This window comes from Cyprinus carpio, chromosome A2, assembly GCF_018340385.1.
Source record: "Cyprinus carpio isolate SPL01 chromosome A2, ASM1834038v1, whole genome shotgun sequence".
Taxonomy (NCBI): domain Eukaryota; kingdom Metazoa; phylum Chordata; class Actinopteri; order Cypriniformes; family Cyprinidae; genus Cyprinus; species Cyprinus carpio.
This window is the reverse complement of record NC_056573.1, coordinates 11361217-11915247: the sequence shown is the minus strand read 5'-3', so window position 1 is coordinate 11915247 and position 554031 is coordinate 11361217. Positions and strand designations below refer to the sequence as shown.

The 554031-nt window shown below is 36.9% G+C and overlaps 29 protein-coding genes, 3 long non-coding RNA genes and 2 pseudogenes across 59 annotated transcripts; 19 read left to right on the top strand and 15 right to left on the bottom strand.

Annotated features, from left to right (window-relative positions):
- Nucleotides 1-3609: 3609 nt before the first annotated feature.
- On the top strand, nucleotides 3610-14381 carry myh7l (myosin heavy chain 7-like). Its single transcript, XM_042773132.1, has 39 exons — nucleotides 3610-3711; nucleotides 3832-3888; nucleotides 3977-4184; nucleotides 4456-4599; nucleotides 4685-4841; nucleotides 4941-4968; nucleotides 5381-5486; nucleotides 5593-5685; nucleotides 5776-5839; nucleotides 5957-6055; nucleotides 6155-6258; nucleotides 6354-6492; nucleotides 6586-6704; nucleotides 6787-6936; nucleotides 7041-7211; nucleotides 7319-7628; nucleotides 7817-7896; nucleotides 7974-8179; nucleotides 8283-8406; nucleotides 8493-8629; nucleotides 8747-9002; nucleotides 9095-9337; nucleotides 9422-9598; nucleotides 9686-9831; nucleotides 9918-10008; nucleotides 10100-10489; nucleotides 10641-10767; nucleotides 10844-10962; nucleotides 11061-11257; nucleotides 11442-11625; nucleotides 11966-12131; nucleotides 12219-12343; nucleotides 12420-12728; nucleotides 12917-13120; nucleotides 13210-13506; nucleotides 13602-13706; nucleotides 13792-13887; nucleotides 13981-14115; nucleotides 14259-14381. The coding sequence occupies exons 3-39, from the start codon at nucleotides 3984-3986 to the stop codon at nucleotides 14277-14279; spliced, it is 5820 nt and encodes a 1939-aa protein (XP_042629066.1). The 5' UTR covers nucleotides 3610-3711; nucleotides 3832-3888; nucleotides 3977-3983; the 3' UTR covers nucleotides 14280-14381.
- Nucleotides 14382-17899: 3518 nt separating this feature from the next.
- LOC109064994 (myosin-7) lies at nucleotides 17900-28748 on the top strand. Its single transcript, XM_042773125.1, has 39 exons — nucleotides 17900-18140; nucleotides 18346-18380; nucleotides 18513-18724; nucleotides 19022-19165; nucleotides 19246-19402; nucleotides 19558-19585; nucleotides 19693-19798; nucleotides 19883-19975; nucleotides 20206-20269; nucleotides 20366-20464; nucleotides 20551-20654; nucleotides 20735-20873; nucleotides 20947-21065; nucleotides 21146-21295; nucleotides 21400-21570; nucleotides 21677-21986; nucleotides 22097-22179; nucleotides 22355-22560; nucleotides 22646-22769; nucleotides 22892-23028; nucleotides 23123-23378; nucleotides 23472-23714; nucleotides 23794-23970; nucleotides 24093-24238; nucleotides 24317-24407; nucleotides 24516-24905; nucleotides 24999-25125; nucleotides 25197-25315; nucleotides 25411-25607; nucleotides 25859-26042; nucleotides 26139-26304; nucleotides 26486-26610; nucleotides 26791-27099; nucleotides 27214-27417; nucleotides 27502-27798; nucleotides 27883-27987; nucleotides 28112-28207; nucleotides 28298-28432; nucleotides 28629-28748. The coding sequence occupies exons 3-39, from the start codon at nucleotides 18524-18526 to the stop codon at nucleotides 28647-28649; spliced, it is 5823 nt and encodes a 1940-aa protein (XP_042629059.1). The 5' UTR covers nucleotides 17900-18140; nucleotides 18346-18380; nucleotides 18513-18523; the 3' UTR covers nucleotides 28650-28748.
- A 3953-nt stretch (nucleotides 28749-32701) lies between these two features.
- LOC109047589 (microtubule-associated protein 4-like) lies at nucleotides 32702-73369 on the bottom strand. Of its 7 annotated transcripts, XM_042773144.1 has the most exons (17): nucleotides 73229-73369; nucleotides 67495-67679; nucleotides 62847-62957; nucleotides 62545-62634; nucleotides 62236-62430; nucleotides 57274-58368; nucleotides 48008-48441; nucleotides 47587-47784; nucleotides 46653-46770; nucleotides 46184-46243; nucleotides 44878-45119; nucleotides 43619-43672; nucleotides 40786-40878; nucleotides 40508-40589; nucleotides 40296-40402; nucleotides 36655-36835; nucleotides 32702-35707 (listed from the first exon to the last, which is right to left on the bottom strand). In XM_042773144.1, the coding sequence occupies exons 2-17, from the start codon at nucleotides 67673-67675 to the stop codon at nucleotides 35703-35705; spliced, it is 3246 nt and encodes a 1081-aa protein (XP_042629078.1). In that variant the 5' UTR covers nucleotides 67676-67679; nucleotides 73229-73369; the 3' UTR covers nucleotides 32702-35702. The 7 variants fall into 7 exon arrangements, with proteins under 7 accessions (XP_042629078.1, XP_042629083.1, XP_042629092.1 ...); XM_042773149.1 differs by lacking the exon at nucleotides 43619-43672; XM_042773158.1 differs by lacking the exon at nucleotides 47587-47784.
- Nucleotides 73370-74543: 1174 nt separating this feature from the next.
- LOC109100906 (potassium voltage-gated channel subfamily H member 6-like) lies at nucleotides 74544-126187 on the bottom strand. Its single transcript, XM_042773117.1, has 15 exons — nucleotides 125536-126187; nucleotides 124652-124882; nucleotides 114755-114922; nucleotides 113710-114144; nucleotides 113246-113457; nucleotides 83523-83945; nucleotides 82312-82708; nucleotides 79868-80069; nucleotides 79493-79746; nucleotides 78512-78705; nucleotides 78305-78425; nucleotides 78004-78231; nucleotides 76283-76478; nucleotides 75998-76190; nucleotides 74544-75911 (listed from the first exon to the last, which is right to left on the bottom strand). Exons 1-15 carry the CDS (start codon nucleotides 125609-125611, stop codon nucleotides 75528-75530), a joined length of 3714 nt encoding a protein of 1237 aa, XP_042629051.1. The 5' UTR covers nucleotides 125612-126187; the 3' UTR covers nucleotides 74544-75527.
- A 15604-nt stretch (nucleotides 126188-141791) lies between these two features.
- On the top strand, nucleotides 141792-162123 carry LOC109053127 (solute carrier family 12 member 7-like). Of its 5 annotated transcripts, none has more exons than XM_019070539.2 (26): nucleotides 141792-142223; nucleotides 146726-146811; nucleotides 146974-147105; nucleotides 147271-147417; nucleotides 148244-148298; nucleotides 148402-148532; nucleotides 148751-148986; nucleotides 149785-149996; nucleotides 150181-150342; nucleotides 151009-151107; nucleotides 151242-151299; nucleotides 151438-151612; nucleotides 151782-151900; nucleotides 152828-152926; nucleotides 153624-153743; nucleotides 153830-153934; nucleotides 154037-154205; nucleotides 155036-155231; nucleotides 155529-155698; nucleotides 155813-155944; nucleotides 156207-156314; nucleotides 156547-156657; nucleotides 158240-158409; nucleotides 158535-158549; nucleotides 161171-161304; nucleotides 161502-162123. In XM_019070539.2, exons 1-26 carry the CDS (start codon nucleotides 142100-142102, stop codon nucleotides 161591-161593), a joined length of 3357 nt encoding a protein of 1118 aa, XP_018926084.1. In that variant the 5' UTR covers nucleotides 141792-142099; the 3' UTR covers nucleotides 161594-162123. The 5 variants fall into 5 exon arrangements, with proteins under 5 accessions (XP_018926084.1, XP_042629008.1, XP_042629028.1 ...); XM_042773074.1 differs by having other exon boundaries at nucleotides 147268-147417; XM_042773094.1 differs by lacking the exon at nucleotides 156547-156657 and having other exon boundaries at nucleotides 141793-142223; nucleotides 146974-147104; nucleotides 147267-147417.
- Nucleotides 162124-168994: 6871 nt separating this feature from the next.
- On the top strand, nucleotides 168995-204957 carry LOC109100544 (collagen alpha-1(XVIII) chain-like). Of its 4 annotated transcripts, XM_042773064.1 has the most exons (43): nucleotides 168995-169153; nucleotides 169252-169322; nucleotides 182165-182712; nucleotides 184683-184757; nucleotides 184956-185066; nucleotides 187256-187364; nucleotides 187516-187556; nucleotides 187741-187923; nucleotides 188115-188137; nucleotides 188753-188819; nucleotides 188948-189025; nucleotides 189468-189530; nucleotides 189642-189773; nucleotides 191996-192049; nucleotides 192164-192199; nucleotides 192454-192573; nucleotides 193173-193235; nucleotides 193425-193460; nucleotides 193682-193723; nucleotides 194529-194591; nucleotides 194805-194840; nucleotides 194989-195072; nucleotides 195155-195220; nucleotides 195523-195558; nucleotides 196515-196577; nucleotides 197058-197147; nucleotides 197228-197263; nucleotides 197358-197411; nucleotides 197504-197560; nucleotides 197655-197714; nucleotides 197838-197879; nucleotides 198468-198492; nucleotides 198608-198682; nucleotides 199133-199158; nucleotides 199744-199842; nucleotides 199954-200098; nucleotides 200287-200351; nucleotides 200454-200582; nucleotides 200747-200848; nucleotides 201636-201698; nucleotides 201789-201986; nucleotides 202110-202225; nucleotides 203849-204957. In XM_042773064.1, the coding sequence occupies exons 1-43, from the start codon at nucleotides 169122-169124 to the stop codon at nucleotides 204063-204065; spliced, it is 3831 nt and encodes a 1276-aa protein (XP_042628998.1). In that variant the 5' UTR covers nucleotides 168995-169121; the 3' UTR covers nucleotides 204066-204957. The 4 variants fall into 4 exon arrangements, 3 of the variants coding, with proteins under 3 accessions (XP_042628998.1, XP_042628994.1, XP_042628985.1); XR_006162022.1 differs by lacking the exons at nucleotides 168995-169153; nucleotides 169252-169322 and adding an exon at nucleotides 178886-179639 and having other exon boundaries at nucleotides 202089-202225; nucleotides 203849-203864; XM_042773051.1 differs by lacking the exons at nucleotides 168995-169153; nucleotides 169252-169322 and adding an exon at nucleotides 178905-179639.
- A 1239-nt stretch (nucleotides 204958-206196) lies between these two features.
- LOC109098212 (TGF-beta receptor type-1-like) lies at nucleotides 206197-262621 on the top strand. 2 transcript variants are annotated; one of them, XR_006162020.1, is made up of 10 exons: nucleotides 206197-206660; nucleotides 237133-237366; nucleotides 238867-239106; nucleotides 239803-240033; nucleotides 241579-241746; nucleotides 242141-242297; nucleotides 244576-244700; nucleotides 246360-246490; nucleotides 259906-260231; nucleotides 260423-262621. XR_006162020.1 is itself a non-coding variant. In XM_042773037.1 (9 exons), exons 1-9 carry the CDS (start codon nucleotides 206570-206572, stop codon nucleotides 260029-260031), a joined length of 1503 nt encoding a protein of 500 aa, XP_042628971.1. In that variant the 5' UTR covers nucleotides 206197-206569; the 3' UTR covers nucleotides 260032-262621. The 2 variants fall into 2 exon arrangements, 1 of the variants encoding a protein (XP_042628971.1); XM_042773037.1 differs by having other exon boundaries at nucleotides 259906-262621.
- Nucleotides 262622-267756: 5135 nt separating this feature from the next.
- LOC109107203 (vesicular, overexpressed in cancer, prosurvival protein 1-like) lies at nucleotides 267757-270962 on the bottom strand. Its single transcript, XM_019120483.2, has 5 exons — nucleotides 270525-270962; nucleotides 269842-269900; nucleotides 268911-268988; nucleotides 268547-268680; nucleotides 267757-268461 (listed from the first exon to the last, which is right to left on the bottom strand). Exons 1-5 carry the CDS (start codon nucleotides 270567-270569, stop codon nucleotides 268283-268285), a joined length of 495 nt encoding a protein of 164 aa, XP_018976028.1. The 5' UTR covers nucleotides 270570-270962; the 3' UTR covers nucleotides 267757-268282.
- Nucleotides 270963-271334: 372 nt separating this feature from the next.
- On the bottom strand, nucleotides 271335-277796 carry LOC109105566 (Golgi reassembly-stacking protein 1-like). Its single transcript, XM_019118848.2, has 9 exons — nucleotides 277594-277796; nucleotides 276755-276835; nucleotides 275832-276035; nucleotides 275652-275738; nucleotides 275408-275538; nucleotides 275135-275276; nucleotides 273404-273491; nucleotides 273181-273321; nucleotides 271335-273096 (listed from the first exon to the last, which is right to left on the bottom strand). The coding sequence occupies exons 1-9, from the start codon at nucleotides 277654-277656 to the stop codon at nucleotides 272609-272611; spliced, it is 1425 nt and encodes a 474-aa protein (XP_018974393.1). The 5' UTR covers nucleotides 277657-277796; the 3' UTR covers nucleotides 271335-272608.
- Nucleotides 277797-278396: 600 nt separating this feature from the next.
- Nucleotides 278397-286549, bottom strand: LOC109105577 (cysteine/serine-rich nuclear protein 1-like). Of its 2 annotated transcripts, XM_042773001.1 has the most exons (6): nucleotides 285999-286549; nucleotides 284327-285022; nucleotides 282847-283033; nucleotides 281167-281429; nucleotides 280791-281087; nucleotides 278397-280018 (listed from the first exon to the last, which is right to left on the bottom strand). In XM_042773001.1, exons 2-6 carry the CDS (start codon nucleotides 284417-284419, stop codon nucleotides 279200-279202), a joined length of 1659 nt encoding a protein of 552 aa, XP_042628935.1. In that variant the 5' UTR covers nucleotides 284420-285022; nucleotides 285999-286549; the 3' UTR covers nucleotides 278397-279199. The 2 variants fall into 2 exon arrangements, with proteins under 2 accessions (XP_042628935.1, XP_018974401.1); XM_019118856.2 differs by lacking the exon at nucleotides 284327-285022 and having other exon boundaries at nucleotides 285999-286538.
- Nucleotides 286550-292270: 5721 nt separating this feature from the next.
- On the top strand, nucleotides 292271-292673 carry LOC122148028. Its single transcript, XR_006162015.1, has 3 exons — nucleotides 292271-292341; nucleotides 292446-292500; nucleotides 292587-292673. It is a non-coding gene; the product is annotated as an uncharacterized LOC122148028 (long non-coding RNA).
- A 1078-nt stretch (nucleotides 292674-293751) lies between these two features.
- Nucleotides 293752-307172, top strand: LOC109105589 (xin actin-binding repeat-containing protein 1-like). The gene is made up of 5 exons (XM_042772977.1): nucleotides 293752-293835; nucleotides 298874-299028; nucleotides 299285-299341; nucleotides 300169-304617; nucleotides 305048-307172. Exons 1-5 carry the CDS (start codon nucleotides 293772-293774, stop codon nucleotides 305048-305050), a joined length of 4728 nt encoding a protein of 1575 aa, XP_042628911.1. The 5' UTR covers nucleotides 293752-293771; the 3' UTR covers nucleotides 305051-307172.
- LOC122148027 (xin actin-binding repeat-containing protein 1-like) lies at nucleotides 305941-307579 on the top strand. Its single transcript, XM_042772985.1, has one exon. It carries the CDS (start codon nucleotides 305941-305943, stop codon nucleotides 306982-306984), a length of 1044 nt encoding a protein of 347 aa, XP_042628919.1. The 3' UTR covers nucleotides 306985-307579.
- Nucleotides 307580-316180: 8601 nt separating this feature from the next.
- Nucleotides 316181-326500, bottom strand: LOC109100947 (serine/threonine-protein kinase OSR1-like). Its single transcript, XM_042772966.1, has 18 exons — nucleotides 326230-326500; nucleotides 324333-324445; nucleotides 322950-323058; nucleotides 322695-322836; nucleotides 322536-322591; nucleotides 322006-322115; nucleotides 321795-321896; nucleotides 320811-320944; nucleotides 320664-320712; nucleotides 320064-320129; nucleotides 319855-319977; nucleotides 319713-319751; nucleotides 319486-319629; nucleotides 319343-319410; nucleotides 318554-318606; nucleotides 318397-318465; nucleotides 318240-318304; nucleotides 316181-318148 (listed from the first exon to the last, which is right to left on the bottom strand). Exons 1-18 carry the CDS (start codon nucleotides 326297-326299, stop codon nucleotides 318074-318076), a joined length of 1587 nt encoding a protein of 528 aa, XP_042628900.1. The 5' UTR covers nucleotides 326300-326500; the 3' UTR covers nucleotides 316181-318073.
- Nucleotides 326501-340096: 13596 nt separating this feature from the next.
- On the top strand, nucleotides 340097-355113 carry LOC109077981 (chromodomain Y-like protein). The gene is made up of 7 exons (XM_042772956.1): nucleotides 340097-340473; nucleotides 347133-347916; nucleotides 349150-349412; nucleotides 350721-350893; nucleotides 351007-351216; nucleotides 353141-353285; nucleotides 353700-355113. The coding sequence occupies exons 1-7, from the start codon at nucleotides 340447-340449 to the stop codon at nucleotides 353856-353858; spliced, it is 1761 nt and encodes a 586-aa protein (XP_042628890.1). The 5' UTR covers nucleotides 340097-340446; the 3' UTR covers nucleotides 353859-355113.
- Nucleotides 355114-356246: 1133 nt separating this feature from the next.
- Nucleotides 356247-360509, bottom strand: LOC109078015 (ribonuclease P protein subunit p40-like). Its single transcript, XM_019093331.2, has 8 exons — nucleotides 360277-360509; nucleotides 360031-360175; nucleotides 359856-359924; nucleotides 359226-359321; nucleotides 358996-359121; nucleotides 358710-358908; nucleotides 358451-358585; nucleotides 356247-356510 (listed from the first exon to the last, which is right to left on the bottom strand). Exons 1-8 carry the CDS (start codon nucleotides 360391-360393, stop codon nucleotides 356312-356314), a joined length of 1086 nt encoding a protein of 361 aa, XP_018948876.1. The 5' UTR covers nucleotides 360394-360509; the 3' UTR covers nucleotides 356247-356311.
- A 2372-nt stretch (nucleotides 360510-362881) lies between these two features.
- Nucleotides 362882-363783, bottom strand: LOC109078014 (LYR motif-containing protein 4-like). The gene is made up of 3 exons (XM_019093330.2): nucleotides 363623-363783; nucleotides 363244-363364; nucleotides 362882-363090 (listed from the first exon to the last, which is right to left on the bottom strand). Exons 1-3 carry the CDS (start codon nucleotides 363751-363753, stop codon nucleotides 363028-363030), a joined length of 315 nt encoding a protein of 104 aa, XP_018948875.1. The 5' UTR covers nucleotides 363754-363783; the 3' UTR covers nucleotides 362882-363027.
- Nucleotides 363784-367034: 3251 nt separating this feature from the next.
- LOC109107148 (ras-responsive element-binding protein 1-like) lies at nucleotides 367035-397898 on the top strand. Of its 2 annotated transcripts, none has more exons than XM_042772922.1 (13): nucleotides 367035-367424; nucleotides 379857-379945; nucleotides 384239-384370; nucleotides 384458-384663; nucleotides 386025-386114; nucleotides 386292-386455; nucleotides 389999-390140; nucleotides 390235-390377; nucleotides 390455-390644; nucleotides 390734-393323; nucleotides 394105-394275; nucleotides 394722-395471; nucleotides 395543-397898. In XM_042772922.1, exons 2-13 carry the CDS (start codon nucleotides 379942-379944, stop codon nucleotides 395929-395931), a joined length of 4971 nt encoding a protein of 1656 aa, XP_042628856.1. In that variant the 5' UTR covers nucleotides 367035-367424; nucleotides 379857-379941; the 3' UTR covers nucleotides 395932-397898. The 2 variants fall into 2 exon arrangements, with proteins under 2 accessions (XP_042628856.1, XP_042628859.1); XM_042772925.1 differs by lacking the exon at nucleotides 367035-367424 and adding an exon at nucleotides 374883-375370.
- Nucleotides 397899-398172: 274 nt separating this feature from the next.
- LOC109107150 (serine/threonine-protein kinase RIO1-like) lies at nucleotides 398173-403645 on the top strand. Of its 2 annotated transcripts, XM_042772870.1 has the most exons (18): nucleotides 398173-398264; nucleotides 398364-398428; nucleotides 398737-398950; nucleotides 399274-399361; nucleotides 399475-399544; nucleotides 399979-400021; nucleotides 400122-400214; nucleotides 400622-400734; nucleotides 400829-400909; nucleotides 401000-401086; nucleotides 401235-401372; nucleotides 401493-401596; nucleotides 401673-401779; nucleotides 401920-401985; nucleotides 402594-402710; nucleotides 402793-402846; nucleotides 403108-403245; nucleotides 403330-403645. In XM_042772870.1, the coding sequence occupies exons 2-18, from the start codon at nucleotides 398379-398381 to the stop codon at nucleotides 403438-403440; spliced, it is 1674 nt and encodes a 557-aa protein (XP_042628804.1). In that variant the 5' UTR covers nucleotides 398173-398264; nucleotides 398364-398378; the 3' UTR covers nucleotides 403441-403645. The 2 variants fall into 2 exon arrangements, with proteins under 2 accessions (XP_042628804.1, XP_042628796.1); XM_042772862.1 differs by lacking the exon at nucleotides 398173-398264 and having other exon boundaries at nucleotides 398271-398428.
- A 512-nt stretch (nucleotides 403646-404157) lies between these two features.
- Nucleotides 404158-409334, bottom strand: LOC109107155 (LIM zinc-binding domain-containing Nebulette-like). Of its 3 annotated transcripts, XM_019120421.2 has the most exons (7): nucleotides 407917-408956; nucleotides 407699-407793; nucleotides 407413-407497; nucleotides 405889-405996; nucleotides 405057-405234; nucleotides 404794-404897; nucleotides 404158-404673 (listed from the first exon to the last, which is right to left on the bottom strand). In XM_019120421.2, exons 1-7 carry the CDS (start codon nucleotides 407983-407985, stop codon nucleotides 404497-404499), a joined length of 816 nt encoding a protein of 271 aa, XP_018975966.1. In that variant the 5' UTR covers nucleotides 407986-408956; the 3' UTR covers nucleotides 404158-404496. The 3 variants fall into 3 exon arrangements, with proteins under 3 accessions (XP_018975966.1, XP_042628839.1, XP_042628833.1); XM_042772905.1 differs by lacking the exon at nucleotides 407917-408956 and adding an exon at nucleotides 409166-409334 and having other exon boundaries at nucleotides 404794-405234; XM_042772899.1 differs by having other exon boundaries at nucleotides 404794-405234; nucleotides 407917-408990.
- Nucleotides 409335-409879: 545 nt separating this feature from the next.
- Nucleotides 409880-426424, top strand: LOC109107151 (phosphatidylinositol 5-phosphate 4-kinase type-2 alpha-like). 2 transcript variants are annotated; one of them, XM_042772881.1, is made up of 11 exons: nucleotides 409880-410750; nucleotides 415540-415637; nucleotides 415750-415846; nucleotides 417905-418057; nucleotides 418154-418300; nucleotides 418689-418727; nucleotides 420433-420528; nucleotides 421955-422068; nucleotides 422258-422510; nucleotides 423647-423750; nucleotides 423844-426424. In XM_042772881.1, the coding sequence occupies exons 1-11, from the start codon at nucleotides 410607-410609 to the stop codon at nucleotides 423922-423924; spliced, it is 1326 nt and encodes a 441-aa protein (XP_042628815.1). In that variant the 5' UTR covers nucleotides 409880-410606; the 3' UTR covers nucleotides 423925-426424. The 2 variants fall into 2 exon arrangements, with proteins under 2 accessions (XP_042628815.1, XP_042628818.1); XM_042772884.1 differs by lacking the exon at nucleotides 420433-420528.
- Nucleotides 426425-428857: 2433 nt separating this feature from the next.
- On the bottom strand, nucleotides 428858-434789 carry LOC109103056 (polycomb complex protein BMI-1-B). 4 transcript variants are annotated; one of them, XM_042772830.1, is made up of 10 exons: nucleotides 434390-434789; nucleotides 431543-431674; nucleotides 431298-431394; nucleotides 431031-431086; nucleotides 430846-430893; nucleotides 430644-430752; nucleotides 430411-430453; nucleotides 430204-430302; nucleotides 429973-430053; nucleotides 428858-429878 (listed from the first exon to the last, which is right to left on the bottom strand). In XM_042772830.1, the coding sequence occupies exons 2-10, from the start codon at nucleotides 431658-431660 to the stop codon at nucleotides 429549-429551; spliced, it is 981 nt and encodes a 326-aa protein (XP_042628764.1). In that variant the 5' UTR covers nucleotides 431661-431674; nucleotides 434390-434789; the 3' UTR covers nucleotides 428858-429548. The 4 variants fall into 4 exon arrangements, with proteins under 4 accessions (XP_042628764.1, XP_042628773.1, XP_042628781.1 ...); XM_042772839.1 differs by lacking the exon at nucleotides 434390-434789 and adding an exon at nucleotides 432299-432578; XM_042772847.1 differs by lacking the exon at nucleotides 434390-434789 and adding an exon at nucleotides 432061-432258.
- Nucleotides 434790-439301: 4512 nt separating this feature from the next.
- On the top strand, nucleotides 439302-445395 carry LOC109103478 (dnaJ homolog subfamily C member 1-like). The gene is made up of 12 exons (XM_042772794.1): nucleotides 439302-439648; nucleotides 440576-440677; nucleotides 440813-440859; nucleotides 441070-441235; nucleotides 441713-441810; nucleotides 442542-442632; nucleotides 442713-442803; nucleotides 442945-443108; nucleotides 443188-443307; nucleotides 444388-444436; nucleotides 444570-445015; nucleotides 445133-445395. Exons 1-12 carry the CDS (start codon nucleotides 439496-439498, stop codon nucleotides 445199-445201), a joined length of 1596 nt encoding a protein of 531 aa, XP_042628728.1. The 5' UTR covers nucleotides 439302-439495; the 3' UTR covers nucleotides 445202-445395.
- A 2712-nt stretch (nucleotides 445396-448107) lies between these two features.
- Nucleotides 448108-450957, top strand: LOC109103479. Its single transcript, XM_042772802.1, has 7 exons — nucleotides 448108-448519; nucleotides 448594-448738; nucleotides 448848-448946; nucleotides 449050-449194; nucleotides 449412-449557; nucleotides 450158-450297; nucleotides 450451-450957. The coding sequence occupies exons 1-7, from the start codon at nucleotides 448411-448413 to the stop codon at nucleotides 450585-450587; spliced, it is 921 nt and encodes a 306-aa protein (XP_042628736.1). The 5' UTR covers nucleotides 448108-448410; the 3' UTR covers nucleotides 450588-450957.
- A 2150-nt stretch (nucleotides 450958-453107) lies between these two features.
- Nucleotides 453108-454694, bottom strand: LOC122148016. The gene is made up of 3 exons (XR_006162005.1): nucleotides 454112-454694; nucleotides 453990-454028; nucleotides 453108-453852 (listed from the first exon to the last, which is right to left on the bottom strand). It is a non-coding gene; the product is annotated as an uncharacterized LOC122148016 (long non-coding RNA).
- A 748-nt stretch (nucleotides 454695-455442) lies between these two features.
- Nucleotides 455443-458198, top strand: LOC109103475 (dnaJ homolog subfamily C member 1-like). Its single transcript, XM_042772810.1, has 5 exons — nucleotides 455443-455484; nucleotides 455564-455683; nucleotides 456878-456926; nucleotides 457060-457505; nucleotides 457624-458198. The coding sequence occupies exons 1-5, from the start codon at nucleotides 455443-455445 to the stop codon at nucleotides 457690-457692; spliced, it is 726 nt and encodes a 241-aa protein (XP_042628744.1). The 3' UTR covers nucleotides 457693-458198.
- A 2042-nt stretch (nucleotides 458199-460240) lies between these two features.
- LOC122148013 lies at nucleotides 460241-463014 on the top strand (annotated as a pseudogene).
- A 1462-nt stretch (nucleotides 463015-464476) lies between these two features.
- On the bottom strand, nucleotides 464477-466624 carry LOC109103680. Its single transcript, XR_002020059.2, has 3 exons — nucleotides 465959-466624; nucleotides 465834-465871; nucleotides 464477-465696 (listed from the first exon to the last, which is right to left on the bottom strand). It is a non-coding gene; the product is annotated as an uncharacterized LOC109103680 (long non-coding RNA).
- Nucleotides 466625-472007: 5383 nt separating this feature from the next.
- On the top strand, nucleotides 472008-498980 carry LOC109103057 (annotated as a pseudogene).
- Nucleotides 498981-500577: 1597 nt separating this feature from the next.
- LOC109103480 (zinc finger and BTB domain-containing protein 47-like) lies at nucleotides 500578-508968 on the top strand. Its single transcript, XM_042772733.1, has 6 exons — nucleotides 500578-501208; nucleotides 503384-504628; nucleotides 505580-505727; nucleotides 505835-505950; nucleotides 507526-507670; nucleotides 507754-508968. Exons 1-6 carry the CDS (start codon nucleotides 501206-501208, stop codon nucleotides 508158-508160), a joined length of 2064 nt encoding a protein of 687 aa, XP_042628667.1. The 5' UTR covers nucleotides 500578-501205; the 3' UTR covers nucleotides 508161-508968.
- Nucleotides 508969-509307: 339 nt separating this feature from the next.
- Nucleotides 509308-517300, bottom strand: LOC109103069 (kelch-like protein 40a). Its single transcript, XM_019116387.2, has 6 exons — nucleotides 515045-517300; nucleotides 514533-514693; nucleotides 512166-512273; nucleotides 511883-512068; nucleotides 511654-511803; nucleotides 509308-509973 (listed from the first exon to the last, which is right to left on the bottom strand). The coding sequence occupies exons 1-6, from the start codon at nucleotides 516152-516154 to the stop codon at nucleotides 509862-509864; spliced, it is 1827 nt and encodes a 608-aa protein (XP_018971932.2). The 5' UTR covers nucleotides 516155-517300; the 3' UTR covers nucleotides 509308-509861.
- An 810-nt stretch (nucleotides 517301-518110) lies between these two features.
- On the bottom strand, nucleotides 518111-525707 carry LOC109103068 (protein-cysteine N-palmitoyltransferase HHAT-like protein). 4 transcript variants are annotated; one of them, XM_042772755.1, is made up of 13 exons: nucleotides 525502-525707; nucleotides 523709-523821; nucleotides 522400-522467; nucleotides 521924-522037; nucleotides 521651-521671; nucleotides 521263-521457; nucleotides 520597-520806; nucleotides 520005-520176; nucleotides 519736-519880; nucleotides 519580-519615; nucleotides 519251-519452; nucleotides 518925-519069; nucleotides 518111-518592 (listed from the first exon to the last, which is right to left on the bottom strand). In XM_042772755.1, the coding sequence occupies exons 2-13, from the start codon at nucleotides 523812-523814 to the stop codon at nucleotides 518450-518452; spliced, it is 1557 nt and encodes a 518-aa protein (XP_042628689.1). In that variant the 5' UTR covers nucleotides 523815-523821; nucleotides 525502-525707; the 3' UTR covers nucleotides 518111-518449. The 4 variants fall into 4 exon arrangements, with proteins under 4 accessions (XP_042628689.1, XP_042628696.1, XP_042628704.1 ...); XM_042772762.1 differs by lacking the exon at nucleotides 525502-525707 and adding an exon at nucleotides 524058-524300; XM_042772770.1 differs by lacking the exon at nucleotides 525502-525707 and adding an exon at nucleotides 524089-524300.
- Nucleotides 525708-528811: 3104 nt separating this feature from the next.
- On the top strand, nucleotides 528812-544572 carry LOC109103067 (CTD small phosphatase-like protein). 2 transcript variants are annotated; one of them, XM_042772713.1, is made up of 8 exons: nucleotides 528812-529445; nucleotides 533814-533974; nucleotides 534238-534270; nucleotides 536406-536507; nucleotides 538731-538787; nucleotides 539712-539804; nucleotides 540615-540800; nucleotides 542283-544572. In XM_042772713.1, the coding sequence occupies exons 1-8, from the start codon at nucleotides 529370-529372 to the stop codon at nucleotides 542406-542408; spliced, it is 834 nt and encodes a 277-aa protein (XP_042628647.1). In that variant the 5' UTR covers nucleotides 528812-529369; the 3' UTR covers nucleotides 542409-544572. The 2 variants fall into 2 exon arrangements, with proteins under 2 accessions (XP_042628647.1, XP_042628657.1); XM_042772723.1 differs by lacking the exon at nucleotides 534238-534270 and having other exon boundaries at nucleotides 528814-529445.
- On the bottom strand, nucleotides 542954-553508 carry LOC109103066 (1-phosphatidylinositol 4,5-bisphosphate phosphodiesterase delta-1-like; the record flags this gene model as incomplete). Its single annotated transcript, XM_042714387.1, has 13 exons — nucleotides 542954-545948; nucleotides 546137-546288; nucleotides 546370-546500; nucleotides 546606-546784; nucleotides 546949-547065; nucleotides 548019-548178; nucleotides 548307-548456; nucleotides 550483-550635; nucleotides 550771-550915; nucleotides 551086-551287; nucleotides 551692-551920; nucleotides 552941-553070; nucleotides 553162-553508. Coding segments are annotated over 13 exons (2187 nt in total), but the record flags the coding sequence as incomplete, so codon positions are not given.
- Between the last annotated feature and the right edge of the window lie 523 nt (nucleotides 553509-554031).

Sequence of the window (554031 nt, the reverse complement as noted above, 5' to 3'; positions counted from 1 at the left end):
TTTTTTTAAATAGGATAATTTATCAAATTAATTTACTTTCAGCATTTAACTGCATGCCTTATTTCTTTTGGGTTACACCAATATATATAAGCCAAAAGATAATAGTGAGCTAGAACAATAACTTCTAAACATAATCATTATTTCATTGTGTAAACTGATTTATTATTTTTTTTCAGACTGTTTAAAGGCTATAAATGCTATGTACAGATAATAATTCCTAAGGAATACACACCAGGTGTGCACTGACTCTTAAAATGGGCTCTTGGGAATGACTGGAGTCACAGTGTCATTCTCATAGAATGCACAACATGTCTGCGGTTTATCAGCTGTCTTTATGTTTTTAAATAGCCACACAATAGTAGCCTACCTTTAAAAAGATCCTGTAGCTCTATAGCATGAAACAACTAATCAAACATTCTAATGCTCATAAATTACCAATTATAGACACATTAAAAATTATTTTGACCTTCATTGCCTTTGTAGAATATTCTTAGCCTGTGAACTTTTTATAATCAATACACAGCCAACATTTGCATCATTACAATAATAGTTCTAATTGGCCTGTTTTCATAGTAAATGCTTCACAGTTGATCACTATTTATGTTGCAAATCTCCCGGCTTATATCATTATGACTGGAGGCCATTTTGCTTCATAACTGCATCTAACCTTTTAATAGTTGCTTAAGATATCCAGATAAAATGTGCTGTCTGTTCTCTTGACTGAAGAGCACAGTCACCTCTGGCACTTATCATTAATCCTCTGCTAAAGCTTTGATTGACATCCAGGGCAGCTGCATGACTGGGTGTGCTTCGTCCTGCCGCTGGGCTGAATTAACTGCTAAATCCATCCAGTACAGAGATGATACAGACGCAATGACATGCATCATGCCCAGCATCATACAATCAGTCACGAGGCACTTAAAGGCATTGTCTCAAATACTAAACTTTCGAGATGAAAGGGTCCAATTAAAGAGATGTTTTAATTTGGTTCATTAAAAATAGCATTGACAATCCTGAATCAAAGCTAAATAATTCTGGGTTGCACTAAGGTTACTTCTATTATATTAGTATCTAACTATATGTAATGTATATTAGTAGCTTATATTTTTAAAATAGTAACAAATTGAGTTTATATTTGGTGTGCCTACCTCACTGCTAAAAGTTCTTGACCTCAGACGCCACTTTTCATTACTTGATGTAGATCTTTTTTAAGAGTTTAGACAGTGTGCTAATAAGAGACATTCACACTATTCGAGCTCTGCTCTTTGTGCTCTCGTACATCCTGTTTATTAAGTGGGGGTGGAGGTGGGGTCGACATTGTTATGACAACCTGTTATCCTGTTACTTTTTGTTTGGAAATAAATATTAGGACTGTTTGACAGCCATATATTAGTAGTCTATTGTGTCTGTGTGCTGTTCAAGGTATGGTGTGACTGTGAGACCTCTCAGGAATGAAGAATGCAGAATACTGCTATGGCTAATAGCCACCAAATGTATGTTACATCTAGCACCTAGTTATCCCCTGCTTAATGCTGTCAGAAACCTTTCATTAACTACTTTTATCACAGCTGTCTCTTGTTGAAGCCAGAATGATGGATGTGCTTACATGTTATGACTCCTTTTAAGAAAACATAGGTAGGCCTCTTTTTTTCTCATAACGTCTTTAAAATTTAAGGTTGAATAGATAACATCAGTTAATAAAATAGTTAATATTTACTAATTGATTATAACTAATAATGAACAATAATTTTACAGCATTTGTAACTTTTATAATTATTTATTAGTTACTATATTTCATCAATGAACTGATTTTTTTCTATTGTTCTCTTTCATTATCTACAAACTATTTTGCTGTTTAACACCGTAAAGCTGCTTTGACACAATCAGTATTGTATAAACTGCTATACAAATAAAGTTGATGACTTGACTATGGTGATGTATTATATTATATAATTTCTACATATACTAATACATTTATAACATTTAAACTAACAAGTATATTCATAAATTATATAAAAACATAAAAAAGGTTTTTAAATGCTTTTATCTTATTGTAAAAGGTTATTTAGTTTTTAAATGTTTAAAGATTAATTTTAAAATATTACCTGCTTAAGAGTCAGTTCAGAGGGATGTCCAGTATTGGTTAAATATCTGTATATAAAATATAATCACAGTTGACAGATCCAACCCACAGTTTGCTGAGTTTAGCCATAATAGACGTCATCTGCTCTGCAGTGACAGGAACATGACAAGGTGTTGAAAGGTGTCTCTGGTGAACATACCAAGTTGGCTTGGAATCTGCTGCAATACTGACGTCTCCTTGATAATCTCTGCTAACAAGAATCATCAGCACCCCTGCCTGTCACTATGTCCCTGGATACTATACCACAGCCTCTGATGAAGCTTTTCTATTTCAAAATTCATATATTTTCCAATATCGGTACAAAACAATGCAAAGGCAATGATATTGCTATAGGATGCTGAATTTTGTCAACTGGGTGATTGCTTTATCATTCAAAAAAGTTTGGAGTAAGATTTTTTGTTGTTTTAAAGTCTCTTATGCTCACCAGGGCATTTATCATATTTGACTAGAAGTACAAAAATAAAACCAGAAGTAAAAAAAAAAAAAAAACCTTTGATAACATATCCTAACATTAACAATCCACAAATCCAGTTTTCAGTCTCACATGATCCTTTAGAAATCATTTATTTTGCAGATTTCATATTGTTATTAATATTGAAAACAGTTGCGCTGCTTGATTTCTTTTTCAGGATTCTTTGATTAATAGAAAGTTTAAAAAAACACTTATTTGAAATAGATATCTTTTGTAACATTATAAATGTCTTGAGAAGGATTATGACTATGCATAGTGATATCAACATTCTGTTATCATTTACTCACCCTCTTTTCATTCAAAATCTGCATGACTGACTATTTCTGCAGAACACAGAAAAAAGATATTAGATGTAATTCTACTTGAACTTCCCTTGTGGCCAATTCACTTTATATTTCATCTCATATACTGAAAATAATTTAGTTCTTAGATTCTGAATTTTGCACAGTCCTGATGTGTAGTACCATAAAATGTTAAGTAATTTGGCATATTATGGCTTTTGCTCCATTGCACTGCAAATTTGACCTTGGATAGTTTGCTGTGCACTTGGATGTGTCCACGTGAGCTTGAGTTCTCTGGAGTACAGCAGTCTAATGCTGATGCTGGGCTGTTCAGCTGACAGGGTGGGGCACAAGAGGGAAGGGATGGAAACTAAAGGACTAAAGCACTTGGCTTGATTTAACCGCAGTATCAGCATAGTGGATGCTGTCCTGAGGAAAGGCCAGACCCCCACACCTTTGAAACACAGTGTTCTGGTCTGGACCACTGAAAACTACAGATAAGCGAGGGGCCTAGATAAATAAATGAGTGAGTGATAGGTGAAGGGCCAAAGAATCAGGGATGGAGAATATGTATTCCTGTGACTCACATGAAAGATATTCAGCATTCCTGGCCATCAGCCCGAACTCTCACAATGGTGCTCCTGTAAGTGCCAGGGCACCAAAAGATTGGCTTGTTTTAGTGTGTTTGATGTGCTTATGCCAAGAGGGGGGCTCACAGGTCACCTGTCCTTGGCCTTATAGGGTTAGGGCAATCGAGGTTATAAATCCCATCTCTGCTATTGTTCTGAATCTCGCCATACTGTCCATCGGTCCTAGTGAGTTTTCGTAGGAACGTTCTTTCCTAGAACTATGTGTATTGTGCTATTGCTTTAATGTTTTCATGTTATATTTATCATTGCATATAGTTTCTTGGTATATTTTACTCTGTATTTTAGGTGGAATCACAAACGCCTGGAGCCTCCGTTGGCATCTGCTGTCTGTCAATAACCTTGGTAATTTATGTTGGTGATGCAAGCATCTGTTAAGATTGAAAATGATGTAAACTGCATTCTAACAAGTTCTTGTTTTTTACAATTGAAGGTTAACCATGGGTGATGCTGAAATGGCAGTTTTCGGGCCCGCAGCCCCTTACCTGCGGAAGTCTGATAAGGAGCGTCTAGAGGCACAAACAAAAATCTTCGACTTGAAGAAGGAATGCTTTGTAATAGATCCAGTGGAGGAGTTTGTTAAAGCCACCATCATAAGTCGAGAGGGTGACAAAGTCACCGTGGAGACACAGGGAGGGAAGGTCAGTGGAAAAAGAACACAATTTTCCATCTGTTATAAACTAAACGCCGAAGCTTCTGTGAATGTTTGATCAGCCACTACATAATTTAGATATTGTAATATGATCTGAGATCATTGCTGATGTGAACTCCTTTTACATAGATATGTAAAACATATAATATATGGTTGCATTTTTAAGGAGTCTTCAATTCTCAAATTCTCAAATACTCAAATAGAGAATCTCTTGGGGTTTTCAGTTTGAAAAACCTGCTTTATACTTTTTCCTTGTACAGACTGTCACTGTCAAAGATAGTGAAATTCTGCAACAGAATCCTCCCAAATTTGATAAAATTGAAGACATGGCAATGCTGACTTTTCTCCATGAACCAGCTGTGCTGTATAACCTCAAAGAACGCTATGCAGCATGGATGATCTATGTGAGTATACAGGAGTCTCAGCTGCTTCTTTGAAACCAAACCTTTACTTTTATTTGAAAATTCTACTAACTTTCCTGTTATACAGACCTACTCCGGGCTGTTCTGTGTCACTGTCAACCCTTACAAGTGGCTGCCGGTGTACAATCAGGAGGTGGTTATAGCCTACAGAGGGAAGAAGAGGGGTGAAGCTCCTCCGCATATCTATTCCATCTCTGATAACGCCTACCAGTACATGTTGGCAGGTGATACTCACAGAAATAACCAAATACACAAATCTTGAATTAAGCACCAATAAAACCAAAACCAAAAATCTATATTTCTGTTATTCTGTCCTTGTACAGACAGAGAAAACCAGTCTATTCTTATCACGTAAGTGACAAAACACATAACATACAAAAACACTATATTACTACATTGAGTACAAAGAAGTCTTCTGTACTTCTGTTTATATGAGTAACGTTGCATAGATACAGTAATCTTTTGGCAATGTATTAAAGCGATAGTTTACCCAAAAATAAAAATTGTGTAATTCACTCATCCACTGAAACCCATATGGCTACTATTTCTACAAAGACATCTTATAGAATGTCTAGACTTCTCTTGTCCATATGAAAGTGGACTCTAAAACTGTTATATTACTATATCACAAAGGATTTGTGAAAAATAAAATTGACCTCTACACCATGCAAATTCAGAACACGCAATCATTCAAGACGCCAAGATATGGACATTGTGGTCATGTCATCCATTTCTCATGATAATACTGTTTTTATGACTTTAGTGGAGAGTCTGGAGCTGGGAAGACTGTGAACACTAAAAGAGTCATTCAGTACTTTGCCAGCATTGCAGCAAGTGGGGGGAAGAAGGACCCATCTGCTCAGAACAAGGTTCCACTTTATTGAAGGGACAAATATAGAACTGTTGACAACACTTTAAATGCAAACTGTTTTAAATATGGTTCACCTTCTTTTGTGATTTGATCTTCTCATCTAGGGAACCCTGGAGGATCAAATCATCCAGGCTAACCCTGCCTTGGAGGCTTTTGGTAATGCTAAGACCATCAGAAATGACAACTCCTCAAGATTTGTAAGTGAATGTGTACTAAATCAAAAATTGCAGAGCATCGTCAATTTTATGCAACATGGTGCAAGATGGCTCTTCTACATATTTTTATAGGGAAAATTTATTCGAATTCACTTTGATACAAGGGGGAAACTGGCATCTGCTGACATTGAAACATGTATGTCTTTGCTCTCTTTTCACCAACAATCTTATGATTTAATAAGTGAAAATGTAAATTATAGATTAATATGCATTACTTGGACATTATAAAACTACGTTCTTTCTATTTGTATAGATCTTCTGGAGAAGTCCCGTGTGACCTTTCAGTTAAAGGCTGAGAGAGACTATCACATCTTCTATCAAATCTTATCCAACAAAAAACCTGAGATCCTTGGTGAGCAAATTATGCAACCTCAGATACTCAATAAATTCAAAACATAGATAAGACTTGTAATCTTTTACTCTCTCACTTCTACTAAAACTGTATAAACAGAGATGTTACTAGTGACAGCAAACCCCTATGACTACGCATTCATCTCTCAGGGAGAGACCACAGTTCCTTCCATTGATGATACTGAGGAGTTATTGGCAACCGATGTGAGTATCTTGTTATTAAATTTGGTTAAAAACCGTGATGTTCTTTGGCCCCATAATAGTAAGCAGTCAAATACCCAAGTTTTCTACTTTCACAGAATGCCTTTGATGTATTGGGCTTCACACAAGATGAAAAGAACTCTGTGTACAAGTTGACTGGAGCCATTATGCACTACGGCAACATGAAGTTCAAGCAGAAGCAGCGAGAGGAACAAGCAGAAGCTGATGGAACTGAAGGTAAGGAATGAAAATGCAGTCAATTCAAATGTCATCACCTTTGTGAATAGCTGTATTTCAGTCATGCTTTATGTAAGGAATCTTGATTTACAGATGCTGACAAATCAGCATATCTAATGGGTCTGAATTCTGCTGACCTCATCAAGGGTCTATGTCATCCAAGGGTCAAAGTTGGAAATGAGTGGGTCACCAAGGGACAAAATGTCCAGCAGGTAAGTAGGTATAATTCAAGCAGACAACAATGAGAGAATGAAAAAGCAATCAAACAAAACTTTCATGCGTTGATTATTTCAGGTAAACTATGCTGTTGGTGCCTTATCAAAAGCAGTGTATGAGAGAATGTTCCTCTGGATGGTGGTGAGAATCAATCAGTCTCTAGAGACAAAGCAGCCTCGACAATACTTTATTGGAGTGCTGGACATTGCAGGCTTTGAGATATTTGAAGTGAGAACTGAATGCTCAGCTTAACACAATAAATTACATCTCAGCATTTCAAGTATCTGTATTTTTCATACATAAAACTGATGCTTTTACAAATTCATTTACAGTACAATACCTTTGAACAACTCTGCATCAACTTTACCAATGAAAAACTGCAACAGTTTTTCAACCACCACATGTTTGTGCTGGAACAAGAAGAGTACAAGAAAGAAGGGATTGAATGGACGTTCATTGACTTTGGTATGGATTTGCAGGCCTGCATTGATCTCATTGAGAAAGTGAGTAAGCAAAAATTACTACAAGAAATTTTACAACAAGCATTAAAATGAAACTATATATGTGTTTCTTTGACTTCACCATTCCTCCATATTCCTGGTTCCTTCAGCCAATGGGCATCATGTCCATCCTTGAAGAGGAGTGCATGTTTCCCAAAGCCAGTGATGCAACATTTAAAGCAAAGCTTTATGATAATCACCTTGGGAAATCAAGCAACTTCCAGAAACCCAGGCTTGTGAAGGGCAAGCCAGAGGCTCACTTTGCACTGGTTCACTACGCTGGTATAGTGGACTACAACATCAACAACTGGCTAGTGAAGAATAAGGACCCACTCAATGAAACTGTGGTTGGATTGTACCAGAAATCCTCACTGAAGTTGTTGTCTCTTCTATTTGCCAACTATGCAAGTGCAGATGCAGGTCTGCTTGTAATGTCTTTTCAAAAAATTACACTATCAATTTGAAGTACCATCTAATTTAAAGTAATGTGAAGTCATGTGATATGTCAAAATCAAGCTATAAACCAAAAGTGTCCATACTGTGTCAAAGAACTCTTGTGGCATTTTAGCTCAGTCATTAAACCTTTATGAATAACTCCTTTTGTCCAGTCATGGCTGATGGTACCAGTGGGAAAAAAGAAAAGAAGAAGAAAGGGTCATCATTCCAGACAGTGTCTGCACTTCACAGGGTATATCAAAGGCAGCCGATACCTAAAAGCAATTTGTTCTTTCCTTGTCAAATGTGCTAACAAGTGTTTGCTTACAGGAGAATCTCAACAAGCTAATGACAAACCTGAGATCAACTCATCCTCACTTTGTACGGTGCATCATCCCCAACGAGACAAAGACTCCTGGTGCAATGGAGAACCCTTTGGTTATGCATCAACTGCGCTGTAACGGTGTACTGGAGGGCATCAGAATTTGCAGAAAAGGCTTTCCCAATAGAATCCTGTATGGAGATTTCAAACAGAGGTACCAAAAAAATAAAAATAAAAAAGAAAGAAAGAAAGAAAAAGACCAGAAGTTACTGCAAAACTTGTTTAATTTTTAAATACTTAATTCTGTGATTATGCAGATATCGGATCTTAAACCCTGCAGCTATCCCTGAGGGACAGTTCATAGACAGCAAAAAAGGAGCAGAGAAACTGCTGAGTTCTCTTGAGATAGACCACCAGCAGTACAGGTTTGGACACACTAAGGTAAGTCTTGTAAGGCCACCTTCTGGGAGTATGCGAAATTCTGCAAAATAAAAAGGCTGTGAACATAATGTCTGGTATTATTTTAGGTATTTTTTAAGGCTGGTCTTCTTGGCCAGTTGGAGGAGATGAGAGATGAACGTCTATCAAAAATAATCACTGGAATTCAAGCTAGGTCTCGAGGTCTTCTTTCAAGGGCTGAATACCAAAAGATGGTAGAACGCAGGTAAACAATTATCCCATACATTACTTTGCTTAAACTAGCAATGCGTGTTTCTATGTGCTGTTGAATTTTAAACAGTGTTTGATTGTATTTTTTATGCATTCTCTGCAAATAAAAAAGGGATGCCTTGCTCGTGATTCAGTGGAATGTACGTGCATTTATGAGTGTCAAGAATTGGCCCTGGATGAAACTCTTCTTTAAAATTAAACCATTACTGAGATCTGCTGAAGCAGAAAAGGAAATGGCCAATATGAAAGAGGAGTTCTTGAAGCTCAAGGAAGCTTATGCAAAGTCTGAGGCTCGCAGAAAAGAACTTGAGGAAAAAATGGTTACTCTTCTTCAAGAAAAGAATGACCTCCAGCTGCAAGTGCAGGCGGTATGGTCATAAAACTTCATAAATAAAGGATTGGAATAAACAGTAATATGTATAGTTTGCATGAATATTTTGAATCTTTTCAATGCAAACAGGAACAAGATAATCTCTGTGATGCTGAAGAGAGGTGTGAAGGTCTGATCAAAAATAAGATTCAGATGGAGGCTAAAAACAAAGAGCTCACAGAGCGACTTGAGGATGAGGAGGAGATGAATGCAGAGCTAACAGCTAAGAAGAGGAAGCTGGAGGATGAGTGCTCTGAGCTGAAGAAGGATATTGATGATCTGGAGCTGACTCTGGCTAAAGTGGAGAAAGAGAAGCATGCTACTGAGAACAAGGTTTAATACAAACAGTAATTAACTGTGAAAATGAATGTCCATCTCTTATAAAACTTTTAACCAATGTTAGCTTCATATACACAGGTGAAGAACCTGACAGAGGAAATGGCAGCTTTAGATGATATCATTGCCAAACTAACAAAAGAGAAAAAGGCCTTGCAGGAAGCTCACCAGCAGACACTGGATGACCTGCAAAGTGAGGAGGACAAAGTCAACACCCTCACCAAGGCAAAAGCAAAGCTAGAGCAGCAAGTGGATGATGTGAGTAATTATTATTATTAAGTATTATTTTGTATATATGTTTCAGCAGATTAAGATTTTTTTGTTGTTGTTGTTAAATCCGTCTAGCTTGAGGGATCTCTAGAGCAAGAAAAGAAAATCCGAATGGATCTAGAAAGAGCCAAGAGAAAACTTGAAGGAGATCTGAAGTTAGCCCAGGAGAGCATAATGGACCTAGAGAATGACAAACAGCAACTGGAAGAACGACTGAAGAAGTAAGACCAACTACTTTATTATTATATTATTGTTGTTTTAAATGTTTTAATATCCTAATGATTTAAAGGCCATAATTTCATTTCAGAAAAGACTTTGAAATAAGTCAGCTCAACAGTAAAATTGATGATGACCAAAACATAATTATCCAGCTACAAAAGAAACTCAAGGAGCTGCAGGTACTTTATATAACCATATAATGATCTGTTCTGTTGATCAATGCACTGTGCATTTTGGAGAAAAAAAAACTCAACTTCTATTTTGTGCTAGGCTCGAGTTGAGGAGCTGGAGGAAGAGCTTGAGGCAGAAAGAGCTGCCAGAGCCAAGGTGGAGAAACAGAGAGCAGATTTAGCCAGAGAGCTGGAGGAGATCAGTGAGAGACTGGAGGAGGCTGGAGGAGCTACAGCTGCTCAGATTGAGATGAATAAGAAACGAGAGGCAGAGTTTCAGAAACTTCGCAGAGACCTTGAAGAGGCCACTCTGCAGCACGAGGCCACTGCTGCCACACTGAGGAAGAAACAAGCCGACAGTGTGGCGGATTTGGGAGAGCAAATAGACAATCTGCAGAGAGTCAAACAAAAACTGGAAAAAGAAAAAAGTGAACTCAGACTCGAGCTGGATGATGTGGTCTCCAGCATGGAGCAGATTGTCAAGTCCAAGGTGAAAAAACAAGGTTTCTCTTCCTTTTTTGGGGGGAAAGATGGCAAGATTCCATTCAGCCTTTAAACATGTCATTAGCATAAGAGTCTTTAATTATGTTTTTCTTTTAAACCTCTGTATATGTCTATACTAATACAATTTATCTAAATAGACCAACATGGAAAAAGTTAACAGAACTCTGGAAGACCAACTCAATGAATTCCGAAACAAGTGTGAGGAAAATCAAAGGTCCCTCAATGACTTTACAACCCATAAGGCAAAGCTCCAGGCAGAAAATGGTAAGTGAAGAATTTTGTTGTAGCTATAAAAGGGCGACAATTGTATGATAACAACTGTTTTCTTTCAATACATTAGATGAATATGCAAGACAGTTAGAAGAAAAAGAATCATTAATCTCTCAGCTGACAAGGGGTAAGAACTCCTTTAGTCAACAACTGGAAGACCTGAAAAGGCAGTTAGATGAGGAAATGAAGGTAACATATACTTGTCCACATCTCCTATGTTTCTACTACTGCTTGTACTTGTACTTTATAATCTTATTTAACAAAGTAATCAAACAAATCTTTTCCAGGCGAAGAATGCTCTCGCCCATGCACTGCAGTCATCTCGGCATGACACAGATCTGCTCAGAGAGCAGTATGAGGAGGAGCAGGAGGCCAAAGCAGAGCTACAGAGAAGCATGTCTAAAGCTAATACTGAGGTGGCTCAGTGGAGAACAAAGTATGAAACTGATGCCATCCAGAGGACTGAGGAGCTGGAGGAAGCCAAGTAAGATATGAAACCATTGTATCTTTGTGGACATGAGTGTACTGAATATTGGGACCCACTCAAAAAGACCCAGCACTGACTGCCCCATCCTACTTATGTCAATCTATACAAAGAGGTGAAGGCTCAGCTTATTTTATCTGCTAATTTTCAATAGTCAGTTTTTTTTTTAATTACTTCCATGCAGGAAGAAACTGGCTCAGCGTTTGCAGGAGGCTGAGGAGGCTGTGGAGGCAGTAAATGCTAAATGCTCTTCCCTTGAAAAGACTAAACACAGACTTCAGAATGAAATTGAAGATTTGATGGTGGATGTGGAGAGAGCCAACACTGCTGCTGCATCTTTAGACAAGAAACAAAGAAACTTTGACAAGGTAGTATTTAAACAAGAGACTAAGACAACATTTAGACAAGACTGAATTCTTTTGAATTCATGAGAATTCAATTACGAATGAATTATTCCTTGTAGAGTGAGAAAGATACTTCAGAAACATATATATTATGCCAGTCAAACGTTTGCACATACTTGCATATTATTTATTATTAACCTTTTTCACTTTTTAGATGAAATAAAACAAATGGATGTATGGGACCTCTGAATGTCACCCTCACCTTTCCATTTCATTTATTTAAAAGAAAACACACACACACACACACACACACAAAAAAAAACATTCATTATAAAAATGTAATTTAACAAAATTTTCTTTTCAGGTCTTATCTGAGTGGAAGCAGAAGTATGAGGAGTCTCAGTGTGAATTGGAGAGCTCTCAGAAGGAAGCCAGATCTTTAAGCACAGAACTGTTCAAGCTGAAGAACTCCTATGAGGAATCTCTGGATCACCTGGAGACCGTAAAGAGAGAGAACAAGATTCTGCAAGGTTTCTTCATTGCTATTTTGTACATACTTGCACAAAATTACAATTATGTATGGTAATGTCCAAATGCTAATGTTATTTTTCTTATAGAGGAGATCTCTGACTTGACTGAACAGCTTGGAGAGAGTGGGAAGACAATCCATGAGTTGGAGAAGGTTCGTAAGCAACTGGAACACGAAAAGGCAGAGATACAAGCTGCTCTGGAAGAGGCTGAGGTAGGAGGGTAGCCACAAAAATGATATGAAATGAAGTGCAATGATGACATGAGTAAGCTTATTTTGTTTATTACAGGGCTCTCTGGAGCATGAGGAGGGTAAAATCCTGAGGGCCCAGCTAGAATTTAACCAAATAAAGGCTGACATTGAGCGCAAGCTGACTGAGAAAGATGAGGAAATGGAGCAATCAAAGAGAAACCTACAGAGGACCATAGACACCTTGCAAAGTGCTTTAGAGTCTGAAACTCGTAGCAGGAATGAAGCTCTCAGGATAAAGAAGAAGATGGAAGGAGATCTAAATGAAATGGAGATCCAGCTGAGTCAGGCTAACAGACAGGCAGCCGAGGCTCAAAAACAACTCAAGTCTATTCAGGCCCATCTAAAGGTAAAACAAATGTGTTACTATTTCAGAATTCACGTTGTGTGTCTATATATATATATATATATATATATATATATATATATATATATATATATATATATATATATATATATAGATATATATATATATATATATATATATATATATATATATATATAAACCTGACTTCATTTCTATGGAAATTTTTGTAGGACTCCCAGCTTCAGCTGGATGACTCTCTTCGAGCCAATGATGATCTCAAGGAGAACACTGCCATTGTGGAGAGACGTAATACCTTGCTTCAGGCTGAACTGGAGGAGCTTAGGGCAGTTCTGGAACAAACAGAGCGTGGACGCAAACTTTCTGAGCAAGAGCTGCTGGATGTCACTGAGAGAGTACAGCTTCTGCATTCTCAGGTAAATCATTAAGAGTCTTTATGGATATTTGTTGTAAGGTTATAGGTTAAACGGTCAATGTAACACGATTTACAAAATTTCATATATAGAACACCAGTCTCATAAACCAGAAGAAGAAGCTGGAGACTGACATATCTCAGCTTCAGAGTGAGGTGGAAGAGGCAGTGCAAGAATGCAGGAATGCAGAGGAAAAGGCTAAGAAGGCCATCACTGATGCTGCCATGATGGCTGAGGAGTTGAAGAAGGAGCAGGACACAAGTGCTCACTTGGAGCGTATGAAGAAGAACATGGAGCAGACCATTAAGGACCTGCAGCACCGCCTGGATGAAGCAGAACAAATTGCTATGAAGGGAGGCAAGAAACAAGTCCAGAAACTGGAGGCTAGGGTGAGTTCACAGATACTTATAGAGTCCACTTCTTGCTCATTTAAGACAACATAAATAAAACAATGACTAATGCACTTCTACTGTATCACTCCTAGGTAAGAGAGCTGGAATGTGAAGTGGAAGCTGAACAGAAGAAAAGCAGTGAATCTATTAAAGGAATCCGTAAATATGAACGCCGCATCAAGGAACTTACATATCAGGTGGGATTAGATGATTTAGACTACACGAGCAAGTGTATATGTCTAATAATGTACACCAAATTAATCTTTAGTTGTATGAACCTAGACTGAAGAGGACCGCAAAAACATAGCCCGTCTTCAGGATTTGGTCGACAAGCTGCAACTAAAAGTCAAAGCTTACAAAAGAGCTGCAGAGGAAGCTGTAAGTGCTCTTGAAATTCAGAGGTAGTTGCTGTGGATGGTGTTGTTCAAAGTATATGGATGTCTTATGTGTCATGGTTTCCTCCTGTAATAGGAAGAACAGGCAAACATTCACCTTGGCAAATTTCGTAAGCTGCAGCATGAACTAGATGAAGTAGAGGAAAGAGCTGATATTGCTGAATCTCAAGTGAACAAACTACGTGCCAAGAGTCGTGATGTGGGGCCAAAGGTACTTTGGACACAATTAATTAATAATTAATTAAATTATTAAAAAGCTCATAAAGTTGCTTGATTTAAGTTTGCATGGGACATATCCCACTCTTTTAATAGCCAATATTTATGACATTCCATTGTTTACATTTTCTCTCACAGAAAGGGTTCGATGAAGAATGAAGTCTCCTGGAAATCTTCTGAAATCACCTTTCCTTGCTTGCCTTTCTCTCTGTACACTATTGTTTTCCCTCACTTTCATGAAATAAAGTCACTCTGCATCTAGTCTGTTGTCTTGTGTGTATATGGAGATTATTGTGCTGCTTTAAGTTACCACATCATGTTGTTATAATAAAAACCAAGCACTCTTCTAAGAATTTAATTTCATGTTTTACATATCTACATATATTTACTGTTTTATTAATTTGATCGCACATTATACATAATAATAATAATAAATAAATAAATAAACATTTGTATCTCCTTGTATTTGTATATTCTATTTATCAAATGGGACACAGTGTCCATCAGTGAATATAAGAGTTTCTCAGGCTCTTTTATAGCTGTGCCTCAGACATATAGGACTTTGGGCTCTAATAATGAAACATCCCCTATGGAAAGTGAAAATAATAAATCACAACCCCTGGTTTTCAATGTGTTTTTTAAACTACATCAATGAGAGATACGAGTGTATGGAATTCTAAATCAAGAAGCAGTGTAACTTCAATGTAACAATGTAACTTTTTTCATATGTTGTCATTTTCATATGTTGTATATCACTGCACATGCTACATTACAGCAGGGATTGGGGGGTTTTAAGTATCGCAGAGAGCAGTGCTATATGTATAAAATGGAAAGAGATATAACAAAGCCTTTGGTTCTCAAAATAGGTTGGACAGGAATGGGAAAGCAAATACAACTCTGAAGCACTTATGCATACAACCACAGACAGCTGCACTGATACTTCAATGTGCCAGACCATTTTTATACTTAGATGCATTTCATGTACAGATATTACAAAAATGTGCACAGACAAATCCTGTAGAAACTACCAAGCGCTATTCTGCTACAAAACAGAAACACAAAAGCTAAGTTATTTTTTCCAGTTATTTTTAAAACAATCTTTTATTTTGCTGTCTAAATGTAACTTACCTCAGGCCAGATCTCTCAAAGGCCTCAGTTTCGTCCTCTGCCTCGCTGAATAGGTAGGTGAGACATGCATCACCAAGAAGGGTGAAAGAGTAATAAACTAATAAGGAATATGTCTAGACTCTAGTCTATTTCATTAGCTTTTGCTTTGGACATATTAAATACACAAGTCGCATATGTATTTGTGTATTGTAAGTATTTTCTTTTAAAAAATGATTTGTTTTACCCTGTTTATTTATGATTCAAGGAATATGTTGTTTAATGATATAATGATAGGTAGTATACTAATGTGAGAGTTGAGCCAATAAAATATTTTTTTGCATCAAAATTACAATCTGTTACGTCTTTAGCAAGCATTTAGCTAAACTTAACCAGCCACCATTTACACAAACCTTGTTACATTAGCTAGAAGTCCAATGCCCGTAAAGATAATAAATGATTAGTAATCACCTATAAACATTTACAAATGATGAATAATTTCTACTTTAGATGGGCTACTGCAAAAACATGAACAAATGATTAATAAACGATTAGTAAAGATGTGTGAATATGGTAAGTTCAGGTCTTTTGGGACACATTTCGCCATCGAGATGACTGCTCATAAAGGTAATAATGATTACTAAACATTTATAAACATTTGCAAATGATGAATAGTTTCCTCTTTAGATTGGGTACTGCAAAAACATGAACAAATAATTAATAGATTATTTGTTAAGATGTGTAAATAAAAGGTCTACACAACAAACAAAGACCAACAAATGAAGATAATATGAAATGAAAGTTTACTGATATTTGTAAGCATTTAAATTTACATTAAATAATCATATGTTAATCATTAGGCAATGTTTAATAAGTTCATTAGTAAACATTAACAAGAACATTACCTCATATTTCTAGCTATGGGAATATATATTAACTAATGATCCCTTAAGCATTCTATAATGTCTGTTAATAATTTACAAATGAAAGTGTTACCAGTTCTGGCAACAGTACAGTTTGGGGATATGTGTGTAATCCTATGACAAGTATAATTAAGCAGCCAGCTGTGATAGTTACACATTCATGGGAACAGTGATTTTGTTTTATGACCAGTGAGAACAAAATGAATTTTAAAGCACATACCCGTGTCACAATAGTGTTCCTAGTGTAAAATGCTGCTCTGACTTTGGAAAACTAGAGGTCATCGTTATCTTTATGAGTCTTCAGCAATGGCTTGGCATTTCTCACTTCCTTTTGCACTTTGATGCCAGTCATCATTTAAAAGATGGCTGGGTGTCAGAATAGAACAGTCTTATCACTTGTCATAGGCACTTAACTCCTTGTTTATCTGTTAACCCTTACTGCATGGTAATTGTCAAGGGTCCTCACCTTCAGTTATGTCAGCCAGTTGCATGTATCAAATCCTGTTCAGTCTTAATCAAATACTCTATAAATGGACTAACAGTTATAGGAAAAATAAACTATATTCATGATGACAATAACTTTACAATATTATTATTATAATTATGTACTTTTGTATTTACCTTTAAATGCCATTTCAGTGTTTCTGTCTGCATTTATTTGAATGAAAGAATGTCCACCTATGAGGCCTATGGATTACTGCCCCTTTCATCACTCACAGTTGCAACAAATACCAAGGACATTGCAATGGAAATACCAACATGTGTACCCTCAAAAAAGGAAGCGATATGAGTACAGGACTATATACCATTACAAGAATTTTAGCATACCATAAAATATTGATGTGTATACCTGTCACTTGGTTTTATTTAAGAGGAAAGACACCTATAATGGCCAGGTGACGAGCTATAGTTGATCCCAGGCAGAGACATAAAATAAGGTCCAGAGGCTCACAGTATGATGTGGTTTCACGCCTCAATCAGTGAGATCCACTCTATAGGAATTTCACAGGGTTATCTTTGTCCTCAAAGAAACAATGGGTTGTCAACAACATGGGTTGTGGGGGGAGACACTTGCTGGCTGGTGGATGATAGTGAAGTATGGCACAGCCATGGCCACAGTCTACACTGTTCCCTACCCAGGGGACTCCAGTTTTCTCTTTACTTTTTTATTGTACTACCATTATCTTTTTTTTACTGAATCTGAAGTATGACACCTGTGACAGACCAATCTGTGTGCTGTTTGACACTTGTCGCCTGGATAATCTTGCAGAAAAATACTCAAAATATATACACACACACAGAGCACATCATATATTTTTTTTCACATCTCCAAAAACACACAAAAAAAAAACAAACAATCACACATAAAAACCCACTAAATAACCCCTCTGTATAATTGAGAGCCCACATGGCATGCAGTTCAAACATATCACTTTACGGAAATCTGATACCTTCTCCTGAGTATTCTAAACAATGTTGGAGGACAAATATAGAATTCCATCTAAAGTTTGTTAAGACATCCAGCATTTGAATCCCTTTGTTGCCTGTTAAACCCTCATGTGGCAGTAAAGTAATGCAGTGGTGGCTTACCACAAGAACATACAAATGGAATTTTCTATAAATATCTTGCTCCTTTGTCCCAAGTTTTAGAGTAATATTCGCCTCAGATGCCTATTCTCCAATAGACAACTTCGTCTGGCTTTAATCATTCACATTTCATTTAAGTGCAAACCACTTAACTTTTTTAGCTGACCTAAATTAGTGCTCTGCTATCAGCCAGAACCTAATATGGAGCACTAACAAAGACTTAACTCACCTAGCAGGTTCTTGTTCCTCCCTAATACCCCTAACTACCCTCATTGCACCCTAACAGTGCTCAGACGCAATAGCATTCCTGCTTTGTGGGATGCCTTCTCCAAATTTGGGAAGGTGACTTCCTTTATAAAGAGATTTCATGGTTGGTCTCCAGACAAGTCAGAAGTTTTATCTGAGGGTAAGATCTGAACCAAAACTGCATGCTGATGTTACATTTAATAGAAAATTATGCAAATTCCTTCTAAAATTTCATTCATGATAAATCTGTATTATTTCTTATTGTGTTTCTTTCTTCTGATTTACATCTTTTAAGTATTGGGTTGTTTATTGATGTAACAAAGATTAAATTTACCAATCCACATAACTGAACCTTAAATTAACAGGTTCTTCTTCAGCTGCCACACCTGGTGCACATCAGGTAAGAGTCATGCTTATTTAACCTTCTCTTTATTTATGTTTCAAAACAGTTTTTTATATGATCATATACTAGAAAGCTGTTGATATTGCAAAATTGTACAAACATGGACTTAACGTACCTTATCACCTCCAGACAAGGCAATCATGGGGGATGCTCAGATGGCAGAGTTTGGAGCAGCGGCTCCTTACCTGCGGAAGTCGGAACGAGAACGTTTGGAAGCACAAACTCGTCCATTTGATATGAAAAAGGAGTGTTTTGTGCCTGATCCAGATGAAGAGTATGTGAAAGCTTCAGTCATCAGTCATGAAGGTGACAAAGTCACTGTACTGACTGAGAAAAGAAAGGTAGGTTCAACTAATTGAATAAGCATTACTTCTGAAGGAGCATTTGGAGAAAAAGCTTTTTTAAAGGGCAGACACTTTCAGTGATAGAGATAATTCAATGGTACATTTCCAGTGGTACAAGTGGTCACTGAAACATTTTGAGCAACAATTATTAATAACTTAGCAATAGTTAAGTCTAAATTAAAACAATACAAGCAATACAATACAATCTGCACACAATAGCAAATCTGATGCCACTTTACATGATAGTATAATTCTAATGGTATTATTCTAATAATTTTTTTCTGCTTCTAACAGACTGTCACTGTAAAGGAAGCTGACATTCATCCCCAAAACCCACCAAAGTTTGATAAAATTGAAGACATGGCCATGTTCACCTTCCTTCATGAGCCAGCTGTGCTGTTCAACCTCAAAGAGCGCTATGCAGCATGGATGATCTATGTAAGAGCAGATCAGTTCAGTCACTTGAGAATACATCCTAATTAGCTTCAATTACTGAACTTTATTTCCCTTTCCCACAGACCTACTCAGGGCTGTTCTGTGTCACTGTCAACCCTTACAAGTGGCTGCCGGTGTACAATCAGGAGGTGGTTGTAGCCTATAGAGGAAAAAAGAGGAGTGAAGCTCCTCCCCACATCTTTTCCATCTCTGATAATGCCTACCAGTACATGCTAACAGGTATGGACAAAGCCAAGGGAGGCAAGGGAAGTGTAGACATTTGTGAAGGACAGCTTCAAATCTCAAATCTCTGGATGAGCATTATAATCTTAAAGATCAATAATATATAGGTCATAACTCAAGAATTAGTAACATTACAGTCTTCTCCATTTCAGACAGGGAAAACCAGTCAATTCTGATCACGTAAGTAAAATTACTTATCTTTTAATGTAATTCCTTAGTTAATTAAATACATCTTGTCATTTTAAAGATTTAAACCATTTCTTTTTTGATGTTCTATGTTACTGTAGTGGAGAATCTGGTGCAGGAAAGACTGTAAACACGAAGAGAGTCATTCAATATTTTGCAAGTATTGCAGCTGGAGGCTCAGCAAAGAAAGATGGGTCAGAAAAAAAGGTAAGTGTCATTTTCATGTGTCATCTGTTACTATATTAGCTAGAACTGATTGAAAAGATACCGAAACAGAGTGTTTCATTACAGGGAACCCTGGAGGATCAAATCATCCAGGCTAATCCTGCTCTGGAAGCTTTTGGTAACGCAAAGACCATCAGAAATGACAACTCCTCAAGATTTGTAAGCTTCAGCATTAAACACTAATGTGAAATTTAGTGAACAAGTAAACTGTTATCCAAATTACGTTTAATGTATAATGTATAGCATGCATGTGTAGCATGCATTGCACTCAGTGTTTCTGAGGCATTAGGTATTTATAAGCCATACTGATTAATTTTCAGTAGCTTACACAATAATTAATGCATTCATTTTGTTTAATTTCATAATATTATAATTTTTCAATTCTTCAGGGAAAATTTATCCGAATTCATTTTGCTGCCAGTGGCAAGCTGGCCTCTGCTGACATTGAGACATGTAAGAATTCATTCAATTTTTTTATATGTGGAGACTGGTGTTACAAAAACATTGAAGGTCAAAGACTAACATTTAATTCTTTAATATAAATATCAGATCTTCTGGAGAAGTCAAGGGTGACGTTTCAGCTTAAAGCTGAAAGGGACTATCACATTTTCTACCAAATCCTCTCTCAGCGGAAACCTGAGCTGCTGGGTGAGACACAGTAGATATCCCATAATCAAAGGCCTTTTACAGTTTTAGCACTACAAACTAACGGTTCTTTCTCTCTCTTGAAATAGAGATGCTGCTCATCACCAATAATCCCTATGATTACGCTTTCATCTCTCAAGGAGAAACCACCGTAGCCTCAATTAACGATGGTGAAGAACTACTTGCGACTGATGTAAGAGTAAATCGATTTACATCCTTTTTTTCTGTCATTGTAAAGCTCTCATATCACACCTTTAATTCTGTAAATTTTAGGAAGCGTTTGATGTACTAGGCTTTACTCAGGAGGAGAAAAATGGCATCTATAAACTGACTGGAGCCATAATGCACTATGGCAATATGAAGTTCAAACAAAAGCAGAGGGAGGAGCAAGCAGAAGCTGATGGGACTGAAGGTATGTAGAGTATAATTAGAAAGTGGCAAACTAAATGCAAACTTATCTTATTAATACTGCATTAATTTTACAGATGCAGACAAAGTTGCGTATCTGATGGGCCTCAACTCTGCTGACCTTATCAAAGGTTTATGCCATCCAAGAGTGAAAGTAGGAAATGAGTGGGTCACCAAAGGGCAAAATGTCCAGCAGGTGAGTTGGAGTGTCAGCAAAGAAATTATGCCTATTTATCCATGTAATGTCAAACCATACACATGCTTCTCTGTGCTCAGGTGTACTACGCTGTTGGTGCACTGTCCAAGGCAGTGTATGAAAAAATGTTCCTTTGGATGGTTGTAAGAATCAATCAGTCTCTGGACACCAAACAACCTCGCCAATACTTCATTGGAGTACTGGACATTGCTGGTTTTGAGATCTTTGATGTAAGTCTTTGTGGATAAATCCTCATGTTGTCAAGTTTAAAATGCATATTATTGTCCAACTTACATATACTTTCAATTCCTTTCAATGAATTTAAAAACTACAGTTCAACACCTTTGAGCAACTCTGCATTAACTTTACAAATGAGAAACTGCAACAGTTTTTCAACCACCACATGTTTGTGCTGGAACAAGAGGAGTACAAGAAAGAAGGGATTGAATGGGAGTTCATTGACTTTGGCATGGACTTACAGGCCTGCATCGATCTCATTGAGAAAGTAAGTAGTGCAAATGATAATGCTGCCATACATGAATGGTGCTTTAACTGTTTAACAAGGCTATTTGCTACGTCAGTAACTCAATCCTATGAACTTCTTTATTCAGCCTATGGGCATCATGTCCATCCTTGAAGAGGAGTGCATGTTTCCCAAAGCCAGTGATGCAACTTTTAAAGCAAAGCTTTATGACAACCACCTTGGGAAATCAAACAACTTTCAGAAACCAAGAGCAATCAAAGGGAAGCCAGAGTCTCATTTTTCTCTGATTCACTATGCTGGTACAGTTGACTATAATATCAACAACTGGCTGGTGAAGAACAAAGACCCACTGAATGAGACTGTTGTTGGACTCTTTCAAAAGTCAACACTCAAGCTCCTGTCAATGCTCTTTGCTAATTATGCTGGGACAGAGTCTGGTATGTATCTATGTATGAATCATGTGTGCACAATAAAATCTCATACACACTTATGAGCGTTTTAAGCAGTACTGCATTCAAAAATAATTACTGTACCTTGTTTTGACCAGCTCAAGAGAATAGTAAGGGAGGCAAAGGAGGTGGAAGTAAGAAGAAGGGCTCCTCCTTCCAAACTGTTTCTGCGCTTCACAGGGTAATTCAATTACAGACTCAAATTATCATACACAATGAAAAAAAAAAATTAGATAATGTATACTAATGTTATGAAGCTTGTTTCCAGTGGATCTATGTTAGTATTTTTTAGGTAACTGAAAATATTCCTTAACATAAATGAATAGCTTAAATTCTGTGTACATTTTTCCCTACAGGAAAACCTGAATAAGTTAATGACAAACCTAAGATCAACTCACCCTCATTTTGTGCGCTGCATCATACCTAATGAGACAAAGACTCCTGGTGCAATGGAGAACCCTTTGGTCATGCACCAGCTTCGATGTAATGGTGTACTAGAGGGCATCAGGATTTGCAGGAAGGGCTTCCCCAATAGAATTCTCTATGGAGATTTCAAACAGAGGTTATTGTTATTATTCTGTGACATTTAAACTCTAAATTTATAGCAACTCTTTCCATTATTAGAAATGTTCTATACTTATCTACAGGTACCGAATCCTAAATCCTGCAGCCATACCTGAAGGTCAATTCATAGATAGCAGGAAAGGAGCAGAGAAACTCTTGAGTTCACTGGATATTGATCACAATCAATATAAATTTGGACACACAAAGGTGAAAATTTACATTAATCTGAAGAGTGATTTTATATCTATTATTTAATATGAGAGCAACGATGACAGTGGTCATGTAGTACTGTGAGTAAAATGCATGTTTCTATAATGAATTCTGCTTAGGTGTTCTTCAAGGCTGGTTTACTGGGTCAGTTGGAAGAAATGAGAGATGACAGACTATCTCTAATTATTAGTGGTATTCAAGCTAGATCCAGAGGACTTCTTGCAAGGGTTGAGTTCCAGAAGATAGTTGAAAGAAGGCAAGAATTCCACATATTACACACACCTTAACAATTTGCTCACTGTATTAAACTCTGTAATATTTTCTGACATAAAAATGGTATGTCCTCACAGGGATGCCCTACTGGTTATCCAGTGGAATGTCCGTGCCTTCATGGGGGTGAAGAATTGGCCCTGGATGAAGCTATTCTTCAAGATCAAACCTCTACTAAAGTCAGCAGAAGCAGAAAAAGAGATGGCAAATATGAAAGATGAATTTGCCAAGCTCAAAGAGGCTTATGCTAAATCTGAAGCACGAAGGAAAGAACTAGAAGAAAAAATGGTATCTCTTCTCCAAGAGAAGAATGACCTACAACTTCAAGTCCAAGCGGTCAGTTAATATTTTGTGCCTTTAAAACATTGAAGTAAATGTGTTTTTGCAGTATAGAAATTACTGAATAGTTTTAACATCATTTAAAAACAGGAGCAAGATAATCTCTGTGACGCAGAAGAGCGATGCGACCAGCTCATCAAAAACAAAATCCAGCTTGAGGCAAAAGCCAAAGAGCTCACAGAGCGACTTGAGGATGAGGAGGAGATGAATGCAGAGCTAACAGCTAAGAAGAGGAAGCTGGAGGATGAGTGCTCTGAGCTGAAGAAAGATATTGATGATCTGGAGCTGACTCTGGCTAAAGTGGAGAAAGAGAAGCATGCTACTGAGAACAAGGTCTGGGATGTCTTTCTACACAACACACACATGCACTGTAATATTGTACAAACATTCAGAACTTTATGTTCTTATGCAGGTGAAGAACCTGACAGAGGAAATGGCAGCTTTGGACGATATCATCGCAAAGCTAACCAAAGAGAAGAAGGCCTTGCAGGAAGCTCACCAGCAGACACTGGATGACCTGCAAAGTGAGGAGGACAAAGTCAACACCCTCACCAAGGCAAAAGCAAAGCTAGAGCAGCAAGTGGATGATGTGAGTTTTACAATTTACATATACATTTAATATTCTTGTAATAATGAATTATACAAGCAAGTTTTCTTAGTAATGTTATGAGCAAATGGGCATGCAACCAACTGTTGAATTATTTAAACCAGTTGGAAGGATCTCTTGAGCAAGAAAAAAAGATCCGTATGGATCTGGAAAGAGTCAAGAGGAAACTAGAAGGAGACTTGAAGTTAACCCAGGAAAGCTTAATGGACCTAGAGAATGACAAACAGCAGTTAGATGAGCGACTTAAAAAGTAAGTCAAATTCTTCCATTCTTTCACAGTCCAATCTACAGGTATATGTTACTGTAAGCGTCTCTTTTTCAATCATAGGAAAGACTTTGAGATCAGTCAGCTCAATGGGAAAATTGAGGATGAACAAATTATTTGTATTCAGCTACAGAAAAAACTGAAGGAACTTCAGGTAACGTGCGCGCACACACACACACACACGCACTCACAAAGAGCATATTGAGATGGGAAAAAATTAAATGAGACATGAGAGATAACCCTGGCTTATTTATGATAACAGGCACGTATTGAGGAGCTGGAGGAAGAGCTCGAGGCAGAAAGAGCTGCCAGAGCCAAGGTGGAGAAACAGAGAGCAGATTTAGCCAGAGAGCTGGAGGAGATCAGTGAGAGACTGGAGGAGGCTGGAGGAGCTACAGCTGCTCAGATTGAGATGAATAAGAAACGAGAGGCAGAATTTCAGAAACTTCGCAGAGACCTTGAAGAGGCCACTCTGCAGCACGAGGCCACTGCTGCCACACTGAGGAAGAAACAAGCCGACAGTGTGGCAGATTTGGGAGAGCAAATAGACAATCTGCAGAGAGTCAAACAAAAACTGGAAAAAGAAAAAAGTGAACTCAGACTCGAGCTGGATGATGTAGTCTCAAACATGGAACATGTTGTTAAGACGAAGGTATTGTTAGTACAAGTATTCATAAATAAGAATTTATATTTGTTTCTAGCTGGGAAGTATTTGAATTCTTCCTAAATTATATACTTTGTTCAGGCAAATCTTGAGAAGACCTGCAGATCTTTGGAAGATCAAATGAATGAATACAGAACAAAATATGAGGAGGGCCAGCGTTGTATCAATGACTTCACAATGCAAAAATCTAAACTACAATCTGAAAATGGTAAGGCTGTCAAATAAGTTTTTTGAGCGACAGAACTCCAATAATAATAAAATGCATGATGACATACCCAGGTGAACTTGCAAGACAGCTGGAGGAGAAGGAATCTCTCGTCTCCCAGCTAACTAGAAGCAAGATGTCTTATACTCAGCAAACTGAAGATCTTAAAAGGCAACTGGAGGAAGAAACTAAGGTGTGAACTGAGTATGAACATTGTCTGATTAACATATAAAAAATTAATTGCATTAATTTTGTTGATCTGCTAAATAACAATGTGTCCTCCTTCAGGCGAAGAATGCCCTAGCTCATGCTGTACAGTCAGCTCGTCACGACACAGATCTGCTCAGAGAGCAGTATGAGGAGGAGCAGGAGGCCAAAGCAGAGCTACAGCGAGGCATGTCCAAAGCTAATTCTGAGGTGGCTCAGTGGAGAACAAAGTATGAAACTGATGCCATCCAGAGGACTGAGGAGCTGGAGGAAGCCAAGTAAGATATGTTTCTATTTAGAATTACATATATATTTGAACTTTTCTTTAAGGTTTAACTTTTCTACTGACAGATAAGCTTTTTGTTTGTGTTATGTTTCTTTTAAAATGTAAGACGAACAAAAAGTTTTTCTGTTAGTTGGCCAAGCCTCCTTAAACATAAGGTAAAAATATCATAAAATGTCTATCGATTTCTTTTAGGGTGTGCAAACAAAATGATCTGCCTTAATAATGTTCTGTTTTTTAAAACAGGAAGAAACTGGCTCAACGTTTGCAGGAGGCCGAAGAAGCTGTTGAAGCAGTAAATGCGAAATGTTCATCTCTTGAAAAGACCAAACACAGACTCCAAAATGAGATTGAAGATCTTATGGCGGACCTGGAGAGATCTAATGCAGCTGCAGCAGCCTTGGACAAGAAGCAAAGAAACTTTGATAAGGTAACCAAACATGGCCCTTGATTTGGGATTATTCTCAAAAATTATTTCTGATTACTTGTGATCCTAAAATATACTTGCATGAAAAAATGCTTTTAGGTCCTGGCTGAGTGGAAGCAGAAGTATGAAGAGTCACAGGCTGAGCTAGAGAGCTCTCAGAAGGAAGCCAGATGTCTGAGTACAGAACTTTTCAAGCTGAAGAATTCCTATGAAGAATCTTTGGATCACCTGGAGACCATGAAGAGAGAAAATAAAAATCTCCAAGGTAAATTTGCAAAGAATCTTAAAATAAATGATTATAAATAAATGTAAATACTGAAAAGACGTCATGGTTTGTTTGGAGCGTGGCAGTGGAAGATGTATAATTTATATCACTGTACAGACGTTATCACTAAGGCAGGAGAAAATATGGCAATATGTTGAAATGCAATATTCTTTTCCTCTAGAGGAGATTTCTGATCTCACTGAGCAACTTGGTGAGGGAGGAAAGAGCATTCATGAACTGGAGAAAATGAGAAAACAACTGGAGCAAGAAAAAAATGAGATTCAGAGTGCTCTGGAAGAGGCAGAAGTAAGTGTTCAGATGCAGCTTTATTCCTTGACTTTTGAGAAAAACACAAAAACAATATAAAAGCGATATAGATTTTAGAATTTCAAGCAATTGTGTAAAATAAATTTTCAAGATGATTATATTAAAGTAATGTTTTTAATTAACTTGCAAACCAAGTAACAGATCACAATCTTCTTTAAGGCCTCATTGGAGCATGAGGAGGGTAAGATTCTGCGAGCTCAGCTAGAATTCAACCAAACAAAGGCTGATATTGAGCGCAAACTAGCTGAGAAGGACGAAGAGATGGAGCAGAGCAAACGCAATTTGCAGAGAACCATCGATACTCTGCAAAGTTCTTTGGAGTCAGAAACACGAAGCAGGAATGAGGCCCTCAGAATAAAAAAGAAGATGGAAGGGGATCTAAACGAGATGGAGATCCAGCTTAGTCAGGCAAATAGACAAGCAGCAGAGGCTCAAAAACAACTCAAGAGTGTCCAAGCACATCTGAAAGTAAGACGCACTCTGAAGAAATACTTTAAATCAATGAAGCAAAGAATGAGAGCTATTGGAGAGTTAGAGAGTTGTTGAAATGTTTGTTTTAATTAGTTTGCACTCATATTCTAGGATGCTCAGCTACAGCTTGATGACTCTCTGAGAACAAATGAAGATCTCAAGGAGAACACTGCGATTGTAGAGAGACGCAACAACCTTCTGCAGGCTGAACTAGAGGAGCTGAGAGCAGCTCTTGAGCAAACTGAGAGAGGCCGCAAGCTTGCAGAGCAAGAGCTGCTGGACACCAGTGAAAGAGTGCAGCTACTGCACTCCCAGGTATGCGATTGATTGGTTAGTCTTCATTCTGAACAGATCCATTTATTCAGTTTCTAATTTAATGCAAACATCTCCTTTGTCCAGAATACAAGCCTCTTGAATCAGAAGAAGAAGCTGGAGACTGACATATCTCAGCTTCAGAGTGAGGTGGAAGAGGCAGTGCAAGAATGCAGGAATGCTGAAGAAAAAGCCAAGAAGGCCATCACTGATGCTGCCATGATGGCTGAGGAGTTGAAGAAAGAGCAGGACACAAGTGCTCACTTGGAGCGTATGAAGAAGAACATGGAGCAGACCATTAAGGACCTGCAGCACCGCCTGGATGAAGCAGAACAAATTGCTATGAAGGGAGGCAAGAAACAAGTCCAGAAACTGGAAGCTCGGGTGAGTGACCTACCATAAATCCGAACAATGTTTTCCGACTATTGCAAGTGGTACTCTGTAAACACGTTTATACTGTGCCAACAGGTGAGGGAGCTGGAGAATGAAGTAGAATCAGAGCAGAAAAAGAGCAGTGAGGCAGTGAAAGGAATTCGCAAATACGAGAGACGTATTAAAGAATTGACCTACCAGGTAAAAAACAAAACAAAACAAAACAACTTATTTCACTACTGAATACATCTATACAAAATGTGATGAAAAAAACATTCTCATACAACAAGTTCTCAAGTCTCTTTGCTATCATTTGTCTTAAAAGACTGACGAGGATCGCAAGAATCTGGCTCGTCTGCAAGATCTAGTTGATAAGCTTCAGCTAAAGGTCAAGGCTTACAAGAGGGCTGCAGAGGAAGCTGTAAGTATCAGCCTTAATATCACACTTTTTTGATAAATCATACTATTCAGTTCAGGCTGTAATCTCAGAGCTGCTAATCCTGCTTCATAGGAGGAACAAGCCAACACACATATTAGCAAATTACGGAAAATCCAGCATGAACTCGATGAAGCAGAAGAAAGGGCTGACATTGCAGAGTCACAAGTCAACAAACTGCGTGCCAAAAGTCGTGATGTCGGTTCTAAGGCCAGTGATTAAGCAGACTGATTTTATTATTTTTTTTTGCTTCTATGATTCAAACCAATCACATGAAGCTTTAATTTCCCCAGTTTTAAAGTATATTTTTGCCACATTTATATACAATTGATTTTTATTGAGAACATATGTAATTAAAATATTTTACCACAACTCATAATCTCTTCCTCTCCTCTTTTTCATACAGAAGGGACATGATGAAGAGTAAAGCTCAAATGGACCTTCTGCGTGACTCCTATTTGTTGTATTAGCTATCCACCTAGCTCTTTTTCAGTTACACAGTAGAATAAAGTTTAATTGCATTCAATCTGTTTTGTGATTGAGTTTTTTTTTTATTTATTCTTTATTTTTCCAGGAAGGTCCCACTGAGATAAAATAAATCTCTTCTTCCAGGGAGTCTTGGCTAAGATGACCGTACAAACCTACCTCACAAGACAAAATTATTTAGAACCAAAGCAAAAACAATAATCATAAATCAGTAAATTGTTAAAACAACAACATGGTTCATTTGCTAAACACTGCACTATATATTTTTTTAAATATTCAAAGAAGCAATTGTTTCTAATAAAGTTACAGTTTGAAATTCATTCCACAACCACGGAGCACAGTAAGAGAAAGCTGATTTTTCCATGCTCTGAATGTGCCTTGGGTATTTCTAATTGAATCCCATTTGATGATCTGGTGATATAATTCTTTCTACGTAGGCAAAAAAGACTAGAGATGTAATTTGGAAGCATGCCCAACAATGCCTTTACAGTATACACTAACATATGTGATTTCCTTCTTTGATATAAAGAGGACCAACCTACTTTATTATACAGCAAACTGATGAGTATGTGATCAAGCATTTGTTATAAATTGCAATGCAGCATAATGAATACTATCCAGCCTTTTCAATACGTAGAAGCATGCATGTAAATAACATCTCCATAATCTAGAATGGGTAAAAATGTACTCTGTATTATTTGCTTTCTAGCTCCAAAGGAAAAACATTTTTTGCCGAAATAGAAAACCTAATCTTGGTTTAAGTCTTTTCACCAAGTAATCAATATGTACATCAAAAGCTAACTTCTCATCAAGCCATACTCCTAAATACTTACAAGCTGTTACTCTTTCTATGTGCAGGCCATCAATAGTAAGAATGGACAGAGCAGAGGACAAAGATCAGCTACGAGTAAAAATAATAAATTTTGTTTTATTTACATTTAGAACTAATTTCAGTTGTAGTAAGGTATGCTGAAAAGTATAAAAAGAGTCCTGAAGAATTTCAGTGGCTTGCGACAAAGAGGATGTAGCTGAATAAATAACTGTATCATCAGCATAAAAATTTAACTTTCCAAAGTTTATTCCCTGACCTAAATCGTTAATAAAAATAGGAAAAAGAAGTGGTGCCAATAAATAACCTTGTGGGACACCCTTCTTAACATATTTGAAGTATAATTATCTACAGAAACACACTGAGTTCTGTCCGATAAATAATTTTTAAACCAACTCAATGCCAAATTACCAAGGCCTATACCTTTAAGCCTCTGTAGCAGTACAGCATGATCCACTAAGTCAAAGGCTTTTGTCAAGTCAACAAATAAGGCGGCACAATGCTGCCTTTTATCAAGAGCAGTGATCAAATCATTTGCAACTAATGTAGTAGCTGTTGTCGTACTATGGCCTGCTCTGAATCCTGACTGAAATGCATTTAAAATATTGTCTAAGTGTTCTTTCAGTTGGTCATTTACCAGAGACTCAAACACTTTTTCTAAAACTGGTAGTCTAGAAATAGGACAATAGTTATTCAAATCAGAGGGATCTCCACTCTTTTGTAATGGCATAACCATAGAAGATTTCCAAGTCGGTGGAATAACATTGGTGCATGGACTCAAATTAAAAATCGATGCAGTAGGCTCAGCAATGATATCTGCAGAAACTTTATAAAAAACTGGATCAGTTTTGTCAGACCCAACTGATTTTTAACAATCTATATTTAAGAGTAATTTATGAACTTTGGGCGGAGATATAGGGTTAAAAGAAAATAACTCTGAGTTACTTAATTTAACTGACACAGCAATTCCCTGTTCATCAGTGTTCAACAAATTATTATCTGTTATCGAACTATTTGAAATAAAATGTCTATTAAACGAATTAACAATATTAACCTTGTCTATAATAAATTTTTGGTTCACTTTTAAAACTTTTGTAAAACAAATAAAAATAATCTATACTATAATTCAGTGGTTTTCAAACCGGTCCTGCAAGCACCCCCAGCACTGCACATTTTCTGTGTCTCCCTTATCTATCACACCTGATTCAGCTCATCAGCTCATTAGTAGAGACTGCAAGACCTGAAATGGGTGTATCAGATAAATGTAAACATACAAAATTTCATGCACTACCGGTTCTAAAACCACCGGTTTTTAAACCACTCCTGTAAGGGATTTCGTTATTTTCCAAAATTTAGAAGGATCATTCATATTATTGTTAATCAGATTAAGATAATACTGACTTTGTTTTATGTGTTAAATGATATATTAATAATACTTTGTAGGGAAAATACCAACTGATCGTTCATTATATTAAGACAGTGGTTCCCAGTCCTCCTTATGGTGGGCGGCCCATTCATGAGTTCATTCTTGCCTGTTTCTTGGGGAAATCTTATTGAAGCCTGAAGGTTCAGAAGATATTTAGTCAATATCCAACAGGTTTTTAATAAATTAGCCTCCCATTAATTGGTAACTAAACATTCGCTGCGCTATTTAGATGTTCAGCTTGCTGACGATTCCTAAATTTCAGTCAAATAAATGCTATTTTTGCTATGTTCAATACATACAATATGTAAATATATACATGACTGTAATGGCAGGATAAAGCAATATATATATGTTGTGGGGGAAAACAAATAAAACTTTACAGTTTTCTGAGAGCTACAACTTGTACCACCTCAGATTTATCAGGCGCTATGTTTAGACATATGGTGTATTCCAAATGGGATATATATCCCACAGAAGAGCACTTTCTTCTTTCAGACGAATCCAGTCAGAGTTATTTTTAAAAATTGTCTTTTATCTTTCAAGTTGTAATGGCACTTAGCAGGTTATGCATTAAAAAGTGCCCATCCATAAAAAAAAAAGTATCTCACACGGCTCCGGGGGGTGAACAAAGGCCTTCTGTAGCGAATTAATGCATTTTTGTAAGAAAAATATCTATATTCAAAATGTAATAAGCACTTTAATCTAGCTTGCGGCAACAGTTGTACACGGCGGATGACGTATGAGGTCAGCGTTGTGCATACGCTGGTGAGTCTCGTGAAAAGCAGCGTTTGTTAACAGGAGCAAAGGAAGCAAAGTCTCCTTACTTTAGCAAAGGAAAACCAGTCTCCTCTTGGCTTATATCGAAATCCTCCGGCATTTTTCTTTACAAATCCTCATTTTGTACTTTTAATTAGTGACTGTTGTTTTGTTTTGATCTCTGTCCTGCGCTTCAGCGTTTGCCACTTCTGAGTGGCACATGCACAAAGCCGACCTCATACGTCATCTGCCCGGAGCTGCTTCTGTGTACAACTGTAAGCGAAAGCTAGATTAAATTGATTATTACGTTTTAAATATGGTTATTTTTCTTACAAAAATGTATCGATTCGCTACAGGAGGACTTTGTTCACCCCCCGGAGCCGTGTGAGACACTTTATTTTTATGGATGGGCGCATTTTATTTAACTTTTTTTGGACTGATGCACTGCAACACCTGCTGAGTGCCATTAAACAGCTTGAAAGATCAAAGACAATTTTTAATATAACTCCGACTGTGGTGTATAGAAAGTCATATACACCTAGGATGACTTGAACGTGAGTAATTTATGGGCTAATTTTCATTTTTGGGTGAACTAACCCTTTAACTACTGCATAGAGTAAAACAATTTATTTCTAAAACGCTCCTATTCAACAACACAATAAATACTGAATGCCTCATTGCAGATGACATGCAATGCTGTAAAAAAATGCACATTTGTTTTGCTTGTTTCTTTTTTATTTATTCATGATTAAATATCCACATCACTAGTTAACAATTAATCACAATGACCTCTTTCATACAAAAAAAAAAACAAAAAAAAAAAAAAAAAAAACCCCTTAAATCGGGGGAGAGATTAAATCCAATTTAGGTTTATGTCTGTAGTCCATTGTTGTCAGCATGCTCTTTCGGTGTGCTCTATGGAGAGTACACCCATTGAGTCCTAACAGACACAATGGGGGGCTATTTTGCTGCCTAATTCGAGTGCTCTTTTTGCTTTTAGACATGCTGATGAGTCTACCAGTTACAGTTAGTCTCATACAGATGTGTTGCATGGACATCCAAAGAACATTCAAGGTCTTTGTGTCAGGTGCAGTTTGTAGGCAGAATCATTGTTCCTGTGGTTACTGATTACCTCTAAACTTTCGACCCACTTTCTGCATCCTGACTGAGGCTACTCAAGTCATTACCAGAATGCTGCACTTTTTTTTATACAGAAGGACATCCTCAGAGTCCTTCGAGTTTTTCCATCCAAAATTAATCACACTCCTCCTCCTATTGATTACATTGTATTTAGTATGTGACCTGTGATGACAATGAGAAAAAGTTTCATTATATATATTCCTTGCTTCTTGAATACAATACATTTTAAAAACATTCTTGTTTGCCAGCCCTTTTTTTTCTTAAAAAAAAGGCAGACTCACTTAAAGAATAAAATACTGTCTGGAGAAATATTGCAAAATCTTCACTTTGCTTCTCTATACAACCCAATCAAGAAGTGCTTTTCCCCCTGTGGGGTATAAAGTGTGAAACGTGTATTTACAAAACTGCATTGAGTGGACTGGTGCGGGAGACATGAGAAGTGTACTAACTGTGAGAGTGTTCATTCATTATGGAAATGACAAATAGAGCTGTCTGAAGGCATGAAAGGTTATGATCACTGTATCAAGAGTACAACACTGAAGTTTACTGGCATAGCCCCTGAACAGTACACAATAATCACAAAAGGAACTACAGACAGGACAGCTTGGCCAAGCGCAACTGCTCTACACTAAGCACACTTGCTCACATTCGTAAAAACTGTATTTATAGACTGCTCTGTTAGACATAGGTACATGTTTTGCATTTGTGAGTAACTGGGACTCTTCTTGAGGGGTTTAAAATTTAGGAAAATCTGCTCAATCAATCTTACCGTTCTCTTTGTAGTATAAAACATCCATCATAAAGTGCATTTCAAATGCTAATCAGTTAATTATTTCATAGGATATTTGCATAATTTATTACTTCCTGGTCTCTGTTGTTCAGTTTTATGTGGGATTTTCTTTGATGTTACAACATTACCACCATCAAGGATCTACCATGACGTCACAGTAAAATACCAGGAAAAGTTTTTTAATATTTCACAACATGTAGTGAAACAAACCCTGTATACAAACATAACATTTGAACTAACAACAGCAAATTATTTTTTTTCTGCAGGCATTGTGCAGCTAAATATATCTAGAGTAATATCACTACCAATAAAGTGCCCACAAATTCACTGTTAAACAGTGTCACTAGTCAAGAGTTTCGAATAAGCAGCCCAGGTTTGGAGAGTTTAAATCTATGATATTCAACTACTTGTAATAATACATCACTTGGTAAGAAAACCAAATAGCATTTACTACTGTGTTTGATTAAATAGTAATTTCTAGACAACAATTTGTCAATTGCCACTGAATAAATAATAGGGATATATTACTGTTATATTTACTGTTAATGTAATGGGCCCTCGCACATGACGGTTCATATGTTTAGTTGTTTACTTTTTGGATTTGGAGGTACAATATTTAATTCAAAGTGGGGATGACTTGGACCATTGAGCAAATAATCATGACCTGTATGCGGAGTGTAAACGCATTTCCATTTTAACATTCTGACATCTTTCTTTATCCATCTATATTCCTTCCCATCCTGTCTGTTTAGTTTGTGTACCACTTTCTTTTTCTCTTCCTGTATCATGCTGTAGTTTATGTGTGTCGTGTTTTTGTGCCTTATTAGTTCACAAGATGCTTTGAGAGAAATGGGAAGTGGATTATGTAATCAGATGGTTAGACATCATAATGATACAGCTCATTGTTACAGGAATTTACGCAAACACGATACAGCAAACTCACGGAAGATGTAAATATGTTATTGTTTGAACAACATATAAGTTTCAAATGATTAAGTGCTCATTTAAATACTGATGGAGACCAGGGGAAATAATTCATGTGAGGTGGACAGGGTCTATGGAGTAAAGGAAGAAGATGGATGGATGGATGGTGGCTGATTTGTCCCTTTTGTCTGGGATTTAAGACAGCCCCAAATACTAACAATACAGGGAGCTTAACTGCCATAATGTAATAAGCTACATCTCAAGTGAATTCTGAGGTTCCCATTGGAAAACATCTACTGCCAAATAGATACAGACAGAAAAGAGGGTGTTGCCCTAAATTTAGGTCTGTCTAAGGGATAGCACAGGCTTATAGGAAGTCTAGAAGGAAACTCTGGTGTTGATGGGTAAAATGCTGTGGTTTTAACAAAGATGACTATAAGAGCTACGTGGCTGGAGCTTCTATTACTCCATCTCCAACCATTTGGGGCCAGTTGCATAAACTAAACAAGCCTCTATGTTAAGACTGTGTCTTAAGTGCGAGTTCGACCAACTAGCAGTTAGCAACATGGTAATCAGTCTTATTTATATGATTCATTGTAACTTTAAAAAAATAATAATAAAATAAAAAGAATAAAAATAAAAAAAAAAGAAAAAAAAAAAAGATGAATAACTTGTAAGACTAGTCTAAACCTTTTATGCAACCAGCCCCTGGAGAATTCATCTCAAACCTAGCCTCAAACCAAACCCTGCATTCGAAAAGAAGTGCTGTAAATTAAGCTAGAGCCCGGGTCGTTCCCAAAACATGATGTCATGGGTGCTCTCCCAGCAAGGAAAAAACTATGAAAACTGTAAACGAGAAAAGAAGCTATGGAGAAGGCTTTAAAGGGACAGGCTGTGTTAAAAATCAGAGCCCTTCTCCTGCTAGTGTACTGGTTTGCATCCATCTCATAGCTGAGTGAATGGGACAAGCTGGGTTGAGTGTGAGGACTTGGCGAACCCCAGAGAAACACTGAGAGAGGTGCTGCAATGTGGGTGGGGGTGGCTGCCACTCAGGGGGGACCAGGAGATGATTTTAGCGCCGTGGTCCATGCGAGCTCGTGCGTTCTTGCAGAAGTTCAGCTTGTAGGACTCAATCTAGTGGCAAAGAAATGGAATAGCTGGGTAAACAGCTGGGTACAACTTTGTACACTGCATTTGAACTGGATTAGCAAACAGGATGTAGAATTTAAAGAATCTTTTTTAATTTATAGCCATGATAGTCAGAGAGAATGACAGAATAGTAAATATATATATTTGAAATCTGAATTTAGTTTATTTAGTTATTTTATCCTATTTAATAAATGAACTTTTGTGCACCAGGGCTTAAGAAATATTCATTTCATTTGCATTAACCAGTAAAATTCTTTGAATTGTAATTCTTTAATTTTAATTCTAATTCTTCTTCAAGTCAAATTACAGTTCAGCTTCCTGTGGTTCCTTTCGAATTCTGACTCAAGTTTTTGAATGCTGATTTACACAATATAATATATAATGTGCAGTCAAAAATAAACAAAGAAAAAACAAGTACACAAATCCTCTTTTGTCAGGATTTAGTAAAGACGTGCAGTGAAAAATAAACGATGAAAAAGCATGGACACAGTCATTTTTGAGGCTGACCTTACTGCATATGGATTTGTAGGAGTTTCCCTTTCAGACACAAAATTTATGAGTAAAGTATTTAAATGAATCACGCAACATGATTTGTTAAGGTTTGCGTCATCAATTTACTGGTATTTGTGCCATTATTTAACACCCAAAAAAGCATGTCTTAACCCATTTTCTGCCTGTGTTGTTAGTAGATTACATGCACCTTATAATCTGCATGTTTATGCTGCTCTTGGTGAATTGCGATGGTCTTTCTGGAAATGCGCTGGCTTCGTTTGTGTTCTTTATTTTGCGCATTGTCTGTAAATCACCTGCAGAAATTTCCACCCCCCATCAGCTGCTTTATGGGATTGTACTCTCACGCTAATTTGCTCTGCTTAGTAAATCTGGCCCAAGCTGTCATAAATAATGGTTGAATTCGCTTAGTTTGCACTTACTTGTCCCAGTGATGCGCTTGTCCAAGCCCTGGGAGTTCCGGGGTCCCTCTCCCAAAGAAGATATGGGAGCAGGAGAGTTCTCTTTCAGCCCATTCTCTTTTGCCCCATTACCTGCCTGCATGGGTGGAGAGACAGCAGTGGGAGATGGGCTTCCCTCAGATTTCTGCTGAACCCCCTCAGCCTGGAAACACATAGCAAAGCAATGAGTCAAAGAATATGGTTGCCGGAGACAGATGCATTTATGTGTGTGTGTTTGTGTGAGTGAGTGAGGGAAGTATATGAAACCATTGTTCTCATCATAAAAAATGTATTTTGTTAAGAGTTAACTAAATTGACATGAATACTTTCCATACTTTATTTACACGAGTACACGTTTAAATTTTTCTACCATAAGCTATCTCCAAAGGCGTTTCAGAGAATTTGGCAGTACATCCAACCGGCCTCACAACCGCAGGCCACGTGTAACCACACCAGCCTAGGACCTACAGATCCAGCATCTTCACCTCCAAGATCATCTGAGAACAGCCACCCGGACAGCTGCTGCAACAATCGGTTTGCATAACCAAAGAATTTCTGCATAAACTGTCAGAACCCATCTCAGGGAAGCTCATCTGCATGTTCGTCGTCCTCATCGGGGACTCGACCTGACTGCAGTTCGTCGTCATAATCAACTTGAGCAAATGCTCACATTTGATGGCGTCTAGCACTTTGGAGAGGTGTTCTCTTCACGGATGAATCCTGATTTTAACTGTACAGGGCAGATGGGCAGACAGCATGTATGGCGTCGTGTGGGTGAGCGGTTTTATGATGTCAACGTTGTGGATCGAGTGGCCCATGGTGGCGGTGGGGTTATGGTATCGGCAGGCATATGTTATGGACAACAAACACAGGTGCATTTTATTGATGCCATTTTGAATGCACAGAGATACCGTGACGAGATCCTGAGGCCCATTGTTGTGCCATTCATCCACGACCATCACCTCATGTTGCAGCATATTAATGCACAGCCACATGTTGCAAGGATCTGTACACAATTCCAAGCTGAAAACATCCCAGTTCTTGCATGGCCAGCATACTCACCGGAAATGTCACCCATTGAGCATGTTTGGGATGTTCTGGATCGGCGTATATGACAGCATGTTCCAGTTCCTGCCAATATCCAGCAACTTTGCACAGCCATTGAAGAGGAGTGGACCAACATTCCACAGGCCACAATCAACAACCTGATCAACTCTGTGTGAAGGAGATGTGTTGCATTGCGTGAAGCAAATGGTGGTCACACAAGATACTGACTGGTTTTCAGACCCTTCCGGACCCCCAAATACAGTAAAACTGCACATTTTAGAGTGGCCTTTTATTGTGGTCAGCCTAAGGCACACCTGTGCAATAATCATGCTGTCTAATCAGCATCTTGATATGCCACACCTGTGAGGTGGATGGATTATCTCGGCGAAGGACCAGTGCTCACTAACACAGATTTAGACAGATTTGTGAAAAATATTTGAGAGAAATGGGCCTTTTGTGTACATAGAAAAAGTCTTAGATTTTTGAGTTCAGCTCATGAAAAATGGGGGCAAAAACAAAAGTGTTGTGTTTATAATTTTGTTCAGTGTATATATATTAATATATTGTGATTGCAGATCTGGATTTTCAGTAGTCATTACTCCAGTCTTCAGTGTCACATGACAGTTCAGATATTATTCTAATATGCTGGTTTGGTGTTCAAGAAACACTTCAATGTTAAAACCAGCTTACACATAATATTTTTGTGGAAACCATGATACGTTTTTCAGAATTCAACATTCTTTTTTGATTAGAAAGTTAAAAAGGACATGATTTATTTGAAACAGAAATCTTTTGTGACATTATAAATGTCTTTACTGTCTTTCTGATCAATTTAATGAATCCTTAAAGGGTTAGTTCACCCAAAAATGAAAATTAGCACATAAATTACTCACCCTCAAGTCATCCTAGGTGTATATGACTTTCTTCTTTCAGAATAAAACAGTCGATTTATACATAAAACTGAAACAAATAAAAAAAACTGTTTCATGGCACTCAACAGGTGTTTTATGCATCAGTCTGAAAGAAGTTAAATAAAAAGCACCTATCCATGAAAAAAAAAAGTGTCTCACACGGCTCCGGGGGGTGAACAAAGTCCTCCTGTATCGAATCGATGCATTTTTGTAAGAAAAATATCCATTATGAGGTCAGCATTGCGCATGCGCTGGTGAGTCTCGTGAAAACTAACGTTTGTTAACATTATAAAAAAATGATGATGTATGAGGTCAGCATTGCGCATGCGTTGGTGAGTCTCGTGAAAACCAACGTTTGTTAACAGGAGTAAAGGAAGCAAAGTTTTCTTACCTTAGCAAAGGAAAATCAGTCTCCTCTTGGCTTATATTGAAATCCTCCGACATTCTTCTTTACAAATCTTTACGTTTTGTACTTCTAATTAGTGACTGTTGTTTTGATCTCTCCCCTGCGCTCCTGTGTTCATCACTTCTGAGTGGCACATGCGCAAAGCCGATCTCTTACGTCATCCACCCGGAAATGCTTCAGTGTACAACGGTGAGCGCACTTTTTTTTAATGGATGGGTGATTTTGTAACTTCTTTTGGACTGATGCATGCAACACCCGCTGAGTGCCATGAAATAGCTTGAAAGATCAAAGACAATTTTAAATATAACTCCGACTGGATTTGTCTGAAAGATGTACACCTAGGATGACTTGATGGTGAGTAATTCATGGGCTAATTTTAATTTGCAAAAAACTAACCCAAATAAAAATATAAAAGAATCAATATATTTTAGAACTACAAAATCTCTATTAAAACTAATAAAACTAAAATATATATTATTAAACTAAATGAAAAAATATGTATCCTATTAAACTGAATCAAAAGTTTCTTCTTAAAAAAATACTACAGGAACTATTGCATTTTAAAGTTTCTAGCATATTTGCATGCATCTGTGCATTTGTCTCAGCTGTTCAGTTTGAGGTAGTGTTCTCACAAAACATTCCACATATACATATATAAATAAATAAACATACACATATAAATAAATAAATAAACACATACACATATACATATACATATATATATATATATAAACATTTACACAGCAACAAACACACAGATTCAAACAAACTGGTGCTCAGCACTGTGAGATGCCATAAACCTAAACATACTTTCACACGCTGAGGCTGAGGGAGTTGAATCTTACAAATTTTCCTGCAAATATATTCTCTTTTCCATGTGGGTAAATACACTGATTGTTACGCCTCACTATTAAAAGTAAACACATTTAATATGGTCTGTACGGTATTATATAACCCTGCTATTGTTAAAATTTTCACTGCAAAACTTACCATGCAGAAATGCATGACACCTTTTAAAATAAAAATTCTGTAAATGTGTTTGGGGAGCATACGGAACCATATCATGAATATATGGCATTATTTAATTATTTAATTAAATATTTAAAATAAATTCTCTGGTATTACTAATTATTAAATGAAGGTTGGTGTTGTAAAATGTGCTTGCTTCTGAAAGAGCTTCAGGAAAATGTAACATGAATAATGAAAGAGTGACTGGGGCACATTCCTAATATGCAATATCCTCTTAAGCTTTTTACTACCTTGACATCGCCACCACCTGGTTCATGGCCTACATTGTCCATGGATCCCACTTTGGACTTGGCCTTGGCATTAACCATATTGGATTCAATCTTCACATCACTACCACCTGAGAGAGATCAATCATGATTCACTTGGATATTTATTGCATTCACTCACAATGAGACGGCATTTACAGTAACAGGCAACATTAAAAAATTGATCCATCCCCTACCTTGCTTGTGCTTTATGTTGTCCTTGGATCCACATTTAGAGGTAACTTTTCTCAAGTCAACCTTTTTATTTAAAATCTGAACCTGGAGACCAAGTGTAAAGACTCTTGTTAGACTAAAGTGTCTTTTGTTTCTGATAATAGATGTCTAAAGAGAAAAGAACATTTGAGTCACATAATGTATATGTGGCTCACTGCTGCTATAAGCGTCATATAATGAAATGAGTTAGCACATTTTTATATAAGAGAGTTGTTAAGCCAATATGAAACTGTACACTTACATTTCCTCCACCAGGAACATGCTTGATATTGTCCTTAGAGCCACATCGGGAGGTGACATGGCTGAAGTCCAGCTTTTTGTGGACTATCTGAACCTAAACACAGCACAACAGCACAGAGGACACATGATCATAGGTTATTCTACAGTTACATGTGCAAAACAGACTGACACAAAAGCTGTGGAGGCTATGAGTGTGTTAAACAATGTTGTACTGTTGTAAATGAAAATTAAAGAGTAGCACGATGCCAGAAGATACAAAATCATCATGTTCATGTCAAGCAGTGTTGAATGATCACCCTATTCATTTATTTGCAGGAAACAATTATTTTCCTACTCCTGCATTTGAAGTAGTAAGTTAATTCCTGAACATTTTTTGTGGCAGCCATATTAGATTCAAATGTTCATCGCCTGTTGTGCAGTTTGGTTGCAGGATTTGTTTGTGTGATCATATATTTTTTTGGACAGAGTAACTACAGGCCAGGAACACTCTGTCTGACTCAAGGGTGTGTTTTTCACAGCCTAAAGCTTGCTTTATTGCATTAATCTCAGGTAATGCCTAAACACTCGAGGGCGCTACAGTCTAACTCTGTTTTATTTGACCTGCAGTGACAGACCACTCCAGGAAAAGCAAATGTAATTTGGAGTTAACTGCAATACTGCATAGCTCAAAGGCTGTGCCGAAAACTGATGAATTTCCTGAAAACAACAACATGACCATGATGATTCTTTGAGCAGCAAAGAAACACCAGTAGCACTAAAGTCTACTTAGTTATTAACATGCAAAGTGCGGTTAAACAATATCCATGGAACTGCATACATAACAGAGTAGCAGATAAACAGAGGCACAATTTCTCAAAACACACATCTGACATTGTGAAACAACAAGAGGCTGTGGGTGATCTTGGGGTTGAAAACACAGTAATTTTAAATGCAATGAAAACAGTTTTTAAACATCTGCCTATAATCTAGATGTTGAGCAAGACAATAATATAATATGATATAATATATTAGAATATATTATAATATCTATAATTATAGTTAATAAGAGACATTTTTTGTCTTTATTAAGTGCAAGAATATTTTGAAAAGAAATGTACTCGGTTTTTAATTTCATGCTATATTAAGCTCTCCAAGAATAGCCACAGTCTCCTGTGTGGAAAGCTGCAAGAAAGGTGATATATATAGCACATATTACACACGTAGTGGAAAAGCATTTTTTCCTTAAAAGCAAAAGCAAGAGTGCAAATATTACAATCCATTGTAAGGTAAGAAATTAATTGCACTACAGTGTTGATATTACTGCTGAGTCTGTACAACATGCAGTTATGCTATTTTTGGATGAACGTGGTTAGTGAAGAGCTTAAAGGGATACTCCACCCAAAATGAAAATTTTGTCATTAATCACTTACCCCCATGTCATTCCAAACCCGTAAAAGCTTTGTTCGTCATCGGAACACAATTTAAGATATTTTGGATGAAAACCGGGAGGCCTGTGACTGTCCCATAGACTGCCAAATAAATAACAGTATCAAGGTCCATAAAAGGTATGAAAGTCATCATCAAAATACTCAATCTGCCATCAGACGTGCAATCTGGGTTATATGAAGCGACGGAAACACTTTTTGTAAGCGAAGAATACAAAAATAACGACTTTATTCAACATTTCCTTTGTCAACAGTCTCCTCTGTGTCTCTCCATATCAGCGCTGTTTTCTTTCAAATCTAAGCTAAATACATGTAGAAACAGTGCATCCTTGTGGTGAGATGATACAGGAGAGCATACACAGCATACAGAGATATGGAGAGAAATATAAATATCTTAAATTGTGTTCCGAAGATGAATGAAGCTTTTATGGGTTTGGAATGACATTGGGGTAAGTGATTAATGACAAAATTTCATCATTTTGACAGTCCTTGACAGTCTTTTGACAGTTCCTTTGTCAACAGTCTCCTCTGTGTCTCTCCATATCACCGTATGCTGTGTATGCTCTTCTGTATCATCCGCGCCGCAAGGATGCACTGTTTCTACATGTATTTAGCTTTGATTTGAAAGAAAACAGCACATCCTTGTGGCGGGATGATACAAAAGAGCATACACAGCATACGGTGATATGGAGAGACACAGAGGAGACCGTTGACAAAGGAATTGTTGAATAAAGTCATTATTTTTGTTTTCTTCGCTTACAAAAAGTATTCTCGACGCTTCATATAACCCAGATTGCACGTCTGATGGCAGATGGACTATTCTGACGATGACTTTCATACCTTTTATGGACCTTGACACTTTTATTTACTTGGCAGTCTATGGGACAGTCACAGGGCTCCCGGTCTTCATCCAAAATATCTTAAATTGTGTTCCGAAGACGAACGAAGCTTTTATGGGTTTGGAAGGACATGGGGGTAAGTGATTAATGACAAAATTTTCATTTTGGGGTGGAGTATCCCTTTAAGAACAAAAACACAATGAAAATGATCTGATAACAATGGTAAACCAGATTCTACGAATATTCCTCAAAGTGTGGAACAGTGTTCATGGGTGAACTACTGAGAGACAGAATTGTGTGGTGTTAAATCCACAGAAAACATTCAAAGACCAGGCTGCATTGCTCCAACAACATTCTCTAACAAATGTGGACATATTTATATACAACAACAACAACCGTGCCATGTTACTTTATCATTCAGAAACCCATTTTAACCAAATTTATGTACACAAATTCTCTGTCTTTAAGTGTTTGGTGATTCTGTGTAAAGTAAAGAACAGTGAAAGTAAGAGCAGGAGACAGAGTGATACTGAGGCAGTGAGTCAGGGAGATGTCATTGGGAGGGACTCACTTTGCCCTGGCTGGTCTTTGGCAGAGCATCAGTCTTGCCCTGGGCTGCAGAGACCTGAGGAGACAAGCACCCCTTTAGTCAGTGCAGTGCAGGGAGAAGGTACAGAAAGCCCAGGGTCGAAGGTCTCAGAGAGGGAAGTATAGGATGTACCACAATAAGTATGCTAATGTTACTTTCAAATTTGAAAGAATCACCTGACAGTTTGTGTGTCATCAGTTGCACAGGGGAAAATAGAGTATTTAACTGTGTGTCTGTTATATCAACTACAAAGCCAATTGAAACTTAAGGGATAGCTCACTCAACAATGAAATTTCTGGCATAATTTACTCACTCTGTCATTCCAAACCTGTGTGACTTTCTCTGTTTACTATAGAACAAAAAATTATATTTATATATTATATCTTTTTTTTATTTTTATTTTATCCATACAATAAAAGTTGATGTTGTTTTGGAGCTTCATAATACTGGCAAAAACAGTCATCAAAATATTTTTGTGTTGCACAGAAGACAGCAAGTCAAACAGGTTTAGAGCAAAAATCGAGTGAGTAAATGATGGCAAAAATGTTAGTTTTGGGTGAAAGAGAAAACCCAGTAAGCAAACATCATTCATGGAGGGTTTTGTAAAAAGACATTTTAATTTAAATGATGCATTGTGGCCTTTAGTTGACAGTCACCGTCTGAATTACAGATGGTGTAAATATGGAAACAGCCAGTCCTAATGCACTGTGTTCTCTAGATGTTCCCTGAAAAGTGAAAACCCTTCCGGGTCTCCTGTTACACAAGGTCTTTTTTATTTATACGGGATGGGGAAGGATAGGTGGCAGGGAGATGGCTATGGAAGACAGACAAATAAATTCTACAGATTCAGCAATAAGCTTTGTTTTCCATTGGCTGGTGGATGTCAATCACAGCACATTGTTGAAAGCTGTGCATCCATGAGCTCATTCAAAACTGACAGCATCTTAAACTTCAGGATCAATCAAATGAATAATGGCATTTACACTGACCAGCAGCCACATGAGATGTACGTAGGAGAAGCAACTATAACAGAATTAGAGATTTCATAATGTGTTTAATAGCAGCAATAATGCAGAACATGAGCTTATGATCATGTGTTGCCAGATAAAGCATCAAATTGAATCTAAGCCTGTAAAGAAATAAGGTTGAGTACATTATCTGTGTGTGTCTGTAAGCCCAAATTATTTCATTCCTTGCACACATGCAAATTCCCCTGGTTCTCTCTTGACCAGTCAACTCACCTTGCCTCCTCCAGGCTGGTACTTCATGTTATCGGTGGAACCGATCTTGGAGCGCACATTTTTTAGATCCGGCAGTGGTGCGTTCAAGGGCCGGATGTTTCGGGGGGCTCGCGGTACAGGAGGCTTCCTCTCTAGGGGAGTCTGCTTGGGTACAGGGGGTTTGGTGATGCGGGAGGTACGAGAGGTCGGGGTTCCATTGGTTGCTGCTGTACTAGTGGCAGAGGGTGGTGTGCGAGTTGTCCCTGGAGTTGTTTTAACAGCAAAACAAAATGCATGTTACTTTACCAGCAAACAGCAGAATATAGGAGGTTAATTACAGTATGCATGAGAGATCACAGACAGATAAATCTTGTTGTCATTGACCCCATGAATGTTTCTTCTTCCTAAGTTACCAGAAAAGTGCCAAAACCTCATCTGAGTGACAAGGTTTTCAGCTCTTATGTACACAGAGATGTAGAGAGGAGTTGAAGGCTCTATCATTGCGATGTTTTGAGACAGGCATCTGTGTGTAAGTCTATCCCTGACTATGTCAGCAGCTTCAGATTTGATGACTAACAAATGCACTAGTCAGTGTGCATTAGCTCAGAACTGCTGTGTTTTCAGGAAAGAGTAGAGGTAAACTTCTCACCCTGCTCTTTAAGCCTCCATTAGATTAGCATTCAGTAACAGCTACAGACAAGTAAGCACCTTGCTCTGCTGACCACTGTAAAGAGGATCTCTCCACTCTTGAATCTGTTGGTTATTTATCCAGAATTGGTTTAATTTCATTTAATGGTTGTTATTCAAGTCTCTGCTATTTGAAATGTTTGTCTTTCTTAATATTTTGATGGTTTGTTTGTAGTATACTGGGAAAAAAGATATTTGAATGCAAAGTTAAACATCCAGTCACATAGCCTTAAATTGTATAATGATTCATATATTTCACATAAAATGGTGAGAGCTTTTGAAAATCACAAGTTCCAATTTTATGGTCTGTCCTAAAGCAACTTCTGGAAATTAAAATGCATAGGAATTTATTACTCTACTGGGAAATAAAGTTTTGTTTACAATGTACAACACGGCTATAATACGCTGTCAAGCAGTCACTGAATTGTCCAGGGCAAGTGCAATTAAAGCCAAACAAGAATCCTAACTCATATTTTGATAGCAATTAATCCAAAGCAATCTGACCATTTTTATACTGTATGTTAATATCACTCCCAGGATGTAGTAGCAAATTTAATATACTATGTGTAATTTATAACAATGTCTATTTCTAACAGTGTGTAAAATATTTCTCTGGATAAGAAAACTGCTTAATTCTTACCTGGTGTTGTCTTTGCACTTGTCTTTTTCACCTCTCCTGCTTGACTTTCAGTCTTTGTAGCTGTGAAAAGACATAGTCAAATTTAATAAATGTACATTTAAATGTCATAACATCATTATCCTGATTTTAAATCAGTGAATGCTTAACCTGAGCTCTTACAGAAATGGGAGTGCCATGACAGGAATCAAAATGTAGCTGTGAGGGACAGAAGTGCAATGCACTGTTGGATTGTACCATTGTTTAGCAACTTGCCAGTTGTTTCACTTAAGAAACACCTTTACAAAATCTTTCAGTAGACAAAAACTCAAAAAAAAAAAAAAAAAAAAAATTTTTAAAAATGAATTATGGTCTAGGACCTTTATACTATGCATGCAATTATAAAGACTGTAAGTTTATGCCTCATATTCATCATCGTAAAATTTAATGTCCCCTCTATCCTGACTGAGTTTTATATGACGGAACAACTCACCAGAGGTGCGTAGGGCAGAGGTGGTAGCTGTGGTGTTAGTGCCGTTTTTAGAGTTTGTAGCAGATGCAGCTTTAGCCTTTGGCACTGGAGGGCGATGCTGGGTCGCTGTTTCAGAAGACTGAAGAAAACAAAAAGTCATCAGCCGGCTGAATGACCAGGGGAAATCAGGTGAAGTCAAGAAATTGATTAGATGAGTTGCATACATAAGGTGGCTTTATGCTTCAGGGTGATTGATCAATTAAGGCAGAGTTTGACTACTTGAAATCTTGAAAAATGCAATGTTCCATCACACAATCCAGATGAAAGTTCTGATCATGACCTTGATCACCAAGTAGATTTTATTTTTTTGGATATTGGTGTGGACATTTGATAATGAATTTGATGACTTTTTTCAGTTTGTTTGTTTTTTTGTTTTTGTTTTTTGGGAGCAAACTTAAAATAAATTATAAAATTAAAATAAATTCATTGTTTCTGAGTTCCCTTACCCAAAGGACGAAAAATTCCCCTAAATGAAAAATCACCCATATAGAAAATGAGCAGAGAAGAGATGACACTAAATAAAAAGGTGAGTGATCTGAATTATAGATTCATAACCCACAAGCTCCATGCATGAAAGTTGGAGGAAAAGTCATATAGAACCTGATCACAACAGAGAGGCATTTAATTAGTCCTGTCAAATTAATTGATTTCTGTCCTAGCGAAAAATTCAGAACAAAACTGTACCATATTTTTTTTATCCAAAGCCTAAAAACACGCCTGTCTTTTGGGATTTTGCTAGTGATAGAACATTTTGAGTTGACAGTGACACAGAGGGTAAGCCATGGGCTGATTTTAAGGGAAGAGAGATGGGCTACAGAGAAAGTCACAAATGGTCTCCCCTGTGGATTGTAGGCCGGGTGCCAAACCACAGATGAGGGAAATGGCATTAACTCACCTTGGCCTTAGTCTCAAGAGTAGTTGTGGTGGTGGGGTTTTTCTTGGTACCAGCAGTGGGGGTTGTTGCCTTGGGCACAGGGCTTTTTTTATTGGCAGAGTTGGTGGTGGGAGAGGTGCGTTTGGTGGCACCTGCACTGTCTCCAGTGGACAGCGAGTTTGGTCTTGCTGAGCTTTGTTTGGCTGGCCCAACTGAAGGCTATATGCATGTATTTGCAAAAAGCACAAAAGAAAAACTAGATGCAAACATGGAAGCATGATAAAAACAAATTGTTCATAAATCATAAGTTGTAAGTTTGGGTAACTGGTCTTTATTCTTAATAATGATGGCAAAATGAGAGCAAACACCTCTTCTTCTCAAATGTGGCAGTTTAAATAAAAGCACATTAAATTAATGAAGTGCCCTTGTTTTTCAGACTTACCTTGGCCTTACTATCTGGACTGGTCACCTCCTTGCTCCCATTAGCTGTTGGAGACTTCACAGGTCTTTTAGCAGCCGTCGCATTCTTCTCAGCTTTGGCTGTCTTGTCCACTTTTTCTCCCTTGTCTTTCTTCTCCTCTTTCTCCTTGTTTGTCTTCTCAGGTTTGTCTACTTTCTCAACCTTCTCATTTTTCTCAGCTTTATTGTCCTGTTTCTCCTCTTTCTCGACTTTCTTCTCATCTTTGATGATCTTCTCACTCTTCTGAGTCTTATCTACACTGTCTGTTTTCTTTGTGATCTCATCTTTCTTGCCCAGATGATCAATCTTCTCCATCTTCTCAGGCTTGTCCTGCTTCTCAATTATGTTGATGTTTTCCATCTTCACAGCAGTTTCAACCTTCTCCATTTTCTCTTTAGCTGTCTTATCTTCTTTCACTTTAAAAAGACAAATTTGAAATTCCCATATTTTAATCAAGCAAATGTGTATTTACAATGATTTTCTTTATCATTGTCATTATGATCATTACAATGTATGTTTGTTCACACAAGGCTTTTGGTTGTAGCTTGTATTAATATCCAAGATGTTTTGGGGACACACATTAACAGTAAGCTACAATTTATGTCTCAGTCTCAGTACATTCTGATAATAAGAACGAGAGTAGAAGAGCATGAGCGGTCATGGAAAAGGGCACAGAAAGTGACAGTGCCTTGAGCGGACAAACAGAAAAGCACATTGTCAGCCTGGATGCCTTATGTAACTTGGCACCATTCTTCCCACAAAGTGAAAAATCAATGGCCAACTGAAGACCAAAACACCAAAAACCATGTGAGTGAGAGAGAGAGAGAGTGAGAAAGAGAGAGAGAGACAGAAAAAAAAACAACAAAGAAAGAATGGACAGAAAGAAAGAGTACACTGTTCCTGAGACAGGGTGAAAAATACTCATTGAAAGATGTGACAGGCCAACATAATGGCTAAAACATCCATTTAATTGTTGTTACTATTTTTTTTTTTGGCAAGATTTATTTTTTTTATTTTTTTTTTTTACACTGTGACCCTCTTATTTTTTTATATTGATTTAAAGAAAAAATATTTTTAAAATATTATTTATTATAAAATATTATTTTTTATATTGATATATAGAAGAAATAAGTCTTTTTGAATTAAATGAAATAGATTTTTTTACAGACTTTTACAACCTAAAATCAGATAGTTTCTATTACACTTTTTATTAACATTCAAAAAGAATATAAGGCTTATAATGCTTGAGAGATCATTAGTTAGTAAGTTAGAAATTTGTTAATAGTTAGACATGTCATGAACATTTAGTATGTTTTCAGTAGGATGCCGTCAGAGACCCTTTATGAAAACCATAACCCTAAATCTTCCTCTGAAGCTCTTCGCACAGTTACAGATGGATAAATGGATGGTAATATGCCAAAGTGCATACGTGTGAAACGTGGGCTTATCTCGGCACAGCAAAAGCTAATTATGACAAAAGGACATCCAAAAGGTTACTCTCTTGATATTTTTGTGTATCCCTGCAGGCAGCAGGTGACACACACAGCAAATCTTATCCATCTTTCTGTCTATCTCATACTCATATCTATAACCTCTGCATCTGGCAATCTGTCTTCATCAGGTGTGTTAATACACACAGATATGCACACACACAATACCATCTGGAGGAGCATTTGAGGAAACAAAACCAAAATACACTACCATTCAAATGTTTAAGGTCAATAAGATAAAAAAAAACAAAAAAAAAAAAAAAAAAACACCTTAACAATACTTTTATTCAGCAAGGACACGTTAAATTGATACAAAAGACAGTGAAAAAATGTTCTTTTGAACTGTATATTTTCAAAGAATCCTGAAAAAAGTACTATTTTCACAAAACTATTAGGCTGTTTTCTACATTGATAATAAAAAAAATGTTTCTTGAGCACCAATTCAGCATATTAGAATAATTTTTGAAGAATCATGTGATACTGAAGACTAGAGTAATGGCTTTGCCATAACAGGAATATATTACATTTTAAAATATATTAAAATAGAACAATGATATCTCAAATTGTATTAATACTTCACAATATTACTGTTCCTACTGTATTACTTTGATCAAGTAAAAACAGTATTGTTGAGCATAAGATGCATATTTCAAAAATATAAGAAAAATCTTAGGACCCCAATCTTTTGAATGGTTGTGTACGTTCAGCTCTGTCACACTATATAGTATAGTATATACAGATAAACTGTATTACATCAGTTGATGCAAGGACACAAGTACACAAAATGCTATGCAAGAACCAGAAATCTAGAGATCCACCATACTTTAAACAGATCCCAATCCTACATCACACCACAGAGATCACACTCAGCTGATCTCACCTACCATTACAGACACCAGACTGAATGTCAGGGGATGAAACCGCATTTCCATTTCCCGATGGCTGTGGCGGTAACTGTATCCTTTGAGAACTCTGTGGCACACCAGTAGGCTGTTCTTTCTTTGTCATAAAGGCTGATGAGATACTCATGGATGGCAGAACACTCTGTTTGTCCTCTACAGTGAAGTATTTGATAGCGGTCTGGGGTGGCGGGACATCCTTGCCTGGATATTTATCAGGCAGCTGAAGGCTAGCAGGCACTGTCAGGTGGGTACTGTCTGACATTGTGCGCTGGACCACTCGGTTCTGTTGCATGGGGGGTGACATGGGTGGGCTTGTTTCCGGTTTGCCCTCAACTTCGCCCTTCACATAACTGTCATTCACCACGCCGATCACACAATAATTTGGAGCGAGGACTGTTTTTGAGATGCTGGGGGGTGGATCCCAATCTCTGTCTGAAGATGTCAAGATGCCACTCCTTGGTGAAGGTCCTGATGTCACCCCATTGGTGGAAAGGTCTTTCCCTGAAGACACGGGTGATGGAGAGGACGAGACACTTGTGGGACTTTCTGCTGCACTGCCCAAATTCTTCCCACCCCTGCTGCTCTGGTGACTGGTTACCTGTTGGTCGGCCTCCTGGTTGAGTGCCATCGACTTGGTGGAAAGGTCCTGCTTGTCGTCCTCTAACAGTCTGGAGGATTGCAGATCACCTGGCTGCCCCTGCTGCCAGTTCCAGCTCTGGGCAGCTGTTGACGATGCCAAGCCTGGCATGGAGGGTGGCACTGAGCACAGATCTCTGCACTCTGAGCGCTGGGATGACATCCTTACAGTCCTTGTCTCTCTAGATATATTTGTTCTGTATCAAGGTGTCTATCCGTCAGTAAACCGCATTGATTTAGATGAGTAAATCTATAGAGCTGGTCTCTAGACCTCCCTCAATGCCGAGGCTGAGATGACTCTGCGTCTCTCTCCCAATTCCCCCTCCTCTCTCTTGTTCTCTCTCTCACCCTAATTCTGTCCGCACATTCCTTCCAAGTCTTCCATCACGTGATCACGCGAACCGCGTCCTTATTGGATGCTCCGTACTGAAAACCCTTGCTTTTAGCATCCAGCGTGTTTATAAATACCCCTTTCTCTCTCTCACTCACACATTGTCTTGTTTGGTGCTCAGAATGCTCTAGCAGACGCAAGCGTGCATCTTTACCCTTAGCGGTGGTGATGGAGGATGTCATCATCGCCTGGTCCTCAGGTGCCATGTCCCTCGCTCAACACAATAACATCAGTATCAATCACATTTGGAGCAATCAGCTGAACCATTATGTTCATCCGTCTCTCACAATATGAGGTTGATGGAAGTGTGACCTCTGTTGTTTACTGTGCCTTTCTTTCTCTAGAGAGTTCTTATGAGATTGTGTTAAAGGTATAGTTCACCCAAAAATGAGAAGTCTATCATGATTTACTCACCCTTGCATTTTACTAAACCTGTTGGACTTTCTTTCTCCTGTGGAAAACAAAAGAAGATATTCTGAAGAATGCTCCAACGGTCCGATTTAATGGGAGTCTTTGGAGTTCAAAACCACTTTGGATGCCATTAACTTTCTTTGTAAGGACAAAAAAAACAATAACAGCATATTCTTCAGAATATCAGATTTTATGTTCCACATCAGAAAGAAGTCATTTTTGGAATATCAGGATTTGTTCAAGAGTTGAAGCATGTCACCACAGTGAGGACCGTAAATGCATGCACAAACCAGAGATAGCAATCATATTTCCAGCCCAAATGTGACTGTGCCAATGCCTTAGTTGATGTTTTTATGCAGTGGTCTTTAAATGGTGGTTGGCGAACCACAATTGGTCTGTTCTGATAGGATTGTGGTCGGCAGAGGAAAACAATGCACATAATATAATGGAACTACATCCAAAAAAAAAAAGAGAAAACACTCTTGTATTTTTTGTTCATTATTTCAAAATGTGTGTATCCAGTCAAATTTCAAACTAGACCAATGCCAACATAGACAGGTAGCAGACACGTCCTCATCCTTAAACACCAAGAACAACACAAGGTAAAATTAAATGCGACCCAAAATAGCCATCTATTTGCTTGCAATGGATAAACATGTTTTGTGCAGATCACAATGTGTTTGAGGCTCTTGAGTGCAAAAAAACATCAAAAACAACCTTTCTTAGACTCAAACAGATAAATCAGATGTCAGACACTAGCCCTTCAAAAAATAAATAAATAAAATAAACCTCTCCCTCCAGCCATTAGACACATCGGATTTTGGACATAAGTCCCATTCCAGTTAAGTCATGTCCTCTCACTGTCTTCAGTTTTTGAGAAATTAAGGTTTTTATGGTGACACACATCTGATGACCACATCAAGGAAGACAATTATTCATAAAAAAAGAAATAATTAAACATAAATAAGCTGAGCTACATAAATCACTTCCACAATCTGTCACAACAGCAGTGTTCTGCATTATTCAGCACTTTACAGTATGTATCTGCACAGAAATAGCACATACATTTAAACCTCTATATTAGGTAACCTACAAACCAGTAGGCATCCTAACATGAAAAATGTGAGCAGTAAAAAAATAGTTTTAAAATTATATCAGGGACACCGCAAAACCTGTATTACATTTTACTTTTCTGGCTCCCATTGCATACGCCATTCCAGACTTGAGCAGAGGCATGTGATGTCATAATTCATGTGTAGTCTGATTGGCTCAGGCACCTTAATTAGAGTGAGCTTCACACACACACAAAGTACAATGCATCAGCTGCAGTGGCCCTTCCAGGCCAGTGACAGATATAAAAGAAGTCTTTTCTCTCTGACCGTCTCATTGCTATAATGAGACAGATTCTTGTGAATGGATTTTGTTGCATAAGGACATGTCAGATGTATTTTACTGTTTACATTCCTCTAAGAACACAATTCACCACATCATATGGCTCAATATACAGAGGATATCGAAACTTCCTGTCACTTCATTCCATTTTCTAGTGTGTTTTTTTATCTTGGTTTCAATTGCACAAATTATTATTATTTTTTCTATATTGTCTCTGGATTTTTGTCATTAATCTGTAAAATAAAGAATGTTTGTTGATATAATATATTTTGTTGTGATTATGTGACATTTAGACAATTAATGAATGCATCTGACATGGGCATATATAGTATTGCCATTTTTGTATTCAAAAAGTTATTGGTTATAATTAAACGATATTATATTATTAATCATATTAAAATGCATCTACATTACAATCAGTTTCATTTTAGGAGTTTCATGATGACCATAAATAGAGCATTCGGACAAATGAAGCAATTTTATGCCAGTGCATAAATATTAAAATATCAAAATATACACCTCTATATTTTCAAACCTGTACACCATCATTAAACTATCACAATGTTCTTTTCAGTTATAAAAGCACAGCATAAGAAATCCATTTTAACACATTTATCGTGGGGTAGAAGATGAATGCTCATTGAGTAATCGGGTCACAGATGTCACAGAGTTTCTATTTCTGGAACATATCCTACAGTTACACCCTAGCTTGTTCTTTGGCAGGTCCTATTCGCTGCATCACCAAGGAAACCGCCTCCCATATCCATGGCAACAGTCTCCCCGTCAATGCAGCTGCTGATATTAGGGTCCTGTGTGGTCGGAACCACCCGAGGGGAGGGAGAGGAAGTGAATGAGCAAGGGCAAGAAAGGACGAAAAGGCTGACGCAAGTAAAAGAAGGGGAAAATGGGCCAAGAAGGGCATCTCCTATTTCTGCATTTAAAAGACCGAAATCCGAGAAGACCAAGTGTTGTGACAAAAACTAGAAGAATAGCTAGATGAATAAACCTGATCAGCTGAAACAAAGTGAAAATCCAGACTCCTTACATCATTCAATATGTGATCTGTGTTAGCTTTTGATCCAAAGCCACCACCCAGTACTCAATATCCCTCAAAATTCCCTTCCAGAGTGCAGCACCTCTCAAATGCCTCTGAACACACCCTAATCACTTGCTATAAAAAGAACAACTCTATGAGTCTTATATAATGGCCATCAATTTTACATAAGCTGCTGCAAGAGGATGGGAGAGATAGGAGGAGATGTGTGTGTTTCTGTGTGTGTGTGTGTGTGTATCTGTGTGTGTATCTGTGTGTGTGAGACAGATAGAGAGAGAGAGAGAGATGAAAGCCACAAAAATACTATAGGGATTTTGAATCCAACCTATAAATATCACCAACTAAAAATAACAAATCCTAAATATTCTGTTCTTGACTCAATTGTTTGTTTGATTAGATAAACAACAACTGTAAGCTTTTTCACCCAAGCCAAACTAAACTAAATTCAGTATCAGAGATTAGTTAGAATGCTTGGCAACACCCATATCCACCTTATTCTTCAATGCGGAAGTAAGCCTATGGGTGAGACTTCCGGTTCATTAGCCGCTATAGGGGAATAATGAGAAGAATAACAACGTGCAGAAAACGTTAAAACTATTTGCTCTACAAACCAGTGTGTTCTTAAGATAATATATTAAAGGTGCCATAGAATGCATTGATACAATATTTTTAATTGCTCTCTGATATCTACATAGAAGGTATGTGGCTTAGGTAAGGGCAAAAAATCTCCAGAAAGGGTTTTACATGTCCATTTACAACCCTAGGATTTGTCCCTAGAATGAAATGGTCTGTTATTATCTTATTTGGAAGGGTCATGAATAATAATGTTGAGCTCTGCTCTGATTGGCTGTTTCACAGCACGGCTCATTTCAGTAGCTCACACAGCAAACAGATCTCTACTGTCCGGCATGAACAATGGAGAGATTAGGCATCCAACCTTATATGTTTGAGCCTGTATCAGATAAAGATACAGATTTTGAGAGATTTTGCAAGAATGTTTAGTGTCCGTGGTATGAGCATGATCGCTGCATGATGCTGGTAGAGTGAACGAGGCTGGAGAGAGAGTTGTGAGTGAGGGTGGCGCAGATGCAACATATGTGTTGCTAGATCCATCTGTTATAAGCATATTTGGACTTGTCTTTACCACTTTTTTTGACACTTTAGAAAGTTAATAAAGAAAGATGTTGCAGTTAAGGGTCAACAATATCTTTATCTTATCTTAATTGCAAAAGATTTGAAATAATTTTGGTTTATTTGAATTTATTTATCATTTTTGTTTGTTTTAATAGCAATATCTGGCAACACTGCATCAATGATTTGTCTGTGCAGGTCCAGCTGGCCTAGAACATATGCAAATGTTGGGGGTGTAAACATTAATGATCCCGACTGTAACGTCACAGTCAGTGTAATGTTGGGATTCTCCTCTTTTTCAGTGGTCTTTTGCATCCACGAGATTTACATAAGAAGGAGGAAACAATGGTGTTTGAGGCTCACGGTATGTCATTTCCATGTACAGAACTCTTATTATTCAGCTTTGCCAAGGTAAATACAGTTTTCCATTCTATGACACCTTTAATATAATATGGTAAGACACACCAATCTGCAATATCAAGCAGCAAAACGTGCTGTTTTATACAGCTAAAAATAGCTGGACGCGTATGAGACCGGAAGCCAGACACAGAAAATGTACAAACTGCCGAGTCTGCTCTAACAGGAAAAATAAGGTGGATAAAGGCTTTGAAAAGAAAACATTATACACTGTAGCCATGCTGACAACATTAAATTCAGATGATTAAGGGATTGAACTATGCTTAGAAAAAATTATGTTCTCAATTATCTGTTTTAAGATTTCCAATAGGGATGGATGTTATGGTTAACAGATAAATCGCTGAGACTGAAATGGTATAGTATATGGTTTAAATAAATGAAAAATAAAACACTAAAATCTAAAATCAATCTTTTTAAATACTACAAGTGAATTTAGGCTTTTCAACATAATGTAAAATGGATATTCATTTTGAGATTTGATAAATACTACATTTAACAGTTATTTTGTGTGTTTTTAAAAGAAGTGTAAGTGAGCATTAGATAACAGCAAAGATAATCTAAACATATTAACACCACAAAAATAGCAAAACAGCTGATTTAAATAATTAAATAACTGAAGCACTGATATATTGTGCATCCCTGCTCTCCATATATATCAAAAATGCTTCAACTCATAAAGTCCATAATGTATGGACATACAATACTACACAAATAGGGGCTGACCCACAATTCACAGATAATGAGGTATTTTCTTACCTGGTTGATGTCCAGTGTTGTTCAAACAGTGATTAACATGAAAAGAAGAAGACAAGAGCATCATTAACAGATACTGCTAAAATTAAGAGGTTAAATAAATCTAAATATAACAATTTTAAAATCTATGTGTAGCTGGTGAATTGGCAGACAGACCTCTAAATCTCATTAATATTGGATTGACAGTTTTGAACAAGACCAAAGCAGAATAAAGAGTCATATAGCATAAGATGGCAAGGAGTGACATACAGAAAATGTACAATACGACATAGACAGTTGACTAGTTGACACACATCTACAAGTCATGTGCATTTTGAGGGATGCTGTGAACAAGAGAAATCGTACTGAAATCCAGGGGATGGTAGACTAAAGAATAACAGTTAGTCGGCTGCCAGTCGTGATGCATAGCGATCAGTGTGTTATGACTTCATTGAAATGATAAACATCTTTATTATAAGAACGGGTTACATGCAGCAAAGGTCCAAGCTATAGAGGACTGACACAAAGAAAGAAAGAAAGAAAGAAAGAAAGAAAGAAAGAAAGAAAAAAATATGGAGTACTTAGTGTCTTGCAGTATTTTCTGCTACAGAGATAGCTAAGCAGAGGAGGGCCCATTTCACTGAGCCATGCATTATGTAAATCATCTCCATACAGTCTTCATTATCACCAACCTTCCAGTAGGGGAGGCTGTGCCAGTGAGGTCTCCTGCTGCTCTGTTTGTGAAGGGATGAAAGGTGTAGCCTCGGGCTTTAATCTCTTTTCAATGCTGGGGGGAATTGTTGGGGAAGAGTGACTAACAGCTGGTGCACTCTGACAGGCAGGGATGTCTGTGCCGATGGACAGTGGGCCAGTGGTCAGATCAGGAGCGGACTCCAGGGCAGTGGTGTGAGGGATGGGAGTATTCACGGGGGTGCTGTGGGATGGGGGGCTTGCATCTGGGGTCTGTGCCTGCAGCACAGAGTCAAGGAACATAAAAGTCTGAGTTGGACTAAGGGCAAAGGTTGACTTCTGGTCGGAATCATTTGGGTCAGTCTTTGAGTCCATGAGTAACAGATCTGAAGGGTGAACACCAGGCAACTCGAGGTTAGACTTATTGATATCGTCTTTAGTTGATTTATCCTTATTTAACATATCCCTGTCAATCTCGTGAGTTGAGTCATCTATGGGATTCACAGTGGAGTCTGGGTTATTTGAGAATAAGGAAGTGTTTGCTTGCCCTGTCGGTTGGGGTCTGCATGCTTGGGTGCCCGTGAGGTGCAGAGGTTCAGGTGTGAGTGAGGGTGGTGCACTTCCTTGATCCATGCTAGCACTGGATGGGGGTTTTGAATCACGCAAATTAGGGCTGCTAAAGTCCATGTTCATTATGGTTGGAGGAGCACTCCAATCCTCCGGTAGCTTCATCCTGCTTTTACCCTTCTTGGCCTTGATACGTCCTCCCCCTCTTTCTTGGATCTCGCTTTCCCAAATGTCTTCATCCCTACTAGGAGGTGAGGGGCAGCCGTGGTTGGAGCTTTCAGAAGGAGTCTCTTCTGAATCAGGGGAACCAAGACTGTCAAGAAGGTCATACATTTCTTCCCTGTTTTTGCGTTTCTTCTTTTTTCGCTTCTGCTGCTTTCCGGTTCCTTCCTCGATGGACTTTTCCTCACCAGATGCTGCATCTTGACTCTGGAATCCCAAGGTGTCAGTGTGACTCTGTTCTGCCTTGATGGAAGCTCGGGACTGCTCCGTAGAGAGCATTTCCTCACCTGTCCAAGGGCTTCCCAAAACCTTTGTGTACAGAGAGGAAGAGGAAGTGTCACTGACTGCCATACAAATCATCGGACAACAAAATTTGTTCATCTCCAACTCATAACAGCTATTAAGAGTCCAAAGAGATAATAGATCAGCTACCTATGAACCACTGATCACTTGCATCATATGGTGCGTTACACCAGAAGATGATATGAAGACATACAAAATCAACTAATTCACAAATTCACAATGAACAAGCATCAGTGTGTAGTTCTAAAGAATTAGTATAAGCCATGGGTTCCCTTGGAAAATTTCCACTGGGTTTTGGAGTTCTTTTTTAATGATTAAAAGATCTCAGAGTTGTGTTACTTGAGGAGACTTTCACAGCAAGCTAAATATGTATGTTCCCCAGTGTGTGGAAATTGCTGATGGTCCAGCTTGCATTGTATGAAATATTACGAGCAGAGACTAACACCTTATGAACTTCCGATCTAGAAATTCAGCATAAGAAGTAACTTTGTGTTTTCAAATGCTAAAAATGGCAAAATAATTTATCAGATTTCCTTCTAAACTTGCCGGGTATTACAGACATGTCATGAATCGTGGCTTCTGTAAAATTATCAGGTAAACTGTAAGATGTGCAAGAGCTGCCAGAACTTGCATTGTGTACACTTGTCCTAAGTTGGCAGCAAGTTACTGACAGTGACTACAACAAGCATTTGACAAATTGGGTGTTGTATTTCCTGTTTAAAAAAATATTGTCAACTTAAAGGGTTATTCCACCTCAAAATGAAAATTTTGTCATTAATCACTTACCCCCATGTCGTTCCAAACCCGTAAAAGCTTTGTTCGTCTTTGGAAAACAATTTAAGATATTTTGGATGAAAACCGTGAGGCTTGTGACTGTCCCATAGACCAGTGGTTCCCAAACCTGTCCTGGAGGCCCCCCTGCCCAGCACATTTTGAATGTCTCCCTAATCAGACACACCCAATTTAGTTATTGCAGTCTCTACTAATAAGCTGATGAGTGGAATCAGGTGTGTTAGATAAGGGAGAAATACAAAAAGTGCAGGACAGGTTTGGGAAGCACTGCCATAGACTGCCAAGTAGAATACACTGTCAAGGTCCAGAAAGGTATGAAAGACATCGTCAGAATAGCCCATCTGTCATCAGTGGTTCAACCGTAACATTATGAAGTGACGAAAATACTTTTTGTATGCAGAGAAAACAAAAATAACAACTTTATTCAACAACTGGTCTCCTCTGTGTCTCTCCACATCACCGTAGCACCATTACGGAGAATATCGGCTGAACGCAAACTGTGTACGCTATTCAGTGTCAGCTGGGACACAAGGATACATTTTCTACGTGCATTTACACTTTGATTTGAATGAAAACAACGCATCCATGCAGCGTTACTGACACAGAAGAGCGTACGCAGTTTGCATTCAGTGGATTCAATCCGAACTTGACAGTGTAAGTTACTTAGAAACAAATAGGAGACACAGAGGAGACAAATTGTTAAATTAAAGTCATTATTTTTGTTTTCTTGGCATACAAAAAGTATTTTCATCGCTTCATAATGTTACGGTTGAACCACTGATGGCAGATGGACTATTCTGACGATGCTTTTCATACTTTCCTGGACCTTGACACTGTTATTTATTTGGCAGTCTATGGGACAGTCTCAAGCCTCCCTGTTTTCATCCAAAATATCTTAAATTGTGTTCCAAAAACGTACAAAGCTTTTATGGGTTTGGAACAACATGGGGGTAAGTGATTAATGAAAAAAAAAATCATTTTGGGGTGGAGTATCCCTTTAAAGGGGGAGAGGGGGGTCTAATGCTATTTCATGCATTCTGAGTTATTCATACAGTTAAAGAGTTGAATTATCATGCTAAACATGACCAAAAAAAAAAAAAAAGGATGATTTAGCAAACAGAGCGAGCGCAAGAGCAGCACATCAGCACACTTCATTCACATTAAGGAAGTCGTCGGCAGTGCAGGACTTGCTTGAGAAGAATGTCTCCAAAGAAGTGTGTTTTTGCTTGTTAGGGAAAGATAACCTTGTTCAGATTTCCAAAGAACACGGCTTTACATGTACAGTAAATGCAAGTGTGTTTTTTGTTCCCATCATTTCAGTGACAAATGTTTTGTAAATAAGGCCCAGTTCGATGCTGGATTTGCATATTGTTTGATTCTAAAAGGTGGAGTGGTCCCAGCGATAAAAGATCACGAGTTGGAACCACAGGCGGTAAGTAAAACTGCATCAAATTCCTGTGTTTTGTTGGCAATCGGCATGCAAGTGCTTGTGAATCTTTAGAAACTAAAAAATCACCCCACAAAGAGAGTAACCGTTTTTGGAGAGAATTGTAAAGCTGTATCTTTAAATCTGATAAAACTAAAGACTCTTCGGAGATATGAAGGATGCAATACTACTATAAAGGTACTCAAGATTAACATAACATTGGTCGAAACTGTGTGTGTTATGTCCCGTTTTAAGTATTTAACTTATGCTTCAAAATTCAAGTTTGAGGTATGATTGTTTGTCATTTAGTTTGCAGAACAAAAGAAAACCCAGTGGAAATTTTCCAGTGGCAAATTAGCCTTCAAAGTTAGCCATATAAACTGAACGTTTTAATTCTTTGGATATATGTACAGTATGTTATATCCTGATGAAGGCCTATCACTGCTGTTCACCAAATAGGTACTTAATGTAAGATAACAGATCTAAGGGTATCATGCTCATACTTGCTGCAGAGAGCAGTTGAATAGGTGTAATAGTTTCAGCAGAGGCTGAGAGATGATGTGCTGAGACTATGATGTGTTCACTTGAGAGCACATCAAGTGAAAGTGCAAATGGGCAAATTAACTCATGGAGAAATAACAGACAGGGATAACAACAGAGGCAAGTCACAGAGTCACATGACATGGAATACCCAGTATAAATCTCAGCACTGAGGACAAATAAAGGTCACTGAAATGAACCAAAATCAACGACCAGACAAACACTGAACACACAATGGTTGACAACAACAAAACACATTACATTTAAAGGGAAACAAAACCTACTGCTAACTGAATTTGGATGATGTTTACTAGTGCTATAGTCCAGCCATCAAAGCATAATAAGATGAAAACTAAATTAATTTCTAGACCCAACCAAACTTTTTTTCTGTTTTACATCATATGATTTTCTATTTTAAATGCCTGTCCTCATTCACTAGTGATCAAAGGGTTATAAACAGTCACCTGGAGGTAATGCCAGTGGCAGTAACATCTATATTTCATATATGAGGTCTAAAACATGAAATGGCATTCAAAACTGGCTCTGGTCCAGAAGACACATTTCTCTTCTCAGTTTCACAGCCATCACACTCAAAAAGTAATACTACAGTGTGGCCAAAGAAAATTCTTTAAAATGCCTTCCACCATAATGCACACTTGAAGACATAGTGCACACTGGCTAGTCTGAATCAAAGGACAAACTGTAAATGATGAACATTGACTACTATGATCCATCATGTAAAATGTTTTGAAATGGATATTTCAGTATGCTTAGTCAAGTCACTAATTAACCTATTTTTCAGGGTACAGGTATATATACTCATGGCATTCAATACTAGAGTTAACAACTATTGCTTATTGCTTATCACATCAGTAAAATCATACTCATAATAAGCCATAACTGAAAGACCATGAAAAGTATGAAGCATTTATCTTATGACAAGATTTTAATGAGGCATCCATGCCTTGACCAGACAGAGTGGAATGATATGAGAGCTGTGATCACAGGACATTCTGTGACTTAACAATCAATCAGTATCTTAATATCTGTGTTTGAAGTCTGTCTTACCTGTTCTAGACTGCAGTGAGGTGCCTTAAGTGGCGATAGACTTTACCTGCAGAACTTTCCTGGCTGTTACGAGGGCTTGTTTCACTCGAATTAGCAGTTATCTGAGATGGTTGGGTTGGTTCATTGGCAAACAAGGGTAAGGTCCTCTGAGGTTCACCCATGCTGGGGGGTTTGGAGCTCTGGAAAGGGGCCATGCCAACATTCATATTCATACCAATATTCATTCCAGGCTGAGAGAACCCTAAAGCATAGAGCAGCAGAGCAATACTGCATTAAAACTTAACAGAGCCTGAGGAAATGAACTGAATCGAACCCACAACCTTAAGTCAGCAAGATCAAACATTGCCATGGTTACCCAGAAAAGAGTCCATGCTGTTGTCCTTCACCGCAGATCCCATCTGCTGGTTTCCTAATTGGACAGGCTTTTCAATCATTGATACTAGGCCTGGAATTAGAAAGACTTGGACTAACGTCTAGTACATAATTAATATATATATATATATATATATACATATATATATATATATATATATATATATATATATATATATATATATATATATATATATATATATTTTTTTTTTTTTTTTTTTTTTTTTTTGGTGAACTATTTCATTCAATTAGCTTAAGCAAGCATGATGTACGCAATGATCCCACCTGATTGAAAGTCATTCTTATAGACATATTGGCCAGACGGGCTGGGATGGATGTCTCCCTGAGGGTCCTGACGTTGCCCTCCAGTCTGGCCTGCAGACATGAACCCAGACCCTAAAAAAGAGAGAAAACATACAAACTGACTTTGTGTAAGTGCATCGACACTTGTTAGTTTTTAACTAAGGTATATATTTTATTTTTGAATTTTGAAGGACACAAAAACACACCCACGGTTTAAACAGTTCAATAATAATTCAGTATATTCATTTTATGTATGAAATGCTGAATTACTTAGACACAATTCACAACCCCCTCCTGAGAATGACCCATCTGTGAAAAAGAGGAGTGTAATGTGTGATGAACACATCCTCTTCATGGGTAAGCATTTATTAAGACCTGTAAATGTTACTTTCATGAAATCTGATTGACTGTCTGTCTAGTTTAATGTGTCCCCTGTCAAAGGCAGTGGGGAGGGGCATCCCTGAAAATAGGCCTGCTCCCATCCATTCCAATATTTCACCGTTATGAGAAGGGCAACTGGAAACGAGTGATGCTGAGACAATGGGACAGGCTGGGACCACAGGCCTGTTACCATAGTTATACAACCAGCTGAGGCTGCTCTACGTTCCCTAGGCAAAGCACTCTGTCAGCATCAAAACTGACTGACAAGAGGAGCCAGCACTGAACCAACATTAGCCCAGCCCTGGATTAATGATCACACTCCCACAGGACTGGGCTGTTCCAGCTCCATGCAATTATCCTCTTTGTGGAACAGATTCGGTGTACATGTCACTGTGAGTCATGCTGTGTCTGCTATATTAGTAAGGATGCAATGGGAATCTGTTAGCCAGGCCTTTCTGTTAAATGTTGATAAGGTACAGAGGGGTCAACCCTAATGGGTCTTCTAGGTGCTCTGGGTGTGTTACTGTGGCTCAGTGGTAGAGCATTGCAAAAGGTTGTGGGTTCGATTCCCAGGGAACACATGTTAGGTAAAAAAACGTTATACTGAATGCACTGTAAGTCACTTTGGATAAAAGTGTCTGCTAAAAATGCATAAATGAAATTCTAGGTGATTTGTGTGTTTATGCCACAAGTAGCATGTTTTCAATCTTCTTTATGCATCGGGATGCTGATGTTGTACTAAAATAAACCCAAGCAGAGCAATGGCCTCACAAAGAGAAGCATATGAACCTTAAAAAACAAGCTACAGTTAAAAGCCAAAAAATGGATGAGGAACTAAAAATAGTAATTTTTGTCCCAGACATGAGGCACTTGAAGTGCAGACTGCCAAGTCATGCTGTGGTAGAGAGCCTCCTTTTGCAGTTAAAGGGGGAAGCAGCAGACATCCTATTCAGCACAGAATCAGTTGCATAACGTCATAAACCAATGCTGTACTGTGAGTACCAACTGCACAGACAAAGAACCAGAGTGTCTCTAACATGCAATATGGTTACAAAAGCGCACAAACGTGATAGATATACTACACAATTTTTACAGAAGTATTAAGTTAATCAACTAATTAATAAAGTAGAAGATATTTTGAAGAATGTTGGGAACCAAACATCTTTGGACCCCATTGACTTCCACTGTATGGACAAAAAAAAAAGGAGACATTTCTCAAAATATCCTCTTTTGTGTTACGGAGAAAAAAAGAAAGAAAAAAAAGGCATACAGGTTAGAATTCACATCAGGGCGAGTCAATGATGACCAATTTTCAACCATTTTTGGGTGGTGTATCTTTTAAAGCACACTGAAATGATACACAAAATAACTCTACTTGAATCTACTAAATGCAATTGTAATTATTTCACTTAATTTACTAATTAATTCATGTTTATATACCAACTATTAAGTTGACACAAGCTCTTTTTAAGTATTTTAATAACTAGACATCAATAATAACCAGAGGGTGATATTTGTCTATATTCAAAGACTACAGATTTAATATTTCCTATTAAAAATAAATCCTATTTAATCTAACCATAATTGATTGCTTATATGGTTTTTGGACTTTGTGACAAATTTTTCTACATCACCCTTTCCACAGATCTCAAAACTAAAATTGACATTATTTAGCATATATTTTTCAATAAAACTTAGTGCAGTATATTAAAATAAATAAACTGGCAATGTATTTTATTGCATGTTATACTGCACAATGAAAATAATGTTTTCTAACCCATTTGGAAACCCTTGATGTCTGCAACATTTGATTGTCATATGAGAGCAGAGTAGGAACAGAGCCTTTGCAAATAATATGTAATTTGCCAAAATTCAATTATTTCTTCAGTTTATTAGATGTAAGATGATATTAAAATGTTATGATATTAAAAAATTCCTTAATGAAAATATATACGATAATGGACTTCAACTGTCATTTTATCCTCTTTCCAAGTAGCTGCACAGCCTGTAATAGCCAGCATATTTATTGATTAATCATCTTTACTTGTACTTTGTTCTTTAGAAATGAGCCTCCAAGCGCTTGTCAACAGACAACTTACAATTTCCATAAATCTTTATTACATTGTCAATAAACAAGCTTTATCTCACACAACCTTTTCAGTGGAAAAAGTGTGGCAGGCTGCTAGCTGGCTGTAATGTTTTATCAATACTGTCAACTTACTGTACACTTAGTAATAATTTCTCACTGAAATTTCAGTTCCAGTAATGATCTGATGAGAAGCTACTACAGAAAGACAGCTTTTGCTATATGCTAACTGTCATATGCTACAGCCTTAATCATACTGAGTGTGCAAGTCTTTACAGTAACATCAAATAAATGGCCATTTCTATCTCTTAATGGAGGCAGAAATTTAATCTCATATGGATCTTTGACTGAAGCTATTAAAGGTATCCGTCACATCTGCTGTGGACAGTTTTGTTGAAGTCAGCATCCACATACATGCTCACTTCTGCACACATATACACATACCTTGCTGTTTTTGAGAGTGCATCCTGACGTACTGATGTCTAAGCATTCTGTCAAACACTAGCCCAATGTCATACTGTAAAGGTCAACATTTCTGCATATTCTCTTACATGTACAAAACAAAAACACTTTCATATGATTAATATAGGATAAAGAGAAATAGAAAAAGATATAATCCCAGAAATTAATGCCCAAAAGCTTTAAAAGTTAATTTAACTACTGCAATTTCATAGCCTCTATGTGACTTTTACTAAAATAGGTTGTTTCTAGATGTTTTACCAATGACTAACTTCACAAAAAGCAGTTCCTTGTAACCCAGGAGGAAGGATGATGTTCGCTTAACAGAATCTAGAGATCACTCGGATGGGTTCTTGGCAGAAGACATCAAAGTTTGAGGCGGCTGGCTAGGCAAAAAAAAAAAAATCTTAGGGGAAATTCTTAGATCTGAGATGTTGCCAACCATGATCAGGCGTATGTCTTAGACAAACAAGCATAAAAGCAACCCAAAATACCTTGGAATATCAATGAGTTTTTCTCATAAAACCAACTTGAACAGGATGTGAAACTAGAGGACAGGAATAAAATGTGCTTCTGCCACTTGCCAAGAGAGAAACACATGTAAAAAAAATAAAACACAAAAAGCATCTACTTCAGATTAGATACATCAGGGGTCAGTTGCATAAACTTAGCCTCTATGTTAAGACAGTGTCTTAAGAACTAGTCTGACCAACTAGCAGTTAGCCAAGGGGTAATCAGACTTTTTTTTTTGGATTCAAGTTTTTATGTAAGCAAATGTTTTTGACCAGTCTTAACGAAAAAAAAAAAATTAGATGACTAACTTTTAATACTAGTCTACACCTTTTTATGCAACCGGCCCCAGATTACCGTCCAATGCTAAAGGAAGACAGTAAATTACAATAGTGAAAGAGAACAGGATGTTCCTGATGTTGCATTGTACTACACAATATAACCAACATATCTGCATAAATGAATAGATAAATAAGCACCAAATAAATACACTAATATTCAAAGTTTAAGGTCATTTTTTGTAGGTTTTTGAAAAAACTAAACAAAACAAAAACACCAAGCCTACATTTATTTGCATAATTAATTAACTAATTATGCAATTTATAAATTTTTTTATTTCTTTATTATTCAATTCAATTCAATTCAAGTTTATTTGTGTAGCGCTTTTTACGATACAAATCATTGCAAAGCAACTTTACAGAAAATTAAGTTTCTACAATATTTAGTAGTAGCTTATCAATTTAGTAGTAGCTTATCATATTATCCCTGTAAATTTTCAGCATCATTACTCCAGTCTTCAGTGTCATATGATCCTCCAGAAATCATTCTAATATGCTGATTTGGTGTTCAGGAAAAAAAAAAAAACTTATCAATGTTACAAACAGTTGTGCGGCTCAATATTTTTGTGGAAAGCATGATACATTTTGTTTCTTTGATGAATAAACAGTTCAAAAGAACAGCGCGAATTTGAAATTTCTGTAACATTCTAAATGTACAAATGTCACAAATAATACACTTTTTTGGTGTTTCTTTATCCATTTGGAAGCTTGTTGCATTAAAATAAGCTGCTTGGACATTATATATAATTGAACAATAAATATCCTTTTGTGTTTGATTAAAACATTTTGTTACTGAATAACATTAAGAAGAGTAAATTTTCAGTTACGGGAAAACTTCTTATTCAGAAACACATACTTTCCCTTTTGCCATCCAGCCCATCCAGAAGGGGGCGGTAGTCTGTCTTCCCAACAGTCTCGCCCACTTTATCGTCATAGGTCTGTGCCTGCAACTCAGCCACAAAATCCCTCTTCAGCAGGCTGTCCTGGGTCGCCTTAGGTGCCCCATCTGTGAAGGCATCACGTAAACTGAAGTCCATCCTCCTATAGAAAAAAAAGTGAGGTCCATCAGTGAAAACAAAGCAGGTCAGAACCCAATTAAAATGTAATTCAGCTGAAAGGGCATGTACATACTCTCTATACATCTTGCCCTAGATAATCCTGCAATAAAAATTGAACGACCTATTTTTAATCCCTACATCTACCATTGTAACAAGGTTAATAGATAACAATTCATATCTTCAAATCAATGAGCAATTTAGGGTACACTCATAGGGCACATACACTCAAAGACTTCTCGTATGAAGGCTTACAACTCATAAATATGGCCAGATGTTCAGACCTAGACAAATCTGATCATGTGCATGTGCACCACATATTAAGATCAGCAGCTATTCTGAAGGATGTGGCTGAATGCCAAATGTACAGCTGTCATAAGTTACTCTTTAAAAGGTTAAATTGATGATTTCCATTTAACGGCAGAACATGAGAGAAAATGCTTCTATAAAACATATGTGACACAATTGTATACTATGAGCACAGAAATAACTATCATGCCTACAAACAGTGTCATCGAGGGAAAATAAAGAAGGAAAACTCAGAAAAGGATAGTAAAAGAAAGAAAGGGACAGTGAGAGTGAGCTTGTCACTATCCAAGGCACGTGTTTGTTTGCCACTGCATGGGTTTAACTGTCTCATTGTTTCTCTAGCTGTCACACTATCCACATTCAGAGAACCCAGATTAACACAATTACACACTGTCTTGTTCAACAAAGGTCCAAAAAGCAGCAACACTCTTGCGTGACGAATATACAAACCATCAAGAACCAAATCAAGCCTTCGTGCATTTTGACAGCAGGGGGCAAATGAATTAAGAGCCAAACAAATCTCCACAACAGTTTTGATCTATCCAGTAAAGACATTAATATGATTATGCAAGTCTGTTCAAAGCTTGGGATTAAAATGCTGCTGCCCCAGAACCTACCCAGAATCTCCTCCCCCTGAATCTTCCTCACACTCACACTCTCTATTTCAGCGGGTTGTCTTTCCTATTCACTTTTATCACTTATCCATAGCTTCATATTTGCATTTTCTATTTCTTCTCCTTGTCTTTCCCATCCCCCTGTATGTACTGTACATGGGTGTAAAGTGTAATTCTGTTGATATCCTGATGGATGGTAAGAGGCCCAACTGGTCCAAAAAAATGAAGGGATTAGACGTAGTGTGATTCCCCCTCGTATTTGTCAGCTGGACTGAATCTCCTGTAGACGTCACAAAAACAGCCCAAAACTCTTACAATACTGTATTATTAAAGCCGAACTCTAGTTTTTTCAGAGAGAAAAACAACGTCATATGGCAGGTCATATGGTGTGTGGTATCCTAAGGCTAACTCATCAGACCGTGGCAAATGAGACACAGGTACATCCCTGCACTTTTACTGCTCTGACTCTGATACGGCCCCGTGTCTTGCTGTGATTCAGCAGTTTTTCTCTGTGCCTTGTGTGATGTCACCTGCCCTGGCACGAAGTGGCATCTCACAGAGTGCCATCACTCTCTGTTTTGGAGGGACACTCTTGTTCACTTAAATCATCCGTTTGATTCAAGAGTCCTGAACACTGTGGGTGGGTGTATGCGTGTATGTAAGTACAGTGTCTTCCAAAAGCCTCAGACTATATTGAACACATGAAGCTATATTAAAGAACCTTCTTGTCTTAATTCTTGACTATTAGAAAAAAGTTCTATTTCTAAAGTGAAATTACGATGGTTACTAATAAATTTAATACATTTAAATTAAGACTATTTTAGGTCACTAAATGTGTGACACTGATCATTTGACTCTTTGTACAGACAGCCAGATGATCTTCTTTGTCAGGTTTGACACACTTGTGGAATACTCCACCCAAAAATTACCCTTATGTAATTTAACATGTATGACTTTGTTTCTCCTGTGGAACATGAAGAGAAATACTTATATTTTTGTCTATAAAATGACAGTCAGTGAGCTTCTATGCTGGGTTCACACTGTTCCTCAAAATGTATTCTTTAAGGAATGCATACAGGTTTGGAACAACATGAGGGTGAGTAAATATAATGCTTATTTTGGGTGGACTATCACTATAAAGTAAAAAAAAAGAGAGAGAGAATACTAAGACGTTCTTAAATTGATGTGAATTTTTACATTTAAATTGTTTGAGCGATAGCATAAATTTGTGTAAACGTAGAGATTCAACAATGGACCAGTTGTGTCTCTTTAAATGTTGCTCAAGCCAAAAGGTCCAAAATCTAAACAGACTCTGACAGAAGCGCACGCTCTGTCCTCGTGCGGTTTAAAAGAGAATGGCAAGCTCACAAGTTTTTGAGCACTGGCATTTGGCAACCATTTGTGAAGCTGTGTAAACGCTGTATTCCAACCATTCCTGTGTGAATGCACACAGAACGTGGGATGGGGGTCTGGCTCAATGTGTTCCATTGTGTGCCAAAGCCACTGAGCATGAGGTTACTGGCTGCCACTCATTGTGGCAGGATTTATGTATCTGTGCCACTACCATTCTCTGTCTCTCTCTTAGTTATTCTGAGAAAAAATTAGGCATCCAAAAATAAGGCACCTTCAAATGTCAAACTGCTGTCCGTTAGATTGTTTGTGTGTTTCATTATTATCAGCGAACTTGATATTTTTGTAACAAAATATGATCTTGTAAATTTCTCACCCTCAGCTTACATTATTGTCCTAAAATGGGAAGAGTGCAATTGCTCCCCCTTATAAAGACCCTGCCCATGGTCACAGCACAACAGCAAAGTGTGTGTGTGTGTGTGTTGTTCCTGTGAGGATTAGAGTCATCAGTGAAGGGAATGAAGATTATGTGACACGCCAACAAGCCCTTAAAAAAAGGCCGACAGGCCCTAACCCAAAACACCCCAGAATCACAGCAGTCCAGAAAACAGCATGCCATCTTACAGAGCTTCCCTTTCTCAGCAGCATATGATGGCACTTCTGGTTCACCCTATATTAACATAAAACTTATTATAAAGCAGTACTTATTTTGAAAAAAAAAGAAGATTTGTAGGAATATTTTTAATTATGGGACATTTTCATGTTCATAATAGTCTCAGCCTTAGACGTCACGTCCACAGACCAACACAAAAACACATAGACAGTAAAAGAAATGGACACAGCGACCCCATTGGAACTCAATTGAGACAAGTGAAGCCCGTTTTTAGCGATTTTTTTAGAACTTCCGTTTCTGACGCGCAGACTCAAACTAAGCTTGATGACGTCAGCAACCTGTCTGACAGATGTAAACCTTCTAGTAGCTGTGCGTGCAAACTGCCATCGTTAATCTTGCAGAGACGGAGAGATTGAGCGGGGAGTTCTTTGGCGTGAGTGAGCAGGAGTAAGTATTCTGATTAATTATTTTGTATAGTAATTTAAAATGTAACGCCAGTACGCCATATCTCTTGACGTCTCCCCGATTGCCTGCGAGCTTCTCCTCCTGTCTGTACGGTAATTTCTCTACTGTGCGACAGAGAGTCGAGTGGTTATGACGCAATCGTTAGCCTATTTTTACAAAAACTGTTTCTACGGGGCCATAATGTAACATAGAAGGTAATGGAGCCCTTTATACATTGTCGTGTATCTTTAGAAATAAATAATGGACAAATGGAGTCTTTAAACGCCTCAGATGTAAAGTTATTCGCTGTCAAAGTGACGCAAAAATGAATGGGAGTCAATGGGATGCTAACGCAAGTGAAGTTCTGCTACAAGATGGCGGCACGCGGCCGACTTCAACTTCCGGTCGACTTCCTTGCCCCCTGGCTAAACATCTGATGCATATGGGACACAAAAGTGGAAACACTTCAGGAGTGTTGAAGTCATCATTGGATTGGTTGAATTCTACAGGATTTCCGGGAGACATGTGTGTTGCGTTCTGTCTGGAAACAAAGATGCCGCGGCGCCAAACCCCCTCACGAAAGAAGAACGCCGTAGAGTTTACATCTGTAACGACGAGCACTTGTCAGGATCAACTAAACGCTGGAGTTTCAAAAGTATGTTAAATATTTAAAGTTCCGGCATAGAATCTTTCAAATACGTCCAAGAGTTTTACACACCAGTCTGTTATTGTGGCGACATTTCCATGCCCCGAAATGTGACGCTGAACGAAACGAACTGTGATTGGTTGTTTGACAAGTCGTTCGAATGGCCTCATGGCCGGGCCTTGCCCAATGAAAGCTGATGATTAAAGATCATAATCCATCAGAACGGGTTTAAAGATTACCAAGAAAATATAGATTGTTTTGCAAGTTTTGCACTTTAGATTGATTTTATATTATTTATATAGGCTTTTGTTAGAGAGGAACATTCTCATTTACCAGTGGATTTTTTATGTGCTTCCTGAGATCATTTACATGTTAAAGCATGTGAAAACATTTGCAGAATGACAACAACTGTGGTAATAATCACTGCTATATATAATTGTCTCCTGATATTTAAAAGCATATCGATATTTGAACATATTACTCACAGTTTACCCGATATCCCACATTTACTGACCTCACCCTACATGCAAAAATAATAAAATACAGACAAGAATACAGACTCAAAAGGGGGCACCTCCTTGTCCTTCACGCCAGCTTTAACTTAATAAACACCACTGACATTTGTTCATGACCTGTATGCAAAGCAAACAAAGCCAGTCACTGTGTAAAGAAGGGGAATAATTCAATTGCAATGAATCTTAATGACTTAAGGGGGGTGTGGTCAGAGTGTTGTTGCCACTCTATAGTGCAACAATTTAGAATATCAAAACGATAAAAAGAGGCCACGAGGGAATAGTAATGTTTCATAACACATAGGCACCTCTCCCACAGTCCCAGACATCCATGCATGACCCACAATTCGTCGGTTTCTGATCGTTTGTTCCATTTCGATTGCATTTTACAGTATGACGCATGTCCATGAGGCATGTTGAAGAGGTGCACTGCAGAGAACCGAGCACGCGACGCACAGAGACGTTGAACGCGCTACGTGCCAGTATGAATGAAAACAATGTGATGCGACAAACTACAACGCGCTTATTACAATTAAACCATTTTATTAACAGACGCGTTCTGGGTTGTTGCGTCGCTCGCTTGCAATTTGCATGGGGTGTAAAGCTTAAAACGTCCTTTATAAGGAACCTCGCACGATTTCATCATCCCACAATGGTAAAGCAATATGTGGCGCTACTGAAGTTATGTAACTACAGTATAGAGTTTCAATAGAGTTTTGCTGCGGAGGACACCTGTCCTGAGCATCCAAACTGCGGCAGTGCCAAAACAAAGAAATATTGGCAGATCGACATGTTTGGAAACGTTTGGAAACAAAAGAGCGTTGAGTCGTGGACACCCTTTATTTACATCGCATAATTATCTCGCGTGCATATAACAATAACTAACGCCTGTCAAACAGAGACTGCGACTGCATCACAATCTCCGCGGGGCCGATTCGTTAACAATTTTGGTCTTCGTTACATGTAGGCTTTTTTTAATGCACGCGCCTTGATGGTATTTCCTATTGTATAATGTGAACGCTAATCAAAATGTCAAAGTGCACTTACCCGTTGTTGTTGTTGTTTTTAAAATTCAGTAGGCTACGCTGTAGTGTTGGCCGATGTGCACAGTCAGATCCGCCCTCTCGTACAGTGCGCCTCTGTGATCGCAGGGTGACGCCCCGCCCCTTATCCCCCTCGACCAATCACAATTCAGAATAATCGTACTCGTTCCCTTTTCGAGCCGCTATTCACTATGCTGCTCTTGGACTTGAGCATCTTCTCGGTTGTTACATGAGTACCACACCAGTATTGACGGACAGCTAATGGACACAATGGGCATGTTGATGACAGATGAGAGGCAGGGAGATTCGCCAATCAATACATCAGCAAAGGCGCGCTGAATTGGCACTGAATAGATCTGTTTGGGCATCTCACTAGATGACATTGTATCGAGGAACATCAGACTGTCCGATGTGAGACGTGATACCCTTGTAGTTTCCAGTTCTTCATGCGAAAATGCATTTGAAAATCCCCTGAATGTAACCTTATACATTTATGACACCCTTATAAAAATAGGCTGCGAGTGTAAAAGAGCATCAAGTGTTGTGGAAGGACGGAATTCCTCTATTGTGTTGTTTATCCGGTTCTGGAACACGATGAAGTAGCGTTAATATAAAAAATATAACTATAATAGGCTTAGTGCAGGACTCCCTTTATTTTTGTAAGTGGGTGTGTCTCTTTCTGCTTGTTTCCTATTACACTTAACCTGTGTTTCCTTTTAGGAGCTATGCTTGCATGAACAGTTCAATGGATTTTCCTTCTTTTTATATATGCTATAGTGGTCTTAAATACATATTGACAGGTTGAAGTGTTTATTGTATGGTTACAGTTTCTATATTAAGAGTTTAGATGGGCCTTTTTTCTGTCTGTCAAAGATGGAAGGGTTTGTCTACATTTTGGTTTAAGTATGTCCAATTATAATTTACTTATAAAGCAATTTCTCATATTCATAGTTATTTGATGCTGAAAAGACATTTCAAAGGACAGTTATAGTTGGGAGCAAAACAAGAGGTAGCAATGAGCAGAAGGATACATATCACTTTTAAACACACACCAACTTCCTGTTTTAATTTTGCAGTCCTGTGGAAATTGGGCAGAGCCTGAGCATAGATGCAGACTTTCAGTACCCCCTCTAGCTCCATAGATTGAATCCACTGACATAAAAAAATGAATTTCATTTATCTGCAGCATTGGTGGTGACATTTAGAAAAAGAAAAAACATTATTTTTGACACCAGAGAAACACAAGGAAAGGATGATGGTTCTCATTCAGTCAGGCAAGACGTTTCATAAACTTCAAGAGACTGATGAATTATGTGAATTCATTTATTCAGTGTGAATGTGATTATCAGTTAATAAGAGATAAAATATGCACAATAATCAATTTATAGTAAGCTAACAATAAATATTCCTATTTAGGATAACAATAAATTGCATGTTATAATACATATGCACATTCCAAGCTATACCCTTTCTATATACCAGACGCCCTATAAATATCTTTCTAGCACATTTATAGTATGGCTTATTACTGGTTTGGCATGAACCAGTGCCAACTGATCATATATGTTTTATATATGTATATTTCAACACTAATTGTACTAGTGATATGGATTATGATCAAAATGGATTTTTAGTCATAATCTGTCTAAATCACATTTAACACATTTTGACCCTTTGGCCAAACTGATGATTATATATTTAGAGTGATAACTTATTCTCAAAGGAAAATCTGTACAGTGGATGGCCTGAAAGATATAAACAATGCTTTCAGTCATGCAAACTACTGGATGTTATTCAACAGGATTAAGCATTATTCCCTGGAATCACTCACTCTGAGGTATTTTAGCTACTAGAGATGTGCTTGGGGTTCGTCCACCTGAGATAAAGTTTCCAGATGTCCATTTAAACACTGATAAATCATACTCTGAAGACTTTACAGTGTATTGCTACAATATGTCCAAGACTTCCAAACAAACAATCATCAATTCAACACAAAACCACATCTTTAAAAAACTGATATGCTAATACAAATCATTACATTTACACTCAAAATAACAAGTGAACACTTTCGTAAAATTAAACATCTTCAGTGATAGGCAGGTAAAAACAACAAACATCGTTAGACCAGCTAACACAAATCTACCAAACTACAGGGACATTAATGATGCCTCTACGTTAGACTTTATGAGGTAATTAATATGAACCTGAAGTAGAAGGTCTTCAAAACATCCTGCCATCATTATTGCGGTCCGTCAGCATGTATGCATTGTTTTCAACTGACATGCTGAACAAAAGTTTCAATCTTAACACTCAGGATTAGAGCCATGTCGTTTTTGGATTGAGGAATCATCCTCTACATGATGTTGCACTGGCAATGATAGGCGTCTTAAAAACTCCAAATCTAACTTCAGTCCAGCTTGTGGATGGCGAACAGTTCCAATAGGCTCTGCATCCAAAAAATTATAACTACCTTGATCAGCTATGACTATTTGTTGGTGGTCAATGTGTGCTTTAAGACAATCAGGGTCATTGTGGCCCATGCTACATGGCGATCTTTCTGTATAAGACCCAGAAGGAGTCTCAGAGGAGGACTGTAAGGAAGAGTCCAGGAGCTGGAGCTCTATTGCCCCTGACAGACTTTCACTGGACTTTATGGGACTGTCAGCAAATTCGTGGGGATCAAGTATCTGGGAAAAATCCAAGAGAATGAATTAAAGACTCATATGAGATTCAATAAAGATTAATGACTGTAATTTGAAAGTTTGTGAAATACCTCAGAGAGAATGGCTGGCGTTTCTGTCTCCAAAGGGTCGACAGAATGGACCAGTATCTGGCCTGGTTTGGGTGGATTTGAAGATGCTTCTATAGGGGACGTCACAGAGCTGTAGGCCGGTGGAACCAGCACCATCTGCCTCTGAAGCAACTGCATTATAGCCCCCATTTCTGTTGACATGCGCTTCTCCAATCTTTGAAAGAAACAAGACAACAAAAACAGCTCAAAGTATAGAACAAGAGTAAAGAATGCCAAGATAACAACAATACTCTAGTGGGATCTCACCTGTGGAGCTGTCTCTGCATCATTTCCAGTCTATTCTCTACCTCAGTGCAATGACGATGGGTAACACTGTGAAGGACAGTATTGGAGGGCACTGAAGATGAGGGTAAAGACATACTGTGGCTGGGTACTTCCTGGTACTGATGGCCGCGACTGTCCCCCCAAAAGCTAAAGATGTTAGAAACCCCCGAAAGAGCTCCTAATTTAAGAGAAGGGTCATAATGTCAAATTGATGCATTCACTGCAATGAAAGAGTTCACCCAAAAGTGAAAATCTTGTCATTATATTTATGCACAACCATGTAATTCCAAAACTGTATACATTTTTAAATTATATCCTGATGACTTTTTTTACTCTAGCATCAAGCACAATGAGTCAATATAATAGCTTTGTGTGAAAAACAGATTTAAATTTAATTTGTTATACAATGAAAATCATGACATCCACTTGGGAGTTCAGGAGAGAAGTAGCGATGTCTGTCTGAATGAATGAATCTGTTTGTTCAGTTCATATAACCAGCCTGAATGATTCATTTTGTGAATCATATCCGGTTCTTGAATTCTCACTGACTCAATGATCTGGCAGTAATGGTTAACAGCTCACTAGTTTGGAAGATTATCAGTGAATAATGATTTGTAAGGGCTACATTTGCAATGTTTTTACAATATTTCTGTGGTGCTTCTGCATCCTTTTGGAAGCTTGAAACCTTCAAAACCTTTTGACTAAGAATGACCAATACCTTTATTAATTAGTTTTTCACAAAAGAGACAGGCCTAAACAGTTTTGGAACAACATATGGGTGAGTAAATTTTCTTTTTTTTTTTCTGAATGTATCTTTTAAAATCTTAGCTCAGCCAAAAGTCATAATTTCCTCACTCTCATGTTGTTCCAAATCTGTTAGATTTTCATTCATCTTCGAAACACAAAAAGATGTTTTAATGAACCTTGAACGATTTATGTTCCTCCGCTGAAAGTTCATTTACCCATAACTTTGATTCTTCAAAAATCCAAAAGAAAATCCACATGAATCAAGTGGTTTAATCCAAGTCTCCCGAAGATATGAGCATTTTATAAACAGATTTAATTATTATTATTTATTCACATAAAAATATTGATCATCCCATACATACAGCACATAAAATGTGGCAAAACGGAAGCTCAAACATGCTTGCTAACCAATGATGTTTATTCTTGTGTCACGCAAGGATATTTGAGCTTCTTGTTTGCCATATTTGATGATGTGTGTTATGTGAATAAAAGTTTTTAATTCTATTCATCATTACAATGATTGTGACTCTTCAGAAAACTTGGACCGCACAATTCATATGGATTTCTTTTATGATTTCTTAATGATTTTTTGAAGCATCAAAATTTTGAGTTTCAATGGAGGGACAAAAATCTCCCAGGGTTCATCAAAAAAACATCTTCATTTATGTTTCAAGGATGAAGGAAATTCTTATGAGTTTGGAACGACATGAGGGCGAGTAAATGATGACAACTGAAGTGTTTGGCTGAACTTACTCCTTAACTGAAAAAGAATCCAATTATGTCATTCAAATGAACAATCGTTAGGATCTTTGGATTTTTTTTCTTCTATTTCTTCCTAGTCCACTTCTTTCAGGTAGGTGAGCTAATACTTATATAATACACCTACTGTAAATTAAACAGTAAGCCAGTTTTAACAGGAAAGATAGTCACAAAAGTTCACATTTTCAGAATCCTACCTGACAGTGCATTGAAAGAGTTGCTGCTGTTGTGCGTCTTGTCTCTATTATCATTGCTGATACTTGTGATATGGCTCTGAGAGCAGTCTACAATTGCAGTGGACTGCCGGGTCTCTTCCTCTTCATCACTGCTTGACTGGGAGGCAAAAATGTCCCGTTGAGCAGCTAGTCTGTCCTTGTGCTGCTTGCTTAAATTCTGTGTTCTGAAAGTCGTCGTCTCTGTATCTGCTACTAAGAGGAATTGCAGTAGAAATAAGATTCAAGAACCTGAAAGAAGCTGTCACACAGTGTTTACTCTTACCTTGTGGGATAGAGTTTCTTTTGGACTTGAAGAAAAGCTTTGCTCTTCGTGTGTGATCGTCAAGACAGCCACGGTCAGAATCGTCAGGGTCACTGCTCATTGACCCTGCTTTGGTGTTAGTCTGTTGAGAAGATAACCAAATGAGTGGGTTTTTGAACCTTTGTCTTCATGTACTTATTAAAGTTACACAGACATGTGTGAGCTTACATCTCTCAAGTTAAAGGTGATCTCCAGGTTGCTCCAGAAGTAGTCTGAGAACTCTGGATACATGTTCAAGACCTCCACTATATCATCTCTGTGGATTTTATGCAGGTCACAGTACGTCAATGCTCTCACATCAGACCTTGACTTCCCAGGACGTGCATATAAATTAACAGGCTCTCCAAAGATATCGTTCTTGCCTGCAGGATAAGCCGAAGGAAGAGATATTGACTGTAAGCTTTAAAACAAAAAGAATGCTCAAAATGTGTCCCATAATGCATCTTTCCTCAGTTAACAGACATGCAACACTTTGAATTATTACTTCCACACAATTCTTATTATTATTTTTGCAATAGAAATATACGGCAGAAATAGTAAGAATATTATGCAGTATTCTAGTATGTAGTATTCTATTCCAAATTCATCTTTTGCATTAACAACAGATGGCGCAGTGTGTCATTAACAGAAATGTAGCATGAAAAATAACAAAATGTCCACAAGACGGAGCCACACAACAACAGCTTTCTCATTGAAGACTCAAAAGTACCAGTAGTTCTTGTACTTTGAGCGAATAAAATAAAATAAAATAAAAAAGGCAGAACATTATTGACATGTTTGCGGTTTTATTCTGCATTCACAAGATTAGTCATAATCCAAAAATAAATAAATAAAATAAAAAACTCACATTTAAATTAAATTAAAATTTGTTTAATGAGGCCTATGTTCTCCTCAGGTTTATATATCTAAAAATACTCTAATGGTGAGTAGAAAAAAAGATGACAGTAACAGAATGTATATATATATATATATATATATATATATATATATATATATATATATATATATATATATATATATATATATATATATATATAATATTTTAATTTTATAGATATTTAAAGATTTTAGGAATGTTTTTTGGAGAGGGGGCTCCATGGAAATCCCCTGACATGTGCAAATGATCACAATGAGATGCTCTTCCATTACCTAAAATGGCCACTACCACATCTCCCTTTAAGATCTCAATGGAGCCACGAGAAATGAAGTATAGCGCCGAAATCACATCTCCAGCGTGGACCAAGGTGTCTCCTGGTGGAGCATGTGTAGTCTTGAACTTCATAGCCAAAGCACGTAAGCAACCTTTACTGGAGCCCTTGAAAGCTTTACAGTTCTGTAGCAATGTACGATTCAGATGCAAACAAACATATGCCTGCAAGCAATCACTCAACCAACCCATCAACCACAATCAAATAAAAAAAACACAGGTTAATGTGATAAATGGTACAACATTATGTGCTCTGTCATGTGTGCATGCAAAAATAAACAGTATGCCCAGGTGTTCTGTTTGTGGCTCTGTGACTCACAGCATTCATGTCAATGCCGTTAGTGTAGGACCAAGCATGCTGAAAATACTCCTCCAGTTTTTGCCTCAGTGGGTTGGGGATCTGGTGGAAACGGATGAACTCCCGAACCCGTAGCATCTGAGTGTGGTAACGCGCGGTGCCAGAGTACAGCCTCTGGATGATGGCTGACACATTTCCAAATATGCTAGCATACATCAGCGCTGTGAAGAAAACAACAACAAAAAAACATTTTCTTTCAGAGCAGTGTGTTAATCCACACGATTTACCCACTTTAGTCCTCAAAATGCCCCCAAAAGGCATGTCTATGAATCATGTTTAGTGGGGAAGTTTACTATTATTGGCTCTTTATCAGCAGGGCCTTTAAAAGACCATAGAATTTTTATTGAAAATTTAGATCAAGGGTTTTTAAACCAAAGACCCCCAAATATGATCATCTCCTTGTGAGGGACCCCTTCCTAAAATATAAAGGCAGCTATTTATTTTCATGTATAAAGACTTATTTATACTGTGTATGAAAATATTAATAATAAATGATAAATAAATAAAGAAATTACATTGAATAATTGAAAAATTATATTATGTGTGATATTATACATTACTATTCAAAAGTGTGAGGTCAGTAGTATCATGTCATTTAGTACTTATCAGAACTGTTTTAGCCATAAAGTCCATTCAGCATGCTTCTGTTTTTCAAATAAAACCAAAGAATCAACACATAAAATGAAGTCAACAGACAGACACATATAGTGGTTGATGCTCATGTGCATTAAATATAAAGATGTTTGCGCTAACGGTAGATAGAGATATACTGTATGAAGGACATTTTTTCCCTTATTTTTTAAAGACTTTGAAGCATACTGCCATATAAAACTCACACCAAAATATCGACTACTGATAACAAAAACAAAGTTTTATCTGTACAGCATTTTTATTTAATTTTGAAAATATCACCTACTGTAATCACATAAGTATGAAGTTAATTAATATTAATATAAATATCATAATAGCATAAATAACAAGTCACTTGCATTTTTTTCAAGATTACTGGCTGATTTTTGCAACTTGAACAAAACTCCATTAACAACTAGCCACTCTAAAGAGGCATTTGAGAGTATTACGACCAGCAGGGACCCAATCCACCAATCAGAGAGGTCCCTGAATCTCAACCGATTTTTTGATTAATGTAGCATATCTCGTGTGAATATTTTGCCCCTGGGATCGGCGCCTATGGACCGGAGTAATGGCTGCTGAAATTTTAGCTTTACCATCCCAGGAATAAATTAAATTTTAAAGAGCGGGTCATATGAGTTTTTGAAAAATATTTTGCAGTTCATAACGTAGTTATCCTTAAATGAAAACAATCTGCAAAGTTGTTAATCAAAAAAGTGCATGATAAATAAAGATATTGTCTCTCAAAAGAGAGAGTCGCTACTGAATCGTTCTTAACAAGTCGTAGTTTTTTTAAATCTTTTGCCTGTTACCGGTATACGTCACTAAGTAACAAATTTGCATAATCCACGCCTGCCCGTGAAATACGAACAGAGTCTGATCTGCCCACAAACACTTCTGCTATTAGTGTGTTTACATAATGTTGAGAAGACACTGTGTTCAAGGATACCACAGAAATACAATTCTAACCTTTTGTTGTGTGCATGTCATTTCAGTTGGGGGTTTGATGCCTTGCTCAAGGGTACCTCAGTCGTGGTATTGCCGGCCCCGAGACTCAAACCCACAACCTTAGGGTTAGGAGTCAAACTCTCTAACCACTAGGCCACGACTTCCCCATTAATATGGAAGAGACAAGTGAGTTAGTTAGGCTGGTACGCCTGTGATACTGTTCTGCGTTCTGATTAAAAGTTAAGACAGAATGTCTTTTGTCTGTCATTCTTCAAACATTACAGTAGACATATTTCGGTTTACAAACTGTATTGTTTCATCAGTTAGTCACGTTAGCACTCAGCTAGGGTATCCACCATTATTGTTTTAAGTGTTCACAGTTCAGCAGCTAAACTTTAGCAGTGGGCATGATTTGCTTGCATAAATGTTTTTGTATTATGTCATTATTATAGGAACGGATTGGGGCTCTATATTATTGTTTTATGTAAAGGTGCTTTGTCAACTGGCTCATGAACTCCTCTCTGTGTTAATCAGAGCAGAGTAGGCTTATGGAGGGGAGGCATTTGCTCTGAACTTGCTTGGAACGAATCATTTTGGAATCACTGGCAAATGACTCTAAAATTAAATGTATATTCTAAGAAAATTACAATATTTTCTGACCTTAGATGCATTTAAATCTGTTGTAGGGCACTCCAACACAATATTAGGACACTTTAAAATACCATATGACCTGCTCTTTAAAATGTAATTTTCAATGGACCTTATACAGTAGCACCCAACTGCAGTTCCCAATTTGGAAAAAAAAACATAACAATAAACACTAACCTCCAATGAGCATGACACAGATGGAAAAGATCTTCTCAGAGTTGGTGTTTGGGGAGACATTTCCAAAGCCCACACTGGTGAGGCTGCTGAAGGTGAAGTACAGGGCAGTGACATATTTATCTTTAATAGAGGGTCCTGATGAAGGATTTGTGATATTATACGGCTTCCCCAGCTGTTCACCCAAAGAATTAAGCCAACCGATTCGAGACGGGCCGCTCCTTTCCACATTCCCAATAGCATACCAGATGCAGGCCAGCCAGTGGGCAATTAGTGCAAAGGTGCACATGAGGAGAAAGAGCACCGCGGCTCCATACTCGGAGTAGCGATCAAGTTTGCGAGCCACACGCACTAAACGCAACAGCCGAGCAGTCTTCAGTAGGCCAATCAGAGTCGTTGTCTGTCAATACATGAAAACAAGGAGAACTGAAAAGTTAAGAGATGGTTAGCAAAAGCTATAAAATTTTTATTTACTCACCCTCAGGACATCCTAGACGTAGATGAGTTTATTTCTTCATCGGAACATATTTGAAGATATTTAGCATACATCACTTGCTCACCAATGAAGCACCAACGAATGAATGGGTGCTGTCAGATTGAGAGTCCAAACAGCTTATTAAAAACAACACAATAATCCACACGACTCCAGTCCATCAGCTGATGTCTTGTGAAAAGAAAGCTGTGTTTGTAAGAAACAATTCCATAATCAAGGCATTTTACATTTTAACCGCTGCTTCTGACCAAAATACCAGTCCATAATCCATAATATCGCTTCCAGTGAAAAAAAAAAACCATCCACTGCTGTCATCTCACATCAAAATCCACTGATGTTTTTTAAAACTGTTTTTGCTTGTATACTGTGCTTGATCTGTGCATATTTCTCTCTTGATTCAGGCGATACAACTTTTTTAATAAAGAAAGCAATATTATGGATAGAGGACAGGATTTTAGCCAGAAGCAACAGCTTGAAGGTAAAAATGCTTTGATAGATTTTTTAACAAAGACTCTCTTGGACTTCCATTATTGTGTTGTTTGCTGTTTGTGATGTTCTCATTCTGATGGCACCCATTCACTGCAGAGGATCCAATCAAGAGAAATTAATCAAAATTTTTCCAAATCTGTTTTGATGTAGAAACAAACTTCACCTTAGATGACTTGAGGGTGAGTAAATTTCTATTCCTTTAAAATTCAAAATTACCCATAATTTCACTCACATCTTCTACAGAGCGATAAATAAGCAAGTCGAAAGGAATGGCAGCCACCATGTCAATGAGGAACCAGCCTTTAAAATAGTGGATGGCTATTCGGCTGGGCTGGCTGACCACTTCATCGTTGCTGTTCACGTAGGTTGTACGAAAGTTAATCACAATGTCCACTACGAACATGATATCCACAATGAGGTCCACCACGTTGAGTGGACTGCAAGAGTAGCCACAGCGCTGCATGGCAGCCTCTTCCTCGTCGCTGAGCAGGAACGCAGCTGAATAAGGTGTGAAGATTGCCGTGTAGATGACCAGCAGCAAGATGACCCAGTCCCAGACTGCCTTGAAGGGGCTGTAGTGTAAAATGGTCCATTTGTGGATTCGGGGAGCCTGGAGCTTATACTCAGGAAGGACATCTGCACCTAGAGACAACACCTGAGGAGAAATACATTTCACAATGAGAGGTCTTTTCAGATTATGAGATGAATTATGCAACTGCTGCTGAAAATCTGCATTTTGACAATTAAAATGACATTATATATGATTATTTTTTTGAAAACAAGCTTTAAACCATCAATGAAGATGTCCTGGTCTTGAAAATGAAAAATGAAAAAAGAAAATTAGTTACATTAAAGCTTTCCATGAAAACATTAAGCAGTTGTTTTGTTTTGCATGTTGTTGTTTTTTTATTTTATAAGAATTTTATAATAATAATAAGAATAATAATAAAACTTTTCTTAAGCACCAAATCAGCATATTAGAATGATTTCTGAAGGATCATGTGACACTGAAGACTGGAGTAATGGCTGCTGAAAATTCAGCTTTGCGTCACAGGAATAAATAACATTTTAAAAATATATTCAAACAGTTATTTTAAGCTGTAATAATATTTCCCAATATTACTGTTTTACTGTATTTTATTTGTGTTAAAGACATTATGATCAGTGTCCAAAACTTGGAGGGGATGACTTTCTCATTAAATCTACGGATGGACAAATATTTGCAATACTGGAATAAATGGACTGTTTACAACTTCATGACGTTTATTGAACACTGTATGATCCGACATAGGTGACCAAGTGATTTTACTAGTTCACGAGTTCTGCATGATTTCTCAAAAAAAAAAAAAAGTTTTAAAAATTGCCCATTTCATAGTCTAGCTGATTAAACCCAAAACTGTTCAGTCCATTTTCCATGTTTTTCCAAAGTTTGCTGTAGGACAGAAATATTATCATGTTTCTGACAGGAACTGAGTGGGTCGTAACTCAGTGTGGGTGAAGTAATGAAGCCATGTTTAGTCTCTGAGATATCCACTGAGTACACATTACTGCAGGGAGAACATTAATGCTTTACATTGTAAACACCCTCTTAGGCAGCAAATTTCATCTCATTATTTTCTCCAGGCCCCTGAAGAGGTGAGCAAAGCTTAGTCATTTGCTCAAAGCTCCAGTGAGAGAGTTTTGATTACTCTTACTTGTAATCTGCTGCCTTGATTATACTAATAAAGACACCAACACACAAATAATATTCACATAAGTATTTAAAGTATTCTTCATAGCTCATACTGTAGGTACAAATATACATGTTTAAGTACCTTAAGATTTATTAAATGATGATTGATGATGATTTCCTGTTTTAAGACAGCCCTGAACTTTGTCTACCAAAACCAGTGAGGCAGAATCATTATTCATTTATGGTTATCTAATATTTCTCTTGCTCATTTTGTACCATTAAGATGAAGAAATACATCTGCAGCAAGTGGGAGAAAAAAATGATTTTCTAGATTTAATTTGTTTATGGAAATCAAAGTTAGGCTATTTTTATAATCCAAAGATCCCACTGATGCTTGTACTCACAAAGAACGCCTGCACTAAACAGCTCATAAAATCTAAATCTTAGTTAGCTTCCAGATTAATTATGTTTAATCTATTTTTGTAACTAGGTTAAAAATCTATGAAAAGGCTGGTGTACTTTCCATCCATGACTTGCCTCAGCACTCATTAACTTGTGGAACAGCAAAAAATGGTCAACTGGTAACAACTGACCCTCTAAACTAATAATCTGCATAAGTAAATAAATATTTCAACCTCAGAGTATCTGGCCACTCTTACCTCTCTGCTCTCCTGGCCAAGAATGGGACTTGTCTTGTCCCAAAAGCGGAGACTCTTAGAGCCTTGTTTGCAATGCATGTGTGTCAGAACAAAAGGAGCACAGGACTGGAAGAGCTTGTTCAATGGCTTCAGCACCAAGGTCAGAATTATGATCCACAAATAATATTCTGACCGCAACTGCTCAAGGCTCACGTGGCAGAATCCCTGACTCCTTTAGCATTCCTGGATCTCCTTTTGGATCCAGGACCCTATCACCACCTGATAGCTATAGCTATAGCTCATTCTTGCTGACTTCTGCTCTCTCCATTTAGTGAAGTGAAGTGAAGTGAAGTGAAGTGAAGTGAAGTGACGTGACGTGACATGCAGCCAAGTATGGTGACCATACTCAGAATTCGTGCTCTGCATTTAACCCACACACACTGTGAACACACACCCTGAGCAATGTGCAGCCATTTTATGCTGCGGAGCCCAGACTTTTTGGCATGCCACAGGTGTCATTGGTATAAAAATTATAGCTTGCAGCAATTTTTTCATGTAACAGAGGCAAAAATAAAATCCACTTGTGTTTACATACAGTATAATCAAATATTATATTTCATATCATTTTCAATTACCTACGTCTCCCAAAATTGGAGATAAATATATTTGGCTCCCGTGGCATGACTACACTGTCCTTGCGAATTAGCTGTGTGTGAGTTTGCCAGGGTGAAGGGGTGGGTAGGGGTGGACATGTCAGTCCAAGGCCAATATGAAAAAAAAACAAAGCATAGAAAGAAAAGAGAGAGGACTTGAGGGTGAAAGAACTGGCCTTGGGACTCAAAATAGCCTTCTGGGACGGAACTGCAATGAAGCTCCAACAAACCATAAAAAACTGTTATCCTCACTGGCTCCTTGTTCACTGACTCACCAGACAATTTACAGCTTTGATCTACAGCCAAGACATCTATTTCCTTACAGAGCTCTATGCAGCCATATTTTGGCAAGGAAATCAATGTTTTGACTTTTTGACTATTTCAGAATTCCAGTAGTTTTGATTGCTGAATGTTTTTCAGGCATCCCACTCTATTTAATCAATGAATTTACAAGATGCTTCAAGACATTCATGATTTATTGGAAAAGGATTGGATTGAGAATTACATATTCTCAATCACAATAAAATATTTTTAGAGCCATTTTACGATTTTATTAATATTTGTAACTTTTCCAGCCAGGTCTAGAAATACACCTCACTTGTCCAGTTTATTCAAGACAGTGGGAACTTCTTCAATTTCTTTAAAGAAAAACTGAAAATAGTTGTTGAGAGGGTGAATTAAAAAACAAACAAACAAATATACACAGATTTTTTGCTTTTTTTGCTTATTTAAAAGCTTGTTTGTTTTCCTATTTTAAATCATTTATTTAGTAAGTTTGTAGGGTAAGTCTGATTTGACTTCCCCTATTTAATATATTATTAATTTCTTCCATATTTGATTATATATGGTTAAAAAATAATTAAATTAAATGTGAATTTAGGACTGGAGGGACCAAATGGGTATCACTCTGAGTAATTATAAGGAACAAATCATTTGCAAACTATTAGTTTAAAGTTAATTAATAGTTTATAAACTTTAGTTAATACATTAATAGACTATATACAAATAGTGAGTTCTTCATTCATTATCACTGTAATTAACACAATTATTATTGTTTAATTAGCTCATATGCAGAGCTGGGGTGCGTTTCCCAAATGCATCGTTAGCCAACTATGGTCGCAAGTTTCGTCGTTACCAACGTACTTCAAAAATTCGGTGTTTCCCGAAACCTTAGTTCAAACGAACATTCACAAACTGCGTCGCAAACTTGTGTCGTTGGAACGACAGCTCTTCAGCTGTGGTTAGAGGTATAGTTCGTTGTTAGTTTGCTGTGTCGACGTCGTTGATTGCGCCGCACCTGGGGTGTGTTCTATTCAGAGTTATCGACCCTATGCCCTATTCCTTTCGAAGATTTTACCATCCACTTTGAGTGATTGGGAAGAAAGTTGTGGTGCGTAGATCTTACCTAATTCACCTTTAAACATATATATATATATATATATATATATCACAATATATCACAAATTCAGTTTGAAACTATATAGCAGCATGGTCCTCGCAATTATTCTCCCTTCTAAGTGCCCTCTGAAAGGATTAATCATGCCGATTGGAATGCAGCCTTCATTTCGTTTGTGCAAAGAAAAGGTGAGTTTGTCAAGTGAGCATTTTAAAACATACATAAACGCACATTTCTCAAATAACCATATTGGTAAAACAGTATGTTAGAGGTTTTCACTTATATTAAATGTTAACACTCAAATCACAGTATTTTAAATGAATGTACCCAAATAAAGTAACAAAATGTACCTATAAATAAGTGAGTGATTTTGTTGTTTTTACAGAATTAGAATAAATATTCTCTACAAATGAGTGTGTGTGTGTATATATATATATATATATATATATATATATATATATATATATATATATATATATATATATATATATATATATATATATATAAATATATAAATGCACACACACATACACAGTATATACACTGTTTGCAAAAGTATATTTTATTTTTTTAAGTGTTCATTTAAGTCTGCGGGGCAGGGGGCATATTGGAAAATAACCAAAATATTTAACAGATGTTATGTCAGATTAAACAAATGGTTTAAACTGCAATGGTGGCTGGATGCTGCACAGGTGACAGGAGATATGGGTGAAGAAGATATCCTCTGTCTCCCAGCAGCCAGCTATCACCAAAGCCATGCACTCTCTTCAGCCACCTGGCAAACTGCGTGGCCCACACAAAAGAGTCATGTGTGCATTTTGCCACAATGTCATTGAACATCCCCTTGTGATCACACACTATTTGAACATTTATGGCTGGATAGCCCTTCCTGTAAATGTACAAGGGCTCCTTTACCACAGGATTTGACAATGGGATAAGGGTGCCATCAGTGATGCCAATAACTCTGGAGATGTAGTCAATACTGTTGATTGGCCAGCTGGATTTCTTCAGGAGCTTGGGGGAAATCAAGATGTTCTTCATAAGCTGTAACAGCAAAGGTGTTACTGCTGTCACAGTTTTGCTGACTGAAGATTTGCTGTGCCCCAGGCCATCACCCACCACCTCCATAAAACTTCCAACAGCATAATAATGCAGTGTAGCTAACAACTGAACTTAAGGCGTTGTTTCTTCTTATTGCCCTCTGAAGATGTGAAGCCTGATGTTAGAGGCCCAGGCAGGAGGGGGCCTGATGTTGAAGGCCAAACTGGAGAGGGCCTGATGTTAGAGGCCCAGGGTGACCTCGGGCCTGATGTTGGAGGCCTGAACTTTGAAGGCAAAGGCCTGGTTGATGCACATTTATCTATACCTCAAAGGATCCTTCCAATGCAACAGGCCCCAGGATGGCCAAAACTTTCTCTTCCTCTGTAGTGAGAGGAGGAACTGAATTGATACCCCATCAGTCTTGTTTGCTTCACTCTTACGTGCCGCAGCCCTCCGTTTTTTCACATTTGCGAAGTCCCTCCAATTATTCCTGACTTTTTCTGGGCTTTGTTCATATCCATAGCCAGCATCATTTATTTTTTGAGTGATTGCTGCCCAGATTTTATTTTTGCCAGTATTTGTAATGCAGTATTTTTTCAGCTTTGAAAATAGCTGGCCTTTATTATTTTCCACCTCCTCCAAAAGAACTGTGATTTCATGCTTTGAAAATTGGGGTTTTCGTGTCATTTTCATTAACACATGGCTGAATGGCAAGAAGACTTAAATAGGAAAAATTGAGCAAAATAAGCAACAGGTGTCCACAACACTACATCACAGTTTTTCCAACTGTTTCAACTGTGCTTATGTAGGTCTATCAATATTAAATAAGAAATGGTATTTATATGAAATAGTGAAATTATAGACATTGGGATCAGAAAAGAGCACATTTTTAAATCTGTGTGCGTATATATATATATATAATATATATATATATATATATATTTGTTAATATATATATATATAATATATTTCAGAACAACTGAATGATTTGTTATTACTCGACTCCTACGTAACGTGATTTCAAAAGCGTAATTCGAGTCGAAGAAAAGAGAAAATAAAAGCAAATTACTGTAGGTGGCGGTATGTGCTCATGGCAGCCATTAGATCGAAGAGGAAGAAGAACGACAGCTCAAACCAACGTAGTTTGAATGACGGATCTGCGACACAGGTACCATGGTTTCGGGAAACAGTCGTAGCTAGTTCGTTTCCATAACGATGCATCATACTATGGTGGTTAATCAGCGAGTTACCTAGTTGTACGGCAAAAGCACCCCCGATTACATGTAATCTGGGTAACGTAATCAGATTCCAAAAATTAAGTACTTGTGATTAGATGAAATTGCATTTTAAAATACTTGTAATCAGATTACAGTTACATTTTTATTGATTACATGATTACATATGATTCACACTATAGCAATGTTTTATTAATTTATTAATAATTTTTTCATAACTTATTTAATATTTTAAACGTTGCTTTCTTAATTAGCCTACTGCTTATATACAGTCAGAAAATCTTCCAGTTTTGTGGACATTCACACAAAGACCAGTCACTAGTCAGGTGGCTACACCGCATTTAACCACTGGATTTACAAAAATCATTTCAGGCTTAAGAAATTTTCAACATAGCATCAACTTCTGATGAACTAATTAATTTTTATTTGAATTATCACTCAGTAGGTGTGTATTTTTCTTTTAAACACATTCACATGATTTCTTATTTACATGTAATGCAGGCATTCTTAAACTTTTTTGTCATCTGAACCTCTTTCACCTAATATATTTATTTGAAAATTAATATTTTAATAATTAACTATCACATTTGCATGTTCACGGTTCTCTGACGTTGGTTAATGGTCACATGACATGCAGGTAAATAAATATATATTTTTTTTTTTTTTAGTAAGTGTTTTTTATTTTGATTGATTTTATTTTACATTGATACATTTTACGGTTTAATGATTTAATTAAGTATTAGCTTTTTGTTAAACTCACAAACACCCTGCAGTTCCTTTACAAAGCCCAGTTTGGGAAACCTTGGTGTAATGTAATGTTTAATCTACTTCATGGTGTTAATTACTATGAATGGAAATTACAGTTACATCTCAAAAAATTTGAATATCATGGAAAAGTGCTTTATTTTTTGTAATTTAATTTAAAAAAAGCAAACTTTCTTATGTTCTAGATTCATTGCACACAAACTGAAATATTTCAAGAGTTTTTGTTTTAATTCTGATGGTTATGATTTACAGCTTAGGAAAATTAAAAATTCAGTATCTCAAAAAATTAGAACATTTTCTCAAAGATCAATCAAAAAAAGATTTACAAAACAGAAATGTTCAAGATCTCCAAAGTAGGTTTAATTATGCACACAATACTTCGTTGGGGCTCCTTTTGCACAAATTACTGCTTCAATGCAGCATGGCATGAAGGTGGCACTGCTGAGGTGTTATTGAAGCCCAGGTTGCTTTGATAGCGGCCTTTAGCTCCTCTGTTTTGTTTGTCAGATGTTATTTATCTTTCTCTTCACAATACCCCATAGATTCCCTGTGAGGTTCAGGTCAGGTGAGTTGGTTGGCCAGTCAAGCACAGTAATATCATGGTCAGCAAACCACTTGGAAGTGTTTTTTTGCACTGTAGGTAGGTGCTAAAGTCCTGCTACAAAATGAAATCAGCATCTCCATAAAGCTTGTCAGCAGATGGAAGCATAAAGTGCTCCAAAATCTCCTGGTAGATGGCTGCATTGACTTTGGACTTGATAAAACACAATGAACCAACACCAGCAAACGTCACGACACCCCGAATCATCACTGACTTTGGAAACTTCACACTGGACTTTGGATTCTGTGCCTCTCCAGTCTTCCTCCAGACTCAAGACCTTGATTTCCAAATAAAATGCAAAATTTACTTTCATCTGAAAAGAGGGCTGTGGACCACTAAGCAACAGTCCAGTTCTTTTTCTTCTTGTAGCTGTAGCCCATTTCCTGAAGACGAGGTGACTCTTGATGCACTGAGTCTGGCTTCAGTCCACTCCTTGTGAAGCTCTCCCGAGTTCTTAAATCGGCTTTTCCTGACAATCTTCCCAAGGCTGTGGTCATCCCTGTTGCTTGTGCACCTTTTCCTACCACACTTTTTCCTTCCAATCAACTTTCTATAAATATATTTCGATACAGCACTCTGTGAACAGCCAGCCCTTTCAGCAATGACCTTCTGTGACTCACCCTCCTTGTGTGCAATGAATCTAGAATATAAGAAAGTTTGCTTTTTTGAATTAAATTACAAAAAATAAAGAACTTTTTAATTCCTTTGTATGCGCAAGCATACTTGGCAATACTCATTATAATGTGTGTGCATATATATATATAAAAACCTTGATCTTTCTCTAACCTTTGCTCTTGTTGACAAAACATTCACCTGTGCTATACCCATCCTCCCTTGTGCATTGTTTCAGGCTTATACATACTTCAAGGTATGATCTCCTTCAACTTTCCTGATCTCCTACCTAGCACCAGCTGTCCACCAATGTCATGACATGAAAAGCTCACACAGAAAGACCCTCCATTAAAAGACAATTACTGAGGTTCATAATAATCTCCCTCAAGTCAATTAACAAAGCAACCAGCCGATATGAAGCTCCAGAGCTTCCTGATCTGACTGTGAAGAAACGTCACAGATAGAAGGTTTAGATGTACTGAACTGAATTAGGCTGCGAGAGAGCTGTCATTTGAAACATATAAGTTAATCTCACAGGGAAGCAGTCAGAAATTGCAACCATCGATCAAGGAAGCGCTACAGCCCATAGGGCACTGCCATTTGCAGTGAGTGATTGTCCCAGTGCCTCACAGATGGTGGTGTGGCAGTCAAGGGCATCCTTGTGTTGAGATGAATGTGGGGTGCTTGACCGGACTGTTGTGACTCTGGTGAGCAGAGCCCAGTTCTGACACCACAACACCAATCTTACACGCGGCCAACATGAGGCTCTGGGCAGAGACAAATGCCATGTCATGCATTTTCATCACATTAAACACAGGAACAGGCATTTGTAACCATTTACAGGGAATAGTTCACCCCAAAATGAAATTCTAGATACATTTACTAACCCTCATGTTGACTATTATTTTTGGGTGCTCTCAAGTGCTCAAGGAAATAATAATGTGAAATAATTCAGTCATTTAAGAAAGCAAAATTGTAACCCTGTTTTCCTTCCTATGAAATTACTACAGCGAATATTGAAAGGTTAACATTCAAGTTTTGTTAACCTTCAAGTTTCAAATTTGTAAGAACGATAATGATGGGAATTCTTTTATTTACACTGTCCCAGGATACCTGCAGTAATTCCTGAAATAATGCTTACACTGACAATGCAATCAATTCTGAAACGACACCATTCTAGGAGCAGCTGTTTACACCATCTGACTTCACTCCAGTCATTAGATACCATTAGATTATGATTGATTTAAAAGTCAATGTTTCCTTTTACTTTAAATTTACAGAACATTACCAAATTCCAAAGAATTCAGCTAATTATAGTCTGAGTTTACCTATATCTCAAAGTGAAATACAATACCGTTTAAATGTTTGGGGTCAGCAAGAAGTTTTTTTTTTTTTTTTTGAAAGAAGTCTCTTATGTTCACCAAAGCTGCATTTATTTGAATAAAAATACAATTAAAAATAGTACTAAATAATTGTATTTAGTGAATAATAGTAAAAAATAATACTGTGAAATGTCATTAAAATTTAAAATACTGTAGCTGTTTTCTGTTTTAATATATTTAAAAATTTAACTTATTCCTGTGTAAGCAAAGCTGAATTTTCAGCAGCCATTACATAAAGTCTTCAGTGTCACATGATCCTTTAGAAATCATTTGATTATGCTGATTTGGTGCTCAGGATCATTTCTTAATATAATGCATTGAAAACAGTTGTACTGTTTGATGGTTATTTTCAAGATTTTTTGATGAATATAATTTTTGATGAATAGGATTTTTTTTTTAATGAATAGAAAAAGAATAACATTTATTGAAATAGAAATCTTCTAACTATATTATAATAATATTTACTATCAATTTTCTATCAATTGCTGAATGAAAGTATTTATAAAAAAAAAAATAAAAAAAGGAAATAATTAATTCTTTCTGACCCCAGACCTTTGCACAGCAGTGTAGATCAAGTGGTAAAAACAAAGCGTAGTTTCCTTGTGAACTCACCTCTTGTGCGACAATACTAGAGATACGAACAGCCCTCTTGACCCGTGTGTTTTTCTGCTCATTGCTCCCTTGCGCCCCCTCCTGAGGAATGCTGCCTCTGGCACTAAAGGACATAGTTCTGCTCCATACAGATAGCTGCCTAAAGTCCACTGTTCATCTCACATTCTGGTCACAGGAACAGCCAACACTGGTGGATCGCTTCGGTTTAGTCAGTCTGAAGGCTTCTCTTTCAGAGTATATCGCTTAAATGGCTTCCAGTAAAAGTCTGATTGGCCTTTAAATTTCACTCACTTTTTTCCATCCCTTAAAATTGGAAAGTAAACCATCCAGGCTTTAAAGTGCTACTGCTGCTCAATACCTTTCCAAAATGTTTCAATCACTCCAAACAAATCAGCACAACACAAATAAACTGTCCATCTTCACATTAGTTTCTCACACAAAAATCAGAAAACAGAATACGAGTCTGAACAGGTCCATCGTCACGCTGTCAGGGCAGCTGTTCCACTTTTTACAAGCTTTGCCTTTTAAAGAGCGTAAACTGCCTGTGGTATCCCTCTCCATCCCTCCCTCGCTTTCAGAAACACTGTGTTTGTGTGTTCCTCTCGCTCTCTCTCTTCTCTGTGCAATCCCACTTGGGAAGAGATGTAATTGCAGCTGGCTGTCTGATCCACCTCCTCGCGCTCAGTAGCCCAGCTGCAGGGCTTGATGGATATCCTCTGTTCCCTTGATAAACACATACATGCTTAAAAAGAAAAATTCTCTATGTACTTAGCTCCCAGGCATGTTACAGACCCTCACCTCTAACTCACTTCTCTTATGATAATTTTCACCCACATTAGGTTTAAACATACTTAAATTACATGTCTGAAATTAAAGCCAAGCCAGTGTCTGCCGTTAATAACCACTTTCTACCAAACATGGGTCATTGCTTACATATACTGTACAGATCTGTATACTTATTCTCAATTAATAGATCGGTAACACTTTACAATAAGCTTCAGTTTGTTAACATCAGGTATCAGGAACTGACAATAAACAACATTTTTACAGCATTTATTAATCAAGGTTAATGATAATATATTGATGATTAATATTAATATTACTATACTATTGTTCATTGTTAATTAATGATCATTCATAATACATTAATTTATACAAGTGTTAAAAATGTATTAATACAAACCCGATTCCAAAAAAGTTGGGACACTGTACAAATTGTGAATCAAAACGGAATGCAATGATGTGGAAGTTTCAAATTTCAATATTTTATTCAGAATACAACACAGATGACATATCTAATGTTTAAACTGAGAAAATGTATCATTTTAAGGGAAAAAATAATTTGATTTTAAATTTCATGGCATCAACACATCTCAAAAAAGTTGGGACAAGGCCATGTTTAACACTGTGTGGCATCCCCTCTTCTTTTTAAAACAGTCTGCAAATGTCTGGGGACTGAGGAGACAAATTGCTCAAGTTTAGGAATAGGAATGTTGTCCCATTCTTGTCTAATACAGGCTTCTAGTTGCTCAACTGTCTTAGGTCTTCTGTGTCGCATCTTCCTCTTTATGATGCGCCAAATGTTTTCTATGGGTGAAAGATCTGGACTGCAGGCTGGCCATTTCAGTACGCGGATCCTTCTTCTACGCAGCCATGATGTTGTAATTGATGCAGTATGTGGTCTGGCAATGTCATGTTGGAAAATGCAAGGTCTTCCCTGAAAGAGACGACGTCTGGATGAGAGCATATGTTGTTCTAGAACTTGGATATACCTTTCAGCATTGATGGTGCCTTTCCAGATGTGTAATCTGCCCATGCCACACGCACTCATGCAACCCCATACCATCAGAGATGCAGGCTTCTGAACTGAGCGCTGATAACAACTTGGGTTGTCCTTGTCCTCTTTAGTCCGGATGACATGGCATCCCAGTTTTCCAAAAAGAACTTCAAATTGTGATTTGTCTGACCACAGAACAGTTTTCCACTTTGCCACAGTCCATTTTAAATGAGCCTTGGCCCAGAGAAAACGCCTCCGCTTCTGGATCATGTTTAGATATGGCTTCTTTTTTGACCTATAGCGTTTTAGCTGGAAACGGCGAATGGCACGGTGGATTGTGTTAAACGACAGTGTTTTCTGGAAGTATTCCTGAGCCCATGTTGTGATTTCCATTACAGTAGCATTCCTGTATGTGATGCAGTGCCGTCTAAGGGCCCGAAGATCACAGGCATCCAGTATGGTTTTTCCGGCCCTGACCCATACGCACAGAGATTGTTCCAGATTCTCTGAATCTTTGGATGATATTATGCACTGTAGATGATGATAACTTTAAACTCTTTGCAATTTTTCTCTGAGAAACTCCTTTCTGATATTGCTCCACTATTTTTCATCGCAGTATTGGGGGAATTGGTGATCCTCTGGCCATCTTGACTTCTGAGAGACACTGCCACTATGAGAGGCTCTTTTTATACCCAATCATGTTGCCAATTGACCAAATAAGTTGGAAATTGGTCCTCCAGCTGTTCCTTATATGTACATTTAACTTTTCCGGCCTCATTGCTACCTGTCCCAACTTTTTTGGAATGTGAAGCTTACATGAAATCCAAAATGAGCCAATATTTGGCATGACATTTCAAAATGTCTCACTTTCAACATTTGATATGTTATCTGTATTCTATTGTGAATAAAACATAAGTTTATGAGATTTGTAAATTATTCCATTCCTTTTTTACTCACAATTTGTACAGTGTCCCAACTTTTTTGGAATCGGGTTTGTAAACACTACTGTTCTAATTTTGAGTTTGGTAAGATATTTAAAGGTTTTTAATGTAATTTATGAATTTATGATATGAATTTAGGATTAGAATTTTCAACAATCATTCAGTGTCACGTGATCCTTCAAAAATTATTATAATATGCTAATTTGCTGCTCAAAAAACATTTCTTATTATTAATCATGTTGAAAACAGCTGTGCTGCTTAATATTTTTGTGGAAACTACAAAATATTTTTTTCAGGATTCTTGAATAGAAAGGTCCAAAGAGAAACTTTAGTCTGAAATAGAAATCTTGTAACATTATAAAATCACTACTTATGATCAATTGAATTTGTACTTGTTGAATAAAAGTGAATGTCTTTAAAAAAACATACTTACCCCAAACGTTTGAAGAGTATGTGTATGAAAAAATTTACATTACTGTTGCAACATTCATTAAGGTAGGTTATTGTTCATTGTTAGTTAATGACACCAAATTCATTAGCTAACTGAATCCGATTGTGAAGCATTACCAAAATACATTACTAAGCACTTGTTGCCAAACAACAATTAAAAACAAAGACCCAAACACTTCTAAATGCATCTCTAACCATTCACTTATTTTTGGGGATGTGCTGGTTAGTATTTACTATGAAATCAATCGATCTGTAGGTCATGTGTTTACTCGAAATGCACCCTGACAACATAATTACTTGCCCATGACTGACATTATGCATGTTAAGTCACCTTTCACATGACAACAAAGATCCCACTTCCTCTCTAATGGCTGAGAGCCATTTGATTTAATCAATAATAATCCTGCATATGAGACATGATGGAAAAATAGCTATATATAAAATAATACAAAGACATCAAAGGAAAAGGCGACAGAATGCTCTGTATGTTTTCTGTGTGATGGCGACTAACTCCTGTCATTAAAGTGAGCAAGTAAAAAGACCTCTCTGAATTCACTACCACATTAGACTGGTTTAAATGTGACTCAACATGTTTTCTCTCTGAAGGCCTTATATTAAGTGTGACAGACACTAAGGTCACTGAGCTGATTGAAAAAATGTTAAACCTGGACAAAACTAAGAAATAATTTTATCATGCAACTAAAACAAACAATACTCCATATCAGTTGGAATTTCTCATGCTCCCAGAATAATGCCTAATCACATCATACTTGGGTTTATGAGTAAAGACAGAAAAGAAGAGCAGGCTGTTGTGACGATAAACAGTATATTAAAATAAAAATACCTGAGTATTCTGAAGGAATGATAAATTATTCAAATTTCAAGTCTCCCACAAACAGTTCTTTGTGAAGAAATGGTGTTCAAGACTTTTTATTATGTCACAGTCTTTGTGAATTTACTATCCACGCTGAATTATTCAATTTATTCCAGGGAATTTTGGCATTATTTTCAATATACTGTATAAAAATTTTGAATTTTAAAGGGGTCATGAAATGAGAAACCAAATTTGCCTTGATCTTTTGGAATATAAGAGGTCTTTGTACCATTAAAACGTCCTGCAAGTTTCATAGCTTAAGACGTCCTCCCCATTATAAACGAGCCATTTATTTAATCAAGCTCTAAATACAGCTCGTTCTGGATCCATGATAAGAAGTGACGTCACGGTGCGAAGTGAGACGTTCCAACCATTTGCATATGACCGCCTCCAGCACAAGACAACTACGCTCATTTCGTATCGTTGTCGTGCCGCGCGCCTCACAAGTGTTCAGTCGAAGGACAGCGAGTGGGTCTGTGTACAGGAAAACTACAATGCCACGCAGTATGGCGTTATTTCCCTGTCAAATGTTGAGAGCGCATTATTGTAGCGCGAAAGTACATTAATATAATGTGCGGAGCGCGAATCTCTCTGCTCGCGTGCGGGAACTGGGCGCGCGCTCTCAGATACACGTTGCTCTTGTAAGAATTTTCTCTGGGCTCGCTCAGAGAGTATACCTGCACTTAAAACCCTGTTCAGTGCAATCGGGAATCTCTCCTCTTCGCTTAAAGTAAGCGCGTATGTGCTTAGACTGTGTCCCGTGCGTTCGCGCATGGCCAAGTACTCTTCTCTTCGAACTCTTTCTCTTTGCTCTTGGCATAAACGCTGTAAAAAACGGCAACAACCAATCAGAAATAGGCTTCTACTACTGACCAATGAAAACGCGACATCGTACATGGAATCACCCGCTACTAAACAGTTACGCTCAATCCGCAAATGTTCTGGCTGGGGGGCGTTAATAATTGATCCATAGGCACTGTCGTTAGCCAATCATAACAGTGGGCGTTAACACTGAACTCTTAAAGGAGAAACAACCCAAAAACAGACTGTTTGAATCAAAGGATGAGAAACAGGGTGGGAAAATGTCATAATTCACTACATTTTAAAAGTTTTTTTTACAAAAAACTATAGTAATACTATAATTGCACCTAGGGGACCATAATAATAAAATAAAAAAACCCATGTCATGACCCCTTTAAAGTGCTGGTGTTTCGATGTCAGACTTTTGTGTCAATGCCTGCTCTCATACTGTCTATATCTTCTTTCAACTTTCAATGTCTAATTCTATCTAAAAGTCTCTAATTTATTTAGCACTTCAAAGGAATAGTTCAACAAAAAATTACAATTTGCTGAAAATTTACTCATCCTCAGGCCATCCAAGATGTAGATGATTTTTTTCTTCATTAGAACAGATAAGCAGAAATTTAACATTACATCAACTTGTACTTGAGTCATCATTACTTGTGGATTATTGTGATGTTTTTATCAGCTGTTTGGACTCTCATTCTGACAGCACTCATTCACTGCAGATGATCCTTTTGTGAGGAAGTGATGCACTGCTAAATTTCTCCAAATCTGTTCCAATTTAGAAATAAATTCATTTCTATCTTGATTGGCTTAAGGTGAAATATTCCATTAATGTCTTTTTAATAAGACATCCAGAACTCCTACATTTGCACAGATGTTCCATGCTGACAACCATTTAAAAACTGGTTAATCATAGTTATTGAACACCCATACAGGTTTCGCTGCATGTTTACTGTTAAAATAATACAAACTCGCTGATACTGTTGGGAGATAATTTAAAGATGAACAACATGTCTAAAGGCACTGAATAGTCAGTGTTTTAAACCTGCTCAGACACAAATTTGAACTGACCTTGCTCGAGATATTCATAGCTAAAGGCACATTTCATGATGACTAATGACAAACAGTGAACATCCATCACAATCTATTATGGAATGGGGCACTATTCAGATAATTTTGGTGAAACAATCAAATAATTGCCTCTACAAGGGAACTCTGCATCCTTTCTACAAAACTGCAAAGATGAACACTACTTTGTGAAGTCCCTGTAGCTTGGTCTGGAAAAGACTGTTAATTGAAAAATAACTAACTTTGTGACAATTGGTATTTTACTTCATTTCTTTATGAGTTTATATTACAATTGTAATTTACCATTGCCAAGAGTCCTTTAATGTAGTTTTGCAAACAAATGGAGTTTCTCGATCCAGTCCAGTGTCATCCAGATGATAAAGACTGCAGAAACCGCAAAATAAGTTCATTGCAGAGACCGCAAAATAAGTACCACAAAAGGATGTTAACATTACAGCACCCAGAGGGCAAAAACACTCAAGGTGTAATGCCTTCAATTTGATAATTAGGTGCATTAGTGCATTTATTAAAAAAATAAAATAAAATCACCATTCAGAACCATATTAGCGGCAAAAAGATGATAGTACTAACAAAAGCATATGTCTCTCCAGTACACAAACGGAGACTGGAACGTCGTTCAAGTAAGATAATGCTGAGGCTGACATAAAATATGTTTCCTCTGTATTTTAATTATATGTCCCATAAGCTATATTTGTGCTCTCATTTATTATCATTGTGCTCTGTGATGGTGTATTCAAGTTCATAGTCTGTTATAACCAGGAAGTCAAAAACAATGAAAATGCAATATCAATGGATTTGTTTCTCCTTTTCCTCAAGTTTCCAAGTACCTTACAGTCACAGTGTCAGGATCATCAGTCACTTACCCATCACCTCACCAGTCACTATGCCTGTCACTTCTGCGCACTACATTTCCCAGAATCCCTCCTGGCTCACTCCTGCTCACATTTCACAATCACCATGTGTATGTGGACAACATTCGGATACAGGTCGCATGTTAATGCCAAGTTTAAACGCTGCCTACCATTAGCCTCATCAGTCTGCTTTATAAGCCAGCACCAAACACACACACATTGTCTGGTCTCTTCTTTGCATAGGACTGCTTTCACCAGTGTGGTTTGTGACTAAGACTTCTTACACTGAGATAATACTACTCACCTTTGTTGTCCACTACTGTGCATCAACTTAACTGGATACCTACCCATGTTATTTACCTGCTACGAATCTCTCTCAGTCATCATCTGCTTCCATCTTCTGTGATCTGGTGCTGATCCCCTCCTCACCTGACTGTTATTATCAAGTTTATGTTGGACTCTTGCATTCTGAACAATCACTCACCTGCTTCACTGCTTGTCTTCTGGTTCTACCAATAAAGTCTGTTTGAGTTAACAACATTTACCTGTGTTGATCCTCCTGTTTGCTGACAGAAGACCAGACCCATTCCAACAACATCCATGGACATCCTATCCTCTAACCCTGTGAATTTGCTCCTCTTCATTTCCCAATATGGCCTTCCAATTAAGGATTGTCTAGGAATTTCTTGATCTTTCCTATAGGGTCCCATAGAGTGATACCCCGAAGACAATCTTCTGGTGCAGGTTGGACGATGATCTGTATCCACAGATACTGACTTCAGCTACCACCTGTTCACTAAAGCACTATCTTGTTTATGAACTGTGGCTAAGTGGCTCGTCCATCACTGCTGGTGAGGTTAACGACTGCCCTGTGGATTAAACCGTAAGCCCCATGTCTCCTGTCACTGCTGTGACGGCTTTCAATATAATCACAGCAAGTGCTTCCATATTCCCTTCGGCGAGAGGCTATCTCAAACAGTGCAGACCTGGTGGCAAAGCTTGCGAATCCACGTATCGTGTCCATCAGGGCGTCTCTGAAGACGAATTCAACCCTGTGGTGCTCATGTCCAGAATCCATACCCAATCAACAATTATGAATCTGTTCCTGTGAATAAAAGTCCCAAATCTATTCCTGAAAGAGTAGTCTACAAGGTCATTCCTGAAGTTCTTGTTTGCCATTGTGTAGCCACAGATGCAACTTCATGGTCTCTCAGCTGGCCCTCCCACTGGACTCAAACCAGCTTGCATTCCAGACAGTCTGCCTGAGACCTTCAGTTCCACGATGGGGACCTCATGCCCTGCCAGCTACACCTGCTCCGCCCTGGCGGTCGTCGATCTTGACAGCCCTACCCGGGCTCCCTGCTCCACCGGATCCACCATGGAGGTTCTCAAATCTGCCTGTTCTTCTGAAGGAGTCTTCCATCCCATCTGCTCCGTTATGGCCTCCTGAACTAACTCCTCCACCATGGTCCCAGAATCCCTCCTGGCTCAAATTCCACATTCACCTCACCCATCTACCATTAGCGACATCAGCTTGTCTTTATAAGCCAGCACCAAACAAGCACGCATTGTCTGATCTCTTCTTTGCATAGGACTGCTTTCACCAGTGTGGTTTGTGACTAAGACTTCTTACACTGAGATAATACTACTCCTATGTTTTCCACTACTGTGTATCAACTTAACTGGCTACCTACCCATGCTATTTAACTGCTACGAATCTCTCTCTATCATTATCTGCTTCCATCTTCTGTGACCTGGTGCTGATCCCCTCCTCACCTGTAATACAAAGAAAGTTAAGACTGCATTCTGAACAATCACTCACCTGCTTCACTTCTTGTCTTCTGGTTCTACCAATGAAGTGTTTGAGTTAATGACATTTACCTGGGTTGATCCTCCTGTTTGCTGACAGTGTATTTGCTCTGAATGCTTGAATGCAGATATCCACAATAATACATGAAAAATTTCTTAAATATAGTTTAGTCAAGGTGGAAGGATAATTGATAGCAGTATCTACAATAATTAATAAAAAAGAAAATTGATAAATTATGCCCCTTAAGCGCAGCATAAATTCCATAGTAAGGTTTTTTTTCTACCATCAATGCAAGAACCATCAAAACATTAATAATTTTTGCAAGCAGCCTGGCCCCAGCCATTGTTTTAAGTACAGGCCTAAAAAAAAAACATGAAAAAGATAGGTGGGAGAGCAGCCATATAAACCTCAGTGTTTAAACACATCTGGGACACCATTTCACCATTTGAACTGATTCAGTCAAAAAAAATATATAAAAGGTCAGTAATGCATTTCTCACAGGAAATGCTTTTACCTGTCTGGTTTCCACAGCAGAATCTACAGTAACAAATGGAGATAACCATGAACTAACACTTTTGAGTAACTAAAACATCATACTCTGCTTTTTTTTTAAGTATCAAGGTGAGAGAGTTCTAAAAACTAAATCCTCTCTTAGAACATTTCAGAGCTAGTTACTGATCACTGCACAAACTCACTGTGCATCCCACACAAGCTGATCAATGCAGCATGTAATCATCTGCCATTGTCTACCTAGTTAGGGATATGTCAAGAGCCTGAGATAAAAATAGAATGTGCTTAAAATACGCTGCATTTCTGCCTTTCAATTTGACTATCTATGAAAATGTATTTTACTGTACATAGAGCACACTTTCAAGTTTGGGGTTACAATATAAGATAAATGTTTTCTATTGCAATGTACTTTAAAACCTAACCTATTCCTGTGATGGTAAAGCTGACTTACTCCAGTCTTCAGTGTCACATGATCCTTCAGAAATCATTCTTATATACATATTTGCGTATTTTGCATCAAAATGTATGTTGAAAACAGTTGTGTGGCGTAATATTTTTGTGGAGACACAACTTTCAGAATTCTTTCATAAATGGAAAGTTAAAAAGAACAGAATTTATTTGAAAAGTACTTTTACATTGTAACAAAAATTGCCACATTTCATCATTTTAATAGATACGCGCAAAAGCTTTTTGAACAGCAATGTGAAACATTAAATTGTTTTCTAATGGTTCTTACAACATTCACTATTTTTAGCATCTCCCTTCATGAAAGCTGCGTTAAGACACTGTGTCAAGCTAAAATGCTGCTCCATTCCATTTCCATTTTGCTCTGTCCAGATATTTATGAATGCAAAAACACATCCTGTAAAAAGGTCTCCAGCTAGACCGCCATTGCTCAATGGGCCCATTTAGCCACAACTTCACCTGAGTTGGCTTAGCAGCTTCATTAGCTATTCTCCATTTGAATGATCTCAGAATGAATGTCTATCAACATCAGTTCAGGATCAGCCATATGGCTTAGCATTGACATGGTAATATTTAAGCATTAGAGGCTGGAGACTGTACCAACGTCAGCACATTGTCAGTGGGTGGAAGGTACACAGAAATGTGTGCACGCAAAATACTGCAGGCCAATCTCTCATGATTTTAGTCTACAATCAAATACAACTTGATCTGCACCGTAACATTTCCATACTGCATAATTCATTAACTAAACAAACTGTTTTTGTCGTCCTACCCAATAATTCTAAGACCCACCACCCACACCCACCCACACATATAACAACAGAGAAATAATGAAGAGTTTCTGATGGAAAGAGCTTATTGCTTAGGGTGGTTGTTCCAGCAGGTCAGGCAAGAGCTCAGGCCTCCTGTGAGTGTGCCAATGTGATTAATGATCTAATGACACTTTAAGTGGGTTGGGTCTCTGGAGAGGAACAACAGAATGATGCCCCCTCTTTGAGGGGACAGACAGAGGTAGTGGAAGGGGATGAGGTATCCCTCGATTTCCCTACAGCATAATAATGACCAAAATAACACATCAGTCCCTGTTAAGAAGAGTCAGAAGTTCCCCTTGCACAAACATCAGCAATTCACAACTACTGCAGCTGCAAGTCACCTGTGCAAAAACACAACTCTGTGAAATCAACTTCCTTACAAGAAACAAAAACTCTCTGGTCTCTGCACTGAAAAAAAGTGCCAAATTCAAGTAAAAAAATAAATAAATAAATAAATATAAATACACAGCTGTTCACAAGTTTGGGGCAATTTTTATGTTTTTGAAAGAAGTCTCTTATGCTCACCAAGGCATTTAGGCCTATTGGTCAAAAATACAATAAAAACAGCAATATTCAGCCCCTCCAGGATTTCACGATTTTTTTTTTTGTGATTTTTGCAATCAAAATGACTGATTTTGCTGCGGCTTTTCTTAAAATTTGCGATGATATTTGCTGCATTTCTTATTGTTTTGCAGTGAAAATATACCACAGACAACATTCTTCTAACACTGTTATGACTTTTCTGACTTCGAGAACCACTGTAGGTCTCCAGACTAACGTTCGACGACAACAGCACTAGTGCCATTAAGTTGTTCAGAAGGTGGTACCAGCGCCTGACAGTAAAGCACTCACCCTAATCACACATGTACATCTCGGAGACACCTAATTTCTGCATTTACATATGCGAGATGTATTTTTAAGAGTGCTTGTTCATCTGCTTTTTTTTTTTTAGTAAGTGTTTGCTTTCCTACATTATAAAACTTTTTAGTTTTATACACAGGGGAAACTTATTAAGGATGAACAAATATCATCACATTAAAAATAACTTTCAAATGCGGTAATACTTAAAGCATTGAAGTGCTGGGAAAAAGTTGTGTGAAGCATTTAAAATCACTCGAAAACATTTAACACCTTTAACAGAATTCTTCGCTGAATTTGAATGCTTCTCACAAGATTTCACAGAGATGTTATTGATTCTGTGGGGAATTCGACTGCTTTCTTCACACTGTATCTCCCAGCGCTGTGTATAATGGTGTTGCGTGATCGAGATCAGCCCACGGCTGCAGCTCGAGCAGATAAACGGTCTGTGCAGCCCCAACTAGTAGCGCGGATTCGTTCTGTTTTCGGTTTGTTTATCCAATGTAGCTCTTATTAATCAGTCATGATGAGAATGCAAGGCCTTTCTTTGACTGAACGCGCATTGCGATGACGTCACTGGACGCTTCTAAGCCCAAATTCCTGTGGAAAATTTGTGGCAATTATGAAAATGTGCGATCTTTTGCGAAAATTGTGGAGTTTGCTTGATTTTGTGATAAATTCAGCGATCGCAAAATCGCGAAATCCTGGAGGGACTGAATATTGTGAAATATTATTAACATTTAATTTTCCTATACTTTTATATTTATGTTTCATAGCTTTATATATATATATATATATATATATATATATATATATATATATATATACACACACACACACACACATTTTATTTTGCTTCTTATTTTAATGACTTTCTCTTTAATGACTTTTTTTTCACAATATTTATCTGATTAATATTATTATTTCTTGTATTTTACTGTTATTGTTTAGCCCCACTACACCAACATAATTACCTTGAACATGTAAAACCGTGGTACTTGCCAATAAAGGTGATTTTGATTTAATATAATTGTTTTCTATTGTAATATATTTTAAAATATAACAAGCCATTACAGTCTTCTGTGTCACATGATCCTTCATTCTTAAACATTTCTTATTGTTATCAACTTACTTCAATTCAATCAATTTAATTTTTAAAAATTTGTCTTCGAGTTAAAAAAAAAAAACTATTTAAATCTTATTGACCCCAAACTTTCGAACAATAGTGTATATTATATTGTCTGTAAGACTTGGTTATTAGACACACTGAAAAATAATAATAATAATAATAATAATAATAAATACAATTTTACAATAAAAATCACCTTTTGTTTATTTTTAATAATTTTTAGATATATCATGGATGTATAAACTTCACTTATATTAAAATCTAAACCTAAAAATGTGAAACTACAGATTATGTCAACAGGGCACTGGTCTAAACAGTGATAAATTACTAAGCATCTCTTAACACATCCACGAGTGCTAATGGCTCCTCATTTGTGGAGTTATAGATCTTTCTGTCATGGGGCATCCAGATAACTCAGCTGAAAATGGAAGGACACCTCGCGGCATGTGCCATGTGACCTTTGGCATGACCTCATTCCCTCTGCGCTCTGTTGGAATGCCCTTCAAACAGGAAAGGAGGGCAAGTGTCTGTTCAGCCAGGCATAAACAGCTGTCATCTACATGACCCTGAACAGGATCCTGCATTAACCCCATGTATGAGATATTCCCATTGGATAGTTATACAAGACTGTACGAACAGTTTTTTACATTGCTTTGGAGAATGCCCTGAGGCCACAGTTTAAAATACCACCTAAATGTACAGTGCTACATGCATATGCATTACATAAAAGCTGTTTTTACTGCCACCAACTGGATAAAAAACTGCTAAAAACCACTGTATCATCTACTACATCATACCAGGGAGGGTGAAATAATCAGTCAGACTAATTAAGCAGCTGATATTTTGCATTCTTACAGATAAGCATGTCAGCTTGGCCAATTGACAGAAGTGGTTATAACATATTTGTGCATAAATATATTCAAACGTTTGGAGTCTGTAAGATTTTTTGTTTTTGAAAGAAGTCTCTTATTCTCAGCAAGACTGCATTTATTTGAAAAATACAGTAAAAACAGTATTATTAGGGAATATAATGGAAATATTATGACAATTTAAAATAACTGTTAATATATCTTAAAATGTCCTGTGATAGCAAAGCTGATTTTTCAGTAATTACTATTCTTTTAAAGCATCCTTGCTGAATAAAAATAATTTCTTTAAAAAAAAATTTAAGATGACACTTATCAATGCTGCCCCACAACTTTTATTAATAAAATAGCTTTGATACTGATTCATGAGTGTGGCTCCCTGCACGATGTAGATGGGTACGGTGAGTGCATCGCCTGTCTGGGCAGCACCCAAGCAGAAGCTGCGCTCACCAGGACAGAATGTTCTCACTGCGAGAGCATGAGTCTCACTCTTCTCCACTCGTGGATCACCTTCGGTCCTCTCCGGCCTGTTCTCCCATTTCCTTTCTCCCCTAGTAGGGGCTTAAACACCAGGCTCAACTTACGCCGGCACAGGTCCCACGTGTTTTCACTCTCCCCGCAATGCCTCGCCTTGGCTAAGTACTCCACATGTGAGGATCAGAGTCCCTCATTGGCTGTGAGCGGCTTGATTTCTTTTGGCGGGTGTGAGGAAGAAGCTGTCGTGGATGACTCTATTTCACTGATGGATTCAGATGCAGAGAAGTTGGCAACATGGCCCAGCATGTTAGTGTTTATTTTATTATTAAAGTTTTATTTGAATGTTCACCAGTTCCCGCCTCCTCCTTCCTGTGATTACGAACTTTTTGTTACATTGGTGCCGAAACCTGGGAGAAAGAAGGGACACGCTGCCAGAGATTCCCCGCCGCTGTGGTGAATCCGCGGTGCCATTGAGCATGGCGGAGCAGTCTGCCACCATGGACGCTCGAGGCGGTGGGCTGGAGTGAGTTGCCAGGGGGACAGACGAACTCACAGCTGGCTACCTGGAATGTGGACAGCAAGACCACATCCTGCGAGGGGCGATGGGGTTATGTGACGAGAGGGGCGGGGCCGAGAGCCATGGGAACGGAGTGAGGCCGGTGGAGTTAATGATACACCTGCGCCACTCACCGGTCTCAAGTCCCACGGAGGAGCTCCGGAAGGATAAAAGGAGGAATATCCACAGTGTTGGACAAGAGAGGACCAGGCCTAGACATTATTTTGTGTTTTGTTTCTGTTGGTGAGTGGCAGTCGTCCACAAGGGGCTGTCACGCTATTTTGTGTTTATTTTATTATTAAAGTTTTATTTGAATGTTCGCTGCTACAATAATACAACATAAAATTATAACGAACGTTTTGTTACACAGATCTTCACGCAAGTACGTACTGAGGAATGGTTTCTATCAGCTGATCTATCATTGAATCTGAAAGATGCTGCTCAGCCACCTTGAGAATCAATTTAGCCAAGAGCTTTTTGTCTCCTAGTCAGTGAGTAGTCTTTCTGGAGACAGTTATCAATTCTGCATGGATTTGGGCATGGATTACACTGGAATGCTCCCTGAATGGCATCATTCAAACAGGGGACTTCACATCCCCTCAGGGCTTTCCAGAGGATGCTCATCCTCATGTTGCCCAATTCCTATGTGATTCCTCTGGGCCTGTTTCACATGTGGCCCCTCCCGTATTGGCTCAAAGCCCATGTCCCATCCCAAGCCTGGGCCGTTTTCATTTCAAGGTAACCCACCGCTGCATTAGAGCTATGGCCCCTTGGAAAACTCCTCGCCTGTTTCAATCAGGCGTCCTGTTATGACTGACCTCCAGAAGGAAGGTGGTCACAAGTTAGATGCCTCCATCTCAGGTTGGGGAGCACTGTACAAGGGCAGACCTGCGTTCGGCTACTGGTAAAACCTGAAGCAACGCTTACACATCAACTGCCTTTAGATGGCTGTTTTTCTAGCCCTGAAATCCTTCCTGCTGGCATTAATGGGGCACCATGTCCTGGTCCGTTTGGACAACATGATCATTGATCATGATCTATATTAATCACTGCGGTTGCAGTTCACACTCCCTTTACAGGTTGGCTCGAATCCTTTTATGGGCACAATGCAAACTCTCACTGAGAGCAGTTTATGTGCTGGGCAGAATGAACCAAGCGGCAGACATGCTGTCCAGGAGGCAATGTGGCTCCAGGAGAATGTAGACTACATCCTCAAATGGTTCAAATGATCTGGTCTGTCTTCGGCAGGGAAGAGGTGGACCTCTTTGCATCAGAAGACAACTTTCACTTTTTTTCACCAATTTACTTTATGAAACGTGTTGCTATTTTGAGGCAACTGAAATAGACTGTGCCCAGTAACCATCAAAAATCTGGTCTAAAGTCAATGGCGCAGTAGTTTCCTCTTCAGGAACTCGAGCTGCGTCGGTGACGCTTTGGGGAACGCCCTCAGCGTGAACCGCTCTGAATCACGTGTGTAATCAGTCCAATGGATGGGCGAGACGTCATAGGCGGGTGACGTCAGAGACCAGGAAGCTTAAAAGCAAGTGCGGCGAAGCCGGCATTAGCCTTCTGTCTTCAGCAAGCGCTCTATGTGTGTCAGTTGCTCGAGCTCCTGGACCTGAGAGATCACCATGTGTTGGTGCGCACAGACAACACAGCGGTGGTCTCTTACATCAACCACCAAGGAGGTCTGCGCTCACGCCGTTTGTACAAACTAGCGTACCAGATCCTTGTGTGGTCCCAGTACGAACTCCTCTTGCTGAGAGCAGTCCACATTCCTGGGCATCTAACATGGGAACAGACATCCTGTCGAGGCAGGGGCTGAGGCCCGGGGAATGACGGCTTCATACCGAGGTGATGAAGCACAGTTGGAGAGGTTGGCCAGACTCGGGTGGATCTGTTTGCAACTCGAGAGACATTGCACTGTCCCCTCTGGTTTCCTCTGACTCATCCAGCTCCTCTGGGGCTGGACGTCATGGTACAGATGTGGCCGAGGCTTCATCTGTACGTTTTTCCCCCGATTGCTCTGCTCCCGGGAGTTCTGGAGAGAGTGCGCTGGGATGGAGTCCGGCTGCTGGTAGTAGCCCCGTTCTGGCCGGGCCGGGTATGGTTTTGGGCCTGATTTCTCTTTTTGACGGCACTCCATGGGAGGTTCCCGTCAGGAGAGATCTCCTCTCACAGGCGGAGGGTGCGCCCCCGCATGGAGCTTAGAGGCTGGAGGTGTGGTCTCTGAGGAGGCACAACTTTTAGCTTCCGGTCTCTCAACCGAGGTTGTTGAGACTGTTCTCCAATCCAGAGCTCCCTCAATGAGGAAACTGTATGTCTAGAAGTGGAAGTTTTTCACTTCTTGGTGTGGAGACCGCCAGCTCGACCCAGTTAACTGCCCAGTTGGTACAGTGCTGGAGTTCCTGCAGGCCCTTCTCTCCGCAGGGTTGACCCACTCCACCCTGAAGGTCTACGTGGCGGCCATTGCGACCTAGCGCGCCCTTCTCGGTGGCCAGTCAGTGGGCAGACACCCTCTGGTTACACGTTTCCTCTGTCAGGGTCCTGACTCCTTCTCTTGCTTTAGCTGTGCAGTTTCCCACACTAGGCAGAGATTTGTAAGTCTGGCGGCGTGGGCATTCTCGTTCCCCAAAGCGTCACCGACGCAGCTCGAGTTCCTGAAGAGGAACGTTTAAGGTTACGTGCGACAGCGCACCACATTAAAAGAAGTGTTTTCATAACTGCTGGCCTAATTCAAAAACAAAACTAAAATTAAATCATCTTTGAGAGCAAGGGGGCTCCCTGGTGTTTCGGGGGCCCTAAGCAGCTTGCATATATTGCATATAGGGAGGATCGGCTCTGCCTGCAAGCACTGTCAGTCAGTGCTTCCTGTCTTGAGTTTGGGCCTAACGACTGTGGAGTTGTCCTCAAACCAACACATGGCTATGTGCTGAAATTGCTCTCCACTCCATTTAGAGCACAAGTCATCACCCTTCCAGTGTTCTCCAATTCAGAAGGTGAGCAGGGTCCACAATGCCCAGTTCAGGCTCTTGGAGTATATATTGTAGAGTCTGGCCTGTTTAGGCACTCAGAGCAGCTCTTTGTAAACTTCGGAGGCCACTCTAAAGGGCTGCCGGTTATGAAGCAAAGACTATCAAACTGGATAGTGGATGCTTTAGCCCTGGCTTATGCCTCGGGCTTGCAGTGTCCTATAGGTGTGAGGGCCCACTCCATCAGAGGAATGGCATCCTCCTGGGCTTTGTCCAGCAGGATTTCTATTGGTGATATTTATGCGGCCAATGGCTGGTCTTCGCCGTCTACCTTCAACAGGTTTTATAATTTGGATGTCCCTGTCCTGCAGACAAAGATTTTATCTGCTGAATTCAACCTAATCCTCTTCGTAAATGGAGATTAACTCATGCTTTCAGTACGGCTCCTGTCATTGTTTGCAGAGAAAGAAAGAGACACACAGACGCATGTAATTCACACACACAACTGTAGTTTAAAGGGGTCATATGATGTGTTTTAAATTTTTCCTTTCTCTTTGGAGTGTTACAAGCTATTGGTGCATAAAGAAGATCAATAAAGTTGCTAAGACTAAAGTCTCAAATCCAAAGAGATATTGGCCCTCCGCTCTCTAAAATGTTAAGAGACTCATCCCTAAATGTCGTATAAAAAACATGCCACCACATCTCTACGTCGCTATGTGGGAAGATTTGCATAACACCGCCCAGATGTTCACGGAAAAGAAAGAAGGCATACCTTTTATTCTCATAGTAGTATTGTTGTTGCCGTCGCCGCCATGTCGTATAACAAAATTCAATTCTTCATCCATCTCGGTAACCAGCTCAGTCAGCACATCAGTCAGTGTACTGTTTGAGTAAATGAATTACTCCGGGATATTGGTTTATTTGAACTCAGAGGGAGTGTCAGCCATGTTAAAAAAGTTAACAGCTTAAGTCATTTGTGGATTAATGCTTATTGTTGGCGCGAAACCGTTTTCAAACGATTCAGTTCGATTTTTTCGGTGAACTGGTTCAAGAAGATCCGGTTACATCGAGTGATTCGTTGCAAACCGGTTCTTGACTCGAGAACGGATGTGCTGTGAACGCGCTCATAACAGAAAAAAGTTAACCCGGGAAGAGAAGTCAATGCTGAAACCGTAAAGTCGTAGTTTTTGATATTTTTCAAGAAGGACAAAAATGTATTTTTCGATGCTTCAAAAAATTCTAACGGACCCTCTGATGTCACATGGATACTTTGAAGATGTTTTTTTCAAAAAATTCTACCTTGATGTCACTGGACGTGGACAGTATAGTACCGTACATACATTCTCAATGGAGGGACAGAAAGCTCTCGGACTAAATCTAAAATATCTTATACTGTGTTCCGAAGATGAACGGAGGTCTTACGGGTTTGGAACAACATGAGGGTGAGTCATTAATGACATAATTTTGATTTTTGACTCAACAATCCATACAAATAAACCAACAAAAAATCAACACGCTTGAGGTCAAAATAAAAAAAAAGACCAATAAGCCTTGTAAAAATCAGAAGGCAGGACATTGAGGAGAAACAATAATGTACAGTATGCGGAAAATAATGTGGTTTTTGAACCTTAAACCCCATAAACACATTTCATTACACCAAATACACAAAATAATATTCTTTGATCATATGAAAGAATCATATGACCCCTTTAAATCACTGGATATAGCTGTTGGGCATTTAACATTTCTATCGTAACTGTTGGGTAATATTAAATGATTTGCAACATCCATCTTGTTTCGCTCTCTTTCAACGTTAAACTGATATTCGAATTTGCGCTCTGCCTCTGTGAACAGTAAACCCAGCCTACTTTGACTTAATTGGCAATCTCAATCATTTTGACATTGAGAAGTGCTGTTAGACTGCCAAGACAGACCAACCCCAAAAAATTTACTTTAAAACATTTCTGTAATCGTAAGAAAACAGAGCACTGTATATTTTTTATGGAGCAGTTCTGTCATTGAGCTACATTCTCAATTTAAAAAAAAAGCACAGATTGTTAATAAGTCACAATGCTTTTTACTCAGAAAAGTGTTTCAACCTCACCTGAGTGACTTTCTCTGTCACATTATGGGTCCGGTCTATCAGTTTGCATGGGGCAATGATGTCAATCTCACCAGGTGGAACAGCGATTAAGGGATCCGGCTTCATATCCATTAAGCTGTGTGATATTCGAGGGCCCTGAACTGAGGTCCGGAGCCGAATGAGATCTGAGTCGGAAGTAGCATTCTGCAAGCTAGCTTTGCGGTGCATGGCACCTGGAAGACGATAAAGCAAAAATCAAATTAATCTCAGCTATTACTTTGCCTGTGTTTGGTTTCAATTATCACACGTCTCTCTGGAATACTTCATTCTGACTGGTCAGTTGCAACTGTTAAGTGGTCATATTTTTTATAATGACCATTAAACTGTTTACTGGACTATCATTCATGTTGGTGCTATTCTCTTATAACCCTTTTCTTTGCAACACAATTTAGAATACCTATTTGGCTAACTTGTTGAATCATCACCTGTGCTACTGGGTCTGACGGGCAGTTTCCTGTCCCAATTGAAGTCATTGGTGGAGGGTGAGGGCCGCATGCCACACAGACTCTCACAGGAGCGGCTGTGTGCAATGCTGCAGCTGGACGGAGATGCCTCTGAGGTGAGGTTGTGCAGACGAGGGGAGGACTGAGAGAAGCCCTGAGGCAGGGGAGGGAACACTTCTGATGGCTGTGGCTCACTTTCAGGCTCATTTTGAGTCTTATCTTCCCACAAATACAGCTGAGATCCTCCGAGTGCAGAATGCTCTGGCAGGGAGAGCAGTTTGTCCAGGGCTACTGACTCATGGCCCATATGGGGCATCGGTTGCACGTAGCCTTTTTCAGCATCTTCATGCAGAGACTGTTTACTGCCACTCAGGGAATGCAGCAAAGGCAGAGGCAACCTGAGACGGTGTCTTCTTGCTGAGGAAATGTCAAACAGTAAGGAATTTAAGTATCTTGTCAGATTATTATGTTACTCAAACACAGTGATGGTAGCTCATGAACTGGAGTCCCATAAATGCCATAACTATAATGTAGCTTGAAAGCACCTTCATTGAAGCTCATTTAAAAATAGGTGTGTATTCTGGCAACATTAAATGTTTTACAAGCAGCATACAGTATAAATATTCTATTATATTATGAAGTTATAGATGCTTTGCTAGTGAATGATTGACTCTAAAAGCAAAAAATCAATTGTGGCAATATTTATGCTATTTTTACACCTTATGCACACCAGTTGTTTCTTCAGAAATAAGTTTATCGATAAATACCACTATTTGTTGGATCTCTTAAGAAAAGCATTCAACAATGTGTATAAAATTGTGTTAAACTGGGAAAAAATGGTGTTCATCACCAGACAAGTAACCAGCCCATTGTTTGAATAAATTACTTTACTTAAATTACTTAAGAGCCAGTCATTCTGAACTGATAAACACATAGCATTTTAAGCTGAGTGACAGACAGACAGACAAAATAATGTAACATTCAAAATAATGTAACATAATGAATCGGATCTGTCCCATCTGAGTACCTTTAGAGAGCCATGGGATGGTGTGTTTGAGGTTGATGTCTCTGACCGGTGAGCTGTTGAGGGCTCTGTCCTGTTGATCTGCCAGTTCAAAGTTCAGGATGAACATGATGACTAAACCATCCTCATTCTTAACTGGAACCACATACACAAAGCACGGCAAACACACACCTGCGAAAAGGGGAGAAATCTTAATTTTTCCAATAATGGTCACTAAACATCAGTACAGGAAAAGCTCTTCATATGTTTCTGTCACCACTAGAGGGGAGCATACAACAAAAGATACCTGCTACATTCCAAAAACATAGCTGATGCAGAGAGGATTTAAGTGTTTAAGTGGATTTATTCACAACCTGTCCACCTCAAACACTATTACAATCAACGAGTGTGGCTAAGGTCTGTGTTAAGGTCTGTGATAACCAGCTTGGCAGATGTCCTGAGCCCCGACTGTTCACTGTGGCAACTGATAGCCACCCCTCATTGGCACTGTGGTTGCTGCTCTCTCACACTGCCAAACCAATCAGTGCCTCTCTGTGCCAGTCTGATGGGCCAGTATTGATGGCCAGTAGTGCTTCACAGTGAGATGAACTCAAGGGCAGACAGGACAACAATGGAGCTGGGAACACAGTGCCATCTCTCAGGGATTAAAGAGTGAAACACACTCCTCTATTCCTCTGTAAATAATTTCATTCATACCAGCAGCATCTGCTACTGTAAAACACAGTCACAAAGAGCATAATCATCTGCTGCTTAACACCAGCATCTGCGTCATAATACCCTTCAGAGGGTATAAGGTACCAAACCAATACAGGTGAGCAGAAATACTGATGGGTTATTATACATGTTAAATGCTCCATAAAAGCATTTTATATCAAAATTTCTCAAGAAATAACACTGCTAGTGAAAAACAAAAGGGTGCAACCTGGCCAGTGTCAATCTAATTTGTAAAACCAAGCCTTTTAAGAGATGCCTGCACACATTCCCAAGTGAATCTTACGCCCTAATTTACAAATGTCAAGGTATGCGTGTTTACATCCATGAAAAAGGCAAAGTTTCATTTGCCAACCTTACAAACTAAAACGGATTTTGACTTTTTCAGTACCAAGGACAGAGACAGCTATTAGGACGAGGGAGGTTAATGCCACCAGAGGAAATTGTATTGTTTTCATAAGAACATAAGCACCATAGAAAACTGAAATTAACAATGGGATTTAGTGGCTCTAAAGCCTGACACACCCCCTCATCTTTTTATTCCTCCTCTCCACCATATCCTCCTGTCAGGTTTAGATGCACTGTATCCATTTCATCCTCCAAACCAGCCACTGCAATGAGAAAACAAAATGCTATTTTTCTTTGAAGTGGTGGTTATAGAAAAAAATACAAATTGATCCATTTAAAATGCCTTTTGTGACCTTGGTTTATCACTATGTTTTCTCATTTGCAGATTAACAAGGCTCTTAGAGTATTGATTTAAACTGTGTTGGGGACTTTTAATGTTTTTTTTTTTTTTTATTATTCCAAATTTTTCAAAATTCACAGAATTTATTTAAATTCCAAATTCTGTCATGAAACTCTAGATGGCACAGGCTGATGGGCCCTTACCACAAACTGATGATATCCACAGTGTTAGACTACTTGGCACAAGCTGATTGGTTCATATTGCATACGTAGCCAATGAGCTTCCTGCATTACATTTATATGGCTGGTTAGTTTTCACCAGAGCATTTTGCAGCATGATTTCAGAGTTCCTCTGAAACCCTCCACCTTCCCCAGCTTCACCTGTATAGATCTGCTACAGGTTATTATATGCTATTTGTGCAGCAGCAGTATGTCTTAAATACTCACAGCACCATATCAGCATATGTACTGGCAGTAGCAAGTTCCTGTTCTTGCTTTGCAGCAACAGAAATAATCTACAACAACAGCAATAACCAACAGCAGCAACAATTTAGCAGTGTAGCAGATCTATTCCGCCAAGACCAAATACAATAACATTGTCATATCCATTGCCATGCTTAAATCTCCCGATAGTTGTTATGACAGAAATATGGTAAAATCAGCTCAAAAGAGCCAAGAGCACTACAACTCAGGAGAACCAGGCATTATCGGTTTGATTCAGTCTGTCGAATCCAATGAATGGACTCTAAACCATACTAAACCAACATACAGTATGACTCACTTTGTAAACTGAAGTTCCATGTCATTGAATCATTACTGCTACTGATTCAACATGACTCACTTACTGAACTGCAGGTTCCATGTCAATGAATCATTGGTTGAATCAAGGTTCCAAAAAGGGGATTTCACAGTAATGCCACCCACAGAAGAACCATTTTGGGATCCCCAAAATGAGTCTTTCAGTGAACAGCGAAAAAAAAAAGAAATTTTTTTTTTTATTTCTTTGGGTGGAAAACATTTTGATAAGCAGTAAAACATTTTTCCACTATCAAGAACATTTTGTGCGATGGAGAGGTTCCATCTGGTTTAACAGCTCATCACTGAACCATTAATGCCAATAAAGAATCTTTATTTTTAAGAGTATACATAAGCCTTACTTTAAAGCAATGAAACTGATAAACAGGGGAAGCACTAGGGGTGGGCTAAGGGGGCTGAAACCCCGAATGTTTTCATTACCATGTCTTGTGAGACATGTCATCAAGAGTTTTCTTGTGCATTAAAATCATTTCTATTAAACCAGCACTTAAACAGCAAAATGATGCTGCTTCTATCTGTAACTTACAGTATAACTTCATAATACCAATCTCACCATCTGTCAAAATTAGATTATTGTTACTGTATAGCAACAAATATCTTTCTAGGACACACACACAATAATCAAAAACAATTTAATACACACACACACACACACACACACACACACACACACACACACACTTAAAGCGATTATATGAACAGATTGGTTAGCATTTATCATGGTCTGTGGCAGACTTTTCTAAGTTTCAGGGCAACAATTCAATAAACAAGAAATGAATATTAAAAGGGTCATATGATGCGATTTCAAGTTTTCCTTTCTCTTTGGAGTGTTACAAGCTCTTGGTGCACAAAGAAGATCTGTAAAGTTGCAAAGACTAAAGTCTCATATCCAAAGAGATATTCTTTATAGAAGTTAAGAGTCAACCACACCCCCCCAAAACGGCTCGTTCTAACACGCCCCCACATCTCTACGTCACTATGTGGGAAGATTTGCATAATGCTGCCCACATGTTACTGCAAAACAAGAAGGCATAACTTTTATTCTCTCTGTTGCCACCACTGCCATTTTGTGGAGTTGCTGTGTGTTTCGTTATGAAAGCGAAACTTCTTTGTTTGGCCTTCCAAAAGAGGACACGACTAGAATCAGTGGTTAAGTTGTATTTCAACACTGTTCCAGAACAGTCCAACCCAAATATTCAGAATATGGAGGATGAGGACTGTTTCCTGAACCACTAGACTGCAATGCATCTGTGGCACAAAGGCTGTTTCTATAAAGCTGGGCAGTTCAAACTTTTGCAAGGACAGTCTGGCGCTCCTGACTCACAGTCTGTAAGTATGTTTTTTATATTTAAATAATTTGCCAATAATGATTCACACTCAAGTTTTGAGCAATAGAGTAGGTTTGTTGTTTCTCAGATCACAAATGCAGACATGGTTTTATGTTTACGCAGCGCGATACACAACGCAACGCGTAAAAAGACAGTATAAGTCATTATAATCAGTAATTATGTCCCCACTGGACATACAACAAATGCCTCGTTTGTAATGGGTTTTATTGGTTTTTTCTCATTATGCCAGGACACATGAATGATGTCCGGATCATGAACGAATCTTTCTATTTAACCGCGCACCAATACACAAAAAACCAAAACCAGTTCACCAAATTGAACTGAATCTTTTGAAACGGTTCGCGTCTCCAGTACGCACTAATCCACAAATTACTTAAAGGGATACTCCATCCCAAAATGAAAATTTTGTCATTGTTCACTTACCCCCATGTCGTTCCAAACCCCTCAAAGCTTCGTTCGTCTTCGGAACACAATTTAAGATGTTTTGGATGAAAACCGGAAGTTTTGAGACTGTCCCATAGACTACCAAGTAAGTAACACTGTTAAGGTCCAGGAAAGTATGAAAGGCATCGTCAGAATAGTCCATCTGCCATCAGTGATTCAACTGTAATGTTATGACGCGACGATAATACTTTTTGTACACGAAGAAAACAAAAATAACAACTTTATTCAACAATTCCTCTCCACATCAGCCTGCATTAAAAAATGCACTGAATTGCATTAAACAAAAAACAAAATAATGTTCTTTTTAGCAGCATTATATGACCCCTTTAAGTGATTATCATATAGAAAATGGTATTTTTACTCTATTTTGCGAAAATGGTTCTAAACAAAGCCATGTTGTGCTTCCCTGCACACAGCAGTGTTTCGTTCCTGAATGAATTTATGGTTTTGAATCAGCGAGTCACTGACCCATTGATTAAAACAGTTTCTTACTTCCTTTCTGAATGAATCAGCCATTTTAAACAAAACGATTGAATAAATGACTCAACGACTCAGTCATTAAGACCTACTGGCAATTTTAGTTTGATTTTTAAAAGTATCATTCTACCCTTTTCTATCATTTCATATTACTGTGTTCTAAATTTTATATTTCATAAATAAATCTCATAATATTATTTATGCAATTTGTAGGTTCCTTAAAAGTATGTGTATGCTATAGAACCTTGTGTGTTTAAATATACTTGTCACTTTAAGATTGTCAAAATTAAGCCACTTAGCCAATGTAACTTTTAATCATATTTTATTTGAAGTGTATCCCGTGTATCGGACACATACATGGATGTTTCTGGGCTAACCCCCAGATATCTGCTAACCCTAGAACCGCCCCTTCTGATAAATAGGCCTATATCCAAAATAATTATACTGCATTATATATATATATATATATATATATATATATATATATATATATATATATATATATATATATATATATACATTTTAAAATTTCTCAAGATCTCAAAGTGGGTTCGAGGATTAAGTACCTCTGCTCTAGTATTTGTTTCTGAAAGCATCAAATTTGCCAAAATAAACAAAATTTAACTGCTAAATTCTACAGAATGGATTTATATGTGGTACAATAAATACTACACTCTTGTTTGCAGCAGAAGGCACTATCAAATTAGCTAGAATACTTCATAAATACACAGTGGCTAAGAACTCTATATTTGCAGATCTCATGCAGCTTTACAGTTTGCATGGTGGGCAATTATTTATTTTTGAGAATACCTGCTGCAATAAAGAAAGCAAGATGTAGCATGTTGCTCTGTATCACCAGTATGTGTCCTTGCCTCCTTACTTATAGGATTTTAATATCATAAAACAAATTGCATGCAAATTCAGTTAATAGGCTGAGGTTTGAGCTGAACTACTGGTGTATTTGTGACTCCTCTCAGGAAAACACCAACACAAGCCTGCTGGGGATCGTGTTACACTGCCAGCTCTGAAAATACCTCGAAATTTGAGCAGTGAAACAAATTTTGAACCTGTAGCAAAATGTAGTCAGTAAGTCAATGGTCAAACTAAAGGTTTAAATACAATGTACTTTCAGGAAAACAACAGCAAAATAAATATATAACCAAAAATTACAAAATTAAAATTGACTATAGAGGATGACTGTAAACATATTAGCAGATGACCTATTAACATTAAAGATTAAATATTGTTGATCATTTTCTTTGTCACTTGTATTGTATTTATTAAGTTTGACTTTAACTTTGATCCTATGGTGATATCGACTGCAAAACCAGGATAGCAACATACAAACAAATAAATAAATCCATAGGGTCTATCAGCATCTGAAAAGTAAGAAACTCCAAACTCAGGTGAACGCCGAGGAGGGCTTTCTGACAAGACTCCTATGAGAGTTCAGGGATGAAGAATGGACATTTAAATAATTAACTCCCAGAGATGGTTTCAGTCATTCTGTCTAATTATAGCTGAGGAGGCCATTACCAGAATATGAAAACTGATGAGCAGGGTCATCCTCTGTCTTATCTGTTGATCAGAGGTCTTCCATTGGATCTTTCCTTGTTATGCTCATAATTGGGTCATGTTTTAGAATTTTTGAAGATTCAGTGGGAAATAGCTTACTGCTAATTTATTTTTACTTGTTATTAAAAAAAATACTTCTTAGAAAGTAGTTCATGCTTATAAGATTTAGTGTCTAAAGAAGATGGGTGAAAAATACTGTAAATACTGTGTTCACCTCTTAAAGTGACAGCTGTTGTCTTTACTCTGTTCTAATTACAATATCTAGATTCTTAATTTTACATTTTTAAATGAATAGTTCATCCAAAAAATAAATTTTGGTGAAAATACACTAGCTCTGAGGTCATCCAAGATGTAGATGAGTTTAAGTATATTTTCAGCATGTTTTCATTTTTGGGTGAACTATTCCTTTAATGCAAGTGAATGGAGACCAGAGACTGTCATGCTCCAAAAAGGACTAAAAGCATCATAAAAAGTACTTCAGAATGTTCTAAAGTCATACAATAGTTTTTGTGAAGAATACATGGAAATTTTGTCCTGGCTTGACATTCGTGTTAACAATTCAGTTTTATTATGGGAAAGAGCAGCTTGGTTACTCTACTATAAATAACTACTCATTAAGGCATACAACAAATGACTGAATTTTCAGTTTATGTGAAGGATTTCTTAATAAATTAAGAATATCACCATCATTTCCATCAAATATAAAGCTCAAACTAATGAGGCTCTGTTTTATCTCATTAAGGTAAAGAAAAAAATAATGTAAGCAAAGTTTGAAATGAGGAGTTCCTATTAAAAGTCATCCCCAGATCATTTACTGCAAGAGCATAATCTGCCCCAGGGGTCATCATTAAGTGATCATCTGCTATGCTTAATACAATTCCCAACCATTTCCTAATAGATAAACCTCAGAGAACCAACAGGCTTAAAAGAGGGATGTGCATTCACTAATTGGAATTGCTCTTTTGTGTTGGAGGATTACTGGTGGAACCACCATTAGTTCCACAGTTTGCTTTCAACATCCTTCCCAAGGACTCTCTTCAGAGGCAAGGATCATGCCTGCAACAAGAGCGCCTTCACAGGAAAACTGCCATTGGTGCACTGGGTAATATAATGAGAAGGCAATACGTCTTGAGCTTCATAAAACAAAACTGTTATTTATGCTGATTATACTAGTTTTCTAATCAGAAATAAATTTTTGTACATCCCTAGAAGATTTTGAATATGCCCCATGGCCTTCCCATGTATTGCAGAATTTCACTAAAGCATCTTTATCCTTCAAAGTTCCTTCAGATGAGCTTTTTGTGTGTCCTTCCTTCCAGCAGGTAATTTGTGCTGAAACCTCCAGTAGTCCCCTCCAGACTGCAGGTCGTTATTACTGACCATGACACCTTCATTTCCTCACATTAGGTTTAAGTAATAAATTACGCTCTGGACTATAGCCATCTGCACATTTATAACACATCTTACTCATGTTTATGGTTTAGAGTAGCTAAAAAAAAAAAAGGCAAAGTCCTGCTACTAATTAATTCATTTTAAAGTCATTTTAAGGCTTCTTTTGGTATTGATACAAGAAAGCACATCTCTTCCAATATCATTTACATTGAATGTTCTTGAATGTTGAAGGCTGTTCCATTTTTGTGTGATATATCTTTTGGAGAATTTTATTTAAATTTCCATGACTAATTAAGAATTAAATTTAAGTGTATTATATTTTTATGGGTGACAATGCATCCCACTGACAAATAGGAGAAACTCATAAACACAATGGCAAATGCAACATGATTTCCTGAGCAATCATATGTATTCATATGTAAAATGTGTTACTGACAAACATACATTTTTATGAATTTGCAGAGACATTAAACGTACATTATCATATTAACAGCTCTCATTTAAATGTAAACATTTTATGTATGAACAACTTCAGAGATGTACAAATGTTTACAAATCTTTTTAAGTTCATTTAATATTTAGTTCATGGAACTAATAGATTGATTTTAACTGTAGTGAATTAAATGTATTCAATGACATCACATTTATTTACCACATTTACCTGTTTGAATTTCATTCTGGTCTGTGTGATTTCTGTGCCGTATTCACTTTACACTGGATGCACTTTATACGAGTCTAAACTTAGTCTAAAATTTTTAATAACAATTCTGTCAAGATTTGATAATTCCTTAATCATTTAAATTTTTTTGCTGTGAGATAGCTGTGGCTAAAAAGTAATTGACTTATATACACCATAAACATAATTCATTCTATTAATGGATTATATTCCAGAAATCATGTCAATTAAAAATCAGTTAGCTCCATGTGAGAAAAAGACCATAATTTAACTTTATTAAAAATCAATATAGTACTATATTTTAACTAAATGTGACTTTCAGTGAACTTATCTGCCTATTACATTTTTAATAAGTAGATTTAGGGACTCAAAATAGCAAAAATTTAACTATACAAAAATATTTTTTTTAAAAAGTTGTCACATTACTACAGCTAAGCATACATAATATGCTGTCAATACATCCATAAGTTTCAGTTTACATTAAAAAAACTTACTAAACAAAATAGCTACTACAATAAAGCTCTGGTAACCATCACCAACTGGAAACTATCCGGATTTTACATAATGCATTTTACACCACCTTAATAAAACACGCATGGCATCTGAACACCAACAATAGCTTATATTTATATTGCTACTGTATTCCGATAAACATACTGAAAATGTCGGCCAATGATAATCCTGTAGGCATAGGGTGATGGACTTGACATAAGATACAATGACAATACACATACATCCTAAACTTTGTTACCAATGACATACTGTACTGAAATTCAGATGACAGTGTAAGGAAGTCGAAAATGGAGAGGTCTCATATTTTGGAAGGACTAAATGTAGTCTGAGCACACCTGAGAATTTTAGGGGTGGTTAGGTTACACAGGGTCACACTGAGAAGTATTCCTAACATCCAGATCAGTGGAAAAATACCCTATGCTGGGGACTTGCTGTTTAAACCCTAGGACAGTTTACATGTATGTTTATCTGCTCTGTTAACATTTTAGCATATTCTTCCCTTTAAAATAGTCATATATCTCTGGTTGATCATGGATGTTGTTGAGTTGCTGACTTGTTAACATTGTAGACTCGAATCCTCACTGTATGCATCGTCCTCTGACCTGAGCACCACTAGAGGACACAATGTAATGACACCCTTATGCAACCAATTGGATTACTGGTATATAGCACTGGGAATTGGGTAGGGGAATTGATCTGGATAGTGAGAAATTGTCCTTTGCAATTGTCTTCTATGACTATTGTTCCTATTCTCAAACTCCCAGCTGTCCTGGAGATCAATACATCATCCAGAAATGCAATCTTAAAATAGGAGAGGACAGAAATAGACATAATTAGAATAGCACTTGTACTGTAATCCTCATCTTTCAGTTGAGTATCCACAATAAAAGGATGCTATGATAAGAGAGACTTCCACAAGAGAGGCTAAACTCCAAGATCAGTCATCATGGGACTCATCAAATATCACATAGATGGATACAGCAGAAATGAAATAGCATAATGTTCAGGGAATGAGGATTGGTGGGTCCAATGAAATGAAATACAATGAGTGCAAGGTTGCAAGTCAATGACAAACATATATCAGAAAAGTAAATGCACGAAATTGCTTTTTTATAAACTTGTGATCAAAGCCACTTATTATTTCCTGTTGACATAGTATCCTGCTAGGCCAGTTTTGTTGTTGTTGTTTTTTACTGTAATGCCACCAACAAAATAAATGTATACATACACAAATATAACAAACACCCCCTAGAAACTTACCATCTTTCCTGTAAAGGGAGATCTCCACTTTTCTTTCTTCAGAGCCCAGTAAGGCTTTGGCCATCTGGGCCATCGCTGGTCGTCCAGTATGCGGTCCATACAGAAAACTGCAAGTACACGGCTTCTGCATGACCTCTGCCCGTGTGTAGCCACACATGCCGCAAAATCCATCATTGCAGAAGATGATGGCGCAGTTTTCAACTCGAGCATTGGCTATGATGAATTTGCGATCTCCAAAAAAAAAGATACAAAACACACACAAAAAACACACACATATAAAAACAAAAAAAAAAAAAATGTTTGTTTTACCTCAGTTAAAAGAAAGATCAACTTATAAATTCAATAATCACTACTTAATAATTTTAATTATTTAAAGTAACCGTTAAGTCACAGAAAAAACTCACATACTTCACACCTGAATATATATATATATATATATATATATATATATATATATATATATATACACATACATATTCTGATTATTTAGATTAAATAAAAAGTAAATACATTGATAAATAAAAAAAGATCCTGTGAATTTGTAGTTACAAATGTCCAGTTTCTTGGCTTGATTTGACTTTCGAGTTATCAAATAATAAATAAATAAATAAATAAATAAATAAATAAATAAATAAAAATGTAAAAAGTTAACATATAGAAGTGTTAAACCTTTAACAATTAATCTAGTTCGGCACTTTGAAAAAGACCAACAATACCTAAATAACTGTAGCCTAATAAATAATAAAATTTGAACGATAACGATAATAAAATTATTAACATCGTGAATACTAATAATTATCATCATCGTCATCATCATAAACATGTTAACAACGTATTAAGCGATCATTTAACAAAAGACAAACAAAAAAAAGTCATACACTTACTTTGACCGTCGAATTTGCGAATGATGGTGTCCAGGAAGGTGTTCTGAGGCGCAACGTGTCCCCGTCGAACGGGCATTATCTCCTACTTCAGTAGGGCAAAAAGTTCTGCAAGTTCCTCCTAAGCTTGTGTTTATCGTTATTCCGAGAGATATATTGACTTCGCTGCCTGGTTTCACTCAAGCTTTACGTTTACTCATCGACGTAAAAGCAACACGAGCGCGCGCCTCTTTAAAGTCTCACAGTAATTAAGCATCGAATCTGTCAGTGCGCGCATCCCCGCGTTCAGTAAATCATGTATCTGACCAATTACCTCAGTTCACCTCCTTCCTTTTTTTTGCAAATGGATGCAAATCAACTTTCTATCCCAGCCCACTCAATCACTTGCTCCTACACGCTATGAAACAGCCCCTCTCTGTGTTTGATAGCGCTTAAAAATAAGATTGAGTAATAGTGTATAGATTGGAGAGGATGGTTGGGGAGGGGAAGGAGTCAAGGGTGTGGAGAACCGCATGATTCACTTAACCTGATGTAACTTCTCAGTATGTCAGTGTTCAGCGAGCACAAATCCGATTTCAGAGTGTCATACCGCGATTGTTAGTTAGACCAGGTCGAGCGCAAACTATAGCTAATACTCACACTGGTAGAAAAACTAAGAAAATGGATAGAAGCCTCCTCTATTTAGATAACATGGATAGAGTAACCTTCAGATGATTTCCATGAATTTGCAAATGACCTTCCTTTAAACTTACAAGTATATATAAATTAAATATTAATGTTATGATATAAGCGGCTCCTTTGTTTGGAACCATTGTTTTAAAGCTTTCTCGTTTATACTGTATGTGGATATCGAAAATGTGACCATCTCAACTCTGGTCCTGGGGATCCACTGCTCTGCACATTTGGTATATTTCTTATTTAATGCATCTGACATAGATCATCAGCTCTTTAGGAGGGAGCTCCATGAAACTGAACTGAGTGTGTCAGTATCAGATAAGAGAGAGACATACAAAATGTGCAGAACAGTGGGTCACCAGGAGGACCGCCTAAAAACACATTTTTGTCAACATCAAATTTATAAATATATATATACACAAATTAACGATATTATGCATATTATTGCATTTTTGCAGGGGTTAAACTGGATTGGGACCGTCTGGGCTGAGCCCAGGAACATGGCTTAGGCTGGTACATGCTTGTTTTAATTTTATTTTTTATCCATTTACATGATAGGATAGGGATCTCTCAAAGCAAATTGTGCATAGAAAACTTTTACCGCCAACTGGTGATAATCATGGTTGCGTCAAGCATCAATTCAGTCGAGTTATCAGCATCTTCTAATAAGTTTTTTTGTTTGATCCATTTTATACAATCCGCTTTCATTTAGCAAATGCACTCTGCAAAAAAAAAAAAAACAATTCAAGTTCAATGCTTTTTGTTCCATTAAGTTGAACAGCTTATTCGCCCAGACCACCGCAGCCCAGCAAAGAGACATGTGTTTGTGTGTTTTCTTTAAAGAGCAGGTCATGGGTTTTTGAAAAATATCTCTTTTGCAGTTTATAATGTAGCTATCCTTGAATGAAAACAATCTGCAAAGTTGTTAATCAAAAAAGATAAATATAGCTAAATATAGATGCATGATAAATAAAGATATTGTCTCTCAAAAGAGAGAGTCGGTTCTGAATCACCATAACGAGTCATTATATTTTTTAATCTTTTGCCTGTTACGGGTATACGTCACTGGGTAACACATTTGCATAATCCCCGCCTGCCTGCGAAATACGAACAGAGTCTGACCTGCTAGTTAGTGTGTTTACATGATGTTGAGAAGACGCTGTGTTCAAGGATACCACAGAAATACAATTCTAACCTTTTGTTGTGTGCATGTCATTTTACCAAGGACTGCTTCTCTAATCTTGGCTTTTATCTTCGTTGGCTTCTATCTTCTTAATTTGGACTAACAAGCTCTCCGAACCACAATCTGTAAGTATTACAATTTATACGTTGTGTACATTTTCAATTGAGTGCTCCAAAAAGTTCCCTTTCGATACTACACTCGTACTGCGTTGTAAGCCGTTTAGGCTAAGATGTTACAGCGAATAGTCCTTTTTCTCTGATTTCTGAAGTCTTTTTCAATCACGTAGTGAATGAACACGACCATTGGTTCGTGGAGTTCGATAGAAACTAGCCTAGCTAGCGCTAGCCTATGGTGAGTGAGCCCGTCTGAGCCCGCCAAAAGGGGCGAAGCATCGGGCTATATAAGCAGCCATCTCACCCAGGCAAACTGATTCTTTCTCCTTCAGCAACGACTGATATCTCTTCCCTGGATCATCTCGCCGCCCCCGAGCAGCCCCTGATCAGCATACCACTTCCGGCAGCCAGATCAGTTTGCCGCTCCCCAGCAGCTCTACTCCCGTGCCGCTTCACAAGCACCAGGTCAGCGCAATGCTCACGAGCCACATGCAGTGTCGATCGTGCTTCGGGGCTTTCACCTGCTTTTGCTGAAAACAGATGGGATTTCGCATACTGAATTACCTCGACGACTGGCTCATTTTGGCCTAGTCAGAGGTGGAGCTAGTGGCTAACAGATCCCTCCTCCTCAACCAACTAGAGTGTTTGGGACTCAGAATAAATTTTTCCAAGAGTTCGTTGTCCCCCAGCCAGCGTATCACATCCCTGGGGACAATTATCAACCCAACCCGTATGAGGGCCGTAGTCTCGCCGGAGCGCGCTCTGGCCATTCAGGAGCTCGCGGAAACCTTTACGCCTGGAACGGTTCTGCCGCTCAAGAGGTTTCAAAAGATGCTAGGTCTCATGAGCTCAGCATCGCCAGCTCTGCAGCTGGGCCTGCTCTACATGTGGCCACTACAGTTCTGGCTAAAATCTCAAGTCCCTCCCCACGCCTGGTGGCAAGATCACCACATGATCAAGGTGAGCCAGGCATACAGCGCAACCCTGGCCCCTTGGACGAACCCCGGATGGTACGAGCAGGAGGCAGTGGTGGGGATAGCTGGCAGACGTAAAGTCATCTTCACAGATGCTTCCAAGATGGGCTGGTGTGCCCTGTGCAAAGGCCATCCAACCTTTAGCGTCTGAACGAGTGCAGAAAGCAAGCTCCATATCATCCGCCTGGAAAAGCTGGCTGTATGTTGAGCTCTCCTAGTCCAGTCGGACAACATGACAGTGGTGTCCTTCATAAATCGCCAAGGCGGGCTCTCCTCAAAACCCCTATTCACTCTAGTGAAAAGCGTCCTAGAGTGCGCCCAGCACCACCTGCTCTCGTTGAGGGCAGCACATGTGCAGGGCGTTCTGAACACAGGGGCGGACATGTTGTCCCAGAGCAACCTCCCTTCAGAGGAATGGAGGCTCCATCCCCAGACTGTTCAAATCAAACTGTTCGATTTGGGACATCTTTGGGAGGGCAGAGGTCGACCTCTTCGCCTCCAAAGACAATTCTTATTGCCCAATCTATTTTTCAAAAGTCAAGGATGCTCTGGCCCACGACTGGCCCAGGTAGACCTAGAGCTCCATCGACAAGGCTCCTCTATAGCCTTAAATGTTCAGTTTTCACCTCCTGGTGCACAGCCCGGGGTGAAAACCCGTTCACTTGTGACATATCTCAGATATCAGGGCCGTACTCCCTCTACCCTTAAAGTCTATGTTGCGGCTATCGCAGCCTCTCATGCTCCCATAGCCAGGCAGTCCGTGGACAAGAACAACTTGGTTGTTCTGAAGGGGTCCAGAAGGCTGAACCCTCCTTGCCCCTTCACGATCCCCACATGGGACCTATCAACGGTTCTTAGGGGCCTCAAAGAGCCGCCCTTCAAACCGCTTCAGACTTCCGACTTACGTTCTCTGTCACTGAAAACCACTCTGCTAGTGGTGCTAGCATCAGTAAAGCGAATAGGAGACTTACAGGTGCTCTCCGTGAGCCCCTCTTGTCTTGAGTTCGGGCCTGGCGACTCCGAGGTCTTCCTAAAGCCAAGGCATGGGTATGTCCAGAAGGTTCTCTCCACTCTGTACAGAGACCAGATTGTTGTTCTCTCCACACTTCCTCCTTCTCAGGATGATCAGGAGTTGAACTTACTCTGCCCTGTCAGGGCCTTAAGAGCTTACATTGACGTTCCACCTCATTTTGACAGTTGGAACAGATCTTTGTGTGCTTCGGAGGCCGCACCAAAGGTCATTCAGTCTCGAAGCCTAGGCTATCCAGATGGATAGTGGATGCGATAGCTCTCGCATACTCGTCCTCTGGGCTCCAATGTCCGACAGAGGTTAGAGCACACTCCACAAGGGGCATGGCCTCCTTGAAGGCATGGTCTAGCGGCGTGTCTATTGCAGAAATCTGTGCCGTGGCCGCCTGGGCCTAACCGTCCACATTTGTCAGGTTCTACAACCTGGATATTCCTGAGCTACAAACGCAGGTCCTGTCAGCATAAGCCTACCATCATGGTCGGTTTTTGCTTGTTGTCCAGCCTAGGACCGATTGTGTCTGGGTCCTTAGCTTAAGTTAGCTTAAGTCCCCTACACGTTCTCAGGCCCCTTGGCACCTGAACTGTAGGAGGTCAGCAAGATGACTGATGTAACTACATCCCCGGTTTGTCTGGGATACTTTACAAGCCCTACTCAGTGCTCTGCTGTGCCGCCATTGGTTAGTTTCTATCGAACTCCACAAACCAATGGTTGTGCAGTTTCACTGCGTGATTGAAAAAGGCTTCAGAAAGCGGAGAAAAAGGACTTTTCCCTGTAGCGTCTTAGCCTAAACGGCTTGCAACGCAGTACTTGTTCCGTATCTAAGGGAACAGAGGTTACGTTAGTAACTGTATGTTTTTGTGCCAATATGTGATGTATACCTAGTGCAGCTTTAGGTTTCCAGGTGAAGCACAATATTATTGTCTTACTGAAGTAGTTCTGATAATTCGCTGTGAACCTACTATTTCCTTAAGAATGTGTCGATTAATGTGGACTGATGTTGTTCTAATGACTTCATTTAATAATAAATAATGTTGTGTAGCACACAGACTTTATAATCACTGTGAAATTGCTGTTTAATTTGCTGCACCGGCAGTTATAGGGTTAATGTAGGAAACAAGCGAATGTTAGGTTGCTGCGCCTGTGATACAACTGCGTTCTGATTAAAAGTTAAGACAGAGCTCTTTTGTCTGACATTCTTTACACATTACAGTAGACATATTTTGGTTTACAAACTATTGTTTCATCAGTTAGTCACGTTAGCACTCGGTTAACGTTTTCACCAAGTGTTCACAGTTTAGCAGTGGGCACGATTCACTTGCATAAGTGTTTTTGTATTTTATGTCATTATTATAAGAACGGATTGGAGCACTATATTATATTGTTTCATGTAAAGATGCTTTGTCAATGGTAGCGCTGGCTAACTGGCTCAAGGACTCATCTCTGTGCCAATCACAACAGGCTTGTCCAGCTGACCAATCAGAGCAGAGTAGGCTTGAGTAAGGGAGGGGTTTGCTCCGAACTTGCTGGGAACGAATCATTTCCTAATCACTGGCAAATGACTCTAATATTAAATGTATATTCTGAGAAAATTTAAATGTTTTCTGACCTTAGATGCATTTAAACCTGTTGTAGGGCACTCCAACACAATATTAGGACACTTTAAAAAACCATATGACCTGCTCTTTTTTTTAAAAAAAAAAAAAGTTTCCCTTGAAATACATCCCTATATTTAATGGGGAATGGGGAATGATGCTTAGGGTTGCCACCCGTCCCTTAAAATATGGAATCGTCCCTAAAGCCCCAATAGTATGTTCCTGCACAACCGGAGGCTGCAGTTTCAGGACCACAGTTCTAGGACCACAGTTCTAGGACCCTAGTTTTTTGGTAACAGCTCCACCTACCGAATTGGATAACAAAAGATGGATGACATGGACAGCAATCAGAGTGAGTAATTTTACCGATTTTCAATTAAGTTTTATTTTATAATGTTAAAACAATGAAAAGTTTACTTAGCCAAAGTGAGAACTTTTAAGAAGTTATAATTAATTCCTGATTGCTAGTTTTATTGATTATTACGACATTCTTAATTCGTGGCCATGATTTAATTAGGCTAATTGTTGACATGACTATAATAAGTAAATCTAGCCAGAACAATTAAACATATTAATAATTAAACTTAAAAAGATGATAAAAGCATGTTGATGTGAGATGTGTCAGATTTACCTTTAGCTTACTGTATTAGTGTGAAAACTTGTTTGATACTCATTGTTTTAGCATATTAATTAAGTATAACTCATCTTTCATAATTACACTGGGCTCACTGCTTGGTTGCGCCACAATATGTGTTATTAGCCTGTCGTTTTGTTAGTACTTTAGATTAATCTTGTTGATGTTTGAAAGGCATGGTCAGCGGTTTGCCTTCTGGACTGATGAGGCCAGAAACTTGCTTCAAGCAACTCTTCAGCCAGTGTACAGAGTGCTATCTCTAAAGAAATCCACATCCAGGCTGTCGATGACCACACTGCAAAGGTAAAGTGACTGCTGGACTTCATTGTAAAGTTACAGTGATCTGAGGAGCATTTGGTGGTACTTTAACAATGTTCACATTTAATCATCATTACAAACAAACTCATAGTAAAGGTTCACCAAAGGGCCTTAATTGCCTCGACAGTGAGAAACAACTGTCCTGTTTGCCTGCCCTACTGCATATGACAGCAACACAACTGAGGTTCACAGATCAAGTGCAGTTCATCTGTGGTGTTCTTTTTCCAGAGGTATGCCGGACCATGTAATGTGTATGTGTGTGTCCTGCTCCTGCACTTACAAAATCTACTGTGTAAACTGCATGCTGGTGCTACTCGTGTATGGACCAATGTAAAATAAAAAAATAAATTTAAAATACATTATAAGGGTATTCTTAAAGCATTATAAGGAATGAATAATGCATTATAAGAAACCTTATAATATCTTGCATCGTCTTATAAATAATCATAAGAACAGTTTTAATGTATTCTAATACTTATTTGTGGTTAAGTGTATGATTATTTATAACCCACAATGAACACGTTGCATCCACTTAAGTTACAATGGATTATAGGTAGGTCTCATATATTGCCATTGTTTAAGATCTGCACAATAACTTAGTACATCCTATTAGTGTTATACTTTATGAAATCATTCCAAAATGCTTTAATGTAATCTTATTATTTATAAGTGCTCTTTGTCTGCTTTAAGTGAAGTAACTTCATTGTACTTAAAGCAGACAAAGACCACTTATAAATAATTATAATAATTTTTCACGAACAGCCATAGATCAGATATCAGATCAGATGAATTTGTACACATTTGCTTTGAACTATTTTTATTGTAATATCAATTTGATTATTTTGATGGTAACCTTTAGACAACTGTTGATAACTAACTCTGCAACTACATGTCAGCTAGCAGTCATTAGAGTAGTATGTCTGCTAAATATCTGCTAACACGTTTTTTCATGGTTCCCCAACAGACAAACTGACTATAAATAACTTTGCAAGAACATCAACTTATTCTACTTACCCTAACCTTAACTAAGCCTACTAATATTCTAATGAGAGTTAATTGACATGTAGTTGCAAAGTTGCTTATAGTCAATAGACTAATGGGGACCATCAAAATAAAATGTAATCTAATAAAAAAAGAAAAAAAAGAAACACATTGCATTTTTTATTTGAAAGTATTAAAACTGATCTTAAACTAGCTCACAGCAATATTAATATTAACCTCACGGGAAACACATTTAAAAAACATTCTCAAGATACTGTCCAGATCATAAATAAACAATGTCAAGAAAATCTATTATAAATTAAGTGGGTTTATTATGGTATTCATTGTGTGTTATACGTAATCATACTCTTAAAAGTTATAAACACAAATATGTAAGTATTATAATGTATTAGAATTGTTATTATTATTTACAAGATGATACAACATATTATTAAGGTTTTTTTATAATGCTTTATGCATTAATTATAATGCCTTAAAAAAAAAACCTTATAATGTATTATAAATACAGGCTTCATAGAAAGTGTTACCGGATTGACAAACACTTGGGGAAAGAAAAGTGAACATTCAGTTGGTGGGTTTTGCTCTTATATACTTAAAGTTTAGAGTTTGGAGTTAGATGTTACAATCATCATTTTTCTGTTTGGTTCTCTCTCTACAACACCAACAGTGCATAAGTGTTAAATCAGAAATATATATTACAGTTAAACATGTTAAAGCAAATGTTTCTTATTTAATCCCCCTCTCTCTCTCTCTCTCTTTATCTCTCTAAAGAGTTGAAGCCTACAGCCTTTCTGTCCATGCAGCAACTGATGGAGATGGGGGTCTTTTTAATGATGTTGTAATATGTGTTATAGCAAAAATGAGTATATATATTTATATAAATATATATATATATATATATATATATATATATATATATATATATATATATATATATATATATATATATACACATACATTCTTGAATCATTGAGTCTTGTGTCTTGCGTCTCTACAAACTTTTAAATATCTGGCTGCAATTTAGTGACTGCAAATGCTGATTTCATTTGTTTCCATCTGTATTATACCTTATAATGAGCTAATTAGTTAAACTTAAGTGGGCTAATCAATATACAGTATATTTCAAGAAACCAAGACTTAAGGTACTCCACTTTTTCAGTCGTAAAGACTGAAATACATTTTTCATTTGTATTTTAAGTGTGAATTCATTTAAATTTAAACTTGTTAACTCAAAGCAGGTATTATACACTTTGTAATTAACATCTGATGCATTTATAGATCAAAAAATTAAATTGAAATTTAAACAAAAAAAGTTCCTGAGATTCAATTTCTTTAACAACATGTACAAACATTACAGTAAACTAAACCACCAGGGTCATAGAAACGCAGTCCTGAAACTGCAGCCATCGCTATATCACCCAATTCGGTAGGTGGCACTGTTACAAAAGAAAAGGGTCCTAGAACTGCGGTCCTGAAACTGCAGCCTCCGCTTGTGCAGTAACACCCTTCTCCCCTAAAGAAATGATGCTTCCCGTATCAAATCAATACGTATTTTACAAAGGCAATCAAGCTGAATCAACAAAAAAGTATTTTGCACCATTTATAATGCTTATAGCAATTATAATGAAATTAATTTCATAAGAAGTTAGAGAAGCTCATCTTGGCGTCTTTGTTTTCATGGCGATGATGGAGTCTCCAGAACGCGCGCCTTTAAAACCCTTTCATGTGAGCGCAGCATGCGCTAAACCTGTGCGGTGCAGTTTAAAAATCGAGGAGCTCACGTCCGCCCTTTGAATACAACACTCTCCAGATGTACAGCTGAATGGGAAGTTATCAATGGGTCTGTCCAGTAACTAATGATGAACTCGCAGTTTGCAGAGAAGCATTTGCTCACAGTGGACCGTTGTCTGACTTAAAGGGATAGTTCACCAAAATGAATGGGTGTCCCTTATTTTGGCTCGCTGAAGGTGGTGTTGGAAACTCAGAAGCAAAAACCAGGAGACTCTTGGCTATCTTCAGCAGGACTCTTTATTGAGAATGCACTGCGTGGCACTGTAGTCATCAAAAGTCTAACTAAGGTAGGGATACATTGTAGTTTATATAATTTAGGGGGCAGTGCTTAGAAATGGAGACAAAAGCCACATTTCCACTGCTGGAACTTTACTAGGAACTAGGGACTTTGGGCTGGTACTCGCCCTGCATCTCACTGTGCCTACTTATACTACGCCCTTAAAGTATGTACTCTTTTGGTGAAGAAAAAGTACACACTTTTGAGAGTGTAGTAGAAGAATAGGGAAGCTTTGGGACATACTATAAAGTCATACAATTGCATCTTTAAAGGACCGCTCTGTCGCACCTGTTACACGCATCATAGGGCCTTTTGCACCGCAGGAACCTTTTCATAGTACCAGAACTAATTTTGGAACTACCCACTCTAACCAGCACAACCACGCACCATGGTTTAAAACGCTGTGTAACATACTGTAAACACTGTGTCAACTTATTTAGCAAGTATGACAAACAGCGATAAATATACGGACGCTGAAGTGCAGGCACTTGTAGCAAATGTAGCACTGCCAGTTGTCGTTGGAGATTCTTAGTTCTCATTTCCGTTCTTTCAATCGCTTTACGTATACGTCGACATTTCATGTCCATTATTGTGAAACCCGCTAGACACATCAAAAACACAGCTCCGATCACAGCGTCCTCCATACTCCTGTTGTTAATGTTCCTTCTTCTTTGTTTTCGTTGTTGAATGCCGCGCTCAAATGATATCGCTGTCGACCGGCTTACATCACTTCCTAGTACACACTCTCGGTGCGAATGCAACCCTTTAAATGGTACTGGAAAACAGTTCGCGCAAAATCGTCCTAGTACTTTAGTTCTGTACATTTAGTTCTGGAACTAAAGCGGTGCGAAAGGCCCTCATGTCACTGTTAACTGGCCTGTCAATCATCTTGTCACAGTTAACATCCTCCACATTTCATTTAATTTAACTTCCTACTGTACTGAAGAGAAAAGAAGTAGCTCGTTGATCTGCCAGTCGCAGGTCTTTCATGCAGAGAACTCTGCTCATATTTTCTGCATAATGTTGTATTTAAAAGTTAACGACCAAATGGATGTTTATAAAAGTTCACATTGCTGTTGCAGATGAAATATAACAGGGATAACAACAAATAAATATTTTTTACCAGGTTAAATGTTGATTATTAGTAACTCAAACCCCTTAAAACCTCTCTATCTAACCGTTGATCGCGTGCATCCGCCACATTTGTAGTTTTTCTAACACGTTTTATGTTTGTAGTTCTGGAACAAATCCTTTGCCAAAGCACAATGGATTGTGGGCAATTTTAGTCATTAGAGTGTGAATGGATCCACACTTAAAAAATCGACCTGAAATAGTAGACCATCCGGGGACTTTTGGCATACTCTTTTCAACATACTATGCTTTGGGACACACGTATTCTAATCTCACATACTATTTAGGATGCATAGTATGAACATTGAGACGCAAGGCCCATGTGTTTTCACCGCAGGAACCAGGATCTAAATAAAGTTCCGGGTAAAAAAATGCCCATCAGAAAGTCCCTGCGCACGATGTAGTACTTTTTCAAAGGTCCCGAACTTTGGGGGGTGGGACTTGGGTGCTAAACATGCTGATTGGTTGAGTTCATGCAGCATTGTGATTTCAACCACCATTTATTTGGATGATTTTTAAAATATTACTGTTATTGTGTCATGAAATGTAGTTTTAATTTAATTTATTTCAGGTGAGAATGTAATTGTTTAAAACTCAAATCTGCGGTTTATTTATAAAGACAGCGCCTATTTAAAAATGTGTTTCGCCGGTTTCGGAGATGATCATCTCCACACGATCAGAGGGAGCTCAGTGCTCATGTATCCTTCTAGAGCGGTCTCAACTCATCTAGTCCTTCTGACATTTGCCGCCGGCTCTGATGTCTCTTTAGTGGCTAAACATAAAATATCATTCGTTTTGGGTAAATCTAACAGGTAATCTTTGGTCTTTATTCAATTTTTCTATATGTTAAAATTAAAATAAAAAGAGTCAACTGATATAATATTTCGTTTCATTGTAATGTAGGCCGTATATATACACATTTTCCTGAACTAAGTACATTTCTATTTAAATGAAAACGAAAGGAGGCAGTGTTATTTGATATCCTATTTCGTCTTATTGTAAATATACAGTGAGGACAAATGCAGTAGCTGACTGATGTTATCAAGTACACTGCTGTTTGCAGAATTACCGGACTTGCGTCGTCCCGTCCGCAGGAGATCACACTCCCGAGTCAAACTTACAAAGTCTGAACTACCGAGGATGCAAGTCCGAAATTCGCGTAGTTTGTATTGAGAAACGCACGCAGACCTACGTCACAATGTATGGACAGACTATTAATGCTTAGTGTTTTGCTAGTCTTCACGATTTTACTTTAGAACGCCGTGGAAAAACAAAAATTCACAGCAATATCACTTCCAGGTCAAATATTGCAGAATAACTAAGTTAAATATTTCAAAAACACTTGAAGTCTGGGGGGATGAAAAATAGTTTCAAAAAATAGGGAAAATTAAAGGCTATGTTCCCCTCCATTTTCCATTATCTTGTTGCTGGTACACCCCTCCCCTTCTCCGCCGGAGGAATGTATATATGTGGCAGGTTTCGCACATGTAAAAAAAAAAAAAAGAACATTTAGGAGAATCGCTTTAGTTACGTGAACTAAATGTACAAAAAAGTACCTGTAGTCTGATTACGAGTATTTTTTAAAAAGTACAAGTGCAACGAGGCACCGACAATGTGTACTAGGAAGTGACGTAAGCCGGTCGACAGCGACAAAGAGTTGCATTCGCACCGAGAATGTGTACTAGGAAGTGACGTAAGCCGGTCGACAGCGATGTCATTTGTGCATGGTGTTCAAGAACGAAATCAAAGAAGAACGTTAACAACAGGAGGATGGAGGACGCTGATCGTTGCTGTGCTTTTGTTGTGTCTTGCGGGTTTTACAATAATGGACATGGAATGTCGACGTATACGTAAAGCGATTGAAAGATTGGAATCTCCAACGACAACTGGCAGTGCTACATTTGCAACAAGTGCCTGCACTTCAGCGTCCGTATATTTATCGCTGTTCGTCATACTTGCGAAATAATTTGACACAATGTTTACAGTATGTTACACTGCGTTTTAAATCATGGCGGGTGAGGGCGTTTTTGAACACGTTTGGCAAACCAATGTCTACTTACGTCACGGGTAGTACCAGTTGTGCTGGTTAGACCCTGCTCCAGAGTAGGAGCTAATTTGGTTCTCGAAAAAGGCAGTCCGGTACTAAAATCGCACCCAGTTCCTGTGATGCGAAAACACCCAAAAGTGGGTAGTTCCACAGTTAGTTCTGGTACTATGAAAAGCTTCCCGGGGTGCGAAAGGCCCTAATTGTTCTGGGTAATTTTGGTGGACCTTAAACAAAGCATGCAAATGAAGTATTCAGGTATAGCAACCTGCCCAATTTCACCAGTCCTAATCCAATCAGCATAACTACTCAAAGACTGGGGCAGAGGCACCAAGAGCCATTACAAACAAAAAGTGATAGTCTCAATAATCTGGTTCATTTGACTAACAATAAGAGAACAGGAACTGACAGGAACCTCTTGTTACAGACTTTGCTTAAGAAAATCGTCTGTCTGATGTCATCATATTTACCTTAAATGCTCAATACAGTGTACTTCACCTTAGTCTTTCATGTGATGCTATGTCAGAACATAGGATCAGCATGTTTTAAACAGATTCTTAAATTTGTAATCCCACAGTGGCAACCCTAATGATGCCCCTTCTAGAACAATGTGCTTTTACATTTAAATTGTAACATAAATTATAATGTTTAAGATTCACATTCCTTTAGCACAAAAAAACTGGCACTATTTTGGAGAAAAATTTTTTTTACACATTTTTTTTTAACACATCTCATGGTGAGATGCTGATTCTCCTATGAGTTTCTAATGGTTTTGTATTCTTTGCATTGTTCTAAATGTACAACAATAGCATGCTCTGTCTCAGTGGCCTTACACCTGATTTTAAACCTTTTTTTCCAGACATTATAATTTAAATGGTTATTTAAATGGTTATTTAAATGGTTATTTAAATGGGAGTTTATTGAGAATAACATTTCATCTTTTCATCACTTCACATCACAGTTTTTTCCATGTTTTTATGTATTTTAAAGAGTCGGCAGTCAAAATTAAAACTGATGGATGATAGATATTCTTAATTCTTTCTGACAAACAAAATATAATGTGAATTACAGTATGTATAATGTTTTCAAAATGTTTAAACTGCAGTGTACAGCATTTATTATAAAGGGGTAGAATCCGCAGCTCAGTACTCATGAGTACTTTTAAATAAGCTACTCTTTTACTCTTACTCACATAGTTTTTTTTAAAGAATTTTTTAGTCTACTCACACTACATTTTTTGGAATGTAATGGTACTTTTACTTGAGTATATTTTTTCAATACTCTTTCTACTTCTGCTCATAAGTGAACATTCATCATATATTTTTTAAAATATGTAGCTTGAAAGACACTCGGGACAGTTGACAATGTATCTGCATGTGGTAGCTAGTCTTGCTAGTTTTAATATTCATAGTTTTTAAACCATTCAAGCGCAATAAGCAGCAAAAGAGTTCTCAGTTCAGTACTTGGGCATTTTCTGAGAGACGGTTTACTGAAAGAATGCACACATAAAGCAGCTTCTCAGACAGCGCACAAGTACAGAATTGGTGTAAATGTTCTGATACATACAAAATTGTCAAAATGCCTATCTTGGTGAGTACTCTCATAAACACAATCAGTTATATCAGTGTACGCAAACAACTGAGAAAAAAAATTATGTGTAACAGTAGATCCATGCAGTCGGTCTTGAAACAGCAGTCTATTAAATTGTTTGCTGTCTGAGTTATTATTGTTAATAATAATAAAATTAAAAAAGACAAAGAAAATCACTCCCTGCTCTTGACTGACTTTTGTAACTTTAATTGTAAGGTTTAATATTTGTTTATACAGTGAAGACTATCCAGTATTGTTTTACATTTGATTACTTAATTCAAATTCTGTAGTATTTCTGTACTTGAATATTACTATTAGACCTACCTGAAAACTTAAAACACTGATTTTATTGTCATCAAATGTAGCTTTGCACACTGCTAGCATCTAGAATGGACTTGATCAGCATTTTATTGTTCATAGATATTTTGTAGGCTTTGCATACACATGTGCACCCCTTGAGAGCATGAAACCACAGAGCCCACCAACATAACAAAATACCCCTGTATTAGTAACAAAAATTAACCACATTTTTGTTATTGTATTAATCAGAGTTATTACACAATGTTACCAAGTTAATATAGCATTTTCACATTAGGTTTAGGGAAGCTTGTCTGACAGTGTGGGTGGGGGGCCTTGGTTCACAACAACAACAACAACAACAACAACAATAAACTTTTAAAATATAATAGATCTTTTAAAACTTTCACTTTTTGATTAGAAAACTTTGAGAACACAACCAAAACTCTTATCAGAATCTTATCACAGTCCAGGTCAAGGTGTCTGACTAAGTGCAATGTACAGTTTAAAATATTCCACACAGGACAGTGACAGACTGAACTTTAAAATGTTGACTTGAAATGTTGTTTATATGCATTAAAGAAATCATCTCCAGTTTATATTTTGTTCAGTTTTTTAGATAAAGATAGCAGCTATTCTAGCAGTGTCTGGAAGTGTATTTCTCAAAACAATATGTCTTTTATATTATTATTTTTACCATACAGCTTTATTTTAACCTTAAGTAGGTTCTGTAGCTATTATTCTGGGCCTCATTTGGGGAAAATCCACAAGAGCCCAAATGCAGTCTGTTCAAAAACTGTATAGGCTGCCACCTGCTGGATTGTTAAAGACAGGCAGTCAATCACATGGGACAGAAAAAATATATATATTGAAATTGGATTTTCAACCAACAGATGGCAACCCTATTTTTTTCACTGAAAAGATTATATAGACAACTGAAATCCAGTTGTTGCTAACAACATACTCTTTCCAAAATGTTCCTGTTCTCTCCATATTTACCGATTTGAGAGAATTTATTTCTTAGTTGTGATCATGTGCTGATTGGACCTCACAGAACAGAACACTTTTAATTTCTAGTTTGTAGTCACAACAGCAGTTTTCTCCATCACTGAATAGCTGCTATGCAGGTTGTTCCTGTGAAGTCAGCAAAGTTCCTCCGTTCAGACCCTTATCAGCCACTCTCACATGACCGATAAATGCGTTGTCAGTGTACATCTATTAGTCATGTCAGGGTACGATTGCACACACACTCTAGAAGCAGAAAACAGAGCAAGTCATTGACTAGGCTTATTTCAAACAAATGCACACACATCTTTTAGGAGAATTTGCCTGATCGACATTCAGAATCAAAGTTCTGTGCAAAAAGATAATGTCCACCACACATTCATGCAGTTTCAGTTATAGTCTATCCAGGAAAACAGGGGCGATGCAGTTATTTTCAGCTTTAATTCCTCTCCAGTCCTAATGGTTCCTGAATGGAGTGATTGTAGCACACATTTCCTTTGACGCTAGGAACGTCTGGAGGGGGTGGGGCAGGGAATTGGGCTGGGGTTGAGGAATGCCACATTGTGTTTAGCCTTTTGTTCCCATCACTTTGGGCAGTCTCAGATGACTCTGACACGGCAAACAATTACCTCCCTCCCAACCTTCACAGGTACAATAAGCAGGGCAGTTAACACAAAACAGGAAGCACCAGCTCAGAGCTCTGTGGCAGGACAGAACAGCCCATTGCCCAGAGGGAGGAGTTGTGTACAGCTCCTTATTTGGTTGAAAGTGATCACATGGGCTGCCGCGTCTGAACAACACTTGTGAAGAAGTCAGAGAACTTCGAACTCTGGCGAGCCCAGGAGACTTGGGTTAGACGGAGAAAAAAAGACTCAAGGAATATAACACTGAGCACATGGTGTGAGGGAAAAATGCCCACTAATTTCACAGTGGTCCCGGTGGAGGACACCCCAATTGCAAATGCAGACTATGATGGAGAGATATTGAAAGACGAGGACAAGGAAGAGCCACACACGGCAGCAGGACACTACTCAGGTGAGAGGGGAGGGGGGTGGCATCCTGCCTAGACGTGTGCAAACAGAAGAGGAGAACTTTTAAAGACTTACTGTGAAAGGCTTGGGTTTTATTAAAAGTGTCTGTGTTTACAGTGAGCGTATCCTCAAAAGCAAATGTGTGCCATGTTTACTGGCATGTGTTTGTGAAATCATCTCCTTATGTAATGTAAAGAATCATCATCCTCCTTCCTCCTCCCCCCTCTTCTTTCCTACTACTCCTCTTCTCCTCCTTCCACCACTTCTCCTCATAATAATAACTAAAAAATCTGCTCCACCACTTTTTTATGTAAAAAAAAAAGACACCAAAAAATAAATTTTCATTTTATGTGTGTTAAGTTTCTGAACTTTCTTTTGTGGGTTCCATTGAAATTTTAAGGGACAATTATCTTAAAGTTTATTGTTATCCATTCACATAAGAATTGCGTAATCCAGATTTTTTTATTTTATGTGTGTTAATGTGTGTACAGGGGTGTGTAGCAGAGCTTGTGGCTCATCATTATGGAATTTGTCCTCTTCCTTTAAACTGGCCTATTTAAAACTTACCATGAAAAAATATGTTTAATTATGCTGTTTCCCTTTTAAGATGAAATAAAAAAAAAAAAAAAACTTTTCCATGGGTATAAAGGCATTTTGTAGGCTATACGCTGCATCAGTTGATCGTCTAACCCTCATTATCCCTATAAAGCCTACTATATCATATTTAATACAGTACATGGATTTCAAGGTCAGAACTTTGTTGTAAAACCTGCTGTATATGCATTCTGCCCTCTGATTGATAGTTTATACTTTTTTTAACAAGTAAAAGGCCTACAACTGTAAAAATGTCCTCGTTCAGGTAATCTTTTATTGTGAAATCTTTATAATGATTTTTATACAAGACATTTTGTTTTTATTGTTTAATGATTTACTGGATTGAAACAACATGATTATCCATTATCATTTTTTTCTTTTTCAGAAAAATCATGTGAAAATGTGAATGAAAACTAATTTGCACGACAAACTTTCAGAATTTCCTCATGGGCACATAAATAACATCTGCACTAAATTTCATATTTCTGCTTAGTTTTGGCCTCTGAATAAATGTTTTTTTCCCTCTTTGAGTAGGCGCACAATATTCCTACCATATATATCATAAAAAATATTATCAAAAAAACTAACTACTATTACATAACACATCATTCTCAGCATTAAAAAAAATATATTTTCTTATATATATATTTCAAATAAACTAATAATTTTATTTAGCAAGAATCCATTTAAAAGATATACTATACTAAACTAAACTAAACTAAACTATAAATATTCAAATCTGTATATAAGAAGGATTTCTATAGGATCAAGTGACACTGAAGACTCCACTGAAAACTCAGCTTTGCATCACAGGAATAAATGGCATTTTAAAATGTATTCAAAGAAAACAGTTATTAGTAGGAGTTGTATTTGGCTGAGTCTGTTATACATTTAAAATCATGTCTTATACAGCAAATGCATGCAAACTATGAGTTTTTCCAAAACATCTCAAACTAGTCCCTTTGGGATTTCATCATTTGTATACAAAATTAGCTGTGCACAGGATGACAAACAAAACTTACAAGCCACACAGAAGGAAATTCTCAGGAAAAGGATGTTTCGGAAGCCTTGAAAGTTTTTTATGAACCTCCTCTGTTATTGTTCAGTCCTCACTGTGGAAAGAGACATGAAGTTAGATCCAATGGCAGCACAGACCATTATAAAAAAAGCATATTTCCCAGTTTACTACAACGTTAAAACCAACTTTCTCTGTCTGTTAAACAGCAGCAATATACCTGTACATCAATGCAGCAATGTGTTCAGTCTTGCATTCATTCAGTAGTTACTCACTACAAACAACCAAACAAACACATATCTAACAAATATTTAAACAAAAACAATTAAATAAATACCAAAAACAAACATAACCCACCCAATTAATTAAACACACAACACAACACACCCCTCTTCACTTTTTCAAAAAAAAAATGTTTCTACAGTTACACAAATGAAGTCTAGTGCGCTGGACCTGGATTTCAGTTTTTCTTTCTGTACATATTCTCTTTTGGCTGTCTAACTGGTTTTGAAAAAGCCTTTGTTAAATTATAGTTTAAGAACGTACAGGAGACAGCGTGCGTGTAACATAGGACTTTGCTAAAACTCTCTCTTCCGGCCCATTTCCTGCGCATGCGCACATTACACATCCATAACATCCTATCAGTACAGCCTTTACTGTAATCCACCCTCCCATCCTCAAGTTGATGACAAGTCATTCAAGACTTGCATTCAGTGCCCCCAATCAACAATTGAAATACAGGACAGAGCCAGTCTGGTGTTGTTTTTGAACCTCATAGAGGAAAAGACAAACTAGAGGGAATGAAGAGGCTGATAGCACCTACATAAAACGTATACTGGAATAAAAGAAGAGAAAGAAAGAGACAATCAGATATGAGAGGAATAGGAGATTTGGAAAAGAGAGAGGCTGATCCCCTCCACACAGATCACCATCCTTCTTGACAAAACTAAGAAGTTTGTCTAGCCTTGCTTGCAACATGTCATGAAGACTAAATAAAGACTATTGAACTGGAATAAAACAGAAATCAGCTGCCGTCCTGTGGTCCAACAGAGGTATTTGCATCAGAGGAGACTGTACAGAGGCACAGTGTCTCCTCTTTTAACCAAACAAAAAAGACAAGGTAAAAAGGTTCTAACTGCTCAGACCATCAGAGACGTTCACACCTTTGTTTCTGTCTCAGCATGGAGTCTGAAGAAGGTTTGAATGTAGAGACATTAGGTGAGTTTGAATCTCATTGATTTGGATCATCAAAGGATCATTACAATGGCAAGAGTAAATCAACTTGTAATTAATGCTGAGCATTTGAAATTTCACATACTGGAAAAAAAATGCTTATTTAACCTTTGCATATACATTTGTAATCTTTCAGTTTCTTTTTTACCATGCCATATGTTTATTGCCTTTAGGCATAGTTGTGTTGTAGACAGCTCACCAGTCTTTTTTGTGAGGGTTTAAAACATATCAAGTCAAGTCAAGTCACTTTTATTGTCACATCACCACAGCACATGTGCCTTGGTGAGTGAAATTCTTGGGAGCGTGCTCCAGAAATTGCAGAAACAGTTAACATATAACCATACAGGCTTCAACAGGTGAAAAAGCAAAATACACACAAACATACATATAGTCAGTACACACAGTGTACTATTGGACATACTTACAGTTAGCACTACACATTTTACGCAGTATGTACATACAAACAGTTAGCACTACACATTATACACTATACACAGAATGTACACATTCTACATTATGTAAACATATATACGCATGAAAATATGCTAAGGTGCAACAGAGTGTACGTGGGCTGGATACAGAAATGTTATGGATGTGCATTGAATGGTATCCAGTGGTAGCAGGTAGATTATTGTATTAAATAGTTCAGTGTTGAACTGTTAAAGTTAAAGTTAAAGTGCAGTGTGTGGCATACCATATTGTGGAGTATGCTGTAGGGTGTATTAGTTCAGACTGTTCATAAGTCTGATAGCCTGAGGGAAAAAGCTATCCCTCAGTGTGGGATCGGATACTGCGGAGACATCTTCCTGAGGGCAGCAGAGAGAGCAGTGTGTGGGACGGATGGCTGGAGTCACTGATGATCCTCCGGGATTTCCTTATACACCGCCTGGTGTAGATGTCCTGGAGGGAGGGAAGCTCACCTCCAACAATGTGGCTGGCAGTTCGCACGACCCTTTCCAAAGCTTTGCGGCTGCCAGCGGTGCTGTTTCCAAACCAGGCAGTGATGCAGCCCGTCAGGATGGTCTCTATAGTGCAGGTGTAGAATGATCTGAGAAAAAGAGCTGTTAACCACATCACGAGTCACAGTTTGAGGGGAACACAAGTCGAGTGACTTCTGGACAAACAAAAAAATTGTCTGGATGATCTGTTTGCATTTTACCTTCTCAATCATCTTTAGAAAAATATATCATGCTTGTTTGCTGCATGTATTGGTTTAGTGAATGCAAACAATCATGGTATATTAAACTGTATTTCAGTACTGTATCAACACTTTTTGGGTTATTTCAAAGATGACAACATGACCCTTCATTTGTTTCAAAAGTGTCTAATAAATGAAAGGGTTCAGTTACATTTCTTGTCTAAAAATGTGAGTTTTGTAATGTTTTCCCAAAACAAGAATAAACATGTCTTAATGTTTTTACTTTTATTATTATAATTTTTATTTTATTTTTTGTACACCTTATGTCTGGTCCAAAGCTAACAACACTGAGCGGGGGAAAAAAATGGTTAAAGCTCTAATTAATACTAAATACGTTACATGCATTTTGCAGAGATTTTTGACCTGATTTGCAATTGATGACATGATGTAGCGTATTCTAGCCTTTAAACTAAAAATCAACCTGTCTGTGATTTAAACCATATTTGTGTTTTCTCTCATTCGCCAGGTGACGAGACTCCCAGAGAAACCTGCTCATTAATCAGTACAGATCATGATGACAGCATTTACGGCATTAATATGGCTCTCTATGAGGTGACAAACTGCTTAAAGCAAACCCTTTTTTTCTTTGTGCATCAGCTATCACTGTTGAGAACTTTATGTTCAGATAAAATACTTCACCTTATTTATATCGTGTCTCTAAATTACGATGCAATGCTGTATGTATTAAATTATTTAGTTCCTCTTTACTCACAGGATGAAATTGACAGCACACCTATGGTATCATCCCTCCTCAACAAACTAGCCAACTACACCAACATAACCCAGGGGGTCATCGAGCATGAGAAGGCAGAGAGTGAGGATGGGATTCAGAGGGTCCCCGTAAATGTGAGTCTCCAATATGACTCGCACTGAGATGATTAAAAGACTTAAAACATGATTGAAGATGATTAAAACATGCATTGAATTCACAGCTTCTGCAGACATTTTGCAGGTATCTCAGTTTGTCCAACATAACTTAAATGTTTTCGTTTTATGTGTCAATCTGTTAGGGGCCCTCAGATGGGCACATTTATAGGTGTGTTCCTGCCCTGCATGCAGAACATTCTGGGTGTGATTCTTTTCCTGCGGCTCACATGGATAGTTGGTACCGCGGGAATCATGGATGCCCTTGCTATCGTCTTTATGTGCTGCTCTTGCGTGAGTTTTTTCCCCATTTTCAATATAAAAGCACTTTTTTTTGACTCTCTAACTTATAGTTCACTAGTGTTTCCAGGTGTGAAAAGACACAATAAAAGCCATTTGTTTTCCAATCAGTTCAATCCAAAAATGCATTTTTGTCAGTTTTGTCACGCAAACAGAAAAACTTGGCATGGCCAAAGGTATGTAAACACTTCCTTATAATTATCAGATCTGGCTTGGATAATTATCAGATTCCAGTGATTCTACAGAATGCAGTGACATTCTAGATAACTATGTGCTTCAAACTTTGTGCAAACACTTTGTGATAAGATTGTTCTGTGTACACTGGTCTACTAATGTATCGGTTATGTTCATAACCCTTGTTCCCTGATGGAAGGAACGGAGACGTTATGTCGTGATGACATTAGACCCCAAATGTCCCCTAACGTCGTCACAACATAACTCATAGGGACCAACAGATAGGGAACCACATTCATCCACACAGATGTTATGCATTTTTAAAAGATACCAGTTTGAACAGTAACTTTGGCAGCCCTCTTAAATATTAAAAGTAAAACTGGAAAGCTCTGCAATAATAACTAAAGGTGAACTCTAACAAAAAACTCAAACAAATTGCCAATAAAAATAAAAACTAAATTAAAAATTCAAGATAACCCTGCAGCAAGCATTCATACAGGCAGGTTTGTCTTTGGGATGGCCATATGAGGTATTCTTATAGGTTTTTTGATCATATATTTTCCACTCATATTTAACTAAATATTTAGTATTGTAATAATAAAAATAAATAAATATGTTTTACATCTGTCTTTTTTCCTATTTCTAGACCATGCTGACTGCAATTTCAATGAGTGCCATTGCAACTAATGGTGTAGTGCCTGGTATGATTTCAATCTGCTAGGTCACTCTTTTATATATTATTTTTATTATTATTGTTTCCATATTTACTTTAAGTCACTTGATTCTCTTCTCTTCCCACTTTAGCTGGTGGTTCATACTACATGATCTCCAGGGCATTAGGCCCAGAGTTTGGAGGAGCAGTGGGTTTGTGTTCCTACCTGGGCACCACATTTGCAGGTTCTATGTACATACTTGGAACCATGGAAATATTTTTGGTGAGTCAAAACTTACAGGCCAACATTAACAATTTCTTGCAAACAAATATACTACTCATTCAGCACTACAGAAGTACTTGTGTCAGCACTGAACTAACACGAGTCAGCAGATTCTATAATTAACTTGCATTGCTCGAGACAAAACCTCAAAAATCTGATTAACTTATGCATCCTCAGTATGATAACAACCCTTTCTCTCCTTTCATATCCTGTTACAGACATACATAATGCCCAATGCAGCTGTGTTTAAAGCAGGGACTGGAGAGCCAAACGGAATGCAAAATAACATGCGCATTTATGGGACATGCTGTTTAGCTATCATGGTTCTGGTAGTATTTGTTGGAGTGAAATATGTCAACAAGCTGGCCTTGGTCTTCCTGTCCTGCGTAATGCTGTCAATTATGGCCATCTATGCAGGGGTCATCCAATCCGCCATCAAGCCTCCCGATTCTCAGTGAGTAGTGGTGTGATTTTTTTATTACATGGTCATTTAAACTCCACACAGCATAAAACATTATGCTGTGTTCAAGTGTACAAATTATTATGTCACATTCAGGTCGGACAAACAATAGAATTATACTTTGAACACTAAACCCAAATAACTACATGTGAATTTAGAATGATGGGCTAGGTTTGAGTAGCAAATGGGGGGGTTTTGTTCTGAAAACCTGGCAACCCTTTGCCTCAAGCAAGTTAACGTTATTACTGCTAACATAGTGGACTCATCGAAAAATACATTGGCATCATCTGTATTAAAGAGAAAATAATCACTTCATCCGATGTTTAAGTCAATAAATTAGCCTTGACAGCCTTACTTATGGGAGTTCCACAACTATTGGCTTTGTTCTCTCTCACCGGACTCGTGTGTGTATGTGTGTAGGTGATGTAAAAGAGGAAAGCAGGCATTTGGACCAAAGCTGTAAGGCAAGGGAGGGGAGATTTAAAATGTTTCTAAACTTAAAATGCATTTTTGCCTTGTTTGAGTTTGTGTTTATTTACTACTAACACAGTTATTTAAGGTATTAAACATTGTTATATACAATGCACAGCTGGTTTTTAATCATATTTTTAGGGGGGACAACCCTCAGATGGTTTGTTGGTCTCAATAGGGTCTATAAACACCTGGCCTAGGATTCAATTAAAATATGCTACAGCTTAATTTACAATGTTTAAATCTTTAAGATATATCTAATGCGATGGAGCATATTGTTTGAACACAATTACATTTATGGTCTCTTTTGTACTTCCACAGAGTCTGTCTGTTAGGCAACCGCATGTTGCAAAATTCTATGTTTGACAAGTGTCAAAAGACTGAGGTCATCAACAACGTCACCACCCCTACCAAACTATGGACGCTTTTTTGTAAAGGTGATTTAGGAAATGAAACATGCAATGAATACTTCACCCAAAACAATTTAACAGTGATTCAAGCTGTTCCTGGCTTGCTCAGCGGGGTCATATCAGGTGAATACTCAAATAAAATTACACACCAAGTTATACAAATCTCATCTCATTTAAATTAGTTGTACACCACCAGATTGCATGATGATAACAAAATTAAACAGTTTGTTTGTTTTGATGCATTGTCACATAAGACTTCAATTTAGACAGCTCAGTGTTTTACTAAGTGTTAATCTTTCTCCTACAGATAACATGTGGGCACACTATGGAAAATACAAGACAATAGTGGAGAAGGAGGGAAAGAGTTCAGAACCAGCTTCGGATAAAACCAGTGAAATGCCATATGTCTTCAATGACATCACTACCTTCTTCACCCTTCTGGTTGGAATCTACTTCCCTTCAGTTACAGGTATTTCAAAAGAGTATGACTTTCTTTCTTCGGTAGAAAGGTGAATTTTTTGTAGCACTGGTGGATTTCAATGTAATTAAAATTAATGAGGGATTTTGAAAGTGGTAAAAATAAGTACAACACAGAACAGAAACAGAAAATAGATGTAATGAAGACCAAGTTCCAGTGAAATTCTACAATCCTCTTTAAGTCCATCATTATGTGTGTGTTTTGAGTGGCAGTTTCTCTGTGCAGATGATAAGGTTGTGGGGTGTGACAGCGTCTGAAATAGACAATTTAATTTAGGGTTACGGTGTGTCTATTCCAATTGTTTATGTAAAAACAGTTATGTTTATGAAGGCCAAAAGCAGCAAAAAAGTGAGCAGTGCATGCCCTTCAAGATGTTACACAATGTGTATGATTCAATGTGTGAGTGATCTATGCGAATGATTCAGATGGAATCGTAAACTATTTCAAGACAATTTTCTAACCCACTTGGCTTATTATTTAGAAGGAGCAAAGTCAAAAGAGTGATTCTTTAGTGAATCAGGCATCACTGACAGGATTTACTGTACACAGAGAGTAAAAAATGTGTAACATTACAGACTCTGTCAACACTATCCTGCTGTAAAGGTAGTAGTACAAGTATTATGAAACACATTAAATGTTTTTCTCTGATTTTCACAGGAATCATGGCTGGGTCGAACAGGTCTGGAGATCTTAGAGACCCTCAGAGGTCCATTCCCACTGGTACCATTATGGCCATTGCAACCACCTCTTTCATCTGTATCTTTTTCTGCAAAAAAAAAAAAAAAAAAAATGAAACCTCTAAGGAAAGAATATTAAGCAGTTTGTTTTGTAAACAATGTTATAATTAATTATTTACCAAGTGGGATGAATACCTTAATGATGCTAAACAGACATTTCCTGTGTGGTGTTATTTGGAGCATGTATTGATGGTGTGGTGTTGCGAGACAAGTAAGTGCTATTTGGTAACAGCTGGGGTTTACAAAAATGTTTGCTAAAGCAATTCAGATAAGATCTGCAGTCACAGTTTTCACATGTAATATATTCTTCCTGTTTTTACGTGTTTTTGCATGCTTGCTTTCGTAATAGGTATGGAGAGTCAGTTAACGGAAGTCTAGTTGTTGCCACACTAGCTTGGCCATCGTCATGGGTGATTGTGATTGGCTCATTTTTCTCCTGTTGTGGGGCGGGGCTACAGAGCCTCACCGGTGCTCCCAGGATCTTACAGGCTATATCTCGAGATGGCATCATGCCGTTCTTACAGGTAACAACATGCCCTGGCTTCACTTTGTGATTAGGTAAAGTTACATTTACATGTTTTGAGGCATAGGTGTGTTTGATTAGTTCTCGCTCACAGAAGATTTATAGAAAGAAAGCACTTGACAAAATTGTCTTGACTATGAAGCCTAACATGACGTACTTCTTACTGGTAGGTGTTTGGTCACAGTAAATCTAATGGTGAGCCAACCTGGGCCTTACTCCTAACTGCAGCGATCTGTGAGATTGGGATCCTCATTGGTTCCCTGGATAATGTTGCTCCCATCCTCTCAATGTGAGTGTGTTCCATTTGCTTTCACATTTTTTTATTTCTAACAAAACTAGACTCAGACAGGTTTTTTTTTTTCTTTACTGATTTTGGGAGTAAAAGCTTGAAATTTAAGTGACACATACAAAAATAAAATAAATACATTAAAAAAAATTATAAAAATAATAATAAAAAAAATTTTATCAACTAAAATTGCTATAATTGTGCCTGCATTGTAAATGCAGTTCTGCTACTCGGTTTGTGAATTTTTGTGTTCGGTATCATTGAGATACTATTTTAAGTTTAGGTAATAGTTTGAATTTAAATTATTATCTGAAGGAAGCATAATTAGCTTTTTGGGTTAAAATAATTTCTTGATATGAAATTTGAGTGGTATGACAATTAGGGATTAGACTGTACAGAAATTGTAATCTGCTTGCTTATACACACTATATTCACATAGTCACGCAATGCTGATGTTGTTAACATTAACAATTTGAGAATATAGTAGAACAATAATAATCATTTGTACAGTTTGATGTGATATGAGCTAATTTAGATTAAATCATTTATTGTAATGCTTTGTTCCTCAGTTGGTCAGAACAAACGTGGCAGACTTGCTACTTACTTGTTCAGATGACAATATAAAGTGAAAATTCTTATTTGGGTCATATATTCCAAGACGTAGGCTAGAATCTGTGATTCTGAAGTACAGTAAATATCCACATCGGTGCGGTGACTGACTGCCACACACACATACTCCTCAAAACATTAGATTCATTCGCGTTGGAGCACAACCCATGCAAGGAAGATAATTCTGCAAACAGCTGCAGTAGCGGGTTTTCAGACAGAGATGGCGAAAAAAAAGGCTAAATATAGGGACTGCAGCTATGTTTTTTATGTTTTTAATTTTAGTTAACTGTAATAACCCTGCTTCCAATTTCTACTTTGCAGGTTTTTCTTGATGTGTTACCTCTTTGTAAACTTGGCTTGTGCTGTCCAAACACTTCTACGCACACCAAATTGGAGGCCAAGATTCAAGTTCTACCACTGGTAAGTCACACTTCATGATTATTAGAACAAGTTAAGTCACCATTATTTTTATACAACTATAAAAAAAAAATAATCTTTAAAAAAAACTTAAAAAGGATAAACAGGAAAATATTGCAAATAAAATTGCAAACAAAGATCAATGCTACAGTAAAGCAGCTCTAAAAAAACAACAATAGTGTCTTTGTCAGCTGAGATCAGTTCACTGTTGATTCAGTTCCATTCAATAACTGTGTAAAGATCATCAATTATGAATGTAGTTCAATTCAGCTCTAAAGCAGTCATGTAGAAAACAGTGATGTCATCATCCAGCTCAGTTCAGTTCTCATCCAACAGTGTCAGTACATTCAATAATATTGCAGAATTTTAAGTGTCCCCAACTAAACAACTACGAAGTGATAGTGGCAAGGAACTCTAACACCAAGGGAGACAGAAATTTCAGAAAACCTTGGAAGAAACCAGGCCCTGTCAGGAGGCCAGCTCCTCATCAACAAGCAACAGCTTTGTGGGAAGTGCATGTTCTGTTGTCCCACATGCCCAACAAATTGGTCATTGGTTTTTCATTAACCAAACAAGTGTAGTGTAATGCTTATTTGTTCCATCTACATGTAAATTGATGTAGAATGGACCAGTCTGAGTTAATGTTTGATTGTATGAACTACCATTAAATGCACCATTGAATTTGTTTGAATGTCTTCAGGTCCCTCTCTTTTCTTGGGATGAGTCTGAGTCTCTCCCTCATGTTTGTCTCTTCATGGTACTATGCTTTGGTGGTCATACTGATTTCTGGATGCATCTACAAGTACATTGAATACAGAGGGTAAGAAAGTGTCCATCACATTCACTGTGTTTTAAAGTAAAATGTTCTATATTAACTCCCCCTTTTATCTCCCCAACACCCCTCAGGGCAGAGAAGGAATGGGGAGACGGGATTCGTGGATTATCCCTTAATGCAGCTCAATATGCCCTAATAAAACTGGAGGAGGCACCACCCCACACCAAGAACTGGAGGTGAGAGTTCAGAAGAATAGCAGCACAACTTCAGCGCTGTATAAGCTTCTTCATTTTTGACAGAATCTAAGGCAAATATTTAAAATGTTACTCATCTTCCAGACCTCAGCTGCTGGTGCTCCTAAAGTTGGACTCTGACTTGGGGGTAAAACATCCACGTCTGCTCTCCTTTACCTCACAGCTGAAGGCTGGGAAAGGCCTGACCATTGTCTGCTCAGTGCTGGAGGGCACCTACATGGCTCGTGAAGCAGATGCTAAACTTTCTGAAAAGGTGAAGGCATACAGTTAAAGGGATACTCCACCCTAAAATAACATTTTTGCCATTAATCACTTACCCCCATGTCGTTCCAAACCCTTAAAAGCTTTGTTTGTCTTCGGAACACAATTTGAGATATTTTGGATGAAAACCTGGAGGCTTGAGACTGTCCCATAGACTGCCAAGTAAAATACACTGTCAAGGTCCAGAAAAGTATGAAAAGCATCATCAGAATAGTCCATCTGCCATCAGTGGTTCAATCGTAATGTTATGAAGCAACGAGAATACTTTGTGTACACAAAGAAAACAAAAATAATGACTTTATTCAACAATTCCTCTTCTCTGTCTCTCCCCACATCACCGTAGCGCCATTTTGGAGAATATGAGCTGGACACAGGTGGCGTACGCTCTTCTGTTTCAACTCATATTCTCCAAAATAGCGCTACAGTGAATTTAGGGCTTATAGTACCTGGTTTGTATAGAACTCGCATAGAAATTTCACACAGTTTATAGTGTTAATTGGACATTTGTGTGGATACTCAGGGCTGGTTACGGGAAGTTCGCTGGCTCAAACCTTGCAAGAAGCAAGCCATGACCATTGTGCCCTTGAACAAGACACTTAACTGCAGATTACGTTCTATGACAGTCATGAAACAAATTCCCTTATACGTTCCTCACCATACTATAATTTTTAATCTACTCTGTAGTGATTAAATGCAGTCATGCTACTTTTCTAACAGTGTATGTTCTCAGCTCAGCATATGTCAGCTCCAGAAAATTATTCAACATAATGCTAAATTATTAACTTATTAAATTATTTTATTTATTTTTTAATTTTTTCACAGAATATCAAAGCGGCCATGGCAAAGGAGAAAACAAAGGGTTTCTGTCATGTGGTGGTCTCCTCTAACCAGCGGGATGGTTTCTCTCACCTGATCCAGTCTGCAGGCTTGGGTGGCATGAAACACAATGCAGTGCTGATGGCCTGGCCCGCCAACTGGAAACAATCGGAGAGCAACCTCTCATGGAAGAACTTCATTGGTTCGCATATGTCATTTTCTGATACTAAGCTGCCATAAAGTCAGATAATCAGCTTAAGGCAATGAGGTCAGGGATTATTGATGAAGATTATAAGGGTGAAGACTGTCATTGAGCTTTATTTAGAGCTAACTTTTGTAGGCTTTAGGTCTCAAAGAACCAAAAACGCTGCAATATTACAATAATTCCATCTCATTTTGCTATTTTTGTCAATATATTTTTTGACAATATGTGAAAACGGTATAGTAAATATCAATCACTTTGACAAAATAGTAAAAACTACAAATTTTTGTCCCAAAGAAACGGTCAGAGAGACAACAGCTGCCCACCAGGCCCTATTAGTGGCAAAAAACATCGATTCATTTCCCACAAACCAGGAGCGGTTAGGTGTGGGTACTATTGATGTTTGGTGGATTGTCCATGATGGTGGTCTACTCATGCTTCTTCCTTTCCTGCTCCGCCAGCATAAGGTAGAAGGCAACAGAATGTCTGATACAGAAAACTGCACCCTTTTTTTTTTTTTTTTTTTTTTTACCAGTAGGCTAGTTATCAGACAGTGCTTTTCTCTCCCTGAAATCATGTAGGTTTGGAGAAGGTGTAAGATGAGGATCTTCACAGTGGCTCAGATGGATGACAACAGCATCCAGATGAAGAAAGACCTACAGATGTTCTTGTACCACCTGCGTCTTGATGCTAAGGTGGAAGTTGTGGAAATGGTGAGATACAATTTTGATCAGCATAAACTTAAAATCAATTGTAATGTTTTAATAATAAATCTTTAATCAATAAGCTGAAGTTTTAGTAAATGAATCACATTTTAATAATTATTGTTAATTATGTTATGTTATGTTATGTTATGTTATGTTATGTTATGTTATGTTATGTTATGTTATGCTATGTTATGTTATGTTACGTATAAGGAATGTTTGAATGCAAGATACTAGAATTGAACTTTTCAATATGTCAATATCTCTGTAGAATGCAGGCGATATCTCTGCCTTCACCAATGAGAAGACCCTTGTGATGGAGCAACGTTCTCAGATGCTGAAGCAGATGCAGCTTTCTAAGACAGAACGAGAGAGAGAGGTAATATTTCTCCAGCAATCTATTCTTTAGTCATTATTGTCAGATTATTACAGGACTATGTGTGGAATAAATTAATATGGTTGCAGTCAATACACTTCATACAGAATCATAGTTTTTTCACATCCACTTTCAAGACACTACTTGCATTGGAGTAAGTTAGGGCTCTGTTTTACATGAGGCCTTTTCCTCCTATTTAACAATTTTGGATTATTTGCTCTGTGGCGAATGTCAGATTCAAAGCATCTCAGATGAATCTCGGAATTCCATCAGGAAGAAGCCCTGCCGGGAGAAACCAACTCAAAGCAACAAGTCACAAGTGCCAACTATAATTCTGGACGAGGAGGTAGCTCAGGGGTTTACCTCTTACGGATCCCATATTTTTACTCTGTATCAAGGCTACTGCCACTAGATAACAATCCTGTCCAACTACTTCATCCAAACAACGTCTTTTCCACTGTGGCTGGTGCCTGAGGTGGAGCCGGTGCCTGGCTAAGAGCAGTACTTGGTCAGAAATGGCCTGCGTTTCCACTGACTCGGGAGCTGTGGAAGTTATGCCCACCAGCATCACTGGTCCTCTTGTTTGAGGCCAGGAATAGCGCACCAGGGTTGTTTGTGTGTAAAAGTGCAGCTCGGTTTCAGATTGGGCACCATCTCTGGCACCAGCACCAGTGGAAAAGTAGTAGTCCCTTCACACTGTGCGACATGACAGAGCCACAGCTTTCATCAGTGGTTGCCGTTTGCAAGTATGCTTCTACTATGGTTTTTACATCATCAATTTGAAAATTCCTTATTATTTAGCAATAAGCATAACATGGCAATGAAAATGACTGTGGCCCTGAAAATGTCATCATTTAATTTGTTTACAGCATGTCTGCATGTCATTATGGGGCATGAGAGTGTCTCGACTACTTGAGTGAAAACTTGTGCAACTCCACTAATTATACTACCATGTTTTAAGATTGTTTATTTAAACAAACTACACTACCATTCAAAAGGTTGGGGTTGGTTAGATTTTTTTTTTTAGACATTAAAAAGTGCTCAACAGGTCTGCATTTTATTTGATCAAAAATACAGTAAAAACAGTAATATTGTGAAATATAATTACAATTTAAAATAACTGCTTTCTATTTTAATATATTTTAAAATGTAATTTATTCCTGTGATGCTAAAGTTGAATTTTCAGCATCATTACTCCAGGCTTCAGTGTCACATGATCCTTCAGAAATCATTCTAATATGCTGATTTCATGCTCAAGAAACATTTCTTATACCAGTGCTGAACATTTGTGCTGCTTAATTTATTTTGTGGAAACAGTGAAGATTTTTTCAGGATTCTTGGAGGAATAAATTCAAAAGAGAATAAAAACATTTTGTAACATAAATGTCACTTCTGATCAATTGTAATGCGTCCTTGCTAAATAAAAGTATCAATTTCTTTAAAAGAAAAAAAAACTGATACTGGCACTGTCAGACTTATGAATGGTATATTATTTTTTTTTTTTTTTTTTTTATATATATAATTTTTTTTTTTTTTTTTTACTTGTGTTTTAAGTATTGTAGAGTTTTTGGTCTTTAACTCAGTTTTCAGTCCAGTTACTAATCCATAGTTTGTTTCTGTGGGTATCGCAACATTCCTGCAGCATTCATTCCCTGCTGAAAAGATCAGTATAACTGGTTTTAAATACTGATGTGCTGATGGTAGCCAGTAAGGCTTCCTTGGTCAACAACCTTGATCGGCAAGCACACCAAACCAGCATAAACCAGCCTGGACCACAGCGGAAATTTACATGGCCCAAGCTGATCTTTTCAATGGGTCTTTTAACAAAGTTTGTCTGTCTAGGTCCTGTCAGAGTGCTATCCAGTGGCATTTTCAATGACCATTAATGGAGTTTGTTGTTGTAAACAGAGTGTGTCTTGATCTTTCAGGCTCAGCTGATTCATGACAAGAACACTAAGTCCCATGCCACTCTGAACGACAAGGCCAAGCCAACTTCTGACCGGGTCCATATGACCTGGACCAAAGAGAAGCTGATTAGTGAGAGAAACCGCCTTCGGGAGGCTAACATGACTGTGCGGGACATCTTCAGTATGAAACCGTAAGTTCAATAAAGACCGTAGATCAATAAAGTCAGTTTTACAGTCTATCTGAATCTGTTTAATCATGTTTCATAATAAAAAGTTAGCTTTTTTAATGCTAATACATTTTGTTTTGTCCTTCCAGTGAGTGGGAGAATCTGTAAGTTCCTTTGACTCTTATGAAAGTGGTTTGTGTGCTTAAGAGTTTGTATTAGCTGTCTGGTCTGTGTTACAGTAGTACATATAAACAGAATGTGTTGCATGTGTGTCACGCTAAACATGCGGCGTGAATTGGTGTGTGTCTCTGTTTGTGGACTGATTAAGTCAGTGTGAGTCACCGTCACGGCATGAGACAACATTAACAAATATGACATATATTTTTGTTTCTGTTCGCATGTGTTTTAACACTAACTTTGTGCTTGCTTGAGAGAATATCTACAGTTAGTCAGCTAGCATGATGGTATTATTTTTAGTGCTAAGCTGCAGGATTTTGGCCATTAATTGTATGATTGTGTTTTGTTTTTTGACACTGTTGACATCAGTATCTGCTTATTAACTCATGCTTGACATTTAACGTATGGATGAATTGTACATTAATTTTATGTTTCACTCATTTAGGACTGTATGGCTAATTCAGGCTTATTTATTTTCTAGCAAAATAGATGATTGTTTTATGTAATCCTTTGCAAAGACTGGTCTTCAAGAAAATCTCTATTAGGTTATTGTTAATTCCTATTAACCTTAAATATTGCACTGTCTTTAAGAATAAGATATGGATATCAGCCTTTGAGCGCTGGATCCCTGTCATTTTCAAGGAAATACAACAAAATATGTTCACTGATGTCATGATGTAGTGAACAATCAAGTGTTAATCTCTACTGAAGTTATAGTACTTTACCAGTTAATTCAGACATACACTAACCAACTATAAACTTTTAAGGAAAATAATACTTTTATTCATTAATGCATTAAACTTATCAAAAGTAACAGCAATATATATATATATATATATATATATATATATATATATATATATATATATATATATATATATATATATATAATATATATATAGTTTAGATATATATTTAGATATATATCTATATATATATATATATATATATATATAGATATATATATATATATATATATATATATATATATATATATATATATATATAATATAAGCAGCCCAACTGTTTTCAGCATTGATAATAATTACAAAAAATGTTTCTTTGCACAAGTAATGAAGTAATGGCTGCTGAAAAATTCAGCTTTTCCATTACAGGAATAAATTAGACTTTAAACATATTAAAATAATAATGATAAACAGATTTTTAAATTTGCAATAATATTTCACAATATTACATTATTTTCCAGTGGTCAACCGATATTGTTTTTGTTTTTTTTTTGTTTTTTTTGAAAGCCGATGCCGATATCTTGGAAAGCAGGGTGGCCAATGGCCGATATAAAGCTGATATAATTTTATTTCATATTTAAGAAATTATAAATCATTTGAAATGGATAAAAAAAATTAATGTGTAAAATAAATATGCCTGTACTTTAATGACATATATTAAAAAATATAAAAAAAAGAAGTATTTTTCACAAATAAACAAATATTTAATAAAAATATAATTAAAAAGGAAGTAAACACTGTAACCAACAGGGAACTCAGTATTCTGGGAAGTTTAGGTGCATTGGGAATCACATTTTTTCAAATAAAGCCAGGGTGACACTAATTTTACACACAGCACATAGTGAAAATGGCATGGATATGACAGTGGGCAAAAGCATGAAGTACAGCATAATTTGAAATCATGAGTTTTAAGTTTGTCGATCGTGCTTCTCAGTGAAGATGAGCTCTCCTCCTGGCAGCATTCAATACACAAGGACCAACCGTCATGCAGAGTACATACGATCATGCAGGATACAAATGCAAACTTCTCATAGCTGGATTTGACTAAGTTTGCAGGATTTTTGAAATTAGATGTTCATTAGTCATTCAAAGATTTGTTTAAATGATATAAATGCGTATTTGCTAAATGTTGACAGCAAACGAGAAAATATATAATGTTTGCCTTTCTATTAATAATAATATAAAATCAATCGTTATAATACTTTTTTGTATACATTTAAAAAAAAAATTTAATTCCTTTAACAGTTCTGATTATTAAATGGACTTCTGTCCATGGACAGAACTTTTAACGAAGACAGTGAACAAGAGGAACAATGTGAGAACTGTGTGTTCAGGCGCTGCCATTCTCAGCGCCGTCAAAATAAAATTCCTGCCACGAACGCATCGGCCAAACAGAAAAACTTATCGGCCGATGTTGATATTTGAAAAATATCGGTTGACCACTATTATTTTCTGTATCTATTTATGTATTTTTTTTTTTTAAATCAAATAAATGCAGCCTTGGTGAGCATGAGAGACTTATTGGAAAACCATTTTTAAAAATCTTAATAATAATAAAAAAAAAAGAAAAATTTCATATACTGGTAAGATATTTTATGATTTATTTTAATCTTAATTAACCATAAAGAAGAATCTAAGAATTTAAGAATCTTCTGACCTGCACTGATCAGCATTAAAATGTAACTGATGGTGACAACATCATTGCAGCATTTAAAATTATAATTTAATTGTGGTTGGTCATCTTCCATACATTTGTGCATTTTCAGTTGTTATTTCATATAATGTACAATTTGTATACTATTGCTCATGTTGCTAAACCACTGAATCTTAATGCTAAATGTGAATGACTGAATTTCTCACAGGGATCAGACTAACGTCAGAAGAATGCACACTGCAGTCAAACTGAACAAGGTTGTAGTCAACAAATCCCAGGGAGCCCAGCTGGTGCTGCTGAACATGCCAGGACCACCCAAAAACCAGGGCGGAGACGAGAGCTGTATCCTTTCATCAGCTGAAATTCAGACAGTTGCACATCTACTTAAAAAGTTATATAGTTGATACGTAATGGAAAGAACAGATAACATGGTCTGTCATTTTCTTTCAGACTCAGAGCTTAATTCGTAGTGAGTTACAGTTTAAATGTCACCTTCATGTACAGCAGTCCTCCACACTTCTCCTTCACTCTGAGGTCAGACATGGAGTTTCTGGAGGTCCTCACAGAGGGATTGAAGCGGGTGCTGCTGGTCCGAGGTAGCGGCAGGGAGGTCATCACCATTTACTCGTAGCATCATGCAGAATCAGACACTGAGGAGAGTATTTCTGTGAGAAGAGACTGTCCAGAGCTGCACAGATACTGTACAGATGGACTGTGGACAGGCAGTCCCACTCCAGCTGCAGGCCAGCGCAACACATTTGAGGGTCCAAGAGGATTCTTCTCATTTAGCGCAGTCCACTCATGATCGGATTGAAACACATTTTAATACCAGGTGTAAACAGTGACCTTGGATGTGGTCCTTATTAATCATTTAAATAAAGACAGGCAAAAAACTTAGATTTATCCCATAAGACTTGAAGAGAGTGACATCAGCTGATGAATTGCTGAGTCATATGACTGTAAGGGACAGTGTTTGTAATTTATGTGTATTATATGTATAATTTTGCATCTCATTCTTCTGCTGAGCTTCATGTACTGTGTTATGTTAGTTCAATTCATATGATTTTTGTAAGTTTTGATATCAGTGTTGCTCACGTTGTGATATGAGAAAAATTGAGATTATATCATAAGCCAAATCATATGGTTGAAATCTGTCAGTAATTAATGCGTGTTGCTTTTTCTCCTAAAATGTTTAATATTTAAAATTTCAAAAAAACAAAACTTCATTAAAAAAACATCACAAAAAAAAAAAAAATGCAGAAAAACAAAGATATATATATATATATATATATATATATATATATATATACATATATATATATATATATATATTATATATATACACACTAGGACTGAATCATTTATGTATTGCAGAATATTGTCTGAAAATGTTTTTATCAACAAACATGGACCTTATAATCTTGCGCAGTCCATACCCTCCTCTCCAGTAGAGGGAGATAAACCATTAATTACTTCCATTGTGATGCTCTGTTTTGATAGTGACATCTCAGCTTCTATTGACCAGACAGGACTGAACTTAATATGTTGGTTTGGTAACACTTTATTTTGATGGTCCCTTTTAAATATTCTGTTGACAATAATTACTGTTGCACCTACACATTATGTGTTATATAATTATATAAGATTTTATTACACATATTATAAGATTTTATTCTAACCACAAAATATTTTTCATATTTACCAAAGAATACTGCTCTTGAAAGTATAGAGAATTTAGGGAATAAGTATTCCCTTTACCCTGTAACACCCTAACTGTAGGCTTAATGTGCCTTTGGTATTTCCAAGAGGGTTTTCTACTTAATACAGCAAGAAAATGCAAACAATTAAAAACGTCAAATGGGACCTTATAATCTTGATAATACCCAGTAGAAGATAAACCATTAAACTTCCATTGTGATGCTCTGTTGTTATATAATTATATAAGATTTTACAGGACTGAACTTAATATGTTGGTTTGGTAACACTTTATTTTGATGGTCCCTTTTGAAAAAAACTACTCACAAAAACAACTATTTCACATACAAATTATGTGTTATATAATTATATAAGATTTTATTACACATATTATAAGATTTTATTCTAACCACAAAATATTTTTCATATTTACCAAAGAATACTGCTCACAAAATTATTTCCCCCCATAGACTGGAGATGTTCTCTCAACGATGGGTTCTTCTGTTCACAGCACTAGAAGATACAATTCTTTTCACATCACTACAATTCTTCTGTTCACAGCACTAGAACATACAAGTGTTTTGTGATGGTTCCTTGTGCCAAAACCTCTGTAGCCTCTGTGGCAAAGCCCTGGAAACTAAAAAATATTATCATGATACATAATGATAAAAAAAATATAAAATATGATACAAACACATACAAACCAAAAAAATGTTTTTGTGCTACTTCTAAATATGATGTGCCACATCAAATGTTTTTGTGCTACTTCTAAATATGATGTGCTACTTCTAAATATTATAATTGAAATAATTCACATTTTAATAATTATATTAATAAGTAAGGCCATATTAATGCAACAATATATTTAAAAGAAAGAAAGAACAGATAGAAAAGGAAAGGAAAATGTGAATAGCCTACATTCCCTTGACCTTTCTCCTCTTTTCTTTGATTTTCTTGAGAAGGAGCAAAGGTATTGTGTAGGTGTCAACTGAATGTCACACTGGGAGATCCTAAAGCTTTAACCAGGGTCAACACACTGGCTCTGGTATGAATGACTTTTCAGAAACAGCCCTTAAAATGAAAGATACAAATAGAGCTAAAGAGTATTTTACAGCCTTGTGCCATAGGAGAATCTATGTCCCATAAAGAACTTTTTATTCTCTAGATTTGAAAATGTGCTGGTAATTTAAACTATAGCCTACCCAGACACAAATACTCTAAAGAACATGCATTTTGAATCTATTGATGTAACAACAATAAAATTTTAATATCCAAAGAACCATATAAGATCAGTTAAGAGCACTATGCAATGAAAAACAGTTCTTAATAAAAGCTGTAGCCTATTATTATTATTATTCACAAGGTGGTATTACAGCAAAGACCTCATGAATAATTAAAAATAAGTAGACTTTACTGTCCATCTGCAATACCAAACCCGAACAAACTGGATCTCTAAGTTGACATATTCAGCATGGCTGAACATTAAGATATGTTATGTACCTCCACACTGTTTACTGCTATAGTAACCAAAATTATGTCATAGGTTCAGAAGAGGAAACAGACCCTGCATTCACAAGACTGGAAGCATTGACACAGTATGACCCAAGAGGAATTTCATTTCGTGGGATGTGACTATATTAGCTGCATGAGGGCTGCATAGGGCAATACAAGCACTGAGGATGTCAATTACACAAAATACTGACCTCACGCTTTTCAGCATGCACCATTTATTACAATGATCAAGCCCAGAATGTAGTCTATAATCACAGAGAAGACCTTGTGTCTTAATGTCTGTGGATAAATCTGAAAGACTGGTCTTGATTTACAATCTAAAATGTAAATTAAGTCAAGACATCCTGGTTAATGTATAGCTGACTCTAATCGAATCAGAGCAATTAAGGAACATAATGTTATCAAAGAATATTCAATTTTCTCCCTGAAGTCCACTGATAATGTTAGTCGTGTGTGTGTGAGCCAAAAAAATTAAAAGCCTACTTTTGAACTTTAAAAGGCCACCCTCTTTCTAAACTTAAAAAGTAAAACTTTTATGTAAACTTTAACTAAAAAACAAATAACTTAAAATAATATAAACTTCAAATAACTTCAAATAAGATTTGCTCTTTTTGACCCTTGTTTCTCAATGGTTGTAATGAGTCCACTGAAGGTGAGCGTAGTGAGAACTCATGTGCAGCTTTATTCAAACAAACAAAAAACAAAAAATAAAAACAAAAACAACACAAAAAACAAACAAAGACTTGACTTGACTTGGAACAGACTTAATTGACTTGACACTACTACACTTCAGACTTGACCAGGCATGAACAGACTTAACTCACCGACACCAGATTACAACATCAATGCACGACCAAGAACAATGGGAACATGAGGGCTATTTGTACCAAACAAGAAGGGTCACATGACACAAGCCAACCAATGGAAAAACTGAGAACCACTTGACAAGACAATAACCAATGAGAACATGACACATACACAAGGCAGAGATGTATGAGGGCAAGGGAAGCATGACACTAACCAAAGAACCAATCAGAACATAACACACAGACAAGGGAATCACATGACAGAACATGACTGAGGCCTACAAAATAAAAGAATGAAAACAATGAACAAGAAACAAAACCCAAATGCCACATTACAATGGTTTTATCATTTTATCAGAGTTTATGGTGTATGGCTCCAGAGTGAGTCACATGGCGTAGTCGACTGGCTCAAAAAAGATATTAAATTTTAAATTAAAAAAAAAAGCTAAAATTTTCACAATGCACTGAAATCTTTGGTCACACTTTATTTTAAGGTCCAGTTCTCACTATTAACTATGACTTTTGCCTCAATAAACTGCTAATTACTGCTCATTAATAACTAGTAAGGTAGCTATATAGGTGTTGGGTAAGATTAAGAATGTAGAATATGGTCATGCAGAATAAGTACTTTATAAAAAAAAAAAATAATAAACATGCAATAAGCTAGTAATAGGCATGCTAATAAGCAACTAGTTAATGGTGAGAATTGGTCCCTAAACTAAAGTGTTACCAATTTTTTTAATCTCAGTAGAAGTTAATTGACCATGTAGTCCTGCTCTTTATACTAGCTAAACTAGTTAAGCAGCCTACATAATTTAGAATTATTTAGAATTCATCAACCAACTTTACCTTTCAAAAGTTTAGGGTCAGTAAGATTTTTTCATGTCTTTGAAAGAAGTCTCTTATACTCAACAAGGCTGCATTTATTTGTTCAAAACAGTAATATTGTAAAACATTATAATAATTTAAAATAACTTTTCTATTTGAATATATTTTAAAATGTAATTAATCTCTGTTTGAAATATAAATCTTTTGTAACATTATAAATGTCTTCACTGCCTCTTTTGTTCCATTGAATGCGTCCTATATAAATGCATATATTTATTCTAATCTAAATGTAACTCATGAGAACTGAAAAAGTATGTCAAAGCAACAACTTAGTCAGTAATGACTTGAGAATATGAGAATAAGGAAGGCAGCAGTTTCCCATGTTTAGATGAGAGACACTGACTTTAAAGATGTGGAAGTCCATCATAGAACATTTCAACAACATCAAAAATGTTTAAACAATCTTATGTTAGTCTGTTGAGCCATCTGAAGGTTGGGAAACACATCTGTCAGTATTTGTTTGTATATATTAGAATGAAACCAAGAGTTTTCTATGACAAATCCAGGAAGTGACTGCTCCTTTGAGACCATATTCTCCCAATTTCTTCTACTAATCTATATAACATTTATGTTAGACATTGAACTTGGGTAAATAGAAATGTGGGTAAATAAAAATTTCAGTATTTTGGATGAATGAACTGTTCCCCACAATACTGATGTGATCATTGAAATAAAATGCTAAATTCTTGCTCATGGTCTCAATTAAGGCTGGAATTCCCTGCACGATTTCTGCCCGGATTGTTGTTCCAATTTACAGCTGGACGAGTTGATGCTAGTTGCTGAATGTCAGAGCCAACTTGTACATTTAAGATGACAGATTACACTGAAAATCTTAAATTGTGTTAGCCCTTCTAAACTTATCATCTGTGTACTTAACCTAATGCTGAGGTCATCTGAAATCTGACCTTGTCAACAACACATTATGTTTGAGTTCTAGCCACAGTGCTTAACCTGAGTGGAATGAAGTTCACAGTATCTATTCAAGTTCTTTAGTTGACAACTTTATAACCCACATTCTTAAAAATATAGGTTCTTTATTGGCCTTTATGGTTTGATGAAAAACCTTCATCATCAGTGGAACCTTTCCATTGCGATACAGAGTCTTTATAGTGTAAAAAGGTTCTTTAGAAAATGTTCTTCCCTCTCTCTCTCTCTCTCTCTCTCTCTCTCTCTCTCTCTCTTTCTCTCTCTCTCTCACACACACACACACACACACACACACACACACATTGGGTTTCCATGTTTTATGGGGATTTAAAAATTTACTGGAATTACTATATTTGTGGGGACATTTGATCACCATATACCAGGTACACAAAAACACAAAAACACAAAAACACACACACACACACACACACACACACACACACACACACACACACAAATAAAACTACTAATAACAGAAAACAAAAAAGTAAACCACAAAACCCCAAACTATTCCACCACTACAAAACCACAAAATCCCCCTCCTTTCACCTAAAATTTAAAATCTTAAAAGCTATATCCACATAATTTACTACTAAATTGTGGCCTAGTGGTTAGAGAGTTTGACTCCTAACCCTAAGGTTGTGGGTTCGAGTCTCGGGCTGGCAATACCACGACTGAGGTGCCCTTGAACAAGGCACCGAACCCCCAACTGCTCCCCGGGTGCCGCAGCATAAATGGCTGCCCACTACTCCAGGTGTGTGTTCACTGCTGTGTGTGAGCACTTTGGATGGGTTAAATGCAGAGCACGAATTCTGAGTATGGGTCACCATACTTGGCTGTATGTCACGTCACTCACTCACTCACTTAAATGCAAAACTCTTAATTTAGATGTTCTCTTATTGTCAGATGACAAATCTTTTAGCTTCACTGTCATAAATATGACTGAGATGAGGTCCAAGCATACATCCCTACACAAATTGAAGCTCATTCCTTGAGCATGAGTTCTCTGATAAGTGCTGGGGCATGTCAGATCATCTGCATTCTCCAGCATTTCAGAGGCTTTCCCACAAAACCATTATCATTTCAAGACTAGCTAATTGGAGGTTGTTGACAAGAATCACCCATCAATTTATCACCTAAACAAAATGCTTCATCACATAGACTTTTGTGAGCTGAAATATGAGAGCTTAAATGGACCGGGATGAGGACGCTCATGATGATAACAGGAAGAGAGTGCTGGTGAAGAGTAAGAAGGACTCTTGTGGAACAGGATCTTTTGTTTGGGACCAGAGACTTTCAAAGATGTTTTGTCTGACACAGGATCTGCCCCCCTGATTTGTTGCATTGTTTCGGAGAAAGGTATGAATGCCTTAAGGCAGCTCTGCAAGTCTCTGAAGGGACAGTATGAGGTTTAAATGCCCCCTGGTGATAGTCAAACAAGGCTTTTGCCTCCCGGGTGGTCCTTCATAGAAGTTATTCTTCAGTTCTTTAATTAGGTCTCTCAGGATTTTGCTCATTGTGGTACATGGATTCTTCATCTTCTCAGGCTTTTGTCCCTAAGCATGTACTCTTGTCTTAAAAGTGCACTAGGGAATAAGAAGGAAATAATTTCAGCTTAGAAATGGTGGAAAGACAATTGTGCTGGTGGGACTGTTGATAGATACATTGTTTGATAAAACAATAGATATTTGTTCTTGAATGTTGATGAAAATACAGTCATAACTTTTTAACCTTTGTAGCTCAAAATGGTTATTTTTATGCCACTGATTCCCAGGGAATTTCCGATGGATTTTTGGAATAACAGTTTTATTTATGAGAAAAACAAAATTAACAAAACTCCAGTGTCATGGTTCAATTCACATGGAATGCATGAAGTGAAAAAAAATGTATATATACATCTTAAATATAATACAATTTGCCAAATACATGAATGTTAATGTGAGTAAATTAGGTCTGTTGTTCTATAAATATGTTACTACCAAGATGCTACAGTACATAAGGACATTACTGTTCAAAAGTTTAGAGCAAGTAAGGTTAAGCATCTATATATATAAGCATATATAATTGTTGAGGGATTGAACAGCCGAGCTGTTTAAGGGGTCACTGCACTAAAACAGATTTGAAAGAGTGGAGACCGTCGCTTCTCAGAGATTTTTCGGGGTCAGATTTCAGCAGTCCGTAGCGCTGTTTAGTGCTGAGACTGAGGCAGTCTTTGTTCAGCCAGTCTGAAGTGAGAGACTGGAGAGTCAGTCAGGAGGAGAGAAGTGAAAGAGGACACAGTGGGTGACAACACTCTAGAAGTGTTGATTTCCAAGTTTTTGCACTAATCTTATGCTCAAACTGCTGAAGAAAATGAAACTTTGGTAAGTGAATGGGATGAATAAATAATTCATCATGCAAACAGCTGTGGACATTTGTGTAGTGTAGTGTATTTGCATTTAACATCACTGCATTCGCTTAGGCTCCTTTCGTGGCTCGTTGGTGCGCATCTCGCCTTGGGTTCTCTCTCATCTGCACCTCATGTGATGGAAGGTAGGTGGATGCTTTTCAATTTGTAAAAAGTCCACTTTTATTACTGTTTTGATTGACAATTGAATTGTAAAAGTGAGTAGTACTGTAAAGTTATACTAAGGAGCTATTTCTATGATGTGACCCCTAACTTTAACTGATGTTGTACAGTATGTATTTTTGACTTAATCATATTAAATAATATATTTGAATTTAACCATTTCTATATATTTATACCACTTATATTCTACAAGAAGTTATTTGAGGTTATTTGACAAAGAAGTTTTACAGTGTGTGAATGGGGAAATATTAGTGTCAGGCCATTATGATTTTACAGGAAAAACTATTAAATCTGACACCTGTAGGCCTTTATGTGATGTAAAGAACATGACAGAGTTGTAGACAGGTTAGATGATGACTTAGGTGTCCATATGTCAACATGAATACTTGATATGATTTATGTACTTGATGATGATTTTTAGCCGATTTAGGCTAGATTCAAATGAAATAATCAAAAGAAACCAGCCACGCTTAAGATTTAATGTACAGCGTTATGTGTTTTTGTGTATGTGTATGTGTGTGTGTGTGTGTGTGTGTGTGTGTGTGTGTGTGTGTGTGTGTGTGTGTGTGTGTGTGTGTGTGTGTGTGAAAGTGATGACGATTATGATGATTATGATGACTTACTGTCACTTGGCAAACTTCCAACTGGATTTTAAAATGCAGATGTGCTCATACATGTGCATGTGATTTCAGATCTAGATAGATGTCTGTGTCAGATATTTGTCCAATATTGTAATTATATTATAAAGCAAATGTTTCCGTTAACTTATTTTTGGTATAATTTTTATATTTTAGTTTGCTTAACCCGAAATTAAATTTGTGAAGAGTGAACCAATAGATGCACTGAGAGGAGATGCACTGTGCAATTTTAACGTTCTCTGCTCCAGGCCTAGACATTGTGATTAAATGCTGTCTTTATATGATGAATATTATTATTATTATTAATATGTGTATTATTAATAGTATTATTATTAATTATTAATTTTAAAAGTGTTTAAGTTTACAAAAACTTAGTTAGTCCTAAAGAATCACTTGCAGAGGTTATAGTTCATCTGATCTACCAACCATTTCACAGCAACCTTCTTATAATAAAGTTTGTCTGCTTGTCATCAGGTGTGGAGATTTGGAATTAGGTGACATGCAGTAATATTATGTTGTCTGATGAGCTCAGTGTTCTCATTCAGTTTCTCTGGGCACCTATAGAACAGGTCGGAGCAGGCAGGTGCCCTCTCTTTTAGAGATATTGTTTTGTTTGCTTCCATTGCTGTCCAAAGCTTGGAACAGTTTCACGGCCTGCATTCTTTAACACAATTATGTGCTCAGACGTCTGGAGTGGCCAAAAATTGAAGGATAAACTGTCAGAATAAAATCAATACTTCATATCCTCTCTGTGCTGGTTAGTTAATGAGCTCACTGTCTTTAAAAGGCAATTCTCCAAACAGCATGAGAGCCATGTAACTTGAGATGCTCTCAACTGATCTGAGGAGCTTCATCAGTATGACTTTTTATCTCTTTTAATTGCTAGTACTTATTGTTTTGTCATATTAGTCCATAACATCAACAGATTGCTATGCCTACTTTTAATGTAAAAAGTATACACTGCTGTTCAAAAGTACTATTGTGAAATTATATAATTTAAAATAACTTTCCATTTTAAATTTCGCATTTTTGTGGAAACTGTAATACTTTTTTCAGGATTCTTTGATGAATGGAAAGTTCAAAAGAACTGCATTTAAAGCTTGAAAAAAATTGTCTTATTCTATCTGATCATAGGCTTGATTAAGTCATCAGATAAAAAGGGCTAAATGAATAATAGAAAAAATCAGCAAATTCAAATAAGCTGCTTAACATCTGCTTAATTTGTGACTGAAAACTAAGAAAAAGAGAGACCGTGAGATGCTTTTGTATCTTCATTGTGTTCATTATTTTAGGCAGTTAACTCAACCTAATTTCTCTTCCAATCTGGTTATACTGAATAGCATTTAGATTTCCTATTCTGGGAGCCTTTAATACAAACTCTAATCATAACCTTGTCCCTATTTGTGCTGTTTATTTGTGCAGTATAGAGAATATCTATGTCACTTGTCTGGAATTGTCTTACTATTTTTAGTTATATACCATATATCAATACTGGTAGCCAAATATAGTTTTCTGTTTTCCTTTGAAATTGCACTGATATCGCTTAAAGATGAGTTGAGTTGTTTCATATTCTGTATTTGTCGGATTTATTTGAGAGGCTTGTGAATGTTATTTGTTGTGTTTGAAGCTTAGCTTCTGGAGTAAAACGGCAGAAAAAAAGTGATCAGACACTCTTTTTGACGGGTCTTTAGACATTTTGTCTCTATTCCACGTGTTCTTTTCAGCATGAGATTTGTATCTATCACTGAAATTGTTGAAGTGAAAGTTGGTACTGCTGCTGCAGTTTGATTCATTTCTGCACTGCTTATTGCTCATACATGACTTTGCAACTGATGTTGTAAACTGTGCAAAAGTTGGCACAATTTATGGCATCATGTTTGCTGGGGGTTGTCACTGTGTTTCTAAATTCTTTATATTGAGAGGAAGGAGCCCACAAAAAACAATTAATGTTCAGCATTAATCAAATTTAGCTTTTATCTAATGCTCACATTAGTCGAATGCCTTCGAGCCCTTTCCTGCTGTTAGAACACCTGCTTGGGTAGCCCTCTAAATTTAACAAAGCTGTCATGTAGAAAGTGTCATTTTTAGCCAAGTGGTAAGAGAAATATGAGACGTAATGTTTGTATTGTTTATGTACCATTTTTCACTGATAGGTGGTCATTGTTATGGTCTGTGACCTATACATGTCAAACTTTGCTCTGTGGAGTTTAAATTAAACAAATAAAAAATAAATAAATAAATAAATAAAAAAACACCTGGTTTGATCCTTTGGACCAAAACACTGGATTAGACCAGATCACCTTAGATATTGCATCTGTCTTTTGTTTCCTTCATCCAGTCAGATACCGTAATATGCTGAAAAGCATATTGACCTTAAAAGTAACATCATCGTTATACAGGAATTTCTGCGCCACTGTTTTTTCTGATGTACAATACATCCAATTAGCCCTTACAGTGATATATTACAGGCTGCTTGTCTACATGATTACCTAATTTCTACAGTCAGTCACACTGTAATCATCCTGGAAATAATCTCTTAAAATAATTATGAATTATTCATTATTTTAGATTCGTCTTTATCCAATAATAATTATTTTCAGTAAATGAAGAGATGAAGTAGAACCTGTACCACCATATAAACAAAGAATATAAACAAATATAGAATTAAATAAATAAATATATTATTATAAATAAAAATTATTAATACAATAATAACAATTATTATTATTACTACTACTACTACTACTTTTACTACTACTAATGTGTTTATTTATTTATTTATTTATGTTCTGTAAATGATTATTATTAATTATATAAGTAGTAATAATAATAATTATTATTATTATTATGTATCATTTGTATTAGTAATGTTATTATTAATCATAATTATTAGGTAACACTTTAGTATAGGGACCAATTCTCACTGTTAACTAGTTGCTTATCATCATGCTTATTACTTTATTGGCTGTTTATTAGTATGTTCTGCATGAACATATTCTACATCTTAACCCTACCCAATACCTAAACTTAACAGCTATACCCTACTAAATATTAATAAGCAGAAAATTAGGAGTTTACTGAGGCAAAAGTTGTAGTTGATGGCTTGTTAATGATGAGAACTGGACCTTAAAATAAAGTGTGACCCATTATTATTTGTTTGTTTATCTAATAAAATTATTATTATGTATTTATATTTATATTTATATTTATATTTATATTTATATTTATATTTATATTTATATTTATATTTATATTTATATTTACATATTTATTTATATAAAGGATCTGCTCTATCTGTCTGTCTGGATCCTTAAATTAAGAGCTTTGTTCAAGGGCACAATGGCTTGCTTCTTGAGGGTGAACCTCCAGTGAGCCTTAACCACTACACCACAGCACCCACAAGTATGTTTCTCTGGCTTAATATAGTCAATACTCTGCTCCGCTAATTATGTCCATTAGGTTGGTTGTCAAAACTCATTGGATTTTTCTTTACTCTCACAGTAAACCACAACTATTCAAAGAAGCAAAGTCAGGCACATTTAACAGGCATTAAAACAAATTGTAATATTAACTAACATTTTGAAAATGTTATTGACAGATATATAGTTAGACCGAATTTAATCAGAAGTTTAGTCATGTAATGATGTGCACTCACTCCTAAAACCCTGTTTATACCTGGTATTAACATCCATCTTGGTTGATCAGATCACAAACCCTGTATCTCACATCAAAACATTATATTCAGTTACTATGGAAACATGTAAGTTGTTTATTAACAGTGTTTAATATTATTTCAAATCAGTGATCACCCCAAAAAAACTTTTGAGGGCCGCTTTTTCTCTTTCTGTGAAAATCTTTGCCTTGCTCTCCCTCATGCAGTTCTGTAATTACTTTGGGGAGCCTCCTCTTCCATTGTCAGTCAACTGTGACCTCAAGGTGGGTGACTGAATGATTGAGGTTGGACAGAACGTGGGGGCCTGGACATTCCTATCATTCTCTGCCCAGGAGTCGAGCCTATCACTGACCCTCAGGGACTCTGCATTACAATGAGCATGATAAACTCCCTTAAAACATTACCTGCAGACATCACCAGTACTCGTGAGAAGGAGTTATAATGTATAGCATGTCCTGTTGTTGCCGCATTCACATTCATATTCAGATAATTGTGTGAAAGGTGTGACGTTTTGATGTTACACCATCAATGTATAGCAAATTAGTTCCATAGCAGTTTATTAATGTTATTTATTTTACGGTTTCATAGGGAAAGTTAGGTAGTTAAATGTAATAGAAATGGATTGGTCACTGTAAGCACAGATAAAACTGAACATTTCCTGCTCTCAACCAAGCTGCAGAAAGCTGTGCGTACTTGCATATCTATAACAAGAAAAAAGTGGGTGGCATGTGAATACTGTAAAGAAAACATGCATTACACAGAAGCAGCATTGAGTTTGAGCTTCTCTCTGCTTTTATAGGTGTGTGAGGATCTTATAATGACCTGAGTCAGAGTGAACACTAGGCCACTGTCTGTTCGGACACAGCTCCTCCCTCTCACCCAACAGCTCAATCTGATTGGTTCAAAAAATGGACTCTCTGTGATGTCACACACTGCTTTATGTCATGGTACCAAAGAAAACATCCACAAATACATATGGCTGCAAGCCAAAGATAACTCGACTACCAAAATATTTGGCAAGATCACGCTTTGGTGTGGAGGTGACCATGATGCTGGGGTCTAGTTACCTGTGTATCTGGTAAAGGGTTCCTCTCATGGCACATTATTTAAGTGAAGTAGTTTGTTCAAAGAAAAGGGCAGTGCTTACACTGTATATTGGGAGGAATTTACTGTAACTATAATATGGGAGTGGATGCATTAGCTACTTATTTCCATTTCAGTTCATGCTTGAATTTTCCTGTGTTCTTTTTAAATGTATGTTTACTATGTACAGTGGCCCCAAAAAGTAGCTATGTATAAATGTCTTTGTATCATTTAACAACACCTCAAATGAAGTGGCTTTTATTTATTTATTTTTAATGAACGCAAAAGTGCACTTTCAGCATTTTACAAACAGTGCCCAGTTGCATAAAATGCTTAGACTAGTCTTGCAACTAGTCTACATTTTTCTTCTTCATCTTCTTCTTTAAGACTGGCCATAACTTCTTCATAAAACACACAGATTGGTCTATTTTAAATCTAAAAATAAAAAGATAAAAATATTTGGAACATTTTCTTATGTCAGACAATAATGGATCATGTTCATAAATAATGTATTGATCTATAGCCATGGTTACTCTGTTATCTGTGTGAACTTGAGACCAGTAACTTGATACCAGTCATTGCAAAAATTAGCTATCAATGCAATAACATTTAGACATTTTAAAGCCATCATTAGGCCAGATTTATATAAAAATGTCTTGCAAAACCCCTTTTTGTATATTCAGTACCTCACAAGCAGACAATGCCAACTGTTTGCTATCCTGGGTTGTAACTATGGGCTTTCTGCTTTCAAACGGTTGGAGATGAAGATGTAAACAACTAATCAGACAACAGGCCACAAAATATTGTCTGACATCAAGTACACTACTGCTCTTGAGTAACAGACCATGGAGTCACTAAAACAAAGGAAAAAGCAGATGAGTGCAGACTTTACTGAAAAGCTCTGGAGTGTGATTTTGATTTAATGTGGCTAAGCACTGTTTTTGTTCACCCACGAAGCCTCCTTCATTTTGCTAATTGATTACTGATGCCCGGCTACTGTCAGCTCCTGTTCTCTCACTAGTGCTGATGCTAATCTCTCAGTACTAATGCCCTCACAATCATTCACACAGACCACAACAGACCACCACACAGATACTAGAGCCACAGAGAAATATGAGTATTTCAACAATTTACAAAGAAATACTGTATGTTTTGATTTAAAATGAGCAACATATTGTTAGCATGTTGGCTAATTGCTTTGTTTTCATATCTTTTTTTAAAACGTTTTTTTTTTTAAAAAAAAACACATTTTGTGTAGTTTCAGTGAATCTGTTTGAGTAAATAAGTGGTTGGTTTTTCACTGTGGTACTGTAACTCACCACTAGAGAGAGCTGGATGATCACTGTTTGTAAAATCACACACATGCTAGTCTTGAAAGAGTTAAAATTGTATTCTATTTACAGAACCATCACAAAATGTGATTTTAGAATCAGTAGTTATATTCTCCAAATTATTGTATTATTTTATTATTAATTATCACAATGCCTAAGTACCACAATAAACACTTCGAGAGGTTGAATTATGCTCTAATTGACTATTACAATATATTTTCTCTGTATAATAGCTACTGGCTTTCTCAGCAAGAGAAACGTAATGCAAATATGGTGTCTAGCTTTTAATTTGTGTCTAGCTCTTGATTCAGGCTCTGGCATTTCGAGGACAGTACTGTCTAATTGCACCATTAGGCATAATGCCCTTGAGTGGAGGCCATGGCTGCTAATTGAGACTTATCTATAGACAAGAAATCCACAGTATTGCACAACTGATGGCTTTTGACACTAAACCAATTATTGAATGTTGCTGGGTTACAGAAAAGGGAGTAGTGAGGTCGGTTGGATGGGAACATCATCTTTCCTGCTTAACCTTTGGGCCTCAAAGATCTCCTGAACCTAAAATAACAGTTTGAGTTCCTTCTTGTTCACATGAGACTCTATGGCAAGTTGACCCTTCGCCTTATAATTGAGTTATAATTTCAAGCACCCAGAGTCAGGATTGGACACACAGCAGGACATAAAGTGCTTATTGGGATGAATTGGTAAATGAAGCAGGATATATTCAGTTGATTTAAAGGCAGAAGTAACTGTCAGCTACTCTTTATTGATTTAGATATAAAAGTTTTTTGGACAAGTTTTGAATAAGATGTTTTGTTTTGTTTTTAAACATTTTCTATTTTGACAGATGACAGCAGTATTAGCAGGACAGTTAATTTTAGTGGAAATGTCCCATTTGGTTCTTATGGTCTATGTGAAGACACAGCCTTCCATCTCCCAATAACTCAATTGTAAATTAAACCCCAAACAATCTGCAACAATCATACTCAAGCACGCACTGTCACCCTATGGTTTAGAACAGACTTTCTTTGTCAGCTTATTGATGATCACTGAGCTGTGGAGATTTGGCTGAAGAAACTGGCTCAGTATTTCCATGCCCTGATTCTTCACTCAGCTAGCAGAATACAGACTCCTAGTTTTCCCATGTTCATGGACATGGAGACCATCCAGAATATAACCGTCTCTCTGATAGTTTTCTGATAAATAATGTACGTAAGCTAACGTTTTACTAGCATTAAAAAATACATTACTGTTCAAAACTTTGGGGTCAGTAAGATTGTTGTTATTATTTGTTTTGCTTTGAAAGAAATTTAAAGTTTTATTCAGCAAGGATGCACTAAATTGATAAAAAAAAAATGTATCATGGTTTCCACAAAAGTACTGAGCAGCACAAAAAAAAAAAAAAAAAAAAAAAAAAAAAAACAAAGGTTATAAGAAATGTTTCTTGAGCAGCAAATCAGCATTAAAAAAAGATTGATTTCTGAAGAATTGTGTGACACTTAAGACTGGAGTAATGGCTGCTAAAAATTTAGCTTTGTCATCAAAGGAATGAATTACATTTGAAAATATATTGTAACAAAGCATTTAAATTTAAATACTGTTTTTACAGTATTTCAAACCAAATAAATACAGCCTTGGTGAGTGTAACGAAGGGAGTCTTGACGACAAAGTTGGGGATCCAAAAGCAAGGCTTTATTCCATAGAGCAGTGTTTCCCAATCCTGGTCCTGGAGAACCCCCAACACTGCACGTTTTTGGTGTCTCTCTTATCTGACACACACATTTGAGGTCTTGGAGTTTTCACTAATGAGCTGATAAGTTGAATCAGGTGTGTTTGAATAGGGAGACATCAAAAATGTGTAGTGTTGGGGGTTCTCCAGTACCAGGATTGGGAACCACTGCCATAGAGCATAGTCAGAACAGGCAGGGTCAAATACCAGCAAACAATAACATCCAAGGCACAGGCAAAAGAGTATTCCACAATACAAGCAAAGGTCAGGGCAGGCAGCAATAAATCAAAAACAAGTTAACAGTCAAACACAGCAAAGGCAAGCTCTAAATCTAGGAAACTAGGACACTAGGAAACGCAGAAGGGCTAAACATTCAATCACCAGCGATGTGAGAGTGTGCTGTTGTTATAGTGTGAGGTTGATGAGGTGATGAGAGACAGGTGAATTAATTTTTTTAATGAGTCCGAGCAAAGGATTATGGGAAATGGAGTCCGGGGTGAATGGTAAAGGGTACAGGATGGGGTGCCCTCTAGCGTAACTCATGCCCACTTCAGCTAGAGATTGTGACAGTGAGCATAATAGTCTCACCGCTCACCACTCACCACTCTTCCACATTCTGAGAGGTTTCTTAGCTCAGGCTTTGCTGAATCCCGCCGTGGGCTGAGGAGGGGAGGCTGGGAAGACAGGGGCTGTGCTCTCCTCTGGTGCTGTAGTGGTGGGTTCATAAACATTACAAAATCTTACTGACCCCAAACTTTTGCAGTTTCATTGTGTTCAGTGTCGCATGATCCTTCAGAAATCATTCTAATATGCTGATTTTTATTATTCTTATTATTATCAATATTAAGAACAGATGTGCAGCTTAATGTTTTTGTGGCAACGCTCATACTTTTAATCCTTTATCATTGCTCATACATTTATTTGAAATAGCATTTATCTATAACAACTTTTCTATCACTTTTGGTCAATTTAATGGATTCTTACTAAATAAAAAAAAAATATTTGATCACCATCATTCTTACACTGTGCACCACTGCTCTATTACTTTTCTTATCTGCCTGAACTTTTACCAGAACTGAATCCCAGTCGAACTGAAAATGCATCCAGCATCCTTATGCCTTCTTATTGAAATGTGCTGCTCCCTGCACTAAGTGTGTCTTTGCTATCACTGTATGTCCTTATAAGCTGGAAAAAAAAATTAGCAAGCTTTAAAACTCTCCATAACTGCACACTGTTGTGAAAGCTTCCATTTTTGCAATCGATCCCCATTGCCATGGGCTGAATCTTTGTCAGAGGTGGTAATAGGTGAAGGAGATTTAAGGAAGGGGCCAATGTGGGGGTCAAAGGCTGTGCATTCTCCCTCTGTGTGTGCTCAACAATCCCATTAGGATGGAGTAGAGGATTAGACATTTGGCTGCCCTGCCGAATACCAAAGTCTGCGTGGTGCATAGGGGTAAAGGGGGGTTCCTAGGGGGTAAAGAGTGGAGACGTGCGGGAGGAGCAAAATAGCGTGTTCTGGCGATGTTGCAGCAGTGGACGACGTACGCTTATCTACCTTGCTCGGCCAAGCAGTATGGCGGCCCTGGTGCTGCCGCTGACCTGTCTGGTACTCCTGAGCCTCGTCAGTGTCTCCTCTCAGATCCAGTGGTTCAGGTTTCTATGGGTCCCAGAGATGACCTCACCTCCTCCTGCTGTCACTACACCTGCACCCACCGCTACAGCACCAGAGGAGAGCACAGCCCCTGTCTTCCCAGCCTCCCCTCCTCAGCCCACAGCGGGATTCAGCAAAGCCCAAGCTAAGAGACCTCTCAGAATGTGGAAGAGTGGTGAGTGTCGATCCGAATGAGGGATGAAGGGAAGTAGGTAGTTTTTAATCTGAAGTAATAGCTGCTGAAAATTAAGAATAAATTACATTTTAAATATATATTGTAAAAGAATCAGTTATTGTAAATTCAAATAATATTTCACAATAATATTTCTGATCAAATAAATGCAATATTTTTGTTTAAAAAAAAAATAGAAAAAATTACTGACCCCAAACTTTTAAAGTTTCAGTGTCTTCAGTGTCACATGATCCTTCAGAAATCATTCTAATATGCTGATTTGGTGCTCATGAAACATTTCTTATTTTCAATGTTGAAAACAGTTGTGCTGTTGGATATTTTTGCAGAAACTATACAAACCTCCATGATTATTTGGTGAACTGAAAGTTCAAAAGAACAGCATTTATTTGAAATCGAATTTTTTCTAACAATGTAAAAGCCTTAACTGTTACTTTTGATAAATTTAATATTTCACTGAGGATTTCTTGATATACACTTTATTCAAACATTCTACTAACTATCTTTGCAACTAGGCTACATGTCAACTAACTCTCATTAGAGTATTAATATATTGTTAGGCTATGTTAGGTTTAGTAGGCTATAATAAGTTGACATGTAGTTGCAAAGTTACTTATAGTCAGCAGAATGTCTTAAGTAGGCTATCAAAATGAAGTGTTACCATTTATTTTTGTAATGGACCAGCTGGAAAGATTTGCATACACAAGATTAATGTGTATCTATACCGTCTTGTTAGTTTTAACTGTATCCAAATGTCATTTGGGCTTAGCTATGTGTTGGGATCATTACTGAAATGTTTTTTCACCCATGAGGCAAGGAAATATAGCTTAACTCGAAAAGGTTTCTAATTGTATTACACCGCTGTGTGAAAGAGGGTGTTTGGTGAGCCCACTTTTTGTAGAGAATAACGCTAAATCCCTATTACATGATACTATAATAATAGGATTAGATCAGGAGGTTTTTGGGAAATTGGGGTCGCTGTTGGAGCATCGGTTGTAGGTCCACCTGCTGATTACAGGCACAGAGGAAGATTGCGAAATTAACCATGGGGTCCAGACTTGTTCATAATTGACATCTCATTCATCCCATTACTTCATGCAGTCACTGAAACACTTGTCTCTTCAATGCATTTGAACGTGATATGAAAGATGAAGGGAGAGAGGACGTTTTAGATACATGTTGGTAAAAGGCCATTTTCAATGTTGAACATATACCTTTTTTTATTTTAGACTGAAGACACAAACATACTCATTGAAAAATGCATTTAGTTTCTTTGAAGATTTCATAATATTTTTGTTATGAACCAACTTGGAGAGATTTGCATACACAATGTGTATTACACACTCATGCACTACATTTGTCTCTTCATGGCATTTCAATGTGATATGCAGTATACTGTAGTAATTTGTGTTTACTAATCTTTAAGAAAGTTAGTTGCTTTGCACTACTGTGTATTTTCAGCACAAACTGCTGTTACCTGTAATTCAGTTTATTTTTTATTAATTTATATAAAGAGAATCTTCTCTCTGCTGTACTTAATGCTTAGCTGAGAGAATTTGCTAGAAGCCCTGCAGCCCCGTAGAGCTGTTTATTTGACATTTTACCTCATTATCATTAGCACACATCAGATTGAAATTTTGTCAATTTGTCTTTGACATTGACATTGGCATGAACTAATGAGCATGTTTTGCTGTCGTCCTAATAACTGTGAAACAGGAGATGGAATTGCAGAAAAAGAATGCAAAAGACAAATTGCTCGATTTTAGCTCTTGTAAAAGTGAAAAGTGCTTTTATAATCTTTGCGATGAGGCTGTATGTTGCATGTAACACCTTGTTATTGAAATATACTTAAGGCTTTCCATGACAATGTTATTTCCGTGACAGTTCAATGAAACCTGAAACCTTTATGATTTTCAAACCTGTTTGATTTTTCAGTAAAAATTCTGTCACAGTTCAATGAAAATGAAACTTCAGTTCAGTAATACCAAAAAAAAAAAAAATCATAAAAGCTTTCCCTTTAACTCATATTCCAAAATTATAAGTTGTCTTTAAGCCATATAATGTAAGTTTTACATTTAAGTTGTTCGTTATTGATCATAGGGTTTTGTTTCTCACAGAGATCTTTTTCTTCTTCTTTTTCTTCTTCCTTTCAGAAATCTTGGAATACAGAGCATGATTCATATGGATTATTTTAATATTCTTTTATGGTGGAAAATAGCAACCGGCACAGTCAGAATTTCTCCTTTCATGTTCCACAGAAGAAAGCAAATCATGTTAGCTTGACTTGAGTTTGACATTTTTTTGCAGCACAGTTTCTTTAATAAACATGACATGGAACAATGGATTTTATTATTTTATATATAATCTTCAGCGCAACACTTTTGTCTTTAGACTGTATGTTCATGTAATATTAGGAGAAACATATTTTAATAAATGTGGGAAGGGATATTAAGACTGTATATTGTCCTTCATTTTAATCATTCCCCCTGTTACTGGGTGTTTTCTTTCAGAGCGAGGGTCCAAGGGTCACCTAGTCCTCACTGAGCTAGTTGGTGTTCCTCTTCCTCCATCTGTGTCCTTCATCACGGGTTACGAGGGTTTCCCTGCCTACAATTTTGGGCCTCATGCTAATGTAGGTCGACTGACCCAATCATTTGTACCTGAACCCTTCTTCAAGGACTTTGCCATTATTGTCACCGTCAAACCCTCCAACTCTCGAGGAGGGGTCCTGTTCGCTATCACAGATCCCTCCCAGAAGATCGTCCACCTGGGCTTGGCCCTGACACCTGTGGAGGATAAGACCCAGAGGATTGAACTGTATTACAGCCAGCCAGGGCTTGCAGACACCATGGAGGTGGCTTCCTTTAAAGTGCCTGATATGACACAGCAATGGAATCGCTTCACGCTGATGGTCGAGCAAGAGGAGGTTCGGCTCTATATGGACTGTGAGGAGTATCACAGCACCCCCCTGAAGAGAAGCCAGCAGCCCCTCAGCTTTAAGCCGGGCTCGGGTATCTTTGTGGCAAATGCAGGCAGTACCGGCCTGGAGAGATTTGTGGTAGGTCACCATTTTCCTTTTTTTTTTTTTTTTTTAACTCAAAAACCTTTCATTAAAATTGTTTTCTTACAGTTTAAACCACACAAAACATAACTGAACATAAAAGATGATCTGAAACCACACTGAAATTTGAAAACTGAAAGCCACACAGAAATCTTCTTATTTATATTTACCTTGTCCTTTGCTTTTAGGTGTCATACATTTTTATTGATGACATGAGGTGATTTTATGTGTACCTGGGCCTTGAGAATATGTACTTTTAGTAAACTTACTGGCTCACATTGACAGCTACATAGAGCAAAGTGAGAGTGTACAAGTACGAACTGTTCAAAAGAAGGAGTGTGCTTTTATTTTGATAATGTTTACTGTGATTATAAACTGACATGGAATATTGACTTGATACTGATACTGTAATTCACTGATACTGAATTATGCATGCTCATTTCCCCAGTTTGCTATAAACTAACACTCACTTAAGGTGAATGTTTAAAAACATTAATAATACTGTAAAATATAATATTTAGAAAATCTCAAATTAAATGTCCATTTTTCATACTGTACATTATAATGTTGTGATGCCTAAATTCACTTTTTCAGATTTTAGTTTAAAAACATTGTTTTATTTGTACAGAATTTTAATATTGTCTATTTATTGGTTTTCTATGGAAGCCCATAAGAATAAAAAACATGCTTTATTAAAAAATGACAGTCAGAATTATGACATAAAATTTAAAATGATGAAAAAGATATAGTTATGAAATAAAATGTCAAAATTGTGAGATAAGAAGATTTTAAGCCATAATTATCACTCAGAATTTTATTGTTGGTGCATACTTATTTTTCTGGTAAATAGTATGTTTTACTTTTTGATCATGTAATATTTTTGCGGAGCAATTTAACTGACCTGTTAGCACCGATGAGTGCTTATTTTGTTTTGTAAAATATTTCATAACATGTAAAATGATAATAAAATAAAATATCACCTTACAAAATCATTAATTGAATATAAATAATTTTTCCCTAATTTATTCACATTTGCTTTGTACAACACCCACCATACCATAAATACCAAAAGTTCTGATTCAGACAGTGTCCTCTACAGCATATGAATTATATTCCAGCTGAAGAGCTTTTATCCCATGAGTTGGTTGTGTTGTGTTTAGGGAGGCTTGTTGTCATGGAGAAGACTTCAGGAAGGTCGAATCCTTTGTGTTACGTGGTATAATGCTAGATGGGCCTCCTACAATGAAAGAGAAGCACTAGCAACAAAACTCTCACATAATGTACACTTACAGAGAGAAACAATCATACTTTTAGACCTGGCTAAAACCACAAAGGTCCCAGGTTCAAATTTCTAGAGAGTTGCAGTTACTGTTGTGTTCTCTTGTAAAGGCATTTTGAGGTTTGTCAGTTTTGTTGTTAAATATTTGTTCTTTCACATCTCCCTTCAGAGGTATTACTGATGACAGTTATTGTGTTGATATGTGTTATCTGTAATGGTCCTAATTAAGTTTTGCTTGTTATTGTTTTATGGCTGTTTAGATTAGGACAGTTCATAATGCCTTTAATAATGAAAGTAGCTGATGGCCATCATAAATCCCAGCTGTACTTGAATGAATGTGTGGCTGAAAGAACCCATTAAATCCTAATGAGTAAAGCAGGAGGTGCTTCCTCTGAAAGCCTGCTGATAATTGTACAAAATTTATTACCTTGCCTTAAGCGTTTCTGGCATGTCACTGAGCTCTGGATGAATCTGCTATGCTTCTGCTGTAACAGAACAAATCTCCTCCTGACAGTAGTTTACAGCTCCAGGCAGCCCTTGTGTACGAACATGATTGCAGTGTGATTAACCACTTGGCATTCTGCAAATATACACAGCAATCTTGTACACAAACAATTTGATTTTGTTTTACACAGCTGAACAACTAAACCTTTTTCTTTCTCTTACTCTTTCTTTCTCAATCTGTCAGGGGTCTATTCAACAGCTGGTAATAAAACAGGACCCTAGGGCAGCGGAAGAGCAGTGTGAGGAGGATAAACCCAGCGTGAGGGCATTTTCATTACTCTCTCTGTCTCGTTCGTGTTATTTGTCTTAAAATATAACTACACCATCCTTGACCATTTTATAGAGGCAAATTTGTCATAATAGATTGAAAGCAAAATGTATGTTTGGGTATGGTTGTTGTAGACCTGGCACTCCCTCTTGTGGTGGAGTCGCTCGTGACCCTTGTGATGTTTTGCAGTTGCAGTCCTCCAGCGATGGAAGTGGTGAGGCTGATTATGATTATGAAGAAGAACATGGGAGACGTGAAGTAATCTTTGGTCGGACAAATGAGAGAGAAGATAAAGAAACGGTTTGACAGAAGCGCCTCATTAAACACATTACATCTATTCTATTAACCTGATTAAATAAAATAAATAAATTAAAAAAAATAATAATTATAATATATATATATATATATAATATATATATATATATATATATATATATATATATATATATATATATATATATATATATATATATATATATATATATATATATATATATGTATATATATATATATATATATATATATATATATATATATATATATATATATATATGTATATATATATATGTATATATATACTGTTCAAAAGTGTTATTTATTTATTTATTTATTTATTTATTTTAAGAATGTATTAAATTGATCAAAAGTTTTATATTGTTACAAATAAATTGTTTTGAATGTTGTTATTTATCAAAGAATCCTGAAAATAGTCAAAGTTTCCACAAAAATAATAAACAGCACAGTTGTTTTCAACACTGATAATAATTAGAAATCTTTCTTGAGCAGCAAATCAGCTTATTAGAATTACTTCTGAAGGATCAAAGGATCATGTGACAGTGAAGACTGCTTCGTCATCACAAGAATAAATTACATTTAAAATATATTAAAATAGGAAACAGCTATTTTAAATTTTAATAATGATATTTCACAGTATTTCTGTTTCTGTTGTATTTTTGATCAAATAATGCAGCCTTGTTGAGTATAAGAGAGCTCTTTTTAAAAACATTAACAAATCTTAATGATCCCAAACATTTGACCAATATTTTATCAATAACTTTAAAGAAGCATTATATACACAGGATTCATATGAAGTCTTTTCAGATTTTGAATTAATTTTAATTTTAAACAGTTTTGAATTTTTTTAAAAAAATGTTGTTTTTCTAAATTTTATGCACAAAAGCAAAACATATTTCACGGATGAATAGATGAGCATGAAAAAAGAAATTATTTTCATATTTGTTTGTCTTGTTATGTGCATGTTTGTAGTCAATGTTATTATTTCTTTGTTGACATTATGCTTTATTTTTCTTTGCCAAACAGGAAAAAAAGAGGTTCATTTGTCCCTCCAGGGAGTTAAATTTTGTAACAATATTAAGAGAAATCAAAAGGGTTCAAATCTTTTGTTCTCTGCAAACACATGACAGAAGGAACATCATTTATGTATCAGTGTTGAGCCAACAAAAATTTCTGGATTTTAATTTCCTAGTGCACTGTAAATATAAAGAGTGGCATTTTTCAATGCTAAAGGGATAATTCACCCAGAAAAATAACTGTATGTTTTGCTTTCTTGCATGGAATATGTTTTTTTGCAGAATGTCCTGACTGCTCCATCATATAAAAAAGAATAGAGAAGGGAGATGCTGAGCTCCAGAAATTACACTATATGCAGTATATAACACAATGAAGCAATATGATTGCTTTACATTCAAATATATATTTACATTTACATTTATGCATTTAGCATTTATGCATATATGCATTTAGCATTTATGCATATATTCAAATATGGCTCTCCAAAACATATACTGGAAGGGGTGACATTAATACTGATTAGTCACAAGGGACATGAAAACCAATTGCGAAGCTGCTGTGATGTAATGCATTGCAATGAATGACAGGAATGTACCAAGACAAGACAATTCCTATAGTCCCATGTAAATTTAACAAAAAAATGTATAATTTTTTCAAATACAAGTATACAGAATTAAACCTATAAATATGATAATTAAATAGTCAAAATTATTAAATAAGTTATTTTAATTATCTCCAAATAACAATGTATAAAGTTGTTTAAGCGTTAATTTAAATATCAGATGGCACTTCAAGGGGAAAAAAAGGTCATAGGAGTTCAGTTGATAAACAAGGTTGGGAACCTCTGGTTTGTGTGAACGGACATGTTAACTCATGTCGACTCAACCAATGCTGTGATTTTGGGGCTGGGATACCTGTTTGTCCAAACAATGGATGACATGGGTCGGTAGGAGTGATAGTAGTGTTTGGAAACCTGCTATTCTGTGCAGGTGCCATTACTTATGCAGAAATTACACACATTACCTTTAAATAGTTTTATGAAATACAATTTTAATTAAGTTTTTTAAACCACAGCAACAGATAATCATAATAAATAGATTAAAATGTGTAGTTTACATTATTATAGCTAATATATGTTGTAAGAATGTAAGTCTCAGTTGGTGTATTATTGCATGCAGACACATAGACCCACCTTTCCTGTCCAAGCTCCACCCACTGTGTTACCTGACATGGACGAAGGGGAAGTTTCAGGACATGTGACCCCTATAGACGAAAGACTGCTTAGAGGTGAGAGGACACTGTTTAAGATAAACAACTAGCTTCACTTTGCCTGTTTTGATTTTTGAATTTTGATTATTTACTTTTTGGTATTTTAACAAATGAATATTAATATGGTCATTATTTGATTATGTTAAATATTGGTTGTTAATCTTTTCAGGGACATACAAAACAGAAGAAATAGAGGAGAGTACAGGGAATGTAAGTGCTACACTTTATTTCCAGATGTAACAAGAAAAAGGATACTTATTTTTGAATTAACTGACTTCATTTAGACATGTTAATAAAGATGATGAATAAGATAATGAGTAATGCTCAGTATATGATCGTTAAAATCATGTAATAATGCTGCATGTTCAAGTATAAGACTCTTGAACTGTGTCAGGGTTCTGGCCAGGGGCAAAAAGGGGAGCGTGGAGAACCTGGACCTGAAGGCCCTCCGGGACCCCCTGGACCTCCTGGACCATCTCTCCCACCCATACATTCAGCTCAGCCTGGACAGAGAGGCCCTCAAGGTCCAGTGGGTCCACCAGGAAGTCAAGGCAGACCAGGGAAAGATGGACAACCTGTATGATTATTTCCTCATGATGATGAGACGTTATTGAATGTGCTATTTTTTCTTATTCTTTATGAGACTATGGGTTAATATAATGCTGTCTAAACTTTTATCTATAGCTATAGCACTATAAACAATTTCATGTTGTAGCAGTATAGACTGAGTGAACTAGAATTTTTTAATCTCTTGCCAATGTTTTAAAGGGAAGCAAAGGTGAAGAAGGAAAACAAATTTTAAACAACAAAGAAAAATATGTACAATTTTAAAATACTGGCATGTAGAGATGAAGGACATCCATTCAGTACAGTGTTGCACAAATTTCAGTTGATATATCAACATTATTGTGCACATATTATAATTGCTAATTGAATAATCCTTTCTGGTAGAACTAAAAGCATGAGACATGTAACTCTTTAGATTTTAAACAACAAAGAAAATTAGGTTGCATTTTATTTTACAGTGCATACACTTACCTGTACTTACATTGTACTTCCCGTGGGTTAGGGTTAGGTTTCCAGGTAGGTTCAGGGTTAATACCTACAGAAGTTATTACATAGTTATTGTAATAACTATATAAAAGTACATAGTATGTACTTGCAGAACAGAATAGTAATTAAAATGCTAATGAAAATTACCTTAGCAATGCTCTGAGATGAGCAAGCATGGTCATTTTTAACTTGAATTTTAACTTGATATTCTTCCAGTTATTTACCTATAGAAGCTAAAAAAATTGAAGAGTCACAAGAAATAGTTTACTTACAAGATGAAAAAAAGGAGGATAGAATATAAAAACTTTTTTTTGTTTTTTTTTGCTTCATGTTCAATACAGTGTCTCTTTAATACAGGGGCAGAGAGGACCACCAGGACTTCCAGGATTACCTGGAGAATCTGGAGTCAAAGGAGAAAAGGTGAGGGATAATGCAGTCGGGCATCCCAAACATGTAATTATCCTCAATGCCACAGTGTAACCAGAACATCCTGCTATGGCCTGTTGTGTTGCTTGTATTCCATTCTATTTACAGTAATTCTTTTTTAGGGTGATCCTGGGGTTGGTCAGCCTGGTCCACCAGGTCTTCCTGGACCACCAGGGGCATCCAAACCAATTAAAGTTCCAGTGAGTATATTACACAAACTGTGTGGCTTTAAGTATTACTTCATATTGGGGGGTGCATTTGTTACCAAAGCATGTGATCTGTAATTAAACTATTTCTCCAGACAGTGTCTTTGGCAACTGTAAATCTGATGTATGCTGATGTCGTCATCTACATTTATATATAACGCTTTATACAATAAAGATGGTTTCAAAACAGCTTCATGTTAATAAACAGAAAAATAACAGTATAAATGTTGCAAAATAATCAAATATGAGATCAGTTCAAATTCTCCTGTAAACCAGCTCTAAAAAGATGTAATTTATCTTGAGTCAATTCATTGTTGGTTTAAATCAGTTCAATAACAGTGTCAAGGTTGCAAAATGTGTCAGTTGTGAGACTAATTAGATTCATCTAAAACTGTGCAGCCTGTTTACTAAAATGTATCTCCATTTTCAATGACAGTATGGATTTGATTCTCTCGGCTCTGGATTTGGAGATGTTAACATTGATACAGAACTTCTAAGAGTGAGTACATCTGCCCATGTTTTGAAGATATTGTTACAGTAGATATGGCATTTAACAGTAAAGGTTCTCAATGTACTGTATATCTCTATAAACAATGATATCATATCCTAGGGTCCACCTGGTCCTCCAGGGCCTCCAGGGAAACCTGGCCCACCTGGTCCTAATGGCCCCTTAAGGAGTTTGCTGCCTGGACCACCAGGTGCCCCTGGCAAGGACGGCAGAGATGGGCAACCTGGACTTCCTGTGAGTATGTTCTCTTTTCGGTTAAATCAGTTGCTGAAGAAAGGCTTACAGAAAAGAAAAAAAAAAGTTTACATTTCGTAAGAATTCATATCTCATCTGCTCCTCCTGTTGGCCCTGACATATCATATTATATATGATGTCTAATGCACTCAGACAACTTGAAATGAAGCAGCATAAATGTCTTTTGAAAAAGACCATGACTAGGACTATAATCTAGCATTCATAAAATGAAATAATTAAGTTTCAGTATGTCATTTTCCACTGTATGCACAAAATTGAAAATTAAAGGTATGGGTATGCTAATTAGACTAGCTAGCTAGCTAGCTGGCTAACATCTACAAATAAATTAGAAAATTTTGCCTTTATTTTGTTGCCTTTGTTGTCTGTTAGACTATTTTAGGCATTTCATATTGTTCATATTTCTCTTTGTTGTAATAAGTACTTCTCACTGTAGGCATAGTTGTGGGAATAGCTCATGTCTGGTCTCTTCAATAGGCAATTTTAACAGATTCACTCATAAAATACCTCCAAGGTGCTTCAGCATCTCCATTTATTTATTATCACAATTTATTTACACTTATTTATGTTAATACTTATCAGTATTTATGTTATGTTATAGTATGTTAAGTTAAAGTTTTGAAAAATCTGCATTTTCAGAATTTTTTCAGTGGGGGGGGTTCTAAAATCTCACCTAGGGCAACAATAGAGGCTGGGCCGGCCCTGTGTAAGATGATAAGTAACTCAGACCAGCTGATAAATTATTCATTCTCCATCAAGCACTTCTTAAGACTTCCTAGTGTTGCTAAATGATGGTTGTACCACAGCCCTTAGCTGATTCTTGTTATCTTCTTTCCTTCTTTTGATTGCCCAGCTATTTGAGGACTGGTTTAGTGGGTCTGGCACTGACTCTGGGTTTGGCTCAGGGTTTGGCTCGAGTTTTGGTAAAGGACAGGTATTGCCCTGGTTCGTTCAGGTCACTGAACCAGTAGGTTGGAAAAGACAGCATTTTCACTCCAACAATATCTGCTTGTCCACATTTGCCTGAATGCAACTAAGATTTAGATTAGGTTAACTTGTTATCTTTATGCATGTACTTTCTCCAGTCAAATACTTGCTAAGGCTTTACATCACACTTTACTCCTTACACATAGCTAACAGAGGGCTGTTAGATACTTTAGAAGCTGTTAGATATCTTTTTGGGGGGGGGTTCAGTTTATGTGGGAGTACACATTTAATAGTAGAGGAATAATGATATATACAAACAAACATCAAAGGTATTTTTCAGTAAAACATAGTTGTACATAACTGTAGATGCTTTTTTTGCAGAAAACCAATAGCAGTGCAGTTTGAAAGAGGATGAACACACAGGCTTCAAAGATGCATTTCAGGACAGCTTGAAACTGTGCTGCATTTTTCTGAATGTTGGAGAAAATCTGTCTTTTTTTTATTTTGAGCTGTCCGCTTGTACTAACAGCAATGTCAATTTTTATATTATGCTGAGACACAACATAATTATATACTGGGATTAGACAAAATAATGTGAAGGCCTATAATTATATGAGTTAATATAATTTCACAGACTAGTGTGAAAAAAAGTTGAAATTATGTTGTTGTTGTTTTTTTTCTTTTTTCCTTGTCTCTAGTTTGTATCTCAGTATAGTATAAGTTTTGTTCAGTAGTATTTAGTACAAGTCATGGGTGAAATGGGTGACTTGTCAGACTTTCAACAAGCACAAATCATGGAAGCCTTTTTAGCAGTGAAGAAAGTGAAATTGAATGATGGCGACCACTGAGCACTAATAAGGATTGTGTCCAACCCAAAAGATCAAAGTGACGGCAAGCCTCAATATTCACTCTTTTCCACAAAAAAACGGCCACAGAGAACTTCTCAAACCAACATCCATGAAAGAGCTGCAACTGCTAAAACTGTAATCACAGACACCAATACTAAAATGCAAATGTTAAATTATTTGAATCAAAAATTATTTGAATCTATTCTAAGAAGGTTAGAGGCTGTATTAAAGGCTAATGGTAAAACATCTTAATAATGAAATATTGCCTATTTTCCAGATGTTCACATTATTTTGTCCAACCCCTGTATGTCATATCAAGACACAATGAAAACATGTATACTATTTTTTTTAGTGTCTAGTGTGTCTGTAATGTGTTATAATATTAAAACATATCATAAGCAGGCCTTTTAATCTATTTGACTTTTAAAGGGTGTTCCTGGTCAGGATGGCTTGATTGGACAACAGGGTCCGAAAGGAGCGAAGGTATTAAAATGACCTCATCTTGAAGAAAGAATTCACTCAGTGTTACATAAAACTGTTGTCATCCTACATAAATGTTCCAGTTTGAGCTGTACACCTCACGTTTTTCTTTCATAGGGTGAACAAGGAATAAGAGGGCCCCCTGGACTTAAGGTATCATGTTTATGACCGCACCTTTATGATGCATAAAGGTGTGGTCACATTTAACATTGTTTAAACCAATTTTTCCTGGACGAAATGGAGTCAGTTTAACTGGAATCTATGCAATCATCACATTTAATCAACATGAAGATAAATCATCCATTAAATTCAATATTAATTCAATTACCCCTCTCTCTCTCTCTCTCTCTCTCTCTCTCTCTCTCTCTCTCTCTCTCTCTCTTTCTCTTTCCATTCTTCTTCTAAAGGGTGAAAATGGTGACCCTGGTCCTATTGGACCTATAGGACCGAGGGGTGTACCTGGGCCACCTGGCCCTCCTGGGCCACCAGGACCTTTAAGTAATAACTTCATGACGGACACTTTGAAGGTCTGAAAAATCCTAAGCTGTCATCAATTTTACTTAGAGACTCATTGGTGGTTAAAAACCTTTTGGGATTTACATTAAATGCACGACATTATGGTCAACAACAGACTACTGCTAAAGGTTCATCTGAAACAGTTATAATCATGGATAATCAGATCTCAAATGTTTCTTGAAAAACTATACATACTTTAAATACAAGTCAGGTTTGCCTGCTTAGCCTTTGAAGGTCATGTACTTAGTGCACGATTTTGTGGAAAATGTGCTCCATATCAAAGGCCAAAGCAAAACAGGCTAAATTCACATGACAATAACATGATAATTCAAGAGTCGCATCTGTTCCAATTCTTAGTTATGAAAATATGTTTTAATTCTTTTAATGAAGAATTAAAGCATTTTAGTTTAAAAAGTAAAACAAACCCTTAAAAGAAATTGGTTTTGAGATAATACCAGTTCTTTGGGGTAGAAACTCTTCAAACATCACATTTCAGGGTCTGCACACCATTTCATCCATTCAGAACCTTGATTATTATTTCTGTGGCTTTTGAGTTGGTTTTGCTTCTGTACTCATTAGTCTAAGGACAGGAGGTGTTTTATTCCGACAGGATTTGGAGGGTTCTGGTGAAAGTGGATTGTTTCTTGGAGCCAGAATTTCAAAAGGTTATCAAGTGAGTGTACAAAACCATCACAACTATTTTGTCATTCTCTATTCACATATCAAGGTCCTTCATTAACCTTGGATGCATCATTGCATGCTACCTTGGTCAAACATCATTTTTCTTGTGCACAAAAAAAGTTGTTTGTTGAATGGACCTTATCTGAGGTTTTTTTTATTTTTATTTTTTTTATTCTTTTTGGGGCCTCCTGGTCTACCTGGCCCACCAGGACCTCAGGTCTGTTTATCCTCTGAAATATTAAGTATGACTTTTATTGTATTTAGTCTTTTGATTATCAAAAAGCAGTATTAAAATAAATTTATGGCTAAACTAAATATATTTCTATTAATTGTTTGATTGATTCATTTATTCATTCATTCCAATGTAATGGTTTTGGTGTATGTTTGTGTGGGTAAATTAACAATATATTATATTTTATTAATATACCTGTTCTGTAGGGTCTTCCTGGTGCTGACGGAGCCCCTGGTTTGTCTATAAAGGTTTGTCAAACTACACTATAGTAACACTAAAAAGCTACATAAGTACATATAACATTTACATTACATTTATGCATTTAGCAGACGCTTTTATCCAAAGCGACTTACAGTGCATTCAGGCTATACATTATTTTTAACAGTATGTGTGTTCCCTGGGAATCAAACCCATGACCTTTTGCGCTGCTAACGCAATGCTCTACCACTGAGCGACAGGAACACTAATATAAACACCCTTGCAAAGCTCATGGGCACTCCAGCTAGAGATCGTGACAACTCTAAATACCTTCTAAACTCAAATGAATTTTATTTCACAATAGCCCTATTCAGACGGTAATTGTGTCTCATGGGGATGTCTGTAAAAATAAATCTGCTTGGCTCCTCAGTGATAAAATTAAGGTGTTTTGAATGAAGATAAATTCACGGTATAGTTGTGAGTTCTTTCGAACCATGTACTTGCACTTTTCACATGGTCAGCCACATGTTCAGTCACACTGCATTGCACAAACGATTAATGAATATTTTATGTAATAATAGGAAACACTATTCAAATTGTAATTCACATCAAATTAATGTATTACTTATTTAAATATCTTATTTAATAATAGGACAATGGACACACTATTAGTGTACTGTAAATGGTTTTATGTGGGTGGTGGGAGAAAAACACAGACATTCTGAAATTGGAAGGCAGTAAAATCAGAGAAAGGCCCCTGCAGTTGTTGAAAATAACTTAATAACAATAACAATTACCATCCGAATAGGGCTAATGTCATGAACACGTTTCCTGATCCCCGTCTCTTATATCCAGGGTGAACCAGGATCCCCAGGAAAGGATGGAATACAAGGCTCAGCTGGTTTCCCAGGAGCCAGGGTCAGTCTTCTATCTCTTGCATTCTCTGAATACTTTGAAAAGAGATTATATAATAATGTTTCAAATGGTACAGTTACTGAAATACTAAATAAGTGTTCTAGCTGTAATAAGTTATGGGTAGATTCTTATGTAGCATGGAAATGATAAAAATGACTTTAGTAGCTGTGGCACAATAAATGTTTTTGCTGTTTTTTGTTACCTTGCTGTAAACAGGGGCCAAAGGGGGACAAGGGCAGTCTGGGAGAGAAGGTATTTTATTGTTTCACACCAAATGATGAATAATGCATGATCATATTCATCTCAAACAAAATAAACACAGTATGATTTTTGCAGACTGAGACCAATTTCACTTTGTGTGTAGAATATGTTGTAAATTGTTTTATTAATTGTGACTTAGGGTGAGCAAGGTCGTGATGGTCTGAGCATCATAGGGCTTCCCGGTCCCCCTGGCCCTCCTGGACCGATCATTAACTTCCAGGATGTAAGTATAAAGTCTGGTAACCTGTTTTGCTGCTAAACTTTGCTTGAGATCCTAAAAGATAATGGTTTCTTTCTTCCTCCAGCTCCTTCTTAATGATACTGCAGCCAAATTGAACCTCACAAAGATCAGAGGACCGCCAGGCCCTATGGTACGTAAAGCAGCTCACTGTTTTCCCCTCTAAAGCTTTTTAAGATCCTGTACTTTTAACATGGATAGTACAGATGTCTGTTTTTAAACTACTGTACATTTAGCAAGAAATGTGCCAGCAGCAATCGCAGCTGTGGGGATATATAAAACTGCAAGATCTTGCACCCCTCACAGCACAGTGCTGCTAAATGCCTGGCATTTCCACATGATCTGGAAGGGGTTTGTTCTTTGATCATGCATCACATCCGTATCATTGCTAATGCTTTTTTGCTTGCTTCTTTGTGTGTGTGGTGCATGTTGCAGGGCCCTGAAGGCTTGCCCGGCAGAGCAGGATTCCCTGTAAGAATGCCATTCATTTTCTGTATGCTTTATACACTATTATACACTAAACTATTTCAAGATGATATGCTGATGATGATAAAGTTGCTAAGCTAATTTCCCAGGATGGGAGACCTCCTGGGAAAACAAGGTTGCTGCAGGAAGAGGTGTTAGTGAGACCAGCAGGGGGTCCTCACCCTATGGTCTGTGTGAGTCCTAATGCCCCAGTATAGTGATGGGGACACTATTCAGTAAAAAGCACCGCCCTTCGGATGAGATGTTAAACCGAGGTCTTGACTCTCTGTGGTCACTACAAATCCCATGGCACTTCTCGTAAAGAGTAGAGGTGTATCTCCGGTGTCCTGACCAAATTCCCTCCACTGGCCCTTGTCAGTTATGCCCTCCTAATAATCCCCATCCGCTCTCTCTCTCCTCTCCACCTGTAGCAGGTGTGTGGTGAGCGCATTGGTGCTGTTGTACTATGGCTGACGTTGCAGCATCCAGGTGGATGCTGCACACTGGTGGTGGTTGATGAGAGACCCCCTCATGACTGTAAAGCGCTTTGGGTGTACAGCAATACACAGTAAAGTGCTATATAAATGCCTCATTCATTCATATTTTGGTGATTGGTAAATTTTTCTCACCTCAAAATTCTGTTGTAGAAACAACTATTAAATGAAAATTCCAGGTTCATTGCAAGTTCTAGCTATAATGATATACTTTGCTAATTAGCCCCATTCACATCCACTTTAACTATAACCTTGATTTTTGATTTTTTACAAAAAGTAAAGTAACAAATTGAAACAAATTTTTGTGGTAATCAAAATTGCCACTGGCTAAGCTGAGAATATTCTTTTACATTTCATATGATTTTGAGTAGAGCTTTTATTGAGCTTACTCTGGTGTTTAGGGTTATAAAATTGCAAATAAACCACTATAATGGTGGAACTAACTTGCTTGAATGTTGTAATGCTCAGGGCCCAAGAGGACCAAAAGGTGAAGTTGGGTTTCCAGGTATTCAAGGACCTCCAGGACTAAAGGTATGAGTTTAAAATGTGATCAGATATAACTTGCTGTACATAAAGAAGCTCAAACTCTCCCATCATTACCACATGATTGACATGACAAATTTCCAAATGAGGGCTCATTTTATTTTCAAGTATTCATAAATCTGAGCTGCTGTCTTTACCATTGTAATTTAGCCTTCACATCTGATTGCTTACTGTAAAGGTGCTCTAAGCTATATTTGAATAGCACACATAAAATGCTTTTACCAACTCAGAGATCATTGAAATAGGTCTCTTGAGGACAAACCAGAAACTCTAAACACTGCCAAAGAGAGGCCCACACTCTCTCTCTGTGTTCAGGTTAGCAGAACTTGGCTGAAACTGCTTACAGCACCTTTAATGAAAGTAGACTTTTCACTTATTACTCATATGTGACAAACTACATTAGAACTACTTGATCATGATTGCCTTATAGTAAAGTTATGGAATGTCATTTGTTGTATTGTCTAATAGGGAGAAAAGGGGGAGCCAGGGGTATCCATAGCTGCTGATGGCTCTCTAATAACAGGCCTGAGAGGACCCAGAGGACCGAAGGGAATGAAGGTTGAAACTATTTACGTTTGAGCTTGAACTTTTTGTGTTGTTCCTCAGTGGTCTGACATTGACATTGTTGTACTTTGCAGGGAGACATCGGCCCCTCTGGACAGCCTGGGATTGTGGTAAGATGCATCTCTCTCACACACAAAAAAAATAATTACATACATGCATAAATACTTCTATCAGAGAATATGTGTGTTTTTCTTTGATCTTTAGGGGCCGATTGGACCACCTGGACAAAAAGGAGAATATGGACTTCCTGGTCGACCGGTTAGTTTTATACATTTTGTTTGTTTGTTTACAATTTCACTCATAAGTCTCATAAATGTTTAGTTCCACTTACTCCCTCAAATTTATTTTAGGGCCGGCCTGGAATAGCTGGAAGGAAAGGGGATAAGGGACATTCTAGTGGTCCCCCTGTATGTTAATTTTTTTTTTCTTTGTGACATAATGCTTCCAGTATGTTTCATATTTTTAAATCTAATTAAATATAATGGCATAACTGTATTCAAGGGTCCACCGGGTCCCCCTGGACCTCCAGGGCCACCAGGACGAGTAATTGGCCTCAATGGAGTAAGTTTGATCTTCTTATCAGATATGCAGCCTATGGAAATTAAATTGAGTTTGTTCAAGTGTGCTTCATCCTAAAATGCAATTTTCAGAAAAGTCATAAAATGATTCTGCTCTAAATCTTGGACAGTTTTCCCAGTTCCTCCTAAACCACACTGCAAAATACCAGTAAGTTAATGAGTGAAATTCTCTGATTGGTGGTTTGGCTTTGGGTGTGGCTCATGTCCTTCTGGCTCAGCTCCTCCTCCTAATTCACTAGCCATGCCTACTTTGCTTTCTAAGGTGCTTCTGGATTATTCCTGGGTTCATGGCCATAAAAACAGCATAGAACAGGTTTAATTAAAAAAATAATAATAATTAATTTACATTTTAAAACATAGATATTTAATTTATTTAATTTATTTATTTATTGTTTATTTTTATATTTATTTTGCAACTGAATAATGCCTGCGTTATGCTGTTATTTACAAATTCAGGAGTGTCTCTCCATGGTCCTTTAACCCAGTATCTCATCTCATCTCATCTGAGGTGCTTTCCTAAGCTCACCAAAGCATGTTGCATGAGCTCTAACATTTGTTGGGCTCAGCAGTGAATTCATGGTATTATGGGATGTCTCACTAACAAAACCGTTCACTCCTGAATATGCTGACGTTAGCATATGCATGGATTCATATTGTTTTTAATGTTTAATATCAGACAATATTTTCATCTTCTGTTCTCTCCAAAATGTCTAATTTTAAACAAAAAATCTTACAGGTCAACAACAACAATTCACAACCAGGTATATGTAGCAGACCTTTCATATATACAGTAGCAGCATTTTCAACTCTTTGTTTAGAATATTTTACATAGTATAATATATTTAATATATTTAATATTTTCTCAAATTGAAACAGGCAATGGAAGAGTGTCATTAGGAGTCAAAGGGGACAAGGGTGATGTGGGAAATCCTGGGTTGCCAGGAACTGCAGGTATAATAAAAATGCCTTATTTTGGGAAATTAACTATAAACCTATGTATTATTTGTATATAATTGATTAAATGACCTAATTTTATGTTGTTTTTTTATGATTCTTAATGGTTTTGCTCCACCCATATTTAATATATGTGGTTGACAAATCAAAACTGTGAACATTTATAGGGATTTTAGAATTAAAATGTTTATTTATATATATAATTTTATATATATTTTTTTCAACCTGCTATAGAACTACAGATTAAAATTACTTACCCTGGCTAAATCTGGTACATTTTACATAGAGTTTTACATATTAATGTGATAATGTTTTGTCCCTGAATTAATTCATTAATTAATATATATAAACTAATAAAAAAAATTTGCATTAAGTGTCTGTATGGCACTGGCAGACAGTCCAGTGGCTAGATCTCAACAATGATCTTTATGTTTTCTTTCTTCACAGTGCCTATGTTTCCTCATGGTTATGTGGTAAGCACTTGTTCAGTGTCTCACATATCTATGTGAAAATTATCTTAAGCATTTGTATAGAATCTATACGCTCACTTAAAACTTTAACAGGACAAAAATTTGCACACACCTTGTGTGTAATTGTGCATTCCTGCTATGTCGTAATTACCGTAATTACTACATGACAACTCTGACATTCTACTTAGCCCTCTGACTTGGACGTATGCAAAATCAATTATAGGAAATATTAAAAACATGAGTTAGCTACTTACAGTAAATACGCTTTGCTCCTGCAGCCACTGCCAGGATGAGTGTTTCCACATGACATTGTAGCAGGCAGGTGGTACATAATTCAGAGTTTACAAGCTGTAATTATGAGGATGTGAATGCTTTTTAGAAGTTAGAATCTTATCTTTGGTGTGAACACATCTTATGACAGGGTTTTCAAACTCAGGTCAAACAAGTTAAAATGTATCAAATTTGACATAAGTAACATTACTGAGTATTACTGAGTGATCACAACATCTACAGTTTATTTTTGTTCATGATCCATGATTTTTCATGTCCTATTACTGTTGTTAACAATATCGAGTGTGGGTCTCTAAGGGTACTAAAGGTGATAATGGCTACAAGGGCCAAAAGGGAGAGAAAGGGGATCCAGGTTTGCCTGGCCCACCAGGGCTACCTGGGAGGAGAGGCCTTGTGGTAAGTCAGCTGAAACAAAGACACGAACTAAGACTATGCTTCTTTTGATAAATGTTAGTAGAAGTGTCTCCCTCTCACAGTCCAGCCTCAATATGATGCTATGTGTTTTAGGGGCCTAAAGGGGACTCTATTATTGGTCCTCCTGGGGACACTGGTTACCCAGGCCATCCAGGACCGCCTGGCTTTGGAAGGCCAGGACCACAAGGGCCACCAGGACCTCCTGGACCGCCAGGCACTCCGTCCGCATATGGCTCAGGTAACTACAAACACCTTTATCATGACTGCAAAAGTGAACTTTTCCAAACTTTTTAGATGACAAGCCCGAATGCATTCTTAAACAGATTTCTCTCCAGGGTCATTCTGAGTGACTTTATCAGGGCTTAAAACTTCTTATCAACAACTTACAAATGCATCAAAATGATTTTTTATTTGTTTCTGTCTCAGCTGCAAGTCTACCTGGACATCCAGGTCCTCCAGGGACACCTGGTGCTCCTGGCCATGGAAACCCTGTAAGTCAGATGGCACAAAACTCAACAAGCTCATAAAAGATTAAATGCATCTTGCTTTTTTAATGTTTGTCTATCTTATGACTGCTTACTTTGCCTTCCCAGGTGAGAACATATAAAAACACTCAGACCTTGATAAGAGAGACTAGTCAGTGTGCAGAAGGGACTCTGGCATATGTCATAGATAAGAGTGAACTGTACTTCAGGGTACGAGGGGGCTGGAAGAAAGTTGAGGTATTTACTGTTCATATTTCCCTTCATAACAAATGGAAATAGATATAATATATATATATATATATATATATATATATATATATATATATATATATATATATATATATATATATATATATATATAAAATTTTTGAATGCTTATTCAAATGTTTTCTGTGTTTTAGTTAGGAGAGCTAATCCCAGTTCCCCAAGACAGTTCCACATCTGATTTGTCACAAGGCCTGAGCAGACCCAGCGACCACAGTGTACCTAAAGTTCATAGCCAGGTGCTTATTTTCATATTATGTATGATATAACCAATACACAGCTGATATTAAAATTCTATGCTATTTTATAATACAGTCATTTTACATTATTAGTGAATTTAGACATCACATTATTATAATATACAGTATGAATAGTATATATTCATTTTAAGATCAGCCTTATTTAAATATTATTTGTTCTATAATTCATTTTTATTTTAATTTTAATTTTTTTAAATTTTGTTTTGTTTATTTTGTTGTTATATCATTTTTAGTTGATTTAGTTGATTAAAGTTTTTTTAATTCTGTTTAGCCTTAAGTCATTTCTATTTTTAATGAATATATCTATTCTTTTTTTATTATTTTATTTCAACTTTATTTAATTTACCAAAAAAGATTTTTAACAGTTTTGATTAAATTTTTAAATAACAGTAAACACACTGTTTGAGATTTGTAAAGATTATTAATTTAATGATGTTATTAAGTTCACTAACAATTAAATATCCAATATCCAATTTATCTTTCTGTCTATAGGGGGGCAATCAGAGCTCAAGTAGAATATCCTCTCTGAGCCCCAGACAGCAAGCCAAATCTGTTTACCACTTACGCTAAGATTATATGGGCACATAAACTTGTGAATTAATATTGGCCGATAACCGATATGGCACCGATATCCTCATTGCTTGTCTCCATTTATCAAATCAAGTGAACTGTTAAAATACTCCAGAATTAAAATGTAATTATTCTAGAATCAAAATGTAATTTCAGTTGTAATTTGCCTGATGTAAACGTCTAATGTTTTTTGCAGGAGTTAAAGAGCTTCCTGCCAGGCAACCATGTTTTTCCACAGCATGCACACTCAGTGCCAGCAGTAAGGGTTGCTTAAACCTTGTTGCATCCTAAATAATTGATATGAAAAGGTGAGCACTTTGACATGATCTTTGACCTTTGATCTTCTCAGCTGCACCTGGTGGCACTCAATGCCCCATTCTCAGGGGACATGCATGGAATCCGAGGGGCAGATTATCAGTGCTACCAGCAGGCCCGTGCCAGGGGCCTGACATCCACTTACAGAGCTTTCCTCTCCTCTCACCTACAAGATCTTTCCAGCATCGTCAAGAAAGGGGACCACTTCAGCTTGCCGGTGGTGAACCTCAAAGTATGTAAAAGAGCATGATTGCAATAGTAGATTTTAATCAAGTGTTGTTGATCAATGTGTTCTCATTACATGTAATTTTAAGTCCAGCCCATCTTAATTTAGCTTCTTGAGTTTCCTCTCTAGGGAGATGTGCTTTTCAGCAGCTGGATATCTATGTTCTCTGGAAATGGGGCTGTTTTTGATCCACTTACTCCGATTTATTCCTTTGACGGACGAAACGTCATGACAGATCAGGCTTGGTAAACAGCTTTTTACTTTTCACTTTTCTCAGACATGTAAATTGAATGAATTTATCTACAAACACTTTGAATAAGGTTCTATATCTCAGTGTTTCCCAACCAGGGGTGCTGTCCGGCAAGAGCAGGGGTGTCGAGTAAAAAAGTCTGTGATCCATATGGACCAGGCCTCATGGTTCAGCATGCATATGATCCGCGAGTTAGTTGCAAAGTTTAACCATCATAGAGTGAAAGTTCATAATTTGCACATTTTTTTCTAAGTCTTACCATTCAAGCAAAAAAAGAGATGAAAGAGAACTCAATTTGGTATTCTCAAAAGTGCACACACAGAGAGACGTGTTTCAGAAAGCGCAGACACAGAAATCAGTTCACTTTCGTCTCTCTTTGTGCTTGAACAGACACATACGCACAAAATTATCTTAAAATACCTGTTTTGGCAAGTATTTTCGTTAACGCAGTTGGTTATGGTATTAAGTGAAGTGAACATAACCATAAAGAAAACAGATGTGTATCATTATAGTGATCGTGTATACTGTCTTAAAGGGACAGCAGCCTATAAATACCTGTCACTCTCTATGTCAATTTTATCAAACAACAAAACAACTTTGACAAAGCTTAATCTAGATTTAATTTATTCTGTGAACACTATGCAATGTTATTTTTTCATTTAATTATTACATTCCTGTACTTGAATACTACTATTAGACCTTATTTTATTTTTAACTTTGCTCTTTTGTATTTATCTAAGCTTGACGTGTGTGTGTGTGTGTGTGTGTGTGTGTGTGTGTGTGTGTGTGTGTGTGTGTGTGTGTGTGTGTGTGTGTGTGTGTGTGTGTGTGTGTGTGTGTGTGTGTGTGTGTGTGTGTGTGTGTGTATGTGTGTGTGTGTGTGTTTGTGTAGGGTGCCATAAATTTTGTAAAAATTTGAAAGGGTGCCTTGACTGAAAAAAGGTTGGGAAACGCTGCTATATCTTACAATATGTAATGTATTAGTTATCTAATAATGAACAAACAAATAATTGATACTGCATTTTGTTAATCTTAGTCACCATATTTCCTAAAAAAAAAAAAGAAGTCGACATAATTTCCATTTTTGTGTGAACTAACCCTTTGAGTGTCCTTAACTACTATGTACTTACATTTAAATTATTCATTTGATACGATGCAGTTATTGTGTACATACATATTTTTACATTATACTTATGTTTAAAATACCTTCCTGCAATTACATCTGTAATTAATTTCTGTAGTTACATCTGTAATTACACTGTCAATCCAACCTCTACACCTTAACCTACCCTTAAACCTAACCATACCACTAAACCTGCCCCTAACCTTACCCCATCCCACCTCAATAGCAGCAATTCATTCTGTATTGTACACTGTACTTAAAGACACCTATAATGTAAACTGGGACCAATTAAACAAAATGTACACAACTATTATAAACATGTATTTAAGTCATTTTATTATTACATTAAGTAAAATGCCAGTAAGTAAAACAAAACATATACAAACATATAAGCATTTTCTAAATATATTTTTAACTTTTCAATTTATCTAAATAAATATTATTTCTTATATTATGAACAATAAATTGATAAATTTCACGTTACTATGACTTAAGGCCTCAGAAACTGGTGTGGCACGGCTCGAATACCGCGGGCATCCGAATGACAACTAACTACTGTGAAGCCTGGAGAACGCATGACATGGCAGTGACTGGACAGGCGTCTCTTCTGCAGACTGGAAGACTGCTGGGGCAGCACACGCGTAGCTGCTCAAACCACTTCATTGTGCTTTGCATTGAGAACAGCTACATTCAGAGCCCTAAAAGGAACTAGAAAGCTGACAATTTTACAGTCAAGCAAGGCAGATGTAGGGAGCAGCAGTAGCTGGCCTGCTGGGGGAAATATCCAATCTACTCTTTTATTAGGAAGAGAGCTCCTGTGAGAAGAAGTTACAAGCCAGGGAAAATGGCACTGCAATCATGTTTCACTTCTTCTCTGAGCATGATGTAAATATGTATAAATCACCCACTGATACTGTTCAATCGACAACCCACCGACTTTTATTCAACTATTAGAATACCAAAGAATACCTCAGCCAGATATCAAGCAAGTGTAGATCCATTGTATGAATTCACCACATTACAGTGTGCTTTTTCGGATGATATTAACTCCTCCTCACGAAGACTAATATAGAGTTTCTTGTGTACAAATTCGAAACCACAACTGTTGATAGATAAAAGCTGCTTCTTTTTAATCAGATTAAATACCAATAATTAGACATCAGTATTTGGATATACCCTATTCAAACGAGGGTGCTTTGGAAGTTGTTTAAATGCACTGTATTAATAATTTCTTAAGTGTTTTTTTTAATAGGCCTAGTTTGTTTGTTTGTTTTGTTCACACCCATGAAGCTCCATTCTATGAACTTGCATTTAAACTAGCAATATGTCTAATTTGTAATGTAAAAGCACATGAAACTAAAACAAGTACATACTTTAAATGGCATTAATTTCAAAAGTTGACAGTAGCCACAACAACATTACACTGTAACTCTTCACTGTGTTTAATCTTTCTATGACATATTTAGAAAGATGACTAGAAAGTAAGTAACGGTGAAAAAGTCAAATATAAGTCAAATATAAGTATGAAACAATAATAGAGAGAATTCCCCTGTTCTTTTTTCATATTTGAATTGTGCTGAGTTAATAAATGTTTTGTTTTATAAGTGTGGCTCGTCTTTCTCTAAGTTGTCTCTAAGTTAATATTACACTATTTTATATTCTTGAAAGAAATCTCTCCTTTCAACATAAAATAATTTAAAAAGTAATTTATTCCTGTGGTGGGAAAGCTGAATTTATAACACCAACAAGCAAAATTTGAAAAATAGAAACCCTAACATCATTACACCAGTCTTTAGTGTCACATGATCCTTCAAAAATCATTCTAACATGCTGAATATGGCATGTGGAAACCCTGAAACTTTTTTTCCAGGATTCTTTGAATAATAGGAAGTTTAAAAGAACTGTAACATTTCATGCCTCTACTAAATAAAAGTATTTATTTCCTTCAAAAATAAAAACTTGCTGACCCCAAACTTTTGCTATACATTAGGTCACAAGGGGGCAGAGAGGAGACATACAAGACAGGATATGTGGTTTTAAAAACTGTAAAAACAGTTTGATTCAGAGACTATAAAGGTATAATGTGGTTAATTATTTATAGAGCTAAGCTTGGCACAAATAATGTTTTAGTGTTGTTGCTTTTTTATGTTTGTTTGATTTGTTTTTATTTATTTAGACCTATTTATTTATTTATTTACATCAAATTTTCCTCAAGTTTTTATTGCCAAGTTTTATCTAAAAAATTATGTAAACAGTTTAAACTTAGTTTTAATAACCAATCATCATTGACCCTGATTCTTTAGTATGTCATCATGTTATTGTCTGTGTTTTCTCTGTCTGCAGCACAAACTAGTTGTATTCTGAGCTGTTGGACGAATAGAAATGCCCCAACTGAAGTTTGCTGCAGTGCACTAACTGCGGATATCACCACTAATAATCAATCTCTGCCTTCAGGCTGTGTCTGGCTTGGCTTATTTCATTCTGAGGACATATATTTCTTTCATTTCTGGCCATATACATTTATGATTCAAAGCCTTTTTATTTTCTTATTATATGTCTGCCAGGGCAGTACAAAAGCTGCATATAAAGCAACATATGTATCACAAAAAGGTGCATTTACAGTGTTTAGATTGTTTAATGCTGCATAGAGGCATCGTAAATGCATTTACACAGATTATATAACTGCATGTTATATTAATGATGTAAATATATTTTATTATAAATTAACAATAATAAATATATATTATAAAATAATATAGAAAAATATATATAAATATAAATAAAATGCATTATTATTATTTATTAATACATTAACTATATAGTAAAAGATTTCTCAATACAATGCCCTGTGGAAACCAGCTAAGCAAACCATCTTAAGCTCTTCCTCAGCCTCAGCTGTTTTTATTTTTATACAAAATTACTGCCATGAGTATCTCATTACAATTAGCTTGATTGAATTATTTTGAAACCCTAATCATAAGAACTGCATCTGGAATGATCAGATACATTTCCTAACTACATTCACAGGACAGGTTTACAGTAATTTTGAGGCACAGCAGAGCCGAACTGCCCGGCTGGACTGAGACAGGGTAACGCGTGAACAATGTGGGCGGAGCATAATTCTCCGTGGTGACCAATCAGAACGCTCCCTTTCTAGAAGCAAAGACCCGACTACTTGAATGTGTGAGGAAAAAAAAAACTGACCAGTTCTAAAGAATGCTCTCTACCACGATGGACGTGGGAACATTACTTAGCCGCTCGTTACTGCTGACTTTACTCGTATTCACGGTGACCCAGGAGGCACGAGGTAAGTGCGCGGGACTGTAACACTTCGTAGTTACCCCTCTCCTATATTTCTCAAGTTTTATCCGCGCGTGTTTAATTTTTTTCTTCAGAATACTACCTAGGGGTATTCAAATATGGCGCAGGTCATAGGAAGCCGCTCTGGCATGAGTGTTTAGTGATTTTCGTGCCGTCACATCGGTCACATCCACAGCAGTTAGCACGAGTGTGCGTTTTTCGGACGGGGGAGATGGAGCGGCTCGCGCGTGCAATCGGAGCACCGCGCGAGGTTTGGATATCGCGACCCGGTATTTATTTACCATACTTCAAAGCTCCTGTTCATTTATAACAGCCTCTAGATCAAATGTTCAGTCATCTGAAACTGTTGACCATATTTGCTTTCATGAGCGAGCTTGAGCAGCAGTTAACCATCAATCAGTTCCTATTTCATGTCTGTTCCGCACGTGTTTTGACAGTTTTGCGTTCATAATATGACATTTAAAAAACTCCCTATCGACTCATTTATTAATTCCAGTGGTTTTAGGGCAAAGCCCAGACAGATTCTTTTTAATTTCCGATCCGCACGAGTGACATCAATGTCTGCATTTCGGTGCATTATGTGTTGACGAGTTATAAAGACTAACAGGAAACCTGGTTTACATGTTTCCTTGAGGTGTAACAACAGATCGGACTATTTCTGTACGTTACAAATATCACAGGCTATTCTTAACAGAGGGTACAGAACACCAGCTCGGAGATAACTAATATCTTCCATCCTTTATTTTTAGTTTAGTAAATTTAATGTGATCGAACGTCAGTGGATGCAACAGTTTGTTTGATCAGAGGCGTTTTCTCTTGTTTCACAATAGTACACGCCCACTAAATTGTTTCATCTGTCATAGGATATGACACTTAAATCATTACGTTTAAAACCTTACAGCAATGATTTTGTGTATTACAACACATCCCATTCCAATTATTTTTTTATTTTATTTTTTATTTTATTTTTTTAAATATCACGAGATAACACGACGAGGCTTGTAGTTTGTATTTTGACTGGGCGCTGCAGCGACATTCCTTTACACGCAAACAAATGCCTTTTACATCATGCTGTTATGTTTTTTACTCAAGCATCCTTTTTTAATGTTGTTTAATGCAAATTCAACACCAGAAGAAATAACAATTATTCGTACATTCAACTATCAAGTCAAAGAACAATGGGAAACATTACATTAGAATTTAAAAAGGGGGAAAATTGACCCTAAGATAGGAATTAATGTTATAGATGAAGGGAGGACAAAAAGGAAGGGTACTGTACACAAACGATGATGAATACATTAAGAAAGAATGTCAAACATGTTACATATTCTAGATGTTTTGATCTCTTTACATTTTGATATATTTATTAATTTAAAAAATCCCAAAAAGCTTAAAGTTTCATACATGCTTGTGTTACCTGTGTGATATACAGTACGTGTAGCTGTGATGTCCTTGATTCATATACATACTGTAAGAGGCAGAGAAGAAACATTCTATATTTACTCCAGCTGTTACTTCCTTTCCCAATCACTGAGCTATTTCTGATACAAAGATTTATTGTTGATTATGCAGTCTGACCCTAATAGATCAGAAAGAAAATAGTTTTATTTTGGGTTCACTGAGTTGTGTGAACTGTGGTTTTGATTCGCAAGTGTTTGTCCTTCGTCTGAATGTTTTACCTGGTTCCTTTCATTATTTAATTGATTTTTTTTTCCTTGTGCAGATTTGCACAGCTTGAAAGTCAGAACAGAGGAAATGGATCTTCTTATGTGGTAGTATCATCTGGCCCTATAAACAGCAAAATAAACAGCCGTATAAACAGCAAAATTTGAGCTTGATCTATAGAAACTGGTAAATTCTTACCAAACATATTATTATATTAATAAAATTATAATAGGGAAGTACAATATGTCGGTACTATAGTGTTTTTTGGGCAGCTGTGGCCTAATGGTTAGAGATTTGGACTTGTAACCTGAAGGTCGCAGGTTCGAGTCTCGGTGCTGGCATGAGTTGTAGGTGGGTGGGGAGTGAATGAACAGTGCTTTCTTCCAACCTCAATACCCATGACTGAAGGGCCCTTGAGCAAGGCACTGAACCCCCAGTTTCCCCCCCGGGTGCTGGATATGTAGCTGCCCACTGCTCCGGGTGTGTGTTCACGGTGTGTTCACTTCTCACTGCTGTGTGTGTGCACTTGGATGGGTTAAATGTAGAGCACCAATTCCGAGTATGGGTTACCATACTTGGCAAATGTCACGACTTTCACTTTCACTTCACTTACTGACTAATATTAGAGGCCGATTTTGAATATTTAATTGTCGTGCTAATTTCCTCTTTTTATGTTTAGATTACCAATCCAACCATCTAACATTTAGTTAATCTTTAAAAACACCCCATAATTAAATAACAGTGTTCAATGCAATCTTTAGCAAATATTAAAATGAAAATCTGTTTTTCATACATAACATTATATTGTGTTGCCTAAATTCAAGTAGCATTTAGTGTTTTCTTTAAAATTGATTTAGACAAAATAGTATAGAATTTGGAAACCCTTTAGTTAGGGGACCAATTATCAACACTATTAACTAGTCGCTTATTAGCATGCATATTACTAGCATATTAGCTGTTTATTAGTACTTATAAAGCATGTATTAATGCCTCATTCTGCATGACCAATGTACTAAATTTTTGTCTAGTAATTTATGTGTCTTGTGTAATCATCAGAAAGTATATTTTGAACCACATTATATCACACACGTCTAAAAGATTGTCTTTGTGAGAGACCTGGTTCTGAAAGCTACATTTATATCTGCTATGGAAGATTATGTTCTAACAGCATTACATTAATCAGTTTTGATTACTCAAAACCCATAGTTCAGTCTGAAACACATGGGGCCACATCGCTGTTCTATTGCTGTTCTGTTGAATCTCACTTATATTTGAGAGCAAGTGAGGTTTCTTCCTGTTTAAACATTAAAAGATACATTGATGTATCAAGTAATGAATTCAAAAACACTCCCTTTAACAAAGTCCGATCACAAGTTGTCACTTCTGAGACAACATGTATGTAAATACCAAGTGTAAATGGTGATGTCACTAGAGGTCGACCGATAGTGGATTTTACCGATACCGATAGCTAGGTTGGACCACACTGGCAGATAACCGATAGTTTTCAAAATACTGAATGAAAACTAAAATAGTGCTTTACTATAAAAAATAAATAAATAAAATACAAATAAATCAGTTCTTAAACACACTTTGTAAATGAATAAAAATATTATTATTAAATATTAATTATATATTGATCATTAAAGTTAGTTCATAGTTCATTAACTGATGTTAACAGAAGCAACTTCAAAATTTAAAAATAAATTAGTAGATGTTGAAATTAACACACGCTAACTAGATGGCCATCTTTAAACATCTACACAAAGGCCAAATCATTGAAAATACATACATATGGATATTGTATGTATGTTCTCACACTTTAATTGCAAAATAACAAAATATCGCAGTCGCACACTGGGCAAAAAGTGCAACATCACATCACATCTAGGAGATGCAGGTATCAGGAATCACACACCAAGCGCGTCGCGTTCAGTTCAGTTCAAACGGCAGTCTAAATCAGTTTATTTAATCACAAAACGAGCAAAAGTTCACTTCAAAAATGATCAAAAAGTGGCATAGATGAGTTCGAAGTTTGTTGTAGAAAAAAACAGAGCAAAACGGAAAGAAAAAGTGTGATCTATATTATAGCTCTCTATAAATGAAGCATACAGACTTTATTGGAGGCTAAGGAAGACAAACGTTTCACTAAAAAATGCACAATACATCATTAGGGATGGAACAGTTCACCAAAAAAAAAAATAACTGTACAGTTCTCCACACACGGTTTGGCACGCGCTAGGACCGCGGTTCAATTTAAATCTGGCAAAGCATCTGTAAAATGGTTTGCTATAAATAACACATAAAACAAACATGGTTCGGCCAATTTATGGTTCTCTTGATGGATGAGAATTCTGGCTTTTCACAGCGATGAAAAAAAGAAAATGTGGACAAACCATTCACTCTTGTCCAATACGAATGCAGTATGCTAGAATATGAGCAGTCATTTATGCCCTTATCACCCGGTTGCTAATAGCTCACTGGCACAGGTAAGACCTGGAGAGGACACGTTGATATCTGTTTAAACTAAACTTATGTAAGCTTTGCCAGTTTAAACATTTAAGAGCCAGAAGACACGAGCTCGCGCACACACAGTGAGAAGATTTGTGCATGCGCTCATCCGAAGCGTGCAAACCTGCGCCTCAAAACGTGTGCAAATATTAAGTTCTCTCTGAAGTATTGTGTTTAAATGGACAAATTCACAAAAAATTATGTCAAAATGCCCGTCTTGGTAAATATCCTATAGCAGACATAGCCGGCTGAACGTGCTGTATCAGTGCACTGGATCAGTGCATTCTATTAATGTGACACCACTTTCTTAATACAGGTCCTTCTCAAAAAATTAGCATATTGTGATAAAAGTTCATTATTTTCCATAATTTAATGATAAAAATTAAACTTTCATATATTTTAGATTCATTGCACACCAACTGAAATATTTCAGGTCTTTTATTGTTTTAATACTGATGATTTTGGCATACAGCTCATGAAAACCCAAAATCCTATCTCAAAAAAATTAGCATATCATGAAAAAGGTTCTCTAAACGAGCTATTAACATAATCATCTGAATAAACTAATTAACTCTAAACACCTGCAAAAGATTCCTGAGGCTTTTAAAAACTCCCAGCCTGGTTCATTACTCAAAAATCGCAATCATGGGTAAGACTGCCGACCTGACTGCTGTCCAGAAGGCCATCACTGACACCCTCAAGCGAGAGGGATAAGACACAAAAAGAAATTTCTGAACGAATAGGCTGTTCCCAGAGTGCTGTATCAAGGCACCTCAGTGGGAAGTCTGTGGGAAGGAAAAAGTGTGGCAAAAAACGCTGCACAACGAGAAGAGGTGACCGGACCCTGAGGAAGATTGTGGAGAAGGACCGATTCCAGACCTTGGGGGACCTGCGGAAGCAGTGTAGACTGAGTCTGGAGTAGAAACATCCAGAGCCACCGTGCACAGGCGTGTGCTTTTGAACCAGAAACAGCGGCAGAAGCGCCTGACCTGGGCTACAGAGAAGCAGCACTGGACTGTTGCTCAGTGGTCCAAAGTACTTTTTTTCGGATGAAAGCAAATTTTGCATGTCATTCGGAAATCAAGGTGCCAGAGTCTGGAGGAAGACTGGGGAGAAGGAAATGCCAAAATGCCTGAAGTCCAGTGTCAAGTACCCACAGTCAGTGATGGTCTGGGGTGCCATGTCAGCTGCTGGTGTTGGTCCACTGTGTTTTTATCAAGGGCAGGGTCAATGCAGCTAGCTATCAGGAGATTTTGGAGCACTTCATGCTTCCATCTGCTGAAAAGCTTTATGGAGATGAAGATTTCGTTTTTTCAGCACGACCTGGCACCTGCTCACAGTGCCAAAACCACTGGTAAATGGTTTACTGACCATGGTATTACTGTGCTCAATTGGCCTGCCAACTCTCCTGACCTGAACCCCATAGAGAATCTGTGGGATATTGTGAAGAGAAAGTTGAGAGACGCAAGACCCAACACTCTGGATGAGCTTAAGGCCGCTATCGAAGCATCCTGGGCCTCCATAACACCTCAGCAGTGCCACAGGCTGATTGCCTCCATGCCACGCCGCATTGAAGCAGTCATTTCTGCAAAAGGATTCCCGACCAAGTATTGAGTGCATAACTGAACATAATTATTTGAAGGTTGACTTTTTTGTATTAAAAACACTTTTCTTTTTATTGGTCGGATGAAATATGCTAATTTTTTGAGATAGGAATTTTGGGTTTTCATGAGATATATGCCAAAATCATCAGTATTAAAACAATAAAAGACCTGAAATATTTCAGTTGGTGTGCAATGAATCTAAAATATATGAAAGTTAAATTTTTATCATTACATTATGGAAAATAATGAACTTTTATCACAATATGCTAATTTTTGAGAAGGACCTGTATTAATCAAACAGCAACAACAAAGAAATCACTCACTGCTCTTGATTGAATAGCTTTTGTAACTTTAATAAAGATTAATCTTTAATTTATACAGTCAAATATGCAATGCTGTTTTACATTTCATTACTTTATTAAATTTCTGTGCCTAAAAACTAATGTTAGACCTACCTAAAAACTGAAAATCACTGTTTATTTTATTTGTATACTCTATTGTATTTATTTGTGCTGTTGCTTGTAGTTGGATTATTCTTATTTTCTTTCATATTTTTTTTTATTTAACAGTATAGTTTTTCCTTAAACATAGCACATACCGAACGGTACCGAAACCGTGACTCTCAAACCGTGATACAAACCGAACCATGAATAAGTTGAACCGTTCCACCCCAGTCATCCTATACATTAACAATGATCTGGGACAAATTTTATGTAATTTAATGTAAAACTGTGTAAATGGTGGCAGGATTTCTTTCGGCTGAATCAGCAAAATCTGCAACTTTTCTAACAAATGCATTAAAGTGACCAGCTGGATATAAACTAATGCAAATAGATGTTAACAATCATGACATTTAGCATTTGGGTCAGATTTGTGTGTATTTTGGTCACATTGTTTTAACCATTTGAGGTGCTGCTAATGTTCGCATCCTCAGCATTAATAACAAACACACTGCTGTTCTTTCTTCACTAATGCAGCATCTAGTCAACAAATGAATTACTTTATAATGATATGAAAACATGCACTATAGTGTAGTGTGTACACAAAATTTCGTTGTCTGTTTTAAATCTGCGTGTCTGAGGTGTCCCACTCTGTGCAGAGTGCAGTGTCACATGTCAAAACAAACAGCATTTCAAACAGTGATTTCCACCCCTAGAGACCGCTGTTGTACTGTATAATGGCAGCGGACCTTCTCAGCCACTCCAGCAATGGACGCAACCCAGAAAAAATATCGGCATGGATTTTTGCCGATAGCCGATAGTTCTGGCAGTCACCTATTGGTGCCGATTACAGAGCAAAACGGAAAGAAAAAGTGTGATCTATATTATAGCTCTCTATAAATGAAGCATACAGACTTTATTGGAGGCTAAGGAAGACAAACGTTTCACTAAAAAATGCACAATACATCATTAGGGATGGAACAGTTCACCAAAAAAAAACTAACTGTACAGTTCTCCACACACGGTTTGGCACGCGCTAGGACCGCGGTTCAATTTAAATCTGGCAAAGCATCTGTAAAATGGTTTGCTATAAATAACACATAAAACAAACAGGGTTCGGCCAATTTATGGTTCTCTTGATGGATGAGAATTCTGGCTTTTCACAGCGATGAAAAAAAAAAAATGTGGACAAACCATTCACTCTTGTCCAATACGAATGCAGTATGCTAGAATATGAGCAGTCATTTATGCCGTTATCACCCGGTTGCTAATAGCTCACTGGCACAGGTAAGACCTGGAGAGGACACGTTGATATCTGTTTAAACTAAACTTATGTAAGCTTCGCCAGTTTAAAACATTTAAGAGCCAGAAGACACGAGCTCGCGCCCACACAGTGAGAAGATTTGTGCATGTGCTCATCCGAAGCATGAATACCCGCGCCTCAAAACGCATGCAAATATTGAGCTCTATCAAGTATAGTTTAAAGTTTAAATGGACAAATTCACACAAAATTATGTCAAAATGACCTTCTTGGTAAGTATGCTATAGCAGACATAGCCGGCTGAACGTACTGTATCAGTGCACTGGATCAGTGCATTCTATTAATGTGACACCACTTTCTTAATACAGGTCCTTCTCAAAAAATTAGCATATTGTGATAAAAGTTCATTATTTTCCTTAATGTAATGATAAAAAATTAACTTTCATATATTTTAGATTCATTGCACACCAACTGAAATATTTCAGGTCTTTTATTGTTTTAATACTGATGATTTTGGCATACAGCTCATGAAAACCCAAAATTCCTATCTCAAAAAATTAGCATATCATGAAAAGGTTCTCTAAACGAGCTATTAACATAATCATCTGAATCAACTAATTAACTCTAAACACCTGCAAAAGATTCCTGAGGCTTTTAAAAACTCCCAGCCTGGTTCATTACTCAAAATCGCAATCATGGGTAAGACTGCCGACCTGACTGCTGTCCAGAAGGCCATCACTGACACCCTCAAGCGAGAGGGTAAGACACAAAAAGAAATTTCTGAACGAATAGGCTGTTCCCAGAGTGCTGTATCAAGGCACCTCAGTGGGAAGTCTGTGGGAAGGAAAAAGTGTGGCAAAAAAACGCTGCACAACGAGAAGAGGTGACCGGACCCTGAGGAAGATTGTGGAGAAGGACCGATTCCAGACCTTGGGGGACCTGCGGAAGCAGTGGACTGAGTCTGGAGTAGAAACATCCAGAGCCACCGTGCACAGGCGTGTGCTTTTGAACCAGAAACAGCGGCAGAAGCGCCTGACCTGGGCTACAGAGAAGCAGCACTGGACTGTTGCTCAGTGGTCCAAAGTACTTTTTTTCGGATGAAAGCAAATTTTGCATGTCATTCGGAAATCAAGGTGCCAGAGTCTGGAGGAAGACTGGGGAGAAGGAAATGCCAAAATGCCTGAAGTCCAGTGTCAAGTACCCACAGTCAGTGATGGTCTGGGGTGCCATGTCAGCTGCTGGTGTTGGTCCACTGTGTTTTATCAAGGGCAGGGTCAATGCAGCTAGCTATCAGGAGATTTTTGGAGCACTTCATGCTTCCATCTGCTGAAAAGCTTTATGGAGATGAAGATTTCGTTTTTCAGCACGACCTGGCACCTGCTCACAGTGCCAAAACCACTGGTAAATGGTTTTTACTGACCATGGTATTACTGTGCTCAATTGGCCTGCCAACTCTCCTGACCTGAACCCCATAGAGAATCTGTGGGATATTGTGAAGAGAAAGTTTGAGAGACACAAGACCCAACACTCTGGATGAGCTTAAGGCCGCTATCGAAGCATCCTGGGCCTCCATAACACCTCAGCAGTGCCACAGGCTGATTGCCTCCATGCCACGCCGCATTGAAGCAGTCATTTCTGCAAAAGGATTCCCGACCAAGTATTGAGTGCATAACTGAACATAATTATTTGAAGGTTGACTTTTTTTGTATTAAAAACACTTTTCTTTTATTGGTCGGATGAAATATGCTAATTTTTTGAGATAGGAATTTTGGGTTTTCATGAGATATATGCCAAAAATCATCAGTATTAAAACAATAAAAGACCTGAAATATTTCAGTTGGTGTGCAATGAATCTAAAATATATGAAAGTTAAATTTTTATCATTACATTATGGAAAATAATGAACTTTTATCACAATATGCTAATTTTTGAGTTTGAAAATAATTAATCAAACAGCAACAACAAGGAAATCACTCACTGCTCTTGACTGAATAGCTTTTGTAACTTTAATAAAGATTAATCTTTAATTTATACAGTAAAATATGCAATGCTGTTTTACATTTCATTACTTTATTAAATTTCTGTACCTAAAAACTAATGTTAGACCTACCTAAAAAAAACTGAAAATCAATGATTGTTTTATTTGTCTCTTTACTTTATTGTATTTATTTGTTCTGTTGCTTGTAGTTGGATTATTCTTATTTTCTTTCATATTTTTTTTTATTTAACAGTATAGTTTTTCCTTAAACATAGCAAATACCGAACGGTACCGAAACCGTGACTCTCAAACCGTGATACAAACCGAACCATGAATAAGTTGAACCGTTCCACCCCAGTCATCCTATACATTAACAATGATCTGGGACAAATTTTATGTAATTTAATGTAAAACTGTGTAAATGGTGGCAGGATTTCTTTCGGCTGAATCAGCAAAATCTGCAACTTTTCTAACAAATGCATTAAAGTGACCAGCTGGATATAAACTAATGCAAATAGATGTTAACAATCATGACATTTAGCATTTGGGTCAGATTTGTGTGTATTTTGGTCACATTGTTTTAACCATTTGAGGTGCTGCTAATGTTCGCATCCTCAGCATCGCGGGTCTGTATTGTCTCGCTCTAAGTATACTGTATACACAGCGTTTTGTGATCTGTTTTAAATCCGCGGGTCTGTATTGTCTCGCACTATAGTGTAGTGTGTACACAAAATTTCGTTGTCTGTTTTAAATCTGCGTGTCTGAGGTGTCCCACTCTGTGCAGAGTGCAGTGTCACATGTCAAAACAACAGCATTTCAAACAGTGATTTCCACCCCTAGAGACCGCTGTTGTACTGTATAATGGCAGCGGACCTTCTCAGCCACTCCAGCAATGGACGCAACCCAGAAAAAATATCGGCATGGATTTTTGCCGATAGCCGATAGTTCTGGCAGTCACCTATTGGTGCCGATTAATCGGCAAAACCGATACATCGGTCGACCTCTAGATGTCACTCAATTGGCCACTTGTGATCATCTCACTCAATGGGCCTCATGTGTAAAACTTTCCATAGTTTTCATCCTAAAAGTATGCATGCACAAGTGGCAGATTTTGCATGCTTGCAAATGTTTTCAAATTTATAAAAATGTACATACTGTATGCCACAACCTGCACAAAATACTCTTTATGAATCCCAGCAGGAGATTATGTACACAAGCTTTATTCCTTACTCCAAAATCCCAGAAATTACCATATAGGGAGTTTACAACAGATTTTTATGCATAATCTCATTTGCATACAATTTTAATACGCATATTGCTATCCAGACACATGATACTGTGTATTGATACAGTTGAATGTTGTGTGTGCCAATAAGATTCCTCTGCTAAAAATTCTTTTCTTAATCATTATTTTTCTTTTTTCCTGTAAAGTATCTAAATATCCTTAATACAATAGGCAAAATTAGATAGTATGTTAAGACTTGTTTTCAGAGAATATATCTTGATTAGACCTCTAAGTGATTGTTTTTACTTGTTTTAAGCTTAAACCCTACGTAACTAATGGATTTTTTTTTTTTTCATTTTATTGTTTAGATAACCACTGATTACTTGTCTTGCAGTATTAAAACGTTTTTTTAGACTTTTGAACTTTTAAAAATAAAATGTGCACAACATTCTTTTTCCTCCATATATGACTTACAAGGGTTATCATTGCGATCAGCGGTCAGTTGGAGAGTCCTCTTTTTTTCTGGGCATTGGTTTTGTGGTTTTGTCCTTGCCACCAACAGCACACCTGCTTGGGACAGAGCAGTACTTGGGCATCAGAGCCAATCACAGACTAATGGTCCGTTTGACTACCAAATGTGTCTGGCAGTGTGTGTCATTATACAGTCTGTCTTACCAGGCCAACTCTCACAAGTCAAGTGCACATCAGAGACTAGTTTTTATTTGAGTGAAAATGATTACTTTTGACGTTTTTAATGCCTTTTCAATTAGATATGTAAATTTCACGTAAAGCCTAATTTGAGCACCTAACTGCATACATTTTTATTCTAACTGTAAAGCATGTTATTCATTTTCTTCAGATTGTTACTAGACCTCCAGAGTTGCCAAATCGCTTCCACCATTAAATAAACAAAGGTGGGTCCAGAGGGTGCAGATAGCACCTGTATTTTTTACTTCTAGTGTATTTATTTATTTTTTTATAAATCCTTAGTGGGGGACATAGTGTATGCCATTTTTGGTTCCCAATTTGTGTATACACATTATTTTGGGATCAGGTCCCAGGTGCAAACAGGGCCTTTGAGGCAAGTGTGTCTGCCAGTTCTAGGACAGAATAACTTGTAGGTGCCAGGATTGGTTGCCTACAAATCAGATTCAAATGGTTTCCATTTTTTTTAAACAAGGTAGTGACTAAATATCTGTGCTTTTGAAATAAAAAAGGTCTAAAATGTGTGTAAACCTCGACTGATCATGGCACTGCATGGTTTGTGATGTTAAAGCAGAGTGAACACATTTTAGGACCATTGTAATGAGCAGTTTCTATATTTGGCTGAAGATGTGTTTGTTCTCACAGAAAACCTAACCAAAATGTGGGTCAGCACATATCTACTTATATTTTCTGAGATTCTTTTCTTAGACTGTCCAAGTCAACTCATGTCATGTCCTGCTCATTCAGTTAGACTTGACAGTTTCTTCCAAGCCCCTCCCACTGGGTTAGGAATTCTTCCTTGAGCTAAAGACACACCACAGTTAAAATCACAAGCAGAGATAAATGACTAACCTCCATGTACACTGCCACTGATGGCCAGATATGAACCTTTGCTGAGAGAAACCATAGAGAGCCGAGGTGGTTTGAGGTTTACAGAGAGATTTGTGCATGCCTGAGCATATTCTGTCATGTGGAAATAGCAGAGGGTCAACGTGAATGTTTACAGAGCAGGTTATTGACTCGTACCATGCTTCAGAAAATAAACTGAAACTGAATACCCAGAAAATGTTTCTGTCAACAAATTAACATCCAATGATTGTTCTTCCATTCAGACAGTAAACATGCCTATACAGACTGGGGTTGCATTGATTGGTGGTCTCAAAAGCCACTTGACAAGAAAAGCAAGAATTTGGCTAGGATGTATTCCAGACTTCTATATAGTATTTTTTTTCTTTTGTCCATTATATAATCACATTTCTCTCATCATTATTTGTTTTGGTCATGTGATTGAGGATTGAGTGTCCGTTTGTTGTGGTGATCTGGATTAAGTTGGTGGCATTGTGCTGCTGGTCACAGTGTCTTTTTGACAGTGACTCACAGTAGCCGTCTGATTTGGACATCCTAGCCTTCGTAAGTGTAACTTCAAACAAACCAGCCAACTAAGTATGACACCACACCCCACACCAAACAAAATAAACGCACGACTAAGGTTATGTTATGCATACACAGACAGAAAGCATTAAAAAACCCTCCCTCCAATACTACAAAGTAGGGCTGGGTGATATGGCCAAAAAAATTTATCATGATAATTTTTTTCATATCAGTCAATATCGATAATTATCACGAAAAATGTCAAATCCTTATTTCTTTTAAGTTTAAAGCCAGATTTTTGCTCCAAAGTGAAAGTTGTAGAAACCAGAACATTAATTTTCCTTAAGAAAATAAATATCTAAATAGAACAATTAATTTCTTAGTTTCTGTGTGTTCTAATGCAAATCAAGAAACAGACGTGGGTTGCCTGATAATATTAATTTATTCTGACCAAGGTTTTTATATATATATATATATATATATATTATATATATATAATATATAATTAAGCATTGGTCTCTCATAGTAGCATTCATTTAAATCATGATAAACACAGTTAAAACCACACATACCGTATAGCAGCTCAATACCATGGTACAAATATACTTAAATGTTTTTTAGGTAGCCTATTTGTATGAAAAACAGTAGTCTAAAAACTAGAGCCCGACCGATATGGATTTTTGGGGGCCGATGCCGATGCCGATATTAACTCGAAAAGAGCCGGATTTATAAGCCCGATATTTTGATTTTGAAATAAACTAGGATATTAGACCCATTTCCTATAAACTACACTTACCACAACAGTCAATAGCAAAATATCTACCTGTTCTATTTATGTGGGCTGTATAAACCATTTTCAGAAGGGATTATGTTAAAAAAAAAAGCCTTAGATTACAGTCTCAATGACTAAACAATTGACATCAAAAATATATATTTTTTTAATGATCAAAAGAACACTGCATTAGAGGAAGCAAAGAGTCCCCCACACTTTGCTGCTACAAGCGTTCACCTTTTTCAGCCCATCCTGTAGGGCAGAAAAGAGAGACAGAGAAAGAATAAGCATGGTATTAATAATATCACCATGTATCATTACGTCAGTCATCATTAGAATTTTAATAATAATAAACAGGGATCCTCCTACATAGGCAAAAACTGAGAAATATAGAGAAATATATATATATATATTTTTTTTATTTGTCAAGCAATAGGTATTACCTTTTACCCTTACTTATATTTAACTATATTATTACAACATTTTCTGTTATGTCTGTAAAGCTGCTTCTTTGAAACAATCTGTAAAAAGAAGAAAAAAAGCACTTGTTCAGCTCACATTTATTTACATGTCCCTATGGTTAATCATTTCTGACGCAACCCTACTGTAGTTTACTGTAAACTACACTATATTTGCTCTCACAGACACATTCACAAAGGACCCGTATATCTTTCCTCTTCTCTTTGTGCCGTCTGAATCAAAAACATCGTCATGCGCTGGCGAACGTAAAAGTTAGCCTACTGTGTTACCGGGAAGATTACGGAATCAATTCGAAGTTGAATGGTTAACGTTAGTGTCATGAACACACACCACTTTCAATTTTGAGAAGAACCACCTTCAAACAAGTTAATAGCAAGCATTTAAAGGGGCCTGCTAAAAAGAAGCTATGTTAGCGTTAGAAATAAACGTAACAGTGGTTGTTTTTTTTCGAGGCAACGATTGTACATAACTTCCTAGTCACTGACTACACGCGGCCCCGCCATGCCACAGTTACGCGGTCATCATTATGTGGAAACACTGCAGATTATTTAGATAAGTTAAACGCTGACCTGTATAGTTTGACCTCTTATTAACGTTCGCGCTCTTCCCATGATAAACATGGTATAGCTTTGTGGCTAATCTAAATATAGCAATGCATTAGCGGCTGTAAGTGATGTTACAGAATATTTAGACAAGTGATAATGATAGGACCGTAGCTAGAACTACCCCACTGTTTTTATATACAGTGTATGAACTAAATCTACAATCATTTCACATGACGAACGACAGACCCTCACCGTCAAAAGAGATACATCTCCATGGCTCGGCTGATAGCTTTCTTCTGTAGTGGGATGTTTCTGGCGCTGTTGTCAACTGGGGAGTTGCAGAGCTCCCTCTGGGTGGGCAAAAACTATGCAACAACTCCTAAACATGAGCGACGCATGAGACTCTGTTTCTCATGTTTCATCGGCCGTTATAAACGCCCCCCCCCCCGATGCCGATTTTAATATGCAATTAGCTCATATCGGCCGATAATATCGGCCGGCCGATATATCGGTCGGGCTCTACTAAAAACGTTAATTATAAATGCACACATGCTATAGCTTAATCACAAATACATACTATAATTATAATTATTCCTGTATTAAAATTCAGTGTGAATATCCCAAATATCTGCCACAATACCTTGGTGCAGTGAGTAGTAAATCCATGGTAAATGATGGCAATGTGTAGATTGAAAAGCCTTCTGACTGTCATGTTGCACAGTGTTTCTCCTGTTTGGCTTTAAACTAGTTTAAATCACTGAGTCATTTGTGTTCATCGTTGAATTCAAGCACTGGATCTCACAGCGCTGCTTAATGCTCGTGTGACCGAGAAAATGCATCTGCTCTAGTGAGCTCGCGCTGCGCAAACTTTGATCCGAGTGGATAAACAGTCCGTATGGCATGCTTCAAATGAGTTGTGCTGTTTCGTTCTGCTTTTGCCGCATAAACATATCGAACATTTATCGAACTCTTCATATCGTTTTATCGAGGAAAATTATATTTCAATAATTATCATTATCGAATTATTGGCCAGCCCTACTACAAAGCAAAAAAAAAAAAAAAAAAAAAAAAAAATTTCAACCCTTTAAGAATCTCAATTACCTCACATAACAAAAAAAAGCAAAGCATATGTGAGTTTTAATAAATTTTTAATAGAATATTTAATGGAATTTTCTGCAGTCGTTACTTCAGTCTTCAATGTCACACAATTCTTCAGACACACAGATGCTTAAAATTTTTGTGGAAACCAGAGGTGGAAAGTAACGAATTACATTTACTCGCGTTACTGTAATTGAGTAGCTTTTTTGTGTACTTCTACTTTTTTTAAGTAATTTTTAAAATCTTGTATTTTTACTTTTACTTAAGTATATATTATGTTTGAAGTATTGTACTTCGCTACATTTTAAAATACATTAATTACTGAGTAAAAAAAAAACAACAAAAAAAATCGCTCCCTGTAAACTACTGCAGTAAATAATGGGCAGGAGAGCAAACTGGCGCTAAAATTCACAAGAAAAGATGCCAGACGGACAAAACAGGCGTTAGTGGGCAGACACCGCTGGAAAACGAAACCCCGTCCGATTTCTGAAGTTGAACTCGAAGGGGAACTGACAGTGAACCCCTGGCCATATTATGCTTATTGTGCCAGTTTGTAAGCTGTGCCTTGCCTAGGGAGACCAAACTAGCCAGCTTATAAATCTAGACCAAGACAAGACATCAACCCTTCGCAAGCCTGTAGAGGTAAGCTAAATAACTGCATCGTTGGCATTGGTGGTTTTTAAATGAAGCTTGGACATTTTAGTAAGAGGTTTTGCACAAATTAGCCAAAAAAAGACAGTGGTGCGAGTGGCGTCTTGATATTATAATACGCTGCGATAATATCATAAATTGTTTAATGATTGTGCGCGCGCATGCATTCATAGTGCGTTTCTTTCCACTGTGTGATTCAGTCTGTTAGAAATGCATTTAGAATGATCACAACAAATTGAAGATATAGGGGCAGGAAATTTAACATATTTATATCATTTCATATAGTAAAATCAAAATCACAAAGAATGCCGTCTTTTCCTCCAAAAATTATCATGAGTATATATATATATATACAACAGGTCAGTAAACAAGTTAATTAAGAGACTTGTGTTTTAGACACCATATTACCATGTTTGTTGGTCTATTTCTACAACAACACCATAGCACAGTTTTGTCTCTGAGCAACATGACAGTGTTTCGTTCCTGAATAAATCAATGGTTTAAATCAGTGGTTCCCAAAGTGGGGTGCGCGCACCCCTAGTGGTGCGCAGACTGACCACCGGGGGTGCGCCAGACAGGACTGACCACGGGGGGGGTTGCGCCAGAGAATGTTTGTAATGGCGGGGGGAGAGAAAAAGATGGAAAAAAAGATGTCTCTTTATTATTTTGACGTACCTTTTAACTGACGGGTAAAATTCACATGCGAAAGTTTATTAAGAAATAAAAATTTCACATTACAAGCTAAATAAATCAATTACTCATGATTTAATTTCATTGTACAAGCACGTCTGTGTCACAATAGCCCCGCCTCTGTTCATATTAGGCGCTAACTGATAATTCGTTCATTTATTTTGTTCACTTACTACACATTCATCAAAATGGAACATGGTTAAAAACGGGCACTTTAAAGAACTCAAGGGCCAGGAATGAGGCACCATCTACCCCCATCGGCCTCTTGTGTGGAGATGTGGAGTTGCACGACCACGGCCGTGACTATATGAAACAACCCGATCCAAACAGACTCCAGATGGAGATGAAGGAGTGAACGGATGGAAGAACTGGCGGGAACAGAAAACCTAACAGCGATGTATTGGTCAAAGAGAAAATAGGCCTGCATGCCAGAGGGAGGAAATGAAAATGTCAAGTAAGAAACGCAAATACCAGTGACAGTTACATTGCTTTTCGGTTTTACATGGATTGGTGATGCAGAAAGTCCAAAACCCGCAATTGTGTAGTCTGTGGTGAAGTTTTAGCTAATAGCAGTCTCAAGCCCTCATATATGGTCCGGCACTTACAAACAAGACATAGTCAATTACAAGACATGCCCGTGCAAGTTTTTTCCAAGGAAAATTGGCAGAACTTGCAGAAGAAGAAAAAAAATTATCCACTCCCATTCAGGCTTAGGGACTTCCAAAAAAATGCACAGAAAGCTTCATATCTGGCGAGTACCACATAGCTAAAAAAAGGTATGCCCCCACACAATTGGAGAAAATCTCTGCTTACCTGTTGCCAAAGACATGGTAAAACGTATGCTCGGGGAGAAAGCAGCAAAGACGCTGGACAAAATCCCTCTCTCTGACAATACTGTTTTGCTCGTCGCATTGATTCGATATCTAATGACATCTTCAACCAGCTAATAAGCAGAATAAAAAACAGTGAATTCTTCTCACTGCAAATCGAGTGAGTTTACTGACGTTGCGAATCTAGCTAATCTTCTTGTGTAATGTCCGTTATTTATTTGAAAACACAGTTTCATGAAGATTTTTTGTTTTTGCCGTCCCCTTTCACACATTCAACAGGGGAAGATATTTTTAATTGATGGATAGCTTTTTCCGAGTACACGAAGTTGACTGGGCGCGCTGCGTTGGAATTTGTACAGACGGTGCGAAAGCAATGACGGGGAGGCACAAAAGGAGCAGTGGCTCTCATCCGAAAAAATTGCACCAGCAGTTTCCTGGGTCCACTGCAGCATCCACCGGGAAGCCCTAGCGACGAAAAAAATGCCAGTGTGAACTTTTGACCTGTACTTCATGACGTCGTAAAAATCGTCAACTTTCTCAAGGCTCGTCCGTTAAATTTGCGTATTTTTCGCACTATATGCAACGAAATGGGCAGCGAGCATGAAACACTTCTACTGCACACAGAAGTTCGTTGGTTATCGCCGTTCGTGGGAAAGGTTTTAGCAAGGATTTTTGAGCTTCAGATGTGAAGTTGAGGAATTTTTTGTTCACCACCCGTTTCACTTGTCTTCATGCTTGCAAGACGACATCTGGCTTCAGAGGCTGGCATACCTGGCAGACATATTTTCTACTCTAAATGAACTTAATTTAAGTCTCTGCAGGGTCTTAGTACCACCGTTTTCAACACCCAGGACAAAGTTGAAGCACTTATTAAAAAGCTTGTTTTCTGGGCCAAACTGGATAAATACAAACTCCAGCGAAGTGCTTTCCTCTTTTATCTGAATTTTTGCACATCCCGGGAATCTGGCTAAGTGATTGTGTCAAAGGCCTCATAATTGAACATCTCAACCAGCTCAGCCAAAATCTGCGGATTTATTTCCCCCCTATGGACCAATCTCAGACATGGATTCGGAATCCTTTTGATGTTACTCCTCCAATCCCACATCTCTCATTTCAAGAGCAAGAAAAGTTATTGGAGTTATCATCTGATGGGAGACACAACATGCTTTTTAAAAATAAGTCACTGGTGGATTTCTGGGCTTCAGCAATGGTGGAGTATCCAGGATTGTCAAAGCAAGCACTTAAAGTGTTGATGCCCTTTGCAAACCACATACTTATGCGAAGGCAGGCTTTTCTCTCGCACTGACATTGTTGAAAACAAAAACACTCGACAAAGACCTAGATGCCGAGAATGATTTGAGAGGTAAACTGTCATCCATTACTCCGAATTTTGATGATCTGTGTGCAAACATGCAGGCCCATCCATCTCACTAAAAAAAGGTAGTAATCTTTTGTATTATAACAGATTTTTTATGTTTTCTAAAATCTACAGTGAATATTTGTATTAGTTATTGCAAATAAAAATGTGAAGTTTAAACAAAAACTGTCATCCATTACCCCGAATTTTGATGATCTGTGTGCAAACCATGCAGGCCCATCCATCTCACTAAAAAAGGTAGTAATCTTTTGTGTTTTATAACAGATTTTTTTATGTTTTCTAATCTACAGTGAATATTTGTATTTAGTTATTGCAATTAAAAACGTGAAGTTTAACCAGAGTATTTGTATTTAGTTGTTGCAATTAAAAATGTGAAGTTTAACCAGAGTAAAGTGTTGGGGGGTGCTTGACAGGTGTCAAACACTAGAAAGGGGTGCATGCTGCAAAAAGTTTGGGAACCACTGGTTTAAATGATTCGGTTCAATCGCAATGACTCACTTATTAACAGTGACTTGCTGACACCTACTGGCCATTTTAATTTCACATTTAAAGGGGTCATGAAATGAGAAACCAAATTTGCCTTGATCTTTTGGAATATAAGAGGTCTTTGTACCATTAAAAACGTCCTGCAAGTTTCATAGCTTAAGACGTCCTCCCCATTATAAACGAGCCATTTATTTAATCAAGCTCTAAATACAGCTCGTTTCTGGATCCATGGTAAGAAGTGACGTCACGGTGCGAAGTGGCGTTCCAACCATTTGCATATGACCGCCTCCAGCACAAGACAACTACGCTCATTTCGTATCGTTGTCGCGCCGCGCGCCTCACAGTGTTCAGTCGACAGACAGAGAGTGGGTCTGTGTACAGGAAAATTACAATGCCACGCAGTATGGCGTTATTTCCCTGTCAAATGTTGATGAGCGCATTATTGTAGCGCGAAAGTACATTAATATAATGTGCGAGCGCGAATCTCTCTGCTCGCGCGCGGTGAACTGGGCGCGCGCTCTCAGATACACGTTGCTCTTGTAAGAATTTTCTCTGGGCTCGTCAGAGAGTATGCCTGCAACTTAAACCCTGTTCAGTGCAATCGCGAATCTCTCCTCTTCGCTTAAAGTAAGCGTGTAGTGTGCTTAGACTGTGTCCCCGTGCGTTCACGCATGGCAAGTACTCTTCTCTTCGAATTCTTCTCTTTGCTCTTGGCATAACGCTGGTCAAACGGCAAACAACCAATCAGAAATAGGCTTCAACGACTGACCAATGAAAACGCGACATCGTACATGGAATCACCCGCTACTAAACAGTTACGCTCAATCCGCAAATGTTCTGGGCTGGGGGGGGTTAATATACTGATCCATAGGCACTGTCGTTAGCCAATCATAACAGTGGGCGTTAACACTGAACTCTTAAAGGGGAAATAACCCAAAAACAGACTGTTTGAATCAAAGGATGAGAAACACAGGAGGGAAAATGTCATCATTCACTACATTTTAAAAGTTTTTTTTTTTTTGAAAAAACTATAGTAATACTATAATTGCACCTAGGGGACCATTAATAATAAATAAAAAAAACCATGTCATGACCCCTTTAAAGTAGTATCTTTTGATTTTTTTTAAATAACTCATTCTTATAATTTCAAATGAGTATTCAACATTTTATGTCTTGTAATATCAAAACATTATTCATGCATGTGTAAACTGCAGGTTAAATGCATTCTTCTTTTCCTGTCCTGCATTAAAACAGTGTGTAAAATACATCTAAATGCCACTTCCGATGAAGCTCTGCATTTCCTCTGCATTGAAAAGATGAGTTTGTTGATACTGATTGCCTGGTAACAGCCCCAAAATCTATTTTATTCTAAAATAACTGATTCCTTTAATTAAAAAACAACTGTTTGAAATTAACAGGCCTATCCCAGGGGTGTCAAACTCGTTCTGGAGAGTTTTTTTTTTTTTTTAAGTTCGAACCCTGCTCCAGCACAGTATCATGTAGTTTTCAAATAAGCCTAAAAGATTAGATTTAGCTGGATCAGGTGTGTTTAATTAGGGTTATATCTAAACTGTGCAGAACTGTGGCCCTCCCCGGAACTGGGTTTGACACCCTTGGCATGTCCCATTTTTGCCTCCCTCCCACTGTTAAAATGTAACTAAGTAATTTTTACTCTGAGTAAATTTTAAATAAGCTACTTTTTACTTTTACTTGAGTAGATTTTTAGACTGGTACTTTTACTTGTACTGAAGTAAAATTTCATTAATGTAATGGTACTTTTACTTGAGTAGAATATTTTTGTACTCTTTCCACCTCTGACACTTTTTCAAGATTCTTTGATGAATAGAAAGTTCAAAAACAGCATTTATTTGAAATATAAAAACATTATAAAATTATAAACTACAACACTATAACATTTTAACATCTTAATAGTTTTTGTTGTTGTTGTTGTTTTTCCAAAACAAATCTTACTGATGCACTTCTTACTGAATATTACTTATCTTACTGAAGCGCTTTTGAACGACAACAGTGTTTGTAAGTGTTTGTCAGCTGAGTTACCATTATCGTGGTGATCTGTATACTGTCTGATTCAGATCTGCATGTCTATGTTTTGTTTTGTCTGCCATCCTCTGTATTTCCTGTGCTATTAAAAGAATCTGATCTTTCCTTTCCAGTCATTCAAAACAAAAACATGCTTGAATTTAGTGTTAAGTTGGCTACTGATGGAAATGCCAGCTCACTCAGTTATTACTCATTACATTGGCAAGGCTGTGGTTTAGTCTGTGCTGTCTGGACACACCCACTTCCTTTTTTTCTAGCCTGAAGAATTTTCAGTTTCATCACAATGAGTGAGGAGACACCCCGCCATAACATGAGCTCTTCATCTTGTGCTGTCTTTTAGCACATATGAAAAATCATCAATGTTGATCCATGAACAAACCGAAGCTGAAGTGGAAGTAGGGCAGACATAAGATATTACAAATATAAAACATTACAGATAATATATAATAAATTACATACATGTGTTAATAGACAAATTTTACCATGCTTTACAAGCACTGCTGGAGTACGTTGAGGTGAGGGTGTGTGAGGGTGCTTTATGGGTGGAGGCTCTGCGTGAGTAATGGGGTTTTTAAAGGTAACTGAAAGCAATGGGTTCAGCAATGTGCTGCAACTACAGTTGCTAAGCGACAGAAGTAATTGATTCATTTTTTCTGTGGTAGCATCGTAAGTACGGAGATGGACAAAAAGTGATTTAATGTCATGGGCTTTCTATCAGAAAACAGATTAACAATGTAAACCTAAACCAATCCTTTATAGTTTGGTTGTTCACTCACAAATCTTACATTCACCATTTATTTTGTACTTCAGGTGTGTGTTGTGTTTAAAACTAAATCAATAATACATAATGGATTGTATTTTCCAGGCCCCCATAGTGTATTATGGCGATTATTAATGGCAACTTTCAATTATACCTTTTGAAGGTATCAGAAACTCTTATTCACTTACGACTTCATACAGAGTAATTACTGCGACAACACACAGCATATACTGCATACATAATAACCCCAGTGGGTGCAGAGGGAGACACTTTGTTTGACTTTCTGCTCCTTATCTCTTCTCTGAGGGAATCATTTAATTGGAACATTGTTTGATGTAAAATCTCTCACCTATAATCAGTTGATGTTGAAGTTAGAAACACAACATGGGTTTTTTTCCAGTCGGGCCAAAAAAACTGCTTGTCAAAGAAGGTGAGATTTCAATTTTGTTGTTTTTTATGAGGTGAAACGGTGCATCCTTGTGAGATTCTTGTACTGGAGACAGACGTCCTACACAAGTAAGGTTGGTAGCCTGTGTTTCTTCTGGGCCTTAGTCACAAAGATCCAGTTACAAAAAGATCATTTTCATTACAAAACTCTAGCATGTTGTTTTTAGAGTCAGGATTGTTGTCAGATAAAAACAACAATAAAAATGACAAACACAACAAATTACTAAACTTTTACTGTCAAATATACATGGAAAATATAAAAACTAATTCAAAATATTTATAAAATATATAGTATGTCAGTGAAAAAATAACACTGATGTGGCCAAATTATTAAAAATTTCTAGAGAATGTTCAGCAACTTGCTGTCAATGCAACTGTTTCTCTGTTTGAATACCAGCATCTTCTCAGAATTTACCCCTGGTTTCACAGACAAGGCCTAAGCCTCGTCCCAAACTAAAATGCCTGTTCTGTTTTAACTGTAAGAAAGTTGCGATAACATATCTTAAAATATGTCAGTACTACTGATTTGTCTCAAGATGCACACCAGTAATGTTTTTTTTTTTTTTTAAGGCACATTTATAAAAGATACTAAATGTGCTAACTGAACTATGGCCTAGTCCTAGCTTAACCTAAGCCCTGTCTGTAAAACGCGGCCTTAGAATTTAAATTTAAAGAATAGTTCACCAAAAAGGAAAATTCTGCCATACTTTACTCACCTTCAAGTCGTTTCAAACTGTTTTTCTGTTGAATACAAAAGGAGATATTATGAAGAATATCCTTGCCACTCTTCCCAATAATAAAAGTCAATGGGGACTGGGGCTGCCAAGCTCCAAAATGAAAAAAAAAAAACTAAAACAAACTTGTGACGAGCTATTTTACAAGTGATCTGAAACCACATGGTAGATGTGTGTGAGGAACAGAAACAGGAAATTTCAGTTGTAGTTAACAGAATATCTTGACATTTACCCTAATGCTTCTTGACATGTTCAGTAGTGATGCTTATTCATGAATGAATCATTCTTTTGAGCCAGACCTTTTCATTGAAACAGTTTATTCAGGTCAAATTTATTCTGAAAGATTTGTTTACAAACCAGACTGATTCTGTTCTTGAATTAATCTTTTTGATTAATGAGGTGGACATTTATGGATCACTTTGAAGAGTGCATGAGTCATACAGTGGTTGATTTTGTCTCCTGTTTTAAGTTTAAAAGCTCAAGTTCTGATTAATTGCAATGCCATGCAAAAGAGAGATCCGCACCTTATCAAGAATTTTACCTTTTGTGTCCCACAGAAGAGAGTTGTTCAGGTTTAAGAGTAAATACTGTGGCAAGTATGTGAACCCATTAGTTGGTTTTCTGCATTAATTGGCCATAAAATGTCATCTTCATAAAGTCCCATAAGTTAATTAACACACAAACAATTATACGCTTCCAGTTATTGAACACATCCCATTAATATTAACAGTGCTGTGAAAAAATCTAGTTGTTCTGTTACCTGGATGATTCACAACTGTTTGTTTTGTGAGGAGTTTCATGAGTTGTTCAGGAGTCCCTTTTTTATTCTGACCAGTTAAACTGCCCACTGTTCTTCAGGAAAATCTTCCAGGTCCTACACATTCTCTCACATTTCTTTTCCAGCATCTTCTGCATATCTGAACCTTTTACAGCAGTGCAAATGATACATTCTGTCATCTGTCGCGAGCGTCTTTCACGTTGAAATATTTGTAGGAATTTCCCGCATTACAAGCACGGAAACTGTGGGAATCAGTAGAATTATGCGCAATCCCTGCAATCCTGCACCGAAATTCAAGCCCTGGTAATATAATGAAATATTACTGCAATTTAAAATGACTGTTTTCTATATGAATTTATTTTAAAATTAGGGGTGAGCGATATGGTAAAAATAGCATAACACAATTTTCTTTGTGTCTATTGACTATTCACGATTTTATCACAATTCTTTGTCATGTTGGTTTTACTATTTTGCAAGTTGTCTGAGCAGTACAGCCAAGCTAATTTCCCTATTTTAAAAACAAAGCCTTACAAGGTAACAAAATATAAAATACAAAACAATGGCAGGTGTTTTTAGCCAAAAGTGGGCGAGATAAAAAAAATCATTTTTTCATTGTTAATAAAAAATATGAACAAAGATACATATTACAAATGCACATAATATACAAATAAAACAAACAGTGATTATTTTACAGGTACAGTAGGAGTATTTAGCAGTAACATTCATGAAACTGAAAGAACAAACATAAAAATAAAACACTATATACACTTCACCTTATAAATTATATATTGATTCTTATTAAAGCAACTGAATAAAAACTGTATTATAAAACTGTATTGTACTGAGAGCAGTGAGTGATATTTTCTTTTGTCTTTTGTCTTTTGTTCTTTATCAACATTAAAGGGATGGTTCACCCAAAAATGAAAATTCTGTCATCATTTACTCACTCTCAAGTTAAACCTGAATGAGTTTCTTTCTTCAGTTGAACATAAAGGTACATTTGAAGAATTTGGGTAACCAAACAGTTGCTGGTCCCCAATGACTTTAATAGTATTTATATACGTATTATTATTATTATTATTTTTTTGTACTATCAAAGTCAGGGGGGACCAGCAACTGTTTAATTACCCACTTCTTTTGAAAATGAATACAGGTTTGGGACAACAGGAGAGTGACTAAATAATGACAGAATTTTCATTTTTGGGTGAACTATCCATTTTATGACAAGCAGCAGCATGATTAGTACTGTTACTTTAAGAGCTGCACGCATCTAAGGCCCCGTTTACACTAGTGCGTTTTTGTTTTAAAACGCATAACTTTTGCTACGGTTACGCCTTTCGTTTTCGACCCTCGAAAATGGAGACTTTTGAAAATGCTGCAGACCCCGTTTTAGTTTGAAAACTCCGGGGTTGCATTTCAGTGTAAACGGGCCAAAACGGAGACTTTTGAAAACGATGACATGGTTGCCCACATTCGCTCTGCGTATCCTTGAAGACTGTGTAAACAATAAAATCATGCGCATTGTTGTACCCATAGATGTATAGATAGATTCCCCATTCGATCGCTCCAAGCACGTAGACGCGTCCGCAGTCTAAATAATAAGGAATCTACCTATTAATATCTGTGGCTGTACCTGCATGAATGGTCACGTGACATGCGTTTTAGGTTGTGTAGTGTAAACGGAGATTGTTTCTGAAACAAAGCGGAAACATAGACGAGGATCGTTTTCATTCTAAAACGCTGTTTTAAAACGAAAACGCACCAGTGTAAACGGGGCCTAATATACAGGCACACATCCTTTTTCTCTAAACTGTTTACTTTCACTTTAGACTCAACCAACTGTGTTTATGTAAATCGTGTGTGTTTTTAACAGTATTAGCGCAGTCAGACGCTAAAGATAACTTTGTCCAGTAATCAGGCACTGTTTGATAGGAAACTGGAATTTTTGTAATTTCTTTCTGGAAAGAACAGCATTTATTTGAAATAGAAAGGTTTAATTTGTTGGAATACTGTATTCTCCATGAAATAATGTGAGTTGTTTTCCCCTATAAGGAAAACAGGTTTACTGCATCTCTCAGCTTATTTCAGTTCCAAGTTGTAGGCGTCTGAATTCTCTGGTTTAATTGAGGCCTGTGGCTGCTTGAGGTTTGGGCACTGCTGTCTCTGCAGGTTTGTTTCCTTGCATCTCCGCAGCACTAGACTTCAGACAGCGTCTGGGTTGACTAAGCCCATCCAGGAGCTGCGTTGACTGTCTCCTCTTCCTGTGTAACCAGGTTAACAAGATATACTTAATCAAGATATACTTAATTTGAACTGGTGTTGTTGAGTTTTGGTCTTTTTAACAGTTTGACAACATTGTGTAGCCAACAGAATAGAACATAGGTCTTCAACTCTTCTCCTAGGGACCCACTATCCTGCAAAGTTTATTTCCAACCTGCTTCAGTGTACCTGGGGCCTGTACCATGAAGCCGGATTAGCTGGCTAGCCAGGTAAGTTTTTGTTTAGTTTGCACCAGTCCTGGGTTTTAGGTTCCATGAAAGTGACTTGGCTTTTAGCGGCATTCATTGCCATAGTAACTTACACTCCACAGCTAACCTGCTGCATGGCAGGTTATGTTCTGGGTAAGACATCTTGGTTACACTTTATTTTGAGGTGTCCTTGTTACAGTGTAATTGTACATTTAAGTACTGAGTAATATTAATTAACTACATGTACTTACTATATGGTTAGGGTTAGAATTAGGGTTTGGCTTAGGGTTACTTACATGTAATTATACATAATTCATTGTTATTATAATAGTAAGTACATGTAACGTGTAACAAGGACACCTTAAAATAAAGTGTTACCGACATCTCAAATGGAAATCAGATGTGAGCAAATTGACACATGTCTGACACAGAAAAGACACTCCCCAAGTTTCTAATATCAACTATATAAACTAACTTTACAAGTTTCATTTGTGACTGCACTGATAGAGCAAGATCATTTCTTTTATTTGTCCTCTTTAATGGACAAGTACTTTCTTCAGTGTAAATGTGTTTAAATTCCTCATATTCTGAGTTTTGAATCTCGCTGGGTCTCTCGCAAGAATTGAGTGCAAGGCATGTGATTGGCTGTTCACCACTGATGTCACACATTAATGTGCATGCGCTCCACAAACTCAGGATCAAAGGCTGAGTTCCAGTGTTGGGCAAGCTACTTGGAAAATGTAATAAGCTAAGCTAACAGTTACTCTTCATTAAATGAAGCTTCACTACACTAAAGCTACAGCCCTGTGAAATGTAGCAAGCTAAGCTACAGCAACATGGCAAAAGTAGTTTACTACATCTAAGCTATTAAAAAATTATATTGAACCAACAACATCATTAGTCAATGCTCTCTCAATAAAACTGTCAGTCAAGCAGATAGACGGGCATAATATTTCAGTTTAGTTGTTTATTCAACAACTGTTCCAAACCAATTTGGCAACAAAAATCAGTCTTAACCATCTTCAAGAATCAAGAAATAAAAGGCTTGCACTCTAAAAACTATATATTTACTAACTGCTTGTTTTCTTTAAAAAAAGAAAACTAACACTTGCTTCTCTAATCTTTGTGTATTCTATCTTTGTTTTCTTTTTATTTATTATACAATTAACAAAAGCAAAAAAGGCCTCAAAATAAAAATTAAAAAAACCTTGCTACGTGTACTGCGTTAAGCTAACTGAGACTTTTTATGGCACTTGTATTTCATTGCTCTTTTGTTGATTTTGATTTCTTCTTGTGCATTGTAAGTTGCTTTGGACCCTGCTAAATCACTAAATGTAAATGGTAACCCTTCACAATGGTTCATTAGCTAACATTAGGTGTAGGTAGCACGAACTAAGAATGAACAATACTTTCAACATTTACTAATGCATTATTAAAATCAAGCTGTGTTTGTTGTCATTAATTAAGTGCACTGTGAACTAACATGAACTACAAATGAACGACTGTATTTTCATTAACAAATATGAATAAATACTGTAATAAATGTATTGTTCATTGTACGTTCATGTTAGTTACATTAGCTAACATTAATGAAATCTTACTGTACAGATGTATAGGCCTACAAATAACTAAGGCTACATTTATTTGCATTGTTGCATGTGTCATTCATTATATTATTAACGTTTCACCAAAATCAAGTTCAAATACTAAGTTTTTGAATGTTTCGAATGTTTTCCCCCGTCATTAACGCCACATTCGAAGGCAGTACGGACATCTACGGGCATCATGAAACTTGCAGGTTGTACAGTTTTCTGTCACTATGTGGGCGCTCAGTTTTTTTTTTCTGTTATTTGGCCAAAGTATCATATTATAAAAGATTCAGCGCTTCTCACAAGCTATCTGACTGTGACTTCACAACAAATGCTAAGACACTCTTCTCCGCTCCTCAAATACAAAAAAACAAAAAAACAATAGCCTTTATAAATATAGTGTTTCTTGAGTAAAGAGAACGCTGTACTTATTGAACGCTGTATTTATTCAATCAACAGTTATTTTATTTACCTTCATACTGCAAACAAACTAATATCCTCCAAACTGCGCGCCGCACTTCATTCACGAGAGAGGCGGGAAGAATAATGAGGTTTGACTGACAGTTTGAGGAGCTAATGACGTTACGAGGTTTAGTGGTGGTGGCGTCACTTTTACTGGTCCAGGATCAGTGATCCTTAGCAGTTATATTTCCGATCTGAGCTTGAGTTTCAGAAATGCTTTGGATAATGTAACGTCAGCTTTTGTTGACGCTACCACGCTACTTGATCAGAAAAAGAGCTTAGCTACTGAAAATCTATTTGATTAAGAAAGCAGCGACGCTACCACCACGCTACTAAGAAATGTAGTTAAACTACTAGCGTCACTACTTGTAGCGACGCTACTGCCCATCACTGCTGAGTTCACAAAGAAAGTTGATGATCAACATCATGGTACCAAACCAAGCTGGATTGGAGTGGTTTGGTTTGGTTTTGTCAACTAACTAATCCTGTAACTCTGAATTTGTTCAACTATCATCATGGTACAGGACCATGGCCTGTGACTTTACAAGTGATTTTGAAGACCTGGATTAGCTGGTTCAGGTGTGTTTGATTAGGATTGGAGCTAAACCCTGCAGGACAGTGGGTCCCCAGGAGCAGGGTTGAAGACCTATGGAGTAGAACAAGTATCTTCATTTAATACACTGTTAAATGTGCTTTCAGACCATTAATTCTGGATAACTGTTTTGTCTGTACTGATTTAGGTTTTTGTGTTCTAAGACGATAATGGTAAAAACATAATTTGTTGACAATGGCATAGCAGACTTTATGAAAAACTGCAGCTTGCATGGTGTACTCGATCGAAAATTATTTAGAACCACATTTTTCTATTTTCTGTGTTTATTATGCACACTGTTTTTTATGACCTTGTATTCAGATTGAAATGTAATGTTTTATTGGCATGACAAACAGTGTACAGTGTTATTGAAATATTAATTAAAAGACTACAGGAAATATCTGTACTTCAAAAGATTAATTTATCACAGTGTAACTGTTTGAGTGAATGAGGTGACCAAAGATGCTTAAAAATTTGGTGACCAGTCCCAGTGTCCCCTTATACATTCAACTTCACTACCATTCAAATGTTTGGGGTTGATAAGGTTTTTTCTCTGTGGTTTTAAAATAAATCTCTTATGCTCTCATGCTTAAGAACAGCATTTATTTGAAAGAAAAAAACTTTTGCAACATTATAAATGATTCATTTAATGTGTCCTTGCTGAATAAAAGTATGTTTTTCTTTCAAAAATCATTTTAATGGCAGTGTACATTTTAATCCTAAATTCTTTATGATGAAAATAAAAAGCTCATGTCGTCTGTGTTTTTAACATGTTATTGAATGGGAGAATCGGCTTAGGACACTTCCTATGCAATTTAACAAGCTGAATATCTAAATGTGTCCTAACCTAGAGTCTCTTTCTCTCTCTTTTCTGAATCAGGATTCCTGTGTTATTGTGAGCGATGTGTAAATCGGACTTGCAGCACAACTGGCCTGTGTTTTGCTTTCATTACAAAGTCTGCCGGACTGATCGTGACACAGGAGGGTCAGTGCATTCACCAGGATGAACTTTACCCACCGGACAGGCCTTTCCAGTGCGCCCCCTCCAACAACGGAAAGCATCCGTACTGCTGCAACACACACATGTGCAACAGGAACCCAAAAGTCATCCCAGGTGAGAGAACAATATGATAATGATGACCATTGAGCGGGTTTGTTTTGTCAAGAGATTTTGTCTCTATAACTTCATAAAAGTTTGTCACAATACCTGAGTTCATATTTAGATTTCATTGTGTGGTGCAATAGTAGTAGTGCTTTTATAGTGCATCCAAATCCTGTGATTCTTTGACTGTGTATCACTTGATAGAGTCATTTTTTGTGGTGTCCTTGAGCTCACAGATGCAAGACCCATTGTGTCAATACATTTCCATGTGGCTTTTGTATATGAAGGGAGCGTTGCATCCTGCAGTAATCTGAAAACCTTGGAGTGCACACTGGCTCTTGCATCACAGATAGGGACGTTTAGTAATGAGTATATAGCTTTCATGCTCTCCTCTTCACAATGATGCTAGAGACACAAGTGCTTGGCTCTTTTAAGCCAGCTTTGTTGCTGAATTTTTTCATCAGTCTGAAAAGTATGTTTTGATTTAAAAAAAAAATGTGATTTGAAACTTTGCCCGAATATGAATCCTTATAAGGGAAAACAACTCAACAAAATACTATAGAACCACTGATATATAATAGACATTCATTATATATAGATCAGTCAATAGAACTCAGTATAATCAGTGATGCTGTCTACACTGGATGCGGTGCGGCATGGCGTGACACCACAAATCCCTGACAGTAAACTGTGTTTGTGTCACAGATCAAAACAATTAGTCAGTACAAATTGATTCAGCCACTTTTCACCACGGGAGCTCAAAAATACTCACAAAAGAACTAACAAAGGGCAAATAACAAACATGAAATACATACCAATAGGAATAGCCTTCAATGCAGTTTCACTCACTCTGACCTTTTTAATATTAATAATAGATCATTTCAGTAGTTTAACTAAAATGTCTTTGCATTGGTTCAAATTGAAATGCAGAGGAACAGTGACTAGCATTAGCATGAGTGGATGAACAAAACAGATGCTTAAAATTTATGCTTGGATAACTGCACTCTTGCTACTCCACTAAAGTTTTTGAAGTGAAAAGAATGACTTTCAGAGTTTTAATATCCCGTGGCGCTTATTTGAAAATTTACCAAGTTTGTTTGTGTATTCATTTATTTTATTTTTTCAGTGTGACCAAGTCTCTAGTGTGAGTACTACCTTTTATTACAAGTTAGTTATTTTGTAGTATGAGTGTGTTTACAGCAGTGGATCTCTACATTGTTGACTCTAAAGCCCCCCTTTCTCTATTACAATATTTGAAGGTCCTCCTATCTAAGTTGATGTACGTCTGATACTTCTGTTTTCTTAAAAACTAAAATATAATCTCAGTTTAATGTTGCACGTCTTAATTTTTAGTTGTTGTTTTTTTTTCTGAATTTTAATTAACATAACTAAATTTGAACAATTTTAACATTAAACCTAAGTTTTCTGAAGCCCCCTAGTGGGCCCCAACACCCTGATTGGGAACCACTGGTTAACAGCCTAAAGCATGTGCTTTGCTTTTTCCTGTTTCAGAGTTGCCTGACACTGAGCCCCAGTCTCTGAGTCCCGTAGCTTTGGCCGCAGTGATTGCTTCCCCGATCTGCATATTGAGCTTTGTGCTGGTGCTGATCTTCTACATGTGCCATAATCGCTCCATCATCCACCATCGTGTGCCAAATGAGGAAGACCCCACTATGGACCACCCATTCCTCGCTGACGGCACCACGCTGAAAGACCTTATCTATGACATGACCACTTCTGGATCCGGCTCAGGTATTTAACAGAATCAGATCATACTATTAGCTTATTTTTTTCCCTTTTCTGCTTTATAAGAATCAGGTTGAACCATTTTTTATGTGTCTTATTATGCAAAGATTCTCATCAAATTGTCGAATTCCCTTTCATTTTTATGTATTTGCTGGTTGTTTTTCTTGTATTACCCATCATAAACTCCAAAGTACAGCCAATTTCATTTCCAGAACTTTGTTTTCAGAGCCCCTTGGGAGCAATTGAGGATGTGTAAACTGACAGTTTAATGCTTTCCTTGTGTTATGAGCCTCAAGCCAAGCTGGAATCACTGCAGGCTTTATCTTTAGTCCAGGATTTTAGTCCAGAAGCTGTCATGATTGCATTTCGTCCAAGCCAAGAAACACTGTATATTTGGCAGTGCTTCAGATGGAATATTTGTTTTTTAGCTCCTGGATGACTGTCATGATCTCATATCAAACATTGTGCATAGTATACATATGTCAAGGGTTTAATGTTTGGCTGGTTTGTATGGCTGTGTTATCCCCTGCTGGCAGATGCCGTAATTACATCGTTATGAGGGCAAAGAGCGAGAGAGATCTTTCTCCATAGAAAGTAGACATTGCTGTGTATTGTGACAAAACTCAATTTCCAAGCCACATGAGCTATGATTTATAAGCTTGAAATGGACTTTCCCTGAATGCTTTTTCTTGTCTTCTATAGGCTTGCCACTGCTAGTGCAGAGGACTATTGCCAGGACCATCATCCTCCAGGAGAGCATAGGGAAGGGTCGTTTTGGAGAGGTGTGGAGGGGCCGCTGGAGTGGAGAGGAGGTGGCAGTAAAGATCTTCTCCTCCAGAGAGGAGCGTTCTTGGTTCCGTGAGGCCGAGATCTACCAGACTGTCATGCTTCGTCATGAGAACATCCTGGGCTTTATTGCTGCGGACAACAAAGGTCAGACAACAATGAAAGCAGTTCAAGTGCCATTAAGTTTGATCATACTTCATTTGCTTTCCAGTGTATGTGTGCTTATGTGGGTAGTGTTTTAAGTTTCTGTTTGTGAAGTCATCAGTCAATTCTACTGTATAAACAGTGTTATACAGTCAGGTTTCTAAAGGGATATCAATGAATATATATTTTTTTTTTTTAAAGTTGTGATTTTCAGGCATGGAAAAATTGTGGAAATAATTATTATAAAACTCATGGAAAATTTTCCGTACTATTATCTGTAAAAAAATAAATAAATAAATAAATTGTAAGCAAAGTTTTAAATTATTATCATCTTTATTTTTGTTTTCTAGGTAATTTTTAAGAAATGTCTGATTTCTGCACTGCTCTAAAATATTAATTTGATTAGATTTTATTTTTTGTGAGTTTTTGTGTAGAGCAGACCTTCACAAGCCAGCGCAGTTACATCAGTCTTTCAGCTGAAGGCAACCTGTATTATTCATTGTGTGATAATTGAAAGCAAAAATCATCTATTAAGCCGCATTCAATTTTATTTTTCTTCTTTTTGAAAACTTTTGCACACTGTTTAAAAATATGAACTACAAGGATTTGATATGTGAGAATTCACCCCAGTGATCTTAATAAAAGTATTTGTTAAAATCCCTTACCAGTAATTAGAAAAAATCACTCAAATGTATTGGTCAAATGGACAAGAAACCCTGTACATTAGTGATAGACTACCTGCTTAACTAATTAAAGGGATAGTTCACCCAAAAGGAAAATTCTGTCAACATTTACACACCCTCAAGTTGTTCTTTAGAACAAACAGTTTTTCTTTAGAACAAAAGAAAAAACAGTTTGGGGACCAAACGGTTGATGGTACCCATTGACTTGCATAATATGGAAAAGAAATACAATGGTAGTCAGTGGCTACCGTCAGATGTTTGGTTCCCAACATTCTTTAAAATAACTTCTTTTTTGTTCAAAAGAAGAAATAAATTCATACAGGATTGGAAGGACATGAGAGTGAGCAAATGACGAAAGGCATTTCATTTTTGGGTGAACTGTCTTTTCATCAGTGGGAGTCGTGTCAATTCACAAACCTTCTGATAGTTTTGTCAATAGATAATAAGCACTGTTTTCAATTGCTTTTGGCTGTTTTTTTTAGTAAAAAAGGTTTAATTATTTTTAACAGTTTTAGTTGTGTTATTCACTTTAATTAAATTATATCATAAACACGTAAGATACATCATCCGTCCTGCTTGGCATATTTTGTCATTGGCATCATTTATTAAAAACAATATCACCATTTCCAGTTACACTATTAATGTGTCTTAGATTATAAACATACAGTATTGAGCTTAATAGAGTCACTCGAAAAATATTCAGCAAATTTCTTGAAAATATCTTCGCTAGAAATGAAGCTTTAAAGTTGCTTGACATTGATATATTCAGAAGTTTAAAGCACAGCCATGGTTCAGAATATGTTTACACTCTTATTATCCCTCGAAGCACAGAGCATTCAGTGGCTTCTCTCTCTGTGCATCTCAGATAACGGCACATGGACTCAGCTGTGGTTGGTTTCTGATTACCATGAGCACGGCTCGCTCTTTGACTACCTGAACAGGTACACGGTCACAGTGGAGGGCATGATCAAGCTGTCTCTCTCCACCGCCAGTGGTCTGGCTCATCTGCATATGGAGATTGTGGGCACTCGAGGTGAGTCACAATACACAAATCACTTTTCTTTTATTCATCCTGAAACATAGCCACATTTACATGAAAATGCCCACATTTTCATAGAAATATGCTGCTTTAAGCAGTGCAATACAAGTTTCCACAAAACATATTTGTGATGTCTTTATATACAGTTATGTAAATTATTTTGTATTTAATATAACATGACAGGAACAGAAACCAAGCAACCAAATAAATGTCTTGCTGTTGAAAAAAAAAAAAACAATTAAAAAGAGAAGATAGGATTTATTGATTGCTCCTGTTTCTGGTTTGGACAAGGTGTTAGATATTTTCCATCATTAATCAGAGGAGTAAGCTTTTAACAATTGATTTGAAGTCGTGTTTCATGCTGTACTGTGTCATGTCCAATCCTCAGGTAAGCCTGCAATTGCCCATCGTGATGTGAAATCCAAAAACATCTTAGTGAAGAGGAATGGTACCTGCTGCATCGCTGACCTTGGATTGGCCGTGCGGCACGACTCAGCCACAGACACCATTGATATTGCACCCAACCACAGAGTGGGCACTAAAAGGTCAGTAATTCATCACTCGGCCACATTCACAGTGACGTATGTCTAGTTCCAGTCGGCAGACACACACTCTCCTACATTTGTATTCCAATGCACAGCGATACGGCTCATAACTGGAGTGTTTTCTTGAGCTGAGGGCTTTGTGTGCCCATAAATATTAGTGTTGTGAAACACCCAACAATTCAAGCTTGTGTGAGTCATGAAAAAGGCTATGGGGGTCAGACGCGAATGTGAGCAGTTTCGTAAGATAGCACTTAGCAACTGTTTGTTGTAATTTAGTGACGTACCGTCACTCTCACACCTGTTTTCCTCTCTACTTTGTATTGTTCTGTGAAATGACATACAAAAAAAAAGAGGAAGTGACAAGAGCTCTTTTTGACCCTTTGACCCTTTTTTTTTGGCCTATTTAGAAATAAACTACAGGAAATAGATAAAATACGAAAATATATCATAGACATCCTGCCCAGGAATGTTTGTCAAGGTCAATAAGTCTCTTAAAGCAATGATCTGCAATTATATTTATGTATTAGCTATTTGTGACATTTGTTAAACAATGTAAAAACATCTTTAAATGTATTTAAAGCGTACCAAAAAATTATTTCTAGAGTCTTTAAATTTAAAAAATTCTTGAAAATAATGTAAAAGTTTGAAACCAACATGAATACAAAGAGTATAACATTTTGGTAACTACATTTTTTAAATATATGTTTTATTTTCTAAAATGCTTATTTGTCATTGCCCCATGATTGGTTGAGGATTTTTTTTTTTTTTTTTTTTAAGACAAATTCTGTTGGGAGTGGAACCTCCCACAACAGGTTGACTCAGAGGACACTCAGAGGGTGAGAAGTGTGCTGTGAAGGACAGTGCTAGGGATGCCAGATCCCCTGTTGTCACCACAGGAATGTGTCACATCGAATCTAGTGCAAGAGGCTCTCAGCGGTGCGCCCGTTCTCTTCTGTGCCCCCTGGACACTATGTGCACACGCACACTTCCCCAGACTACTGCTAGGTGTGACAGGCTGTTACACACCGACACTCATCTATTGCAGTATACAACACCCATTACCATCTCCTGCTGTGATGGTTACTGTATGTGACTTTTGAATGTCAAAGTTTTCCCTCACAGCCTTTTGTTCCCCTAGGGCACACTTGAGTGATGATGTCTCACTCCGTCTTTTTGGTTTTCAAGGGAAACCATGTTCTAGGCTGCTATGCAACCCACAAGACACCCTCATCAGCTGAACCTTTAAAGCTCCGCCTTAAACACATGACAGTGCAATCCTACCTAAGCAACTGTTGCTATCTGCCATGTTCCTAAATGAACATATATCAGTCCCACAAGGATTTTGTGTGACTTTTTAGCAGAAATTTTGTAGCCCAAACTTACTGAATTTGCTTCATTTTTTCTCAGATATTTTGTTGAAATTTGCAGCATTTTTTGTGTGTGTTTGTGCTGATTTGCAGTGAAAACCCACCAAAAAATCATTATGTATTTTTATAATTAGTATTAGTAACATTAGGCATAATTGCCTGTGATTTTATTTCATTATTATTATTATTTTTTTAATCAGTTTTTGTCCTATCAAATACAAAGCCCAGTATGCACTGTATACATTGTTCATTTTGTCTTGTTCATCACATTTATTTGTTTGCAAAGATGAAAATCAAGTGCAGGTCGCAAATTAATATTAGAGATCATTTAAAAATGTACATATTATAAATGGCACTGCCACAAATCTGAACTTTTGATTTCCTTTTGAAACACTTTTTCTTATATAACCTGATAGATGCTGAAGTCCGGTGCTCCGTACAGCCGGTTCATCTCATTTTGTGATGAGATTTATTGCATTACAATGGCAGGACGGTTGAATATGGATTTGATCTGTCTATTTTCTCTCAGAATTATGGATTTTGATTAGCTGAAATTGCTTTTCCTCATCAGGTTTATATATTTTTTATTTAATTAATTTTTTGCAGAAAAATTACACGTAAGAAAGTAGTAATGCAATAAATGACATTTATTTATATTATTTAAATTTACATTTGCTCAGAGGTAAATTACTGTTAATAACATTAATTCATTAACATATTAGGGTCAATTAGGAACATTTCTGCACTTTGTAATGAGATGTGTCTCATTTGACTAATACCTGATTTCCTTGATTAGGTTTCCCTGATTCCACAATTTTTAATCCTGTTTAATCACATAATGTTTAATCAAATGCTTTGATGTGTAAGTGGTATAAATAAGGGATTTCTAATGTCATCTGTCATGTTCACAGGTATATGGCCCCTGAAGTGCTGGATGACTCTATTAACATGAAGCACTTTGAGTCTTTTAAAAGGGCAGACATCTATGCCTTGGGTCTGGTGTTTTGGGAAATTGCTCGCAGGTGTTCTATTGGAGGTACTGTGATAAAAAAGATGATGACAATGACTGATTTATGTCCTTATTTGTATTCCTGTTTGTCGAGTATAATGATGCCATTAATATGAGTGCATTGTTATCTCTATGTATATTGCAACAGTGCAACTTAGGGATGCATGATATATCGGCCACCATATCAGTATTGTCTGATAAATGTTCATTTTTACTGTTATTGTTATCAACCCGATAAGAAAATTTGGCCAATATATTAAAGCTGATAAATAATGCATGATTTCCTTCAGAGACACTACAGATGTGCACTGTTCACCATGATGGTTTTGAAATGCTTGAAATATGATTGGAATCACTTTGAAAAGGAAATTACAGTTAAGTGCAACGTGTGCAGGGCAAGTCAGTCATATAGGCTACATAAAATAATAATGAGAACATGCACTGTAAAATAATCTTGTTTAAGTGCGTTGTTACGGGAAGAGCGCATTCACAACCGAGCTACACCTTCATGGCTACCACAGTTAAGTTTGCTTGTGCACTTGCAGTCTGTTGTGCAATCGTATGTTGTAATATTGTATGTATTTTATGTATTTATATCTGATTAATCTCATGTAGAATGCGTTTAAGTCAGTAGAGCATAAATAGAGCACTTCAGTTTGCCAGTGATCATCTTTAGCTCAGAGCATGCAGCTCAAACAGCAGTGCACAACATTTAATAACTATAATTGGGAATGTTGTATGCATAACATTATAAAGAGAACATTACCATAATAAAAAGATTGGACTTATTTGGCATATTTTAGCACGTTGTTACAGGAAGAGCCAAGAGCACGTCACACAGTTACACACTCTGACTAGCACATAACCTAGTTCAAGATCACCTTTGCATTTGAGTATTTTTGTACATATATAAGTCTTAATGTTATGTTTAAGTTGTATAAATATGTGATCCTCAAATAGTGCAATTAACCTGCTAACAAAGCGCTTCAGTTTACTGGTGTTCATTCAAGCTCTTCAGCTACAGCGCATGCAGCTCAAACAGCATTTATTAATAGTTATTTATTAATGGCACAGGCATTTTGATTGTTTACATGTTAGTAACTTTGTCCAGAGACATGTTTGCATTAAGCATTGTTTTATTTATATATTTATTTAAGGCATTTTTTATTTTTATTTTTATTTTATTTTTTATAAAGAAAGTTGGTGATAGGAGTGTAAAATTAATTTTAAAACTTACACTGCAGTTCAAACTAAGCTGCTGTACTGTTTATGTCTGATTTATGTCAGAGTGTTTGGGACATGGCTTTTAATGGTGGGACTTTTTTGTAATCTCAAAATTTATTTAAAAAATTGGATTTGGATTTAACATATTGTTTATCGGCTTTCACATATAAAGAATTATTTGTTATCGGTATCGGCAAAATGTTAATATAAATGTTAATAATACTATTGAAAAATCTTTTTTTATTGTAGTTTAATTTTGAAACAATTGCATTAAAACATTGCAATTTATATTATCTGATAATTATAAAATTAATATAATTAATTTATTATAACTAATGCCACATTTTAGGCTTTTGGAGCTCAATTTGTGTTATTCAATGTGTACAATATTCTTAGAAATTCTAATCTTTTTTTGTAACAGCATAGATTAATATGTTCTTGTGGGCTAAATTTTCCATTCAGGCATCCATGAGGACTACCAGCTCCCCTACTATGACCTTGTACCATCTGATCCGTCAATAGAGGACATGAAGCGGGTAGTGTGTGACCAAAAGCTCCGTGCCAACATCCCTAACAGGTGGCAGAGCTGCGAAGTGAGTGCTCTTTCAGGTTTATTCCTTTTTTTTTTTTTTTTTTTTTTTTGTCAATGATTTTGTTTTTAGATGAACCATTCACCCAAAACTGTCCATTTTCATCTTTTTGATCTATGTTAAACCGCTTTTCCTCTAATTTCTTCAATCATTTATTCTACACTATCAGCGTAAGTGGAGGCACCACTCTTTTTTCACTTTATCTTGAAGTGCTTTTCACTGCTGTGAAAGGGAAGATTTGATTACATCCGATTTGCAGTCATAAAAGCCTCTAATCTAACTATGTGTCTGCAGAGCTATCACAGCTTGCCGATGTAAAAGACACATTTGATGATAGTGCTGCCCAATATTAAATAGCTGTTCTCTGATTTTCACATTTTGTAAGTGGTTTATGGAGAGAAAGCAGACTTATTAGATTAGACCTCAGCTGACGTGCTGGATTAAATTCTGGGGCCCATGCTGTGAAAAAGTGTTTGGCCCCCGTCTGAGTTTCTGAATTTTTTCAAATCTTCACACTGAATGCTATCAGATCTCGAACCAAAACCCCTCAGTGTTATTTTATTATTTTTGTATACTTTTATTGTTTTATTTTTAATTAACATTTATTTTTATATTTTCAGGTTTCATTTTAATTTGTTTTTAGCTTTAATTTGTTTTTATTTCAGATTTGTTTTAGTCATTTTAGTACTTCAGCTTAAATTAATTCATTTCAATTGGTTGCCAAGGCTACATTTCTCATTTTCATTAAATTTTTCATCTAATACTTTTGTTTCAGTTTCTATTCAATTTAATTATATATTCTGTTCAATTATATATAATTTAAATATTCTATTTAGTATAATTAAATTCAGTGAAACACTTCCTGTTAGTGCTTCACACATATATTGTTGTGTACTTTTGACCATTAAGGTGCACGCCTGAAATTCCAAGTATACTTTGCTAGTCCTTGTTCTGTTCTGTCTTTAAGCTTCTGCACAGGAAGCTCTTGGGGAACAGTCATAACCCACATGTAGTAGACTACATTTTACAACAGTCACTTTACATGGTTTGACTGATTCTGACATTAAGTTTAGGATTTTAAGGAGTGGTGAAAGCGCACCGCTATAAAGTAAGGAACTTCAGGCTGCACAATGATCGTTTTAGCTTGATTAGCAAATTTTCATACTTGTTGGAAGTAAAAATCTAAACTGAAACTAAAATTTGATTCATTGCACAGCCCTAATATGTATACCTCATTCACTGCTTCTAGTATTTATATTTTATTTTAGCTTTATTTCAATTTAAAAAAAAAATCATTGTTAGTGTCAGTTTTAGTTAACAATAACAACACGTGTGAATATGTTTCTTTAATTAGATTAGAACTATATAAACTGATGTAAATCTCAAAATTTTCATCATAGTAATGATTCCAAGTATGTAAATGTAAAATGACTCTCAGTTCAGTGAGGGAGTCAGCTGTAAACTCAGTAAGGACTTTGAATGATTCACAGTGAGTCTGATTCAAACCACTAACTAATAAGCGAATTCAAGGACTGTTTTGTGAATCTTTTTGTTTGATTCATTGCACAGCCCTGCTGTAAGCTCACATTAAATTGTTTTTCAAATACTTCACCACACATGAAAGACACATGATATAATCTTGCCAGTCAGCGCAGCCATCCAGTTGGCAGTTATTGCTGTAGTTTTAACATTATTACAAGGGTATAAAGCAGGGCTATTCAATTGGTGGCCCCTGGGCCGAGGGAAGAGTTCACACAGGTAGCACATATGCCTTGAATTGTTTTTGCAGTAATTAGTTTGTCAACAAGGTGGCACCACTGGCCCAGGCCGTTATTTCACGGCCAAAAAAAAGAAGATTAGATTAGATTCTTTATTTGTCATTGCACATGTAAGGTACAAGGCAACGAAATGCAGTTAGCATCTAACCAAAAGTGCAGTAAGTACTGGATATACAGTGTCTACAATATGTTACAAATGAAGTGAAGTGAAGTGAAGTGACATACAGCCAAGTATGGTGACCCATACTCTGAATTCATGCTCTGCATTTAATATACAATAAATATACAGATAAGGCAGTTCTATGGACATAATTTACAGTTTTTTAAATACTATCAGCATGATATACAGATTGGTGTACAATGAACATACGATACAGATGGATTATGTTATAAGTGTATGTACACTATAATAAGCAGAAACTATGAGCATATGAACATTATTTACATTAGTGCAATGGACAGTAAAAAGTGCTTAGAAAAATATTCCAGTGTGCAAATGGATCATTCATTATTCTGGATGAACAGACAGTAGTGCAAGTAATTGTCACACACAGAAGACAACGAAGACATATGTTAACTCAAAACTTTGACAGTTTATTGAAAGTATGGTAATATAAGTCAAATGAGAGATGAATGGCAGTCCAGGGAAAAGCCACAGGCACACAGACACACTCCAGAGCCACCAGATGTAGAAAGGGAGTTGGTATTCCAAAGTATCCACTTGACGATGACGAGAGAATCCTCTAAGAGGCAAGAGAGAGTCAGGTGTAGTCCAAACGTATACACAAGGTAACATAGACGAGACCGGACAGTGTCTGTGTGTTTGTGGCTGGCTTTTATAGTGAGTGCGTGATGAAGAGTGGCAGGTGCTGCAAATTAGAAGTCAGGTTATTGTGATCTGGGATAATTGGTTGTGAGTGCAGGAGGACCTGGCAAATCCGTGACAGTAATTATAAGTGAACTGTTTTTTGTTTGTTTGTAAGCCAGATGTAGTGTTGAGGAGGAGTGAGGAGTGTGTGTGTTTGGTGTGTGGGGGTGGTGTTGGTGGTGGTGGTGGTGGGGTTGTCAGAGGGCAGAATTCAGTAAGGAGACACCTGTAGGGAAAAAGCTGTTCCTGAGTCTACTGTTCCTTGTCCGGAGGCTCCTGCACCGCCTCCCGGAGGGCAGGAAGTTAAACAGTCTATGGTCAGGGTGAGAGGAGTCCTTAAGAATGTTGCGAGCTCAACATAGACAGCGTTTTCTCTGGATGTCCTCAATAGCAGGGAGTGAGTGGTGTCCCTGTGATGGGTTGGGCGGTTTTCACCACGCTCTGCAGTGCCTTTCAGTCAACAACTAAGCAGTTCCCATACCAGACTGTGATGCAACTGGTCAGGATGCTCTCGATTGCACACCGGTAAAGTGTGTCCTGAGGAAGAAGAGGCGCTGGTGAGCCTTCTTGACCAGGCTGGAGGTGTTTGTGGTCCAGGACAGGTCCTCCGAGATGGTGGTTCCCAGGAACTTGAAGCTGGAGACACGTTCAACAACCATCCCGTTAATGTGGATGGGGTCATGCATGCTTCCTTTCTTCTTCCTGAAGTCCACAATGAGCTCCTTTGTCTTGCTGGTGTTAAGGAGCAAGTTGTTGTCAGCACACCGTGAGACGAGGTGCTGTACCTCCTCCCTGTAGGCAGTCTCAACGTTGTCTCTGATGAGGCCAATCACCATGGTGTCATCTGAAAACTTGATGGAGTTGGATCCATCCACAGGCTTACAGTTGTGGGTGTAGAGGGATTAGAGGAATGGGCTCAGCACACAGCCCTGTGGTACGCCGGTGTTGAGTGTGATGGTGGTGGAGCAGGAGTGGCCTGACCTAACCTGCTGAGGTCTGTTGGTCAGAAAGTCCATAATCCAGTTGCAGAGGGAGGTGTTAATGTCCAGGTCTCCAAGTTTTGTGGTCAGCTTGGAGGGAATGACAATGTTAAATGCTGAGCTGAAATCAACAAACAACATCCGTACATATGTGTTGTTATTGTCCAAGTGTGTGAGTACAAAGTGCAGCACTGTGCATACTGCATTCTCTGTGCTTCTTTTGCTATGGTAAGCAAATTGGTGTGGGTCCAGTGTGGGTGGGAGGCAGTCCTTGAGGTGTGCTAGGACCAGTCACTCAAAGCACTTCATAACGATAGGTGTGAGTGCTACAGGGCGGTAGTCATTCAGGCACATCGGGGGTAGTGTTTCGGCACTGACACAATGGATGTGGACTTAAAGCATGTTGGCACAGTTGCTTGGATGAGGGACAGGTTGAAAATGTCTGTGAAGACCCCAGCAAGCTGCCCTGCACATGCCCTAAGCAAACGTCCAGGAATGCCGTCCGGGCCAGCAGCCTTGCGTGCATTGATCTGGCTCAATGCAGTGTGGATATCTGTGGAGGTGAGTTTGAGGGGTTGGTGGTTTTCTGAGAGTGTGATCTTGGTGGCTGTCTCCTTGCTTTCGCTGTTGAAGCGAGCATAAAAGTCATTTAGCTCATAAAGGAAGGAGATGTCTGTGACGGTTGGAGTAGAGTTGCTTGGCTTGTAGTCACTAATGGCCTGGATGCCCTGCCATATGCGTCGGGGGTCAGAGTTGGAAAAGTGCTCTTCTACCTTTAACTTGTAGCAGTACTTGGCCTTTTTTATGCCCATCCTCAGGTTAGCCCTGGATTTGCTGTAGGCCTGAGCGTCATCTGATCTGAAGGCAGTGTTGCGGGCTTTCAGCAGGAGTTGCACCTCCATGTTCAACCACGGCTTCTGATTAGGGCATGTTCTGATCTGTTTTTCTGTTGTAACACTGTCAATGGTGGTGTTGATGTAATCCATTACAGAGGAGGTATAGATATCAATGTCCGTGTGAAAGCCACAGGCAGCCTGAGAAGCAAACAAACTCCAGTCCGTGTGTTGAACCCTGTCCTGAAGTAAAGAGTCTGCTCCAGTTGGCCACACTTTGATGGTCCTCACTGATGGCTTCACACGGTCGATGAGGGGTGAATACTTAGGGGTGAGAAACAAAGAAAGGTGATCAGACTCTCCGAGGTGGGGGAGAGGGGTCACGATGTTAGGTCCATCAATGTTTGTGTAAACATGATCCAAAGTTTTGCCTTCTCTAGTGTGGCAGGAAACATGCTGATGGAATTTGGGGAGCACTGTCTTTAATTTGGAGTGATTAAAATCACCCACGACAATAAAAGCAGCCTCCTGGTGAGCAGTCTGTTGTTTACTAATGGCCGCATGCAGTTCGTTCATAGCAAGCTCTAAAGGTCTACACTTAACCATGAGAAACTCTAGGTTAGCTGAGCAGTGTCTCCCAACAATGACAGTGTTCATACACCAAGCTTTGTTAACATAAATGCACAATCTGCCACCTCTTGTCCTGCCAGAGTCATCTGTTGTCCTATCTGCCCGGAGCGTGTAGCATCCGGCTAGCTCAATAGCATTATTGGGTACGTCGCTGTGTAGCCATGTTTCTGTGAAAACCATGACATTACAATCCAAAAGTCTCTTACTTTGGGTGATGTGAAGTCGTAACTCATCCATTTTGTTCACCAGTGACCGCACATTAGCGAGGAAAATGCTGGGTAAAGAAAGCCGGAGCGGTGGTAGCTTTAGCTTAGCTCTTATACCTCCGTGCTTCCCCCGCCTTTGTTTATGATCTCAATGCCACCTGCGAGCACTTCCACCCAGCCGGGTAGAGTGCATAGCCTCGGGTGTTCTGGAGATATCAGGGATGAGTCAAAGATTGGTGATAAAACTGTTGGAAAAGTGCACACCAGTATCCAAAACTCCTGTCGGGTGTAAGATTTTAAGGCAAAGCTGTTCAGTACGAACAGACCCGAGATGAATGGAAAAATACTGCAAAATTGCAAAAACTGAAGAGACGGTGAGCCTCGCGATGTGTACGCGCCGCCATCTTGGTCAAGAAAAGGAATAGACCCAACAACAACAATCTACCGGAGACTGCAACGCCATTAGACAGCAGTGTTGACAAGCGCTTGTGTGAGGGGGTCTCAAGCTTTCACCATGAGTTACACAAATTTCAACCAGTTCACACGCTCACATGCCACACCTTGTATTTCTCACACTATATACAGGTCCTTCTCAAAAAATTAGCATATTGTGATAAAAGTTCATTATTTTCCATAATGTAATGATAAAAATAAACTTTCATATATTTTAGATTCATTGCACACCAATATTTCAATATTTCAGGTCTTTTATTGTTTTAATACTGATGATTTTGGCATACAGCTCATGAAAACCCAAAATTCCTATCTCAAAAAATTAGCATATCATGAAAAGGTTCTCTAAACGAGCTATTAACCTAATCATCTGAATCAACTAATTAACTCTAAACACCTGCAAAAGATTCCTGAGGCTTTTAAAAAACTCCCAGCCTGGTTCATTACTCAAAACCGCAATCATGGGTAAGACTGCCGACCTGACTGCTGTCCAGAAGGCCGTCATTGACACCCTCAAGCGAGAGGGTAAGACACAAAAAGAAATTTCTGAATGAATAGGCTGTTCCCAGAGTGCTGTATCAAGGCACCTCAGTGGGAAGTCTGTGGGAAGGAAAAAAGTGTGGCAAAAAACGCTGCACAACGAGAAGAGGTGACCGGACCCTGAGGAGAGATTGTGGAGAAGGACCGATTCCAGACCTTGGGGGACCTGCGGAAGCAGTGGACTGAGTCTGGAGTAGAAACATCCAGAGCCACCGTGCACAGGCGTGTGCTTTTGAACCAGAAACAGCGGCAGCAGCGCCTGACCTGGGCTACAGAGAAGCAGCACTGGACTGTTGCTCAGTGGTCCAAAGGTACTTTTTTTTCGGATGAAAGCAAATTTTGCATGTCATTCGGAAATCAAGGTGCCAGAGTCTGGAGGAAGGCACTGGGGAGAAGAAAATGCCAAAAATGCCTGAAGTCCAGTGTCAAGTACCCACAGTCAGTGATGGTCTGGGGTGCCATGTCAGCTGCTGGTGTTGGTCCACTGTGTTTTATCAAGGGCAGGTCAATGCAGCTAGCTATCAAGAGATTTTGGAACACTTCATGCTTCCATCTGCTGAAAAGCTTCATGGAGATGAAGATTTCATTTTTTTAGCACGACCTGGCACCTGCTCACAGTGCCAAAACCACTGGTAAATGGTTTACTGACCATGGTATTACTGTGCTCAATTGGCCTGCCAACTCTCCTGACCTGAACCCCATAGAGAATCTGTGGGATATTGTGAAGAGAAAGTTGAGAGACGCGAGACCCAACACTCTGGATGAGCTTAAGGCCGCTATCGAAGCATCCTGGGCCTCCATAACACCTCAGCAGTGCCACAGGCTGATTGCCTCCATGCCACGCCGCATTGAAGCAGTCATTTCTGCAAAAGGATTCCCGACCAAGTATTGAGTGCATAACTGAACATAATTATTTGAAGGTTGACTTTTTTTGTATTAAAAACACTTTTCTTTTATTGGTCGGATGAAATATGCTAATTTTTTTATGCCAAAATAAATTATTATTGATTCAGTCAAAAACTCTCCAACTGCTTTGCAACCAGAAGCTTTAACTTTGCTTTGGCAACCTGAAACTAAGAAAAGTACTAGAAATGTTAAAACAATTGGTAAATCTGATAAAAGTCAGACAAATTCATCCAAATAAAATAAATTGTTTTATGTATTTAAAAAATACAAATGTATCAAAAATAAACATAAATTTGGCCCTGAACGAGTCAACTGAACAGCAGTGCTCAATGTACATACTGTACACATACAGTAGGATTGCAGAACTTGCCCTGAGCATGTATGTCAAGGACACAAATTTCTATAATGACATGAGTATGACACAGGTATTATAATATGAAGGTGGTTTATGAGGACACTACCTGTGTCCCTGTATTTTAAAAGGCTTGAAAAAACATACTAAATTATGTTTTTTTGAAAACCAAAAGAGAGAAAAAAATACACATTTTATACAGCTTCATTTTATCTTTCTTTTGTAAGTTGTAATTTTTCACATCACAATCCCATGACTACATGGTAGGGGGCTACGGGACTCACACTTAGAGCACTGTGGCTTCTCCACTCAAATGCAGATACATAGAGAACATGATATACATGTCCAATATAAACAAAACAAAAAATATTAACAATCATACAAAAAACACAACACTAAAAAAAAATCCATATCACCCTATGTGTACTCTCTCTCTCTCTCTCTCTCTCTCTCTCCCTACTGTACGTACACACACACACACACACACACACAGCTTGACATATATGCGTGTACAGTATGAACATTAAGCACTGCTATTCAGTTGGCTCATTTGGGGCCAAATTTCTTTTTCTTTTTTATATTATATACAAAAACTATTTTTGTAATATATAAAACCATGTATTTTATTTGGATGAAATTGTCTTTTATAAGATTTACCAATTGTTATTATTTGTATTTCTGCAGGTCAATTATGAACAATAGGTAAAATTAAACTGCTAGCAAAACTTCAGAGAATTGGGCAGAGCTGAGTGGCTCCTCCCTAACAGATGTAATCTCACTCCAAACATTTGATATAAATTGAGAGCCCTGTTATGAGATATCCACAACTCTAGTTTAAACGAGTATAAAGGCAGTGTTATCAGTCATAACTTCTGCCGAGAAATAGCACAGACACTGGAAGAAGATGATTGTCAAAAGGAGTATAGTTTGAAAGTCTGTGCATTCAGCTGTATGCACACTGCTTCAGACAGCACACCAGTAGTGCTTCAACGGACAAAAACACACAATTATGTCAAAATGCACAGTTTTGGCAAGTACCTTGTGTGAACTTGTCTTAAATAAGTTATAAAGTCCTAAATGCCTGTAAAGAGTTGGGAGAAAATCGGATGTGTGTCAGATCCACATCATGTGCATCAGACTTTTGTGCTTTTTTCAGTTGCTTATAAACATATACATGGCTAAAGTCTAATAATACTGTATTCAGTACAAACTGGGCTACAATAATATTTAAATAAAATGTATGTGCATGACTGTGTTTTTTAGAAAACAACGTTTATGTGTGGTTAGTGAAAAAATAAAATTTTGAAGTCACTGAAATAAGGTCCTAAAAAACCTAGAAAACATTTGTTCACAAGACTGTCAAACATGGACCTTGTAGCTTGGAATTTTTGCTTCAAAATGATGTGAAGATCATCTTGTTTACATGCTCACAGAAAACAAGAGATTGATTTAAATTTTCTAAGACACTTTTTGTTTCGAAAGGGCATATGCGATTAGGCATGATTGACCATCAATATTAGTGTGATTCACACCTGAGAAGACAAAAGCCCGCATAATGAGCCTTTCAGTCAAGTGTGTGAAGAGGGAAGAGTTACAATAAAGAATGTGAGGACAAAATAAATGTATATATTTTTAGATTTGTAGTTTATTTAGAATATTTTTAATTATCCCACAAAATAACTTGAGATTCACTTGCGAGTGCAGTTAAACAGTTTATTAGGAACAATCAAAGCTGACTTTCAAAGCTGAATTTTTAGCATCATTACTCCAGTCGCATGATCCTTCAGAAATCATTCTAATATTCTGATTTGCTACTCAAAAAAATTTGTTATTATTATTATTATATATTTTTTTGAGTAATTGAAAGAATGGCATCGTTTGTAACATGATTATTGTATTTATCATCACTTTTGTGCAAATTAAAAGTTTTAATTTCTATATATACTGACTCCCAGCTTTTGAATGTTATAGTGTATAATGTTACACTTGGAGTAAGACTGGAGTAATGATGCTGAAAATTTGGCTTTGATCGCAGGAATAAATTAAATTTTAAAATATATTAAAATAGAAAGCACTTAATTAAAATAGTAAAAATATTTCACAATATTACTGCTTTAGCAAATGCAACTATATGTATTTTGGATCAAATAAATGCAGGCTTGGTCAGCATCCTGAGCAATACATCCTGGCATCGTGAAACATTGAGGTGATGTAAATTAAACTTCATAATGTTTCAATGATTATACATTTAGTCTGCAATTAAATTTTTACTTGATATCGTATTGCTGTCTATGTTATACGTTAGAACATAAAAAAATAAAATAAAAAATACATCCTGGCATCGTGAAACATTGAGGTGATGTAAATTAAACTTCATAATGTTTCACTTGATTATACATTTAGTCTGGAATTATATTTTGGAAAAAGTCTAACTAGTAAAATTATATGATATATGACAAAGTTATACAAGTTATATGAAAACTAATACAAGTGGATTAATAATAAAAAAGACTTACTCATGTTTATGATCTCTGTTGGTTTAAGCAGCTTCATTCTTTTTTCTGAGGTAATCCAAATCTTATTCCTCTCAGCACGTCTTCTTGAGGTGAATTATGTACCGGTATTATTCCTCTCAGCGCGAAGCGGACAGTAAAATAAAAAAAACTTGAAGAACAGTCTCACTGCTTTGTTTGCTGTCATGTGGGCGTTTACACGAAGCGAGCTTCATGTTGTCTATAATAATATCAGTAGCGCATTCAGCGATCAAAACTGAAAGCGTAATTTGTTATTTTCGGGGTTATCAGGAGAAGATGCCACAAAACGCGTGTCCACGTTGATTGACTCCAGAGGGTTAAAAGAGACAGCACTGCTTTTAAAGGGGACATCGGATGCCCATTTTCCACAAGTTGGTATGATTGTTTAGGGTCTTCATGAAATGTCTGCAACATACTTTGGTTAAACTTCCTTAATGGTCGGGTAAAACAACAACCTTTTTACTTTGTCAAAAACAGCTCTGTTCACAGTGACCCCTGTTCACGGTGCATGTCTCTTTAAATGCTAATGAGCTCTGCTCACCCTGCCCCTCTCTTCTATGGAAGAGGAAAAGCGATTTGCAAATAATCATAAAAATATAAAGCGTGGGACTTACTTCTTGTGGAGGTGCAGCTGGATTTCGAACAGTGGGTACTGACCCATCCTTGAGTTTTAACTTTTTAGCAAAACCTGCCTTGAATTATCCCTCGTTCAGAAAGCAGTCTGGTGTAAAATAATTCGCCATTGAAATGACTGAATTTTGCATCCAATGTCCCCTTTAAAGTGAAATCTGATGAAGTCTGTCATTGATGTAAATCACAGAACAAAAGAAAAAAGAGAAATCACTAGAATGCTCTAGTCACTGATTCACTTCTGTAGCTTGAATAAAGAATAATCTATATAGTTTATGCATGTACAATTACTGTAAGTTTATGTGAAGATTGTTTTAAGTTCACTTAAATTAAAAGTTATATTTTTCAGACCCTATTAAATTTTAAAAAATGTCTTTCAGTTATATTGTAATGTTGAATGGCTATAATTAATGACTAAAACTGAGGTGGAAATGCATTTAATAGAGACATCAGAAGCAGTTTTGGTATCAAAATTACTGGCCTTTGTTAATAACAGGCTGCTTAGTAAAACAATGCCATTAAACACATATTTAAAATATACCATCTTTATGTTGTTTCTACATTAATTTGGAGGTTCAATGTGAAATTATGACAATATGAATGTATTAATATGCAATTAATCACAATTAATTACAAAAAAAATGTTTTTGTTTTTTTATCGATTGACAGACAGCAGTATTGTTAACCTTTTATAGATGTTGTTATTGGTAATATTAGTCAATTTTACTGCCGAATATGCATTTAAATGTAATTTCTAATTTTATAGGCCCCACACCCCCTTGCTCCCTTCAAATTTTCAATTTGATAATCCAGCCCTCAAATGAAACTAATTGAATAGCTCTGCTATAAAGAGTCAGAGTGTCTATAATTTGCTTGAAAAGAAGATTGTGGACGTCTTTGAGATTGATTACAATATAAAATCATCAAATCTACCACCCCTTCTTTGGAGGAACTTTGTGGTTTTCATCTTTCTGAAATAGACTTGCTTGTGTTTGCAAGATGAATGCTGTGCCCAGTCACATAATATAAATAGCACTTTTAACAACTTTGATTGATTTTGGATGTGACTTCTGTTTACCTAAGTGCTCTTGTTGTCTCTGTTAAATACAAATAGTGTAATTATGATGACACCCTGACATTCAGTCCTGATGTGACCCAAAGAACCTGCTCACCTCACTGTCTCAAAGAGCTGATTCACGTGGATTACTTTCAGAAAGTTCATACGTTTCAAATGCTTATCAAACTCTTGAGTTCACCTGTTGCGAGCTGTCTAGACGGTGATGTTTGATGAAAAGGACGAGAGAAGGCCACGGCAGATGCTTCATGCTCTCTGCATTAAATGTCGAGGGTTTTCAGAAGTGACTAAATACAATGAGTTCTTACAGAATAAACTAAATGCAATGAGTTCTTACAGCTTAACCTTACAATGTTTTATATATATATATATATAAGTGTGGCAAAGTAATGAATGTAAGGTCATAAAATTGAATCATTGGCTCTTTAAGGTTTAGGAGCCAAAAGACTTGAGTTGACAATTTACAGCATTGCTTAAAAGGTGGTAGCTTAGGTTCATTGAGTTTATAGCTTCTTACTTGAGCTTTGCCAAAAGTGACTGCTGTGTTGAAAGGATGTTTTAGTATATTCAATATGAAAATGTAATTAACATAAACTGGAGTGCTTTTCTAGTTGTATTTTTGTTTGAATTTTATACTGTCACTGTAGTGATTCTGACTTTATTTGTGCCATATAAATATCACTGTTTTGTAAGAATACGTATGCCTGTTTAAAGAAAAACGTCAAATTTGTTGATTATGGTTTCCGTTACAGTCAGTTTAACCTCATGCTAACCCATAATATATTTTTTTTAATATTTAATGTTTTTATTATCAGTGTTGTTATATTTACACTATTATAGTATTTGATAATTTTCTGAATAAGCTTTTATTTATATATTTTCAGTTATCATTTTTCATTTTAGTTTTATTTTATTACGTGCTTTTGCCATTTTTAGTACTTTTTCTATCATTTCTATTTAGCTTTTTTTTATTTTAGTTGTAGTTTTGATCATTTTAGTACTTCAGCTTATTTTATTTGAATTACTGTAATAGGCAACATTTTTCATTTTTGCTTCTAATATTTATATTTTCAGCTTTATTTCAGTTAACAAAACTAATTGTAAGTTTCCGTTTTAGTTAGCAGTAACAACACGTGTGAATATGTATCTTTAATTAGATGCTGTAATACCAACAACCAATCGATGTACATCATAGTAACGATTCCCAGATTATTTTGAATGTAAAAATGACTCTCAGTTCAGTGAGGGAGTGAACTGGTAACTCGGCAAGGGCTTTGAACGATTCACAGTGAGTCTGATTCAAACCGCTAACTCATAAGCGAATAGAGGACTGTTTTGTGAATCTTTTTACTGATTCCGTAAAAAGAACCAGACATCACGACTGCACTGTTTTCATTTGCAGGAGCTCTAGCCTGAGGATATCTGATGCATATGAATGCACACAAAGATTTACTGACTGTCACTGATGCCGTACAGATTATAAGTGATTGGTAACAGAAATAAGCTCAGTAGATTTAGCAGTCACTTTCTCTGTGCTTGTTTACAAGAGAGTGAGGACGCGGAAGGATGGTAAGGCAAGTGTGTATCATAGCAGTTATATCTGTGATAGACATCTGCGTCTTCTTGCCTGCAGGCCCTGCGTGTGATGGCAAAGGTCATGAGGGAATGCTGGTACGCCAACGGAGGTGCTCGTCTCACCGCGCTGCGTGTGAAGAAGTCTGTATCCCAGCTCAGTCAACAAGAGGGCATCAAGATCTAGAGCAAACCTCTCTTCATCTTTACACTGCCTATCCACTCCCTCCACTCATCTAGAGAGGACAGCGAGGGACGTACATCCGGTGTGGAGGTTTACTTCAATCAGGGATATCGAGAGACCAGAAGCGATTGGTGCTGTTCCCTGTAGACATCCTCATCATGCAAGACCACCTCAGACAAACTTTACCAGCCTTGCTTCATCTGGTGAGTCACCAAACAGCTAACCACAGATGGCCATTCGGTGTCAATGATGTGCTTTGCAAGCTGGACTTGAGTCTTTTTGGGCTTATTTCTGTATAGCCTGAGTCGACTTGCTTGTGTATATTTGTATGCTCATATTCACGTATAGATGTACACTGAAACAAAAACACGACTTCACCGCACTCTCTTTCCAGAGACCGGGAGCAAGCGAGAGCAGCGCATTCAATCATGCAGCATATTAGAAGCAGCCCACGGAGCTGCCTGAAGGGAGCAGTCCTTAAAGAATCAGCATGAAAACTGGGTTAGTCATTAAGAGCCATTTGTACAAAGGCCAACTTAGCTACAGAACATCTGCGTTAATGTAATAAGGATGTGTATGCTTTGATACACATTTGAACGGAGGGGAGATCTGATTATATTTTGCTTCAGTACATAATTTACAGTTTCCGTTCATGCACCTCGAGGCTTTAAGAGAACATGGACACATGTAGCTCGGAAAGATGGTAACTATGACCTATGTATTGTATTTTGCACTGTCCATATAGTCTGAGCATGTTCTTCTGGTTGAGTTATCCAGTCTTACTAGTTTTGCTGTACGTGCTGTTTTTATGGAGCTGGATTTATTCAGATCAGTACAAGACGTCATTTTGATTGTGACCCCATGCGTATAGTTGAGCAACAGTCTTTGAGCTGCAATGTACTGTATCCCGTGGATGTGTAACTCTGTATTTGGTCAAGCTAAGCAGCAATAAGTGCTCCTTTGATTATTGTTTTTTTTGTATTTCATAGCTGGAGGCTAACTGCGCCTAGAGTCAATGAATGTGCTTTATGTCCCTTATCAAACTCTTTCTGTGATCTCAAAACTTTTTTAGACCGTCTATAGACATTTTGAAGAAATCTGTCTTTATTTGGACAGCCGAAAATGGGGTGTTTTTTTACAGTCAAGTCAGGTGGAAATCGCTGGAAATCACTCTTTGAACCAGGCTACTTTAAAGGAATAGTTCGCCAAAAAATGACGAATATCGTCATCAATTCCTCACTTTCATGTCATTTCAAACTAATGAGACTTTCGTTTGTCATTTTTAATGAAATCTGAGAGATTACAGTCCATCCTTTGAAAGTCTATGTAACCAAAATGTTGACACTTTAATAAGTTCATAAAGAGTTCCTAAAATGTCTATGAACTTCATTTTAAATATCCTCATTTGTGTTTCAAAGATGAACAAAAGTCATACAGGTTTGGAATGAGTAACTGATGACAGAATTTTCATTTTTGTTATAAACTCATGCCAAAAATCACCAGCAGCCTTCAGTACGTTCCAGTCAAACAATGAAGCAAATGTCTAGGTTTCTCTAGGTATCCACAACCTCACCGGATCAGATATTGTCTTAAGATTTTATTTTTTTCATTTGATGTCATTTACTCTATCTAAAGAGTCAGTGTACATATTTTTTACATATATATATATAAAAAGGAAACAAGACTACACGGTCACTTTGGTGTCATGTTGAACATTCAGTATTTTCGATCTGAGCTTAAAAAGGTCACACTACAATAGCGCCACACTGTTCTGCAACCCACATTGGCATTAACTCGATGAATCAATGTGTTCCTGCTCAAAAGGGCAGGAAATGATGTGGGATGCAGCCAGGAACACTTACACTATGATATGCAATCTCACTGTGTTCTCCAGCGCATGATGCAAAACAAGTGCCTCGATTTTATAAAGATTGTGCTTTCTGCAAAGTCACGAATTATTGGTATTTCCAGCCCCTGAAATCCAGAATGGATCTGTATTCGTAACTATTTGAAGGTCATACCTCTGTTCATCTTTGTTCATTCCAAGGTTATTGTTTTGCTATTCAGATTCATTTTCCTTTATATATTAGTCATTCCAGAAGCCTTTTTTATAATGAGTGCCTACTGTGGTTGGTGTAAAAGTAATTTGTATGGGTTTCTGGTCACACTGAAGCTTCTTTAAAAAGCTGAACCAACACTACAGTGCAAAACTCAAAAACAATTCATCTCAAAAGCATACCTCTTTGGACAATGTAATAATTTACCTCAGTGTACATAAAGGTTTGTTCATTTAAATTAAATTGATTTGTACAAAGTACTTTCATTGTAAAATGTTTTTATGTTTTGTTTGTGTCTTTCAAGGAATTGTCAATAATGTATTCCAGTGCTCTCCCTGATATTTGAAACACTCGGCAATCTCTGCAAATGAGAAAGACTTTTCTTCTACAGTGTCACTTTGTCATTTAGAGTAGTGTTCACAGATCAGATTGAGATGAATCACTGTAAACGAATGAGAAGATATGCGGATATGTCTTTTTTCGGTTGTTAAACTTATAAATATGAAATTCATGTTAATAAATAGGTACTTATTTTACCTTGGAAAATTTGGTGTATTTCTTGAAAGTTGGTTGTACTTCAACTTAAGTGCAACGCATTGTCTCTTCAATGTTCTTGTGTGGATGTCTGTAGTTTTATTTCTCTGTTGCAGCACTGAACATCAATAATTGATTTTCATAGATGCCCATTTTGATTTTTGCCTAAATGTTTCTTCTCTGACTCCACTAACAGACCGCTTAATAGAAGCACACTTACATTGCTGTACAAAAGTTTGAAAGAAATAAATTAATACTTTTTTTCTGCAAGAACTCGTTAAATTGATCAAGAGTGGCAGTAAATTTGTAATGTTAAATTGAAATAAATGCTATTCTTTGTATTCTGAAGAATTCTGAAAAAAACTGAGATAACAATATTTTACAATATAGCAGTATTTTCACTGTATGATTGATCTGCAGGACTTGAGCGTGTTCCTCTGTACAGTAAAGTGCAGCTGTGATATCCGTCTGGATTTCTGTTCAGGTATTGCAGCTGTATAAAAGGGTTCTCTGGTGCTCTGAAAATCTACCAACTCATTTGTTCTTTCTTCACAACACGTCAAAGTCCACCTGCTGCTTCTACCTCAACACAACGATCAGGTGAGGGGAGAATGCAGGAGCAGAACAAATGGGTCTCAGGCAAAAGAAACAGCAGGTGTGAAAAAGTCTTCGAGAAGAAATTTGACCATCATGTGTCTAAAAAGTATACATGACACTGTAAACATCTAGTCTAGTTCATTTAATCCCTGAGGACACTGAATATTTAACTGTGTGCGAGTCTATGATGTTGCCTCATGTTCCACAAACTGAGGACTTGCTTTCACTTGCCTACACTTCCTGACTACATATACACATACATACATATACATGACACATACATGTATATCTATTTTTCTTTTATCTATTCTTTGCAAACTTACATATGCCAAAAAATCCAAAAAAGAATCTAATAAAACAATTGAACTTGAATGAAAGATTTTAATTGCATTGACAAGCAGGTAAATGAGAACGGTACAATGCTCTGAATATATTATTTAAACATTTTCTTTTTAGACCTCTACATTGTTCATCTAGAACATTTGTTGATTTTAGATACATTTCACGCTCTGTTCTCAGAGCCTTTTTTAATGTGTGTGCTGTATGTGTTTAGAAAGTAAAGAGATTTACTTCATCCACATTCTGGACTGTGGACAACTGGCTCGGTTGTGCTCAAACTTTTATGAAATCTACATTATAAATAAGTAAGAGGAGCTGAAGGTCAAACAAATGTTGTTCTCTCTGTTTCAGAGGCCACAAGCGATGCTGACATGAAGAGTGGTCTGAAGCGCTCTTTCTTTCTTTTTCCTTCACTCTAATGCACCTGAAGACACAAGCTAGATACTGTACCTTAAAGCGACCGTATCCTTGACCTCTACCTAAACCTAAACAGACCCTGTTGGGCCACAGAGTGAACAACTACTACTTTTTTTTATCAATTAAAGGGGTCATATGGTGCAATTTAAAATTTTCCTTTCTCTTTGGAGTGTTACAAGCTCTTGGTGAATAAAGAAGATCTGTAAAGTTGCAAAGACTAAAGTCTCAAATGCAAAGAGATTTGCCCCCCTGAGATTCGACCCCTTGAAACGGCTCGTTCTAACCAGTGTTGCCAACTTAGCAATTTTGTTGCTAGATTTAGCAACTTTTCAGACTACCCTAGCAACTTCTTCTTCCAAAAGCACATAGCAACAAATTTAGCTATTTTTTAATTTTATTTGGCTACTTTTAGCAACTTTTGATAAGTGACACATATTTTCCATCTAAATTTCACAAAAAGAGGAAACCAATACACCTTGATACACCTTGTTTTACCTGTGATTGTTGATCAGTCAGTACTATGTAAGAAAAATACTATATCGTATATATAAATATATATTTCTATATCTAGAAAAAATTAAAAAGATAGGCTACTAGTAATTTTCCAGGACATTTTCCATTATCCGTTGTAACCCGAAACACAAAATACAATGCGTAATTGAAAATTGAAAAAATGCAGGTAAAAACCTGTGAATTCTTTTCTTAGAGTGTAGCATACTGACTACGAATACACTGGTTAAAACTAGTTCAGAATGTGTAGTTTTACTAGTTTACTAGCTAATAAAAAAACTTGTAATCGTTCAATAACTCAATATTTTATATAAAAATAGTTATTTATTTTAACATTATATTATGCATTTATATTATTTTACAAACAAATGGAATGTAAAAATATATATTTTTTTACTGAGATTTGATGTAGTGACAATTTTGCTTCGTGATTATGTAATGACGTCATCACGCAATGACATCACAATGTCATTTAGCAACTTTTAGCAACAAAACGACCTTCCTTTAGCAACTTTCCCTGAAAATTAGTTGGCAACAGTGGTTCTAACACGTCCCCACATGTCTACGTCAGTATGTGGGAAGATGTGCATAACACCGCCCAGATGTTCACGCAAAGAAAGAAGGCATACCTTTTATTCTCATTGTAGTATTGTTGCCGCCGCCGCCACCATGTCGTATAGATGCTGTGTGTTTCACTGTGAAAAGCGAAACTACTTTGTTTGGCCTTCCAAAAGAGGACGATATCTGCTTCGTCATGACTGGAGCTGATCCGTGCTGGTCGCTGAGGAAATATATCAACTTTGCACAGTGGATCGCCGGATCAGCTTTCACCGTGGACAAAGCGGAGTCCAGCCTGGGGTCGTCACATGTGGTTGCTGCAAGACCAAGGTACACTCCTTCGTAGAATCCACCTGCCGCACCGTTCAAGCCACCCGCTTCTGCTGACTCAAGGCCGCGGTATGTGACGCTGTTTGGTTGAGAAAGCGAAACTACTTTGTTTTTGCTTTCCAAAAGAAAACACGATTAGAAATCATATTTATATCACGTTTATAATGGGTTTTATGTTTTTGTCTCGTCATCACATTACGTTAAGGGGCGTAACATTTCCGTCACACGCTTGAGGCATTCTGCCAATCACAACTCCCTTGCAGAGCGATGAGCTTTATAAAAAAATCGCCGCGTTTCAGAAGGCGGGGCATACAGGAGAAACAATAATGTATATCATGTGGAAAATAATGTGTTTTTTTTTTTTTTATCTTAAACCGCATAAACACATTTCATTACACCAAATACACAAAATAATGTTCTTTTTAGCAGCATCATATGACCCCTTAGTCAACAGAAACTATCCATTCCGTATTGCAGGAACAAATGGGATGGTTTCAGTCACTTTCATTTAGCGGCGTTCCCAAGGCCTTTGTATTAATGTAATTGTTGAATTATTGTTCTCTGTGAAAGAAATATCAAATAATGAAGTCTAGACTCAAAGGTTGCATAAGAACAGGTCTGCCACTACTGCCATGTTGATCTGGCCTCATCTCTGAAGAGACTCACTCCACTGCTACACAACTTACAACTGCGTCAAAAGAATGACTTTTTCAAGCATAACTTGAGTAATGTGCCAAGAGAGACTGGATACTGAAGCAAACACAGTCTCAGATCTGATCATTCAGAGCACTGTTTAAAGGCATCTCTTTTTTTTCACCTTGAACATCTTCAGAGGCATTTTTGTCCTTTTCCAGACAAGGCAAATTTGATTGATTGCTGCATATATTATCATTCTGAGGAATCAGTTATGACATGACATAAACTAATGTTGGCATGTGTGCTTTTTCTTCAAAGTACAACGATAGGTATTAATAATGCCTAGACCTGAAACTAAAGAGGTCGAGTCCACTGGAGATTATTACTTTACAGCGCCACCTTGTGGTGGTAATGAACTGTTGACAATGTAAAGTAAACTTCAAAAAAAAAAAAATCTATATATTTATATATGACACGAATAAAGATATTTATTGTTTCAAATAATATTAATATATTAAATATTAATCATTTATTTATATTAGGTAAGAATGTTTTACTTTGTTTTATTAATATTATAATTATAAAGAATATTAATATTACTTAACACAATTTTAATATTATTATATTTTATTATTATTATTTCTAAATAATACTACTATATTAAACAAAGCTGTACCAAAACTTGTTCCAAATATGAACTTTGAAACCAAACCGAGCAGCCACAAAATCTCTGCTAGGTTTGATTTACAAAGAAGGATTATATCAGGTCACCTATATCTGAACACGTGTACATCTGTACATGCATATCTGTTTATAAAACAAAAAATAGAATAACAGCTCATTAACGCAAATATCTAGTTATTTCAGAAACTGCTTATTTGCTGGAATTTCCATGCATGACCATCTCTAGGGTTTACAGTGAATGGTCTAAAAAATACAAGAGAAGATATCCAGTGAGCGACAGTTCTGTGAGTGAGAATGCCAGAGAATAGGTTTGAGCTGATAGAAAGGCAACAGTAACTCAAATAACTACTCATTACCACTGAAGTGCCTGTAAGCAGAAGAGCATCTTCGAACACACAACACATCAAACCTTGAAGCAGATGGGTTATAGCAGCACCCGGTGCCACTCCTGTCAGCTAAGAACAGGAAACTGAGCCTACAATTTGCACAGGCTCTCCAAAATTGGACAATAGAACACTGGAAAAAGGTCACCTGGTCTGATGAGTCTTGATTTCTGCTGTGATATTCAGATGGTAGGGTCAGAATTTGGCATAAACAACATGTGACCATGGATCCTTCCTGCCTTCTTTCAATGGTTCAGGCTGCTGCTGGTTGTGTTATGTGTGGAGGATATTTTTCTTGGCACACTTGTGCTCCTTAGTACTATTTGAATATTGTTTAAATGTCACAGCCTACCTGAGTATTGTTGCTGACCATGTCCATGCCTTGGAGAACAGTGGCGAAGCAGCAGGACAACACACCATATCACAAAGCTCAAATCACCTCGAACTGGCTTCTAGAACATGTCAATGAGTTCATTATACTCAAACAACCTCCATAGTCAGCAGATCTCAATTCAATAGAATCCAATTTATTAAATAGTCTATAAAAATCTATTTATTAAATCAAAAACAATTAAAAATAAAAAAAAAAAAAAAAATATAAAATAAAATAAAACAAACAAAAAAAACAAACAAAGACAGAAATAAGTTTTAATTTTTTTTATTATTTTTAAAAACTTTATTAAGGTTATGGGTGATAAGTCTAATATAAAAAGTTGTATTAGTCAGTGGATTTTAATCAATAACTTTCATTGACATTCAGGAAGTGTTTAATACCCTTTATGTGTGAAGAAATAAATTTCATTTTACATATGAAAATATTTTTAAAGCGAACAATATAAAAGTATAAAACAAGCAGTTTGTTGAGGCTTTGTTGTTACTGTTCTTAAACTGATCTGCTATAATCCCTGGCACTAATATGAAAGCTTATGTATAACCTGTTATGCTTATAAACATATACTTCAGTCCTGACATTGAAAACTTAAGTGCACTTTCTGCGACCACAGATGAGGAACCGTAAGCCGCCAGCAGTCTTGTATGCTGAGAGAAAGATGGAGGCGTTTCAGTGTCTTTAACTTCTAGTTTTTGTACTCGTACTTCTGCTCCAGTTTGTACGTTTGTTTTCTTCCAGTCATGCCTGAGTTATTGAGCTTCTTCTGTTTCTTTCTTTCACAGTTTGAATAAGAAAAAGTCACTGTGCTAAGGGTCTGTTTATTTCTTCTGCGAGTCCTGCATGACCTGATCATAGGAAGGAGGGGGCTGGCTGTAGTAGGACGGCAGGGCTGAATACACTGCAGTCACGTGACTGGGGTGGTTCTGCGCTGGGTAGACGGTGGAGATGACTGCAGTCTCCGAGTCTCCATAATTGTGAAAGCCAGCTTGATGCAATCCTACAAACACACAGAGATGACATACACACAGCGGATAAGACCACATGTGCGCTGTATGCAAGACGAGTGCAGAGGAAGAGATTACCTGGTGCTGTGATGGGGTGTCTGGTAAAGGACACATTAAAATCAGTTCCCTCGGGTGGAGAGTAAGGGTGGACACGTCTGCGAATGAAGTACCCAGTACTGCAGCAGCACAAAATGCCAATTATCAGCAGCAGCCTACAGATCAATCAAAAACAGCCCATGAAATCACTTGAATTGTTCTGATCCACAGTGGCTCAGTGTCCTCTCAAAAAAATAATATCCAAACTTATCAGAAATACCATAAAACTTAGGACAAATGGTTTGAGAAATGGATGGGTGTTCCGATCCACTCTTTCTGATTTCCAAAAAAATCCTGTATTTTAAAAACCTTCAAAATGAAAAAGAACTTCTAACAAGTGACTCACCAGAAATACCATATTCTCTGAACAGAAAGGGCTCGAACACAGCATTGTGTGCCACAGCAGTCCTCATATGTCTTGCATCTATGAAACAGACATATTCGTCCTTCAGAAGTTTGGGGTCAGCAAAGATGCAGTCAATTGGTCAAAAGTGTCAGTAAGAAATTTATAATGTTACAAAAACTATTTCACATAACTTCTGTTTCTATTATTCTGTATTCTATTCATCAAAGTGTATCAGGGTTTCCATAAACAGGTTAAGCAGCTCAACTGTTTTCAAGGGTGACAATGATAAGAAATGGTTCTTGAGCAGCAAATCATTATTTGTGGAGAATCATGTGACACTGAAGACTGGCATAATGGCTGCTAAAAATTCAGCTTTGCCATCACAGGAAAAAATGACATGTAAAAATATATGAATCTACAGATTTATAGTTAGTTTACAGTTTTCATTCAGAAAATATTTTTAAGATGAAGTCTAGTATTTGTTGCTGCACAAATGACTTGTGAGGTAAAAGCAAACTTGATGATGAATGCGTTCTTTTGAATTAAATGTAATTAAGAAGCGTGATGCAGTGTCTGCTGCGGCTGCAGGAGAATTCATCTGTGCTTTTGGTGTGAAGACTGAACAGTTTGTAGCTCACCTCCTGTGGCGTATGTCAGCGGCTGGCTGTACAGGAGCACTTGTGATAAATTACTCTTATTGAAACCATTAAAAAAGGGGGAAAGTTTCTGAGCTAAGGAATTCTCTTTTTTCACTGTGCATCTGAATGAGTTCTTTAACCACCATTCTGTTTCAACTATTAAGAACAAAGTAGAAAGGGGTGAGGTTAGTAAAGATTGGGGTAGTCTGGGTCCTGGTTTTCTAGCTTCTTGTTTCCTTCCGTAAAACCACAACAACTGCTCTATTCAATTCTATTTTATCTACTATACTTACATGAAGTACACAGGATAATCTCCTTCAAAGTACCAACAGTACTTTTTTTCAGCAACTGTCTGCAAATGAAGAGATAGTTTTATAAATGAAGTCTCATGTGTACAAAAGTAATCAACTGGGTTCATTTGCATGGAAGAACTATCATTTTGTCTTGTGTGTGAAAAAGACACTCATGTTTTTTCCAGTCTAGCCAGTTGATTCATGTCAAGTACTATAGAGACAACTGTTTCCAGTAATTAAAAGCTAACACAAAATTAACCTCTGCACAAATAGTCAATCAAAATAAATGACTATCACAGCGTCAAACCTTTTTGCTCTGTGTCCTTTTAAGTGAAAACCATATATTTTAACATAATGGTGTTTTTCTTATTTTTATTTTATTTATTTTTTTATTTTTTTGTGACAGCTGCATCTGATATCATGGAAAATAAACTACAAAGAGCTTCTTGTCTGATTCATGGACGAGAACAATAAACAATGTTGTGTGCTACATAGACATTGTGTCTGCGTGTGGAAAATGTAAGACATTTGTGTCACAGAGACTAAAGGAGCAAGAGATGCATGACAACAAAATGTGAATGATAAAAAAGTATATATGTATAATAATAATCCTACATCAAAGTTCATAACTAACATGTTTTTGTAAACTCTAAAATAATAAAATAAAATGCTGCGTTACTCACCTCAGCAAATAAAAGTGTGACGAGGAGGCCGCATAATAGTCGCATTCTGTATTCCGGCCTCACAGCGCGAGATCAGCCTGCTGTACCTGCTTTACCTCAAGAACGCAAGAGACAGGCAGAGGCCACAGAAGCTGCTCGACAACGGTGATGGTCGGTCTTTTAAACGGTGGGTTGTTGATCCACATGTCCTGCACTGGAACATTATTAAACTCTCATGCAGCGCTCGAACTGTGGCATTGGACTCTCCGACATCCTCTACATTCCACATTATACAGCGATGAGGATGACATCACATGACCTCACATCACAAAGACACGTTTGTGCAGCTCTCTTCTACTGATTTCATCGCTGTTGGACTACTTTCACACAAGTAACCTAAACCTTTGACTGATCACACTTGTAAATAGCTAGTCATTCATCCAAAACCTGCTATTGTGCGCTTTCTCTAGAGCTCCTCGTTTTCTTTCACACAACCATTGTTGTGAGAAAACTAAAAGCCATTTTAATATAGCTTACCTCCCTCAGTTGGCCAGTAAGCATCATTTACACACACTTTAAGTGACTTTAAATCTGTTTAAAACGTCATTTCTGTGTAAAACATAAAATAATTTAGTTTTGAGAAGTCTTCATACAGTGGAAGGGAAAAGTCATCATAACTCAGCTGCAGAAGAATATGTCATACAGGTTTGGAAAGACATGAGGCTATGTAAATGATTACAGAAATATTATTTTGGGGGAACTATCCCTTTGATATTTACTTTCAGTAACTTACATCAGGTTACAACACAAAAATACAATCACCACTAACAATTCATGTTGTGTATCTTTTATTGCTGTGGATGGTTGCAATGTTTTTCAATCTGATATTTTTCCAGAAACCCCAAAAATACAGTTTATGTGGGTACAGTAGGCCATTTTCTGTTAAAATCAAATTTTAAAGTCAAATTAAAAACATTGTCTCTTCACCCTTGTGATGTTCCAAGATCACGTCCATGCAAAGAGATGTAATCAGGAATAACTTTGCCTGTATAGACACGTATAAAGTCTTGGTTCATGACTGAAATTTTCAAAGTGGTATTGTATTATTTCGCTCTTCTCATCATCAAAACAGAAAAAAATAAAGTCCTGTGTCTGACACTATTCTTAAAATGTGGCATTGATGATTATACTCATTACCACAGAAATTCCATTGGCATTAATACAATATCTGTATTTGCATAGATCAATAAATGACATGAAAAGCACATTTTACTGTGGCAACATTCCTCTAGTGTTGATTTAACTCTGTTTTCAACAAATAAATATAGCATTTTTTTTTAAACCTAAAGTTCACATAAATCACTATGAATGAAGACTAAGTTGCAAATATTCCAATTAAATATTTCTGTTGAAAAATTCTATAATCACATCAAAATAAGTTTAAAAATCTAATTAGCCGGGAAGATTTTAGTTCGCAAAACTAAACAAATACAAAACCCTTGTCCAGCATTAAAAAAATGTCCTTTGCTTAAACATTCCCACAACAACCAAAATCACTAAATCAATAAAACCCTAACAGGTTCTAAAATATTATATGTAACAAAGTAAGACAAAAAAATTTAATGCTTTTTCTAGACAAAATGATTTTGTCAGTGTTCTAATGATCCTTATGTATATTCTAACATTAGCTCTATAATCTACAGTTCAATTTAACACCGTAACCCATGAGTGTTTGTGTCATAGCTAAATAAACACTACAAATATTAAGAACAAATTGTCAATTAAATAAAGTTTGAGATTTTGGGGGGGTTTAAATCTGGTAGAAAAATCTAAGCGGTTTTAATTAATCAAGCTAAATAAAAAGGTTTCAATTTAGTAACATAAAACATTATCTTCTAAATTAAGATCTACACAATTTAAAACAACAGCATACAATCATCATGACTACTAGATGCAAACTAAAACGCAAAATAAAACGTAAATTGCACACAACCGTTTAAAAAACACACCTGATCCTAACAGTAACAAATCCATTAAGAAACACACACTCAGTGATTTTTGTGCAACTGCGTAAACAAGACTCAAGGTAGTACTTGGTAGTGTCACTACTGAGAAGCAGCTTCATCTTTGACATGTGCATTATGGGAATCGAAAGACATCAGGTCAGAGGATACGGCCTCTGCTCTGCCCGCAGACAAGCTGCTCTTTTGAGACTGTGGCTCATCAGAAAAACCCTGATTGACACCATCACTTTCTGAGGAGAAAGGTGAGGACTCGTTGGGTTGCACGGGATATTCTGCAGGTGGGGCAGATGACTCGAGATGAAGGGCGGCGGGGTCAATGAGCAGGGAAGAGATGTCTATAGGAGGCACAGAAGAGTCGAGAGATGGGATTGAAGAATTCATCAAATATGCCATGTCTGTGGGCAAGCTATGCTCGAGAGGCAGATTTGGGAGAAGAGGGTGTGAGAGAGAAAGGGGAGGAGGAAAGTGTGAAAGTGGTGCAACAGAAGAACTGAAATCCACAGCTGGATATTCCTCTGTATTTTGCTCCTCAGGGTTACCACTAGGAACCTCCCTATCTTGAAGCTCCTCTGCAAAGAGAGACACATTTTACAACCTAGACTTTGACTCACAGATTGAATTCTGTTCACCTAAATGTAGCAAGGTGGCCTCACCGACACCTGATACGTCAATGTCCTCTCGGACAGCTAGGGATGTGTTCGTCATGTCAATGGAAGAAGTGGATAGGTCCAGTCGGTCTGCTATGTCTGACACCTCCGAATTCATCATGGCCACTTCTGACTGATCCGAGAAACCTGGAGGAACCATTGCTTTGATACATTACAATGTCTTTTCATGATTCTTGTTCTAGATGAAGCACATTTTTCGATGCCTTACCAGGATCCATGACTCTCTGAAGGGGAGGTGGCAGCGGGGTGTCAAGATCAAAGCCACTCATTGACTGACTAGACGCCATTAAGGACACCTGAGGATATACATTTCAGATACACTGTTGTAAGCATCTACTAAAAATTCAAACCAGAAGTAAATTTATTAACTCTTTCCCCGCCAGCATTTTTGAAAAGGTTGCCAGCCACTGCCAGCGATTTTGATGATTTTCACTAAAATTTGATGGCCTACAGTTTATTTTGCTGTATGAATATTTCAATATGCAATACACCAAAATAAAGATCAAAGCCTCTACTTTTAAACACTTTCAAATTAATCCATTTTATTCTAGCTTATAGCATTCTTTTTTTATCAACACCTGAATATAGGTAGGTTTCATAAAAAATTTATAATTTTGAGCAAAAAGGTGAGGAAATCAAATTTCTATCAAAAACTACATCTGGATAATATTCAGTATGATTATCAAAGCATGATTCCAGTAAATCGCTTCCATCAACACTTCCACTTCAACAATACCACTTCCTGGATCATCATTTTCCTCCATAACATTATGCAGTTCTCATTTATATGCTGTTTATTGCTGATGATGGCATTATTTATCATATGCATCTGTTTACATAAGAGATTGCTAGTTTTTTCATCCTGTTCACATGTGTTTTTGTTCGGGAGGTTTTGTACTCGTTCAGAAGATGTGTTATAGCGCCCCCGAGTGTATAACAGTGAAAACATGGAAAGCGGGGAAGCGTTGTCTTCTAAATGACGAGATAACTCATCAATGGCGGGGAAAGAGTTAATGTTGTTTAGACAAGTTATGTACATACACAAAACATTTACAGGCATAGTCGGACATTCTGTCATCATTTACATACCCTCACATCATTCTAAACCTGTTTGCATTTCTTTCTTCTAGGGCTGCACAATTAATCAAAATAGAACCGAAATCACAAAAAAAATTTGAATAATAAATAAAAAATTATGACCATAAATATTAGCACTGTAATATTAGTTACAATATAAAATAAAAAAATATATTGTTTTTCTTAAATACTTGACTATTTATTTTACAATGAAATATTAAAAAAGTAATATTTCTTATTTCATTTTTGTTTAGTAATTTTTCTGTTTTTATTTAGCAATAGTATTATTATTTAGCCATGCTTAATAAATTTATTCGACCACTACCACCTAATGTAAGGTTTCTTGTAAAACAGTAAATTTGAGAATTCGTAGATAACAACAATTATTATATTTTAGCATTATAAACACTACTGTTACTAAAGAGCTTACAAATACTGGTTGATTAACCATTACAGAAACATAAAACAATTATTTTGGTAATCACCAATACTGTTAGTTTAGGGCAGCTGTGGCACAAATCTTACATTGGGTGGTGGTGATCTAATAAATTTGTTAAACACTGTATATTCATAAAATTTGGGCCAAACTGTGCTGCCCTAAAAACAAGCACAGCAAATCAGTTTTTCAGAAGTAAATTATGTGTTTTTCCCCCAAATCGTGCTGCCCTACTTCCTTCTGTTTTGTTTTGGACCCCATTTACTTTCAGTGTATGGACCAAAAAACTGAGACCTCTTTAAAAATATCTGGTTTTGTGTTGCACATTAGAAAGAAAGACATACAGGTAAATAAATCACAACAGAATTCTGGGTGAACTATCCCTTTAAGTAAAAGACATCACACTACAGTCTTGTGTAAAACTACCTCTGTGAATCCATTTGTAGGAAGCTCTTGCTCTGGCGTTCCTGCCACAGGAGAAGCTTTTGGACTGACTTTTTCAGATTTTGGGCTGTCAGGTCGTGCTGGGATTCGGTGCAGGTAGCCATATCCAATGCCACAGCCGAGACTGCAAAGACAAAAACATTATAATGAAATGCACAAAAGCTCTGGAGGAGGCAGTTATGTGAGCTGTTTCCTCATAATAATGGCTGATTCAAGACTTCGTTACATTTATATCTTCTGTAACAGGGATATTACCTGCCTTCTCCGCCCCAGGCACCATTTGGTGTGACAATCACCTCCCTGCAATTATCAGTCTCTGTATTGTAGACCAGCAGCTTCAGTGGTTTCCCCTCATGGGCTTCAATTAGGGAGAAGAAATCCTCTGACTGTCAACAAAACCAAAACATTAAATAACTTTAAATAACATTCATTTTTTTTTTTTTTTTTTTTTTTTTCAGAAATAACAAGCAAGCATTCAAGAAAATAATTGACGTCTTACATCTTGGAGAACCTGATCAGCTCCAACAATGAAATCTGAATGTTCCTGGAGTCCGGCCAATGCTGCTGGTGAATTTGGCTCCACATCCTAAAACCAAAGCAGGTAAAATAATTACACAAAGAAAATAAAGAGAACTGTCAAAGAAGACGAAGTACCTAAAAAAATGCAAGGATCACTTACGAGAACATGCCAAACGTTTTCATTGGCTCCTTGAAAGCTGCAGAAGCGGACACTGGCTCCCAGAAGTCCTTGACCACCCCACATGTTGCTGGGAACCACTTCCAACTCTCGCATCCTCATGGTCTTTGTGCTATACACTTCCATCTTCACCGGTTTCTCCACATTAGCCTTGAGGAGGTCCTTGAGCATTTCATTCTCCTGGTTCTGTTATAGACAGCGTATGCCCAATTTTAATCAGAGTAACAGTGACCGCATTTACATGCACATCAACAGCCATGTTTTGGTTAAATGTTTATTCCAACTAAGACATGCACTTTCATCTTCGCTTACATACAGGAGATGTAGTATATATTCTGAACAAGATGCTAACAGGACCCCCCAAAACATTTAAAATGCTGTTTTACACAGATTTCTAGAAAGTGGAATAATGGGTTCAGGTTATTGCAATTGGTCTTAATATGTTTACAAGATTCTTGCATAAACAAAATATGACCACAGTCCAATATTCAATTATATGAATGTCACAGACCACTGAAAAACACTTGAAACAGATAAATATTTGTATATTATTTTTAGCTACTACACAAACCGGATTGCTGTGTTAAATTATACACAGTGTAGATTATACAGAGCTGGAATTTACATGAAAAACATCTTTAGAACACAGAAACAGCATTACTTGTAGGACATATTAAAATGTTTACATGAAGTATGCATAATCAGAACATGAAAACATTACAATAGTAATTAGAACATTGTTGTGCATATAAATCTAATCAAGCTGACAACTATTACACCACTGTCACTGATTACAAACTACATGGAATCATTTACTGGTTATTACTTGTGTGAAACTTGACTTAAATATTTGGACTAAATGTTCAAGATTACAAGAAGTAACTAATAAGGCTTTACAAACTTACAAGACGATTATGACCGATGGATATGATGAAATCAAAAAACGGTTCCAAACCAGCTTTCTCTGCCGGTGAGTCCTCTTGAATCTGTAAAGAAATATAAATACATCACTGCAGAGCACAAATTCCATTGAGATCGGGCATTTCAGATGGAGTCTTTATTTCAAATGAATTTATGTTGTGCACCTTGTTTTGTATTCTGGTAAGTTTTGTGTTGTGTAAGTTTAATAACATCCATCGAAGGCACGTAATCTGACGTAATGGATATCTGAGAATATCCCTGTGTCCCAATGTGCATACTATCCACCCCATCTGCCCTAAATACTATTGAAAATTACTAATATAACAGAATTTAGGATGGATAGTATGCACATTGGGATGCAGGCTATGAGTTTATCCAGTGACGTGGCGGCTCCGCTTAGCCTATATATTCCTAAATCCGGGATCTGTTGGATTCCTGACCACGAAATTGTTCCAAAACACTTTTACACAGTGAGGACTATGTAACGTGTGACCATAATGTGAGAAATCACAAATGTTAAAATAAATAAGAAGGTGTTTTCGGAGCTGTCAGAGTTACAGCACAACAGAACCTGTAAATACTATTTCCTGACAGTTGCCACTTTGCAAGTATAATTTTTAAACATTGAAAGCCTTCCACAGATGTTAGTGCCGTAGATAAATATAAACATAAACATGATAAAGATAAACATGAACGCACACACTGTCAGTGCAAATCTGTCAAAGCCTAAAGCAATGAGGACATGAGACCTTCATCAAAGCATAGCTAGAATGCAAAGCTTCTCGATGTCAAAAATAACGTCAGCAAAATTGAAGTTATTTACCCCATGGACATGATATCCTTCTGTACCCCCCTCAGGTGCACCACTGCTCTGTGTTAAACCCATTACTCTTGAGGGTTTCGATGTTTTGCAGTGTTACGTTTAGCTTTCCGAAACAAACGACCCTGACAGAGATTACTCAAAACATCGTGGCCATGTTGTCCATCTAGGCAGGGGAGAGCAATCGAACAAGATGCCACCGATCAAATGATTTTTCTATCTCGGTACTTTATTTCTTTTTAATATTTGTCAGCTAAAACAGCAAATACAAGTCGTGTGTGGCTAAATTGCATAATAATAATACAAAATGTATAATTATAATTAAATGTTACATTTATATTTTATTCAAATATCTTAATTTATTTTATTGTATTATTAATAGTATTACTGTTGTTGTTGTTGTTGTTGTTGATAATGACAAAGCAACAAAACTCAACAACAAAATTCCAATTATTTGTATTCACACAGTTGCATCAATTTCGATTTTAACTTCACCCTCTCTGTTCAACAGTTCGTTTAGCTTTGTATTAAAAGACACCGTTGTTATATTTTATTGATCATTTTGTATTTGAATTTTTCAATTATTTTCAGGCATTTTGAGGCTACTTCTGTTGTTTTCTGAGGCCCTCTTGTGGGGCTTCCAAGCAAAGAACAGCAGTAGAAAGCCTAAAGTATGAGTATGAGTGTGAAAATTAATCAAACCTCAAATTTGTTTTAAATTGAATAAACAATATCTATATATCTACATAAAAACCAATAGGTTAAGAATACTGGAATTATTTCCCTTTCTTCCATGTAAATCAGTACTTCTCACTGGTTTTGTGAAATCAATTTTATTAAGATGAGTTATTCCGAAAAAAAATTGACACATTTTGAAATTTTCAAAAATATTCACTGAAGTAAATACAGAGCAGGTATACCACTGATGAATGAAATATTCACAAAGCAAATGTAGCCTGAATTTCTTCATATATTACAAGTCATTCCTTAAATGAAAAACATTTCCTTTTAAATGAAAAGGCATGCTGGCCCTTGAAAAGACGATCATGAAATATGAAAATGGCATTTTGGCATTTATATCAGCTCACTCATTTGAAACACTGTAACAAATACACTGTGCTACACAAAAATAAAACTTTGATTCATATACATGATAATTAAAGCAAAACACAACTGAGAAATAAATATGAATAGGCTTTTATAAATAAACATTTGAGAGTAAAACTTTATTTACTGCAATAGGATTAGTTTAACACCTTATAAAAAGGTGATGAAGCCTTTAGTTTACGAAGTATAAATATAAAATCTTACTTGAAACCACTGTACAAACTCTCCAAGACTTTTGGCAAAAAAGTTGACATATTACTCATCATGATACTTCCCACAGATTTTCACTGAGTGGTTTTTAACTGTATTTACACTGTGATCATAAATGGTTACAGACTACATTAATATCCTTAAATATAATTCTAAGGAATATCCTTAAATTTCAGTTATTTACCATTTTTCTCATAGTAAATGAGATTTAATGATACTGTACAATTGCAAATAAACAATGCTCATTTGTCTTTAAAACATCAACGAAAATACTGAGTTGCTCAGATCCCCATTAAGAAATTCCTACAAGAGACTCCAGAAGACTGACTCCTGAGTCCTCTGTTAGAGTGGGACTGGGACAGCAGGGGAACTGGAGCTGTGACATGTAGTCCAGATGAGTGCACACTTTCAAATGATTGCAGCTTAGACAGTATTCATGAAAAGTGTCAAAAAAGACCAGGTCAGAGCCTGAGGACAGACTGAGGTCCATGTAACAGTTCATAGTGTGATCCGGAGATGCAGATGGTGTATTAGGGATATCAAATGGATCGTCGACACATTCCATGGTGGCCTGATTAGCATTTTCATCCAGATACTCCACTTTAGATGTACTGGTGTTGCTTTCCTTCGTGGATGTGCCACCAGAAGCTTCTGTGGACAGATCATACTCTTTAATGTATGGACATCCTTCTCCATCAGAATCAGAAAAACTGACTATGTGAGTGAGTCCTCTGCTGTCCATGTCCAGTGTGGGTCGCTCTGAGGAAGGCCCTCCGTCCGTCTCAGAGTCCAGACTCAGAGATGAAGAGCAGCAGGAGGTGTCAGTCATGTCACTGCTCCAGCTGTTGTCCCCCTGCCTGCAGAGCTCTGAGCTCAGGAGAAATGAGGGAGAGTTGTTTTCTACAGGAAATGTAATGGCTCTGTTCCTCTCCGCTGATTGTTGCTCAGTGGCAGTTAGTCTGTTGTCATCGTGCAGCCTCTTTTCCAGCTCCAGCTTCATGTGTGTGTGGATGTAGTGGCTCCGTACACGACTGGAGTTGAACTCAATTCGGCCTGCGGGATTCCCACAACATTCCTTTGAACATCCACAAGGAAAGTTGGAGCGATCCATCTGTTGACAGATAATGTTTACCAAAACAAAAACAATCAGTACGGCTGCACAACTACTTCATTTCTCATAATGAACAACTGTTGCTGCCCATAGGAAAGAAAAATCATCTCAATGAGATTAGAAGGAGAGTAAATTGAGACTTCTGTTTTTTTCTCATGAGAAAACGACTTTAGCAATCTCACAAGTGTCTCCAAAAAGTCTGAGATTTCATTATAAACACAAATATTTCTCAAATTTCTAAAAGATTTTTTAAGAAATTAATACTTTTATTCAACAAGGATCTATTAAATTGATCAAAAGTGGTAGTAAAGGCATTTATAATGTTATAAAAAACATAAATTAAAAAAATAAACAATCACCATTTTAAAATTAAATAATAGAACAAATAACACCAAAAAAAATAATGAATAATCACCACAAAAATATTAAGCAGCAAAAATGTTTCCAACACTGATAATTATAAGAAATGTTTCTTGAGCACAAAAGCAGCATATTACAATGATATCTGAAGCATCATGTGACATTAACAAAAAACAGTTATTTTAAACTGTATTAATATTTCAAAATATGATTGTTTTTAAGAAATGCAGCCTTGGTGAGCTTAAAATTCCAATAAAAATCTCCTAAGCAGTGCAAAATCTTTTGAGCAATAATATGTCAAAGATTAATATGACAACTGAACCATCATCAATAAATATATATTATATTATAAGTATATATATATAGAGAGAGAGAGAGAGAGAGAGAAAGTTGTTAATTTATTGCTTATTACTTGGCACTTGATGCCAGCCTGGCTGCAGGCACAGGTGTCCGGCTCACAGAAGCCCTGGCAGTGGCATCCACAGTCTTCCCTCCACCGCCGCAGATCCTTCAGCTGCCTCTTCTCCTCCCGGTCGATTCGCACCACCCCTGCTGCTCTCAATAATTCACGTCTCCGTTTGGAAGAGTAGAGACGGAGGGATCCCATGTCTTTCAGCTTTGTGCTACTGAGAACGGCATCCTCATCTGGGACGTCGTTCACTGTCAGCCTGGCTGCTTCTGTCACTGTGAGAGTCCCACTGATAATCAGCTATAAAAAAGAAGATACTGTAAGAAGACAAGTTAAAAAAAGAAAATCGTTTCTTAATATCGGAAAATAAGCAACTCACCTTCTGTCTCATTGCCTCCAGCCTCTCCTCTTGGTGTTGCTCACGGAGCCTCTCCATTCGCAAGCGCTGCTGCTCCTCCGCGTGCTCCGCCAGGGTGAACTGCTGGCGGGTAGTGTGCCGTCTAACCATGCCCAGTGTGCAGCCACCATGACTGGGCACACTGCTGAAACCTTGACAGCGCTGGAAAAGGAACACTGTAACCAGGCCAAACCGAACACTGCCTTTGGATTGAGTATCTTTTGTCTTCTTCAGGATGGATGAAACTAAAAGTAAAAAAATAAAATGGATTAATTTTTATAAAGTTTATTATTAAGATTTTGATGCTGGTTTTGACTGCAGTAAGGTTTTGACTGCCACTACATAGTGATTTTCATGACAATGTGGGACACGTGCGGGACACAGATAAATTTACTTGAACATGACAGCTATGCATATGGAATTTTAATTAATTTTAAATGCCAGTCACAGCTTTTTATTCTTTTTATTTGATAATTTTTACTGTAATATTGCAATTTTACATTTTTACAGACATAGCAAGTTATTACAAATCTCCCATTTCGGCACTGTCCCGCACCCGTTCACCCTACCACTGCACAAAGTCACTCTCTAGAACCTTCAACCTTTTTTCCTATCTGGTGCAATGAGCTGACAACCTCCACCTGAACTGTGGAGACCATTGCATCTTTCAAAAAGCAACTGAAGACATACAAGCACTTGATCACCCACACCCTTAAACCAATTCACTTACACATACTTATCTGCATTTTCTTGCCTGCTTTCTAATCTATAGTTGTCTAATAAACCTGGCACAGTATAATAAGAATATTGTCAGCTTTGTGACAAATTGCTTTTGTTCCTCTTTGTAAGACGCTCTGGATAAAAACATCTGCTAAATGCATAAATATAAATGTAATTCTTCTATAGTGATTGTCACTGTTGTAGTTTCCACTAGAGGGCAGCTGAGTCGGATCTGTTAGCAAGTACCCTGAACTCAACACTAGAGAGCCCTAATGAGACATTAAGGAAATTACATTAGTGGTTTGGACATTTTTCACATGCAGTACTAAAAAAAAAAAAATAAATAAATAAAATAAAAAACCTTTCATGATTGCAGAGTTTAAACCCATCTATTGCAATAAAAATGTATGTGTTTGCAATGGCAGTTTCATTTGCTGAATGAGGTTTATGGGCTAAAGTCAAACATCAGTTGTATTTGCAAAGCAGTAGCCCTTAGTAAATCAGCTTTATTTGCAGTACCTCACATGCAGATTTCATAGTGAATCAACATTGAAAAACACACAGTGGTCCAGGCATGTCCAGTCATATAGACAGACAATATAATCTCATAGTACTACCTGCAAAGGAAAACACTTACAGAACAGATATGCTCTGTCCCGGTCAGGACGGTGTATTATAACTGTTGTGCTTACATTGGAGTTTGTAGGTTTAAAATGACTCAGTCAGGACGACTGTGCACAACATCTCGTGATAAACAATGTTACAGCTGTGTGTTTCTCTTCTTATCTAGTGCTCTGCACAATAACACTGAGGTTAGATAACAAGACCCCTGCTTATATGTGTTTTAAAACACTGGAGGTGACAACTGTTGCTTTGCATGGTTTGAAAAATTCACAGTTACTATGCTTTACTATGCTTTACTACAGTTACACGGTTACTTACTTGGCATATGATGACTTGAAGAGAAAGAACCAGCAGGCCCAAAGTCCACACTATCACTTTGGGGGTGCTCTTCATCACTGTCCCATTCAGAGTGTGATGAGGGGGATGAGGAAGAGTAAATGGCATCCTCATCTGGGAAACCATATTTCCTCTTTAAACCCCCATGCTGCGATGTAGCCATGGCGATCTGTCAAATTATGTAGGAGAAATTAAAGCATAAGATTAGGTAAGTATCAATTAACTGAAAACTACAGCAAATGCGTCTAGGGAAAATGTTCACGATAACGATAAGGAATTTAAAAAAAAAAATCTAGTTTATATACATTTTAAAATATATTTAATAAGAATATAATTTAGTTAGTTAAAAATATATTTTATATATTTTTTTAGAGTATAAGCTTTTTTATTACAAATATCAAAAATTCTTAATTAATTAATTAATATAATTAATAAATATAATATATGATTGCACATGACATGATTTTGCAGACAGAAGGTTTTCAAATTTTGACAAATTGATCCTGTTTTGTTCGTAAATATATATTTTTCAATAATAAACAATTATACCACTTATTATATAAGATAAAAATAGAGCTCTTGTAATAAAGGCTTTTTTTCATTAAGATATCAGAAGAGTTATATCACCACAATAGTTTTTGCCCCTATCGAAAGGAAATTTAATTCAGAAGTTAAAAACATGCTCCAAATACAACATGTGAGTCATTTATATATAAATAGCATTTTAAAGTATTTTTGAATTAATTAATAGGTCATAAAACGAGATTTCATTTTTGGCCGTGTACCAAGTATGAAAAAAATTATTTGTGGAGGTTCAGTAACCAGTAGCATACAAATCCTAACCAGCAGCAACTGGACACCTCTCTCTTGTGCAGGCTGGCACCAAAGATTCACATCTTCACTCTGAGCGAAAGCCTGTTCAGCAGGTTTCCCAGTAAGACTAAACTTGACTTACTACAACATCACAAGCACAGCTTTCTCAGGCAAATGATCATTGTTATTAATCACATCATGCAAAGTGTATGCAAACACAAAAGTGTGCATTATGCAAGCAATGATTAGTCTGGAGGGAATCAGTGGTTCCGTCTATCTCCCTCTGAAGTCATTAACATTCCTCAGATGTTTGGAGGTCTTCAAGAACAAAATGTTAAGACATTCAGCTTAGCTTAACATCCCAAACGGGCTAAACTGCATGACCAATTTTGTAACCTGATACTTCTTTTTATTGCTGAATCCCCCAAACATATGAAAGCAACTGCCAAGCTCCATTTCAAAGCTTATGAAAGCACTTACAAGTACACGCTGAGTGCAAAAAGAAACAAAAGAGGAAACCGTAACACAAAACGCACATACTTAAGTTCTTCTGCTTGAGTGGGTGTGCATTGGAAAGAAATCACATGCTAGCACACACACACACACACACAGAGAACTCTGTGTACCTCAGATGACAGAACAACACTACCTCACACTGCAGGACGGAGCAATCTGCATCACAGATCACCTGGTTCTTGTTCCAAGTGCATCCAGTCAAGCCCAATCCCCACAAATGGCTCATATGCCAAGAACACTATGCCCCTGTGCACACTGCCTGTATCCTGGACAACCTTAGCTCTCTCTTACACCTCTTTTCACACAGGTCTGGTTTTCTTTGGACAGTGTTATGTAAACACCTGCACTGTAATCCCAGATGCCACAAAGTCAACTATGTAAACGGTTATAGCTGCATGAGACAAAGGACACTTTGTGTTGCACATAATTGTAGTAGTGTTCATAGCATGTAAATCCTGCTTCAACAGAAATGCAGAATCAACAGATGCGGTGACACATGTGATTTACAGCTTCCTCTAGCTGTGACAACATGATAGTGATCTCTTAAAAGTGTGCAGACACCAGCCTTCAAGTCCATTCAATTATTCATTGCATCCTTTGTGTACAGTATGTGGTGTGGGAGTGTTTATAGTGCAGTGAATGTGTAAGACAGGAGGGCAGCTGATTAGGCCTAACATACAATAACAAACAAACAAAAAAATTCACTGAAAGCCAAATAGAACTGATCCTTTCTTGGACTTGGCAGTGACAACTGGCCAGACTACAACTATGCAAATGAGCATGTGAATGTTAGAATGTCGCCATAGAAGGAGGAGGTGGAGTTTGTAGACTGTGAAATGGGAAAGCAGACAGATGTCAGGTGGTAAAATAGGTTATCACTCTGGTCTACAGCAGACAAAAACTAGACTTTTTCTCACATTTTCAATGCAGCAAAGTGAAGATTTAAATCATCATGTTATAAAATAGGGTAAAGTGGGACAGTTTCTGATCATATTTCACTGGTGCTGTTTTGGCTACAGTGTCATTCAATACCAATTTAAGATGAACTTAATACTGTTTACTACTTACTAATGGAAGGAACAGATTATTAAGCTAAAGTGTCCCAATTTTATCTTTATTCATCCTATTAAAAAAATGTAAATAAAAAGTAGTCAAAACCACTCCAACTTGCCTTGGCCTTAGGTAAGCATCTTTCATCTATGAGGATCTGATTCCCTGACAGGTGCATCTACTTTCTGTCATGTTATCCTCCACATATGTATGTTTTTCAAACATCACAAATATTCAAATATGATGATTAGGCTAGTGTTCAGAGTTAATAGAAACTAACGTCTAAGCAGAGCAGTTGCGTTAATAAATGCATATTATATAACTTCTATATATATATATATATATATATATATATATATATATATATATATATATATATATATATATATTTATATATATATATATATATATATATATATATATATATATATATATATATATATATAATATATATATATATATATATATATATATATATATATATATATATCTTCGTGCACGAGCACTTTAATTCTGCAGCTGCTGAACTTCCGTGGCGGACTTTCTCGCGGTCATGCCTATTTATTCAGGATCGTAAATGACCACATCAAAACGCGAGAACAACAAAGTATAAGACCCGCGGTAACGATTAGTGATTCAACCGCGTAGCATACTAACTGTCCTATTGAGTTCGCCTTTGGGAGCGTTTTATGTAAAATAATGTGTTTCACGCGCTGCATGAAATGTAAGCATCTTGAACAAAAACAAACACTCACCCAGTGATTGTGTATCCGTGTATCATGTGTGGAAGAGACGACCATACGATGCTTGAAAAGTTATCAAGATAGCACCAACGTCCTGTTTCTTAGCTCTCGCTGCACGTACAGTACAGTGAGATCAGCTGTTGTTGAGTTGTGTGTGTTCGTCAGTGGAAAACTCCCCCCACACTGCCTGACGTAAACAGTAATATGAGGACAAAAACAGCAGTCATGACGCTCACTCAGCGCGTGCACACGGACACAGTGACGGGCAAACAACAGTCAGTTACGACGGAACTTGCTAAACAAACTTGTCAATGACGGAAAGCTGCGTTGAGTGGAGAGAGAGGCTCGCGCCGGTCCATTCAGCTGCCCACCACACGAGGATGTACTGGATGTCCTTCCTTTGGTTTGTGTGATACACCCCTATCACTCCCAAAGGGCCACAAAGGGCTCGTTATTCAGCAAAAATCAAAGTGTTATTAGACCATAGATCATTAAGCCAAAGTCTGGTTTTGTTTTCTTCCAGTGAACACTTTAAAATGAGGAAGTCAGTGTTCTGTCATGTTTTGATAAAATGTCCTTCTGATAAAATACTGTGTGAGCAATTGGGCATAGCCTAATTATTTTGGCAACCAACCATTTGTGAAAAGCATATGACGTTCATATAATGCCATTAAGGTTAATGGTTTTCCAAAATCCATATCTCCTCAGACAGAATAAGGGAGACAATCAGTTTCTGTCTGCACTGAAAATTGGTGTAGTATTTACAAACAAGTTTCAATCAGAAATTAGTAAAAAAAAAAAAAAAAAAAAAAATAGTCCTACAAGAAACGGCAGGTAACACATTGTATTAAACATGAACATTTGAAGTAGAAAGACTGAAAAAGTCTAATCTTTCAAAACATAGTTAAATATTTTTGTTGTTGTTGTTGTTTACAACTTTGAAAAAAAAAAATATTTTTACAGTATAGGCATATATTTTAATGTCTTGACTACAAAGATACTATCCACTGTTATTGCTCTGGAAAAATACAGTTTGTTGAATAAATGTTGGCCAATAGCAGTGCATGTTGTCATGATGAAAGATGTCAGTAAACAGCTTTTTTTCAACCGAATTTAAACAGTTAAACAATTACAGAAGACATCATAAAACTCATGAAACAGAAAAAAGGCACAACATAACATACAACACATCGAACCACTGTCTTAGAAATATTGAAATTTACAAATTGTGTAACTAATTATACAATAATTTATCACATTTAAAATATAACAACATGACCGGATCTGTAGACAATACTAATAAAGAAAACACACATTTGATTGAATTGGACTTACAGTTCTTAAAAAAAAAAAAACTTTAAAGTTACTGAAATATATATTTTGTGACAACTAGCCCCAGTCTCTCTGATATTTATTTAGCCTGATGCTTCCTACAAATGGATTAATGGATCTTCTCCATTTTCTCTAATGAAGTCTGTTCAAGCTTAAATGCTGAGGAAGAAAAGACAGGCAGTGATAGAGGTCAGACAGAGGAGAAAACCATGAGCCACTCAGCCAATCACTAGAGAAGCACTCCCTGGATACCAAAGAACCTCTCCATGGCAATGACACTGTGAAACATCCATCACAGGAGACTACTTGGGCATCATGGTTTCAGAGGCAGATGGTAACATCTTTGTGCCTCCCTCTCACTCTTTCTTTCTCTCTCCTTCTCGCACACACATAACACTGACGGTATCACCTCAATGATTTCCCATCTGTTTGGTAATGAAACCACAGGGCACATATTACCCGTCAGCTGGTGGTAAGACAGACATACAAAAGAACCACAGATGCTTAAAAAGCAGGTTAAAACATGTCAACAGTACGCTGGGGAATGAGCTTTCAAACATAACACATCCATCTGCTAAAGGGTTCAGTGTTTTGCATAAAATAAGTTGTGGTTATTATTAACTATTCGGTGAATCACCAGAAAATCTACTGAGAGAGTGACCACAAGTGGAAAATGCGATGTAGGCGAAGATGTGTTTCTGCACAACTTATTTTTAGTGCATACCACAGACATTGCACAACATAAGCTAATCAATTCAAAGCATGGACCATCAACTCTGTAGTAGTGAAAGTAGAATGGAGAGGAGGGAATATGTTATTAGATCACAAACTGTACATCTGGGAATAATACACTGGACAAAAACTGAATTTGATGATTTCTTCATCCAATGAGATATTCATTCAGAGCAAACAGTATTTAATATTTAAATTAATTTGTGTAATATAGCTCTCTGGAGTACTCGGTTCTGATTGATCAATTGCACCATCCAGTGGTCTGATATTGCCTAATATTCATCATCATCCATGGCATGCTCATGAAACCGGAGTTACTTTCATGTCTGTCATATCACTCCGTGGACTAACTCTCTCATTTTACTCAAACACATCTGGTGCACCTCATTTAGCAATTGTAGTAAAAAAATAACCGCAACTTAATTATTACTGTAAAATTTTTGCAGTGTTCTTCTTGTTGCAGGCCGATTCTTTTGTACATTATTGAACAATTTATTTGCAGAAGCTTTAAGATGATGTGCTGGTTAGATTATAAAATAATAAAATAAAATAAAATCAATATTTCATGTCCATGTATTTATTTATTTAATGTACAGTCAACAGGTTACTATCACAAAATAAATTGTAATCAATAATACGTGGTTTAATTTGTGATTACAGCAGTTAGCTGTATATTTTATTATACAATTGTGATTTTTTTTAGAATAATAAGCAGATATGTAGCATTAATAATATGCTATTATTATTGCGATAATAGTCAGTTAATAATAGTCAGTACATTATCCCCCCAAAAAACATTAAAAATTGCATATTATTGAGCATCAACTAGTTTGATGTAATTATATGCGTTTTCTTTTGAAATAATAACCAGTGTTGTCCCAAAAAATGAAATGCACAAACGTTTTTACTTTCTCTTGTAAAAAAAAAAAAAAAAAACATCATCATTGCAATAATTTTCCTTTTATATAGGCTATTCTTTCATATATTTGTATATATTTGTATATATTTATGATCATCTGTCACAAATTAATAATTTTTCTCCACCATATTCAAACTGTCAATATATGCTTTTTTCAGCACACAAGTGAGTCTCATTCTACCCCCCCCCCCCCCCCCCCCCCCCCACCCCCCCCCCCCCCCCCCACCCCCCCACCCCTTCACTCAGGCAATCGGCTGTTGTGTAATAGTTAACCTACATTTCCCATCTCGCTCTCAGGTTGCTGCCACTAGCACTTGTGGCCCACTTTCTGTCAAGATGTGTCCTACATACAAGGAGATTCTGACAAACTTTACAAAGCTGTCGGCACAAAAAGCTCTGGCCTAATTTCTCACCCTTCACTGAATTCAGTCCAATAAAGTCGCATCTGCTCCTATGATCTCTGCTGAAATGGTGGAAGTCTATAAGAAGTATGAAGTCCAAAAATATTACTTTTGGACTTCATAAAACCAATTCAGCATATAATACTGAGTTGCACATTTACATAGCTTTTATTTGTTTATGACTTGAGGCAATGGAGAGTTAAAGACCTCTAATCAAATGACTGATAAATACTGGTGGGATCTAGATGCAGGTTTTAATGCGAAATGCAAATCTAAGATGCAAATCTAATGGCAGCGCCTTTGTGTTTGGGCATTTCAACAGCAACAGCTATGGTTATATTCTAGTGGTGTTTGTCTATCCATCTGAATAGACAGGCTGAACTCTTTAAGACTCTTTGTTTGCACGTTTGCTTGTGTTGCCATGGCAATTCAGTGCACCAGGTGTGCCCTTCTCAATCTGCAGCTCTACATGTTAAGATGAGGGTATGGAGAGCAGTTTTAAACATTCTTATGTTTTTAAAACTATCATGGCATTTTCTTTTCTAAACCAGGCATTTAGACTATGTTATGTAATTAAAGAAAGTTTACCTTTTACAAATACTGGAGAAATGTAATGACAGGCATACATAAAAAAAAAAAAAAAAAAAAAATCCTTATAAAACAGAACTGCTTCATCCTGGCTTTAGTCATTAATAATCTTTGTGTTGCAATGGTGAGTCATAAAAGCACCAAAAAGTGAGATGACCAAGTACACAATGCCATTAGCTGTTTCATTGTTATCTTTCCCCACAACATTCACTATATAAATGTGACATATTAACACATTCATCCTTTTACTTTGCTTTGACATCACCATGGGAACAGCGACCATCTGAAGCCCGAATAGGGCTAAATGATGACTGAGGATGTTCATTCTACACAAAAGCATGACTAAGCAAAATATGAGTTCTTGTATAAAAAAAAAAAGTTACATTTCATTATGAAAGTTCAGTGTTAGAAAGTGCAAAAAAAAGGCCTGAATATACACAAAAAGAATGTATAACGAATATAAAATAGTAAAATAAAAATCACTCAGTTTTTGCTCCATGCTAAAAGTACAGCAGATTTCATCTCCTCCATGTAACTGCGTAATTATTATTATTTTTCTTTAAGGGCAGGCCACACTTAGTTTAACAGTCATAAATACATACTGTAGACCTATATTTATCCAAATGTTTTTGGTACTTGAGAGCCATGGTCAGCCTTGCAGTTTCTTCAAAAACTTTCCTTTTGTGTTCCAATAAATTGTATTTATATAATTTTTGCTAAGCCACACGTAATAATTTTGTTAAGCTTAAATGTAAGAGCTAAGTTTATTTAAACATATATATAATGAAATCATGTACCAATGATTCAGTGATACAGTAACGTTAATTACAAATTTGTGGTAACCAGATCGCCATCTAGTGGTGAATAAACGACATTGAATATGGGTTCCCTGCCTGTTCACTATTCGGCAGTGAGCAAGAGAGATTCATGAGGAAATCAGAAAGATTTTTGTAGGGATGAATGAAGGGAGAAAGCTTGTAAGTGTAACTTAAGGTAAAAAAAAAAACAAGTTGACTGTTCTTTGTCCTGCAAAAAAGGTTTATTTGAATATCTAATAGAAAACAATCAAAAAGATGAAATCCAGTATTTTTTGAATTTATGTTTTTGTACAAAAGAGGTTGCCTGTAGTCAAATTCTGTTAGGCAGTCGTTCATTCATTTATTCAGTGTCTATGAATAGCAAGATGATGTCCAGAGTATACATGACCTCAGTAAGTGCATGCTAACCTTACATAACCTTACATTTTTCAAGTGTTTTGTCTAGACCCTAGACTAACAGCTAGCAGACGACCATAACTTGAAACCCTCTTGTTAATGAGAAAATTAGTTGAAATTCAAAAATCAGTGTGCTGACATGGAAGGAAGCAGTCATCATACTATAACCATTTTTCTTAAATGCTCTACTGAATTGTAAACGCAGTTAGCAATATTGTAATGCATTGTTTAAGGACCCATTTTACACTTCATTCAACCCTCTAGTTGTATTGGGTGCGAAATAAGTGATCACAGTTTTCCGGAAACCTGAGGTCAGGCTATAAATGAGGGACTGTGTCCTGTGTGACAGGAGTGTCTAGTGAGTGATGCTCTAGTTCACACTGCTCAGCGTAACAGAAGGAAATGAGGAGCACAAGACTGATCGCTTAAGGTGACTCTCTAACCAAAAATGAATTGATGTGATATTTTGTCAGTATGTTTTTTTGGGTAGTTAAAGTCGTACTTAAGCTCATACATTACTCAAATTTAGGCTAATGAACATTTAGTCATACTGAATGAACTGCAGTAGCTGTGTTTGTGTATTGATTCTTACTGATATTATCTGATATTTTATCTATTCACTTTCATTTTGCTCCTGACTGTGTGCATGATTATTTTAAAGATCTCCACTTTTTTGTAATTTATGCATATTATGTTAAAGCAAAGCTTTCAATGTGTGATGTAAAAAAGCAGGTGGATCATGTGACTTAACTGAGTCAGATCAGAGAAGTTACTACAAGCAGGTGGATCATGTGACCAAAGTCATTTACACACTGTTTTACTGGTACTGTGTTAGATTGGATTAACAATTATTTTCAAGATTTTTTCATATATTTTTTAAATATTTTTCTATTTGTTTTTGTTTTGTTATATTTTATATATATAAAAATATAGATATATATTATATATATATATATATATATATATAAGATATATATATTTATATATTCTATATTATATATATATATATATATATATATATACTATGATGTTTGTTCTCTGATGTGTTTTCTCTTCTAAGATGAGCTTTACCTTGAGAAGAAGTCAGTCCCTTAAGAGCCTAGTTCATGGTCTACATCAGAGGTGTTGCTTTGGGACAGAAGGACACCTGTTTCTCAACTTGTTGAAAGGTAAATATGCTGACTTTCATATTCCATGGACCATATTTCACCTATACCGACTCTTTTCCCAACTCTGTTGAAGTTCATGGCCTAAACCTAACTGTTTTTGCTAGGTATGAAAGCTGTGTGGACCTCACAGATGTCGACAGGGAAGAGGCCTGGTCTAAGGTATATCACTTTGATTGACTGTATATTAAGTGGAATAGCAATACTGTCAATGAATTGCGGCTTACATAGATCTCTGCATCCCACAGTCATCTGGCCTGAGAAGATCAAACCATGAAGAGAGTAAAGTGGAAAATATCTGGAGAAGATATGAGTCCCTCAGTGGGACAAGTAACACTTTGTCTAGAAGTTTTTAAATGGAAATGCCGCCCCAGCAAGACCTAGTGGGCCCTGACACTCGGAGGGTCCTGTTAATGAGTCAAACAAGTATGCCAGCAGCCCTAGGCTCAACGTCACACCGCAGGCCAAAAGCAGCCCAGTGAGTCACATTACCTCACAGTGGAGGGAGGCACCGACAGGGTGGGAGAAAGTCTATTCTGGTGCTACTACTGCCACCAATGCTAAAAATAACAAGGCTCATCAGGTGAGTGTAACAATCACGTCATGTTTTATTTCTGTTTGTGTTTGTGCAACATGGACAGTCATGACTCAGGAAAGGAGCATGTATGCTTTTCTCGTAATGTAATCACTAAATTATGTGTTCAGCCCAGGGTCATTATCATTATACCTAAAACTAAATCTATTAAAAACATTTTTGTTAATTGATATAAAACTGAAATAAAATTTAAAAAGTAAATATTAGTTGTAAATTTAAACTAAAAGAAAATCAGGAATGTTTAAGTTGAAGCACTACAAATAACTGGAAATAAAAAGTAAAACTGAACTAAAAAATAAATAAAAGCACATTAAACATAAATATATTTAAAAAGAACAAAATTTTAAACAAAATATTGATTAGTAATACTAAAATAGCACTGTTTCAGAGTCCATTTAATAGGAGCTGACACATTGTAAAATTATGTTATTATCATAAATCACTAATATTATTTATATTATATCCTAAAAACATGAGATGAGCAAGTTATATATAAATAAAACAAGTATGATCAGTGACTGGAGTCAGTTCAATATGAATTCACACGTTTTAATTAAAAAAAAGGTAAAAACAATAAATCAACAATACCTTAATAATAATATCACTTCTATTTGATCTTAAAAACCTATTGTTAACCTATAACCTATCTAAAATAGGATAAAACAATTATTAATTCTACCATAATATTATTAATCCTATTATTATAGTAAATATTCATATAACTTAATACTAATATAATTATAATTTTTTATAATTTTAATATAATATAATATTATATTATATCTTAAAAATCTATTTTTTATGACCTTGATAGAAGGAAAAAACCTTCAATGAGAGAATGAGAAGGAGGACAGTTAGTGGGGTTCCTGGATATGTCACCCGATCCTCCACTGGACTGAATGGTAAGTTGATTAACGCATATTCAAAACACCTAATTATTTGTACAACTAGTGTAAATGAGTGGGCATATTTACCAGTTATTTCATTCTTCTTAACTCAGCTGTGATGTTAGTCGTCACTATGAGGTCAAAGGTCATGTGAAATTTATGCCCTGTGTGAGACAAAACCTTGCTATCTAAAGTCTTCCTACACAAGCATGCAGGGCCATCTGAAGATCCTGTAGAGAAGGAATCTGCCGGCTGTGTCTGTGTTCAAAATATTCCTCAGATAATCCTAACAGAATAGTTTCGACTTACTGTCAAATACATACACAAAATCCTGTCTGTAGATAGTGAGTCCTATTTCACAAGTTTTCAATGAGGACTGAGAGCAGAACTGAATGTGAGGACACTATGTGCACAATGCGTTCAGGAGACATAAAATGCTGCTTACGTTGACAGTTATGATACAGACCCCATCCACTGACCTTACATTCATCACTTTTGAGTAGCACTTTGGACTGGGCTGATTCAGTGTCTTTGGATTTTAGTTATCTGAAAGGGTTTTTAGAGACCCTTCAGTGCCTTTACCTGAAACAAAACTTCTGTGCCTACAATGGTGTTTTATGTTATACAGTGGCCATAAAAGTATTTTAGATAGTTAAACCACTTTTAAATGAGCAGTTCACCAAAAAATGAAAATTGTCATCATTTTCCAAACCTGTATGAGTTTCTTTCTTCTGCTGAACACAAAGGAACATATTTTGAGGAGTGTTGGTAACCAAAAAGTTGATGGTAGGCATTGACTTCCATACTATGGGGGGATAAAAAAATACTGTAGTAGAAAGTCAGTGGCTACCATCATCTGTTTGGTTATGAACATTCTTCTAAATATCTTCTTTTGTGTTCAACAGAAAAAAAGAAACTCATACAGGTTAGAAACAATTTGAGGGTGAGTAAATGATGACAGAATTTTCATTTTTGGGTGAACTATTCCTTTAACAATATAAGAATGCCATTTGTATTAGATGCCCCCGAAAATATATTTTTTATACAAAAATAGTAATACTTATTTAATAAATATTCATAAATATAAATATAAGTGTTTAACTGTTTATGAATTACATTTTTAAATTATAATTATTATGAATATACTGTACATTTATTTTAAAGTAAAACAGCATAAGCAACAGGCATTTTGCAATAATAGAAAAAACTTTATTATAAAGCATATTTAGATATTGTCAAATGTACAACATAATAATGTAATGTTAATGTGGTGAACTGTGTGAACTGACTTAATACATTCACTATAATAACCTTTTAAAAATGAAGTTTATGTGGGTTAAGTGTCCAAACAATTTTCAGGACCATTTTATACAAAATACACTTCAGGTTCTGTGTATAGTCTTATCCACAATATTTCCCACAACACATAGAGACTATATTAAAACTTATGTAACTTCAACAGTGTCATTATAGCCTCAGAATATCACAGGCTCTGTTTCAACAATTCGTAAGTATTAATACTCACAAGTACATTTATGGCTTTAATCAGTGCCTTAATTATTTTGAGATGCATTAGCAATCAGACATCAGACATCACTGGACATGGTGTTCCTATTAGCAGTGTTCAGTTTTAGGATTTTAATTTGTAAACAGTTAAAAATAGAGATGTTACATGAGACTCTTTCTGAACAATCAGCCAAAAGCTACCAAAATTCATTTAATTCATTTATATTTCAGTACCTTTCGAACATCTGATGGCATTAGGAAGCAAATCTATGCTAATGTGGGAATTGTGGGAATTATGCTCAAGGGGGTTCCCTGTACCCCAGTCATTTCCAGAAGCCCTGATTGACTCAGGCTTGTGGAATACCACACATGCTGCTTCCAAAATAGCAGGCTGGCCTCATCCCTGCTCCACAGTGAGCAGTGATAAAAATCAGCTGTCACCCATTAGGGAGGGACAGAGTGAGACAGGACTACTGCTACAGACAGCATCAGAGTCAGAAGAACTCTCACAGAGACACACAAGTCATCACCTGCGGAAATATACAAGACTGAGGCTTTAAAGGCAGTAAGACCTGGAACCAGCTATTCACTCTGTGAGTACAGTAATCAGTACAGTGGACAGGAAGGCTGTGAATAGTATAAATTAGAATATTATAACATAAACATAATGTATATTGAATAAATTAAATATGCCATAAATTATTGTAAATATAAATATTGTAATTTAAATTCCGATTTGGAAATTGTTCCTTAATTATACCAGAATATGACGGTCATGTTGTCGATGATTCAGCCTGCAAATTTAGAATGATCCATTTATGTTGAGCTACATGTCTTCTAATGTAATGATAATTACCTAAAATGTATAATAATTAACCCCAAGTAAAGGAAATAAGGGCAGTTACATATTTAACCTGAGCTGTAACAACAAGGATGTTAAAGTAACAAATATATACACACATTAACGTTCAAAAGTTTCAGGTTGGTACAATTTTTTCATATTTTTGAAAGAAGTCTATTAGGCTTACCAAAGCTCCTTTTATTTGACCAAAAATACAGTAAAAATAGTAATATTGTTAAATATTATTAACATATTTCATATGCATTCTAATTCTTGATTTGCTGATTCCTGACAGAAGGTCCATATAAGAAAAGTGTTTATTTTGTCTTTACTTTTGTTCAATATAACGCATTCTTGTTGAATAAAAGTATTAAATTATATATATTTTTTGTAATCTTACTGAATTCTTGTTGAAGAAAAGTATTAAATTATATATATTTTTTGTAATCTTACTGACCCCAAACTTTTGAACGGAAGCATAAACACCACCTGAAATCGTCTTGTTGAATATGCACTGGCTAATCATTACAGACAGAAGTGTCAGCTAAACATGTCTTTGTGGATACTGCCCTTTTCTAAGCCGTGGTTTTAAGTTGTGGTTTTAACAAGACCTTTGAGTGCTCACAGGAAACTAAGGAAGGCAGCTGAAGAGAATAAATACCAAGTGCATATCACAATAATTTGGACAGCTGTCAGCAGCTCAAAAGCACTTCCATTCTAGGTCACTAATAGCTGTGCCCTCCATTCCTGCTCCTGAATAGCTTTGAATGGGGGCTGGTCTCTGTGAAACGTTCATTCATCTGACTTGATCATCTTTGAAATATATAAGATATCTAATAAATTGTATACAGATGTAAATAAATGTTTAAACCATTTGACCCACTTCTAAATTAATTAATTGGACATTGGGGGAAAAAAGAATCAGGAAGAGATGGACAGTTTAACTCAAAAGAAGCCTTTGATCCTGTCCAAAACTATACTTTATAATTTCTTGATTACACCCTTTATGTCAGATTAGGCTTAATGGAAATGCAAGCGGCCACTTTTATCACATGACTGTGTCACAAATATCAAGTGAAACTTTTTACTGAAGTCCTATAGGTAAATGTTTTGCTGCCGCTGCTTCTTAAAATGTAACATTTGTTGTTTTAAAAATTTGGCAAAGCACCGTTTTCAGGCTTGTAAACAGCTCGATGATGTCTCTCTCTCTGCTAAACAGTAACTTCTAGCGAGACCCTAGAAATGTATGGCCCTGTTATTCTGTGTGCTCATCCAGCTATGCAAACGTTTTAAGCTCAAACTCATGAGTGGCGCCAGTGATGGGCCCTGTCCTTTTGTCCCATGAGAGCTTACAGTGTGAAAAACAGAGGTATGCTTGAATATAGTCATTAGTTCCAGCTGACAGACCTACGCTGCCTCTAGTGCTCCTGGCCTCATAGGGAAAGCTTTTGTTTTGATCAAGCTTACAACAGCTTTACTATAATTTGGGGTGTTCTTTTGCTGCTCCAAACTATAATTACATCACACATCATCAATAATTATAAGTGATCTACTGTAATAAGATTTTTCTCAGGTCACATCAAGCACACTAATACAGAAGATACAAAAAAAGTGTGTTTGATTGTCTGATAAGAACTAATTAACAAATTTCTGGTGCCAGCTAAATAACTGATTTCTATCATTATAATCTATTTTACCCTTCTGAATCCATAACATCTGATAATTTACTCTCTTGATATATAGTATTGTTTTTGAATGCCGATCCCAAAAAAATAAATCAGTGTAAATGCTTCAGTTATGCTAACAAAAATTCACAATTCGCATGGTAAAAAACGCTAAGATCAGAAGCATGAAACAGGGATGCTTTGTCACGGAGTGTTTTGTCCTCTGAGAATGTGAAACCTTAAAAGGGTCCGGATTCGCCTGACACCACTGTTGTTTTTTTGGGACGATTTACAATTGCATGTATGCCACTGTATTTGCTTAGTTAGAGGTACTGCTAAGAAATACAATCAAATAGTTATAGCACATCTGAAAGGTAAACAGACAACAGACTGTAGCAAATGTAATTTTTTTAAATTAATCTATCCCAAATATTTTGTAATTACATGTTCATATAGTATGTGTGGAGCAAAAGAGTTTCCATATGTCCTTGAAGTATAATAATAGCCCAAAGATAAAAGCATGCTAACACCAGCACCAGTCTATATATACACCACTATCAGAGCCACTAAATGGCCAAGGAACTGGGTCAGGTGACACTTGTTTTATTTTTAGCTTACTTCTGAATTATTATCCAACATAAAAGTGTTTTAAGAGCCTTGGGTTTGATTTTAATTTATTAAACACAAAATTATTACAAAGTCTGCTACAATAGCATGCCACAGATACTACTGTATTTCTGCTTCAGGTAGTTTCTGTCACATTTACATTGCATACAGATTCACAAACAGCTGTATGTCTGCGTTTTTCTTTTTCTTTTTCTTTTTTTTAAATTTGTAATCTTTAATAGATAATGCAAGTTAATAAATAATTCAATTGAAATAAAGAAGTTAATTTTTCCAAAAATTCCATTCACCAGGTGATACCAAAACAAACGTAATCTACTATCAAAAGCCATAAATTCTTATTTCAAGAACAAAAGTCAAACAAAACAATGAAAAATGTCTTTTTGTGTGTGTGTTTTTTCTTACCCCTGTGAATTAGATAAGAAACATTTCAAGAAAGACAGAGAATCTGCCTCCTATCAAGAGCACAAACCTAAGTACACATCCTCTACTATCCCGAGCGTGAAAGACAGATCTGCCCTTTACCTCTCAAAGGTAGCAGCTGCAGACTCCTCAGGATATTTCGAGCAGCAAGTAAGTGCTCACTGCATCTGTCATATCACTCGAAACACACAATCATCTAAAATGCCAAGACCTCATAACACACAACAAACAAACACTCAAAACTCTGAAACATGCTAAATTCACATTACAAATCACAAGTCTCTCTAGTGTTTAAAGTTACTGAATGTATTGTGTGATGTGTTATTAAAACAGCTATATGCAAATGAAGTCTTGGGTATTTTCTATGGAAAATGAGCAGGAATAATTAATTATGCTTCTTTCTCAGGGTAGTGTGTTCCAGGAGCACTTGATCTCAAGTGGAAAGAAGAAAAAACAAAACAAGGTATGAACAATAGTTCTGGTTGACTTTCTAAGACAGGATCATTATGTGAGCCTGCTGTGTGACTAATGACTAATGCTAAGAGATGCTGTGTGACTAAGTTAGAAACAAATATAATGCAAATTACACAGACTCTATTGTGACTGTCTTAGTATATCAAAAAAGCAACAAGAACTCATTTAGCAATGCTTTATTACAATATTTTCACACAAGCACGATATGGTTCTATTATAATTAAATTAAATTCACAGCCATCATAACAGTGATGTTGTAAAAATTTAGCTTTGTTAATGGCAATATTTGTGATGCAATGAATGTAAAATAGACTTCTTAATCGGTAAAAAGCCTCACGTATCTAAGAGGCACAGCATGAAAATTTTTTAGACAGTTTGTAGTGTTTTTGCAACATCTTAATATTTAGATCAAAATAAAAATCCCAATGAATGCTATGATATTCCTGCATTTAGTTGCAGTTTAGTCGCAATTAATAAAATACTAGAAAAATTCTTGTTCCTATTTATTTTTATTTTTTTCTCAAAAATGTTTGAAAATGAAACCGTGTTTGTTGTGGAGCATGAATTTTCTACTAACAAGGCTGAAAACCATCATGAATGAAGTCAAACCTCATGAATATGTGTGCGGTAAACTAAATCAGCTATCCCCAGCTAAACTCAGCAAAAGGTAAAGTATGGCTTTTAAGCTTAATAATACTAACATTTTTAAATTAACTGTGCTTTAATTAAGAGTTTACCATTATGATATGAGTTTACTATTATTCATTGCATTGTGGAGAGTAACTTGAACCTTCATACTTCTTCTTTGCATCCAAGATGGCAGGGGTAGCCAAACAGATAAAAGTGACAGATGCATCCAGTGGAGATGATGATGTTCCTCCTCCTCCACCTCCTCTACCAAGACCTCAGGTTCTGGAATCACTTCAAAAGTCTCAAAACCAGAACTTCCTGCCCGTACCACCTCCAAAAGAAACCTTCTCAGAGTTCTACCAACAACGGCAAAAAAGTGAACTGAAGCGTCTTTTTAAACACATTCATCCTGAACTGAAGATGAATATTGATGATGTTATAGATGATGAAGTGATAGGTGCAATAAATCCCCAAGCAGTAGACACAGCATATCAGGCAGAAGTCCAGTCTATGCGCTGGATATTTGAGAACTGGACTCTTGACAACATTGGAGACCCACATGAGACTAAAAAGCTTCTCAGTGAGGAAAATCTTCAAGGTGGGGATGTGAGGGGCAAATCCTCTTTGTTTGAGCATTCAGTGTTTGATAGTCAACACACAACAGCGGGAGAGAGGCCAGGTATAGTCAAAGGAGATGTTCGCACGGCCACGTGGTTGTTTGAGACACAGCCCCTAGATTCAATCAGTCAGTCAAAGATGGAGAATGAGGAAATCGTGGAGGTCGTACTGAAGGAACCTGTTCAGAAGGGAGATGTGAGAGGTACACGTCTCTTGTTTGAATCCAAACCACTGGACGCTTTAGGCCGCTGCTGCTCAGTTGAAGACCAACATTTCCTAACACTCAAATCAGAACTCCAGGAGAACAAAGGAGACGTGAAGAAAACAGTCAAACTCTTTCAAGCAGATCCCAGTTGTGCGATTAGGGATAGCAGTGGCAAAATCCATGAAATCAAATCAATCTGTAGAGAAGAAATCCAGGGCAGTGACTTTAAAACAGCACGTTGGCTTTTTGAAACTCAACCCTTGAATGACATTAATAAAGGAGCTGGTGTGCAGATTATTCGCGGGATCTCACTTGAGGAAGCCCAGAAAGGTGGTGTTGATAAGAAAAAATGGATGTTTGAGACCCAACCGCTTGATGCGATTCATGAAGGTGCTGTGGAAGAACAAAAGTTCAAAGGAACAGTGGAGGACATCTCTGGGGAAGCAGATGTTCATAACAAACTAAAACTATTTGAAAACCAACCTCTGTCATCTCTTAAAGAAGAGTCTGTGGGTGAAATTTCAGAGGAGGAGGCAATTATTGGAGGAAATGTAGAATCCACACTATGGCTTTTTGAAACTCAGCCCATGGACACTCTGAAAGACAGCTATGAGGTGGGACAGCTCAAAAAAGTTGTGGTGTCAAGTGAAGAAAAAGGCGAAGTTAAAGACAAAAGGTTGCAGTTTGAGAAATTCAGTGTTGGTAAAACAACAAGTGATAGTGCAAACAAAGTTCAAGATGTTGAGAAAGGAGATGTAAAGACTTTCAAGAACCTTTTTGAAACTTTACCTCTTAGTAACATCTCTGAGAAAGCACAAAGTCATATCGATGGGAACCGTTCACTGTTTGAAACCACACCGTTGTATGCAATTAAAGATTGTGCTGGAAATTTCCACAAGGTTACAACTGTCAGTAGAGAAGAATGCATCAAAGGGAATGTACAGAATTACAAATGGATGTTTGAGACGAGACCCTTAGACCAATTTGAAGAAGGTAGTGGAAAAGTAGAGCTCATCAAGGGCATTACAAGACAAGAGGACATGGCAAGTGATGTGAGGACAGCTAAATGGATGTTTGAAACACAACCTTTGGACTGCATCAATACAAAGAGTCAGAAAGAAGCAGGTTCAACAGTAACACCAGAAGAATTTCAAAAGGGTAATGTGAAGACGTGCAAATGGCTGTTCGAGACACAACCAATGGACATTTTGTATGAGAAATCAGATAGGAACCAGGATGTAGAACCAGTGCCAAAAGCTGATGTGAAGTCACACACTTGGTTTTTTGAAACACAGCCACTGGATAACATTAAAAATAAGGAGGACTTCAATTTGAAATTGAGCAGTACTGTGCAGGAAGACATAAAAAGTGATATGAATGTGAAGACGGTGAAACACCTGTTTGAAACAGAAACTTTGGACAGAATAACAAAGCAAACAGATTCTGGACAAAATGTAAGATATGTCAGTCAGGTGGATATCCAGTCTGGAGATGTCTCACGTGTCAAGGAAATCTTTGAATCCAAGTCCCTTCATGAAATTGGAAGTGAATGTGTCAAAGACTCTAAGGAGCAGAAAAATGAAATTCAGTCTGGATCAGTCCACAAATTCACTTGGCTGTTCGAGAATCAACCTATCAGCGACATTAATGAGAAGGAGGACAAAATAACTGCCAGTGTCAGTGATGTTGAGGGTGGTGATGTTGGAAGCAAGAAGTTTATTTTCGAAACTTTCTCTCTGGACAAAATTCAGGATGAAGACAAACTACTTGAGCACCAGTCAATGAGTGTCGAGAATCCCACAAGCAGTAGTGGAAATGTGAAGTCCAGCACTATGCTTTTTGAATCTCAGCCGTTATATGCAATAAGAGACAAGGATGGACAGTTTCATGAAGTTACCACTGTAAAGAAAGAGGAAGTGATGAGAGGAGATGTCAGGGGTGCAAGGTGGATGTTTGAAACCAAGCCACTGGACACTATTCAAGCAGGCAAAGAAATCTATGTCATCCGTGCGGTAACACAAGAGGATGTGTGCAAGGGAGATGTGAAATCAGCACGTTGGAAGTTTGAGACTCAGCCCTTTGACTCCTTCACACCTTGTGAAGGGCCATCGGTGAAGGTTGTTGAAGATTTTGACAATGGGAAAAGTGTGCAACAAAGCAAGCAACTCTTTGAGACTGAGCAAGCAGGCCAAAAGAAGTTTGTGCGAATGGTGAGTGTTACAGACGTTCAACAAGGTGATGTACGTACCTCAACCTGGCTGTTTGAGAATCAACCTATTGATACTCTAAAAGGTGAGCCAGATGAGAAGAACACCTTGACAACTGTACATCGAGAGGATAACACAAAGGGAGATGTAAAACGTTGCACTTGGTTATTCGAATCACAGCCCTTAGATAAAATAAAGAATGATGAATCTACTGAAGAGCTTGCCTCATCAAAGGAAGAAATCCCCAAGGCAGATGTCAAAAGCACAACCTGGTTATTCGAGACCACACCACTGGACAAAATCACTGTAGAGAGTGTGACAGACATACTCTACCGCCTTAGCCATTATTCATTCATTCATTCAAGTGGAATCATCATCCAGGCAAATGATTATAAGTATGTAAACATGGCAAAATATCAGATTGTGCAAAGCGAGGGGCCTAAAGTTCAAAAGGAGGAAGTTGTTGAAGGAAACATCAGGAATATAATGCTGCAGTTACTGTTCAAACCGAACCTGAAACCTAAAGTTGTTCTACTTAAAGAGGATGAACAAGGCAAGATGCACAGCACAGTGCTTGAAATCCCATTTCAACAGCCTGGATACACAGATAACCCTGATGCAGAGTGTAAGACCCAAGAAGCAGTTAAAATTATTGAGAACTTGCTCATCCAACAAAAAACTATCAAGACAGGCTTGGTGATGCAAGAATCTGAAGGTGGGCAGCCAGAGATGACAGTGTATTCCCTCCAATGTCAAAGCTGCATGACTGAGTCGCAAGACATTGCACGAGGAGATGTCAAATCCACCATTGGCAACCTCCTTGCCACTGTCCACAACCAACAGACCAAAGCGACTTGCACACTGGAACAAAACGAAAGGGGGAATGTTGATTTGTATCGAAGCTGTATTGAAAAGGGTGACCTTAAGAGTCTACAGCAAGAACTTTCTGAGGAGGAGCTATCAGCCTCTTGTAGAGATAAAATTGAAATTATTCAAGGTGATGTAAAGGAAGCAAAGCGACACCTTAATCAACAAAGGGAGCAGGCTGAAAGAACAGTCTTGGATGTTGTACCAGGAGACGTGAAGAATGTCAAAAAGGTTTTCTCAGAGGTCTGCATAGACCTGGGCACTGGAAACTGCGTGCCAAAGGAGGAGATTGTCAAAGGTGATATTTTGTCCGCCATGCAGCAACTTCATGAGGCAATCAAACAGCCAGTCATGGTCCAGAAGGAGGAAATTGTTTCTGGGGACATTAAAGCAACCCTTGAATCCTTGGAGCAGGCAAAACAACAAAGCAAGCATGTGGAGCGTGAGGTCATCAAACCAGGCACTATTTATGATGTGAATGTAGAAGCAGAAGAAATGGGCTCAGAAGAAAATGAAAGGACATTAATTAAGGAGGAAATCATTTCAGGGGATGTTAAGGCTGCCAAAAGATCCCTGGAGAGGGCAAAGGACCAAAGCATGAGAGTAGAACGAGAACCTGTCACTCCTGGAAAGCTATATAATCTAAATGAATCATCTCCGTGCCAAAGCAACACAACAATGGAGCAGTCTACGACATCCTCCTTGAGTAACCAGCGGATTACTACAACATTTCGAAAGGTTAGTGACATAGAAAAGGATCAGGGATCCAATGAAAGAGTTTGTTGTCAGAATGAAGTGGGAGAGAGAGAAAATATAATACATGTTAGTACAGAAAATGATTCAAGAGCGACAGATAACAGTCCTCAGGTTTTAGAGTAAGAGCCAGATATTGCTAGAGGTGATGTGAAGGCTGCTATTCAGTCATTACTAAGTGCTGCAACAGAGCAGAGAAGTATAGTCAGAGAGGTAATTTGAGAGGCACTCCAGTCTCTTGAGAAGTCTAGCAGTAGTGTTTCTAAAGGAGATTTCAAGGCAGCAATGTTATTTAGACAATCTGGACAGTCTTACAATCAAAGCAGAATGACAAATGACTCAGGGATTGTAGAATGCAAGCAGAGTTTTGTTAATTTGCCTTCATCTGACACTCAATTGTCTTCTTCGGTTTCAGTGACCGGAAGTGAGCATCTGATCATCTCGGAACTCAATTCAGAATCTGTTAGCTCCAGCATGGACTATTTAAAGCCCTCTAACACTTTTGCAAAAGGCGAACATCCACCACTCATCCCACCAAAAACTGATAATCAGGTTAAAGATCAGAAGCCAGTTATTCCACAAAAGCCATTGCACATCATCACCAGCTCCAAGCATATTGCAGAAACCCCACATGTTTGTCCAAGCTCACCTGGGCATAATAATAAGCAACAGACTCCAGAAATCCCACCAAAGTTTACCAGCAAAACAGTAGAAACATGCAACATTCATGAACCAGTTCAAAAGACAAACTTCAGAGATCCTATTGATTTTCAGAAGATGCAGTACACTGAGCAGTGGGTTCAAAATTCCCACATGCAACATACTCCATCAGTCAGTAAAACAGACCCTCTTAATGATGGTTCCTTTGCTTGTAATAGAATAGGAATGGAGAAAAATGTGATTCAGAGGATAAATGCTGCAGAAGAGATCAGGATGTGTGTGCAGAGTTATTCAAAGGACAATGAAAAATTAAACAAGGGGTTTAAGGTTGCACTTGAGAATTTTGGGGAAAAGAAAACAACTATGGAAACAACCTCAATTTTCCCAAAGAAAATTAAAGTTGTGCAAAAAGAAACCATCCAGGAACAGGTTAAAACTTCCAAAGAGAACACAAATAAACATGAGTTAGACTCCGCCAGGAGAGACAGCCATTCAACACCTGAAATACGTGAAGTTCCTTCAAAGTACAATCAAACTACTGAAGAGCAAAGTGATTCTGAGAACAAAGTTGTTTTGAGAGAAAAGAAAGCAAGGAGAGAGACAGAAGATGAGCACTGCTAGAGACTCTCCGTCCACAAAGATGAGATCATGAGGGGCAACGTAAAAGCAGCCATGGAGATCTTCGAAAACCTTATGAGACATGAAGAGCTGAAGATCATTTTGTCGAAAGTTCAAGAAATAGAGGGGGAAACTTGTGAGGTGGATGTTAAATCTCTAAAGACTTTATTTGAGAATGTGCCTGTTTGGATTAGCAAACCAATAAAAAATATGAAACACAGACATTGTTCAAGAGCTGGCACAGAGACAGAGGGCTTAAGAGACGATGTAGAGAGCATGTCCTCTGTTGAGTCTGCATTTGAGGACCTAGAGAAAGCAAGCATGAACATCATCAATTTAAAAGCACAGACATTAGCTAAACTCTCAGAAATAGAGGAAGCGATTAAAAAAGCTCTGTACTCGGTCTCAGATTTAAAGTCTGAGGCAGACATTGCAGGGTTGTCAGGTCTGTTTAGTGAATCCTTAAATGCTGACAATGTCTCGCCAAATAATAAAAACATTAGGAAAATTAGCATTGTGTCCAGCAAAGCAAAACCTGTGCAATCTAAACAGGTACAGGGCACTGATAATGCGGTACCACATGTACATCAAGTTCAAGTGGACAAACCATGCTCAAATGCCCCCTGCTCACCTTCATTTATTTTCATTCTTTCTGCTGCAAGAAAACCTGTGGAGTCACCCACATCCCTACAGCCTCACTCAGACAAACCAAAAGCAAATGACCAACCTAATGAAGGTAGTACCTTCAGACCATCCTCCTCTGAGAAAAGCTCAGCCAGTCATGTTTGTAGTCCTCCAAGTCCTAGAAGGAAAGTCAGCGTTCTTCAAGTACAGCGAGTTCCTGAGGTTGCAACTGGAATCATTGGCTCTAAAACTGTCAGTGAGAAATATGAAGAGATAGACTGCTTTGGGAATACTAACTTCTCTTCCAAAAGATCTACATTTGTTACCAGGCAGACCAAGAGTGAATTATCTGCCTCATATGATGTAATTACAAATCCAGGGAGATATGAAGAAATGGCCTCACCTGTTTTGCAAAGGTCTGGCCACCTTCTCCTCAGATTCTCTGTCTAAAAACAAGGACAGAAAAGTGTTTGTTACTTTCGGTCAACCCAACACAGAAAAACATTAACCTGGCTGCCCATTTCATTTTGTAGCATTTTTGGTTGATTTTTAGTTCCATATTTCTATTTAATATATAAAAATGTTATTTGTATTGGTCCTCATTTTATAAGTGTGTACAATAAAGAGTTTTATTGTGATGCTTTTTGTGAAGGGTTTTTGTACTGTCGCAATTAAGTGTTAATAAATATTTTTTCAAATGCTGTATATTAAAATTATATATACTTACAAAGCAGTATTTGTTATAATTATTTTATTACCAAGAAGAAATTATTATTATTAAATTGTTTCTCTAAAACAGCATGCTATAACAATTTTTAATTTTTTTCCCATAGGAGGATCTTCATGCTGTGTTATATCATACATAAACTCATGTTCCATGTATGTCTATATTGTTGTCATAGTTCCTGTCACCTGCTTAAGAGATGTGCTCTGCGTGCCTGATGCCTGTTTACCCAATGGAGAAAATGGTGGCAGATAAACTAATCCTACATAGTAACTGTTTCTGCTGCAAACACTGTAATAAAAAGCTGAGGTGAGAGAGAGATCCCAATTGTCCATTGTGAAATTCTGAAATCAATTTACTAGACATTAGAAGGCAAATCAGTTACAAAAAAAGTTTTTTAGTGTAATCCTGGAACATTTGAGCAAACCTGTGATTCATAATGACAATACATGTGAAAATGTGCTAGTCAAATATATATTTGATCAAATACAATCTATATAATCAAATTCACATTGCATATTTAATTGAGTTCATCCTATCACAAATCAAATATGATAACACTTGATTCCATGGGAATTTTATTTCAAAGTATATACTTTAACTTTGAATCTTCACTGGTGTACTATTATTCATTACAGCATTCACAATTACTCTGCTATTTATGGAGAGCTCTACTGCGCATCACATTACCATCAGTTATTTAAGAAAAAGGGCAACTATGATGAGGGTTTTGGCCACAGACAACACAAAGACCGCTGGCTTGCTAAAACAGAAGAACCAGAACCTACTAACAAGTTAAGCTCAGTGCGTAAAACAGACCCAACATGTGTTGATGCAACTGTAGATGACCCCAGAGGACAATCATCTCGACGGCAAAGACACAGTGATGATCAGTTCAAAAGTCCTGACACCAGAAACAAGATTAGAATTAGCTGGCCACCGGAGAACAAATGGACCAGACATAGGCATGTATCACAAAATACTTTGTCAGCCTCAAGAAGTACAACAGACTGGTCAAATCACAACCATTCTTCTGCAAGAAGCTCCAGAAATGCTCTTGAACAGAAAAGGTTTAATTCTGGGCTGGATGAAATGGACAAATCAGTTCAGCTGTCAGCTCGGATTTATGAGAAGACAAACACATACACTTCTCCCTTCACAATAAAAGGTGGGTTTAATAAAACCCTACATTCAGAGGATGTTTATATACCTCATCCAAGAGGTTCAAAAACATTACAGGAGACAGCAGATAGACCTGGAACACAAAGCAAAGTATCAAAAGGTGGAGAAGTGACAAGCAAAGACTTCAATTCTGTTACCTCGAGACCAGATTCTGTGAGAGAACACAATTTGGCTGAAGTTGGGGAAGTTGATAGCCCAACGAAAATAAAAAAGTCTGTCTGGTTTAATTCAAAATTAACTCTAGACAAGGAAGATAACACAGAGATCACCAGTGAAGAAGCTGAAAGCTCTACTGAGGCTTTTGTTGAACAAGCAGTTGTCAATGGTAATGTAAAGACAGCAAAGAGAGAAATTACAACTTTTGAATCAGGGATAGAAATAGAGGAATCACCGGGGGAATATTTAATTGACACAATGGACAGTCCATATGGCCATGATTCTGTAGAACATCCCAAAGCTTTAGACGGACAAATGCAGGATACTTTTCTTCCAAATATAGGAATACAGGAAAATGTCTTGTCTTTGCAAAGCAATTTGAATGAAAAAACAAATGCAGATGAGGCAAATATGAGTAAGATGGAAACAACCCTGAATCTTGATGAACTGCAGGTAAATGAAATCACAGCACGTGGTAAAGAAACATTCAAATCAGGTTGTGAATCATGTGATTTGGAGCAGGTTGTAGAGATGAAGAAAGAGGTGGTTACTGAGAGTAATGCCAAGGCTGTAACCGCCAAAAATCAAGATATTATAAAGGTTGAATCTAAAGACCCTGACATGTTGGATATGCCTCCAAAATCAGATAATAAAAGCAACAAAAAGATTGCTGACAAAAAGGCCATGGATAAAGGGAATAAAGGGTCTTGGTCTAAAGGTAAAAGCCCTCTTTCCAAACTCTTCACCTCTGGTCCAAGTAGGAAAGAGAACAAAATTGAGACAAAAACAGATAGCAAAAGATCTGATATGAAACCCAGAAATTTACTGGGCAGGCTCTTTTCATCCTCTAAAACAGAGTCAGAAATAAAGAAAACAGCAGATATCAAAATAGAAACTGTGAGAAGGAGCCAGAGACTACTGGAGGGACAGAATATGACACTGCATTGATTCAAGAAAATGTTTCTGTAACTCTTCATCTGACTAAGCCCACCTGTCAAGATACACCTCAAGAGCCCATAGAACCAACACAAAACCAACTAAGTGATGCTGCAGAAGAACTTAATCCAACAGAGGGCCTTGAAAATCCCATCTTATTGCTTAATGGAAACTCTGCTGATGACACGGTGCCATCAACAGATCTTGAGTCAGCTGAACAACACAAGCCCGCTTCTGGTGGTTCTTGGGAGATTAATAGAAATGAGGCTCTTATTCCTTCACAAGAACACATTCATGTAGATCTCACCTCTCAAGACTCTTCAAAACCATCAGTTCTTGAAGAGAGCCTCAACTCCTCTTTGCCTCAGAATGAAGATACAACTGGTTTTCTTGATTCATCTGATGCATTTACATCTCAAGTTACAAACTCTAACACAGATGTTGTGGCTTTTTCAGGTTCAAATATACTTGATTATACACACAGTGGCAAATTGACAGACATTATGGATTTGGAAACTCCATCAGTAGATATAGCAAGCTGCTTTATTCAAGAAGACCCATTTGGAGCTCAAAAAGAAAGTGAAGATACAACATTAAGCCCTTCTACAAATCTCAGTCAAACCACTCTCGATATTCTTGGTTCGTCAGAGTCAAATATTGAGGTAAACTCAGATGGTTTTGCGAACATCCTGACTGAAGTCAATAAAAATGAAGCCAGTGTTTCCTCAGAAATGACTGACGATCCCTTTGGTATGAGCAATGTACAAGTCCAAACAATGGATATCTTTGGAGGAGACAAAACACTCACTGTCTCTGCTCTAACGTCCAATAATTATTTCAGTTCTGAGAATGTTCCATCTACAGCTGCATTTGGTCACATGAGTGCTGATCCTTTCCCAAATAAAATCTTTGCAAGTGTTATTGACAGCACAAGCACAAATACATTCAGTGTGGAAACAACGCAAAGAACAGCAAACCCATTTGATGATTTCACTGGATTAGAGAGTCAAGGTGAGGCTGCAGAGACAAAAGCAAGCAACTTCTTTCCAGATGACATATTCTCATCCATTCCTGGCATATCTCCAGAGCCAGCACAGGACACTTCCACCCTACTTGATCCAGCAAACACTGATACAAATGCTGTGCTGCCACAAAAGCCTGAAAGTGACTGGATGTCTGACTTTTTGGGGTAGTGTTGTTGCCATTGTTCAAAGATTCAAATCTTACATGTAAATAAGCAGTTATATTGTTTTGCCCTTGCTGGACAATTCACAAATTTTATTGTAGACATTTGATCGACTAATTAATCAATGTATATTCAAGTTAAAGTATCCATATGTGGTGTTACTTCTTTAGATCTTCATATTTAATGAATGTATAAGTTAGCATTATATCTAATATAGTGTTACTTCAAAAGTTTTTAGATAAAAAAAAAAAATTAGAGTTTGACAAATACTGCATTGTGATTCTAGAAATGTTGTTCAGTTAAATCAGCCTCTTTTTTTACTTTTACTATATTAATAAAAAAATGACTAGTAGTTCTGTGACAGGAAAGTACATTTATTTATCTAGTTTACTTCATGCGTTTACAATGTATGCATGAAAAGTATAACTTTCATGTTAATGTTGATCATGAACCAATGTAATGACCATGTTCATCAAAAATAAATAAATAATAAGTAAAAAAAATAAAACAATAAAATAATAAAACATTAATTCAAATTAGGTTTATTGCATATTATTTTACATATTAACAGGACACTAAATCTACAAATATTTTCATAATGCTGAATAGCAAATAAACTGTAGAATTTATTATATTAAAAATCTAATTGTTATTTCTACATATCACTACACTGTAAACGCTTAAACAGAATAACAACATATCATTAGCCACCATCTTCCAAGATTTTAAGAACTTATAACTTGGTTGCTGTGATGTCTTTACAATCACCAGGTGCAGGATTGGTCATTTTTGGTCACCTTTTGGGAAACAGAGGGATCGTGTGTTATTTTCCATTAACACAAACACACATTTTAAAACAATATGTAAGACAAGACTTAATGTGTAACTTGGGTATTAAAGAAATTAAAGAATAAATAAATGAACTGATTTTAAGACATGTAAGAACTGCAAAAATCACTTTAATCAGCAAAATTTCACTAAATAGAACTATTTTTGCCAGTTGCATAAAAACTTTGCAAAGTACATGTACCTCTTGCCCTCTGCTTCCTCTGTATAACCAGGCAGCTCAGTGCGTCTGGTCTCAAGCAGCAGGAAGTCCATTATCCCACTCACTAGTGCCAGGCTGCCAAACACCAGAGCGGGAATAGTGCAATGATAGATCTCCAGCAGGTTCACCACAGCAGACAACATACTTGTAGCTCGTGCTGCAGTGGAGCCCAGACCCGTGGCTGTCTGACTGGAAATCAACAAGCAGATTATTACATAACTGCATTAAAAACAATGGTCTCATTCATACCAGTAGAAAATGACAGACTCATGTTTACTGAATGGAGGTGGGGAACAGTTCTTGAATATATACATTGCAAATACTGCCTGACCCATTCATGAGAAACCTTCCACATGTGGCAAGAGCAGCGAGGGCGATGTAATTACCTTAACAAGGGCATCACATGGTTAAGTGCTAATTCTTTGTACATTATAGAGTGTTAAATATGGAAAAGGTTTTACTTTGTGGAACTACAAAAGTCAGGAGAGAGAGAGACCCTCCTACTTCCTTCCAGCTGTTTCCAAAGACCATATGCCCTCTGGAAGTGGACAAGAATCTCAGAGAGGCCGAATATGAGTTGATTGAGAAAAATATCAAGGCTGAACTTCCCCAAATTCATCATAAATATGACCTTTAAAAGTTCAGAATAAAACTCATTCCAAGCAAAATAAATAAAGAAATTCTCTGAGAATTGACTCACAGTGCGAAGGTAATAGTTAAGAAATATATTTTCTGAGCACACAGGAAGCAAAAAGGGTTTTTATACCTCCTCTTTCAACAGGCTTTTCATTTAGGACCTAACAAAAGATGTTATCCATATTGTGTTAAGACAAATGGACTGGTCATTTGGTGTTAATTAGTGAAATATACTGTATCTCCACCTTCTCCACTAATGAATCTGGAACTGTAGTCTACGTTTGTTGATCGCTGCTACCTTCTGAATGAGTTCTTTCACATCTGTAATTCTTCTGGACAAGAAGCCATCTGGCAGACTCTGGAACAAACCTATATTGGTGTGCATATCAAATTATTCCATTCACTTACAAATTAATCCTTCAAAACAATTACAAAATTACAGAACTGCATTGAAATTGTCCTTTGAAGTGGGTTTTAAACATGAACACACATACTGTACCATATGTAGACAACCACAAATGCAAGTGGGCCAGCCATTATAAACAGGTCCAGTCTCCAGTCTCTGACATAATAAACATGACCTGCCCCAAAGCGGCCATGACTTGACTCAGACAGGCTGCACTGGATCTCTGTGCGACTCCAATCCACTCGGTGGCTACAGCAAGGATGAAAACATTGTGATAAATGGAATTATGATGAAAATACAGCTATTCTGCGTGTTAGAGTCACATTTATAGCCCATATAGTCTTACCCAAGACATATCAACTGATTTGTTGGTGACATAAAATGAAAGTCTAAAAAGGTTCTATGTATTTTCTAGGAAGTTAATGAGCTATCTGATATTTTACATTGAATGTTCAGTCTACTGATAGCCAGGATGATGTAAAGGTTGAAAAAAATCAATATTGTCTCATAACAAGGATTATGCTGTTGATACAAAATACTCCAAGAGCAACACCAACAATGTAAAGTTTGTGCCACAGCTGCCCTAAACTAACAGTATTGGTGATTACCAAAATAATTTTTTACTTTTCTGTAATGGTTAATCCACCAATATGTGTAAGCTCGCTAAACAGTGTTTACTACTAAAGAGCTCCCACAAGATGATTTTGGTAACCACCAACATTTTTAGTTTAGGGCAGCTGTGGTACAAACCTTACATTACTTCTATGTGAATTATATATATACACATGCACACACACACACATACACTCGGGTTGGACCCCATTTTGCCTTCAGAACTGCCTTAATTCTTTGTGGCATGGATTTAACAAGATGTTGGAAACATTCCTCAGAGATTTTGGTCCATATTGACATGATAGCATCACGCAGTTGCTACAGATTTGTCGGCTGCACATCCATGATGCGAATCTCCCATTCCACCACATCCTAAAGCTGCTCTATTGGATTGAGATCTGGTGACTGTGGAAGCCATTTGAGTAAAGTAAACTCACTGTCATGTTCAAGAAACCACTCGGAGATGATTTGAGCTTTGTGACATGGTGCATTATCCTGCTGGAAGTAGCCTTCAGAAGATGGGTACACTGTAGTCATAAAGGGATGGACATGGTCAGCAACAATACTCAGGTAGGCTGTGGCGTTTTAACGATGCTGAATTGGTACTAAGGGGCTCAAAGTGTGCCAAGAAAATATCCCCTACACCATTACACCACCAGCAGCAGCCTGAACCATTGAGACAAGGCAGAACGGATCCATGCTTTCATGTTCTTTACGCCAAATTCTGACCCTATACCATCTGAATGTCGCAGCAGAAATCGAAAAAAACAAAAACATGCAACGTTTTTCCAATCTTCTGTTGTCCAATTTTGGTGAGCCTGTGGGAACTGTAGCCTCTGTTTCCTGTTCTTAGCTGACAGGAGCGGCACCCGGTGTGGTCTTCTGCTGCTGTAGCCCATCTGCTTCAGGGTTCGACGTGTTGTGCGTTCAGAGATGATATTCTGCATACCTTGGTTGTAACAAGTGGTTATTTGAGTTACTTTTGCCTTTCTATCATCTCTAACCAGTCTGCCCATTCTCCTCTGACATCAACAAGGCATTTTCATCCACACAACTACCCATCACTGGATATTTTCTCTTTTTTGGACCATTCTCTGTAAACCCTAGAGATGGTTGTCCGTGAAAATCCCAGTAAATCAGCAGTCTTCTAAATACTCAGACCAGCCCATCTGGCACCAACAACCATTCCAAATTCAAAGTCACTTAAATCCCCTTTCTTCCCCATTCTGATGCTCGGTTTGAACTTCTGCAAGTCGTCTTCACTACATCTAGATGCCTAAATGCATTGAGTTGCTGCCATGTGATTGGGTGATTAGCAATTTGTGTTACCAAGCAATTGAATAAGTGAACCTAATAAAGTGGCCGGTGAGTGTATACAACACTATATTTTATGATTGCGCACAAAACAGTGAATACATCTAGATTTAAAGTTTTCAAAACTAATCTAAAGAGTACTTGAGTAGTACTTTGGTTCTAAAGTATTAAAACTCATAAAAAATACTGCTGACACTAAGTGTAATGTGTAACTCAACAACATAATAACACTAGAAATAAACCGGAGAAGTGCCACAGCAGATTATTATGGATCATGAAGCACTTCAACATCATTACACAATTCATTATAAACAAGTCTGCAGGGAAAGTGTCATAATTTCATTCTTTATTGATTATTATTAAAAATAATTGGGTACACATGCACTGAAAATCCAAAGAAGTGAAATACAGTGTTCTACTATTGTCCTTAACACACCATACTGAGAGTGATAGTAATACCTCCATTGCTGTTGTCGTGGCAATTAATTCCTTGAAGTTCAATGAGATAAAAACATGATTTTTTTAAAGAATCTAAAAAAAAAAGAAGCTTTGAACTGAAAACACTTAAATATTCCACTAAAATGCAGCAAATCCCTCTTTTTGCTTGGTGTGAAAACAGCAGCCTTCCAGACTGCTGACAGAACAGAACGGTGGAATGATCTCAAGACAAATGAACTCACCTCAACACACAAACATCACCACACAGAAACATAAGCATGTAGAGATCAACCAGATCTGATGTGTAAATCTGAAGACATCTTATTTAATTCTCTTATCTTATTTAATAAGTATTTTTTTTAGGGATTTCTACAAATGAGAAACAATATCAAAACACCAAAAAAAAAAATGCTAAAATAAATAACTTCCAATAAATACCAAAAACCATGTGCACACGTGAAAACAAATTAAAAAAAACTAACAATAACAAAAATAGAAAGAAACATAATGATACTAAATGATTTAAAATAAAAAACAAAAAAAAATTCAAAATTATTTTAGACTCTTTAGTAAAACCATAAATAATCGTGACAGGGCCAACAACAATTTAGACCATCAAAGAAATGAAATCATTGTGTTTAGGCTTTTACTTGACAATCTATTTAAAGTATCTGAAATATAAAAAAAAAAAAAAAAAAAAAAACAATGATTACAGTAAGGTGGCATGCCATTGTAATGAGTTGTTACGCATTTAAACACAAACACAAAATTGACATGCATTCCTTCTAAGAATCTCACCAACCACTCCAACAACGATGAACAAAGACAGCAAGGCAGAAACTGAAATGTAGGAAAACAATAATAGCCCTCCACTGTTGACAAAGTTAATGTTAATGTAATCATTTAGGGAATACATTTTTTTTTTAATGAAACGCTTTGACCCAAGTGTTGCGTTTTTTTGACTGTGAACAGAAGAGAAGCCAATAAAACCACCACTTCCACTCCATAGAAAGGCCAACTGTGAATGGTATGTATACCGTTTATATTATATTTATAAACAACACCAATTTGATTATTTACATGATTTTTTTTCTTGATCAAGTACTCATTAAGATGCCTCACCCACATTCATTGTTGTATTCACACTAAATATTAAAAAAACAAAACAAAAAAAAAAACAAGTCATTTGCACACACACAAATGCGAAAGTAACAGCGAATGAATCACTGACCATCTTAAAATTTACGGTTTGCTGGGGGCCAAGGAGAGAAAATAACTGGGAAAATTCAAAATGAAATGGAGTGTAGAGCCTCAGTAAGAAGAATAAAAAAAAAAAAAAAAAGAAATCCAAAAATATTGGCATTATGACCATGTAATTTTGTTTTTAAAAAGGTAAAAAATACCAGTTGCGTGTGAAAACATTTTCTGCCTATATAACATGGAATCAGACATCAGTCTACAGCGAAGACAGATGATAGTAAGCAAGAAGATGTAATGAACTTAAATATTTACAAAGACACAAACAGGCCCACAAATTCAAACTATTGCCAATATTACTTGGACATGGGATGAGTCCTAAAGTCACTTTACTTTAGTTTCTTGCTGGTCAGAGAGTCCCATGCTTCACTGGTCTTCACTTCATTAACAGTGCTTGCAAGGCTGGCAAGGCTCTACTTGCATTCAGTTCCACGTATAGACTACATTCCAGCTTTGTTTTGCAGATGTGCTTATAGATTGAGAACTTTAAAAATGAGTTTAAAATCTCCCGTTGAATAATAGAATATTGAGAATTCAAATCGGAACTGTTAGTGATTTTACCAAAAATGTTCATGCTAATCATTTGCTGCCTTGCAAGCACTGGAATTTCCTTCAAAGAAAATCAGAATTCTAGTTCTGTAACTATCCAAACAGCTGCCACTATACTTAACAGATATGCATATAAATGAATCTTACAACATTATGCTCAATCAACAAAACTGCATATACCTCTTTCCAATTTGAAGTGAAATGCACAACTTCCAAAGAAATAAAATTGTTTTCTGAAACAACAGCATATACATCTTTTAAGAAAGAGATCAATTTGATGAGAACTCTCAAAATCTTCTTGTTCATGTTTTTTTTTAACAAGCTCAATATCTCATTTCATCTCTCGTTTTCATTAAGAGCTGGCGAAATTAAGCGAGAGCAAAATGATTAGCATATCTTAAGTTACAAATCATTCATGCAGTCTGGCATTAGCCCATGCAAAACGATGGGAATGTATCCCGATAGTGAGAAAGCAGCTGTAACGTGTGTAACTGTGAAGTGCAGTGCACAGGTGAAACATGTCCTGACGGGGTTCTGGATGACGTGGCTCCCATGTTTACTGGTTAATGTATAAAACCATACAATGTTGATCGCTACAAAATGATGGACCTTATTACAGAGTGATGTACTGAACAGCTGACTTTATAGGTGTGCCAACAAGCACCCTTAAATGCTATTGAATGACAACCCTCCCCTCCACCCTCCATTGAGGAACACAGCTAAAAGCACACACACATTCATTTCACAGATGAGATCCACAGCTACTGTCTACCTACAGTTGTAAATTCAGTAGCACTATCCAAAATAAGGCATTCTTTTGACATCTACCAGTATTAGGAGTTGGTTCAGATTGTGCAAATATTTAAAGCAACAGAGAAAACAAAACATACATGAATACTGTAAACATCTGAGGTGCGCTCCTATGAAGAACTCGGATGCAGTTCTATTCAACATTTGTTAATCCTATGTGGTGTCGGGTTCCTTCTGTCTCTTTGGCAGTAGTGGTTTCTTTAGGCCAATGAAAGCATTTACAATGCACTGTTGTGCAAACAAGTCTGCTTTTTTTTCTTCCCCTTTGCTGGTAATACTTTGTTTTTAACTTATACTCAGCTGAGCGAATCCCATGAGTTTAACGTCGTCTGGAATTTCAGAGCTGTCCACTCCCGATGCCTAAACGGAAGAAAGATAAACATAGTGCCAAATATAAAACAACACCTCTGATGAGCAACTGAATGCTGCATCACATCATCTTATAACTTACCAACTTAAAAGTGACATTTTTGTGGGTTTGTGGATCATCAACGATTTTCTGCAAATTGGCGGCAACTAAAAAAATTAATTGAAGTTAGAAAAGATGTAATTATTTTACATCTTTTTAGTGTCAAGCAGCAATTTTGTTTTTATCTTGACAAACTCACCAATGACTAAGTCTCTCCCATCCACCAGTCCTGCAGACACAAGCTCCTGAGACACTCCATCGGCTGTGTCTGGATATAGAAGATATTAAATAAAACACATTTTTCAAGCGTTGTGATTGAGATCGAGTTAGTCAAGCGAACAGTAAACGGCACAAACCTCTCCCAGGCATGAACTCAAATCTGATATCGTTCAGCTCTTTCTTTGTATTCCTGTTGTTAAAAAAAAAAAAAAAAAAAAAAAAAAAGAAAGTGAAAAAGTTTAAGAAACATGGCATTATCAAAAGGCATTCTGATTATTGCAGAACTGTAAGAACCAGTGTTATATTAGTATTATTTAACATACTAATATTGTATTTATTCATATTTTGAATTAACTGTTATTTTTACATTTTTACTTTTCATTTTAATCTTAATGTTTTGATAATTTGTAAGAATATTGTATGTGCTTTTACCATTTTTATTAGTTTGATTCAATATTTCAATTTATTAATTATTATTCATTTTAATACATCCACTTTATTTCAGTTAGTTTCCAATGCAACATTTCTGATTTTCAATTAAGTTCTTCATATAATATTTCTATTTTATATTATTTCATTTATATATAAAACAATTTTTTTAATATTTTTAGTTAATAATAACAACCCTGTAAAGCCCATGCTTTCAACCCTGCACATTTACATCACTCTAAAAACCTGAAATATAACCTGAAATATTTGTATTGTCATTGAAAAGAGGGAATTATATCAGTTATATCACCCAAAAGATCCTACTATTACAGTAAGTTACTGGGATCAGTGCTTGCGTTTTTAAAAAGAATAGGTGAGTGAATGGGCTTAGGGTGAGCCAACACAACCCTGTGGAACAACTTTACTAACTGGCCTCAACAGTATGTTAACACTTAACTACTGGATCCATCTGGTTAAGTCACTAAAATAGGAAATACCTTAATCTTAGTACCAGGCTGATGGGGATTTTGGCTGAGTCCTGCCCTGTTGTAGCAGGTCCTCCAGCCTGTAGGGAGACAATTTCAAGATTTAAAGTCAAACCTAAATTATGAACCAAGTCCACTTGTTTGGTCATTCTTACTGCTGATACTGTCTTCACAGCAGAGCTCACCTGGGAGCCCGGAGAGGACGCTGATATCGTGGCAGTGTCATCTGCAGCATGTGGCGCTTCAGACTGTCCAGCAGCTGCTGGCTGCAGGAAGCTTGATGGATCTGCTGGAAAGATCTTTGAAAAAGGCAGAAACAAGATTTTCTTAAGAATGGCTTTGAGGTAAATTCAGAAAGTAGGAAATGGAACTGAACTCCCACCTCTGCATTTTGTACAGCCTCCTCTTTTACTCTTGGTGACTAAAAAAAAAAGACAATTGAAAGACTTCAAAAATGCTTTATACAAATCCACAGACTAGAACAAAACAGACGTTAGGTAACAGTGTAGCAGATGAGTGTGTACCCGTAAAGCGGCTACTGCTGCCTTTCCTTCCTCACTCTCCAAGTCCAGCTCATCATCACTCCATTCCCACTCTCCATCCTCAGTCTTGTGTAGTCGACCGCTGGAGCCTGGAACCCTCCGCACCTATTTACACAAACAACCAAATTCTTGAAGCACAACTACAAACATTTCTGTATGATATTTGTCAGTTTTTTTTTTTTGACACCCACCTTCCTTGATCTCTCTCCTATTGTTGGCGCCCTGTCCAGCAATTTTTCTTTCAAGTATTCATTGTTCTGTGAAGGAATTGTAGGAAATAAAATTAAAATTTCATAGTAAGCTACAAGCCAGCGGTCAACAAATGTACTGCATGGTTAAAAACAGACAATAAGTTAAATATAATCATTATGAATAATTCCACAAATGTAATATATTTTGGTTAAAACTGTGAGATCAGGTTGTACAATTCTAATAATACATTTGAGACAATAAGTACAGACAGCATCCTCTGTGGGTCGTAATGCAGCACTGCAGTGCCGTACAGGCCTCTCTGTTTACACACTGACTACAGTGCCACTGAGCCACTAGAAATGATAGTCTGCTGAGGCATGCGTCCCATGAGCAGGAAATGGCCTTCAGAAACTCTAATCCTGAGTATTTGTTACAGTAAAGCAGCTATGCTGGACCAGTGGTTTGGAAATGTTTAGGCGACAATGATTGTGGCCAAACTAAATAATTTGGCCTGCTGGAAGCAGCAATTACATAAAACAGACTGCACATTTGTGCCCTTGAATAAATGTTCTTTACAAATTCAGTTTACAGTATCTCACCTTGGCTTTTGTGAAGAACTTGTGTTTTAAGAGTTCAGCAGCTGTAGGCCTGTTAAAGAACACTGAATATTAATAATATGACCAACGACGTCATAATCGAAGATTCCAAACACAGAGTCAGTGAACTTCAGGAAACAATTGCACTACCGTTTTTCTGGATCCTTCTGGAGGCACAAGGAGATCATCTTCCGAAAAGATTTGCCGTATTTTTTAACCATATCTTTATCTGTAACTCCAGTCTCTAGACAAGGAGGGTCATTCTGCAGGGTTAACATGAGAACCTAAACCAAAAAAAAGGGGGAGAAATCAAGAAAGACCCAGACAAATCATTACTGTAGAAAAAGTATAGATAAAAACATTAAGCAACCAGAGGCTCTGTGAATTGAATGATTATTACAATAGAGTGACTCATTTTTAAAGGCCAACCCAGAAGTTAGATTCACCCTGGATCCCTTTGGCAAAAAGCAAATAGGATTTTTCCATTAGCTTTTGGATTCTTGCAGAAAATAAGACTTTGTGACAAACCAAATAATCATGATTCTTACACATTTTGTTCATTAAGTTGCAGCTTCTATTTATTTTGAAGCCTAAATACAATTCAGCAGAAGTAAAAAGTTGAAGTTAGGTTATAAACAAACAACACTGTGGTTGCATGACTTCAACGTCAGCACCACTAAGCTTAAGACAAATCTTTTAATCTTTATTAAAATCTATAAGCTGCAATGTTTGAGTTAGAATAGTTTGCAAGAGCAGGAATACAAACACAACAAGGCTGTAAAAGAGGACTAGTGAGTAGGTAAGGCAATGTCCTCGACAACCTCTGTGCTCCTATTTAACTACTTGTTAGCAACCACCTTTTTCAAAACACATAAAAGCTTAAATAAAAAATGATTGAGGTATTACAGATGTATTTTATGTAGCATAAAACATGAATTTGAGCTTGTGTTCACTACCAATCTTATAAGGCATTTAACCAAAAACCCATTCAAAACACTCACTGACTTCGCTAGAATCAGAAGTGCAAAATGCCAACTCATTTCCAAATTTTCAGATCATTCTTGCATCACTCTACTGAGAGGTTTCATAGCAGACTCTCCATGAACTGAAAACAAACAGTGACTTGCTGCTTACCTTCATTGGCGGATATTTGTGATATGGAGCAGCTCCGGTTGCCAGCTCAATTGCCGTAATCCCAAAACTCCAGATATCAGCTTTGAAATCATAACCCCTAACCTGCGATTGACATCATAAGACATTATAATTATCACATTCTGTAATAAAGCTTTTCAGTTTCCAAAATATAGGTAAAAGGTAAAGTAGGAACAGGTGAGACAACACTAACCTGCTCCATCACTTCGGGCGCCATCCAGCATGGAGTTCCTACAAACGTCTTCCTCACTTTGTTTCTAGTCATGTCTCCACCAGTTGCTAAAAAGGCACTAACACCAAAGTCTTCGGGGAGAAAAGCAGACATCAAAACTATCAATCGTCTGACCCAAGATCTCTGCAAGTTGTGTATTATATATACTTTTCATGTCAAGCCACCTGTGATCAAATCAAAACCTTCCTAGTCCAGAAAATGTGCATCTAGAGGCCATTCAAAGACTTTGAAAGCAAACAGAATTATATCGCCTCTTTTTCTGTTTGCTTAAAAAAAAAAAAACTTTTTTATTCTCTTAAGTATAATATTCCACATAATGTACATAAACACTATGATGGCAATCCAATATTTTACATCTAAATAAAAATATTTTGCATTCCTTCAAAATGATAAAAAAAAACAGTATAGTATACAATATTCCTAATATTAAGCTAATTACTTGTCAATAATCAGAAGAAGACAAAAATAATGCATTGACAGTGAAACTCCACCTGCAATTTGAACAGAGCCGTCTTCTCCTAAAAGAATATTTCCAGCCTTCACATCCCTTTACAGAGAGAAGTACAGGTCAGTGTATTGCCCAGTGACTCAAAATTAAAATGAAGCACATATAAATGTAATTATAGACAGACACCAAACCATCCATATACCTGTGAATCTGACCATTTTTGTGCAGATAATCGAGACCTTCTAGCACCTCTTTTAGTATGCTGGCAATGCTGGCCTCATCCATGACACCTGATTTGTGCTCCCCTCTGGAAATGATGTACTTAATAAAATCAAGAACTGAGCCTGAAAACAAACATGAATGGGAAGATTTTGTATTATGTAGTACTTAATTTGCAATAACTTTCTTGTTGTTATTGTTTATTCAAGACATGCTTTTAAACAATGAACTAACTGACCACCACTGAGCAACTTCATGACCAGCCAAAGCTCATCCTTGACCACAAAGGAGGTGTAATAAGACACAATATTTGGGTGATGGCACTGGCTCATTGCCTGGATCTCTTTCTAAAATAAATAAATAAATAAAAGGAAGAAAGAAAATGTTAGAAAGCAGTAAATGTTTAAAGCTAAACAGAGGTTTCTAAAAGGCAATAATGGTAAGTAATGGCAAACAAAAGATCCCATTCAGATCACTATGAGTGCTCAACCACGTCCTTCTGGGTCAAATTACTTCAAGATGTGGCCATTCATGAGTTTTATGCTACAGAACTGAAACAGAAAAGAACCCAGACATTCGGTGAATAGAAGTCTTTCAATACAGATTTACACCAAACTGAATTAACTGATTCCAACCTATTCTACATCATAAAAAGGTACATTTTCTGTTTAAATGCAAGTGTAGTCAGCTAGTCTGGTCTCCTAAGCCATTCTAACCCTGATAGTTTAATCACAAACGAGAAGAGTCTTTCCTTTTGGCTGTGCCAGTGTAATCCTCCTCTGATTGACAGACATGTGGCTGCCTTGCACATGACCCCAGTTACATCATGACCCCGCCATTTGGCAAAAAGATCATTAACCGAGGGGAATGGGATCTGAGACCCTTAGTCAAATGTACATTGCATATTTTCTAAAACTGAAATATAATCAGACAGTCAATATTTGTGCCTATAATTAGTGGAGTTTGTCTCAACCTCTGCAGTTTTCTTGCATGCTTGCAGAATAGCATAAATTACTTAAATTATTCAATCACCAAGAGATTCAACTAATATATTTTTTTTTGAAGAACATTCGCATAATGTACAGATTCTATACAGAAATAATAATTAATAATAAAAATATACACTCACATATATATATATATCTATAATATATAACCATATATATAGTATATATATATATATACACACACATATATATATACATATAACATATATATATACACATTATAAAAACATAAATACAAAAATACACAAAAAAACATACACACATACACACACACAAAAACATAAACAAATAATACATATAAACATTAAAAATACACATCATACATACATATAGCATATATATATATATATATATATTATATATATATATATATATATATAATATACACACACACGTTTGTAATTGCGGGAATGATTAATTTTACTCCAATGCACGCTTAATTATGATAAAAAAAAATATAGGCTGCAGAATCATTTATAAGAAAACATTACGCTTCTAAAGAGAGCCAGACAAATAAACTGCCATCCATAAATAACCGGTTTAAGCAGAGACTCCATCCTAATCAAATACCTTTAGGTGGTGGTCTTATTTTATGAGCAGTAAGCAGACATTACCAGAAGCTCATCCATGCTGGTCTGGCATTTCTCAAGATTGATGCGTTTAATGGCCACCTTCTCTTTCCTGGGTTTGCAATATGCTGCCTGGACCACAGCTGTTGCTCCACTCCCTATATAACAGCAGAAAAAGATCAAAAATATTTTTTTAAAATCAGAATTAGTAATACAAACAAAAAATCTGCATATGAAATAACATACAGTACTAAGAAAATATTAGAGACAACAGATGTAGAGGATTATAGAATTCACATAGTTTTGACCCTTTTTTTTGGCAGGAATTTTGCCTTTGGGGGGGTATTTTAATATTTTACGTTCATTTCCTTTCATAAATCTATTTTATACTGGGTATATAAAATAGTTAGGACCACTCAGGACTTAAGGGAAAAAAAATCCCCCATTAAAAATGCTATATTTAATCCCACTGCCATTTAAGCATCAAATAATACATTCTTTGTTAACAGGCTTTTATTTTGTTGGGAAGGATCACTCCCCATTGGTTGAACTTCGTTTTCCAATGACGTTGGAAAACACTATGCATGTCATCATTGTGATGTGACCGGATTCCAGAAAACCTAGATCTCAAGATCTAGGCATCACATTATGTTGTGTGTGGGCCCGTTTCAATCAAGACAACCTGCTCTAAAGATATGCAATTTACTATGGTTTATTTTTGTCACGCAAAGTTACAAAGCAAAACATGCAAAGACCTCACGTGTATATCGTTTACATGTTGCAGAGACTGGTTACTCAAAAGTAATTCATTTTTAGAAGTTAAGATCAGGACTGATGTTGGTTTAAAAAAAAAATCTAAATTAAAATATTACTAAACATTTTTTAGGGCAATTTTTGGACATTTTTGTCTTCTAAGGACCGGAGTGTTAGTTTTTCTTTTAAATCGAATACTGCTTTTAAAAAAATCAAAACCAATGTGGTTGCTATTGACACACGCAAGATAATCCAAAAATAGACAGACAGACAGACAGACAGACAGACAGACAGATAGATAGATAGATAGATAGATAGATAGATAGACAGACAGAGACGGACAGATAGATAGATAGATAGATTCTGCTTAGCATTTAGTATATGCAAAATACTCCTCCATATAATACAATGACGGTGTAAAAAAAAAAAAAAAAAAAAACTTTTAAAGTGTTAAAGACTTGAAAATGAATGAATTTTTAGTAGTTATGATCAGGACTGATATAATAATTTATGACAGTTTTTTGACACTCACATTTTTGTCCTCTAAGGACATCTGTGTAACTTTTCTAAACAGACACACAAGGGTTAACCATTATAATGGAATGCTCGTTATTCTTCCCCTAATGCTAATTCAGATGATATAAAATGGACTTAAGTTTTAATATGCCTTCACTTCATATTGTTCCACACTTCCTTTTACATGACAACTTCCCTCACCAAAGGGAGCTGAAAAACCAAACCCAAAACCCCAGCTCTGGTTATGTGTTTTTATTAGTTAAATATTTAGTTAAAGTGATCTCAAAATACGTCAAACTTTCATCTAGATGACAGCCTATCTGCATGAACATTATATGAAAAGGCTTGTCACTTAAATAGCCAGCAAGTTGTCAACTGTAATGGTTCTTAAACCCCAAAGCAGCCATATGTTAACGTAATAACACGATGAAATCCTCAAATCAATCAGTAAATCAGCCATTGTCCGCAAAGCATTACAGTCTGCTGGCATGTCGGGTGGCTAGTTAGTTAGCATGGCTAACACAGCCTGAACATCTTCCAGGCGCGATGACTCAATTACTGATGGAGATCAGAAATAACACAGACCATCTGGGCCCCAGAGACCATAACACAGATGTCTTAATCTCCGTTATTCTATCATTGATGTAATCGGATGTGTGATGGTTTAGCTCACCGATCACCTCCTGAAGCTCATAGTCATCCTTGTCGATAGACCAAGGGTGAGAGCTCGGGTCTTCGGACATGACTGCAGTCAGTTCACGACAGCCGTACGCTACACTGCACGCTTACACGACAGCGAGCGCTGGAAAACGGACGATCGGGATTTAGGCTCGATGTGCTTATGCTGATTTTGTCGACCGCTCTCAATCTCAACAGCCAAACTTTGCCAACAGAGATAGTGACCCCGCCTTAGGCGGAAAACGCTCTTCCTCGTGTCAAAATCTTGGGGGCGACCAATATTATGCCACGTTACGCCACCTACCGGTCATGACTCAGAGTCACCCAAGCCAAGTAGGGCTCGAAAGTACAGGTGCATCTCAATAAATTAGAATGTCGTGGAAAAGTTAATTTATTTCAGTACTTCAACACAAATTGTGAAACTCGTGTATTAAATAAATTCAGTGCACACAGACTGAAGTAGTTGAAGTCTTGGTTCTTTTAATTGTGATGATTTTGGCTCTCATTTAACAAAAACCCACCAATTCACTATCTCAACAAATTAGAATATGGTGACATGCCAATCAGCTAATCAACTCAAAACACCTGCAAAGGTTTCCTGAGCTTTTAAAATGGTCTCTTAGTTTGGTTCACTAGGCTACACAATCATGAGGAAGACTGCTGATCTGACAGTTGTCCAGAAGACAATCATTGACACCCTTCACAAGGAGGGTAAGCCACAAACATTCATTGACAAAGAAGCTGGCTGTTCACAGAGTACTGTATCCAAGCATGTTAACAGAAAGTTGGGGTCAAGGCATCAAGAGCCACCACACACAGACGTGTCAAGGAATTTGTCTACAGTTGTCGAATTCCTCTTGTTAAGCCACTCCTGAACCACAGACAACTTCAGAGGCGTCTTACCTGGACTAAGAAGAAGAACTGGACTGCTGCCCAGTGGTCCAAAGTCCTCTTTTCAGATGAGAGCAAGTTTTGTATTTCATTTGGAAACTAAAGTCCTAGAGTCTGGAGGAAGGGTGGAGAAGTTCATAGCCCAAGTTGCTTGAAGTCCAGTGTTAAGTTTCCACAGTCTATGATGATTTGGGATGCAATGTCATCTGCTGGTGTTGGTCCATTGTGTTTTTTGAAAACCAGTCACTGCACCTGTTTACCAAGATATGTTGAGCACTTCATGCTTCCTTCTGGTGACCAGCTTTTTGAAGATGCTGATTTCATTTTCCAGCAGGTTTTAACACCTGCCCACACTGCCAAAAGCACCAAAGCACCTGTAGATTGCGTCCTCAGTCACTCTGACCATTATTAAAAACATTTATTTCAAAATGATATTTCCCCCCATTTTAAATTCTTATTATCCAATGAAAGGATACATTTTTGTGCATTTTTTAAATAAAAGACCAAAAGGATTAACAATGCAGATGAATTTTCACAGCCTTTTTTGATCATATTTTACCAAGGGGGCCAATATTTTTGGCCACGACTGTACATACAAGGACTCATGTGAAGTAAAACAGTATAACAAACTCTTACGATTTAAATAAGAAAAGTTAATTTTTCTCTAATACACATTGGCCACAATTAATGGCCCCCTTTTATTCAATACTTTTTGAAACCTCCATTTGCCAGTTTAACAGGTCTAAATTTTCTCCTATAATGCCTGATGAGGTTAGAGAACACCTGACTAGAGATCAGAGACCTTTCCTTTATCCAGAATCACTCCAGACCCTTAAGATTACCAGCTCCATGTTGGTGCTTCTCCTCTTTAGTTCACTCCTCTCATTTTCCGTAGGGTTCAGGTAAGAGGACTGGAATGGCTATAGCAGAAGCTTGGTTTTGAGCTCAGTGACCCATTTCTGTGTTGTTTTTGAGGTTTGTGTTTGGATTATTGTACGGTTGGAAGATCCAAACATGGCCCATTATAAGATTTCTAACAGAGTCAGTCACTTACTGATTTTTTTTCTGTTGGTATGTGATATAATCCATGATGCCATGTATCTAAACAAGATGTCCAGGACCTCCAGCATGGGCCCACAACATCAAAAATACAGCAGTATATTTCATTGTACACATGGGGTACTTTTTTATCCCTGTTTTCACCAAACCCATCTTTAGTTTCATCTGACCATAGAAGCCAGTCCCATTTGAAGTTCCAGTCGTGTCTGATAAATGAATATGCTGGAGTTTTGTTTTTGGATGAGCTAGGAGAATTTTTCTTGAAACCCTCCTAAACAACATGTGTTGATATAGGTTCTGTTTGACAATTTTTTTTAAGGTTTTCTGACCCCGAGACTCAACTATTTTCTGCAATTCTCCAGCTGTGGTCCTTGGAGAGTCTTTAGCCACTCAAACTCTCCTTCTCACCATGCATTAGGACGATATAGACACACGTCCTCTTCCAGGCAGTTTCGTAACATTTTCTGTTGATTGGAAATTCTTAATTATTGCCCTGATGGTGAAAATGGGAATTTTCACAGCTTTTTTTCTTCTCTTCTTGGTTAAATGTAGCCAATATAAACATTAGCTAATAATAAAACATTTTTAATACTATCTTTAATAATGCTAAAGTCAAAAAAGAGTTACTTGGTTAAATGTAGCCAATATAAACATTAGCTAATAATAAAACATTTTTAATACTATCTTTTTACATGAGAAGTAAAAGAAACAAATTAGTAAAAAGTATAAAATAAATGAAAATGTATAGCTGTATTTACTGTAAAAAAAATATTTTTTATGAATATTCTTAATATTTATTGGGAAATACAGATAAGATAAGATAAGATAAGATAAGATAAGATAAGATAAGATAAGATAAGATTAAAATATATTATAATGCCTATTGGGAAGTAGGCATTCCCTGTTTATGCATTATCAGGTGTTGTGTTTTAAGTTAAAATTTATGTTAATCAATTGATATTTTATTATTTGTTTATGCATGCATTATTTTATGCATGCTACCCTGTAGACATTTTGTGTTTATGTGGATATCACTAAAAAATATTTTTGTTCTAAAAGAGATTAAAATCTTTTAAATGTCAAACATACTAAAATAACATTATTTTATTTTAAAAAAAGTAAAAGAGAGAGAGTAAGGAAAATAAAATAAAAAACGATATAATTTTATTAAATCGATAAATCTATTTCTTTAACCAAACATTAATGTAGGCAAAATTTTAGTTACAGGTTACCTGAATTATGTATAGCTGTATTTTACTGTACAGGTTACCTGAATTATTTTTAGAGTGAATTAAACATCTAGTTTCTTCAGGAGAAACATTTTTAGTTAGATAAAATCCTGTCAAAACTCTGGTCTACCCTATAGGATGATTATTATATATAAACAACTCCACAAAAATCCACAAATTGCTCGAAAACTGCAAAGCGCAAAATATATTGTATTACTAAAGCAAAAATCACTTAAGGAAGAGAAAATACTGCATAGGGAGCTATTATTTATAAATCAATTAAACCACTGCAACATAAAACATATCAATAAAATAAAAGTAGAGTAGAACACCACCACTAACTGGATTTCTCTATATAATTAAAATATAAAATATTATATCAATACCATTAATATAAATAAATAAAACGATTAATATATTACATGTACTCCATGGGGGAACTATCAAAGAACATTATGATTTTTAAAGGGGTCATATGACGTTGCTTAAAAGAACATTATGTAAAATAAAAAACATTCATGTTTGTGTATTTGGTGTAAATTGTATGTGTCCTAAGTAGTTAAGGTTCAAAATACACATTATTTTTCACATAATGTACATTATATTTGAGCCTCTATGCCCCGCCTTTTTTTTACAAAGCTCATTGTTCTGAAAAGCGAGGTGTACGCTGATTGGCCAGCTATCAGTGATGCGCGGGTCAATGTATAAACAACCCGCAACCGACCGACGTTTTCAACTAACCCGCCCGCAACTCGGACCGCAAAAAAAGAAAAAGAGAATATTGTACCTGACCCGCATTTTTTAAAAGTAGTAAATGCTCATCGTAGCGCAGGGGCGTAGAATTGGGGGGGGGGGGGGGGGGAAGAGGGACGCCAGGGATTTTGAAAAAACAATTAACCAGGACTGCCAAACTGTCCCTAGCGATAATTTTGAAAAAACAATTAAATATATGTCTATGTTTTGGTAATTTTTCGCATCTGATGACGCATCTGAAACATCATACCATTGATATTATTACCTAAGAAGTTAAAGTAAATAGGCTACGTTAGAAAACGGCGCGCTTTTAAGGACGCGCATTTATTATTTTTAAATGGGCGGAATGTAGTCACTCACCGGACAAGAAGATTTAGGTTAGAGCAGTTCTCGTTCTCGAGTCAAAGAACCAGTTGCATCGGTTTTCGGATCAACAGTAACAAATAAATCGCAATGGATTATGTATAGTAAGTGGATCATGGTTTCTCCGCTGATGACACCTAATTTATTTACTTTATATGTTCAAGACTTAAATCCTCGTATGAACATTATTGCTGTTACTGTATTTGGTTGCGTTGTTGCAAAACTTAATTGTAAACTTTTCATGATTATGAGGTTTTTAACTGACTAAAGTTATGATTACTGACTTTGTATATTTGAATGTTTGATAGACTTGACGCCATTACGTTATCGCCAATGACGTCATTACGTCGAGCGTAAAAGAACCGGTGAACCATTTTTTTCAACCGGTTTATTGAATCGAATTGTCCGAAAGAACCTGTTTGTGGAAAAGAACCGAACTTCCCATCACTAGACTGAGCTCATGCGTCATCTTCGCGCCAGTTATTCAGCCAATAAAGTGTAGGCCTATGTATTTCAAAATTGTGTCTAGTACTATATAAATTACAAAGGTTTAATTGGCATCTTTATTTTCAAACGACCCGACCGACCGCGACCCGAATATCATTAAAAATATTTTTGGATGACTCGTAACCACCGCAGGCACCCGCTCATTTTGAATCAACCCGCGCATCACTGCCAGCTATCCAGTGTGTTGTGATTGGCTGAATACCTCAAGCGTGTGACAGAAATGTTACGCCCCTTAACATACTGTGATGCCTTCTCCCAGCACAGCAAGACAAAACCAATAAAACCCATTACAAACGAGGCATTTGTTGCATCCAGTGGGGACATAATTACTGATTATGATGACTTATACTGTGTTTTTACGCATATGTTTACCACATTAACATAAAACCATGTCTGCATTTGTGATCAGAGAAATGACAAACAACAAGCGCTACTCTACACTGCTTAAAACATCTCCGGTTACTGTCATAACCTCGGTTCCCTAAAAGATAGGAACGAGACATGGTGTCAAAGCCTTGGGGACTCCCTTCCTTCCTAAGCTCAGAATCTTCCAACTGAACCAACAGCACAGCAGACCTGAGCATTGAGCATAGCAGCCTACGCCATTGTCTCGTTCCCGTCTCTCAGGGAACCGAGGTTACGACAGCAACCGGAGACATTCCGTTTTGAGAACAGTCTCAACATGGTGTTAACGCCTTGGGGACTGTATAGAACAACGCTGTGGAAGCAGCGAAGTAAAAAGGCTCAGCCCTGGCTGGAGCTACCATGAACAGTTCTTGCAAGACATTAAAAATAATCCCCAACCAATCAAATACGACCCTGCGACATGCCTCGAGGGAACTGGATGTAGATTCCCACTTAGGGATCCAATCAGTTTACTCAAAATCCATGTCCGATGGCAGGTCTCTTGTTGAGAGAAAGATGAATCGCCGTCGCCATACAAGGCGACATCATAGTCATGTCAAATGCATACAAGTATGTAATATAACAGTGCAGCGAAGCATGTGAGTGGCAAGGCCAGGCACAATACTAACACACATAGAGAATCTGAACATGACGATGGCCCCGTCCCCGATCTCCCTACACGACCTAGTCAAAACCACCAGCACAGTCAAACGGCTAATGGTTGCAGGTAGAACCATGGGTCGTACTCACCGACAGAAACTGTGAGGCTAATGACCACACGTCCAAATTGTAGAATCTGGAGAAGGTATTCTGCGTAGACGCCCTCATCGAATGGGCTCTGACACCAATAGGACGTTCCATTCCCAGGCTGGAATATGCCACGGCAATAGTGTCGACCACCCAATGTGAAGCATACAAACAGCTGCTCAGATTGCTGAAACTGAGCCGTGCGGTCTACGTAAACTCGTAAAGCCCTCACCAGACACAACACCTGATTCAGGGCGGCATCCAATGAAGTCTCCTACTCTGGAGTGAAAGCAGAAAGAGCCACCACTTGCGCTCTGAATGGTGTCGAGAGCGATTTAGGCACGTAGCCCAATCTTGGCTTGAGTGTGACGTTACAATCACCTGGTCCAAACTGCATGCAGTCTACATTCACAGAGAGCACTTGCAAATCCCTCATGTGCTTGACCGAAGCATAGGCGAGTAGCAACATGGTTTTAAGCGAGAGCTCCCTCAAGCTGACAGTCTGAAGTGGCTCGAAGGGCGGGAGGGCTAGCACCCCCAGATCCCGGGATGACACTGCTGGAGGATCGGCCACAGGGGAGCCATTAGTATTTCCAGGAGATCGGGAAACCAAGGCCTGTTCGGCGAGTACGGAGCGACTAATAACACTGACACCTTCTCCACTCTGATTTTGTGTAGCACTTGTGACAAAATCTTCAGCGGGGGGAAAACGCATACAGACGGGCATTCAGCTATGGCATCGTAAGTGCGTCCCCGCCTAGGGAAGAGCGTGACAGAGAGAAGAACAGAGGGCAATGCGTGCTCTCCTCTGTCATGAACAAGTTTACCACCGCTTTCCTGAATTGTTCCCAGATCAGCCTCACTGTCCCAGGGTTCAGCTTCCATTCTCCATGAGGAATCCCATCCCCCGATAGCATATCTGCGCCGTTGTTCAGGCAGCCTGGAACATGCGCTGCTCGAATGGAGAGCAGATGGTGATCGGCCCACAGCAAAAGGCGTGCTGCCTGTCTGTAAATTGCTCTCGAGTGTTCTCCGCCCTGGCGGTTTATGTATGATACCACCAATGGTTGTCTGTGCGAATCAACACGTGATGCCCCCGGACTTTGAATGGGCCAAGACCAGCCAATCATCCAAATAATTCAATATGCATATTTTGCTCGCTCTCAGAGGGGAAAGTGCCACATCCACACATTCCGTAAATGTACGGGTGCCAGTGCTAGCCCGAACGGCATTACTGGAAACTGATACGCTATGCCTTCGAACGCAAATCTTAGAAAGTGCCTGTGATGAGGAGCGATCTGGATATGAAAATATGCGTCCTTCAGGTCCACTGAAACAAACCAATCTCTTGGTCGAAACTGCACGAGTATCAGTTTTAGCATTGTCATTTTGAAAGCGTGTTTGTATAACCCACAGTTGATGGGTCTCAGGTCAAAGACTGGATGAAAAGCATCATCTTTCTTAGGAACGACAAAGTACAGGCTGTAAAACCCGCTCTCTCTCTCTCGCTCAGTGGGACCACTTCTATTGCGCATTTCATGAGGAGACTGAGAATTTCTTGTCTCAGTACCAGCTCGTTTTGTGCCGGGAACTGTCGACATGACTTAGTCATTGAACCGGGGTGGTCTGTGCCGAAACTGAAGCCTGTAGCCATTCTCTATTATGTTCCGCAACCAATCTGAAGTGCCCGAAATGAACGGCCATGCACTCGCAAAAAGACTCTGTCATTGTTGAGACCTACTGCTCCGCTGATCTGGAGTTCCTGATTATCAAGTGCAGGCCATTCTATCTACCACATGAGTTTACTTGCATTGTTGCTGCTGCAGTTTATGTACCTCCGGACGCTAATGCTAACATGGCTATGAAAGAACTTTGTGCTGCTATTAGCAAATTACAAACCCTGCACCCGGATGGAGCCTTTATTGTTGCTGGGGACTTCAATCACTGCACTTTAAGATCTGTTCTCCCTAAATTACACCAAAATGTCTCCTGCACTACAAGGGGACATAAAACATTGGACTACGTTTATACTAATGTGACTGATGCCTACAAAGTCACACCCCTCCCCGACCTGGGTCAGTCTGACCACCTCTCTTTGTTCCTGCTCCCCAAGTATACCCCGGTCATCAAATGTGTGAAACCTACAATAAGGACTGTTAAAAATCTGGCTGGAAGGTGCTGACTCCACTCTTCAACATCAATTCCAGCACACAGACTGGAGTGAGTTTGCTGCCCAGGCCACCACAGACTCTTAGATTAACATTGACACTTACACCAACTCTGTCTTGGAACACATCAACAGATGTGTGGGCAGAGTGACCACACACAAAAAAAAATTACAATTTTCCCCAGTCAGAAGCCCTGGATGAACAGAGAGGTTCGCCTCCTGCTCAAAGCAAGAGATGCAGCCTTCAGGTCTGTAGACCGGGAGTCTTACAGCTCAGCCAGAGCCAACCTGAGGAAGGGTATCTGCCAGGCCAAACTCACACATAAACAGAGGATTGAAAAAGTAGTTTCGCTTTCACAACAAAACACACAGCATCTCCACAACATGGCAGCGGTGGCAACAGTGAGCATAAAAGTTATGCCTTCTTTCTTTGCGTGAACATTTGGGCGGTGTTATGCAAATCTTACCACACAGTGATGTGGACATGTGGAGGCATGTTTAAACGAGCCGTTTTAGGAGGGCGTGGACAAGTCTTAACTTTTATAAAGAATATCTCTTTGGATTTGAGACTTTAGTCTTTGCAACTTTACAGATCTTCTTTATGCACCAAGAGCTTGTAACACTCCAAAGAGAAACGAAAAATTTAAATCGCATCATATGACCCCTTTAAATGCTCCACTGAAGACTTTGAGACATACGTTTGTTTAATTTATTTAAATAGTACGCCCTTTATATTCATTGTTACATGCTTACATCATTGTCGTTGTTATTGTTACATGTATAACACAATAATATATATATGGCCAGCAGCAGCCCTGGTTATAATTGGACACAGCTCCTGATGAGGCCACCCATAAATATAATATAATGTAAATGTATGTAAAGTGTCAACTTTAGAAATAAATAAATATTAATTTATTGTTTGATTAAACACAGTTATATGATTCAAGATGAATGGCGTGCTCAATCCCTTTTAAGTTAAGAGAGAGAATTTAAGACTAATGGCTTTATTAACTGTAACTCTGAATATGTGGTCTACCGCCTACAATGCCCATGTGGGTGTTTCTATGTGGGAAGAACTAAAAGAAAACTAAAAGAGCGGTTTTATGAACACAAATACGCAATTAGAGTCAATAACAAAGATTACCCCATGGCCAAACACTATAAAGAAATACACCATAGTGACCCTTCATCTTTGAGAATTCAGGGCATTGAAATTATTAAAAAATCAATACGTGGAGGTGACATTTTAAAACAGTTATTTGCAATGTGAAACCTTTTTGGATATAGAGTTTCAAAGCAATGGATTATCCAGGATTAAATGAGGAGATAGATTATAGACCTTTTCTGTGATTTTGTAATATTGTTCTTTCCTGTAACTTTCCATATATTGTATATGTATATGTGTATGCATATGTATACATGAAGGTGTAAGCATGAATATATGCATGCTACCTATTGCTTGTGTTTTTTGCTTGCATTGTTACCAACAGCTTTATTGCTGAGAATCATGTGAGAGGTGTGCCCTAGTAATATAATGCATGAATGTATGTGCATGCTATTTGTTGCTTCTTTATTTAATTGTTGTGACCAGCAGCTTCAGTGTTGAGAACCATGTGAGAGGCGTGCCCTAGCAATGTATGCATGAATATATATGCATGCTATCTGTTGCCTGTGTTTCTGTTGTTTATTGTGACTAATAGCTTTAGTGCTGAGAACGGTGTGAGAGGCGTGTCCTAGTAATTACCTGTAGACATTCAATACTGATTGTCAGCACCTATGTGTTTGCATCTACCTGTGTGTCTTTGTCATTATAAGATCAGTTTTTTATCTGCTTCACTATGCCCTGAAGAAGGCCCCATGCCGCTACGCGTGGGCATTTTAAAGTTGTCCATTTAGGACATGTCATTTTTGCAATAAAGACATTTTAATTACGGAGTGCCTCGGCTATCAGAGATCTTTTTTCTCTACACTGCCTCTTAAACACAGTTATAATTGATTATAATTTATTGTCAATGACATATTGTAATGTCCACTGTGAAAATGACAATAAATATTTGACTTTGAAGATGATAACGTTCTAAATTTCCCCAAGCATTACTAATAACTCTATTCAAGAGACAAAATGTACTATGTTTGATAGTAGCAATTAATAATGTTATGTGACCATGGAAAAACAGCTGTTGAAAATTAATAAGCCACAAAATGTGGGGCTTTCCAGGTTCATTCAGTGGTAAACTGTTACACCCACATTTTGAAAGATTCAGTGTAGGGGAAGACCAATAATTTCTCAAGCAACGGATTGAACTGGAATTCTCAAAGTCTACATGTTCGAAACATCTAGAAGAGAGTCTGAATTCTCGAAATTCAATATGCAAGCAGTAGACAATACCAACTCCAAGAGGATCAGGATCAGGTCCACCTCAGGAATTATGGACCAACAAAGCCTGAAATCTTTAAATTGCTGCAGATAGGATAGTAAGACTTTACATGAAGAAGATATGCAATGTAAGATGTGTCTGTCTACTAATCAAATCAAATGCCTACTAATTAAAATGTCTATAAAAAGCTTTGTTTAGCTCAGTTGTGGGACAACAGCTTGTAATTAGTAAACATTGGTGTCTATAAAAATTTACACCACAAAATAGATTACATAGAGTATTAAACAGCATACCCACAGTATTGTCAACTGTCACTACTGGTGCAAACTTCCTTTAAATGTTTGCAGAGTCTGACCCTTAGGCTGTGCTAAATGGAAATGTGAAACAGGAAGTAGGTTTTAACTCTTAAGTTTGACTTTCAATCCTGTTAACTGTGTACATTACACTAAAAGTATGATCAAATGACAAACCATGAATAATTTGAACATACTGTAATACAGCAATTTCCAGCAACACTGACATTACAATCTAACACAAAACACTGCAAAACAATCTTTTTGTTTATCTCTTCAATGTAAGCAAATGTAAAGATTCACACATTGTTTAGTTGTATTGTCAAGAAACGAAAGTCATTTTGCATTAACAATGTTGCACAGAAAGCCTATTTCAACCACACCCTGTCTAAATGGCCAGCTTGTAGGAATGCCACAGAGGTGAAACATACGTTAGGACTGCACCAACGGTTTTGTAAAGTATTAAGGATTGATTTTCTGATGGACCTAATCATTGTTCAACCACTGCAAGCACTCGGACATTTCTAAGTGGAACATTTCTTATAGTTTATTTATAAAACGTATAGTTCCAGTACTTTGAATTTGATTGGTTGAGTCATTTCCTAAGCTGTTGTAAAATACTCTATAAACACACATCTGTGACCTCATTACATCAGTATTACTGTGCCTCTGTGTTGTCAACCATTCAGTTGAAGAACTATGTTCTTAGGAGTAATAATTATTATTTGTTAGTAGTAAATTATTATATTTTTGTTCCTGATTTTGTTAGTGATTTTAGAACAGGTCTGCATTGTGCCTATAACAACCCTCCATAGCTGTTCCAAAATCAACAGCTTCTTGAGGATTAATCCTTTTTTTTGTCTAATATTCTAAATTACATAAATATTAGGTAAAGTCTTTTATGTTTGTGACTATGTCTGCTGGAATGTTTGTTCTTTATGTACTTTAGGACTTATTACCTTATTTTACCATCAACCTGCCATTTTCAAAAAAAAAAAAATTAGCCTGTATGGCTAAATCTGGCACATTTACATGATAGACTTGAGTACTCATGTTAATTAATTTGCATTATCCCTTTAAAATAAAAAAAATAACTATATGGGAGACTGGTGCTAGTTGTTTATATCTCAAAAGGTATAACACAAATGTTTTCTTTAGCAATGGTTTTGTATGTTAGCAAAACCATATTAAATTATATTTTGTACAAGATAAGTGCATACATACAGAAATACACATATAAAGACAGAGTGCATTGAGAAATTAGGTTATTGTAAACAAATATTCTTAAAGATTTAAAGTGATGCATCTTATAAACATAGTCAAGTTCTTCCTCATAAGTGCTCATCATAGCAGAATGGTAACTTGACTCCCTAAAACCGAATAAAAGCCATTAATAAGACTGAATCTTCCAGTTTTGGAAAACTGTTGTCATTTAGTGTAAACAGTCAATGGGCATGCTGTCTGAGGCTCAAACTATGGCAAAGCATGCCATACACCCAGATAAATGTGATGACTGAAAGCGGGAAATCTTACCATTGGCTGGAAACAGCAGGACTGAGGAAAAACACAGAGAGACTAAACAAAAATCAACACCGACAAATGTCAGACTACAACATGTGATCAGTCAGAACCCATTGTGGTGGTGATTGGAGCCTGTGTGGCACTGAGCCCTAAACTGGAAAAAGAGATTTAAAACAAACAAATCCCAGTCCTGGTAAAGGACCCAAGACTGAAATAATGCTTCCCACAAAAGGCATGTACTGAAGCTTCATCTGAATCACTACAATACTACCAAACCTTAGTAAAGATCAAATAATACTGAAGAGGACCATTGAGAAGTTTACTGTAACATTTCTGCTCTGCTCTTTCACCTACTTCCTTGTTCTCTTTTGGCATCTGCTGAACTATTCTCCTTTCAGTTGACAACACATCTCCATTTAAAAAGACCGTTTGTCATTAACTCCCATGTCTGCGAGGAAACATGCAAGAAGAACAGGTTTGTGAATATGTAGATATGTACCTGAGACATAGATCCGATTATTTGGTTAATATGAAAACAAGCAAAATCTGGAAAATGTATTATAACTTCTTATTTCCATTTTAACATATACTTGATTTCCCATTTTTGTTTGAAAGTGCTATGAATATCATGGCAGTAAGCATGTTGACTTTTATACTTTAGCAAGAGGATTTTTATCTGAATACTACATGGTGTTCCCTTCACAAATTCATAGAATTCTTTTGAGTTTCTCTTCTGACGATTCATCATAACTTCTTAAATAAGTTGGAAAGTTTTATACTGATCCGATTAGGCAGGTCCAGTACTTCACAAAGTTCTTGGAGAATTTACATGTGTAAAATGGAAAGAAAACAATGATATTTACAGTACATGGCTCTCTATAATACTTTATTCTATTGTCAAAGGTGATATTTAGTGGCCAAATACCCCTCCTGGAAACCTCTATACGTTTTAAAAAATAAAAACAAATGTGAACAACCACAATTTCAAAAAAACAAAAAAAAAAAAAAAAACATTATTTCATTTATTTATTGTAGCTGAGTTACAGTGAGGCCAATCATCCTGTCGGGTTGGTTTCAATATAACGACTGTACATTATCCCTTACTTAATGTTCAGAGCGGAATTTTGCCATCTTTTAAACCCTAACTTGACATCATATAAATTTAAAAACAATTAACATCTTGATTTGGGGTTTCCATATTGCTAAAATATATATATACTTTAATTATCTCTAGTATTAAACATGTAAGAATAGTAACAAAAGAAGTCATTTGCATCAGTAAAATGTAAAAACCTTCACGTGCGTGCACAACACATGGAGAACTTGGCATTCATGGAAATGTTTTAGACTGAGTCATGGACTACACTCACCTGGCACTTAACGCTATGAATTATCGTTTGAACTATTGCGGACTTAGGTCACTTAAGTTCCATTAGACCTACACTCAAAATCAACATCGATAAAGATTTACAAAACACGGATGACCGTTGTCCACAGCCCTATCACGAGGGCTGCAGGCAGTGCAAACTCATCTTGACTGTGATCTGCGTTCGATTGAGACTTCCTGTGTGGTGGGAGAGCTGAGAGCAGGCGAGCGAGTAATCAGCACTGCCTACAGACTAGTTTACGGCAACGCTCTCTGAAATTGCCGCCTGGACCGACAAAAGTACTCGTTTGGACTTAATCGGGAATGAAACGCGTTATTCTAACTATAATGTTGTCGGATAGACGTTGAGTGCGAGAACTAGACCGCAAAGAGATCCTCGGTGCGGGTCAAGCACATCTCACCCGACCAACTGAAAAAGGAGGAGAGGCCAAAAAAAAGACAACTGCAACTGGAGGAAAAAAGTGTCTACAATCCTCACGGATTGCCACAACGTTGAAGATTATCGTGACATGATGGCTACGGAGGAACTCTACGAGGTGAATGTCGGCGATTTTACCGTTCGTGTCCGTTTAGACGCAGTTAATCGATTATATTTGCGTGTAAGTTGCACATATACGACGCGTCCCGAGGCTCGTGTGGACTGCACTAGCGAATAGTCTTAACAACCGACTTACTCGCTATAATACTAGTTAAAACTACGTCGCTAGGGTCGCATGCTAACAAAATAAACTAGTAGCTCGGGGTAGTGTGGAGCCATTGTCGTCACGGTTGTTAGTTTGCGGAGTTTAGTGTGGAGAGATGCTGGTGGAGGCAGTGGATGAGGCGGGGGAGGGAAGGAAGGGCACTTTGGAGAGTGATATTTCATCAAGCTAGCTGCTAACCAGGAGGTTTTTGGGGTGTGATGGATACAACAGGACAGCTGAAAGTCAACGCCGTCCAGTATGTTGTATTCAGCTCTGCGGGAACTTTGTTTCGCCCTCTTTCCAGCAGGACTTTAGCTTCATCTGCAGAGCGTTCAACCTGCTTGGTTCAGAACTAGCCATCCAGCACTGTTGTGTTTTGATCGCCTTTGCTTGGTTTAAATTTCCAATCATTCTCAAGTTTGGGGGCTGGTGTTATTATTAATTACAGTAAGCAGTCTGAACATGGCGTATCATTTCCCATAAAGAGTGCAGTGACGCTTGATGGATTGACATTCAATCTAATGACTGAAGTATGATTTAAGTTATTCACAGCGATATATCAGTTATCAGCCTTTTAAACTGGTGTTATGATGGAGAGTCTTTGGGGTGATCAGTACATATTGCATGTTTATACTGCATGAATGTACTTGAAGCATTCAGTCACATCAGTCCTCTGAATTATGTCAAAAATGGTTGCATCATGTATTGAGGATTGGTCAGATGAATATTTAGATACTAAGGACTACATATGAGATTAGAGTTGAGGTGTGTATTGGGATAAATTCATCAATTTGATCAAAGGCGTTAGAAAGTTGAGACAAAGAGAACAGATTTATTTAATCATGTTTGATTATTTTATAAATACTTGTGTGAATAATGTCCCCATTTTTAAACACCTTGATAATACTGTCCATTCAGCTGACTATACCAGAACTCTTAGTCATGATCCATTTCCATGTGTTTTCAAACGTATGGTGCTTTTTGGATGTTGCTTGGGCAAATTGTTTCTTTTCAACTCTTTGCACCCCAAATTTTGACTCATGCATAATCTTAAAACTAAAAGGATGGTGCTGGTGCAAAATCTGTTTTGTCTAGTCTTCTGTTCTCTACCTACTTTTTACCTGATGATGAGTGAGGAAATAATAAGGTCTTTATTTCTTTTACCGGGATATGCTGCCAACAGCCTCAGAAAGAAAAAAAGAAAGTCATGAAAAATAGTTTAGAATGTTGTGTGTTTAATCCAAGTGTATGGAAGTGTAAACATTATAGAACGCAAAGGTTCTGGATGAAACATCCCATCCATTTTCTCAGTTAGCGATAACATATTCATCTTTATAGACAGACCTGCCAAGCTTGTTAGCAGTGGTGTATGCTTCTGTAGTCTCTGCAAGTTAGTGTGATCCAAACCTTTTTAAAATTTTAATGAATTAATTTCCACTAAAGAGCTACACTACACATAAATTATAAGAGAAATCCAGCAATCAGAGAAGTCATTGTTACCATGGAAATGAGAAGATGACCTCAGCAGCGACCACCCGCTACTATAAAGCATTGCAAATAACATAATTGAGCTGAGCATATAATTGTAGAATGATATTTTGCAGTATTCAAATAAGTGAAATAGTTATGTGTATAATTAAAAACATTAAGTCAATCGTCTTACTGTACCATTGTTTCTGGTTTGATTGTCATCTTTATTGAAAATTGTTCTGAAATCCCATTCGGGAAAAATATGGGGAAAAATATTTCCAGAAACATGGATAATTTTGACTCTCTCATGAGCTGGAGAACTTTGCCCTTATGGTAAATGAACCAAATCACTAAAACTGTATGTGCATCCCAAGGGCATTTTGGTGCTTAATTATTTATGTTGTTCAATAAAACTGATAGATGGTGTTTTAAACATTTCAGCATGATTGTTGTAGTGTTTTGAGATGCTGCCATGACAAAAGAATGATCTGATTAACAAATTTAGGACCGAAATCGCACTTCCAATGTGATAAAAGGAACAAGAGCTACACCGTACATTTACAACTTGTAACATATGTGACCCTGGACCACAAAACCAGTCATAAGGGTAAATTTTTCGAAATTTATTCAAAGCTGAATAAATAAGCTTTCCACTGATGTGTGGTTTGTTAAGATAGGACAATATTTGGCCGAGATACAACTATTTGAAAATCTGGAATCTGAGGGTGCAAAAAAATTAATTCGCCTTTAAAGTTGTCCAAATGAAGTTCTTAGCAATGCATAATACTAATCAAAAATCAAGTTTTCATATATTTACAGTAGGAAATTTACAAAATATATTAATGGAACATGATCTTTACTTAATATCCTAATGATTTTTGGCATAAAAGAAAAATCAACAATTTTGACCCATACAATGTATTTTTAGCTATTGCTACAAATGTACCCCAGCGACTTAAGACTTAAGTTTTGTGGTCCAGGGTCGCATATATGAATTACAGACTGATGGGAAGAAAATAGAGATACTTCACCAGAACTTAAGTTAGACTACATGGATCTGTAAACGGTTTTCCAAATGCTACAGAAGAGATTTGAATCTCAAAATACTGTAGTGTAGGGATGTAACGATTAACCGCGAGCCGGTTGAAAATCGATTAAAATATGTGGCGATTCAAATCGGTTGATATGCGACAGAGAATGCAGTGAGGGTTGCTTTGACAACCCGTCTACTGCCACCGGTGGTAGTGCACGTGACATCACGCAATCTACGCACACTTGTTTTGTATACAAGTCTAATAACAGTAATAGTTGCAAATTGTTTTATTTAGACTATAAGTCTATGGTAATTTACAAATTAGCTCAAATGCCATACACAGCGTTTCCTTTAGATTGGCAGGTTTGATCAGCCGATAAGTCTTTCCGTGTGGCCAATGTTTTTCAAAATGGATTATGACACCATATTGTGCATTTAGGCCTATGCTTCCTTTTTACGACAAGCCACTCAGTGGAGCCAGCACCTGACAGACAGTAAAATGACCAATCGTCATTCACTTTCTAACGTGACGCAACGTTGTGTTACATACAATAACATGCTGGCATGCAGCAAAGTCTTATTGAAACAATACCGTGATACATCAGATCCGCAGCTCCGGTGCTCACGGGTGCTTCTAAACAAGACGCTGTTTTCTGGTGCACTCAAAAGCCAGTGCACTCCAGAGTAAAACCTGGGTCGACATGAGAACTCTATGTTAAGTAATAATAATGCGTTTGAATTTTATATGTTTATTCAGAAATATCCACTGTATTTGATTGGCCATGACTGGTGTAATATTGCATGTAGTGTACCTTTTTGTATGTTCCGGTCTTAATTGATGCTGCTATATGTTGATAACCAAGCATGTTATTATACACCTTCAGGCTTGTATTATTTTAACAATGAAACAGACAAGCAAAACAATCAGATCACAGACATATATATTTATTATTAACCAACTATCTCACAGACATATCTGTTGAACACATGAACACAATGGCCAATCTGAGCTGTTTAAGATCCACTCAACAGCACTCAAAATGCTTCATTGTTCAGGAAGTAAAGTAACCTGTGCATGCGTTTTATCTGATAACAATGTATTTTCTTCAATGAAACATGTAAGTGTTGATAGTGTTGCTGAATTACCTTGGATTTGAGCGAGAGTGAGCCTGCAGTGTATTCGCATGTAGCAACTGCAATCAGAGTGGCATATAAATGATAATCCGCTCAGGGCTCCAAACTGCGAATAAAACGGTTGCATTTGCGACCAAAAATATTAAATTTAAAAATAAGCATTTAATGACTTCTCCACTGGTGACTAGGCCTACACATCAACATGTTATAACTTAAAAATTTGCATGTAATGCCTTTTTTCCTGATTGTTTTGTGATCACATCATCTGATATGTTCACGTATAAAACAGAGATGATGCACATCAAAGTTTTAGCGGAAAAAAGAGTTTCAAACAGTCCTCATCTCTGCCACACAGCAGTGCTGACACACCTGATAAACACAGCTCAGATCGAAATGACGGAGATAGGCATGGGCTGATTACCGGTTTCAAGGTATACCACGATTTGAAAATGTCACGGTTTCAAAACCACTAATATTTTCCATTATACCATTCCTGCAGTATGCGCTGTTCTCCATGTCTCCTCAGAGACTGAAAGAGCAGGAATCCCTCAGGCTGAGTGCAGTGTAGAGAATAACACTGACCCCCCCCTCCTCCTGTTGGTGCGAGCGAGCGAGCGCTCAGTCACGTGTGTGTAGGATGGCCGAACTTAAGGCCCGGGTACACTTCACATTCAGCGTTCCTTTCCGACAGTCATTTAAAAAGAACACATTTCAGAGCTGTAACAACAATATGTGAAACCGTGATATTTTTGCTTAAGGTTATCATACAGTCAAAATCTCATACCGGCTCATGTCTAGACGGAGACGTAAGAATTAAAAAGTGAAGAAAAGCAGCATCTGTTTTGTGCTTGAACAAACTACAACAGGTGAAGCTGTCAGCTGTGTGGATATTGGCAATATCATTAACAATTCTCGTTTATAATCTTTAATATGGCTTCTTCTTAACAAGATCTTAGCTGTGTTCTGTTAATGTGTGAACTTCATTATTTGAAGCGCACCTGCTGTCCAATAATTGCAAAAAGCTTTGTGCATTGTTAGTTTTTAATAAACAAAGTATCAGCTTTAAAATTATTAAAAATTCATAACGAAATACAAACAATAAATACATTTTTTTGGCACTCTTTAATGTAGCAGGCGCGATCGTTTTAGCGCCTCAGTTCAAGCGGCAAGTAACCCATCAAATACACACACATACAAACAAACCCTCAAAAAAAAATTATTTGCCACCTAAGTTTTATTCTTATAGGAGCCAATGCCTCCTTACTCTATTTTTTTGTTTGGAGCCCAGATATACATGTACACACACATATACACTACCCCTCAAAGGTTTGGATCAGTAAGACTTGTCATGTTTTTTAAAGAAGTCTCTTATGCTCATTAAGGTTGCATTTATTTGATCAAAAATACAGAAAAAAAAACAGTAATCTTACAAAATGTTATTACAATATAAAATAATGGTTTCTATTTTAATATACTTTAAAATATAATTTATTTCTGTGATGCAAAGTTGAATCACAAACAACCAAAACTCCATTACACTGCTCCAAAAGTACTTTTGAAGTGTCAGTAAATGTGCTGATTTATTATTAGATTTATCGGTGTTGGCAACAGTTGTGCTGCCAAATATTTATTTTTTTTGGAAACAGCGATACCTTTTCAGGATTTTTTGATAAATAAAAAGTAAAAAAGAACAGCATTTATTCAAAGTATAAATCTTTTCTAACAATATAAATCTTTGCTATCACTTATCAATTTAACACGTCATTGCTGAATAAAAGTTTTTATTTTCAAAAAAAAAAAGAAAAGAAACAAAAAAAATTAAACACACCCCAAAATTTTAATAATACCTATTTAAAATAAAAAAAGACATCTATTTAAAATAAATGCTCTTCTTTTTAACTTTTTATTCATCAAAGAATCCTGAAAAAAAAAGTATCACAGGTTCCAAAAACAATATTAAGCGGCAGTTTCCAGCACTGATAATAAATCAGCATATTAGAATGATTTCTGAAGGATCATGTGACACTTTAGACTGGAGTAACGGTGGAATGTTTTTTTTTTTTTTTTTACACACGTTTTCAACCAAAAGAAAACCGTGCCTAACCATTAGCTTGTTCAGAAATCATGACGAAATCTTAATTATTAAAAAATAACATCAATATTCAAATACAATATTTTTGAAAAATGCCCATCCCTAGTCTGTTCATCACAAAAAGATATCATATGGCTTCTTAGGACATTGCTTATTATTTTTAATAAGTTCTGTCACCACTTTTATGATGCTTTAATTTTGCTTTTGCTTCCATTTTGTGAAGCTTGAAACCTCCAGTTGCCTTTTATTGTAACCACATTATACAGAAAACCTCCCAGAATTTCTCATAAAAAAGTTTGGAATGACATGAGGGTAATTGATGACAGAAAAAAAAAAAAAAAGTACAAAAATTATACATTTTTGGTAAGTTGTTTAACCCTGTGTGAGCTAAGTCAGTACATTTTAGTCAGTTTTAGTTAATGCAATAACATTAATTAGCATTTTCAGGAAAAATAAAATTCTGAACACATGGACCGTCACACAACATGAGGGTTAAGTGATACACAGCCAATAAACCATATATAGAAAGGGTGATGTTAAATATTAATTGCAAACTATATGACCATCCTCCATATCTCTGCACCAACATTTAATAATCATGAAACTATACCTCCTTGCTGGCCAATTTCAGTCCTGAAAATGTATATTGATAGAAATTGCCATTTCCTTCATAACAAGCTAACTTTTACTAGTGAATCCTTTTCTTAAGTTTTTCAATCTTTCCAACATATTGTTTTACATAAATTTCACTAAGCCATGCTTTATCTGCATGCCCCTCTTTAGGTGGAGAGAATAGTAGGCAAACGTAAGAACAAAAAGGGCAAGACTGAGTACCTGGTCCGCTGGAGAGGCTACGGCTTTGAGGGAGACACCTGGGAGCCGGAGAATCACCTGTCCAGCTGTGTCGAGTTCATCCATGAATTTAATCGGCAACGCAGCGAGAAGCAGAAAGATGGAAGTTTACTTCGTTCCACACGCAGCTCTCCCAGCACAGCCGGAGGCAACACTAGTATCAACGCCCGCAAACAAATCAGCAGGCCTCAGCAGTCCTCAGCGAGTCCTAGCACAGCGAAGACCTCTCCACCCACCCCGAGCACACCCTCCACAAAACGGCTTCAGCCAGCACAACATTCTCCGCACAACAGCGATGCGAAGAGTAAGCGTTCGGCTGGCGTGAGTAGCATCGGCAGCGGCACTGCCGTGATGAGCACAGTCACTGACACGGCTCCGGCGGCAGCGCTGACAGCTGCTCCCACTGTGAGTGCGCTGCGGCGTAGTATGGACCTGGCTAAATCTGGCATCAAAATCCTAGTGCCCAAGAGCCCAATGAACAGCCGCACTGACACAGAGGAGTCTCCCAGTGAGGCGGCACACAGTCTGGAGCAGGGAGGCCAAGAGCCAGATGCTGTGCCCCCTGAAGTGGCCTTGCTGGAGAAACCCCCCGGAGCTGTACGTGTACCGGGAGAGGAACGGGCTCGTATGGGCACAAGGCCCAGGACGCAAACGACCCTTCCGCCACCACAGATTCCCATCACCCCTGCTGCCGTCCGCACGTTAAACGGGAAAGGTAGAGTCATCTTGACTTGTACTGAGAACATTATAATACATTCTTATGAGGTTTAGCAGAGAGGGTTTCTGTTCCAGGACTGGAAGCTCCACTAAATTTGCTTACAGCCATACTCGTATAATTTAATGGATTGTGTGTTTACAGTCATGTAACAACACAATAAACACTAATAAACAAGCACTTGATAAATGAAAGCAAATGTGTTGCTGCAGAACATCAAGTATTTTTGAGGGTACCTCCTGGAGTTTTTTCAAAAGCTGTATACTCTGTTTTCTCGAATATGAAGAAGCTAGTTTTCCATCAAAATTAACTTGCAATGGTCTTGATTTTACTCTTTGTATAACAGAAGGAAATAATCACACCCTGATGTTTATGCCACTTATAAAATGTAGTATTAGGTCTAACTGGTAATGATTGTAATAATTAATTTTGGTACTTGTGCAGCCTTTTCATATGCAGATGACTTGGACTAAATTGGATTAATTTCAGGCCATGTTTTTGCATCCATAATATATACACACTGTTCAAAAGTTTGGGGTTGGTGAGATTTTTTTTAAATGTCTACGAATTAAGTCTTTCATGCTCACCAAGAATGCATTTACTGTATTTGATCAGAATACATGTAATCAGTAGTACTTTGAAATATTATTGCAATTTTAAATAACTTTACTTTTTTATATATACTTTAAAATGTAATGTACTCCTGTGATGGTAAAGCTGAATCAGCAGCATTACTCCAGTCTTCAGTGTCACATGATCCTTCAGAAATCATTCTAATATGCTGATTGGTTCTCTAAAAACATTCTTATCAATGTTGAGAACAGTTGTGGAAATTGTGATACTTTTTTTTTTCAAAATTCTTTGATGAATATGAGGTTTGAAAGAACAGCATCTATTTGAAATAGAAATCTTTTGTAATATTATAAATGTCATTGTTGTCACTTTTGATCAATTTAATACCTTCTTTAATGCATAATGCAATCTTACTGACCCCAACATTTTTTAAACAATAGTGTGGATTCAGATAAATTAAACTAATAACAAAGTATTCCCAAATACATAAATATTTACATATTTAAAATAATCATTTGATTATTTTTATATGTAAATATTTATGTATATACATAAGTTTACATGTATACTCACGTATATATACAATACACATGAGATTATTACTACTATAATATTTATGTATTTTATTTATTAATTTATGCTTTTGATGTTGTTTCATAGGAGTGACTACCCTCATAGAGGCCTCATCTGCAAATGGAACAGCCATTACACAGAGTGGTGCAGCAGGAGGGATGAGCAGCTCAGGGCTGACAGGCAAAAGGCGTTTTGAGGACCGTGCAACTTTCGACAAGCGTCTGCGCGTCAGTGTTCGTCAAACTGAGAGTGCTTACCGCTACAGGGACATTGTAGTTAAGAAACAAGATGGTTTTACACACATTCTGTTTTCTACGAAGACCTCTGAGAACAACTCGCTGAATCCTGACGTGAGTATATATTGCATGTTAGAAATAACTCATGTTGATTTGACTTTGTTTAAAATGCACAAAAATAGTTTTGACTATTTTTAAGTATCCTGATATTTCACTCATTGCTTTTTATAGTTTGACACCTCATCCTCTGAATTAAGGCCAGGTGGTATGATGCTAGAAATAAAAACATCTGATGCCATACAATAAACATAAAAGACCCAGAGCAGCGGCAGGTGTTTTTTGCCAGTTTCAGCCCAACGCAGTTATCATTTTCATGTACTGCGCCGCGTTTTTTATATAGCAAATGAATTTCCACCCATTTGTGCACTCATGGGCGCACTGGTCTGAAAACGAGTTGTGTTCAGGCGCATTGTTGGCTCATTGCTATTTTAAGGCAACTGAAATAGACTGCATCTTTGACCAACTGAAACCTGGTCTAAAGTCAGTGGCACAATATTATTATTTTTTTTGTTAATTAAAGAGCGTGTTAGTACTATGCCCCTATAGGTGGGTGAACAACGTGTGTACGCTCTGCTTATTACACACACAGGGCACGCAGCGCACAAACATGCCAAATATTAAAAGTGAAAGGATTACAATGTAAAAGATTATTATTGTGCCCCCATAGATGGTCTGCTTTAACCTTTTCTCTCTAGAGAAGCGTTCAGTTTTTGCTCTTGCAAATTAGCCATGTAAATAGCGAATCCGCCATGGCGCAAGCGCAACTGGCTTTTAAAGTGAATGGGAGATGAGACTCTGATTGGTTTATTGCATGTAAAACCCAAAACACACCCATGACTCATTAAGAGAATAGGTACAACCCTTTTGGACCATGTGCATGGCGCGCCAACCATTTTCCCCGCCGTTCAACTAGTGAAAGTGGATTCGGACACATCCTCCCTGTTGAAAAAAACAGAATGTGCTGGTTAGGTATGTTTTGAAGCATGACTGCTGGTTTGAGCTGGTTTAAGCTGGTCCTTAGCTGCTCAGGACCAGCATATGACCAGCTTAAACCAGCTCAAACCAGCAGTCATGCTTCAGAACATACGTAACTAGCATATGCTGTTTTTTTTTTTTTCAACAGGGCTAAGTGCACTTGCGCTGTGCGCTTTAGACCATGCGCTTAGATTGTTAAAATACGGCCCATAATGTTATTTCCAGACTGTGACGAAGAAAGGCACATGTAACGGAAGTCAGTTTGTTTTGATGCATCTATCTGCATTGACTAGATTTCCATCACGTATGAAATGACTCATTCTGTGTTATTGGTCATTCTACCCACCCCACTCTGAAGTGATATAACGTCATTCAAATGGTTTTCAGGTAATGAAAGAGGTTCAGAGTGCCATGGCCACAGCTGCAGCTGATGACAGTAAACTTGTTCTATTGAGTGCCGTGGGAAACGTCTTCTGCTTTGGCCTTGACTTCATCTACTTTATTAGGCGGCTCACGGATGATAGGAAAAAAGAAAGCATCAAAATGGCAGAGACAATCAGGTAAAAAATGATTGAGACAGAAATATTTTGACTGCTATTTTACTACCATATTTCAGTGAACTGTTTTGTAATAGTAGCTATAAATAAACCAATGTTTCTTCTGTTGTCTTCAGAACTTTCGTCAACACATTCATCCAGTTCAAGAAGCCCATCATTGCTGCAGTGAATGGGCCTGCTATTGGGCTTGGAGCTTCTATCTTGCCCCTGTGTGATGTCATCTGGGCCAATGAGAAGGCTTGGTTCCAGACTCCTTACACAATCTTTGGCCAAACCCCAGACGCCTGCTCCTCTGTAACATTCCCTCTCATCATATTAAACTCATCTACTACCACAACAATAATATGCCTCTACAAGAGCTTCCTATACTTTAATATTAAACATATTTACTTCCAGGACATTTATAGGTTTGTATTAGTGCTGTCAATTGATTTAAAAAAAATAAATAAAAATAAAAATCTTAAACTAATTAATCGCACATTTAAAAAAAAAATTTAATCGGGATTAATCCCACCTAACATTAAAGTTTTTAATATACTTTTATATTGCAATAATTTCACATTCAATCTTAAAATTATTGTAGAAACTATTTTAATATTTGTTTAATGGCTTCTTTTTATGATTTAAGGTGAGTATCAGTGAAACCAGTACTTCTGATGTCTCTATGAAATTGCCCCCCCCCCCCCCCAATATTTAACCATTGACTATAGCCATTCAACATTGAGAGCTATCAATTTTAACATTTATTAGACTTCTAAACTTCTAATTTAAGTGAACTTAAAACAATCTTCACATAAACCCATTACAATAAATGTCATATTTGTACCCTTCAGCAAGAAGGAAATGTACAGAAATTGAGTACATTTATCAAACACTAAATTCAAAATACAGATGAATCCATAAAGCTACCAAAGTTATTGATTTACTGTTTTTTCACTATCACCACAACAACCACATCATCAGCTTCAATATCTGACATCTGACACACATCGTATTTTTCCACAACTCTTTAACTTTTCTGACTCTCTTCAGGTCTTTAAGTCTCTAATGAGCTGATGAGTTGAATCCGGTGTGTTAGATGAGGGACTTTTGAAAACCACTGCTAAGAGCACAGTAAAACAGCGGACAGGAAAGGAAAATTAAATTTTACCTACATATGGCCTGACAACATCTCATCTGACCGCAGTTCACTGTTGTTCTACTGAAGCTCCTCGTCACCTGTACCTTTTCTCCACTCGTTTGACTTGCGCCTGACGCTGAGGTGAAGTTTGAGTGCATGTCTGAAAATATCCTGTTTGATGGGATCGTAATCGCATTGATTGCGTTAAATATTTTTAACATGTTAAACTGAAAAAAATGTATTGCCTGGGTTAACACTAATTTTGACAGCACTAGTTTGTAGTGTATATATATAGAGATGTATAGTGTTCCTGTGGCTCAGTGGTAGAGCATTGCATTAGCAGCGCTAAAGGTTGTGGGTTCGATTCCCAGGGAACACATGTTAGGTAAAAATTGTCGCTTTGGATAAAAGCTTCTGCTAAATGCATAAATGTAAATGTAAAAATGTAAATGTGTAAATATAAAAATAAGTATGTATAAATATAAAAGTCTCTGCATTTATTTGTTCAAAAATACAGTAAAACATTTTTTGGGGGGAAATATTACTACAATTAAAAGTGTCTTTTACTATTTTAATATATTTTAAAATGTGATTTATTCCAAAGCTGAATTTTCAGCATCATTACTCCAGTCTTCAGGGTCACATGATCCTTCAGAAATCATTCTAATATGCTGATTTGCTGCTCAAGGAACATTTCTTATTATTATCAGTGTTAAAAACAGTCGTGCTGTTTAATATTTTTGTAAACCGTGATATATATATATATATATATACATAAAAAAAAGAAAAAAAATGGGGAAGTCGTGGCCTAATGGTTAGAGAGTTTGACTTGTTTGGCCGGCAATACCTCGACTGAGGTGCCCTTGAGCAAGGCACCAAACCCCCAACTGCTCCCCGGGCACCACAGCATAAAAAGTGCGCCACACACCATGAACACACACACACACCGCAACGAACACACACCCAGCACAACAAAATTCTAAATGACTAATAAAATACTAATACATAAGAAAGAGAGTCAGTAATATTGGACTAAAGAGAGGTGAGACAGGTGCAGTGAATCAGTGTACACTTTTCTCATTGCCTCTTCATTCTGATTTCTTGTTTCTCTCCTGTCATGTATCAATGTAGGCTAATGAAATGCTACTGAGTGGGAGGAAGTTGACAGCTCAGGAGGCTTGTGCCAAAGGACTCGTGTCCCAGGTTCTGTGGCCAGGGACCTTCACACAGGAAGTCATGGCCCGTATTAAGGAGCTAGTATCTTGTAATTCAGTTGTAAGTCATTTTTTCATTTGTTTGTTTTATTTTTTTCTTGTCACATTTTCTTAGCGCATACATCTACACATTCCCCTCCACCTTTCATACCATTTTTTTTTTCTTTAATGGCCTCTCATTGTAGGTCATGTGCATTTGATCCTCAAAGTCTTTCTAGAAAGAAATTGGAAATAAGCTTATTCCTTAACTGTGACACTTTTAAACCCTTCTTTTAGACCTGTGAAGATTTTGAAATATTAGTACGTCATTTTATAGATTTATTTTTTGTTAAAATGCAGTTACAGTTAACAGTTCACTTCTGTACAAATTCACAATGCATCCACATCCATAAATCATGTGCCTTCTTTTCCTTTTCTTCCTTATTTTGTGCCCCTCATTTTATTTGTCATGGTGACGCTGCCGGAAACACTGAAGGTTCTACGTGAGTCCAAAGCACTGGTGAGGAACATTAACCGGGCCGCCCTGGAGCAGGCCAACGAGAGGGAATGTGAGGCACTTAAGAGGGTCTGGGGCTCTCCTCAGGGCATGGACTCCATACTTCAATATCTCCAGAAGAAAATCGATGAATTCTAAGTCAGTTAAATGTCCTACGGGTGTCACAACCTCCATCCTCAAGTGCCTGATGTTATTTAAACAAAGTTTGCCAGTGGTTACTTTTTTAGTAGGATTATGATGGAACTCCCTAAAAGAGAAAGACTGGCGTGGTCAAACCCGCACTTCATCTTCGTCCAGGACGTATTTCCTTTTCCTAGTCTCATTCTGCAACACTTGATAATGACTTTAATGCAAAGTTGTGATAAATCTTGCACTGTGCAGAAGGACAAATTGCCTTGATATATGTAAATTCCTGTCATCTTTCTGCTCAATCTCTTGTATCAGGACTAAAGTAATGAATTGCTTTGTCACAGATTTGGGCTACTTTTCGAAGCACCACCTATGCAGGCTGATTGAGAAAAGATGGATAATGTCAGTGTAATTTAAGAAAGGGATGCGTGAGATTTGAATGAGTTGAATTTTGCGCTCGTCTTAGTTTGGTTATCGCTACACTAACAGACTGTAATTAGAATCAAGTCTTTAGTTAGTAGCAGGCTTTTCTTCAGTCGGTACTTTATTTATTCAGCAACTATAAGGCATCTCAAGCCTCGTTCACCTCGAATATTCAGGCAAATCTTGCTGGCATTTATATCGGCCAGCCCTTTGAAGTAATTTTTATGAATGGATACAGTTAAATCAAGAAGAGCAGACATTGAAGCCAATAAAAATTACACCATTTAGTATCAGTGCTGTTAAATAGAGTTTAAAGCTACTAATGCATTAAAGGAAAAGCACATTGAATTTCCGACTTGCATGATAACGATCAAGTGAACAAAATGAATACTTAAGTACATGTGGATTTGCAAGATGCTGGCTTAGTGGGAATTAACAGTTATTTGTATCAAAGTTACATTTTGTACGTTTTGCTGGCTTCATTTTAAAAGTTTTCTACTTCGAATTTCATTTGTATGTTCTTGGCATACAAACTGTTTGCTTTGGAGTAACATGCCACCAAATAATTTTGATGTAAATGTTGTTGACACAATAATTCTAATTTAATAACTTATGACATTATGTAATTGAATGGGGTGTGTTCCTCGTGAGTCCATAAAGGATGCTGGTGTTTTAAATCATCTGCATCCTTTTGTTTCTGCTGGTTCAAACAGACTGGACTGCTGTATCATCAGAAGAGCCCTGGAACCATCGCTAAGGGAAGATTCTACTGAAATCCACCCCGAACATCTGTAGTGACTTGCTAGTATGCACTGTTATTAAATAGAATGGCTTTCTTTCATTACAATTTTTTTATAACATGGATGGGCTTGGAGTCAGAAAATGGGTTGAGACGGTCCACAGAAAAAAAAATTGCATAAAAAAAATGACTTTGCGAAGTCCTACCTCTCAAAATCCATATTTAGATTTTTTTTTTTAAACAGTGAAGCGTTCTGTTCAAATTGTAGTTATTTTCAAAACCTCATGCTACATCTATGCACTATTTCTTACTCCACTTCAAACTTTTTGCTTGTGATTGGTCTGTTTGACAAATACTTTACAGGAAAAATGAATCAGCTCAGCCCCGGAAATAAAATGTGAAACTAATATATGTTTTTAATTGTATTCAGTATTTATTGACCATAGATAGTTTGCTGAAGTGGTTCCTTAACATGGATTAACAGATGGTTGTGTATGTTTTATCTTCCCAAATGATTTTGTAAAACGAATTCTTGTTTACGAAATTATATTTATGATTGTGGAAATTGTTTCGATTCTTTCTGTTATACCTATTGAATGCTTCCGGTCAGTTATTATTTTAATTGGAGAACTAAACTGATATAAACTGGTGTCAGTGAAACTAGTTTGATTTGTGATAATTAACTTTCAATATTTGCTTATAACCCTAAAAGACAAAAAACAGAAACACATCCTGATTTTCCTAATGCAGCTTTGCAATGTCTGAAATGTTTTTTTTTTTTTTTTGATCCCAACCTTCTCTCTAGTATGGATGTCTTTTGAGTTGTGTGTACAGGGTGTTGTAGTTTGATGTAAAACATTGCTGACTCTATACCGGAGGAAAAAATAACTCTGTTCCAGTCACTTCACTGACAAAAGTCAGCATTTTCTGACTTTCAGCATAGCTGTACATATGTGATCTGCGTTTAGTTTTAAATGCTGGCCAAATTAGATTATTTTATATATATAATGGCAAGGCTTATTTCTTATAGTTGACATACTAAATGCCATAAATTGTACAATCTGTAAAGATTATAAATGACTTTTCCAAAAATGAAACAACTATAAAAACTTCTTTTCCAAATACTACTTTATTATACATACATATTTTCTTTCTTACAGGTCTTATTTTTTTTTTTTACTTACTCTTGTCCTCTTATAATTTAATTTTAATAAAAAAAACTTGAAACAACGGCATACATTTTACATTTATGTTTGTATTTTACATTATAAAGTCACATGAAAAAAAAACATCAAATGTTTTAGGGAGGGCAGCCGTCTTGCGCTCCGGTAGCCATGTGTAACCAGTAGTCCTGATTCTTGAAGCAAACAAAATTGTAGAAGTTTTCGCCACCTTTGAGGAATCGATGCTCTGTGGCTCCCCACGACACAGGACTATCCATGAATCCATGCACAGTGAGGGAAACCCATGGTGTAAACCTTGGTTCATCGAAATACTGCCTGGATGATTCAGAGTAGAAAAATAAATAGCTTGTAAGTTTCACAAGTACACTTTAGCATACTTCTAGAAAGAGTATGTATTATGGAAATATTACTTAATATATTTAAATATTATATAAGTGCAGACTGAAAGTTTTCAGACACTTAATTGCAATTAAATAAAAATGTATTCTAATTGAAAATGATATGAAACAATTAGCTGAACTTTAAAGGGCTTTTTTTGACCCACTAAGGGAGGACTTTATACGTGCATCTTTGTAATCTCATTTTTATTTCTGTTGTCTTATGAAATATAAAGTGTATTAAATGTACTGACAAGCATTTCAAAAACTAAAATATACTGTAATGACATCTATTTAAACATGCATGTCATACTTAAAGGGATACTCCACCCCATAAAGTTAATTTTGTCATTATTCACTTACCCCCATGTCATTCCAAACCCGTAAAAGCTTTGTTCGTTTTCGGAACACAATTTAAGATATTTTGGATGAAAACCAGGAGGCTTGTGACTGTCCCATAGACTGCCAAATAAATAAGTGTCAAGGTCCAGAAAAGTATGAAAAGCATCGTCAGAATAGTCCATCTGCCATCAGTGGTTCAATCGTAACGTTATGAAGCGACGAGAATACTTTTTGTACGTGAAGAAAACAAAAATAATGACTTTATTCAACAATTCCTCTCCTCTGTGTCTCTCTAAATCAGCGTAACGCCATTTTAGAGAACATCCGCTGAACACAAACTGTGTATGCTATACTGTGTCAGCTGCGCCACAAGGATATGTTTACTATGTGTATTTATGCTTTGATTTGAACAAAAACAGCGCATCCGTGCAGCGTGGCTGACACAGAAGAGCGTAAGCTGCTTGAGTTCAGCAGATGTTCTCCAAAATGGCACTACGGTGATGTGGAGAGACACAGAGGAGACTGTTGTTGAATAAAGTCATTATTTTTGTTTTCTTCATATACAAAAAGTATTCTCGCTGCTTCATAATGTTACGGTTGAACCAATGATGAAAGATGGACTATTCTGACGATGTCTTTCATACTTTTCTTGACCTTGACAGTGTATTTTACTTGGCAGTCTATGGGACAGTCTCAAGCCTCCCGGTTTTCATCCAAAATATCTTAAATTGTGTTCCGAAGACGAACGAAGCTTTTACGGGATGGAACGACATGGGGGTAAGTGATTAATGACAAAATTTTCATTTTGGGGTGGAGTATCCCTTTAAATTTATCACCATCTCAGATTTATTGGCCAATACATGGCAAACACAAATGAAACATTCAACAACAGATCATGAATACAATATTATAAAAACAAACATTATATAAAATTCAACTCAAAAAGAGAAGTCTGAGCACAATTCTATAAAAGATTGTTTAAATGTCATTGTGATAAAAACATTCCGTTTTTCTGGGTCATGTACAGTGGTTAAAGATATTTGTAATTACACATATGTAACATATGAGAAGGTTTGTCCATTTAAAATATATAGATTTTAAATATAATCTTGCATAACACACTACTGTTAAAAATATAATCAAATACTTTACATGTGCTTTAGTATGTTAATCAATACATTAAAATTAGTGTACTTCTTTACAGGATGACAGCAGGATTATTAAATGATTTAAAATATACTTTTATTTTGACAGTAATAAAGTGCAAGTGTACTCTTTAAGTGGCATTTTATTTTATTATTATTATTAAATTAAGTTTTTTTAAAAACAGTTTTAAGATTTGAAGTACACAACAAGTGCACATTCAATACAGTTAAAGGCACTTTTTCACAAAAAATGACCACACAGAACTGTGAACATAATCTTAATCAACGCTGTGATCATGCCACAGTGTTTCTGGGGAAAGTAATCTACAAATGGCTTACTTGTAGTTGTCTCTGCACATTACAGCATGCGACAGTAATGCTGGGCTCTCACCTGAGTTCTTTCAGCAGCGCAAACACATTCTCAGGTGAGATAAAGCCAGTAACGGTGCACAGCAAGGCCTGACTGACAGAGCTCTGGGGCTCTGGACACACATATGTTGACAGGAAACTGTCAGCGGCATTTTCACTGAAAACATACACAGTTAAATTGAGAAATAAAGTCAAACACACAGACCTCCTTTTTTGTGGCATGACACAGCAACTGGATTTTGTGAATTTAACACTTTTTAATCATTCCTCAGCACACTCACCAATTGATGTCCAGGTTAACTGCTCCAAGCCACTCCAAGAAGTGATGTGGGTCACACGACAGAGTCTTTCCTTGTATATCTGATGGGTAAAGTGTGGGACATGGTATTTCTTTCAGGGTCTGATGGCTAACAGCAGGCTTGTGCTCCTCGTATGCGTACTGGGACAACAGCTTGTTAAGAGTCTTATCTTCATCTGCACCTGAAAAATTCATGAACACAAACAGCTAAGGCAATTTAAAAATGCGTTAAGACCAGTGATGGTGATTATGTACTACTTAAGACAAACCTGTGTTGTATTTAGTGAAAAAAAAGTCATATCTGAGTGGTAGTCTGTCCTTTAAACTTGACAGAACCCGCTGGTATCGTTTGGTGCCTGGGCTCAAGCTTTTGTCGGTGAGATCCAGAGTCACGACTGCAAAACAAAGACAGTTTAGAATTGTGATACTTGTGTTTATGTTCACAGATTAAAACACTTTCATTTCATGCATTAAAGCTACTCCGAATATAGAGATTTACCAAATCTCATGGCTTTTCTGTGATTGTACAGAGATGGACGTCCCTCCAAACCAAGCTGTTCATACGTGTCTTTATCTAGAGACAAAATTAACTGACCTGGGAAGAAGAGTTTTAAATGAATATTTATATTTGGTTAAAATGCAGAGATTACAACTACAGCTCAAAACTTTAAAGACCTCATTTAATCAACATGTTGTGGCCTTTAGTCCATATCTATATGCTAATGTGCTTATCAGAATTGACTCTTAGCAGATGTTTTAATAAAACCAACTAGCAAGTATATTCATTTTAATATATCAAAATAATATATTTAAATAAAAAAACAAGATGAATTTTTTTTTATAAATTATGACTAGTCTTGCAGAAATAATGAGAACCCTGCTGAAAAAAAATAAATAAATAAAAAATCTAAAACCAGCCTAAGCTGGTCGGTTTTATCTAGCTTACCAGCAATCATTTATTAAATTATTTATTGCCACTTCTTAAGCTTAGGCTGGTTTACCTGGTTTTATTTATTTATTTATTTATTTCCAGCAGGGAAGACTATCTTTTAAGACTAGTCTAAGCTGTTTATGCAACCAGCTATAGGAACCAAACACTGATGTTTATCTGTGAAAGTATCTTGCTTACCACTGGAAAGAAGTGCAATGGAATTATCTTCATCAATTTTGGTGTTGTAAGAAAGCGCATAGAAGTGTCCTGTGTACAAATATAAACAATCTTAATATCTGACTCAATACCAAAAAAAAAAAAAAAAATAAAAGCAATATGCCAGAGATGGACAATAGCATATTTCCCCTCGTACCCTTCTTTACAAGAGACTCCAGGAACGTTTCTTCCAGTAGTTCATGAACAGGCAGAGCCCGCACTAAATAATAGTGGCTGAAGCTGTTGATGACTGTGCTGATGTTAGCAGGCAGCATCCCACATTCAGGCATCAGCACTGAGATCTGAGGAGACACTTCCTGTGAGAAACTATCGCTATCCAAATACAATCTAAGCAGAGTTGTAAAATGAATATGTCGAGCAAATGTTTAATGCATAAACTCACTTTGTAATTAAAGTTGTGTTTCGACACGTGGAAGTCATGCCGAGACTTTTCGTTCAAGAAGTTTGATTTCTCGCACACCAACAGGCTTCTCGGACACTTCTCCAGCTCTGGCGACATTTTGACATCTATGCGCAATGTTTACATTTTTATGACATCAACCGAGCATAAAACTCGTTGCTTGATGTTTAAAAACAATGGTACCAACTTCTTTTGTCGCAAACATTTGACGTCAGTTCCTGCTCACGGCAGGATCATAAAACAGTTCAGGAAAAAAAAAAGAAGAAAAACTGTTCAGAAGCCGATTTTGTATGTAAATTGGTTCTTTTTTTAATTACAAAAAATAAGAAAACAGTTCAGATATGTTACCTTATCTGTTTAAAGAAAAAAAAACGTGTGTTATTTTGATGTATTATAATTGTACGTTCCAAGAGGGTAAATAATAACTTACTTGAGTTACTACCAAAACTAGAAACGATTTTAGAACAAAAAATAAAATAAAACAAAATAAAATAAAATAGAATGACTTGCTCAATTACACAGAATGGTTAACTAAATTATGCTGCAGTGTTATGTCTTTAAAAAAAAACTCTAGCAATTCCCCTTTTAAAGGGAATTTGTAAGACATTCACAATGAAATTGGTTTAGAACTTTTATCTTTTATCGTTTTGTTATTTATAGGATATGTTAACCCCAGTGTCAAAAGTCCCCAAATCCTAAAGGATTGTTAGGTAATTTAATTATAATTTGGAACCATTCCAAAAGGATCGTCTAACATTAAAGTGATAGTTAGAAATTGTCATCATTTACTCAAACTCAGGTTGTTCCAAACTTTTATGTTTTGTTGTTGTTGTTTTGTTTTTCTTCTGTTGAACACGAAAGAAGATATTTTGAAGAATGTCGGTTACCGAACACTTTAGTTAACAACATTCTTCAAAATACCTTCACCAGAACAAAGAAACTCATAGAGGCTTTGAATAACGTGGCGGGGAAATGACGACAGAATTGTAATTTTTGGGTGAACCATCTCATTAAAAGAAGACTGTACTAAATTAAACATAAACAGAACTTAACACAGAATAATAATAATAATAATAATAATAATAATAACGTAATATAATTAATTATTAAACTGACAGCACTGAACACTGACAGCGATGAAGAGTGTAAACAGATACATGTGCGGAAAAATGTGCTCTCTGTCATGTGCGCACAAGCCCTCTGCAGTACGTCATACTGTTTCTGCACTAGACAATGATTGACAGACCAGATTACATACAGTAGAAAACTAAATCTGACTTTAAAGATTGAATGTTCTTCTTGTTTATTATTATATGATAAAATGTATTTTAGTCTAACTACGGGGGAGGGGGGTATGGGGGGCTACTCTAAATAATATGAATTTTATGGCATTAATTAAAGAGGAAAAATCTTGTCACTTGTCAAAATAAATATCTTAAATTAAAATGCTCTTGGTTGCACAATGTAAAATCTTATTTATTGATAAACGTATTAAATAACTAAGATTATGTCATAAAAGTTTCTGGCTTTTAAAAGTCATTTTTTGCTGATTAGACATCACCCATTTGTTTGCAAAGACATGTGACGTTGCGGTGACGCAACTCATGTGCACGTAGTATTTGTCAAGAATCGTTCTTACGCAAGTCTGCATGTCCAGTTCTTATATTTAAAAGACTTTCTGCTCCTCAATTACATCTGAATTGGCCGATATGATGAATGCACATGGACACTGACCAGTCAGAGGAAACACAAACTGTGGACGAGACCGAGTGTCTGTCTGAACCAGAATCATCAGCTTATTCTGACAGGCAAAGAGCCAAATCTCTGCCTGTAGATCTACACCACGATGAATCTTCCTCATACAAGGAACATCCGACTGTAGTCCGTGGAAAGAGAGTCCAGTTTGCAGACATGATGGGGCTGAACCTGGCAAATGTCAGACACTTTGACATCTCTGATGATACAGATGAAACATGCAATGAGTCATCTACAATCCAGAGTCGTCCTCCAAACCAGCAGCTTCAACATGGAGATGATCTGACTTCAGCATGGTTATTACCAGCCTTTGACATGCCTGTTAGTTTGCTGGAGTTTGATATGAAGTCACGCCGCCTAGGAGTCGCATTGGAGAGTGTCACAATAACCACTTCGGGAGTGAAGGGTGTGATCAGAGTGATACAGAGCAACGCAAAAGAAGTTGGGGTCAGGTACACTTTAAATAACTGGCTGACATTTTCAGATTTACAAGCTGCATTAAGACTGAATGAAGGAAAAGTGCTACAGTGGGAAAAGTTTGACTTCATTTTGCACACGCCACACTGTTTCGACAAAGATTCATTGGTGCATTTCGCAGTGTATTGTCGGACTGATCATGGGGAATACTGGGACAATAATGATGGACAGAACTACACTTTAAGGATTCCGACTACTTGACAATCCAAGGATTTACTTGGTGCAACAATCTGAAATTTAGTTCAATAAAGTGAACCTGACTTTTTAGTTGCATGATCATTTGTCTTAATCATAATGAACACATTTTAATTAAGTCTTGCTACCATATTGTAGGTAAAATGTTTACATGCTTAAATATAGATAGGCTATTTGCTTTTATTAACATGAACATACATTTACAGTATACTATCATATACAATTTTACAGAGAAGGTCAACTAGTGGCGCAGCTCGTAGGATAAACAGATTTGTCATTAATAACAAATTTTGCTGCTTAAGACATTTATAAATGAGGCTCTTTTTCAACAACAGTCCTCTGAGCAGAATACAGATGGCCAATGGAAACCTGTGAGAAAAGATAAGTGATACGGTCTTAGATATAGAACATTAAATGTAATATTAATTATTAGCAACTCTAAAATATTATGACATTTGAATCAGGCCATTCGTCGGCCATAAAAATCATACTGGAATATTAAACAAAGCTGGCATTGCTTGCCTGTCTCTTAATGACGGCCAGGTTCTCTCTAGCTTGATTTATGAGCATATCCAGTGTTTTGGGGTTGTCAACATGAAGGTTCTCCCTGAAGCCATCTTTCACTCTGCGAAGTGCGTATGTTCTGAAAACAAGCAGTATTTTTATAGTAAATAATCAGTAGATGGTATATAATGGTTTCAATCTAAAACGAATTAAAAAGGCATGCGTTATTTACATATATGCATAAGCGCTTATCATTTAAATAACTGGTTTTATTAGTAGTTTTGTAATACTTTATAACTAAACGTGATAAAACGAGACAAAAACAGAATGCAAGAATGTACGTTATATATTTAACTTTTGCACAGTCTATTTTTCACAGTGAATAGTAAAAACGTACCTGTAATTATATGAGGAGAATTTTTTACTCTCTTTCACAAGCATCCTGTAGAGCGAGATCACTTGAGTCCTGCTGCACGAAGCCATGTTGAGTTCAGTGTAGTTCTTCTCGCGTTGCGTTGAGTTGCGCATGAAACATTGCCATCTAGTGTCAGAAGAAGTTGGCATAGGAGCTATACCGCCTGTCCCATTTACTCACACAGCATCCTGCATTATTAACAGGAGCCCACAGAACTGAAGACGTGACAGTAAAATGGCCTTCTACATGACACTGATTTTAGAGCTGTAACTCTATTTCAATATTTTGCATATAAAAAAAGTGATGATAAATTTAAGAGGCACTGAAGAATGGAGACACGATTCATTGTTTGAAGGTCTTTACATACATTTACACTGGTAACTAGAGACTTCGCAGGTAGCTACATAGAGCTGATATTTTCACAGTAAGACGGTGTGTGTTACATGGTCTTCTTGCTCTAGACAGCAGTTGTTTGTAAAGAGCACATTCTGACTCTCCTCAGATACCTCTGACAACACCTTAAATATTTCACATAATGATATTCATCAGTGGCATTTCCATGGTTTATACTAAACTTTTATGACATGTACAATTAACCATCTGGTCTTATCAACTAGATTTTCAAAGGTGAATGTTTTTTAAAACTATATTTAAATCATGGGAATATGGTTCAGTACTTGTTTTCTAAGAATACAATAGAGCCAGAATACAATTAGCAATTAGAAATAATTTTTACTCAGAAATTGCTAGTAAATTCTACAAATCATTACAAAGAATGGCAAGTAACACTCTGAATTAAACATGAAATTTTGAAGTAGAACTAAAATAGTATTTACTTGTAAAACATACAATAATTTTTATGTAAGAAGACATTTTATATACAAGCTTGTAATGTTCTCCTGGAAATCTAGTTCTGCTGCCAAAAATATGCCAAGTGATCATCTCAAATGAGCGATGAGTGGTTCACTGTGTTCATGATGCTGTCTTGAGTATGGAGGAGTCACTAAATTATTAATCACTTTTGAGTCACTTAGTTTCTGCTCTGGATCTTGCACATACAGAGACAATTCATTTGATTGTATGTGATGCAGTTAATGTTGATTGCTGATGCTTCACCATAAATCCTGCTTATATTAGGGTCTCTGTATTTTCTGAGCAGCGTGCGGCGTTCCCCCCTCCCCAAACAGATGAACACTTCCCAAGGAAAAACCATCAAGCAATCATGTACCATTCAAGGCTGAGCAGGGAACATTAATCGTCACAGATAAGACACCATAAAGTGCATTTGAAAAATACGTTCTCTTGTTACTAATATAATTTATTTACTATTTTTCTTAATTTTTCACACCAATTTATTTTATTTATTAACCACACATTTACTTTGAAATTGTAATTGAAATTCAGTTATAATATGGACAATTAAAGAGATAGATAGATAGATAGATAGATAGATAGATAGATAGATAGATAGATAGATAGATAGATAGATAGATAAAACACAGATAATCTAATAGCATTACCAAATATATAAATAAAAACAAAAAAAAATAAAAAGTGTGTTTTGCTTGCTATAAGGCCATTGATAAGCAGTACATATAATTTGCCATCAGATGGCACTGTTTTCAAAATGGTAAGGCTTATTGTGTGTAAAGTTACTGGAATCATGTTTCCCAACACATGCTCATACAAAGGTATTACAAATAATAGCAACATCCATACGTGCATAAACACACGCTCACACTTATTACAACACAGATATGAGCTGTACATGATAGCTGTAGCTACTTGAACTATCAGCATTATTTTGTATTAGCCTACCTTGTCTCTTTTTCAGTTTTTAATTTCGAGATCGTAAATTCGCAACTTCCATTCTATTTACACCAAACGCTTTACATTTCATTAAGCATTTCTTAAAGAAATTTCTAAAAGAAACAATAGAGAAAATAAAAACGTAAAAAAAGAAGAAGAGAAAGAAAAAAAATAATCGTGTTAATACAAAGGAACATGGAGTTTTGTGCAGGACACTATGTAAGCCAGAGGCAGTTCTCCAGGTCACTGTGGGTCAGAAACATTGCTTAGTATACCAACACAAGGTCATTCTCCTGTGATTACATAAGGTGATGCAGAGACTGCTCTCTAGTGGCAGAACAAACACAAACTCACAGACCCAATGCACACCTCTCAGGTATAAGAGTTATCCCAGTAAAAGCTATTTAAACTACTGAAGTTAACTAGTTAACTGTTTTTGAGACACATCTATACATCAGTCAAATGCACTAGCCTATATACCAGTTAACTAGCTTATACAAAGTTCAAGAAGTTATAATGCCTGAAGGTAGGCTAAATGTTTTGAAAAGTTAGTAAAGTTCTTATCAAAGAATGGAAGCATAATCTTTAATAAATTATGCATTTGTTTATATATTTATTGTTTCTTTAATACCTGATAAAGCAAGTCGTTTTCACACAAAAAAAAAATGCAAAATATGCAGCATGTGGGAATATATATATATAAATAAATACATAAAACGCCTAATCTTAGCTCAGTTAAGACATGGATTTATATAATTATAACCAAATGCATCTTCAAGGTTGTCACGTTGTGTCACTTAACTGCAGACACGTAGTATTTGCACATGGAAAACTCAAACATCATTAATCAAAATATAAACTATGTCATAGAAAAAGCTTCAAAAGGACTTTATATATAATCTTTGCATACTGAGTTAAATTTCATGGAGCAACGATTTACTCCTGGCTGTTGTCGAAATTCATATAAAGGTGGGCTTTACCTAAAATTATTTCTTCTTTCGTTTACATTTAACTCCTCGTTTGTCTCTGAGACTATTAAATGCCCTACCACAATATTTTTTTGAGATGACGAGTGCTCCATTATAGTATGACGACCAACAGGTGTTTGTCTTGTGATAGCAGGAAGGCGCCAAAGCGCGACGTGTGTTGCCTCATCAGTATCACACAGTGCGGTCCCGTCACCAAGTTTATTGTCTACGCAACATAAAATAACAACTGTTTATATATAATGATAATAATAAATAAAATAAAAAAATTATATTATATATATATATATATATATATATATATATATATATATATATATATATATATATATATATATATATATAATTTTTTTATTTTATTTATTATTATTATTTTTTGTTTACACACAATATGTTATATATGTACCTTTAAATATGCATTATTTGTTTGTACGTCTTCAAAATGTTTTAAAAGACCATGTTGTTGTTAGACACTTGTTGCTTCATCAAATCTATCTATCTATCTATCTATCTATCTATCTATCTATCTATCTATCTATCTATCTATCTATCTATCTATATCTATCTAGTGACTGTCGTGAATAATCAATCGGATGAGGCTGGAGGAGTGAAGTTTTCCACCCCTCCCGTAGAGATGCTCACAGCTGAACTCCAGTGGCAGCCTCAGTAACACACGTCCCCTTGGAGACTAGAGCAACACGTGATGCGTCTACTTATCACGTTCACTGAGCAGCGCTCAGGAACACACTTTGAGGAAAAAGTGACTTTTCTGACCCTCGTTCGTCGGAAGTGTCGATGGCCATCATTCCTTTAGGGAGCTAACACGGTGGGCGATGCGAAGTATCCAGTTGGCGAACTTTGCACATCCTCAAATACGCCATTTTGATCGCTCTCCGGAACAAGTTTGCAGTTTTTTTTTCGAAGTCCATCATCTCTTTTCACCATCACCATGTCTCAGCGCAGTCAGCCCAGCCCCGACAAAGTCAAGCGTAAGTATTGAGCACTTTTCTACACGTTGTTGTTGTTGTTTACGTTCACCATCCTGCCGATCGCAAACTTTGCTGGATGGATACTTTGTTGGAAGTTTTTAAACTTGCAAGGCCGAAGATGTTGCGATGATGTCCGATCTTTTTTTTCCTCGCCCGGGGTTTGTGCTTCCTCGTTTCATTCTCGCATCCAAAGGCTGAACGCCTGACTACAGGAATTCAGTCGCGTCTAACCAGCGCACATGTATTCAGCCAGCATACCTGAGTTAACTTCACCTCTTTAATCAACCTTACATTCAGTCTCACTAATACGGCTTCATCTCCCATTTGAACAAACTAAGTTTAGCTCATATATTGTCATCAAAAGTGAGTATTTTATAGTGAACCGAAGCATCCACATCTGAACTTTGATCGAGGCTAGCGCGTGGGGGGTTGGACACGCTTCCCTTTATATTTTGACCTTGTCGGGACATGTTGCATTTACGTTTTATTTGTGCTTTCGACTTTTCTTCACCATCGACAAGTTATTATTGTTCATCAAATCGCCATTCTTTCGTCAGTCGCACTTTGCAAACTTAATGTTTGGGAATGTCAAAAGTTTTAAAGGAGGAAGTTCGCTGTCGTCGTGACTATCGCTGGGTTGGGTTTGCTGCATGAGATGAACCGAACAAGAAATGTCGGCTTTTATATTTGAACTGAACAGCCACATCGACGATACAATTGAAACCATCTTAATTTGGGACGACTAATTACTCGGATGCATCATTGTACGTGCGGGTGTTTTGATAGAGGCTGACCGTGCTTGCGCCCTCCTCCCATCATCCTCTGTTCGTTCTCGTGTCTCTTTGGAGAATCAGAATGTGCAGAGATCCGGATGAGGAGTTCACATTCCTTTACCAAATTCAACACTGGGCTCCAGGAGGCCTGCAGTGGCAGCATCATTCACTCGCTCCGTCCTCGCTATCTGCTGACTTTTAACTACATCATGGTTGTTTTGTACAGTAACTTATATTCCATGCATGCACTAAAAAAATGCAAAGGGCCAGTAACCTTAAAGGGACAACTTTGTACCTTATCTTCCCTTTAAAGTTGTATATTACTATCTTAGAGTAGTTATATGTACCCTTAAGGTACTTTGAACCTTTTAGAGGTAAATAAAGGACTTTTTTTCTTTAGTTGGTAATCTGAAGATATTGCTGAGATATTACACTGTGGTTTTATGGTGATCACTGTAAGCTATGTTGTATAATAATGTACAACCAGGGGGTCCGAAGACACCACAATCTATATAAAACATAGAATTAAATTGCATTCCTAGCGGATTATCTAATAGGCAGTGTACAATGTAATATATGTTTTTATACAAGAAGTTCTTGGGTCTGTAAATGTGGAAAACTTCTGATTTAGAGGTTTTATGTTTGTCATCATAATATAGTTTTGAGAAACGTCGCTGACATAAGACATAAGTCGCTATCCTTTGTGCAATCTCAAAGTGATCTTAAAGATTAAACCATTGTAAATGTATTCTGAACCAATGTGTGAATGTACCTTTTTGTTTCTGTGTTGCTTTATATAAGCAAAAATGTGTGCATGTTTTTGCCTTTAACAATAACAATATAATACTTTAAGATTTTTTTTAATCATCATTTACAGTTTTCCCCAAGCAGAGAGGCAAGGTTAAAAAAAACAAATCCTCCTTTTCTCATTTTTCTAATAGCTGCTCCTCTCACAATGCCGGCTGATGTAGGGTGGAGATGTGTTTGTTCAGACGTGTAAAGCAAGGAGACCATTGAAAATTCAAAGGCATGTCCTAGTGAACAGGCAGCCAGTGGCCTGGGCTGTAATCTCCTCTGTCCTCAGCAGGGAGTCGCCAGAGTTGAATAGAGAAAACCTATTGTGAGCATCAGAGCTGCCGTGCTGATAGTGATAGAAAAGGGCCATCAGCTTTTACTCCACTTTGTATGCAATCACTCTGAAGTATATAAAAAGTCTCAACAGCCCTATTGAGTGGATGGATTTGTTTTTTGCTTTTGTTTTGGTCTATTTGAATATTGGGACGCAGCCTTGGAAATGTTTTTTTGACTGTCGGTACATCTTGATTAGCCTTGATTAATATATATTCATTAAAATCAACTCTCGGGGGTTCCCTAGTAAACTTCCTTGGACAAACATGCCCAACTGGGACTGTTTACACAGTGTAAAGACAGAGGGACCAGACTGTTGAAGTCCCAGACTGGATGGAGAAACCGATTGGTCTTTTGCCTCTAGTGATGGGTGTTTTGTTCACTCATCCAGGGGTAGAGATGAGCGTCCTGTTTCGCTCTGGAGCTATTTTTAACCTGTCTATTTTAGATAAGATTATGTTCCCTCTCCCTCGTAGGGAATGGGAAGCCTGGTTTGGTCCTGGGGTGTTGGGTGAGACACTGTATGGGTTAAGAAAGTTAGTTTGTAGATGGATGCTAACTATTTGGATGTTTCATTCGTATTTAAGAGACAGTCTTTAAAAATGTTTCATTTATGACCAAATCAAAAAATTACTGTTAAAGGTGGTCTCTTTTAAAGGAATAGTTCACCCAAAAAAAAGTTTGGACATGATTTACTCATCCTCATGTTGTTCCAAACCTGTATGGTTTTCATTCTTTACCTTAAAGAAGATAATTTGCTAAATATCTCAGGGTATTTTTTATTTTTTTTGGTCCATATAATGGAAGTCAGTGGGATCCATTATTGTTTTGGACCCTGTTCACTTTCATTGTGTGGATAAAAATAGAACTAAAGAAAGTCATACAGGTTTGGAAAACAGGAGGGTGAAAAACTTTTTAACAATAAACTTTTGTTTTAACATTTTTCATATGTATTTTGGCATTGAAGTGCAGAGAATATAAATTAATTTAACCTGCAGCATGACTGTCAATCAAGTTTGGCCTTTCGTAGTAAAAGGTTTGGGCATCTCTGGACTACACTGTTTACTTTTTGAATTATAAAGTGCAGTAAAGAAAACCTGAGTCCTCATGAAAATGCTTTGGTGTCAGCGAGACATGGATGACAGGAAATAGAGCAGCCTGTGTGGATAGAGGAAGTTAGAAAAAGATCAAAACAATAGGTAGCATATCCTAACCCTGTTAGTTTGAGTATTAAGTTGTGTGATAGTCAATCAAACAGGTCATAATAGTCAAACTATGATGGTTTACCACAATAATAAATAGTTTAGCTGGCTAGCACTCCTTTTTTGAAGGATTGCGTGCTTTGCTTTCACTTTTTGACGTTTGTCTGTGAGAGAAAAAGACAGATCACATACGGCTTCGCAGGCCTCCTTTGCCTCCCCCTGCTACTTCCCCCGCCCCTTCTCTCCCACCCTGCCTCTGTTGCTGACTAAACAGTTTTGTCAGCTGGCAGTTGCCCACAGTGCGTGAAGTTTTGATAGCTTCTAGAGAGGGAGCACTGCGCAGGGAGGCGGAGATGCTGAAGAAACGCTCTTGTTAAAATGAAGGAGTGAGACAGAAATGGGAAGATGGCAGGTCGAGTCACATTGTGGAACCAGTTCGTCTTGTACTAGAATTCTTTGTAGGCTGTAGGCTTCCCAGTTTCGTGTTCAAGCACTGAACAAACAATTGAAAGATGTGAAAATATGCCTGTGGCTAATTCATCTGTATCATGTATAGGGGTTGCTAAAAGTCAAATATCCAAAAAATCTAAGAGAAATTTGACTTAGTTATGACCTGACATGAGCAGTCAGTGGTGATGTAACTCAAAGCACACTCATTCACCAGCACATCCATCTCATTAGTGAGCACTTCATGCCACATTATCACAAGATCATCCCGTATCATCTGATGTCATGTTCAGTGGAGCTTTCATAATGTGTTAGTACCTTTATAAGTTGTTTTTCAATGGGACTGTTTAAAAAAAAACACAGGTTATGAAGTCATACTAGCTGAATGATGCTATTAGTTGACTGTTTTCAGTCAACGAGATTAAGGTGATTCAGGGAGTTCTCTTGCAGCCTCTCCCAAAATGCCCTGAAGCGGCGTAGACAATGAGGCAAAAATGGCGCCCTTTCAGGAGGAGAAACCCGGCCGCTCCCGTCTCTTCCAGCTCTTAGAAAATAAGGCATGCAGTGTGTTTGCAGTGAAAGTGTCTGTCCACCATCCTGGCTCTCGCCAGTGTCTGATAATACACACTTACTATTGCCTTGTCCAGCTATGTTAAGTGTTCAGTACTTTAAACAAAATGATGTAAAAAGCAGATTTCCCACACTCACATTTAGCAGCTTACGTAACATTTGCAAGCAAATAGTACGTACACAACCGTTTCTAAGTATGTGTGCCCAAGCAAGAAAAAGGTTTTAATAAAACTGATTTCATTTCTAAAGGATTGTCAGGCTTGATCAATCAATTGAACCCTAAAGTAATTGTATTCCAAGTTTTATTTTGAGTTTATTACTATTTAAATGAACTAATCACCGCTTGCAAAAACTTGTTGAGGAGGAGAGGATTCCTGACAGAACAGGACAGAGAAAACAAAACATGCGAAACATGGCAAAGGTCTTTTGAAGCCCAGTTCATCTCGGGGTTCGAGTAAATATTAACCTGCTTATCACAGAGTATGGGACGTGTTCTTTTAGCATACTAGAATCAGACAAAGAACTTTAAGAGGCAAAATCAACACTTATGAGTACGTATTTAATTATTCTGATTGTCAGTCTTAAAGACGGTGACATAAAAAATCAGTTTTGTGGCTTATATTCCATGTCCGTTAGCTTTGAAGTTATTGACAGCATGCAATTCTCAAAATATGCAATACTTTTAAAATGAACTTTTAACATATGAAGAAATATGCAGTATTTTTGGGAAATGGGACCAAAGATATTTAAGACTCCTCCTGCACTTACACAGATGTTTATCCAATCAGATGCTCTCTAGAATGAGAATCCACCAGTATTACCAGCTATAATAAATTGTGCTTTCAAGGCTGTGATGTATCTAAAGCATATTGTCATTATTACAGTGAGCTGTATATTAAAACCATAATTTTAACATGCATGATAAAATTAGGACATAGTAATGTCCTTTATCTCTAAAGTGGACAGCTTGCTCCACAGTGCCCTCCATCGCTCCACACTCAGTACTTTCAGGTAGATGTTCTCTGATTGTTTAATTGTTTGTTTTGGATGATGGGGTTTACATATGTCCTCCTTTTGTTTATAATATGTAAAACTATTTACCAAATAAACTAAAAAAGCTAATTCAATCTAATCAGAGAGCCTCCCCCGTACCCTCCCCCATCCTAAACCAATCACAGCATTGTGTACTGTTTATTCTGTTTACATGTTTGCTGTGTAAATGCAGCTCTTAAAACATGCAGTTTTGTGAGCAGCCGTGCCACTTGATTTAAGCATCATTTTCTTTCGTTTGGGCTACTAACAATGCGAGTATGCCACACCACAGTCAAACAGCTATGATTGAGATAATCATTAGATAGGACAGACTAAAAACCAAATAAAGTAAATAGATGCTTTACCTTTGGCCAACCCTTTCCAGCTGCGCAGAGGTCTGTGTTATCTGCATTTACACAGCCAGCATGTAACGTACAATTAGGAGTTTAGAAACAAACCCTAAAAAGTGGCCTAACACACAAATATAATTTTGTATTCTCCTCATGATTATGAATTTAACAAATAGATCTACAAAATTAATCTTGCTCCTCTGTATTTTTGTCTTGTTTTTCAGTACAAATGCCTTTACATTCTTAAATCAAAAGTAGCTAAATGATTTAAGATATAAAAAGTTAAGTGAGTTTATACTTGAAACAAGAAAAAAATCTGTCAGTGGGATAAGAAAAATAATCTTAATTCAAAAGGGAAAAAAGTTAGTTTTTCTTAAAGGGATACTCCATCCCAAAATGAAATTTTTTTCATTATTCACTTAGCCCCATGTCGTTCCAAACCCGTGAAAGCTTCGTTCGTCTTCGGAACACAATTTAAGATATTTTGGATGAAAACTGGGAGGCTTGAGACTGTCCCATAGACTGCCAAATAAATAACAGTGTCAAGGTCCAGAAAAATCTGCGCTGTGCCGATGCGCTGTTTGCTTTCAAACCAAAGCGTAAATACATGTAAAAAACGTATCCTTGTGACGCGACTGACACAGAAGAGCGTATGCCACCTGTGTACAGCTCAGATTTGCCAAAATGGCCCTACGCTGATGTGGAGAGACACAGAGGAGAGGAATTGTTGAATAAAGTCGTTATTTTTGTTTTCTTCGTATACAAAAAGTATTTTCGTTGCTCCATAACGTTACGGTTGAACCACTGATGACAGATGGACTATTCTGACGATGTCTTTCATACTTTCCTGGACCTTGACACTGTTATTTATTTGGCAGTCTATGGGACAGTCTCAAGCCTCCAGGTTTTCATCCAAAATATCTTAAATTGTGTTCTGAAGACGAACAAAGCTTTTACGGGTTTGAAACGACATGGGGGTAAGTGATTAATGACAAAATCTTCATTTTGGGATGGAGTAACCCTTTAACCCACTACCATATTTTTCCTTACTTAATTTTAAAACATTTCCCAGAAAACAGGACTTTTTATATTATGTAATTTGCTTCTAAAGTAAATCTTTTATAATTTAGATTTAAGAATTGTACTTATTTATTTTTTGCAATGTAGTGTGAATCAGTTTGTGTGAACATATGTAAACCGCTAAAATGACTGAAGAACCATGCAGCCATTTATTTATTTTTTCCCGTCTGTCTTGAATTTAAATTGCACTGATAGATGGTTTCTGGTCCCAGATCAGTGTGCTCACCAAGGCAAAGTACAGAAGATTATGAGGGGGACCACGGTGAGAGAGGGATTAGCATGCACATGCATATGACTTTGTGAAGGTTTTACTAACATTTAGGGGCTTCCAAGCCCTTCTTATCAGATTCTCTGCATACGATTTCTATTTTGCTGTAAAACTGTGCATATTTATATCCGTTACATTAGTTAATCTTAACGGCTAATGTTGGATGGAAACAATCTTTGCACTGTAAAGGTCTCCTGTACATTACACCCCCACAGTAACGGTCTGTCCACTGGCACCAAAGCCACTCCAACACAAAGTCTCACTTATTTTAGCGAAAGCTGTTGTGTATGAATGAGCACAGTGGATTATTTTCGCAAAGGCAGTTTGCTTTTCTCCTCTCTAGCTTTTGACATGCGCCATGTGGTTGACAGACAACCTCCGGCTGTTTCCAGCAGTTACTCGCTCAAATAAGCCTTGCAGTGTCACCTGACTGCTCCAACCGGATTGGCCGTATTAAACGACAGGGCCCTCGAGGAGGGGCGGGGCTTCGGGGTGGGACTCTGTGGAGTTAGTGAATAGTGGTTTCTATGGTGACCAGAGGTCAGTGATGCGGCCCTGTTTTGTGATCAGGTTAGGCCTGAGGAGATGGTCACATTTGATCGTAAGAAGCTAGATGTATGCTTCCTTCTCAAAGAAATGAAAAACCCATGTGTAGTTTATAATTAAGCTCTATTGGTGACTTATTTTATGCAGAAGTAGTCTGCGTGCATGCATGCATGCCCGCGTTCAGATGCACAAGAGTGGGCGTGCTGAATAGACAAAGTCTGTGTCTGATGATAAGGACTCAGTTGAAGGTGGGTGGAGAAGGACAGAGGGCCGGTTGGGGTGGATATAACAGACAACATTAGAAGCAGAGGGAGCTGGCATGCATGCGTGCAGGCGGGAGGCTGCAAGTTCTGCAGCAGAGACAGCGAGCGTAAACATGCGTAACACTGCCAAATACACTTTCTGACCTACTTCAGCTCACTGGGAATACACTGTATTGTCTGGCCCCAGACAGTGGCTGTCTGTGAGGCCTCAAACCTCAAATCCTTCACCAAACGGTTCATTCCACTGCAGAAGAGTGGCCCTTAAAGATGGCTTTTGGAGAAAGACGGTGAGATGGAGAGAGATCAGGGGGGGGTTGTGAAATAATGACCAGAAGTGTATGCTTGGGTAAATCTGCACTGGGATTGAGTTTTAAATAGCCTGGAATGCACAGTGCTGGAAATGGGTGGCAGTTCAGCGAGTCGCATCACGGCACAGCAGCTGTATGTGACAGAGGAAGTTAGGGTCTCCTCGCAGTGCATGGACTGCTGTGTTCCAGTAGCACAGACTAAAAGAGGATCTGCATGTGGCTTGATGGGCTGAGTTTTGTGTTCTCGCTTGATAAATTAAACTAGTTGTAGTATTCGCAACAAACCGCTTCTTGATATTTCAGCCAAAGAAATGTTATGTATTTTTATTATCATTTTTACTATAGCCAAATATTTTAGTTGCTGAAATGTCATTGACACAATGCATCACTTGATGCACAATATATCAGTACCGAATTATGTTTTTTTAGTGTATCAGTATTGGTGAAAATTTGAGATTTAATTATTCATGTTTATTTTTCCTGTTTTTACATTTTACACGTTCTTTGCCACCATCTAATGCTCACATAAAATGAATGCTTAAAAATAGTAAAAATTTACTAACATGATTAAATGTAATCTATAGCTAATCTCAAAATTGAATATCTACTTTTCATATTGTACTTTAGAATTTTGCGATGCCTAAATAAACTTGTATGGTTACTATTGTTAACTAAAATTAAATATATATCTTTTATTTACTTTTATTTTACTTTTATTTTAGCTAGTTGCCAAGGCAACATTTTTCATTTTCATATAGTTTAAGATGAAGTACTAAAATAACTAAAGATAATTAAACTAAAAACTATATAGTCATACTTAAAAAAAAAAAAAAAAAACTAAAGCGACAGACACAACTAAATTACTAAAACTTTCAAATAAAAACGAAAATATAAAAATAAAGACTAATTTTAAATATTAACAGAACCTAGAATCGAATACCATTGATACTAAAATAACACTACTTGTAGCTTACTACTTGTTTTTAGTATTTATATTTAAATATCAGCCGTAAAATGACAAATTATTAGTATCGCCCAGAATTTGCCAGTACATCCCTATTATCAAATGTTTTTAGGCCTGTTTTTTAGGAGTATGCACTAGCCAGTAGCTTGTGCATCACACACTGTGAGCATCCCTCAGCCAAACACAAATAAAGCACATCCTCTCACAGCAGTTCATCCTCCATGTGTGATGTCATGGGCTTTGCTGGAGCTTCTGGCTTGATTGCCTGAAACAAAATGGTTGCTGTATGCAATAGAAGCCAAAGGTCATATCAGGGCCACCTGTTTGGAGTGACAGCTGAGTGCTGCTTTGCCAAGGGCCTCATATGCCCCCCCTCCTCCTCCCCGTTAACCCCTTGTGTTCATTCCAATCAAGCACATTTCTTGATTTGTCTCGGTCTCTCACTTTTCCCTCACCTGCTGGAAAATCCAGCTGAAACCAGTGATAGCTGTGTTTTGGAACATGATCGCTGGTGTCTAGCTGGTCCAAGCTGGTCTACCAGCTCAATCAGGTGCCCAACAGCTGGTTCTCCAGTTTGGAGGAGGAGAAGCACCCAAAGAGAAAGAGAGAGAGAGACGGGAGCAGAGAGCTGAGCAGTAGAACCAGTTTAACCAGAAACCTTCTCTGGGTGTCTCCTCGTGTCAGGAATCCTCCTCCCAGTTCATGGAGTGTTGTAGCCCCCATTCCCAGCGAGACCCTTCTACCCTGACACCTCCCCCACTCAACACAAACACACATACACACATATACACACACGCTGAAACTGATACAGGAACAGTGTGGAGTGTAGAGCCAGCAGAACGCGATAGCCCCATGAGCAAACACCTGCCCACAATCCAACACTTGCCTGTGCCTGTCACACAGGGATGCAAGAGCTTTGACACACTCTTGCCTCAGACACACACACTCTTTCTTTTCTTTTTTTCAGTTTCACTGTCGTTTCGGCCTTCTGAAGAGCATTACACTCACAAAGTGCGCAGAAGTCTTTCTATTTTCTGTCTTGCTTACATTTATATTTATTAATTTGTATACATTTCTAATTTTACTCACTAGAAAATAAACCCAATAACCTTCTTTTTAAAAATTGAATAAAATACAATATACACTTCTTTTTAAAAATTAGTATCAAGAACATTTTTCATTCATCTCTTACTCGACAAGTCTGCTTTTACAGTAAAAAAAAAAACAGTAAAAGTTTGAAGTATAATTATAATTTGATTGAATATTCAATTAATAATTAAATATATTGTAAAATGCATTACTGTGATATCAAAGCTGAATTTTCAGCAAACAATTACATTAAACATTTTCAAACAATCCTAATAAACAAAAAATTTATTTATTATTATTTTTTCTTCCCCAAAATTCATTGATGAATAGAAAAAAACAACATTTATTTGAAATCTTTTCCAACATTCTTGTTGAATAAAAATTGCTTTTTTTTATCTTATTTACAAATAATATTTTGAATAATTGTGTAATTTTAACAGAGGAAGACATTTTATTTAGTGTAAATAACATTTGGTTTACATTAATGTGCAAAATGACAAAAATGTATAAATGACAAAAAAAAAAAAAAAAAACTAACAGTCCAAACTTTAAATATTTTTTCCTCTCCTAAAAACATTTTTTTTTTTACATTGTTAATATCTTGCAGTTTATTTTTTTCTCATCATATTTTCATCTACCATATAGTTTGATTAAAATCTTTTAACCCCTTAACTGTCACCCCCCATTTTTAAAATAGGCATTAAAGTGCACTATCCAGACTTAAATTGTTGTATTTTATGAACACTTTGGAATATAGACGTAAGGTTGGTCTCTTTTTAAAGAAGAAAATTAGCAGATTTTGGCAAAAGTGGATTTTTTTCTCAAAAGTTTAAGTATCAAAAAGTTATAGAAACATTAAATGTACTGTAAATAAAATGGCGCTATATTAATTTTATTTTATTTTATTTATTATAAATATTTTACATAACAGGTTTTACTCTAAAATTGGTATAAAATTAAAGCCTTGTGTCTAAATAAGTTATGTTCCAAATTTGAAGTTGATATGACAAAAAAAACTGAGGTTCCTGTGAGATTTTATTTAGGGCGTCATACCACAAACAGCCACTGGGAGCCATCAAAATGCACTCCTTTGAATTTTGTTTTTTCAATGAATTTTTCTCTAGATTTCTCTGGACAACCTTTTTTTACTTCAATTTTCAAAATAAACACCAAATATGGAATCCTGAGACTCAGACCTTTTCCAATGATATGTTTGTTGCCAAGATTATAAAAAATGCATTTTTGATTCTAAAAGACCGTAATGCCTTATTTTGTAATATGACACTTGACACTACCCACTAAAGGGGAGGAGACCGCCATAAGATTTTAAAGTACGATTTTCCATGGTAACACAATGTCCGATTTCAAAATGGTTTTTTGATGAGGATGAATCTTAAGCTTCTAAGCTTTCAAATGATATATAATTTATGATGATTACTAAAAGATTTTATAGAGAAAAAGGACAACAAAAAAAAGAGCGCCAAGCGTCCCACAGGTGGGACGGTGACAGTTAAGGGGTTTTAACTATCATAATTTTTGTAGCATTGTTTTTAACAAAATCAAAAAAATCTTTACATGATCACAAAACAAAAACTTCATTAAGAGGAGACACAAAAGTGCAAAAGGAAACAAATGCGGGTCTCAAACTTGTATAGCAGCATGAGACCATTAGCTTCTTTGTTATATAAAAATGTCCACCACTGTGTAAATGTGCACTCTATCCCACTTCACATGTAAGACTGTCAGACACACATATGTTTTTCCTGACTTGATAATTTAGTATAAGCCTGTTTTGCACATCCTGGCAATCCTAAGCTCCATCCATCTCCATAACGTCATCCGCCACTCCATCCTGTCTCTATCCCCTCATCCTCTTCTGTCTCCTTTTGTTCCTGGGTCTTTTAATACCAGCTCTTGTGATGTGCTATTGTAAAAGCAGTAGTAATGCTACAGACGCCTGTAGCACTGGCTCCTGCACCCACCAGAAAGGAAACTTGGCAGTGTGTGTGACTTTGTGTTATGTGATGGCGGCGCGTTTCAGTTTACCAGCCGAACAAGAGGCCTGAGGCTGGATCTCTCCTGTTACCTTTACACTAAAGAGAGCACATCTGAAATGATGTCACTCTTTCTCATGTGGCCTTTTCAGGTCGCTGTCTCTTCCTGGACCTCATCTCATGGGAAAACACACTCTGAATCCACCAGCCGCTCCTAGTCTGAAAAGATTTCTCACTTTAACCCTGAAGGGGAAACACCTCGTTTTCATGCTTACTCAGTGACTTGGCTCCCTTTAACTCTTGGGTTAATGTGTGCTTTTTTAAAAACAACACTCACTTTGTTTATATGGCTTTCTTGTGGTGTAACACTTGCTTTGTGTAGTAACTGTGTGTGGTTGTGTGTTTTGCTTTCTTTCAGTATGAGCAGAGGTCGCTGTCCCTCATCCTGCGCCTGTGACCCTGTGGCTTCATGACCCAGTGACGTGTTTAGCCCAGACCTTAAAATGGGTAAATATGCAAAAGACACTTGACACTACTGACTCTTCAGTGTGTGTGAGGTTGCAGCATAGGTGTTGGGTTCAGATGTCAGGCCTATAACAGATCTCTTAATCCATATGATATTAAAAAAGTTCTAATTTTTACAGGAAAAAAATGTAAAAACGCTTTAAAATCCAGTTAATTGGTTAACTCTAAATTATCCTACCATATACGGTAATAAAATACTGTCAAATTTATAGGTGTTCAAGTAAAAACTATGAATGACCATATCAATTGTAGTGAAAAGGACATTTCAGAAGTTCCTGCATGTTATTATATTTTATTTAATATGTTTGTTATCAGTGATTTGTATTAGTGTGCCACTTACCATGGACTCTGATTCATCATCTGGATTTCTGTTGTACCATCCGTATTATTATGGTTATCACATCAGTACATTTTAAGGTGAAAAGCAGGTTTTGGTTCAAGTAGTATTGGTATATCAATGTTATATCACTTGATGAAAAATATGGTAATAAGTTGTAAAATATCCAGACCCTTGCTTTTGCTTTTATTTGGTCCATCTTAGGTCAGACAGACAGTAACAATAACATAAATATAGTAAGGCCCATAAAATATTGCTGATTTTCCAAAATTAGTCCGGGAGAAAGAGAGGGATGGATTGGGTGGAGAGGAGTGGTTGAGTGAGTGAGATGGAGGATGGTCTGTAAGATGGAGGATGATGACAGGGAAGAACAGGAGGAAGCAAAGGAGAAGAATGGCTCGGCATTCCCTAGAACTTCCCAGCCACCACACCAAACAGGAAATGCACAAGTTCCCTGCTTTCTCTCTGGTGGAACAGGGAGGGAGGGGCGAGCGAGGGAGGGAGGGTCAGACTTTCCATTCCTCTGTGTACTTATGAACCAAAGGCGGAACAAAACAGTCAAGAACACTCTGAATAAAATCATAATCTACTGTGAGCATTCATGCAGTATGGGGGTATTCCTTGGGAACATTTTGCTCCAAAACCTAGTGGTGCAATCCCAGAATTCATTGCAACGATTCAATGAAAAATTGTGGTGGAAGTGAGAGAAATTAGTTATTTTTTATTCAACACTGAGGGGTTTTCTGTCGATGCTGCTTTAAGAAGGTAGTTGTCATATAGGCCAATCATTCATTTTTGGACCAGAGCTAATATTTTCTTCAGAGTTTCCATGGATAAGCCTGTATGCCTCTTTTTCTGATTCCTGTTGTTTCACCTTGAAGTGTGAGTGTGTGAAAGAGAGTGATGTTCAGGGGCAGATGGACTCATCATTATCCAGTGTTATCTGTTCCCGGTAGGAGGGAAGGTCTATATAATCCCCACACTCCCTTTAACTAAGACACTTTTATAGGCTGTAGATGTAAGAGGTCATGTGCTTGCCTGGACCGTGTCTATCAGAGCATCAGCACTCCTTTATTTTATTTATCCTTTTTGTTCTTCACATGTATAATGTTTTTTTTTTTTTTTAGTTATTACCATTTACGTTACTGTTATTATTGCTCATGCTTACTTTGCATAGCTTTAACATGATTTAAAAAAACACTAATCTGAAGTATCATTTAGGAATGAGAATATGATGGCACCTGGAAACTGGCTTGATTGACTCGGGCCAGGATGCAACCAACAACACCACACCAACAACATACAAACCATCATAACAACCACAAAAAAAACGTTTGAGTGGCCTCATAGCAACACCTTGGCAACCGCTCACAACATTAAAACATCACAGCAGCATGTTTTGGTTTACTTGTACACTACTGTTCAAAGGTTTGGGGTTAGTAAGTGTTTTTATGTTTGTTTGTTTGTTTAAAGAAAATGAATATTTTTATTCAGCAGGGACACATTAAATGAATCAAAAGTAACATTTATTATGTTACAAAGAAATTATGTATCTAATAAATAAAAGAATTCTCATAAAAATGCATCAGTTTCCACAAAAAATATTAATCAGCACATCTGTTTTCAACTTTGATAAACATAAGAAATGTTTTTGAGAAGCAGATTGGCATATTAGACCGATTTCTGAAGGATCATGTGACACTGAAGACTGGAGTAATGATGCTGCAAATTCAGCTTTGCATCACAGGAATAAATTACATTTTAAAATACATTCAAATAGAAAACAGTTATTTTAAGTAATAATAATATTTTACAATATTAATGCGTTTTCTGTTCTTTTGATCAAAAACAGTGTGATCAAATGCCTTGGTGAGCATAAGAGACTCATTTCAAAAACATTTTAAAAATCTTATGTTTTGAACATTATTGCATATTGCTTTTGAATTATACTTTTTGTATTCTGTATTTACCACCTGCCATTCATTAAATTTTCTGTCCCTCATATACCAAATATCTTGCCATTATATTAGTCCTATGAACGATATAATGATATGTTTAACTGTGATGCCCATCTGTCATTATTAGCTAATGAATTACAGTCTTCAATCCTCTCAATTAGTCCAAAGATGCTTGGCTAATAACAGCTCATTAATCTGAGATAATGTCTGGATCTATGCTGTATTGCTATCTCAGCTTGCAACACTTACATGCAGCACCTGTGAGGCTGATTACTGTATTGAGCCTTGTACACACTCTAAATTATCCATTTATCCTTCTTATTTTTTTATTTTTTTTTTAAACATTTTATTTTGAATGATATGTGTACATTAATTCAGCAAGCAAGCTTTTAAATGATCCTCAGTGGATTTTTAAATAAATTAGCACAAATATGCGCGTCATTGGGAAACGTCATTTTGCCTCTCATAGTGATCTGCAGCAACACGTTGACCAGATGTCATTTGTTTTCAGCGAAAGTGGACATTTCTGTCTATATATTAGCAACAGCGACCATTGGTGATGCAATCTTGGATGTGTTCAGAGCTTCATGCAAATGAGAAGTAACATTATAGAGATTTCACTGATCTATTTGATTTGTGGTCAGAATTTGAAGTCATTCAAAATGAGTTCGACTCGTACACTAATAATTGTTTTTTTAATTTTGATATAGCAGTGCTAACTAGCAACCTGGTGACCTCCAGTGTAAGATGTAAAAGGTGCATTCCACTGCAGAATATGTGCATCTCCTTTCCTCAAAGTTGAATCCTTATGGAAATAAAGGATAATCAGGCTCCTCCGTCCTCACTTTTCCAACCAGTGTTAGTATATGAGCAGAGTTTGGGAGGGGGATTTCCTACCCTTCCCCCTCCAGCGGAGGTGATCACACCCTGCTACGGCACACACAAACTGCAGCAGGGCCGCATGGTTAGAGCACGAGAGAGTACAGCAGACAAGCGCCGTCTACCCTCCACTGCTCTCACAGCCACTTCCTGCTTTGCCGCTCAACCCAACCCCCCTACTGTTCCTCTCTTCACAGCAGAAAGACTTCCAAGTTTCTCCCGTGTGAACATGCACCCAGTCTCCCGACTCTCTTTTCCAGTCTTCTCTCTGCACTTTTCTCACATTTCACTCTTCTCTCTGCGTTTTCCTCCATCTCTGCCTCCCCTCCTTTGCTCTCACGTATGTGTCGTTCATCTTTCTCTCCCTGCACCACCCCCCTCACTGGGATGGGCCTCTCTCGCTGTAGTATCACACTCCCACAGCTGCCTCAAACAGTCCACAGCCAGTGCTTTTCCTATCTTCACTTTTAGACAACACCATGCGTAGAGCTCAGTTCAAATTGAGATGTTTGTGGGAAGAATTTAGCTTTTTAAATACAATATGTACACTACCATTCAAAAGTTTGGGGTCACTAAGATTAATAGATCAAATAAATCCAGCCTTCAGAATTCTTTCAAAATCATTTTAAAAAATCTTACCGACCCCAAACTTTTGAACGGTAGTGTAGATACATTTAAAAATGGCACATGCAAATCACATCCAAACCTCAACAGCGTCTTTTTGGTCAGCCATTGAAAGAGATTTATTTCCATCATGCAAATGAAAATTTACTTTAATACTGGGGGCTTTTGCAGTCTTAACACAGTCCTTTTTTATGCTCATAATCTAGAATTGGTGGTTTGTTTGATTTTTGACCTTTTTTTTGTCTATTTGAATGCATGAAAACAGTTAAGAAGCACATGTGCTAAAAGAGGAAGTTGACCTTTGATAAAGTTGCATGCACTACAGCTCCTGCAGAGATTAATGTAACCATTTAGGCAACGATAAGATGATTTCCACATGGTTTTCTTTACAGATGAGAAAAGTAATTAATGTGTGTATCTTCTAAAATTGATGTCATATTGAGTTCTGTGTGAGTAACGGATATTCTCTGTTCTTAGAAATGGAAAGTGCCTCTCCTGAGAAGACTGTCAGCAATGGTGTTGGTGCTGCTAATGTGAATGAACAGTCTCATTTGTCAGAAGAGGCTGTGAACAATCAGTCCTCCACACATACACCAGAACCTCTCGAAGGTATGACGCCACAGCGGCTCTGTGAGACCCAGTTCTTCCATAAGTAAAGATTCTGACATTATTAACTCAATTTCATTTGATGTATAGAAGCAGACTATGATGGAGCGGACAAACCAGAACATGAAGATGAAGGTGGAGTTAGAACAGAGGAGGAGCTGTCCTCCATCAACTCCATGATGAGCACTGTGATGAATGTGGGCCAGATCAATGGAGTTGATTCTGAGCCTACTAAAATATCTCCCAGAAATACTGCCAAATCACCTTCTGTCAATCGTACTGGGAGAAAAAATCAGGTAGAGCAACAGTCAGTTACTTGGCATCTATTTGAATTGGGAAAGACCAAGGCTGTGTCCAAAATTGCATACTCTGAGTATGTACTTCTTTTGAATAAGTAATTACTTCATGACAAAAAAAAAGTATGTTCTATATAGCATGGATGTGTGTAGTATGACTGGACATACTACATCTGGCACATTGTCAGTGTCAGTAGTGACACGTCACTGACATTCACAGATCCTCTCCTGTGGCCTCATGGGATAGTAAAGGATATATTGGATGTGCACTTCAGATTCTCAGCAGAAATAGTAGGTCATCCGGGTGCTTCTTGCCTACTGTTTTATAAATACTGTGAATTCAGACATGCCACTCTTTCATATGTTGTTTTTTGCCTACTAAATAGTAGGGAAGTATGCAATTTCAGATACATCCCAAATCACTCGAAGATTAGGTTTTCAAATTAGCAATAAAATGCAAATCTTGCTTCTTTAGCTCAAGTGATGCTACAAAGTGAATATTTTTCAGGATGGTCCAGCTAATGCGCACGCACGTTCTAGAGTAAACAAACACAATGATTGGCTCTTTTATAATAGTGTTTAATTTTTATACACGCCATATTTAGTCTTATGGTTTCACTTATTTTTCTTGCAGTGGTCCGTCTCCACTCTCTCATTCGGTCTCTGGTGGTCAGTCAGATTGGCAGTTACATAAACTCAGTTAAATGAGTGGCAACAAATGGTCTTTGCGCTTTCTCAATCCCCCCTTTGTGAGAGCCGATGCTTGTCTTATGTCTTCAATTAAAGTGTGGGATTTTACTGAAACACTTCTCTGTGGAGAAAACAGGTGTTTAAGTCCCCCAACCCCCTCGGGGATCCCGTCCTGCAGCCCTAACTGTATTTCTAATCGTTGAGAGTGACACTGCTCGACTGCAGAAGGTCTTACCCACTGAATTAGTGCTGCTGTTGTCTGGAGAAACAGATGGAGAGGCCACTTGTTACTCCATGTGACGCGAGCGCACAACCGCTCCTGCTGCTCTGACACATACTGTCTTCATCAGGCAGGGCACGTCCTGCATCTGTTTTACCTGTAGTGTTTATCTCTCACTGTTGGACAAAGACGACTCACTGGGGTTTTGGAGTCACATGTGTTGAGGAGCCATATTTTTGTGTTTTCAGGATCTGTAACTCTCACAAGGTGTAATAGTTAAACATTTATGAATGAGTTTAGTTAGAGCTCTGTACAGGCTCTGTACTGTTAAACACTCCAATGTTGTTGAAATCTATGCAAAATGTATATAAAATGATGCAACATTTCATACTGAAGTGTGTAATTTAGTACATTTTAACTAAAATGTGTCTTGTCTTTGTGTCTTCTACAGGAAGTCAAAATCGAACGCTCAAGCTTCATTTGCCCCTTGTGTAACAAAAACTGCATGACACAGCACCAGCTCACCATGCATATCAGACAGGTGCACACTCTCTCTTACACAAACATACCAGAACATCCCTACATGTACACCTGTTACTAGACCAAAACAGTTTGTCTTAAAATCATTAGATCAGAATTGTACTGAAACTGAAGACGTATTATACTTATTTCTTTATATATGAGTATATTCACATGTGTGCCTCTTTTCTTCCTCCAGCATAACACAGATAGTGGGGGCACTGACCACTCCTGCAGTATCTGTGGGAAGGCTTTGAGCTCGGCCAGTTCTCTGGACCGCCACATGCTGGTTCACAGTGGAGAGAGGCCATACAAGTGTGTGAGATGTGGTCAGACCTTCACTACCAATGGGAACATGCACAGGTAAATGGTCAGACACTGTTTTTAAAACTGTAGATGTTTAACTTTTATGTAAGGGTCGGCTAGCCTTTTTCACTGGCTTGCAATAGAGTATCCAATTTCTTGTTTAGCTGCATGGATTATTTTCATTAATATATCCCTAAAATGAAGCTCTATCAACAGAAAATGTGAAATAATATTAAATACCAAAGAAAAATTCAGCTTTTGTTTGTTTTAAATCAAAAATATTGGTTACAGAAATACCTTCAACAGAAATAAGTTTAAAAGACAAAATGTGAAGCTTTTATTTTTGTTAACAAACATTAATGAATTATAATTAATTCTATAATGTTTATAATTTAATCATCCATTTATATACTCTACATAAATAGGATTTTACTGGTATTTTGATCATTGTCTATTGAATATAATTTTACACATATACAAACTTTACAAGGTCAGTAAGCAACTTAATATCCATAAAATGATGGTAATCTGTGGTAATCGATATTATGCCATAGATACTGTTTATAGAGTTTAATTTGTATTGAACACATTACATTTCTTTAAAGACAAAAGAAGAGAAACAATAGGACAGGGAACGGGAAGTAGTTGATGAAAAGCGAATAATTAAATACATTATAATAATTTACCATTTTAATAAATAAATCACTTACTATAAAAAAGATGAAATGTTTTGTTTGCATGCTTGTCATGTGGTCATTAACCAACATCAGAGAAGCTTTAACATACAAATGCATTGTTAAATTATTGAAATATTAAAAATTTACAAATCTTAAGGGGATACATCAAGTAAATATTTCAGGTCAGAGGGGTTCGACTGAGAAAAACATTTGGGAATCCCTGATCCAGGAAAAAAATCTAAATATTTCCAAGCATTATATTAATACCACTTTTAGGTTTCAACTGTGTTAAACTGTATTATCGGTGACCTAAAGAAATAATTGTAACAAAACGTTGCTGTGTGCAAAGGTTACAGGCTGCATTAATAGAAGTAGCTGTAGGTTGGTGGAGGAGGTACAGAGGGAGGGTGGGGAGGGATGAAGGAATGTCTGCATGTGATGTGAGAGGCCTGATTCTCAAGGCTGGCTTATATTGATGGCTGGTGGCTTCTTTCTTTCTTCCATGTCACCTAAATTTGGAAAGATTGTTCTGTGTCCATGCTTTCTTTTCATGTGTCTTTGTGGTTGAGGGTTTGATGTGCGACTCTTTTTGTTTGTGTTGATGGGATGTGCATAGAGGGCTTCCTTGTGCAGTTGAGACATGCAAGCATTCCAGATGGGGGTGGAAGAAGTTTGTGTGTGTGAGTGAGGGAGGGAGGGAGGGAGAAAAGGATAGGGGGCAGGGAGAGGGGGGCTGAACATATTTTTTGAATGGCACATTATGGATCATTTTTAACCTTATCCTGTCATATATTACATAACTCAACAAAAACAACTTTGCTTGGCATACTGTTAAGTCATGCAGCTGAGTTTTTCCCACACTGCCCTCCAGCAATATTGATGAAGCACTGCAGAAGGAAACATTTACTCAGTGCAAGCACAAAACCTCAATATGATTAAGTGGCATGTGACAAGAAATCGCAAGACCTGGAATTATGGTTGCGTGATAACATAATTATGCTGATACTGTTTTAGTCTGTATGGTATCAACGGTTTTTTTTTTTTTTTTTGCTGTGGCCAAAGAGATGAGATGGAACAGGATTCAGGCTGTCAGGGTTGGGTCCACATGTGGGTGACCATCACTCTTTCTCTCTGCTATTAATATCTTTGGCTGCAGAATGTAAAACAAGATTCTTACCACTGGGTCTGCTGACATTTATCCTCCCTTTACAGTTCCATACACTCAGTGCACAACCATTAACTCTACACACCACAATGCAAACACAATAATTAGAAAATGTGCACACCGTATATAGACGCTCAGCCATTTTCAATGAAACACAGCTGCACATAAGCATCAGGGGCCTTGTATCTGGTTGAACCTGAAAGGTGGGTTTGTTTCTGTGAAAGTGTAGGAGGGTGAGGGGTGCACACGTTCCAGCATGTCATAATGCGACTCCCAGAACTTTGCCTCCATACATTACCTCTGACCTCTGCTGGCCATATTATTGCATTTCCCCCACATTGTCACTCCCCACTGTATTTTGCATTAATTATTGAAGTATTCCAGTGGCCCCGGTGGCATCACATCAAGATGAAAACAGAGAATGTTTTAAATGGAAGAGGTTAAAGATTTAAATGAACACTGATTATTGTATCAGTCATTTTATAGTAGTCATTTTACTGCATTACGATTAAAACAGCTAATTTAAAATTGTATATATATTAATCTATACAAAAAGGTTGCAATAATGAAAATGGGACTCTGGATTTTGCATTACTATAATGAGAATTGAACTTAATTAAGATTAACTGTCCTAAACATTATGTCAGAATGCAACATTTCTTAATATTTAACCATAGACTATAGCAATTCAATTTAAATGTTTATTAGACTTTAAAAAATAACTTATTTAAGTGAACTTAAAACAATCTTCACATAAACCCATTACAAATAAATGTCATATTTATCTGTGCCCTTCAGCAAGAAGGAAATGTACAGAAATTTAAAACACTAAATTTTAAACACACGCATCGTATTTTTTCCACAGCTCTTTAACTTTTCGGACTCACTTCAGGTTTTAAAGTCTCTAATGAGCTGATGAGTTGAATCCGGTGTGTTAGATGAGGGACTTTTGAAAACCACTGCATTCCAGAGATATGTTCTTTAATGTGACTCATATATATCAAATATTTACATGTATGCTCCATTTTAATGCAGCTTTAATTGCCTTTTTGGTAACTTTGTGACTTAACTGATGACATAACTACAACATTGCATGCTCGTAGTTTCATTTGTGTTTTAATATAAAATGATACAGGCTACAGCGCGCACCGCCGCATTTGAGCGAGCAATTGAAGAGCACATGCTAAGAGCACAGCAAAACAGCTGACAAGAAAGGAAAATTAATTTTTACTGACATATGGCCTGACAACATCTCATCTGACTGCAGTTCACTGTTGTTCTACTGAAGCTCCTCGTCACCGGTACTTTTTCCGCACTCGTTTGACTCGCGCCTGGCGCTGATGGGAAGTTTGAGTGCACGTCACTCTGAACATATCCAGTTTGATGTAGTCGTAAAGATGTTTTGCGTCTAAATAAACGCAATTCTTGTCGAGAAAAAAGAGACCGAAGCAGCAGTTGTGAGTGGGGTGGCCAACCCTAGCTCCACCCCTGCATTAATTGCATTAAATATTTTTAGCGCGTTAAACTGAAGAAAAAAAATGAATTGCATGCACAACACGTTAATTTTGACAGCACTAAATTTTAATTTTTTTTTCTCAAACACCTCAAATGCAGTTTACAATACAGTAAACACAAATATAAGTCAGTAAGGAGCGCATATGGATTTTGCGTAATAAAGCATTTTAATTCCTCTTATATTTATGATTATTGTTAATAGACAGAACATGGTCTGAAATGACTGGTTATGTATTTCTGCAGGCACATGAAAATTCATGAAAAAGATGTAAACAGTATTCCTACATCCAGTTCTTCCCAACTAAACAACCGTCGACGACCCTCTAAGAGGAAGCCTAATGTAGAGGATGAAGTGGAGCAGGCTGAGGAGCCACCAGTTAAAAAGGTTTTTCAGTGAAAACAGAGTTTAAATGATTTTGGATTTTATTGTGCATGTACTTCTGAAGTTATATTAATCAAACAAACTGTCTTGTGTTTAGGCGATGTTGATGCAAAAGTCTGAAGAGGATGATTCTGTTAAAAGTGAAGAAGAGATCCTTCACTGTCCCATCTGCTTTAAGACATTCAACTGTAAATATGATCTGGAAACACACATGGACACACATCCTGACACTACACTCAGGTAGGCTCAGGATGTTGTATTACTGTGTATATATACTTAATATATATACTGTTTCTGACGGTTTCTTCTAATCCTAGGTGTAGCATTTGTTGCATTACCTTTCGCACACACCGTGGCCTTCTGCGTCATAACACTGTCATTCATAAGCAGCTTCCCACTGACCCCTCTGGACGACCCTTTATTCAGAATAACCCCTCTATCCCTCTGGGGTTTGGTGACTTGGCTTTCATTGACTTCAGCTGTCAAAAATTTCCCCAAATTGCACAGGTAAAGACTTGTAAATACATTACATAGGAAAGAATTACTTTATTTCCTTTTTGGATGATGACAGAAGATCATTTGTTTTATTTATTCAGGTCTGGTGTGAGTCTAATTTGCGCAGATGCTCCAGCAAGTTCCACAAATTTGTTTGTGAGGACTGCAACAAGGCCTTCCCTATTCAGCAGTCTCTGGATCTCCACAAATCCTCACACAAAAGTAGCGCAGAAACCTACACTGAACCTCAGGAACATAACGCAGATGGTGTTATGGATGCACCCAAAGTTAACTCCAATTCCGCGGATTCCGAGGAGGTCAATGAACTGGTATCACATGTCGATAGTACCAGTTCAGATGGGAAAAATGGTTTTATGGAGTGCCTGGGTCTCCAACACTCCTCCTTGGTCAAGCCAGAGAAATCAGAAGAGCAAATTCAACAGGAAATTTTAGACAGCATTCGCTTCATTCATATTGAGACACCTTCAACAAATCTACCTCAAGAAAGTAGCAGCAATCTCGGCGTCTCAATTATGGAACCCGTCTCACTTCAAGCCGTGAACAAGAATGCCGCCCTCGGCGTCCTGTCTCTACAGCCGCTCCATGGTGTCGTCAGTAGTGGTATGTTTCTCCCAATAAGTGGTCAAGCTGCAGTGGAGCTGGCAGACATTGAACAAATCCTTAAGCTTGCAGCCTCTGTGCCACCTCAGATGTCTTTGTCCTTGCTTGCCAAAGGTCTGGGGAGTCCTCTAAAGGTGGACCCCAAACAGATTGCTTCTCTGAAGCAAAAACCCTTAATCACTCCTCGATCCAGCATGGGTGCCTCCACGCCCCCTCCTCCTGTCATGAATGCCCAACAGGCCTCATCAGGCAACATTAGTCCTAGCCTTCCACCCCAAACAGGTCAACAAGTGAGAACTGCCAGACAGTCATCACCCTCCTCTTCGTCCTCAACCTCGTCCTCTCCTACCAACTGGGAGACTACTCAACTGGGGCCAGATGTCATAGGAAATGCAATTATCTCATATGAAACTGGAAAGCAAGACGAGTTTGACGGCAAAGAGAAGGAATCGAGAGTTGTGGGCAAGAAGACAGCCAAGACAGAGTTCCCTTGTCGGTTCTGCAAAGAAGTTTTTTCCTTCTTAGGTGGCCTCCAGGCTCATATGCGTCACCATCTGGGAGCGTCACCGTACCAATGCACCATTTGTAGCTACGCCGCTCCTGACAAAGCGACGCTGATTCGACATCTTAGAACACATAGCGGTGAGCGGCCATACGTCTGCCGCCTCTGTCACTACCCTTTCACTGTGAAGGCCAACTGTGAGCGTCATTTGCGCAAGAAACATATGAAGAACACACGCAAAGACATTGAGAAAAACATTGAATATGTAACCACCTCCTCTAGTCTAAGTGGTGTAATTGGAGGCAGCACACTAGACCTCCTTGATCCAGCCGGTGCCGGTAACACATCTTGTCGATTTTGTGGGCAGGACCTTAAGAATTACAGAGCACTTCAGATTCACTTGCGAACGCACAATGGATGTCAGCGGAAGCCATTTGAGTGTAAGCAATGTGGGGCGGCATTTCTTGCTAAAAGGAACTGTATTCACCATTTGCTGAAGCACCACCCAGATGTTCCAGAAAGGGAAATTGAAGAACACATCAAAAGTCTTGTACCGGTTGGAGGAGAGGCCACCACTCAAGCCAACCCTCCAACCTCAAATGGGTTGGTTAACGGCACCATTGCTCAGAATGTAGGTCCTTTCTCTGGACCCACTGAGGACCAGGACCAGCCTTTAGATTTCTCTAGCAAATCTCAAAAAACGATTGCCTCAAATGTTAAACTTGAAGGAACAGCATCTCCTCTGTTTAATGACTGCTCTATGGAGCCCATTGATCTCTCGATACCTAAGGATCCTGAGAGGAAGAAAACGGTGAAAGAACTGCCTCAGAGCATGTCTCTGAATCATCAAGACATCAAGAAAGAACAGACCCTGGAAACGACCACTGGTCTTCTTGCAACTCTCCCAGTCTCCATTTCAAGCCTGGCCTCTGCTCTGTCCAGTGACCTTACTAAGCCTTTTACTCGCTTGAAGCCATTGCTACCCAAACCATCTTCGGTGTCCAGTACTGAAATGGCACCACTGGCCTCCATTGCTCAGATAATCTCATCTGTGTCAGCTACTCCAGTGTTGATCGAAACAGGAATAGATGGCAAAAACAGTGTTAGCGCAATTGATTTTAATAAACTAAATGAGAAGAAGGGTCCCTTAGGCACCACCAAACTGGATTCCATTCAAAATGGCTCTTCTGATAACTCAAAGAAGAGAGGCAAGAAGAGACCGTTTCAGGAGGAGATCTGTGATCCGAGAACACCAGCAGGCTGTGGCATCGACCTGGAGTCAAGTGGCGAGTTTCCCAGTGTGGAGAAAATGCTAGCTACCACTGACTCAAATAAATTCAGCCCCTACTTACAACCCAGTCAGATGGAGCCAATGAAGGAGGAGAAAGAGAAGCAGTCCATCAATGAGGATGCAAAGGAGGGACGAGAGGATAAGCCAAAGAAACCTTCACAGAACAAAGGAAAGAAGAACGCTTATTCGAATTCAGTGCAGAAAATGACCTGCCCATACTGCCCACGTCTGTTCCCTTGGGCCAGCTCATTGCAAAGGCATATGTTAACACACACAGGTGAGACACTGTTTACAATTCATAAATTATGCCATAAAGCACTTATTTACTCTGTCCTACAATACAGTGAGCTACATATCATTCTTAGGAGAGTGGAGGTTACAGAATCTGTTAAAAGTTGTACACTATTTAATTTGTCAGCTATTTAGCTGGACTTGTTCTTCAACCATTTAAGACTCTATATAGATCTTAGAAAATCATCACAGTAAGGCAGAAAGAGTGAACAAACATGCTGAAGTTGGTAAGCTTTGAAATTCATTCACTGTCTCTTTTCTTTTAGTCAGCAAGGATGCACTGAATTGATCAACAGTGACAGTAAAAACATTTTTAATGTAACAAAAGAGTTATGTTTTTAATAAATGCTGTTTTTTAACTTTCTTCATTTATCAAAGAATCAAAGTTTGCACAAAAATATTAAGCAGCACAACTGTTTTCAACATTGATAATAACAAATGTTTCTTGAGCACCAAATCAGCATATTAGAGCATTTCCTGAAGGATCATGTGACACTGAAGACTGGAGTAATAATGCTGAAAATTCAGCTTTGCCATCAGAGGAATAAAATACATTTTAAAATATGTAAAACAGTTATTTAAAATTGTAATAATATTTCATAGTATTATTGTTTTTACTTTTTTTATCGAATGAATGCAGCCATAGTCAAATAGTGAGCATTAAAGATTACGTATGTATTAACTTTTTTTTTGATCCAATGTATTTGAGTCAATAATGTTTTGTTTCTCTCTTCAGGGTGTTACAGTTTTGTGCATTGATTTCACAGGTCAGAAGCCATACCCTTGTCCTCAGTGCGAGTCATTCTTCTCCACCAAGTCAAACTGTGAGCGCCACCTGCTCCGCAAACATGGAATGTCTAATCGGACTCTTCAAAACAGTGGATCTCGACCCAGACTTAAGACTGACGAAGGATCCCAAGGAAGCACTGGCACTATTGGTCAGTACCAGTTATCTTATATGTGTAACCCTGGACCACAAAACCAGTCTTACTTGTCAATTTTTCAAAATTGAGATTTATACATCCTCTATAAATAAGCTTTCCATTGATGTATGGTTTGTTATGATAATATGATATTTGGCTGAGATACAACTATTTAAAAATCTGGAATCTGAGGGTGCAAAAAAATCAAAATATTGAGAAAATCACCTTTAAAGTTGTCCAAATGAAGTTCATGCATATGCATATTACTAATCAGAGATGGAACATGGAACATGATATTTACTTAATATCCTAATCATTTTTGGCATAAAAGAAACATACAACATACAATGTATTTTTGGCTATTGCTATATATATCGCATATACAGTATACTGTATGAAGTAAGATCAGGTAACATTTTTATCCAAATGCTTTGCTTAACAAGCTTTTCTTGTCTTGGTAGAGAGTGTATCTGACACTGAAACTCCTGCAGCCAGAGATATTGTGGATCTGAGCTGTGTCAACCCCAAACAAGAGGAGAGAGCTTCATCTCCGGAACAAGCACCAGAACAATCAGCCGCTGAACAAACAGACAGCAGCTCAGACTCAAACCAATCACAGCCAGCTGAGGGAAACCCTGAGACAGTAGAAAATAATGATGATGACTCTCAAAGCAATAACAGTCTTGATATGAACCTCGCCAAAACGCTTGTGGACTTCAAGCTTTCTGGAGTGGAGCAGCACCAGCCTAAATCAACAGCTGAACCAGCTTCTCCACCAGATGAGTTCCCCCACACCTGTGCGTCCTGCAAGAAGACCTTTCGCCATGCAGCTACTCTCAGCCGGCACCAGAAAACTCACATTCAGGAGGTCCAGCCAGAGGATGGAGGCAAAAAGGGAAGACGCCAACCTGCTCCTCAAAACCCAGTCACGGCACCCAGAAAGGAGATGGAGCAGGACGCAAAGTTAGAAGATGATGAAAAGGACGAGAACAGCAGCTGTGTGGAAAGTGGTGCTGATGAGGAGGAGAAGGAGAGGGAAGAGATGAGTGATGATGAGGAAGAGGCTGCTTCCTCAGAGCTAAGGGCTTTGGAAGAGGAGGGGGGCGACCCGGCGGGAGGCAAAACCGATAAAAGGAAGAAGATCTGTGCTGTGTGCAGCAAACGTTTCTGGAGCCTGCAAGACCTGACCAGACACATGCGCTCACACACTGGTAAGATCAGGAGCCTTTTACTGTTATTTACTATCCAGTTGATGCATCTAAAATGAACCTTTTTGTTGTAGGAGAGCGACCTTATAAGTGCCAAACCTGTCATCGCACCTTCACCCTGAAGCACAGTCTGGTGAGACATCAACGCGTCCACCAGAAACCCACTGATGAGGCAGAAATGAACGAAGAAATGGATGGAGCAAGAGAAATGCTGGAGGGAAAAGAGGCCAGATGTTCATCTGAAAGTCAAAGTGAAGCAACAGCTCCAATGCAGAGTGAGAACGAATGTGAAAAAGCAGGAGCACCCCAAGAAGAAGACAGAGAAGAACACATGGAGGAAATTAAGGAGAAGCAGCACCCTGAAGATACATCCATTGAGATGGAATCTGCTGAAGAACCTCAGTCAGATGGGGCTGAACAGGAGGAACATCAAACGTTAGTTGCCTCAGTAGAGGCCCAATAAGGCTGTGACCCAGAACATGCAAAAATCAGTGTCCATAGCTGTATAGCAGCTCAGGAAGTGATGGAGACACCCGATCAGTGAAGAGAAAATTCACTGTGTTGATTTCGTGCCATAGCTTCTCAAACTTCCACAAACACTAGGAGTTACAAAGCCTGGCTTTTGCTTATATATTTGTCTTATACAGTATGCATGACGGATGCAAACTGGAGAACAGTTTCTGAAGCACAGTGGTTCTTCTCTTGATGCCTTAATCTGGATCAACACATAACTGGACAGTAGCAATTTTAATCCTATTTATATGATTTTTAATGAATCATATAAAGCCTTTATATCAATATAAATTAGAAGCATTTGTATGATGAACAGAAGATTTATATATCAGCATTAAATTGTATTATTCTTAAGTCAGTTTCTGTATGTTTTTAGTATCTGTATGGAGTGGTTTCTTTTTCTTTTTGTCATGGAATTGAAGAGCTGAAGTGCCTGACTCATTTTCATTGTCAAGATCGGCTGAATACATTTTGGATAAAATTGCTGTTTAGCTCTGTCATTTTTATTTTGGGGTGATCATCGGCCAATCAGTTTATTGGCAATATTTGCCTGTTCTTTGTATATTATCCTCCATCTTTGAGCCTCATTGACAAATGATGCAGACAGTATAAATGGCTGGAAAGCTTGAAGCAGCGCCTTCTGGTGTTGTAGTATCATATTATAAGGCCTGTGTATCAGAGAGAAGAGTGCTTCTGAGAGTCACGCAGTATGTATTTAATGTCCGTGTGATTCAGAGTACATTTTATGTATCTTTAAAGTGTGGTTTGTGTTTGCCTCCTTGGTTTTGTGTTCGTACTGGAAATCTCCCGAGGATTGATTCAACACTGGTGTTCACGCTAAAAATCAAACACTTTTTTTTTTTTTTTTTACCCAGTAGATATCGGTTCTAAAAGTATCTAAAAAGCATGCTGGTTTATGTAAAAAGGATTTCAATCTTCCCGGAAAAGTGACTTGGATAACCCCTGAAGCCCAACACAACACTTGATTTGAGATTTAGTCAGTTTGGCTGAAGTCCTCTCAGTGGCAAAATGTTTGCTAGTTTGATTCATTTTGAAAGCTGTGAGTCTTTGGATTTAAAACCAATTTAAACATTGTAAATGAACTGGTCTTTATATTTGTTGAAACACATTTTCTGTGTGTGTGTGTGTGTGTGTGTGTGTGTGTGTGTGATGATTGTACTTGTAAATGTGTAAAAGTGTGTGGGTGTGCACAGTTATATGGATAGAAAACACTGAACATTTTATGCAGGTATTTATTGATCAGTCAAAAGCGTGTGGTTGTCATTTTGAAAAGCCACGTAGAATCCGATTTCTGCAGCGAGGAGAATCAAAAAGATGAATGTTGTTGAATTCTGAGATTGTGAGGTTCTGTATGTTTTCAGATTCTTTGTACATTTAAATGCTTGAGAAAATTTTATCTTCTGTGTGTCTTTTTGTTTGTCATCTAATGAAATCTTCCACCAATTCAACTATCCATTCGTTTTGAGAGCATTGAACCATCGAGTATAATTTGAGGGGTGTGACAATATAATTATAAAAATATTGATTTTGCATGTAAATCTAATTTGGATTTCTCAGTTTTTCTCTTTCTCAGGGGTTTTTCAAAATCAGCATCTTTCTGTGTAATCTGTCTGGTGTATACAGTTCAGACTCTGTTCACTACACTACATTTAAGAGCATTTGACTGAATTTGCTCAAAGTATGTTTAGGCTTAACTGTACCAAAACTTTTCTGCAAAAACTGGTATTGTAATTTATTCTGATATCATAATCAGTGACCATGTTTGTCAGATGGATTGCAAATATTTGTCAGATCGATTCAGATGTAGACAACTCATTGATTTTTGCTTTTTCACCTTGCTGTTCAACCCTGTAAAGCGAATAAAACATCCAATCAATAAATGTACACTAAGAAAGAGTGAGAAATTAAGTTGTATTTTTTCTGTCTACATTTGTTTCTCAATTAAAACTTTTTATAGTATTAGTATTAACATTAATATTATATTATGGTTTTTATATTTATTATTATTACCAGAACATCTTAGCAACCACCCAAATGCACCACTCACATAAAAGAAAGAACAATAATAACCCCTGTTAAATCTATTTTTTCTACGTTTGATATCAACAGTATATCTTTATGAAGTACAAAAATTCATGGATGATTAGCCTTCTGAAAATCAGTGTTTAATTTGGATTTACGCGTTCGCTCTTTGAGCCTTCGCTTGACCCTTACCCACGTTGCCGGAAGTGAGAAGTCGCTGGCGTGCGTGCCGTGCTGTTGGTATGCAAGCGTGTTTTGACGGCTTTTGGTCAGTTCCTTTACATTCGCTTTTTATTTGTTGAGATATATTTTAAGGATTCCGACTTTTTTTACATTTAGAATCAGAGCACCGCGATGTATCAGGTCGTACCAGGGCAGTTTGATGACGCGGACGAGACGCGAAGGTATGAAACTGCATGAGGTTAAATATTACAGTGTTCCACGATCATGAAAAACAATAATATACTGGTATATACACACCAAAACAGTATGTGTGCCAGCCACTGATCTATAATAGAGAACAAACATACATAGATGAGTGATGTGTGACGTTATCCTTTATTATGACAGGATATGTTTCATATTTTCAGAGAGGCAATCTGGAATTATTGGGACTCATTTGACTAATTACACCAGCAAATAATAATGATAATACATTTTGGTTAACAAATGCTCAATGGGTTGATTCTACACAATGTGTGGTATTTCACAGTGAGGCTGAAATCAGTCAGGTCCCTGACAAGCCCTCCCTGGAGAACCGACTCCATGAAGTCACTTTACAGACCTGCGAGAACGAGGAGGACTATGATGATTATGATTATGATTATGAAGATGAGGATGAGGACGATGAATGGGATTGGAATGAAGCAGGAGGAGGAGACTTCACAAAACGCTACACTGCACTGAGGACCGGGAATAATCCACAGGTATTCATTTTTGAAGGATCAGGACTATTGTTGTTTCTTGTATGTTTTTGTATAATTATTGTTTCTTAAGAAAATGTTATATTATAAAATATATATTAAATGATATTGTTAATGTTGCCATGAATATAGCTGCTGTTGCTAATATGGTGTTTAAAACATAAATAAATAATTACGGAAGGTTTGTGCAAGGTCAGTGAATCCCATTGTTGATAACAAACCTGTTGATTCTAAGAATCTGTGTAGGTTAAATGACAATGGGTCATATATATATAGAGAGAGAGAGGGAGAGAGAGTTATGTGTTGTTGTTGTTTTTCTTCATCAGGCTAATCGTCAAAATTCTAACAAGTCCTTAAAAATGTCCACTCCATCAGACAAGGTCCTGAGGAAATTTGAAAACAAAATAAACCTCGGTAAGCTTATTCTTAATGAATCAAAAAATTCTGTAGAGAAAATGAGCTAAAAGCTTTACTTTTTCTGATTAAAAAGTTGTGCTTTTTCTGATTTAAGTTTCTGTGTTTCACAGATAGACTGAGCTATGCTGATTCTGTGATCAATAAAGTCACTGTGATGCAAAAGCAGAGGGAAGCAGACACGTAAGTTATCTTATTTTAGTATATACTATAATAGTATTCGAAATAAATTTTAATTATATATAATTTTTTTATATTTATTCAATCTATATTCATTTTACATTCTTATTATTTTTTTAATATATTTTAGTATATATTTAGGATATACAGTATATATATGTGTGTGTGTATATATATATATATATATATATATATATATATATTATGTATTTATATATTGTATTTAGCTTTTAATTTATTTTTAATTCAGATTTAGCAATTAAATTCATCTATTCATCATTTTCATCTGTTTAAATTTTATTTCAGCTTTTAAATGAACAAAAAGTATTGTTTATAGTTATAGTTTTATTTTTTAGTTAGCAGTAACAGTGCAAAAGTCATGATTTCCATTTAAGTTGAAGTCTTTTAATCTTAAAAACCGCATGCATTTTTTGCAGTTTTCGAGTAAAGGACAAATCAGACAGAGCTACTGTTGAACAGGTGTGTTGTTTGCTCAAGCTTTATTTGTGATGATTTCACTTGAGCTCCAGTGTTGTAGTTGATGCATTATTCAGTGGGATATTTTAATGTGACTGTACAGGTTTTGGACCCCCGCACACGTATGATTCTGTTTAAAATGCTCAGCAGAGGTGTCTTTTCAGAGATCAATGGCTGTATCAGCACAGGCAAAGAGGCAAGACTGTTTTAATGTTATTGATCTATTCATTCGTTTTAGTTAATTTATTCTTTGTTATTTTAGTACTTGAGGTTGAAAATTAGAATTTTATTTCTATTTTTTTTATTTATTTATAATTTATTAAATGTATTTTTTAAATACATTTTATTTCTTTTTGAGAAGTTTTTATAAATTATTTTATTTCAGGTTTTTTTTTCAAGTAATAAAAAAATATTCTAGTTTACTATAACCCTGGTTTGTCTGGTTAAATAGATTAAAATTATAACTTTCTATATTTTTGATACACTTGAGATCTTCTGTTTATATCAGTCATTTTACTAAGAACTAATGAAAATGTTGCTTTTTTTTCTTTTGCTATCCTATTTTCTTTTTCTTTTTTTTCTTCCCTGCATTTTGTACCACAGGCAAATGTCTACCATGCAACTACTGCAAAAGGAGAAAGCAGAGCCATCAAAATATACAAAACATCAATTCTATTATTCAAAGACAGAGATAAATATGTCAGCGGGGAATTCAGGTTAGACAGATGTCTTTTTTCAGGCATATAGTTTTATGTAGTCTTACTGATGTGTGTCATTAAACAGCAATTTTCTATGTCCAATACAATTTAGGTTCCGTCATGGCTATTGCAAGGGCAATCCTAGAAAAATGGTGCGCACTTGGGCTGAGAAGGAAATGAGAAACTTGATCAGGTGAATATTATTAGGATTATTACTTCTTTCTTGTTTCCATGAACATATTTTATGATGGTTTTTGTCTCTAATGTGGATCTGTTTATCTCAACTACAGACCGCACAGATTCCGAGTCCAGAGCCCATCATGTTGCGGAGTCACGTCCTTGTCATGAGCTTCATTGGTCGAGATGACATGTACGTGGCCATTTACCTCCACCATTTACACATGCACAAATACATCTCAGCAACTGATCAAAACATGGGAGTGTTTCAGAGTTTTCAACAAATTCCTAAATGACACTCCAGACTTTTTATCTTTTGATCTTATTGGTGTATTCCCCAGGCCTGCCCCTCTGCTGAAGAACGCGGTCCTGTCCGAATCCAAATCCCGGGAACTCTATCTACAGGTCATCCAGAATATGAGAATAATGTACAATGAAGCTCATCTGGTCCATGCTGACCTCAGCGAGTTCAATATACTGTAAGCTGACTTTCTATTATGTACACAAGGCTTTTAAGATGTTCAGTTGTGCTGTGATCAGTGGAAAGTGTTTAAAAACATGTTTAAAAACATTAAGCATGGATGTGTTCTGGTGTGCAGGTATCATAACGGAGATGCTTATTTTATTGACGTCTCTCAGTCCGTTGAGCACGATCACCCACACGCTTTAGAGTTTCTTCGCAAAGATTGCAGCAATGTCAATGGTAATGTGCAGCCTTGAATAGGATAAGATATTAATGTCAACAAATATTTTTAAATGTATTTTTTTGGTTCTCTCAGACTTTTTCCAGAAGCATGATGTAGCTGTTATGACTGTTCGTGAGCTGTTTGAGTTCATCACAGACCCCTCCATCACAAGTGACAACATAAATGAGTACCTGGACAAGGTCAGTGAGTTGCAGTGATGCTTCATCGGTAATCTTAACAACAGGCTGTTTCTCTTTCTTGTGGCTTTTTGTGCATTCTGACAAGCTTGATGTGATTGGGTACATACATTTGTTGCAGTGGGGTTTTTTTTTACCTGCAGGCAATGGAGATAGCATCTGAAAGAACTGCAGAGGACAGATCCAATCAGGACAAAGTTAATGATGAGGTGAAATAAAGTATTAGATGGAAAACTGGAACTTGACAATAAACCTAGACAAACAAAAATTAGAAATGTTGGCAACTATCTTGGCAGTTAACCAAAGTTTAAGTTGAAGTACTAAAACAGAAATAAAATTCAATAAAAAGCACAAAACGAATAAAAATGAAAAACAACAATTACTAAAACTTAAAATATAAAAAATAAGCTAATTACAAGTATTAATAAATACTATAATAGTATATAAATAATACTAATTAAGTATAGTACTAAAACTGAATAATACTAAAAAACACAAAACGAATAAAATGGTAAACAGTGATACCTAAAATATATAAAACTCGATATACCAGTATGTCTATTGATAGTCATTGTGGAGACATTTGTACACACAATGATTTTAACTCGATATACCAGTATGTCTATTGATAGTCATTGTGGAGACATTTGTACACACAATGATTTTTTTATTTCAAGAAATCATATAAGTAGATACAGAAATTCCTAGGAATCTCTATACATTTTTAACCCATATATAGTACAGAAATCAATTTAAAAAAAGGCATTTTTGTGGGAATCCTGTCTAACAATTCACATGTGGATCTGTCTCAAAACAGGTGTTTAAGAAAGCCTACATTCCACGCACACTTAATGAAGTCACTCATTATGAGAGGGATGTGGACACAATGTTGAAGAAAACGGAGGAGGCTTCTGAGGACACGAGTACTGACAATGTATGTCTCACTGCCCTAAATGAAAAATAATGAACCAATGCTCTGAAACTATTCGGTTGAAATGATCTGTTTTCCATTACAGATCCTCTACCAGACAGTGACAGGCCTCAGGAAGGACCTTTCTGGTGTGCAAATGGTGAGGAGAATGCTGTTTTTGTTTTTAAGAAGACCATTTGGCGCATTAATGATTAAGCATTAGGTTTAAGACACCTTATGTGGTCAAGACTTGTTTTTGCTTTTAATGCATCCACTAGGTCTCTTTGGAATTTTCTTTGCCTGCTCGGCATGTGGGAGGATTAAGGCAGAGAATATAAACAACAGTCATCGCCAAACTCAAGCATAATGACAATAAAAATGCTGCTGTTGAATTTGTTTTATTATTATTCCTATTTGACAGGTACCCTTGATACTGGAAGACTCGACGAAGGATGATAGTTCAAGCTCTGAGGGAGAGGAGGAGGATGAAGATGAAGATGATGAGAAGTCAGAAGGGGAGGGTGAAAGCCACACTGAGGAAGCACAAATGGACAGAAAGGTACCTAATGGGGAACCGAAAATGTTGCCACACATGAATTGTGTCCGTGGGTTGTGAGAATAAGTTGGTATTTCTGTCTTTCAGGAAAGAAAGAAATTGGTTAAAGAAGCTCAGAGGGAGAAAAGAAAAAATAAAATGCCAAAGTATGTGAAAAAGCGTAAGGAGAAGGTTGCCAAAATGAAGAAAGGAAAATGAATATGGTTGAGATGAAGGTGAACTCAAATTAAAGCAGAGACGCTACATGATGACTGATGATTCCAGTATTGAAGCTGAGAATTGTTGTTGATGAAATGTCAGTCCCTTAACCATTATAAATACCTGATATCAGCATCATTTGTAAATGTTTTTGAAATGTTTATTAAAAATTATTTTTAATAAACGTAATTTTTTTCTCGTTGTATTGCTTGAATGGTGATGGTGGGTAAAATGTCATGTTTTTGTTGTAATGGAACATTTAATTTACATTGTGCAGAACAGTTTCACAAATATTCATGTTTTACAAGGCAACATGCTGTTAAAAATAATGCTCTCTTTCATATTTAAGTGACAAAATCCTCTTTACAATCCTCTATACATCTTGTACATTTAACATTTATTTCAAAGTAAATACCATGTTGGTACAAAACTATTACATCACATACACTACTTTTCCAAAGTTTGGGTCACAAGAGATTTTGAAGTTTTTGAAAGAAGTCTCTTATGCTCACCAAGGGTGCATTTATTTGATTAAAAATTACAGTAAAATTGTAATATTGTGAAATAATAAGCATTTAAAATAATTGTTTTCTATTTGAATATTTTAAAATGTAATTTATTCCAGTCATGTAAAGCTGAATTTTATTTTATTATTATTATTATTATTATCAATCTTGAAAACAGTTGTGCTGCCTAAGGTTTTTTCGGAAACTGTTAGGAATTTTTGATGAATAGAAATTTTAAAAGATCAAGATAGAAATGTTTTACGCCAATGTAAACATCTTTACTGTCACTTTTGCTCAAATTAATTCATCCTTGCTGAATAAAAGTAATCATTAAAAAATAACTAATAATAAAAAGCTTACAGACAACAAACTTTTGAACAGCAGAGTACATTCACTTACACTGGACGTTCAGAATAACAAAATAAAAAAATGTAACAAACACAAAGTGGAACAATTCGGACTAATAAAATAGAGCTGTACCTGTGACCATTTAATGACCATTCAGCTATGGTGTTTGATTTGAGGTTCAGCGAGAGAGATGCAGGATCAACTAGCGAATGCCCTCTACATAGTTAGCAGGCAGCATACCAGACTTTCCCGTCCGCTGTACCGTTCCATACATCCAGCCTTCATCGATCGGCTGCACATTCTGAATGATGTCACCATCCCGGAATGACACCTCATCATAATCCTGCGCTGTGTAGTCATACAGGGCCCTGTACACAGTCTGATGACCACGTTTTTGTGCATTAAAAGTATTTTACATTACTGAATACATTTTATTCAAAAAGAAACATGAAAGCATGGTATATATGCTACATAATATTGCAGAAAAATGAGGACTCACCAGGCCCCTGTGTTGTGACCTCAGTGAATGCATGCTGGTCTGATGCATGTAGCTGTGCCCCTGGCTGTGGCCACTGGGATAGTATGCACCAGGGAGAACAGGTGCTAAAACAACAATCAAGATGATCTCAATCTCCAATAGTAATATTATTCTTACAGTTGTAGTACTGATATTTTGATTCAGGTAATATACTGGTTTTGTTGTTCTTTTCACTTTTTTTGGGTGCAGTACCGGATTTGAGCATCTAACATTAGAGAACTTACCCACAATGACGCCGGGTCTTCGATCCATCTCCATGATGTACTGATGGACACCCTTGTGTGTGCTGTTCCCCACCGTCTCATGGTTAGACGTCATCTGAGCCCGTACCGGATACGACCCACGCGTTCCCTGAGAGACCCCATGCAAACCTGACACCTCAAAATCCTTATGATACTTTGCCTGCAGGAATGGAGATGGCATCTGTTTCATGCAAATGTACATGTAAGTGTTATGTGTACACTAATGCTCAGAAGTTTGGGGTCAGAGATTAATTAATACTTCAGATTAAAAGATTAATACTTTTATTCAACAAGGATGCATTGAATTGAATTTATTTTTTTTTAAATACCATTACTTTGAAAATTCTATTCCTCAAATAATCTGGAAAAATATATATAATAGTTTCCACAAAAATTTTAAGCAACACCGCTGGTTTCAACAATAATAATAATAAGAAGAAGAAGAAATGTTCTTGAATCAGTATATTAAAATGATTTCTGAAGAATCATGCGATACTGAAGAGTGGAGTAATGATGCTGAATACTCAGCTTTGCATCACAGGAATAAATTACATTTAAAATAGAAAACCATTAATTATTGTAATAATGTAATATTGTAATTATATTTAACAATATTACTTTTTCACTGTATTTTTGATCAAATCAATTCAGGATAGGTCAGCATAAGAGACTTACTGACCCCAAACTTTTGGACAGTATGTTTGTTTGACTAATCATAAATGCTTGAATATCTAGTACACTAATTTATCAATTTTACATATTTGTATTTTTTCCCCATGTGGATACATTAGTTTTTCTGCATTTTCCAGCATACATTACTGATCTGATCCTGGGCCTTCCTCAGTCTCTGTAGCTCTGGAGTATCCAGGACAAATTTGAGGCCCCGACCCTTGCTCTGTTCAAAATCCTTCCTGTACTTGACCTGTAGAACAAGAAAAGCATTTTACCAGGGAGATGGTGTGGTGTTGTGAGTGGGTTTAAGCGTGTTCCTCTGCGGTTGTGAGGGAGTTCTGGATGGTTGCTTCTTCTGACAAGCTTAAAACTAGTCCAGATTTGAACTTATCATTTTTTTTTAAAATCCCTAACACAAAGTATGAGCAATATTAAATGCATCAGACTAGATATGTGTCGGTATTCGGTAACACAATATATTACGATAATGAACATGCACAATATTGTTAAAATTATTTATTACAAATTATTCAAATTTTTTGAATGCATTTTAAGAATACTTTCCCCATGAACTGGTAAAATGCACAACACCACTGTATGCTGCATCAATGAGGCGTGCGCACTCTGATGTAAACAACTGATGAGAATACTTAAATACTTAGACTTAATAGGTCATTTATTTTCAAACTTTTTACATTTTAATCTGGACTACAACATGCACTAGATATTGTTTGAAAATGTTTTGATTCCTTATGCATTAAGGTTCCATTAGTTAATTCATTAGTTAACAAACTGCCAATGAAAAAAATCTTCTAAAGCATTTATTAATCTTAGTTCATTTCAACATTTAATAACACATAATTAAAATCAAAAGTTGTAACTATAATTTAATGGACCCGAGCTAACATGAATTTATTTTTTAACAAAGACTAATCACTACTGTTGCAAATTGCTCATGTTAGTGCATTAACTAAGGTTAACTAATGAGACCTTATTGTAAAGTGTTGCTTGTTATTCTTTATAATTCTTTTGCACTTTTATCTCTTTGAAACACTTGTTTACTTTATACACTTTTGTGTATTGCTTTATTGTTTTTAAATGTTCAGTTATTAATTTCTTATAAGAAAAAAGTTATTAAACCTGATTATATTATGACAACTTTTTTGCAACTTATTTCAGTGATAATAGAGTGTACCGTCACAAGCCTACAGCAGACTAATTGGTAAGGTAAAATTGTGTGTATGCAAGTACACAAAATATATTTTCACAGCTTGCTAACCTATCTTTCAGAAAGAAATGGCTAGATTGTCTTTCATAATGCCAGGATTAGGCCTCAGTATGGATTTGGCAGCATCTTTTGGGCTGCCAGGTGGAGAAGCTGAGGGGATCGGCCAGGGCACCACGGAGTAGACAGCTGCCTTGCTTTTCTCCATGCTGACCTCAAAGTATCACACCCAGTCCCTCCCTGGCAACCAAAACACTCACGCGGCTGTAAGCCATTGTCTCCTCCCTTTGAAATGTCTCTAACAATAGCAACAAATATCATTACCCTACCCTAGATATGCCCCCTTTAGATTCAGAACAGTGTTTTCAAAATATCTTTTTATCATATGTAATAATGTGATTACAATGTACAACAGAGTACATAGTGAACAAGTGATCTTACCTGACTTTGCAGCTCACTTTGCTGTCTCAGCCGTAGGTTCTCAGGGGTGTCTGTCACAATTGTAAAGGTCTGTTTTGGATAGTGCTTTTTTTTTTGGAGAAAGAAAGGGAGTCATTTTGGGCTTTTGGTGTCTACCATATTTATATTCTATCAAATAAATACAATTCAGGTTACTGGTAATCTTCATTTTAATTTATTTTATGCATGTTCAACACTTCCCATATAACAACACGCCTATATAAACGTGCAATTGATTCATAAACTAGTATTTTTGGCATTAACATACGCGTTGCAGTAGGGCTTCTTCTCATATCCCTTGTAGTTGTTCATGTTGAGAGTCATTTTACACACCTCACAATGGAAGCATCCTTTGTGCCAATTCTGTCAAATGTAGAGAGATAAAAACTGCACATAAAGCTCAATCCATGAGCAATATCTATGAAAGAACGTTATACACAAGTATGTATACATTTTTAGTTATAAGCGTCGGAAGTATGTATATACCTTGTCCAGGCAGTTCACTTTCTCTGTTGCGTAGACAATTTTCCCACAGCGCGCGCAATGAGGATTCATTTTTAAGCTTTTGCGATGGTCAGGGAAAAAAGCATAACTTCTCCAGTTACTCCGATAATCCACCAACTTCTTGTAATATATCTCAGATATGTCAGGTTTCGTGTAGCATGTGTTGAGTTTATGTCGCAGCGTTTTAAATTCGCGTGGCTCGCGAGTGTTTATCAGCGTGCTGCTGGTCTCGCAGTGAGGGAACTGAAGCAAAGACGCGTGAGATTTCACCAAACATCACCCACTGAGACTGTTGGAGCAGCAATCAAACACGGACCGCGGGGATGATTTGTGGCTATTCTGTACATGCACAATGAGCCAAAAAGAGCCAAACAAATTGGTCTGAATTAAGAGTCAGGCTTTGTAAGATGTGACACGTTTTATTTCGTCTTTATGGTATTTTGTTAATAATCTGACAAAATGGTATTTTGGTTTCTTAGAGATGTTTTGTGCGTCGTTTAGTTTCTCTCATCACATCAAACCTGGAGAGTCATGAATAACATCGCATCTCGGTAATATTTCTTAATTTATAGGATGTAGCGGTCTTTGAGAATCCATGGCATCATGATGCCTAAAGAGGGCAGTAGAACACCGAAAGATGCGTCTTTGAGAGACAGTAAGTTATGAATATGTATCTATAAGACCGAAGGATGACGTTCACTACGGTCTTATTAGGCGGAACAAAGGTTATCATTCTATTAAGACCGTAGTGACGGTCAGAGTGAGGTCGAAACAGATCGTTAGAAATAATGCTTTTACATTCTGAAAGTAAATGGCTGGTGATTAAGAAGACAAGTGACTGTATATCTTTCTATCTAGCAAGTATTAAAGATATATTCCATGGTAAGATTTTAGCTTAAAAACGTAGGCCCTAAGTCAAAAATTGCTTTGCCAACTTTAATAAGGGGGACAATTCCGAGCGCAGTTAAAGAAATTCAATTCAGTTCAATTCAAGTTTATTTGTATAGCGCTTTTTACGATACAAATCATTGCAAAGCAACTTTACAGAAAACTAAGTTTCTACAATATTTAGTAGTAGCTGATCAGTTTATGTGCATACGGCAGAAATGTTCGGAAAAATCAATTAAAGACGTAGACAAACAGACGATTAACACTTTTAACGGCAATAATTATATGTTTTAATCAAACTTATAGCAAAATGTGTTAGTTCTGTATGTTGTTTCAGGGTTACCATCATCTGATGTCCTCTGGGGGGTTGGCATCACCTCTTCTCAGGTGTTCTGGATCCAGACTGGAGCTTGTGTAAATCCCGTGGCAAAACAGAGAAACAAATAGAGACATAATTAGAGTAGCTGCTGTTCCAGCCAAGTAAAATTAACCCAAGTTAAAGAATAATAATGCGCATTTGATCAGATATAACTGCATAAAAAAACTATGAGATGAAAAACAAAAAGGTTTTGCCAAAGAGATGTATAAATATGCTGTGGGCTGAAAAACAAATGTGGTCTTCCTAACATTTTTGTGAAAGGCCTGTAGCTTTATCTGCATAAAATACAAGCTCTCCCGGAAAAGATCACAAGCATATGAGAGGTTTTGGACACATTTGCATTATAATCCGACAATAATTTTGATTATACACCCACGCTGTTTACGCCGCAGGTACGTGGTCGCATATGGAATTAATTGGTTTCACGTCCTCGGCGACATCTCTTTCTCAGTGGACTCGGTTTTGCACAGGGTAAGACTGCTGATGTCTTGTTTAGACAGCTTTGTTTTATTTTATAACGTAAAAAGCCTGTATCGAAGCCTGAAAAAATATATATTACTGACCAAAACAAAAATCGAGATGAGTGAACCAATAGGACTACTTGGATTTCATCATGCCTGTTATCTACCCGAGAGTGGCGCCAGGCCAATAGCGTTACGTGAAACACAAGATTTATGTGTCAACGTGCTGAGCTGATCTAAAGCGGAGCTGTCAGAGAGGCAGAGAGCCCGATCCAGCTGCTGCATTCAGACGCGGTGGATGGGCTCAGATGCCCGGTCTTCGTCGGGGCTTGACTTCAGTCGGACAGTAGTCGTTTTCTTTTAGTATTTAGGCGTTTTTTGATTAGTTACGTTCGCACGGAGAGATTCGTAAGTGGTCGTTCCATAATAACGTTTGTTAACGGGTTTCCGCCATGATTTAAATGAGGCGACACACCTTTTTTATATCGGCGTGGTGTAAAATAGGCTATCTGCGTTCTGAATCTGTGCATCAGTTTACTTTTTAATTACATTTCACGTTTAGTCTCACCATGGACGCGGATATCATTCATTTGAGCTTTTTGGATTCTCTGCCGGGCGAGCTTAAGATTTAACGTTAGTTTGCAAAGCTGTGCGTGTGTGAATGAGCTGTAGCTCACACATCCAGCCAACTGTAACCTTCAAGCTAACGTCAATGACGGCTAGCAGTTAGCTGGCGGGATTTTCTGAGAGTTTTTCACCGTTCGTCAGCTGTGCGTTTGCAGAGGGATGCAGATGCATGAACGCGATGCATTAAATAACGAAAGGGACAAACTGCATGTCGAGATCCGGCGGAGCGCTGCTGATTCTGAACAGCTCGTGACAAGACATCGCTATAGTGCCACGCGCGGAGAGGGATTACACTCGTCCGAGCCTGCTCGCTAAACATGGCCTCTGCAGCCAGCAACCTCGCTGCATCCATCGCCAGCAAAACCAAAACCAAGAAGAAGCATTTCGTGTCTCAGAAGGTGAAGCTGTTTCGGGCCAGCGACCCGCTGCTCAGCGTCTTGATGTGGGGAGTGAACCACTCGGTAAGGGTTCCGCTTTCTTTCAGGTTTATATCAGCTGCGATGCTGTGAGCGGATTGGAGGCACGTGACGGTTTCTTGCGGCTTCTTGAAACCTCATTCAACTGTAGCATTTAATCCATTCTGCTCGAAACATCAGAGGTGTTTGTCCACGCGAGATTGTGTTGCGGGATACATAAATTAATACAAATCTTGAGACATGGGACAAAAAATGCCACACAACTAGTTTTAAACATGCAATATTTTCACTTTGAAATGATCAGGGGTTTTGTGTTCCAGTTCATTTCATTTTATCGAAAAATTATGACCTTATCACTCAATAAAAAATAAATAAATAAATAAACGCATGTCATCATTCCCAATCATTTATATGTATTAAAGTATTAAATCTGAGAACAAAAATGCAGATATAATGTATTACTAGCATGTCCTAGTGAAGATACTTAAAAAAAAAAAACTTAAGTACGGTTATTCTTAAAATAAGACAAAATTATATTCTTTATGGAAGTTGTATCTCTTAAAACTTTTTTTTATTATTATTTCTTAATATCTTTAAAAATGAAGCAAATTAGGCTTCATTCTGCAGGTCCTCTTTATATATTTCACACTCTAAGACTGTTATAAATCATTTTCTGTCACCCATGCATAATATGGTCGACTCTTTCACTCATGTTATTAAGAAATTGATTTTTAGATAATTTTCCTCATTTTAAGTAGGTCCTGTTAGTGGTCAAACCAGCAAAACAGAATGTCTACTGTAATAAGTGTGATACGCAGAATGTGATTATTCCATTAACACATTGCATTTTCTGTCTGATGGTGGTGAAAATTTGACAGATGGTGCTGAAAATTTGTTTGAAAGAATCCCTTGGTGTCAGCTGATTAATTCTTAGACGAGAATTCTAGATATGTAAATATTTATATTTCATTTGACTCTTTATTTATGTTTCTGTTGGTGTTGATCCATATTGAGTAATAGACCAGGGAAACTGTAGAAGAAGCAGGAGATTACAACCAAATGAAGGTGAATCAGTCTGATTAATCCAAAATAATTTCTTGAAAAATAAATGTTTATTTTTCAGTTTTGTAGCATGATTTGTCCCAGTACTCAAGAAGAAATGATTGTGTCAGCAAGTGTTAGCTGAGATGGCAAACAGTGGTGATTGTTGAAGACGCTGAATGAGTATACAGGCTGCAGAAAACATTTAGATCACTGATTCCTCATCCATAGCAAGCACGTAATGTCTACAAGAATGCACTTTTATTTCTCAGTTACCTAGTGAGCTCATAATAAATGTTTTTATATTTTTGTTCTTTTCTATTCTCTTATTTCTCATCTTTAATTGCAAGAAAATGTTTAAGTATTTTGCTGTTTGATTAACACCTGTTGGAGTAAATGTGTGTGTGTGTGGGGGGTTTAAACCCAAACAGCATGATGTGTTTAAAGAGAGCTTCTCCTGTGGGAATGGAAGATTTCCAGGTATCTGACAAACCTTTAATTGGTCTCCTGGGAATCTGAACACAGTGTTTGGTGCCTTATGCTGCTCTCATAATGCACATGCATGAGAAGATGCATCAAACTCTGATTTGTAATGTCTGTGTTGTGTGGAGATGCAAGCTGTAAAGTATAATTATTAATTTACATGTTTAAATCAAGATATTAAAACCTCTTTATTCTTTATTTTTGTGCACTCTATAAGGCTCTCAGATACCTCTGGAAAGCATCTAAATTTCCTGTACATTTCTTTTTATTAGAAGTAGAGTTAAATAATATTGATTCATAGCATTATTGCAATACAGTAGAATTACATGGCAGTGTCACAATATCCATAAGGTGATAACTGTTGAAAATGCTGTTCATAATCACTTTTATGTTTTGGTGGCATCTAATTGTCAGAATTGTTTTGTAGGACATATAACTCATTCCCAAACAAAACTCTTATGTAGGACTCATGTAGATTCTGATATTTGATATCAGGATTTTTTAGGCCTTTGCACTGGATTCATTATCTTTATACTAACTTGTAATATCCAGTGTTTAAGGTCAGACCATTTCAGGCCCTATTTTTTGAGAGACTTCATGCTTACTGCCTCTTATATTGTATTTGAGACTCTGACTGAATGTTTAAGGGTAATAGGGTAAAATTTGGAGAAGGAGTTGCATTGTCTGTCAACAAAATAGTGTTTCATCCCACTTTAGGAAGAAACACTTTACAAATAGCTTGACAGAGTGTTCTAAGTTGACAGTAAAACACACTACTTTTTCCCTTCAGCATCCCAGTTTTGAAATGGAGAGGGGGTTTGAATGGCCTTTTGATTAATTTTCTCATCAGCCCTGGGGGCTGGCTGTAAAATGTGAATAGGTGCACTTTATTTCTACTTGATTTAACATTTAAAAATGACTTACATTAATGTTGCCTAATGTAGTCAGGTTTAGTGTTGCCTGCAGGTTTATGTTCACAAACATCATGATTATTAGCACATTCTTCCTTTGTGTTTTGCTTTATATTGATGCTATATGACAATCTTATCTTCTGACCTCATTAATGTAGTGTTCAGAAATATTACCTATGGGTTTAGCCTATTTTTATCATTTAGGTCAATAGAGCCCCTCCCTTCATAACCACAACGTCTCGAGTATGCTTGATGCCCATCTGTCTTTCTTACTTCAAGTTTCATCTCTTTTCTCTCATCTAATCCACACCCCTCCTGCTCCCTTCACCACTTTTAGATGTTTTATCCTCACATTCAGCACTCACTCAGATGAGCTTTTTCATGTTGCTTACATAAGAGTCTCAGAGTTATAACTTAAGTCTGAGGTGAAGGAGATAAAGGCCTCTTCCATTGTGGCATGAACTTCCCTAATGGCCAGAATGAGAAATTGCCTTCTAGAGCCCGAAACCCCTCCATACACACTCAGCCAGCCTCTTTTCACGGCACATAAGGAATGACACAGTCTGTTGCCCTTGATGTGAATTTGTAGTAGTGCTGTGTTATGTAAAGCAGGCGATAAGCTGTATGTGCTGACAGATATTAGTCTGCTGTGAAAACAGGCTCTAGTAATGGAATCATTTATCTCTGATTTGAAATGCAATAAAAAGAAGTATGAAATCGTTTGTAATGTTCACGGCGCACATGTTCTAGAGTGGCTTTCAGAAAACACATGGCCTACTCTGCCAGAAAAGCCTCTGGTTGCTTGCTTGATTAATCGCAATGGCTTTATCCAAATGAAATTGTATGTTGATTATGTAACCGAGTGTAAAGACGTGGGGGTCAAAAGCCGCTATGCCACATACTATCTATATGTGGATGTAATTACATCAAAACACTCTCGCTGTACTATTTAGATTTATCGTGTCACCGGTAATATTACCAATTTTAATTTTGTAATTATTAAGTTTAAAATAATCATGCATACACTGTGCTTTCAAGTTGAATATCTAGTTTTATATGCTTAATGTTAACTGTTACTTAATGTTAACAAATACATGTATGTATTATAAATAAATGTAAAAATGTATAATTATATTTTATAAAAATATATATTTTTCAATTTATTTCTTATTAATATTACATATATTATTTATATAGTTTTTTATAATATATATGCATGTACTGTATTAAAACAAGCACATACACATATTATCATTACATTTATTTGTTAATATTACATATATAATTTTTATAATATATTAATGTACAGTATTATTAAAACATACACACACACACAAATATTAAATATTTGTATATATAACATTTTTGTTTTTTTACCATATATGTATATAAATATATAAACATATGATATGATAAAAAATTATGTGATATAACATATCATTATTATTAAAATGAATCATTAATTTTATACCAAAAAATATGATACAGTTTTACTCTGAATCGCATAGCACACTTTGTAAATGTACGGCTGAGGTGTGTGTTTTGTGTGTGTGTGTGTGTGTGTGTGCTCAAGCTGGTTGACCGTGGCTTGTCCTTTCCCATTTTCAGCTGCTGCTGTTTCAGTGCTGCTCTCAGTGAACCTGCTGCCCTCTCCCCCAGTCTTGCAGTTGCTTTCTTTTTATCTCTTTATAGACTATGGTTTGGCTTCATTTTAAATCACAAAACATAGCCTTCTTTATTGAACTGCTTCTTAATCGACAAGAGGACACCCCCTGATGCAGCAGGGACAGATGGAGGCACAGGAAGATGCACAAAAATAACTCTCTGCATACAACGCGTCGTTGTGTGTGTGTGTGTGTGTTCATATGATAGAATGGGAGTGTCAAATAGCCAGGTTGGATTCCACCATGTAGGAAAAACAGATATGTGCACAAAAATCTGGTTATTCTTAGATAAGTAGGCATCTTTCTCAGGTAATGTCACTATCAATCAACTGACTTGAGATTCAGTGTAGTCATGCATGTTCTATTGCCCATGAAAGGCCCCTTGATGTGTGTTGAATTATTTAAATGATAAAAAAAGGAAGTGGACAGTCCGGCCAAATAAGCAATGCTTACCCTGTTGGCGCAGACGGCTCTATTTTTCACTGCTGCTGTTGACAGTGAAAGGAAGTTGTTTCTTGGCAGCGGTCCATCAGTGCAGCACATTTAGAGAAATGGCTCCTGTACTGCAGATAGTTCTCAGTAAATAAGAAAACATTCTGATTTATTCATTTGGAGCAGGTCCAGAGGTCTCCTGTACAACTGATATAAAGCTGTTTTAGATATGCCTCAGCTATTCAAATATCATTTTGTAATCTGGCATAATTGAATAATTTTCTTTCTGTTATTTTCTTCCAGATAAATGAACTCAGTCACATCCAGATTCCTGTTATGCTGATGCCTGATGACTTCAAAGCCAACTCAAAGATCAAGGTGGACAACCACCTCTTCAACAAGTAAGAGAGACTGATTTTTTTTTTTTACTTAATGTGATCATTTTGCTATGTATTTTTACATTGCTTTGCTTTTGTTAGTTATCAGCTTTTGCACCTTTTTCTACTTCCAAAGAGAGAACATGCCAAGCCATTTCAAGTTTAAGGAGTACTGTCCCCTAGTCTTCCGCAATCTGAGGGAGCGATTCTCTATTGATGATCAGGAATATCAGGTACATAAATGCTGATATAAAATCGTTTAATGCACAGCTTGCCATGGATTATTGCGGTTATACAACATTCACATTCTAAAACATACAAAATACACATCTTAAAAATGCTCTATATATAATATACACACAGAGTTTTAAAAATATATATCACACTAAATCAAAAATAAAAGAAAGTATTTTTTATCCTTCCCCACCCCTCCTCCTCAGACTTGATACACACGCAGGTTGCCAGATTGACGACACAAACAGGAACAAGCACACTTGATGATGAATGAAATTACATAAGCTGTGTTTTTTGCCAGCTGGCAACCCGATAAACAAAAACAAAATTGTAAAAAATCACAGTGCGTGTTTCACAAAAAAAAAAAAAAACACCCACACCCCGGCCCAGAACACACATTTTCAAAGGAGAATAACTGACTGTAGCATCGTTTTTCATATAAACAAGTATGTTAACTTAGCATGTTTCTTAAATATCTGCAAACATTATGGTATTTTTATGCTTTAGTAGAGTCAAAATCTTACATACAGCACCTTAAATGATGTTTGCAGAGCAATATTTGACCAGAAGGGTAAAAATTATGGTTATTTTTGTCAGTTACAGCTCATTAGTTCTAGCATTCTGCCCACTTTAAATCAGACACAGAGATGAAGTATTGTGAATTCACCTGAGAGTAAATGTTGAAAAAATAGCTGGGATTTCATAGTACAACATAGTATCTCAAAAAGGAAAACAAGTTGATTCCTCATGATATGACCTCTTTAAAACGAAGCATTTTGGTTTCTCAGTTCATATTTAGTAGTTTCATAAGTAAGCTGCAGTAATATCAGGTTTTAGTTTCTACAGCCATCATCAGATCTTTCGGTCTCAGATCAAGTTAAATGCCATATTCTGAAAATACTGTATTGAATTTGGCCCATCTCCCAGAATACTTCAATATTACACTTACACTGCTGTTGACCCAGCAATGCAGGAATCAGCTTTTCATTTTCATTGAAGTGCAAGCGCAGCTTTTGTTGCATTTGTGTTTCCAGGTGACTTCAGTAAAACACATTCAAATCAATAAAGAAACAATGCTAAGTGCAGCTAACCATGAAACTGTGCACAGGTAGAATAACAAAATAAATAGACTTTTAATAGTCATGAGAAAATGAATTCTGTTTGTTTTGTTGTTAATGTCAAAGGCTGAGAATCTAACAGTATTGTGAAACAAATTCATCGTCACTTGGCATAAGTAACCACATTAGGAAGATGTGACATGGCTTCACTCTCTAAAACCATGTACAAGGTTAAAAAAATATACAACCCAGACTATATTAAAGGTTATTAAACTGTAGACTATATTAAAGGTTCAAAGATAAATCGGTCTTCTGCTGATGTTTTAGCACTTACAAAATTATCAGTATGTTAAGTAAATCATTTTGCATATTGTTCAGCCTGTGTAGTTCATTGTATTTCAGTTTTTGTTTTTAATGATAATTTTTTTTTCTGGTCGATTTGTTGATAATCTTGATAGTGTGTTCAATTCTTGGTATCCAAATCTTAATCCTAAAGCAAAACCAATTGAGAACCACTGTTTTGCTAAATGATTTTTTTTAAATAAATTTGGAACAGATTTTGAATCCCAATCAGTACAACGGCAACACAGAGTGTGTCTATTGCAGTGAACCGCAGTGACCTTGCACTTTTGGCAGATTTACTAAAGATGGCATCCAAAGCACAGGCAGTAATGCAGCTGTGCTTTTGCTGGTTGAATAATGCCATTTTAATGCAAACCCATTGACTCCTGTCTTTCTGCATTTCACATTCTTTCTCATTTTTCCCATTGCTATAGAAGAGGATGTTTTGCCATCCAAATGAGCAAAACTCTGCCAACGCGTTTCAGTTTGTGATGAGGTTCAATAAAAGAAGCAGCCAGACAGTACAGTCTGGCATCCCAGGCTGACTGCAGGCTGCAGTCTAGGAGAAGTGCCAGTAGCTTTTCACCGTTTTATTGGAGCTATTTAGTGCAAGCCTGGCAGTGTGAAATCCTTCACTGTTCTTTCCTCCCGTGGCAGAACTCTCTGACACGCAGGGCCCCAATTCCCAGTGACGCTCAGGGCCGTAGTGGAGCTCGTTTCCACACTTCATACAACAAGAGGTACGTCATCAAGATCATCACCAGCGAGGACGTGGCCGAGATGCACAACATTCTGAAGAAGTACCACCAGGTAGAGGGAACATCTGTTACTTTGTTTAAAAATGATCTTACGATGAGTCTCTCAAGCTGAAAAATCCATATTTTTTTGTGTGTTTTCCCACTGTAGTATATAGTTGAGTGCCATGGAAACACGCTGCTCCCTCAGTTTCTGGGCATGTATCGCCTCACAGTGGATGGAGATGAGACCTACATGATCGTTACTCGTAATGTCTTCAGTCACCGGCTGCCTGTTTACAAAAAATATGACCTGAAGGTGAGTGATTCTAGTTTGAAGACCCTGTCTTGTCTTTAGTATAATGAAAATGAATGGATTGGGGCATCAAGTGGTTGATAAAAACGTATGCTATTTCAAGACTTTGAAGGGATACAATAGCTTTGTTTAAGTCATTATTCACAGAAAATCATGACATCTACCCTAGTTTTCCCTGGTGCGTTCATTAAAGTTCATGAGAAAAAGTTGTGATGTCTGATTCATAAACAAATGATTCTTTTGAATCAGATCTTTGTATTGAATCGAAGTAAAAGCAAGTACAGCAGAAAAATGACATCAGAAAAAAATAGTTCCATATAGAAAAAAGTCACAATTAAAATTTTTGGGTAAACTTTTTTTTTTTAATAATGACTTTATGTACTTTTTTTAGGGATCAACAGTGGCAAGAGAGGCTACCGACAGAGAAAAGGTAAACTCTCCCTCATTTTTTTATTATGTGTAGAAGGAATAGAACTTTTGAAAAGGGGGTGCTAAAAATCTTTTTTTTTTTAAATGCTAAAAACTTAAAAGGTTTTCATTTTTGTCAGTGTATTTCCAATTACATAAGTGTTCAGAAAATGAACTCACATTTGCATGTTGGATGTATTGCATGTCTGAATTTGGAAATTATGGAAAAAAAAAAAGCATTGTAATCACATTTATAACATCATCTTCCTTTCCATGTGTGACTCCCACAAAAAAACCCCCCCAAAAAAATACCCCATTATCAAATACACCACTTTAAAAAAAAATCACTCAAAAAAAAAAAACTCTCTGTGCTTCTTTTCTGTTCAGGGTTTGCTTAATTTAATTTGCTTCAGAGTGTGGGAAACTGCACTTTGTAGTTCAGAGGTATTATATCATTTATTTAAGTAATGGTCCTGAGAAGAGTGAAAATAATTATAATATTGGATTAATTTAAACCTAAGAACCGTAGTGTCTGTATATATTGTTTTACACTGTAAGTTAAGTGCACTGATCTCTGAAGGTAAAGAGATGGTAACAGAAACCATTGTAAATAATAGATCAGAGACTTGTCTTCAGGAAACATTTGACTGTTGGATAACATGTTTTTACATTGATTTACTGTGGAAACTATATACAAAACATTCTGTACATTTATAAAAGGCTAATGAGTTGCAGTTTATACTTATGTACGGTATTCTCTCACAGGCAAACCTGATCTTGTGTTATTTCACATATGTGTACATATGGGAGGCATGTGAATGATTTGCATGTATATATATATTTTTCTATATGCATGTTAGTCTTTCTAGCATGTAAAATTGTTTCATTGATTACTTTCTCCTCCATTTAGATGTTATATCTACATTCTAATGCTGTATATGATACTCTCAAATATGGCAAATATGAACTGATGTATATTTGTAATTATGTGTCATATACAGACTAGATTTATTGTCATTCACTGTATTTGATGAAATGTTTCCTCTGCATCTTAACTTTGATTTACTTAAAGGGATAGTTCTCCCATAATGAAAAGTCTGTCATGTTCAAGTTGTTCCAAATTATTCTGCTGAAAACAAAAATATATATTTTGAAGATTGTGGGTATGGGAAACCAAACAGTATCTGGTCCATATTAACTTACATAGTATCTATTTTTTTCCATACCACGGAAGTCAGTGCATAGGGACCAACAACTGTTTGATCACCAACATACTTTAGAAAATCTTCTTTTGTGTTCAACAGAAGAAAGGAATTCATACAGGTTTGGAACAACTTGAGGTTGAGTAAATGATGGCAGAATTTTCATTTTTGGGTGATCTCTTTTAACATTCTCCCATGATATTTTGTGTCTTCACTTGTTTACTGTACAATAGCCATGACTCATGTTATCAATCAAGTTTTTTTTTCCTCACTCTGTAATTTTGATGTGTTTCGTTTGATGCATGTATGTGGGATATCTCCATCTTTTTAATTCTTCCATTTTCTCCTGAAGGCTTTAAACCTTTGCTTTATGAAATGATGTTAAAATGAGTAAAACAAGTCAAATGACCAAAACCACAAAAGTTCTCTAAAAAGCCAGAGGTGTCATCTCTCACCTCCACACACTGATTTGTGGGTGCTTGCGTTAGTGAAGCTGCTTGCATCTGACCCTCCTTCTCCCTGCAGCCACGTCCACCTGAGGAGGCTCCGTCCAAATCACGCATGAGCCAAAAGCTACAAACCATCCGGATTGCCACACGCTTTTACTGCGCCATAAGACACGTAAGGACACAACAGCAAAGAACTGTCCCTTATTGCTCTGTGTTCTTCTTCAACATTTTGCCTCAGGAAATCACTGTTCCCTCTGGATCCCACAAGGGACTGTAAACCCAAGCCCAGGGCTGGTGCTTTAAGTTGCCTTCCTGTTCCAGAAATAAAGTGGTGACTCCTTCTTCGACAATCTCTGTTGGAATTGTGAAAAGAACTGGAATACTAGTGCGTCAGCATTTACGTGTTCTGCTGACTGAGTCATGGGGGTTTTATGTATACCTTCATATCATATTTCCATCTGCATGTTCTGTTAGTTTGGATTGAAGTCTCATTCTCATCAAAAATTAAAAATTAAAATAAAAACAAAAATAAATTTTATATATATATATATATATATATTTTTATATATATTTAGATGTATCAATCTTTATCTAAATTATTTATTTTTGATGTTTCTTGGAGGGAGCAATCTTTAGCTAAATTATTTATTTAGCTAAATAATGTGTTTTTTATTTGATGTTTGATAAATATCTCAAACATTTAATGCACTGCAAATCTAACGCATGAAAATCAGATCAATAGTTACATTTTTTAATTAATTAAATATGAACAGTAACTATTACATCTTTCTTTAAAATATCATCTTTGTGTTCCAGTGAAAAAAGTCGTAAAGATTTGGAACGACATGAGAGTGCATTTTATTTTCATTTTTGGGTGGACTGTCCCTTTAATCTTGATACTAGCTGATGTTTGTGGAAGCAGGCATTTAGGAAATAACCCTTGGTTTAATCATTGTAATTATTTGAATGCTGTAATTGTCTGTTGGCTCTAACTGTGAAATCTAAATCACAGCCTGTTGCTCTGAGTGTCCACAGGAGGCTGTCTGCTTTATATTACACTCCACTGCTTCTGTGATCTGCTATTTTTAAGCTCATTTGGTGAATTTTCAGATGTTCATCTGTTGTGTAGATGGCTCATAATTGCACCAGATCAAAAATTTTTTCACTGTTTAATTGTAAGATGCTGAATTTTAGTGCGATATAACAGAAAGTTGACAAAAACAAGAAATACATGGAGAAGTAGACATGAAGTGTGTTAATTCTGTGATGCAGGCAGCACCAAAAAGAACTCCACCTATAATGGCTTTTTTTTTTTTTTTTTTTTTTGCTGCTGAAACGAACTTTTGCGATTTCATTTGGTGCTGCTAAAGGCACAGAAATTACACACATCACCTTTCATTTTCTTCCATATTATATACGAATATTTCTATATTGATTAAATTATTATTTTTGTCAGGGTTTTAATTTTGGAGTCTATTAACAAATCTGCATTTCTGATACTGTATGTCAGTTGTTTCATGGCTGAGTAATCTGAAAGTTTCAATTTACACATGTTGTTCCTGATGAACTTTAACACTTTGTCCCAATGTGAATAACAGACCAAGGAGCTTCCAACTTACAAAGACAATGACTTCATCAATGACGGCCAGAAAATCATCATAGATGAGGAGAACAAGAAAATGTTCCTGGAAAAACTGAAGAATGACGTAGAGGTCTGTGTGCTTATCCATCATGTGCTTTACTACTTTTGTGCTATCCATTTGCTCTGTTTAATGTAATTGGTTCATTAAACTCTTATCTAAACATTAATTGGTTCTAATCACCCCTCTGTGTCATTAAACTGTCTAATTAAGAAGACAATGAACGTTTCATGCTTAATCCCTTGAAAAATGTGTTTCCAGTTCCTGGCCCAGCTGAAGCTGATGGACTACAGTCTGCTGGTGGGGATCCATGATGTGGAGCGAGGGGAGCAGGAACAGCCCGAGGAGGAGAGTGAAGACAATGACGCTGGGGAGGAGGAGGGGACGGAGAGTGATGGAGGGGCCACTGGCTCCCCACCAGACAGCCCCAGTAACACACTAGACAGCAACAGACCCCTGGGCCCGGGAGAGTTTGACCCCGTCATTGATGTATATGCCATCAAAAGCCATGAAAGTGAGTCAAGCTTTCCTGCTAGAACTAAATTAACTAGAGTTGCTAGGGTGTTGCTAGATGGTTGTAGGGTGTTAGGTGGTTGATTACTGGCCCACTAAATCTCTTATGATTTTCTTGTCCCTAGATATATATTTTGAGAGCCATTTTCAATGTATTTTTTTGCCTGTTTTATGGTCCACTGGACAAAAATGGTTAGATCACTTAGAAAAGTACACCTTTCTTCAATAAGCCAAGTGATTTGAGATGCCATTTTTGTAGAACGAATAATACTGAACAAGAAACACACTGAATTTTGACATTTTGAAAAACCATCATACATTGGGGAGGGAAAAAACTGTATAGAAGGACACCGTTCCTCTGTAAATGTTGTACATTCAGTCATATTTAAATTATAATGTGTAATTTTGCACATTCAGTGCTAAAAATGTATTGTTTTTATTTATTAGTTCAGTTCAATAGTTCAGATTTTTACTTGACCTGAAACACAAATCATTTTTATTTTTTGCAATGCATTTTTATATTTAATATAAATATTTATTTATTAAAATTAACTTTAAATATCTATACACAAAATAAAACCATTATCTTCTTTTTTTTTTGTCTGTAATGCAGCTCCATAAATTCATAAATGTTTTTTTATTTTTACCAGAAATAAATTTTTTTTTTCTTTTCAAAAAAAAAAATTTTTTTTTTTCGTACAAAAACCAAAACCAAGAAATATAAAACAATCTTGAAATTTAACTGCTGTAATTTTTTTATATATAAACTAGAAATATTTATTTATTAGGTTACATTCCTTTTTTTTTCTTTACAAAAATAGAATATGCAACAAGCTAAAATATTACACAACTCAAAACATTACTGACTGATTTGTAGTTACTAATGCTTTAAAGACTGTCACAAGTCAAAATTGAAGCACAAAGTCACAATATTAAATCAAAATCAAATATACACAGCCAGATCTGCACTCATTTCAGTTTACGAAGCATATAAATGGATGCACAAAGTCAGTATATTACATTAAAGTTAAATATTCAGTGGCAGCGCTGCACTGGGCCAAAGAAACAAGTTAAAGTTCTGTCTCACTTTATTTCAGTTGTTCTTGCTTAAAAACAGTAGTGCATTCTACCTTTCAGATGCTCCTAAAAAAGAAATCTACTTCATGGCAGTGATCGACATTCTTACTCCATATGATGCCAAGAAGAAAGCAGCCCACGCAGCTAAGACAGTCAAACATGGGGTGAGAGTCCAATATATCATAAACACAGTGCTAGTCCTAAAATATTCCTCTATTTACTCAAAATCAACACATTTTTGCTCTCTTGTTCTCCAGGCAGGGGCAGAGATCTCAACGGTCAACCCCGAGCAATATTCAAAGCGTTTTTATGATTTCATCACCACTATTCTGTCCTAACTGCTGCCTGAGGCTGGAATGAGGCGGAGTAACAGGTGGTCACATATGATCTCATATCCTGGGAGAGGTTTTGCTGTGTGTAACGGATCCAGTGTCTCTCTCCCACTTGTCACAAGATCACGTCTGAGATCTGTCAAGATCTTTTTTTTTTTTTTTTTTTACAATGTCTTTTTCTTCTCTGTTGGTTTTTTTGGTAGGTTTATGGCTCCATGTGGTTGTTAAGGCATACATGATGTGATATAGTCATGCATATATAGCGTTCTGTATACTTTTGTGTTAGATATTGTTGACTGAGAAACCGCGTGTTATTGTTTGTGCCCAGCTACGTGGTATGATTATCATACTGGAATTCTTAAAGCTGCTTATATATTTATTGTCTTTATGTTCTTTGCTGAGATAAATTCATTGCTCTCAAAGGAATAGTTCACCTAAAAATGTAAATTAGCTGAAAATGTACTCACCCTCAGACCATACAAGATGGAACTGAGTAAGTCTCTTCATATGAACCGATTTGGAGAAATGTAGCATTACATCACTTGCTCACGAATGAATCCTCTGCAGTGAATGGGTGCCGTCAGAATGAGAGTTCAAACAGCTGATAAAAAACATCACAAACTTGTCTTGTATAGCAAAAGATGCATGTTTGTAATAAATTCATCAAGGCATTTTCAACTTCAGTTAACTGGAGTCTTGTGGATTGTTGTGATGTTTTTATCAGCTGTTTGGACTCTCATTCTGACGGCACCCGTTCACTGCAGAAGATCCATCGGTGAGCAATTTCTCCAAATCTGTTTTGATAAAGAAACAAACTCATCTACATCTCGGATGGTCTGAGACACAAGTACATTTTCATCAAGTTTAAATTTGTCATTTTTAAGTGAACTATTCCTTTAATTTAAAAAAAAAGTCCAGTTTTAAATAATGAAAATATATTTCAATTTATTAAATAAATTTAGCCCTGAACAAATATGACCAGAGTTAAAAATAAATTGGAACATAATTGTTTGAAAGTGTTTAATGCACTATCGCTCTTTAGCTGCAGGCAGTACCTTTAAATTAAATCTGTTTACAAAGTGTATGTAACAGTGCAAAAGAATGCACCTTCAGGACCAGTTACTGCATTTATAGTTCAAATCCAATCAGCAAATTGGATTTAGATGTTCTGCCTGTTGTGCATTGTAAAGTCTTGCACAGGAGCTCAATATTTGCAATTGGCTCTGATAATCATGTTTAGTATAACTCGACTGTTTTTGCACATGATCGAATGCACCAAAACATTTATGCAAATGATTCCAGTTTTACCACTGACTCGCGGAGGGTCATGCAATAGTAGTGATTCGTAGAATGTTAAAGCACCTAATGGGTTACATGTGCGTTGCCACTTTTGTATCCCTAGTGAAAGAACAAAACATTGCCTGTTTTATGTTGTTGTATGAAAATGAAGCATATTTTGTACCTACCTTTTTTTTTTTTTTTTTTTACAGTAATAATTCGCAGGTTTACAGTTGGCCGTTCTCTTGAAAATGCAGTTGTGCTGGCGCTATATTGATGCTTGAATCTGTGTATAGTGTTTCAGCTGCACTGTAAAGAGCGAGAGAATGCTGCCTCTTACTATTCTTATCTCTCTCTCTCTCATCATTGTCAAATCTTTGTGTGATCCCAGAGACCTTTAGTATTATAAACTAACTAGATATTGTGATATGTCTTCTTCTGAAATATCGTTTGCAAAGTAATCCTAAATATTCTACTGTATGTGTTGACATATATACACTGTGCGAGGGTGTGCCTTTTTTACTCTGAATTATTTAATTTTGTATTTGAATCATTTTTTTTAAAAGAGACGCTTGAAAAATGTTATTTTCTAAAAAGGGAAAGGAGAACAGGACGAATCCTAAGGTGGTTTTGCTGTTCCTCTGTAGATGTGTAAATATGCGAGTGTATTATGTGTTTGCAATATTATGACAATGTTGCAGTCCTAACATTACAAAAACTTAGAGAGTTCCCCTAATTTACTAATTTGATTCCTATATTGTCATTATAATTGAAGTTATGTTTTGTTACAATTACTAATTAGATAATAAGCAATGTCAGGTCTTGTTTTGGGTACAGTTTCCAGTGGAAGAGTTCGATGTCTGTACAGCAGAAAAAGCCACTTCTATGAGCTTTTGGGGAAAAATGACTTCACTTTGTCTCAAATTGTATAGAGTTATGATCTCTTTTGTGTTGTAATTTGGAAAAACATGCGTCCATGTTGATGGTACAGTGTGAGTTTGATACTTTCATGTTTGAGGAAGAGAAAAAAGCTTTGAAGGAATTGTGAGCTCTTTTAAATATGCGGTCAAAGGAAGATATTATCACTTGTCAGTCTACTTGTCATAACCGTTATCTACGTCATGCAAGTGTCCAGCTCTTGTGTGTGTGTGTGCTGTAGGCCCAAAATATGTAAAAGCACTCTGTCCCATAAGCATTGCTCAATAAAACGATGCATTGCTCAGCTTGATCAGTGTTTGTAATATTCTTGTATTATGGAAAAATCTTACATTCACAAGCTAAACTATTAAAAAATAGAAAGTGCTTCCCCTGAAAGGTTTACATTTGGTTGTGTTCATCATTAAATATGTGGATAGACAAAATAATGGTTATATCAAATAAAAATGAAAATATATCTTTGATAAATATAATCGAAAATCAAATTATAAAGAAGACTCACAAAGGCAACATTGTGTAAATATAGGGGTGATCGGAGCATGTTTTAAATTTTGATTAAACTAGGCCTAATATTACTGCACATACACTACCAGTCAAAAGTTTTTGAACTGTAAGATTTTTTATGTTTTTTAAAGAATACTGTTCTGCTCACCAAGCCTGCATTTATTTGATCCAAAATACAGCCAAAGCAGTAAATGTTTTTTGAGCAGCAAATCAGAACATTAAAATTATTTCTTAAGGATCATGTGACACTGAAGACTGGAGTTATGATGCTGAAAAATCAGCTTTGAAATGGCAGGAATAAATTAACTTTTAAAATATATAAAAATAGAAAGCTGTTTTTTTTAAATAGTAAAAATATTTCACAATATTATTAATTTATTTTGGATCAAATAAATGCAGTCTTGGTGAGCAGAAGAGAATTATTTAAAAAAAAAAATCTTAAAAACTTTTAACTGGTAGTGTATCTTAAGCTATCCTTAAATAGCTTAACTTTAATGAAATTGAAAGGTTCTCATGTACGATAGTGATTAAGATATAAATATTTTCAAAAGCCCGTATAACTATAAAGAAGAAAGGTTTTATTTTGTTGGTTTATTGTAGAGGTGCGTTACATGCTTACAACCAGAAGAGGGCGCCTCGCGCTGCCGCACAGTTACATGACAATCATTTAGGCCAGAATCCACGAAACGCTTTGTGTGAGGCTGATATTTAAGACGTAGTCATTTTAAAGTGTCGTTGTTTTAATATGAAAAGCTCTACGCAATAATTTCTATATCTTGACTTTGTAGGCCATGCATGTCATTTGCTGTCAGCCGTGTATATTAATCAAGAAGAACCTTGCTCCGCCTAAAAATTATTCTTCGTGTGACATTAGCCTATTGTTTCTGGTGCATTTGTGTTTTCATAAGGTACTTCTCTTTAAGGTTAAATCCTTTTTTTTTAATATCAGTATTGTTTTTACTTAGGCAAACCCCAAAAAGGAACCCCACTTCAGCTCAGAATAAATCGGTTCATTCATTCCACTTTATCTGAGACACTTTACTCGTCTTTCCATTCCCACATAAATTATTTCATTCACAGAAATCTACAGAGCGATAGCAGTAAAAAAGAAAAAAAAAATATGTCTTTACATTTTAACAAAGCTAAATGTATTTTACTGAACTTTTTCTATATTTCTTTTTATATAAATATAATTCTTAACATTTAAAACGGAAGGTTTTTAATACATTTCAATTATAGGCTGTTCAGCATCGGACAAATAGCCTAATTGTCAGAAGCCGCTAATTCTGACAGGACACTAGCCTATACGAGATTATTCAAGCATGCGCTTAGACAATAGATAATTAATAGAGAACAGTCTATTAATTAGGTTCTAATAAACCCTGTATAGCCTATATTCAGAGATCATTAGGTTAGGTCAATTGGTTTTGCTCTAATGATTGAGATTAACGAGACATTAAGGCCTAAGAAGTTATTTTAAATTAAAAAAAAAAAAAACGAAAACGAGTAAGTTTCTGTAGGTGACTATAGGCTTCTTATTTCTGTAAGTTTTCACCTGTTATGTCCTGCGGTGATTTGACATTGGTGTAAATGAGGTCAGTGCGATCTGACACGGACAAGAGAGACCCGAGCCGGTCGAAACAAACTTTTTAAGAAACCACTGATAATAGGCCACCTTTACAACAATTATAATTGTTGCGGCTGGACACAACTAGATCTCTATCAAATATTTAACCTACTTTATGCAGTCAAAGCAAACGTACAGCAAAGATAATAGCCGTTGCTCACCATTGACTATACAGCTATGCGTTTATTTTGGCCTTTGACAGAACTGTTAATCTTCTATAAGCTTGTATTCGTGTGGTTTGCATCCACACGGTCACTATCGAGTCACAGTGTATGTAATATTTATGAAATCATATACTGATCACAAGACGGGGTCAAAAATTACCAATGACCACATTTCAGTTCAAGAACGCATCATACGGTTTTTCTAGTGGGAAATTTGGCCACATTAAAACGTCGCAGTTTTTACCAATAACCATTATTTTGAATTATTTCGTTTGTACAGCTAAAATAAAATAAAATAAGGTATCAAACAGCTTCCCTTGAAATGAGAACCGAATTTAGCCAAGACCGAAGTAGGTTCTTGTCTTATAGTAACACATTGTAAACAAAGCAGCTAGTGGTTTGTTTTATCAAGGCCACACAGTGTAGGCTATTTAGTAATAAAAAAGTAAAATGTTTATTTAGACAAATGTTTCATATTGTACAACAGTAAATGATACATTGGCTTTAACAAATAACAGCTTGAACAGAAAGGCAGAGCAAGAAAAAACATCTGAACTTAAGGCTGTACGGAGTCCTCGCGTGATAACGCGCCAAGAAAAAAAACTTCTCAACTTAGGCTATATGACGAGCATGTAGGTAGCAGATTTTTTATTATTATTATTACACTTTCTGTGTTCATCCAAGACAATACTGAAGCTGCATTCCTGCCCTTTGCAAATTTAGTCTGGTGTTACACATTTCACCCGAATAAAATCAATTCAATCTGGATAACCAAACATTGCGCGTGCCGGCACGTGTTTTCTCGAAGACTTCACGGAAAAGTAAATGATTTATATACACTGATGTTCTAATCTAAAGGAACAAGACAAGTTTATAAAAACACCTAGGTACATTCTCCTTCTTGCCGAGTTTCCCTCCAGTACTCTTCACAATATTAGTTACGCCATAGTAATTAATACAAAATATAACACAAACAACGCTGTTACAAAGTTTTCACACGTGGTGACAAAACAAATATATTTAAAAATGATATAAAAAATTGAAGAGGTGGTTTATAAAGAAAGCATCTACATCACAGCTCTGTTTGCATGGGGTTGATGGCTTTGGCATCCATAAGCAAGTCACCCAAGAGAGTTGGAGCCATTATGAGAAGTTTTGCAGACTTTGCTGCTGAAAGGAGTTTGGCCATTGTGGCCCACTTTGGCAGAGACTCCGTTAACTGTGGAGATGTGGGGTAAGCTGGGATGTGAAGAATGGACAGGAGTGCTTGGGCTGGGCAGAGAGGAGGATGTGGATGGGGCGGCAGCAGCAGTCGGGCTGTTTGGTTTGTCACTGCTGGAATCGCTTTCGATATCAGGTCTTCTGCCACCGGTCATATCATCCCTTGGGCTGCTCAACTTCATTTTTTTGCAGCCAGGCCGAACTCTGTACTTCAATGGCAAGGGCCCATTCTGAAAAATATCAACATGTTATTATCGCTGCAGTGGGACTAAAATGTAACAGCACAGTTTAATGTGTTAAATATATCAGATTTAATACTCCTACCCGTCTCCATGTGTAGATATAAGCAATATCCATAAGAGTATAATAATCTTTCAAAGGCTCGTCTTCATACATAACTTCAATCTGAAAGAAAAACAGAATCTTATCTAAACAAGCTCATACTCTGACAAATTCTTCAAAAGTGCATGCTTCTGCATCAAAAACATGGCAACAAGTAAGAGAAGTTTAGAGAGAAGATTAAACCTTTTAGGAAGTGAATGTAAAGAAGATTACCTGAAAGGTACACGGTATATCCATTTTACTTCGGAGAAATTTTCTGAGATGCATTATTGTCATAGCCGCTGGGCATTGCAAGTACCGCTTTACATTCACCTAGAAAAATTAGACCATTACAAAAATTCAGGAAGTAGTCCTATAACCCTAAAAACTGACTAAAAGAGACATGTTCTAAAATATTTAATTTATTCAAAAATTAATTACCTCTTTTGTGGTTTCTTTTTCTTCTCCATCTTTACTGTCAAGCCTGATCATTTTGAGAGAGAGAAAAAAAATGAATGCACTGTCTAACTACAAAACTATAAATGTCAAAGGTCTGGGCCTTTTGCTAATGATTACTTCACTGTCAATTTTATGAGCAACATGAAAGAGATCTCTGATGATAATGAAAATGACATTCCACAGGGATTGTTATTGTTATAGTGAACTGAACCTACTTGTTCTGATCAAAAAACTCAATGGACAGACTGATGATCTCATCGTCTGCGATGATTCTCTTGTCTTCATCTGCCACTTCTCCTCTGTCCTCATTAGAACCATTAGTAGCTGAAGGACACAGAAACAATTACAACTTCAAGATAAAAAAAAAACAAGACTGCTTATGAATTAAAATATCACATGACCATCTTAAAATTTTACCATCAACTGGATGCTCCGCATAAAAATCCCTCCTTCGTTTCATCTCATCTGAGTAACAAAAGCACAATGAATACATCACTATATTGATTTAAGAAATTATAGGTAATAAGTTATATTGCAGTTCTGTAAAACATAAATAATAAATAAATATGATTAAAATGAGCACTTAAACTTTTTACACTTACTTTTGAACAGACCAGGCACCAGCTTGTACACAATGTCCTGAAGGGTCTTATCTGACCTGAAATATAGGGTACAAACATTTTTGAAGGGTATACAAACTGTTCCTTTTTTTCTTGAAGTACAGAAATGTGGCTTTAATGTATTTTCTGGATGAACAATCAACATGGATGTTTATTAAAATAATTTAAAAATACGTTATCTGGAATTAAAAAAAAAAAAAAAAAAAAAAAAAAAAATTAAAATAGCCTACAACAATCCCAAGCAATTACCTGATATTGAGGAGAGGTTTTGTTTTATGAACTTGGACATCACAAATAGGACAATATTTGCTGGTCTCCAGATACCTCACAATGCACATTTTGCAGACTGTGACAACAAAAGACGACAAATTAATTACCTTCAAGCGACCAATTAAAACACCGTTTGAGGCGACTTAAAAAGACAGTCCCGTTTGAATGCCCGACAAAGAAACGCATTAAATTAAATTAAATAATAGAGATTATGATAGACTTACATGAATGCAAACATTCGACAATGGTGGTCGCATCAATAAAGTATCCTCCACATAAAACGCACATCAAATGAGGATTTAGCTCCGTTATCTTGATTCTCGTTGTTCGGTGCATTGTCATGTGAGTTCGCAGACCTGATGAGCAAAAACGACACTCATTAATATTTCCAGTCACAATGAATATCTTACAGAGAAAAAATAAAGTCGGGTTATTAAGGTTAGACGGTGCACTTGTAGGCTAGGCTATTTGAAGCGAACAAAAAATACGACAAACCACACAAAACAGGCTACACCTAAGCTGTTTTAACGTGTTTATCCGGCAATACAACTGACAACTCGAATAAACTAACCGTTAGGTGGTTTTCCTAAATTCATAACGTCTTTGGTTAAACTCAGTGGTTTTGTTTTATTTGCGGGATGTGTACAGGTGAGCGTGAAAGTCTAATGCCCACACGTATAGTTGCTATGACGACGGGTTGTAATTGGCATTGTGCCAGACTAAACGGAGCCTCATAGCCTACCTCAGATTTACAGATGGTCCGGAGCATTACAAATGACCGTAAATGCAACCAATTAACGGTAAAACCCCGCACTTCCTCTCCACAACTGTGTTTTTCAAAAAGCATGCGGCTACTTGAACGTGGCTGCCATTTTGATCCAGACAGCCCCGTGTCCGAGCGAGTTTGCTCGCGTGAGGCTGCGACCTGTGCACCATCACACACTACTGTTTAAGGAGCAGTGAGTATCCTACTATATCACCTGTTAAACACGTCGTACAACCATAATTTCAGCACGCATCGCTTGCAGCGTCAAAGAGAAACCAGTGTGTTCTTCCCTGCTTTGCCGATGAGGAACACAGTCAACGGAAGCGCGAGAGCTCGCATCCGTGATCCCGCTATCTCTCTCGACTGCGATATCGGTAGGCTACGTGTGGGTAGTTCAACGTCGATTTTTCAAATATCAACATCCCGTAACGATTATAAACCGTTCTCAATGAAGAGCGTATACGGAATTCAAAGCATTAAACGCCGTCAAATATAATCAGACTCTCTACACTTGACACAGGCCAACCTTTAAATAGTTGCACAGTAGCCAAACTGAGAAAATGTGCTTGCTAGCTAGCTATATAAAAAACATCGTACTGCAATAGTATAATACAAGAACTTTAATAACTTTCTAATACCATTCAAAAAGTGCAGAACAACGCATCGTAGCTATTTCAGTCAGTGATAAATACAAAAATCAAAACACCTATAAGACAGTATTTCTGTGGGCTACTTTTACTTCTTTATTAAGAACTGTCAGCTAGGCTAAATTACACTGAATTATTTTACACAAGTGAATTTGTTGATCAGTGGATGACAGAAACAAGCTGACTCAGGTTCCATCAAAGGCAAAAAATAGCTTTGGTTAAGCTTGACCAATAATGAAAACTCACAATAGCCTACCATGTGGTTTAGTAGCTAATAATATTCAGATTCGTATCTGGTAGTATATTTAACACTCTGTGCACTGGAAACGGAACTGTTGTCTTTTCTGTAAAGAAGAGGTCTAGGACAAGGAAAGACTACAGTTACAGTAGCCTAAATCTGTCAGTTTAGCATATAGATAAGAGTCATATCTTGATAGGCTCGGGACTACTATGAAGTGTCTTCTTCCTTTTATTTTCAGAAAGATGACTGCAAGCAAGCATTTTGACTATGAAATAGGCCTACAGATATCTGCGGTGTGGAAAATATATATATAGGGCTATGTATAATAATAATAAATAAGTCAGTAATGCATGGCATGGTGGAAAGGTCAGATAGGAAAACAAAAGTAAGCTATATCTGCCCGTAACAGCTTATTCATTTAAATATGGAAGTATGATTTGGGCAATAGAGAACTGGTTAACAACCGATGTTAGTTTATATTTACATGATCTAATTTATTGGATGGCGCTATATCAACATTTTTCATTAACCATGAGTGAGCGGGGAGAGTCAAAGGTATAAAGACTGATTAATATAGCCTAATGAATAATGACATGTAGGCTAGGCTATATATCAGACTAACGACGAAAAAAAAACATTTAAAAATCAAATCTTAGAATTAGGACTCTTGTCCTAAAAAAAAAAAAAAAAAAAAAAAAAAAAAGAAAGAAAAAAGGGTTCATGTTCATACGCGTCCTGGTCACAAAGGATGCATAGAATCGAGACAACGTATTCTATTATTTTTTAAAAGCATAATACAAAACACACAAGCCAAGTTACATTCAGTGACAAATAAACAATTAGTGGACACGCTCGAAAACATATTTAAAATAGGCTATAAGTTAACAGCCTCAAAACAATTTTCTGGTTTCGTGTGTTACAGCCTATAGGAAGAGGGACCAAGCAAATACGCACATGAATGTAAGTTAATAAAATGAATCGACGACATTAAAACACGTTCAAGTTAATTTTTCCTAAATATACACTTTCCAGACTACTCATTTCTATAAAATAAGAGATCTAATGTTTGGTTTTCGAGCGTGAAGAAATGGATGAAAGTGGTCACCCGTTAACACCTGCCCCAACTCGCCTGTTCTGCAGCGCGCGCCGACTTTTTGGGTTAAAAACAACACTTGAAGAGAACACATATACTCCAGTTTTACAAAGACGACATACTCATTAACATGCATATTGCGTTACCATATGTGACTGGTTACGTTTCATAAAAAAATGTCACAAAATGAAATGAAATTCGCACGTAGCCTACGAGAAGCACTTATACATGCATTGTTACTCTCTTGTCTCCAAAGAGGGGAAAAAGACAACAAATGCAAAAAAGCTCGTAAACCCGATCCTTTGTATATTCGAGCGTACATACCAAGTATATTTCCCGATGGTTTCTAAGCTTTGTTGTGGTAGACAATGAAACTTGAGAGTCGATCAGCAAAAAATGAATGCTACCAAAGCGGCCATCTTGGAATGAGCTGCAGACGCTGTCAATGGCTCTAACGTTTCACCGCCGTGCACATTGTGGCCTTCTTGCACAATAACGTAGCTCACTCTTCGCCGACACTTTCCGATTTGATTCACAGACAAATCCACAGATTCCACTCATAGATGGTAAATTCCAGAGATGTAGTTCTCCTGCACGGCGATCTGAAAAACACAGTGCCTGATGGTTCAGTGCAAACTGACACAGTCCCCAAAATGGCTTAGTTCGACCGCCCCACTCCATCACGTGATCCCATTCCTTACGGGTAGCCTGGGAATTAGTAGTGGGGTAGGCTATGTCATCAATAGGGTACCCCACTAACGGATGTCTTTGTCAAACCTCACCACCCACATCACCACTTGAAGAGGAAAATCCCAAGCAGTTTGGTCGGATTGATTCTTAGACTATGACAAAATGAAGAACTTTTAGAGAAGCTGAATTTATCTGTATTCTCACAAAAAATTGTGCTAAATGCCCATGCAGAACAAGTAAGGGTTATTCTGAATAGCTAAGTCAAAATTAGGCTGCTTTTAAAAATGGCATGATGCAAGTTAGGCAAGAGCAAGAGGAATCAATACCCTATTATAATATCGCTCTAAATACTTTCTCTAGTTTTCAATGCACGCTGATTTTTATATTTTGCTCCCATGAAAGATTTACATTTTAATGGCCAACATGTTCCCGGAGCATTATGCAACTTCTGCTGAATATATACGCTTAGAAAATATTTTAATTCACAGACCGTTAATATGGCCTTTGTAGGCTAAGTTTAACCTATATAATACTGTAAAGCAAAATTTCAAAAATAGTTTTACATTATACATTCCTAACATTTGGGTTTTAGTTAGACTTAGGCCTAAATACTTCGAATGTAAAATCATTGGACTTTCTGATAAAGCAGTTGTTTTTATTCACACTCACTTCCCCAGAGGTTACAGTGAAGAAAAGCCGGGTGGTGATTACAAATTTTACTCTGAATGCATGGATAATAATTTATTTCTGACATGCCGTAGAAGAGGCAAATATGGTCCTTTACAGCAATATTTTGCTGCAGTATTTTGCCATCCAATATCTAACGGTGTAGCATACGTATAGAAGTCCAACTGAACTCGTGTCTCAACACATTTAGAAACATAGGAAAGGCTCTCTAAGCAAAGCCAAGTTTTAGTAAATTACCGTTATGGCTACTTCATTTACCAGTCCCGATTTGACTGGTGGGTTTATACAACTTTAGCCTACTTATTTTATTTTTTTTTACTTTTGTGTTTACAAATTCCAGAGACCGTTCACAAACGTTTTCTTTTACTTTGATAGCATTCCCTTAGTGTAACAGATCAAGTTGCATACAATTTTTCAATGATTAAATAATCTAAAAAATAAAGTGAAATTGTGAGCGCGCGTTATTGCGTGCACTCGCGTGCATGTGTGGTAGGTCGGTGGTTTTCTAGCGCTGGACTGTGGGCTAGTCTCCCTGTTTAGGGCATTGCGTTCAGCTGCAAACCACACGCGCACTCTGCCTGCCATGACGTCAGCTGCTCTAATACAGGCACTTCAGCGAAAACAAAGAAGCTCAGCATGCTGGCGGAAACCCGAGGCACTTTAGCGTTAACAGCACGGGGTTCTGCAAAACGTTAAAGCTTCTTCGGTTTCCACGCAGGCTGCGTTTCACACATAATCTATCGCTAGAATAAATAAATAAATAAAATTAAATAAAAAATAGGCCATTATCTCCGCGCATCAATCGAATTGGTCAAGGAAGCCTATGCCAATTGTAATTTCAGCGACTTTGTCATTTTCTCACAAATTTACCGATAACCTAGCCTACCTATTTCTTTATTCCGACTACAGATGTGATTCAAAATGGCCGTATCTCAGTAGCGGGTGTTAATGCATCACTGAATCTTGAGCAACAACTCGTGAGAGAGATAGACGAATGCCCTCCTCTTGCAAAAACTGTAAAGTTATTGACAACGCCATAGCGCCTATGCATTATGGAAAACTATTCCAATATTAAATCAATTTGTGAAGAACAATTGCTTTGCACGGTTCCTTGCGTGATTAAGCAGGAAATGTTGACCCGAATCTTACGAATCAATACGTTACCATTTTAAAACGCGGGCTCTTTTATCTGGTCATTAATTGTTCGCTCTTTCTTAAAAGCTAATGAAGACGATTAAAAGCGATTATAATACATCGTAAAATAAAATATATAAATAGCACATAAAACGAGAAGATCCATCAAAAATGACCATGCTCGGTGACTGCGTTTCCTCTTTTGTCTTACCTATTGGCTTAAACTTTAATGACTCTATTGATTATTGATTGTTTACAGATCCCACAAAAATGATTTGTGGACTGAATGGGAGTTGGACGTACAGATAAAACCGCTCTGAGTTTGTATTTAGTTATGTCTTTGATGGTCTAAATCGAATGATGACGATTTCATGAATGGACATGAATATTGTTCTATTATGATATTAAGCTAAGCACACGAATGAAACAATGGGCAGACAAAAAGGTCAGATATCAGTATATGTTCACATTACTGGTTTAATAATTCATAGAAATTTAACTTGAAATTTATTGCCGGGTATGTCAAAGTCAATGAGCTTGTTTGCATTTTTCCCTTTAAATCACCTCTCCGCGTACCGCTCAGTCAATTTTTTTCAGCGTTAAGACATTAATGAATTATTTTTATTTTATCTGAATGACTTGTGCCTTATCTTATCAGCTCAACGTGTATTTAAGTACTCTGCTCGAAAATAATATATATTTTTTCCTTCCTTTTCGATACTGCCATTCTGTTTAGAAAGAAAAAAATCTAATAGCATATAATTGATCAGATTTGTTCCATGGGATTGACTAAATGGGATGGAAAAATGTTCCGAGGGCAAGCTTCCAAGTGTAGAATTAGAAAGTGTAATAGGTTTGTAATTATGATGCATTTAAAATACATTTAACTCACACAAGTAAAAATAAATACAATTATAATAAAATGTATATATTATAAAATATTTTTTTTTATATATATGTAAAAAAAAAAGAAAAAATGGAAATCAATCTGTAGTCCTAACTGTTAACTGATCGCCAAAATTAACCACAATGGGTAATAGCCAATAATCTAGAGAATGTGTGTATATCCTATTTATTTAGAAACGATAATTATATGGCTTTTGCGCTTTATTGATTTATTTAACATTTTAGGAAGACTAAGGCGGTGGCAAATGCTGCCATTCTTAGTATTTAAATTAATATAGACTATTTTTTAGGCTATGCCTACATTGCAGCAATATTCCTAGATATAATTTACTGTATCAAGTGCTTAAACCTCAAGCTGTTATTCTTTGTTTTAATTGCTGCACATTAAAAAAATGAAAGCCCATGCAGCAGCACTTTCTTCGTCACAGCTTGCGTCCCTAAAGTTTGTCTGTGTCGAATCAAGGACAAGAGTTTAACAAACAAAGAAAATTGACTAAATGAACGATTTTCCATTGACACACAATGGGGATGTAAATTTTGTTTCGGAATTCCGTTGTTAAGGCCAACCCGTTGACACATGGATTTCTGCCTAACCCAACGACGCCCTCATGAGTTTCTCAAATACAGAATTGTAAATGGGATTCTTCTTCTTCTTCTTCTTCTTCTTCTTCTTCTTCTTCTTCTTCTTCTTCTTCTTTTTTTTAAGTTTTCTCAAAAGAATGTCACAGAGTTAAACATGCATAATTAAGCATGTCCTAAAATGCAACTTCGCTGACGACCAAATCAAATCTAGAAAATAATTAACCTCCGCTAATAAACACACACACACACACACACACACACACACACACACACACACACACACACACACACACACACACACACACAAAAAAACATACAAAAAAAATAAATACAAAACTCACAAAAAAAACATAAAAACATACAAATAAACAACAATGATAAAATAAAACTCACAGATAAATTATAGAAAATTATTTTCCAAGACTAAGTATTTATTGGTCATATGTGACCACCGCAAATCGCTGATGCAACTAATCTACTTAGATATTAAATGATGATTTTCTCGTAGGCCCACATTTTAATAGTAGATTTGGTTTAGTTCTCCCTACTTTTAAAGAATAGGGTGACTGTGAGCTTTCTCTATCTAGGCTAGCTATAACTAACATCTCAGATGTTAGTTAAGGTATCCTTTAATATTTTCACTCGGATATTTTCTTTGTCACAAAAACAAACTTTGTCGAGAAAAACCCATTAGTACTGAATCATGTTTAATATTTAGCCACCACTGGTTTGTTCACTCGAATATAGGCCTATTGCTGAAGAAACGGGACTAATGTAGCCCTGGTTATGTGACCATCTCATTAGACTGGGAACAGATTACAGAGACAGCCGATGAATGGTGGAAAATGTTTAAATGGAATATCAATGTAGCAAAATTAACCAAAGATAAAAAAAAGATTATTAGGCTATTAATAGTAAGAGAACAACAATGCTATATGGGAGGAATAATTTTTTAGCTCTCTCCAATCAAATTAGTATTTCTTTTAGCTTTCATCACTTTTTATAATTGGAGATTACACAAAGAAAAAGACAATAGATAATGTCATTACAGACGTGGAAAAGGGCTGTAACGAGGCCAAATTATCTTAATTTGAGAAAAATGTTACGCATCTACCAGTGCACATAATGCTCACTTGATTTATAGTATTATGAAATATAATCGATACAGCTAAAACCGAGGTGCCAGGAGTCCTGGAAGTCTCCAGCTAAGTACACATGACGCACAGCGTTACTGAAGCTTTCACGCTTATTGGCTCGTGCTGCATGTGAAACGTGTGTAACGTTACGTAGAGCAGGCTGAGCTCGAGCTATGGGCCCGTTTGAGCCAAAAGACGGGAAGTTATGTTGAAGTGGCCTCAAAACCAAGATTGTCCGAATGGGCAGTAGGTAGTAAACCTTCTCAAACATATATGAATTTATAAACTTCCAGCAATGGGTTTGCCCGAGATCCTTACATTAGTGTTGTTTTTCGGGCTGGCCGTTATTCAGCCCCTGCCAACATTAGCATGGGACGCAGACTTGGAGCTTTTCGACCTAGTGGAGGAAATCCCCCAAACCTTCTATGAGTTCCTGTCGGTTAATCAGGTAAGACCAATTTGATTTAACGTTACTTCGCAAATTTGTCACGCGCGCCTGTAACTCTGGCCATTCAAACGGTGTCGGTAAATGTGAGATGTGTTTAACGTTAACTTTAACACATAGCAGCGCCGAGCAGGGTCGCCTTACAGGATTGCATTCGTATCAAAGCAACTCGATCCGTTAGCTGAATATCTTTATTCAGCCCCACTATTGTGTCCCCGACTCAGGGAGGCGGAAACGGACTCTGCCGCCTACAGAACCTGGACGGCGGTGGTCATTGACAAAGAAAGCTCCCGGCTGTGGGCCTGTACAACTCAACATGACGTGTCATTACTTGGCTCATAAACAGATGTTTTATCGTTCTGCTGTATTTTCGCCTTTCAGTTGCTAAGTGATATTTGATGCATCGAAGAACCCGTGCTTTTATCACCATAACCGTTATAGTAAAAAAAAAGGATTTGGTTTTACTCCTTAAAACGTCGACCGTGATTCAGACATATGGGCATATACCTTAAAGAAGAATCAGGTATATAACTTGCTGAAATTTGCTGTCAATGCATTTCAGAAGAAATGCTAATTCTGTGCTAAAAAAGATTGTAGCTCTGTTTTGGGACATGCTAGCTAGTATCCAGCCGGTCTCAGATGGTTGTTACCTAGACCAGGCTACTGTGCTCCAGAAGCCAGCTTAACCACACTGGTATGATCTGCTGGTATCTGGTTTGTTGCTAAAGCAAAATGGTCTCCCAGTTACAGCTGCCAGTATGTTTATTGCAAGCCTTTATTGCTAACTGTTATTTCATGTAGCCTGAAATGCCACAGGCAGTCTGATCACACAGTCTCTGCTACAAAAACATTGTTATTTTTAAACACACACTGCAGGGTAGTCTCAGTAAGTGTTTATGATGTTTATGTTCTTAATTCTGTTTCTAACAGGATGCATCCTCGTCTGAGATCAGGAAGGCATATAGGAAGCTCTCTCTTACATTACACCCCGATAAAAACAAAGATGAAAATGCAGAAAACCAGTTTCGACAGGTAGGTGTTTTGTTAAGCTTTAACGAAAGTTCTCTTTTGGCTCAATGTAGATCGTGTTAATTGTTGCTTCTATACCTTACCTTTTGGAAGTCAGTGTATTACAATCGAATTATCTTCTCTGTCATCTCTTACTAGTTAGTTGCCATCTATGAAGTCCTCAAGGATGAGGAAAGAAGACAAAGGTGAGGTGTTCTCATGATTTGCTTGTGGACTAGTATAGCAGTGAAAAGTGCTCCTAGAGGTTCTTAAATAGGGATGAAAAAGGAGCTTTAATAATTTATTGAGTAAGATCACTAACCACTGTTTGTACCAGTGGGGTACAGACTAGGGTCTGTGAACTGTCTTTTACAATTGCTAAAGTCTTCAACAATAGTTTCTTACTACATTCACAGATATGATGACATCCTGGTTAATGGGCTGCCGGACTGGAGGCAGCCTGTCTTCTACTATCGACGTGTTAGGAAGATGAGTAATGGAGAGTTGGGCTTCCTCCTCTTCCTCATTCTGACAGTGGGTCACTATGCAGTTATATGGTCCATCTACCTTGAGAAGCAGTTGGTAAGTGTTGAATTGTTGTATAGCACAGTTGTTGTCTTGTACTGCCAGCCTCTGTATAGTCTCACCTAGCCAGACCTTGAGACTGATAGCAGAAGGTCTGGATCCCATAAAAACCTTCACTGGCCAAGAGGACACCTGACCAACAAGTAGAGCAACCACAGTTTGTATGGTTTAGCTGCGATGTCACTACAATAACAGACTGGCATGCAAATAATTCAAGAACTTTGTTTAAGTTTACTGAAACAACGGTGCTGCGAATTCCCCATGATTTTTAAAGTCCAGCATTTAGTTGATCCTAATGAGTGCTCATTGTCAAAGTTGTAAACGTGACAGCTTTCTTCTTCCATAAGGGGGTTTGCCATCACAACAGCTTTGTTTCCAGCCAGACTGTTAAAGAACAAGACACACGTGAGACTAGCTTCTGTAATACTAAATGTACTTCCCCAGTGATAACTGCTATGTCTTAATTGTCCTCAGGATGAACTTCTGAGCAGGAAAAAGAGAGAGAAGAAAAAGAAGCAAAGCAGTAAGATGACAGATGAGATTAAGTCCTTGGCACAGGACAAAAATGAGAGGTAATCTTATAACCAGGGTTTCTGTGTGTCTTAGTCTAAATTCACCCTTTCATAAATTAAGGCCTTAAAATAGAGAAATATGTTATATTTTTTGCATGCGCTTATTTTCCAAATATAAATATATAGATATCCTTAAGTCAGTATGTGTTTACTTGAGATGCAAAATAAAGATTTGAAAACTTGTTTTCTCTTGAAATTAAATTTTTTTGTAAATGATAAACGCACTTCATTTTAATATATTTCTCGGGAAACACAACTACTTATCTGATGTAATTTTACTTGTCAAGTAAGTGTTTCTTGATTTAAGAGTCGTTTGTACTGGAAAAACCAGACAAAAATACTGAGAAAGAACAAAAATTTTTTGCAGGTACAGTAAAAGATATGGGTGTTAACAAGCTGTTTATTAACATTATTAAGCTTTGTTTGTTTGTTTTTGCAAAATGAATAGAAAAGTAATGGAGATCTGTTGGAAGTTGTATTTCCAAACTTGCAAGTCTTATTGGTACAACTCATTCTGTGCCCCCTAGACATTGACATTTTGAGAACATGTTGTTGTCTTCAGTTTATTTCTTAAATTTTCTTTACTTGGTCTTAAAAGGTCTTTAAAAAATTCTGCATAAAACCTGCAGAAACCATGAATAACACTAGATGCTTTTTTGTAAAAAAAAAAATATATATATATGTTGACACTGGTTCCCAGACTTATAAATCTTTGCTTGCTTTTTTTGTAGATCTGACAGGCCACACTGGCATGACATTTTGCCTCTCAAATTAAGCATCTGGTTGTACTATTCAGTGAAGTCTCTCCCTCATATCATACAGGTACTGTTCCACCAGATTTTGTGATTTGAGATGCGTTTTCACTCCAATGCTACAGCCATGACCATATGTTGTATTTTTAGGATGTGAAGCAGTATTATAAAGATTATAAGGAAATGAAAGTAAAAGAGAAGGAGGAGGCAGAGGCTCTGGCAGAACAGGAAATGCAGCAGAGTAAGATCATGATCACACACAATTATACGTTACACAATGACCTCTGCACATATGTTGTGTTTGAGTTGTGTTCATGTTATTGTGATTGAGTTGTGAGTATGTGATACTTAATACATGCTACTGACTGATTTTGCTCTGCAGAAGAAAAGCGGCCCAAGGTGAAGAAACCTAAAGTGGAGTTTCCAGTCTATCAGCCCAGTACAAATGCAGCTTTTGTGCCAGTGTATGATCAGGGAACATCTATTGAAGATATTGAGGATCAAATGGATGACTGGTTAGAAGACAAAAAACAGCAAAAGATGAAAGTAGGTTTTTGTCTCTGTTCGAAGTACATTGATTTAAATTAAAAGTATTGCATTAACCAATGGCTGGTGATGATCGTAGACTCAAGAGTGGACAGAGGAGGATCTCAGCCAGCTCTCCCGCTGCATGGCAAAGTTTCCTGGTGGAACGCCAGGCCGGTGGGAGAAGATTGCTCATGAGTTAGGCAGATCAGTGACTGAGGTAAATCTGTAATTCATACAGTTATGACTAGTGCTCGACCCATAGCTGCTATAATGCTGATGGATATATCAAACTTATGTAATGATGCAAATTGCATAATTTAATTTATAAAGTGCATTACTTTTTAAACATTTAATCATATATACATATACTGAAATTGATTCTGAAATTGATCAACAGTTCCTGTGGCTCAGTGGTAGAGCATTGCGTTAGCAGCGCAAAAGGTTGTGGGTTCGATTCCCAGGGAAAAATGTTAGCCTGAATGCACTGTAAGTCACTTTGGATAAAAGCGTCTGCTAAATACATAAAAAATAAAAGTTCTGAAATTAATACTTTTAATCAGCAAGAACACATGAAATTGATCAAAAGTGACAAGTGATTTATAATGTTAATAAGATTTTGATTTAAAATACATGCTGTTTTCTTTTGAACTTTCCATTCATCAAAGAATCCTGAAAAATAGGTATCATGGTTTCCACAAAAACTAAGCAGCACAATTGACCCATCGGTAAGCCCCTCCCCTCAAATGCAGAGGGGCCAATGGCAGTTGAGTATCAGTCGCACGGGGACCTGAACTCAGACATCTTTAGGTTTCAGCGCCATAGAGAAACATTGGAAGATCCAAAGCTGCCATCAGTTTGATGGGGTTTTTGCTACAAAAATGGTAAAACGACGTGCCTGGGGTACTTGTAACACTGATTCCAGGTATGCTGAGAGGATGGTGCCACTTCTGTGACAGACTAGTGCATGATTGTACATCTGTGGTACGCAGGACTTAACGATGGGTCAACTGTTTTCAACATTGTCAGTAAGCAAATCAGCGTATTAGAATGATTTCTGAAGGATCACCTCACCAAAAACCAAATTAACCACCACACAAAAAAAATATTTTCCAAAACATAAAAAAATATAAAACGTAAAATAAAATAAATTATAAAACTTTGATTAATTAAAACTACTAATTTTGCTGTGTTTTTAATTAAATAAATGCAGTCTTGTGAGAATAAGAGACTTAGTAGATTTGTGTTAACGACTAATCAAAAATAGTTTTGGTATAAACCTTTTTTTTTTCCTACACAGGTGACAACAAAGGTAAAGCAAGTCAAAGACTGTGTCACCAATACATCAGGTAAGCTGTTTGATTCATTCAAATATTTTGAATAAAATTTCACCTACCATGTACTATTTTCACCTGCTGAGATATATTAAGCATGTCTGTCAGAACACTTACGTCTATCTCTCCTCTTTGTCTCTATTTCTAGGGTTGGTGAAGCTTTCTGAGCTGAAGGGTGCTGCAGTGATGGGAAAGAGTTCCAGAGCCGTCACAGTGCCAGACAGTCTGATGACCCAGCGAGAGGAGACCTTAGAGCAGCAGCTGGAGGATTCAGCAGAGCCTGCTGGGGCAGAGGACTCTGAGAGCAAAGCGCTCAGAAGACGGACAAAAAAGTCTGTGGCCGGGAGCGCTGGAACAGGAGCAGCGGAGGAGAGGATGAAAGGACGCAGACAAAGAGACTTCGACCCCACAGCTGTAGATGACAACAGTGAAGATGAGAAGAAACCATCAGCCTCCAAAGAAAAACCCAGTGCTGCTGAAGATGTCGGGACACAGAACCAGCAGAAGCTCTTGGAGCTGGCCTTACAGCAATACCCACGTGGCACCACTGAACGCTGGGACAAGATTGCTAAGGTGGTGCCTGGAAAAACCAAGGTGAGCATCAACTTTCTCACCCACAGTCACTGGAAAATTTATTTGAACTGACATAAACTGCATATAAAAGCTGGATTTCATGTTAGCTAATGAGTTGATTCTCTTTAACCTATTTAGGAGGAGTGCATGTCCCGTTATAAACTGCTGGCGGAGCTGATTCTGAAACGGAAGCAGGTCAAGAGCTGACTCCTGGTCTTCAGTATTTCACCGTACCTCTCACCTGCTTGTTATGTGCCTTAATGCATCCCTATGTCCTTTTGCCAGACGTTGTGCCATGTTCACCAGAGCATGCATTGTCAGCATTTAATCATTGGAGAGATCCCAACCGCACATTTAAATAAGGTTTTATTTATTTTAAAAACTGTTTCAGATTGTAGACTTGTTATTTTTTGTTTCTCTATGCAATAAAAATTAAATTACAAGTTCTACAGTACTCTACACTAAAACTAAAACACTAAAAATTAAACCCCTTATTCTGAAACAATTTTATTAAGAAGCACAATGTGTTGTGCTGTAATCTCTTTTGGTCATACGTTACAACAGAGTTTTTGCATACAACATGTAATGTGTCAGTTTCTGTTGTGGTCATTACTGTGCTTCAGCATATATTGGCTCATACATTTTGAAGAACATGACACTGTTATCCTCATATGTTCCATTCTGTAGATTTAAGATTAAACCAAGTGATTTTTCAAAGATGTTTACACAATGTTGTGATTCCTGTATGCAGTAAAATAATTTTAATATACATTTTATTTATTTATTGGTATAGGTGCAATTTGCAAGATTTTCCTTTGAAAGTATTACCTTTCTTATCAACATACACCAAATGACATTTGATGGTTTTAAATTTGATTTTCTCAAACAACTACAGATCAGTGGAATTACTTTGTCTATAATGTAAACTGATAAAAGTATTAAAGTTTCACCAAATTTCAAGTTCTTTTCATTTGCAGCAGCATTCTCAATATACCTGCGGCTTAATATTTCTAAAAGCTATTTCCATAATGCATTGTTTCAGAGTCTAAGGTTTATAGGGGTAGTTCCCCCAAAAATGAAAATTAACCTGTGTTTTACTCACCCTTGAGGCATCAGCGGGTGTTTCCGTTGAAAAATCCACAAGAGTCAAATAAAGCCTGCACATCCTAATAAAACGTGCCTCACGTGGCTCTGGGGTGTGAATAAAGGCCTCCTGTAAGAATCCATGCGTTTTCATAAGAAAAATATCCATATTTTTAAACGTAACACTTTTCTCTCACTTCCGTATTCTGTCATCTGCGGAAGGCGTTCCAGCGGATGACGTAGGACGTCAGCGTTGCTTGATTAGTGACAACAGAGAAAAAAACAAAACAAAACACGGTCACGAATTAGAAGAACAAAAGGAGGATTTCTATATAAGCCAAGAGGAGACTGGGGTTCCTTTGCTAAATCGAGGAAACTTTGAAAGTCATATACACCTAGGGTGCATCGAGGGTGAGTAAAACACAGGCTAATTTTCATTTTTGGGTGAACTAACTCTTTAAAGTTGAGTAGGAAGATGAAGCCAGAGAATGGAAAAATAAAATAAATAATAACCCCATTACAAAAGGGAAAGAGGTACTTGCTTTAATTATTACATTAGTTCTTAGTTCTTATATTAGTTTTCAGAGGTTTTTAATTTAAATCAACTCTAAAATTGTCAAATATTGCAATTCAATAGTTGCATTTTTATGTTATTTCCTGTGTCAGTGATAATGACATTTCATTTTTATTTTTTAAATACTTTCCAGCCTGCTGAGGACAGTTTGAGTTATTATCAGAACACAATATGAGAGGTGTGGCGCCCTCATGTGGCTGTGAGAGGAAACGCAGCTACAAGCCATATTAATTGTTGCGCTTTGTTGTTGTCGCAATTGTTTTATCAACCTGACAGGACAGATCTTCAGCTCCGTTCAATCCTCTTAATGTCACAAACACATGGCTTCCATTCACACAGTTATAAATAGCATTGGTCTATAATCGATTTAAGATTAAGTTTCATATTTTGTAAAAACAAACGCTTACTTTAATGTGGTGATAATCTACAGGGAATACTTAGAACAAATAAAGTAAACCGGAGAAAGAGTCGCATTTAAATCAATAAAACATGGTGTTATTCATCATGTTTTAATCTACTTCAGATCTTAGTGTGCTGTTCAGCTTGGAATGATGCTCCAAATAGGAAAATATTGTCAGTGTCTTTAACCCTATAAAGCCTACTGTATCATATTTGATACATTAATTTCTAATGCCTCTAAACTTTGCTGGAAAAAAAAAACTGTTGTAGGCTACTCATTATAACAATCTGCCCTCTGACTGAGTTTTTAGTAAAAAAACATTTTACTATAATTCTACCCCCCCACCCCCAGTTATAATAAAGAAGTCATTGACTTAAATTACAAACGATCAGAATTTCATCTTAATTTTTGGCCATAAAAATAACAACAACTGTACCAAATCATATCTGTTTATGTCTCTGAATATGTAGACGTTTGTTCCCCTCCTTGAACCCTACATGCCTGATCTACAACTCTTTTTCTTCTTATTCTTCTTTTTTTCTGACTATTGCCAGCTTTACAGGGTTAAAAAGATGAGTGTTTATCCTGTTAAACATTCATAAAGCAGTGCTTAGACCAGATCCTTTAAAGAGCAATACTTGGAAAGAACAAGAACACATTTACAACCAAATATCCCTTCAGCAATGCATTTTTTAAAAAGTGGCTTTGGAGTAAAGAACTTGAACTATTTTTATTGTTGAATTCATTAATGTATTCTAAACCTTATTTTTCGACTCAGATTACACAAACTTGCGCTGAAAGCGGACATTGAAATCAATAAAGCATTATGTTTATGTGACTAACACTCTTTGAATTTGGCTCAGGTTCGAGTCTGATCGGTGGCGTCGCTTACTGACAGAATATTAATAAAGGAACAAATGATAACAGCATCTACTTTTAATCTTTAACTCGTTAAGACCTCTTCTTCTGTCTCTGGTTCCTCAGATGAGATATTTTAGTAACGTTTCTTTCGAGACGATCGCTGGTCGTGTTGTTGTCCAGCAGGTGGCGCTCTTACTCTCTCTTACTCTTACACAACACTGCATCTTTTGTAACGTAAACACGCTAGAAGACACCGCCTTTCGATTTTTCTGAGAAAATAAAGTTATTAAAAACTCTTGGGTATAATTCAGACGAAAGGAAGGGCGGTATTACTCTCTACGCATAAATATTGCGTTTTTAAGTTTTATTAACACACACTAAAACAGCGACTAAGTCAGCTAACTTTGCTAATTTTACGAGGCAATCGCAATATCAGCAATACAAAACTCACTATAGCTGACAAAAACGAAATAATAGCTCTACTTCTAAGACAAAAACATGTCTCTTTTGAGAGATCACAAGATCGTGCGTATTTTGCTCATTGTGCTTTCTCAGTTTGCTTACTTTGCTGCTTTGATTATCAACGCGCTCGCGGGACCAGGAAAAGGTACGCAGGTTAATGTATATTAGTTACAGATATGTAATTACCGTATATACAACTAATTTCTCGTTGGCTTTTAGGTCCATTTCAGCGCAGCACTGGGAATATATCAGACAGATATCAGACAGAGATCACTCCTGCTGGATGGACTTTTTCGATATGGGGTGTCATCTACTCCTGGCTCTTCCTGATGAACGCATATATCCTGACCTGGCTCTGTAGAGGGTACTTCAAACTACACACACTCCACTCATATCAACACTTTGCTTATTCACACTGTTTGAAAGCCATTTATTATAGTTTGACAGTCTTCGCTTGAATTATTGGCGGTCAGGTTGTACTCAAGTCCAGCAATCCTGCGCTCTGAATTCTTTCTCTCATGGATCATCAACATGATCCTGAACAGTACCTGGCTGGTCTTGTGGGATAGAGAGTAAGTTGTAGAAAGCCAACATATTTTGTGGCATAATCTCAGGTTTGCATGGTGCTTTGCCTGTGTTTTTAGGATGTCACATATTTGTTTTTTATTGATTCAGATTGATGATTCCTGCTCTGATTGTTCTTGCCCTGATTGCTTTCACCAACTACCTGATGATCTTCTTCTCTTGTATTGGTCTACGAGCTCATGGATCTTGGCTTAAACAGCAGCACCCTAAAGACCTTTTCTGCATCATAGTGTTGGTATGCATTGAACATCATTTTGGAATCGCTTTTACAAGAGGCAGAGTACTCATATATATTTATTTATTTATTTAAAATAAAATGAACTTGAACATGAACATTATTTTATATGTAAGGGATTTAAATACAGTATCAACCCAAACAAAAGACAGCAGGTAAATTAGGTGCACTATAGATTTGAAAAGTTTGAAATAACCATGATATATATATACCTTAGGTTCAAAATGGCATTGCTACCTATGCAACATGGACAAGCATTGCCACACTGCTCAACTTCACTATTGTGTTGGATCTAGCATCAGTTTCCCCAACAAATGCTGCTACAGCTTCTTTATGCATACTTCTGTTGGAAGTAATTATATGGTAATCATGATCATTTATTTTCTTCTATCTTGTGATATGGCTCAATGACATTTTGTTTGGTTTACATCTGTATATTCAAAAATACAGTTTATACATAAAGTGTTATAAGTACACATCTTCTGTCATGTTTTTATCATGTTTAAAACATTGAACAGATTTTAGGAGAAGCATGAAGTCAAAAAAGTCAGGTGATACATCTGATATATTAATTAAGACTAGAATAATGAAAAAATGAAATTCTTGACAAGAAATTAAGGAGTTTGGCATTTTGGCTTTTACTATTATTTCTAAGAAAACAAAACATGTAAAGAAAATGCATTTAATAACATAAAACAGGAAATGATGTCATGTCCGTGTGTTAAGGTCAAGACATCTCTTAAAATATCAAATAATTTGAACATTTTATGACAAGACAAGCAAAACTTTTTTAAAAAAAAAATGCGTTTTAAACCGCATTTTTAAATATTTTAAACCAAATTATAATTTTTTTTTTTTTTAATTTGTGATTGACTCATATTTAAGATATGATTAAAGGCATTAGTTAAGCACACTGTGTCTAATCAAAGTTTATTTTATGTTTTTTTGCTTGTTCTTCTACAGGTTTACAGTTGAAAACTTTCTAATAGAGAAGCATGTCCGTTACATCCTCACCGTTTACCCTGTGATTATCTATGCTCTAATTGGAAGCCTGAGCAAGCATTACGACGCAGCAGCACCTGGGCGGAACGCTGTCTTTTCAGGTTAGTCAATGATAAACACATCCATGTCTTTTTGGTTTGCCATAAATATAGCGTTGTTAAATCACAGACTCATAAAACCATAAGGCCACACATAAAGATGTTACTTATCAAGGCTACATTGTGCTTACAGTATCATGGTTTTATTTTCCGTAGCGGTGCTCCTCGTGTTGGCCTGTATTGTGTTGGTGGTGCGCGTGGGGCTGGTGGTTTGGAGACACAGGACTTGGCCTCTCTACCATGAAGTCAGTCCTGAGGTCCTGATGTCACCAAACAGCGGAACCGATAAATAACCATACATCATAAACACTCATAAAAACTTCAAAGATGACGTGCCCTGAACGGTAACACTTCCAGGTGTGCAGTACCTGCATGAATGTGTTTCAGCTGGAACAGAAGCTTTCAGAGTATTCAGTTTTATGAAAAATATGCATGAAAAAGCATATGGTAGCAATATTAAATTGCTAGTGACTACACTACCATTTTTAGGTGAAATAAGTCTCAGAAAGTCTGCATTTATTTGATCTAAAAAACAGTAATATTGTGAAAAACTAATACACTTTCAAATAACAGCTTTTCATTTTAATATATTTTATAATGTAATTGTGTTTATATGCATATGTATACTGTAACTTGTGACCAAAATATCAATATTATACTTGACAGTGTTATCATTTGCTTTTATTTAGATATTTGTATTAACATTTAATATTTTAGTATAAGCTTTAATCCAAAGCAAAATACAAAATAAGGAAGCAATTTCTTACAGTATCACAAGCAATATATCATACAAGAGCCAACAATACAATGTTTCAAGAGTGAGTACATACAAAAAAGTTGTTTTCTTGGTGTTTGTGATTTAAGCTTTTAAAGCTCATTTATGAATGTTCAATAAAATAGATAAAATGCATCTAATGTCATTGTTAAAGATTCGTGAGAAACCGCTCTGATGTATGTTTAGTGCAAATGCTCTGGAAACCACCGAGGTGTTGATTGCAAGCTTGGTCTTTCAACAGTGATTACAGAAAAATTCAGAGTTGCCACACAACATTTGTGTCTAGTGAATATACATGCTTTGATCCCGGCTCTTCTTCTACATTTACTTCGGTGTGGATGTGAACTGAAGCATCTTGTCATGCATGTTGTTGGTGGAATGTGTGTCTCCTGGCAGCAGCTGCAGCAGGCTTGACCCTGTGTACTTTGGCTTGTTCACTACAGGATGAATTACTTATGAGAAACTAAAAGACAAATAAAGGGCATTTTTTTTCCTCCCTGGAGATTAACATCCACTCCATTTCAGACTCACTCACCCTGTGACAGTATTGTCAGAATCGGAATGCTAATAGTTTTTATATAAAACTGTCGTCAAAGACGTCATTTGAAGCTAAACGCAGACATTTAAATGAACAAACTATAGATGAAACCTGCTATGATTACTCTACTTTTAAGCATAAATTAGATTTAAACGATAGCTCTATATAATATTCACATATGGGACATATTGTATTAGCTCTACAGTAAATGCATGAAATACTATTTAAACCTATAACTTTTACATAACATTTACCTATTTTATCTCAAAATTCTGACACTTTTTCTTGCAAATACAAATTGCAAATATGGACCAAAATCATTTTTTGAACCAGGCTGCTAACACATTTTTTTCTGCTGTAATGTTTGCCATTTTAACATGGGGAGTCAATCAGCAAGCCTCTAGCGGCCAGTTGACGAATTACAGTTTAAGTCACTTCCGTGTTGGCTTTACTAGAGAGAGAGAGAGAGAGAGAGAGAGAGAGACGGAGGTTGCCGCTTGGTTAAAACCATAGACTGTAGGTTTAAACTGGCATTATCTCCAATCAGATAGGCTCCGCCCACAAAAAAAGTCATCACTGTTTGCAAAAACTGAAATGATTTGCATTCCGATTTTGACATCCAAAGACAGCAATACAATATTTTCTCCTATTCCATGAATTTAACCCGTTTCTCTCCATTTGTTACCAGTGTTTTTCTACCACCACAACAACTTAAAATGCAATATATAAAAACAATGAGCCAACCCTGCTGAAAAAAAAACAAAGAAATAGAACCATCACAGAAAATTGTAATAGGCCTATCATCACAAATAAATCACAAATACCATTACACTCAACTTTTAACCATTAAAACCATTAAATAGTGGTTTCCTGTGGTGTGTTTTGGGACATATTGCATTAGGATTTATTGGTTTTAACAAGCCAATTACCATTACAATTACAATTAATAGAAAGTGACCAATTACCAGTAGAGACCAACAGGGTCCATTATAGTATCTATTAAAACCAATACAAGTCCCATTATAACCAGTAAAACCATAACAAATTTTGACGATCATATCCTTTTAGGCTTTTGACCAAACATTTAATTTTTGGCCACCTTTTTGCTATAGATGACACAGCCTCCATAAATTCTTCACCAAAAAACATGAGGACATCACAATACTTACAAAAATTAACCATGGTTTTATTGAGTAAAACTGCTTAATTTTTCTTTTGCCTGATTTCCGAATTCTTGAGACTATAAAATCAATCAGAAAACTGTATTAATAAAATAATAGCCATATGTAACTGTCTAGAGCTACAACTTTAATTTGTAAATAATACAATTTAATTACAATTTATTTACTTTTATATTATATTATTTACTTTTATATTTATATACTTTTATATATTTACTTTTTATCGACCCCATAGTAGGTTTTTTTTTTTGTTTTTTTTGTACTTTGATAATATTTGAGAGAGGGGGGCACAACAATACAATCCTGCTTAGGACACCCATTTGGCCAGCATCAGCATCTTTTTATTGCAACACATGGATAAAAATTAAGTGTTGGGGACATTTAGTACTCAAAAGCATACACATGTTAAGACTGCAAGAAAAAGAAATGTTATGATTAATTAAAAAAATCCTTCACAGGTGTCAACAAAAGAAGATGAGACTTTTATCATTATTTTTTACACAAAAATAACATATTGAGTCTTCTCACATTTTGAGTGAACAGTTCCTTTAAGCGTTTACTTAGGGATAATATCCAGACCCACCTGAAACTCAGGCTTTTTTGTGACAGGTAAAAAAGGTTATATACAATCGTTGTATTTAGATATTATACAAGTGTATTATCTTTTCAGTATAAGCAAAGTATTTTTTTTATCAGAAAAGCTGAGCAACACATTATCAAGCTGTACTTATTATAATTTACTGCAGACTGCCACACAAATTATACATTTGAATGTGATGAACATAAATTCATTTAATGAAATAGGTCTATATTAAGACACTCCAATACAAGAAGTCAATTCTTTGTCCGGTCATATTTGTATGGGAGTAGTTTTACATTAATTGTTCAATTATTGCTTCAGCTTGTTCTGTAGTTGATATAGTCCTCTTCTTCATGTCTGTCCCTTAGGAAATTTTCAGTTATCTCTTTCAAACGTGTTTCCAAGTGATAAACCAAAAATATCATGGCAATGTCGATGACCCAGACACAGAACAAGAAGTAGCGAGGCCAGTCGCCAAAATTGTCTTGGAAATCACAACAACAACAAAAACAAAGGTGGATGAAAATACGTCAAGTAAAGTATTGACTTATGATTTGAACATGACTTCAGATAACAACACACCAAGACACAAAAAGCAGTAAATGAATGTGAATTTCTTACCACAGGTCTCTTTTGCTGTCATATCTTCACAAAATAAAACTGAAATATTAAAACGGATTAACATTTAAAATTACATGTTCAAAGTCACTTAAATGTGTTAAATTAAAAATTACAAATGTTACCTTATCCTAAGTAGACTCAGTAGTACTAACCAGCATCATCTAGCAGCAACAATGTGGTCTTGTTTGACGCTAACTGCTGCTAAGTATAGAATAAAAATGGTGTTAAAAGTAACTTCCTGTATGATCAAGCTGAAGTGTTGAGGCATAATTTAGTTTAGGAACTGAATGTAAGATGTATTGCTGTATTGCCTCTGGAGATTCTTGGTTGTCATTGCAATAAGTATTAGAATTATTGTCAGCTGTATGTGTTGCACTATTACTCATGGTAAACTGTAAAAACAATTGCTGTAAAAATACGGTCAGTTTCCTACATCAAAATACTGCTATTTCAATAAACAGTTAAATCAAACCACATGTACAGGAGCTAATAAAAGACCAGCTGACAGAGCATCATGTCCAAATATATAATCCATCGATGAAAGAACATCAGGACAATCCTCTTATCAGCACTTCACACACTAGAAAAGCTGTTTTGCAATCCATAATAATAAATGGTCTCTTTTCATTTGCACCACATCGTGTCATTGAATCTCCCATTAAGGTAAAAGGCTCCACATGCATGGTATCATGGATGATTCGAGTTTCAATCAATATAATCAATTTGTCCAAGGTATTTAACATTCAGGCACTTTAATACACTTAAATAAGGAACAGCTGCAGATATATACAACACCCCAAAATGAAAATTTTGTCATTAATCACTTACCCCCATGTCGTTCCAAAACCGTAAAAGCTTTGTTTGTCTTTGGAACACAATTTAAGATATTTTGGATGAAAACCAGGAAGCTTGTGACTGTCCCATAGACTGCCAAATAAATAACAGTGTCAAGGTCCAGAAAAGTATGAAAGACATCGTCAGAATAGTCCATCTGCCATCAGTGGTTCAACCTGAATTTTATGAAGCAACGAAAATACTTTTTGTACATGAAGAAAACAAAAATAATGACTTTATTCAACAATTCGTCTCCTCTGTGTCTCTCCACATCACCGTAGCACCATTTTTAAAGAAATCAACAGAACACAATCACCAAAACCTCTCCACTGTCATCCACACAAAAACATAGGAGACGAATTGTTGAATAAGCAGATGTTCTCCAAAACGGCGCTACGGTGATGTGGAGAGACACAGAGGAGACGAATTGTTGAATAAAGTCATTATTTTTGTTTTCTTCATGTACAAAAAGTATTCTCGTCACTTCATAATGTTACGGTTGAATCACTGATGGCAGATGGACTATTCTGACGATGTCTTTCATACTTTTCTGGACCTTGACACTGTTATTTATTTGGCAGTCTATGGGACTGTCACAAGCCTCACAGTTTTTATCCAAATGGATGACTGGTTAGAAGACAAAAAACAGCAAAAGATGAAAGTAGGTTTTTGTCTCTGTTCAAAGGACATTGATTTAAATTAAAAGTATTGCATTAACCAATGGCTGGTGATGATCGTAGACTCAAGAGTGGACAGAGGAGGATCTCAGCCAGCTCTCCCGCTGCATGGCAAAGTTTCCTGGTGGAACGCCAGGCCGGTGGGAGAAGATTGCTCATGAGTTAGGCAGATCAGTGACTGAGGTAAATCTGTAATTCATACAGTTATGACTAATGCTCGACCCATAGCTGCTATAATGTTGATGGATATATCAAACTTATGTAATGATGCAAATTGCATAATTTAATTTATAAAGTGTATTACTTTTTAAACATTTAATCATGTAATTGTTTACTTTTTAAACATTTAATCATATATATAGATTTAAACCAATTCAAAATTTCTGAAATTGATTCTGAAATTGATCAAAAGTTCCTGTGGTTCAGTGGTAGAGCATTGCGTTAGCAGCACAAAAGGTTGTGGGTTCGATTCCCAGGGGAACACATGTTCGGTAAAAAAAAAAAATGTTAGCCTGAATGCACTGTAAGTCGCTTTGGATAAAAGCGTCTGCTAAATGCATGAATAAAATAGATGCATAAATAAATAAAAGTTCTGAAATTAATACTTTTAATCAGCAAGAGCACATTAAATTGATCAAAAGTGACAAGTGATTTATAATGTTAATAAGATTTTGATTTAAAATACATGCTGTTTTCTTTTGAACTTTTGAAAAATAGGTATTATGGTTTCCACAAAAACTAAGCAGCACAATTGACCCATCGGTAAGCCCCTCCCCTCAAATGCAGAGGGGCCAATGGCAGTTGAGTATCAGTCGCACGGGGACCGGAACTCAGACATCTTTAGGTTTCAGCGCCATAGAGAAACATTGGAAGATCCAAAGCTGCCATCAGTTTGATGGTGTTTTTGCTACAAAAATGGTAAAACGACGTGCCTGGCGTACTTGTAACACTGATTCCAGGTATGCTGAGAGGATGGTGCCACTTCTGTGACAGACTAGTGCATGATTGTACATCTGTGGTACGCAGGACTTACCGATGGGTCAACTGTTTTCAACATTGTCAGTAAGCAAATCAGCGTATTAGAATGATTTCTGAAGGATCACGACACTGAAGACTGAAGTAATGGCTGCTCAAAATTCAGCTTTGCCTCACAGGAATAAATTATGTTGTAAAATATAATAAAGTAGAAAACAGTCATTTTAAATTGTAATGTATTTCACAATATTACTGCTTTTGCTGTGTTTTATTAAATAAATGCAGGCTTGTGAGAATAAGAGACTTCTTTGAAAAACATGTTTAAAAACTGTAGTAGGTAGATTTGTGTTAACGACTAATCAAAAATAGTTTTGGTATAAACCTTTTTTTTTTCCTACACAGGTGACAACAAAGGTAAAGCAAGTCAAAGACTGTGTCACCAATACATCAGGTAAGCTGTTTGATTCATTCAAATATTTTGAATAAAATTTCACCTACCATGTACTATTTTCACCTGCTGAGATATATTAAGCATGTCTGTCAGAACACTTATGTCTATCTCTCCTCTTTGTCTCTATTTCTAGGGTTGGTGAAGCTTTCTGAGCTGAAGGGTGCTGCAGTGATGGGAAAGAGTTCCAGAGCCGTCACAGTGCCAGACAGTCTGATGACCCAGCGAGAGGAGACCTTAGAGCAGCAGCTGGAGGATTCAGCAGAGCCTGCTGGGGCAGAGGACTCTGAGAGCAAAGCGCTCAGAAGACGGACAAAAAAGTCTGCGGCCGGGAGCGCTGGAACAGGAGCAGCGGAGGAGAGGATGAAAGGACGCAGACAAAGAGACTTCGACCCCACAGCTGTAGATGACAACAGTGAAGATGAGAAGAAACCATCAGCCTCCAAAGAAAAACCCAGTGCTGCTGAAGATGTCTGGACACAGAACCAGCAGAAGCTCTTGGAGCTGGCCTTACAGCAATACCCACGTGGCACCACTGAACGCTGGGACAAGATTGCTAAGGTGGTGCCTGGAAAAACCAAGGTGAGCATCAACTTTCTCACCCACAGTCACGGGAAAATTTATTTGAACTGACATTTAACTGCATATAAAAGCTAGATTTCATGTTAGCTAATGAGTTGATTCTCTTTAACCTATTTAGGAGGAGTGCATGTCCCGTTATAAACTGCTGGCGGAGCTGATTCTGAAACGGAAGCAGGTCAAGAGCTGACTCCTGGTCTTCAGTATTTCACCGTACCTCTCACCTGCTTGTTATGTGCCTTAATGCAAACCTACGTCCTTTTGCCAGACGTTGTGCCATGTTCACCAGAGCATGAATTGTCAGCATTTAATCATTGGAGAGATCCCAACCGCACATTTAAATAAGGTTTTATTTATTTTAAAATCTGTTTCAGATTGTAGACTTGTTATTTTTTGTTTCTCTATGCAACCAGACAATCTGAGAAGCAGAAGGCACATTTTAATGTTTTTTTTTTTTTTGTTTTTTTCCCTAATTCTGAAACAATTTTATTAAGAAGCACAATGTGTTGTGCTGTAATCTCTTTTGGTCATACGTTACAACAGAGTTTTTGCATACAACATGTAATGTGTCAGTTTCTGTTGTGGTCATTACTGTGCTTCAGCATATATTGGCTCATACATTTTGAAGAACATGACACTGTTATCCTCATATGTTCCATTCTGTAGATTTAAGATTAAACCAAGTGATTTTTCAAAGATGTTTACACAATGTTGTGATTCCTGTATGCAGTAAAACAATTTTGATATACATTTTATTTATTTATTGGTATAGGTGCAATTTGCAAGTTTTTCCTTTGAAAGTATTACCTTTCTTATCAACATACACCAAATGACATTTGATGGTTTTAAATTTGACTTTCTCAAACAACTACAGATCAGTGGAATTACTTTGTCTATAATGTAAACTGATAAAAGTATTAAAGTTTCACCAAATTTCAAGTTCTTTTCATTTGCAGCAGCATTCTAAATATATCTACGGCTTAATATTTCTAAAAGCTATTTCCATAATGCATTGTTTCAGAGTGTAAGGTTTAAAGGGCTAGTTCACCCAAAAATGAAAATTAACCTGTTTTACTCACCCTTGAGGCATCCAAGTTATGTATGACTTTCTTCTTTCAGATGAATCCAGTCGAGATTTATATATAAAAATATCCATATTTCAAACATAACACTTTTCTCTCACTTCCGGTATTCTGTCATCTGCTAATTTTCATTTTTGGGTGAACTAACTCTTTAAAGTTAAGTAGGAAGATGAAGCCAGAGAATGGAAAAATAAAATAAAATAAATAATAACCCCATTACAAAAGGGAAAGAGGTACTTGCTTTAATTATTATATTAGTTCTTATATTAGTTTTCAGAGGTTTTTATTGCAATTCAATAGTTGTATTTTTATGTTATTTCCTGTGTCAGTGATAGTGACATGTAGAATTTATTTTATTTCATTTTTATTTTTGAATCACTTTCCAGCCTGCTGAGGACAGTTTGAGTTATTATCAGAACACAATATGAGAGGTGTGGCGCCCTCATGTGGCTGTGAGAGGAAACGCAGCTACAAGCCATTAATTGTTGTGCTTTGTTGTTGGCGCAATTGTTTTATCAACCTGACAGGACAGATCTTCAGCTCCGTTCAATCCTCTTAATGTCACAAACACATGGCTTCCATTCACACAGTTATAAATGACATTGGTCTATAACCGATTTAAGATTAAGTTTCATATTTTGTAAAAACAAACGCTTACTTTAATGTGGTGATAATCTACAGGGAATACTTAGAACAAATAAAGTAAACCGGAGAAAGAGTGGCATTTAAATCAATAAAACATGGGGTTATTCATAATTTTTTATCTACTTCAGATGTTAGTGTGCTGTTCACCTTGGAATGATGCTCCAAATAGGAAAATATTGTCAGTGTCTTAAACCCTATAAAGCCTACTGTATCATATTTGATACATTAATTTCTAATGCCTCTAAACTTTGCTGGGAAAAAAAAACTGTTGTAGGCTACTCAATATAAGAATCTTCCCCTTTGACTGAGTTTTTAGTAAAAAAACATTTTACTATAATTCTAAAAACACCCCTCCTGGTCATAATACATAGGCTATATCTTTTTGTATTTTACTGATTATTAAAAAAATAAACGTAAGAATAATTATATTGCTAGTTATAATAAAGATGTAATTGACATACATTACAAACGATCATAATTTCATCTTAATTTTTGCCAATAAAAATAACAACTGTAACAAATCATATCTGTTTATGTCTCTGAATATGTAGACGTTTTTTCCCCTCCTTGAGCTATGTTCGTGAACCCTAAATGCCTGATCTACAACTCTTTTTTTTTTCTTCTTCTTCTTTTTTTTCTGACTATGGCCAGCTTTACAGGGTTAAAAAGATGAGAGTTTATCCTGTTACACATCCATAAAGCAATGCTTAGACCAGATCCTTTAAAGAGCAATACTTGGAAAGGACAAGAACACATTTACAACCAAATATCCCTTCAGCAATGCACTTTTAAAAAGTGGCTTTGGAGTAAAGAACTTGAACTATTTTTATTGTTGAATTCATTAATGTATTCTAAACCTTATTTTTCGACTCAGATTACACAAACTTGCGCTGAAAGCGGACATTGAAATCAATAAAGCATTATGTTTATGTGACTAACACTCTTTGAATTTGGCTCAGGTTCGAGTCTGATCGGTGGCGTCGCTTACTGACAGAATATTAATAAAGGAACAAATGATAACAGCCTCTACTTTTAATCTTTAACTCGTTAAGACCTCTTCTACTCTCTCTGGTTCCTCAGATGAGATATTTTAGTAACGTTTCTTCGAGACGATCGCTGGTCGTGTTGTTGTCCAGCAGGTGGCGCTCTTACTCTCTCTTACTCTTACACAACACTGCATCTTTTGTAACGTTAACACGCTAGAAGACACCGCATTTCGATTTTTCTGAGAAAATAAAGTTATTAAAAACTCTTGGGTATAATTCAGACGAAAGGAAGGGCGGTATTACTCTCTACGCATAAATATTGCGTTTTTAAGTTTTATTAACACACTAAAACAGCGACTAAGTCAGCTAACTTTGCTAATTTTACGAGGCAATCGCAATATCAGCAATACAAAAGTCACTATAGCTGACAAAAACGAAATAATAGCTCTACTTCTGAGTCAAAAACATGTCTGTTTTGAGAGATCACAAGACTGTGCGTATTTTGCTCATCGTGCTTTCTCAGTTTGCTTACTTTGCTGCTTTGATTATCAACGCGCTCGCGGGACCAGGAAAAGGTACGCAGGTTAATGTATATTAGTTACAGATATGTAATTACTCGTATATACAACTAATTTCTCTTTGGCTTTTAAGGTCCATTTCAGCGCAGCACTGGGAATATATCAGACAGATATCAGACAGAGATCACTCCTGCTGGATGGACTTTTTCGATATGGGGGGTGTCATCTACTCCTGGCTCTTCCTGATGAACGCATATATCCTGACCTGGCTCTGTAGAGGGTACTTCAAACTACACACACTCCACTCATATCAACACTTTGCTTATTCACACTGTTTGAAAGCCATTTATTATAGTTTGACAGTCTTCTCTTGAATTATTGGCGGTCAGTTTGTACTCAAGTCCAGCAATCCTGCGCTCTGAGTTCTTTCTCTCATGGATCATCAACATGATCCTGAACAGTACCTGGCTGGTCTTGTGGGATAGAGAGTAAGTTGTAGACAGCCAACATATTTTGTGGCATAATCTCAGGTTTGCATGGTGCTTTGCCTGTGGTTTTAGGAGGTCACATATTTGTTTTTTATTGATTCAGATTGATGATTCCTGCTCTGATTGTTCTTGCCCTGATTGCTTTCACCAACTTCCTGATGATCTTCTTCTCTTGTATTGGTCTACGAGCTCATGGATCTTGGCTTAAACAGCAGCACCCTAAAGACATTTTCTGCATCATAGTGTTGGTATGCATTGAACATCATTTTGGAATTGCTTCGACAAGAGGCAGAGTACTCATATTTATTTATTTAAAATAAAATCAACAACAACAACAACAAAAAAAAAACAACAACAACAACAACATTATATAATAAATAAATTAAAAAAAATAAACAACCAAAACAAAAAAAAGCAGGCACGTAAATTAGGTGCACTATAGATTTGAAAAGTTTGAAATAACCATGATATATATATACCTTAGGTTCAAAATGGCATTGCTACCTATGCAACATGGACAAGCATTGCCACACTGCTCAACTTCACTATTGTGTTGGATCTAGCATCAGTTTCCCCAACAAATGCTGCTACAGCTTCTTTATGCATACTTCTGTTGGAAGTAATTATATGGTAATCATAATCATTTATTTTCTGCTATAATCTTGTGATATGGCTCAATGACATTTTGTTTGGTTTACATCTGTATATCCAAAAATACAGTTTATACATAAAGTGTTATAAGTACACATCTTCTGTCATGTTTTTATCATGTTTAAAACATTGAATAGATTTTAGGAGATGCATGAAGTCAAAAAAGTCAGGTGATACATCTGATATATTAATTAAGACTAGAATAATGAAGATTAAAAATGAAATTCTTGACAAGAAATTAAGGAGTTTGGCATTTTGGCTTTTATTATTATTTCCAAGAAAACAAAACATGTAAAGAAAATGCATTTAATAACATAAAACAGGAAATGATGTCATGTCCGTGTATTAAGGTCAAGACATCTCTTAAAATATCAAATAATTTGATCATTTTATGACAAGGCAAGCAAAACTTTGCATGCATTTTAAACTACATTTTTAAATATTTTAAACCAAATTATTTATTTATTTTTTTTAAATTTGTGATTGACTCATATTTAAGATATGATTAAAGGCATTAGATAAGCACACTGTGTCTAATCAAAGTTTATTTTATGTTTCTTTGCTTGTTCTTCTACAGGTTTACAGTTGAAAACTTTCTAATAGAGAAGCATGTCCGTTACATCCTCACCGTTTACCCTGTGATTATCTATGCTCTAATTGGAAGCCTGAGCAAGCATTACGACGCAGCAGCACCTGGCCGGAACGCTGTCTTTTCAGGTTAGTCAGTGATAAACACATCCCATGTCTTTTTGGTTTACCATAAATATAGCGTTGTTAAATCACAGACTCATAAAACCATAAGGCCACACATAAAGATGTTACTTATTAAGGCTACATTGTGCTTACAGTATCATGGTTTTATTTTCCGTAGCGGTGCTCCTCGTGTTGGCCTGTATTGTGTTAGTGGTGCGCGTGGGGCTGGTGGTTTGGAGACACAGGACTCGGCCTCTCTACCATGAAGTCAGTCCTGAGGTCCTGATGTCACCAAGCAGCAGAACCGATAAATAACCATACATCATAAACACTCATAAAAACTTCAAAGATGACGTGCCCTGAGCGGTAACACTTCCAGGTGTGCAGTACCTGCATGAATGTGTTTCAGCTGGAACAGATGCTTTCAGAGTCTTCAGTTTTATGGAAAATATGCATGAAAAAGTATACGGTAGCAATATTAAATTGCTAGTGACTACACTACCATTTTTAGGTGAAATAAGTCTCAGAAAGTTTGCATTTATTTGATCTAAAAAAACAGTAATATTGTGAAACACTAATACACTTCAAATAACAGCTTTTTATTTTAATAATGTTTTATAATGTAATTGTGTTTATATGCATATGTATACAGTAACTTGTGACCAAAATATCAATATTATACTTGACAGTGTTATCATTTGCTTTTATTTAGATATTTGTATTAACATTTAATATTTTAGTATAAGCTTTAATCCAAAGCAAAATACAAAATAAGGAAGCAATTTCTTACAGTATCACAAGCAATATATCATACAAGAGCCAACAATACAATGTTTCAAGAGTGAGTACATACAAAAAAGTTGTTTTCTTGTGTTTGTGATTTAAGCTTTTAAAGCTCATTTATGAATGTTCAATAAAATAGATGAAATGCATCTAATGTCATTGTTAAAGATTCGTGAGAAACCGCTCTGATGTATGTTTAGTGCAAATGCTCTGGAAACCCCCGTGGTTTGATTGCAATCTTCTGAAACCACTGGTCTTTCAACAGTGATTACAGAAAAAATCAAAGTTGCCACACAACATTTGTGTCTAGTGAATATACATGCTTTGATCCCGGCTCTTCTTCTACATTTACTTCGGTGTGGATGTGAACTGAAGCATCTTGTCATGCATGTTGTTGGTGGAATGTGTGTCTCCTGGCAGCAGCTGCAGCAGGCTTGACCCTGTGTACTTTGGCTTGTTCACTACAGGATGAATTACTTATGAGAAACTAAAAGACAAATAAAGGACATTTTTTCCTCCCTGCAGATTAACATCCACTCCATTTCAGACTCACTCACCCTGTGACAGTATTGTCAGAATCGGAATGCTAATAGTTTTTGTATAAAACTGTCGTCAAAGACGTCATTTGAAGCTGAACGCAGACGTTTAAATGAACAAACTATAGATGAAACCTGCTATGATTACATGACTTTTAAGCATGAATTAGATTTAAACGATAGCTCTATATAATATTCACATATGGGACATATTGTATTAGCTCTACAGTAAATGCATGAAATACTATTTAAACCTGTAACTTTTACATAACATTTACCTATTTTATCTCACAATTCTGACACATTTTCTTGCAAATGCAAATTGCAAATATGGACCAAAATCATTTTTTGAACCAGGCTGCTAACACGTTTTTTTCTGCTGTAATGTTCGGAATTTTAACATGGGGAGTCAATCAGCAAGCCTCTAGCGGCCAGTTGACGAATTACAGTTTAAGTCACTTCCGTGTTGGCTTCACTAGAGAGAGAGACGGAGGTTAAAACCATAGACTGTAGGTTAAAACAGGCATTTTCTCCAACCAGATAGGCTCCGCCCACAAAAAAGTCATCACTGTTTGCAAAACATCCAAAGACAGCAATACAATATTTCCTCCTATTCCATGAATTTAACCCGTTTCTCTCCATTTGTTACCAGTGTTTTTCTGCCACCACAATGACTTAAAATGCATTATATGAAAAAATTATTCAACAAAAAACATGTGGACATCACAATACTTACAAAAATTAACCATGGTTTTATTGAGTAAAACTGCTTAATTTTTCTTTTGCGTGATTTCCGAATTCTTGAGACTATAAAATCAATCAGACAACTGTATTAATAAAATAATAGCCATATGTAACTGTCTAGAGCTACAACTTTAATTTGTAAATAATACAATTTAATTACAATTTATTTATTTACTTTTATATTATTTACTTTTATATTTTATATTTATATACTTTTATATATTTACTTTTTATCGACCCCATAGTAGTTTTTTTTTTTTTGTACTTTGATAATATTTGAGAGAGGGGGGCACAACAATACAATCCTGCTTAGGACACCCATTTGGCCAGCATCAGCATCTTTTTATTGCAACACATGGATGAAATTAAGTGTTGGGGACATTTAGTACTCAAAAGCATACAAATGTTAAGACTGCAAGAAAAAGAAATGTTATGATTAATTAAAAAAATCCTTCACAGGTGTCAACAAAAGAAGTTGAGACTTTTATCATTATTTTTTACACAAAAATATAGCATATTGAATCTTCTCACATTTTGAGTGAACAGTTCCTTTAAGCGTTTACTTAGGGATAATATCCAGACCCACCTGAAACTCAGGCTTTTTTGTGACAGGTAAAAAAGGTTATATACAATCGTTGTATTAAGATATTATACAAGTGTATTATCTTTTCAGTATAAGCAAAGTATTTTTTTTTATCAGAATAGCTGAGCAACACATTATCAAGCTGTACTTATTATAATTTACTGCAGACTGCCACACAAATTATACATTTGAATGTGATGAACATAAATTCATTTAATGAAATAGGTCTATATAAAGACACTCCAATACAAGAAATCATTTCTTTGTACGGTCAAATTTGTATGGGAGTAGTTTTATATTAATTGCTCAATTATTGCTTCAGCTTGTTCTGTAGTTGATATAGTCCTCTTCTTCATGTCTGTCCCTTTGGAATTTTTCAGTTATTTCTTTCAAACGTGTTTTCAAGTGATAAACCAAAAATATCATGCCAATGTCGACGACCCAGACACAGAACAAGAAGTAGCGAGGCCAGTCGCCAAAATTGTCTTGAAAATCACAACAACAACAAAAACAAAGGTGGATGAAAATATATCAAGTAAAGTATTGACTTATGATTTGAACATGACTTCAGATAACAACACACAAAGTCTCAGAAAGCAGTAAATGAATGTGAATTTCTTACCACAGGTCTCTTTTGCTGTCATATCTTCCCGAATAAATCTGAAATATTAAAACGGATTTACATTTAAAATTACATGTTCTTGCAAAGTCACTTAAATGTGTTAAATTAAAAATTACAAATGTTACCTTATCCTAAGTAGACTCAGTAGTACGAACCAGCATCATCTAGCAGCAACAATGAGGTCTTGTTTGATGCTAACTGCTGCTAAGTATAGTATAAAAATGGTGTTAAAAGTCACTTCCTGTATGATCAAGTTGAAGTGTTAAGGCATAATTTAGTTTAGGAACTGAATGTAAGATGTATTGCTGTATTGCCTCTGGAGATTCTTGGTTGTCAGTGCAATAAGTATTAGAATTATTGTCAGCTGTATGTTTTGCACTATTACTCATGGTAAACTGTAAAAACAATTGCTGTACAAATACGTCCAGTTTCCTACATCAAAATACTGCTATTTCAATAAACAGTTAAATCGTAAATTTGAAGACGAATAAAAGTTTTACGGGTTTGGAACGACATGGGGGTAAGTGATTAATGACAACATTTTCATTTTGGGGTCTAGTTACCCTTTAAGTGTCTGGTTCACTGCAGTGAAAATACCAGTCTTTTTTCTGGTGAATCGTTAAATCATTTTAATCAATTGGATGTGCAAAATTTGGATGTGGTCTCTCTCTCTCTTTCTTTTTTTTTTTGAGACAGGTTGTGATATTACCAAAATACATTGGCACATGATTCCTTGCGCAGGCCTCAACTTGTCTTTGGTATTCAAATAGCAGGTTTAACACTTGGTATTTGTTCGTCTAATCAACTCTCAGCCAAACACATAAATAACTGCATTACAATAAAAATGTTCAGTACGTAATCAACTATAAATTTTAACACTCTGTTGTTTGTGTGCAAAATCAGAAGCAAACAGACGGAGTAGTAAGAATTACCTAGCTAATATGACTTTAGCAGAAGTGCTAGTACTGCATAGTTTGCCCCCTCTCAAGGACAAAAAAGCCATAGACTATTACAATGATATTATTGCAGTGTTTGACTTTTGGCTATAGGTCAAATGTTTTGCATGTTGTTGTGGACTATTTTTTCGTAGTGGAAGTGTTAAGAAAATATACATGTAATATATAAAATTATTTTAATTTAAATAAATATTTCCACCACTTTTTCACAATGTAAACTCACAGGACAGAAGTAATTTTCAAAGTTTAAATTCTTTGTCACCTCGATGTGTGATATATGAGATTTAGCTTGTTGATGGTAAGGGCTTGTTTTAATGCAGACAGTCCTTGAGAGGGTAATGCAGGGTTCCTCCATTTGAACAGGATGTGGGCTGAAGGAGGAAAGAGTCCAGTAGATAGTGATAGATGAAGCATGAGATAAGTGTTATAACTTTCTCCATCACAAAAGCCATGGCCAAAACCAGTGACCGTTTCAACTCATTCATTCCACATGTGAAGCCATATTTATATTTTAGATTGGCAGCACTACTAAAAGACTACTGCAAATGTATGCTATATTAACATCTGTGTACATATTTTGAAGGATTCTTGTTTGTAAAGGTCAGACTTGTAATGGGAAGGGGACATGATAACTTTATGACACATTATTTTTGTTCAGGTAAGTTGATAAGACAGTAGGTGAGTAATTCAGATAGACTGCCTTTAAAAATAGGACTCAGAAGTCAGAATTGAGAAAGAGGAACTTAAAGCAGAACACTATTCATATGGCACTATATTACATTTCAGCTGGTTCATTCCATGGTTAGTAGAGTTCTGTGACTCATCCAAACCAAACACAACAAAACACCAGGATACCATTTCACAAGAGTTAAAAAGCACATTGAACAAAAACCAGGATGCCATTACACAAAAGTTTAATGAATCAAATATGTTTTTGCTTCTTTCATGTTTGTATAAATTGGTATTAACAGATCTTGGACCAATTTAATGCTGGAGTGCAAAGTCAGTCATTTAATGCATGGCAAGTTGAATGTGTATTTTACACCTTTCATTTTTAGCCACTAAATATCAATCGATAAATAAGAGAAATGTATATAAATGTACATAAATTGTTGACTTTTGTCTTTTTTCTTGTTGTATAAATTCTTTGCTTGCAATATTGTTATAGTAGTGATGAAAGCTGCAATTTCGTTTGCTGGCACAGCATGTCATAAAGTCAATGCATCTCTTTACATCTGAAGGAGCAGGCTATACAGTGGTGTGAAAAAGTGTTGGCCCCCTTCCTGATTTCTTTTTTTGCATGTTTGTCACACTTTAATGTTTCAGCTCAAACAAATTTAAATATTAGTCAAAGAGAACACAAGTAAACACAACATGCAGTTTTTAAATGAAGGTTTTTATTATCAAGGGAAAACAAAATTCTAAACTACATGGCCCTGTGTGAAAAGTGTTTGCCCCCTAAACCTAATAACTGGTTGGGCCACCCTTAGCAGCAACAACTGCAATCAAGCATTTGCGATAACTTGCAATGAGTCTGTTACAGCGCTGTGGAGGAATTTTGGTCCACTCATCCATGCAGAGTTGTTGTAATTCAGCCACATTGGAGGGTTTGAGCATGAACCGTCTTTTTAAGGTCATGCCACAGCATCTCAATAGGATTCAGGTCAGGACTTTGACTAGGCCACTCCAAAGTCTTCATTTTGTTTTTCTTCAACCATTCAGAGGTGGACTTGCAGGTGTTTTGGATCATTGTCCTGCTGTAGAACCCAAGTTCGCTTCAGCTTGAGGTCACAAACAGATGGCTGGACATTCTCCTTCAGGATTTTTTGGTAAACAGCAGAATTCATGGTTCCATTTATCACAGTAAGTCTTCCAGGTCCTGAAGCAGCAAAACAGCCCCAGACCATCACACTACCACCACCATATTTAACTGTTGGTATGATGATACTTTTACGCCAGACGTAATGGGCCACACACACACCTTCCAAAAAAGTCACCCTTTGTCTTGTCAGTCCACAGAGTATTTTCCCAAAAGTCTTGGGGATCATCAAGATGTTTTCTGGCAAAACTCAGACGAGCCTTTATGTTCTTTTTGCTCAGCAGCGGTTTTCGTCTTGAATAATGGCTCTCACTGTGGTTTGCTGGAGTCCCAAAGCTTTAGAAATGGCTTTATAACCTTTTCCAGACTGATAGATCTCAATTACTTTCTTTCTCAGTTGTTTCTAAATTTCTTTGGATCTCGGCATGATATCTAGCGGATCTTTTGGTCTTCTTCTTCTTCTTCTTCTTCTTCTTCTTCTTCTTCTTCTTCTTCTTCTTCTTCTTCTTCTTCTTCTTTTTCTTTCTTCTTCTTCTTCTTCTTCTTCTTCTTCTTCTTCTTCTTCTTCTTCTTCTTCTTCTTCTTCTTCTTTCGTTTTATTGGCAACCGCACTTAACAGTGCATGTCTACTTCACTTTGTCAGGCAGGTCCTATTTAAGAGATTTCTTGATTGCGAACAGGTGTGGCAGTAATCAGACCTGGATGTGGCTAGAGAAATTGAACTCAGGTGTGATAAACCACAGTTTTAACGGGGGGCAAACACTTCTTCACACAGGGCCATGTAGTTTTGGATTTTGTTTTTCCTTAATAAAAACCTTCATTTAAAAACTGCATGTTGTGTTTACTTGTGTTATCTTTGACTAATATTTCAATTTGTTTGATGATCAGAAACATTGAAGTGTGACAAACGTGCAAAAAAAAAAAGAAATCAGGAAGGGGGCCAACACAGCTGTGGGGGCAGCTGTGGCATAATGGTAAGAGAATTGGACTTGCTCGAGACTCGAGTCTTGGTGCTGGCAGGAGTTGTAGGTGGGAGGGAGTGAATGAACAGTGCTCTCTTCCACCCTCAATACCCATGGCTGAAGTGCCCTTGAGCAAGGCACTGAACCCCCAGAAAAAAAAACTGCGCTTGATATGGCTGCCCACTGCTCCGGGTGTGTGTTCATGGTGTGTTCACTTCTCACTGCTGTGTGTGTGCACTTGGATGGGTTAAATGCAGAGCACCAGTTCCGAGTATGGGTTACCATACTTGGCAAATGTCACCACTTTCACTTCACTTTTTCACACCACTGTATATCGTCTTTTGAGTCACTTCCCTTGTTCTTCTGGCAGGTTCTTTTGAAAAGAAATCTCCATGGGCTGGCTAATCTATATTAGACTCTCTTCATTATACTTTTAAAATGATTGATTTCATGCTACAAGGACATATGCATTTACATATCAGCTTTTTTGAGTTCTCTGTAAATGAAAGAAATTCCCAGGAAATCATTTACATTTATTAAAAATTCCAGAGGCACTTCCAACAGTCAGTTCCAGTGGTGATTATTGGCAACTTGAGAAGGCAAGAGCTCACATATTTGTATTGGTGTGTTAGTTTATAAAGCTCTCTTAAATGACGCCACAATATTACATAATATACCGTTTAACTACAGAAGATAATTTAAGAGAGCTGAAGCAGTTTAATGGGCAAGGAGTAGAAGAAATCAGAAGATGTAATATAGATGCTAGTTTAAGAGAGCAGAAGCTCTGTCTCTTAAATAACAATTTAAGAAAAAAAGCAAAAGCTGTGCCATGGATGACAGTTTACAAGATTAGAGAACAGGATCTGTCCCCTAATGAAAAGAGCGCAGGAGCTGTGCTGTGTGGAGAAGTTAAGACAGAGAATGAGTCACTTAACGCTGTTATTCAGGGCTGTGCTGCTGCTGCTATAGAATAGTATAGTACAGTCATGGCCAAAAGTTTTAGGCAGTGACATTTTCTGTTTTGCAAAGTTTGCTGCTTAAGCTGTTGTGAAGTTCATTCACATTTTTTTTCTAGATTATTGTGTAAAGTGATCAGATGCATTTTAAATAATTGCTAAAAACTTCATTGGCCAAAAAATTGACTTCTCACAAAAAAACTAATTTCATCATATCATACTAATTAGATTGTAAGAGCAGACTGATTGCTATAAAAGGAGGGAAGAAGTGCTTCCAATCATTGTGTTCTTGTTAGCAGTGGTTACCTCCAAAGAAACACATGCAGCCATCATCGATTTGCATCAAAATCCCCACACACAAAAAAAAATCTACAAAAAGAATACTACACCACAAAAAAAAACCATTCACAAATTCAAGAACTTCAAGGAGAGAGGTTCGACTGCAGTGAAGAAGTCTTTAGGACGTCCCAGAGTGTCCAGCAAGTGCCAGGACCGTCTCCTCCTGAGGAGTCAACTATATAGTCATGTCACCAGCAGTGCAGAGCTTGCTCAGGAATGGCAGCAGGTTGGTGTGAGAGCATCTGCACGCACACTGAGGCCAAGACATTTGGACAATGGCTTGGTGACAAGAAGGGCAGTAAAGAAGCCACTTCTCTCCAAGAATAACGTCAAGGATTGGACAGCAGAAGACTGTTGCAAAGTTATTTTCTCTGATGAAGTTCCCTTCTGACTGTTTGGGACATCTAGAAAATTTATTTTTCGTAGAAGAAAAGGTGAACGCTACCATGGAATCCTGAGAGCATCCTGAGAACATCCATGTGTGGGGTTGCTTTTCAACCCTAATTCTGCCCAAAAACACTGCCATGAATAAAGAATGGTATCAAAATGTCCTTGCAAAGGGTCTTCTTTCAGCGATCCATGAGCAATTTGGTGATGATCCGTGCATTTTCCAGCATGATGGAGCACCATGTCACAAATCAAGAGTAAGCTCGATGATCATTGCATTGAAATTTTGGATCCGTCGCCAGGCAACTCCCCGGATCTCAATCCCATAGAGACTGGGGACAAGCAGAAGCCCACAAATTGTGATCAACTCCGAGAACTAATAAGGCAAGAATTGATCGCCATCAGACAGGATTTGGCCAAGAAGCTAAAATCTAACATGCCAGAGCAAATTGCAGAGGTTATGAAGAACAAGGGTCAAGACTGTAAATATTTTTTGCCAATAAAAGCCTTTGAAACTAATGATATGCTTATCATTGTTTTTCAGTATACCATAGAAACGTGGAAAAATAATCTACAAATACTGAAGCAGCAAACTTTTCTAACAAACAAAAACATTGTGTCATTGCCTAAACATTTGGCGATGACTGTACAGTATAGTACAGGGGTGGTGAACTCCGGTCCTGGAGAGCCGCAGCCCTGCATAGTTTAGCTCCAACCCTAATTAATACTCACCTGCCTGAAGCTTTCTAACCCTTCAGACCTTGATTAGCTTGTTCAGGTGTGTTTGAGTAGAGTTGAAGCAAAACTCTGCAGGGCTGCGGCTCTCCAGGACGACGTTCGCCAGCCCTGGTATAGTATTTTACAGACTACACACTCACACACTCCTACTTTGGAAGCGAGGGTTTAGGACGTGAGTCGACAGCCTTGGAATTACAGTCCACCTCACGCTCGTCACGTATGTGGTTCAAGCAAACGCCTGTTGTGAATGGCTTCACATCATTCCAGAGTCGTTTATGAATTAAGTGTTTTTTTTTTTTTCATATTAGGGATAAACATGGAGAGTTTTGGCGGCGAAGTCCGGCTGGTGAACCCGCGCGCACGGCGCATAGTTGGCTGATGCTTCGGATTCTTTGTCAGTTTCTTCTCGGCCGTCAACTTGTCTCTCTGCATCCATACTTTTAAGAAGCGCTCTCAGGCAACTGCTGAATCGGCTGAAATGGATATGTCTAAAAAATTGCTGCTTTTATACCTAACCTGCTCGTTAGGACCTGTGAGTATCAACACTTTATCATTTTATCCAGTTTCCTATGTAATTAGTCATCGACGAAAGAAAAGCTCTCAAGTATTTAACACACCTAGTCCTCAAACAAATTGTCAGGTTCAAGGATATAAAGATAGAATGCATGCGTTTTTATTTTTCTTATTTTCATTGAAGAATTTTGATTAAACTAAACTAGGTTAAATTGTACTGACAAAATAAAACTTAGCAATGAGCCTTGGGTGAGCTGTTGCTCTTTTGCTCTTCTGTCTCAGAGCAGCAGCTGCTGTGTGTTTCTTTTCATAGAGCAGGGTTTTTGTTTTTTTGTTTTTTGCGGAACCGAATTAAATTGTAGAGACTGAAGTTTTGGCTTGCTGTTTGCTCGGATAAGAACGCAATCGATTTAAACTTTCCTGCATTATCCGTCCGAAATGAATCAAATTTATGATAAAAACTAAGCAGACAGGTCATAATTATGTGGATAATAGAGTTTCTCTTATACACTGAAGTTTTCTCTGACATTTTGATAGAGCATTCAGGGATAGTAATAAAGCTGATTTCCATCGAAATGTATAAAGTTGTTTATTGAATTCAGATTTCCTTAGGTCTAGCCATGAAGAGAGATGTGTGTGTGTGTTAAAATTATGCTTTATATTTATGATGATATTTATGATGCATCACATAACACTTTTTTTTTTTTCTTTTTTTGTGCTGCTAATGTTAGAAATCAAATCGTGTCCAGGGAAATCTGTCAGTATTTACTTTTAAATCCTTCAGGTTTAGTGCTCCAGACGGATACTGCTAAAACAGCATGCATTCACAGTTACAGTGTTACAATGGAAAGATTCCTCTATGTACAGCATGTGCTTACCATCTAAACTGGATGTCATATTGTTAATCATGCTATTTGAAATAGTATAAAGAATGATTTTCTTCTCTTTTTGTGACGCCATGGTAACAACCTCCATCACTGTGTCCATGCCAGCACTGTCCTTGATCATAGCTCCTTCCTCGCTGCAAACAGTAGTGACTCATATCTCTATAATGTACAGCTTACCATGCAACTGAATTTACTTCTGAATATGTCACCCCACGCAAATTTGTGACATTTGTTGCATTTTATGTGTGGTACAAGATAAGTCTGTTTTCACCCATAGTATTGATTGTTTTTTGTTTAGAAGTGATGATAATAAAATTAACCATAATTACATGATATTCAGCGTAATAAAAGTTAAATGGGATGCGTTTCAGGTCCAGTTTTGGTTCTTATTTATGGGGTTACTGCTGTGCAAAACAAGTTGTAAAACACTGCTGTAGATCACACATACTGACCGTTCAGTAACCAGAGTAACATTTGACCCAGATGGTTATACTTTCTGTAAGCATATGGACAGGTTTGGGAGTAGCCATAGCTCTGCTGCGACTTTTTGATTGATGCCACCTCTCAATGGCCTCATCTGTCAGAGAACCTGCCATAAATCTCACTGTCCTCTGGTGCTCTATGAAAGAATCCACGAGAGCACATTCTTATACAATACAGCCTACATTTTTAAGGAAAATTGAATACAGCTGCAGCATTGAGAGAACTTGACAACAAATAATTTATTAATTTTTCAACCATATAGATATCCAGAGGTTAGTCCTTTAGGGATTGACAGAGGTGAAAGGAGACATTATTAAGAGCTCAGTAAGTGCAGAAACTTATGCTACACTTGTTAAATTGCTATGTAAAAACAAAGGACTGACATAACTTTTTTTTTAGGAATTGTCCTCTCCTTCGTTAAATCTCAATGACACTCGGGAAAAGGGAGAGGTAGTGTCACATGTGCAACCATTTCACTTCGTTCTCTTCAAACAATAATTATGTGCCGCTTAATGTGATCAAAGGTCTGTTGCTATTCAGAAATGTGATGCAATGTTCTCTGAAACTTCAAAAATTAAGATGTTTTATTGCAAGTAAAACGTATCTTATGTTAGAATCTTGTGATTGTGTTATATTGTTATATTATATTGTTATTATATTGATTTAAACAGATGCTGTCTGTCCAGATGTGTGAGGTCATGTGGGAGCTGGAAGCGGAGAAAAGAGAATGTTTGTCCAAGCTGGAAAACAACACGTCAGGTATGTACCCTGGATATAAGTCACTATATGACAACTGTAGGCATGTAAAGACTTGATGTCTGTATATTGGTGATATGCACTGTAAAAATAGCCTGTTAAATGCACAGTAAAAAAAAAAAAAAGAAATAGCTGTGGTTGCCAGAAATTCACTATGAAAATATAGTGGCAGTGTTTCCGGTATTGCAGCATGACATATTAGTGTGTGTATATTTTACAACCATACATTTCATTAAGTGACAGATATTAATATACCAAATTCTGATTTTTACCAAAGATTTTGTATATGCCACAACGGTGCACTCATATTACTTATGAATATAAGAGAGTGCAATGCGCAACATGGTGGAATAGTCCTGCCTTCTAAATAAGAGCCAGCTTCTAATTGGTGAAGTCATCAGATCACTAACGCTGCCATGGTTTGTGTGGTGCCTAAACACACTACTGAAAGAGCTGTATTTGCATGACTGAAATAGCTGCCTGAGAGGCGTTTCAAAGATGGACACTGAGTGAAATTAAGGAAAGCTTAAAAGGAACTTTGTTTTGACCTTAAAATGCACTGATATCCACCATAATACAGGTTGTATAATAGAAATCCACATGATGAATCGGTTCATTGTAAGCCACCTGTCCTTAAATCAAATCTAACACAAAACAAAAAACAAAAAAAACAAAAATAAAAAAAAAACTAACCCAAAAAAAAAAAAAAAAAAAAAAGAATTTTTTTTTTTTTGTTTAGATAATGCTAAAACCATAAATTTGATTAAAATATGATCATAAGTGTCACACAGGGATTTCTGGAAATGTCTTTTTACAGTCTCTCCCCATAAATTATATGGTAATTCAGTTTTTACATTGCTAAAACCATAAATTTGACACTTTTTTTTTTTTTTTTTTTTTTTTTTTTTTGTTAAACCATGTACAGTTTTTCACATTATGTGGCATGGTAACTTAGTTAAACTATAGTTAAGCTGTGCTGCTTTATCTGCAAAAAGTCAATATTTTCCCCCTCATTTCTTCCCACAGACTGCATGCAGAGGAAACCTCACTTCTCATTACTGTAGAAACTGTGAATTGGGCAGATAATATTTGTTTTGTGTTTGTTTGTCTGATCAGGCATCAGAGGTTACAAAGGCATTGCTAGTTAATTATGCAGAAATGCGTGTTATGCACAAATTCTGTGAAGTGCGATCTTCACAGCATCTGTGTTTTTACTGTCATTATGATAAAATCAGTAGTTTTAGTGCAGTGCCTCAGCGGTTTAGTTTTACTTGCCGCAAGTACATTCAGGTTTTTTTTTTTTCATCACCACATAATAATTATTAAATAATAAATCATAAGATCACATATAACATATACCCACACAAACAGAATACAGTTTATTTTCTGTCACAATCTTTGGTTAAGTCCCTCATAGTCTTGTGGAACATTGTGGAACTAATGATGCTTATTTTAAAAATAACTAAAATTAAATAAATTGCTTTTTCACTTCAGCATTAAGGTCTGATTCTGCTGTGAAAATGAAAAACATGAAAAGGAGATCAACACTGATAAAGTTTTATCATGACTGTTCACTAAGGCAGACAACCACAGATGAGCTATGATAACACATTTAATAGCAAATTCTAATAACACATCACATATTGGAGTACCTTAATTACTGGAATCATTCACAGTGATTTGTGTTTTTTTTTTTTTTTTTTTTTTTTTTTTTTTTGTATGTGTGAAAAAGCTAAAATGAGTAAATTATAAGTGGACTTTACCAAGAGCTTAAGTGCCTGACTACTGGGCATGTACCTCATCAAACCGAAATGCTACCTATTCCAGCCCAATCTAATATTGATTTTGTTCTTAACTGACAATACAAAAGCTGGTTGTGTAAGTTTTAAGGTCTGGGCTTGTGCGTCAAGGTTGTGTGTTGTCATTTGTGTTTCCTGTGGTTTAAATCTCAATCATAAAGCTCCCCTGAGTAATATATCTGAGACCAATATGCAAATTGGGTTCTCAGACTGTGAGATGAACTTTGATAAAACGCTCTCCCACGGCACTGTGTTTGATTAGGTTTTCTTTGTCATGTAGCCCAGTCTGTTCTAAAATCTATAATGTCGGTTAGATTTAGTGGTGTAAACCACATTAAAGTCAGTATAAAATGAAAATTCTAAATGAGTGATATTGATCTCATTGTGAACATTCATGTTTCTTTTTTTAATTTATTTTTTTTAATCAAAGTTGAATGATTCGAGCTTCTGGTGAAATCACAGACTTCTTTGATGTATGCTGGACTTCTCCAGTCATTCAGTCTGCTTAAACCAGCCCCTTTCTTACAATTGACTGCAAGCTAACTGGATCAGTCAAGATGGATTTTTTTTCTTTTTCTAGTCTGTTTCTTTTGAATGTTTGTCATAATATGAAAGAAGAGATCTGTCACTGCTTGTTACATCATAACTTTAATTTATCCGTTCAGAGTTCCAGAACTGAACAGAACTAAGTTGAAATCTCTGAAGGCTAATTCACTGACAGACGGCAAAAAACAGATACCGACAGGGGTTACATAATGATCCTACAAAATCAGACGAATGTGTCTGTTGCCATTTGTCTTTGTCTGTCGATACATAACAGTGTGAATTAAGGCCGACTTAATGGATGTTTGATGTGTCAAGAACTAAAGATATTGTACAGGGCTATATCAACTAATTTAAGAGACAATCTAGACTCTCACCAATTGTAGCATGATTAGATGGCAGTATGTTTTCAGATATCTTATCAGTATTTTATTTCCTAATCAGTTTTTCTTCACTTTTGGATAAGGTTGTACAGGTGAATGGGATCTAGCATGCTGGCCCACAGCTAGGATTGGAGAGTTGGTCTCCATCCCCTGTCCGAATTACTTCAGCCATGTCAGTGATCAAAGAGGTATGTCAATATTTTTTCAATAAGTATGAAGATGCTAAATGTTTTCCACAAAACCTTTTTCTCACCTTGTGTTTTCACCATTATTCCACTTCTATCCATTCTTGATGGTCTTTTAAAGTCCTAATGTTCTGCAACTTCTCTGGAGACTTAACTTCTGAGAAAGCAAATGTCCTCACTATGACGTAATTAGCAACATAATAACCAATGTCACTTTATTTAAAGACTATCCCAAAGCCTTCTTCTGAGTTCCTCTGATTAGTTTTTGATAACGCTGGAGAAAAGAGAAAGATTGCCTATTGGGACCTGCTTCTGTAATTTAGCAGAGACATTGACACACAAGCTGTATTCATGAGACTTTCTCTGGGAAAAGCCTCAAAGGCCAATTACTTGCTAAGAATTCATGACCGCTGTAATTTATTCTGTACCGAAGAAAGCCATGGGTAACTTTTAATACTGTTTAGTAAGCCTTTTGTGGTTGTGTTTGGCTAATCAGGATTAGATGTGTATTTAGCAACTGAACATGATAGGGTAGCTGTAGATATCAAGGTAGCTGTGCTTGTTATGGATGCTAAGTAGCAGACGTGGTGATATCGATCTTGTGTGCGTGTATGTGTCTATATATTATGTATATGTCTGTGTATATTTTAAAGTTTGATCAAAAGAGAGAGTAAGGACAATTGTTACACAAGATTTATTTTTCAAATAAAGCTGTTATTTTTACATTTTCGATTCATCAAAAATCCTGAAAGAAATGTATCACATATCAAGCAGCATAACTGTTTTCAGCATTAATAATAATATGCATTTTTAATAAGTGGGTACCAGAAATATTAAGATCAGTATATTAAAATGATTTCTAAAGGATCATGTGACACTGAAGACTGGAGTAATGATGCTGAAAATTCAGCTTTTCCATCACAGGAATAAATTACATTTTAAAATGTATTCAAATAGAAAACGGTTGTTTTATATTGTAATAATATTTCAACTGTATTTTTGAACAAATAAATGCAGCCTTGGTGAGCATGAGATATATAGATGTATATGTGTATATATTTGTGTATGTATGTGTGTGTATATACACACATACAGACCCCAAACTTGAACGGTACACACATGAAATAATGTACTTTTTTTTTTTTTTGGGGAAGGTAAAAACAAAGTGTGGGTTGTTTAGAAAGGCAACATGATGCATTCTGAATTTATGCTAATGATTTATGTGGTTTCATATGTTGCTGTCTGAGAGTGAATGTCCATTTGAGTCCTTGACTTATTGATGTACTATTTGCTGAATGGCTGATAACTAAACTGCTTTCAGCAAAATATTACTAGCTTGCAGTCATGTAGATCACTGCTGACCTCTCTATTCTGCTAGACTGTCCAATGGACCTGTCAATCATACAGACCTTTGATGGACAGGTTTAGATTTGAGCACTTATATCATGCCAGATGTCATTAAAATGAAAAATTACCCTAATTAATTTTAGCATATGTTACCATGTAGGAAATTGAAAAAACTTGCCTTTTGTCAAAGTTAATGTATTAGCTTTTATTTTCATATTTTCAGTAATATTCTTTTTGATTTGACTCTACCTCTTAAAATTTCCCTTTATTTTCAAGCACACAGAAGTAAAAGCAGTCATTTTTGACTTTAGAAGTTGAAATAAAATATCTAGGAGCTGAGTACTGTCTGTAGCAGTTTAATTTGCCACGAAAAAACCAATGAAAGTATCTCAAGAGGTTGTGAAATTGTAAGTGAAAATGACTGTGGATCAATACGTTTTTCAAAGTGATCCTACTTTAAAAGCGGCAGTGACGTCCTTGTAATGTAGGGTCCATTTCTGTTATGACACATCATTGTGGAAAATACAGCACTTTTGGTTCAGCTCTTATAAAGTCAAAAAAGTAGCTGTGACACGTGGACTTTCGTCATGTCTGTGTTTTTTCTTTATGGGATCTCCATAAGGATGATACAGAATTTGAATTTATTTATTTGCATGTCCTTCTACTCACTTGTGCTTTCTGTTAGAATTTCAGCTTTGATTTACAACCACAATTTTCATCCTATGAACTGTTTACACACATCTAATAGCTTCCATTTCATATCTGTGTCTTGCTGAAAGGAGCATGTCTTTCCTGTGAAACTCCTGAGTGTTCTGAGAGCGTGCTTTCTGGAAGAAATCCCCCCCCAAAATAATTCTGATAACTATATAATCGAATGTGTTGATGGAACAATTTATGAACCAGAGAGCAGAATAAAGGACAAGCACGGACTCAGTGGACACAAAAATCCTCATTAGTTTATAGCAAACAGATTGAGGCTTTCTGGACCAAAGAAAGGGAACATTTGTTTTCCTTAGCACCGATTTCCCAGAAATGCTCCATGTTTATTGCCCAGAAAGAGTGTTTAAAAGACAGTTGATGATTTTTATCTACAGTTGTTTTATCAGGGTTCCTACAGTACACACTAGAGTTTACTCTGCATTAGTGATCGCTGCGATTATGCTGATTTCATCAGAACTACGTGAAATTTATGTCTCCATAAGTTGGATAGGATTGCTTTTGGAAAGCCAGTTCATTGTATTCACTTCTTTTAATGCCCTCAGAATGAATCAAGCACAGTTTTGTCCACCAAATCTTAATATATTGTGTAGTCTTCCCTTTTTTTTCCATTTGTAAGCCAAACAGATGTACAGTGGCCCTAAAAATTACTTTAGCCACATTTGAATCTGTTTGCAGTATATAGCAGAATATAAAACATTTTGGCATTTATTTTATAGAAAGTGTAAAACGACAGGTTTCAAATGATAAAACAATAGATTTAAAGACATTTAAGCCCTTTCTGAGTGTTCACCTGTGTGAATTTAGAGAAATGACTTCCATAAAAAAAAAAAGTCACTTTGGGAGCAGTTGTTGAAGAATAATTGAAAAAGGTTCAGAAAAGTGAGGTTAGTTCTGAGAAAAGCTCTAGAAGCATTTTAGTCACATTCAGACATTTTTAAGTGGTTTAATTTGTTCAAATGTATCCATTTGAGACCCCTGTGTGTAAAAATATAAATTTATTAGGAAAGAACCATAGCACTGATGCTTTGTGTAATCAAGCCTGAAGATTAAATCTCACCGTATTCTGTTCCTGTATTATCCAGCAGTAATAAAATACTTTCCTTGAAGCTTAATCTGTCCAGTGGTAGTATCACATTATAGATTCAAAACAATCTACCAGATTTTGTGTTCTGGTCTAATCAAGAAGCAATTCATTTTAATAGGAGCATGGAAAGGAAAACAAGTGTTTCAAAACTTGGCAGCACATAGATCCAGGAACATGTCATAAATGTATTTTGGGAGGAGCTTGTAGTGTCCTAACACATGTGAACTTTTTACCCAGGAGCTTTACAGCAAACATACAGTCATAAATCTTCTCAACTGTTCAGAGTGGTTTCTTTACTCGTAACTCAGACTTCAATAGTGCAGTGACCTCATGATCACACCTCATATAAATGTTCAGAAAGCAAAGTTTACCAAGCCAAAGCTGTTCAGTGTCACTTTACATGCTTGCAAGCAAAGGTAAACAAAACACACCTTAAAAGAAAGTTCCAAGTTCCCAAATTTGTGTCCTGTTGATTACCACAAAAAAAATAATTAATAATAATAATTCTGGGCTACAGTGAGACACTTTCAATAAAGTGAATGGGGCCAATCTGATTATTTTATATATATATATATATATATATATATATATATATATATATATATATATATATATATATATATATATATATATATATATATATATATATATATATATATAATATTTTGAATTGGCTTATATTTTAATTTTTTTGGTTTCAGTCATTTTGTATTTTCAGTTACTCATTTTAATGTGTGCTTTTTATTTTAAATTTTAAGTTTATAGTAGTTTTTATATAGTAATATACAGTATATGTAATATATTTCTAATAAATTCATTTTTATTTCAGTTTTTAATTTTAAATTTGTATTTTTTTTATCATAGTAGTTTTTAATTAGTCATTTTAGTTCTTCAGCTTAAAGTTTATTTCAGTTAATAGCCAATGCAACTTTATTTTCTTTCTTAGAATTTTTTTGAAAGTTATTCATCCAATATTTATATTTTATTTCAGGTTTATTTTTTTTGTTTGGTAAAGTTGTATCCAATTGTGCATTTTCCTCATGACAACAAAAGACTAAACCTTAAAACCCCAAACCGAGCTCTACGCCTCAAAGAATGCACAATTTTTAACAAAAGAATTAAAATCAGCTTCACATTTCTGCTTTTAAACCAAAAATTTGGCCCCATTCACTTCTCTTGTAAGTAGTACCTCAATGTAACAAGGGAGGAAACTAAATAATTTTTCGTAGGTGTTCCACAAATGCTGCTGATTGAGCTTAACTTGTATTGAACCCAGAATACTCCTTTAATTACCCGCATTCTTGCGAATTCTCACAGCAGTTCCACTTTTAGATCCGCTGTCATAATACGTCAAGCGGCTTGCGTTTGAAAGAGAAGGACACACCTACACACCCACCTTCACTGCAGAAAGCTGCTGTAATAACACTTTGCTCAAAGAGCTTTATCAAAAGCCCAGTCTGATTCATGTTTATACAAGTCATGCTACTATCAACACTTGTTCAAGGACCAAAACTTTACCAGAACCAGAACCCCCACCCTCTCTCTTCAGGCTGGCAGTGAATCTTGCGTAAATTTTTACATGGGCAAGCTTTAACCTGGAGGCCCAGCTTGTATCTCTGCATGCTTGGAGGCAGAAGACCTCTTCAAAGGCATGCTCTGAAATAACAAAAGTGTGGGTTGATTAGCTCCCATGTTGGTCCATCGTCATACATGGCACCGGCAGTCCTCATTGTCTTGTTTTTCGGGATGATGAAAGCATTCTTCTGACAATCCCTCATTGAAAACAAATCCAGACTCTAGCAGCAGTAGCTTATCTGTCTCTGTGCTTGAGATTACACATTTTTAATGCACTTGAATTTTGATGGAGCTTTTTACATGCAAAAACATACTGAATAACAGTGCTTTTGTCAAGGATTTGAATAAAAATTGAGTCATCAGAGGATTTTGTGGTCTGTGGATGCTGTTATGAGATGAGTAGGAGTTTGTGCTTTTATCTTCAGTGTATTTGACTAATCTCTTTATTAGTTAACACTATAAAGTAGTTCATATTTGATGCATATCTGTTGCAGGATGTGTGAATGTCCTCAATATTCACTTAGACTAAATATAGAATCTTTGCTGTCAGAAGTAAACATCATCAGTTATACATAATGCTGGCACAGTCGTAATGAGGTTTAAGCTATCCGCCACAACTAGCCAAATGCATATCAAACTTTTCAAAATGTTGTCTGTTTTGCAGTGATTGTTTTTTTTTTTTTTTTTTTTTTTTTTTTTTTTTTCTTTGTCTTGCTTCCAACAGAGCCATTTTCATTGGATGTGGGGCTGGTGTTTAACTTCAGAAATAAAACAAAACTTCTGTTCATTTTAAAGGTGTTTAAAGGTCTTGGTAAACTGAAAATTGCATTGACGCAATATTACTTTTAAGTTTATTTGTAGAGACTTTTTATTTAGAACAGACTGTCAATTAATTGAAGCCATGTATGGGTAAAAAAAGAAAAGGAAAAAACACCTGATTCCTTATCCATATGTAAATTCCAATGTGTGAAATGCCTCTCATTAGAGGCTTTTGTGGTTAGTTGCTAGCTGGTTTCGTGACATTTCATAACAAGCATTCTGTTCTAATTAATGTACAGCAGATTTACATCAATCCCTGTATACTATTGTGTTTCACTGTCCATAAGTGGAGCCTGTTGTATTCTCTAGAGGTTTATGCCTACCTTCTTTAATGACCTTATGTTCCCCAAAGAGCACAAGGTTCCTACAAATGAGAGTAACATTTTCAGGGGTGAAGTTGATATTTAATTCATGACTCGTCTCTCTAATTTTGAGGCAAATCATCCTCTGGGAATTTGTTAGAGAAAAATACAACCAGTGACTAAATGTATATTAAAATTTAACTTTTACTTTACTATTTCAAAGTAGTAAACAGAATATTTCCAAATGCCGAGTTAGACATCTGCATGACATTTCAATACTTTAAGTCAGAGGCAAATTTATAATCCTTGCCTCCTAATACTGGGAATATTTTGGGAGGTGCTGTTTTCTTAAAATTCCATTCCTTTCTATTCATCTTCTGCTGTGACATCAACCCCTTAAAAAAAACCTGGCCTCAAGTGTATGGCAGAAAGGTCATGAATTTGATAAGTATGACATGGACATTACATGTAGTGCAGAAAAGTGAGAGGAGGATCTAAAGGGTCATTATGGGAGCGTCATAATGTGTCCAGTGAGTAAAAGGATTTCCCAACTGGTATTTCAGGCAGTGATAAGACTGTTATTTTTCTTCCTTCACTTTGCAGAGAATGATTCCCTGATGATGCGCTTGTCTACTTTTTACTTCACAAAAAACAGACTTGGTGCAGAAATCAGCCCCATAAAGTTTGAAGTCCTCCAGGCCTGAGAGGATGTTCAAGCCAATGAGCGTTCCACGCAGTAATCAGTCGCTGAAATCTGCTGTCGCAAATTGCAAGGAAAACTGTTACAAAAAATGTCAGATAATTGTTAAATTTTGCTTAAAATAAATCAGATCACAAATTGTTGCAATATGCACACACAAAAAAGAGAAGTTAAAATTAAAACGTTCCATTTTCCAGTGTATAAAGATATAAGTAATTTCCTGTTGATTAATTCATTGGCTGCTTGAGATCCATGAAGTGCTCATTTGCTTTGCTTGTTTTGCAGTAATTGCCAGCCTCATCTTTGGCTGTGTGTTTTTTAGCAGTGATTATTGGAAGAATGAGGCTGTGATTCAGGGCCCTCGCCAGAACAAACCAAATGGGGGGGCATTTAATTTTCATAGGGGGGCACACTTTTTTAATGATCTGAGACAGACTATAACAACAACCCATATTAGGCTATAACTAAAATAGACCACAATAGTCTTGTTTTGTTCAGTTGTTCAAATAAAATACTTCACCGTATGAGCTCAACGTCTCTGTTTATTGTCTCTTAATATTTCCAAATTTAGCTAGTAGCCTATATTTTTTTGTTAATCTGCATTGTTCGTCACATACACAACACAGTGCCATCTAGTGGCTTTAAGTAACATGAACAATCAACGTAACGTATATCATTACAAGTCCAACCTAAAACTACACCAAAACCAATTTGATTTATGACTCTACACTTCATAAACATTTTCGGTCCTTCATTTCCAAGATCATCAATGGCCTGCAGCTTTGGCCCAGTCACAGCCACAGCGACGGCAATCACGTCATCACTAGTAGTAGGCCCATTCATAATTACACCCGCTGCTCTGTCTACGCTGTGACAAATTCTCCAATCCTACCATCTCATTAGCTCCAGAGTCGTCTCCACACACGTTGGTGTTGGTCAAAGTCGTCTTTGTCACCGACGAATCTTTAAACCACTTTCTTATATTCATACTGTAGCTTTTCTGTACAAAACCGCCAAAAATTTATTCTGAGATCGCATGCAATGCGCAGTTCAGCTGCGCAAAGGAATTACGCATAAACAATACTGTAAACTAAACTAAATGAATTACATAAATAAAAAAAAAAAAAAAATAAAACAAAAACTGCATATTGTAATTTGAATAAATAAAACTAACACAAAAATAACATATTAAAAGGTCTGCTGCTGGAGACTTGCCATTGGCTGTTGTATTTGAATACTTAATGAGGTAGGTCTTTGCAAGGTTTGGGTGCTGTTTTGGGATGTTTTAACAGTCATTTAGGAATATAATTATATTTTAAAATTATGTTCTGTGTAATAATGCGTTGAATAATGAATGTCTGAATCATTTCTGAAGGTAATGTGTTATGCATTTCTAATGTTACCGTTGTAGTGATTACTGTTCCTGTGAGCTAAGTTCTGCTGAAACAACATCACAATCACAATGATCTCAATCAATAAGATATATCAGACGTTAAACATCAAAAGAGGCAGTCACACTAAATCTTCAACGTGCGAAATTTTTGCGGACACCGCTGCGAATATGGGTGGGAGCAGGTCTCTCCTCAGTTATCACAACATGGATTAATGTGCTTGTATACTGTGTCTTTTGCGATGGTGTCGAAAGCGTTTTATTGTTTTACTCTGTCTCTCTCTCTATATAAATACATACACACTAAGCAATAAAAAATTATAAAATGTGTCCTCATTCAAATGTACCATCTGTTCCTGTTTCCATTGACACTGCGAACCATGCAACTTTTTTTTTTATTTTTTTTTTATAATCTTTTAAAGATGTGTTACGTAAAATAGGATGCTGCGCTATGGCTAAAATTAGCGCTTCCTTAATTTTTGAATTTCTGTACGTATCGATTTTTTAATGGTACCACGTCTTCAAGTGATGCGAATTCGCAGGTCAGAGTTCACCAAACTTGAACTTTGGAACGCAGCGAAATGCGAAATTTTTCGCATGAGCTTGCGTTTGCGGTCTGACGCATTCGCATGCGTATGAATGGAAGTCAATGGAACGAAAAGTGCAGTGTGACCGCCCTTGATGCAAGTTTGCGTAATTGTCCTGTGCATTACATTTAGGGGGGCACAGTAAGTCATTTGGGGGGGCAATGCCCCCCCCTTGACGACGGGCCTGCTGTGATTGAATCATGAATTTTAACACTCTTCTTTAACATATTTCTCTCTGTTTTGATCTACGTATTCACTGCCCTTTTGCCCTTTTTCCAGGAAACATATCGAAGAGCTGCACTGCCAATGGCTGGACAGAAATAAACCCAGTTGTGGTTGCATATAACTGTGGTTATGACCCCAATATCACACAGGATGGAAACGTGGTGCGTACATTTGCATTTTTGCTTTGTTTTGATTAGCACTCAATCAGAGGTGAAAAGTAATGAATTACATTTACTCGCGTTACTGTAATTGAGTAGCTTTTTTGTGTACTTCTACTTTTTAAAGTAATTTTTAAAATCTGTAATTTTACTTTTACTTAAATATATTTTGTTTGAAGTATTGTACTTCGCTACATTTTAAAACACATTAATTACTGAGTTAAAAAAAAAAAATCGCTCCCTGGAAACTACGTTAGTAAATAATGGGCAGGAGGGCAAACTGGCGCTAAAATCACAAGAAAGATGCAGACGGACAAAACGGGCGTTAATGGTACAGACACCGCTGAAAACGAAACCCCGTCATATTCTGAAGTTGAACTCGAAGGAAATGAAGTGAACCCCTGGCCATATTTATGCTTTATTATGCAGTGTAAGCTGCGCTTGCCTAGGGAGACCAAACTAGCAGCTTATAAAATCTCGACAAGACATCAACCCTTCGCAAGCGTGTAGAGGTAAGCTAAATAACTGCATCCTTCCATTGGTGGTTAAAATTAAGCTTTGACATTTTAGCAAGAGGTTTTGCACAAATTAGCCAAAAAGACTGGTGCGGAGTGTGCTATATATATCGTCTGCGATAATTGTTTTAATGATGTGCGCGCGCATTTATAGTGCGTTCTTTCACTGTGTGATTCAGTCTGCTAAAATGCATTTAGAATGATCACAAAATTGAAGATATAGGGGCAGAAAATTTACGTATTTATATCATTTCATATAGTAAATCAAAATCACACAAAGAATGCCGGCTTTTCCTCCAAAAAATTATCATGATTACATATATCATTTATATATGTATATGTATATGTGTATATATATATATATATATATATATATATATATATATATATATATATATATATATGTATATGTATGTGTTTGTTTGTTTGTTTGTTTATTTTACAACAGGTCAGTAAACAAGTTAATTACGAGACTTGCGTTTTAGACACCATATTGCCTGTCTTTGCTCTATTTCTACAACAAAAAATAATTCCAAACACAGCCACCAAAGTACAGTTTTGTGTCTCTGAGCAACATGACGGTGTTTCGTTCCTGAATGAATCAACCGTTTAAATGATTCGGTTCAATCGCAATGACTCACTTATTAACAGTGACTTGCTGGCCATTTTAATTTCACATTTAAAGTATCTTTTGATTTTTTTTTTTTTAATTAATTTCTTATTTCAAATGAGTATTCAACATTTTATGTCTTGTATATCAAAACATTATTCATGCATTTGTAACTGCAGGTTAAATGCATTCTTGTCCTGCACTAAACAGTGTGTAAATACTTCTGATGAAGCTTCTGCATTTCATCTGCATTGAAAAGATGAATCTGTTGATACTGATTTGCCTGGTAACAGCCCAAATGTCTTATTCTAAATAACTGATTCCTTTAATTAAAAACAACTAGTTTGAGATTAATAGGCCTATCCCAGGGGTGTCAAACTCAGTCCCTGGAGGGCCGTAGCCCTGCAGAGTTTAGTTCCAAACCTGCTCCAGCACACATATCATGTAGTTTTCAAATAAGCCTAAATGATTAGATTAGCTGGATCAGGTGTGTTTAATTAGGGTTATATCTAAACTGTGCAGGACTGTGGCCCTCCAGGAACTGAGTCTGACACCCTTGGTCCCATTTTTGCCTCCCCACCACTGTTAAAATGTAACTAAGTAATTTTTACTTTGAGTAAATTTTAAATGAGCTACTTTTTACTTTTACTTGAGTAGATTTTTAGACTGGTACTTTTACTTAAGTAAAATTTCATTAATGTAATGGTACTTTTACTTGAGTAGAATATTTTTGTACTCTTTCCACCTCTGCACTCAATGCATTCTAATCAATAGCAGCATATATTTCTCACAGGTACCAAATAAGCCATCAGTCAACTAAGGATAAGACACTTGGGGCAAGTTTTACTAACAGCTTGCGCCAGCGCAAACACTCTTTTGGTATTTAATAACTACTGTCAGAATTTACTAAAGACAGTGAAAAATTAGAGATGAAAAGGTGTGGACAGTTATTTTTGTGGCTGACCTTAATGAATATGGATTTGTGGGAGTTTCCATTTCAGTTGCAAAATTTACAGAAGGAGGGTATTAGTAAATTATGCGATGTGATTTATTATGGTGTTTAATGGTCGCCATTATTTAACGCCCAAAAAAGCATGTTTTAACCCATTCTACACTTGACTGCGATAGTTGCTATTTACACTGCATTTGGTAGACTACGTTAGTCATTATGGAAATTATTATCTGGCTGCAAATGTGTTTTTTAAGTTGCACTTTCTGCTGACATTGGCACTATGATGGTATTGCAGCCTAATTTGCCCTGTTTAGTTAATCTGGCTCTTAACATCAGTTTGCTGTAATAATTTAATCAATATCACATGAGCAAGAGCATGCTGTTGTTCCATAATAGCCTTGCTGATATTCAGACTAAAATATAAAATTGAGTTACTTACAACTTAGACACGATATTAAATTATTTTTAACAACTGGCTGGATTTGAAATTTCATACTTTCTGTGTAGTTATATACACACACACATATACGCATGCATACATACGTACATATATACACACATACATATACATGTATGTGTGTGTGTATGTATGTTACTTTGCCGCCGTTTAAAATAGTGTGTTCTATATAGTATCAGTGTGTGCAATATCCAGACATACTGCTAGTAATCTAAGCATACTACATTTGTCATGTTGTCATTATAATGTAATATTACATATAATGACATTATAATCCAGATATTTAGCATAGATATTTGTTGAGGCATCAGCGAGCCTCGCTTATGCGCCATTGAGTAGTTCACACATAAAGATTGCCGAGCGCTGATCACCTGCCGATTTTCCGATCACCTGTCAGCGAGCTAGTGGACTTGCAAATCGGGTTTAAAATCCTGCAGTGTGAAATTGGCTTTAGTGTCACGTGTGGTCTTTGTTTTAGGTTTTTTTTTTTTTTCTGTTCTCGTTTGCCTTTGTTACCCGTGCCTGTTTGTCTCTATGGATTCTAATTGAGTTCTACACACCTGTTTCAGTTCTGTTAATCATTCCTGGTGTATTTAAAACCTCAGTTTCCTCTGCTGGTCACACTTTTTTTGCGTTGGATGTGTAGCAGCCTTGGTTATGTCTCCTGGATAATTAAAGTGTCTTCGGGAAGCTACTTTGAGTCGTGAGTGTTGATATAAATGTTACAGTTAGCAATCATTCACTTTTTTTTTTTTTTTTCCTCGTAGGGTGAATTCCTGGGCTCTGTGAGAATTGGATACACTATTGGTCACACTGTGTCTCTTATATCCCTCATCATCGCCATCATCATTTTGTCCTTTTTCAGGTAAATTCTCCATACAGCTCAAAACATACCGCTGACTTCTGTTATACCTAAGTAAAAAAGGAATACACTTAAGTTGTATCGATGCACTTATTTTATTTTACTATTCTAAGTGCATAATGTATTATTTTGGAACAACTAATTATTTAAAGTGTTCTTTAAGATAGGCTTTAAGCTAATTGCTTTAGATTTAAATATTTAGTTGTGTTAAAATGGAACAACTTCACAAGTATATTTAGTGTACTTAAATTGTACTTTACATTATTAAAAATAAATTTTTTATACTACTTGAAGTACAGTTAGAATATATTTTAAGCCTCACTTTAATATTCAAGAACATCTTGAGTAGAATATCATTAGTAATGCATTACTAGTACACTATTAGTTTGTTATAAAGCTATTTTTCAGCATTCTAAAATGGTATATTAAAAAGTACAAAAATCATTCAATTAAAATGACATTTACTTTCAAATCTTTAATTTACGATATCTTGTGTACATTACTGTACTCAGAGTCCCAAAAGTCACTTTATTAGGAAATATGTCAGTCAGAATGTAACATTTGAAATTCATTGATATGGGATTAAAACAGTTACTACTGTCTTCTTTGCTCATCTCTCTGATCTGAATTCAAATGTTCTTCTATTGCAACAGCAGCTGATCTGAAAAAAAGAAAAGAAAAAAAACAACAAACAAACGACAGACAAATGCTGCTAATTGATTTTTCTTTGTATCAGTGATGGTACAATGTAGCTGGTTGGTAATATAATACACTAAAATTATATGATGTTGAAATGCTTGTGCAAAGTATAGTTAATAGCCTGTTACAATTAATGCATCATGTTATGTATTTAAAAGATGTTATTCTTTTACATATACAAACAAGTAAAACCAAACAACATATTGATGTATATGTATGCTTGTTCCTGAAGCATATTTGATACAATTATATTTATAATACATTATAAGTTGGTACAATGTAAGAATGCATTTGCATATTTTATAGACTTATAATGCATTTATGTGGGAGTGAATTAATGTACTTTATAGAATATTTAAAAAAAATTCAAGACATCTTCCTTTTGAAAAGTAGGCTGATGCACGTTCACTACATTCTTATACAAAAGGAAACATAAAATATTATTTTTAAGAGTAAGAGTAAAATAAGGATGGTTTCTGTAAATGAACTAATGTCACAAAGTATACTTGTTTTATCATATAACTAAGCATATTACCAACATACTTATAGTATACTTTTAAAAAAAATATTAAAATGCAGTTCAATACATTTTTAATGCACTTCAAGTAAGCATGTTATGAGTACGATTGTACTATAAATGTACTATATGAATTTCAGGTATATTTTAATACATTTAAGAGTACTTCTTTTTCACCTGGGTTAGACAGGACCTTCTCACATAAATTTTTTTTTCCCCAAAAAACTCCCAACTGATAGTTTTGTTGTCCTCAGGGAATGCCCACATTTTATGTGATTGATTCAACTGTGATCTAGCAGCGAATCAATGTTCTGCTAAATCATACTGGTGTAAAGCCAGATGACCTTGTTTGAAATTCCCTGTTTTATATCACATTTAACAATAATACAATGCAATACAGTGCATTGCGAAAGTGCACCAATTCTGACATTTGATAGGGTTATACACTGTTTCCATTATTGCACAACCCTAAAAAAATGGCTTGGTAGTTTGTAACCTCTAACATGCAGCTTTGCATTGCACAATTTTCTCAGTAGTAAATTAACCACAGTGGATGTTCCCCTCAGTGACCTCAGAGGTCAAGCCAGATTTCAAGTGTATTGAAAAGCTTCCTCTTTTGGCTTGCATCACACTTAACAGTTCTTGAGTCACACAGTTCATGAGTTATACTGTATTAAAGTTTTCATACACACAGTATATGAGTTTCCTGTGCCTCTTTAAAAGGCAGAAGACAAGTACAGTAGACAGAATGAGAGGGTCTCCTCTCAACACGAACAGAACATATGAACGAACAACACTGTATGCACACTTTCTTGAGTGTTCACGTGTCGTCCATGTGATTATTATAATGCATTGTCTATATACAGTATATGCAGAGCCTTTTACGTAGCCTTCAGCACATGGTTTATTATGCTAACACGGCTCACTATGTCTCTTTCTCTCTTTGCTTCTAAGAAACTCCACTGCACAAGGAACTACATCCATATTCACCTGTTCATGTCCTTTATATTGAAGGCTGTGGCTGTAATTATGAAGGATGTAGTTCTGTATGAGGTGGAGGAACCTGATGACTGCCACTACGGATCTGTAAGTGTTTTTTAAATAAGGGATAATGTACAGTCAGTGGGTATATTTGTGATAATGACTGGCTGACTAAGATATATTTGTGTATATATGTGTGTGTGTGTGTGTGTGTGTATGTATGTGTATATATGTATGTGTATAGTGTGTGTGTGTATATATGTATGTGTGTGTGTGTATGTATATATGTGAAGTGTAATCTGAATGTAATACATGTAAATATCACATGACAATGACAACAAATGTACATCTCGTCTACTATGGCCTTATTGGATGGTAAAGTGTTCATTGGACATGCACTTCAGAATCTCGGTGGAAGTGGTCGCTAATTCAGGAATTTTAGCCTACTGTTTTATGAATACTATGAATTCAAACATGCTACTTTCACATACAGTTTATCACCTACTAGTAGTAAAGTAAGCAAATTTGGCACAACAACAGTAAAGTAAACAATCCCACAGAAAGCGGCTTTGAAGAGAGGGGCGGGGTCAGCAGAGCTCATTAACATTTAAAGGAAAATGCCACAAAACGGCTTGCTCTGAAAAGAGCTGTTTTTGTCAGGGTAAAAAGGGTGTTTTTACACTACCATTGAGAAATTTTAACCAAACTATGTTACAGATTTTTCATTAAGACCCTAAAGAATCATATCAGCTTGTGGAAAATGGGCATCCGATGACCCCTTTGATATTTTTGACTAGAATAAAACCACATAAAGTACATTCTTTACATTTATACTGGATAAAAATATTTTTATACTTTATTTTGGTTGCATTCTATTTTATTAGTACTTTCTTAGCTGAATGTAACCATGTCGGGTGAATGCAATTGATTTGTTTTCTCCCTCACAAGAAACAAATAGCACCATCTCCACAACTGATACACTGTTAGTAAATTGCTAATGTAATAAGGTTTGCTCTTTAAATGGTGTTTGGCAAAGTGCTCTTTAATCTCATTTTGCGGCCAGGTGTAGCGGTGTTTGAGCAGTCCTTCAAGATCTTTGAAGAGTTTGTAAATGACCTCCCTCATCCGGATATGGCCAACGTTGTATTTACCCAACATCATGGTCATGTTTGGCTTATTTAGTGTCATTTTCATGGTTATTAAAACCATATGCAGTGTTCAAGTTTTAACAATTGTAAAGGGAAGACACTTTGTTAAAGTGAGTCTATTTGGCTAATAAAAAAGCTTTGATGGCCTGTGTGTAAAGGTTTAGTAATGCGTTCTCTGTGTGTTTTCCTGTATAAACACTCTTCATCTGGATCTGAGTGTTTTGGGCCGTCTGGACACAGCTGTCGGCCAACAGAATATGTCACATCTGTCACAACAGGGTGCTCAAACACTCATGATGGCACGGTATCCTCTCTGTAAACACACTTGCAAGGTCACAAAAACATGTTAGACATTTAAACGGCACGTAGATTATTCAGGCTCAGGTATTGTTGTTAATTAAAATGGATTTACTGTTTATTAGTGATTGTTTCTTTTGAAATCCTCCAAAGATTGTTTAGGGCTGTGTGATTATTGCAGTAATTGAAACCCTTTTAGGTGATGATTACATGCAGGACATTTCTGAACAGTCAACGCACTACAAGAGTGTCAAACATTAACAGACAAGCATACAGCTGTTCTTTGTGTTTACACTCTTTTTAATGCCCCTCTTTGGGAGTATTCCACAATGTTTTCTAGTGCCGAGCACATGCAACACACAAGTGCAAAGGCATTCCCTTTAAGTACATGGTAAACATGCAAGACCACAGTTCCTGTTATAATATACACAACTACATAATGGCTCTAAACAAAATCCTCTCTGCATTTTACAGGTGGGCTGCAAGGCTGCCGTGGTTTTCTTCCAGTATGGTGTCATGGCCAGTTTCTTCTGGTTACTGGTGGAGGGTCTGTATCTGCACGCTCTCCTGGCCGTATCCTTCTTCTCTGAGAGGAAGTACTTCTGGTGGTACATTCTCATTGGCTGGGGTGCGTATGTGCTCCGTGGCATTCAGATATATTGCCCCTCGGCCTCATAAGTCTTCATGGCAGGAGAGAAACACCTGCCAAATGTGAATGACAAATTGATCACTAAAGTCAATAGGACCTTGTGCATGTACACACTCAAGATTTAACAATTAACATTTCCATTGACGTCATTGTATAGTGTTGGCAAATGATTCACATGTCACTTTTCTTTAAATTTAGGATAAGTAGGCTCAGATCTGAATCTCAGGGTCAGTTAAGGTTTGAGGCTAATTGGCAATCCATTCGTTTTATTGAACTCCTAATGATCATTAGGCCAATTAAATAAGGAATCCCTGGAAGCATGCCTTCTAACAGAGACTCTAAATGTCAACATGCCAAAGCATGTATGTATTCAAATATTCACAATATTCATAGTCAGTATGTGTGTTTGTGTTCCAGGAGTTCCAGGTGTCTTCATAACTGTCTGGAGCATCACAAAAGCTTATTTACATGATATTGAGTGAGTAAATGTAACTTGTTCACTGAACGGCACTTTGATACTTTGCGACGTTTTTATATACACACTCATGGCAGCCATAAAAATCCCCTCTGGTTGTTGTAGACACTGTTACCTAAGAGTAACAATTAAAACCGAGTGAAGGATATAACTATTTTTATGAGTTTAAGAGCTCTTCTGCACACCTTTTGGCAATAGCTCCAGTATAGCTGACACTGTAAATTTCACTCAAGGCTGTTCCTTGATGATAAATGACATGCCTTCATGGAAGTCAGTAGTCTATATTTAGAGCAGAGCTCATGTGAGGAGACGGTTGAAAAGAATTTATGTGGATATTTTAATTTTCATTGCCACATTTTTCTTATGTATTTCTATGTTTGTTTTTGCATCCAATATTTATGTGGATTGTTCAAACAAAGAGTCCACTTTTTCAGAAGACTTGGCTCCCAGTCATTTTCTACAAAGGGATTTTAAACAATTATTTAACAAAGAGTTCAGGACATGATCTAAATCAGTCAGCTCTGAAAAGAGTCACAATATAAAGTGGCCAGCAGTTGCTGGGTTTTTCTGTGCATGTTTAGTTACCATAGTAACAGTGACTGATTGGCAAATCACTCTTCAGGATTCTTTCCCAGACATTTGACTAAGTAGTCCACACAAACAAAAAAAATTTAAATAATTTGTGATTATTTACCATTACATAACCACCTTTGGAGTTCAAGGTAGATCTGTCTCAAACGCTTCATACATTATTGCTTAAAAACATTTCTTTATGCAGAAAAAAGTTGGGAATTGTACTTACCCAGATGTTTTACTCCATTACTGTAGATTCATTCTATTATATTATTTTGATAGATGTTGGGATTTTATTGACGATGACCTGTGGTGGATTATAAAAACCCCTACATTGGTAACCATATTGGTGAGTGACCGTACAGCAGGATCATATTCTCACAAATATGACAGGTGGTGCAAAACAGTGCCTAATCTGTTGATGCGGTTTTTCTAGATGAACTTCATTCTCTTCATTTGTATCATCCTAATACTTATACATCAAAATAAAATCACCTGACATTATAATAAAAGAAAATGATTCACACCAGTACTCGTGAGTTTTTGTGTTGGACTACAGACACTGCAGTCTTACATGCACAATATACAGTGGGTATAGAAGAATCACCCCCTTTAGAATAAAAAAAGTTTTGGACAGAAGTCAGGAGAAAAAAATTCAAAGGCTTTATCAATGCCCAGTAAGCTCAGTGAAGTCTATAATGGAAGGTATTTAGTACAACACAGACCCTCCCTGGATCTGGACATCGCTCCAAACTGGATGAAAGTGTCAGGAGGAAACTGGTCAGAGAGGCTACCAAGAGGCCTACAGCAACTCTGAAGCAGTTGCAGGAATTTATGACAAAGACTGGTCATTGTGTGTGTGACAACAATATCACACATTCTCCACAAATGTGGCTTGTATGGGACGGTTGCAAGAAAAAAGCCACTCATCAAGAAAGGCCACATGTAGTCGCGACTTATTTAGAAATCCAATTCAGCTTAGCATCCAAATAACAGCATTCCTACAGTAAAGCATGGAGGTGGTAATATCCTGTTATTAGGGTATTTCTCTGCAGCAGGGACTGGAGCACTTGTCAGGATACAGTAGAAGGAAAAATGGATTGGGCAAAATACTGTCAAATTCTTGATGAAAATCTGCTGCCCTCTGTCAGAAAGTTGTCAATGGGAAGAAGGTTTACCTTTCATCAAGATAATGACCCAAAGCACACAGTGGCTGAAGGAGAAAAAGGTGAATGTCCTTGCATGGCCTCATCAGAGCCCAGACTTAAACCTGTTGGAAATCTGTGGAATGACTGTCATCAAATAAATAAATCATAAATTTTTTTTTCTTCTTCTTTCTGACATGTTGGTGTTATATCTTTCACTTGAAAGTTATGTTAAACGGAGTAAATACAGCTGGATAAAACAAATTGTCTCCGTTTTCATTTCTGGCGGCAAAGCAACAAAATGTGATTATTTTAAGGGGGTGGATTCTTTTCTATACCCACTGTAAATACAAACGTATTCCAACATATGTCATTTCTTTTGGTCTACAGGAGACTGGCAAAATCAACTCTACTTTTGATTCCCTTGTTCGGGATAAACTACATAATCTTTGCCTTTATGCCTCATCACATTGTGTCTTATGTGCGTCTGGTATTTGACTTGATCCTGGGGTCCTTTCAGGTAAGCAGCAGGGGACTGAAACATGTTTTTACCCATGGTTGTATTCTTTTATAAGCGTTGCTTATCTAGTTTGGATTCCCTAAATGCCAACAGAATACTAAGATTGGCCACAGCATTAGACTCACCGTGGGATCTGCCAGCATGTCTCCACCCCAGACATGCCCAGTGATATTTATTCCCTCCATCTTTGTGATGCAGCCAGATGAAAAAGTTGAATGAGGATATACAAATATGGCCTTAGTTCACCCAAAAATTAAAATTCTTTCATTTACTCATCACCATGTTGCCCCAAATCTGTTTGAGTTTCTTTCTTCTGTTGAGCACAAAAGATATTTTGAAGAATGTTGATAACCAAACAGTTGTCAGTAGACATTCTTCAGAAAGCGGCTCTTTTGTGTTTAACCGAAGGAAACCGGTTTTGAAAAACATGAGGGTGAGTAAATAACAATTTTTTTTTCCTACTACCCCTTTAAGTTCTTCAGACTTACATCCATCTTTCTCTAAAGCCAAATAAGATTAACCATTAATTTTGTACACTAAGATGGTAATTTCATTCATGTTTGATTTATAATTGAAAATTATTTTATTTAATTATCATTTGTTTTAAAATGTTTGGACTGAGTTTATACTTTTTTTTTTTTTTTTTTTTTTTTTTTTTTTTTTTTAAATACACAAACCTGTTCATTATTTAACTGTGATTTTGACTGTAAGTCTACCCTGCGGCAGCTCAAATTGATTGTCCTCTTTATTTTTCTTCAGGGATTTTGTGTTGCTGTCCTGTACTGTTTTCTAAATGGAGAGGTAATATCAGAATTTAACGTTTTTATATCAGAGAGAGAATTGTACTTGCCAAGTCATAAGTTTGGAAACACATGACTGAATTTGCTTCTCATGATCTTAAAAACCTTATCTAACAAAAATAATTTTTGAAAAATAGAGATATTTTACTGACCTCATACACACACTCTCCAGGTTCAGTCTGAGATCAAACGAAAGTGGAGGCGGTGGCACATGCAGAGATTTCTGGGAGCTGACACGAAGTACCAGCAGCCCTCGATGGCAAGCAACGGCCTCAACTTCAGCTCCCAAATCACTATGATGACAAAATGCAGCCCCTCCACACGCCGCACTTCCGCCTGTCAAGATGACTTCTCCGCCGTCTGAGCACTGAGTGATGCTCCGTCTATGACAAGACACACAAACCAATGAGTCTGTGCTCTACACGCACAGAAAGGCTGTCACCCGGACCACTTCCATCATCTGCAGGTTGCTGCTCCGCCATCATTCCTGTAGGAACTGTGCATCTCACCGCTCAGTAGGAACATGAGGGAAACCGTGCAGCTCATGGTGATGGTTTGGCGTATGATGTGTCTTTTATAGCCGTTCTTTCACACACATTGATCAGGAGAGAAATATGCAAGTAAAAGTGGACTCTGACATTTGATTGTGTTTCATCAAACTACTGACTCTGAAAAGCAAGTGACACTGGTTTTATAAGGATGTGATCAAAGCTCACTTTGTTGCTGAGAAGACTCGTTTGAATCATGGTTCACATCCATTGCCTCATTTTTGTGCATTTTTCTGTGCCCTCATTATGCTGCTCAAGATTTCTCAGACTCGTAATAATCTGTAAAGCTGAATGGTGACCTTTTGGGTCTCTAGTGACCAGGTTTTATTTTTATCTTCCTTATTTCAGGAAAAAAGTTATATGATTTAGACTGTCTGACATTCTGCTACAATCCTGTTTTCACAACCCAATTCATGTCATGTGCTTGTGTGTCTGTGTATATGTACACAAACGTCTCTTATCGAGAGCCATAAAAGCATGTTTACTTGTGCAGCAGAAGCATAATGTGTCATGCTGTATGTTTTATAATAGTGGTTTATAGTGTAATTGTTTAGTTAAATGTGAAAATTTACATGGGTTGTGTAACTGTGCACTTGTCGCATAAAAACAATTGCGAAAGATACATTTTTATGAGATAATTTTAGAAAGACCAATTTTGAATCCAAAATCTTTTTTGCTGTCAAAAGTACATGCGTAGTGTTAGTCATAGTTGCTAGCATGAAAATGTTCTTGCATGTTTGCATGCACAGTTCTTGTACCTCAGTGTGAATAAAATGTACCTTTAAGAGAAAATGTGTTATTGCTGTTTTTTGAAAGTGTTATTGCTGATATTTTAAAATAAATTATACATATCATCATAAAAACAATACAGATCATTTTTATTACATTAGATCTTAGTATGCCTTTTCTCTTTATATATAAGTATTTATATGCTGATCAGAGAAAATTATTAAATTATGTATTTTTATTTTACATTTAACAGATCATCACCATCACAAGTATGCAATTAAAATTTTGGTTTTAACAGGTAATTGCCTTATAAGTTCCATCCATCTTGTTTCTGTGTAAAAACTGAACAGATTGTATTAATTCTGGCATTAATTCAACCACAATAGCAACTGTTTTTTTTATATATTGTGGATTTCTCATGAAGTTTAAAAAAAAAAGCTATAGGATGACAATCAAATATTGTGCAAGAATGATGGAATGAGAGAAACCAGAGAGTGAAAGGGGAAGGAGATCTCCTAAAACACATCTGTCATTCATCTGTCAAATCCTATTTAAATTATTCTCGTAACACTCTCCCTCTTCACCCCTTTGTGTACAATATATCTCCTTATATCATTTTCAGTGTCTGAATACCAGTGAGCATGCTGAAGTCACACCAGAAGTGGTTTAAAATTACAGCGAGATATTCAATACATAAACAAAATAATGTTTATAGATGTGAGCAGACGAGGATTTCACTGAAATAAATTGAATGACTCCCATCGGAGGAGGGCTGGAAACTAAGCCTAGAGTCACACCATGTTAATTATGACATTATAAATATTAATTATATAAGCATGCAGCCCCTTCTTATGTCCAAAAGTCTCATCTGGTTTACAAATGGAAATTATGTTCAAAGACTGTATGGCATATTATAATTAAGTTCACATAACTCATTATTACGACCATAAACGTCTTTGTTTGAGAGGCTTATTATTAGATGCCCTTTACTGACAAGTTTTTATAGACCCTGTGATTTATGTTTATTCGTGACATAGCTTAGTCAACATCACTGTAAGATTTACAACCTTCCTCTTACATCATGTTGTTGCGGACTTTTTGATGTCCAGCGGTTCTAATCTTTTGATAGAGTTTAACACTAAATGTGTTACAGCAGAGCCAGTGTTATAATCCATCACTTGTATGTCAGCACACACTGTGCATAATAAAACAACACCAAAGACAAAGAAAATGAATGCAAAACTAACTGTTAAATTACATATAAAAATATTGACAATATAATACAGAATTAATGTATTGCACAAAATAAGATAAAAACATTTTAGGATTTTTGCACGTCTATATTTAGGGCATTTCATTGTTATTTATTTAATTGTACGTTATAGAACTACAGTCTCATGTAGAGTTTAAAACAACATGAGTTTAGTCTAGATATCTAGATATTTTATAGGATGAAAATATTTTACAGATTTTGATGTTGTTTCAAAGGAAAGTGTTTCATGATCAGTGTTTTCGAGCTGATTATAATTTCTTCCCCATCAAACCCTTAAATTATTACAATAACCAAAACATACACTCAGTACACTGACCTCCGCAGAGCTAATGTCAGCTGCACTAAACTCTAGATGGGCATAAAATTATATTAAATAGCCTAAGTTAGTTAGCTGGTTTTAGCTGATCATCTAGCCTGGTCATAGCTAGTCAGCAGGCTGGTTTTAGAGGGGTTTTGACCACTACTTTAGCTGGTCAGCTGTGAGCGCAACGATGCCGTCGATAAAAGCATCCAACGAACAGCTGTGTTCTAGCGTCACCGCGTGGCCGCAGTGTCGCGCTGTCTGCGGTGAACCGGTTCACTCCGCTCCGCGGTGGACTCGCTGACCCCGCTGCCGTGGGCTCCGACTGCGCAGCGGGCGCCAGGTGTTCAAGGAGACCGTTTGAATACATCCAAAAATGTGTTCTTCCTAAGCGATTATTCTGCCATTTGTAACCATAACTTCGCTTCGAAAGCTGCGGATTGTGGTTTTCCCTCGTTTAATCACGTCCCTGTCGCTTTAAAGCTACAGACAAAACGACCCATATGATTTTCGACCTCCAATCATCATCACTCCCCCGGCCGAGAGTGCGAGCCCTTCTGCATGCGCACATGAAGAAAAAGGACAGATGTCAAAAATGGCTAGAAGAGCGCAGAGCGGATATAAGACAGCTGATTTCTTGAAAACGAAGCATTGAAATGCTAAGGAGGGGAGACGGTTCTCCTTCGAGGCAGAGAGCACTGAGTCATCATGGTAGTAAGACTGTTTTTATTACCTGCATATCTCCGACTGTTTACTCCATCGGCCTGTAGAATCTGACAGACATCAGTCACATCTGAAAGATGATGTGCGGGTCATGCAGATGTGCTGATATCACGCAGATTCCACATCTGTCGAGAGCTTCAGCAACTTTTTGTTACTTTTTAAAAAGATGCTGATGTAATTAATGTTATTACCGACACAGCTGTTCAATTTTCAATACAAACCTTAACTAAAACTACACTTACAAAATAAAACGTGCAAAAATTGTACCTTTAGTGGTACAGCTTGTCACTGGGGCAGTACCCTCAAAGGGACACCTTTGTACCCTTTTTACTCCTAAAGGATATTTATTAGTGCCTTCGAGTGGTAATAGGCTATGTACCCCAAAGATAGTAAAATGTACTTTTATGGTACAATTATGAACCTTTTAGGGGTATAGAAGGAGCAAAGGTGTCCGTTTAAAGGTACTGCCTCTGTGACAAGATGCTCTCCTCAAAGGTACTATTTTTGCATATTTTTTTTTTTCATCCCAGTTCATGATTTAAGAGAATATTGTAACTTATTGTTTGTAATAATGATGGTATATATAGTAGAACTAGGACATATAATAATATAATTAAACAAAAGAAAAATATCAAACTTGACATTATATATATATATATAGCCTAGTTTTTATACTATATTATATATAATATATACATTATATATATATATATATATATATATATATATGTTTTTATAATAGAGAATATAATATTTCACATATCTTCACTATTTGCTTGTCTGTATAATTGGATGACTATATTATAATAACTGGAAAGTCCGTGAGTACTGTCGTGCCTGGTTTCATGAGCGCTGTGGTGAAGACGATGGCATTTTTGATGAAATGACTTTATCTGTCAAGGCTGTTTTTAGAAAATCCGTCAGATCCGCGCACACACACAAGTCGCTTGATTTTGCCAAGTAAGACATATTCCTGGATCAACATCTTCTGATGATCCTGGATCAACATTATTGTCCAAAAATATAGACTTAACCCAATCCCTACCCCTAAACCTAACCCTACCAATAATTTATTCCTAAAATCAGTGGGAAATGATAGCTGTTTAACAAGGGTGTAGAAGCACCTAACCCTGATCGTAAGCCTAAAACTGATATTTCCTGAAAAGTTATATCTCTATTCTGATCGGTTGATTGGAATGTTGTTTTGATCCAGGAACATGTTGTACTTGGTGAAATCACGCTCACCGCACACACACGCACACACACACACACACACACACACACACAAACACACACACACACAAGTTAGATTTTTCATGAAATTTATGTTTTATTGATAAAATTGATTGAAAGGTTTGAGTGTCTTACCTCTTTTCTTTGAAATTCTTTGCAGTCATTGGCCGTTAACTTTTAAACTGTTGCCATAACACTACATTTTTTCATGAAATTTATGTTTTATTGATGAAATTGATTGAAATGGATGTTTTAATGTAATTCAAATTGATGTTCTAATGTAATTTAAATGCAATGTTACACTGTTACATTATAAAATTAAATATAATTAAATGTGTTTTATCAGAAATGTCTCTATTTCACTTTGCAGTATGACTGGCCCATTTTACCTGAACACTGCTATCTCAAAAAATGTGGGGCATCTAATGTTTCAAAACCTGTAGGGCCTGAACAGTTATATTTTATAACCTCAATTCAACACAAAAAATATTAAAAACAGTCCTTATTTATCATAAGAACACAGTTGAATGTCATACATGGGTTTTTTGTTAGTGTCCCAAGCGATTAACCAAAAAGTGGCCCAATTTGCCTGATATCACCTTACAAAGGCAGCTACACATTTTAAGAAAAATATCAAGCATGGCATTTTAAAGCAAACATGTAACAAAAAGTTCATAAATCATATTAATATAATATAATATAATTTAATAAATTATGTTGTTTAGAAATAGTATAATATAATAAATTATGTTGTTTAGAAAAAGTTTTATATTATTAGAAATAGAATTTAAAACTTATAATTTGCTTAAGAGTTACCTTTTAAATGACAATCAACACCAGCCTGTTGTTTGATTGCAATGTAAATCAATATCTAACATTTAAACGATGAAGTTGATGTGCATCTCAGTTCAATCTGATGTTCTGTTGTAGCTCATAGTGGAGAAAACTTCTGAGCATCCATCTGCAGAGTTCTCCCTCGTTGAGGATGTGGCCCTTCACTGCACCTTTTTAATGGACAGGTTGAACAAGCAGCGTCTGTTTCAGCCAGATCTATGTGACGTAGACATTGTCCTCCTGCACCACCAGACTTCTTTCCAGGCCCATAAGGGTGTCCTAGCAGCCTACAGCCCCTTCTTCCACTCACTGTTTGCATCGAGTAAGGAGCTGCGGCGTGTGGAACTCTCTCTGGAGACCCTCAAGCCTCAAGGCCTGCAGCAGATCCTCAACTTCATCTACACCTCCAAGCTGCTGGTCTCCAGCTGCAATGCCCAAGATGTGCTCAAGGCTGCCACAGTGCTCCAGATGAGTAACATCGCCACTTCCTGCAAGGAACTCATTACTAGAGGCTCACTGGAAATCAGTCGCTCTGTGGATCAAACCAAACAGGGCAACAGCAGCTCGGTGAACTCCAACTTTCACATGGAGATCAAGCAAGAGAAGGACCCGACCTGTGCCAGGATCCATGGAGGGAAGAGTGAAGCAAACCCATATGCTGTTCAGGCTGGCGATGGGCGTCCAGTGCAAGTAGGTGCTTGTAAAGTAGAAGGGAAGGAAACGGAAAACCTGAAGGACCCTGAAGATCTTGATTCATTTAATAGAGAGCAAATTATTGTAGAGCTGAACCTGAACAACCAAACACTTAATGTGTCCAAAGGTTTAGAGGGAAGCGTGGCAGTTCACTCGCCTTCTGGACAACAGCTTCCTGGCAAAGGAAAGAGGAGTAATGAGAATGTTGAGGAATCAAGAGACAATGTGGCTTTGGAGGAAGAGGAAGATGAATGTGAGCAAAGTGAAGATGATGATGTGAGACTAGAAGGCAGCAGTGAAGAGGAAGATGAATACACATTACCTGCATTCATGTCTGAAAGACCAGTACGACAAACCCGGGCCTCCGCCGATGCTGTCACAATGGTCTCCGAGAAAAAAAGTGAGAGAGAGAGGCAAGAGACAGCTCATGGAGGGAACAGTGAGGAGCATCTGGACCAGGATAGCTTAGAGTTTCAGAGCTTCACCTGTGTGTGGTGCCCCAAGACATTCAACAACCGCTGGTACCTGGAGAAACACATGAACGTGACACATAACCGCATGCATATCTGTGACAAGTGTAGCAAACGCTTCCTAATGGAGAGCGAGCTACTGCTGCATCAGCAGACCGACTGTGAGAAGAACATACAGGTAGGCTCAAAACTTAATATTACGAATTAAGAGTTTGTCAGATTTGTACAAAAATATGTATTTTTAAATTCAAAAACGACATTTGAAATCATTTTTATTTTTTAAATATGAAGTTGTGTACACTCTTCCTAAAAATGGTATAAATAATTTTCAAACCATATGAAACCAACATGAATACAGAAAATACATATTTCTGAACCTTTGATTTGAAAAACATTTTTGGTAACAATTCACAATAAGGTCGCATTTGTTGACATTAGTTAAACACATTAGTTAACATAAACTAACAATGAAAAAAATACTTCTAAAGCCTTTATTAATCTAAGTGATTCCAGCATTTACTAATGCATTATTAAAAAGAAAAGTGGTATCTGTAACACTTTAATTTAGGGACCAATTCTCACTATTAAATAGTTGCTTATTAGCATGCCTATTAATAACATATTGGCTTTATTAGTATTTATAAAGCAAATATTCTGCATGACCATATCCTACATCCCTAATCCTACCCAATACTTAAACTTAAAAACTACCTTACTATTAATAAGCAGCAAATTAGGAGTTAACTGAGTCAAAAGTCATAGTTAATGTTTTGTTAATAGTGAAAATTGGACCTTAAAATAAAGTGTGACCATTGTATCTATTAATGTTAGTAAATGGACCTGAGCTAACATGGACTAACATTGAACAGTTGTATTTTTATTAACTAATGTTAACAAAAATTAATAAACACTGTCACAAATGTATTGCTTATTGTTAGTTAATGTTAGTTAAAGCATTGAATATAGTTAACAAATGGAACCTTATTGTAAAGTGTTACCCATTTCGCCTTTCCTTTATTGCAGATGCTTTTATTTGTAGTTGACCCAGGAACATTAAAACCCATATAAACAACTTAATGCAGTGTACATTATTGCATTAGCTTTTATTGGTCTTTGTCTGATTTTGTAGTGTCTAACGTGTGGAAAAGCTTTCAGGAAGCTCTGGTCGCTCCATGACCACAATAAGATTGTTCATGGCTATGCTGAGAAGAAGTACACTTGTGAGATCTGTGAGAAGAAATTCTACACAATGGCTCATGTACGCAAGCACATGGTTGGTGAGTTGTGTTACTGCCATGTTCTCTCTGAAACATTTACTCATAGTCTTATACTTTAAACAGTACACTTCTGCTTCAAATCATTGTCTTGTTCTGCACATCTTCAGCCCACACAAAAGAGATGCCATTTACCTGTGAGACATGTGGCAAGTCTTTTAAAAGGAGCATGTCACTGAAGGTCCACTCTCTCCAACATTCAGGAGAGAAGCCTTTCCAGTGTGAGGTATGGTCAAATGAAGCAATAAAGTAGATGAAGCTGTGATTATTGTCATTATTTCTCCTTTAAAAAAAAAAACAATTTAAAAAGTACATTAACATTTATTGAAACAATGTTTTATTTTTCAGCTAATTGAATATTTTAAGCAAATTCATTAAGTGTCATTCTGTTACTATTAGATATAGCCCTGATGTCAGCAAATAAACAAACAATAATTTCTGTCTTGATTTGAACAATTCCAATTAATAAAATCACAATAATTATTTTTTACTTTATATTTTGAAAATGTATCTGACTACATAGTTTGAGCATTGTTTATATATATATATAAACAAGTAGTAGAACAAGTTTCTTGACATTATTTCGGTGCAACACACACACACACACACACACACACACACACACACACACACATACACACACACACACACACACACACACACACACACACACACACACACACACACACACACACACACATATATATATGAGTGTGTGTGTATGTGTTGTGTAAACGTTTATATACACAAAAATAATATCAAAAAGGACTTTCTACTGAGTTGTCCTCACTGGCTGCACAATATAACAAACAAGACATTACTAGTGTAATCTGATAATTGAAGAAATGACTTTAGAAAATCAAAAACATTCAACAAATAGTCGTTCTTTTACTAGATAGGTCAAGTAGATGAGTTACCAGTTTGAATCAGTCTGAAACACTGCCCATTGTTATTAACAGTATTTAAAAAATCATGTTAAAATATACTTATATGTGAATATAACATAAATAAGAATTTATTAAATCAGAACATCTATAAACAATCAATGATTTCTGTATAGTGATATGAACAATAACTGGGTGAAGATGGGTTTTTGGATCCAAGCATTGGATATTTTAGCACAGCTGAATTGACCAATCAGCATCCAGGACCAAAACATTCTGTTTTATTATGTCAGTTGACCATATGCACGGAGCCTTCTTTAGAACTTCTGCATAAATATATGCAGCTGTTAAACTTCCGGTGATGCATCAATTGATGTTGTGGTATATATAGATAGAGACTCTTGAGATGCTCACAGAAACCTCTCCTGCCTCATTCTTGTCGGAAATTGAGAAACAAAATAATTGCAACACCGTAAATAATGATAGCGACATTAACATAGTTTCATTTAACAACATATAGCTAGACACGTAATAGTTAGAATCATTTAATGCACAGCTCTGTTTTTGACAGCGGCTCATCAAATGTTTTGTTTAGTCTATTGCTTTATCACTGTCCATCATAGCAATGACTCGCGGCACAATGTATCAGATTCACTCGCTTAATTTTTTACACTCTAATTTGTTATTCTTGAAACTATATACGTGGAGGTTTGGTCCTCTTAGACAAAGAAAACTTTTCTTTAAATTTGTGAATGGATTATTTAGAGAAACCGAGCAAAGGGCGTTCCACTTAAAGCACAATTGATTTTAACAGTTGACAGGAAATGACTGAGCTGGCTTATCGAAAACCAGGAAGTAACCCTGTACATAGTCAATTGCTGGCCCTGTTTAAAATTTGTCCACTCCTTGTCATTTAGGTCTGCAGTGAGCGATTTCAGTATAAGTACCAACTGCGCTCTCACATGAGCATCCACATCGGACACAAGCAGTTTATGTGTCAGTGGTGTGGGAAGGACTTCAATATGAAACAGTATTTTGATGAACACATGAAGACACACACAGGTGAGATGCTCGTACACATGTACAGCACTTTGAAATCTTTTATACAGCAAGTCTTAGAGGTCTGCTGTTTTTTTTATTCCTAGGAGAGAAACCATATATATGTGAGATCTGTGGGAAGAGCTTCACAAGTCGTCCCAATATGAAGCGGCACCGGCGTACACACACGGGAGAGAAGCCATACCCCTGCGAAGCATGCGGCCAGCGTTTCCGCTTCTCCAACATGCTGAAAGCTCACCGAGAGAAGTGTTCCCAGGTCAGGAACCCTCCACTGCTGGACTCCTCTGCTATAACCAATCAAACGGAAGCTGCTGCAAACCCAGAACTGCCGGTTGGGATGGAAGCACTGAGGGATATTAACCCACATCCACATGGTGTAGTCTCTTTCCCATCATCTGTGCTCCACTCAGTGGATGGGGGTCCGTCACATTCTCAGCTGCGTTCCCTTACGCCGCTCTACTCCGCTGGAAGGACAGACTCCAGGAACCTGTAACTACTGCTCTGTATTCTAAAATTGTTTCTTTGTGATGCAGAGATACTTTATATGTAGCAAAGAGTCTGAGATTTCATGTTAGTCTTATTTTGTTTTCACATCATATTCTCTGATACTCCTTCTAACTCTTCCAATCCCATATCAAATGTTGACGGAGTCCTCCATGCTATGATAATCCCTAAATAGGCAAGAAGTATTAAGTAAAATACTAAAACTATTACCCAGATGTAGAACACTAAATGTAAGACATATATGCTTTTATGTACAGTATATTAACAGAATAATAAATAGACAAAAGCATATTTGGTTTATATAGCTTTGGGTTTTTATAGATTTAGATGCTTTTTTTATGTAAAAGTTTGTCAAAAAGCACTATTCATGTTTGGGGTGATGACCTGTGATATATGTACGTATATGGATATATACAAGACACGGTCTTGGTGGTAAAAAAAGTTCAGTCAATAGATCCTGTTTCTGGCACTTTACTGGCCTGTTGGTGGAAGGGGTTTCATAAACATTTGTTTAGCCCTTGCATTTTGTGATAGTTTTATCATTTTTTGTTGTATTTTTTTAAAAGCACCTTAAAAGTCAAATTGAATTGTTTCTCCATCTTTCTCTAAATTGAGAATGACTATCATCTGTATTTTGTCAACAGCTGGAAATCTAGAAGTCAAGTATACGCTAGAGATTGTATTATATTATTAATGAAAAAGTCAGTTCTCCACTATTTAGTGTTCCCCCACGTCTCACAGTCTCATGCAGACTCTAAAGTTTGATCTTCTGAATTAAAAATCTATTTTTTATTGTTTTTAACTGGTCATTTTTGCACTTGAAGACAGATAACTTAGAGTTTCAGATCTGTAAATGTTTTTACACAGCAATATTTTTTATATTTTTTATTAATTGACCTATTTTATTGCTGTAGTATTTTAATTTCTATGTAATTAAGAATATTTTGGTATATGCAAAACATTCCAAAACCTGAGAGATGTTCGGATCTCTTCATTTCAGAGTGTTTGTGTTCGCAGCGCTAGCTGTTTATTATTCATGATGAAAAAGTGACTCTGAAGCTCCATCCAGGACTCATCATGAAAGTCATGATGTCAAGCAGTATCAACAAGAAAAAAAATGGCATATGTAATATAAAGCCTTTGTATTCTTTCACCTTTATTTTTTATTTTCATGTGGCTTTGGAGGGTGCAGGACAATATTTGTGTTGACATTTACCACGGACAATTGTGTTTTGTTGTTTGTGTTTTCATTTTAGTTTGGTCATTGTCTACAGTATATAAGGTTATTGTTCAGTCACTGCCATTTATTTCTCCTTTTTTGAATGTAAGAACATTGTACTTGGTCATAATTGCAAAATATTCAATTGTAGTTGTCATCTAAAATAACATATAACAGAATGATAGAAATCGGTGTACATGGATATTTAAATAAGTCAAATTATTCAACATCTAATTACCCAAAATGACTAACAAAGCATTCTTATGAAAAACTAGATTGTTTGGTGTTTGTCTCCATCTGCGGAGTTTTCTTGGAACAGCAGCATCAAACACTGCTCTAAGATCTATCACAAACTATATCAACAACCTAAGTCTGTGACTTTCTTTTTAAATCAATGGAATATGTATTGCTCTTTTATGAAGATGAGGGCAACATTGTTTACTCTGTATTTTGTCAATACATGACAGTAGATCACATCTTTGTGAGTCTCAAGGTGTTCAGACGTACTCCAAGCACAGTGGCCCCTGCAGCATAACGAATCTCCCTCAGGATCCCATTCCAACAGTTCTCCTCCTCCTCAAACCTGTCAGGCAAATCACAATTTAAATCTCAATTTCCAACTTTATTTTCAAATATACAATGGGTATATAAAAGAATCACCCTTTTTAAAATAATCACATTTTGTTGCTTTGCAGCCTGAAATGAAGACGGACACAGTTTTTGTTTTATCCAGCTGTATTTACTCAGTGTAACTTATATCATGTATGTGAAAGATGTAACACCAACATGTAAGAAAAAAACAAAACAGAATCACTGAGTTGGAAAAAGGATCACCCCCTCCTAAAAATGACTTGTAAACTTACTCAGGTGTAGCTGATCACCTTCTCAATGGCACACAAAGCCATTTGACTTTCAGCTGTGATCAGCTGTGGTTGTTTTGATTAGCTCAGCATGAAAAGAGCTTTCCTGGAGCATCTCAGTCCTTAGTAGTGCTACTGAAACAAACAATCAACTGTGGCAAGATGCTGTCAAAAGTTCCCCAGGATAAAGTTGTGGACAAGTCAGGAGATTTTCAAAGAAAAAAAAATTCAAAGCCTTTATCAATGCCTAGAAGCACAGTGAAGTCTATTATTAAGAAGTGGAAGGTATTTGGTACAACACAAACCCTCGCTGGATCAGGATGTCGTTCCAAACAGGATGAAAGTGTCAGGAGGAAACTGGTCAGAGAGGCTACCAAGAGGCCTACAGCAACTCTGAAGCAGTTGCAGGAATTTATGACAAAGAGTGGTCATTGTGTGTGTGACAACATTATCACACCTTCTCCACAAATGTGGCTTGTATGGGACGGTTGCAAGAAAAAAGCCACTCCTCAAGAAAGGCCACATGCAGTCATGACTGAGGTTTGCCAAAACGCACCTTGAAGATTCTGAGGCAAATGAGACTAAAACTGAATTATTTGTCCTCAACACCAAACAGTATGTCTGTAGGAAATCCAATTCAGCTTAGCATCCAAATAACAGCATTCCTACAGTAAAGCATGGAGGTGTTAATATCCTGTTATGAGGGTGTTTCTCTGCAGCAGGGACTGGAGCACTTTTCAGGATAGAAGGAAAAATGGATGGGGCAAAATACTGTCAAATTCTTGAGGAAAATCTGCTGCTCTCTGTCAGAAAGTTGTCAATGGGAAGGTTTACCTTCCATCATGATAATGACCCAAAGCACACAGTGGCTGAAGGAGAAAAAGCTGAGTGTCCTTGCATGGCCCCGTCAGAGCCCAGACTTAAACCTGTTGGAAATCTGTGGAATGACTTGAAGACTTTAGTCCACAAACTATCACCATCAAATTTAACTGAACTTGAGCAGTTCTACAAAGAAGAGTGGGCAAATATTGCAAAGTCTAGATGTGCAAAGTTAGAAGAGACAACACATTCCAACAGACTAAAGACTTTAATTAAAGCAAAAGGTGGTTCAACAAAACACTGACACAAGGGGGTGATCCTATTTCCAACTCAGTGATTCTGTTTTTTATTTTTTGTTTTTGTCTGACACGTTGGTGTAATATCTTCCACTTGGAGGTTATAAGTTGCACTGAGTAAATACAGCTGGATAAAACAAAAACTGTGTCCGTCTTCATTTCAGGCTGCAAAGCAACAAAATGTGATTATTTTAAAGGGGGGGGGGGGGTTCTATACCCATTGTATGACCAAGTTTCCTTAGCTCAACAAGTTCATTAAACCAGTTTGAGCTGAACATAAATACTCACTTCCATATGTCGTTCATTTCGGTGGGCTCCAGTTTTTCTGTAGTCTCATTGGGCATCATAGCAAAACCCCCCACAGCGTACAAGCAGCCGCCAAGTTCAATCAGGTTAAGAGAGCTTCTCTCCTGAGGAAACTCCACGAAATCCGACCAGCTAAGCAGGAGATAAACAAGTGAGCAACTTACCTGAGTTAAGGAGTCTTGAGAAAATATGTCAAAAGAGTGTGACTTACGTGTTGCTGGCGATGTCATAGACCTCCACACTATTAGTCAGGCCGTTATCAGTGACTCCAGTCACCACATAGATTTTGTTTTTGTGAACAGCTGTGCCGAACAGCGAGCGGGCCAATTTCATGGGTGCCAGATCCTTCCATTCAAACTTAGAGGGGTCATAGACACATACTCTCCTCAGGCATTTCCTATGCATCACATTTCATTTAAGTCTGGTTTTGAAAACCAAAGACAACCTGGCATAATATGTTTGTAAACTAGGATAAAATCAGGTTCTTCACTCACTTGCTCTCCGTTTTTCCACCTATCACATAGACCAGTCCTTTGTGTGAAACAATTCCATGACCATAAACTGCGTACGGAAGAGGGTCAGACTCTCCCCATTTGAATGACCTGTGTGAAAATGTATAATTATCAGCATTCAGCCATTTCAGACAACATCCAATTGATCAGGGATTCTGGCTAGGACCGACCAATCTCAAGATCTACCAAAAAAGAGGGAAATATGAGAGGGAAACAAAATTGTTCTATTTAAGTTGCTTATCAATTTCACACCATAAGGCTTACGGTGAGATATAAAAATTATGAAAGACATGATTGTGAGGTATACATATTATACAGATTTTTTTTAAAGTGGCCCATCAAGTAAAATTGATCTGCCTAATGGCTGTATTGAAGTAATGATTTACTGATATGGAGCGTTTGTTCAATAAAGTAAGTCAAATGTTGATTTAGTAGTGGTTCTGGCTGATTCGCTTAGTTCATTCACAGTTGAGGATTTGTTAGACTGATTCAAATGGGAAACTCTTGACTACTTCCAAAAGCTAAACGCAGGTCTCTGCAGGCAAAATATGAAGGCAGGAAGGCACCAAGGCACATCTGACTTCCATCACTGTGTCACATCCTGTCTACTGAGATACATTAATCTGATTGATGTTTGAAGACATACAGTAGATAGAAGACAGATATATTCTTCACTTCCTTTGATATCCCACAATCTGACCACCAACTGCAACTGTCAGATGCCATTTTATTTTTTAGCTCAAATCATGTTCGATTCCATGACATGAGCTACAAAAAAAAAAAAAGTTGCAGTTGGTGGTCAGTTTGTGTGTAAATGTATGTTTTTTACCCGACTTTTTCAAATGTAGATTTCATTTCAATCAAGGGTTATGGTGCCTCAGATTTCTGTGAAGTCATTGCCTGATAGGGCAGTGAAGCAACAAGTCAGCTGCCCAAGCTTTCGTACACAGGCTGATTGAGTTAAACCTTTCTAATGATTCATTAAAGGGGTCATATGATGTGATGTACATTTTTCCTTTCTCTTTGGAGTGTTACAAGCTCTTGGTGCAAAGAGCTTAAAAAAAGAATTAAAGAAGATCTGTAAAGATGCAAAGACTGAAGTCTCAAATCCAAAGAGATATTCTTTATAAAAGTTAAGAGTAAACCACACCCCCCTAAAACATCTCATTCTAACACGCCCCCACGTCTACGTCATGATGTGGGAAAATTTGCATAACGCCGCCCAAATGTTCATGCAAAGAAAGAAGGTGTAACTTTTATTCTCGCGGCTGCCGCCGGCGCCATGCTGTGGAGATGCTGTGTGTTTCATTGTGAAAGCAAAACTACTTTGTTTGGCCTTTCAAAAGAGGACACAACTAGAAATCAGTGGTTAAGTTGTATTTCAACACTGTTCCGGAACAGTTCAACCCAAATATTCAGATGTGTGTAGCACATTTTGCGGCAGACGAGGACTGTTTTCTGTGAGAGTAGCCTATGCCGGTGTCTATTTCTATAAAGTGGGGCAATTCCAACTTTGCAAGGACAGTCTGGTGCTTCTGACTCACAGTCTGTAAGTACGTTTTCATATGTAAAGGATTTGCCACTGATGATTTAAATGCGAGTTTTGAGCAGTGTAGAGTAGCACTTGTATGTAGTTTCTGTGATCAAAAATGCAGACATGGTTTTATATTTATGCAACGCAATACACAACGCAACACATAAAAAGACAGTATAAGTCATTATAATCAGTAATTATGTCCCCACTGGATGCAACAAATGCCTCGTTTGGGTGTTATTGGTTTTGTCTCATCATGCCGGGACACGGCATCACAGTATGGTAAGGGGCGTAACTGTTCCATCACATGCTTGAGGTATTCAGCCAATCACAATGCATAGTTGGCCAATCATAGCACACCTCGCTTTTCAGACCGATGAGCTTTGTAAAAATCAACACTTTTCAGAAAGGTGGGGCATAGAGGAGAAACAATAATGTACATTATGTGGAAAATAATGTGTATTTTGAACCTTAAACCACATAAACACCTTGCATTACACCTAATACACAAAATAATGTTCTTTTTAGCAACGTCATATGATGAATGCAACACATTTATAGTGCATCATGTTAAATTTAAACTAATGGCTACATATAGTTTAGTTCGCATTAAATATTCATGACATGCATGAATCTGCAACACATTTATAGTGCATCATGTTAAAAATTTTTAAATAAAACTAATGGCAACAAATTTGTTTAATGAGTATTCGTGACATGCATGAATGCACAAACATTCTCAAACTTTGTGCAACCCGCTTTCAGATTGAACAAGCTTTGTGAATGTATGTCATGTGCTATAGAGTTGTACTCACTGTCTGTCGTAGACCATAACAGAATCTAGTGCACGTTCTCCCTCCTTCAACTCTTTTCCTCCCACCACATAGATGGAGTTCTCAGCCTCAGCCAGACCAAACAGACAGCGAGGGTCTGGTAGTGAGGGCATCCCCAACCATTCAGAGCTCATGGCATCAAACTGTTGGATGAAGCAGAGCTCAGATTAAAAGATAATAATCTAAAAGCATTGTTCCTTTCTCATACAGATACAATTATTAAAAACATGACACATGAAGCTCAAAGCTTGATTCCTTCGACACAAACACCTTCCAAGGTTACACATGAAGCTCAAAGCTTTATCAGCTGTCCTGAATAATTAAAAACATGACACATGAGGTTCAAAGCTTTATCAGCTGTCCTGAAGAAATATGGACCCTGAGGGTCATTCTCACAAATGTATTTTTGGAACCAGAGATTTATGATGCTTTGAGTCATTGATTTGTAATGCAAACATATTTAGCAACATTAGCAAGACTTGACCATGCGTTACCTGAAGAAAGTAGGAGCTGAACTGCTGTTCTTTGTTCTCCTCATTGTACATCAGACCTCCAGCGACAAAGATCTGATTTTCCTTTGTGACAAGACTGCAGTGGTTTTTAGGGATCTCAGTGGATGAAGATGCTATATAGCACTCGTTTGCACGAACATCATATGCTACCGTTCCTGTATCGCTAATCATCAATATAAGGTCTGTTTGAAACATTCCAAAACGTGGATTGTTATTTAGGATCCCCGGCAGCAAACCCTCCTCATCCTCATCCTCAGAATTTGCCGTCTCGCCTTCCTTCTTGACCCTTTTGACCCTGTGTAGCAGTCCTTTCTGTGCATCCTTGACAATCTGAAGCTCCTTCTTTAGCTCCTGATTTGTCCTGATCAATCGGTGCCCCTCGACTTTCTCTTTAAAGTAACTTGTTGGCATAAGACGGAAACGTATGCAGTGTAGAAGTTGTGGCAGGTCCTTCAATCTCTCGTTCGTGTCATACTCCACCCACTCCATGAGAGATTCAAACACCAACTCTTCTCGTTCCACATTTAGTGAGTCACATGTGATGATAGCCGCCAACTCGCCAGGACCCAACTGATGGAGATCCTGGTCCCGAATGATGAGGGCATACCGGTCACAGATGAAGTCCCGTGCCTCCATAGCCAAACGCGGACAGTCCAGCAACAGTCCCAATCTAAAGATGGCCAAACAGTTACTGAGAACCAGCTTCTGCTGCAGATATGACACACACACGCTGAAGATCGATGGAATCTGGTACATGTTGGCCGCCATGAAAATGTCTTGGACGTTATGCTCAGTAAGGTTGATATCCGAGGTGTATATGTACCTCAGGATCATTCCCATGACCCCAGGTTCGATGTCTTTTAGAACAATCTCCCGCTTTTTGCTCTCTTCCAGGTCCGAAAGGAACATGGCTTTGAAGTAAGGGCTGCTAGCGGCTAGCACTAGCCGATGACAAGGAAACTCTTTGTCTTTGATCTTCAGAACACAGTCTACAAACTTGTTAGCATCCAGGAGATCGCAGAGCCCATCTTGTAGGAGCGTTTGCTGGTACATCCGTGGCTCCGTCACTGGGTCCACTGACAAGGAGGCCATCTTGTTATGGTTTGATGTGATATTTCAGTAGGAGGGAGGGGTGTCCTGGTCCTCTCCCACAGCAGAACTGAACTGACTGTATTAACACTGTTACTCTAAAAGAGAAATGGCAGAGGATGTGACGCTTTGGTGTGGCCTGAGCTCCTCAGCTGTCACAAGCTATCAGCTACTGACTGTCCATCTATATATAGAAATGCACAAATGAACCACACTTAGAGCCTGAAATACAAGCTGTCCCTCCCTTCCCCCCAACAAACAGATCAGGCCAACAGCTGACATGTTGCTCACTGGGACTATGAAGTTGTGGATCTTATGGAGAAGGACAGTAGAGCAGCACGGTTGGAAAATGTGAATAACTTGAAAAGAATGTTACAGAGAGAAAGAAAAGATGGAAATCAGACCCATTTACGACTAGTTTCAAAATGAGACAAACAGTCTAAATATTGTAGAAACTTAATTTTCTGTAAAGTTGCTTTGTAATGATTTGTATCGTAAAAAGCGCTATACAAATAAACTTGAATTGAATTGAATTGAACAGAAATAGAACTGCCTATTATTTTTGGGAGATAATGTCCACGTAGTGGAGCCCTCTAGTGGAGCTACTCAGTATTATGGGCTCCTTTGTCTCTTAGCATCAAATCATATGACCAAGCAGTGGCAACCTTTTTTTTTTTTTTTTTTTTTTCGGAAAGCACAGGGAGGGACGGTTGACCAGGACATGTCCAAGGCTAGACTCAAACCTGGGCACTATGAGCGCAAGAGTACTTTATTTGTTACAGTTCTAATAGAATTCATTATTTTTTTTTCATGTGGGGAGGACTGCACATGGCAGGGACAACAGGAATGTAAACCTTGAATCCTCACTTGAGACCTGTAATATGTTTGAACATGTGCTAATCACTAAGCTATAGCTTTTTACATTTTCACCCTGAACCAATTAATCACAAACAGAACTGTGTTTATGCATTTTCTGTAAATAGGCATTTAATATAATTATTCCAATTTAAAGCTAAAAAACTTTCTAAAGGTACACTCTTAAAAAGGTTTTAAAAGCTACGTTTTTGTAGTGATGACATAGCAAAATCATTTTGAGTTCCCCAAAGAACCCTTCAGTGAACAGTTCTTAAAAGAACCATTTTTTTCTTAGTCTAAAGAACATGTTAATAATCTGAAGAATCTTTTTCAACCTTCTGTGTGATGGAAAGTTTCTTCATGGAACTATAAGTCAAGAAAATAATCTATTTTTAGAGTATATGATGACAAAGGAAAGTCTAATTTGCACTAAAAACCGATGTAAGGTGACAAAAAACTCCAAAGGGAGACTGAAAACTAGATATGTAATTGTGTGCTGATAACAGTTTAGCAGACCTACAGTATTCATCAGTGTATATTTTAAGCCCATTATTTAACTCAAATCTCTTTTGTGCCACTCAAAGCTAGATGTAGCACAAAGCCTAATAGGGGAATGTGTTCACACCATATCATCTGCTAGAGTGTGACACGAGTAACAGAAAAATTTGACTGTACAAAGTTTAATGTGGTGAAGTGACTAAGCTTTGTGTGGTTTAATGGGGCATCATTGTGACTATTGTTTATAAGCAGTTCAGAACTATGTAAAATTAAAGTTTGTTTAACATGTTGGTCCTAACATATTTGTTTTTTGTCATTATAATGGCTGTAAATCAGGGCTATCATAGTTAACTAAAACTGAAATTAAAACCATGAAAAAGTTGTTACTTGAAATAAAAATAAACATTAAATGAAATACAAAAAACTATTTAAGAAACTTTATTTCAACAAGTTGCCGAGGAAACAGTTCTCATTTTCATTGTCTAAACTAATGTACTAAAATAACTAAAATTGAAATTAATAAAAACTAAAAAATAACTAAACTAAAACACTGCTGTAAACATATTAAGAATATAGAGAAGGGCTAAAATAAGAGGCAACCCTGAAAACATTGTACATTTTCATTTTATTGTTCAATATATTATTTATTCATAAAATATTTGGCAAGCCCATCCTTTAAATAGCTATATCCACTGAAAATATAAATAAAAAATGCACTTTTTGGTTTGTTTGTGCAAGAGTGTGTCAGAGAACAGGTTGCATTTGGCTAAAGTAAGTGCACTTCAGAACTATTCACAGTTAAAAACATCTTGTGTTTTTAAAACAGACTTGTGCAAAGCAGTCACCATAGTGATGGGACTGCATCGATCTGGCATGAAAGCTCAGGGGCAGAATTAACAAGAGGGACCTCAAGAGCTGGATCAGATTCAATGACCGTTCTGTCCTTTACTCGGCCTTCTGCTTGCCCTCCTCCGGGGGTGGCACTGGTTCCGGATCATCCAGCAGAGCCTGCCTTCTCTCTCTCTCCTTTATCAGCTGCACGCCACAGTAAGTCACAAACAGCACAGAGAGAGTGGACAAGGGGAAGCCTGAGGGCATCATATGGGTGCTATTACTACAGAGTTTTTGTGCTGATACTTCACATTTTAATATTTTTGTGTGTGTATATATATATATATATATATATATATATATATATATATATATATATATATATATATAGATATACACACACACACACACACACACACACACACACACACACGCACGCACGCACGCACGCACACACACACACACAGATCATATAAAGTGACTTATATATGTAAGAAAGATTACATATATAAGAAACACATTCTGCACAAGATTCTAGTTAATTTTGTTTCTGTATTCATTATATAGTGGTTTAAAACAAAACACTTACCTTTAAGAAGCAGTCTCTTAGTGACCAGCTGAGCAAAACCCAGACTGTTCAGTGCCAGGACGTTGTACAGAATAATTTGCCAGAAGTTAACAGCATTGAACAAGCCCCTGATTCGACGTGACATTGCCTCAGACATGAGATTCCGCTGGGGGAAAAAATTACATTATATTTTGGCTGAACTCAGAAGAGAATGCTGTTATTTTCATATCAGTGAAATGCAGGATATTCGGTCATGATGTAATATTGAAAGAGAATCATTTGGTAGTGCAATGATTCAAAACCAAAATGCTCAAATTCCTCACAACTGAACATCTTTGGGATCTTACCTCAATAGTAGAGAATGGTGGCAGAGAAAAGAATTTAGCCACCCACAGTTCAAAGTTTAGGCCAAAGCAGTTAAAGAAAGACCAGATGTAAACCAGCTCACAAGGTCCGAGCCACAGAGTTGTGACAGAAAAGGTGCAAATGGTTGCAAGAAGCTCCTTGAAGATGGCATCATGGTTTTCTCCGATATAGTCATACACATATCTTTAACAGAGAACATGAGATACATGTTATAAAGTTGAATATTTTTCTTAAGCATTTGATTGATATAGCAATATATATTAAAATGATACATGTGATGATACACAGATGGCATTGGTTATTTGCTCACTTGCACAGCCAGTCATTGATTCCTCTGTCAAAGTGTCTGAAAAAGTCAATGTCAGAAGAAACTTTAAATATGTAAACTGGTTACACATACATCAACTGCTTCCAAAAACATACTGTTCTTTTTCTCCATTTCTCTTCTGTTGATGACTATACTTACGTTTCAGCGAACACATAGAGCATTGTGATGCATTTAGGAGGCTGAGGAGGGTCAAGATGGTCCAGTCTGGATACAGTGTTAATGACACCAAACATGACAGCTGATTTCACCCAGTCATACACCAGATTGGAGTACGCCAAACCAGCTGAATAGCAATAAAAAATCAGACTTCAGTGATTTAGTGAAATTAAATTGTACTTACGAATAATTAGAAACTACTTGCAACATCATTTCTAAATGTCTACTGTTTTTTCAAGCTATTTACTGACCCAGAGACCAGTCAGACAGTTGCTTCAAAAGCTTTAAATCACTAGGGATGGTCAAAATGTACAAGAAATGGAAGAAAACATCCACCACCAAAATAGCCCCAAGGTGCACCAAAGCATGAATGGTGATGTTCCACATCTCTCTTTCTTTACGTGTCAAGTTAGGGTTGTTAGCCTGAGAATAATAGAAGGATCATTACAGTGCATACCTAACCAGAATGACAATATCAACACTATTACAATTATGTATTCTGTTCTATAAATTCTGTTCTATAAACTATTATAAGATTCCATAATCTGGGGCCAATTGCATAAACTGCTTAAACTAGTCTTAAAGTTTGTCATCTAATGTGTTTTCTTCACGACAGGTCATTACTTTTTAAAGTCAGTTACAAAAAGGTAGACTGACCCAGTTTGAACAAGAAAAGTAAGACTGATTACCTCTTGGCTAACTGCGAGTTGGCCAAACTAGTTCTTAAAACACAATCTTAAAATAGTGGCTTTGTTTGTGCAACTGGCCCCTGGAGCTTTAAAATGCTTGTTTTATTGAGAACAATGTTCGGAAGTTATTAGATTCTCGAAGTACAGGACTCACCTGCTCATGGAATCGATCAAAGGTCATGACAGGTCCAAAGAAGAAGAAGGGGAGGTAGAAGTTGTATTTGATCAGATCTATGAAACTGTAGTTACCATCTTTCTTCTCACAGTTCTCTAGGGCAAAGCTCATACAGCGCATAATGGAAAATCCACAGCCTCCATAGAACAGGACATCTTGGAGATCAAAAGAGCCTGTCACAAAGCCTTCCTGCATCAAAACATACAAATTATCAGAACATCAAAATGACAAAAAGAACTGCATTTGTTTATGCACATGGACACTTGAACCACAGGGGGACTTGTGGATAGACTGTAGTGAAAAAATATGTTATATTAGGGGTTATAAAAAAACAACACAAACAATATTCAAATTGCTGTAACAACACACAAATTATGAATGTATGCTATTCATTCACAACTTCAGTTTACTGTTTATATAGTGCTTTACACAATACAGACTGTTTCAAAGCAGCTTCGCAGTAGTAAACAGGAAAAGAATAAAAAAAATCAATGTTGCAAACTTCTTCAAATATGAGACAAATTTCTCTGAAGAGAAAACAGTACTATTATTTAGCTCCAGTCAGTTCAGTGTTGATTCAGTTCAATTCAATAACTGTAAATCACAATAGAGGGATGATCATTCACTGGCTATAGACCTTCTCACCTGCCAGGTATTAAAGGGCTCCATTTTGAAAGTTGCCAGGCTGGTAAGTCCAGCCACAAAGCAGAGCCACTTTCTCTTGACAAGGGCCACGCTGTAGAGGATGATGCAGTGAGACAGGATGAGAGTGATGTATGTCCATCCCATAGTAATCAGCACAGCCAGAGATCCATACAGCATATAGATCAAAGATCTGTTCTGTGGGTTAGGAAGAAAATGCCTTGTGAAAAAGCACATTTATTTAATCCAGATCTCACATACAACAATATTGAATGGATTTCTTTGGATTTAAGCAGCTACTGTTTCTAGCGTTAGAAATGACAAAATAGTCAAGTATTAGCTGTAGTTGTAGCGGTTGTAAATATGCAATGACAAGTACTTTCAGAGTTACCTTGAATAAATCTACACCAGTCTTCTTGGGCAGCAGACACAAACACGAAAGCATGTAACATTTCACACAACATTCAAATTAGATCATTTAACACATGCATTGTTAATATCAAAATGTGTTTTTTCTATTATTGATTATTCAGACTCAGTCAATACATAAAATCATGCAATATTCACAAAACAATCACAGATAATATCAATAGCAAAATATCATCACTCTCAAATCTTAAATTACTTAATCATTGTGCATAAGGTGAATAACCCCATACAGTACCTTTGGAGACACCATTGAGCAGATCTTAGCAAAGATCACATGACCGGAGAGGGCAAACAGGATATGGTTGCGGAAAGTGGTAAACCACATTACCCATTCAAAATCTGATGCATCCTGAAGAGACAGAGAATCAGTCACAGGAAGCGATTAAACAGAGTCAGAATAGGATTCAACAAAGTCATTTATGTAATATAAATCAAATCAAAATGTATTTATAAAGCACTTAGCATTATAAACCAAAGAGTGTTTTATTTTTGGAATTTAAAAAAATAAAATAAAAATAGAATACAGTAAGACAGAGAAAAATAGAGTGCAGTAAAAATTAAAGAAGAAAAAATATGTGGGGAAAAAACCACACCACAAATACAGTACATCTGCTTAAACCTACAAGGCATTAAAAATAGTTAAGGCCTCAAACAAATACATCTGGTGGCTTTTAAACATATTCACAGAGGTACAGGATCTAATATACTTGCCATTTTTCTGCCAAAGTAGTGCCATCCTGGTTTAACATTCTCCCTAACTGCCTTCCTGTTTATATTCTCTGGAAAAAAAAAAAAAAAAAAGAAAGAAAAAGTTTCACAAAAGCAGCAAGGTGCATTTCAGGCTAAAAGATAAAACTTGCCACATGACCATGGTCATGTTTCTTTCCTATTTAATATATAAAAAAAAGATGTCAAACTTTATTTAATTACTTTAAAAAGTACCATATGTGACCCTGGACCACAAAACCTGTCATAAGTTGCCCAGGTATATTTGTAGCAAAAGCAAACAATACATTGTATGGGTCAAAATTTTAGATTTTTCTTTTATGCCAAAAATCATTAGGATATTAAGTAAAGACCATGTTCCATGAAGGTATTTTGTAAATGTCCTATGGTAAATATATCAAAAATGTATTATCATTAGTAATAAATGTTGCTAAGGACTTCATTTGGAGAACTTTAAAGGTGATTTTCTCAATATTTAATTTTTTTTTTTTTTGCACCCTCAGATTCCAAGTTTTCAAATAGTTGTTGCCAAATATTGTCCTATCCCAACAAACCTTACTTCAATTGAAAGTTTATTTATTCAGCTTTCAGATGATGTATAAATCTCAATTTAAAAAAATATTGACCCTTATGACTGTTTGTGGTCAAGTGTCACATATGTGTTGTTGTGTAAGCATGCAGTTTTGCAGACAGCTAACCATGTAATCAATGTATTATTGAAATATGTACAATGGACATCAGAGTCACATAATTCACCAGCAAACAGGGTGAGCTCCAGAGCAAAACCTAATAGCATTACATAAGGTAAATTCTGCCAGCCTCTGTATTTAGAGGCTTCTCTGTGGTAATCCAGACTCTCAAATATATTTTGAGATTATGAAATGGTCCTGTGAAATCTGACAAATCTTTGTATCATGAATTTCAAAGATAACACAAATTGCATAACAGATCTTATTTGAGAGTCAGGGGTTGCTGAGGGTTATCAATGAAGGACTGGTACATTTAGCTCCAAGTCTAAACTGATGTTTTAGTTATGTTAGACATAATCAGTCTGTAAAAAAATTGAGGCAGGACATAGCTGGTTTGCTCCAGTACCATCTTGGATGTCTATAAGCAAAACAGTCTGCCTAGTGCCCACAGAGAAACAATACTACCGCAGAGCTCTGATTTACAATAAACAAAAGCAAATGCACCTTTACTCATTGTATTCTACAGCATTCATGATGGATGTGATTCACATAATTCTGTGATCTTAATGTAGTAAGAAAAAGCTAGAGATAAAAATAAAGTGTACCACTGGAGGCCTCAATGATCCAGCTGCCTGCCCATAAGAGTGCAAGAGAGAGGACAGCAGTGTAGATGTACAGCTCAGACTTGGGAAGGGCTGTCTTGATCCCCATGGTTAACCTGAGGAGAAATTAACATTAAAATCCTGTCACACTCTTACTAAAATTAACCATTGACCACTGCCGAAAAATAAATTAGGTAAATACAACAGAAGCTGATACAAATTAGCCTACCTCCACAAGTTTGTTGCAGTTGTTTTTTAATTTATTTTTTATTTTTTTGTATGGAAATGTTCATAAAACATGATTTATTAATCGTATTTCGTATATTTTAATTAGCTCCGCGCTCATACTCACTAACGACCGTTACAGGTCAAACGTCACTCACTCCTCAGATATCCACTGATTGTCCTCTTCCAGGTACTTTACAACCAGGTAAAAAGTTACTTTTCGAATTTTAATTAGATATATTTTGGTGTAACGTTAGTGACTGATCAAATTTAGCTCTAAAACTGCAAGAAAATTACAATTCCCATAGTTAAATACTGTTAAGCAACAGCTGACGGAGAAGGAGGCGAAATTTTCACCTAACGTTAACCATATCAGCGGGAAAATAACCGTCCAATCACAGGAGACTTTGTGACGTGGATATTAATATTAATGACGTTACAAATTTGCAGTTGCCTTAAAAAATTATAAATATAATAAAGTATTAGGAATCAAAACTATATAGTTTTTTTCTTTTCATTTTTATGATTTTTAAAAATGATTGATATCGTAGTGATTTGTGATGATTATTAGCCTATTCACGGTCACTACAACTGCAAGTACACTGACGTTGTCAAGAAACGTGACATGTAATTTCGGGTTTTGACACCCAGAATCAAGCTTTTCTGAATTCTTCCAATTCATAAAGGAGTGGTGATCTGTAATGCTTTAAAACCCGTGTAAACGGTACAGCAAAAGCATATTAACTTATGAGCCTTTTACATGTTAATATAGCCTACCATTTATTTGCGCAGTCCATTCGTTACCGTGAAATAACGACAATGTTAGTTACTGTGTTTGCTGTAAACTATACTGTATTAAATCATGTAGCTTTTCTGCCAAGTACCAACAGTAAAAGTAACGCTGTTTTTTTCTATCAGAGAAGACACTCCTTACAGGCTACTAATTGGAATATATAGCCTAGGCCTATTGTGAAGTTCACACACAATGATCATCAATAATTAATGCATAAGAAACAATTTATTTTACAAATTATAGGCCAACACCAAGATATTGCCTCAGCAAAGGCAATCCAGTTACAATAGGACACAGATGTAACAAAACTACAACGAATAAAACAACCGCAGAGTTGACACCCAGGCTAATTCTCAGAAGATAAGACTGTAAGTCAGTTACTTAAATGGGAGTGCCTGTTTTCACGGCTCCTCAGAAAGAGCACAGTCAGCTGCACCGTACAACCTCTTCCTATTTATGGTACAGAGTGGCAGCTGCAGCGCAATGCGATCTCCCACACATCAGGAGACCCTTCAGGAGTATGAAAAACCAAGGACTCAACTCCCAAATGAACTTCATTTTAACACTGAATTAATTAGGAAACCAGGCGTGTATACCTGCTCAATTAAAATCAATTAATATACACGCAAAACGAAAGTCCTTTTAACTGAAAATGATGCTGCACAGCTCTAAACGCCCTCATATATGATCCGTGGGACTCTATCTGTTTACAGCACCGTGTACAGTAAGTACAGTAGGCTAATTTAAAAAGAAGTGCACTTTCTCAGTAGCTACTAACCTCGTATGTGCCTTTCACAGCCGCTCAGATGTCTGAAGACAGATGTTAACCCCCACAAAATTGAAAAAGGAAAAGTTTGAACGGGGGTGAGTAAAGGGGCTTCTCCTACATCCGTCCCGGTGTCCCAGTGCCGATGGTGCACTGTGAGAGGCAGCAGTAGCTGGTGTGGATGTTGGTGTAGAGAGTGTATTTATAATCCGGATTGGAACTGCAGAGGGGTGGCACCAGAACTGTCTATCAAAAAGGCGCACAAATTCAAGAACCAGCGCTAAATGGTACAGGACAGGTGCACGATGGCCGGTTGGAGAAATGCTTTTGTTATCTTTTGGTCTGTGGGATGGACTGTATGTCCAGAAGCAGTGCCTCCAGTTAATCCAGTGAACCCTTTACTTCAGCCATTAATTGGCATCATACACTTCGGAATATTTCGGAAGGTTTTTTAAATGTTTTTGAAAGAAGGGTTACTGTATTTTTGGTAAGCATAATAGACTCAAAAGCATTCATTTTTTAATGAGTCCAAACTTTTTATTTTAACCGTTGTGCATTTTCCAGCTGCGGTCTACAAAAAAAGAAACTGAAGCAATAATCTATTATAGGTTTAATCTTTCATCATTTATTATAAAGATTATGGATAGGCTATACTTCTCACAACGCTTTAAGTCATGTTCCCTGACATTAATCAGCAAGTCAATTTTGCACAATGTTAAACCCGAATTACTGTCAAATGTTTGGAAAAATTAAAAACAGGTAACAATCACACATACTTTAAAATGTTTCTACATGCAGTTTGCTCTCATATAATTACAAAACAATAAATCAATGCTACATGGCTTACCTTAGCCTACATGTCAATCTGTTTACACTTAACGTAAATAAATTAAAAAAAAATTCAAAACATAAAAAGCTCTATTTGTAAATATGTGACAATTTATGTTTCATATGTGCTCTTACTCAAAATGTTTTGCTCTTTTGTTGAACTGATTGGCACACCATTAAATACAGAACAGTATGTTTGTTGTCTTTTTATTTTTCTTCAGTTTTAACATAATGATTGGCAGCGGACCAGGGAAACATGCAAAAAAAAAAAAATAGAAAAGATTTTACAAAACTGCAACAATATCTCTGAACAGCAGATGGAGACATGCGATGGAAATTAACTGCTTTCAGGGAAAGCCTTCAACTATTTAAAGGTGCACTATGTAATATTGACAGCTAGCGGTTGAAATGGGTACTGCAGTCCAAATTCAAAATACTGTTTCTCCCGTCCCCTCCTCCTCATACAGGGGTCCATTCTTCGTACCACAGCTTTAAAGGTACTGTATGTAAGATTTTGACTCTACTAAAGCATAAAAATACAATAATATGTTTGCAGATATTTAAGAAACATGCTAAGTTAACATACTATTTCACTTTCACTTGTTTATCTGAAAAACAATGCTACAGTCAGTTATTCTCCTTTGAAAATGTGCATTTGGGGTTGGAATGTCCATCTTTGTTTTGGTTTGTGAAACCCGCCCCCTGCCAGTTTACCCAATTGTATTACAGCACCCTGGGTTTGCCAGTTGGTGGAAAACAGCGTATTTCATTTCATTCATCATCAAGTGCGGTTGTTCCTGTTTGTGTCATCAATCTGGCAACCTGCCTGTGCATCAAGTCTGAGGAGGAGGGGCCAGATGGAAAAAAAAAAACCCTATCCAATATTTTGAATATGGACTGCAATACCTAGTTCAACCACTCAGTTATCAGGAGCCTGGGATGCCAAATGTGTCCAATGACCTTTTGCAGAAACTCTATGCCATAATGGAAAAGAACAAAGAGGTATGAAGAGGACTAAAGCCGCATTCCAATGTGTGTACTATGATTGTCTAAGCAAGAAATATTGTCAAAGTTTTTGTCAAGCTTGGTGGCATCCTGGTCAATATTTTTTATGTTTTAATATTTTTAATGTTAATATATGCATTGGCATAATGATTTTTTTCAACCATTCAATCCTACATACATCACCTTTAATACATCTGAGATGATTTGAAAGATGCCAGATCAATTAATCAGATTAAGTTGTCTAAGATGTGTGGTCTAAAGGCTGTTCACACCAAGGACAACAACTATAAAGATACCAATAAAGATGTAGCCTAGTTCTAAAAATCGTTCTCAATATTAAAGAATAGCAGAGTCCACACCACAACTATATAAAGGAATAGAGAAACGATGCTTTTGGAATCAGAACATTTTTTTCCCAGCTAATGAACGATAAAAACATTGATAACCAATCAGAATCCATCCTGCTATAACAAGCTCGAGAATTTAAAGCGTCAGACACGTGTGCGCTTAGAATAAACAGACGATATTGTTAGCTGGTGTGGATGCTAATATCATTATCTTTATAGTAATCATTCTTGGTGTGAATGGGCCTTAACACGTGTTCTCATGTTCCCGTAAAGGACAGATGTATCACCCACCAGCAACATTGCTCAAAAAGTTGTCCCGTGTATCATCACCTTTAGAGTTTTTTAGATGGATGCCGAGGTTTTTTAGGTCAGGTAGAATCTGCGACCACTGACCCCAGTTTGTTTGCTTGCTTCCATGGCTGTGATATACTGTTTTCTGCTCCCTGGCAACCTGGGGTGTCGAAATACTATTGAGTAAACTGGCAGTGGGCAGAATCACACAAATCAAAACAAAAACAGCCATTCCGACACGGAATGCACATTTTTTTCTAAGTAGAATAACTGGCATTGTTTTTCAGAGAAACAAGTATGTGATCCTAGCATGTTTCCTTAATATCTGCGAATGTATTATGGTGTTTTTATGCTTTGGTACAGTCAAAAAATTACATACAGCACCTTTAAACCTCACAGGCAGAAATGTAGCCCACTTCCAACTTTCCACTGGCAAATTTGCGCATTTATTGAATTTTAAAGTGCGATGCCTATTTATTCTATTCTATACCAATTTCTTCACTGTAAACAGAATTTCCCTATTTATGAACATATTAAAGCTGCTCAATATAGACTGAACAACAGTAGGAAGAAATCAAAACAATACTGAGCTACTTCCATGAATCTCTAAATCTCACTCTTACTCCTCTCTTATTGTATTTTTCCAATTCATTCTTATGATTACAAAGCAGAGCTGAAAACTATAAACCAGACCAAAGGTTCGTGTATTTTATTTTAATTTGACTTATGATAAATGAATATCCACAATCGAGTGCGTTGATGAAGAAATCCGTCAACTTTGTTCGGACTTCTGTCATTGGGCGACTGCGTGCGCCTAGCTGGCCGTGCTTTTATTTTTAATACGAGGGAGGGGGTTCCCAGAAAATACCTCCTCCTGCTGCTCCTCAGCTCTATCTCGTGAATATCAAACACTCGTCGTCTCCATATTGGAAGCAGACATCAGAAAACACGGGAAAACATGAAGAGGCAGTTTTTGACGATCGCTTAAGCGCACAGATGTCGGCGTTCTTCGCTAACGTTATAGCTCCAGGACTTTAAACACAATCGCGAGGGTCATTTATTCAGCCTAAATTTGGAGGTTTCATGGTCAGCTCGCTAACGCTATCTTATATTAGCAATCCAGCCTCTAACTACTTGTTTAGCCATTCGGCGCTGGCGCAATTGGTTTTTGTTTTTATTATGCGCTTCAGTACGGGCTGATTGATCAAATGTGTGTCCGCGACGCGTATTTTAATGCAACAAAACGCAAAGATTAGTGGTCGGGTGCAGTCCGTTCGCCCACGCTAGCCTGAGCGACAGCAGTCTGCTGCTGGCTGGAGATCTGCCATTAACTCGACTAGCTGCTAGCACAACCTGAAACACGGACACGGCCAGAACTCGCTGGAAAAAGGAGCTAACATCTCGTTTCCATGGACAACACGTCCATAATAACGCAGGTTACGAACCCCAAGGAGGAGGAGATACTCTCGTCAAATGCTGAGAAAGGTGAGAGGTGTTTTCGTGTGTTGAAGTTGCTCGCCGTAGCGCGTTTTGTTAGCTTTACCCACCATTTTAAACGAGCGCGCTGCGAGCCTCAGTCCGCGGACAAGAAACATTTCAGGCATTTCATAAACGTTTGTTTTAACAGAAGCAAGAATAGGGCATTTTTGGTGACTTTTAATATGCTTTTTATATGACTGTGTGTTATTGTTGATGCAGAACTATTTGTTTATATAACGGAGTCGCAGTAAAGGCGCAGTGTACGCTGCTGGAGACTGAAAGTTTGGGCTCTGTCAGCGACGGTCGCGCGTGATGTGGATGGAGAGCAACACAAACCTTTCTTTCTGTCACGAGGCAGACGTGCTCAGGAAGAATTGCACAAGTAAAGTGCTTTAAAGGGCAAATGTTTTATTTAGTTTGGTTTTAAGAAGTGGTTGATTTGTTCTTCTTTCAGCCAAGTCAGCAAAAGGAATAGTTCAGTAGAAGGCTATTCAGTTGCCTACGTTTTTCTTACTCAGCAGGCAAGTCAGTTGTGTGATGCTTTAGGTTGTCAGGTGGTAAACGAACATTTTCATATATTTTACAGCAAGACAGCACAGGTTAACAGGGCACACATTTTCTGAAATGTCATTTAAATGTTTGTGTGCAAATGAGGCAATGTAATTATGTTGGCTCTAATTTGCATAAAAATCCAGAAAATAAATCTGAAAACTGAATAAAGATAGGTTCATAAATCTTGTTTCATTTTGTTGACATGTCAGAGGTAAAGAATTTTACAGAGTGGAGTTTGAATATCCTTTTTTTGTCACTCCATAAATCAGAAAATACTTTCAACAGAATGATAAAAAAGACATTTTCACCATGTTTTTAGACATTAAGTTTTATATAATACAGGGACAAACCCCTCTGTAAAAATCGTAAGAATGTAGATGATAGGAATAAAACTGGAAAGTTTGGTGTAACTAAAGTGAAACTAAAGACCTTTAAAGATATGCAATTGAAATCTACTGATCCCCTTTTTTAAATAAACAGTTTCCTTTCCATTAGTCATTTCCAAAAAAGAAAAAAAGAAGCTAAAATAGCACCAAAAAATTGACTAGTGCATAAAAAAATACATACGTGTGTGTGTGTGTGTGTATATATATATATATATATATATATATATATATATATATATATATATATAAATATATATAAAATTTTAAAATACTATTTTTGGGCATCCTTATTTTTATCTTATGAATAAAGAAATCTGAAATTTTTATTTTTTTTATATATTTTTATATATATATATATATATATATGAGTTGTGCCTATAGTATCTCACCTTATAAAATGTTTATATTTTATGAAGATTGAAAAAAAAAAAGAAAAATGAGTTCATATGTCTCTGCTGCAGAGATATGCAGCTACGAAGGCTGTTTTGCTGGGCTGCCCATCAGAGGATGTCCGGCCGTGACAGCCGGCATTTGGATTGAGCACTTCCAGGGCTTTACCTTTGACCTCTGGGTGGCTGAGTAGAGAAGCTCTTCAACAGCTGCCCTTTTAAAACAGCACAGAATAAAGTTGAACCATCTAAAATGGTCCTTGTGCTCTAGATGGCCTATTAGGCAACACTTTAAATGCCTTTAGTGACTCACATATACTGCTTTGATCTCATCCAGACCAGGCATCCGTCTTCAAAGCCATTAATGAGTCTTTCCAACATGTAGATTAATATTAAGCCATTTTTTTTTTTTTTTAAGGCAGCTGCATCTTCTCATGCCTTAAGCTCTGATGGCATTTGAGGAAGTCCGCCGCAGTGATCAATGTCTCTGGCCCGTTGCCTGACAGGGATCTTTTTTGCATTCTGTCCACAATTATGTAAAACTTCCTGTACTTCACTGCATTTTATTCCTTTACTTATTTGGAGAGCATATGGAAATAGTTTATATAACAACTAGTTGCTCATTGGGTGCTTTTGTAGTCTATATTTTTGCTCTTTATTTGTGGTAAAAGCATTTAAATAAAAACGCCCTGATTGTGACAGGCAATAAGTAGACCTTGATATCAAGAGATGTTTTTACACCTCAAAGCATGATGCTGAACAGGTCAACTCCTACAGTATTCCTGAGTGAAGCCACACTGCTGTCCTGCCACTTTTGAAAAATGATCCACTCGAAATAACACCTCATAATACATATTTAGAGACTGCTTTCTCCATCAAGAATATTGAAAGTCCATTTGGTAAATGTCAGCAGAATCTTTCCAGTTGCCTTAATTTAAGATGCATTCGATAAGGCATTAGATTTCATACTTAATGTGGGTGTAAAGTATTGCAGAGGTTTTGAGAAGAAAAGCATGAGATGTTCGGCTGAAGCTTTGAGATGGCTTAAGGGGCGGGAGAGGAATGCACGGCTCTCATAGGCTGTTCATTTTCTTAGCTCTTCCTCTCCTTCTGCTGCCCCTCCTCTCCTCTTCCCTCTCCTCCTTAAATTTTCCCCCTCTCCTGCTCAGCTATGCTTCTGAAGTCGTCACTGAAGCTTCAGGAACGAGGGAAAATAGCCTCTGTCCCTTAAAATGGTTCTGGAGTCTGTAGCCAATGAGTGGAGGGACGAGGGTTTAGGAGCCTAAAGGGGATGGGGTGGGGTTTGTAAGCGAGTGGGGTCTAGTTTCATTTTTTTTTTCTGCTTGTCACTATTTTTAAAGGGCCTTTACTTGCTGGTGACCTCAGTGTTAACATTTAGAGCCTCCGCTGTGGCGCTGGAATGAAGGCAGATTATTATTAGTGTGTGAATGAGGAGAGGAGAACTGTGAGGGTCTTTGATGTCGCCTCATTATGTGCCGTGTATTGGTGTAAAGCCAGTGCATAATCCGTAGTAATAATCTGAACGTTTAATTGAAGATCCCATGTAATATCCTGCACTGGGAAAAAGCCATTTCTCTAAAGGGTTTTTGGACGTTCCCACCACCAAGCATCTTAAAGGGATACTCCACCCCAAAATGAAAATTTTGTCATTAATCACTTACCCCCATGTCGTTCCAAACCCATAAAAGCTTTGTTTGTCTTCGGAACACAATTTAAGATATTCTGGATGAAAACCGGGAGGCCTGTGACTGTCCCATAGACTGCCAAATAAATAACAGTGTCAAGGGCCATAAAAGGTATGAAAGACGTTGTCAGAATAGTCCATCTGCCATCAGTGGTTCAAACGTAATGTTATGAAGTGACGATAATACTTTTTGTACAAGAAGAAAACAAAAATAACGACTTTATTCAACAATTCATCACCTTTGTGTCTCTCCACATCACCGTAGTGCCATTTTGGAGAATATGAGCTTAACGCAGGCAACTTACGCTCTTCTGTCAGCCGCGCCACAAGGATATGTTTTCTACATGTACTTATGCTTTGATTTGAAAGAAAACAGCGCATCCGTGTTGCGGGGCTGACACAGAAGAGCGTACGCTGGCTGCGTTCAGCTCATATTCTCCAAAAGTCACAAAACTACATATTTTCAACCAAAAAATCACAAAATTTTCACTGAAGACGAACAAAGCTTTTACGGGTTTGGAATGACATGGGGGTAAGTGGATATAGACAAAATTTTCATTTTGGGGTGGAGTATCCCTTTAAGTGTTCCATATGTAAGCTTTGCTGAATGTAACCCAAATCAAACATTAAAACTGATAATTGATAACAGATATCATGGTCTATATCAATATACCTGTTCAAAAGTTTGGAGTTAGTAGGATTTTTATTTTTATTCATTTTTTTAAAGAATTAACAGTTTTATTGAGCATGAATGTAAATAAATTGATCAAAAGTGAAGTGACAGTAAAGAGTTTATTTTATGCGTTTTTTTTTTGTTTTTGTTTTTTTAGCTTTCTATTCAAAGAATCCTGGTGAAAAAAAATCACAAAAATATTAAGCAGCACAACATTTTCAACACTGATACCAATAAGATTTTTTTCTTGAGCATATTAGAATGATTCCCGAAGGATCAGGTGGCGCTGAAGACCTCTGAAAATTCATAAAATGCATTTAAAAATATGTTAAAAAAGAAAACACTATTTTAAATTGCAATAATAGTTCACAATATAACAAATATTTAAAGAGTTCATTTAGCAGTGTTTTTCAAAATAAAATAAAATATTTCTACAATTGTCCAGTAACTAGTGTGGTATTATTGTACATATTTGAAGTTTAATCATTAATCAAATCGTTAATGTACAGTAAAAAGTTAACTGATGTAAATGACATGAATTTATTATAAATGACAATCTGAAATAAACAAGCTGCTAACGCACCAGTGTTGCCACTAATAAAATGCATCCCTAGTGAATTATTATTGCAGGTATGTTTAAACTGTTCTCTCTGCCTGCTCTTTTGTCAGTTTCGCTGTCTAACAGCAGTCTGAAGAAGAAAAGGACTCGCAGCATCTTCAGCTCATTGTTCTGCTGCCTGAGAAGTTACGATGCCGAGCCCCCCTCCGCCCCCAACAACAACAGCAGCCCTCTGCCCCCGCCTGTGGAAGAGAACGGAGCTCCACCAAAGGTGAGATGCCCAAACATCCTCTTCATATGGGAGTGAATACAGTCAATCAGATGCGTATTGATTCAGAGACTCTATTCGAGGCCTCTGCTTCTGTGTCTCAGCGTCATGTGTGGTTTGCTGATGTTAAACAGAAGTCATCACAGCTCTCTCTCTTTTTCTGTGCAGACTGTATCACATTTGTCTGAATTATCCATTTGTCTTGTGGTTCAGCACCTCATTTCCTCTCCTGTTTGTTTCCTCTGTCTTCATCTCTCATGTCCCAGTGTGACCAGGTTGAGGTCATCCCTATCCCCAGTGTATGTATGATTCCACTCCACTCCACTCTGTGCCGTCTGTCTGTGTGCTCTCGCATGCCGCATGGAGCGCCGCACCACTGTACACTCGAATCGGCTTTTGAAGCGGCTCTGTGGACAGTGATGCACTTTGCCTGATGGATGCTTGCATGCACCGTTTTTCCACACAGTTATGGGTTAAGGCATTTAGCAACATGTGTTGGCTATGCTCACCCTCCTCCTTTTTAACTGTTGGGAGTATGACTATTTCTGATTTGATAATGCAAGTGTTTTTCCACTGTATTCTTGTCTGTTTAAAGGTGCTGAGCAAAATTTTCAGCATTAGCACCAAAGTGTTTACAGGGCCCAACGATACATTTTATATTAAACTTGCCCTGTCAGTATTTTCACTGGCCCATTTTTAGCAATGCATTTTTATATTTGTTTGAATTAATAATTATATTTTCATTATTTTCAGTTTCCTCTTCACAGTTTTTTTTTACATAAAAATTTTTTAGAATAAAACTTTGAAAAGCTGAATATGTAGCGAAAAAAATTCATAAAACATTTTTGTTGTAAAACTATGCCAAATATTACTGGTTGGTTCATTGTTTAACATAATGTTACTGATGTTTTGAAGGCTTTAAGTATTTTTTGGAGAATTCAACAAAGCTGCCTCATAATTTTCAACAAAAGTTACAAATTTTGGGGGTCAGTAAGATTAAAACAAAAAGAAAAATGAAAGAAAAAAGACATTTATCCTGTGAAGATGCATTAAATTGTTCAAAAGTGACAGTGTGAAATGATACAAAATATTTAAATTGTAAATAAATGCTGTTCTTTTGGACTTTCTATTCATTAAAGAATCCTGAAAAATAAAAAAACAATGCCTGCTGAAAATTCAGCAGAATAAATTACATGTTAAAATATATTCTAATAGAAAACAGTTGTAAATCCTTCTACAATATTACACTTTTTACTGTATTTTTGGTAAAAAAAAACAAACTACAAAAAAAACGCTTTGATAAGGATAAGAGACTTCTTTCAGAAACATTTATAAAATCCTACCGACCCCAATCCTTTGAACGGTAGTGTACAAAGATTAGTTTAATTCAAAAATCTGTCAGCTAAGCCAGCCTTATTGTAAAGTCTTTGTTTTTTACATTTTTGGAAATCACCCTACAAATGGCTTCCTTGTAGCTTTTTCCTTTATTATGCTATGATAAAAGTAAAAAATTACACACTTCTCCATTCAAAAGGCTCATATAGGTTGGCCGATTATCTGCGATCTTTAATTGATAATGATTTAGTGTGTCTGTTCTGCTGTTAATCTCAGTGGTAGGCTCACTAGGCTGTTTAAGTCCAGTTGGGAAGGTCAGATCTCTTGAACAGTCCCTTAATGATTTTGCCATGAGATTTTAGTAGCGAACACCCTATCCCCACAATGATGTTTCTGATTTGCTGATCTGTTGTTTGTGTGCTGACTAGGAATTCACGTCGAGTCGAACTGTAAGTGTTCTAGTGTCTTTCTGTGTTCGTTCAGCAGTTCGGACCAGGATCATGACTGCACTCCAGCAGTTCCTCTTAAGCTTGATTCATCCAATTAAAGAGACAGGGATTTAGATTAGATGGACTCAACAGCATTCTGCCTCCATCTATAACAAGATTGCCTCCGCTTGTATTGAGACGGTGCAGTGAGGATTAGAGAACTGGATCAAGAGAGGGACCCATTCACCCACAGCTTATAAATACAGTGATGGGATTTCATAAAGGCAGCCAGTGCTGAAGTCACTCTCTCACTCTCTAACCTTACGCATCCTGCATCTCTGATTAATGTGTGAAAAACCTTTTAATCCCCACGCATGGCCGTAATCCTTTCCACTTCCGCTCAGAAGAGCAGGGATGTTGCTGTGTGAGCGTCATCTGTGCAGCTCAGGAAACACACTTCCTAAAAATACCCAAAGCTTTCCCTTACAATTTCCAGAGGAAATGTGTAGATGGTTGGAAACCGTGCTGCTTTTCCCCATCTTTCAGCTCATTTTGCTTGATTACAGTCATAACACATCTTGGCTTAACCCCCCATGCCTCATTTCTCACTCATTACACTGAAGTTACTCCATGTTCATCATGTTTACTCTCTTTGTTTTGCATTTTTACAGCCTCCAGAGAAGTACCTCCTCCCTGAAGTTAACATAAATGACTATGGGAAGAAGTGTGTGGTAATAGACTTGGATGAGACTCTGGTGCACAGCTCGTTTAAGGTAATTCATAAATTATTGCCTGTAGAAACTAGTTCAGATCTTTTTCAGGTATTTCCCAAACGAAAACAAGCAGGGATGGACTACAGATGCAATGTAACTGTGACTTCTATCTGTAATTTGCTCAGTGACCCTGACCCATTGTGACCTATTTTGTGTCAGAGCTTCCTGTGATGCTTAGTGACGGCTCGGTCAGGGCTCATTTATCTCTGCTGCTAGTAGGAGGAGGGTTGAAGAGAAACGCAAATTGTGAAACTCAGTATTGAGCTTTTCAGCATTTTGATCTGTGTATGAAGTTCAGACATTTAGTGTGTTAAAACTATTTTATATAAAAAAAAAAAAAAAACTAAAACCAAAACCATTAAAACATTAAACATTAAATCATAAAAACAAATTAAAGGGTTACTGAAACCCATGGGAGACTTTCTCATTTTATTTAACTTCATATTAAACATTAAAACAGAAATACAATTTAAAGGGTTACTGCACCCCAAAATGAAAATTTTGTCATTAATCACTTACCCCCATGTCGTTCCAAACCCGTAAAAGCTTCGTTTGTCTTCGGAACACAATTTAAGATATTTTGGATGAAAACTGGGAGGCCTGTGACAGTCCCATAGACTGCCAAATAAATAAGTTTCAAGGTTCATGAAAATATGAAAGACATCGTTAGAATAGTCCATCTGCCATCAGTGATTCAACCGTAACGTTATGAAGCGACGAGAATACTTTTTGTATGAGAAGAAAACATAAATAATGACTTTTTTCAAAAAATTTCTTTATTAACAGTCTCCTCTGTGTCTCTCTGTATCAACATATGCTGTGTATGCTCTTCTGTGTCATCCACGCCACAAGGATGCACTGTTTCTAAGTGTATTTAGCTTTGATTTGAAAGAAAACAGCGCATCCTTGTGGCGCGGATGACACAGAAGAGCATACACAGTATACAGTGATACAGAGAGACACAGAGGAGACCGTTGACAAAGGAATTGTTGAATAAAGTCATTATTTTTGTTTTCTTGGCTTACAAAAAGTATTCTCGTTGCTTCATGATATTACAGTTGAACCACTGATGGCAGATGGACTATTCTGATGATGTCTTTCATACTTTTCTGGACCTTGACACTGTAATTTATTTGGCAGTCTATGGGACAGTCACAAGCCTCCCGGTTTTTATCCAAAATATCTCAAATTGTTTTCAGAAGACGAACGGAGCTTTTATGGGTTTGGAACGACATGGGGGTAAGTGATTAATGACAAAATTTTCATTTTGGGGTGGAGTGTCCCTTTAAGAAAAACTATGTAGACTTAAAAAACCAAAATCTACTAAAAATGACAAACACACAACAAAATTACTAAAGCATTAACTAAAATTAAAATGAAAACAAACTATAAAAGTAAAAGCTGAATCAAAATATTAATAAAACTATAATAGTATCTCAATTTTTTTAAGTGTGCAGTTCTCAAACTTCCCTCACACTTCCCTCACACTTGATTATTAATATTTGATTAGGCAGGTTTGTGTTGAAAGAGCATGGACGCCCTCTGCTGTTTATCACTGCACTTTCATTTTGCTTATGCAAAATATAACTAAATAGAGTTTATCACTCATCAATAATCTCTGATTGCAGTCATCGTTTATCAGCTGTTGTTAGTTTATTGTTATGTAATATTTTAAGATAGTAGAAGTGACTAAAAAGCTCACTCGAGGATTTATTTTAATTCTAAGAAAGACAAAGCATGAGAGAAGTTATGATTCACAGAAAATGCATGTTAGCAAGTAGCAACTGTAATGTATCAGTTGTTTGGAATCATGTTTAATAGTGACTGTCACTAAAACCGTTAGAAGCACCTAAAAGATGGTATTTTTGTAGAATCCGGTGATTAAATTGGCTGAGTAGTGGCAAGAATTTTAAAATGAATGGATTCAATATCAAATGCAACCTGATATGGTTTAGTCTTGGTATTTAAACATACTGTATTTGAAAAGATGGAGCTAGAGAAGAACTCAGCCTGAATGATGCTCAGAACAAAAGTCAATAAAACTGTTGAAAACCACATGAAATAGCAAGTGCATGACAAGCCAAAACTTAAGTATGCAAGAAGATAAGTGTTTAGTCTTCAGTTTAATTCATACTTTATTGGAAGGATATTTCAGAAAGCATGTGAAAGTTTGGGTGGGTTTAGTTGGGTCACTTGTCATAACATTTTTTGTCTTTCTTGCAGCCCATTAGCAACGCTGATTTCATCGTCCCAGTGGAGATCGACGGCACAGTTCATCAGGTACAGTACTGATGGAAACATGCACAGGTTTCATATTACACTGAAGATGTGAACCTCTGATCAATTAGAAATGCTCTAGTGTATTCTGTAGCAGTTAGGAAGCCATTTGTGGGTTTTATGTCAATGTCTGGTTCATTAGATGGAGTGCTGAACATGGCTGAGTGGCTGTTCCCTTGTTCAAGTAATCCAGGATAGGCTGTCTGTCCTGGGAGGCCTATTCATGATTACTTGCACTAGGTGGCAGCCGTTTGTCTTCATGGAGCTGATGCAAATCATCTGTGCTTGATTTGTGCTTGCATAGTGTTTTGACATTCAGATTGAAGAACAACATCACTTGTATTATTATATTATAGTGTATTATATTATATTTTATAGCTTATTATTTTATAAACATTTACTATTTTTGTAATGTTTAATATTTTATGAAGATTTATATAGATGTAAAGATTGTTCATTATTTAAATTAAATGGATCAGTGTATCACAATATTATATATTTTTGTACATTTTATTACTATATGTATTATGAAAATATTGTATATACAAATTATATACATTTTCATATTTTATAGTTTATGGTTTCATAAAGATTTATGTCTATTATGTTTTATATGATAAAGATTTTAAAGGAATGTATTTAATAATCCTTACCTATATAATTGCACCATATTTTTTGTATTGTTTTGTTTTGTAAATATTTTATGTATTATGAAAATGTTTTAGCATTTAACTTGACTTAAATTGCTTAGTATTGTTTTTTTTTTTTATTATATGTATTATGAACATTTATTATCAGTTAAAATGGACTTAAATGGCATTGACATCACATTATTGTATTATATATTATATTTTATATGCATTATGAGCACTTTATCATTTAAACTGACTCAAATGGCTCTGTGTATCACAATATCTCCCCTCGTAGGTGTATGTGCTCAAAAGACCTCACGTTGATGAGTTCCTGCAGAAAATGGGCGAGCTGTTTGAATGTGTGCTTTTCACAGCCAGTCTAGCCAAGGTTTGTCCACCACACTATGACACTGACTCATTAAATGCAGACAAACATGTCAAAAGACTCAGCAGTCGGTCAGCATCTCGTAAAACCTCACTGGCTGAAACGGTCAATTGTTAATTAAGGGAGAAAATACTGTGATACACCCCTGCTGGGTGATTTAAGGCCTGTTGGGTGGGTGTTGATTCATACCTGCTCTGCTAATATCTGACCTCCCTCTCTGTCTCTGTGTGGCCTGCATTTGTTTTAGCCGCTAATGCATGGGTAAGTGTCTCTATGGCAACTGTGACTCTTCCAGAATGCGTGCCATATACCAGTAGTTGCAGTCTGCCTTCACCTTTGAAAGCTCACATTGTTTGAGTTTGGCCGCTTTTACAGTACGCTGTGAAGTTTCATTTGTCGCTGTATCTGTAGCCAATGTGTTTTGGTCTTCTCATAGCTGTTAGTGACACAATACTGGTTGAGAATGTATGCGGCCCACTGTAGTTTAGATCACGTGTATTGGTTGCTTCCGTGTCTGTTATATCGAGAACATAATGGCTCATTGGCTTTAATAGCAAGCTTTCTTACTGACAGGCACATATCTGACTATGAGGTTTCCTTGCAGTCGTCTTTGTAGACATCTTCATTTGCATAGACATGGAAATAGTGTTACATTGCCCTAGCAGCTTGCTTTTTCTGTTTTATATTTGTATTTGTTGCAGGGAGCAGCTGGATGATTCTACAGTGACTCAGCTGTTTAATCAGTGCATGAGCAGCTTGAAGATCCTCCTTTAGCTTGTTTGTAAGTGTCTTTTGTATCTGTGTGTGCTTCAGTATGCTGACCCGGTGGCTGATCTGCTGGACCAGTGGGGTGTGTTTCGGGCGCGACTCTTCCGGGAATCCTGCGTTTTCCACAGAGGGAACTACGTCAAAGACCTTAGTCGGCTCGGGAGAGAGCTCAGGAACGTCATCATTCTGGACAACTCCCCTGCTTCCTACATTTTCCATCCTGAAAATGCTGTGAGTATTGATTGCTAATGAAACTCTAAACCAAATCGTAGTTTGGTTACTCTTGTGCTTATATAGTAGTGTTGGGGACTGTGTTAAAAAAAAAAAAAAAAAAAGTCAGAGTCATGATGGACTCTTATGAGTCAGGTTCTTTTAGCGAATCACAACTATACAGCAGAGCCAATGTAGTCTCCCAAATGATTCTTTTTAGTGAATCAAACACAGTTTAAGATTATTGTTTTTTAATTTTAGGTTTGTGAGAGTTAAATTGGTTAACATGGTTGAACTGACTGTTCATATGACAATGTGTAGTTAAAGCTACATTGTTTTTTTTATTTTAAAAAAAATAAAATAATGTTATTAATGATAAAAAAAACCAAACCATGTCTTTACCATATTCACATACCGCATTAAAGGGATACTCCATCCCAAAAAGAAAATTTTGTCATTAATTACTTACCGCCATGTTGGTCCAAACCCGTAAAAGCTTCGTTTGTCTTCGGAACACAATTTAAGATATTTTGGATGAAAATCGGGAACCGTAACGTTATGAAGCGATGACAATACTTTTTATTTTTATTTGTGTACACAAAGTATTCTCGTCACTTCATAATGTTACGGTTGAATCACTGATGGCAGATGGACTATTCTGATGATGCTTTTCATACTTTTCTGGACCTTGACAAGTGTAATTTACTTGGCAGTCTATGGGACAGTCACAAGCCTCCCGGTTTTCGTTGATGACAAAATTTTCATTTTGGGGTGGAGTAACCCTTTGCAGAGACAAATCACAACTATAACAATGTTCTTCCAGAGTTTAACCCCAAAATGGCCAAAAGTTACATAGAATACCTTTAGTGTACACCAGACAGCACACATTATGAGAATCATTGATATTTTAGAAAAAACAGTTGCCACAAATAAGTGAATAAATTGCAAAATAAGTATAATTTTTCGAATTTAAATATTTCATATGTAATTGAGGTCAATTTGTAGATTGCATTTATGCCACAAATAAAAAAAAATTCAACTTTTAAATGCAAAAATAATTAAACATTGATTTAATATTTATATACATTTTTTATATTTGTATATTATAAATATTAAATAATTTAATAATCGTGTAATTTGGATATTCCATTCCCCAACCCCCTAAAGTTTCTGCCTCAAAAGTGCCAAAAGAATCGTCGTGGCACCATAATCATTAAGAATCATAACCAGAATTAATACATTTCTTGGTTCCCATCCCTGTTCTTTTTGTTTCAGCAACAATTCACACTGTGTCCTAAACCGGTTCAACTACACTCTGGCAACATTTTATTCTTTTCATCACACTGAAAGTGAAAGTGCTGCACAGTGTGACAAAATACAGCAATATTTGATGTTTAATATACAAACTGGGGACCAGTGACATTTCAGAACATGAACGAGATTGTATTAGCTGGTTATAAGACAACGTCAGGTCATAACTGTGTGTGTGTTTGTCTTGTGAAGGTTCCCGTGCAGTCGTGGTTTGATGACATGAATGACACGGAGCTCCTGGACCTGCTGCCTTTCTTTGAGGGACTGAGCAAAGAGGAGGATGTGTACGGTGTGCTGCAGAACCTAAGGGGCAGGTAGCAGTCTGAGCCGAAGTGCTTGGTGCCGAGGGGCCAGCGCGAGTCCCCCTGGAGGAGAGCTCCCAGCTCCTCTCTCCTCCAGCCTGCAGTCCTCACCTCACCCACACCACCAGGACACGCACAGTGACATAAACAGACTTTGAACATTTAATGGACACTCAAATATTTCTCTTTTGAAAAGTGCTTATGATAAACCAAAAAAATCAACTTCTACTTTTTCTTTCCCTTTTTTAAAAACGAAATATCCAAGTTATAACCATTCTCTGAGGTGTTGCTATGCAGGTAGAAATCCGTAGGGTTAAAGGACTGTGGGGTTTCCTCTCCGACCCAACAAAGTGCCTTTTTTGAATGTCATTTTTACGGGGGAAATTAACATTTTGTACACAACATATTTCCAGAGAACCTAATCTTTACAAGAACTATATGCTTTAAAACGGAGGCAGGTCAGACTCTTTTTATAAAAGCACTGTTAAAGAGGCCAGACATTTTTAATTATGTAAAGCTGGGTACACGTCTCCATCTTTGTTCTTCTTGTGCTCCTTGTATTTTCGATTTTGCTTTAGCTTGTGCCATTATATAGACTGAGACTATTATGTAGACTTGTATATGTTTAGTTTGTTTTCTAAGAGCAAAGGAATGCATTTGCACTTGTTAGGTTACTCGTCTCCTATGCCACATTCTCTTTTGCCAACTAACCTAGAAGAAACAATCTTAAACCGAAGATTGTATCGTGCCAATTGCTAATATTTGTCTTGTGATCTGATGCTGAAGTACGTTTTGCTTTCAGCAAACAGGCCTGATGCTAATATTGGTGCTGGGGACAAATGTTTGGACATTTCAAAAACTGTTGCCCGGTCAACATAGAATTTTAGCCGCTAGTCTTTTTTGAAACTTTACGTTGATCTAAATGCCTTTGGTGAAGTAGCATAGACACTCACTGCAGTTGTCCCCCCACCCCCAGGTAGTATTTTTAAGGGGAAGTGTCCTTTATGGAAACAAGGATGCACAATTGCAAATGTATCCCTTTTATCGTTTTTAATTCTTTTCTGTTTGAGTCGTGAGTTATTGAGAATTGATACAGGTCCATCTTTATATTTTTAATTAGTTTCAACTTGTTTTTACACCATACCCTGCTGCTGCTACCACTGTATACTACACTACAAAAGAGCTCCCTGTAGGGTACCACCAGTACCAGCCCAGGGACTAGAGCACTGTGCAGCTTGTGCCAGAGCATCGTCCAAAGGCAGAACGGATGCAGTAGGGCCTTTTGCTCTTGTCCTCTTGCAGCGCAGCTCTCCTTCTCCCAGTGAGATTCTGAGGGGGTTTTCAAGTGTTTGGCGCAAGCTGTGCAGACTCTCCATCACCGCAGTGCCTAAGATGAGGGGAGCAGTGGCAGGATGTCCCAATCCACTGCTGAACAGGCAATAACCTCTTTCTCTCTCAGCCCAGAGTCCGCCACGTCACAGTTTGGTCACTTCACGTTGTCCTTTTTTTTTTTTTTTGCTTTTCTCTTCAGTCTTTCATCGTCTACCTCTCTCTCTCTTCATCCTGTTCCCGCGACGGAGAGCGATTCATTCTCACGTTTATGGTCTTCTGTCAGTATTTGAGATGTATGCTTATGTTAGCCCACACCTGCTGTTTTCTGCTTGTTGAAGTGCTGTACAGCCTCTTCAATAGCTGGCGCTTTCAAATCTGCTGGATATTTGGCATGCTAATGTTTTTGATTTCTAGCTTTTCTTTCTGATTGAATACTTTTCACATTTGCAAATTGCACCTTTTTTTCTTTGAACACGGTAGACTCCAGGTGATCTGACAGCATTGAAACACTATCGGTTTTGCTCACAGTTGATGTTCTTTGCTTCTGTTTTTCACGTCTAAACTGCCAGGTGCTGTTTTTAATACACAATGTTTTTGTTATGTCACTTAAATATCTCAAGTCGGCACATCCAGTCAAATTAAGCCTTATTTTCTTTGATATTTTTTCCAGTAAGCCATACAAGACACTTTAAATGGTCCACAGATTGACTCGGGGGTTTGAAATCAGTTCGGAAAGGCTGTACAGTGCTGATGTTTGGAGTATATTTCAAGCTGAATTGATTCATGGTTGTCGTAAGTTTTCTTCCGGACTCTGACGTGTTATATTAAAGCACCTTTTTAAAAAACAACACAATGATTTCTATTTGACTATTGACTTTTATATTGCAATGTGCTAAAAGTTAAGCATCCTCAGGTCTTACCATTTTGCCTAAGCAAACGACGGCTCTCCCAAGGTGTTTTAGCATATCCTAATATCTTAAGATTATAGCGTTGGATGAGATGCAGAAGAAATAATCCTACTCACTATAGCTTTTTAAGTACAAAAACCAGAGGAATCCCTTTAAATATATCATCTGATCGATGTTTTGAGGTTTGGTAACTGTAATATACGTGGAATAATTGACTCTGGGCCATTTAATTATTAGAAAAATAATGCACACTGGAGGTGGTGATGAGGCCACTACGCAAAGCGGATTAATACGCATAATTTTTCTAATAATTCAACGGCCCGTCGTCAATTATTCCTTACATGTTTTAAAAAGTTGCACATAAAATGAAGTGATACTCTTTCAATTATGCATCAAATTCTCAAATCAGCTGCTGGTAAATAGGAAGTTATGTAATGTTACCAAAGTAATGTGGTGGTTCTTCTGCTTTCATGTGGACTGGATGTCCACACTAATAAAGCTTACTCCTACAGCTTTGTAGATGAAACCAAGAAGTGTCTAAACTGCCAAATATGGCAGGACTGACCCTGATGTTGTATTACAAGTTCTTCATGCCTCTTTTATCTGGTTGAAGCAATTACAGAATAAAAAAACAAAAAAAAAACGTAGTTTTGAATAACTTACATTTATTTTGCCTTTACATGGAAGTATAAGGTTGGTAATGTTTTATTGGAATCGCTGATTCTATGAGTATCAGCCAAAAATACAACAATTTAAGTACCTCATTTAATAACGACATAAATCAGATGTTGTATGTAACTACATAACAGACAAAGATACAACCTCTAATGCAGGCTTAAAAACATGTATCTAGAGAAACTACCCAGAGGATGGAGTAGTTGTGTTTATTTGTAATCCCACCATCAAATTATTCCTCTCTAAAATCTGAATAACTAAAAACAGTGCTCAGTTTAACTAAGACTAAAGGTTGACACTAAGTCATCTATTTCGCATACTAAAAAATATAAATGTATTTTACAAATTGTAAAACGTACAAAAACATTGTTACGTGAGACCATCATATCATGCCTTCAGAAAGGTTGCTCTATTCCCACAATTTCTCATTTAACCAGAAGAATTACTTAAGCTGCCTCATTTTTTGTCGACCCTTTGAAACATCTGTGCTGATGAATATAGCCACATCAGATCATCTCAGATACAGTATAAAACCTGCACCATCATGTGTTATTCAGCATCCACAACCATGATGTGAACGAAAAGCCCAGCGGAGGAAAGAAGGTCTCCTTTCTTGGTGAGCAGTGGCACGTGGTGATATCCTGTGGTACAACACAAATACACCACTTACAATATGAACACAATACACCACTTGCAATACTATTGATTGTTTGCTTATGTGGCTATAGTAATATTTATTATGCATACTTAAGACAGCAAAAGCAATTTATGTTTTAATTAAAAAAAAAAGGTCCCAAACAGAGATGAGCATGCATTTCAACACACTAACCGTTCCTTAGGCTGTTGAAGGGAAGTGTGTACTGGCCAATGAATTCATTGTTGGAACTGGAATCGTAGTCCTCAATCAAAAAGCGCACAAGGGCTAGATCTGGCACACGCACATTAAACTGGAAGTTCTCATTCCACATGGGGTTGAAGCCGAGAGACAACAAAGAGCGATTAGGCAACATCTTGATCCCCAAGAGAGTCCTGACTGAGCACATATAGAGCGTTATTCTACCGTTATTCTCAATGTACTGCGTTTCCACCACAGTCGTATCAGCTGGCACACCGTAGATCTGCACTTTCACAATGGGATCAACAATAGAGGACTTCCTTTTGCTCACTTTGGGTAACTGCTGGGCTGAGATCACCTGTTAGACAAACAGAAACGGCAGTGCACATATAACACATGTAGCATTGTAACTGGAAGAGTCTAATTTAAAAAAGTATATATATGCAACTGACAACACCATTACCATCAGATGAAGAGACTTATTCTTTAACCACGGTCCCTCGGGGAGAGTGATGGGGTCAAACTTAGTGTCTTGGTCTCGTAGGAAAGAAGGCTTGAGGTTGTAACCACTCTGTCCGTTTTGGAGAAAGAGCCCCTGATTCAGATCCATCTCTAGGCAGGGTGTCTGGAAGTTCAGGGCCACTGGAGAAAAGCAAGATAAATCGGATCATTCCAATCAGGTTCAGAGAAATCATAAAGCTTTAAAATAGCTGTGAATTTAGCACCGAGACATTAACATCAGCTTCCACTATGACTTGATTTGAATATACGCATGCCTCATTAGTGTCAATTCACATCTTCGTTACCTATCTGACAGCCTGCGTTCCAGAGAGGCACAGGGTTATAGTTTGAGGAGTCCGTCCTCAGTCCTGCTGGATAAATCCGGCTGAGTTTGTCTGTATTGTGATGGATATAATCGTTTGCTGTGACAGAAAAATTAAATTATTAGCTGAGGAATGTGTCAGGGTAGTTGACAAATAAGACATATAGGCAGGTTTTTGAAAGGTCGAAATGTCCACTTTCGTATTATCATACTGGTTATACACCAAGCCTGCATTTTCTGCAAAATACATTTAAAAAAATAGCAGTTTTGTATTTTTATACATTTTAAATTGTATTCCTGTGATGGTAAAGCTGAATTTTCAGCATCATAACTCTTGAGTGTCACAGGATCCTTCAAAAATTTGAATATGCTGATTAGGTGCTTAAGAAACATTTCTTATTATTATTTAACAGTGTTAAAAATGCTTTAAAAAGTGCAGCTTAATATTTTTCTGGAAACTTTTGATAAATAGAAAGTTTAAAAGAACAGCTTTTATTTGAAACAGAAATATTCTGTAACATTATAAAGGTCTTTTCTGTCAGTTGAAACAATTTAATGAATCTTTGCTGAATAAAATTATAATTTTTTAAAAATAATCTTAGAGACTTCAAACATTTGAACAGGAGTGTATATTGTTTTAGATGCTGTAACTGGCAACCACCTTTCAGGTTTCACAAGTCTTTCACCACTTTTATTCAACATTTTGGCTTCTGTGTAAAATACCATATTTTACTTAATTTACTAAACAACGAGATTTGTATAGATTTGAAGAGATAATTTTTTTGCTGTCTAGTAAAGTGATGAATATATGAGAGAAAAACATCTGAATGGCTCTTTTCCTTGTTAGCCACCTGCTCGTTTCCATATTCAAAGTTGTGTGGCAAGGTCTCCCTCAAGCAGAACCATCATCTGTGAGGCTATGCACATTTCTGACTATTTTGCAGAGTCATAAATCTGTGCAGCTGAACAGAGTGCAAGTCTGCATCCTATGACATGTATTAATGTGTTTCATAGCCTGTGTTGTGTGTGAGCACGTAAGTCATGACATCACACCTGATTCCTCCGCCAGTTTCACAGCTTCTCCCTCTTTGAAGGAGGCCATCTCATAAAAGGACTGCTTGTCCCGGGAATCCTCAAACCCACGGAAGTGGACACTTTTGCAGTAGATCACGATATCAGACAGCTCCTTCGCCAACTTCAGCGACTTCGTTTTCTGTTTTGGGTGTGTGTAATTATGAAATAAAATAAAATCAATATAAATAATTTAATTAAAAATACTTTTTTTCTTTCTTTTCATGGTCACATATGTACGCAAGAAAGAGAGCACAGAAATCAGCTTACACTAGACTTCTTTTCCTGGTCTTCTTCATCGCCTTCATCATCTTCTTCCTCTGTTACACTGTCTTCCTCTGCTGTTTTGGACTCCTCTGAAAACATTTCCTCAAGTTTGTCTAGTCTTTTCCCTTTGACTATGAACCGGCCTTTGAGTTCCTAAAGAAAACACCACACAGCCATTAAATCTGAGCCCGCTGATTTTGCCATCAGCTCCTATTTACATTTATTCATTTAACAAATGCTTTTAACCAAATTGCTCCATCCAATGAAAGTCATGCAAGTTATGTGTTTTGCTTCTTTTTGCTGATTCTGTTTTGATTTTTTTTTTTTTATGTAATTCTTTTACACAGGTAGCAGTTAAAATGTGGATTTAACAGAATACTATGAAATTTGAACATTTCTACATAGACAAAATGCACAAAATCTGAAGAGCATATTGACTGCGTACTGATTTTGACATTTCGTTCTGTGTTTCATACACAGCAGTTTTAAGAAGCTTTTGCTGTAGACCAGCAGTGTTTCTATTGTTGACTGTGACAGTGACCAGGACAGGCCACACCTTGACTGAGGGGAATGGAAAACACTGTTATGTAAGCTATGATAATCACCTGCTCCCCAGCAGACAAAGCACCAGTCACCATGGTAATCCAATGCATGCTCTTTAAAAGCCGTTCACCACAAAACCATGATGGACCAACATTATCACAGAACTCTGCATTTGCTATTTCCCTTATTTCATATCTGTGCTGCATGTTAACATAAATGTAGGTGTCAGTCTTGTGTTTTTGAAGAGCTGGCATTTGTTATAGTGTGAATGGTTGAAACAAAGAGAGTTTGAGATGCAGCGATGATTTCAAGTAGAGAGCAGCTGAATAAATTCCAGACATTCCATGCAGAATTCCATCCTGAAAGCATCTCCAGTTCAGACAGGCTGAAATTATATTGGGTCTCATGTTTGAAGCTACTGGATAAAATCAGTCTCTATCTTTTAAACTGCTTTAAAACTGCATTCAAGTAAATATAAATTTTGTAATTTAGATTACACAAATAAATGGCACATACTCCTGTGTGCACTTACTCCAAAGCAGCCCCGCTTTATTTTAGTTTATTACTCTGCTCACTAGAATCCTTCTTATTGGTCAATCAAGGCATTTTGCAGTCAAATATTTTTGAATTACAACCACTGAACATTGGTACCATATCAGTTATCTTCCAATATATTTAGTTTGTTTGTTTATATTTATATATATATATTTATATTTATATATATATATATATATATATATATATATATATATATATATATATATATATATATATATATATATATATATATATATATATATCAGTATATATACAGATGTTGAATTTTGTGTTTTTAAAGAAAAAGGTCATTTAATAATTTAGTGTTAAATGCAATAATTCACTAGCATTACAATGAGTTTAGTTTAAATTTTCTTTTAGACATTAGTATATAATTTTTTATAATATTTGCCGATATTGGTGTGTGTGTGTGTGTGTGTGTTTTATCTCTATGACGAGATATTGAATCTTCAGTTCCAGGTATTGTTGGTTGGTTGTATTTAAATTTATTGCCAAATAAGCATCATTGGCTATTACATGGCAGATACAAATTAAACATTCAACAACATAATACAATATAAAAAACTAAATAAAAAAGAATTAAAAAATTTTTTAAAGGTTTTTCTGGGTCCATAAATAAGTCCTTAAAAGTTTTCCAGGTATTGATATCAGCAACAAAAATCTAATTTTGGATTATTGCATCGGCCAGAATGTTAATATAATTGCATCCCTACTATATATTTTGATCACAGTTCTTGGCGACCAATATCCCACACTGTGCTAGTCTCATGTCTCTCATATTACTCCACTGTCTCTTTCTTCTTACATGATAAAAATAACTTCAACTTGATAATTCATGTCCATTTAATTTCTTATTTGCAACTGGGTGTGTAATAAGCAGGATAGCATACAATCAGTCAGTCATTATTACAAAACAAACCCTCTTAGACTCAGTTTCCTGAGCGCCCTGTCAGGTTTATTTTGTATTTTATATTAACCAGATTAATGTACGGTTTCCCTTACATAATCTTGCATCTAAATATGCCTGTGTAACATGGCCAAGTGGATTACTGCACCTTAACGTCTAGCAATCACTAACCTCTGGGGAAGGGAGGCATGTGGGCATCTGATCTCTGAGGGGTTTGGTGACCAGAGCGCTATCCAGGATGGAGATCAAGTGCTGAGCCATGATCTTCTGCTGCTCCACACTGCAGTGGTTCTCCAAAGACAGGATCAAAGGATACTCGGTTGTCTAGTAAAAGTGAAAAACACATTGTTGACAGAAAGTACACCAGAAGGACAAGCTCTACAAGTCCCAAAATCCATAACGAGATTATCTTGGCGAAATGACAGCTGTTTGCATTCATTATATTATTAATATTTTTACCTTAAAGGCGTATTCTTTAATGGCTTTGATCACATCTTTGAAGAGGATCTTTGAGGTCAGAGTGTATCCATGATAAATGACCGGCTCTCCATCTGATCCATCCCAGCAGTCCAACTCCACACAGCGACAGCCCTTAAGAAGCGCTCTGTGGAGGGATAATACAACTTGGTACTCCAAAACTAAGCCATTAAAACATCCTTTTAGAAAGGTACATTAATTCAGATGCTTTCATTATGAAACTAGTAACTATCAAATTAAATTAGGTGCTTCATCTATAAACAATTTATTAAAACGCAAACAAATTGACATCATTACTTTTTGTACGCCTCTGTGCTGCTGGGTCCTTTGAGCTGGTCCTCCAGCAGGTATGTGTTATGAGAGGAGGAGATGAAGTAATGGTTGAGAGGCTGGTTCATGTCCTGGTAAACACTTTTATGAGCCGGGTTAAAGATCAGCCCCTCTGGCTGTTGCAAATACATCAGGAAGCCATCCTTTGTCATTTGCTGTTTGGCTTTGGCTACAACAAGTGCAAACACAGACATACAATTACAAAGAAGCTATACTTGCATTTTTGTTATACTGAAAATAAATACATTTGTTTACTTTTTTAAATGTTTTTGAAAGAAACATACAAAAAGTAAAACTGTGAAACATCATCCTGTTTAAATGTATTTTAAAATGTAATTTATTTCTGTGAAAGCAAAGCTGAATTTTCAGCAGCCATTACTCCAGTCTTCAGTGTCGCATCATCCTTCAGAAATCATTCTAATATGGTGATTTGCTGCTTAAGACACATCTCTTTTTATTATTAATGTTAAAAACATAAATGCTTTTTTTCAAGACCCTTTGATGAATAGAAAGTTCAAAAGAACATATTTTGTAACATTTAAAATGTCTTTAATGTCTATTCTGGGGCATTACCATTTTCATCAAGCTCATATTTCTCAATAAGCTGAAGGGCATCATTCTGAGATGCGTCCTCTCTCTGTTCGTTCAGCAGGAAGTTCAGCAGGTCAGTGGCACTCATAAGACCGTCTGTCTTTGCATACTCTCCATAGATGACCTCAATCTCCTCTCTATGTGTCAGAATTTTATAGAAATGCTCAATCTCCTTGCCCTCTAGGAACCCGCATTTTGATTTGTCACATTTCTGAAAGAGAGGAAACAGTGGTGTTTCTAGTCAAGTTACTTCCTGTGTAGGTAACACTTTATAATACTGTTCCATTTCTTAGTTAATGTTAATTTCAACATTTATTAACATATTAATAAAATCAAAAGTTGTATCTGTTACTAAGGTTACCCGTAAAAGCTTTGTTTGTCTTCGGAACACAATTTAAGATTTTTGAATGAAAACCGGGAGTCTTGAGACTGTCCCATAGACTGCCAAGTAAATAACAGTGTCAAGGTCCAGAAAAGTATGAAAGACATCGTCAGAATAGTCCATCTGCCATCAGTGGTTCAACTGTAACGTTATGAAGCAGCGAGAATACTTTTTGTATGTGAAGAAAACAAAAATATCGACTTTATTCAACAATTCAACAACAGTCTCCTCTGTGTCTTTCCATATCAGTGTATGCGGTGTATGCTCTTCTGTATCATCCGCGCCACAAGGATGCGCTGTTTCTACGTGTATTTAGCTTTGATTTGAAAGAAAACAGCGCATCCTTGTGGCGCGGCTGATACAGAAGAGCATACGGTGATATGGAGAGACACAGAGGACACTGTTGACAAAGGAATTGTTGAATAAAATCGTTATTTTCATTTTCTTCGCTTGTAAAAAGTATTCTCATCACTTCATAATGTTCTGCTCTGATGGCAGATGGACTATTCTGACGATGTCTTTCATACTTTTCTGGACCTTGACAGTGTAACTTAATTGGCAGTCTATGGGACAGTCACAGGCCTCGCGGTTTTCATTCAAAATATCTTAAATTGTGTTCTGAAGATGAACTGAGCTTTTATGGGTTTGGAACATCCTGGGGGTAAGTGATTAATGACTACATTTTCATTTTGGGGTTGAGTATCCCTTTAACAAAGTTTAATGATTTCTGTATAAAATGTATTGCTCATTGTTAGTTAATACATGCATGAGATGTACCAAGTAGCACTGAAAAAAACATTATAGATGGGTAAACTGAGTTAGATTCCTGCATAATTACAGAAATATTACCTGAAAGAGCATTTCAGCGTAGTCTTCATCCACCTCAATGTTGATGTCTTGTAGAAAACTCTTCAGCTCTTTCTGACTGATCTTGTTATCAAAGTTTTTATCTGCTTTACGCATACAGCTGTAGATCCAGCTAGAACTCTGATGTAAGGACAATTAGAAAGAGATCTGAAAGAAAAATGCTTGGAATGCACCTCATAATCAAAGGCGTTTGAAAAGGATACTGCTCTGTTTTCTTCTGCGGAGTGAGGTTCTTTATATTTGAGATGACTTTCTCCAAACCACCAACCCACTTCTTGGCTTCTTCCTCAGAGCTGGCGATCAGGTCCAGGCTCTTCTGCTGGCTCTTAAACAAGATGGAGAACGCTCGACCCTCCACAGACTCCTCTGTGTATTTCCTCAAACTGTCCGTCTGCCGACCTGTTCGTACCTCCTCAATGTCCTCAACAGAGACTGAGTGAGAAAAAGATATAGAAACATGAGCAGAACAGTACTTTATAATATTAAATGAATACACTGATCCCGGACCCTGATCATATATTTTGGATTTTTTATATCCTTTTTTTGTGATTCACTGATGTCAATTTTTTAAACTGCAAAAATGTTGTTAATCAGGATCTCAATTTTATTTTCTGATAAAGAAATAAAGTGTGTTTAAATTGATTTATGCTTAAAACGAGTAAAAATAAACTGCAAGACAAGACACATTTAATCAAAGCTAGTTTTTTGCCCCCTAGTTTCTAATAGGGCCTGCTGTTAAATGCTGGATCACAGTAATATGCATATGGAAATTCTATGTAGAAGAGGTCATGCATAATAAAATAGCACTGTAAACTTGATTTTAGACATTTGCATAACAATATACATACATTTTAAACATAACCCCAGGCCTATGTTTTACAGCACCAGTCAAAAAAATGACAATATAACTTTAATGTGCTGTAGTAAAACAACATTTGTTTCATCTATAGCCCTTTTAAGTTACATTACATTTATAAATAATATACAAATCTTCTTGGCAACGCTTTAAAGCATTTAACAAAGACAAGAGATCTATAAAAGTGCATAATTATGACAGTCATTCATGATTATGA

Excerpts from the sequence above, each read along its gene's own strand:
- LOC109100544 (XM_042773051.1), top strand. The coding sequence starts at position 179,387 with ATGGCGGCCCTGGTGCTGCCGCTGACCTGTCTGGTACTCCTGAGCCTC. Across the intron at positions 189,531-189,641 it reads TTGATACAGAACTTCTAAGA|GGTCCACCTGGTCCTCCAGG; the intron begins GTGAGTACATCT and ends ATCATATCCTAG. Across the intron at positions 197,148-197,227 it reads GAGGACCGAAGGGAATGAAG|GGAGACATCGGCCCCTCTGG; the intron begins GTTGAAACTATT and ends TGTACTTTGCAG.
- LOC109100947 (XM_042772966.1), bottom strand. The coding sequence starts at position 326,299 with ATGTCCGAAGACCCGAGCTCTCACCCTTGGTCTATCGACAAGGATGAC. Across the intron at positions 320,713-320,810 it reads CAGAAGGATCCAGAAAAACG|GCCTACAGCTGCTGAACTCT; the intron begins GTAGTGCAATTG and ends GTTCTTTAACAG. Across the intron at positions 318,149-318,239 it reads AAAATGTCACTTTTAAGTTG|GCATCGGGAGTGGACAGCTC; the intron begins GTAAGTTATAAG and ends TCTTCCGTTTAG.
- LOC109107150 (XM_042772870.1), top strand. The coding sequence starts at position 398,379 with ATGTATCAGGTCGTACCAGGGCAGTTTGATGACGCGGACGAGACGCGA. Across the intron at positions 400,735-400,828 it reads TATGTCAGCGGGGAATTCAG|GTTCCGTCATGGCTATTGCA; the intron begins GTTAGACAGATG and ends AATACAATTTAG. Across the intron at positions 401,087-401,234 it reads TTCATTGGTCGAGATGACAT|GCCTGCCCCTCTGCTGAAGA; the intron begins GTACGTGGCCAT and ends TGTATTCCCCAG.
- LOC109103479 (XM_042772802.1), top strand. The coding sequence starts at position 448,411 with ATGTCTCTTTTGAGAGATCACAAGATCGTGCGTATTTTGCTCATTGTG. Across the intron at positions 448,947-449,049 it reads CTGGTCTTGTGGGATAGAGA|ATTGATGATTCCTGCTCTGA; the intron begins GTAAGTTGTAGA and ends TTATTGATTCAG. Across the intron at positions 449,558-450,157 it reads CTGTTGGAAGTAATTATATG|GTTTACAGTTGAAAACTTTC; the intron begins GTAATCATGATC and ends GTTCTTCTACAG.
- LOC109064994 (XM_042773125.1), top strand. The coding sequence starts at position 18,524 with ATGGGGGATGCTCAGATGGCAGAGTTTGGAGCAGCGGCTCCTTACCTG. Across the intron at positions 19,586-19,692 it reads AACCAGTCAATTCTGATCAC|TGGAGAATCTGGTGCAGGAA; the intron begins GTAAGTAAAATT and ends ATGTTACTGTAG. Across the intron at positions 24,239-24,316 it reads TTAGATGAGCGACTTAAAAA|GAAAGACTTTGAGATCAGTC; the intron begins GTAAGTCAAATT and ends TTTCAATCATAG.
- LOC109077981 (XM_042772956.1), top strand. The coding sequence starts at position 340,447 with ATGATGGCTACGGAGGAACTCTACGAG. Across the intron at positions 347,917-349,149 it reads CCGCACGTTAAACGGGAAAG|GAGTGACTACCCTCATAGAG; the intron begins GTAGAGTCATCT and ends GTTGTTTCATAG. Across the intron at positions 350,894-351,006 it reads AAAATGGCAGAGACAATCAG|AACTTTCGTCAACACATTCA; the intron begins GTAAAAAATGAT and ends TGTTGTCTTCAG.
- LOC109105577 (XM_042773001.1), bottom strand. The coding sequence starts at position 284,419 with ATGAGCCATTTGTGGGGATTGGGCTTGACTGGATGCACTTGGAACAAG. Across the intron at positions 283,034-284,326 it reads GCTCCGTCCTGCAGTGTGAG|ATCGCCATGGCTACATCGCA; the intron begins GTAGTGTTGTTC and ends ATAATTTGACAG. Across the intron at positions 281,088-281,166 it reads TGGAGGCAATGAGACAGAAG|CTGATTATCAGTGGGACTCT; the intron begins GTGAGTTGCTTA and ends TCTTTTTTATAG.
- LOC109107155 (XM_042772899.1), bottom strand. The coding sequence starts at position 407,985 with ATGAATCCTCATTGCGCGCGCTGTGGGAAAATTGTCTACGCAACAGAG. Across the intron at positions 407,794-407,916 it reads AAGTGAACTGCCTGGACAAG|AATTGGCACAAAGGATGCTT; the intron begins GTATATACATAC and ends TACATTTGACAG. Across the intron at positions 407,498-407,698 it reads AAGAAGCCCTACTGCAACGC|GCACTATCCAAAACAGACCT; the intron begins GTATGTTAATGC and ends CCAAAAAAAAAA.
- LOC109098212 (XM_042773037.1), top strand. The coding sequence starts at position 206,570 with ATGCTCTCTACCACGATGGACGTGGGAACATTACTTAGCCGCTCGTTA. Across the intron at positions 237,367-238,866 it reads GAACCCAAAAGTCATCCCAG|AGTTGCCTGACACTGAGCCC; the intron begins GTGAGAGAACAA and ends TTCCTGTTTCAG. Across the intron at positions 242,298-244,575 it reads CACAGAGTGGGCACTAAAAG|GTATATGGCCCCTGAAGTGC; the intron begins GTCAGTAATTCA and ends TCATGTTCACAG.
- LOC109078014 (XM_019093330.2), bottom strand. The coding sequence starts at position 363,753 with ATGCGCAACTCAACGCAACGCGAGAAGAACTACACTGAACTCAACATG. Across the intron at positions 363,365-363,622 it reads TTCTCCTCATATAATTACAG|AACATACGCACTTCGCAGAG; the intron begins GTACGTTTTTAC and ends GCTTGTTTTCAG. Across the intron at positions 363,091-363,243 it reads TGGCCGTCATTAAGAGACAG|GTTTCCATTGGCCATCTGTA; the intron begins GCAAGCAATGCC and ends CTTTTCTCACAG.
- LOC109047589 (XM_042773144.1), bottom strand. The coding sequence starts at position 67,675 with ATGGACTTCAGTTTACGTGATGCCTTCACAGATGGGGCACCTAAGGCG. Across the intron at positions 48,442-57,273 it reads ACAGCCTCCCCTACTGGAAG|TGAAAGAAGATAAGACAGCT; the intron begins GTTGGTGATAAT and ends GTCTTTTTAAAG. Across the intron at positions 46,771-47,586 it reads CTCTTGAGACTAAGGCCAAG|TCTTCTGAAACAGCGACCCA; the intron begins GTGAGTTAATGC and ends TGTTTTCTTCAG.
- LOC109107151 (XM_042772881.1), top strand. The coding sequence starts at position 410,607 with ATGGCCTCTGCAGCCAGCAACCTCGCTGCATCCATCGCCAGCAAAACC. Across the intron at positions 418,301-418,688 it reads ACAAAAAATATGACCTGAAG|GGATCAACAGTGGCAAGAGA; the intron begins GTGAGTGATTCT and ends TACTTTTTTTAG. Across the intron at positions 420,529-421,954 it reads TTTACTGCGCCATAAGACAC|ACCAAGGAGCTTCCAACTTA; the intron begins GTAAGGACACAA and ends TGTGAATAACAG.
- LOC109103056 (XM_019116372.2), bottom strand. The coding sequence starts at position 431,914 with ATGAATTTAGGAAAACCACCTAACG. Across the intron at positions 430,753-430,845 it reads TGCGGAGCATCCAGTTGATG|CTACTAATGGTTCTAATGAG; the intron begins GTAAAATTTTAA and ends TGTGTCCTTCAG. Across the intron at positions 430,054-430,203 it reads ATATACCGTGTACCTTTCAG|ATTGAAGTTATGTATGAAGA; the intron begins GTAATCTTCTTT and ends TTTTTCTTTCAG.
- LOC109107148 (XM_042772922.1), top strand. Across the intron at positions 386,115-386,291 it reads TCACCATGCATATCAGACAG|CATAACACAGATAGTGGGGG; the intron begins GTGCACACTCTC and ends TTCTTCCTCCAG. Across the intron at positions 390,378-390,454 it reads CATCCTGACACTACACTCAG|GTGTAGCATTTGTTGCATTA; the intron begins GTAGGCTCAGGA and ends TTCTAATCCTAG.
- LOC122148027 (XM_042772985.1), top strand. The coding sequence starts at position 305,941 with ATGAGGGGCAACGTAAAAGCAGCCATGGAGATCTTCGAAAACCTTATG.
- LOC109103067 (XM_042772713.1), top strand. The coding sequence starts at position 529,370 with ATGGACAACACGTCCATAATAACGCAGGTTACGAACCCCAAGGAGGAG. Across the intron at positions 533,975-534,237 it reads AGAACGGAGCTCCACCAAAG|TGTGACCAGGTTGAGGTCAT; the intron begins GTGAGATGCCCA and ends CTCATGTCCCAG. Across the intron at positions 534,271-536,405 it reads AGGTCATCCCTATCCCCAGT|CCTCCAGAGAAGTACCTCCT; the intron begins GTATGTATGATT and ends GCATTTTTACAG.
- LOC109105589 (XM_042772977.1), top strand. The coding sequence starts at position 293,772 with ATGAGAAGGAGGACAGTTAGTGGGGTTCCTGGATATGTCACCCGATCC. Across the intron at positions 299,029-299,284 it reads CAGGATATTTCGAGCAGCAA|GGTAGTGTGTTCCAGGAGCA; the intron begins GTAAGTGCTCAC and ends CTTCTTTCTCAG. Across the intron at positions 299,342-300,168 it reads AGAAGAAAAAACAAAACAAG|ATGGCAGGGGTAGCCAAACA; the intron begins GTATGAACAATA and ends TTTGCATCCAAG.
- LOC109103068 (XM_042772755.1), bottom strand. The coding sequence starts at position 523,814 with ATGGGGATCAAGACAGCCCTTCCCAAGTCTGAGCTGTACATCTACACT. Across the intron at positions 522,038-522,399 it reads ACTACTTTGGCAGAAAAATG|GATGCATCAGATTTTGAATG; the intron begins GCAAGTATATTA and ends CTGTCTCTTCAG. Across the intron at positions 520,807-521,262 it reads AGCCCTTTAATACCTGGCAG|GAAGGCTTTGTGACAGGCTC; the intron begins GTGAGAAGGTCT and ends GTTTTGATGCAG.
- LOC109103480 (XM_042772733.1), top strand. Across the intron at positions 505,728-505,834 it reads TGTACGCAAGCACATGGTTG|CCCACACAAAAGAGATGCCA; the intron begins GTGAGTTGTGTT and ends GCACATCTTCAG. Across the intron at positions 505,951-507,525 it reads AGAAGCCTTTCCAGTGTGAG|GTCTGCAGTGAGCGATTTCA; the intron begins GTATGGTCAAAT and ends CTTGTCATTTAG.
- LOC109105566 (XM_019118848.2), bottom strand. The coding sequence starts at position 277,656 with ATGGGTTTAACACAGAGCAGTGGTGCACCTGAGGGGGGTACAGAAGGA. Across the intron at positions 276,836-277,593 it reads AAGGATATCATGTCCATGGG|ATTCAAGAGGACTCACCGGC; the intron begins GTAAATAACTTC and ends ATTTCTTTACAG. Across the intron at positions 275,739-275,831 it reads AAAACGTTTGGCATGTTCTC|GATGTGGAGCCAAATTCACC; the intron begins GTAAGTGATCCT and ends CTTTGGTTTTAG.
- LOC109107203 (XM_019120483.2), bottom strand. The coding sequence starts at position 270,569 with ATGCGACTATTATGCGGCCTCCTCGTCACACTTTTATTTGCTGAG. Across the intron at positions 269,901-270,524 it reads TCACACTTTTATTTGCTGAG|ACAGTTGCTGAAAAAAAGTA; the intron begins GTGAGTAACGCA and ends CTTCATTTGCAG. Across the intron at positions 268,681-268,910 it reads CAGAGAATATGGTATTTCTG|GCTGCTGCTGATAATTGGCA; the intron begins GTGAGTCACTTG and ends ATTGATCTGTAG.
- LOC109100906 (XM_042773117.1), bottom strand. The coding sequence starts at position 125,611 with ATGCCCGTTCGACGGGGACACGTTGCGCCTCAGAACACCTTCCTGGAC. Across the intron at positions 78,426-78,511 it reads TCACCTTTAACTTGAGAGAT|ACTAACACCAAAGCAGGGTC; the intron begins GTAAGCTCACAC and ends TCTTCTCAACAG. Across the intron at positions 76,191-76,282 it reads ATGCAGAGACAGCTCCACAG|ATTGGAGAAGCGCATGTCAA; the intron begins GTGAGATCCCAC and ends TTTCTTTCAAAG.
- LOC109103475 (XM_042772810.1), top strand. The coding sequence starts at position 455,443 with ATGGATGACTGGTTAGAAGACAAAAAACAGCAAAAGATGAAA. Across the intron at positions 455,684-456,877 it reads TAGGCAGATCAGTGACTGAG|GTGACAACAAAGGTAAAGCA; the intron begins GTAAATCTGTAA and ends TTTCCTACACAG. Across the intron at positions 457,506-457,623 it reads TGGTGCCTGGAAAAACCAAG|GAGGAGTGCATGTCCCGTTA; the intron begins GTGAGCATCAAC and ends TAACCTATTTAG.
- LOC109078015 (XM_019093331.2), bottom strand. The coding sequence starts at position 360,393 with ATGTCGCCAGAGCTGGAGAAGTGTCCGAGAAGCCTGTTGGTGTGCGAG. Across the intron at positions 358,909-358,995 it reads TTTCACTAAATACAACACAG|GTGCAGATGAAGATAAGACT; the intron begins GTTTGTCTTAAG and ends TGAATTTTTCAG. Across the intron at positions 358,586-358,709 it reads GTTAACCTGGACATCAATTG|TGAAAATGCCGCTGACAGTT; the intron begins GTGAGTGTGCTG and ends GTATGTTTTCAG.
- LOC109103478 (XM_042772794.1), top strand. The coding sequence starts at position 439,496 with ATGGGTTTGCCCGAGATCCTTACATTAGTGTTGTTTTTCGGGCTGGCC. Across the intron at positions 442,804-442,944 it reads AGAACAGGAAATGCAGCAGA|AAGAAAAGCGGCCCAAGGTG; the intron begins GTAAGATCATGA and ends TTTGCTCTGCAG. Across the intron at positions 444,437-444,569 it reads CTGTGTCACCAATACATCAG|GGTTGGTGAAGCTTTCTGAG; the intron begins GTAAGCTGTTTG and ends CTCTATTTCTAG.
- LOC109053127 (XM_042773074.1), top strand. The coding sequence starts at position 142,100 with ATGCCCACTAATTTCACAGTGGTCCCGGTGGAGGACACCCCAATTGCA. Across the intron at positions 153,935-154,036 it reads CCCCACACCAAGAACTGGAG|ACCTCAGCTGCTGGTGCTCC; the intron begins GTGAGAGTTCAG and ends CTCATCTTCCAG. Across the intron at positions 156,658-158,239 it reads CTATAATTCTGGACGAGGAG|GCTCAGCTGATTCATGACAA; the intron begins GTAGCTCAGGGG and ends TTGATCTTTCAG.
- LOC109103069 (XM_019116387.2), bottom strand. The coding sequence starts at position 516,154 with ATGGCCTCCTTGTCAGTGGACCCAGTGACGGAGCCACGGATGTACCAG. Across the intron at positions 514,694-515,044 it reads TCAGCTCCTACTTTCTTCAG|TTTGATGCCATGAGCTCTGA; the intron begins GTAACGCATGGT and ends TTCATCCAACAG. Across the intron at positions 512,274-514,532 it reads GTTATGGTCTACGACAGACA|GTCATTCAAATGGGGAGAGT; the intron begins GTGAGTACAACT and ends ATTTTCACACAG.
- myh7l (XM_042773132.1), top strand. The coding sequence starts at position 3,984 with ATGGGTGATGCTGAAATGGCAGTTTTCGGGCCCGCAGCCCCTTACCTG. Across the intron at positions 7,629-7,816 it reads CTATGCAAGTGCAGATGCAG|TCATGGCTGATGGTACCAGT; the intron begins GTCTGCTTGTAA and ends CCTTTTGTCCAG. Across the intron at positions 9,832-9,917 it reads CTGGAAGAACGACTGAAGAA|AAAAGACTTTGAAATAAGTC; the intron begins GTAAGACCAACT and ends ATTTCATTTCAG.